The 535,405-nt window shown below is 50.3% G+C and overlaps 21 protein-coding genes, 3 long non-coding RNA genes, 2 other non-coding genes and 1 pseudogene across 170 annotated transcripts, besides 117 other annotated features; 13 read left to right on the forward strand and 14 right to left on the reverse strand.

The window, feature by feature from the left end:
* SEMA4A (semaphorin 4A) lies at positions 2,839–33,210 on the forward strand. Of its 18 annotated transcripts, none has more exons than XM_047427670.1 (16): positions 5,410–5,559; positions 8,993–9,230; positions 10,016–10,183; positions 11,880–12,040; positions 13,536–13,598; positions 13,854–13,952; positions 14,185–14,290; positions 15,909–16,025; positions 16,371–16,495; positions 16,812–16,984; positions 18,410–18,560; positions 28,292–28,472; positions 30,288–30,406; positions 30,552–30,709; positions 31,022–31,122; positions 31,871–33,210. In XM_047427670.1, exons 3-16 carry the CDS (start codon positions 10,045–10,047, stop codon positions 32,461–32,463), a joined length of 2,286 nt encoding a protein of 761 aa, XP_047283626.1. In that variant the 5' UTR covers positions 5,410–5,559; positions 8,993–9,230; positions 10,016–10,044; the 3' UTR covers positions 32,464–33,210. The 18 variants fall into 18 exon arrangements, with proteins under 18 accessions (XP_047283620.1, XP_047283633.1, XP_011508180.1 ...); XM_047427671.1 differs by having other exon boundaries at positions 8,993–9,221; NM_001370571.1 differs by having other exon boundaries at positions 8,997–9,230; positions 14,168–14,290.
* Positions 6,674–6,743: an enhancer, noted in NCBI's record as "active region_1847". NCBI's record gives its function as "activates an Ori minimal core promoter by ATAC-STARR-seq in GM12878 lymphoblastoid cells {active_cell/tissue: GM12878}" and the evidence as "EXISTENCE:reporter gene assay evidence [ECO:0000049][PMID:35858748]".
* Positions 6,754–6,883: an enhancer, noted in NCBI's record as "active region_1848". NCBI's record gives its function as "activates an Ori minimal core promoter by ATAC-STARR-seq in GM12878 lymphoblastoid cells {active_cell/tissue: GM12878}" and the evidence as "EXISTENCE:reporter gene assay evidence [ECO:0000049][PMID:35858748]".
* Positions 10,067–10,116: an enhancer, noted in NCBI's record as "active region_1849". NCBI's record gives its function as "activates an Ori minimal core promoter by ATAC-STARR-seq in GM12878 lymphoblastoid cells {active_cell/tissue: GM12878}" and the evidence as "EXISTENCE:reporter gene assay evidence [ECO:0000049][PMID:35858748]".
* Positions 14,850–14,989: an enhancer, noted in NCBI's record as "active region_1850". NCBI's record gives its function as "activates an Ori minimal core promoter by ATAC-STARR-seq in GM12878 lymphoblastoid cells {active_cell/tissue: GM12878}" and the evidence as "EXISTENCE:reporter gene assay evidence [ECO:0000049][PMID:35858748]".
* Positions 17,562–17,713: a silencer, noted in NCBI's record as "fragment chr1:156131887-156132038 (GRCh37/hg19 assembly coordinates)". NCBI's record gives its function as "represses an EF-1alpha promoter that drives an FKBP-Casp9 reporter gene in an ReSE screen in K562 erythroleukemia cells {active_cell/tissue: K562}" and the evidence as "EXISTENCE:reporter gene assay evidence [ECO:0000049][PMID:32094911]".
* Positions 32,368–32,870: an enhancer, noted in NCBI's record as "H3K27ac-H3K4me1 hESC enhancer chr1:156146693-156147195 (GRCh37/hg19 assembly coordinates)". NCBI's record gives its function as "activates a minimal SCP1, AML or CMV promoter by ChIP-STARR-seq in primed H9 embryonic stem cells {active_cell/tissue: H9 hESC(primed)}" and the evidence as "EXISTENCE:reporter gene assay evidence [ECO:0000049][PMID:30033119]".
* Positions 35,388–35,890: an enhancer, noted in NCBI's record as "NANOG-H3K27ac-H3K4me1 hESC enhancer chr1:156149713-156150215 (GRCh37/hg19 assembly coordinates)". NCBI's record gives its function as "activates a minimal SCP1, AML or CMV promoter by ChIP-STARR-seq in primed H9 embryonic stem cells {active_cell/tissue: H9 hESC(primed)}" and the evidence as "EXISTENCE:reporter gene assay evidence [ECO:0000049][PMID:30033119]".
* Positions 36,898–37,401: an enhancer, noted in NCBI's record as "OCT4-NANOG-H3K27ac-H3K4me1 hESC enhancer chr1:156151223-156151726 (GRCh37/hg19 assembly coordinates)". NCBI's record gives its function as "activates a minimal SCP1, AML or CMV promoter by ChIP-STARR-seq in naive H9 embryonic stem cells {active_cell/tissue: H9 hESC(naive)}" and the evidence as "EXISTENCE:reporter gene assay evidence [ECO:0000049][PMID:30033119]".
* Positions 37,402–37,904: an enhancer, noted in NCBI's record as "OCT4-NANOG-H3K27ac hESC enhancer chr1:156151727-156152229 (GRCh37/hg19 assembly coordinates)". NCBI's record gives its function as "activates a minimal SCP1, AML or CMV promoter by ChIP-STARR-seq in naive H9 embryonic stem cells {active_cell/tissue: H9 hESC(naive)}" and the evidence as "EXISTENCE:reporter gene assay evidence [ECO:0000049][PMID:30033119]".
* LOC124900449 (uncharacterized) lies at positions 47,529–47,642 on the reverse strand (annotated as a pseudogene).
* Positions 49,227–49,516: an enhancer, noted in NCBI's record as "active region_1851". NCBI's record gives its function as "activates an Ori minimal core promoter by ATAC-STARR-seq in GM12878 lymphoblastoid cells {active_cell/tissue: GM12878}" and the evidence as "EXISTENCE:reporter gene assay evidence [ECO:0000049][PMID:35858748]".
* On the forward strand, positions 49,570–68,262 carry SLC25A44 (solute carrier family 25 member 44). 18 transcript variants are annotated; one of them, XM_047435097.1, is made up of 6 exons: positions 49,570–49,713; positions 50,959–51,639; positions 54,459–55,187; positions 55,301–55,938; positions 63,328–63,479; positions 65,706–68,262. In XM_047435097.1, the coding sequence occupies exons 4-6, from the start codon at positions 55,314–55,316 to the stop codon at positions 65,895–65,897; spliced, it is 969 nt and encodes a 322-aa protein (XP_047291053.1). In that variant the 5' UTR covers positions 49,570–49,713; positions 50,959–51,639; positions 54,459–55,187; positions 55,301–55,313; the 3' UTR covers positions 65,898–68,262. The 18 variants fall into 18 exon arrangements, 15 of the variants coding, with proteins under 15 accessions (XP_047291053.1, XP_047291054.1, XP_011508482.1 ...); XM_047435098.1 differs by having other exon boundaries at positions 63,352–63,479; XM_011510180.2 differs by having other exon boundaries at positions 51,479–51,639.
* Positions 49,587–49,636: an enhancer, noted in NCBI's record as "active region_1852". NCBI's record gives its function as "activates an Ori minimal core promoter by ATAC-STARR-seq in GM12878 lymphoblastoid cells {active_cell/tissue: GM12878}" and the evidence as "EXISTENCE:reporter gene assay evidence [ECO:0000049][PMID:35858748]".
* Positions 49,647–49,996: an enhancer, noted in NCBI's record as "active region_1853". NCBI's record gives its function as "activates an Ori minimal core promoter by ATAC-STARR-seq in GM12878 lymphoblastoid cells {active_cell/tissue: GM12878}" and the evidence as "EXISTENCE:reporter gene assay evidence [ECO:0000049][PMID:35858748]".
* On the forward strand, positions 68,454–98,798 carry PMF1-BGLAP (PMF1-BGLAP readthrough). Of its 4 annotated transcripts, none has more exons than NM_001199662.1 (7): positions 68,454–68,642; positions 87,786–87,891; positions 89,094–89,194; positions 91,754–91,949; positions 98,019–98,057; positions 98,228–98,297; positions 98,499–98,798. In NM_001199662.1, exons 1-6 carry the CDS (start codon positions 68,482–68,484, stop codon positions 98,258–98,260), a joined length of 636 nt encoding a protein of 211 aa, NP_001186591.1. In that variant the 5' UTR covers positions 68,454–68,481; the 3' UTR covers positions 98,261–98,297; positions 98,499–98,798. The 4 variants fall into 4 exon arrangements, with proteins under 4 accessions (NP_001186591.1, NP_001186590.1, NP_001186592.1 ...); NM_001199661.1 differs by having other exon boundaries at positions 91,815–91,949; NM_001199663.1 differs by lacking the exon at positions 91,754–91,949.
* Positions 68,456–68,725: an enhancer, noted in NCBI's record as "active region_1854". NCBI's record gives its function as "activates an Ori minimal core promoter by ATAC-STARR-seq in GM12878 lymphoblastoid cells {active_cell/tissue: GM12878}" and the evidence as "EXISTENCE:reporter gene assay evidence [ECO:0000049][PMID:35858748]".
* On the forward strand, positions 68,473–95,508 carry PMF1 (polyamine modulated factor 1). 10 transcript variants are annotated; one of them, NM_001199654.2, is made up of 5 exons: positions 68,473–68,642; positions 81,023–81,134; positions 89,094–89,194; positions 91,754–91,949; positions 95,014–95,508. In NM_001199654.2, exons 1-5 carry the CDS (start codon positions 68,482–68,484, stop codon positions 95,065–95,067), a joined length of 624 nt encoding a protein of 207 aa, NP_001186583.1. In that variant the 5' UTR covers positions 68,473–68,481; the 3' UTR covers positions 95,068–95,508. The 10 variants fall into 10 exon arrangements, with proteins under 10 accessions (NP_001186583.1, NP_001380839.1, NP_009152.2 ...); NM_001393910.1 differs by having other exon boundaries at positions 91,815–91,949; NM_007221.4 differs by lacking the exon at positions 81,023–81,134 and adding an exon at positions 87,786–87,891.
* Positions 68,806–68,855: an enhancer, noted in NCBI's record as "active region_1855". NCBI's record gives its function as "activates an Ori minimal core promoter by ATAC-STARR-seq in GM12878 lymphoblastoid cells {active_cell/tissue: GM12878}" and the evidence as "EXISTENCE:reporter gene assay evidence [ECO:0000049][PMID:35858748]".
* Positions 68,936–68,985: an enhancer, noted in NCBI's record as "active region_1856". NCBI's record gives its function as "activates an Ori minimal core promoter by ATAC-STARR-seq in GM12878 lymphoblastoid cells {active_cell/tissue: GM12878}" and the evidence as "EXISTENCE:reporter gene assay evidence [ECO:0000049][PMID:35858748]".
* Positions 75,271–75,330: a silencer, noted in NCBI's record as "silent region_1422". NCBI's record gives its function as "represses an Ori minimal core promoter by ATAC-STARR-seq in GM12878 lymphoblastoid cells {active_cell/tissue: GM12878}" and the evidence as "EXISTENCE:reporter gene assay evidence [ECO:0000049][PMID:35858748]".
* Positions 81,783–81,842: an enhancer, noted in NCBI's record as "active region_1857". NCBI's record gives its function as "activates an Ori minimal core promoter by ATAC-STARR-seq in GM12878 lymphoblastoid cells {active_cell/tissue: GM12878}" and the evidence as "EXISTENCE:reporter gene assay evidence [ECO:0000049][PMID:35858748]".
* Positions 96,310–97,659: a promoter, noted in NCBI's record as "-1339 to +10 promoter; BamHI/PvuII fragment". NCBI's record gives its function as "vitamin D-responsive promoter that drives transcription of BGLAP" and the evidence as "EXISTENCE:reporter gene assay evidence [ECO:0000049][PMID:2786632]".
* Positions 96,310–97,732: a biological region, named in NCBI's record as "BGLAP promoter region". NCBI's record gives its function as "regulatory_interactions: BGLAP".
* Positions 96,506–97,025: an enhancer, noted in NCBI's record as "H3K4me1 hESC enhancer chr1:156210831-156211350 (GRCh37/hg19 assembly coordinates)". NCBI's record gives its function as "activates a minimal SCP1, AML or CMV promoter by ChIP-STARR-seq in primed H9 embryonic stem cells {active_cell/tissue: H9 hESC(primed)}" and the evidence as "EXISTENCE:reporter gene assay evidence [ECO:0000049][PMID:30033119]".
* Positions 97,014–97,043: a transcriptional cis regulatory region, noted in NCBI's record as "OSCARE-1; -634 to -605". NCBI's record gives its function as "contributes to basal BGLAP promoter activity" and the evidence as "EXISTENCE:reporter gene assay evidence [ECO:0000049][PMID:7598807]".
* Positions 97,026–97,543: an enhancer, noted in NCBI's record as "H3K4me1 hESC enhancer chr1:156211351-156211868 (GRCh37/hg19 assembly coordinates)". NCBI's record gives its function as "activates a minimal SCP1, AML or CMV promoter by ChIP-STARR-seq in naive H9 embryonic stem cells {active_cell/tissue: H9 hESC(naive)}" and the evidence as "EXISTENCE:reporter gene assay evidence [ECO:0000049][PMID:30033119]".
* Positions 97,082–97,242: an enhancer, noted in NCBI's record as "-568 to -407; BspEI/PvuII fragment". NCBI's record gives its function as "vitamin D-inducible enhancer" and the evidence as "EXISTENCE:reporter gene assay evidence [ECO:0000049][PMID:2786632]".
* Positions 97,111–97,145: a protein binding site, noted in NCBI's record as "TNFRE (tumor necrosis factor-responsive element)". NCBI's record gives its function as "mediates negative regulation by tumor necrosis factor" and the evidence as "EXISTENCE:protein binding evidence [ECO:0000024][PMID:8388544]".
* Positions 97,138–97,167: a protein binding site, noted in NCBI's record as "VDRE (vitamin D response element)". NCBI's record gives its function as "stimulates promoter activity; methylation-sensitive" and the evidence as "EXISTENCE:protein binding evidence [ECO:0000024][PMID:2174889]".
* Positions 97,139–97,157: a protein binding site, noted in NCBI's record as "AP-1/VDRE". NCBI's record gives the evidence for it as "EXISTENCE:protein binding evidence [ECO:0000024][PMID:11684680]".
* Positions 97,140–97,161: a protein binding site, noted in NCBI's record as "HRE (hormone response element)". NCBI's record gives its function as "positive regulation of promoter activity" and the evidence as "EXISTENCE:protein binding evidence [ECO:0000024][PMID:2159384]".
* Positions 97,140–97,161: a protein binding site, noted in NCBI's record as "HRE (hormone response element)". NCBI's record gives its function as "negative regulation of BGLAP promoter activity" and the evidence as "EXISTENCE:protein binding evidence [ECO:0000024][PMID:2159384]".
* Positions 97,141–97,161: a response element, noted in NCBI's record as "VDRE (vitamin D response element); -509 to -489; also corresponds to HRE". NCBI's record gives its function as "confers responsiveness to vitamin D, vitamin A, and AP-1 family factors when multimerized" and the evidence as "EXISTENCE:reporter gene assay evidence [ECO:0000049][PMID:2786632, PMID:2159384, PMID:2588000]".
* Positions 97,425–97,487: a protein binding site, noted in NCBI's record as "OSCARE-2; -226 to -163". NCBI's record gives the evidence for it as "EXISTENCE:protein binding evidence [ECO:0000024][PMID:8707885]".
* Positions 97,427–97,432: a protein binding site, noted in NCBI's record as "GATA site". NCBI's record gives the evidence for it as "EXISTENCE:protein binding evidence [ECO:0000024][PMID:19759027]".
* Positions 97,452–97,481: a transcriptional cis regulatory region, noted in NCBI's record as "ORE-1". NCBI's record gives its function as "contributes to repression of BGLAP promoter activity in NIH3T3 cells {active_cell/tissue: NIH3T3}" and the evidence as "EXISTENCE:reporter gene assay evidence [ECO:0000049][PMID:7593272]".
* Positions 97,457–97,659: a promoter, noted in NCBI's record as "-193 to +10; ApaI/PvuII fragment". NCBI's record gives its function as "drives transcription of BGLAP" and the evidence as "EXISTENCE:reporter gene assay evidence [ECO:0000049][PMID:2786632]".
* Positions 97,480–97,498: a protein binding site, noted in NCBI's record as "OSE2". NCBI's record gives its function as "positive regulation of BGLAP promoter activity" and the evidence as "EXISTENCE:protein binding evidence [ECO:0000024][PMID:11684680]".
* Positions 97,582–97,610: a protein binding site, noted in NCBI's record as "OSE1". NCBI's record gives its function as "positive regulation of BGLAP promoter activity" and the evidence as "EXISTENCE:protein binding evidence [ECO:0000024][PMID:11684680]".
* Positions 97,611–97,643: a protein binding site, noted in NCBI's record as "GRE; -41 to -9". NCBI's record gives the evidence for it as "EXISTENCE:protein binding evidence [ECO:0000024][PMID:9303434]".
* Positions 97,617–97,638: a protein binding site, noted in NCBI's record as "GR binding site". NCBI's record gives its function as "negative regulation of BGLAP promoter activity; competes for binding with TATA-box binding protein" and the evidence as "EXISTENCE:protein binding evidence [ECO:0000024][PMID:2038339]".
* Positions 97,622–97,627: a TATA box. NCBI's record gives the evidence for it as "COORDINATES:motif similarity evidence [ECO:0000028][PMID:2588000]".
* BGLAP (bone gamma-carboxyglutamate protein) lies at positions 97,650–98,783 on the forward strand. The gene is made up of 4 exons (NM_199173.6): positions 97,650–97,761; positions 98,019–98,057; positions 98,228–98,297; positions 98,499–98,783. Exons 1-4 carry the CDS (start codon positions 97,698–97,700, stop codon positions 98,626–98,628), a joined length of 303 nt encoding a protein of 100 aa, NP_954642.1. The 5' UTR covers positions 97,650–97,697; the 3' UTR covers positions 98,629–98,783.
* Positions 97,726–97,732: a transcriptional cis regulatory region, noted in NCBI's record as "OSE (osteocalcin silencer element); +29 to +35". NCBI's record gives its function as "negative regulation of BGLAP transcription" and the evidence as "EXISTENCE:site-directed mutagenesis evidence [ECO:0005528][PMID:8559666]".
* Positions 98,786–103,522, reverse strand: PAQR6 (progestin and adipoQ receptor family member 6). 13 transcript variants are annotated; one of them, NM_001272105.2, is made up of 9 exons: positions 103,423–103,522; positions 102,976–103,098; positions 102,156–102,222; positions 101,589–101,716; positions 101,248–101,453; positions 101,001–101,127; positions 100,608–100,704; positions 100,227–100,377; positions 98,786–99,869 (listed from the first exon to the last, which is right to left on the reverse strand). In NM_001272105.2, exons 3-9 carry the CDS (start codon positions 102,195–102,197, stop codon positions 99,595–99,597), a joined length of 1,026 nt encoding a protein of 341 aa, NP_001259034.1. In that variant the 5' UTR covers positions 102,198–102,222; positions 102,976–103,098; positions 103,423–103,522; the 3' UTR covers positions 98,786–99,594. The 13 variants fall into 13 exon arrangements, 12 of the variants coding, with proteins under 12 accessions (NP_001259034.1, NP_940798.1, NP_001259033.1 ...); NM_198406.3 differs by lacking the exon at positions 102,976–103,098 and having other exon boundaries at positions 102,147–102,222; NM_001272104.2 differs by lacking the exon at positions 102,976–103,098 and having other exon boundaries at positions 102,147–102,222; positions 103,381–103,522.
* Positions 101,062–101,251: a silencer, noted in NCBI's record as "silent region_1423". NCBI's record gives its function as "represses an Ori minimal core promoter by ATAC-STARR-seq in GM12878 lymphoblastoid cells {active_cell/tissue: GM12878}" and the evidence as "EXISTENCE:reporter gene assay evidence [ECO:0000049][PMID:35858748]".
* Positions 101,422–101,581: a silencer, noted in NCBI's record as "silent region_1424". NCBI's record gives its function as "represses an Ori minimal core promoter by ATAC-STARR-seq in GM12878 lymphoblastoid cells {active_cell/tissue: GM12878}" and the evidence as "EXISTENCE:reporter gene assay evidence [ECO:0000049][PMID:35858748]".
* Positions 103,384–103,678: a silencer, noted in NCBI's record as "tiled region #3040; K562 Repressive non-DNase unmatched - State 14:Gen5'". NCBI's record gives its function as "represses a minimal TATA promoter and a strong SV40 promoter by Sharpr-MPRA in K562 cells {active_cell/tissue: K562}" and the evidence as "EXISTENCE:reporter gene assay evidence [ECO:0000049][PMID:27701403]".
* On the reverse strand, positions 104,690–146,982 carry SMG5 (SMG5 nonsense mediated mRNA decay factor). Of its 5 annotated transcripts, none has more exons than NM_001323617.2 (23): positions 146,869–146,982; positions 142,099–142,253; positions 134,402–134,500; positions 133,391–133,514; positions 132,551–132,707; positions 130,063–130,152; positions 128,827–128,916; positions 127,786–127,864; positions 123,756–123,881; positions 123,581–123,649; positions 122,936–123,144; positions 122,007–122,144; positions 121,247–121,846; positions 118,861–119,036; positions 116,799–116,874; positions 115,917–116,092; positions 114,471–114,629; positions 108,915–108,974; positions 108,385–108,544; positions 107,880–107,970; positions 106,869–106,943; positions 106,324–106,462; positions 104,690–106,136 (listed from the first exon to the last, which is right to left on the reverse strand). In NM_001323617.2, the coding sequence occupies exons 4-23, from the start codon at positions 133,487–133,489 to the stop codon at positions 106,053–106,055; spliced, it is 2,853 nt and encodes a 950-aa protein (NP_001310546.1). In that variant the 5' UTR covers positions 133,490–133,514; positions 134,402–134,500; positions 142,099–142,253; positions 146,869–146,982; the 3' UTR covers positions 104,690–106,052. The 5 variants fall into 5 exon arrangements, with proteins under 5 accessions (NP_001310546.1, NP_001310545.1, NP_056142.2 ...); NM_001323616.2 differs by lacking the exons at positions 142,099–142,253; positions 146,869–146,982 and adding exons at positions 137,259–137,390; positions 138,073–138,291; NM_015327.3 differs by lacking the exons at positions 142,099–142,253; positions 146,869–146,982 and adding an exon at positions 138,073–138,291.
* Positions 136,372–137,345: an enhancer, noted in NCBI's record as "H3K27ac-H3K4me1 hESC enhancer chr1:156250697-156251670 (GRCh37/hg19 assembly coordinates)". NCBI's record gives its function as "activates a minimal SCP1, AML or CMV promoter by ChIP-STARR-seq in naive H9 embryonic stem cells {active_cell/tissue: H9 hESC(naive)}" and the evidence as "EXISTENCE:reporter gene assay evidence [ECO:0000049][PMID:30033119]".
* Positions 137,909–138,238: a silencer, noted in NCBI's record as "silent region_1425". NCBI's record gives its function as "represses an Ori minimal core promoter by ATAC-STARR-seq in GM12878 lymphoblastoid cells {active_cell/tissue: GM12878}" and the evidence as "EXISTENCE:reporter gene assay evidence [ECO:0000049][PMID:35858748]".
* Positions 138,318–139,289: an enhancer, noted in NCBI's record as "OCT4-NANOG-H3K27ac hESC enhancer chr1:156252643-156253614 (GRCh37/hg19 assembly coordinates)". NCBI's record gives its function as "activates a minimal SCP1, AML or CMV promoter by ChIP-STARR-seq in primed H9 embryonic stem cells {active_cell/tissue: H9 hESC(primed)}" and the evidence as "EXISTENCE:reporter gene assay evidence [ECO:0000049][PMID:30033119]".
* Positions 138,398–147,909, forward strand: TMEM79 (transmembrane protein 79). 2 transcript variants are annotated; one of them, NR_026678.2, is made up of 4 exons: positions 138,398–138,531; positions 140,650–141,449; positions 141,726–141,939; positions 146,851–147,909. NR_026678.2 is itself a non-coding variant. In NM_032323.3 (4 exons), exons 2-4 carry the CDS (start codon positions 140,693–140,695, stop codon positions 147,062–147,064), a joined length of 1,185 nt encoding a protein of 394 aa, NP_115699.1. In that variant the 5' UTR covers positions 139,791–139,872; positions 140,650–140,692; the 3' UTR covers positions 147,065–147,909. The 2 variants fall into 2 exon arrangements, 1 of the variants encoding a protein (NP_115699.1); NM_032323.3 differs by lacking the exon at positions 138,398–138,531 and adding an exon at positions 139,791–139,872.
* Positions 146,864–147,158: an enhancer, noted in NCBI's record as "tiled region #13552; K562 Activating DNase matched - State 14:Gen5', and HepG2 Activating DNase unmatched - State 1:Tss". NCBI's record gives its function as "activates a minimal TATA promoter and a strong SV40 promoter by Sharpr-MPRA in K562 cells, with weaker activation in HepG2 cells {active_cell/tissue: HepG2 | K562}" and the evidence as "EXISTENCE:reporter gene assay evidence [ECO:0000049][PMID:27701403]".
* Positions 146,864–147,198: a biological region, named in NCBI's record as "Sharpr-MPRA regulatory regions 9834 and 13552".
* Positions 146,904–147,198: an enhancer, noted in NCBI's record as "tiled region #9834; HepG2 Activating DNase matched - State 1:Tss, and K562 Activating DNase unmatched - State 14:Gen5'". NCBI's record gives its function as "activates a minimal TATA promoter and a strong SV40 promoter by Sharpr-MPRA in HepG2 cells, with weaker activation in K562 cells {active_cell/tissue: HepG2 | K562}" and the evidence as "EXISTENCE:reporter gene assay evidence [ECO:0000049][PMID:27701403]".
* Positions 147,910–148,153: 244 nt separating the features above from the next.
* On the reverse strand, positions 148,154–151,145 carry GLMP (glycosylated lysosomal membrane protein). Of its 8 annotated transcripts, none has more exons than XR_426762.4 (6): positions 150,992–151,145; positions 150,225–150,482; positions 149,831–150,031; positions 149,484–149,702; positions 149,084–149,176; positions 148,154–148,675 (listed from the first exon to the last, which is right to left on the reverse strand). XR_426762.4 is itself a non-coding variant. In NM_001256604.2 (6 exons), the coding sequence occupies exons 1-6, from the start codon at positions 151,109–151,111 to the stop codon at positions 148,510–148,512; spliced, it is 1,074 nt and encodes a 357-aa protein (NP_001243533.1). In that variant the 5' UTR covers positions 151,112–151,145; the 3' UTR covers positions 148,154–148,509. The 8 variants fall into 8 exon arrangements, 7 of the variants coding, with proteins under 7 accessions (NP_001243533.1, NP_653181.1, NP_001243538.1 ...); NM_001256604.2 differs by lacking the exon at positions 149,084–149,176 and adding an exon at positions 148,786–148,895; NM_144580.3 differs by lacking the exon at positions 149,084–149,176 and adding an exon at positions 148,786–149,042.
* Positions 151,146–154,089: 2,944 nt separating this feature from the next.
* On the reverse strand, positions 154,090–154,773 carry VHLL (VHL like). Its single transcript, NM_001004319.3, has one exon. The coding sequence runs from the start codon at positions 154,653–154,655 to the stop codon at positions 154,236–154,238; it is 420 nt and encodes a 139-aa protein (NP_001004319.1). The 5' UTR covers positions 154,656–154,773; the 3' UTR covers positions 154,090–154,235.
* Positions 156,885–157,385: an enhancer, noted in NCBI's record as "H3K4me1 hESC enhancer chr1:156271210-156271710 (GRCh37/hg19 assembly coordinates)". NCBI's record gives its function as "activates a minimal SCP1, AML or CMV promoter by ChIP-STARR-seq in naive H9 embryonic stem cells {active_cell/tissue: H9 hESC(naive)}" and the evidence as "EXISTENCE:reporter gene assay evidence [ECO:0000049][PMID:30033119]".
* Positions 158,431–158,631: a silencer, noted in NCBI's record as "peak424 fragment used in MPRA reporter construct". NCBI's record gives its function as "represses an SCP1 promoter by STARR-seq MPRAs in K562 erythroleukemia cells {active_cell/tissue: K562}" and the evidence as "EXISTENCE:reporter gene assay evidence [ECO:0000049][PMID:32103011]".
* CCT3 (chaperonin containing TCP1 subunit 3) lies at positions 164,434–193,758 on the reverse strand. 4 transcript variants are annotated; one of them, NR_036564.2, is made up of 15 exons: positions 193,620–193,758; positions 192,545–192,706; positions 191,293–191,354; positions 190,334–190,384; positions 190,179–190,241; positions 189,013–189,109; positions 180,438–180,555; positions 176,305–176,491; positions 174,334–174,483; positions 172,881–173,013; positions 172,632–172,713; positions 167,507–167,687; positions 166,416–166,661; positions 166,024–166,155; positions 164,434–164,769 (listed from the first exon to the last, which is right to left on the reverse strand). NR_036564.2 is itself a non-coding variant. In NM_005998.5 (14 exons), the coding sequence occupies exons 1-14, from the start codon at positions 193,648–193,650 to the stop codon at positions 164,665–164,667; spliced, it is 1,638 nt and encodes a 545-aa protein (NP_005989.3). In that variant the 5' UTR covers positions 193,651–193,758; the 3' UTR covers positions 164,434–164,664. The 4 variants fall into 4 exon arrangements, 2 of the variants coding, with proteins under 2 accessions (NP_005989.3, NP_001008800.1); NR_036565.2 differs by lacking the exon at positions 192,545–192,706 and adding an exon at positions 193,143–193,255; NM_005998.5 differs by lacking the exon at positions 192,545–192,706.
* Positions 182,700–183,546: an enhancer, noted in NCBI's record as "H3K27ac hESC enhancer chr1:156297025-156297871 (GRCh37/hg19 assembly coordinates)". NCBI's record gives its function as "activates a minimal SCP1, AML or CMV promoter by ChIP-STARR-seq in naive H9 embryonic stem cells {active_cell/tissue: H9 hESC(naive)}" and the evidence as "EXISTENCE:reporter gene assay evidence [ECO:0000049][PMID:30033119]".
* Positions 183,547–184,392: an enhancer, noted in NCBI's record as "NANOG-H3K27ac hESC enhancer chr1:156297872-156298717 (GRCh37/hg19 assembly coordinates)". NCBI's record gives its function as "activates a minimal SCP1, AML or CMV promoter by ChIP-STARR-seq in naive H9 embryonic stem cells {active_cell/tissue: H9 hESC(naive)}" and the evidence as "EXISTENCE:reporter gene assay evidence [ECO:0000049][PMID:30033119]".
* Positions 192,780–202,461, forward strand: TSACC (TSSK6 activating cochaperone). Of its 12 annotated transcripts, none has more exons than NM_144627.5 (4): positions 192,780–193,015; positions 195,100–195,257; positions 200,046–200,174; positions 202,234–202,461. In NM_144627.5, exons 2-4 carry the CDS (start codon positions 195,224–195,226, stop codon positions 202,446–202,448), a joined length of 378 nt encoding a protein of 125 aa, NP_653228.1. In that variant the 5' UTR covers positions 192,780–193,015; positions 195,100–195,223; the 3' UTR covers positions 202,449–202,461. The 12 variants fall into 12 exon arrangements, 11 of the variants coding, with proteins under 11 accessions (NP_653228.1, NP_001291750.1, NP_001291754.1 ...); NM_001304821.2 differs by lacking the exon at positions 192,780–193,015 and adding an exon at positions 193,992–194,330; NM_001304825.2 differs by lacking the exon at positions 192,780–193,015 and adding an exon at positions 193,992–194,330 and having other exon boundaries at positions 202,245–202,461.
* Positions 193,469–193,568: an enhancer, noted in NCBI's record as "active region_1858". NCBI's record gives its function as "activates an Ori minimal core promoter by ATAC-STARR-seq in GM12878 lymphoblastoid cells {active_cell/tissue: GM12878}" and the evidence as "EXISTENCE:reporter gene assay evidence [ECO:0000049][PMID:35858748]".
* Positions 194,489–194,548: an enhancer, noted in NCBI's record as "active region_1859". NCBI's record gives its function as "activates an Ori minimal core promoter by ATAC-STARR-seq in GM12878 lymphoblastoid cells {active_cell/tissue: GM12878}" and the evidence as "EXISTENCE:reporter gene assay evidence [ECO:0000049][PMID:35858748]".
* A 22,215-nt stretch (positions 202,462–224,676) lies between the features above and the next one.
* Positions 224,677–240,685, forward strand: RHBG (Rh family B glycoprotein). 7 transcript variants are annotated; one of them, NR_146763.2, is made up of 12 exons: positions 224,677–224,902; positions 226,648–227,370; positions 230,073–230,195; positions 232,767–232,953; positions 233,456–233,606; positions 233,718–233,865; positions 236,813–236,979; positions 237,272–237,409; positions 237,534–237,667; positions 238,214–238,335; positions 239,880–240,066; positions 240,243–240,685. NR_146763.2 is itself a non-coding variant. In NM_001256396.2 (11 exons), exons 1-11 carry the CDS (start codon positions 224,879–224,881, stop codon positions 240,309–240,311), a joined length of 1,287 nt encoding a protein of 428 aa, NP_001243325.1. In that variant the 5' UTR covers positions 224,677–224,878; the 3' UTR covers positions 240,312–240,685. The 7 variants fall into 7 exon arrangements, 3 of the variants coding, with proteins under 3 accessions (NP_001243325.1, NP_001243324.1, NP_065140.3); NR_046115.2 differs by lacking the exon at positions 226,648–227,370 and having other exon boundaries at positions 233,718–233,879; positions 239,993–240,066; NR_146765.2 differs by lacking the exon at positions 226,648–227,370 and having other exon boundaries at positions 239,777–240,066.
* Positions 243,583–243,877: a silencer, noted in NCBI's record as "tiled region #198; HepG2 Repressive non-DNase unmatched - State 4:PromP, and K562 Repressive non-DNase unmatched - State 20:ReprD". NCBI's record gives its function as "represses a minimal TATA promoter and a strong SV40 promoter by Sharpr-MPRA in HepG2 and K562 cells {active_cell/tissue: HepG2 | K562}" and the evidence as "EXISTENCE:reporter gene assay evidence [ECO:0000049][PMID:27701403]".
* Positions 248,362–248,867: an enhancer, noted in NCBI's record as "H3K27ac-H3K4me1 hESC enhancer chr1:156362688-156363193 (GRCh37/hg19 assembly coordinates)". NCBI's record gives its function as "activates a minimal SCP1, AML or CMV promoter by ChIP-STARR-seq in primed H9 embryonic stem cells {active_cell/tissue: H9 hESC(primed)}" and the evidence as "EXISTENCE:reporter gene assay evidence [ECO:0000049][PMID:30033119]".
* Positions 253,929–254,223: a transcriptional cis regulatory region, noted in NCBI's record as "candidate enhancer chr1.9068 targeted for multiplex CRISPR interference". NCBI's record gives its function as "positively regulates C1orf61 gene expression with high confidence in K562 cells {active_cell/tissue: K562}" and the evidence as "EXISTENCE:mutant phenotype evidence [ECO:0000015][PMID:30612741]".
* Positions 255,625–256,300: an enhancer, noted in NCBI's record as "H3K27ac-H3K4me1 hESC enhancer chr1:156369951-156370626 (GRCh37/hg19 assembly coordinates)". NCBI's record gives its function as "activates a minimal SCP1, AML or CMV promoter by ChIP-STARR-seq in naive H9 embryonic stem cells {active_cell/tissue: H9 hESC(naive)}" and the evidence as "EXISTENCE:reporter gene assay evidence [ECO:0000049][PMID:30033119]".
* Positions 256,975–257,648: an enhancer, noted in NCBI's record as "H3K4me1 hESC enhancer chr1:156371301-156371974 (GRCh37/hg19 assembly coordinates)". NCBI's record gives its function as "activates a minimal SCP1, AML or CMV promoter by ChIP-STARR-seq in naive H9 embryonic stem cells {active_cell/tissue: H9 hESC(naive)}" and the evidence as "EXISTENCE:reporter gene assay evidence [ECO:0000049][PMID:30033119]".
* On the reverse strand, positions 259,718–285,014 carry MIR9-1HG (MIR9-1 host gene). 13 transcript variants are annotated; one of them, NR_168070.1, is made up of 7 exons: positions 284,842–284,892; positions 282,264–282,338; positions 272,235–272,330; positions 270,120–270,219; positions 263,308–263,441; positions 262,546–262,663; positions 259,722–260,067 (listed from the first exon to the last, which is right to left on the reverse strand). It is a non-coding gene; the product is annotated as an MIR9-1 host gene (long non-coding RNA). The 13 variants fall into 13 exon arrangements; NR_135268.3 differs by lacking the exons at positions 272,235–272,330; positions 282,264–282,338; positions 284,842–284,892 and adding exons at positions 269,522–269,764; positions 273,378–273,500; positions 277,021–277,235; NR_135264.1 differs by lacking the exon at positions 272,235–272,330 and having other exon boundaries at positions 259,718–260,067; positions 284,842–285,014.
* Positions 268,046–268,546: an enhancer, noted in NCBI's record as "H3K4me1 hESC enhancer chr1:156382372-156382872 (GRCh37/hg19 assembly coordinates)". NCBI's record gives its function as "activates a minimal SCP1, AML or CMV promoter by ChIP-STARR-seq in naive H9 embryonic stem cells {active_cell/tissue: H9 hESC(naive)}" and the evidence as "EXISTENCE:reporter gene assay evidence [ECO:0000049][PMID:30033119]".
* On the reverse strand, positions 275,807–275,895 carry MIR9-1 (microRNA 9-1). Its single transcript, NR_029691.1, has one exon. It is a non-coding gene; the product is annotated as a microRNA 9-1 (primary transcript).
* Positions 275,913–276,444: an enhancer, noted in NCBI's record as "H3K27ac-H3K4me1 hESC enhancer chr1:156390239-156390770 (GRCh37/hg19 assembly coordinates)". NCBI's record gives its function as "activates a minimal SCP1, AML or CMV promoter by ChIP-STARR-seq in primed H9 embryonic stem cells {active_cell/tissue: H9 hESC(primed)}" and the evidence as "EXISTENCE:reporter gene assay evidence [ECO:0000049][PMID:30033119]".
* Positions 276,895–277,064: a silencer, noted in NCBI's record as "silent region_1426". NCBI's record gives its function as "represses an Ori minimal core promoter by ATAC-STARR-seq in GM12878 lymphoblastoid cells {active_cell/tissue: GM12878}" and the evidence as "EXISTENCE:reporter gene assay evidence [ECO:0000049][PMID:35858748]".
* Positions 277,375–277,524: a silencer, noted in NCBI's record as "silent region_1427". NCBI's record gives its function as "represses an Ori minimal core promoter by ATAC-STARR-seq in GM12878 lymphoblastoid cells {active_cell/tissue: GM12878}" and the evidence as "EXISTENCE:reporter gene assay evidence [ECO:0000049][PMID:35858748]".
* Positions 277,625–278,126: an enhancer, noted in NCBI's record as "H3K4me1 hESC enhancer chr1:156391951-156392452 (GRCh37/hg19 assembly coordinates)". NCBI's record gives its function as "activates a minimal SCP1, AML or CMV promoter by ChIP-STARR-seq in primed H9 embryonic stem cells {active_cell/tissue: H9 hESC(primed)}" and the evidence as "EXISTENCE:reporter gene assay evidence [ECO:0000049][PMID:30033119]".
* Positions 295,066–295,660: an enhancer, noted in NCBI's record as "NANOG-H3K4me1 hESC enhancer chr1:156409392-156409986 (GRCh37/hg19 assembly coordinates)". NCBI's record gives its function as "activates a minimal SCP1, AML or CMV promoter by ChIP-STARR-seq in naive H9 embryonic stem cells {active_cell/tissue: H9 hESC(naive)}" and the evidence as "EXISTENCE:reporter gene assay evidence [ECO:0000049][PMID:30033119]".
* Positions 295,661–296,254: an enhancer, noted in NCBI's record as "H3K4me1 hESC enhancer chr1:156409987-156410580 (GRCh37/hg19 assembly coordinates)". NCBI's record gives its function as "activates a minimal SCP1, AML or CMV promoter by ChIP-STARR-seq in primed H9 embryonic stem cells {active_cell/tissue: H9 hESC(primed)}" and the evidence as "EXISTENCE:reporter gene assay evidence [ECO:0000049][PMID:30033119]".
* Positions 301,325–301,384: an enhancer, noted in NCBI's record as "active region_1860". NCBI's record gives its function as "activates an Ori minimal core promoter by ATAC-STARR-seq in GM12878 lymphoblastoid cells {active_cell/tissue: GM12878}" and the evidence as "EXISTENCE:reporter gene assay evidence [ECO:0000049][PMID:35858748]".
* Positions 304,186–304,686: an enhancer, noted in NCBI's record as "H3K4me1 hESC enhancer chr1:156418512-156419012 (GRCh37/hg19 assembly coordinates)". NCBI's record gives its function as "activates a minimal SCP1, AML or CMV promoter by ChIP-STARR-seq in primed H9 embryonic stem cells {active_cell/tissue: H9 hESC(primed)}" and the evidence as "EXISTENCE:reporter gene assay evidence [ECO:0000049][PMID:30033119]".
* Positions 312,026–312,075: an enhancer, noted in NCBI's record as "active region_1861". NCBI's record gives its function as "activates an Ori minimal core promoter by ATAC-STARR-seq in GM12878 lymphoblastoid cells {active_cell/tissue: GM12878}" and the evidence as "EXISTENCE:reporter gene assay evidence [ECO:0000049][PMID:35858748]".
* Positions 312,169–313,126: an enhancer, noted in NCBI's record as "NANOG-H3K27ac-H3K4me1 hESC enhancer chr1:156426495-156427452 (GRCh37/hg19 assembly coordinates)". NCBI's record gives its function as "activates a minimal SCP1, AML or CMV promoter by ChIP-STARR-seq in primed H9 embryonic stem cells {active_cell/tissue: H9 hESC(primed)}" and the evidence as "EXISTENCE:reporter gene assay evidence [ECO:0000049][PMID:30033119]".
* Positions 312,216–312,265: an enhancer, noted in NCBI's record as "active region_1862". NCBI's record gives its function as "activates an Ori minimal core promoter by ATAC-STARR-seq in GM12878 lymphoblastoid cells {active_cell/tissue: GM12878}" and the evidence as "EXISTENCE:reporter gene assay evidence [ECO:0000049][PMID:35858748]".
* Positions 313,183–313,684: an enhancer, noted in NCBI's record as "H3K27ac hESC enhancer chr1:156427509-156428010 (GRCh37/hg19 assembly coordinates)". NCBI's record gives its function as "activates a minimal SCP1, AML or CMV promoter by ChIP-STARR-seq in primed H9 embryonic stem cells {active_cell/tissue: H9 hESC(primed)}" and the evidence as "EXISTENCE:reporter gene assay evidence [ECO:0000049][PMID:30033119]".
* Positions 313,685–314,184: an enhancer, noted in NCBI's record as "H3K27ac hESC enhancer chr1:156428011-156428510 (GRCh37/hg19 assembly coordinates)". NCBI's record gives its function as "activates a minimal SCP1, AML or CMV promoter by ChIP-STARR-seq in primed H9 embryonic stem cells {active_cell/tissue: H9 hESC(primed)}" and the evidence as "EXISTENCE:reporter gene assay evidence [ECO:0000049][PMID:30033119]".
* Positions 317,433–318,384: an enhancer, noted in NCBI's record as "H3K4me1 hESC enhancer chr1:156431759-156432710 (GRCh37/hg19 assembly coordinates)". NCBI's record gives its function as "activates a minimal SCP1, AML or CMV promoter by ChIP-STARR-seq in primed H9 embryonic stem cells {active_cell/tissue: H9 hESC(primed)}" and the evidence as "EXISTENCE:reporter gene assay evidence [ECO:0000049][PMID:30033119]".
* Positions 318,385–319,334: an enhancer, noted in NCBI's record as "H3K4me1 hESC enhancer chr1:156432711-156433660 (GRCh37/hg19 assembly coordinates)". NCBI's record gives its function as "activates a minimal SCP1, AML or CMV promoter by ChIP-STARR-seq in naive H9 embryonic stem cells {active_cell/tissue: H9 hESC(naive)}" and the evidence as "EXISTENCE:reporter gene assay evidence [ECO:0000049][PMID:30033119]".
* On the reverse strand, positions 319,193–356,241 carry MEF2D (myocyte enhancer factor 2D). Of its 22 annotated transcripts, none has more exons than XM_047420999.1 (14): positions 355,301–355,346; positions 354,898–354,961; positions 350,619–350,732; positions 338,705–338,896; positions 337,903–338,106; positions 336,300–336,437; positions 335,052–335,262; positions 334,756–334,812; positions 332,478–332,668; positions 331,960–331,980; positions 330,574–330,703; positions 324,246–324,486; positions 323,459–323,765; positions 319,193–323,122 (listed from the first exon to the last, which is right to left on the reverse strand). In XM_047420999.1, exons 4-14 carry the CDS (start codon positions 338,756–338,758, stop codon positions 323,111–323,113), a joined length of 1,566 nt encoding a protein of 521 aa, XP_047276955.1. In that variant the 5' UTR covers positions 338,759–338,896; positions 350,619–350,732; positions 354,898–354,961; positions 355,301–355,346; the 3' UTR covers positions 319,193–323,110. The 22 variants fall into 22 exon arrangements, with proteins under 22 accessions (XP_047276955.1, XP_047276949.1, XP_047276958.1 ...); XM_047420993.1 differs by adding an exon at positions 351,393–351,446 and having other exon boundaries at positions 354,898–355,346; XM_047421002.1 differs by lacking the exon at positions 350,619–350,732.
* Positions 330,700–331,312: an enhancer, noted in NCBI's record as "H3K4me1 hESC enhancer chr1:156445026-156445638 (GRCh37/hg19 assembly coordinates)". NCBI's record gives its function as "activates a minimal SCP1, AML or CMV promoter by ChIP-STARR-seq in naive H9 embryonic stem cells {active_cell/tissue: H9 hESC(naive)}" and the evidence as "EXISTENCE:reporter gene assay evidence [ECO:0000049][PMID:30033119]".
* Positions 337,196–337,515: an enhancer, noted in NCBI's record as "active region_1863". NCBI's record gives its function as "activates an Ori minimal core promoter by ATAC-STARR-seq in GM12878 lymphoblastoid cells {active_cell/tissue: GM12878}" and the evidence as "EXISTENCE:reporter gene assay evidence [ECO:0000049][PMID:35858748]".
* Positions 343,223–343,392: an enhancer, noted in NCBI's record as "active region_1864". NCBI's record gives its function as "activates an Ori minimal core promoter by ATAC-STARR-seq in GM12878 lymphoblastoid cells {active_cell/tissue: GM12878}" and the evidence as "EXISTENCE:reporter gene assay evidence [ECO:0000049][PMID:35858748]".
* Positions 347,363–347,422: an enhancer, noted in NCBI's record as "active region_1865". NCBI's record gives its function as "activates an Ori minimal core promoter by ATAC-STARR-seq in GM12878 lymphoblastoid cells {active_cell/tissue: GM12878}" and the evidence as "EXISTENCE:reporter gene assay evidence [ECO:0000049][PMID:35858748]".
* Positions 348,453–348,622: an enhancer, noted in NCBI's record as "active region_1866". NCBI's record gives its function as "activates an Ori minimal core promoter by ATAC-STARR-seq in GM12878 lymphoblastoid cells {active_cell/tissue: GM12878}" and the evidence as "EXISTENCE:reporter gene assay evidence [ECO:0000049][PMID:35858748]".
* Positions 351,485–351,654: an enhancer, noted in NCBI's record as "active region_1867". NCBI's record gives its function as "activates an Ori minimal core promoter by ATAC-STARR-seq in GM12878 lymphoblastoid cells {active_cell/tissue: GM12878}" and the evidence as "EXISTENCE:reporter gene assay evidence [ECO:0000049][PMID:35858748]".
* Positions 351,845–352,345: an enhancer, noted in NCBI's record as "H3K4me1 hESC enhancer chr1:156466171-156466671 (GRCh37/hg19 assembly coordinates)". NCBI's record gives its function as "activates a minimal SCP1, AML or CMV promoter by ChIP-STARR-seq in naive and primed H9 embryonic stem cells {active_cell/tissue: H9 hESC(naive and primed)}" and the evidence as "EXISTENCE:reporter gene assay evidence [ECO:0000049][PMID:30033119]".
* Positions 356,040–356,689: a silencer, noted in NCBI's record as "silent region_1428". NCBI's record gives its function as "represses an Ori minimal core promoter by ATAC-STARR-seq in GM12878 lymphoblastoid cells {active_cell/tissue: GM12878}" and the evidence as "EXISTENCE:reporter gene assay evidence [ECO:0000049][PMID:35858748]".
* Positions 356,719–357,498: an enhancer, noted in NCBI's record as "H3K27ac-H3K4me1 hESC enhancer chr1:156471045-156471824 (GRCh37/hg19 assembly coordinates)". NCBI's record gives its function as "activates a minimal SCP1, AML or CMV promoter by ChIP-STARR-seq in primed H9 embryonic stem cells {active_cell/tissue: H9 hESC(primed)}" and the evidence as "EXISTENCE:reporter gene assay evidence [ECO:0000049][PMID:30033119]".
* Positions 359,866–359,915: a silencer, noted in NCBI's record as "silent region_1429". NCBI's record gives its function as "represses an Ori minimal core promoter by ATAC-STARR-seq in GM12878 lymphoblastoid cells {active_cell/tissue: GM12878}" and the evidence as "EXISTENCE:reporter gene assay evidence [ECO:0000049][PMID:35858748]".
* Positions 360,026–360,105: an enhancer, noted in NCBI's record as "active region_1868". NCBI's record gives its function as "activates an Ori minimal core promoter by ATAC-STARR-seq in GM12878 lymphoblastoid cells {active_cell/tissue: GM12878}" and the evidence as "EXISTENCE:reporter gene assay evidence [ECO:0000049][PMID:35858748]".
* Positions 360,607–361,009: a silencer, noted in NCBI's record as "fragment chr1:156474933-156475335 (GRCh37/hg19 assembly coordinates)". NCBI's record gives its function as "represses an EF-1alpha promoter that drives an FKBP-Casp9 reporter gene in an ReSE screen in phorbol 12-myristate 13-acetate-treated (for megakaryocytic differentiation) K562 erythroleukemia cells {active_cell/tissue: K562(+PMA)}" and the evidence as "EXISTENCE:reporter gene assay evidence [ECO:0000049][PMID:32094911]".
* Positions 363,479–363,528: an enhancer, noted in NCBI's record as "active region_1869". NCBI's record gives its function as "activates an Ori minimal core promoter by ATAC-STARR-seq in GM12878 lymphoblastoid cells {active_cell/tissue: GM12878}" and the evidence as "EXISTENCE:reporter gene assay evidence [ECO:0000049][PMID:35858748]".
* Positions 363,639–363,688: an enhancer, noted in NCBI's record as "active region_1870". NCBI's record gives its function as "activates an Ori minimal core promoter by ATAC-STARR-seq in GM12878 lymphoblastoid cells {active_cell/tissue: GM12878}" and the evidence as "EXISTENCE:reporter gene assay evidence [ECO:0000049][PMID:35858748]".
* Positions 369,146–369,352: a silencer, noted in NCBI's record as "fragment chr1:156483472-156483678 (GRCh37/hg19 assembly coordinates)". NCBI's record gives its function as "represses an EF-1alpha promoter that drives an FKBP-Casp9 reporter gene in an ReSE screen in K562 erythroleukemia cells {active_cell/tissue: K562}" and the evidence as "EXISTENCE:reporter gene assay evidence [ECO:0000049][PMID:32094911]".
* Positions 380,300–380,399: a silencer, noted in NCBI's record as "silent region_1430". NCBI's record gives its function as "represses an Ori minimal core promoter by ATAC-STARR-seq in GM12878 lymphoblastoid cells {active_cell/tissue: GM12878}" and the evidence as "EXISTENCE:reporter gene assay evidence [ECO:0000049][PMID:35858748]".
* Positions 380,871–428,031, reverse strand: IQGAP3 (IQ motif containing GTPase activating protein 3). 7 transcript variants are annotated; one of them, XM_047445996.1, is made up of 38 exons: positions 427,959–428,031; positions 424,842–424,929; positions 421,856–422,012; positions 421,493–421,570; positions 420,081–420,157; positions 419,223–419,290; positions 419,019–419,132; positions 418,600–418,778; positions 418,053–418,131; positions 417,304–417,467; positions 416,400–416,487; positions 411,999–412,159; positions 409,701–409,858; positions 407,440–407,561; positions 407,171–407,334; positions 405,727–405,817; positions 404,047–404,214; positions 403,814–403,950; positions 403,539–403,709; positions 399,855–399,938; positions 399,618–399,689; positions 399,447–399,516; positions 396,174–396,382; positions 395,304–395,456; positions 394,840–395,003; positions 394,275–394,499; positions 392,647–392,787; positions 390,629–390,713; positions 389,967–390,199; positions 389,475–389,607; positions 389,239–389,341; positions 388,446–388,572; positions 386,626–386,713; positions 385,571–385,783; positions 384,382–384,548; positions 383,975–384,076; positions 383,418–383,526; positions 380,871–382,065 (listed from the first exon to the last, which is right to left on the reverse strand). In XM_047445996.1, exons 1-38 carry the CDS (start codon positions 427,993–427,995, stop codon positions 381,952–381,954), a joined length of 4,893 nt encoding a protein of 1,630 aa, XP_047301952.1. In that variant the 5' UTR covers positions 427,996–428,031; the 3' UTR covers positions 380,871–381,951. The 7 variants fall into 7 exon arrangements, with proteins under 7 accessions (XP_047301952.1, NP_839943.3, XP_047301946.1 ...); NM_178229.5 differs by having other exon boundaries at positions 403,814–403,953; XM_047445990.1 differs by having other exon boundaries at positions 427,944–428,031.
* Positions 381,509–382,080: an enhancer, noted in NCBI's record as "OCT4-H3K4me1 hESC enhancer chr1:156495835-156496406 (GRCh37/hg19 assembly coordinates)". NCBI's record gives its function as "activates a minimal SCP1, AML or CMV promoter by ChIP-STARR-seq in naive and primed H9 embryonic stem cells {active_cell/tissue: H9 hESC(naive and primed)}" and the evidence as "EXISTENCE:reporter gene assay evidence [ECO:0000049][PMID:30033119]".
* Positions 384,796–384,895, forward strand: LOC124904843 (small nucleolar RNA U13). Its single transcript, XR_007067438.1, has one exon. It is a non-coding gene; the product is annotated as a small nucleolar RNA U13 (small nucleolar RNA).
* Positions 394,385–394,965: an enhancer, noted in NCBI's record as "NANOG hESC enhancer chr1:156508711-156509291 (GRCh37/hg19 assembly coordinates)". NCBI's record gives its function as "activates a minimal SCP1, AML or CMV promoter by ChIP-STARR-seq in naive H9 embryonic stem cells {active_cell/tissue: H9 hESC(naive)}" and the evidence as "EXISTENCE:reporter gene assay evidence [ECO:0000049][PMID:30033119]".
* Positions 428,032–435,188: 7,157 nt separating the features above from the next.
* Positions 435,189–443,185, forward strand: TTC24 (tetratricopeptide repeat domain 24). Of its 9 annotated transcripts, NM_001105669.4 has the most exons (11): positions 435,189–435,224; positions 436,827–437,536; positions 437,697–437,900; positions 438,508–438,636; positions 438,804–438,916; positions 439,263–439,361; positions 440,343–440,440; positions 440,591–440,697; positions 441,179–441,292; positions 441,415–441,511; positions 441,935–443,185. In NM_001105669.4, exons 2-11 carry the CDS (start codon positions 436,831–436,833, stop codon positions 442,014–442,016), a joined length of 1,749 nt encoding a protein of 582 aa, NP_001099139.2. In that variant the 5' UTR covers positions 435,189–435,224; positions 436,827–436,830; the 3' UTR covers positions 442,017–443,185. The 9 variants fall into 9 exon arrangements, with proteins under 9 accessions (NP_001099139.2, XP_011507555.2, XP_011507556.2 ...); XM_011509253.3 differs by lacking the exon at positions 435,189–435,224 and having other exon boundaries at positions 441,415–441,832; XM_011509254.3 differs by lacking the exon at positions 435,189–435,224 and having other exon boundaries at positions 439,266–439,361; positions 441,415–441,832.
* Positions 437,320–437,419: an enhancer, noted in NCBI's record as "active region_1871". NCBI's record gives its function as "activates an Ori minimal core promoter by ATAC-STARR-seq in GM12878 lymphoblastoid cells {active_cell/tissue: GM12878}" and the evidence as "EXISTENCE:reporter gene assay evidence [ECO:0000049][PMID:35858748]".
* Positions 437,430–437,479: an enhancer, noted in NCBI's record as "active region_1872". NCBI's record gives its function as "activates an Ori minimal core promoter by ATAC-STARR-seq in GM12878 lymphoblastoid cells {active_cell/tissue: GM12878}" and the evidence as "EXISTENCE:reporter gene assay evidence [ECO:0000049][PMID:35858748]".
* Positions 438,090–438,389: an enhancer, noted in NCBI's record as "active region_1873". NCBI's record gives its function as "activates an Ori minimal core promoter by ATAC-STARR-seq in GM12878 lymphoblastoid cells {active_cell/tissue: GM12878}" and the evidence as "EXISTENCE:reporter gene assay evidence [ECO:0000049][PMID:35858748]".
* Positions 440,085–440,586: an enhancer, noted in NCBI's record as "H3K4me1 hESC enhancer chr1:156554411-156554912 (GRCh37/hg19 assembly coordinates)". NCBI's record gives its function as "activates a minimal SCP1, AML or CMV promoter by ChIP-STARR-seq in primed H9 embryonic stem cells {active_cell/tissue: H9 hESC(primed)}" and the evidence as "EXISTENCE:reporter gene assay evidence [ECO:0000049][PMID:30033119]".
* Positions 440,587–441,086: an enhancer, noted in NCBI's record as "H3K4me1 hESC enhancer chr1:156554913-156555412 (GRCh37/hg19 assembly coordinates)". NCBI's record gives its function as "activates a minimal SCP1, AML or CMV promoter by ChIP-STARR-seq in primed H9 embryonic stem cells {active_cell/tissue: H9 hESC(primed)}" and the evidence as "EXISTENCE:reporter gene assay evidence [ECO:0000049][PMID:30033119]".
* Positions 447,158–447,507: a silencer, noted in NCBI's record as "silent region_1431". NCBI's record gives its function as "represses an Ori minimal core promoter by ATAC-STARR-seq in GM12878 lymphoblastoid cells {active_cell/tissue: GM12878}" and the evidence as "EXISTENCE:reporter gene assay evidence [ECO:0000049][PMID:35858748]".
* Positions 447,158–448,242: a biological region, named in NCBI's record as "H3K27ac-H3K4me1 hESC enhancer GRCh37_chr1:156561722-156562568".
* On the forward strand, positions 447,242–449,765 carry NAXE (NAD(P)HX epimerase). Its single transcript, NM_144772.3, has 6 exons — positions 447,242–447,452; positions 447,567–447,675; positions 447,831–447,941; positions 448,023–448,136; positions 448,874–449,021; positions 449,348–449,765. Exons 1-6 carry the CDS (start codon positions 447,271–447,273, stop codon positions 449,548–449,550), a joined length of 867 nt encoding a protein of 288 aa, NP_658985.2. The 5' UTR covers positions 447,242–447,270; the 3' UTR covers positions 449,551–449,765.
* Positions 447,396–448,242: an enhancer, noted in NCBI's record as "H3K27ac-H3K4me1 hESC enhancer chr1:156561722-156562568 (GRCh37/hg19 assembly coordinates)". NCBI's record gives its function as "activates a minimal SCP1, AML or CMV promoter by ChIP-STARR-seq in naive H9 embryonic stem cells {active_cell/tissue: H9 hESC(naive)}" and the evidence as "EXISTENCE:reporter gene assay evidence [ECO:0000049][PMID:30033119]".
* Positions 449,767–456,945, reverse strand: GPATCH4 (G-patch domain containing 4 (gene/pseudogene)). Of its 2 annotated transcripts, none has more exons than NM_015590.4 (8): positions 456,875–456,945; positions 454,434–454,496; positions 453,887–453,960; positions 453,693–453,785; positions 453,501–453,587; positions 451,853–451,944; positions 451,547–451,597; positions 449,767–451,315 (listed from the first exon to the last, which is right to left on the reverse strand). In NM_015590.4, exons 1-8 carry the CDS (start codon positions 456,903–456,905, stop codon positions 450,679–450,681), a joined length of 1,128 nt encoding a protein of 375 aa, NP_056405.2. In that variant the 5' UTR covers positions 456,906–456,945; the 3' UTR covers positions 449,767–450,678. The 2 variants fall into 2 exon arrangements, with proteins under 2 accessions (NP_056405.2, NP_872620.1); NM_182679.3 differs by having other exon boundaries at positions 454,434–454,570.
* Positions 456,946–456,969: 24 nt separating this feature from the next.
* On the forward strand, positions 456,970–481,191 carry HAPLN2 (hyaluronan and proteoglycan link protein 2). 4 transcript variants are annotated; one of them, XM_017002020.2, is made up of 8 exons: positions 456,970–457,045; positions 474,924–475,001; positions 475,484–475,624; positions 478,933–479,041; positions 479,273–479,626; positions 479,817–479,933; positions 480,067–480,249; positions 480,567–481,191. In XM_017002020.2, exons 4-8 carry the CDS (start codon positions 478,957–478,959, stop codon positions 480,848–480,850), a joined length of 1,023 nt encoding a protein of 340 aa, XP_016857509.1. In that variant the 5' UTR covers positions 456,970–457,045; positions 474,924–475,001; positions 475,484–475,624; positions 478,933–478,956; the 3' UTR covers positions 480,851–481,191. The 4 variants fall into 4 exon arrangements, with proteins under 4 accessions (XP_016857509.1, XP_047283079.1, NP_068589.1 ...); NM_021817.3 differs by lacking the exon at positions 456,970–457,045 and having other exon boundaries at positions 474,881–475,001; XM_011509853.3 differs by lacking the exon at positions 456,970–457,045 and having other exon boundaries at positions 474,881–475,001; positions 475,525–475,624.
* LOC101928177 (uncharacterized) lies at positions 470,208–477,394 on the reverse strand. The gene is made up of 2 exons (NR_135113.1): positions 477,346–477,394; positions 470,208–470,543 (listed from the first exon to the last, which is right to left on the reverse strand). It is a non-coding gene; the product is annotated as an uncharacterized LOC101928177 (long non-coding RNA).
* Positions 481,325–481,384: an enhancer, noted in NCBI's record as "active region_1874". NCBI's record gives its function as "activates an Ori minimal core promoter by ATAC-STARR-seq in GM12878 lymphoblastoid cells {active_cell/tissue: GM12878}" and the evidence as "EXISTENCE:reporter gene assay evidence [ECO:0000049][PMID:35858748]".
* On the forward strand, positions 497,583–514,994 carry BCAN (brevican). 4 transcript variants are annotated; one of them, NM_021948.5, is made up of 14 exons: positions 497,583–497,741; positions 501,513–501,611; positions 502,267–502,641; positions 502,974–503,148; positions 503,449–503,576; positions 504,034–504,327; positions 506,922–507,155; positions 507,714–508,358; positions 511,748–511,855; positions 512,404–512,562; positions 513,141–513,223; positions 513,593–513,737; positions 514,009–514,199; positions 514,493–514,994. In NM_021948.5, the coding sequence occupies exons 2-14, from the start codon at positions 501,521–501,523 to the stop codon at positions 514,598–514,600; spliced, it is 2,736 nt and encodes a 911-aa protein (NP_068767.3). In that variant the 5' UTR covers positions 497,583–497,741; positions 501,513–501,520; the 3' UTR covers positions 514,601–514,994. The 4 variants fall into 4 exon arrangements, with proteins under 4 accessions (NP_068767.3, XP_011508168.1, NP_940819.1 ...); XM_011509866.1 differs by having other exon boundaries at positions 497,583–497,737; XM_017002047.2 differs by lacking the exon at positions 497,583–497,741 and adding an exon at positions 497,849–500,975.
* BCAN-AS2 (BCAN antisense RNA 2) lies at positions 501,202–516,906 on the reverse strand. Its single transcript, NR_182279.1, has 2 exons — positions 516,781–516,906; positions 501,202–502,620 (listed from the first exon to the last, which is right to left on the reverse strand). It is a non-coding gene; the product is annotated as a BCAN antisense RNA 2 (long non-coding RNA).
* Positions 501,816–502,339: an enhancer, noted in NCBI's record as "H3K4me1 hESC enhancer chr1:156616142-156616665 (GRCh37/hg19 assembly coordinates)". NCBI's record gives its function as "activates a minimal SCP1, AML or CMV promoter by ChIP-STARR-seq in primed H9 embryonic stem cells {active_cell/tissue: H9 hESC(primed)}" and the evidence as "EXISTENCE:reporter gene assay evidence [ECO:0000049][PMID:30033119]".
* Positions 510,575–511,075: an enhancer, noted in NCBI's record as "H3K4me1 hESC enhancer chr1:156624901-156625401 (GRCh37/hg19 assembly coordinates)". NCBI's record gives its function as "activates a minimal SCP1, AML or CMV promoter by ChIP-STARR-seq in naive H9 embryonic stem cells {active_cell/tissue: H9 hESC(naive)}" and the evidence as "EXISTENCE:reporter gene assay evidence [ECO:0000049][PMID:30033119]".
* Positions 512,271–512,772: an enhancer, noted in NCBI's record as "H3K4me1 hESC enhancer chr1:156626597-156627098 (GRCh37/hg19 assembly coordinates)". NCBI's record gives its function as "activates a minimal SCP1, AML or CMV promoter by ChIP-STARR-seq in primed H9 embryonic stem cells {active_cell/tissue: H9 hESC(primed)}" and the evidence as "EXISTENCE:reporter gene assay evidence [ECO:0000049][PMID:30033119]".
* Positions 512,773–513,273: an enhancer, noted in NCBI's record as "H3K4me1 hESC enhancer chr1:156627099-156627599 (GRCh37/hg19 assembly coordinates)". NCBI's record gives its function as "activates a minimal SCP1, AML or CMV promoter by ChIP-STARR-seq in primed H9 embryonic stem cells {active_cell/tissue: H9 hESC(primed)}" and the evidence as "EXISTENCE:reporter gene assay evidence [ECO:0000049][PMID:30033119]".
* Positions 513,157–513,266: an enhancer, noted in NCBI's record as "active region_1875". NCBI's record gives its function as "activates an Ori minimal core promoter by ATAC-STARR-seq in GM12878 lymphoblastoid cells {active_cell/tissue: GM12878}" and the evidence as "EXISTENCE:reporter gene assay evidence [ECO:0000049][PMID:35858748]".
* Positions 514,565–514,614: a silencer, noted in NCBI's record as "silent region_1432". NCBI's record gives its function as "represses an Ori minimal core promoter by ATAC-STARR-seq in GM12878 lymphoblastoid cells {active_cell/tissue: GM12878}" and the evidence as "EXISTENCE:reporter gene assay evidence [ECO:0000049][PMID:35858748]".
* Positions 514,653–515,153: an enhancer, noted in NCBI's record as "H3K4me1 hESC enhancer chr1:156628979-156629479 (GRCh37/hg19 assembly coordinates)". NCBI's record gives its function as "activates a minimal SCP1, AML or CMV promoter by ChIP-STARR-seq in naive H9 embryonic stem cells {active_cell/tissue: H9 hESC(naive)}" and the evidence as "EXISTENCE:reporter gene assay evidence [ECO:0000049][PMID:30033119]".
* Positions 515,620–515,789: a silencer, noted in NCBI's record as "silent region_1433". NCBI's record gives its function as "represses an Ori minimal core promoter by ATAC-STARR-seq in GM12878 lymphoblastoid cells {active_cell/tissue: GM12878}" and the evidence as "EXISTENCE:reporter gene assay evidence [ECO:0000049][PMID:35858748]".
* Positions 515,923–520,958: an enhancer, noted in NCBI's record as "VISTA enhancer hs1891". NCBI's record gives its function as "enhancer in: somite[7/7] | midbrain (mesencephalon)[6/7] | limb[7/7] | branchial arch[7/7] | eye[7/7] | heart[7/7] | ear[7/7] | blood vessels[6/7]" and the evidence as "EXISTENCE:transgenic organism evidence [ECO:0001131][PMID:17130149]".
* Positions 517,853–518,668: an enhancer, noted in NCBI's record as "H3K27ac-H3K4me1 hESC enhancer chr1:156632179-156632994 (GRCh37/hg19 assembly coordinates)". NCBI's record gives its function as "activates a minimal SCP1, AML or CMV promoter by ChIP-STARR-seq in naive H9 embryonic stem cells {active_cell/tissue: H9 hESC(naive)}" and the evidence as "EXISTENCE:reporter gene assay evidence [ECO:0000049][PMID:30033119]".
* Positions 522,399–522,972: an enhancer, noted in NCBI's record as "H3K27ac-H3K4me1 hESC enhancer chr1:156636725-156637298 (GRCh37/hg19 assembly coordinates)". NCBI's record gives its function as "activates a minimal SCP1, AML or CMV promoter by ChIP-STARR-seq in naive H9 embryonic stem cells {active_cell/tissue: H9 hESC(naive)}" and the evidence as "EXISTENCE:reporter gene assay evidence [ECO:0000049][PMID:30033119]".
* Positions 524,229–532,873, reverse strand: NES (nestin). Its single transcript, NM_006617.2, has 4 exons — positions 531,948–532,873; positions 530,682–530,806; positions 528,920–528,993; positions 524,229–528,671 (listed from the first exon to the last, which is right to left on the reverse strand). The coding sequence occupies exons 1-4, from the start codon at positions 532,728–532,730 to the stop codon at positions 524,788–524,790; spliced, it is 4,866 nt and encodes a 1,621-aa protein (NP_006608.1). The 5' UTR covers positions 532,731–532,873; the 3' UTR covers positions 524,229–524,787.
* Positions 528,508–529,168: an enhancer, noted in NCBI's record as "OCT4-H3K27ac-H3K4me1 hESC enhancer chr1:156642834-156643494 (GRCh37/hg19 assembly coordinates)". NCBI's record gives its function as "activates a minimal SCP1, AML or CMV promoter by ChIP-STARR-seq in naive H9 embryonic stem cells {active_cell/tissue: H9 hESC(naive)}" and the evidence as "EXISTENCE:reporter gene assay evidence [ECO:0000049][PMID:30033119]".
* Positions 529,169–529,830: an enhancer, noted in NCBI's record as "OCT4-NANOG-H3K27ac-H3K4me1 hESC enhancer chr1:156643495-156644156 (GRCh37/hg19 assembly coordinates)". NCBI's record gives its function as "activates a minimal SCP1, AML or CMV promoter by ChIP-STARR-seq in naive H9 embryonic stem cells {active_cell/tissue: H9 hESC(naive)}" and the evidence as "EXISTENCE:reporter gene assay evidence [ECO:0000049][PMID:30033119]".
* Positions 531,153–531,813: an enhancer, noted in NCBI's record as "H3K27ac-H3K4me1 hESC enhancer chr1:156645479-156646139 (GRCh37/hg19 assembly coordinates)". NCBI's record gives its function as "activates a minimal SCP1, AML or CMV promoter by ChIP-STARR-seq in naive H9 embryonic stem cells {active_cell/tissue: H9 hESC(naive)}" and the evidence as "EXISTENCE:reporter gene assay evidence [ECO:0000049][PMID:30033119]".
* Positions 532,475–533,135: an enhancer, noted in NCBI's record as "H3K27ac hESC enhancer chr1:156646801-156647461 (GRCh37/hg19 assembly coordinates)". NCBI's record gives its function as "activates a minimal SCP1, AML or CMV promoter by ChIP-STARR-seq in primed H9 embryonic stem cells {active_cell/tissue: H9 hESC(primed)}" and the evidence as "EXISTENCE:reporter gene assay evidence [ECO:0000049][PMID:30033119]".

The raw sequence follows: 535,405 nt of genomic DNA on the forward strand, positions 1-535,405 counted from the left end.
CAGGAGACTGAGCAGGAGAATTGCCTGAACCTGGGAGGCAGAGGTTGCAGTGAGCCTAGATCATGCCCCTGTACTCCAGCCTGGGCAACAGAGTGAGACTCCGTCTCAAAATAAAATAAAATAAAAAATAAATACAATAAAATAGTCTGGAATTCAGGCCATTCTCATCACCGCTGCTGCCACCACCATCATCTGTTGTCTGGATTATGGCATTAGTTTTATAACTGGTCTCTTGCCTTTGCTCTGTACAGTTTATTCTCCACACAGCAACAGAGTGATCCTTTAACAGTTTGGTCACTCCTCTGCTCAGAACCCTCAGTGTCTTCCCAAAGCACGAAAATGTTAAAGCCAAAGTCTTCACAATGGCATACAAAGCCGTGCATGATGACCCCTCCCACCTCATCTGTCACTATTCTCCCTTGTTCTCACCCCATTGGAGCTACCGTGGCTGCCTAGATATTCCTAGAACACGCCACGCACACACCTGCCTCAGGACCTCTGAACTAATGGTTCCCTCTGCCTGGACCATTTTTCTCATTAGGTATCTGCATGCCTTGTTTTCACTCTTTCTTCAGATCTCTATTCAAATGTCAGTGTCCAGTAAAGCCTTCCCTGACCAAATTACATTTTATATTTTATTTTACTTTTTGAGGTAGGGTCTCACTCTGTCACCCAGGCTGAGTGCAGTGGTGTGATCATGGCTCACTGCAGCCTCGACCTCCCAGGATTTAAACAATCCTCCTGCCTCGGCCTCCCAAAGTGCTAGGATAACAGGCATAAGCCACCATGCCCAGCCCCCTTACCAAATGTTGTTATTATTATTTTTTTTTGAGATGGAATCTTGCTCTGTCACCCAGGATGGAGTGGATTATGTGATCTGGCACACTGCAACCTCTGCCTCCCAGGTTCAAGCGATTCTCGTGCCTCAGCCTCCCGAGTAGCTGGGATTACAGGCATAAGCTGCCATGCTCAGCTAATTTTTGTATTTTTAGTAGAGACGGGGTTTCACCATGTTGACCAGGCTGGTCTTGAACTCCTGGCCTCAAGTGATCCACCCATCTCGACCTCCCAAAGTGCTGGGATTACCCTACCATACCCAGCCCCCTGACCAAATTTTATAAAAGAGTAGCATCTTCCTCATCCCGAGTTTTAACCTCCCAGCCACTCTTTCTTCTTTATTTTTCTCTGGGACATTTAACACTATTGAGCATACATTACACTTGTGTATTTGTGTCTTCCACCAAAATACATACACCTGAGGGGCAGGTCTTTTGTTGTTTTTTTCATGCTAAGTCCCCAGTACCTATTGCAGTGCCTGACTATATTGTAGGTGCTTTATAAGTATTTAAAGTAAATGCATAGACTCAGAAATTGAATCGCTCAATGTGAGAACTTTTTTTTTTTGAGACAAGGTCTCACCATGTTGTCCAGGCTGGAGTACAGTGGCTATTCACAGGCTTGATCATAGCATCATAGCTCACAGCAGCCTTGGGTTCCTGGCAGCTTCCCAAGTAGCTGGGACCGCAGGCACGCGCCGCCATCCTGCCCAGCTATGTGAGCACTTTTGCAGAACCTGAGACCTATTGCCAAGTATCATCCCAAAGAGTGGAACTAATTTTCACTTTAACCACTAGTGGGCAGGTTATTACCATTCTCATTTTAATGAAGGCGGCTGAGACCCAGCGAGAGAAGAGGTTTACCCCAAGTCACCCAGGACTCCAGATTCTCAGAAAATACAGTGGCAACTCAGAATACTGTGGGAGGACCAGGGGGGCTTTGCAGAGGAAAGGGTTGTTTTGGCATGAAAGGACAAGAAGGGTTTCATCAAGTGGAAATGAGAACTACTATCCCGGAAGAGTACATCTTCCAGGTGGGAGATACCGTAGGAACAGAAACTCAGAGAAAGGCGGAGTCCAGGCTGCCTGGGGAAAAGCCCTCCCTCACTAAAGGGTCGGGAGGGGCCTACAGTACCCTGCGGGGAGTTTGAAATTAATTGCATGGGCTCTGGGAAGCCAGGGAGGGTTGTGAGTAGAGGGGTGATATGAGAATTGAGGCTTTCTGCTATTTGTCTGTCTGCTATCTTCTGTCTCCATTTTCTTTGTCCTTCTCTTCTGCCATGGGTTTCTCTCAGCTGCCCCAGCCCCTCCTGGAGTAACTAAGATTTTCCTTTTCTACGTCACAATCCTGACAGCCCATCAGGAAGCAGAGGGAGCGGGTGAGCCAAGGTCCTCCTCAGAGCCTCGGTGCCCCCTTTGCGCTGTGCCCAGAGGGGCAGAGAAAACAAGAATTGGAGAGGCAACTGGAAAGGAAGGTGCCTCCTACGCCCCCTGACTGACTCTGGGGTGCTGGCCTCCCCCTGCCTTCTGGGGCCAGGCCTCAGGCCCTTCCACTTCTTGGGCTGATTCTCCGTGCCTAGTACCAGTTGGTGCCAGCTGGCAGCTCTCACTGGAGACTGAGGTGGCACGCATATGGGGGAGGGGAGGAAGTGGGCAGGAGCCCAAGGGGAACAGGGGGCAGGGTCTGAGGAGGTGGAGTCGGAAGCTGCGTGGCCAGCATGGGGGTCTCATGGGATGAGGGAAAAGTGAGGCAGAGGACCCTGGGGGCTTCCAGGGGAGTAGGGGAGGTGTCAGGTGGTCCTAGCTCTGGCTTTCCTGCCCCTGGCAAGTCCAGTCCTCTCCCCACCACCTACTTTCCTCTACACTCACCCCCTTAAGCTGCCCCTGGCTAATTCTCCTTGGTCCCTTTAAGAGCTGCCTGGGAACTGGGGCACTGGAGGGGGCTGGCAGGGCCCCCACCCCCTCCCTGCCATGCCTGGCCCTGCTCCACCCCCTGTCCGGTGCAGACTCTGCTGGAAGTCTTGGACGCCTGGGTTAGGGTCTCCACTTCTGGGCTGGGGGTAAGGCTTAAAAGTGGTGGGGAAGGGGGACTGTGGTCCCTGGGGTGGGAGGGAGGGGCGGGATGCCAGAACTCTGGGACTATGGACATGGAGTGTCTGTGTGTCAACTCCAGTGAACAATGCAGGGGGTGGTCCTCTGGCCTCTACTGGGGGAGGGGCAGCCTCAGGGATCTTGAGGGGCATATCCTAAGGAGCAGGATGCCTGGGTCTCCTCCCTCCACTCCCCCATCTCATTTCCCCAAGACCTTCATTTTCTAAATTCCATCAGCCACTCCTTGCCCCCTGCAATCAAAGACACAGGGTCCCAACATCCCCACTCCCCACAGGTGGGGAAATTGAGGCTAGACAAACCAGAGGAAATAGAATTATGTATGCTGCAGCAGGAGAAATGGAGATTAGCTTGTGGAAAGGCTCTCTCTCCCTCTCCACCCCACAGAACTGCAAACAGGAGGTCTGGGTGTCCAGCTCACTCCAGCGAGTTTCTAACTGTGGCTATGGCCACCACCCTGGACTATGTCCCTACTCTCTCATCAAGACTATTTAGCTCTTTTCTGGAAGTTTTGATTCTCATATGGCAAGGCCAGGGGAGGCCCCCAAAGTCCGGCTGGGTGACCTGGATTGAAGTGGAGCCAGGTAGGATCTATAGGCTCCCCCATTCCCTTGGGTTATTTCAGAAAGGTAGCTCCTTCCTTCTCTGCCACAGAGACTGGATCCAATTCCCCTAAAAGGGAAGAAAATAGGGGCAGGGACACAAGGATGTCCAATGGGGGTGTGAGGGCTTCCTGCAGTTCACCTGCTTCCTTCCTGTTATCATACTAGTTCAGGGTCCTCTACTCCCCACCATCTTAATTTCAAATCATGTGTCCCAGTCCCAGGGGAGAGAAGCCTGAACAGGCAGGTCCTTTCTGAGTCCCCACAGCCGAGATGCAGAGAGGCAGTGAGGGTGGAGTGTCAGGAATCAGTGGGGACATGGCGGCCCCGTTCAGGGTCCACTTCCGATTTCAGCACATGCCATGCCCTCCTTGCTTCACCACAAAGCAAATGCTCAACCACCACCCCAGCTCAGATATGAAGGGGAAGCAGTCTTGGTCCATGAAACCCTCTACCCAGGGCCGACACCAGCACACTCATTTCCTTCCTCTTAAAAATACTATGAAGTCTGGCGGAGCCATGCTGCTCCCAGGCAGGTTAAAAAGCCATTATTTTATGGATGTGAGGCAGGGAGGGTAAATGCTCTGCCCAGCATCACACAGCAGGCTACAGGCAACCAAGCCTGGGATCTAGGGCCCTTCGCCCCAGACTCATGGTGCCTTTTCTAGTCCCCTGCCAGCTGACAGAGAGGCCAGCCTGGAAGGGGCTTTTTCTTTTTTCTTTTTTTTTTTTTTTTTTGAGATGGAGTTTCGCTCTTTTTGCCCAGGCTGGAGTGCAATGGCATGATCTCGGCTCACTACAACCTCCGCCTCCTGGGTTCAAGTGATTCTCCTGCCTCAGCCTCCCGAGTAGCTGGTACTGCAGGCATGCGCCACCATGCCCGGCTAATTTTGTATTTTTAGTAGAGATGGGGTTTCTCCAGGTTGGCCAGGCTGGTCTCGAACTCCTGACCTCAGGTGATCCGCCAGCCTCAGCCTCCCAAAATGCTGGGATTACAGGCGTGAGCCACCGCACCCAGCCGGAAGGGGCTTTTTCAACTCCTCATTTTGCCAACAAAGTTAGGGCCCAGTAGAGACATAAGGGAGCTCTAGTAACAAGGCTGTTTAGGATCAGGGCTGGGAGAGGGCACAGGCTTGGCTCTCAAAAAGGCTCCATACAAACCGCTGCCTGCCTGTGCTCCTCCCCGAATGGGAAAGAATCCGGCTGTCTTCTTTCCCTATGTCCATCTAGTCTAGACCCTTGGAAAGTCCTGTCTGAAGTCTGCTCTCTACAGCACAAACCTTCCCCTTTTAATACATCTCAGAGGGTGTTAGCCACAGAAGGCTTCTGGGGGAGCCACCTTCTTCTCAGGCAGCTTAGGAAGGAGAGGCAGAACCTGAACCTGGCAGTGGACCCCCTCCCTCAGAAGTCAGGATACTGTAAATAGAAGAGGGCTCCTTGGGGTTCTTAACAGAGTCTGTCCCTTGGCTTATTTGCATAGTTGCATAGATATTTGTGGGCTCATTCGTGTCCTCATTGGCAAACTGAATTTGCATGGGGTTGGGCTGCGGTCCAGCTGTGTCGCCCCGGCATATACACAGTTCCCGGGGTAGAGGGAAACCCAGAGGAACTGGTTGTAAAGAGGAATGGGCCCCAGCTGACCCCCTGAACCCAGGTGGTGACATGTGCACGGTGGTGCCTGCTGAAGGTGGGCAAGGGAGCTGAGCAGGGACCGGGGGCTACTGTACCTCCTTTTCACCTCCTCCCGCATCTGGAGCCCCTCCTCCTCCACATGTGCGAATCCAGGAGCCACAGAAGGTGGGGCGCAGTGGGACATGGGTAGGAGGAGGAAGAATATGGGGAGATTCTAGTCCCTCCCACTTAGAGATGCGGTCGCCATGGTGACTGAGGACCAGTGAGGCGGGATGGGGTTGAGAATGGGGGTGGGGGTGTGGCAGGGGCTGAGGCACTGAGAGACCGGAAAGCCTGGCATTCCAGAGGGAGGGAAACGCAGCGGCATCCCCAGGCTCCAGGTAAGGGAGCGGGGGAGCTGACAGTTCTGAAGGGAGGGGGCGGGGCCATTGTCTGGTGCTGGCTCTGCCCTAAAGAGGGGGCTGACAGAGGGGTCGGGCTATTGTGTGTGATACTCAGCGCAGCCTTCCAGAGCTAGTCAGACTGGAGGAGGGGACCTGGGAAGCTCTGGGTAAGGGGTTAGGAGGGACTGAGCTGGTGGGTGGCAAAAAGGCTGGGAGACAGTGGGGATGGGAAGAGGTGGAGGGACACAGGGGGCGTAGAGGCTTGGGGACGTCCCTAGTGCCTATACACGCTAGGCACTCAATACATATAAGTTGACTTGACTTGCCTGTGACCATAACAAGAGGGCAGATGAGGGCCAGGGCAGGTGGAGCTAAGGCAGGGAAGTCAGGAGGCAATGTTCCCCAGAACTGGACTCTTCTGTGGGCTGCCCCTGAAGCTGAAAGGGAGGAGGTGGGGGAAACTGGACCTGCCAGATCACTCGTGAAGCCAGGAGTTGCTTCTCTCCTGGCTCCAGGAGCTGCTCCTTTAGTGCAGCATCCGTGTTCTGCAGGGGCTCAGAAGAGACTGAGCGTCTGGGGCTGGTTGAAGCTCAGAGGTAGCATAGAGTCGGGGCGGGAAGCAACCTCTCCATCTCCCCTCCCACCTCCACATCTAGACCTTTCCTCTGCACAATAGAACCTGGCAGGAAGGGGCTACATCGCATGCTGTGTAAGGGTTGCAGGGGAGGAGCTGGACTCTGGCAGGGCAGAGGGTGCACTCAGTGTTGTTGTCATGGCAGGACCCAGGGCTGGGCTCCAGGGCTTGTGGAGAAATGGGCTGGGGGAAACCCCAGATTGGAGCTGTGAAAATGACACGGCCCCTGTGGGCAGGTCCCTGAACATCTGACCCCTTCCCACTGCCACCCCACCTGACCTGCTGCCTGACACCATTCCCAGCCAAGGTACTTCTGCTCCTTGGCCTTGGTTTCCTCATTTGTACGGTTGTCAGGAAGGGTATGTCTGAGTACCCTGTCAGCCCTGAGCTTCTTTGATGCTGTGTGCAGGACCTGCTATATTATTTGTGGGGCCCAGTGCAAAATAAAAATGTAGAGCCCCTTGTTTAAGTATTATGAGGACTTTCAACAGAGCAACAGCAGAGCATTAAACCAAGTGTGGCCCTTCTGAGCACAGGGCCCTGTGTGGCTGCACAGGTCTCGTGCCCACGAAGCCAGCACTGGCTGGGGCCCTGCCAGCTGAAGCAGGGGAGATGGCAGTGGGGCTTGGGGTCTGACCCCAGAGACTGGTGTGAGGGGTGCACTGCTGGGGGCAGGGTGCCCTTCCTATTGCTGTTTTTGACCAGGAGGCCCTTGCAGAGGCAGGGGGTGGTACCTCACAGCCTTCCTTCAAGAAGGTTTCTGTTCCCTCTGAAACGCTTTATTGACACAAATAAGCTTGCCCATAAGGGCCACGCTTGGGGCTGGGCACAGTGTCTCACGCCTGTAATCCTAGCAGTTTTGGAGTCTGAGTCAGGCGGATCACTTGAGGTCAGGAGTTTGAGAGCAGCCTAGCCAGCATGGTGAAACCCCATCTCTACTAAAAATACAAAAAAAATTAGCCGGGCTTGGTGGCACATGCCTGTAGTCTCAGCTACCTGGGAGGCTGAGGCAGGAGAATGGCTTGAACCCGGGAGGTGGAGGTTGCAGTGAGCCGAGATCGCACCACCACACTCCAGCCTAGGCAACAACAGAGCAACACTTCGTCTCAAAAAAAAAAAAAAAAAAAAAAAAAAGCCCACTCTTGGTTTAATGCTGTGCGGTTGCCCTGTTGAAAGTCCTCAGAAATCACCCCAGAGATCTGATTTCTTAGCCTAGAGTAGATAAAGCTCACTACCCTCCCAGCCCACCCTTGCCTTCTCTATCCAAGTGGCTCAGAACTGTGGACTGGGGCAGGAGGGAGGACTGAGGGACTAGGACTCTGTAGAGTCTTTGTAGCTAAGAGATTTGCTATTGAATGAGGCAGATCTGAATTTAACTTGGCTTCTAGCTGTGTAACCTCCCTTCTTGATCTGTAAAATGGGATTATGGCAGTACCTAGCTGCTAAAATTGTTGGGAGGGCTAAAGCCTGATAGTGTGAACTATTCATATTGGCTAGAGGGGCTGGGGAAGAGGACGTCCGGAGTTGGGAGAATTCTGGATGTCTGGAGGAAGAACTGGGGGCAGGGCATGGAGTCTATGACTTCCAGAAAGGTGGGAATAGGACATCAGGCTGGGAGTGTAGGGCTGGAACTCCCCCAGCCTCCCCGTATCAGAACTCTTCCCAGTGACCCAAATGAGCCAATCTGTTTAAGCAGAGAGGCCCAGGGGCAGACTGGCTTCCCAAATCTGAGCTGGGGGTTGGGGAGACACAGAAGGTAGGGTCTGGATAAATGGGAGTTTCTCTTGATTCTAAGAAACTGGAAGGGACCTGGCAACCAGCCTCTGGGAGAGTCTGGGGGAGTCCTAGGCAAGTCTTGACAGAAACGATTGTCAGGCAGGATATGTCTGAGACCAACCCCCGGGGAAACTGAGAGAGATGAAAGAAGGCTGAGTACCTCAGATGAGGAATTATAAGGAGTAGCCTGAGCTGTAACATCCCCCATGTTGGCTGGTGCTGTAGCAGGAGGGATGGAAGTTACACTACAGGAAGGACTTCCTGCCAGGGAGGAATGTGCATGTCAGATGGAAGTGGATTATTTATTAGAGTTGGATTAGCCCTGGGATGTCTGTGCTCTTTAACCTGCAGTCAGCTGACCATGTCGAGTGGGCAGGAACCTACCCACTTTGTAGGCCACAGAGTTCTTGGCGCTGGATGCCTCATTAACCCCGCGTTATGAGGCTCCCCCTGGAGCCTTTAGGGAGGGGTGAGCAGCCACCTTTGGGGGTTGGGTGCCTCCAAAGTGTGGTCCAGTGAGCACGAGTTCAGATGGGAAATGTTCTGGGCTTTCTACTGGCCTGATTTCTGGGCTTCCTATTGGCCTGATGTCAAAGAGTGATGGAGATTAGACTGCAAGGGGGACTTCCTCAGCAAAATCATGGATAAGAGCCTAATACAATTATTTTATTTTATTTTTTTAAAGACTGTGGCCCAGCTGAGAGTGGGAGGTTTAAAGGTTAGACCACTGCAGGGACTTCCCAGTAGGTAGGAGTAGAGAGACCCCACCTTGTGGGTAAGTGAAAAGAAGAATATGTCATGTCCCCTATCTGGGAAATCTTAAGCAAGAGAAGAAACCACTGCTAGGCTGGTTATACTGGCTGTGACATGATGGAGAGGCAGGGGAATCGCTGAAATGACCTAGAAGGGCCTCTTAAACTTTCTGGTTGGACCGAGCAGAGGAGGGAGAGAGAGGTGTGTCTCTTGTGAGGTGGGTGAACGTCTTTTTATTCCCTCCCAATCCACCAACTTCCGCCCAAGCCAGGATCTGTCACAACTCGAGAGGTGGAAATTCCGGTTTCCCTGGCCTAGAGCTCCCAGTGCTGGCTTTGGCATGATGGGCACCTGGAGGGCCGCACTCCCGTTCCAGCCAGGCTGAGCCTTCTGTCCCCTGCCTCTGGGGCCTGGGAACCCCCCTTCTTCTTTCTCCTGAATGGCACCCCCGCCCTAGAATCCAGACACCGAGTTTCCCACTGTGGCTGGTTCAAGGGTATGTGAGGTGAGATGGGTGGCTTGGGGTGGGTGGTCTTGGGGAAGATTATGTAGAGGCCCAGGGAGGCAGACACAGGAGCAAGAGACAAGGGGGCCGGGGAGCTGCAGAGGCTGGGAGCCGGCCAGCCACCCCTGCCCAGGCAGCTCCCCGGGAAATGCTGATAACCAACCTGGTGGGATGGACCCTCATTGCCTCCCTGGAAGTATCAGGCCAGGCAGGCCTGAGCCTCAAAGACCCTGAACCCAGCTGGGGCTGGGGGAGAGGTTAGAGCAGGCAGACTCAAACCCAGTCTGCCTACCTGGGTCAGAGCTGAGTATGAGGCACAGGTGTCAACAGATCTGAAAGTGACAGGAGAGTAAGGTCTGAGGAATTTATATTTTGGGTACAGGAACCTGCTCCCCAAAATGTTCCCTGCCCAGAGCCAGGCAACGGTTTGGGCTTGGGCTATGAGAAGAGGGAAGGCAAAGGAGGAAAGACAGGAAAGACTTCCTGAGAGTAAGGCAAAAAAAGGCAAACCAGAGCTGTTGGTGAGAAGACAACAGAAGAAGCAGGATAGGGGAGACCTGGGCTCCTACCCATAGGGGACAGTGAGGTGACAGGCTGAGGCCTGGAAGGATGATGAAAGTGAGACCGTCTTAGGGCCCTTCCAGATAGGGAACCTTCTCTGCCCCAATGCCCCACCCCTGCCACCAATACACACGCTTCTGCTGCCTGGGGCTCTCCTATTGGTCCTCGGGGGGATGTGGTAAGAACTGCTCACCCAGAAAGTGCCCGGGTGCCTGTTTCCCCAGAGCTCCCTGGTGACAGTCTGTGGCTGAGCATGGCCCTCCCAGCCCTGGGCCTGGACCCCTGGAGCCTCCTGGGCCTTTTCCTCTTCCAACTGCTTCAGCTGCTGCTGCCGACGACGACCGCGGGGGGAGGCGGGCAGGGGCCCATGCCCAGGGTCAGATACTATGCAGGTAAGTGTCCGACAGCAGGAAGTGTGGGGATAGCAATAGAGAGCTGGAGGTGGGTGGAGGAAGGAGAGAGGAACAGAGGAGGGGAGGAAATGGATATGGAGAAACAGGGACACAGAGAGAGATGCCAGGGAGAAACAGAGGATCTCGGAGAAAGAGAGACACAGCCAGAAACAGAAGTCCAAAAGGAAAGAAAAGCCACTGGAGAGCAGATTGAGGAAAACAGGTGGCCACGGGGCCAGGGGCACGCTTCTTCCAGTTCTCCATGTTGGTAATTTTTCTTTCCTTCCTTAAATATCACTGTCACCAAGCTGGGCACCTCAAACTCCTAACTGCTTCACACTCCCAGGTACCCCAAAGTCAAGGCCCATGCTAGAAGACCATATGTGGACCCGGTGACCCGGAGCTCGCCAGGCCCATGCCAACCACATAGATCATGCTGGACCATACCATGTCCAGGACCATGGGATGGCTGGTTGGAGAATGGGCCCTGGAACCCACACACAAGCACAGCTTGGCTGGTTTCTTACTGAGACTGTGGAGGCTGCTGGCCCCCTCACCTCCAGGGAGAAGACTCAGGAAAGGATGTAGACACTGTAGGAGTTGTAGGTGACTGGGCATGGCTGTGTCTTTAGCATCTTTCTGGGGCAATTGGTAAAAGAAATGTATATTGCTCATTGATGCAGAGACCTCCTCTGTGTTGGATGCTGGGCGCACAAACACGGATAAGCCTCAGCCCCTGCCCTCAAGGTGTTCACAGTCACAAGGGGGAAGACATGAGCAATCAGACCATCAATACAGGGTGATCTGTTCAGCAACTGAGGGGTTTATGGCAGCTCTGGGGGAGGCCTGGCCTCCAGGAGATGCTCCTCCCTGAGGCTGGCCCTTCCATCCCGCAGCCACACCAGATTCCCCAACTTCTCCCCTCTGTACTGTGTAAGATTCCCTGAGCCTGCAAAGGTATCAATTAGCTAGTCAGCTTTCTAACTAATGCAACAGTGCAAGTGCTAATGAGAGAGGATCTGAGGAGCTCCTTCCTCCTTGCCGATGTGCCAGTGGGACAGGAAAATACACCCCCACCCACCCCACCATGCCAAGGTCATGGAGAGGACCTAGGTGAGCCTCCCACACCTGGCTCACCATCCCTGCCCAGGGGACATCCAGCCATGCCCACATGGATCTTTGAAGAAAAATGCTTCCTCTCTGTTCGTGGTGACTCTACTGGTGGGAATTTCCTTTAACAGAAGAGGAAGAAAGCAGGGGTGGTTGGGGGGATGGCGAGAGGGACTCTGACATACGCCCTCCTGTCTGCATATAGCTTTGCTGCTTGTGGCTGCCAACACTTTCCTGTTTGTCTGTCTGCCTGCTGCTCCTCATCCTAGTGAGGACCAAGGCGTCCTCCCCGACGGTAGCCCTCCCTGTCCCAGGCCTGGAAGAGCATCCACTGTGCCTCACTTTATTTCCCGTCCCCATTACCCTGCCTCTGGCTGCCTCTCCTCTCTACTGCGGGCTCAGCACACAACGCTCTTGTGTTGGGGTGGGGTGAAGGGAAGAACTGCTGGTGGAGGAGAGTGCATCTAGCTGCCAAGGCCTGGGGAGCACACTCAGGCAACCCTTCCCCTTCCCCCACTTTTATCTCAGGAGTCAGCTGCCTGCCCACCAAGTCCTCATCACTCTCTCTGTCTTACTCCTCCAACAGGGGATGAACGTAGGGCACTTAGCTTCTTCCACCAGAAGGGCCTCCAGGATTTTGACACTCTGCTCCTGAGTGGTGATGGAAATACTCTCTACGTGGGGGCTCGAGAAGCCATTCTGGCCTTGGATATCCAGGATCCAGGGGTCCCCAGGCTAAAGAACATGGTGAGGAGTCCAGGGATAAAGAGTGTGGGCTGGGAGTGAAGAGGGGGCCGGCAGCTACCCTGGGCTTGGCTGCCTGTGCATGAATAACTTAGTTGCTGTTATCTGTAATCAGCAGTTCTCTTTATATGTATATCGTGACAATATAACAGACAGGAAATGTCGTGGCCTCACTTTTTTTTTTTTTTTTGAGATGGAGTCTTGCTCCGTTGCCCAGGCTGGAGTACAGTGGCACGATCTTGGCTCACTGCAACCTCCGCCTCCCAGGTTCAAGCAATTCTCCTGCCTCAGCCTCCCAAGTAGCTGGCACTAGCATGCACCACCATGCCAGGCTAATTTTAATAGAGACGAGATTTTACCATGTTGGCCAGGCTGGTCTCAAACTCCTGACCTCAGGTGATCCGCCTGCCTCAGCCTCCCAAAGAGTTGGGATTACAGGCGTGAGCCACCGCACCCGGCCTGTGACTTCACTCTTCACTGGTATTGTGAATAGTGATTGAATAATATTAATTGCAAAAATGGCTGATATGGAAATCATTGACATATGAGATAAACACTGACTCAAATTATATCAATAATTTGATATCTACCCACTAGTAGAAATCACTGATGCTTCTGTGTCTTTTTTTTTTTGAGATGGAGTCTCACTCTGTTGTCCAGGCTGGAGTGCAATGGCGTGATCTTGGCTCACTGTAACCTCTGCCTCCTGGGTTCAAGCAATTCTGCCTCAGTCTCCTGAGTAGCTGGGATTACAGGCGCCCGCCACTAGGCATGGCTGATTTTTCTGTTTTTAGTAGAGACGGGGTTTCACCATGTTGGTCAGCCTGGTCTCGAACTCCCGACCTCAGGTGATCCATCCGCCTCAGGCTTTCTAAGTGCTGGGATTACAGGTGTGAGCCACTGTGCCTGGCTGCTTCTGTCTTAGTCGCCCTATTAATGGGAACAATGTGAGGAAGGAAGGAAGAAAGGGAGAGAAGGCACTAGCAATATTAGCAATCACCTCCATGGTTCATGTATCCTGATGTGTAGTCTGCTGACCACCTGCACATATGAGATGCTGGTTAAAAATGCAGATTCTCTAAGGCGTGACCCAGGAACCAACTTGTTAAACAATTTCCCCAGGAAATGTGCGGTTTGACAACTGCTGCCATATATACCATTCATCGTGTTAGGTGTTTTGTATATGCCACCTGGTTGTATCTGCCAGTAGCCTATGAAATTGACCAAGATCTCTCAGTCAGGAAATAGCCAAGTCTAGATTTAAACTTGGGTCTGTCTGATTCCTTAGGCTGTGTTCAACTATGGAGCTATGTCTGATACCAGTATTATTCAAGTAATAGCCATGGTCACAAACTGATGTTATTACTGCCCATCAGCATGTCACTAACCACCATGTCTGCTGGTTATTTCACATCAGAGCAGAGAAGGGAGGCAGGTCACAGCTAGAACTGAGGACCTTATTTCTTTTCATCTCGCCCTCCCAACTCCCCACTTTCAGATACCGTGGCCAGCCAGTGACAGAAAAAAGAGTGAATGTGCCTTTAAGAAGAAGAGCAATGAGGTAAGTGGAGGTGGGGGAGTAGGGGTAGAGTGGGTAGAGAGCTCTGGCATCCCTAGACCATCCCTGGATGACCTCAGGTTGGGCGGCAGTGGAGGGCACTTGTTTGCACGGTTATCTCCTGGATTATGTTCTACAGAGGCGTACAGGGACTGCCCCAGCATTACCTAGCCTTTCTCCTCAGTGAGGGGGCAGCCTCTGGGGGTCCAGCAATTTGAGTCAGGTGGCCTGGAGACCTAAATTCTCTGTCTCCCTCAGACACAGTGTTTCAACTTCATCCGTGTCCTGGTTTCTTACAATGTCACCCATCTCTACACCTGCGGCACCTTCGCCTTCAGCCCTGCTTGTACCTTCATTGTGAGTTCTCTGGTGCCCAGCGCTCAGGCCCCCAAGCATCCCTTCTCACATCTACCCACGACTTTCCTCTGTAGCTCTGGAAAACTCTGGCCTTCCAGATGCAGGACCCTCATGAACTTCCTGGCCCCAGACCAATTTCCCTCTATGTCCCTTTCCCTTCCTTCCTCAAGCCCCTCATTTCCCAGATGTGAGACCTTGGCGTTCTGGCCCCCCAGCCTCTCTCCCCATTTAGGAACTTCAAGATTCCTACCTGTTGCCCATCTCGGAGGACAAGGTCATGGAGGGAAAAGGCCAAAGCCCCTTTGACCCCGCTCACAAGCATACGGCTGTCTTGGTGGGTGAGTATCAGGTTTCCCACTTCATCCCAACATCTACTTTCTCCAGTCACGCTGTGAAATATGGAATATTACAGAGTTTTCCAAAAGGCAGGGGAAACTGGGTGTGGTGATGCGTGCATATGGTCCCAGTTATTTGGAAGCTGAAGTTGAAGGATGCTTGAGTTTAGGGGTTTGAGTCTAGCCTGGGCAACACAGCGAGATCGTCTCAAAAAAAAAAAAAAAAAGCCTCAGTGCCTCATGCCTGTAATCCTAGCAGTCTAGCAGTTTGGGAGGCTGAGGTGGGTGGATCATGTGACCCCAGGAGTCTGAGACCAGCCTGGTAAACATGGTGAAACCCCATCTCTACTAAAAATACAAAAATTATCCAGGCGTGGTAGGGCGCACCTATGGTCCCAGCTACTCGGGAGGCTGAGTCACAAGAATTGCTTGAACCCAGGAGGTGGAGGTTGCAGTGAGCCAAGATCGCGCCACTGCACTCCAGCCTGCGCAACAAAGCAAGACTCTGTCTCAAAACAAAACAAAACAGAAAATGCAGAGGACAGAGAGAGAGAGGGAAGCCAGAAGCCTCAGAACACAAGATCAGAGGGAGAATTAAGCACCCCAACCACCAGCTCCTGCTGAAATTGCCACAAAAAGTGGTGGAGAAAGATGCATGTGGAGAGACAGAGGCACGAGGGCCCGGGAAGGGTATTGGGTAGAGAAGAGGCCTGAGACTGAGCCACTGTTCAACAATTGTGTGAACACTTCCTCTGGTGTACTGGGCACTGTGCTGGGTAGTATAGGAGTTATAAACAAGAAATCAGGCTGGGTGCAGTGGCTCACACCTGAAATCTCAGCACTTTAGGAGGCTGAGGCGGGTGGATCACTTGAGCCCAGGAGTTTGAGACCAGCTTGGGCAATAGTATAGTGAGACCTCGTCTCTACTAAAAACAAAACAAAACAAAAACAACAACAACAAAATTAGCCGGACAAGCGCCTGTGATCCCAGCTACTTGGGAGGCTGAGGTGGGAGGATCGCTTGAGATGGTCAAGGCTACGGTGAGTTGTGATGGCACCACTGCACTCCAGCCTGGATGTGAGCAAGACCCTGTCTTGAAAAAAAAAAAAAAAAAAAGGGAGAGAGAAACCATGTATCAATGCACTACTGGACACCAACCATTACAGACTTCCCACCTGCCTTCCTGGAGGAGATGGCCTTCGGCTTTTCAGCAGGACCTTGAAAAGATAGGTAGACAGATGGCAGGGAAGGTGTTCCAGGGAGAGAAGGGTAGGACCCAAGGTGTGGAAGTGGAAAACACAGTCACCTTCCAGGATCAGTAAGTGATTCTACTTGGCAAGTGGTTCAGCTAGGTATGTGACGAAGTAGCCACAGAAAGGCTGGAAAAGTGCCCAAACACGGAGGGCCACACAGGATGGCCATTTCCTGTGGAGAGAGGAAGCTAAGAGGGGTGCTTAGTGAGGAGGGGGAGCTGGCCTTTGAGGCTCCCCAGGAAGGTGCAGAACTGATGCAGGGCCCCCGAGACTGATATGGATGCCAGCCCCAGTCAGAGGCAGGTCTGTGGAGGGCAGAGGAACCCTCCACCCCATCAGTTCTCTCTTCTCCTCTCCTCCACCCTAGATGGGATGCTCTATTCTGGTACTATGAACAACTTCCTGGGCAGTGAGCCCATCCTGATGCGCACACTGGGATCCCAGCCTGTCCTCAAGACCGACAACTTCCTCCGCTGGCTGCATCGTAAGGACCTGACCCCCGCTGGCCTCCTTTCCTGAGTCCTGGTGACCTTGCTAATTCACTCAACTTTCATTTGCGGAAGGTACAATGTGTCCATTACTGTTAGGCGCAGGGGGTATATGGCAGGGAAGAAGGCAAAGCTCCGGTTCTCTTGAAGCTTTCGTCTTATGTAAACACATTAAAGAAGTACCAGTCATCCCCACCCCACATCGCTACCCCTCGACAAGCTGTGGGACCCGAGGAAGCCTGTGTGTCCTGGCCTCCAGGGCCAAACCAACGGTTTTCACTCAGGCAAACCCAGGGCATGCAGGGGCTCAGTCCCTAAGCCCATCTGCCCCTCCCCCGCAGATGACGCCTCCTTTGTGGCAGCCATCCCTTCGACCCAGGTCGTCTACTTCTTCTTCGAGGAGACAGCCAGCGAGTTTGACTTCTTTGAGAGGCTCCACACATCGCGGGTGGCTAGAGTCTGCAAGGTCCGCGGCCTGGGCGGGGGGCGGGGCTAACTGGAGGAGAACCAATAGGGAGATGGCAGGGGCAGGACTGAGTGGTGGGCCCCCAGTGAGAGCGGGGGAGCGGGGCGGGGAACAAGCGGGCCTGGCGGGGTGGGGCGGGGGACAGCGGGGCTGGGCGGGTGGGGCGGGGGACAAGCGTGGCTGAGGGGGCGGGGTGGGGACACGCGGGGCTGGCGGGGACTGGGGGGACACGCCGAGCTGCGGGGGGCGGGGAGGACACGCGGGGCTGGGGGGTCGGGGCGCCCGGGGCGCCCCCTGACTCCCCCTGTGCCCCCAGAATGACGTGGGCGGCGAAAAGCTGCTGCAGAAGAAGTGGACCACCTTCCTGAAGGCCCAGCTGCTCTGCACCCAGCCGGGGCAGCTGCCCTTCAACGTCATCCGCCACGCGGTCCTGCTCCCCGCCGATTCTCCCACAGCTCCCCACATCTACGCAGTCTTCACCTCCCAGTGGTGAGCAGCAGGGCTGGACCATGGGGGCTGGACACGGGACTTGACGCCAGTGAGGCCCCAGCTCGTGAGCGGAGGCAGGAATTGACATGAGCCAGCACCTACTCAGCACTTTCACATAGGAAGGCATTAAATCGTCACCACCTCTCAGGAATTTGACTCATGCCCTTTTTGTAAATGGGAAAAATAAGACGCAGAGAGGTTCTAACTAGTTTATATTCTGCCTAGTTCCAAAAGGGATAGGAAGCATTTTACAAAAGGCAAATATTAAAATCGATAAAATAGATACAGAAATGGGAATAAAAGGAGAATATGAGAAGCCAAGGGTAAGGCCAACACACTACAAATGCTTGTCATAAGATGTAGGATAGTCCCTGGATGCCAGCCACAAATTTAGCTCTGCATTTCCTAATGGCCAGGGCAAACAGGGAAACGCTATCCGTATCAGAAGATAAAAATAAAGTCGGCCGGGTGCGGTGGCTCATGCCTGTAATCCCAGCACTTTGGGAGGCCGAGGTGGGCAGATCACGAGGTCAGGAGATCAAGACCATCCTGGCCAATATGGTGAAACCCCGTCTCTACTAAAAACACAAAAATTAGCTAGGTGTGGTGGCGCATGCCTGTAGTCCCAGCTACTCGTGAGCCTGGGGCAGGAGGATCCCATGAACCCGGGAGGCGGAGGTTGCAGTGAGCCAAGATCGCACCACTGCACGCCAGCCTGGCAACACAGTGAGACTCCGTCTCAAAAAAAATAAATAAAAATAAAGTCATTGCTTGAAGGTTGAGAAAGGTTAACCAATTTGTCCAAGGTCCCCGAGTCATGGTCTGGCCCCACAGTGTTTAGGTACCTGCTGACAATGTGTCAGGTACCAAAGGTATTTGGGGTAAGTGGGATCTGGTATCCACAGGATCCAGAATTGAGAGCCTGGTGTATACAGTAGTCAGCTTCAAGAGAGCAGAGAAACAGACCTCCTGTCTCCACAGACCAGGGTTGAGGAATAATAACAGTCTGGTAGTCAGGCACTGGTCGGTTCTCTGAGGACCAGGGATCCAAGAGACTCAAAGGAAGAGGGGTTTGTGTGGAGCCAGGCTAGAGCTGGTTACACTGTCCCTCCAATGGGTGCAGCCCAGTGTAGGCAGGACAGGCAGGGGCCACCCCAGGGCCTGAGCCCCAATTAATTCTCATTAAGGATAATCAGACTTCAGATCCCAAGATGGGCCTAGAGCCAGGCCCTGGGCCAGAGTCAGGGAATTCCATGGGGCTCCCTTGGCCCTTATCAACACAGTGAGGGGAAGGAGTGGTAGCTGGAGGCTGGCCCAGCTCTCCACACTCTTGCCTCCTGGGTTTTCTCACTGAGGGCCAGCGCTGGAGAGAGAGCTGCTGGTGTGGCAGAGACCACAGACAATGTTCCCTCTGGCTGTCTCCAGGCAGGTTGGCGGGACCAGGAGCTCTGCGGTTTGTGCCTTCTCTCTCTTGGACATTGAACGTGTCTTTAAGGGGAAATACAAAGAGTTGAACAAAGAAACTTCACGCTGGACTACTTATAGGGGCCCTGAGACCAACCCCCGGCCAGGCAGTGTGAGTACTACCCCCCACACTGAGCACAGTCTACACATACATAATGTGCATGAAAAAACACCTATCATGGCATAGTAAATGCCCAATAAATGTTAGTGCTCTCCACCCCACCAATCTCGCCTGCTCAGACGTACACCTGGTATAGCTGCCTATATTCCACATGTGCCTAGCACCCTTTTATACACGGAGCAGTTGCTGGAGCCATCTCCCTTCACCAAGGCTAAGTGTACACCAAATATCTGGGTATATCACTATGGAAACAAGGGAACATGCGCTGTGTGCCAAGGACTGTCTTGGGCATTGCCACCTGCATTTATTTAACTTTTTAAAAAAATCAGAGGCCAGGGCCGGGTGTGGTGGCTCACACCTGTAATCCCAACACTTGGGGAGGCCGAGGCAGGTGGATCACTTGAGGTCAGGAGTTTGAGAACAGCCTGGCTAACATGGTGAAACCTCATCTCTACTAAAAATACAAAAATTAGCCAGGCATGGTGGCACGCGACTGTAATTTCAGCTACTGGGAGGCTGAGGCAGGAGAATCGCTTGAACCCGGGAGGCAGAGGTTGCAGTGAGCCAAGATTGCGCCACTGCACTCCAGCCTGGGTGAAAGAGTGAGACTCAGTCTCAAAAAAAAAAAAAAAAAAAAAAAAAAAAATCAGAGGCTGGGCATGGTGGCTCATGCCTGTAATCCCAGCCATTTGGGAGACTGAGACAGGAGGTTCACTTGAGGCCAGGAGTTTGAGACCAGCCTGGGCAACATTGTAAGACTCTGTCTCTACCAAAAAAAATGAGCTGGGCCTGGTGGCATGTGCCTGTAATCAGCTACTCAAGAGGCTGAGGTGGGAGGATCACTTGAGCCTGGGAGTTCAAGGCTGCAGTAAGCTATGATCACGAGAATGCACTCCAGCCTGGGTGACCAGAGCAAGATGCTGTCTCTAAAGAAGTTTTTAAATGAAAAAAAAAAAAAAAAAATCACAGCCTGGGCAACATGGTGAGGCAACATTTTCTCCTCTACAAAAAGAGAAAAAATCAGAGCTATTATATGTACATGATTTGAAGAATCAAATAGATCTAAAATGAAATAGATCTATAGGGTTGACTATAAAAAGCAGTCCTATTTCCCATCCTCCACCTCTCCCCAACCATTTTCAACTCTTTTAGCTGATTCTTTTCAAATTTATCTCAAAATTTCTAAATAACATGATTTATTGCTACTTCGTGACGTTTCAGTTTCAGACAGTATCTGTTGAATTCCCACTGTAGAAAGTGAGGATTTAACTATGTTCCCCAACCCCCACCTCCACCCAGTGGTGTGCTAGAGCTGACTTGCAGCAGCCAGCAAGAACTGTTTTTGCCCATCTTTTTCCAAATTTGTGTTTAGTGATACTACACTGGTAGCTTGAAATTAGCCATGGTGGAAGTATACATCACGGAAATCAGCAAACAATGCAAATCGGCTTTCTAACCCTCTCCCGCAAAAGCTGACTTGGACCAACATACAGTAACTGCACCCACCCCCAATCTCCTAACGTAGTTTTCTAGTAATTTTGGTTAGATCAATATTTATATTATGACTCTTCTTATTCACAGCCTAGCCAGGCAGTAAGCCATGATTACTTTTCCTTTTTGCATAGTTTTGTTTTCCCTGGGGTTAGTAATTATCTTGACTTTTCTGCTTGCTTTGTTTTCTAAGCTTTTTATTTATTTTTATTTTTATTTTTTTTGAAACAGAGTCTCACTCTGTCGCCCAAGCTGGAGTGCAATGGCGTGATCTCGGCTCGCTGCAACCTCGGCCTCCTGGGTTCAAGCGATTCTCCTGCCTTAGCCTCCCGAGTAGCTGGGATTACAGGTGTGCGCCACCACACCCAGCTAATTTTTGTAATTTTAGTAGAGATGGGGTTTCACCATGTTGGCCAGACTGGTCTCTAACTCCTGACCTCAGTTGATCCTCCTACCTTGACCTCCCAAAGCGCTAGGATTACAGGCATGAGGCACTGTGCCTGGTCTAAGCTCTTATCTTTAATCCAACCCCAAACTCTTCTTAAATTATCTGAATCTCTTCTGAAGACAGACCTATTAGCTTTTCTAACAGTTTCATCTTCCTGGAGAGCCTTTCTGACTGCTCCAGTCTAGACTAGTGCCGTCTACTCCCGGAGCACAGATGCCATCCTGGAATTCCCCTGCCTCATCATTCTGGGGATTCCCTTTGCCTCTTTCCTGTGACAGATCTCTTGTTTCTTGTGTCCCATGGCTTCCTCTTTTTTTTTTCTTTTTTCTTTTCAACTATTTCATTTTGGTGGAGGTTATCCTTTGTAGATTCCTGGAAAAGGATACATGGCAGGTAAAACATTTTAAGATCTTGAGTGTCTGAAAATGTATTCTACTTTCCTATTTGATAGTTCAGCTAGGTATACGTAATTCTAGAATAGAAATACGTTTCCTTCAAACTTTGAAGGCCTTGCTCTATTATCTTCTAGCTTCCAGAGGTACTGTTGAGAAGCCCAAAGTTATTCTGATCCCTAGCCCTCTGAATGTAACCTGGTTTTATTTCACTGAAATCTTTTTTTTTTGTTTTTTTTAATACTGATCCTTGTGGAGCAGGGCTACCTTATAGGCAGTGTACCTCACTGCCCTCACTGGAATCTTATAGTGCTTTTTCTTTGTCCTGGTGTTCTGAAATTTCATGGTGTTGTGCTTTGATGGAACACTACTCATTTATTGTGCTGGGTACTCAATGGGCCACTTCAGCCTGGAAATTAGTTATCTTAGTTCTTTCAGTTCTGAGTTTTCTTGAACTATATCTTCCTATCTTCTTTTTTTTTTTTTTTTTGAGATGGAGTCTTGCTGTGTCCCCCAGGCTATAGTGCAATGGCTCTATCTTGGCTTGCTACAACCTCCACCTCCCAGGTTCAAGCACTTCTCCTGCCTCAGCTTCCCGAGTAGCTGGGACTACAGGTGCCCTCCACCATGCCCAGTTAATTTTTGTATTTTTAGTAGAGACAGGGTTTCACCATGTTGCCCAGGCTGGTCTCAAACTCCTGACCTCAGGTGATCTGTCTGCCTTGGCTTCTCAAAGTGCTGGGATTACAGGTGTAAGCCACTGTGCTCGGTCTTTTTTTGGTATTTTTAGTAGAAACTAGGTTTCACCATGTTGCCCAGGCTGGTCTTGAACTCCTGAGCTCAAGCAATACACCTGCTTTGGCCTCCTAAAGTGCTGGGATTACAGGTGTGACCCACTGTGCCCGGCCCTATCTTCTTTTCATTCAACAAATATTTTTTGAGGACACATGCTACTATTCTGGGCAGGGAATATAGAAGTGAGCAAAACAGATGAAAGTCCCTTGCCTCATGGGGCTTACATTCCAATGGGGTGTTTTCTCACTTTTTTCTGGACCTCCTAGACTAGTCTTCTCACTTTTTTTAAGCTTTCCTACTGTCCAAGTCTTTGGTTGTGTTCTATTTTTCTGGAAGAGTGTCTCAACTTTGTCTTCCAATCTTTCTGTCAGGTTTTTCATTTCTGTGTTCAGAGACAGTGAAAGAAAAAAGAAAGAAGGCCAGGTGCAGTGGCTGACACCTGTAATCTCAGCACTTTGGGAGGCTGAGACAGGTGGATCACCTGAGGTGAGGAGTTCCAGACCAGCCTGGCCAACATGGTGAAACCCCGTCTCTACTAAAAATACAAAAATCAGCCAGGCGTGGTGGCACACACCTGTAGTCCCAGCTACTCCGGAGGCTGAGGCAGAAGAATCTCTTGAACCCAGGAGGTGGAGGTTGCAGTGAGCCAAGATGGTGCCACTGCACTCCAGCCTGGATGACAGAGCAAGACTTCATCTCAAAAAAAAAAAGAAAGGAAAGAAAGAAAAAGATTTTTCGTTTCTGCCAAACAGTCTCGACCTCCTGGGCTCAAGTGATCCTCCTACCTCAGCCTCCTGAGTAACTAGAACTACAAGCACCCACCACCACACCCAGTTAATTTTTTAATATTTTGTAGAGGCAGGGTCTCAAACTCATGGGTTCAAGCAATCCTCCCACCTCAGCCTTTCAAAGTGCTGGGATTACAGGTGTAAGCCACCATGCCTCACCTGGGATTGTATAGATTAAAAGAAATTTAAGACCAGGTACAGTGGCTCGAGCCTGCAATCCCAGCACTTTGGGAGGCTGAGGTGGAAGGATTGTTTGAGCCCAGGAGTTTGAGAGCAGCCTGGGCAATATAGTAAGACCCCCATCTCTACAAAATATTTAAAAATTAGCTGGGTGTTGTGCCACGTGCCTGTAGTCCTAGCTACTTGGAAGGGTGAAGTAGGAGGATCACTTGAGCCCGGGAGGTCGAGGCTGCACCCCACTGTACTCCAGCCTGGGCAACAGAGTGAGACCCTGTCTCAAAAAAAAAAAAAAAAAAAAGAAAGAAAAGAAAAGAAAAAGAAAAATATTTACATAATCCCTTTCCATCTTCTATTTTTCTCGTGCATTTTTTTGCTTGTCAGAGTCTTCCACAGCCTGGATCTTGATGATTGCATCTCTGTAGTGTAGTTTAAGTATTTCCTGTAAATTGTTCAGTAGTTGGATCTAGAGACTTAATCGGATTCAGATTTGGTTTGGAGGAGGGGCAAGATTACTTCATCGTGGTTGTGTGCTCTTTGTTCTGGATGCACGTAATGCCTGGCAGCCCTCTTTGTGTGAAGGAAAGACTCTTCTTTGGCAGCATTCGCTTCCTGTTTCATGGATGCACTGTTTTCACATATCTCTCATAGGATAGTAATGATGGATTTCTGTGAAGTTTTCTTCTTTCTGATTCATTTCTGTTTCCTCTTAGTTTTTTTGTTTGTTTGTTTTTTGTTTTTTTTGAGATGAAGTCTCACTCTGTTGCCCAGGCTGGAGTGCAATGGCGCGATCTTAGCTCACTGCAACCTCCACCTCTCGGCTTTAGGCAGTTCTCCTGCCTCAGACTCCTGAGTAGCTGGGATTACAGGCGTGCGCCGCCACAGCACCCAGCTAATTTTTGTATTTTTAGTAGAGATGGGATTTCACCATGTTGGCCAGGCTGATCTTGAACTCCTGACCTCAGGTGATCCACCCGCCTCGGCCTCCCAAAGTGCTGGGATTACAGGCATGAGCCACTGCGCCCAGCTTACTTTTTTTTTGTTTGAGACAGAGTCTTGTTCTGTTGCCCAGGCTGGGGTGCAGTGGCACGATCTCGGCTCACTGCAACCTCCACCTCCCTGGTTCAAGCGATTCTCCTGCCTCAGCCTCCTGAGTAGCTGGGATTATAGGCGCCCACCACCACGCCCAGCTAATTTTTTTCTATTTTTAGTAGAGATGGGGTTTCACCGTGTTGGCCAGACTGGTCTCGAACTCCTGACCTCAGGCAATCTGCCCGTCTCGGCCTCCCAAAGTGCTGGGATTACAGGCATGAGCCACCATGCCTGGCCTCTCAGGTTTTTGTTGGTTCTTCTTCTTCTTCTTTTTTTTTTCCCCTATTTGTTTATTTTGGTTTCCTTCATGTTGGTGGTTTTACTTACATGTCTGGTAGTCCTTGAATGTGTACTCATATTTAACAGTGGGAGACCTTGAAGCTGTTTGGAGCTCTGTGTCCATAACTAAGTCTTGGCAATTTGGTCTCTGTTATGTCACCACTGAGGGTGGTCTGGCTGGGCTGTTTGGTGGGAATCTTCAATGTCAGTATCTTTACTGTATCTTAGGTCATTAAGTCTTTCCTCTTAGACCTCCAGTCAGTTTCCCAGAGCAGCCTCTTCTAGTCTTCTGTGCAGAGGCAGATGATCTGGCTCTTGGTGTCTGGGAGCCACAGGGGAAGAGGGTTGGGTTTGGGAAAGAGTCTCATCATGTAGTGTACTTACCTTATTGAATCCCCCTCTTTCAGGATGGTGTCCCCATCAACTGGGCCTGCTATCCTCCATCCAGAAACCCTCTGTTTTACTCTCTCTGGTGGATAAACCTCCAGTCTTGGGCCAGGATGTGGAAGGGGCAGTCACCCAGCTCTGTGGAGTTTGGAGAGTACCTGCCTGTTTCTTAAACAGACTTTCAAATAATCCTCCTTATTTAGCATCCCCATTAACCTCACTTCCAGAGGTTGCTGAGATTAGTAATTCGTGAACTTTAGGAATCCTGCCTTCCAAATGTTTTGGGGCTTCCTCCAGGGCTGGCTTGAGAAGATTCTTCTCTCTCTCTCTCTCTTTCTCTGTTAAGTCTTTTCTATTTGTTCATTCGCTTTCCAGCTTCCAAAATGTGGATGCTTTTGCATTTCTCTCTTGTTCTCCCCATCCCTCCCTCATCTAGGTTTATGTCTTTTCTTTTCTTTTTTTTTTTTTTTTTTTTTTTTTTGAGACGGAGTCTTGCTCGCTCAGTTGCCCAGGCTGGAGAGCAGTGGTGCGATCTCGGCTCACTGCAAGCTCCGCCTCCCAGGTTCATGCCATTCTCCTGCCTCAGTCTCCGGAGTAGCTGGGACTACAGGCGCCCGCCACCATGCCTGGCTAATTTTTTTGTATTTTTAGTAGAGATGGGGTTTCACTGTGTTAGCCAGGATGGTCTCGATCTCCTGACCTCGTGATCCGCCCGTCTCAGCCTCCCAAAGTGCTGGGATTACAGGTGTGAGCCACCACGCCTGGCTGGTTTATGTCTTTTTAAAAATTCCCTGGTCGGGCGTGGTGGCTCACACTGTAATCCCAGCACTTTGGAAGGCCGAGGCACGTGGATCATGAGGTCAGGAGATCGTGACCATCCTGGCCATCATGGTGAAACCCCGTCTCTACTAAAAATACAAAAATTAGCTGGGTGTGGTTGTATGTGCCTGTAATCCCAGCTAGTTGGGAGACTGAGGCACGAGAATTGCTTGAAACCGGGAAGTGGAGGTTGCAGTGAGCCGAGATCGTGCCACTGCACTCCAGCCTGGCGACACAGCAAGACTCCGTCTCAAAAAAAATTCCCTTTGGCCCAGGTGCGATGGCTGATGCCTGTTATCCCAGCACTTTGGGAGGCCGAGGTGGGAGGATAACTTGAGGCCAGGAATTGGAGATCAGCTTGGGTAACATAGTGAGACCCCCATCTCTACAAATAATAAAAAATTAGCTGGGTCCAGGCGTGGTGGCTCATGCCAGTAATCCCAGAACTTTGGGAGGCAGTGGTGGGTGGATCACTTGAGGTCAGGAGTTGGAGACCACCCTGGCCAACATGTTGAAACCCCGTCTCTACTAAAAATACAAATATTAGCTGGGCGTGGTGGCGGGTGCCTGTAATCCCAGCTACTTGGGAGGCTGAGGCAGGAGAATCGCTTGATTCTCCAGGCGGAGGTTGCGGTGAGCCAAGATTGTGCCACTGCACTCCAGCCTGGGCAACAGAGCGATACTGTCTCAAAAAAAAAAAAAAAAAAAAAAAAGGCCAGGCGCTTGTAATCCCACAGCACTTTGGGAGGCCGAGGTGGGCAGATCATGAGGTCAGATCGAGACCATCCTGGCTAACATGGTGAAACCCCATCTCTACTAAAAATAGAAAAAAATTAGCCAGGCGTGGTGGCGGGCGCCTGTAATCCCAGCTACTCGGGAGGCTGAGGCAGGCGAATGGGGTGAACCCGGGAGGCGGAGCTTGCAGTGAACCAAGATCAGGCCTCTGCACTCCAGCCTGGGAGACAGAGTGAGACTCCGTCTCAAAAAAAAAAAAAAAAAATTAGCCAGGCACAGTGGCACACACCTGTGGTTCCAGCTTCTCAGGAGGCTAAGGTAGGAGGATGGCTTGAGGCCAGGAGGTCAAGGCTGCAGTGAACCAAGATCATGCCACTGCACTCCAGCCTGGATGACAGTGAGACCCTGTTTCAAAAAACAATTTTTTAAAAAAAAAACCCTTTGACCTATAATCCCAGCACTTTGGGAGGCCAAGGTAAGAGGTTCACTTGAGGCCAGGAGTTTGAGACCAGCCTTGGCAATATAGTAAGACCCTGTCTCTATTTGTAAAAATAAAAAACAACAAACAAAAAAACCCTTTGGGAGGACATGAGAGTAGGTGCATGTGCTCATTCTGGCATCAAAATGAGATGTAGATGTTATTACCTATTTTGCAGATGAGGTTGAAGGTCAGAGAGGTGAAACAGCTTGTCTAAGGACACAGCTTATAGGTGACAGAGTTGGGGCTGGCCCTAAGACAGTGCTCTTGGAGAACAAGGATCCTGACTGAAGATCAAGACACGGGTGTCCCAGAGCCACAGCATCCTCATATTAGCAGGGCCTTTAGAGAACAGTTGGTCCAACCCCCTCATTTTATGGGTGAGAAAAAGGAGGCTCAGAATGGAGAAGGGATTCTCCCAGAGTCATGCAGCAAGTTCGTGCAAAACCGTGAGGAGAAATGCTCCGTGCTACACCACCCCTTTCTGTGACATCCATTCAGTCATTGACTCAGCAAACATTTATTGAGCACCAACTGTGTGCCAGATCCTGTGCTATGCTGGGAAATACAGACATGAGTAAAACTTGGTCCTTTTTTAAATTTCTTTTTTGAGACACAGTTTCACTCTGTTGCCCAGGCTGGAGTACAGTGGCACAATCTTGGGTCACTGCAACCTCCGCCTCCCATGTTCAAGTGATTCTCCTGCCTCAGCTTCCTGAGTAGCTGGGATTACAGGTGCCTGCCACCATGCTTGGCTAATTTTTGTATTTTTTAATTAATTAATTAATTAATTAATTAATTTATTTATTTTGTTTTTGAGACCGAGTCTCACTCTGTCGCCCAAGCTGGAGTGCAGTGGCGCAATCTCGGCTCACTGCAACCTCTGCCTCCCGGGTTCAAGCGATTCTCCTGTCTCGCCTTCCCGAGTAGCTGGGACTACAGGTGCCTGCTACCACATCCAGCTGATTTTGTTTTATTTTTTGTAGAGACGGGGTTTCACCATGTTAGCCAGGATGGTCTCGATCTCCTGACTTCGTGATCCGCCAGCCTCGGCCTCCCAAAGTGTTGGGATTACAGGCGTGAGCCACTGTGCCCGGCTGTTTGTTTGTTTGTTTATTTATTTATTTATTTATTTATTTATTTATTTATTTGAGACGGAGTCTCTCTCTGTCGCCCAGGTTGGAGTGCAGTGGCACAATCTCGGCTCACTGCAACCTCTGCCTTCTGGGTTCAAGTGATTCTCCTGCCTCAGCCTTCTAAGTAGCTGTGATTACAGGCATGCCACCACCCCCAGCTAATATTTGTATTTTTAGTGGAGACGGGGTTTCACCATGCTAGCCAGGCTGGTCTCGAACTCCTGACCTCAGGTGATCCACCCACCTAGGCCTCCCAAAGTGCTGGGATTACAGGTGTGAGCCACTGCGCCCAGCCATAAAACTTGGTACTTGCCTATAAGGAGGCTTCGTCCTGCTTCCTGCTGGCTGCCAGGCCTCCTTGCTGGAGGTGCAAAGGAGGAGAACAGTAATAACAGTTAACATTTGCTGAGTGCTTGCTTCATGCCAAGCACTGTTTGAATTATTTTTCATGTATTAGTGCATTTCATTTTCCCAGCGAGCCTATGAGGCAGGTCTTGGTAATAGGCCCACTTCACAGCTGAGAAACTTCAGGCATGCAGAGGCTGGGACGCACAATCAGGCAGCTCCAGAGTCGGAGCTTTAACCACCACCCTGAAATGAGGACTGCCATGAGGGAGGGGGTAAAGGGAGAAGAGCAGGCGTTGGAGGGAGGGTGAGCTGAGGGGAAGGGGCAAACCAACCTGATCTGCCTCCCTCCTCCTTTAGTGCTCAGTGGGCCCCTCCTCTGATAAGGCCCTGACCTTCATGAAGGACCATTTCCTGATGGATGAGCAAGTGGTGGGGACGCCCCTGCTGGTGAAATCTGGCGTGGAGTATACACGGCTTGCAGTGGAGACAGCCCAGGGCCTTGATGGGCACAGCCATCTTGTCATGTACCTGGGAACCAGTGAGTAAAGAGTTCCGGGACATCCCCCAGAGGACTAGAGCAGAGGATGCCCCCAGGTTGAGGAGGGAAACCCTTGAGTTCATTCACTTATTCATTCAACAACTGTTTACTGAGCACCTGCTATGTGCCTGGCATTCTGCTAGGTTCTGGAAATACAGCAGAGGAGCAAAACAGTCCACTCCCTACCCTTTCTGAGCTTCCTATGGTGGGGGAGGCAGACAGGGAGGTCTTTGGTGGCTTTATCAAGAGCTGTGTGTCTTATGAGGGAAGCTATGTTAGAGGAATGAAAGGTGAGTGGGTGGAGGGGAGCTGGAAACCGCACATGTAGAGATCACTCCTTCAGGAAGCTCGTCTGTGAAGGGAGAGAGGAAGGAGGTGGTGGCTGGAGCACGGAGTGGGGCGCAGCTGGGGTTCTTGGTTTTGTTTTTTCCCCCTCCTTGCCCCCAGGGTTCTTGTTTTGTAGACAGGAAGGACTAAGCATCTAGTAGACAGGGGGATGGCAAAGAGATGGGTAGAAGAAGGGATAAGTGGCAGGTAAAGTTGTGGCGGGAGCAGGCGGCCAGAGTCCAGGACACATGTCGAGCTGGGCAGCTGTGGGTGGCGGGGGGGACAGCACCTGAGCTGGGCTGGGAGTGAAGCTGTAGCAGCGGGGTGTGACTTGGTGGGTGTGCAGGCTCAGGGTAGGAAGCCAAGGGAGCTCTTATTTGAAGGCTTTTGTGTTCTCTATGTAGGTGGAGGACACAAGGTCATGAGCTGGGAGTGAGGGGGCAGGAAAGGTGGGAGGTTTGAGGAGAGAGAGGTAGATTCAAATAGCCATTGTGGGCTGGGCACAGTGGCTCACGCCTGTAATCCCAGCACTTTGGGAGGCTGAGGTGGGTGGATCACCTGAGGTCAGGAGTTCGAGACCAGCCTGGCCAACATTGTGAAACCCGTTTCTACTAAAAATACAAACAAATTAGCAGTGTGTAGTGGCACGCACCTGTAATCCCAGCTACTCGGGAGGCTGAGTCAGGAGAATCACTTGAACCTGGGAGGCAGAGGTTGCAATGAGCCAAAATTGTGCCACTGCCCTCCAGCCTGGGTGACAAGAGTGAAAATCCGTCTCAAAAAAAAAAATAGCCATTGTGGAAAGAGGGAGACGGAGTCAGCAGAGAATGCAGCAAGACTGCCCAGGCAGACTGCTCAGGCAGGATAACCTTGAGGGTCAGTGGAAGAAATTTGTCAAGTTCATTCATTCCTTCAGGACAGATTACTAGGCACTGTATCAGCTGTGCATGTATTGGGTATACAGCAGAGAACAAAACAGTCAAAAATCTCAGTCTTTGTGGAGTGGATGGAGACAGACAATAGCATCCTGAATAAGTAAATTACATGGCACATCATGAGATTTGAGTCACGTAGAGGTGTGTGCGGGGGAATCAGGAATGCCAGGTAAGGAGGTTGCACCTGTTAAAAGGGTGGCCAGGTAGACCTCACTGAGGTGCTTGATGGATGTGAGGGAGGCAGGTGATGTGATTTTCTACAGAAGCACCCAGCCGCCCACTGTTTCATGCCTATGGAGAAATAGCTGGGTTTCTCCAGGGACAAAGTTTTGTCAGGGAGTTGCAAAGGAAGGACAGGGGTCCAAGGGATTTTAGTCATTTACAAGAGACTGCCATCTCCATGGCACAGAGGAAGGTGAATGATCTGGCTGACCCGCGCCCAGTACATATCACCCTCAGAAGGAGCTTTCTTACAGCTGGGGAGGCCCCCGGAAGTTGGGAAGGGATCTGTGGATGAGATGAGATGACTTCCACTCTCTCTGTCTCCCCATAGCCACAGGGTCGCTCCACAAGGCTGTGGTAAGTGGGGACAGCAGTGCTCATCTGGTGGAAGAGATTCAGCTGTTCCCTGACCCTGAACCTGTTCGCAACCTGCAGCTGGCCCCCACCCAGGTGGGAAGGGACCTGACCATCAAATGGCCTTCCAGTGGGGCTGGCCTTGGGGGCCTGTTGGGCTGGCTCCCTGGGCCTGCACCAGCGTGCTGGGACTTTACTAGATGTGGCTGGGGCTCCCTGACAATCTCCATCTCTCTTCCAGGGTGCAGTGTTTGTAGGCTTCTCAGGAGGTGTCTGGAGGGTGCCCCGAGCCAACTGTAGTGTCTATGAGAGCTGTGTGGACTGTGTCCTTGCCCGGGACCCCCACTGTGCCTGGGACCCTGAGTCCCGAACCTGTTGCCTCCTGTCTGCCCCCAACCTGTGAGTGCCAGTCCTGGATGGTGGCCTGGATGGCCAGCCAGGACCCTTCTCAGCCAGCTTCTGCTACTGTTCTTCCTCTCTCCAGGGGCTACTGACATATTCACTCCAAGAGTCCTCCCATCCTGCAGTGGGTTCCTCCAGGGATGGAGTTTCCAGGCAGTTTTGAAGCTGCTCTGGCCATTCCGCGTTCCTCTCTCTGTTCCTAGTCTCCCCTGGCCTACCTTCTTCCCTACTGCACTTCCTCCCTTCCTCCTTCCTCTTCCCACTTTCAGCTCTTTTGAAGGATAATTTTTACTTTCTCTGCTCTCTTAGGAACTCCTGGAAGCAGGACATGGAGCGGGGGAACCCAGAGTGGGCATGTGCCAGTGGCCCCATGAGCAGGAGCCTTCGGCCTCAGAGCCGCCCGCAAATCAGTGAGTGTAGGACCACTCACCAGGGGAGGTGCAAAGGCTCTGGAAGACTTTTGGGCAGGGGTGGGCATTCCTGCTCCAATTTCCTCCCCCAGCACCTGCCTGGCTTGAGATCTGAACACCCGAGTTGGGATGGATTTGGGTCCTGGCTATAGGGAAGAGGCATAGGAATTCTGAGCTGGAGGCCAAGCTGGGATTCAGGATTGAGGTTGCAGTTGATTTTGGTGTCTGAGTTGGAGTTAGGTGGACTGGGGCTTAGTTTGGGGTCCAGACTGGAGATTAAGGAGGAGTGAAATTTGAGTTTGGGATTGAAATGGAAGTTGGAGATAAGAGTTAGGGTCCAGGCCAGGCTCAGTGGCTCACTCCTGTAATACCAGCACTTTGAGAGGCTGAGGCGGGACTCCCTTCTACCATTGTTTGAGCTCATGAGTTTCAGACCAGCCTGGCCAACATGGTAAAACCCCATCTCTACAAAAATTAACCAGGCGTGGAAACACATGCCTGTAGTCCCAGCTATTCGGGAGGCTGGGGTGGAAGGATGCCTTGAGCCCAGAAGGCAGAGGTTGCAGTGAGCTGAGGTTGCAGTGAGCTGAGGTTGTGCCACTGCACTCCAGCCTGGGCAATAGAGCCAGAACCTGCCTCAAAAAAAAAAAAAAAAGAGGGCTGGGGTCCAAAGATAGGTTAGAGACTCTCTCCTGTCTCCATCCTTCACTTCTCCCTTAACCCTTTTGCTCCTTTCTTTCTCCTACAGTTAAAGAAGTCCTGGCTGTCCCCAACTCCATCCTGGAGCTCCCCTGCCCCCACCTGTCAGCCTTGGCCTCTTATTATTGGAGTCATGGCCCAGCAGCAGTCCCAGAAGCCTCTTCCACTGTCTACAATGGCTCCCTCTTGCTGATAGTGCAGGATGGAGTTGGGGGTCTCTACCAGTGCTGGGCAACTGAGAATGGCTTTTCATACCCTGTGATCTCCTACTGGGTGGACAGCCAGGACCAGACCCTGGCCCTGGATCCTGAACTGGCAGGCATCCCCCGGGAGCATGTGAAGGTCCCGTTGACCAGGGTCAGTGGTGGGGCCGCCCTGGCTGCCCAGCAGTCCTACTGGCCCCACTTTGTCACTGTCACTGTCCTCTTTGCCTTAGTGCTTTCAGGAGCCCTCATCATCCTCGTGGCCTCCCCATTGAGAGCACTCCGGGCTCGGGGCAAGGTTCAGGGCTGTGAGACCCTGCGCCCTGGGGAGAAGGCCCCGTTAAGCAGAGAGCAACACCTCCAGTCTCCCAAGGAATGCAGGACCTCTGCCAGTGATGTGGACGCTGACAACAACTGCCTAGGCACTGAGGTAGCTTAAACTCTAGGCACAGGCCGGGGCTGCGGTGCAGGCACCTGGCCATGCTGGCTGGGCGGCCCAAGCACAGCCCTGACTAGGATGACAGCAGCACAAAAGACCACCTTTCTCCCCTGAGAGGAGCTTCTGCTACTCTGCATCACTGATGACACTCAGCAGGGTGATGCACAGCAGTCTGCCTCCCCTATGGGACTCCCTTCTACCAAGCACATGAGCTCTCTAACAGGGTGGGGGCTACCCCCAGACCTGCTCCTACACTGATATTGAAGAACCTGGAGAGGATCCTTCAGTTCTGGCCATTCCAGGGACCCTCCAGAAACACAGTGTTTCAAGAGACCCTAAAAAACCTGCCTGTCCCAGGACCCTATGGTAATGAACACCAAACATCTAAACAATCATATGCTAACATGCCACTCCTGGAAACTCCACTCTGAAGCTGCCGCTTTGGACACCAACACTCCCTTCTCCCAGGGTCATGCAGGGATCTGCTCCCTCCTGCTTCCCTTACCAGTCGTGCACCGCTGACTCCCAGGAAGTCTTTCCTGAAGTCTGACCACCTTTCTTCTTGCTTCAGTTGGGGCAGACTCTGATCCCTTCTGCCCTGGCAGAATGGCAGGGGTAATCTGAGCCTTCTTCACTCCTTTACCCTAGCTGACCCCTTCACCTCTCCCCCTCCCTTTTCCTTTGTTTTGGGATTCAGAAAACTGCTTGTCAGAGACTGTTTATTTTTTATTAAAAATATAAGGCTTATGTATGATGGGTGCTGTGTTTGCTGGAGCAGAGTGCTCCGGCAGAGAATTGCTGGGATGTCAAGGGAGCAAGCAGTCCAAGCACATCAGTTGGGAGGAGGACTAGGTTTGTGGGGGGATTGTTCTCTCCAACTCCAGACTACCTCCTCTGCCCTGCCAGCTCCCCACCCAGAACCAGCCCACCCAGAACCAGCCCACAGCACTTTCCTCCACTCTGAGCATTGCTAGAGGGTGCTGCAAACTTTTGCCTTTTGGGCCAACCACAGGTTGGTGTTGACCAGGCTCAGCTTGTATCCTTCTGCTAGACAGGCGATACCTCATCCATCACTAACTCCCCTGCTGCGGCCCCCACAGTTGCTGTCCACACCTCTCCCACACTTCTCGTGACTCCAATTCAGCCCTGCTTCCCCACTGCAGCAGTTGGCTTCAACTGTTGGTAGACAAATTTATAGAAAGACTGTGCATCCACCCCCATCCTGGCCACATCTCTCTCAGTATCTGATAATGCTCTGTCCACACCTCCACACCACCTTCCTCCTCTACCCTCTGTCACAAAGGCACAGGTCCCTCTTCCACCAAGACTAACCAGCACATCTCTCCCCCCATCACTGCCAGGGATCTGTTCTCTAATCATCTGACCTCCAGCATCCCCACTCGCTTTACCCACTTCCTCATCTTTCATCTCTCCTCTCCCACCTACAGGTGTGTTCAGGCGTTCTCTAGATAAAAAAACAACAGAACACTAATCTTACCACAAACTCTATCCATTCACGTCACCCCCACTCAGTCTCTCTTTCCTGGTACCACCAAACATGGGAGTGAGTCCATTCTGGCTGCCCCCACCTCCCTCCAGTGTCGCCTGAGCTCTCTCCAATCCCCTGAGGTCTAGCTTCTTTCCCCACCTTTCTGCTCAAATGGCTCTCTCCGAAACTACCCATAAACCCCTAATGCCAAATCTGACCTTGGTGTGTGTATGCCCCTCACATATTGACCACCCCATTCTCACAATTTTCTTCTATTATGTGTTCTCAAATTTTTTTTAATTTAAATCTTGGTTAAAAAAAAAACAAACCATACAACGTACCCCCTTAGCCATAAAAAAAAAAAAAAAGAAAAAAAAAAAAAGGCCTGGCACAGTGGATCATGCCTGTAATTCCAGCATTTTGGGAGGCCGAGGTGGGTGGATCACCTGAGGTCAGGAGTTCAAGACCCACCTGGCCAACATAGCGAGACCCCATTTCTACTAAAAGTACAAAAAATTAGCCAGGTGTGGTGGCAGGCACCTGTAGTCCCAGCTACTCTGGAGGCTAAGGTAAGAGAATAACTTGAACCCAGGAGGCAGAGTCTGCCGTGAGCCGAGATTGCGCCACTGTGTGTGTGTGTGTGTGTGTGTGTGTGTGTGTGTGTGTGTGTGTATGTGTGTGTGTATTTTTTGAAACAGAGTCTTGCTCTGTCGCCCAGGCTGGAGTGCAGTGGCACTGTGGGGAAAAGCAAGAGAGATCAGATTGTTACTGTGTCTGTGTAGAAAGAAGTAGACATAGGAGACTCCATTTTGTTATGTACTAAGAAAAATTCTTCTGCCTTGAGATTCTGTTAATCTATAACCTTACCCCCAACCCCATGCTCTCTGAAACGTGTGCTGTGTCAACTCAGAGTTAAATGGATTAAGGGCGGTGCAGGATGTGCTTTGTTAAACAGATGCTTGAAGGCAGCATGCTCCTTAAGAGTCATCACCACTCCCTAATCTCAAGTACCCAGGGACACAAAAACTGCGGAAGGCCGCAGGGACCTCTGCCTAGGAAAGCCAGGTATTGTCCAAGGTTTCTCCCCATGTGATAGTCTGAAATATGGCCTCGTGGGAAGGGAAAGACCTGACCGTCCCCCAGCCCGACACCCGTAAAGGGTCTGTGCTGAGGAGGATTAGTAAAAGAGGAAGGAATGCCTCTTGCAGTTGAGACAAGAGGAAGGCATCTGTCTCCTGCCTTTCCCTGGGCAATGGAATGTCTCGGTATAAAACCCGATTGTATGCTCCATCTACTGAGATAGGGAAAAACCGCCTTAGGGCTGGAGGTGGGACCTGCGGGCAGCAATACTGCTTTGTAAAGCATTGAGATGTTTATGTGTATGCATATCTAAAAGCACAGCACTTAATCCTTTACATTGTCTATGATGCCAAGACCTTTGTTCACGTGTTTGTCTGCTGACCCTCTCCCCACAATTGTCTTGTGACCCTGACACATCCCCCTCTTTGAGAAACACCCACAGATGATCAATAAATACTAAGGGAACTCAGAGGCTGGCGGGATCCTCCATATGCTGAACGCTGGTTCCCCGGGTCCCCTTCTTTCTTTCTCTATACTTTGTCTCTGTGTCTTTTTCTTTTCCAAATCTCTCGTCCCACCTTACGAGAAACACCCACAGGTGTGTAGGGGCAACCCACCCCTACATGGCACAATCTCAGCTCACTGCAGCCTCTGCCTCCCAGGTTCAAGCGATTATCCTGCCTCAGCCTCCTGAGTAGCTGGGACTACAGGCGCCTGCCACCACACCCAGCTAATTTTTGTATTTTTAGTAGAAACATGCTTTCACCATGTTGGTCAGGTGGGTCTGGAACTCCTGGACTCAGCTGATCCGCCCGCCTCGGCCTCCCAAACTGCTGGGATTACAGGTGTGAGCCACTGCGCCCAGCCTAACAAGTACATATTTATTTTTTAAAATTAGAGACGGAGTCTGACTGTCACCCAGTCTGGAGTGCAATGGCGTGATCCTAGCTCACTGCAGCCTCATACTCCTGGGCTTAAGGGATTCTCCTGCCTCAGCCTCTTGAGTAGTTAGGACTACAGGCACATGCCACCACACCTGGCTATTTTTTTTTTTTTAGAGATGGGGTCTTGCTATATTGCCCAGGCTGTCCCGAATTCCTGTCCTCAAGCAACACCCCTCCCTCAGCCTCCCTAAATGCTGGGATTACAGGCATGAGCCACCATGCCCACCCCCAACCCTTCTTAGCCATCTCTACCTATATATATGTATATAAGCTGGATATGGTAGGTGGCCCATGCCCATAGTCGCAGCTACTCAGGAGGCTGAGGTGGGAGGATTGTTTCAGCCCAGGAATTTGAGGCTGCAGTGAGCTATGATCATGCCACTGCAATCCAGCTGGGGCAACAGAGTAATCCTGTCTCTAAAAATAATAATAATAATACGAAAAATAAAATATATTAACTATTCATTAAGTGGAAATGGATCATCACAAATGTCGGCTGAGTAGTCTGAGGAGGAGGAGGAGAAAGAGGAGGGGGTTGGTCCTGCTGTCTCAGGGCAGAGGCGGTAGAAAATCTCCTTAAGCCGGGCACAGTGGCTCACGCCTGTAATCCTAGCACTTTGGGAGGCCAAGGTGGGCAGATCACCTGAGGTCAGGAGTTCAAGACCAGCCTGGCCAACATGGTGAAACCCCGTCTCTACTAAAAATACAAAAATTAGCCAGGTGTGGTAGCACACGCCTGTAATCCCAGATACTTAGGAGGCTGAGGCAGGAGAATTGCTTGAACCTGGGAGGCGGAGGTTGCAGTGAGCCAAGATCACGCCACTGCACTCCAGCCTGGGTGACAGAGCAAGACTCTGTCTCAGAAAAAAAAAAACTACTTAAAAATGGACTTACATAATTAAAACTCATGTTGGTCAAGGTTCAACTGTATAAATAAGTAAGCTAGGTAGTGTGGGGAAAAGAAAGAGATCAGATTGTTACTGTGTCTGTGTAGAAATAAGTAGGCATAGGAGACTCCATTTTGTTCTGTACTAAGAAAAATTCTTCTGCCTTGAGATTCTGTTAATCTATAACCTTACCCCCAACCCCGTGTTCTCTGAAACATGTGCTGTGTCAAACTCAGGTTTAAATGGATTAAGGGCGGTGCAAGATGTGCTTTGTTAAACAGATGCTTGAAGGCAGCATGCTCGTTGAGAGTCATCACCACTCCCTAATCTCAAGTTCCCAGGGACACAAAACACTGCGGAAGGCGGCAGGGCCCCCTGCCTAGGAAAGCCAGGTATTGTCCGAGGTTTCTCCCCATGTGATAGTCTGAAATGTGGCCTCATGGGAAGGGAAAGACCTGACCGTCCCCCAGCCTGACACCCGTAAAGGGTCTGTGCTGAGGAGGATTAGTATAAGAGGAAGGCATGCCTCTTGCAGTTGAGACAAGAGGAAGGCATCTGTCTCCTGCCTTTCCCTGGGCAATGGAATGTCTCAGTATAAAACCCGATTGTACGTTCCATCTACTGAGATAGGGAAAAACCGCCTTAGGGCTGGAGGTGGGACATGCGGGCAACAATACTGCTCTGTAAGGCATTGAGATGTTTATGTGTATGCATATCTAAAGCACAGCACTTAATTCTTTACCTTGTCTGTGATGCAGAGACCTTTGTTCACGTGTTTATCTGCTGACCTTCTCTCCACTATTATCCTATGACCCTGACACATCCTCCTCTCCGAGAAACACCCAAGAATGATCAATAAATACTAAGGGAACTCAGAGGCTGGCAGGATTCTCCGTATGCTGAACCCTGGTCCCCTGGGCCCCCTTATTTCTTTCTCTATACTTTGTGTCTTTTTCTTTTCCAAGTCTCTCGTTCCACCTAACGAGAAACACCCACAGGTGTGGAGGGGCAACCCACCCCTTCAAGGTAGGGTACATTAGATGATGATGTACTACAGGGAAAAAATGGATCTGGGGAAAGCAGTTTGGGAGTAGGAAGGGTGTCTACAATTGTTTTTTGTTACAGTTAACAGGGTCTCACTCCGTTGCCCAGGCTGCAGTGCAGTGGCTCAGTTGTAGCTCACTGCACCCTCAACCTCTTGAGCCCAAGTGAGCTTCCTGCTTAGCCTCCCAAGTGGGTGGGACTATAGGCATGTGCTATCATGGCTGGCTAATTTTTAATTTTTATTTATTTATTTATTTATTTATTTTTTGAGACGGAGTTTCACTCTTGTTGCCCAGGCTGGAGTGCAATGGCGCGATCTCTGCTCATCGCAACCTCTGCCTCCCAGGTTCAAGTGATTCTCCTGCCTCAGCCTCCCAAGTAGCTGGGATTACAGGTATGCGCCAACACGCCTGGCTAATTTTTGTATTTTTTTTAGTAGAGAAGGGGTTTCTTCATGTTGGTCAGGCTGTTCTTGAACTCCCGACCTCAAGTGATCTGCCCGCCTCAGCCTCCCAAAGTGCTGGGATTACAGGCGTGAGTCACCATGCCCAGACAATTTTTTATTTTTTGTAGAGACAGGATCTTACTATGTTTCCCAGGCTGTTCTTGAAATCCTGGACTTAAGCAATCCTCACTCCTTGGCCTCCCAAAGTGCTGGGATTACAGGCATGAGCCACATTGCCTGCCTTTTTTTTTTTTTCTTTTTTGAGATGGAGTCCCACTCTGTCGCCTAAGCTAGAGTGCTGCAGTGGCATGATCTTGGCTCCCTGCAACCTCTGCCTCCCAGGTTCAAGTGATTCTCCTGGCTCAACCTCCTGAATAGCTGGGATTACAGGTACCTGCCACCATGCCTGGGTAATTTTTGTATTTTTAATAGAGACAGAGTTTTGCCATGTTGGCCAGGCTGGTCTCGAACTCCTCAGGTGATCTGCCCACTCGGCCTGCCAAAGTGCTGGGATTACAGGTGTGAGCCAAGGCCCCCGGCCCTTTTTTTTTTTTTTTTTAGAGATGGGGTTCTCATTATGTTTCTCAGGCTGGTCTTGAAGCAATCCTCTCACTTTAGCCTCCCAAAGTAGATATTTTTTTTTCCTTTCTTTTTTTTCTTGAGATGGAGTCTTGCTCTGTCACCCAGGCTGGAGTGCAGTGGTGTGATCTTGGCTCACTGCAACCTCTGCCTCCTGGGTTCAATCAATTTTCCTGCCTCAGCCTACTGAGTAGCTGGGATTACAGGCGCACGCCATCACACCTGGCTAATTTGTGTGTGTGTGTGTGTGTGTGTGTGTGTGTGTGTGTGTGTGTGTGTGACGGGGGTTTCACCATGTTGGCCAGGCTGGTCTTGAACTCCTGACCTCGTGATCCACCCACCTTGGCCTCCCAAAGTGCTGGGATTACAGGCGTGAGCCACCGCGCCTGGCCACAAGTAGATTTTATATATACATGTTGTCAAGTCTGTCCCACAGACTCTGGCCGAGCAATGAATGAAAGGAGTACTCAGACACGGGTATCCAGTGAATTCACAGCCCCCCTAAGCCGGTAACGCATTTATTCAGTACAGATTTTTTTTTTTTTTTTTTGAGATGGAGTATTGCTCTGTCGCTCAGGCTGGAGTGCAGTGGCGCGATATCAGCTCACTGCAAGCTCCGCCTCCTGGGTTCATGCCATTCTCCTGCCTCAGCCTCCCAAGTAGCTGAGACTACAGGCACCCGCCACCGTGCCTGGCTAATTTTTTTTTTTTAAATATTTTTAGGAGAGACGGGTTTCACCACTTTAGCCAGGATGGTCCCGATCTCCTGACCTTGTGATCCGCCCACCTCGGCCTCCCAAAGTGCTGGGATTACAGGCGTGAGCCACTGTGCCCGGCCTATTTAGTACAGATTTAACGACAAGGGCTTGGAGCAAACACAATTTGTGGGTAATAAACATTGTCGACCCCCCAAGTAGAGAGCAGTCCTGCAGGCGAATGATCAAAGGTTGGTTTCTGCAGACAGGAGTAAACAAATTTATCTAGATAAGTTCCTTTACATTCCCTTGTTATCTACCCTTTGCTCTCAGGCTCTGGATAAGAGAATTTGGCTGCCTTCAGCCAAATTTTATTTCGAAGCTTTTGCAAAACCTCCCGGCCTTCCAAGAAGGTTTGTGTCTTTCCCTATAATTTCTTCCACCACCCTGACCAATTTCCTACATCTCCCCCTTTTCTGTTTTTTGCATCAGGTTTTGTTGATTGAAGAGTACAGATGTGTGCAGCAACAGGTTTGTCAGGCGTAGCGGTCACTGCTTGTATTTTGGCTTTGCATCCTAGAATTAGTAAATAACGTAAGACAAACCTGAGTATAATCAGTAACATTCCTTTCCAATCAAGGAGTGACATGTAGTGTTACCTAGCACCTCAGTCTAATGTGTGCCATTACTGAGGAACCCCACTTGGGGTAAGTCAATCCCTTCTAGCCTAGCAGTTGCTTTATTAGAAGCTGGGAAGGGGGTGTTTGTCTAAGTAACAGGGTGGAAGAAAGGCAGAATTAGAAGATGGGCCTAATAGAGTGTAGCAGGTACAGGTAGTAGGCAAAGTGAGAGAATAAAAAAGGAACAAATTATTTGGAGTGAACATGTTTGTGTTTGGAGCAGGATTCGCTTAGCCTCCTGAGTTGTCTTCTTTAGCATTCAGTCTGGGGCCTGTGTTGTCTGAGGAAGCCACATTGTCCAGGGCTGAGTCCTGCAGGATTATTTTCTTTATTACCGGGTTAGGTTCTACCCACACTCTGGTAAGGTTTGATGCATTGTGCTGGAATCCAAAGAGGACCTGAGGGGGGTGTGAACACAAGCATATCCTCTTCCTCACGTTAGCAAATCATTTGGACCACACCATACATTACTATTTACATCTTTCCATAAAACTGTGGGTTTTATGTCTCGAGAGGTTTTAGCAAAGTGCTTTTCTATAGCTGATTGAAATTTATCATTTAAATTTAAGAAATTAAGGGTAAATAAGGCTTGTGCTAGTAGTGTTGCAGGGTCCTTACTCATAATTCCCCTTTTTGGTTTTCTGAGCATATTTTTAAGAGAGGAATGGACACATTCTACTATGGCCTATCCTTGGGGGTTATACGGATGCCTGTGGAATGCTGGATATTCCATGTATAACAAAATTGTTGAAATTGTGAACTAGCATAAGCCAGACCATTATCAGTTTTAATTTTTGTGGGTCACCCCATAAGTGCAAAGGTTAAAAGAAGATGTTTAATGACATACCAGGTGGACTCTCCAGGAAGAGCATGAGCACTAATTAAGTGAGAACTGGTATCAACGGATGCATGTACATATCTTAGTTTTCCAAATTCAGGGACTTGAGTAACATCTCTTTGCTATAACTGATTAGGTTCTAGTCCCTAGGGTTAATACCTGTTAAAGGAGGGGACGTGCCTGTGAGCTGGCAATCTGGGCACTGCAGGATAATTTGTTTATCTAGTCTTTGGTTAAGTTGAAATTGTTAAGTTCCTCCAATTTTGGTGGAAAAATTGATGTGATTATGTGGTTTGGTCAAGCAGTGACATCATAACTTGCAGGTCTGCTTGATTATTGCCATAAGCCAGTGGGCCAGGCAGTGAGCTGTGGGCTTGAATAGTGTATGATAAAAATAGGGTGTGTACGTTGATCCAGCAATTGCTGAAGTTGAAGAAAACGTGCACACGGTGGGCTCGACAGTAGACTTAATGAGGCCTGTTTCAAGGTTCTGCAATAAACAGAGTAAGCAAAGTCACCAACAATATTGATAGGCTGAGTGGAAAAGTTCTCCAGGCCAATATTAAGGCTTCAACCCCAGCTCTCTGAGTGCTAGTAAATCCAGAACAAGTGAGGGAATTATGTGGTCTCCACCAAATAGCCACTTTTCCATTTTTACCAGAGCCGTCAGTAAAAAGCATTAAAGTGTTAGGTATGTGCCTACTTTTGTAGGCACAATTACAGGAGTACAAGATAAGAACTGAATGAGTTTGTCAGCAGTAAAGGCATGCTCTATATGGCCTACATAATTAGAAAGTGTTATCTGAAGATTTAGAGATGGGGCAATGCTGCTTCAAATTGCTTTTTACTCAAAGGAATTCTTATGACATCAGGGTCATAACCTAGCAACTGATTGCATCATCTGCAGCTTGTGTAGGTGACTTCAATAACTAGCTGGATATAGGGAGATAGTGTTTTAGTCCCGGTATGTGAGCAAAAAACCCATTCTAGAAAGCATAGCCCTGGGGCCATCTGTCCTATTAATTCTGTTGGGGAATGCTTAGTAGGAAAAACAAACAATAGAACTGAATATCATGGGTCTATGTGATCTAGCTGCCTCTGAGAAATAGCTTGCTCTATTTCCTCAATTTCCCTTTTTGCTGCAGGAGTTAAATACCTGGGAGAGTCTAGGGCTGTATTGCCCTTTAGGATAGAAAACAGGTTTTGTAACTTATCAGTAGTTATGCCCAAGATGGGGTGAAGCAAATTAATACCACCCAGTATTTTTTGATAATCATTTAAGGTGTGTAAGTTGCTAATATTTAATTTAACCTTTTGACATCTTACTGACCGAGAAGTTAGTATGTATCCAAGATACTTCCAAGGAGAGGACAACTGTACTTTTTCAGGTGCTATGATTAAACCTCTTAACTGTGTATTCTTTATGACAGAGGCATAGAAACTGAAAAGCATTGGCTCCATTGGGGCTGCTAGTAAAATATGATCCATAAAATGAATAATCTTGCAATTAGGAAATTCTTTTCTATTGGGGAGCAAAGCCTGATTTATATGATACAGACATATCCAGACACAGGTATCCAGTGAAAGAGTGGGCTAGGACTGTTCAGCATTCCTTGAGGAGGAACTTTCCAATGAGATTTGTGAGCTGGCCTTTCATTATTGATAGCTGGTATTGTAAATACAAATTTTTCTCTGTCCTGTTCTGCAAGGGGAATAGTATAAAAGCAGTCTTGGCCGGGCGCGGTGGCTCATGCCTGTAATCCCAGCACTTTGGGAGGCCGAGGCGGGCGGATCACGAGGTCAGGAGATCGAGACCATCCCGGCTAAAACGGTGAAACCCCGTCTCTACTAAAAATACAAAAAAATTAGCCGGGCGTAGTGGCGGGCGCCTGTAGTCCCAGCTACTTGGGAGGCTGAGGCAGGAGAATGGCGTGAACCCGGGAGGCGGAGCTTGCAGTGAGCCGAGATCCCGCCACTGCACTCCAGCCTGGGCAACAGAGCGAGACTCCGTCTCAAAAAATAAAAAAAATAAAAAAAATAAAAAATAAAAGCAGTCTTTTAAGTCAATAACGACTATAGGCCAATCTTGAGGAATTACCATGGGGGAGGCCCTGTTGAAGGGGCCCCATAGGTTGCAAATTAGCATTGATAGCCCGTAAGTCATGCAAAAGTCTCCGTTTGCCAGACCTTTTGGGAATGACAAAAATGGGTGAATTCCAAGGGCTGTTTGATGGTTCTATATGGCCGGCTTTTAATTGTTCCTCAACTAATTAATGGACTCCTTATAATTTCTCTCCCTTTAAAGGCTACTGTTCTACCCAAATAGGATTTTGAGAGAGCCATGTTAGGGGTAGGGGAGGAATAACAGTGGCCATTACTAGAAAAGGGTTGGTTGTTTACATTATTCATCAAATTCTGCCCTCCAGAGGGGGTATTGACTGGTGTTTAAAGTTGTTTTTGCTAGCATTGACCAGTCCCATGGAGTCATACGGAAGTTGTCTGCTATGGACTCAATTAATCCTTTTGTAAATGGGATAGCGGCTCCGTTTTCTCTAATGCTTTTTCTTATCTCTTTACAAGCATCAAAAGAAAGGGGTTCATGTACCTGATTGCCTTGTCGATCTTGCATTACCAGGCAGGCTAAGAGCTCCCCTTCTAATGCCGCTTGCCTAAGATAGGGTCCCATAACTGTAGCATATCCCTTGTCTTTTTAACAATTTATAGGAGGCTGGGCGGAGTGGCTCACATCTGTAATCCTAGCACTTTGGGAGGCCGAGGCGGACGGATCACCTGAGGTCAGGAGTTTGAGACCAGCCTGACCAACATGGAGAAACCCCATCTCTACTAAAAATACAAAACTAGCCAGGCGTGGAGGCGCATGCCTGTAATCCGTTACTTGGGAGGCTGAGGCAGAAGAATCGCTTGAACCCGGGAGGCAGAGGTTGCGGTGAGCCGAGATCGCGCCGTTGCACTCCAGCCTGGGCGACAAGAGCGAAAACTCCATCTCAAAAAAAAAAAAAACAATTTATTGGAGGGGGGGCTCAGGTATTTTTTCCCAGTGATAGCGGGGCTGAGGTAGAGGGAGGCAGATAGGAAGGTGACTGTTTCTCCTCCCTTCCCTTTTGAGGCTCTTCTGTGTAGAGCAGAGCCAAAGCAGCCCTGACTAAGGCCCATAACGTTAGAGATGTTACTGGGACCTGTTGCCCTTGTGCATAATGTTGTTTAAGATTTCTCCCCACTTGTTCCCAGAGCTCTATGTCTAGCATGCCTTCTTCTGGGAAAAATGGGTTAGGGGAAACAACAGTTTGCATTAGGTCCCTTAATTGAGCCTGTGAAACCGAGGTTCTGCTAGCTTTAAGCAGCTGTTTCAATACTTTTATATACTGTTGCTGTTGAGCTGATAACTGTTGTCCATGATGAAACCCTAGCATGAACAATTCCCTTGAATTTGGAAATCCCAAGTGGGCACCAATGACTTACTGACTTACTGACCGCACAGTCTCTTCACCTTCGTTTTCGAGGGTTCCATTGCAATCCATTGCAGCACTTCTCACATGGGGCACCACCTGCTAAGTCTGTCCCTCAGACTCTAGCCCAGCGATGAATGAAAGGAGTACTCAGACATAGGTATCCAGTGAAAGAGCGGGATAGGGAACTACCAGCACTAGGGGCCGAAGAGAGTTCGCAGCCCCACTAAGCTGGTGACACTCACATTTATTTAGTACAGATTTAATGACAAAGGCTTGGGGCAAACACAATTTGTGGGTAATAAACATTGTCACCCCCCCAAGTAGAGACCAGTCCTGTGTGTGAATGATCAAAGGTTTGTTTCTGGAGACAGGAGTAAACAAATTTATCTAGGTTAGTTCCTTTATATTCCCTTGTTATCTACCCTTTGCTCTCAGGCTCCGAATAAGAGAATTTGGCTGCCTTCAGCCAAATTTTCTTTCGAAGCTTTGCAAAACCTCCCAGCCTTCCAAGAACGTTTGTGTCTTTCCCTGTAATTTCTCCCATCACCCTGACCGCTCTCCTACAATATATAAAATTTATAATATATAAAAAGTATTATAAATAATGTGTAAAATATGTATATATAGAAAATATATTCTATATACAGAGCATTTATATACATATATACAGTTTTTCTTTTTCTTTTTTTGAGACAGAGTCTCATTTTATCACCCAAGCTGGAGTGCAGTGGCATGATCTCAGCTCACTGCAACCTCTGCCTCCCATGTTCAAGCAATTCTCGTGTCTCAGCCTCTCAAGTAGCTGAGATTACAGGTGCACGCCACCACGCCCAGCTAATTTTTGTATTTTTAGTAGAGACAGGGTTTCGCCATGATGGCCAGGATGGTCTTGAACTCCCGACCTCAAGTGATCTGTCCATCTTGGCCTCCCAAAGTGCTGGGATTACAGGCATGAGCCACTGCGCCTGGCCTGCATATTTCTTTTTTCTTTTTTCAAGGAACTGGCTATTTGATTGTAGGAGCTGGCAAGTCTGAAATCTGTAGGGCAGGCCTGCAGGCTGGGAACTCTGGGGACAGCAGGTGATGTTACAGTCTTAATGCAGAATTTCTTCCTCGGGGAAACCTTGGTTTTGCTCTTCAGGCTTTTCAAATGATTAGATGAGACCCACCCACATTATTGAGGCAATCTCCTTTACTTATAGTCAACGGACTAGATGTTAACTGTGCCAGCAAAATAACCTTTATAGCAACATCTAGATTAGTGGGGTTTTTGTTTGTTTTTTGAGACAGAGTCTCCTTCTATTGCCCAGACTAGAGTACAGTGGCGCAATCTGGGCTCACTGCAACCTCTACTCTCAGGTTCAAGTGATTCTCATGCCTCAGCCTCTCAAGTAGCTGGGACTACAGGCACGTGCCACTACACCCGGCTAATTTTTGTATTTTTTTCTTTTTAGTAGAGACAGGGTTTCCCCATGTTGGCCAGGCTGGTCTCAAACTCCTGATCTCAAGTGATCCACCCGCCTCTGCCTCCCAAAGTGCTGAGATTACAGGTGTGAGCCACCATGCCTGGCCTATATTAGTGTTTGATTGAATAAAAAGGTAGTATAACCTAGCCATGTTGATAGAAAACTAACCATCACACTAAGATTGAAATGTCCATTAGATATTTTAAGGCAGTTATAAATAAGTCTGGAGTTTAGAAGGAGGGACCCATCCTAGAAATATCAATTTTTAAAAATAGTAGGCCCAGCACAGTAGCTCATGCCTGTAATCCCAGCACTTTGGGAGGCCAAGGCAGGTGGATCACCTGAGGTCAGGAGTTTGAGACCAGCCTGGCCAACATGGTGAAACCCCATCTCTACTAAAAATACAAACAATTAGCCGGGCACGGTGGCTGGTGTCTATAATCCCAGCTACTTGGGAGGCTGAGGCAGGAGAATCACTTGAACCCATGAGGCAGAGATTGCAGTGAGCCAAGATCATGCCACTGCGCTCCGGCCTGGGAGACAGAGTGAGACTCTGTCTCCAAAAAAATAAATAAATAAAAATAAAAATAGTAAAATACACACAACATAAAGTTTACTATTAATAACATTAATACATACACAGTATTGTGCAACCATCACCACTACCTAGTTCTAGAACATTTTCATTGCCCAAAAGGAAACCCTGAACCCATTAGTTACTTTCCATCCTCTCCCTCAATCTCCAGACTTCCGGCAATCACTTATCCACTAATCTGCTTTTTGTCTCTATTGATTTGTCTATTCTGGTTATTTCAAATAAATAGGATTACCTAATATGTGGCCTTTGTATCTGGTTTATATCACTTAGCTTAATGGTTTCAAGGTTCATCTATGTTGTAGCATACATTCATTCCTTTTTATTGCTTAATACTATTCCACTGTGTAAATATACCACATTTTGTTTACCCATTCATGGGTTGATGGACATTTGGGTTGTTTCTACTTTTGGCAATTGTGAATAGTGCTGCTAAAAATAAACATTTGTGTATGAGTTTTTGTTTGAATACCTGTTTACAGTTGTATTGGGTATATACCCAGGAGTAAAATTGCTGAATCATATGCTAATTTTATGTTTAGCTTATTGAGGAACTGCCACTGTTTTCCACAGCAACTGTAGCATGTTACATTCCCACCAGCAAGATCCGAGGGTTCCAATTTCTCCACATCCTTACCAACGCTCATTTTCGGCTTTTTGTTTGTTTTAATTTTAGCCACCCTAGTGGGTGTGAAGTGGCATTTTATCAACTTGGTTATGATTTGCATTTCCTTAATGACTAATGATGTTGAGCATCTTTTCATGTGCTTCTTGGCCATTTGTATATCTTCTTTGGGGAAAGGTCTATTCAAGTCTTTTGCCCATTTTTCTTTCCTTTTATTTCTTTTATTTCACCTGTGACTATAGACAGGCTCCAAAGAGGAGTTTTCCAGTCTCTTTCCTGGGTTTAATGGAGACTTACCTTACCCTTCTGTGTTATTTTTTAATTTGGTTGTGTGGGCGGCAAGCCACCCAGGTGCCGACACAAGAGACCGAGGACATGAGCTGTTCCAGTATAATAAAATATAAAAGAAGAATAGTTATACCAGATATAGATCTTAGATATGATTATATATATCATTAATCAGTAGTTTGTAGCAATTACTCTTTATTCCAATATTATAATAATCCTCGCTCTATAATCATAACCTAGGAAAAACCAGGCCATACAGAGATAGGAGCTGAGGAGACATAGTGAGAAGTGACCAGAAAACAAGAGTGTGAGCCTTCTGTTATGCCCAGACAGGGCCACCAAAGGGCTCCTTGGTCTAGCGGTAATGCCAGCGTCTGGGAAGATGCCCCTTGCCAAGCGGACCGTGGTCTAGCAGTAGCGGACCGGGAAAGGGAGTCTTCCTTTCCCCGGGGGAGTTTAGAGAAGACTCTACTCCTCCACCTCTTGTGGAAGGCCTGACATTAGTCAGGCCCGCCCGCGGTTATCCGGAGGCCTAACCGTCTCCCTGTGATGCTGTGCTTCAGTGGTCACGCTCCTAGTCTGCCTTGATGTTCCATCTTGTACACCTGGCTCTGCCTTTTAGTTAGCAGTAGCAAATTAGCGAAAATACTAAAAATCTCTGATAAGCAGAAATAATAGTGTAAGCTGTTTCTCTCTTTCTCCTCTCTCTCTCTCTGCCTCGGCTGCCAGGCAGGAAAGGGCCCCCTGTCCAGTGGACACGTGACCCATGTGGCCTTACCTATCATTGGAGATGGCTCACACTCCTTATCCTGCCCCTTTGTCTCGTATCCAATAAATATCAGCGCAGCCTGGCATTCGGGGCCACTACCGGTCTCCGCGTCTTGGTGGTAGTGGTCCCCCGGGCCCAGCGGTCTTTTATCTCTTTGTCTTGTGTCTCTATTTCTACACTCTCTCGTCTCCGCACACGAGGAGAAAACCCACTAACCCTGTCATTTTTCTCCACCTTAATGTCATTTTTCTCCACCTTCAGGTTGTCCCCCATTGCTGCAGTTTTTTGAGTTCCCAAACTTCAAAATTGGCTATGTATCCTCAGTGATTCCTGCTGCATGTTGTCCTCTACTATTTTGGCTCTATAAATAATGAGAAATGTGGCAAGCGCAGTGGCTCACGCCTGTCATCCCACCGCTTCGGGAGACTGAGTCCGCAGCATCGCTTGAGCCCAGGAGTTCAGGTTACAATGAGCTATGATCTTGCCACTGCACTATAGCCTGGGCGATAGAGTAGTATTTTGACTCTAAAAAACAAAAAAGAGGAAAGAAGAAAAAGTTATACAAAAATCACACATTAGATTTGTTCTTTTTTTTTTCTTTTTGAGACAGTCTCGCTCTGTCGCCGTCCAGTGGCACGATCTCGGCTCACTACAACCTCCGGGTTCAAGCGATTCTCGTGCCTCAGCCACCCGGCTAGCTGGGATTACAGGCGCGCGCCATTACTCCCGGCTAATTTATTTCGTATTTTTAGTGGAGACGGGGTTTCGCCAAGGCGGCCAGGCTGGTCTCGAACTTCGGACTTCAGGTGATCCGTCCGACTCGGCGTCCCAGAATTCTGAGATTACAGGCGTGAGCCACCGTGCCCGGCCTTGATTTGAATATAAAGGTTCCAACACTCCCAAACACAAGGTGACCCCATTTACAACTGGATCTTCAATAAGCGTCTGGTGATTCAATTTCCGCCAATTAGAAAGAGCCCAACCAGAACACGCAGGCGCCTTAACGCTGAGGGCATAACGAAGGTAAAGAAGGCGTGGCTACTGCCCAAATCCAAGATGGCTACCAGGAGGCCGTCAGTTCTCGGAAGTGCGGCACATCCTCACTCCTGGGAGGCTCAAAGGCTCAAACGCCATTGGCAGAATCCCCGACAGCTCATCCTCCGCCCCCTGCAGGGGGCGGTAATGACAGAGTCCTAATTTCCGGTTCCGGCAGTACCGGTAGCCCAGTCGAGATGGAGGAAGATGCGACCGGCAGACGGCATTCGCTGGGAACGACGGATAGACTGGGGGCTGCGGCCTAGAGGTCCGGGCTTGGAGTTCGCCTCAGACGCGGTGGAGCCGCCGGAGTCTGAGAAGGTAAGAAGCCGCCGGCTTGAGGTCCCTGACAACTAAGGTCTCTGAGGATCTGCACTTGTCAGGGAGGCAAAGGATGCCTGGGGTGTCAGGCTGCGGTACCATGCAGTTTTGGGAATGAAGGACAACTGCGGTGAGGCGTCTCTTCCTGGCAGAGGATCGTGAGATTCGCTGACAGCGAAGAAGCACGGCAAGGGGCATGTTCGAAGACCCAGAGTTGGGTGTGCGGGGGCCAGGACAGAGGCTGCATAAAGGGGGTGTCCCACGGAGTATCTTGAGAGGATTGTCATGTGGTGTCTGTGATGAGGGATCACGTGGGTACCTATGGAAGACCAAAGGAAAGCTGGGTGGGAATCTCACCATGTCCGAGGTAGGGAGGAGATGATCTCGAAGGAGGGTTCGGAGGCATCCCCAGGCATTCCCCTAGGGAAATGTATATTCAGTAGGACAGGTGGGCAAGCATGTACATATATTCACGTTCATGTGGTAGATAGCTCCCAGGATGCAGATGCAATAGGGAGAACAGAAGGAATGGAGGATGTTGGTCTCTATTCCCTGTTTCCAGCTGAGAAATGGGGACCCATGGGTGTCTTGTCAGGAGTTGTAGAAGATGATTTGATTTGAAAAGATCTGATTATTATAAAAGTTTGGTTCTTATTCAGCAGGTCTAGGGTGCACCCTGAAATTCTGTATTTCTAACAGGCTCCCACGTGATGTCCATGATGCCAGTCTGTGGACCACCTTGGGTGGCAAGGACTTAGAGCATCACTGTCCAGTAGAACTTTCTGTAATGATAATGCTTTGCTGTTAACAAAATGCCTTCACAATTCTTAACTCATATGAGTTGTACTACAGCTCTATTTTTTTTTTTTTTTTTGAGACAGAGTCTCGCTCTGTTACCCAGGCTGGAGGGCAGTGGCGCAATCTCGGCTCACTGCAAGCTCCGCCTTCCGGGTTCACACCATTCTCCTGCCTCAGCCTCCCGGGTAGCTGGGACTACAGGCGCCCACCACCACGCCCGGCTAATTTTTTGTATTTTTAGTAGAGACGGGGTTTCACCGTGTTAGCCAGGATGGTCTCGATCTCCTGACCTCGTGGTCCGCCCGCCTCGGCCTCCCAAAGTGTTGGGATTATAGGCCCGGCCTCACCTCAGTTCTCGGAAGGTCAGCCCATCCTCGCTCCTGGGAGGCTCAAAGGCTCAAATGCCATTGGTGGAATCGCTGACAGCTCATCCTCCGTCCCCCGCAGGGGGCGTTAATAACAGAGTCCAAATTTCCGGTTGCGGCAGTACCGGGAGCCGAGTGGATATGGAGGAAGATGCGACCAGCGGACGGCATTCGCTGGGAACGACGGATAGTCTGGGGGTTGCATATCATATACAGCATTGATAGGCTTTATTAGCCCGATTCAACAGACAAGGAAACTGAATTTCAGTGAAGTGACTTGGTTCCAGTCTTACACTACTGAGTAATGGAAGTGAAACTCAACATGGATCTCCTGATTGCTGGTGTTCTTTCCGTTGTATGACCTTGCCTTCTAGGTGACACTACCTTCTCTCGAGCCAGAATCTTATCCCAGAACCTAGTGAATAGTCAGTCCCATGTGAATTTTCTGGTACAAGGAGAGTAGAGGTGGAGAGGAGGAGGCATATGCCCCTGGGCCTATTTGTCCCTTTCCATTGGTAGGGTCAATAGTGAGAGCTCTGCCTCTAACATTTCACTTGATTACTTCAGGACAAAGTGCTCACTAATTCTGCGTCACCTGTTAGGTCCCTTGAGGAAGCACGTCAACATTTGTGCCTGAGCAGTGTTAAAAAGTGGAAGAAAATCCGGAATTGGAGCCATGCACATGAGGGTCTGAGAAAGAGCCCTAAAGAAGTTGGGCTGACTAAGTTGGGAGAAGGGAAGGCTGGAGGAACTTTGCATACAGGTATCTGCAAAGAGGATTTTTTCAGAGGGTAAAACAAGAAGAATGGGATTGATATTTCCGCAGGAAGTTTGGAAGTTATGTAACAGAGCAGGTTGAGATCCTACCTTTTAGGAGCAGCCTGCCCCTTTTGAAGGGGTAAAGGGAGTGGGTGCAGTGCCCTCTCTTCTGTTGTAGTGGCTTATCCCTCTAAGGCATGACCCTTGGATAGGGGTTACCTGCCTCGGAAAGTCCCCACTTCCTTGTGGGAGTTTAAAATAGATTGGCATATGTGAGAGATGGAGACAAGGTGGGAAATCGGATCCTGTCTTAGGATTTCTCATCAGGAGATGCTGATACTTGGTGTTTCAGCTTGATAAATTGAGAAGGTGCCATGAAACCAGGTCCTGGAACAGAATCCCTGGTTGCTCTGTCTTTTAGCTGCTCTGACCCTCTGCCCTGCAGAGCATGCATTTTGCATGTGCCTGGCAGGAGGCCCTCCTGCTTGAGCCCTGCTGTATTTGTCTGTGTTGACAACGTGACTGCCAGCCATTAAGCTTGGTCAGTCCACAGACACACTAGGAAAGCAGAGGCAGCTCTTGGTTTCTCTGGAACAGAGCTGCAAGAAGTCTCTGGGCATCTGCATGGCCAGGAGCTTATGCTTAACTGTTGAGTGACCTGCAGCCATAAGGGCATTAATTCTGCCTTCCAGAGGTGGGAATGACTTGGCTTTAAACAGTGATTTGTGTGAGAATTCTTCAAATCCCATAAGGTAGAAGGCATGGTGGAGTAGAGGAGAAATCTTGGCTCATATCTGCCTCTTCCATTGACCAGCTGTGTGACCTTGGGCCTGTTACTTTTAACCTACCTGACCCTCCATTTCCTCATTTATCAGAAGTGTCTAACTGTACACAAGTTAAACTGTAAGGATTACATGAGGTAGTAGTCAATCCTGGTGTTTCTCTGTATCTTCTCACTTCTCACTGGTGTTGGAAATATGATCTTGCGACCCTAGATGGCAGCCACTCTGGGGCAGAAGAGACAGTGACCACCTTTTGAAGAGCTCAAAGGAGAATATTGCCCCACAGGGCTTAGTGGGTCCCCCAGGCTGAGGCTGGGGAGGAGGGCCACCTTTGCCTACAGCAAGTGGCATATCATTGTTCTAGGGGTTCTCTTGACGGCAGAACTTTGCCTCTAGCTCATTTTCCACAGCCTAGATTTTCCAATCTTGCCAATCCAGTTGACTTCTGTCTTCTCATTTCCAAGCCATTGTTCTCTCTCTTTCACTATCTACATGGATTATCCTTCATTCAAACTGCTTTGTCCCGGCTGGGTGCGGTGGCTCATGCCTGTAATCCTAGCACTTTGGGAAGCCGAGGCGGGTGGATCACGAGGTCAGGAGATCGAGACCATCCTGGCTAACATGGTGAAACCCCGTCTCTACTAAAATTAAAAAAATTAGCCGGGCGTGGTGGCAGGCGCCTGTAGTCCCAGCTACTTGGGAGGCTGAGGCAGGAGAATGGCATGAACCCGGGAGGTGGAGCTTGCAGTGGGTGGAGATCGCGCCACTGCACTCCAGCCTGGGCGACAGAGCGAGACTCCGTCTGAAAAAAAAAACAAAAAAACTGCTTTGTCCTGTAGGAATCCTGTGCGGGTTATGTGCACCTCCCTCAATCCTTACCTTGAAGCTAAGGTTTCCCCTCAGCTCTCAAGTACTCAGTTTGCACTGCAGGTAGTCCCTATTTTAACGAAAGTTATACGGTCCAGCTCAGGGAATCCTGAAAAGCTGCCCTTGCTTCCATGGTAATCAAAAGGCAGTTCTCATGGAATAAAAGCTACCTGAAGCCTGAGTTGGGACCTTTGGCTGGGGAAGGTGGTTGAGGACGTTCTCTGATTAGATGCTTGGCATGAGGTTTGCTACTGGAACTGCTAGTGTAGAATGTTTCAGCCCCCTAGAGTTGTCCCTGTGATGTGGCTACCTCCTTTCTCTGGGATTTCTCTTAAAGTCTGGGGAGCCCCTGCTTCTCATTTCCTGGAATTTATCTTCCCAGTCTCCCTTTCTGGCTGAAAATTTCTAGTATCTTACAGAACAGCGGTGGGATACACTGGAGCACATCATATTACCACTAAGTATGTCTAATAAATGATGTCCTCTGATTTGACATTTCCTAAATGTGAAGCTCCTGATTTTATACAATTTTGAAATTAGTAAGCTTGTTAGTTTTGTTTGAAATTCTAGGCATTGGATACACTTAACATGAGGGCTACATGTGCATCAACATACTCTGGTTTCCTTCCCTCTGTATCTTTTTTTTTTTTGAGATGGAGTCTCACTGTCTCCTAGGCTGGAGTGCAGTGGTGTGATCATGGCTCACTGCAGCCCCAACCTTCAGGGCTCAGGTGATCCTCCCACCTCAGCCACCCAAGTAGCTGGGACCACAGGTGCATGCCACCATGCCTGGCTAACTTATTTTTATATATTGTAGAGACGGAGTCTCCCTATGTTGCCTAGGCTGACCTTGAGCTCTTGGGCTCAGGTGATCCTCCCACCTTGGCCTCCCAAAGTGTTGGGATTATAGGCGTGAGCCACTGTGTCCAGCCTTTTCCTCTGTATCTTGTATCCATTCCCCAGAGCGATACTGTGTATCCTTGAACAGACGGTTTCTTGAAGTCAGAGTCTATCTCCTCTGTCACTTCTCCCCCTTCATTATCTAAGACTGAGGTTGTGGTTTATATGCTTAGAGTTGAAAGCATGGGGTCCAACGTGTTCTGTACTCTGTAGTTCCCCAGACTCTTCAGGGAAACTACTTAGCTCTCAGGTGGTTCTTTTCTGTTTTTCTCAGAGCAAGTTATCTAATAACTGAAGAGGACTCTGCCCTTTGGCCTGTTCCTGACTTTCTAACTCCTTTTGCTGGAGGAAGGGGAGGTTGAGGGGGGTGCCCTGTGGTGTGAAAGCCCCACTTGCCCTCTCCTCTATACTTTCTTCCAATGCAGACGGGAGAAAGTATCATAAATGTAGTGACTGTGGGTCAGGGGAGCTCTGAGAGGCCAGCACAGGAAACCAGAAACAAAATGAGTCAGTTCGTAGGTGGCGATCAGAGGCACCCTGCTGAGGGTGCAAGGCCACAGGTGATGCCTCCTCAGTAGGCCCAGGAGCATCAAAACGGGAACAGTCCCTTTCAGCCTTCAGGAGCCTCCCAAATGTCACTTAGTGATGTCCCATTCACCTGCTTAAAGGCCCTGCATCCTGCCAGGTAGTTGGTTTGTCCATAGCATCCTGAGCTCTGCTTGGGTGAGCCAGACAAAAAGAATGATTCCTGGCCAGAGTAGTGATACCAGGGCCCAGACAGAGGCAGAGAGTCCGGATAGAAGATCCTGTAAGCTGGGGTAGGGAGCCGAGGAGGCCATGGAGCCAGGGGAATCATTGAAGTGAGGGACAATTTCTGGAGGAGGGAAACTGAGTAAGGAAGGCCTGGCCAAGGACCAAGAAGGGGACAGTATCCTGATCTATGAAAGAAGACTCAAGTGGGGATTGACAGAGCCAGATTGGGTGGAGTCCAAGCTTTGGGCAGGTGAGTGTCCAGGAGATGAGGGCTGAGAATGGGCCTTCAGAGCCCAGCCAGAAGGGGAAAGCACAAAGCTCCACCCTCCTTCTTCACATCCCTCCATACTGCTCAAATCCCAGGTCTTCAGGCACCATGGAGGACAAACGCAACATCCAGATCATCGAGTGGGAACACCTGGACAAGAAGAAGTTCTACGTGTTTGGTGTGGCAATGACAATGATGATCCGTGTCAGTGTCTACCCATTCACCCTCATCCGCACCCGGTTGCAAGTTCAGAAGGGGAAGAGCCTCTACCATGGGACCTTCGATGCCTTCATCAAGATCCTGCGAGCAGATGGTATCACTGGCCTCTACCGAGGGTTCCTGGTCAATACCTTCACCCTCATCTCTGGCCAGTGTTATGTCACCACTTATGAGCTCACCCGGAAGTTTGTAGCTGACTACAGCCAGAGTAACACAGTCAAATCACTGGTGGCTGGTGGCTCAGCCTCCCTTGTGGCCCAGAGCATCACAGTGCCCATTGATGTAGTCTCCCAGCACCTGATGATGCAACGCAAGGGTGAGAAAATGGGCCGCTTTCAGGTGCGGGGGAACCCAGAGGGACAAGGGGTAGTTGCCTTTGGCCAAACCAAGGACATCATCAGGCAGATCCTGCAGGCTGATGGACTTCGCGGCTTCTATCGAGGCTATGTGGCTTCACTGCTTACCTATATCCCAAACAGTGCTGTCTGGTGGCCCTTCTATCACTTCTATGCAGGTAAGCAGGGGCCAGGACAGTGGGGGAGGAAGGTGGGATTTCTAATGGGGCTGAGATACTGTTGCTTTGTGCATGTTAGAGTGGAGGTGAGATTTAATGGGGGAATGGGTCATTCACTCAGCAAATGTTTGAATCCAGGAGGATTTAAAGATGCATAAAACATGGTTTTTATACTTTCAAGGAGCTTCTAATGTAGTGAGGGAAGCAGACAGGTATAAAGGCTAGAACAGTGTGCAGCATATGCTCTGTGTGCTTTGGAGTCACTGGAAGGTGGGGGAGGACAAAAGCCATGGGATGTTTAGGATTTGAAGTTTAGGATGGGTAATAGTGAGCTTTTGACTTGGATGTTTTCCTCAGCATTTTTTTTTTTTTTTTTTTTTTGAGATGGAGTCTCACTCTGTCACCTAGGCTGTAGTGCAGTGGTGAGATCTTGGCTCACTGCAACCCCCACCTCCCGGGTTCAAGCGATTCTTGTGCTTCAGCCTCCCGAGTAGCTGGGACTATAGGCGTTTGCCACCATGGCTGGCTAACTTTTGTATTTTTAGTAGAGATGGGGTTTCACCATGTTGGTCAGGCTGGTCTTGAGCTCCTGACCTCGTGATCTGCCCGCCTCGGCCTCCCAAAGTGCTGGGATTACAGGAGTGAGACACCAGCCCCTCAGCATTTTAAATTCAAGGTGTGATATAACCTTGAACCTCTCCACTCCTGTAATGTATCTTTGTTCATAAGACATTTTACTTTTTAAGTATTTCCTATTTCCTAGAAATGGGGTTACTGAGTCAAAGATAACATTTTTGAGGGCTTCCATAAACATACTGCCAGATTGCCTTCTCAAAGGGCAGGGTGCATTGTTGAAGAGCAGGACTTGAGTGTGCCTGCTACCCTGGGACATCCACCCACAGCTTTGAGTAACCATGAAATTCCCGTTAGGGCAGCCTATGTTTGAAGCCTCCCTAATCCCTGCTGTTGGCTCCCAACCCTTGGTAGTGGGCATTCTGTCCCACCCCATTGGAAACTTCTGACCAAAATTTTCATGCCTTCTTAACCTGTAATGATTTTGTTTCTGTGGCTCTGTACTTTCCTGGTGCTTCTTTTGTTTTTCTGATTATTGCTTCTTTCTTCTTCTTCTTTCTGCTTTCTTCTTCTTCCTTCTTCCTCCTCCTCTTCTTCTTTTGTTTCTTCTTCCTTTTTTCTTTCTTCTTCCTTCTTTTTCTTCTTTCTTCTTCTTTTTTTGCTAGCTCTATTACTTCTATTTAGCACAATGTTTCCTCTGGGGTATTTGTTAAAAGTCAGGTTCCTGGACTCTACCCTGACCCTTTAATGTTAAAAAAGCTTCCCAGGAAATGTGAGCATTTTCTCTGGAGCCTGTCTTTAGCCTTCTCTCCTCACTTGACTGCATTTACAATTAGAGCTGCATTTTTCTGACGTGTCCATCATCTCTACTTCCATTCTCAGACTAGCCTGTCGAGAGTTCTGGACAGACATTCTGACTGTAGGACTTCTCCATCTACATGCATCAACTTATGTCTAAAACTTTCTTCAATTAACTAGTCTTCATCCCAAGCTGGCTCTCTTTTCTGACTTACTTTCATTGGTCAGTGGCCTTGTTATTCTTCAGTTCACTGAGACTGAAGTCTTGGGGATTGTGCTTGACTACTCCTTCTTTCTTGTCCCCATGTCTAGTCCTGGTAACTCTAGAATTTCTCTCCCAACTTTCTCTTCATACCTGCTGCCTTCCCTGGAAACCATGCCTCTGTTACCTTCCTCCCAGACTGCTGCATCAGCTTTCTAGCTGTTCCCTCCTGAGTTCTCTTCCTTCCCGTCCATCACATACATCTCTAATGGACTGACCTTTTCAACTTGCGTTGTCATGTTCAGTGGCTTCCACTGCTTACTGAATAAAATCCAAACTCTTCAGCCTGGCTTCAGTCTCCCTTCACAGTGAAATCTCTTGCTTCTCCCCTAGGTATAGGCAGTCTGTGCTGTAGCCTGGGCAGGTAGTGCACAATTCCTCAACCATACATCACCTCTCCTACCACCGTGTTTTGTTCCTGCCACCCCTCTACCTAGATGCCTCCCAGGTTTGCTTACCCCTGGCGCAATCATGACTTACCTTAAGTGCTCCTTATTGCCTCCTCTTCCTTCCTCTCCATGTAACCCTTAAACCCAGAAGTGATCTTTCCCCTTTTTCATCCCCATGACATTGAATCTTTCTTAAGGCAGTTATACATTTGCTTTGATGTTATTTGTGTGTGCCCTATCTCTTCTGCTATGTGGAAAGGTTCTTGGAAGGGGGAGGAAACTAACATTTATTGAATGCCCATGTGTGCCAGGGCTCTGTGTGAGGGCTTGTATATCTCATAATTCCAACCTCACAATAACCCTGCGATGTAAGTGGTCTATAAGAACAGGGATCATGTCCGTTTCTGTTCACTATTGTACCTCCCAACACCTAGCTCAGGGTCTGGTGAAACTTAATTGCTCAGTAAATATTTTTTGAATTAATAGACTGGTTCTTGCTACTCCTTTTTGCTTAAAATCTGCCAGTGGTTCCTTACCGGCATCTAGAATAAAATCAGTTTTCCTTTCCATGGTCTATACATCTCTATTGCTCTGACTCCTGTCTGCTTTTCCAGCCCCACCTTGTGCCACTCTGCTCTTCCTCACTGCTCTTCCCTCAGTTCCTGGTATACATCAGGCTCTGTTCTTGCCTCAAGGCCTTTGCAGATACTCTTCTCTGCCCGGACACCCTTTCCCCTGTTCTTTATGTGGTTGGCTCCTTCTCATGCTTCAGGCTTCAGCTTACATGTCACCTTTGCGAAAAGGACTTTATTCTATTGGAAAGAGGGCTCTTTCTGTTTTATATTTCAGCACCTTGTTTCCTTCTTAGTACTTGTCATAATTTGCAGTTATTTTACCCCCAACTCCCAGCTCCTTAGTTAGAATATAAATTCCATGAAGGCATCTCCCTGTCCATGTCTCTGTTCTATGTCTGGTACTTATCATGGTGCCTGGCATCTATTATTAAGTACTCATTTATATCATTAAATACTTGTCCAGAGTCAAGCCAGTCTTAGCCAAGTGGGACTTAAACCAAGTCAGCCTGAGTTCATCTTTTGCCTGGTAGATAAGAGATTCTTAAATGTTTCTTGAATGACTAATGGAGAAAAATGAAAGATGTGGAGTCCCTCCCTCCCTCCCTTCCTTCCTTCTTTCATTCTCTTTCCTTTTTTTTTTTTTTTTTTTTTTGAGACAGAGTCTCACTCTGTTGCCTAGGCTGGAGTGCAGTGGCGCGATCTCGGCTCACTGCAAGCCCCGCCTCCTGGGTTCACGCCGTTTTCCTGCCTCAGCCTCCCGAGTAGCTGGGACTACAGGTACATGCCACCATGCCCAGCTAAGTTTTTTGTATTTTTAGTAGAGATGGGGTTTCACCGTGTTAACCAAGATGGTCTTGATCTCCTGACCTTGTGATCCGCCCGCCTCGGCCTCCCGAAGTGCAGGGATTACAGGCATGAGCCACCGCGCCTGGCCCTTCTTCTTTTTTTTTTTTTTGAGATGGAGTTTTGCTCTTGTTGCCCAAACTGGAGTACAATGGCATGATCCTGGCTCACTGCAACCTCCACCTCCCAGGTTCAAGCAATTCTCCTGCCTGAGCCTCCCGAGTAGCTGGGATTACAGGCATGAGCCACCACGCCCAGCTAATTTTGTTTTTTTAGTAGAGATGGGGTTTCTCCATGTTGGCCAGACTGGTCTCAAACTCCCAACCTCAGGTGATCCACCTGCCTCGGCCTCCCAAAGTGCTGGGATTACAGGCATGAGCCACCGTGCCCTGTCTGACATGGAGTTATTTCTACCACTTTCTTGCTTGTGTGTTTCATCTTCTCCCCAAGCCCCAGGAAAGTGGCATATGTGCATGATTAAAATTGGAATCTGGATCTGCTGTAGCTTACAGGCCTGGAGGACAGAATAGACAGGCCCAAGGAGGCAGGCAGTGCCAGTCCACATGCTACAGTTGGTTTTTTTGTTTGTTTCAAACGGAGTTTCACTGTTGTTGCCCAGGCTGGAGTGCAATGGCATGATCTTGGCTCACTGCAACCTTCACCTCCCAGGTTCAAGCAATTCTCCTGCCTCAGCCTACTGAGTAGCTGGGATTACAGGCGCCTGCTGCCACACCCGGCAAATTTTTTGTATTTTTAGTAGAGATGGGGTTTTACCATGTTGGCCAGGCTGGTCTTGAACTCCTGACCTCAGGTGATCCACCTGCCTCAGCCTTCGAAAAGTGTGAGCCACCACGCCTGGTCCAGATGCTACAGTTTAATGATTGCAAAATGCCTTTTTCTTGGGAGAAACAGGATACCAGTGAGGCTGAGCCACCAGTTCACTCTGTTTCTGTTTGTATGCTGATTCTGGGGAAGAGAGTATATAAGAACTGGGGGAGAGGTGGTTCTGGTGAGGTTTAGGGAATTCTGCCATCCCAGCTGAGACTTGGAAGCTCTCACTTCTGCCCTGCCAGCCTCCACCTCCCTACTTCTCCCTGGCCACAAACTACTAAAACTAGGAGCATGAGGAAAAAATTTTTTTTTTTTTTGAGATGGAGTTTCGCTCTTGTTGCCCAGGCTGGAATGCAATGGTGTGATCTTGGCTCACCGCAACCTCCACCTCCCGGGTTCAAGCGATTCTCCTGCCTCAGCCTCCCAAGTAGCTGGGATTATAGGCATGCGCCATCACACCTGGCTAATTTTGTATTTTTAGTAGAGACGGGGTTTTTCCATGTTGGTCAGACTGGTCTTGAACTCCCGACCTCAGGTGATCGCCCGCCTCTGCCTCCCAGAGTGCTGGGATTACAGGCGTGAGCCACCACGCCTGGCCGAGGAAAAAATTCTTAAAAGGTATGATAACTGAACTATAGAAGAGAAAACCCTAAGTGACTTACCTCTTGGATCTCATATGCTGTTCCTTCCCTTACTCATACTGCTCCAGGGTACTGGGCTTGGCTGCCCCTCGAACACTTGCTGTATGCTTGTCCTCAGGGCCCTTGCATAGGATGTTATCCCTTGCTTTGAAAGCTCTGTCTACAGATCCATGTGGCTTGCACTGTCTCCTTCAGGTCTTTGCTCAGACTTCACCTTCTTGGAATGGGCTTTCATCCTTTATCCCTGAGAGGTCTCAGAAAATAAAAAATAAAATGGCAACCCCTTCCCTTCCACTGTTGGCCTCCCTATCTCCCTTTCCTGCTTTATTTTTATCTATAGCACATACCTGCTGACATAGCTGTGTATTTTGCTTTTTATTTGTTTATTATCTCTTCACACTAGAATATAAATTTCCTAAGCACAGGAATTTGAGGCTCTTTTATTTACTGTTAAATCCTCAGGATCCAGGATGACCAGCTCATGGTAGTCACTCAATAAATCTTTGTTGAATAAATGAATGAACATGTTGTCTTTCACCTCCAGAGAGAGTAAAAAGAAAATTCAATTGCAGGTAGACTTCTCAGTGGTACTGGGATGGGTTAACCTGGGTACCATTCCATCTTCATTAGCATTTTGAAAGATGAATTTTCTTTCTTGATATAGGCTGGAGAAAAGTGCTTATTGTAGGATGTGACTTTCTATTTTAATATTGTTTTTATTTTTTAAAACATGCACATGTTTCAAAATTCAAAAGTTAAGAAAGGGTATGTAGTATGCAACGAAAAGGCTCCTTACCCACCTGGTTCCCTTCTGTAGAGACAGTCAGTGTCACTAGTTTTTATTTCATTTTTAATTTTTTTTTTTTTTTTTTGAGATGGAGTCTTGCTCTGTCGCCTAGGCTGGAGTGCAATGACGAGATCTCAGCTCATGCAGCCTCTGCCTCCCAGGTTCAAGTGATTCTCCTGCCTCAGCCTCCCGAATAGCTGGGATTACAGGTGTGCACCACCACGTCCGGTTAATTTTTGTATTTTTGGTAGAGACGGGGTTTCACCATGTTGGTCAGGCTAGTCTCAAATTCCTGACCTCAGGTGATCTGCCCACCTCTGCCTCCCAAAGTGCTGGGATTACAGGCGTGAGCCACCACATCCAGCTTTAATTTTTCTTTGAGACAGGGTCTTACTCTGATGCCCAGGCTGCAGTGCAGTGGCGTGATCATGGCTCACTGCAGCCTCTACTTCCAGGACTCAGGTGATCCTCCCACCTCAGCCTTCCAAGTTGCTGGGACTACAGGCCCGCACCACCATGCCCGGCTAATTTTTATATTTTTGGTAGAGGAGGGGTTTCACCATGTTGTCCAGTCTGGTTGCAAACTCCTGGGCTCAGGTGATCCACCCATCTTGGCCTCCCAAAGTGCTAGGATTACAGGCTTGAGCCACCACTGTCTGGCCATGTCACTGGTTTTTAATGTATCCTACCAGAGTTACTCAATGCATATAGAAGCAAATATTTAGTGTGTGCTTTTCTAGCCTATGAGTTGGGAGGAACAGGGCAAGAGGCATAAGGCTTTTACATCAGGAAGGATTTTCTGCCCATCAGATGAAAGGAGTCAGCAAGCAAATTTTGAAATCTCCCTCTCCAAGGAATCTTGTCCTGTTTAAATGGACGATGTTGGCCAGGTCCAGTGGCTCCTACCTGTAATTCCAACACTTTGGGAGGCTGAGGTGGGAGAATTGCTTGAGTCCAGGAGTTCAAGACCAGCCTGCGCAACATAGTGAGACTCTCTATACAAAACATTTTTTTTTTTTTTTTTGAGACAGAGTCTTGCTCTGTCGCCCAGGCTGGAGTGCAGTGGCGCGATCTTGGCTCACTGCAAACTCCGCCTCCCAGGTTCATGCCATTCTCCTGCCTCAGCCTCCTGAGTAGCTGGGACTACAGGCGCCTGCCACCATGCCCAGCTAATTTTCTTTGTATTTTTAGTAGAGACGGGGTTTCACCATGTTAGCCAGGATGGTCTTGATCTCCTGACCTCATGATCTGCCCGCCTTGGCCTCCCAAAGTGCTGGGATTACAGGCGTGAGCCGCCGCGCCCGGCACTACAAAACATTTTTAAAAAAATTAGCTGGGAATGGTAGCACAAGCCTATAGACCCAACTACTGGGGATGCTGAGATGGGAGGATTGCTTGAGCCCAGGAGATTGAGGCTGCAGTGAGCCATGATCATGCCACTGCACTCCAACCTGTGTGACACAGAGAGACCCTGTCTCAAAAGAAAAAAAATCAATCAAAATAAATGGGTGATATCACCAAGATGACTCCTGGAAAGGGCCTGAGACTTAATAGTTTTTTGAAGGAAGCAGAGAAAATAAAAGATAGGACTTAGGTGGTGAAGGGTGGAGGGTTTGTCTGGGTTGGGAAAGCCACCTGGTAGAAGCAGCAAGCACAGTGAGGGCAGACCGGTGGTGCTTTGTGTCTTTAGCCATTGTCTTTCCCTGGATTCCAGAGCAGCTCTCCTACCTGTGTCCTAAGGAGTGCCCTCACATTGTCTTTCAAGCTGTCTCGGGGCCCCTGGCTGCAGCCACTGCCTCCATCCTCACCAATCCCATGGATGTCATACGAACCCGTGTGCAGGTAAGACTGACCACTTCCCTCACCCTCCTCCTGGAGAAGCCATTAGAAGCATGACCTTCAAGCCCTCCAGTGTTGCCCTGACCTCTTTGTGTCCTGGCCCTCTAGTCCAGTCAGTCTTCTCCTGAACATCTAAGCCCCTTCTGTGTGCTTAGCATCTGCAGAAGCCAGCCCACAGCCAGGCACAGTGGCTCACGCCTGTAATCCCAGCATTTTGGGAGGCCGAAGCGGGCAGATCACCTGAGCCCAGGAGTTCGAGACCAGCCTGGCCAACATGGTGAAACCCTGTCTCTACTAAAAATAAAAAATTAGCTGGGTGTGTTGGCATGCGCCTATAGTCCCAGCTACTCGGGAGGCTGAGGCAGGAGAATCACTCGAGCCCAGAGGTGTAGGTTGCATTGAGCCGAGATCACGCCACTGCACTCCAGCCTGGGTGACAGAGTGAGACTTTGTCTCAAAAAAAAATAAATAAATAAAAGAAGCCCGCCCAGCACTTAAAGTACCTGGAATGCTTCTCACTCTGTCTGCTACCTTGCATACCTCTCCTCCATCACATGCCCATGCCTCCAGGAAATCTTACTGGTTTCTTCCAGCCTTTATTGGAGTCCTATTCCATAGCCTATTAGCATAGCCTATCAACGACTCTTTCCTTTACCTTGCAGGTTTGTGGTTATAAGAAATATCGATTTCAGTTAATTCATAAGTCTGTCTGGTTTTTCCAGTAGGCCATAAGTTCTCTGTGGATTATGAGAGTGACTTAAATAGGTTTCACAGATTTTATGGTGTGGATGCAGCAAAACCCTGACAAAGCCCATAGTAATGGTTGTCTTCAGTCAGCTTAAAGACAGTTACACAGCACCTAGACCAGGGAAATAGAATCTGAATGATGATATGTAATATGCAAATAGTAGGTGTTGCCATATAAAGTTTTATGTCTGATTTGAGGTGGAGAATCAAAGTTGTACAAGAGAATGAAGTCACTGGGTTATGGTGAGGGGAGGAGGGAAGGAAGATAACCTTAACAGGTTGGAGATAAAATCAGCTTCCCTAGTACCAGGATGTTGGGAAGCAGATAAGTAACAAATATAGGTATTTTTGTTCCTAGGAAAGAATGCCCCCTCATTTGAAAATGAATACACTGGCATCTGGTTGGTTTGCAAATAATAAAGTGCACAGGGTCAGTCCTCATTCTTTCCTGAGCCTTGTTCTGGGCGTTCTAGGAGGAGATCCAAGGGAAAGGACAGGTCTCTACTTTGAGGAGCTTCCAGGCTGGAAAGACCCAGAGGCATAGGTGAAAAAGTCCTTGACATGGCTGTGGAAAAAGTGGAAGGGTTAGGGAAGCAGAGACGGTCACATGAGAGAGTATTGGAGAGGAAGAAGGGAGTGCGGAGGAGGGTGCTGAAGGAGGTAGGGCGGAAGCGGGGGATGTTCTTAGCCATGGCTGGGATACCTTGTGAAGGTCATATCATATAAAGGGAGGTATGAACAAGGAGTGAGTCTGTCCTGTATTGGCCGAGGGGCTGAGGAGTGGTTTCTAAAGGTGTAGTTTAGGGGTTGGGGAGGGTGTGGGACTGTTGAGAAAGAAGAGAGAAGTGATTTCTGCTTGGCCAGGCTTTCAGTGTGAGAGGGAAGATGCCTATATTTGTTCATGGGGTGTGTGAGAGATGGCAGAGATGGAGAGGAAGGTTCCAGCTCTGGGGCTTCAAGGGATTGAAATGATCAGAATCAAAATCAGACTGGCAGAGCTGCAGAGGGTCTTAGAGAGGATTTAACCCAGCCTCCCTGAGACCAGAGAGCAGCATCTAGTCCGAAGACTCATAGCTACATAGATTATCTCATGATATCAATGATAGCTAACATTTATTGTACACTTAACTATCTGCCACCACTCTTGTTAGTATTTATGAATATTTTTTTTTTCTTGCTCATAACAACCTCGTGGTGCAGGTACTATTATCACTGTTTTATATTTGAGGAAATTGGGGCACAAAGAGTTAAGTAAATTACCCAAGGTTATGTTGTTAGTAGGTTGGGGAGCAGAATTCAAACTCAGGCAGTCAGGCACCAGGGCTCATACTAAATCACTGTGCTGTACCATCCCTCACAAGCAGAATCCACACCTTCCGACGTCGGAGTCTGGTTCTCCCCACTTTAGCCTAAGGCAGAGGGAGATTGAGCAGAGGGGCTCTGACTACAGACAATGGCCCTCCACTGTGTTGACTTTTCCAGGTTGAGGGCAAGAACTCCATCATCCTGACCTTCAGACAGCTGATGGCAGAAGAAGGGCCTTGGGGCCTCATGAAGGGCCTCTCGGCCAGAATCATCTCAGCCACACCTTCCACCATTGTCATTGTGGTGGGCTATGAGAGCCTCAAGAAACTCAGCCTCCGACCTGAGCTGGTGGACTCGAGACACTGGTAACCAGTGGTGGGGAGAGAAGCCTGCTGTTTTCCACACTACCGTGGGTCAGGGGCAGAGTGGAGAGGACAGCACCCTCTCCAGGTGCTCCCACCACACACCCAGCCCTGCCCTGGGCCAAGTGGCCTATCTGGGATAGGGATAGAGACTTTGAACTGCTCTTGCTGAAGAGGCTCCACGCCTGGATCCCTTGCCCCCACTATTTAAAATTCTCTTCTGAGCTGGGCTCCCTCACTCAGTCCCTGTATTTGATACTGGCCTAAAGACCCCACCCCCCACCCTGCCAGCCCTTCTTCTGGCTTCCCCTTCCATCTGTGTCCCTGAGACCCTGAGAAGAGCTGTACATAGAGCTTGCTTACTACCACTGGTTCTTCCTCTTGGGCTTTCAGCCCAGACTCCAAGCAGCTGCTATCAACCCTCTCTCCCTTCATCTCTTAGCCTTGCTTATTTTTATTTTGGGACCGAGCTGCCCACTAGATGACTCTGCTTTTCCCTGCATTTGGGGCTAAGGTGCCAGGTACTTATTTGCACAGGGAGCAGGAGCAGCAAAAAATCTCTGGTTCTCCAGAGCACTCGTCCTCTCTTTGGAGGGGTTATTAGGTTGGGAGAAATGTTGATACTTTTGTTTTGTGTGTGTGTGTGTGTGTGTGTGTGTGTGTGTGTGTGTGTGTGTTTTAACATCTGTGAACCAGGCTATTAGTCCTGCTAAAGCGCCAATCCTGCTGTCAGAGCTCACCCCCTTCCTAAGACAGGTAGAAAAATGTAATGTAGCTTTTTCCACAAGCCACTTCCCTGTCCCTTCAGTCTCAGGAGCCCTAGGAGAGTCTAAGCTGGGGCATCCCCTGGCCCAGAGGACTCCCGTGGTGGGCACAGTTCTAAGTGGATCAGGCTGTCTTGGGTGCACTGGACTTGGAGCACTACCTTGAGAAGTCAGGTTGAGAAAGTAGTTGATCTAGAAGGCAACAAGTGGGCATGTGTTCCCCAGCACATTACCCAGGCCAGCAGAGCCAAACCTAGGAGAGGGCAGTGGGTAGATTCTCTGCCCCAGGCAGCCATGACATACACATAAATACCCCAATCACTCAGACTTACGGCAACAAGTGTTGTCTCACTATGGTGATCTCTAAGATCCACATCACTGGATGCGTAGTCATCCCAGTCATGGTACCCTGTGGAGGAATGCTGGAAGAACATAAAGAGCAGTTCAGAAAGTCACCCAATACCAGGACCACTGCATTTACCAGCCTGATACTGCCAAGATTATCTGATGCTCTCCTCAGGAGCTAGGAGAGGAGTGCTCCTTCCTCCCTACCGCTACTCTCCCCAAGCCTGTGTTGCAGGTAGAGAGGTGCAGCAAATAGAGAAGGCATGTCAAACCCTGCATTTCTACCTGAGACGTGTGACCTGGATGATCCTCCAAACCCTATTGGTCCCACCCCCTGGGAAAGGCCATGGTGCCAGTTTGAAAGGTGCTAGCTACCTGAAGCCTTGATATTTCTTCATGGCTGCCGCACATTCTTCCACCTTGGCCAGAACAGGTTCTGAAAACCACTTCTCTACCTTCACCACCACCACTGCCCATCTTGATCTCTTTGAGGGTTTTCCCATTTCACTTGATCTTATTTTTGTTTATCCCTTCCTGCACTTTGTCAAGAGAGTCCTCCAGTTTCTATCCAGGAATGTTCACATCCAAAGGGTTGGACCCACGGATCATTCTGAATCTTCCTGCCCCTCCTCACTGCTTAACCCTGAGAACCACAAATATAATGGAAGCAGTTCCCCCCACCCTCACCCCATCTCTTTAAGCTCATCCTAGCAAGACCTCTAGAGACCCTAGAGACTCGACTTTAGTCCTTCCCCGCCATGGCACAGTGGGGAAGGTGTCAATGGGGAGTGTCACGGACAGGAGGTAGGATCCTGCCGCTCGCGTCTTAGTGTTTCTCCCTCAAGACTTTCCTTCTGTTTTGTTGTCTTGTGCAGTATTTTACAGCCCCTCTTGTGTTTTTCTTTATTTCTCGTACACACACGCAGTTTTAAGGGTGATGTGTGTATAATTAAAAGGACCCTTGGCCCATACTTTCCTAATTCTTTAGGGACTGGGATTGGGTTTGACTGAAATATGTTTTGGTGGGGATGGGACGGTGGACTTCCATTCTCCCTAAACTGGAGTTTTGGTCGGTAATCAAAACTAAAAGAAACCTCTGGGAGACTGGAAACCTGATTGGAGCACTGAGGAACAAGGGAATGAAAAGGCAGACTCTCTGAACGTTTGATGAAATGGACTCTTGTGAAAATTAACAGTGAATATTCACTGTTGCACTGTACGAAGTCTCTGAAATGTAATTAAAAGTTTTTATTGAGCCCCCGAGCTTTGGCTTGCGCGTATTTTTCCGGTCGCGGACATCCCACCGCGCAGAGCCTCGCCTCCCCGCTGCCCTCAGCCTCCGATGACTTCCCCGCCCCCGCCCTGCTCGGTGACAGACGTTCTACTGCTTCCAATCGGAGGCACCCTTCGCGGGAGCGGCCAATCGGGAGCTCCGGCAGGCGGGGAGGCCGGGCCAGTTAGATTTGGAGGTTCAACTTCAACATGGCCGAAGCAAGTAGCGCCAATCTAGGCAGCGGCTGTGAGGAAAAAAGGCATGAGGGGTCGTCTTCGGAATCTGTGCCACCCGGCACTACCATTTCGAGGGTGAAGCTCCTCGACACCATGGTGGACACTTTTCTTCAGAAGCTGGTCGCCGCCGGCAGGTAAAGTGGACGCAGCCGCGGTGGGAGTGTTTGTTGGCACCGAAGCTCAAATCCCGCGAGGTCAGGACGGCCGCAGGCTGGCGCGCGGTGACGTGGGTCCGCGTTGGGGGCGGGGCAGTCGGACGAGGCGACCCAGTCAAATCCTGAGCCTTAGGAGTCAGGGTATTCACGCACTGATAACCTGTAGCGGACCGGGATAGCTAGCTACTCCTTCCTACAGGAAGCCCCGTTTTCACTAAAATTTCAGGTGGTTGGGAGGAAAGATAGAGCCTTTGCAAATTAGAGCAGGGTTTTTTATTTTTTTATTATCTTTGAGATAGGGCCTTGCGTTGTCGCCCAGGCTGGAGTGCAGTGGCGTGATCACTGCAGACTCGACCTCCTGGGCTCAAGCGATCTTCCTGCCGCAGCTTCCCAAGTAGCCGGGACTACAGGCTCGTGCTCCCGCGCCCGGCTACAGATCAGGGTTTAAGTCGCGGCCCACCACTATGTGAGCAAGACGTAAGCCCCCTCTCCCTCGTCGGCTTCTTGTCAGTCAAGTGACAGCAATAGTACCTTTCTCATAGGGTCGTTTTGAGAATTAAATGAGTAAATACACCTAAGGCGCCTAGGACAGGACCTGACACATAGAAAGATTTGTTAGCTATTATGAGAATATCTTCTTCACTGGGAGATTGCCAGGACTAAATGTGTTACCATGAAAAGAAACATTTTTCCTGTCTCGACTTTTATTTTATTTATTTTTATTTTTATTTTTTGAGACGGAGTCTCGTCCTGTCGCCCAGGCTGGAGCAGTGGCGCGATCTTGGCTCATTGCAACCTCCGTCTCCCGGGTTCAAAGGATTCCCCTGCCTCAGCCTCCCAAGTAGCTGGGATTACAGGTGCACACTACCACACCCGGCTAATTTTTTGTATCTGTACTAGTAGAGACGAGGTTTCACCATGTTGGCCAGGCTGGTCTGGAACTCCTGACCTCGTGATCCACCCACCTCGGCCTCCCAAAGTACCAGGATTACAGGCGTGAGCCACCGCGCCCGGCCTTCACTTTTATATAATTTATATGACTCGAGAGTTTTGCCCATGATCCCACCACCCCAGCACATCAGTGTTGAAACGCTTCCAGGAGTTCGGTGCCCTGACCACAGCCTCTCCTTCTCTAGCCCTCTCTATCCCCACTTCCCTGTTCTTTGGCTTCATCAGGACTCTCATCTGTTCCCAGTCCATTCCTCCTGGGTTCAGCACTTTACCTTTCCTACGCATAATTAATGATTTGTCTTCACTCATGACTCATCAAATATTTGAGTGTCAGCTGGGGATACCATGAGGCAGACAAGGCCTCTTGTCTTTTTGGAGCTTGCATTCAATGCGTAGAGACGCCAACAACATCATCACATAGGCTGGTAAGATAGTAAGGCCATTATTATGTGTCAACAGTGACTCATGCCTGTAATCCCCGTGCTTTGGGAGGCTGAGGCAGGAGGATCATTTGAGCCTGGAAGTTTGAGGCTTCGGTGAGTTATAACAGCCCCATTGCACTCCAGCCTAGGTGACAGAGCAAGACCCTGCCTCTAAAAAAGAAAAAAAAAAAAGATAATGAACAGGTAATGATACCACTAGATAGGATGCTTGGGGCGCCCATTCTGAGATGGCATTTCAGCTGGAACTTGAAGGATGAGAAGGAACCAGATTATTATTATTATTATTATTATTATTTTTTTTTTTTAGGCAGTGTCTAGCTCTGTTGCCCAGGCTGGAGTGCAGTGGCTCGATCTCGGCTCACTGTAGTCTCCACCTGCCGGGTTCAAGTGATTCTCCTCCCTCAGCCTCCCGAGTAGTTGAGATTACAGGTGCCTGCTACCACGGCCAGCTAATTTTTGTATTTTTTAGTAGAGACAGGGTTTCACCATGTTGGCCAGGCTGGTCTCGAACTGAGCTCAAGCGATCCACTCACCTCTGCCTCCCAAAGTGCTGGGATTACAGGCATGAGCCACTGCACCCAGGCGGAACCACCTTTTTGAAGAATTACAGAACGAATGTATAGGAAAAGGGGACAGCCTGTGCAAAGTCCCTGAGGTGATCAGATATTCCAGGAACTGGCAGAGACCTTCTTGGCTACAGCATAGTGATCAGAGTAAAATGAGATGAGGCTGGAGAGGCAGGTAACAGCCTTATCATGCAGGGCCTAGTTTGCCATAATAATGAATTTGATAAAATAATTTGTAATCACTTTTATGAACCAATCATGGCACGTCATCATCATATGTCCTGGCACGGTCCCTCCCCTGTTGTATTTATTTTTCCCTACTCATTCTTGCCCTTGTCTCCCCTCCCATAGTCCCCACTTTCTCTTAGTTATATGTCCCCCCATTTATTTATTTATTTATTTATTTTTATTTCTTTTAGAGATGAGGTCTTGCTGTGTTGCCCAAGCTGATCTCAAGCTCTGAGGCTCAAGTGATCCTCCCACCTCAGCCTCCCAGAGTGCTAGGATTACAGGCATGAGCCACAGTGCCCGTCCCATTTATTTATTTATGAGACAGGGTCTTGCTCTGTTGCTCAGGTTGGAGTGTAATGGCACAATCTAGGCTCACTGCAACCCCTGCCTCTTGGGTTCAAGCGATTCTCCTGTCTCAGCCTCCCGAGTGGCTGGGATTACAGGCATGCACCACCATGCCCAGCTAATTTTCGTATTTTTAGTAGAGATGGGGTTTTGCCATGTTGGCCAGGCTGGTGTTGAACTCCTGACCTCAGGTGATCCGCCTGCCTCGGCCACTTATTTATAACACAAATATTTACTGACCATTGACAGTGTCAATAAATTTGTTCTAGTTCTAGTAGGGTTCTAGTTGCTGGAGATAAGGCAGTGATCAAGATGGACAAGGTTCCAATCTTCTTGGAGTAGACATTCTGGTACCATTAAAAAAAAATAAAATTGAGCCTGGCGCAGTGGCTCACACCTGTAATCCCAGCACTTTGAGAGGCAGAGGCGGGTGGATCACTTGAGGTCAGAAGTTCGAGACCAGCCTGGCCAATGTAGCGAAACCCCATCTCTACTACAAATATAAAAATTAGCCGGGCCTAGTGGCGCATGCCTGTAATCCCAGCTACTCGGGAGGCTGAAGCAGGAGAATCGCTTGAACCTGGGAAGCGGAGGTTTCAGTGAGCCAAGATCCCACCATTGCATTCTAGCCTGGGCAACAGAGTGAGACTCTATCTCAAAAAAATAAATAAAATAAAATAAAATCAGTGTAAAGGAATAGAGAGCAGCTGACACGCTGTCCTCTGGCGACCTGTCGCTGGAGAGGTTGGGACTCTGGATGCGTGCGGGGCTCTGGCCTACCGGTGACCCGGCTAGCCGGCCGTGCTCCTGCTTGAGCCGCCTGCTGGGGCCCGCGGGCCTGCTGATCTCTCGCGCGTCCGAGCGTCCCGACTCCCGGTGCCGGCCCGGGTCCGGGTCTCTGACCCACCCGGGGGCGGCGGGGAAGGCGGCGAGGGCTACCCTGCCCCCGTGCGCTCTCCGCTGCGGGCGCCCGGGGCGGCCGCGACAACCCCACCCCACTGGCTCCGTGCCGTGCGTGTCAGGCGTTCTCGTCTCCGCTGGGTTGTCCGCCGCCCCTTCCCCGGAGTGGGGAGTTGGCCAGGGCCGATCGACTCGCTGGCCGGCCGGCCCGCCTCCGCTCCCGGGGGGCTCTAATGTGGCACATATACACCATGGAATACTATGCAGCCATAAAAAATGATGAGTTAATGTCCTTTGTAGGGACATGGATGAAATTGGAAATCATCATTCTCAGTAAACTATCGCAAGAACAAAAAACCAAACACCGCATATTCTAACTCATAGGTGGGAATTGAACAATGAGATCACATGGACACATGAAGGGGAATATCACACTCTGGGGACTGTGGTGGGGTTGGGGGAGCGGGGAGGGATAGCATTGGGAGATATACCTAAGGCTAGATGACGAGTTAGTGGGTGCAGCGCACCAGCATGGCACATGTATACATATGTAAGTAACCTGCACAATGTGCACATGTACCCTAAAACTTAAAGTATAATAAAAAAAAAAAAGAAAAAAAAAAAAGGAATAGAGAGCAATGGGGAAGAGGGGTCAGGGTGAGGAGGAGGTTAAGGAAGTGGCATTTGACTGTATCCTTGTAAAATATGTTATATTTTTGTCTGTGTATGTTTTAAATTTATATGAATGATATTGTGCTACATATGCCATTTTTTACTCAACAACATTGTTTTCAAGATCTAACCATGTCAGGCCAGGTGTGGTGGCTTACGCTTGTAATCCCAGCACTTTGGGAGGCCGAGGTGGGTGGATCACTTGAGGTCAGGAATTTGAGACCAGCCTGGCCAACACGGTGAAACCCCGTCTCTACTAAAAATACAAAAATTAACCGGGTGTCATAATGCCCACCAGTAATCTCAGCTACTTGGGAGGCTGAGGCAGGAGAATCACTTGAACCCAGGAGGCGGGGAAGTTGCAGTGAGCTGAGATTGCGCCACTGCACTCCAGCCTGGGCAACAGAGCTAGTCTCCAACTCAAAAAAAAAAAAAAAACAAAACTAACCATGCTCTAAAAGTGCACATGCACATGGTTCATAGCTTCTTAGTGCTGCCTGTCAGTCCTTGATATGCATCCACCACTTACCCATTTCCTATCAGCTCCTCATCCATAAATTATTCCAGGGTGAATATCCTTGTACATTTCCACAGGAGCTAGTGCTAGAATTTCTCTGAGACATGTAACTGGGAGAGGGATCACTGGATCCTAGAGTTTACACCTACCTCTGTTCCATCAGATTACTTTCCAGAAAAGCTGTTCTTGTCTGCCACCTTCTCACCGTCACTGGGTTTTTTACCATTCTAATATTTGTCATTCTGCCAGGTGTGAAAGCGGTATCTTGTTTTAATCTGTGTGTCCCTGATTCCTGGCAGGTTTGGGCATTTCTTCATGTACTTAGTCATTTTGGCTTCCTCTTCTGAGAACTGCCTGCTCATTTCCTCCAGCCTTTCATTTTCAGAACTTTTTTAAAAATGGGTTTTTTATCTTGTTGATTTGCTAGAGTTGCTAGTATAGAAGGAAATATCTATTGGGTGATAACTTTGTTGATGATGTCCTTTGAGGAACAGAAGTCTTCAATTAAATAAAAAGCAGCACACATTTCAACTGTTTCCATTTTCCCTTAAGAGGATGACACAGAAGGGAAATGCAGTTATGCCTGCAGACCCTTCATGAACTGCATGGATCCTCCTGACTCCTTTTCTCAGCCTCTTGACTAACTCAAAGAGCCATTTAAAAAAATGCCAGATATAGGCCAGGCGCAGTGCTCATGCTTGTAATCACCAGCACTTTGGGAGGCTGAGGCGGGCAGATCACGAGGTCAAGAGATTGAGACCATCTTGGCCAACATGGTAAAACCCCATCTCTACTAAAAATACAAAAAAATTAGCCAGGCATGGTGGCGCGCACCTGTAGTCCCAGCTACTCGGGAGGCTGAGGCAGGAGAATTGCTTGAACCTGGGAGGCGGAGGTTGCAGTGAGCTGAGATTGCGCCACTGCATTCCAGCCTGGGTGACAGAGCGAGACTCCGTCTCAAAAACAAAAACAAAAACAAAAAAACAGATATTGCCTAATCCGTTTTTTTTTAATCCTAATTTTCATGTAATTACTTCCATTCATTTTTTTTCACCTTATGATTTGTGCTTTTGGGGTCTTGTTTATTTTTTTATTTTTTTTTAATTATTATTTTTTGAGACGGAGTCTCGGTCTGTCCCCCAGGCTGGAGTGCAGTGGCGTGATCTTGGCTCACTGCAGCCTCCTCCCAGGTTCAAGCAATTCTCATGCCTCAGCCTCCCAAGTAGCTGGGACTACAGGTGCACACCACCACACCTGGCTAATTTTTATATTTTTAGTAGAGACCGGGGTTTCACCATTTTGGCCAGGCTGGTCTCAAACTCCTGACCTCAGGTGATTCGCCCGCCTCAGCCTCCCAAAGTGCTGGGATTACAGGTGTGAGCCACCATGCACCAAAAAAGACCTTGGGGTCTTTTTTATAAAGGCTATGCCCACATCTAGGTCACAAAGATAATCTCCAGTGTTTTCTTCTCTTAGCTGTTTCATCGTTTTACTCTTTAAATCTTTAATCTGGCTGGATTAAGGTATAAAGTGATAGTCTCAAGCCAGGCTTATTTTTCTAACTTTCCCAAATACCATCAACTACACAGCTCATCTCCATTGCTTGATGGAGCCCCCTTACCAATGGCCAGCTCCTAGCCCACTATGTCCCTGAGTCTCTCTCCTGCCCCACCGATCTGCCTGTCTCTGCCAGTGCATGTGGGTTGTTAAAACCAGGCCCTTGTAGGAAACCTTATGTTTGGTCCAGCAAGTCCCATCTTTTCTCTTTATTTATTTATTTAGAGACAGGATTTTGCTCTGTTGCCCAGGCTGGAGTGCAGTGGCACAATCATGGCTCATTGTAGTCTCAACCTCCTGGGCTCAAGTGATCCTCCCATCATAGCCTCCCAAGTAGCTGGGACTACAGATGTGTACCACCACACTTGGCTAATTTTTTTTTCTCTTTGAGACAGGGTCATGCTCTGTCGCCCAGACCGGAGTGCAGTGGCATGATCACAGCTCACTGCAACCTCCGCCTCCCTGGCTTAGGTGATCCTTTCACCTCAGCCTCCCGAGTAGCTGGGACTACAGGCACACACTACCACACCCAGCTAATTTTTGTATTTTTTGTAGAAATGGGGTTTTGATATGTTGCCCATGCTGGTCTTTTTTTTTTTTTTGAGATGGAGTCTGGCTCTGTTGCCCAGGCTGGAGTGCAGTGGCGCTGTCTCCGCTCACTGCAAGCTCCACCTCCCGGGTTCACGCCATTCTCCTGCCTCAGCCTCCCGGGTAGCTGGGACTACAGGCACCCGCCACCACGCCCGGCTAATTTTTTTCTATTTTTAGCAGAGACGGGGTTTCACTGTGTTAGCCAGTATGGTCTCGATCTCCTGACCTTGTGATCCATCTGCCTCGGCCTCCCAAAGTGCTGGGATTACAGGCGTGAGCCACCATGCCCGGCCTGCCCATGCTGGTCTTGAACTCCTGGGCACAAGTGATCTTCCTGCCTCAGCGTCCTGAGTAGCTGCCTGAGACTACAGGCATGCACCACCTCACCTGGCCAATTTTTTAATATTTTTGTTTAGATTTTTTTGTAGAAATGGGGTCTTGCTACATTGCCCAGTCTGGTCTCCAACTTCTAGGATCAAGTGATCCTCCCGCCTCAGCCTCCTAAAGGGCCGGGATTACGGGTGTGAGCCACTGCACCCAGCCTGTCTCCAGTTTTTCCTCATCTTGGGGCATTCCGCCACCCTTCCTTTAAAACTACCCCGTTCAACGTAATTAATAACCTCTTTGTTGCTAAATACTTTGGAGATATATACATGTATGTGTGTGTGTGTGTGTTTGTGTGTATATATATTTTATTTTTTTTCAGACGGAGTTTCACTCTTGTTGCCCAGACTGGAGTGCAGTGGCGTGATCTCGGCTCATGGCAACCTCCACCTCCTGGGTTCAAGCAATTCTCCTCAGCCTCCTGAGTAGCCGGGATTATAGGTGCCGCCACCACGCCCAGCTAATTTTTGTATTTTTAGTAGAGATGGGGTTTCACCATGTTAGCCAGGCTGATCTCGAACTCCTAATGTCAGGTAATCCACCTGCCTCGGCCTCCCAAAGTGCTGGGATTACAGGCATGAGCCACCGCGCCCAGCTGGATATATATTTTTAAAATATTTAACGTACTTGCTTTCCTTGTAGGCTTTGACATTGTCAACCACTCCTCTGTTCTTCAGATTTCTCCCTTGGTTTCCGACGTCATTCTCTGCCCCTTTACCTGACTAGCTGCTCCTTCCCGGGGTCCTCTTCTCTTGTCCTTTAAACGTGTGAATGTTGCCCTCTCCTTACTTTCACCCCCTCCTCCCATCTGATGTCTTGCTGCTACTGAAAGCCTTCGGTGACTGTCCATTGCTCCTCACCAGGGCTTCTAGGCCCGGGCTACCTCTTGTGCCCTGCTGCACTCATACTCACTCATACTGACCTCCTCATTGCCTGGAACTTCAAGTGCTTTCCTGCCTTGGCATCTGCACTTGCTGTTTGCTCTGCCAAGAATGGTCTTCCTTCATCTCTTCCCTGACCCGCTCTAAGGCCACCTTGCTCCCCTGGTTATTTGTCATGATAGACACCGGTTATTTATTCCTTCATAGCACATATTGCAGTCTGCTGTTCTGTTGTCTGCTTGTTTACTTATTTGTGGTCAGTCTCCCCTACATAAAACCTAAGGTCCTTGAGGGCAGTATCTTGTCTGTCTTGTTCATCATTCTCTATTCTTCACTCATCACGGTGCCTGGTATACAGGAGGCATTCAGTACATAGTTTTAGATAAATGGGGATTCCCAAGCAATATCTCCCCTGAGTTTCAGACCTCTAACTCCAACAGTCTACTACTACAAATCTCCATTTGGTGTCCCACAGAATCATCAGCTCAGCATGGGAACAGGATTTCTCTTCCACCTCTTCCCTTCCTGTGATCCCTGAGTTGGTTGAAGGAATTACCACTATCCATTCTCTAGGCTAAAGATTTGAGAGTCCTCATTGGCCTGTCCATCCCTTTCACTTCCATTCAACTGCCCACCCCTGTTGGCTTCAGCCTCTCTCGCCTCCGACTCCTCCTTTCCATCCTTGCTGACACTGTCTGAGTTCAGGCCCTGACTGTCTCTCACTGTGACTCTTGCACCTGCCTCCAAACTGGCCCTCCAGCCTCAGTCTTGTGTCCTCCCACCAGTCTACAGCTCAGATTTGATCCCCTTCTCCTGCTTAAAATGTTTAATTGGTTCAGGGTTGCTTCCAGAATGAATGCAAGCTCCTTAGCACAGTGTACAAGGCCATTCCTTCCCATCTCACCAACCCCAAGTCAGGGCCGTGGGAGTACAGCGCATGCACACCTGAGTGCCAGTGCAGACCACACATGGGCACGGAAGCTCTTCTGCACCAAGTGCTGCCCCCCTGCCTTCACCCCTGCCACCTTGTCTTCCCACTGCTGCTTCTCCTCAGTAGAACATCCTTCTCCTCATTTGATTAAATAGGAACTTACTCTCAGCTGGTTTCCAGAGAAAGGGCTCAATAAGTGTCATATATGAATACATACTTTTTTTTTTCTTTTTGAGATGGAGTTTCGCTCTTGTTGCCCAGGCTGGAGTGCAATGGCACGATCTCAGCTTACCTCAACCCCCACCTCCCAGGTTCAAGCGATTCTGCCGCGTCAGCCTCCTGAGTAGCCAGGATTACAGGCATGAGCCACCACGCCCGGCTAATTTTGTATTTGTAGTAGAGATGGGGTTTCTCCATGTTGATCAGGCTGGTCTCAAACTCCTGACCTCAGGTGATCTGCCCGCCTCGGCCTCCCAAAGTTCTGGGACTACAGACATGAGCCACTGCTCCCAGCCGAATACAGACTTTTAAGTAGAGACGGGGTTTCACCATGTTGGCCAGGCTGGTCTCAAACTCCTAACCTCAGGTGATCCGCCCGCCTCAGCCTCCCAAAGTGCTGGGATTACAGGCGTGAGTGTATGGCGACAGTTCTTAAGTTCTTAGATGCCATACTTAGAGATGTCCTTGTGGTTCAGTCTTCTGGCCTGGGATATGCCGCACAGGGTAAGATGTGTAAAGTGACTTAAAGCCTACGTCTGGCAGTGACCAAGAAAAGAAAGCGAATTGCATTTGTAATGAACTAGTGCCAAAGACTGTTGGTGTTCATAGGAAATAGTTCATCACAGGAAAAAGAGTGGTTTAATATATAAACTATTCTGACTATAAATGCCCTGGAAATATCTCACCCTCTTTGAATATGCAGGTGATGCCTGCTATTGGTGGTGTTTTGTTTCTGAAGGGTGGGCATGAGTCATCAAACTGTGGTGTGTGGCTCCAGGCCTGGCATGCTCATACTTTCCCTCCGTATGTTTCCAGACCATCCACCTCTTTCTGTCCCCACTGTTTTTGCCTTGCTCCAGGCTGCTGTTGTCTCAGCTGTGCTTCCTGAAGCCACCCTCACATAGCAGCCAAGTGCATGTCCTAAGGTGTAGATCTGTTCATATCACATCTCTGCTTCAGTCCCTTTTCTAGCTCCTCCGGTCATGATACATCCACACTCCAGACTCTGTGTCTGGCCCTGCATGGAAGCCAACATGGCCAGATGGCCTGGATTGAGTCCCAGCTGGCTCCATCACATGCTGGTTGTGTGACCTTGGGCAAGCTTCTCTCTGCCTCAGCTTCCTCATCTGAAAAATGGGGGTGATGATAATAGAACCCCGCCTCACAGAATCATGGTAAGGATTCAGTGAGTTATGTAGAGTACATAGAACAGGGCCTGGCACTAATCAGTCCTCAGTTTCCTATTATTACTGCATCTTCACACACATGCACATATGTGCACGTGCACACACACACACACACACACACACCCGCCCTTCAGCTACACTGCCTGAACTTAGTCCATGCTGCTCTTCTCCTGTCCTGTGGCCAGCTCCTGCTTCTCTCTCTGACATTGCTTCCTCTAGGGAGCCTTCCCCGAGCCCCTGCTAAGGCCCCATGCTGTCTCATACCCATTTTCCCAAAGGTTGATCTGCAGTCCCTTTGACGGCAGGAATTGTACTGTTTCGTCTTTGGGTTTGTACCACCAAGCTTGGCCTGGTACCTGGTCGGTGCTCAGTAAGTATCTATTAAATGAATACAATTATCCTGCTGGCATTTTTTATCTTCATGCTAATATTTATCAAACCACAAAGTTTCTTCCATCTTTCTCAGGAAAAGTATCCCAATTTCAGATTTTTGAAGTTTTCCCAGCAGTTTTCAAAGGAAGAAGCTAAACAATAAAAGACTAAATTAGTCCAAGAGACCAAATAACCTAAAGATATAATTAGGATTAATTTTAAGTATTTATTTTTAATTGACACATTGTAATTGTACATATTTATAGGGTACATATCTATGTTGTATAATGATCCAATCAGGGTAATTAGCATGTCATCTCATAGATTTATCATTTCTTTGTGGTGAGAACCTTCAAAAGCATCTCTTCTAGCTATTTGGCAATCTGCAATATTTTACGGTTAACCACAGTCACTCTACTGTACAACACCAGAATCCTAATTGTACCTGTCGAAAGGCTAATTTTTAAAGGATAACCTTTTAATACAACGATTCATCTTGAATCACTGGCCTGGAGACTTTCCTCTTATTTTCATTAAGAAACATTTATCAGGCCGGGCGCAGTGGCTCACGCCTGTAATCCCAGCACTTTGGGAGGCTGAGGCGGGCGGATCATGAGGTCAGGAGACCGAGACCACGGTGAAACCCCGTCTCTACTAAAAATACAAACAATTAGCTGGGTGTGGTGACAGGGGCCTGTAGTCCCAGCTACTCGGGAGGCTGAGGCAGGAGAATGGTGTGAACCCCAGAGGCGGAGCTTGTAGTGAGCCGAGATCGCGCCACTGCACTCCAGCCTGGGCGACAGAGTGAGACTCCGTCTCAAAAAAAAAAAGAAAATAAAAAAGAAACATTTATCTCTTTCTTCTTTCCCTCTTTCCTCCTCTCCCTTTCTCAGTCCTGGGGCTTCCCAGTGTACACAGGACCAGAAAGTGGAGAGAGAAAAAGACCAAATGGAGAATTTTTTTTTTTTCCTTTTTGAGTCAGTCTTGCTCTGTTGCCCAGGCTGGAGGGCAGTGGCGCCATCTTGGCTCACTGCAACCTCCGCCTCCCGGGTTAAAGCGATTCTCCTGCCTCAGCCTCCCGAGTAGCTGGGATTACAGGCGCCTGCCACTGCGCCCTGCTAATTTTTGTATTTTTAGTAGAGAGGAGGTTTTGCCATATTGGCCAGGCTGGTCTCGAACTCCTGACCTCAGGTAATCCGCCCACCTCAGCCTCCCAAAGTACTGAGATTACAGGCATGAGCTACCATGCCCTGATGAGAAACATTTCTTAATGAAATGGACAGCCGTATAGTGAATAGGGGATGAAGAGCAAGAATTTCTGTCACTCCAGTCCTCAGCTTTTTTTTTTTTTTTTTTTTTTTTTTAATTTCAGTAGTTTTTTGGGGAACAGGTGGTGTTTGGTTACATGGATAAGTTCTTTAGCGGTGATTTCCGAGATTTTGGTGCACCCATCACCCGAGCAGTGTACACTATACCCAGTATGTAGTCTTTTATCCCTCACCCCCCTCCCACCCTTTCCCCACAGTTGGCAAAGTCCATTGTACCATTCTTCTGCCCTTTGCATCCCCAGCTTCTGTTTGTTTTGTTCTCAGCCTGTTTGTTTTGTTCTCAGCTCTCCACTCCTTCATTGGGACGGAAGTGCTGGTCCCCGCCTGCCCTCTGGTGGACAGTCTGTGAAACAGGCCTTCAGTTGGGCGGCGTGCAGGTTACCACAGGGGAGGAAGGCAAGTCCTGGCTCCTTTTTTGGCTCCCTTAGCACTGTGTACACCGTGATATTGTGTTACCCTCTTTTATCTTTCCATGCTGTCCTGCACAATTTATCTGCATATGTAAACCAACAGATTGACAAATGACCAGAGCCTGATTCTGTGCTTAAATATTTTGAAGTCAAATTTATTTAAATATTTTTATTTATTTGTTATTTTTTTGAGGTGAAGTCTCACTCTGTTGCCCAGGCTGGAGTGCAGTAGCACGATCTCTGCTCACTACAGCCTCCACCTCCCAGGTTCAAGCCATTCTTCTGCCTCAGCCTGCCAAGTAGCTGAGATTACAGGCATGTACCACCACACCTGGTTAATTTTTGTATTTTTAGTAGAGATGGGGTTTCACCATGTTGGCCAGGCTGGTCTCAAGCTCCTGACCTCAAGTGATCCCCCCACTTCGGCCTCCCAAAGCACTGGGATTACAGGTATGAGCCACTGTGCCTGGTTAATGTTTTTATTTTTATTTTAAAAATTTTTTTGTGAAGACAGGGTCTCACTATGTTGCCCAGGCTGATCTTGAACTCCTGGGCTAAGTGATCCTCCTGCGTTGGCCTCCCAAGAAAAAATAACAGGTTAAAATCAGTTAATATAGTCATCTCAGTTTTGAAACTCAGTAAATGTGGTTTTTAAAAGTTACTTTCATTTCTGATAAATTTAGCCTTTTTGAGGCCACAATTTGGCCTTTTCTCTCTAGTGGGGACAAATCCTGACAGCTGGTTCTTACCCCTGCTGGGTTGGTTTCTGCATGTGCAATTGCACACAAGCCTCATTCACTAGCACCTGCCTTCCACCCGGGAGGAGACTTCCCAGCTCTGGGGAGCCAAGTTACTGACTTCTGTACTTCAGAAGGGCAGTGAGGACTGTTATTTTGAGATTAGTAAGAATAATTGTAGCTCACATGAAGCATTTCAATGTGCTGGGCACCGTACTGAGGACTTTATATATTTTACCTCACTTAATCTGCACAGTAATTTTGTGAGGCCTAGATAGTTATTATCCCCATTTGACAGAGGAGGAAATTGAGGTTTATAGAGGTAAAGAAGTAGTCTGAGGTCACTAGTTGATGAGTGGTAGAGATAGGATTTGAATCCAGGGAAAATGACAGGTAGTCTGTCCAGAGAACCAGTAAAGTTACCCAGTATGCATTGGGTAGCTGGGTGACCTCTTATGTACCCTTGGAGGCCAGGGCCAAGAGACCATCCCGTCATGGGGTGAAGAGGGGCCTTGGCAGAGAGGTTGCAGAGGAGGCTCCTGGGGGAGGACTCCTCTTCCCAAGCTTTTCAGGTCCTGGGATCCTGGGGTCCAGGGTGGGCAGCCCAGGCCTTACCTTAGCCCCAGTCACCCAGTCTACAGAGCGTCTTACATGCTGCTGTGCATCTGACATGGTTGTGGGCACCCTGGAGATCCCAGCAGCATTGCAGACGGCATCCTTGTCCACAAGGATATTATAATTTGCGTAAAAAGATAAAATTTGACACTTGGGGCAAATGGTCATGAATTAAAAATTTTTTTTTGGCCAGGCTCAATGGCTCACGCCTGTAATCCCAGCACTTTGGAAGGCCGAGGTGGGTGGATCACCTGAGATTGGGAGTTCAAGACCAGCCTGGCCAACATGGTGAAACCCTGTCTTTACTAAAAATACAAAAATTAGCTGGGCGTGGTGGTAGGCACCTGTAATCCCAGCTACCTGGGAGGCTGAGGCATGAGAATTGCTTGAACCCAGGAGGCGGAGGTTGCAGTGAGCCAAGATTTAAAATTTCTTTTAATTTTTTAAAAAATTTATTTTATTTTATTTTATTTTTTTTTTGAGACAGAGTCTTGCTCTGTCGCCCAGGCTAGAGTATAGTGGTGCGATTTCAGCTCACCGCAATCTCCGCCTCCCGGGTTCAAGCGATTCTCATGCCTCAGCCTCCTGAGTAGCTGGGATTACAGGTGCCTACTACCATGCCTGGCTCATTTTTTATATTTTTAGTAGAGATGGGTTTTCTCCATTTTGGTCAGGCTGGTCTCGAACTCCCGACTTCAAGTGATCCCCCTGCCTTAGCCTCCCAAAGTGCTGGGATAACAGGTGTGAGCCACTGCGCCTGGCCTTAAATTTTTTTTTATTGAGACAGGTTCTTGCTGTGTTGCACAGGCTGGTCTCCAACTCCTGGGCTCAAGTGATCCTCCTGCCTCAGCCTCACAAAATGCTGGGATTACAGGCGTGAGCCACTGCACCTGACTATGATTTTTTTTTTTTTTTTTGAGACGGAGTTTCATTCTTGTTGCCCACACTGGGGTGCAATGGCATGATCTCAGCTCACTGCAACCTCCGCCTCCCGGGTTCAAGTGATTCTCCTGCCTCAGCCTCCGAAGTAGCTGGGATTACAGACATGCGCTACCACACCCAGCTAATTTTTGTATTTTTAGTAAAGATAGGGTTTCATCATGTTAGTCAGGCTGGTCTTGAACTCCTGACCTTAGGTGATCTGCTCCTGACCTCAGGTGATCTGCCCGCCTCGGCCTCCCAAAGTGCTGGGATTACAGGCGTGAGCCACCGCACCTGGCGATTTTTTTTTTTTTTTTTTTTTTTTTTTTTTTTAGTGTATCACTTTCCTGCTTCTCCCTGAGTATATTTTTCAGAAAATCCACAAGGGCATTCAAAACATTCCCAATTCTGCATTGGCTCTCAAGAAAGACATCACCTTCTTCCTGTACTCACTGACACTGGCACCAGTCTGGCTGCCTTTCTCCTTGGTTAAGCCACATTGTCCTGTTAGCATATATTTCATCTTGTGTCTGTGTATGAGTGTGTGTGTTTCTGTGGTCCTTCACTTTCACTGAATTATCATACCATAAAGGAGACCTCAGAACAGGTCACAGCCAGCGCTGGTGGTCAGAATTTGCTTCACCCCTGCCCTGGGCCCTATCCGCTGTCAGCTGCCTGAGCTGAAGAGAGATGCGTCCAGCTCAGACCCTCCGCCTGCTGAGTAGGCTGGGTGGAGGAACAGGATCTCCCATGTCTAAGCCAAACCTGTTTTAAGCCACAATTACCCAGTTTCAATTCCAGCCCTGCTTGGTCAGCATCATGTGTTCCTCCACGTTCCTCCTGGTAGCCACAGACTGCGTGGCTAGTCAGGCCAGCAGCAAAACAAGATATCTGGGAGTCTGCTGAGGGTTGAAGGAATGCCCATCGTCTATTCTGTGTACAGTATTGTTTTTATTTTTGTTTTGTTTTTTGAGACGGAGTCTTGCTGTGTCGCCCAGGCTGGAGTGCAGTGGCGTGATCTCAGCTCACTGCAACCTCCGCCTCCCAGGTTCAAGTGATTCTCCTGCCTCAGCCTCCTGAGTAGCTGGGACTACAGGCATGTGCCACCACGCCCAGCTAATTTTTTGTATTTTTAGTAGAGATGGGGTTTCACCATGTTAGCCAGGATGGTCTCCATCTCCTGACCTCATGATCCGCCCGCCTTGGCCTCCCAAAGTGCTAGGAATACAGGCGTGAGCCACCGCGCCTGGCCTACTGTATTGTTTTTTAGGTACCTAAGCTTAGCTTCCAAGGTGTACTCACATGGAATGTGTATCACTGAAAAGGTGAGAGACCGCCACTCTGACCCAGAAGTGTACTGGTAGTTGCTTACAACCAGCTCTCTGAAAAGAGAGCCCCGGTTTGCAGTGTTTGCCAATTTCCAAGGTGTAGATACTCCTAAGCTACCAACATGGCATCACTAGATACAGTGTTGAGAAGAGCTGGGCAGCAGCTACCTTGATCCAGTATTTCCACCAGACAGAGACAATATATACAAATTACCTCAAGAGCAGAGTAAAAGGTGGTAGAATGATTAGGAAGTGGTATGTTTGGAGTCTTTAGGACCTTTGTTTTGTTTTTGTTTTTTTTTTTGAGATGGAGTGTCGCTCTTGTTGCCCAGGCTGGAGTGCAATGGCGTGATCTCAGCTCACGGCAACCTCTGCTTCCCGGGTTCAAGCAATTCTCCTGCCTCAGCCTCCCGAGTAGCTGGGATTACAGGCGTGCATCACCACGCCCGGCTAATTTTTTGTATTTTTTAGTAGAGACGAGGTTTCTCCATGTTGGTCAGGCTGGTCCCGAACTCCCAACGTCAGGTGATCCACCGGTCTCTGCCTCCCAAAGTGCTGAGATTACAGGCATGAGCCACTGCGCCCAGGACCTTTGCTTTTAAAGTTAATTTATTGTCAGTTTATGTAATTTAATTCTTAATAATGGCTGTGTTTAACACTTGGCCCAGAGTTCCTGGAAATTTGGCAGTTCTCTCTTGCAGGCCACTGTGAGCTGGCTCCAGTATACCACTGCTCTTAGTCTTCACCTGTTTCCAAAAACATTGTTTGGGGGCGGGTTTCGTGAGGAGGCTTAAAGAGCCATGAGAAAGGGAGGACCCAGCAGTGACTCCCTGGCTAGGGGTGGGGCTTTGTGTTGGGCATCAGGGCCCTAATGCCCTGTTTACCCAGTGGCCCGCCAGCCTGATCCTCACAGCCAAGGAGCATCCTGACCTACAGTACAGCATCAGTGTGAGCTTTTGTGTATTTGAAGATCTTCCTTGGTTCAGGCGCTTTCTGCAAGTCACTCGAACACCGCTTCATCTGACCACACCCGCTCCCAATTTAAAGAAGATCGTTGATACACTGTTAGCCCTATAACTCTGGCCTTTTTCTTTTAAACCACTCTCTACAAGAGATGATTATCACTTGCATGTGAGTTTCTGCATTTCTGCCATCTCTCCTTCTCTACTGGAAGCTCTGGGAGGGCCGTGTCAGTCTTATCCACCTCGAATACCCAGTTCCTGGTGGGTGATCAGCATATAGCAGACACTCAGTGAATATTTGTTGAAGGGGAAGGGCCTGAGAGTGGACAGAGAGACACAGGCAAGGGAGAGGGAGGAAACAAAGGGGAGGGAGAAAAACAGCCAAAAGAGTTCATTTAACTTGAGTTTGTCTGTCCAAGAGGAATGAGCCATTGGGAATATACTGGATACCATTGAATACTTCCAGCTGCAAAGGATTTATCAGTGAGGAGCTCTCAGCTGCTAGTGGCAGAGACCTGATTTAAAATCAGGCTTGGCTGGGCATGATGGCTCACCCCTAGACTCCCAGCACTTTGGGAGGCTGAGGCAGGAGGATTGCTTGAGCCCAGGAGTTTTTTGAGACGAGTCTGGGCAATACAGTGAGACCGCGACTCTACAAAAAAATAAAAATAAAAGAATTAGCTGGTCATGGCAGGCACGGTGGCTCATGCCTGTAATGCCAGCACTTTGGGAGGCCGAGATGGGCGGATCACGAGGTCAGGAGATCAAGACCATCCTAGCTAACACGGTGAAACCCCCGTCTCTACTAAAAATACAGAAAAATTAGCTGGGCGTGGTGGTGGGCACCTGTAATCCCAGCTACTCAGGAGGCTGAGGCAGGAGAATGGTGTGAACGCGGGAGGCGGAGCTTGCAGTGAGCCGAGATCGCGCCACTGCACTCCAGCCTGGGCGACAGAGCAAGACTCCATCTCAAAAAAAAAAAAAAAAAAAAAAAAAAAGAATTAGCTGGTCATGATGGTGTGCACCTGTAGTCCTAGCTACTCAGGAGGCTGAGGCAAGAGGATCCCTTGAGCCCAGGAGTTGGAGTTGGAGGTTGCAGTGGGCTCTGATTGTGTCACTGCACTCCAGCCCAGGTGATGGAATGAGATCCTGTCTCAAAAAGAAAAGTAGAAAATCAGGCTTCAGGCTGGATTACACCTGTAATCCTAGCACTTTGGGAGGCTGAGGCGGGTGGATCACCTGAGGTTAGGAGTTCAAGACCAGCCTGGCCAACACGGTGAAACCCCATCTCTACTAAAAATACAAAAATTAGCCAGGCGTGGTGGCGGGTGCCTGTAATCCCAGCTACTTGGGAGGCTGAGGTAGGAGAATCGCTTGAACCCAGGAGGCAGAGGTTGCAATGAACCAAGATCACGCCACTGCACTCCAGCCGGGTGACAGAGCGAGACTGCCTCAAGAAAAAAAAAGGAAAGAAAATCAGGCTCCAACAATAAGAGAAATATATTACCTCATGTAACAAGAAGCCCCAAAGTAGAGTGGCTGCAGGTTGGTGTAAACTCTGCCCTCAGGCCAGGGCCCCCATGGTTGCCAAAGAGCATCACCTGGATATGGTAATGTCCTGCCGAGAGAGCATCAGTTGCTTTCTATGTGGCTCTTTTTAGGAGTAAGCCAATCTCTCCCAGATGTCACATGCCCTGTCCTAATCCAAGTCCCTCAGGGCACTGGAATGACCAGAGGCTCTCAAAGTGTGGTTCCCCAGACCAGCACCATCAGCCTAACCCGAGAGCTTGCTAGAAACTGTGGAAGGAGTGAGGAGTAATCTTCAAGAGATAAACACTTAAACTCACCTGGGGCTCTCCTAAGAAGGAGTGAGGATGCTGATGGGGCATTGATGGGGTTGAACCATCCTCGGTGACTCGTGCTTAGATGAGAGATTTGCATCCACTGGCTTTAACCAGGGCCATGAAGTGGACAGAGCTCAGAGTCCTGTAATGCGAAGCGGAGGTACCCAGGCAGGCTGATGGCCGGCCTCATGCTTGGCCCTCCCCACCTTTGCTTCTCTCCTTCCCGCCAGCTACCAGAGATTCACTGACTGCTATAAGTGCTTCTACCAGTTGCAGCCTGCGATGACACAGCAAATCTATGACAAGTTTATAGCTCAGTTGCAGACATCTATCCGGGTGAGTGGCGGGAAGCCTGGCAGGTGCTGTTGACTTGGGTTCTGTCTCCAGATTGTCAGTCCCCTGAGGGCAGTGGCCCCACCCTCTACACCTCTGTCTCCTCAGCCCCTAGAGCTGTCCTGGGTGCCCAGCAGGCTGCAGCATCCATCGTCACTCCCCTCCAAATGATGCGGGTATCTTAGATGCAGCCTTTGCTCACTGTCCTGTATTGTGATTATGTGTTTTATGTTGCCTGCTCTCTAGACCATGCAAACTCAGCAAAGGCTGATGGGGTCTTTTTTTTTTTTTAAGTCAGGATCTTGCTCTGTCACCCAGGCTTGAGTACAGCGGCATAATCACAGCTCCCTGCAGCCTCAAACTCTGGGCTCAAGCGATCCTCCCACCTTGGCTTCCCAAAGTGCTGGAATTACATGAACTACCAGCCTACAGGCTCTTTTTAAATATTTCCCACTTTAGGCCGGTACAGTGGCCTAAAATTTTAATTTTTTTCTTCCTTTTTTTTTTTTTTTTTTGAGACAGGGTCTGGCTCTGTCACTCAGGCTGGAGTGCAGTGGCGTGATCTCAGCTCACTGCAGCCTCTGCCTCCTAGGCTGAAGCAATCCTCCTACCTCAGATTCCAGAATCACTGGGACTGTAGACGTGCACCCCCACGCCTAGCTAAAAAGATTTTTTAAATAAAAATAAATAAATAAAACATTTTCCCCACTTTATATTTTATTTCCTTAATTATTTTTGTTTGCTTTTTTGAGGCAGAGTCTCATTCTGTTGCCCAGGCTATAGTGCAGTGGCGCAATCTCGGTTCACTACAACCTCCGCCTCCCAGGTTCAAGTGATTCTTGTGCCTCAGCCTCCCGAGTAGCTGGGATGACAGCTGAGTGCCACCACATCCAGCTAATTTTTTTTTTTTTTTTTAGTAGCGACAGGGTTTCACCGTGTTACCAGGCTGGTCTCGAACTCCTGGTCTCAAGTGATCCACCCACCTCGGCCCTCCCAAAGTGCTGGGATTACAGGCGTGAACCACGACGCCCAGCCTATTTTCTTAATTATAAAAGCCACATGTAGAAAAGTTGGAATGTCAGGGAAAGCATAAAGACCTAGAACAGAAATTAGCCAAAATCTTACCAAGTGCTGTCAGCAGTTTAGCATATTTTTGCCATGAGCTCATCTCGTGTCATTACAGCTCTTTCCTCCTTTCTCTTCAGGAGGAAATCTCTGACATCAAAGAGGAGGGGAACCTAGAAGCTGTCTTGAATGCCTTGGATAAAATTGTGGAAGAAGGCAAAGTCCGCAAAGAGCCAGCCTGGTGAGAGTGGGGTGGGGAGGTGAGAAGGTACAGGAAAGAGGCAGCAATTAAGCTTTTTTTTTTTTTTTCTAGAGTCAGGGTCTCACTATGTTGGCCAGGCTGGTCACAAACTCCTGGCCTTAAGCTGTCCTCCCACCTTGACCTCCCAAAGTGCTGGGATTACAAGCTTGAGCCACAATGCCTGGACAGTTCAGCTTCTTGAAGGAGACTTTAAGACTGACCCAAGCAGGGAGTGGTGACTCATGCCTGTAATCCCAGTTATTCAGGGGGCTGAGGTGGGAGGATCACTTGAGACCAGGAGTTCAAGAGTTCAGAACCAGCCTGGGCAATATAGTGAGACCCTGTCTCTAAAAAAAACTTTTAAAAGGCTGACCCTGTGTCCACCATATCCATGAGACTCTGGGCTTGTTGCCCCTGAGAGAGAACCTTTTGACAGGGACAAGTAGAGCAGACAGACACCAAACAGTAAGCGAAAACTGTTGTACCGCATAGTTCCCTTCAGGGGAGGAGAGCCCCAGGTAAGCCATGTTGTTGAGGGGATTAGGGAGGGAAGTAGTTTGAGGCCAGACTGAAGAAGCCTTCCTGAGGGAGCTCATTTTAGGGTCTGTTGGTCCTGTGGGAGAAAGGGTGGGTGGGGGGAGTGGGAGGAGGCAGAATCGTGAGGTTTGGAATCACCATGTACATCTTACAGGTGTAGATGAGGCTGGTGGGGCAACTGGTTTTTATACATTTGTTCATTCAACAGGTTAGGGAGCACCTACTATATGATCGATATTGTTTTTTTTTTCTATTTTTTTTAAGACAGAGTCTTGCTCTGTTGCCCAGGTTGGAGTACAGTGGTGTGATCTTGGCTCATTGCAACCTCCACCTCCTGAGTTCAAGCAATTCTCCTGCCTCAGCCTCTTGAGTAGCTGGAATTACAGGCCCCCACTACCATGCCTGGCTAATTTTTGTATTTTTAGTAGAGATGGGGTTTCACCATGTTGGCCAGGCTGATCTCGAACTCCTGACCTCAGGTGATCCTCCTGCCTCGGCCTCCCAAAGTGCTGGGATTAAAGGTGTGAGCCCTCGCGCCCAGCCTCGATACTGTTTTAGATGCCAGAAACTTAGCAGTGAACAAGACAGACCAAATACCTGCTCTCCTGGAGCTGACATTTCAGCAGCAGCCGGCTACCTGGTACACCAAGTGCAAGGTGGAGAAGTGGGGCCTGGGATGAGCCGTGGAGAGCAGGGGCCAGCAAGACCCCAGCAGCTGAGCCCCTGCCTCCTGCAACCCTCCCTCCCTTAGAATCCTAGGCCAGAGGGAGTAGAAATCTTTTTTGTAATTTCCAATTTTTAAAAATGCTCTGTGACCTTAATACTTAAGAGAATTAAGTTTCACAACTGAAAAAGAATTTTTTTTTTTTTTTGAGATGGAGTCTCACTCATTTGTCCAGGCCAGGCTAGAGTACAGTGGTGCGATCTCAGCTCACTGCAACCTCAGCCTCCCGGGTCCAAGCGATTCTCCTGCCTCAGCCTCCCGAGTAGCTGGGATTACAGCGCCCGCCACCACACCTGGCTAATTTTTGTATTTTTAGTAGAGATGGGGTTTCACCATGTTGGCCAGGCTGGTCCCAAACACCGGACCTCAGGTGATCCACCTGCCTTGGCCTCCCAAAGTGCTGAGATTACAGGCATGAGCCACCGCGCTCAGCCATTGAAAAATAATTTTTTTTTTTTTTTTTTTTTTTTGAGACAGAGTCTCGCTCTGTCTCTCAGGCTGGAGTGCAGTGGCGCGATCTTGGCTCACTGCAAGCTCCGCCTCCTGGGTTCACGCCATTCTCCTGCCTCAGCCTCCCAAGTAGCTGGGACTACAGGCACCCAACACCATGCCCGGCTAATTTTTTGTATTTCTAGTAGAGATGGGGTTTCACCATGTTAGCCAGGATGCTCTCGATCTCCTGACCTCGTGATCTGCCTGCCTTGGCCTCCCAAAGTGCTGGGATTACAGGCGTGAGCCACCACACCTGGCCTGAAAAAGAATTTTTAAAGAACTCACAGTGCTTTCCACCTCTTGTGTAATCTTGCCTCCTCAGACTTGACTTTCCTTATCTTCCCAGATCAGCCAACACTTATGGGGGCCTCCCACAGTCTGGGCCCTCTGTCAGGAGCCACCCCCAACCTCTCAAGCTCACAGTCTGGTGGACTGGATGCACCAGCCGGGCACATGGTCACAAGGACAGAGGCAGGGGCTACAAAGTCACCCTGAAGTGTTCTGGATAGGGGAGTGTGTGTGGAGGAAAGGAGGGGAATGTGGGGTATGGTCGGGAAGGCTAAGATAGGGGCTGAAGTGAGAAGGGGGAGAGGTGGACCCCTAAGCATTGAAACCCAGGGAAAGGAAGTGTGCATTCCTACGAGGAACAGGTCTTGGGAGGTGAGAGGGACCACAGGAGAGACCTGGGAAGCCAGCCCAACTTGGGACAAGGTGGGCATGTCACCGAGTGTGGGCTTGGAAGCTGAACCTTCTTCCACAAGGGCCTTCCGCCTCCTTCATTCCTTGTGCCCCGTGTGGCCCTCCAGGCGCCCCAGCGGGATCCCAGAGAAGGATCTGCACAGTGTTATGGCACCCTACTTCCTGCAGCAACGGGACACCCTGCGGCGCCATGTGCAGAAACAGGAGGCCGAGAACCAGCAGCTGGCAGATGCCGTCCTGGCAGGGCGGAGGCAGGTGGAGGAGCTGCAGCTACAGGTCCAGGCCCAGCAGCAGGCCTGGCAGGTCAGTGTCCCAGCCTGCCTCTTCCTCTTCCTTCTCTAATGGGCCCTCTGAGATCCGCAAATTGGTGGCTTCCTCCATTCCAACACAGGGGACCCCCACAGGGGGTAGGAGAGCTTGCCCCCTGGGGAACAGTCATGAATTACCTCTCCTTGGGCGTGTGCAGTAGCCTCTGCCAGCCTCAGCAGACAGTCTCCCCCAGATCCTCCACCAGGCACAGGCATGTGTTCCCCTGATGGAGCAGGTGAGGACCCAGGCCCAGAGAGGGCAGGTGAGTCACCCAAGGTAACAGCGCCTCCACATCAGATTTGGAGTTAAAACCTGGTGCTGGTTCTACTGCTCCATGTGACCACTGCCCAACATAGATATATATATTCTAAACCCGGTATATGGTAGGGGGATGGGAAGAGAACAAGAACAGAGGATGAGACAGTATTTTTTAAAATTGATACATCATATTTTACATATTTAGGAAGTACATGTGATATTTTGCTACATGCATAGAACGTGCAGTGATCAAGTCAGGGTATTTGAGGTGTTCATCACTTTGAGTATTTATCATTTCTATGTGTTGGGAGCAATTCAAGACCTCTCTTCTAACTACTTTGGTTTTGGTTTTGTTCTGAGATGGGGGTCTCGCTATACTGCCCAGGCCAGTCTCGAACTCCTGGCCTCAAGCAGTCTTCCTGTCTCAGCCTCCTGAATAGCTGGGATTACATGTGCTCATCACTGCACAAGGCTCTTCTTAGCCACTTTGCAATATGGAGTACATTGTTGTTAACTATAGTTGCCTTACACTACTGTTGAACAGAATTTACACCTTTTACCTAACTGTATGTTTATGCCATTAAACTACCTCTCTTCATCCTCCACCCTTTCCCCCAGCCTCTGTTAACTATCATTCTACTCTTTACCTTTATGAGATCAACTTTTCTCTGCATCCTCACCAGCATGTTATTTTTTGTCTTTTTTTTTTTTTTTTTTTAGACAGAGTCTCACTCTGTTGCCCAGGCTGGAGTGCAGTGGCACGATCTCAGCTCACTGCAACCTCCACTTCCCAGGTTCAAGCCATTCTCATGCCTCAGCCTCCTGAGTAGCTGGGATTCCAGGCATGAGCTGCCACACCCAGCTAAATTTTGTATTTTTAATAGAGATGGGGTTTCACCATGTTGGCCAGGCTGGTCTCAAACTCCTGGGCTCAAGCAATTCACCCACCTCAGCCTCACAACGTGCTGGGATTACAGACTTGAGCCACCACACCTGGCCCCAGAAATGTTCTATTTCAACTTTGTTTTTGAGACAGTCTTGCTCTGTTGCCCAGGCTGGAGTGCAGTGACATGATCTTGGTTCACTGCAACCTCCGCTTCCTGGGTTCAAGTGATTCTCCTGCTTCAGCCTCAGCCTCAGTCTCCCGAGTAGCTGGGATTACAGGTACCTGCTGTGACGCCTGGTTAATTTTGTATTTTTAGTAGAGACGGGGTTTCACCATGTTGGCCAGGCTGGTCTTGAACTCCTGGCCCCAGGTGATCCACCTGCCACAGCTTCCCAAAGTGCTGAGATTACCCACTGTTTGTTCTTGACACCTTTGCCGACAATCAGTTGGCCATAAGTATATGGATTTATTTCTGAGTCTGTATTCTGTTATACTATTGGTTATGTGTCTGTTCTTATAACAGTACCATGCTGTTTTGGTTACTAGAGCCTTGTACAATTTGAAGTCAGGTACTGTGATGCCTCCAGCTTTGTTCTTTGTGCTCAGGATTATTTTGACTATCTGCCATTGCCCAATATTTAAATAACGTGTATATTAGAATGACTTGTAGAGCCTTCACACATCTAACACATATCCTCCATGCCACAATTGTGTGTCCTTTGAGGGCGAACTTAACTTTTGAAAGTGGCCCGACATCACTTGGGGCCACATTGGGTGAAGAAAGGAGAAGATGATGATCAAGCTGAATGACACAGTAGCAGCTTGGCTGCACCACAATGAGACAGATTTTCCTATGGGCTCAAAGTGCATTTCCAAGAGAAGCTTTCTAGTAGGGCTCAAGTGGCGGCATCTCTGTCGAACTCTCTCCATCCTTCATGTCAGTATCCAATGTACATCTACTTATAGCCACTTGACAGCCCCCTTCCTGGGGCAAACACTCATATTCCTGAGGGATACAGGTCCCCAAATTTATGGCTCCTGGATCTCCCTGGTCTTCTCTTCCCAATACCAGTTAGCTGTAGCCTGAAGGCCCTGCTGCAGCTTGGGAAGGGCCCCGGCTGGGAGGCAGTGACAAGTGGAAGGCCGGCAGCCGCTCTGCTCCCTACTGTCCCCACTCCCTCTGCTCTCCCCACATCACAGACTGGCCTGGGGGACTGGGCAGCAGGCGCGAAAGTGGTGGTGACAAAGGCCCCCCCCCCAAGCCTGGTGCCATCTTGCAGGGCACAGCTCCGAGTTGTGTCTTGGGCACTCCCAGGGCCCCCTGCTGAGTCCTCAGGCAAGGCGCTGCTCCACTATCGCCACTCAGTCACCATGAGGCCATGGGTCACTCCTGTCTCTGGGTCCTGGCTTCCAAATTGGCTAGATAATGATCCCAGGGCCTCACCAGCTCTGAGATTCAGTGCTATCCTAAGAGGAACAAAGCCCCCTGCTCTTAAAGCCATGCCCCACCCATTCCAGCTACAGACCCTCACGTTGTTTGACATGGGCAATTTCCATGTCTGTAACTCAACTGAAAGTGTACTTAATTCAAGAAAGTTTCTCGCTAGAAAGCTCTGTTGAGGTCAGAGGATTGAAGGGCCACTTTGGGGACCCTTGCTGAAGATGATGGGCTCTGCTCTGGGGATGCCCAGCCTAGGTGGTCACAGAACCCAGCTTGCTATAAATACTTGCCGAATGGTGGGGACTTCCTGATGTGCCTTCATCCTAACATGCTCTGCAGGGCCCATGACTTAGCCACAGACTCCATCCATATTGTCCTGGGGGAAACCCCAGGCCTGGAGTCAGGGACAGTGGAGGGCAAGGATTTGGGTTTTCTTAGATCCCAGTTTGTCTGTTGTCTCCCATTGATTTCAGGCTCTACACAGAGAACAGAGGGAGCTGGTTGCTGTGCTGAGGGAGCCTGAGTGAGGAGACCGCCAGCCCCAGAAGCAGAGGGCAGTCAAGGTCAAGAGCCTGTGGTCCAGCATGCCTGGCCTGGGCGGGCTACCTCTGAGAACGGCTGAAATGGTGCCCAGTCCATCAGCAGTGATGGAATTTGCTGGAGGACTAGGCCAGAGCAAGCCTCACTGCCACTGTGCCTTTGGGGCACCCTTGGGGTTGGACATACACCCCCTTTAGATTCCTCTGTTTCTTCTACCTGGATAATTCTTGGCCATGTTCTCTCTTCTCTAGGTTCAGGTCAGCTCTGCCCCTCCGCCCCCCTCCTGCTGGTTCCCCAGCCCTTTTCCCTGGCCCTGGCTTGGAGAATCTGTTTTCAATCTCCACTGATTGCCCCCTTGCTGGCCAGCCCAGGGGCCTTTACCATGTTCTCTCCACATCCGTAAATAAACTTCCTTCACTACACTGTAATCTGTGAGCATGCTTCCTCTGCCCTGGCCTCTCTTGGGCCAAGACCTGCTCCTGGGCTCCCAAATGCTGGCTCCAGTCAAGGCTTCAGTCGTGGTCCTCTGGGAGCATCCAGGCTGGGGTGGTTTGGCAAGGGGCTTACTAGACCATCATGTGCAGAGAGCAGCAGAGCCCCTTGTACAAAAACCAGGACCCCTGGGTTCCCTGTGGATAGGATGAGCTGCCAAGGAGATGTCACTCTTGGCACCCTCCAAGAATCATTACGGCCGGGTGCAGTGGCTCATGCTTGAAATCCCAGCACTTTGGGAGGCCGAGGCGGGTGAATCACCTGAGGTCAGGAGTTCGAGACCAGCCTGGCCAACATGGTGAAATCCTGTCTCTACTAAAAATACAAAATTAGCCAGGCATGGTGGCATGTGCCTGTAATCCCAGCTACTCGGGAGGCTGAGGCAGGAGAATCACTTGAACCCGGGAGGCGGAGGTTGCAGTCAGCCAAGATTGCGCCACTGTACTCCAGCCTGGGCAACAAGAGTGAAACTCCATCTCAAAAAAAAATACAGAATTAGCCAGGCATGGTGGCGTGTGCCTGTAGTCCCAGCTACTCAAGAGGCTGAGGCAGGAGAATCACTTGAACCTGGGAGGCAGAGGTTGCAGTGAGCCGAGATCGCACCATTGCACTCCTGCCTGGGCGACAGAGCGAGACTCCGTCTCAAAAAAAAAGAACCGCGAGCACTTTGTTTCTCTTGCTTCTTCCACTTCACTCTTCTTCAGCCAGGGCAGCCAAAGGCAGGATGGGTGCTTCCCGGATCCACCAGAGGGGGAAAGGGGTTGGGCGTGTATGGGGGCAGAACTTTTCCCTAGTGAGAGCCTTGGTGAGGTCTGCTGGAGGCACACTGGGGACACAGGCAAGCATCAGGTGGTCCCAACTTCCCACCCCCCTCCCATAAACGGCACTTGGCTCAGTCTCCCTCTGCCCACCTTGTCACCATGGAGCTGTGGCATTCAAGCATCCAAATGCCCTGCTTCTGTCAGGCCTGCCCCGTCGGGTGCTTTGTTTACTTGTCAGGTTGGGCAGATGGTCTCAAGCCCTGGTTGGTGGGTGGGTGAGTGAGGAGACAGGTTAGACAGGGGAAGGTCCCAGGACATGTCTTCCCTCTCTGGGCTGACCTGAGGCAGTGGAGGCTCTCAGGTGTGGGATGGGGTTTTCAGGCTGGGATGTTCTGTACCGTAGAGGATAGGCCTTCCTATTACTTATCGGAGCACTACGGGAGGGCAGGTCCCTCCCCAGGGTGTTTAACACTGGAGGCTGCAGGGTCAGGAGGAGAATCGTGGGGCCAGGAGGGCAGAGGCACACTCCATCTTCGTGCTCCTCACAGGCCCTGCCTCCCTGCCTGCTAAGGACACAGGGAAGGGGGTCCCCACCTCAGTGCCTGCCTCCCTTCCCTGTGCCTGTGTACCTGGCAGTCACAGCCACCTGGCGTGTCCCAGAAACCAACCGGCTGACCTCATCTCCTGCCCGGCCCCACCTCCATTGGCTTTGGCTTTTGGCGTTTGTGCTGCCCGACCCTTTCTCCTGTCCGGATGCGCAGGGCAGGGCCTGAGCCGTCGAGCTGCACCCACAGCAGGCTGCCTTTGGTGACTCACCGGGTGAACGGGGGCATTGCGAGGCATCCCCTCCCTGGGTTTGGCTCCTGCCCACGGGGCTGACAGTAGAAATCACAGGCTGTGAGACAGCTGGAGCCCAGCTCTGCTTGAACCTATTTTAGGTCTCTGATCCCCGCTTCCTCTTTAGACTCCCCTAGAGCTCAGCCAGTGCTCAACCTGAGGCTGGGGGTCTCTGAGGAAGAGTGAGTTGGAGCTGAGGGGTCTGGGGCTGTCCCCTGAGAGAGGGGCCAGAGGCAGTGTCAAGAGCCGGGCAGTCTGATTGTGGCTCACCCTCCATCACTCCCAGGGGCCCCTGGCCCAGCAGCCGCAGCTCCCAACCACAATATCCTTTGGGGTTTGGCCTACGGAGCTGGGGCGGATGACCCCCAAATAGCCCTGGCAGATTCCCCCTAGACCCGCCCGCACCATGGTCAGGCATGCCCCTCCTCATCGCTGGGCACAGCCCAGAGGGTATAAACAGTGCTGGAGGCTGGCGGGGCAGGCCAGCTGAGTCCTGAGCAGCAGCCCAGCGCAGCCACCGAGACACCATGAGAGCCCTCACACTCCTCGCCCTATTGGCCCTGGCCGCACTTTGCATCGCTGGCCAGGCAGGTGAGTGCCCCCACCTCCCCTCAGGCCGCATTGCAGTGGGGGCTGAGAGGAGGAAGCACCATGGCCCACCTCTTCTCACCCCTTTGGCTGGCAGTCCCTTTGCAGTCTAACCACCTTGTTGCAGGCTCAATCCATTTGCCCCAGCTCTGCCCTTGCAGAGGGAGAGGAGGGAAGAGCAAGCTGCCCGAGACGCAGGGGAAGGAGGATGAGGGCCCTGGGGATGAGCTGGGGTGAACCAGGCTCCCTTTCCTTTGCAGGTGCGAAGCCCAGCGGTGCAGAGTCCAGCAAAGGTGCAGGTATGAGGATGGACCTGATGGGTTCCTGGACCCTCCCCTCTCACCCTGGTCCCTCAGTCTCATTCCCCCACTCCTGCCACCTCCTGTCTGGCCATCAGGAAGGCCAGCCTGCTCCCCACCTGATCCTCCCAAACCCAGAGCCACCTGATGCCTGCCCCTCTGCTCCACAGCCTTTGTGTCCAAGCAGGAGGGCAGCGAGGTAGTGAAGAGACCCAGGCGCTACCTGTATCAATGGCTGGGGTGAGAGAAAAGGCAGAGCTGGGCCAAGGCCCTGCCTCTCCGGGATGGTCTGTGGGGGAGCTGCAGCAGGGAGTGGCCTCTCTGGGTTGTGGTGGGGGTACAGGCAGCCTGCCCTGGTGGGCACCCTGGAGCCCCATGTGTAGGGAGAGGAGGGATGGGCATTTTGCACGGGGGCTGATGCCACCACGTCGGGTGTCTCAGAGCCCCAGTCCCCTACCCGGATCCCCTGGAGCCCAGGAGGGAGGTGTGTGAGCTCAATCCGGACTGTGACGAGTTGGCTGACCACATCGGCTTTCAGGAGGCCTATCGGCGCTTCTACGGCCCGGTCTAGGGTGTCGCTCTGCTGGCCTGGCCGGCAACCCCAGTTCTGCTCCTCTCCAGGCACCCTTCTTTCCTCTTCCCCTTGCCCTTGCCCTGACCTCCCAGCCCTATGGATGTGGGGTCCCCATCATCCCAGCTGCTCCCAAATAAACTCCAGAAGAGGAATCTGTGGGCCTGTGAGTCTGTCCAGTTTATGGAGTGTGGGAGGGAGGTGTCAGGAGGATGGGGGTGAGGAGGTTTTACCTTCTTCAGTTCTAGAAAGTGCTTTCCAAAGTTTTATTTTTTTATTTGTACCTGCCTTGTTCCAGAAAACGTTGAAGGTGGCTTCCCAAAGTCTAACTAGGGATACCCCCTCTAGCCTAGGACCCTCCTCCCCACACCTCAATCCACCAAACCATCCATAATGCACCCAGATAGGCCCACCCCCAAAAGCCTGGACACCTTGAGCACACAGTTATGACCAGGACAGACTCATCTCTATAGGCAAATAGCTGCTGGCAAACTGGCATTACCTGGTTTGTGGGGATGGGGGGGCAAGTGTGTGGCCTCTCGGCCTGGTTAGCAAGAAGCATTCAGGGTAGGCCTAGGTTAGTCGTGTTAGTTCTTCCCTGTGCTGAGCAGAGACTTCCAGAAGCACCAGAAACGGAGCCAGATGAAAGGACCCCAACACCTCCCCCCGCCAACCTTTGACAGAATATAGGGGCATCTTCAGCCTGGACACGCATGCATCTCCCCTCTCAGACCCTCAGCACTTCTTCCACTCCCATCAAGAGCCCCCTCACGGTCCCTCTCACACTCTGCCAGTCCCCCTAGACACCCCTCCTCTTCTCTGCCCTCTCTCCTGTGCCCTCTCTCCTCAGCCCCTGTTGGTTCCAGGCTGAGATGCGTCCCCACCTGATTAGGCCCAAATCTGGGCTCCTCGTCAGCACTGGGGCCTGGCCTCTGCCCCCTCCAGGACAGGGTCAGGGATGGGGCCTCACTGTTGTTTGGCCTGGGTACCCCCCTCCAGTGGGCCACCCTGCAGCAGAGGGCATGTACTGGGGGCCCGAAGCAGGGTGGCTGTGAAAGCAGCAATAATGAGTAGGTTCCCAGCTGCAGCCAAGACCAGTGTGGCCACTGTGCCTGCCAGGCCCAGGGCAGGTTCCTGTGTGGCCAGCCAGGCTCTGCGTGATCCCATATCAGCCAGCACTGCCTCCAGCTGGAAGTGGGTGCCCAGCACTGCACAGATGTGGAATAACTGGTGGCTGTGGCCTGTGGAGAGGATGGGCAGGTCAGAGCCACACCTTTCCCAGTGCAAGTCACCCCATCCTCTGGGCCTGCTACTCCCCCATAAATTGAGAATAAGAAACCCTGACTCCCAGAGTGACTGAAAGGAATGAATGAGCATGTGTGCATGTGGCCCCAGCACACATGCTACTAGTTTTGCTACCTGAGAAGTGGCAGGTGGAGGACCCTTCCAGTGATGCTCTCGTTATAGGAAGACAGGGAAGTCCCTCCTATAATTTGCCTCCATCCTGGGGCTGTAATACCCATTTACCCAGTTCATTCTGTGCTCTGGGAAGGCATCTGCCCCTGCCTCTTCCCGGGCCGGGCCAGGCGTGCCCTCACCGATGTAATCAAAGCGTCCTGGTGCCAGCCTTTCAGGCAGGTGGGAGGCGAAGAGGAAGCCAGTGAGCAGCGCGCAGAAGAGATGGTAGCCATGGCTGGTGCTCAGGGCCTCCTGCCCACAGCCGTGGCCCCTGCCCCAGCACAGCCCGAGCTGTCAAAGGAAAACCAAGGCTGCTGGGGAGGGACTCGGGAGCCGAAACATGGGGTGTGTCTGGGATCTGGTGAGGACGCAGAGCGGGCGGGCACAGCTAGGCGGGGTGCTGGACCCCAAGAGAGGCGGCTGGGCTGAGGCAGGGACTGAGGGGGCAGGGCTGGAAGTGGGCACCTTGAGGGTCAGGACAGGAAAGCAGGAGTCTGGGCAGGGGCCCTAGGCCTCCTTACCCGATAAAAGAGTGGGAGGTTGTCGAACAGGAATGGATAGGCGAAGGCTCCTGTGCGGAGGACCTTACTGAGCCCAGGGCTTTCCAGCTCCAGGAAACTGGGAGGCGGGAGGAAAAGGCCGGTCACCATCGCTGTGCTTGGGGTAGGGGTCAGAGAAAGGCAAGAGGACTTGGGCAAAGATGGAATATCAGCACAGCCTGCAGCTAAGAAAACCGTTAGGGCATATGACCTCCTGTGTAAAGGACCACATCTGTATGTGGGGATAAAGGGTCTGACAGAGGAAGTCCTCAGTACATGGTCCCGATGCCTCCAGTGCTGTTCGAGAGCAGTGAGGTGTGTCCTCTCCTGTGCCTCCGCCTTCCCCGTCCCCACTGGAGGGGCCTGGGAACCCACCGGGAGTAGCAGGAGAGGCCGGTGCACAGGAAGGAGTTGAGTGCGGCGGCAGGCACAAAGAACTGGTGCAGGTGGCCGTGCAGCCAGGAGGCCGGCATGGAGTAGGCGGCATAGGGGAAGGCGCAGCCTGCGGTGAGGTGGGGGCGTGCAGCTGAGGCCTGAGGGGCGCGCCCCTATGTCCCGCGTCCCACCCCTCGCCCCGCTCCGGGACGCCCAGACCCCGCGCTCCCGCGCCTGTCCGGCTCACCCAGACTGTAGAGGCTGAGCGCGCCGTAGTCGAGGAAGTAGCAGATGTGGCGCATGCGGGGCGACATGGAGCTGAAGGTGTGCGCGCAGCACGACGCGAAGGGGTAGAGGCAGGCGGGCAGCAGGAAGACCAGCAGCGGCCAGTGGTACGGCTCCGCACGGAAGCCGGGGCCGCCCGCCAGCGCCAGGAGCCGCCACAGGAAGTACCTGCGGCGGGCGCGTGCTCAGGCCGCCGCGGACCCCCGCGACTGCCGCTGCAGCCCGTGGGCCTGGACGGTCCCTGCCCGCCTGGGTACCCCCTCTGAGCTCAAGGCCGCGGCCTGGGGCGGAGCCTCCCCTCACCAGGTGGGCAGGAAGTGAGTCCAGATGTTGACCGTCTCGTTGGTCATCTGGAAGGAGCTGAGGACACAGTCCAAAGCCGAGCTGGTGGGGCGGCGGTAGCCAGACATGATGCCATCTTCCCAGAACACCTAGGGTAGTGGTGGGAGAGGAAGGGCGTCACTGTGCCCGGACCCTTTCCCTCCATCTGAGATCTCTGGAAGCAGGGTCAAAGAGGCTGGGCTGGAGATCAACGTGGCCCCCAAGCCAAACTAAATCTGATCTGATGTTACCACAGGTCCCAGTACCCACAACCCACAAAACAAATAGGAAACCGAAGAGCCAGATTGGGGTGGGATGGGGGTGGAGCGCAGCACACAGGGCGCTCTGGGGAAGGGGACTCCAGATGGAGGGCCACAAGCTTGTTCCTCAGAGAACAGAGGAAGAGTCTCACACTGGAATGGGAGGGTAAGAGTTCGCCTGCAGGAGGGGCTGCCCCAATAGCTAAAAGAGAAGAACGTCAGCCCCTAGTCAGTCCTCTAGGGAATGGGGGTTGGTGGGTCAGTGGGTGGAGCCCCTCACCCGGGGGACCTGGTGGACTTGAAGAAGTTGGGGCAGCTTGAGACTGAGCATGGTGGCCTGGTACCTCCACGTTGACCTAGAGACAGAGTGGGAGGTAGGGGATCAGATAACTGCCCCCATCCACAGGCCCCTTTCACCTGGGTTCAGCCGCAGGATGGGCTGTGCGTGTGGGAGGCAGATGGCACCCTCCCTCCTGGAGCTGCTTCCTTCAGGCCTGGGGAAGCTGGTCCACCTTCCCCAGCCCTTGCACCACTTAACTCCAACCCCTGTTCTCCTTGGGGCATTCAGTCCCCACACTGAGGGGCTTGGCGGCCTCAGCCCAGCAAAGAGTGGCGGGGTCCTCCCAGCCGGGAGGCTGCCTCAAATAGTGATCCAGCCCCGCAGGCCCCAGTTTTTGTCTCAGGAAGAATCCTGACTCCTGGAGGCCAGCACAGAGACAGCCTGAGTACCACTCCCTTTCCCACCAGAATGTGCTTCGCCCACAGCGCCTGAACTGAGCACAGAACACTCTTGGCACTCCGAATCTCTGGAGAAGCCAGATGCCATCAGGTGGGACAAGGAGGTAGGGGGATGCCTGGCTTTTCTCTGAGGACTACACTTGTGCCCCCAGGAGAATTTTGGGGTCCCTGCCCCTCCTGAGCCCAGGTATCCCTCAGCCCCAGACCTGTGCACTGCCTCCGGGTGGCCGCAGCTCTGCTGCCCCGCCCGCCTCTCCCGGCACATTCCTTGGCACAAGTGGAGGGGCTGGGCCAGCTGGGCAGGCGGAGCCGCCCCAGGAGGAGGACTAGGACACTCCCCCCACCTCCCCAGGCCAAAACTTTGCAGCAACTCTATAACTTAGCCCCTCTTCTTGCCACCAGCTCTGCATCCATGTTTTTGCCGCATGCACTTTGGGGCTTGCACCAGCAGTCACTCCCCCAGCCTCTGCCCGAGATGGGTGCTGGAGACCCTGCTGGGCAAAGGCAAACCTGGCCCTAGTCCCTGCACCCCAGCAGAACAAAGATGGATGAGGGCCTCCCAGGGTATCCCTTGCTCGCTCCCACAAGTGGGATGGTCGGGGGTCTCCCCTACCCTGAGTGCTGCCCATCTATCTGGGGGAGGAGTGAGGAATACGCTGGGGTCTAGCTGCCCTCACGGTGCCTTCCCTTAGTAGTAGGGTTTGGAGATCTCTGGAGTGGAGTGTGTGCAGTTGCTATGGAAATGGGGGAGGGGTGGCTGGAGCAAGATGCTTTACCTCTATTTTCCCAGAAGAGCCCCAGAAGGTGAGCTTCCTTACCCAGAGCTTGGTGGGTGCTCCTAAGCTGGTGGGTCAACAGGCCCAGGGCTCCACGGGCGGAGTCCAAGGCTGCTGCCAGCCAGGCTGATGGAGGAAGAGTGGCCAGGCAGGCGGGCCAGGCCTGGGCGGGGAGTGGGGAGACAAAGGGGAGCCAGGGAACAATCCCAGCCTTGTCCAGCCTCCAGGGAGCAGCACGGGGTGGCCCAGCCCCATTAGCAGGCAGCTCACTCGGCCGCCTGCACACAGCCAGCTCCTCCAGCACGACCCAAACTCCCTGTGCTGACTGGCTAGAACAGGGTAGGGGCCCAAGGCAGGATGTGGCCATGGTGCTGTAGAGTCCCCCCGGCGACTCAGAGCAGTGTTCCCGTTCCAGGTTCTCCCAGCAGTTGGGGACAGCTCTGCCTTAGGCTGGCAGAGGAACCCAAATCCCCAAATGCAGAACAGATTTCAGAAGCCATCTCTCACCATGCTTTGCTGCCTCTTAGCACCTGGTGCTGCCTAGGGCTCAGAGCAAACTGCCTTTGGTAAATGTTGGTTCTATCATGGGGGATTCACCAGGCTCACCACCTCCCCCTCCCCCCCCCCCCCCCCCCGAATACAATTTGAGATGCCAATCCTTGCAGGACAGGCACTTGAGGACTCAGAGGCTGGTTTTTTTTTTTTTTTTTTTAAGGTGGAGTCTCGCTCTGTCACCCAAGCTGGAGTGCAGTGGCGCGATATTGGCTCACTGCAAGCTTCGCCTCCCGGGTTCACGCCATTCTCCTGCCTCAGCCTCCCGAGTAGCTGGGACTACAGGCACCCGCCACCATGCCCAGCTAATTTTTTTTTGTATTTTTAGTAGAGATGGGGTTTCACCGTGTTAGCCAGGATGGTCTCGATCTGACCTTGTGATCCACCCGCCTCAGCCTCCCAGTGCTGGGATTACAGGCGTGAGCCACTACGCCTGGCCAGAGGCTGGTTTCAAGGCTCACCTCCCCACCCCCTTGGGGAAGAGGACCCAGCTAGTGACAGCGAACCAACCCCAGGCAGCGATGTTGCTGGCAAGAGATTTTCACTATCACCCCTGCAAAGGCACCGCCTCAGTTTACAGTCAAGGAACTTGACAGTGCCTATCAAACCATCTCCAGGGCCTTCACTCAAATTGCCTGCTTCTTGTTCTGTTCCATCCACTTCAAAGAAGCCTTTCCAAAATGCATTTCAGGATGCCATCTTCAGTGCCCCACCCCCCAATGAAACTTCTGTACAGACAGGCACCAGGAGACAGGGATTGGGCTTGGGGGGTTTATTAAGTGATGCTTTAGTCTCAGTCTCTGCCAGCAACTGGGAGTGGGGTGACTCCACTCACCCCAGGATTTCCCAGACTTGCTATTTTAGAGGAGAGAGGCAGGAAGCCAACTATCCTCTAAGCCACAGCTTGGGAAGCTAGGCTAGTACTGGGGTGGGGGCAGCAGAGCTGAGACCCTCCACCCCGAGCCCCTAGCCTGTGCTATCCTCCCAGCCTGAGGGGGAGGAGCTGAGGCAATCCTGGCTGCAGCCTCCCACACACAGCCCTGCTCTTGGTGCGCCATTCACTGCCCTGAGCTATTCATGATCTCTGCTCCCAGATATTCACCTCAACACTCCAAAAGCCAGCCCCTTCAGGTCTTCAGTCCTGCGGAAGGCAAAAGGAGGGACGGGGGCCTCTGACTGAGCAGCTTCAAGGAGCCTCTCCTTTCTGCTGCCCACTGAATGCCGGCCCCTTGTCTTCAGCCCTCCCTTAGATAGGAAGGGGGGTGGTGGCCTCAGACTGCACCCCCTTTCTTCTCTTCCTGGCATCCCATTCTGTCCCAGCACAGCAGCCAAGAGCACAAAGCACAGCACCTGTGGGGCTGGTGGGCACAGGAGACCGTGCTGGCACAGGCCAGACTGCCTGCAGCCCTAGGTGGGGCCTGCTCCCTGCCCTGGAAGCTAGACAGAGGGAGACACAAAGCAGAAGTGGGGCAATGGGATGTGCAGCCCCTGCAGCAGGAGGAGGAGCACACGAACCCTGACCCTGCTACTCGGTGCAGGCCACTCCAGGCCTTGCTTCTCTAACAGCCCCTGTGGCTGGCTCCAGAGCTGCCTGGTCCCCATAAAGGGGGCTGAAAGGAGGATGGGTGATCCTTGAGGAGGGGAAGGGTCTGCAGAGAATCACTCAGACACCAGGTATTACCCAGCTCTTCCCCCAAGACCTAGAGGGTCCAAACTCCTGGCCCCAACCACCCTGCATCTTGGGTGAGGAAGAAGGGCCTCTTTTGCTGTTCCTTCCCCTCAGAGATCCAAGAACCCATTCCAGTGAAATGCAGGTACCCATGCCTACCACCTGCCCCTGGAGACAGCAGGGGAGCTGAGGCAGGAAGGCTGGCCAGGGGCCCACAAGACTCTCCTAATCCAAGCACTTTCCTCGCTTTCCTAACGTCTTGGCAACAAAGGGACCCCACCCTCCCAGCCGGCTCCTGGGCCCTCCCTGCAGCCTCTGAGCAGCTAGGCCTCCCTCCTGTGTGCGTGCATGAGTCTGCGTGTGGTGGGGTGACTACAGGTGCTGGTCCTGGCTGCCAGGGAGGGCAGGAGAGATCTGGAGTCAGCCCCACTGCAGGGCCTGGGGGTCAGTATCAACCAATTTCCTTCCACTGCTTGTAGAAGTCCAGAACATTCTTGATGTCCACACTGGCGTGGGCAGCGGCCTGCAGGGCTGCCTGTGGAATGGGAGAAGGAAAGATGGAGAGGGTCTGACCTCCTGAACTGAAGAGCAAATTGTTGAGGCGCTGGGGAAGGAGTGATGGAAGAGAAAAAAAGGTAGCTATGTGGAGGGTCTGGGGATGGAGTCTGCTCTGGTACCTCGTCCCTATTCCACACCATCCCCCCACCTCACCCATGACCCACCTGCATGGGGCCTGAAAGCACGCTGGGGTTGTCCAGTGGAAGGCCTGTGATGATGGTCACCATGCCACTCGGATCCTCCTCACCTGCCCCCTGGGCCAGAGTCAGCTGTTTGCAGCTGTCTAGGATCTTATAGAGAGTCCTGGGGATGGGGGGCAGAGGGGAAGATGGGCCAAGACCCAGCATTAGCACAGCCCAAACACCAGGATCTCCAGGGGACAGGGGCAGCTGGGGGCTGGGAGGGCAGTGAGCAGCAGTGGGCCCTGGAAGCTGGCCCTGGAGACATATGGGGAGCAGGCAAAGGTGCATTGAGGGAAAACACCAAGCCTGAGCATCGCAAGGCCCAAAGAGGCTGACCCATCTGCAGAGGAAAAGCTCAGGTGCTGCGGCAACTTCGTACTCCTCGCAAGGTGAGGCCTGCAGGAGGGCCCTGGCAGGCTACGTGTGGAGCCTCAGAATTATCCAGCCCTACCCGTTCTCCCTAGGAATGCTCGTGGAGGAGCAAGGCAGGTGGCCTGAGGTTCTAGGGGTGAGGGCTAAAATGTTACCAGGCATCTGCATCCTGCCTCTTCAGCTTATGCCGCTCAAAGCTCTTTCCCACCTCTTTCTGGCAGCGAATGTACCTGCAGAGGAGATGTGCGAGTGGAGGTCAGGAGCAGGAGACTGGCAGGGTGCCTTACACAAAGCAGTCTGTTGTGGCTCTGGGGGCCTGGTTTTGCAGGCGGGGCTGGGGAACATGTCTCTCCCACCACAGCTCTGGAGCCATTCTTAAGTGGCTTCCTGGCTGCTGGGCCCAGCTCACTTTTCCTCCTGATAACATCAATTATTTGGTTCCTCTCAGGGGAGGAGCTGGGAGGGGAGAAGCAGCAGATGCTTTTCAAGTCAGGGCTTCTGGAGACAAGGTCCGAACAATCAGACCTTGTGCAGCTTCCTGGCCAGCCAGAGCAGATGCAGAGGAGGGGGTGGGCCAGCTAGCAGGGAGAGGGAAGCTTTCTCCTTATTCCCTACACCCTCTGCCTAGTTCTCCTCCAGCCCCAAAGGCCAGAAGGGCAGGCCTGTACCGGCTGAGCATCTGCACATGCTGCCAGCTGCCCCTCCCTGGCTGGCTTCGGTCTTACCACTCCCTCAGCTCAGCAGGGAGGTGGGAAGCCCCTGGGCAGCCTGGATGAGGCCCTCACACTCTGAGAAACCTGATCACCTGTCCCAACCCCAAAGCAGGAGAAATTCCTATAAAGGAGTTCACAGTCTAAAGTTGGGGGAGGGAGGTCTGCTCCCTTCTCCCCAGTGGGTGCTGATCACAGGCTTGCCCCAGAGGAAGGACAGCAGCTCAGTGCTCCCCACAGGGCTCCTGATCCCTTTGGTCACCCTCTATTTCAGCAGCTACAACCTTGACTTCTAATTATCTCTGGTATCACTCCCCAGGCAGTGAGGTGAGCTAACTGTGAGTAGAGACGGGTATGTATGTGTCTTACCCATAGGGAGCAAGGGGCTTTCATAAGCATGTGTTATCCAAAAGACAGACCCAGGGCTCAGCACAGGTCCAGCCAGGCCACACTCACCTGTTTCCTTTTTTAAACTCTGCCTCCAGGTACCGAATCCCATCCCGGGCCCCTGGGTGTTCCTTCTTCAGCAAATCCAGGCCATCGATCACTGGTGGGCAAGGTAGGGAAAGACAAAACAGATAAGCTCAGACTGCTGTGACAAGGGGCTCTGGAGGAAGTATCTGAGCTCACCTCAGTACACTCTTCAGGCAGAGAAGGGACCCTGGCTCCCTAGAGGGCTCCCAAAGTTCTCTGAAAACATGACCTTCTGCCAGCAATATACTTGGCAATTTACCAAGTGCTTTCTCATTATATTCACTTACATTTTCTGTTTCTCCCAACTGTCTTGTAAGGCAGAATAGGGATTATGTCCATTTCACAGATGAAGTGACGGGTTCACAAAGGTAGTAAGACTTGACCAAGGTTACTGCATATAAACTGGGCCCCAAATAAGGTCTCTTAATCCCAAGCCCAGAATCTCTTTTAGTCATACTCTGTCTCCTTACCTCTCCAATGTACTTACCTGTCCTTGGGATGATGACAATGAAGCGGCCACTGGTGGCCAGTTGGCGGATGACAGGGAGATGGTGGCAGAGGGCCTGGGTGTCAGGGACGAGGTAGGGAGACATGGCTGACTGGGCCTTGGGCTGCTGCAGGCTGCCCTCCAGCTGAGACACTTCGAGCTGGTGAGAGAGGGCAAGGTGGGTACAGCTGTGGGGGACCCCTGCAGCCGGGCCGGGGGAAGAGTGGTGCTCAAGGTGGCTCTATGGGGCTCCTCCTGTTGTTAAGGGGATCAGAGGACCCTCTCTACCAATGGCTTTGGGGGAAAAGTAAACAGAAATAAGAGTTAAAGAGGGAGAGACAGAAATGAAGGCAGAAAGGAGGCAAATGGCTGAGTGAAGAGTGAGTAGTAAGGAGGGTCATCTGGGAGAGGCGGAGGGACACAGAGGCAACAGAGCAGGGGGACTACAGCGGAAGGGGGAGACCTGCCAGTAGGGTTGACACAAAAGCTCTACCAAGTGCAGAAGAAGCACTTGGGTCCTGATTTCCTACCTGAAGTCGTAGCTGAGCCATGTCTCTCATGAGCCTGTTCCGACGAGCTTCCTCCTGTGCCTATGAGGGAAAAAATGAGCTGTAAGGAGTTGGGGTGTATTTTCCCTTCTCCAGTGATCAGGAAGACCAAGAGGGTTTCCTGGGGTCTCAGTGTGACCTCATGCAAAGTCACTCTCTAGCACTGCTGCTGAATGAGGGGAGGAGAGGCATGGAAGAAAAAATATTCTTCCACTGCACTCTGAACAACTTCCATTACCAACCCGATGCAGGTCATGATGTTCCAGGCCCTGCAGGGGAGGGGAAGCAGACAGCCATGTGCCGTCACCATGCAGGACATCACCTGGCTGTGCCTCAGGATTCAATCTCTGCTCTTCTCAATCTGGTCTCCCTTCCCAGGAGATCCTACCCATGCACTTCCTCACCTTCTACCCCCATCCACTTGCCAAAATCTTCCAAATCTGCAGATTCAGCCCAGGCCTGACCATCCTGAGCTCCAGACCCACACATACAACTGCCTACTCAGCAGCCCCATCTGCTCCTCAGAACCTGCGTCTCTTCCTCTAGTGTTCCCTAGCCTAGTAAATAAACCAGTCTGCCCAAGTCAGAAAGCTCAGGGTTGGCTTTGAATCTTCCCTTTCTCTCAGCCCCAGAAGTTATCAGGTTCCCTGTCCTGTCAATTGTGCCCCCCTAAACAGCATGCAAATCCTTCCACCTCCACTGTGAAACCCTAGTCTAAGCCAACACCTCTCCTTGACTACTGTAACAACCACCGTACTGGTCTCTGCCTCTAATTCAATCCCTCTTCTCCACCTACAACCAAGGCAATCTTTTAAAAACCATCTGATGCCCATTATAGCCCTGCTTAAAAGTTTTCTGATGCCTTTCCTCTGTATTATGGGTAAAGCCCAAATTCCTTAGTATGGTCTATAAGATGAGGCTAAGGATGGGGACTTTATCCTGTAAGATATGGGGAGCCACTGAAGACTCTTTTTATTATGTTTTTCTTTTCTTTTGAGACAGGGTCTCACTATGTCACTCAGGCTGGAGTGCAGTGCCACAATTCCTGTTCACTGCTACCTCTGCCTCCCGGGCTCAAATGATCCTCCTGCCTCAGCCCCCCAACTAGCTGGGACTACAGGCACATGCCACCATGCCTGGCTAATTTTGGTATTTTTTGTAGAGACTGGGTTTCACCATATTGCCCAGGCTGGTCTCAAACTCCTGAGGCTCAAGCAATCTGCCCGCCTTGGCCTCCCAAAGTGCTGGGATTACTGGTGCGAGCCACAGCGCCCAGCCCACTGAAGACTCTTTGATGACCAAAGTGGCATCATCAAAGTGGTGCTTTAAAATATTAATCTTGGCCAGGCACGGTGGCTCACACCTGTAATCCCAGCACTTTGGGAGGCTAAGGCAGGCGGATCACCTAAGGTCAGGAGTTCGAGAGCAGCCTGGCCAACATGGCAAAACCCCATCTCTACTAAAAATAAAAAAATTAGCTGGGTGTGGTCACGGGCACCTATAATCCCAGCTACTTGGGAGGCTGAGGCAGGGAAAACTGCTTGAACCTGGACAGCAAAGGTTGCAGTGAGCCGAGATAGAGCCACTGTACTACAGCCTGGGTGACAGAGCAAGACTCCGTCTCAAAATAAATAAACAAAATAAAATAAAATAAAATAAAATATTAATCTTGGGGCCAGGCACAGTGGTTCACGCCTGTAATCCCAGCATTTTGGGAGACCGAGGTCAGGAGTTCGAGACCAGCCTGGCCAACATGGTGAAACCCTGCCTCTACTAAAAATACAAAAACTGGGGCCAGACACAGTGGCTCATGCCTGTAATCCCAGCACTTTGGGAGGCTGAGGCGGGTAGATCACGAGGTCAGGAGTTCGAGACCAGCCTGAGCAACATGGTGAAACCCCGTCTCTACTAAAAATATAAAAATTAGCCAGTCGTGGTGGCGAGCACCTGTAATCCCAGCTACTCGGGAGGCTGAGGCAGGAGAATCGCTTGAACCCGGGAGGCAGAGATTGTGGTGAGCCAAGATCACACCATTGCACTCCAGTCTGCACAACAAGAGCAAAACTCCGTCTCAAAGAAAATGAATAAATAAATATACAAAAATAAAAATAAAAATTAAATAAAATATTAATCTTGGGGCCAGGCACAGTAGCTCATGCCTGTAATCCCAGCAATATGGGAGGCCGAGGCAGGAGGACTGCTTGAGTTCTGGAGTTTGGGACCAGCCTCAGCAACATAGCAAGATCACATTTCTACAAAAAAAAGTATATTTTTTTTATTTTAAAAATCAGTCAAGCTTGGTGATGCATGCCTGTAGTCCTAGCTACTCAGGAGGCCGAGGCAGGACAATTGCTTGAGGCCAGGAGTTCAAGGCTGCAGTGAGCTATGGTCATGCCACTGCACTTCAGCCTGGGTCAACAGAGCAAGACCCTGTCTCAAAAAAAGAAAAAAAATTCTCATTCTCATCATGAGACCACATCACACAAACCCAAATTGAGGGACACTATGAAATAACTGACCAGTACTCTTCGAAAGTGTCACATCAGGAAAGAAAAGGAAAAACTGAGAACTGTCAGAGATTGCATGAGACTAAGGATACATGACAGTCAAACATACTGTGGGTCCTGGACTGGATTACAAAGAGAAAACAGACATTAGTGGGAAGACTAGGGAAAGAGGAATAACATCTATAGTTGCAAGATCCACTCCCACCCCCCTGCAGAGTCCTGCACAACAAAGAATTGTCCTGCCCAAGGTGCCAAGAGTGTCCCCTTGAGAAACAATGTAAACAAATGAAAGAATGGAAGCAGAAGGCCAGAGCCTAGGTGAGAGCCATCTTCTCTCTTTTTTTTTTTTTTTTTTTTTTTTGAGGCAGGGTTTCACTGTCACCCAGGTTGGAGGGCAGCGGCAAGATCTTGGCTCACTGCAGCCTCAACCTAACAGCCATTTTCTCACAGGCCCTGTGGGCAAACTGGTAAGCAAGGGAGGCACCATAGACAAACTTTCCCTCTTCCCACTGCAGAAATCAAGCCAATGAGTTGCTTTTAGACTAAAATGGTAATTGTGAAACTCCATATTCAAGAGAGGGGGATGGGGGCACTTGTGTAAAAGCTCCCCCAGAGAACTAGTGTAGGTGAGTGAGATCCGCCTGGACCCAAGAAGATGGAGCTGTGCTAATATGAGGCTCTGACATTACCAACCCAGCATTTCAAACAGATGTAGGCCTACGCGTTCCTCAGAGGGAAAGCCTACCTTCAGAAGTCCCATCAGCAGGTACTACACCCCCCGCAACTCCTAGTGCCCACTTGGCCTACAGAGAAGCTAAGTCTCTAAAGCAGCAGAAAAGAGCCAGGATAAGAAATCCATAGTGTGTCCAACTCCAGAGCCCTGGCTCTACCACCGACTATACTTTCTGATCTTGGGAATGTTCCTTTGTCTTTCTACATTTTCTTTTCTTTTCCTTTTTTTTTTTTTTTTCCAGACAGAGTCTCGCTCTGTCGCTGAGGCTGGAGTGCAGTGGCACGATCTTGACTCACTGCAACATCTGCCTCCCAGGTTCAAGTGATTATTCTGCCTTAGCCTCCCAAGTAGCTGGGACTACAGGCACCTGCCACCATGCCCGGCTATTTTTTGTATTTTTAGTAGAGACGAGGTTTCACCATGTTGGCCAGGCTGGTCTCGAACTCCTGACTTCAAGTGATCCGCCCGCCTTGGCCTCCCAAAGTGCTGAGATTATAGGCGTGAGCCACAGAGCCCAGCCTACTGTTTCTTATCTATAAAATGGAGGATGCAAGCACCTACCTCACTGGGCTGCTGCAAGGGTTAATTGAGATGTCACATGCAAACCAGGCTGTGCACAGAGAAAACTCTTGATAAATGTGATAACGACAACACTCCTCTGGGCTGGGGATAAGCCCTTCGGGGTGGAAGCCTGTGACTCAAGCAGAGGAGGCAGCCCCAGCAAGCAACGTGGCCTGTGTCTATCTTGGCATGTGGAGTCTAGCACCACATGAGAAGGGCTTGCAGGTACTCCCTACCCCCCGACAGGAAGAGTGTCTTCAAGAGCTTTAGGCTAGAGGAAATGCCTGCAAAAACTCCTAACATTTTTTGAAGCTAACTTCCCCATAATTATTTTTGTAACCCCCTCCCCATGTCTTCCCCTATGGACTAGCAATAAAAGCCTTAACAAAGGTTTGTTTTTAACAAAATGTGCTTGTTTTTCAGACAGTAAGGAAGGGAGTTTCTGGGGAGCTTTTGCCCCTTTCCAGCCAAGCAGAATGCCCACAAGAAATGGCACTCAGACAGGGTGTGGAAGCTACTGGCCCTGGGACAGGTGCAAAGGAAGAATGTGGAGGAGGGGATTGGCTTGAGATGAAGAAGAAACCCTGAGGGGTTGCTGAGACACATCATACTTCCTGTGCCAGACACTAACACCCCAATGTTCTGGTGCCACTTAGCTCAGGGTGGTGTGTTGGGAAACATGCCCAAGGCTGTGCAGGCCCCACTGTGAAAACCAGATTGTTGCCCACAAGAGAAAGGACTGTCTTGTTCACTGCTATAACCCCAGTGCCTAGAATACTGTCATGTCTGGCACAAAATGGACTCTCGATAAATATTCGTGGAATGAATTACTGGATGGAAAAGAGGTACCACAGGCCACTTTCCATCCTTTGGGGCCCCTGTGGGATGGGACCATGTCTGGGATGGGAAGGTTCCTTCATGGCCCCTTATATCAGGAGCCCTCCGCTCCCTTCTATTCCTCAGTCTTTATCCCTCTTGAATGAAAGGGAACAGAGGGAGCATTTGCTAGGCACACACATGTGCCATAAGACAATGTGCAAGGCACCTCACACCCACTATCATTCCATCTTCAAAAAACTCCATAAAGTGGATTCTGTTTGTTCCCACATAACTGACAAGGAAACTGGCGTGGTGAGGTTAAGTGACTTGCTCAATTCATAGATTAAAAGGTGACAGAGATGGCCTCAACCCCAGGTCAGTCTGGGTACAGGTCTTGAGCTAGGCAGCCTCTGCTCAAAGCCCCTTTCAGGCCAGGCGTGGTGGCTCATGCCTGTAATCCCAGTACTTTGGGAGGCCAAGGCAGGTGGATCACAAGGGCAAGAGATCGAGACCATCCTGGCCTACATGGTGAAACCCTGTCTCTACTAAAAATACAAAAATTAGCTGGGCGTGGTGGCGTGCGCCTGTAGTCCCAGCTACTCAGGAGGCTGAGGCAGGAGAATCACTTGAACCTGGGAGCCGGAGGTTGCAGTGAGCTGAGATCACGTCACTTGCTCCAGCCTGGCAACAGAGTGGGACTCCATCTCATAAAAAAAAAAAAAACCCCTCTCAGTCCCTGTCTATCAGTCACATCCCTTAGTCCTTCCCAGGCCTCCCTCCCAGCCTCCCCTCCCCTCTCCCTAGGCATCTTACTATGTCCTTCAGGTGGAGACCACCAGAGGGTCTGAGCCTCTTGCCCTGGTTTCTCAGTGAGCCCAATGGGAGCAGAGCTGACGGGGAGGGGAAGGCCTGACTCACCATTCGGAACTGTGCCTGGGCCTGCTGCAGCAGGCTCTCCTGCTCAGACTGGGCAATGCTGACGAAGATGCCAACCTCTGGGTTGAACTGCAGGATGCTGCCTTGCAGGCGGGCGATGAAATGACCAAAGCTGCGGATGCAGCAGATGCGCACCACTGACTGTGGGGAGATACAGGAGCCCAGCGCTGCTGAGCAGGGCCCTCTAGACCCACCCTGCCCTCCAGGACCCTCCACTCCCACCCTCCCACCTCCCTGCTGGCCCAGCCACCTCAGCCAACAAGGGCTCCAGGGGAAGATTTGTGGTCTATGGGGTGGGAAGGAGAAACACTAAGGCCCAGAGCCTCTAACTGCCAGAAAACGAGTAGGTACAGCAAGAAAACTCCTAGGAGGACCAGAAAACCAGGACTTGGGCTAAGAAACAAGAGCAAAGGACACTGGGCTGGAAGTGAGGAGACCTGGGTTCTAATACCATCTCTCTCCTAATGCTTCTCATATGCTCTAGGGGACCAAACTAGATCACATTTTCCAATGTATTATTTTTTTGAGACAGAATCTCGCTTTGTTACCCAGTCTGGAGTGCAGTGGTGTGATTACAGCTCACTGCAGCCTCTACCTCCTGGGCTGAAGTCATCCTCCTGCCTCGGCCCCCAAGTAGCTGGGACTACAGGTGCGCACCACCATGCCCAGCTAATTTTTGTATTTTTTGATAGAAATGGGGTCCTGCCATATTGCCCAGGCTGTTCTTAAACTCCTGAGCTCAAGCGATCCACCTGCCTTGGCCCCCAACCAAGTGCTGGGATTACAAAGGTGAGCCATTGCACCTGGCCCCAACTTATTTTTGTGGTCAGTAAAACCCTTCTTCCCTCTCAAATAAAAATCTTATCTAGAACTCTAAAATATAAAACAGAGCCAAGCAGCTCTGGTTGGAGGGAGCAGCCAGGTGGTTTATGTATGTCAGGACTGGGTGGCCTGTCTGCTTGACTTCCCTCTGCTGCCCCCAGATGGCCCATGTGGTGATGGAGATTTAAGGGTGAAAGCTGCTGGACTAAGCGGGCAGCACATTCCCTTCCAGCTCTAACTTTCTATGATTGTTTGATGTTCAGCTCGGAGCAGGCTGGGCCCAGAGTTAGAAAAGAGACTGATAAAGATTTCGAAGCCCTAATAACTATTTGTTCTGCCCTTTACAGAAGGCAGAGAAAGGAAGGGGGTGGTTGTTCTACAATAGTAGAAACTACCAATGGCAGACCTTTAGAAGGACTGCCAAGGCAGGAAAAAAGCTAAAATGGCTCACTGAATGAAGAAGGAAGCACAGCCTGTAGCCCCAAGGACACTGTCCCTGTCTGAGTGGAAGAGGGCATCCTGCCCCCTCCCTCCCCAGATCTGAACCCATTTGCTGCTGTTTGTGACTGACAAACAGAGCTGTGGCATAAGAAATGCTATCCTTACCTCCTCTAAGGTGCTGAGCAGGGGCCGATCCGTGTCAAAGTTAAAGCGTCTGTGGGCAGCTCGGAGCGGGGGCAGGTTACGAAGAGCCATGTCCTCTGGGAGCAGAAGGCTAGAGGGGAGGTCAGGCAGTTCACAACCTTCAAGAAGATCTTGGACCTCAGGACACAAGGCCAGGCCTGGGCAGAAGAAGGACACATAAGACCATCTGTCCTGTGGGAACTCCCAGTCAGAGAGACATAACCCTTCCCTTTGGGAATTATCAGGCTGATGAGATGATGAGGCAGGACATACCCTAGGACAGTGCGGAGAGATGGAGGGAGTGAAGTAAAGAGAGATGGACACATAAGAGCCAGTCAGGCAGAGCAGAGGGGCTCAGGAAGAACAAGGATGGCTCAGGTCAGGAAGGCTTCCTGACAGCAGGGACAATTACATTGGGATGGAAATGAGAGGAGGCGCTCAGGATGAATGAATAGCCCTTGGCAAGTCTTAGCAGGTAGGAGCAGGTGGAGTTTTCCAGCTGGAAGGTGGTAGGAGATGAGCCAGACAAACAAACTTGGTAGGTCAAAGTCAATTCTCAATGACCACAGGCATCAGTGCAACAGCAGCAGCTAGGTCTGGCTCCCAGGGCCCTCTCACTCTGCCCTTGCATTCCCTAGGGAGCACACTCCCTTGCTGACCAGGCCACCTGCCCACAATACAGCAGTGTTGTGGTGGGAAACCGGAGAGGCCTAGACCACACAATGACTGCTGTGTGCTAGGGAGGCTGGCAGTGAATCCCATTAACCTCCTTACCCCAAGGGCTGGGTTATGGGGAGGGGAGATGGGCTTAGTGGGGACAATGAGAGAGCAAAGAAAGGAGGGTAGTGCCAGGGACCCACTCACCAGACTCCTGGAGTTCACCAGCAGCAGGCAACAGATTCAGCAACACAGACAGGCGGTTCCACAGACTTTGAGAGCTCTGGGGAGAGAGAAGGGAGAGGAGGCCTTCAGCTAGAGACAGTGGTGGAGAACAGCAGTGAGCAAGGAAAGCACCACCCTGAGGGATCTGGCCTATGTTCAGAGGCCTGTGGGGGTTTGATTTTAAAATTAACAAAAGAAGCCTGGACAACAAGGCAAAACCTTGTCTCTACAAAAAACACAAAAATTAGCTGGGCTGGCTGGGCACGGTGGTTCATGCCTATAATCCCAGCACTTTGGAAGGCCAAGGTAGGCGGATCACCTGAGGTCAGGAGTTGGAGACCAGCTTGGCCAACATGGTGAAACCCCATCCCTACTAAAAATACAAAAAAATTAGCCAGGCATGGTGGCAGGTGCCTATAATCCCAGCTACTCGGGAGGCTGAGGCAGGAGAATCGCTTGAACCCAGGAGGCGGAGGCTGCAGTGAGCTGAGACTGTGCCATTGCACTCCAGCCTGGGCAACAAGAATGAAACTCCTTCTCAAAAAAAAAAAAAAAAAAAAAAATAGCCAGGCGTGGTGGCATGCGCTTGTAGCCCCAGCTACTGGGGAGGCTCAGTTGGGAGGATTGCTTGAGCCCAGGAGGTCGAGGCTGCAGTGGAGCTGAGGTATGCCACTGCACTGCAGCCTGGGCAACAGTGAGACCTTGTTTCAAAACAAAACAAAAAAAGCCACATTCGGACTGGCTCATGCCTGTAATCTCAGCACTTTGGGAGGCTGAGGCAGGCAGATCACTTGAGGTCAAGAGTTCCAGACCAGCCTGGCTGAGCTTTTTCACCAGCTGAATGCTTCATGAAAGAAGAAAGCAGGCCGGGCGCGGTGGCTCACGCCTGTAATCCCAGCACTTTGGGAGGCTGAGGCAGGCGGATCAAGACCATCCTGGCTAACATGGTGAAACGCCGTCTCTACTAAAAATACAAAAAATTAGCTGGGTGTGGTGGCGCCTGTAGTCCCAGCTACTCGGGAGGCTGAGGTGGGAGAATGGTATGAACCTAGGAGGCGGAACTTGCAGTGAGCCGAAATCGTGCCACTGCACTCCAGCCTGGGCGACAGAGCCAGACTCCATCTCAGAAAAAAAAAAAAAAAAAAAAAGGAGAAAGCAGCGAAACCACAAGGACTTTCTGGATCTTGGCAGTGGGAAAAGCCAGGGTGTTAAAGGATGTGGCTTCTCTACGTCTAGCAGTAACCTATCCTTCCAGCCCTCCCATGTGCCCATACTGGAACACCTCTCTAGGGATGTGACCCAGCATCTCCATCTTTACCACACCTCCCTCAATGACTAATGACTGAGTAACTAACTGTCATCAGACATAAGCACACACCCAACGGTGCACCTGGCCCTGACCCAAACCGTCTCATCTGGGGACTGGGGCGACCCACAGGGAAGAAAGTCTTCCACAGCAGGGCAGGTATGCCCCTAGAAGAAAACATTGAATAAATGCCTCTGGGAATTAGAAGTTCAAGGCTGACACTCTGAACCTGAGAAGGAAGGGAAAGCTACCATGGCCCCACCCAGCCTCCATGGCAGCCGGCTTGACAAGAGCTCGGTCCTGTGTGACTCTCCTTAAGCTGTTCCCCCTGCCTAGTACATCTTCACAACTCTTGTCAGAAGTTCCCATCTCTTCTGTCACTATCCTCTACTCAATGTTCTCTCCCTTCTCTGGATTCTTTGGTATTTATCAACTTTGGTCCTTGAACACATACTTCTACCGGCATTACTCATAATGGCAGGCATTATGCCCAGCATTGGGGATACAAAGCAAAATAAGCAGCTCGCTAATTGTTCCCTGGCCACAGGCTTTGTGAGGGCCAAGATCATGCCTAATCCTTCCCTGTCAGAGCATAAGGGCCCAGCACAGATAGGTGATTAATTGCTTGGCAATAATTCTTGCCTTGGCCATCAGGGGGGATCCTCAGGCCCCATCCTGGCTCATCCCCTCCTCCAAGACCCTGGGACCTGACAGGGGCAATGGAGTGGACTGACACACCTGCGCACACACGATGATGAGGTCGGGGTTGGTCCGAAGCCAGTCCAGGAAGACTTTCACAGCAGGAAGCAGACCTTCGGCCATCAGGACCTGAAGCTTCTCCTGGATGCTGCGCTCATTCCGACAGGAGCGTCCACTGGACTCACTCCCCTCCGACTCAGAGCCCTCCTCAGAGGCTGGGGGGTGGGTGAATGGAAGAGAAAAAAACTGGGATAAACAACTGACACTTGGGAACAGGCCTCAGCTCTGTGCAGGGAGCATGCTTCCACCTGGCCTGGGCCCTTCCAAGGAATTTGGATATGAAAAATCTGGGGAACCACTTACAGGCCCTTATTCAATTTTTCCAGGCCCACTAACTGTTGTTGTTTTTTAATCTCATCAAATTCATTTTACCAAGGTTGTTTTTAAAATATGGTGCCTTTTAAATATGATTCTTATAGACTCAAGTAATTTGTGACGTTGATCTACAGCTATTCATTCAACTAGGATTTATGAAATGCCTACTCTGTGCTGGAAGGCAGGGCAGACAGTTAGAGGGGAGCTATAAGGGAGGGAGAAAAGCAAGGGGTATGGTTTTAAAAGAGTTACTTTCAGGCCGGGCGTGGTGGCTCACGCCTGTAATCCCTGCACTTTGGGAGGCTGAGGTGGGCGGATCACAAGGTTAGGAGTTCAAGACCAGCCTGGCCAACATGGTGAAACCCTGTCTCTACTAAAAATACAAAAATTAGCTGGGTGTGGTGGTGCATGCCTGTAATCTCAGCTACTCGGGAGGCTGAGGCAGGAGAATTGCTTGAACCCGGGAGGTGGAGGTTGCAGTGAGCCGAGATTGCACCACTGCACTCCAGCCTGGGCAACAGAGCGAGACTCCGTCTCAAAAAAAAAAAAAAAAAAAAAAAAAAGAGTTACTTTTAATTCCTACCTCTTCTACTTTGCAAGTGAGAACACTGGACAGGTCCCTTCACATCTCTGAGCATCCCTCATTTCTGCCATTCACTCAGTCATTCGATAGTTCTTAAGTCCCATCCATGTGCCAGACACTGTGTTAGGTACTAGGGATACAGCAATAAGTAAGAAATATTCTGTCCTGCCCTCAAGCAGTTCAGACTCTAACTGGGGAGACAGACAAATCAACAGTCAACCTCAATAGAGTGGAAAAGGACTGGAGGCTGCAGAGGTGCAGGAGGCCACAAGAAGCAAATCTAACATACCCTTGAAGGAGTCCCAGACCAAGTGACTTTTAAGCTAAAATCTAGTGGGGGCAAGTAAGAATTAGCTAAGTGACAGGCTGGGAGCAAGGGAGGAAAAGCACTTGCCAGACAGACAAAACACTATGTATAAAAGTTTGGAGGGGCTAGGTGTGGCGGCTCACACCTGTAATCCCAGCACTTTGGGAGGCCAAGGTAGGAAGATCACCTAAGGTCAGGAGTTTGAGACCAGCCTGGCCAACATGGCGAAACCCCGTCTCTACTAAAAATACAAAAATTAGCCGGGCATGGTGGTGCGTGCCTCTAGTCCCAGCTACTTGGGAGGCTGAGGCAGAAGAATCACTTCAACCTGGGAGGCAGAAGCTGCAGTGAGCCGAGATCGTGCCACTGCCCTCCAGCCTGGGCAACAGAGTGAGACTCTGTCTCAAAAAAAAAATACACACACACACACACACACACACACACACACACACAAAAGCCGGGCATGGTAGTGCATGCCTGTCATCCCAGCTACTCAGAAGGCTGAGGTAAGAGAATCGTTTGAGCCTGGGAAGCAGTTGGTTGCAGTGAGCCAAGATGGCGCCACTGCACTCCAGTCTGGGGGATAGGTAAGACCCTGTCTTTAAAAAAAAAAAAAAAACTTTGGAAGTAAAAGACAGCCTAGAGTAGGGATGACAACTCTTCTACCACAAGACTGCTATGAAGGTTAAATAAGACAACACCCTAGAATGATGCATAGAGTAGCCTTAACAAACGGTTGCTGCTACTAAATGGGTACTCTGTTTGCAGGGAATATCCTCAGGAGAGAAGTCTCACTCTAATGCACCTGCGCTGGTGGGTACCAGTTTTTCTAGCTTCCAGAAGCCCTGGAGGGACTTGGGATGGCACAGGGAAGGAAGCTGCAGCTGCAATTGTTGTGTAGGGAGGAAAGCCCCAAACCCACAGGACAGGGTGAAGTGCAAAAGAAATAAAACCAACAAATGGGTTGGGAGATGGGAATAAGGAAGTGAGCAGGAGGGTGGACCCTCAGGAAAAAACTCATGGGCTACACCACAGGCAGAGGGCCAAAGGTAAGGGTAGAGACGAGAGGTCATTCACACAGATAGGAAAGCGGCCTCTCTGGTGAGTGTCTATGGCATGGAGGTGCGGACCAGAACAGGATGATGAAGTGGTCCAAATACCTGGCTCTGAAGGCTTGTCTACATCCCCATTGACGCAAGGCCTGTGGCTGGCCGAGGTATGAGGGTTGGTGGTGGGCTGGAGGAGCAGGTTGCTAAAGGTGGGGGCCAGTCGGAAGCAGCGCTTAGTCTGGAACATCTGGGTGGACATGGCTTGTAGATTGCTGGCAATGCTAGCCTCACTGGGGCCCAGTGGGCCATTGAGGGAATCGGGAGCCTCTGATCTGCCCCGAGGGGGCTCCAGGGTTGGTGACCGTGTCCCCTCCTCTTCCTCCATATCTTCCAAGTCTGATCGGGACTCCTGGCTATTCATTTCCGAGTCTGTTTCAGCATCAAAGGCCGTTCCCCCACCTTCAAGACTCTTGTCAGAGCCACTGTCTGAGCCCTCACTGGCCCGGGCTGAGTCATGGCTTGAGTCCGATTCAAAGCCTTCACTCAGGTCACTGTCATCACCAACTTTGGGTGGGTGGCGGCGACGGCGGAGACAGGAGAGGCGAGAGAACTTACGGCTCTTTCTGCCCTCACCCACTTGGGGTGTTACAGGAGGAGGCTCAGGATCTGGCTCCTCCTCTTTCTCCACAGGTTCCTTGGACTCTGGTTCATCTGCGGAAAGAGGAAGGTCAGGTGGAGCCCGAGGAACAGGTGGAGCCTGGAAGCTGGAATGTGCTCTCCAACACCACTTCCCCCGAGTCTGTGTTCCTTTCCTTCATCCCCATGCCCCACACCAACCTTTCCATAGTGATGACCTCCCCGATTCTCCCACCTGTGCCATCACTCTGGAATGCCGGGACGGGATTCTCGCCCTCTTCCAGCTCAGCCTGCAGCCGTATGTTGACATGATTGACGAGGTGGGAAAAGAGGGCCAGGGTGAAGGCAATGGCTGCACTGTACTGCTTGGATCCTGAAGTCAGGAAAGCCAGGCATTAGGGGCCTAGGGCCCTGATGAGGAGTAGGCACCATCAATTCCAACCACATCTCATCTGTTCTCAACTCTTCCAAGGATCCAACTACTTATCAAAGATTCTTTTTTTTTTTTTTTTAACTTTTTAGAGACAAGAGTCTCACTATGTTGCCCAGGCTGGGTCTTGAACTCCTGGGCTCAATCTGCCCGCCTCGGCCTCCCAAAGTGCTGGGATTACAGGCGTGAGGCACTGTACGTGTCCTATTATCCCTTCCATAATCTAGAATTTACCATCTCACCTTGTACTCCTTCAGATAAGCATATCCTTTTGTCCCATCTCATCCTCCCTGGCTCTGAGGTTCCTCCCCATGCCTCAAGAGCCTTCACATCCAGTCCTATCCCTCCTTACCTCCCAATCTTGCTCTACATACACTTCTGCCAGAAAGGCTTCCAGAATTGCCTAAATGCCTCCAACAGAAGGTCTGAAATTCTGTCTGGATGATCACTAAGTACCCTGACCCTTGTGTCTGCACAGGCCCTGGCCAAGGGTGTGCATATTTATGGGAGGCAGTAAGGAGAAGGGGGAAGGAAATGTGCTGTTGCTTGTACTCAATTACCAGGACCTCCTTTAGGGTAGGATCCCTTGGCCCTTACTTGCCCACAGCCAAGCAGTGACACAGGAGTGAAGAGGCTGCTTGTGGAAGGAAGTTTATGAATAAGGAGCTGCAGAAAAGGGGAGTGAGGATCCCCAAAGCCAGTGGAAGAGAAAAGAGGAACATAGGGAAGGTTACCTGCTCTCTCCAAGCTGTGCACACACATAAGGCAGATGATGACCATTTGAAAGATGAGAAGGTCCGGGAGGAAAGCATATCCACTCTCATACTCCTCCTCATCCTCACTGGCCAGGCTGAGGTTGGGTGAGGAGGGCAGGTAGAAGAGGCAGAGGTTGAAGTCCTCCAGGACTGACTGGCAAAGTGAGGTCAGCTCTGAGTCCACGGAGCTACAGAGGGGCAGGAGTAACAGGGGAGGTCAGTGGTGGGGGCTGGGGAAGGAGAAGAGCAGGGAATACAAGATTCAGAGAAAGGACTATGGGATGCTGCAGGGGAGACCTGAGAGCACACCAGGGAAGGGTAGTGCTGGATTGATCTCCATAGCAACTAAAACAGGGGAAGGGATGTGAGTAGGCTTCCCATTCAGCCATTCCCTCTTCAACATCTCCTAAGCACCCATTCTGTGCCATAGGGAGAGCTGCTGGGAGGAGGATGGGCATAGGACCCTTGGGAGAAACAGTGAGGAATGCCAAGAAAGGATGAATTGGTTACGGATGTTCAAACTGAGGGCAGAACTCGACAGTCCACCCTTGTCAAGGTTCCTTCTGTAAAGCATCATGGCTGGGGCTCACAGGATAGTTCAGGTTCATGCTCTCTTCCACTCACCTGCTTTTGGGCTGTAGGAGGCTTTGCAGATACATAAAGTTCACTAGCAACCTTTTAATGTCTTTACATCTGAAATGAGAAGAGCCCAAAGTAAATGCTGAATGGTCCCGCAGTCCCTATGGTCCTACTGCACCAACTGCAGAAAAAACCCGTCCTCCTCACAGGCCCCACTCACCGCTTTTTGCCAGGAGACAGTTTCCGAGTCTCACACTTCTTCAGTTGGTGGTACATTTTGGCTGCCTTGTCATACAGCCGCTTGAGGTTCCCATAGGCTCCCTCAAAGGACACTTCTGACTGGATGCTGTAAGAGATAGAGGTGAGCTACTGAGTCTTGGCAGGGGGAGGATATGTTACTCTGCTGGGGCTTTAGGAAACAATGTTACTAGTAAATACAGGCTGCTCCCAGCCTCAGCTTCCATGTACATACGCAGGGTAAAAGGCTCATGAGCTATCTTTCCCGATAACACACACACACATAACTTCTAGATTAGTCAGAGGAAAAACGATGTCTTACTCTGCTTTGTATCTAGAAAGGAGAATATCAATCCTACCCTGCTACAAACTTAGTTATTACCATCCCTGAAATACACTATCCTTCATCTATTTTTAAACATAGAATACTTTATAATGGATAGCATTTAACAAGCATTTACTATGTGCAAGAATATTTACATGCACTATTTCAGTTAATCCTCCCAACATGCAAACACAAACATGTACTGAGCACCCACTGTGTCAGGCAATGTACCCTAATATTGTCCACATTCACAGATGAGGACACATAGCCTGTGAGAGAACAAGCACACTGACCAAGGTCACACAGCTAACACATGGTAGAGAAAAGTCCCCAATCCAACTCTTTTTTTTTTTTTTTGAAACTGAGTCTCACTCTATCACCCTGGCTGGAGTGCTGTGGCACAATCTCAGCTCACTGCAACATCCGCCTCCCGGGTTCAAGCGATTCTCGTGCCTGAGTCTCCCAAGTAGCTGGGATTACAGGTGCCTGCCACCACGCCAGCTCATTTTTGTATTTTTAGTAGAGACGGGGTTTCACCATGTTGGCCAGACTGGTCTCAAACTCCTGACCTCAGGTGATTCACCTGCCTCAGCCTCCCAAAGTGCTGGGATTATAGGCACGAGCCACTGCGCCCAGCCCCAGCTCATTTTTTAACTTTTCTTTTGTAGAGATGGGGTCTCACTATGTTGACCAGGCTGGCCTTAAACTCCTGGACTCAAGTGACCCTCAACCTCCCAAAGTCCTGGGATTACAAGTGTGAGACACTATGCCCAGCCCTCAACCCTGTCTTACTAAAAACAAACAAACACACACAGCCAGGTGCAGTGGCTCATCTGTACTGGGATCTGTAAACCCAGCACTTTGGGAGGCTGAGGCGGGCGTATCAAGAGGTCAGGAGTTCGAGATGAGCCTGGCCAACATGGTGAAACCCTGTCTCTACTAAAAATACAAAAAATTAGCCAGGCTGGGTGCAGTGGCTCACACCTGTAATCCCAGCACTTTGGGAGGCCAAGGCAGGTGGATCACGAGGTCAGGAGATCGAGACCATCCTGGCTAACACAGTGAGACCCCGTCTCTACTAAAAATACAAAAAATTAGCCGGGCGTGTTGGCAGGCGCCTGTTGTCCCAGCTACTTGGGAGGCTGAGGCAGAAGAATGGCGTGAATCCAGGAGGCGGAGCTTGCAGCGAGCTGAGATCGCGCCACTGCACTCCAGCCTGTGCGACAGTGCGAGACTCCATCTCAAAAAAAGAAAAAAAATTAGCCAGGCATGGTGGCATGCGCCTTTAATCCCAACTACTCAGGAGGCTGAGGCAGGAGAATCGCCTGAACCCAGGAGGTGGAGGTTGCAGTGAGCCGAGATCGCGCCATTGCACACCAGCCTAGGCGACAGAGCAAGACTCTGTCTCAAACAAACAAACAAACAAAAACCCAATGACCTTAACACTCATGACATTTTGTGTCGTTTCTTAAAAACATGTTTTTAATTATAAAAAGTGAGGTATAAAATAGAAGAAACCAATGTCTGTGGTGAATTAAAGATAGCCACAAATTATCTGACACTCCTTCCACTGAGAAATGTGGTCTATATCTCCTCCCCTTAAATCTTGCAGGGGGCTGCGGGAGGAAGGGCTATGACCAATAGAATATTATAGAAGTAACAGCTTCCAAGTCTCCTAAGTCATTGTTCACTGTTGGAGCCTTGAGCCACTACATAAGAAGTTCTTCTACCCTGTGGAAGATACCACGCATGGTCCTAAGACCACACAGAGGAGAGGGGCCAAATGACCCAACCCTCCAGATATATTAGACCTTCCGATCAGCTGAATACCAATGACTAACCCTAAACAATGCCACTAGGAGAAGGCGGATTGCCCAACTGAGCCCTGCCCAAATGTCTAACCCATAAACCATGAGAGAGAATTGTTTTAGCAGAGTCAGGTATGCCCTTAGTGGGCACCTCCCAAACTTGGATATACCTGGCTCTCTTTTGGAACTGACCCACCCTAAATCATGCTTATGAGTATGATGAGGGACTCAGGACAAGTAAAGGGGGGTCATTCTCAGGAAGGCATTTAAGAAATGGGAAAGATACAGCCGGGCACGGTGGCTCACGCCTGTAATCCCAACACTTTGGGAGGCCAAGGCAGGCGGATCACCTGAGGTCGGGAGTTTGAGACCAGCCTGAGCAACATGGAGAAACCCGGTCTCTACTAAAAATACAAAATTAGCCAGGCGTTGTGGTGCATGTCTGTAATCCTAGCTACTCGAGAGGCTGGGGCAGAAGAATCACTTGAACCCGGGAGGCGGAGGTTGCAGTGAGCCGAGATCATGCCATTGCACTCCAGCCTGGGCAACAAGAGTGAAACTCCATCTCAAAAAAAAAAAAAGAAAAAAGAAATGCGAAAGATACACCAGGTTATAAACCTAGTAACGATACTTAAGAATGAATGAATATATCGGTATAGGTATAGAAGGCCAGCCTGAACTGATCTAGATGAGAGGGACCCTCAACAAGCTAAATTTAATACAGCGACTAGGTTACCTTGGCCAGGTGAACCAAAAGTCATGGCACATGGAATTATGACGTACAATTAGTATTTCATTATTTTATACTTTATTATCTGATTACTTTACTATTTGGATATACTTTAGTAGTTGACCACTTAAGCTATGAAGACCACCCTACTCCTTTTGCTTGAAGCCCAAGCTCATTATATAACTTCTTCTGAGAATGATTTTGGCTTCTCAACTTTAGCACTGATTAGGTGACAAAGGTCAATTTTTCTGTTTTCTGGCAGTTTCTCAGTATAACTTAAAAGCATTCCAGGTAAAGTATTCTGGTTTACCTATCAGTCTCATGTGCTCTTGGTTACAGCGACTTGTATGGCGACTCAATACCCTAAGCTTAATCAATTTTGGGTGCCCTGAAGAGGTTTTTTTTTTTTTTTTTTTTTTTTTGAGATGGAGTCTTGCTCTGTTGCCCAGGCTGGAGTGCAGTGGCATGATCTCGGCTCACTGCAACCTCTGCCTCCTGGGTTCAAGTGATTCTCCTGCGTTCAAGTGATTCTCCTGCCTAAGCCTCCCAAGTAGCTAGGATTAGAGGCGCTCACCACCATACCCAGCTGATTTTTGTATTTTTAGTAGAGATGGGGTTTCACCATGTTGGCCAGGCTGGTCCTGAACTCCGAACCTCAGGTGATCTGCCTGCCTTGGCCTCCCAAAGTGCTAGGATTACAGGTATGAGCTACCAGGCCCTGCCAAAAATGTTGTTTTTTATTCTAACAGCTAAGAGTCAGACCCAGGGAAGCAGTGACCCACCCTGCTGGTCCTTCCACGTATATTACCACATTAACACACTCCAGAATTCTCATGCTCTTGCCAGAAGCCACCTTAGTAACATTTTACCAACTGTATCAAATTTATTTCCTTCTTCAAGAAAACAGCAATCTTGTATTTTGCATAAGACAGTAAATAGCTATTTTAGCTGCCCAAGTGCCTACAGATCCAGCGGTTATGTGAAAAGCAGCAGGGCTGTGTCAGAGTCCCCCTGAATGGAGAGACCCTTCAATCTTAGCATTCCCCTATCTCAGCCACAGCTAGAGGAAGGAGGAAGGGAAGACGGAAAACAAAGCCAAAATAATATGCACACAAAAGCAGGGCTGGAAAAAGAGCTGGCAAATACTCACCAGCGCAGGTAGCAATACATGGCTTCCACATTATAGTACTTGCTGCCTGCCAGGGTGCCCAGCTGATTGAAGGGCATTCCTAGGGAGAAAGAGAATTCATGCAGTCTAAGGCCACAATACTCATTCAAAGCTGCCAGGCCCAACCAATGCTAAGCATCAGAGAACCTGTAGGGAGAACAGCTGGGTCTGCAGGCAACACTGGTTGTCTCAGGTGATTAGCAGCTTAATCTTTTTCCTCTAGAGGATTACTGACCTCTTCTTTTTTTTTTTGGAGATGGAGTCTCGCTCTGTCGCCCAGGCTGGAGTGCAGTGGTGTGATCTCGGCTCACTGCAAGCTCCGCCTCCCAGGTTCACGCCATTCTCCTGCCTCAGCCTCTCCCAGTAGCTGGGACTACCACAGGCACCCACCACCATGCCCGGCTAATTTTTTGTATTTTTAGTAGAGACGAGGTTTCACCGTGGTCTCAATCTCCTGACGTCGTGATCTGCCCGCCTCAGCCTCCCAAAGTGCTGGGATTACAAACGTTGAGCCACCGCGCCCGGCCTACTGACCTCTTCTTATATCCATCAGCTTGTTCCCACCTGGTGTGACAGGCGTTACCTGAATTGATGGAGTACCATTCCTCTGGCTTCCAATATGGCTCCTCCAAGGTTGATGGAACTCCATGGAGCCCTCTCCTCTATCTCAGCACTGAATGCTTGTTCCTACATGCAAATCCCCATCTCTCTCTATAATAGTCTTATGCTTTATCTCATTGTGCTTCTCTTTCTACAAGAGACCTCAGGGAGAGGAAAGCCATCTTCTCTTTTCCTTCTACTCTGCCTCACTCCTTAGTTCAAGACCTTCCCATTTATCTTCCCCTTCCACCATTTTCTGAGTGTGTTACAAGAGGGAAAAGGTATAAACAAGGTGAAGTACGAGAGAGCTGAGAATGAAGAGGAGCTGGGGAAAATGAGTATGAACTGCCTGCCATCTCAACAACATCGTCTTCCCTAGGAAAACCCTACTGGATTCAGAGGCCCAAGTTGGGGACAACTTACCAATCTGAGGAGCTACTGACAGGGCTTGGTAGTAAAATCTCTCGGCTAGCAGCTCGGTATCTACGCCAGCTAATTCATTCTGATATCGGGCTGCACAAGAGAGAAAACGAAGGGAAACTCGATGATTTTAAGTTTCAGAAAACCCTCCCCCACATCTGGGAGTCCACTCTGAGAGTGGTAACAAGAGCCTGGAAGGAAGGTACCTGAGCTAGGAAGCAGGTTGCTGGGGTCTCTGGCACAGTCCTAAATCTGCATGACTATGGGCAAATTGTTCAACTCTCTTCCTTGCTGGTAGGTTCAAAATGTAAAGAATATTGTTTGTGAAGTAAATAAGCTCTTCTTTTTTTGTTTTGTTTTCTTTTTTTTTTTTTTTTTTTTTAGAGACGGGGTCTTGCTGTCACCCAGGCTGGTCTCCAACTCCTGGGTTCAAATGATCCTCCTGCCTCAGCCTCCCAAGTAGCTGGGACTACAGATGCGTGCCACCACGCCCAGCCTGAATAGGCTCTTCTTGGTAATCTCTTCCCAATGAAGGGGAGCTGCAGCACACATAAATGCTTGCAAAGACCTCTGATATTTAGTTCTGAAATGCAAATGCTCAATTTCACAGAGAAGACACTACTAATGATACTCTGGTTCATCAAATATCAAACAGCTGACTCTCTGCACACACTGCTCATGAGGGGTCCAGGAGTGGGCTGGGGGCAAGGATAGTAGACCCAGGTCAGTAAGACATAATGCACCCAACAGCCACACACCAGCAGCCTAATGAGAAACCACTGTCTATCAGGACGAGAGGCCCCAGGGGCTATAAAGCAAAAGAGTACTTTTCCATCCTTAGAAACATCTGTTAGGAAGGTAAGTCCTCCTTGATGTCTAATTTCAATCCCTGTGCTGAAGTTTCTATTCATCTAGCAGTCCATAAAGATAAAAGAAACACTCAAAGAAGAAAAATATCAAATTAAAATCTTCCCAACCCACTACTGAAAGAGAATTATTATCTTCATTTGCTCAAAGCTCAAAGAAATTTCCCTTTTTCCTGTATTCACTGATCCTCTCTGACTCATGGAAGGGCAGTGAAAAGAAGGGATCACTGAAACAGATGGGAGGGAAAAAGTTATCAGAAGCCAAACTATCCCTCCTGCTCTCCAACCATGTAATGGGTGTTACCAACAACTGAAGCAGCCTGGGCTCGTCCTGTAACCCAAAACAGAGAAAATGAAAGGTGCAAATTCTTACACAAATCCCCCAGATACACCAGACATCGGTGACATGCCATCTGTGCCCAATCCATCTCCTTCCCTGAGGCAGACACTGGCTTCTTGCATCCTATGAGACAAAGAGAAAGAGATTTGTAGGCCCATTCTTCTGCCTTCCCGCACCTATGAAGAAATACCCCTCCGAGATGTAGAGACTAAGAATCCAGGGCCAGTCTTGGAACATTGTCTTTCAGGGCAGAGACACACTCATCCAGGACACAGGGAGAGACACAGAGGATCACAGGTGGCCATACGCAGGGACTCAGAGACTTATAGGCAGATTCATTCATAGGACAGGAAGGAACTGGAAAAGGAGGGCTAGGGCCCTCAACCTAGGATGGCACCTTGCGGGAAGGTCATCACAGGAAGGCTTCCAAAAAGGAGGAAGGGATGAGCTTCAAGTATGAATAGGGTCATGAATGTCTTGGGTAGAAGTTACACACATAAAGGTGAAAGGTTTGAGGTAAATATGGGAAACTAATTTGCCCAAGAATGAAATGTGAATGACGCCAATTAAAAAAAAAAAAAAAAAAAGCAAAAACAACGACAACAACAAAATTTAAAAAAGAAAAAAAGAAAGACATGTGAATGAGGCTAAGGCAGATGCTCCTAGTGGAGGTCCACAGAGAAGGCAGCCTACTGGAGAGTCTGCCCATGAAGGAGAAAAGTGGGCTTGCCCTGCCTGAGGCTGCTGATGGCCAAAGTCAAATATGCCTGAGCACTCACCTCTCCCTTCCCAAGAAACTGCCTGGTAACTTCAGAGAGCTTGAGATCTTTGGAAGGCAGTTTTCTCATGTGCCAGAAACTTGTCTAAGCATTCTACAGTATTAACTTAATTCTCACAGCAACCCTATGAGGTTACTCTTATTACTCCCATTTTACAGTTGAGGAAATTAGTCACACAGCTGCTAAGCAGCAGAGTTAGGATACAAAAGGCTCCAGAGACTGTCCTCTTATCCATTCCACCTTACTGCCTCACTCAGATGGGTTGCTTCCATTTGGAAAAGCCAGTCCTAATGTTTTATAGACACTTCTCAGTTGGCTGAATGGAGAAAACATCAGTGAACATAAAAACTAAAGTGGTTTGGGGCACTAACCCTTTGAAGTGATCTTTTTTTTAAAGCTGTGGACCCCTCTAGCTATCTGGTAACCTATGGACATGGTCCCAGAATAATCTTGTCTTTTAGATAATGTGGTGGTTTTTTTTTTTTTTTGGAGAGAAGGTCTTGCTGTATTGCCCCGGCTGGAGTTCCAGCGATGAAATCATGGCTCACTGCAGCCTCGAACTCCTGGGCTTCAGCGATCCTCCTGCCTCAGCCTTCCATGTAGCTAGGACAACATGCACGCACCACCATGCCCAGTTAAATTATTTTTTGTAGAGATGATGTAGGATCTCACTATGTTGCCCAGGCTGGTCCTGAATTCCTGGCCTTAAGCAATCCTCCCGCCTTGGCCTCCCAAAGTGCTGAGATTACAGGCATGAGCCACCACGCCTGGTCTAGAGGTTTGGCTTTTTTTTTTTTTTTTTGAGACAGAGTCTCACTCTGTTACCCAGGCTGGAGTGCAGTGGCGTGATCTTGGCTCACTGCAACCTCCACCTGCCGGGTTCAGGCGATTCTCTTGCCTCAGCCTCCTGAGTAGCTGGGATTATAGGTGCACGCCACCATGCCCAGCTAATTTTTATATTTTTAATAGAGATGGAGTTTCACCATGTTGGCTAGGCTGGTCTCAAACTCCTGACCTCAGGTGATCCACCTGCCTCGGCCTCTCAAAGTGCTGGGATTACAGGCATGAGCCACCGTGCCCGGTCTAGATGTTTTTAAATGCATAAAACACAGGTGCTCTGCTTCTGATCACAGAATTCCTCCATGTGGTGACAAGGACACAACCTCCATCTCTGACCCAGAATGTCTGTCTTGGTGATGAAGGGGACAGAGAGAGCAGAGAGAGCTGGGTGAAGGAGCTCTAAAGGATGGCTGAACTGAAGAGAAAACTTACCAACTAGAAAAGGAATTAAAATTATAGCTGCCAGTACCTCAGCTGGTGGAAAAGGAACTTGTACTATGTTGAAAGACTGTCCACAATTTTCCCAACATATCTAAAGATTTCAAAACTTTCATCAAACATTGGGAAATAATCTCTAAAGTCAAAAGAAACAGTGCTGGCCAAATTCAACTGGGAGAAGAAAAGAAATGTATTAATACCACCTTCCAGTGCCAGACCTACTCTAGGTCTTTCTGTCCCTCCTCTGCCTTAGTCCACAATCCCAGGCCTCTCTCTTTCCTTAAGATCTTTACCCTAACTCATATGATTGTCTGGATAAATCCAAACTTCATAAACCATTTGTATGTAGTTCTGCTAGAACTCTCTCTGCCTGGCTGGGTCGCAAGCTACATGAACCCTGAGGGATAAGGCCAGAGGTAGAAGCATGAGAACCTGCTCAAGTCCACCTTTCAGGTTCCACTGACCTATGAGGGGGTCAGTGACATGGGTCCAGTCGATGCAGCACTGCAGTTCCAGCTGGTAGTGGGACTGGATATAGAGAAGGAGATGCTGGTAGAAGCCAATACCAGCAACCAGGTGCGTCCTGTAGGCACATTCCAAAGTGCTCCGGCTGTGGATGTGCTACAGATTGCGAAAGGGAAGGGGCTGGTTAAGCAATAAACTCAGAGTCGCACTCACCCTCCCTTACCCTGTTCATCTCACTTGGCTCTGGAACTTCATCTACATCTACTCTCACTCACAAGTTACTGTCATACTCTTAGCTCTAACTCTCTGATCTTTCCATCTGGGACCAGGCTCCCCTCCTTCTCTAATCCTAATTACATCTGACTCTCTTCCTCCTTCCCTAATCCTAATTACATCTGACTCTCTTCCTCCTTCCTTTCTGCTGTCTTTTTTTTTTTTTTTTTTGAGATGGAGTTTCATTCTTGTTGCCCTGGCTGGAGTACAATGGCGCGATCTCAGCTCATCGCAACCTCTGCCTCCTGGATTCAAGTGATTCTCCTGCCTCAGCCTCCCGAGTAGCTGGGATTACAGGCATGCACCACCACGTCCAGCTAATTTTGTATTTCTAGTAGAGATGGGGTTTCTCCATGTTGGTCAGGCTGGTCTCGAACTCCCAACCTCAGGAGATCTGCCTGCCTCAGCCTCCCAAAGTGCTGGGATTACACGCATGAGCCACCGTGCCCAGCCTCTTACTGCCATGTTTTCTTGGCTCCCCTACCTCCAACCATGTTCTGCGCCCACTTTCCTAGCTGTCTCTTCCTTCCTTGGCTTTCCCTCTTTAGACAAGGACTTCCCCTTACCTTTTTGTTAGTCTTGATAAGCTGGATAACTTCATAGTATACCTTTCTCCACAGCAGCTCCTCAGCCTTTCTCCCATAGTCCACTGGGTGCAGGAACATAAGCTTGACGCAGAGCTCACGCAGCCTGGAGGGTGTAGAGGAGCATGAGAGAGACAGCCCATCCCTTGGAGCAGGGACATAAGAACTGAGGGCAAGGAGTCATGTGCCAACACCCCCACCAACAAATCTCGGTGCTTCCCAAGAGACATGCAGGGTCAATATGACCCAGCACAACAGCAGCCTAGGAAGGCAGTGGGAGCCCCAAAAGACAGAAGCACGAAGCACTAAACATTCTAAGTTTTTCCTCATTTTTTCCCTTTGTACACTTCGCTCTCTTTTTCTCTGCTTTTTTATCCCATTTTTCCCTTCATTATGCAGTATGGCCGACTCCCTTGACTCAAATATATTTTTGGGTTTTTTTTTTTTTTTGAGACAGGGTCTCACTCACTCTGTGGCAGTGGCGGGATCATAGCACCATAAACTTGAACCTCTGGGCTCAAATGATCCTCCCACCTCAGCCTAACTACAGGTGTGCGGGATTACAGGTGTGCAGCACCATACTCAACTGATTTTTTAATTTTTTTGTGGAGACTGGGTCTTGTTATGTTGCCAGGTCTGGTCTCAAACTCCTGGGCTCAAGTGTTCCTCCTGCCTTGGTCTCCCAAGGTGCTGGGATTACAAACGTGAGCCACTGTGCCCTGCCTCGAATGCCATTCTTTTTATTTTATTTTACTCTACTTTTTAGATGTAGAGACTGTGCTACTTTATGGCACCAGTCTATTAGATGTAAAATCTGCAGATGGAGTGAGGGATCCTATCTCCTCTCTTAGGAAGGCCAGAGATTTCAGAGACCATTAAGGTACCATGAGGTCAGGAGGTAAAACAGAGTGCGTGTTTATATATCTGAGAAGGTTTCTGGTAGAGATAGGCAGGGAAACAGTAAGGATCTGTGGTTTAGAGTCTCTAGCTTACTTGTTCCTCAGGCTAATGTTTTCTGGTTTGAATACTTCTTGATAAGCAGTTTTGTTGCAAAGGATGAGGTCAAGTCGATGCACAGCCTCCACCACAGCCCTGTAGGGAAATACAGGCAAATATCCCCTCAGCCATATGCATGGTCCACAGAGGATGACGCTGGGACACGATTCTAGAGGAAAAGCTACAGAATTAGCGGTGAGGGAAAAAGGAGAAGGCTGCAGGCTGAGCTCTGTACAAAACAAGATGAACACAGTCTCCATCTTGTTACAGTAACCCCTGCCCCTCCCCACCCCCCGCCCACCAGGGGACATTTGGCAATGGTAGAAACATTTATTGTCATCACAACTGGGTGGAAAGAGGGTTGCCACTGGCATTTAGTGGGTGCTGTTAAATCTCCTGTAATACACAGGACAGTCCACCACAATAAAGCATTACCCTACCCAAAATGTCAACAGTGTCAAAGTAGAGAAACTGTGATATGGTAAGGCCGACTCTCCCAATGGAAAGAGCACACGCTGTGATGCCAGGCAGAAAATCTAGGGTTTGAACCCTGGCTGTGTCTTACTCTGTGCCTTTGGGCAAATTACCCACCCTTTTAAAGCCTTAGTTACCACATCAATAAAAACGAAGATAATAATAGCTACTTCAGAGAACTGTTGTGAGGATTAAATGAAATAATAATTTATATATAGCTCTGGTATATGGTAAACATTCAATAATGGTGGAATGAATAAATTATTACATAAGGCCTTATTATCCCTGACATAAAGGAAAGACACTTCTAGTATAAAATTCTACTATGGAATTGTGGGGTATGATGGGGAAGTAGAGGGAGCTCCTGGGCTGCTTAGCCGTAAGCAAGATTCTGATAAGCCTAGATTCTGCTGAAGGAATTATTTGTTGAACATAGTGGTTAAGAGTGTAGGCATGAAACCAGACCGCCTGGATTCAAATCTTAGCTCTACTTCTTACCAGCTATGTGGTCCTGGGCAAAATACCTAACTTCCTTACGTCTCACTTCACCCAACCATAAAATGGGAATATTATTACCTACTTTGTGAGGATTAAATTAGCTAATACATAAAGCACCCATAACAGTGACTGGTATATAGTAATCACTCCAAGTGTTAGTCTCCATCCTTCTTGTTCTAAGGCTGAGGGGGAGACTCCAGGCACTAAGAGGTAAGTCTGTCATCACAGCAAAGAAAAAGCCACAGAAACTCTACAATGGACGGCCAAGAAGTCCCAGAGGTAGGTCTCATATCTGGAAGGGTAAAACCCAGAGGACATCAGGCAGGAGCTATAAGAACATGTGAATCAGGCACAACTGTGGACACAAAAGCAACAAAAACAGAGTGAAGATTCCCAAACAAACCAAGACGTGCTCCCGGGCCAGGAAAAGTGGGCCACAACAGTTGGCACCCTGTGGTGGTGGTGGCTCAGGAGGCACACTACTAAGCTGCCCTACACAGGGTGAAGTGACTGCCAGCACCCAGCAGAGTAGGTGGGATGGTAATCGATACCTTCTCACAAGCAATCATGTTTCTTCAAACTGGACAGCCTAGAGATGGATGCCAAGCCCTTTTGGCCAACCTGGCCCTCGATGCCAGGGGCAGCACCAGTGATTTACTTTATACCAGCTCAGTCCCTAGGGCAGGGCTTTTATCTTTGGTGCCATGGAAAGAGCTAATGGGAGTGTATATTTTTATAGACAAGCTCCACAGCTCTCCTTATATCCTTAATCCAAAAGAAGGTAAATAACCACCACTCTAGGAAGTTCTAATTGAAAACGCTTAAATATGAGAGGGCTCACCACTTTTTTCTCATTTTCCATCAGATCATAAGCTCCTCCACTAAACTATAATCTCTCTTAGAACAAAAACTACAAAATCTAGCCGTGTGTTTCATTCACTATTGTACTCTCGGGCCTAGCAAAAACAAAAATGTTTTTAAAAACAAATAACTAATGAATTGGCCTAATTAATTAATTGGTGCTTCCAGGCTCCTTTCTCCTGCTGCCCTTTCTTCTGACTTAAAATATTTCAGAATTTCATATCCGTAAACAGCTAGGTGTGAGAGTTCCCCAAATTTCTGAAGCTCAGAGTGACAAGTCCATAGTCTAACAACACATTTATCTTGAGCAGAGAAATCAGACTTTCCTCCTAGTTCCTTCCACTGATCACCACTGCTATAATAAATTATAAAAACAGTGATTGGCTGCCTCAAATTTCTACCCTGCTCAAAGCCAACAACACAATTACAGGCAGATACCCATGTGCACACAGGTAAGCCACACAGGCAAACACATCAGCTTAGGTTAGTCCTGTGAATGTAGTGGTTTAAGAAAGAACTACATTTGATGACAACTGGAAGGATGACCAGAGCCATCCCCAAAAGCTGGAGACAAGGAATATTGCAGACACTGCCCACGCTCTGTCTGACAGGCAGCACTGACACTCGGCAGCATGATAAGGCACACGTGCCACCCCCAGCCAACTCCTCACCCGCCTGGGGACTGCTTGGGGCAGCCCATAGTGGGAGCCCTGGGGCCGCTAGATTGAATCACTTTTCTATTTTTGGAGCAGCCTATACTCCCCTCTGCCTCTGGCTTACAAAGCCAGAGAAGGCAGGATGCCTACTCAAAGAGAAAAAGACAACATGCTCTTGACTCTTTCACCGCCAAAATGTGGCCAAGGCTCTGAGGGTCGTCTTCTCATGCAAATATCCGTGTTCTATAAAGCCTGAGCTAAATGAAAACCCCAAACTCTACTCTGTAGTAGAAGGCACAAAACTCAGTTTCCACGCTTCATCCTATTTTGACCCAGTTGCGGAGCCCATGTTCCAGTTGACCTACCCAACAAATTCTCCACCTTTGATGGGAAGAGCTCATTCGGGCCTGTTGCCAACAGAGGGCTGAAGGGCTGAAGATGTGACTTGTGGAGCGTGGGTGGCATTATGGAAATCAGAAACCAGGAACGGAAGTTGCCTGGCAAGAGACTACAGTCATGAGGCTGGGAGGAAGGCAGGACTCAGGAGTCCCCAGGTGCCCGGAATTGCCTCCCAAATCCCAAGAACGCTCTGGACACAAAAGTCGTTCGTGACCCTTCCAGGCCAAGACTTTCTCATTCGGACTCCTCAAAATTAGAGCCGTATGGGACTTTAGAGCACATCCAATTCAAATCGTTCTTTTTAAGGATAAGGAAACTGAGGCCCAAGGTCACACCGTGAGAGAGTGGCAAAGGATGGACCTGAACCTAGCTCCACGGACTTCAGTCCAAGACTCTTCCTTGTAAATCCCCCAGGATTCCAAGCACCGTTCCCTTCCGGGTTTTTCTACACCTGTGACCCCACCTTCACCTACCCAACCCTTCCAGCCTTCAATTCCCACCCTATTACCCCAACTCCACCAAGCTTAGTGCCCGCCCCAAGAAAGCTCACTGCAGAGGGGATTCCTCCACGTGCTTCCCTCCAAACCTCCCACCTACCCAATTCCTCCTTTCAGTTCCATCCCGAGTTACTACGGGACCCCGCCCCGCCTCCAAAATTGCACCCTCCTTCCTCACCCGCACCTCACCCCGACACCCGGGCCCCGCCCGCCCGGGAGGCCCCGCCCCTCGCCGTCTCCCCACTTCCCTCGGTGGCTGCTCTCACGCCCTGGCCCCTCTCACCGGTAAAGCCGCTTAGTGTGGAGGACTTTTGCTTCGGGCTCGCTGCTCTCCCCTGTGGGGGGGCCTTGGCTCATGGTGCCCGGGTCCGGGGGCAGCTCCCGGTCACAGGCCCCTGCCACCCACCACTACCGCCAACACTGCCGTCTCCGGCCGTAGCCGCAGCCGCCGCCGCCACCGGCCCTGCTCGGCCGCCATCGCTGTGAGGCGGCTGCCCGCGACAGCTCCTCCTCCGCCTGCCAAATCTCGCGATGGCAGCCGCACAGTTGCGGACCAGTGGCCTGCTGCTACCAAATCTCGCGAAACTCGTTTTCCCTCCCGGGAAGTTGCCAGAACTAACTCTGGGCAGCATGGCGTCTTTCCGGCTTCTCCAAACCCTTGCGAAAAACTTTATTGGCAAAGCTATCAGAGAACGGACAGTGTACCCACTGAGGCGGCCAAAGCTTAACTGGATCAGGGCAGGTGAGCTTACAGCTAGGAGCGTGACTGCTTTGTCCTACAATGGTCATTTGGTCCATCCTTCTGCCCCTTTCCCGCCTCCCCGTTTGAGCCAAGCCTCTTTCAGATTACTGGTTAGAGTGACTCCAGCTTTCCCTTTTCCCCCATAATTTAAACAAACAAAAAGTGCATGTGAAAGTTTCCTTGGAAAGGGCCGAGCATCACATAGGAGTAAAGCCCCGGAAGAAATGACTTGTACAAGCGTCTCGGCCCTTCAGCTCCCCTCCCAAAGATTTCCAGCTTGCATATCTATCTCTTACGAGCCAGTAACATTTATTGAACTGCCATCTTCCAGCCACAGTGCAAGATTCTAGACACACAGAGGTGAGCAAGCTAGACACTATCCCTGCCCTCCCAAAGCTCAAATGATTTTAGGGATAAGGACTCATAGAAATGAGAAGCTAGTCCCTAACGTTTCTATCTCCTAATCCTCACATTGGAAATCAGGGCAGGTGGGCTTACAGCTAGGAGCGTGACTGCTTTGTCTTGTTTTAGCTTAAAACCTAAGTTAAAAAGCAAGGGTGGTTTGTTTTGTTGTTGTTGTTTTTGCCTGTGTATGAATTGTAATGAGAACATAAATTGCCCTTCTACCACTATGCTCCTGGCTGCAGCCACCCACCTTCTTTCTGTTCCTGAAACAGCCTAAGTCTTTCCCATCCATTGGTCTTTCACTTGCTGTTCCTCTGTCTGTAACACTCATACTCCTGATTTCCCATCAGGTTTCAGCTCAAATATTACCTTACCAAAGAGGTCTTTCCTATTAAAATTGTCTAATTGATTTAGTTGCTAGGCTTCTTCATTATGTTACCCCAATAGAACATAAGCTTCTCAAGGGCAGAGACCTCAACTGTCATCTTGTTCTCTTCTGTGTCTGCCTAGCTAATAATTGGTGTCCAGTAAGTATTTACTGAATGAATAAGTGTACAAATTCCATTTCTGGGTATCCCAGCCTACTCCGAGCACCCTTTGTTGCACAAATCCACTTTTCTCCCTCTGCTTTCCTGAGCTGGGAGTTCTTACGCATTCCAGGTGCCTAGAATGTGAACTTACCCCTTTGCCCAGCTGCATCCCAACTTTCAGAAAGGATGACATCCTCCTCTGATGCTTTTTTTTGTCGGCAGATTCAGCAGGGCGGGGCCTGCCCCTTTAAGCTGGGCCCCACCTGCTCTGGTCAGACAGGTTTTGAGACACAGGTAAAGGGAGGGAGACAGAGAGAAATACTTGCAGAGCCAGCAGGTAGCTGGGCAGCTCCTTCCCGGACGGACGGATGGACAGACGCTGGGGACCCTCCACTCCATATGGAAAGTAAGAGGATGTCATGGGTCCAAACTGCAAGGTTTGGAGTGCCCTTGAGATAAAGGAAGGGAATCAGTCCCATCCAGAAGCAATGAGATGGAGGGCAGCAGGGAGGAGAGAAAGACAGGAGAGAAGGCATAGAAAACAGCCATGATCAGACCTAAATATCAGAATAGCAGACCCAGGCCCTGCAGAGATGGATGAGGTGGGCTAGTGAGGAGTTTGGGAACTGACCAAGTACCAGTGAAGGAAGAGGGTGCCTGGAACTGCCAGCTCTTTGGGTCAGATCAGTTGGCAAATCACTGGTCTCACTTGGAATGCAGGAGGGTTCCAAGCAGGGATGTGTAGGGATGGGACAGTGGAGAGGAAGCTTCTCTGTCTACAGCAAGATCCTCAGTGGGAAAGAAACTTGGCAAAGTTCTAGACACCTCTTCTGCCTCCTATTCCTGCATTAGAGTGGCCATGACTCCAGGGGTTTTGGTGGAGGGGCATAGAAGGCGTGGGTGGAGGCTGACTGAGTTCACAGCTGCCAGGGCCTGTGTCCCTTGACTCACCCTCTCCTGTTGGACGGCATTTGATGTCGAAAGGGTGCCTCCATTTCAGCTGCTCACTTCCTTCCCTCCTCCCTCTGTTTCAGTGTCTTCCTCTGTACCACGTTCTCCCTAAGGCTCCAGAAGGGGCCAAAACCCATGAAGCCAGTTGCCCTGGAGAGTATGAGTTCTGTCAACCTGTCCTAATAACTAGAAGACAGGGGTTTCTGACAGAGCTTTCCTCTGTTCCCTGCAGGATGACATGACCTTGTGGTAGATCCCAGAACTGAGGCCCCAGGATGACAGAACAGGAGACCCTGGCCCTACTGGAAGTGAAGAGGTCTGATTCCCCAGAGAAGAGCTCACCCCAGGCCTTGGTTCCCAATGGCCGGCAGCCAGAAGGGGAAGGTGGGGCCGAATCCCCGGGAGCTGAGTCCCTCAGAGTGGGGTCTTCAGCTGGATCTCCCACAGCCATAGAGGGGGCTGAGGATGGTCTAGACAGCACAGTAAGTGAGGCTGCCACCTTGCCCTGGGGGACTGGCCCTCAGCCCAGTGCTCCGTTCCCGGATCCCCCTGGCTGGCGGGACATTGAACCAGAGCCCCCTGAGTCAGAACCACTTACCAAGCTAGAGGAGCTGCCCGAAGACGATGCCAACCTGCTGCCTGAGAAAGCGGCCCGTGCCTTCGTGCCTATTGACCTACAGTGCATTGAGCGGCAGCCCCAAGAAGACCTTATCGTGCGCTGTGAGGCAGGCGAGGGCGAGTGCCGAACCTTCATGCCCCCCCGGGTCACCCACCCCGACCCCACTGAGCGCAAGTGGGCTGAGGCAGTGGTGAGGCCGCCTGGCTGTTCCTGTGGGGGCTGCGGGAGCTGTGGAGACCGTGAGTGGCTAAGGGCTGTGGCCTCCGTGGGAGCCGCACTCATTCTCTTCCCTTGCCTACTATACGGGGCATATGCCTTCCTGCCGTTTGATGTCCCACGGCTGCCCACCATGAGTTCCCGCCTGATCTACACACTGCGCTGCGGGGTCTTTGCCACCTTCCCCATTGTGCTGGGTGAGCCTGTGAGAAGAAAGGGGGCATCGGGAAGTGGACTTGAGGAGGGCAGGGCCTGGCTGGTGTGGGGAGCAGGAGGATTTCCCTTCACTTGACCTGGGCCCCTCAGGGTCTCCCACCCCCTGCCAGTCTGCATGCCCATCTCCTCCCAGGACCACCTCCACCCCACTGTGTAGAGCCCATGCACTGCCCACAGTGAATCTGCCCCCAGCTTACTGCCTCTTGTGCCCTTCCCCTGCCTTTTCTGACCCTACCCTGTTTCCCAACTCCACCCAGGGATCCTGGTGTACGGGCTGAGCCTGTTATGCTTTTCTGCCCTTCGGCCCTTTGGGGAGCCACGGCGGGAGGTGGAGATCCACCGGCGATATGTGGCCCAGTCGGTCCAGCTCTTTATTCTCTACTTCTTCAACCTGGCCGTGCTTTCCACTTACCTGCCCCAGGATACCCTCAAACTGCTCCCTCTGCTCACTGGTCTCTTTGCCGTCTCCCGGTAAGTTGGGGCAGAGGGTGGGGCATGGGAGAGGGGATGGTGCTAGAGAACCTAGGCATCTGAATGTCTGGAGAGCCAGGGTCAGGAGCTTTCCGGATTCTACACTGGCCCAAATGTGTGCCCTGGGGAGATAAGTCCACCTTCTCTCTTGCACCTTACCTCAGCTGGTCAGCAGATGGAAGCCGATTTCAGAGACATATATAACCATATGGAACAAGAAGGCTTTCAGGTGTCATCTAGATCAATGCACCCATTGCAGCCACTCCTGTGGCAATCTGGTCAGGTAGCTGTTTTGGTCTCTGGTTGAACACCCCCTGTAACCAAATGTACAACTTAAAAATAGATATATTTTTTCAAAATAGAGACAAGGCTGGGTGCAGTGGCTCATGCCTGTAATCTCAGCACTTTGAGAGGCCGAGGTGGCAGATCACTTGAGGTCAGGAGTTCGAGACCAGCCTGGCCAATATGGTGAAACCCTGTCTCTACTAAAAATACAAAAATTAGCTGGGCATGGTGGTGCACACCTGTAGTCCCAGCTACTGAGGAGGCTGAGGCAGGAGAATCGCTTGAGTCCAGGAGGTGGAGATTGCAGTGACACAAGATCGTGTCACTGTACTCTAGCCTGGACGACAGAGCTAGACTTCATCTCAAAAAAATAAATAGCCGGGTGTAGTGGCTCACGCCTGTAATCCCAGCACTTTGGGAGGCTGAGGTGGGTGGATCACAATGTCAGGAGCTCGAGACCAGCTTGGCCAACAAGGTGAAACCCCAGGTCTACTAAAAATACAAAAAATTAGCCGGGTGTGGTGGTGGGCATCTGTAATCCCAGCTATTCAGGAGGCGGAGGCAGGAGAATCGCTTGAACCTGGGAGGCGGAGGTTGCAGTGAGCCAAGATCGCGCCATTGCACTCCAGCCTGGGTGACAGAGTGAGACTCCGTCTCAAACAAATAAATAAATAATTAAAATTAAAAAAATATAGAGATGAGGTCTCAAGGTTGGGGGGCCTGGTTGAGGGTACTGTCCTTCTCTTCCTGTTTGTCAATGAGGGGATGGCCCTGGTAGAGGGTACTGTCCTTTTCTTCATACAAACCAAGGATGTGTGAGCTCTCCTCGCAGCCTTCTTACTCTCCACTTTTTTTTTTTTTTTTTTTTTTTTTGAGACAGTGTTTCACTCTTGTTGCCCAGGCTGGAGAGTACAATGGCAGGATCTCAGCTCACTACAATCTCCACCTACTGGGTTCAAGCGATTCTCCTGCCTCAGCCTCCCGCGTAGCTGGGATTACAGGCGCCCACCACCAGGCCCAGCTAACTTTTTGTATTTTTAGTAGAGATAGGGTTTCACCATGTTGGCCAGGCAGTTCTTGAACCCCTAACCTCAGGTGATCTGCCCGCCTCAGCCTCCCAAAGTACTGGGATTACAGGCGTGAGCCACTGCGCCTGGCCCTTACTCTCCTTTCATTCAGACTTTGCCATCACCTAAAATCCTTAGGGGTACTTTGGGAGGCGGAGGCGGGCAGATCATGAGGTCAGGAGATTGAGACCATCCTGGCTAACACGGTGAAACCCCGTCTCTATTAAAAATACAAAAAAATTAGCCGGGTGCGGTGGCGAGCGCCTACAGTCCCAACTACTCGGGAGGCTGAGGCAGGAGAATGGCGTGAACCCGGGAGCCGAGATAGCGCCACTGCAGTCTGGCCTGGGTGAAAGAGTGAGACTCCGTCTCAAAAAAAAAAAAAAAAAAATCCTTAGGGGTATTTTCACATGAACTACTGTTAATCTAGAAGGCACCTTTGAATTTCTTAACCCAAATGCAGGTCTTTTCTTTCCATTTTCCCTAATACATATGCTCTTGTTACTTTTTTTTTCTTTTTTTTTTTTTGAGATGGTGTCTTACTCTGTTACCCAGGCTGGAGTGCAGTGGCGCAATCTTGGCTCACTACAACTTCTGTCTCCAGGCTCAAGCAGTTTTCCTGCCTCAGCCCCCCGAGTAGCTGAGATTACAGGTGTGAGCCACCATGCCCAGCTAATTTTTTTTGTATTTTTAGTAGAGACAGGGTTTCAACATGTTGGCCAGGCTGGTCTCGAACTTCTGACCTCAGATAATCCACCCATCTTGGCCACCCAAAGTGCTGGGATTACAGGCGTGAGCCACCACACCTGGCCTGCTCTTGTTACTTTTGATACAGGATTCCAGGTAGCTCGCTAAAATAAAATATTCTTCCTATTGAGCTAAAATTAGTCTTCCTGTCACTTCTGATTGTGGTCCAGCAGTCAGTTGTCCCACCAGCCTCCTGACCATCATGCAGCCTTGCATTTTCTCCCAATAGGTTTTCCCAAAATAAATATGTTCCTGCTCATGTAACTTAGCCTGCCATCTTAAACTCCTGGGGAATACTGGTTTCAGATAGAAGTTGGCTTAAGCAGTAAAAATCATCAGGGAGCTAAAGGAAGACTCAGTGATTGTCTGGTCCAGGCTTCCCATTTTACAAAGGGAAAATCACAACAGATTAGGGGAAGAGAGTTGCTCAGGTCAGTCGGCAATAGTGGCAGGACTAGAATCCAGGTCCTTTTCCTCTCTTATCCAGGGTCCTTTCTTCTTTACCATGGACAAGTTCATTAAGCAGTTTGTGCCTCAGTTTCATCATCTGTAAAATGAGGTCGTTATGAGGATTAAATGAGTTAATTCATGTAGAGTACTTAAAACAATCTAGTACTTGGTGCCAGGCGTGGTGGCTCACACCTGTAATCCCAGCACTTTGGGAGGCCAAGGCAGGTGGATCATGAGGTCAGGAGATCGAGACCATCCTGGCTAACACGGTAAAACCCCATCTCTAATAAAAATACAAAAAATTAGCCGGGTGTGGTGATGGGCGCCTGTAATCCCAGCACTTTGGGAGGCCAAGGCGGGTGGATCACCAGGTCAGGAGATCGAGACCATCCTGGCTAACACGGTGAAACCACGTCTCTACTAAAAATAAAAATAAAAAATTAGCCGGGCATGGTGGTGGGTACCTGTAGTCCCAGCTACTCAGGAGGCTGAGGCAGGAGAATGGCGTGAACCTGGGAGGCGGAGCTTGCAGTGAGCCGAGATTGGGCCACTGCACTCCAGCCTGGGCGACAGAGCGAGACTCTGTCTCAAAAAATAACAAGAACAACAAAAAAACAATCTGGTACTTGGTTCATTATACTATGCTGCTTCCTAGTGCAGAAGAGAAGCAGCAGTTACTCTTCCCTCCCTTTCACAGGTAAAAAAGAATAGAGGCACATGAATCATGTAATAAGTGGTCCTTCATATATTAAGAAGTGATCCTTCATATATTAAGAGGAAGTTGCTCTCCCCTCCCTCCATTGAGGGGTGTGTATTGAACATATCTTCCACGAAATCTGTGGCTGACCCATCCTCTGGGCTTCAAGCCCTCCTAGAGGTGGCTTCTTTGCTCTCCTCTTTACCTCTGCCCCTCAAATTGGCAGAAGGGAAGGTAATGAACAGGTTTGGGTTCATATCATGGCTTTGCTATTTCCCAGATGTGTGATCTTGGACCAGTCTTACTTAACCCTTGGAATCTTAGTTTCTTCATCTGCAAGAGGATAAATACAATGGAACACACTGCAGCTATAAAAGAATGAGAAAACCATTTTTATATTGATATAAAATGATCTCCAGGATATATTAAATGGGGGAAAAATAAACATGCAGAGACAGTCTATATAGTATGCTGCCATACTTCAGAAAAGGGAAAAATAACTTTTTGCTCATATATGCACTTTTTAAAAAATCACTCAATGTATTATCACACTGGCTCTTCTTCTTCCTTCTTCCTCCTTTCTTTCTTCTTCTTCTTCCTTCTTTCTTCTTTTCTTCTTTCTCCAAGAAAAGCACACTGGTCTTTAAGAAAAAAATAAAAGAAAAAAATCTGCTGGGCATGGTGGCTCACACCTGTAATCTCAGCACTTTGGGAGGCCAAGGCACTTTGGTAGGCTGTGGTGGGAGGACTGCCTGAGCTCAGGAGTTGGGGGCTGCCACTGCACTCCAGCCTGGCTGACAGAGACCCCATCTATAATTTAAAAAAAAAAAAAAATAGGCCAGGCGCGGTGGCTCACGCCTGTAATCCCAGCACTTTGGGAGGCCAAGGCAGGCGGATCATCAGGTCAGGAGATTGAGACCATCTCGGGTGAAACCCCATCTCTACTAAAAATACAAAAAAATAGCCAGGCATGGTGGCGGGCGCCCGTAGTCTCAGCTACTCAGGAGGCTGAGGCAGGAGAATTGCTTGAACCCGGGAGGCGGAGGTTGCAGTGAGCTGAGATCGCACCACTGCACTCCAGCCTGGGTGACAGAGAGAGACTCTGTCTCAAAAATAAAAAAATAATAATAATTTAAAAAATCACTCAGTGCACAAGAAACCATAATATTGATGCCTGGGGTGGGGGTGGGGGAGAATAGGGTGGGAATCGGTAAAGGGAGGAAGATATTTTACTATACTCATTGAATTTGCTCAAACATTTTAAAGTTTGTACAGCCAGGTGTGGTGGCCCGCATCTGTAATCCCAGCTACTCAGGAGTCTGAGGTGAGAGAATCACTCAAGGCCAGAAGTTTGAGCCCAGACTGGCAACATAGCAAGACCATGTCTCTAAAAAAATAAAAATAAATCGAAAAGTAAATAAAAGAGGGAAAGGAATAACATACTCAACTTCATAAAGATGTGGGGAAGTCAAATCAATCACTTATAGTAATTAGCGCTGTGCCTAATACATGTTAAGTGCATAAACTTTGGCTGTATTTGGAAGTACCAGCCATACCCACCAACTGCATCTGCCTCCCCTATCTACTCCCCCCACCGTCAGCCTATTGCCAATCAGCTGACGCGCTTCCCTCGAGAGTAGCCTGACCCTTTTCTTGCCCCCATAGGCTGATCTACTGGCTGACCTTTGCCGTGGGCCGCTCCTTCCGAGGCTTCGGCTACGGCCTGACGTTTCTGCCACTGCTGTCGATGCTGATGTGGAACCTCTACTACATGTTCGTGGTGGAGCCGGAGCGCATGCTCACTGCCACCGAGAGCCGCCTGGACTACCCGGACCACGCCCGCTCGGCCTCCGACTACAGGCCCCGCCCCTGGGGCTGAGCCTCTCCGCCCTCGCCCTCGGAGTAGGGGGTAGCGGCTTGGGTCTGACACATCTTTGAACCTTGTGGCCAGGCCTGGACTTCGCCCCCAGGCCTAGGACCGCGGTGGGTGGAACCCTGCTACTGCCCCAACAGGGACTCCAATCAATCGGAGTTCTCCCCTTGCCGGAGCTGCCCTTCACCTTTGGGGCCCGAGACAGTCATAAGGGATGGACTTAGTTTTCTTGCAGGGAAAAAGGTGGACAGCCGTGTTTCTTAAGGATGCTGAGGGCATGGGGCCAGGACCAGGGGAGAGGCACAGCTCCTTCCTGAGCAGCCTCTCACCACTGCCACAAGGCTCCCTAATGCTGGTCTCTGCTCCACTCCCCGGCTTCCCGTGAGGCAGGAGGCAGAGCCACAGCCAAGGCCCTGACCACTTCTGTGCCAGTTGTCTAAGCAGAGCGCCTCAGGGACGCTGGAAATGCCTTAAGGATAGAGGCTGGGCATCACATCAAATGGGACTGTGGTGTTTGGTGAAAACCTTCCTGAGGATCTGGATTCAGGACCCTCCATGACTGGCCTATTTACTGTTTACAGCTGGCCAGTGCAGAGCTGCTGCTCTTTTACCTTTTTAGGCCCCTGTAACTTCCCACCTTTAAACTGCCCAGAAGGCATGCCTCTCCCACAGGAAGAGGGGAGCAGACAGGGAAATCTGCCTACCAAGAGGGGTGTGTGTGTCTTTGTGCCCACACGTGGTGGCTGGGGAGTGCCTGGATGGTGCGGTGGTTGATGTTAACCTAGTGTGTGTGTGTGTGTGTGTGTGTGTGTGTGTGTGTGTGTGTGTGTAACAATAAATTACTACCAGTCTTTGCTGGCTCTTTTTTCCTGTTTGTCCCCCAGTCTCGAGTGTCCCTTCCCTGTTTAATTCAGATGACGATAGAAACCTCCCAGCTCTACCTGGTGGAGCAGGGCTGGCAGGTTCCTTGGTTCCACAGCAAGGAAATGGAGCCTCAAACAGAAACTTGCCTTCCAAGCCCATCTCTTAGCCCTTCCATTCCCTGGAACCAGCCCAAGACCAGCCCAACAACACTCACACATCAAGAGACTGGAGCCCTGTGAAAAAAAATAAATCTATTTTCTTGCCTTCCAGGGCAGCCAACCAGTCAGAATGCCTCTCATTTAGGCCTGCAAGTCCCATCCAAGGGAAATGTGTGGAGATGCAAGAAGGCAACACCAAGGGGACCTTATCAATAGCCCTGTCCCCTGCCCGCCTCCAAAGTCCCCCAACAAAGTATGAAGGAAGCCCCACCTGGGGGTCTCCAGGAAGTCGAGGCTGGCCTCTGAGGTTCCACAGAAAAGCAAGATGGGGGAGTGAAGGGGCCGGCTGGAACTTGATGCTCCAACCTCCAGAGTTTCGAGGCACAGCAAGACAGGTTCAGTAATGTCCTTCCCTCCAGAGAGCGGGCCTTAATTTATGGACTGGTACTCTGAGTACTTCTTGTGGTGCAGCAGCAGAACCAAGCCGCCCCCTAGCAGCATGAGCCCTGGGGCACCCAGGGCCACTGCCATGATGCCCAGGACTAGTGGGGACAAGCCGTCCACTGGAGGGAAGCCCACACCCAGGAGCATCGACCTAGAGCAAGCAGAGAGAGAGAGGTAAGCGGGCTTAGGAGGAAAGGCTGGGAGGCTCAGCCTTTGTCCACTTCAACTCCCCAAGTCCCCGGCCCAAACCCTGGCTCTCACCAGCTGAGGTAGTGTTGGTCCCAATAGCCAGGGCCTGTGGAAGCCCCGAACGTCAGATTGAAGGCACAGAAGTTATTCTGGGACCCAAAGAAGGCTCGGACAATGGGTGACTGGGGAAGAGAGTATGCTAAGGCAGGATGAAGAGGGGAAGCTTGGCAGGGCAGGGCTGATTCTCGGCCCCCCGGCTTCTGGGAGTAAGCCACTGGTCGCCACTGTGCAAAGCCTGATGGGAGGGAGCCCCACAGTAGCTGGTCCAACTGGGAAGAAAGGCAAACAAGGGAGGGTAAAGAGGACCAACCTGTGCCCGACCCTCTTTTCCTTGCCACTCCCAGCCTTATTCTGTGACTAGCAGCAGGAGTCCTGAGTCCTAGGCAGGGCCTCAATCCCTCCTCTGTAAAAATGGGGAGTTCGACTGGGTGAGGACTGAGTTGTTTTCCAAACCTCCAAGTCTGGACTCAGCCCTCCTCTTGGCCCCTAGCCCCCTTGCAGATCTCCATCTGCCAGAGTGTAAGTCATATTGCACTTTCTGTCTGTCTCCACTGAGGGCAGAGACTGGGTCAGATTCATTAGCACAGTGCCTAGCTCTTAAACGACCCAAAGAAAGTGTTGCTAAATGGCAAATGGTTGAATGAGTTTTAGGTCCCAATGGTGTCCCACCTACATTCCTCACCCATCTGCCTCTCTCCAGGAAGCCTGACCTGGAAGACGGCCGGTGCATATTCATCGTCGATGGAGTGCTGCTCCTGCATTGAGGGGCAGTCAGGGCCCTGGCCCAATGTGGCTACCTCCAGCCCAAACAGGGAACGGTTTCCCCGGGGAGAGGCTCCAATCAGGGCCACCTCTAGCTGACAGGTGTCTGCTGTGTGCAGGAGGCGAGGGGGTTGGGCTGGTCGGCTGGACCTGGAAAAGGCCTGGACCTAGGAAGGAAGAAGCATGGGAGGTGTGGGAAATAGCTGGATGCCTGTGCTTAAGGGCCACCTCCATCATTAAATCCCACCCTCACAAATCAGCCTTTTTGAGCTCTTTCCGATTTCTCACGCCTTACCCTGAAGGCCAGGCTGCCATTGGCAAAAGTCCTGGTAGGGTCGTTCATGGGGTGGCCTTGAAATGTGGCACTCAGGGTGGCAGGATCCAATGAATCAGTGATGTTGTTCCAAGAGAAATCGGCCAAGGAGTATGGAGGATATGGTCTTCCCAAAGGCTTTGCTGCCGTATCGGACACGTTGGTGCTGTCAAACTCAAGCAGCTGGAGGGTGGGGGTAGGGTGGAACTGGGCTTGCCTCAGTTTTTCTCCCGAGACCACACCTCCCACTCACCCCCTACCAAGGCTTTCATATCTGAGTCTATTTCACCCACCCCCAGTCTTTAGTTCCACCCTCTAATTGGGATGAACTCTCTCCTCTGCACTCTTCTCCTTGGTTCTCTCCCAACCTCCTCACCCTGGTAAAAACAAGGGCAGAAGAAAACTGAATGCTGTCCTTAGGGAGCACCATCAGGCCCCCATCGGGCTCAGGGGATAGCAGGAGGCTCCAGTTGACGCTCAGGGTGCTGTGGGGGGTGTTGGTGGCCACCATTACCACTGCCAGAGGCCCCAGGCTGCTCCACACATAGTGCAGTGTGGAATTGGTGCCCACTGCCCGTATATGAAGCAGGTTCTGCAGGGGGCCCAGCCAGTTAGGGATGACCTCCAGAGACACCTGGAACATGGAGTAGTGGAGGGTTGAGGGAACAGGACCAAGGAGAGACACAGGCAAAAGAGAAGCTTGAGGGGAGGGGGGCTTGGAAAGTGCTGGACAAAGGATGGGATTTTGGGGACTAGACAAGAGGAATGTGTGCGGGAGCTGAGGGAACCCTGGGGTAAGGGGCAGTGGGGACAGGATGAAAAGGGGTAGGGTAGAGGGTACAGCCAGGACTCCCCTGACCCTGGTGGGCGGGTCAGGGCACAGGGCTGCGAAGAAGAAAACATTCAACACTTGCCTGGACCTGGGTCACCCAGGGCTGAGTCGGGGTCCAGACATCACCCTCACATTTGCCCTACTCCACAATCCCGTCCCATGACCCATGACCATCTCCCACACCCTCCAGGTTGAAGAACCCTCCTCTTGGCAGCCACCCTCCACCCCTAGCCCCTGGATGCCCGGTTCCAGCCACCCTGCAAGGGTAGCGTTTCCTGAAACTTCTATCGCTGTAGCCCCAGGGCCCTCACCTGGCGGGTCTTCTCCCCCAGCAGGCCAAATGGGGCTGCAAACAGAAGTAGAGTCCAAAGGAGCAGGGGGCTGGGGGCACAGTGCCCCCAACCCCAGGTGCACTCCACAGAGCCGCGCATACGGCCGCAATTCAGCCGACGGAAGAGGTGCCAGAGGGTCACATGACTCGCGTTCAGCTGATCCCTTTCAAGGGCGGAGCCGCCAAACTATTTGCTTTTTAAAAAAATTTCCTTTCGTCAGCACCATTTAATGTATTAAAGAACAGCTTTGTATTCTATCTTAAAACAGGAAACGTCAGTCTCTTACAAGTAATACAATTTAATATGGTCACAAGATTTTAAGTGAAAAAAAAAACATTCATGCTACAAGTTTTCAGTTTTCCTTGGACAATGCCAAAAACACAGTATTCAAACGGCATGTTTTAAGAGGAACGTGAAATCTCATTTTGACACAAAGACAGGTTAAAGAAAATAAACCCAACAGGGAACTACTCCAGTACATTGCCTTAAGTTCCCAACCCTGTCCCATTGTGGAACTCATACACCTTCTTTCTACTCCAGCACATGAAACTCTGTGGTTCTTCTTCCCTGTGGAACAATGTGGTTCTTCTTCCCTGCCTAACATTTCAACAAAAATTGTAAATATTTAGAGATGTGTCACTAAATGACAACAACATACTTCCAAAAAAGCCAACTTATTTGTTAAATGTTGAAAGAAAAGGCCGGGCACGGTGGCTCACACCTGTAATCCCAGCACTTTGGGAGGCTGAGGCAGGTGGATCACAAGGTCAGGAGTTCAAGACCAGCCTGGCCAAGATGGTGAAAGCCCGTCTCTACTAAAAATACAAAAAATTCACTGGGCACGGTGGCAGGGCCCTGTAATCCCGGTGGCAGGCGCCTGTAACCCCAGCTACTCGGGAGGCTGAGGCAGGAGAATCACTTGAATCCGGGTAGTAGAGGTTGCAGTGAGCCAAGATTGTGCCACTGCACTCCAGCCTGGGCGACAAGAGCGAGACTCCGTCTCAAAAAAAAAAAAAAAAAAAAAAAAAAAAAAATATATATATATATATATATATATATATAGAGAGAGAGAGAGAGAGAGAGAGAGAGAGAGAGAAAGAAGGGGCTAGGCCGGGCACAGTGGCTTACGCCTGTAATCCCAACACTCTGAGAGGCCTTGGTGAGTGGATCACTTAAGGTCAGGAGTTAGAGACCAGCCTGACCAACATGGTGAAACCCCGTCTCTACTAAAAATACAAAAATTAGCCAGGTATGGTGGCAGGCGCCTGTAATCCTAGCTATTTGGGAGGCTGAGGCAGGAGAATCGCTTGAACCTAAGAGGCAGAGGTTGCAGTGAGCCGAGATTGCGACATTGCACTCCAGCCTGAGCAACAAGGGGCAAAACTCTATCTCAAAAAAAAAGAAAGAAAGAACGGGCTAAAATTTGGTGAAATTTAAAAGGGTTGTAGAAAACTTTGGAGTGTTTGTTTTCTTCACTTCACTCTGATTTTATTTTATTTATTTATTTTGAGACAGCATCCTGCTCTGTCACCAAGGCTGGAGTGCAGTGGCACAATCATGGCTCACTGCAGCCTCAAACTCTCGAGCTCAAGTGATCCTCCTGCCTTAGCCTCCCAAGTAGCTGGGACTTCATGCACATGCCACCATGCCTGGCTAATTTAAAAAAATTTTTTTTTGTAGCGACAGGGTCACACTATGTTGCCCAGGCTGGTCTTGAACTCCTGTGCTCAACTGATCCTCTCACATGGGCCTCCCAAAGTACTGGGATTATAGGGGTGAGCCACCACACTAGCCATCACTCTGATTTTAGAACACAGGGCTTGTGCACAAAGGTTAGGATAAGGAACTAAAGATGCCAAAAAATACCCCAAACATTAATTGCAAAAGAAAGACTAATGTTTATGAAGAGCTTATAACATGGAAAAATATTTGTTATAAAATTAAATGAAAAAGTAGGATACAAAACTATATAAACAGTAAGATCTCAACTATGTAAAAAAGGATAAAGGAAATAGCTCAAAATGCTAATAGCGGTTGTATTTAAGTAGTGTATCTATAGTGATTTTTTTTTTCCTTTTTCCTTTTCTGTCTCTTCCAAATTTTTCTCTACTGGGGGGATTTTTATTGTTGTTGTTGTTGTTTTTTGTTGTTGTTGTTTGTTGTTGTTTTGAGACGGAGTCTCACCTGTCGCCCAGGCTGGAATGCAATGGCGAGATCTCGACCCACTGCAACCTCTGCCTCCCGGGTTCAAGTGATTCTCCTGCCTCAGCTTCCCGAGTAGCTGGGATTACAGGCACACGCCACCATGCCCAGCTAATTTTTTTTTTTAAATGGAGTCTCGCTCTGTCACCCAGGCTGGAGTGCAGTGGTGTGATCATGGCTCACTGCGACCTCCACCTCCCGGGTGGAAGCGATTCTCCCACCTCAGCCTCCCACGTATCTGGGACTACAGGTGTGCGCCACCATGCCTGGCTAATTTTTATATTTTTAGTAGGGACAGGGTTTCACCATGTTGCCCAGACTGCTATTGAACTCCTGAACACACACACACAAAATTAGCTGGGCATGGCGGCGCCTGTAATCCCAGCTACTCGGGAGGCTGAAGCAGGAGAATCGCTTGAACCTGGGAGGTGGAGGTTGCAGTGAGCCAAGATTGCACCATTGCACTCCAGCCTGGGCAACAAGAGCGAAACTCTGTCTCAAAAAAAAAAAAAATTCTTCAGTCTCTTCTTCCATCCATTAATTTTCTTTTCTCTCTCTCTCTTTTTATTTATTTATTTTTGAGATGGAGTCTTGATCTGTCGCCCAGGCTGGAGTACAGTGGTGCAATCTCAGCTCACTGCAACCTCCACCTCCCGGGTTCAAGCAATTCTCCTGCTTCAGCCTGCTGAGTAGCTGGGATTACAGACATGTGCCACCACGCCCAGCTAATTTTTGTATTTTTTAAGTGGAGACGGGTTTCACTATGTTGGCCAGGCTGGTCTCGAACTCCCGACCTCAAGTGATCTGCCTGCTGCGGCCTCCCAAAGTGCTGGGATTACAGGCGTCAGCCACCGTGCCCAGCCATCCACAGATATTCACTGTGCTCCTGCGTCAGCCGCTCCAGGTCTTTCAATCACATTTGGATGATCTTCCAGATCGTCATAGAGTGATCTGACGATGTCCAGTCTCCTGTAATTCTTGGGCTTGACTAGGCTTCCGACAACCTGGAGGCATTGCTCTTTCAGGGTATACACTGCAGTGTGATGTTGGCAAAAACAGGCTGTCCATTAACATTGGAAGATGGCACAAACAATTCAGTTTGGTTAACCAGAAGCTTATCATGTGTCCTTGCATCTCTGAAGAGCCAAGGGTGGCTTCGGAAGTTGTGGATGCGGAAGTCCCTGCCGGGCAGCAGCGTCAGGTAGGGCAGCAGCTTGCCATAGTAGTTGAGCCACACAGGCAGCACGATTCGTGGGCTGTGATTGCAGATGATGATCCGGGAGAGCTCGCGTGAGTTCACAGAGCGCAGCACAGGCCATGCTGCTCTGGCTGCCATCTCCTCCTCGGCGCCCAACTCTTCCTGGCAGTACTCTTCTGGGCCTGCCTCCTGGGTGCCCGCCTGGGCCTCTAAACCCACCCCGTTCCCCGCTCTCCAGGGCATTACCTCCGAAGCCTTGACAACTTGGGCCTGCCCATACCAGTTCTTAAAGAGACTACTTCCGTTCACCCGGATTTCGGCAAGAGTTACAATGGAATCAGAAAGGCTGGGAGTATATAACCCCCTACCTGGGTGGTAAGCAAGACATCCTAGATCAGACAGACTTACTCCCAGCCTCTCTTACCTAGCCCGTCCCACTGAAGAGCTACCTATAGTGGGAGAGATCCAAATGGGACCCCAATAATACAACTGTGATAGGAAGATCCAGAGAGGAATTTGAGGGTATTCCATGAGATAGCACACCTGAGGGTTCTTTATGTCAATCTAATATTTATTGGACACTTCATGGCCAGGCGCAGTGGTTCACACCTGTAATCCCAACACTTTGGGAGGCCAACGTGGATCACCTGAAGTCGGGGTTCCAGACCAGCCTGGCCAACATGGTGAAAACCTGTCTTCACTAAAAATACAAAAAAATTAGCCGGGCATGGTGGCGCATGCCTGTAATCCCAGCTACTCGGGAGACTGAGGCAGGAGAATTGCTTGAACCTGGGAGGCAGAGGTTGCAGTGAGCCAAGATCACGCCACTGCACTCCAGCCTGGGTGACAGAGCGAGACTCCATCTTATAAACAAACAAAAAATTAGCCAGGCATGGTGGCAGGCGCCTGTAATCCCAGCTACTAGGGAGTCTGAGGCAGGAGAATCGCCTGAACCCGGGAGTTGGAGGTTGCAGTGAGCTGAGATGGAGCCATTGCACTCCAGCCTGGGCAACAAGAGTGAAACTCCATCTCAAAAAAAAAAAAAAAAAAAAAAAAAAAACTGTGGTGAAAAAAAACTGCATCTCAAAAAAGCTGTGGTGGCCCACGCCTGTAATCCCAGCACTTTGGGAGGCCGAGGTAGGAAGATCAGGAGGTCAGGAGATTGAGACCATCCTGGCCAACATGGTGAAACCCCATCTCTACTAAAAATACAAAAATTAGCCGGCTGAGGTGGTGCACGCCTGTAGTCCCAGCTACTCGGGAGGCTGAGGCAGGAGAATCGCTTGAACCTGGGAGGTGGAGGTTGCAGTGAGCCGAGATTGCGCCACTGCACTCCAGCCCGACAAAACAGTGCAAGACTCCATCTCAAAGAATAAAAAAAATTAAAAAAAAAGTGCATCCCACCAGATATCACCTCCCTCTTTTGACAAGTACTTGTATTGCCCCCATATCCTATTTTCTCATATCCTATCTTTTCTCCACAATAAAATTGTGAACTCTTCTTGGACCAGAACCCGAATAACGAAGTGTTCAATAAATATTACGTTTTTTGGTTTGTTTGTATTTGTTTGTTTGTTTTTTCGAGATGTGGTCTAGGTCTGTCACCCAGGCTGGAGTGCAATGGCATGGTCTCGGCTGGTCTCAAAACTCCTGACCTCAAGTGATCTGCCCGCCTTGGCCTCCCAAAGTGCTGGGATTACAGGCACGAGCCACTGCACCTGGCCTACTTTAATCTTATTTTGACTAATAAATGAACATGGTACAAAATCCAAAAGGTACCAAAGGGCTCAGTGTGGTATCTCATGCCTGTAATCCTGGCACTTTGGGAGGCTGAGGTGGAAGGATGTCTTGAGTCCTGGAGTTCAGGACCAGCTTGGGCAACATAGCCTGACCCCATCTCTACAAAATAATACAAAAATTAGCCGGGCATGGTGGTGCATGCTTGTGGTCCCAGCTTCTCCGGAGGCTGAAATGAGAGGATCCCTTGATCCTCCCATTGCACCACTGCACTCCAGCCTGGGCAACAAAGTGAGGATAGCAACAGGAGGCAGACAAACAGACAAATCCTAGGCAGACAGGGGCAGGTTCCTGATGAAACCCCACCTTCAAGCCGAAAACAGTTGAAAGCCAAGCTACAAGTCCTCGGTAAATGCACAGGTGGGATTGAGAACCACTCTTCCCGTTTGTTGCACTTTCCTCTGATTGATCCCCACGCGTCACCTATTTTACATATACCCACCCTTCCCTAATTGGTTACACTGTCATGCCCATCTTTGAGAGGTGCCTTTATTTATTTATTTATTTATTTATTTATTTTTTGAGATGGAGTCTCGCTCTGTGGCCCAGGCTGGAGTGCAGTGGCGTGATCTCGGCTCACTGCAAGCTCTACCTCCTGGGTTCAGCCATTCTCCTGCCTCAGCCTCCTGAGTAGCTGGGACTACAGGCACCCGCCACCACGCCTGGCTAATTTTTTCGTATTTTTAGTAGAGACAAGGTTTCACCGTATTAGCCAGGATGGTCTCCATCTCCTGACCTCGTGATCCGCCCATCTCAGCCTCCCAAAGTGCTGGGATTACAGGCGTGAGCCACCGCGCCCAGCTGAGTGGTGCCTTTGTTTTAGCTTTTTTTTTTTTTCTTTTGCATACACTCAAACCAATCTGCACACACACACCCATTTTGAGCCCATCAAAGCCCCGGACCCAGCCACAAGGGGAGAGAAACCACCTAACTTGGGAGACCACTCTCCTGTCCCTTCTCCATTAAGAGTTGTTTCGTCACTCAATGAAATTCTTTCCGACCCTCTTCACCCTTTGAACTGTCAGCATAACCTCATTCTTCTTGGATGCATGACAAGAACTCGGGAACTGCTGAACGTGGGTACAAGCTGAAACACAGGCAGCCTGGGGCATGCCCCAGCCCAGCCAAGGGCTGAGCCAGTGTGCAAGCCAGGCGTGGCCAGGTGGGCTAAGTGGGCAGGGTACCTCCGGCAGCAGGCCCGGGGCGCGAGGCCTGGGCAGGAGGCATTGCCGGCTGCAGAGGTCCCCGGCTGGCAAAGTGGCTGAGAAAAATCCTGCGTCATGGAGATCTTGTCACAAAAAAAAAAAAAGAAAAAAAAAAGTACCAAAGGGCATCATTCCTATTCACCAGCAAACTGGTCCCTCCCAAGACAACCATCACTACCAGTTTGTTTGTTTTGTTTGCTTGCTTGCTCTGTTGGCCAGGCTGGAGTGCAGTGGCACGATCTTGGCTCACTGCAACCTCCACCTCCTGGGCTCAAGGAATTCTGCCTCAACCTCCCAAGTAGCTGGGATTATAGGCATGTGCCACCACATCTGGCTAATTTTTGTATTTTATAGTAGAGATGGGGTTTCACCATGTTGGCCAGGCTGGTCTCGAACTCCTGACCTCAGGTAATCCGCCCACCTCGGCCTCCCAAAGTGCTGGGATTACACGCATGAGCCACCGCTCCTGGCCCACTACCAGTTTCTTATGTATCCTTCTAAAGATATCCTATACTTAAGAATACAAATATACAGAAATTACATATAAATAATACACAGTGGTACCCAAACACTGTTCTTCAGTTTTTTTTTGTTTTTTTGAGACGCTGTCACACCCAGGCTGGAGTGCAGTGGTGAGATCTTGGCTCACTGCAACCTCCACCTCCTGGGCTCATGCTATTCTGCCTCAGCCACCCAAGTAGCTGGGATTACAGGCGTGCACTTCCAAACCCGGCTAATCTTTGTATTTTTAGTAGAGATGGGGTTTTGCCATGTTGCCTAAGTTGGTCTCGAATTCCTGAGCTCAAATGATCCACCCACCTCGGCCTCCCAAAGTGCTGGGATTACAGGCGTGAGCCACCACACCTGGCCCCAATTTGCATTTTTAACTCATATATTGAGGAATGTTCTGTTATCAATGCACTTGGAGTTATCTCATTCTCCTTGCAGGGGTATGTTCCATGGATCTATTTAACCAGAACCTTGTTGATGTAGTAATATTTTGCTGTGACAAACAATGCTGGAAAGAATATCCCTGTCTGAAATGGACTCAACCAAGGAGAAATACTGAGATCTCAGCATTTCATATTAATAACCAAATTCAGCAGGATACGTACCAAGGAGTGGAATCGTCAGCTCAAACTGCCCTTTATATGAGGTTTACCAATTGACACTCAAACCACATGCTTAGGAGCACATTGCAAGTGTTTACCAAATTATGCTTACATTTCCCTTTGAATAAGGTTAAGCATCTCTTCATGTTTTAGTCAATTTTTGCTCCTCTGGAGCTTTTTAAATCCTTTGCCTATTTTTCTACAGGCCTCTTCTTAATCGTCAAGTTCTAAAAGTATTATGTTGTTGTTGTTAAGACAGGGTCTTGCTGCATCATGCAGGCCGGAGTGCAGTAGTGCAAACATAGCTCAATTGCAGCCTCAAACTCTGGGGCTCAAGTGATTCTCCCACCTTAGCCTCCTTAGTAGCTGGGACTATAGGCATGCACCATCTTGTCCACCCTAAAAGTTCTTTAAGGAAATTAACTTAATGTTGTTGCAACATCTTCTCTCCCTTGTGTTTTTGCAGTGCAAACTTTGTATGGAGTTTCCTACCCACTCACATTTTTTTTTTTTTTTTTTTTGAGATGGAATTTCGCTCTTGTTGCCCAGGCTGGAGTGCAATGGCACGATCTTGGCTCACTGCAACCTCCGCTTCCTAGGTTCAAGTGATTCTCCTGCCTCAGCCTCCCGAGTAGCTGGGATTAAAGGCATGCGCCACCACACCAGGCTAATTTTTTGTATTTTTAGTAGAGACAGAGTTTCTCCATGTTGGTTAGGCTGGTCTTGAACTCCCGACCTCAGGTGATCCGCCCGCCTCGGCCTCCCGAAGTCCCCTCACATATTTTAAACCCCATATTTCTTCTAGTGCTCTTATGGTTATATTTTCTTATATTTACACCTTTCAGCTGCCTGGAACTAACTTTGTTGTAATTTAGTAGGGATCCAATTTCCTGCCTCCCCCACAACCACAAATAGCTACTCCGGAAATAAACTCTCAAAATGTTCTCAGAAACTCATTTTGCTGGAGAAAAAAGGTATAGTTGGCTTGGCCCTCTGTATCTGCTGGCTCCTCATCCACAGATTCAACTGTGGATTGAAAATATTTGAGGAAAAAAGGCCGGGCGCGGTGGCTCACGCCTGTAATCCCAGCACTTTGGGAGGCCGAGGCGGGCAGATCACAAGGTCAAGAGATCGAGACCATCCTGGCCAACATGGTGAAACCTCGTCTCTACTAAAAATACAACCGGGCTGTAATCCCAGCTACTCGGGAGGCTGAGGCAGGAGAATTGCTTGAACCCAGGAGGTGGAGGTTGTAGTGAGCCGAGATTGTGCCGCTGCACTCCAGCCTGGCGATGGAGCAAGACTATCTCAAAAAAAAAAAAAAAAAAAAAAAAGACAGAAAAAGAAAAAGAAAATATTTGGGGAAAAATTTAAAATACTACAAATAAAACAGTATAATAACTATTTACACAGCACTGACATTACATTAAGTTACATAAGTAATCTAGAGATGATTAAAGTATATGAAAGAAGGGCTGGGTGTTGTGGCTCACGCCTGTAATCCCAGCACTTTGGGAGGCCAAGACGGGCGGATCACCTGAGGTCAGGAGTTTGAGAGTAGCCTGGCTAACGTGGTGAAACCCTGTAGCTACTAAAAATACAAAAATTAGCTGGGTGTGGTGGCGGATGCCTGAAATCCCAGCTACCTGGGGGGCTGAGGCAGAATCACTTGAAACTGGGAAGCAGAGGTTGCAGTGAGCTGAGATTGCGCCATTGCACTCCAGCCTGGGTAACAGAGGAAGACTCTATCTCGAAGAAAAAAAAAAAAAAGAAAAAAATTATATGGGAGAATGTACATAGGTTATATGCAAATAGTATGCCATTTAATGTGTCCTGGCTGTGTATGGTGGCTCATGCTTGCAATCCCAGCAATTTGGGAGGCTAAGGCGGGCGGTTCACTTGAAGTCAAGAGTTTGAGACCAGACTGACCAACATGGCAAAACCCCATCTCTATAAAAAATACAAAAATTAGCCAGGCATGTAATCCCAGCTACTCAGGAGGCTGAGACATGAAAATTGCTTCAACCCGGGAGGTGGAGGTTGCAGTGAGCCAAGATTGTGCTGCTGCGTTCCAGGCTGGGTGACAGAGATTCTGTCTCTAATAATAATAATAATAATAATAATAATAATAATAATAATAATAAAATAATAAGCTAGGTGACAGAGATTGTCTTTAATAATAATAATAATGATAATGATGATGTAAGTGTCCTGAACAGCTGCAGATTTTGGTATAGGGGAGTGTCCTGGAACCAATCCCTCACAGATACTGAGAAATGACTGTACGTTTATCTTCTAAGGTATCAACTCTGGAATCTGATAAGGGAGAATAAAAACAAGTCTTGACTGAGTGTAGATGGCTTAAATAGCAGTCAGGAATTCAAACTCCCACACCAGCCCCCAAATTACTGCTTTATGGCAGGGGAGATGGGACTTGACTAAAATGTAGGAATTTGGCAGGGGAAGGATCATCAGCAGAGTCAAGGACATGGGAAAACCACACTCATGGAATCAAATGTTTAGTGAATAGGGTTCACGCAGGGCAGCAAAAGTGGCCTGGGCAGCCTTTCATCACTGTTAAAATTTTTGTTTGGGCTGGGTGCGGTGGCTCACGCCTGTAATCCCAGCACTTTAGGAGGCTGAGGCGGGCCAGGAGTTTGAGACCAGCCTGACCAACATGGAGAAACTCTGTCTCTACTAAAAATACAAAAATAAAAAATTAGCCGGGCGTGGTGATGCATGCCTATAATCCCAGCTACTCGGGAGGCTGAGGCAGGAGAATCATTTGAACCGAGGAGGCAACAAGAGTGAAACTCTGTTTCAAAAAAAAAAAAAAATTTTTTTTAAATAATTTTTTGTAGACAGGATTTTGCTAGGTTGCCCAGGATGGTCTTGAACTTCTGGGCTCAAGTGATCCTTCTGCCTTGGCTTTCCAAAGTGCTGGGATTACAGGCATGAGCTGCCACATATGGCCTATGCTAAATTTGTAAATCACTAAGTTCTAGACAGCAAAGTGGGGCTTTGAAAGCCAAACAGTCCAAAGTGATCTAACATGCCAGAAGGATTTACGCATGTTTAGAAATGGCAAATAAAAACAACTAAAAAAAATAAACAAAAAGGAAAAAGAAAGCAGATATTACAGATGCTTTAAAAAAGAGGTACCAATAGGCCAGTCGCGGTGGCTCATGCCTGTAATCCCAGCACTTTGGGAGGCCGAGGTGGGTGGATCACGAGGTCAGGAGATTGAGACCGTCCTGGCTAACACGGTGAAACCCCATCTCTACTAAAAATACAAAAAATTAGTCGAGCGTGGTGGCAGGCGCCTGTAGCCCCAGCTACTTAGAAGGCTGAGGCAGGAGAATGGCGTGAACCTGGGACGCAGAGCTTGCAGTGAGCTGAGATTGTGCCACTGCACTCCAGCCTGGGTGACAGAGTGAGACTCCATCTCAAAAAAAAAAAAAAAGAGGTACCAATAGGGCCAGGCACAGTGGCTCATGCCTATAACCCCAGCACTTTGGGAGGCCGAGGCGGGCAGATCATGAGGTCAGGAGATGGAGACCATCCTGGCTAACACAAGGTGAAACCTTGTCTCTACTAAAATTATGAAAAATTAGCCAGGCATGGTGGTGTGCGCCTGTAGTCACAGCTACTCCGGAGGCTGAGGCAGAAGAATCACCTGAACCCAGGAGGCGGAGGTTGCAGTGAGCCAAGATCGCGTCACTGCACTCCAGCCTGGGCGACAGAGCGAGACTCTGTCTCAGAAAAAAAAAAGAGGTACCAATAATAGTAAGGAAGACTATGACACTACCCAAGTGCTTAACTATTAGAGCTGAAAACAAAACGAACCTAGACTGAGTAAGGAACAAAGGGGAGGAAAGAATCTACAAGATGTCCAGGCGCGGTGGCTCACGCCTGTAATCCCAGCACTTTGGGAGGCCGAGGCGGGTGGATCACAAGGTCAGGAGTTCGAGACCAGCCTGGCCAAGATGGTGAAACCCCGTCTCTACTACAAATAAAAAATTAGCCGGGTGTGGTGGCAGGTGCCTGTAGTCCCAGCTACCCGGGAGGCTGAGGCAGGAGAATTCCTTGAACCTGGGAGGCGGAGGTTGCAGTGAGCCAAGATCGTGCCACTGCACTCTAGGCTGGGTGACAGAGTGAGACTCCATCTCAAAAAAAAAAAAGAATCTACAAGATGACTAGCTTTCCTAGGACTTTCATCATTTCTCAGGTGTTATGGGCAATATTTCACTATCTTGTTTTACTAATTAAAGAATTAACTCATCGGCAAGGCGTGGTGGCTCACGCCTGTAATTCCAGCACTTTGGGAGGCCGAGGCAGGACGATCACGAGGTTAAGAGATGGAGACCATCCTGGCCAACCAACATGGTGAAACCTCGTCTCTATTAAAAATACAAAAAAATTAGCTGGGCATAGTGGCATACGCCTGTAGTCCCAGCTACTCAGGAGGCTGAGGCAGGAGAATTGCTTGAACCCGGGAGGCAGAGGTTGCAGTGAGCTGAGATCACACCACTGCACTCCAGCCCAGGCGACAGAGCGAGACTCCCGTCTCAAAAAAATAAATAAAAAAAAGAATTAACTTATCATCTCTGAGGAGTTTAAAGCTCCAAGAGAATTAAAACACTGCAAGCAGAGGCAGAGATTTCAGCAAAAGGCAGGTAGGCTTATTTCTGAGTCCCCTGCAGAAGCGTATAGGCAGAGCTTTGGTTGACCTAAGCAGGAAGCTAAAGCCATAGGCATCTCACAAGCCCCTTTCCATCCCACACCTCAGATCAGTCAGGATAGCCAGCTATAAATGCATGGCTTCCTTGGCCGGGCATGGTGGCTCACACCTGTAATCCAAGCACTTTGCAAGGATGAGATGGGTGGATCACCTGAGGTAGGGAGTTTGAGACCACCCTGACCAACACAGAGAAACCCCATCTCTAAAGCATGGCCTCTAGAACCACAGTGCCTACATATGAATTCCAGGTCTGCCACTTACCAGCTTTGTGACCCTTTAACAAGTTACCTATCTATGCATTAGATTTCTCCCTCACAAAATGGGGGATAACATTACCTGTCTTAGAGGGCTGTTGTGAGGATCCATTAGTTAACATTCAAATGACTAGAACACATCTGTTAGACAGTACTTACCATTATTCTACCAAGTATTCAACTTTATGTGACTAGGTCCCATGGTCAGGGAAGAGATAAACAAGGCTAAATGTATGAGTCATAAGGACAGATGGGAGGGTGAAAAGCCCAGTAGACAAGTGGAACACTGAAGAAATCAAAGGCTAGTACCACCTAGCCTCTAGCATCCTGGGACCACTACTCAGATTTTTTTTCTCTCCTTGATAAAAACAAATGGAATTTAAATATTTTGTTTCTGCTAGCAGAAAGGCAGAGAGGTCTGACTGTGACAGGATACTGGCATGAGAAAAGGTCAGCAAGCCAAAATGAAGACTGGAATTGTAAAAACATTGGAAGAGGGCAGAGAAAAATAACTCATGGTAAAGGGAGAATTCTGAAAACTACACCAAAAAAAAAAAAAAAGTTATATGTCCTTTAGGACACATGCCAGAGCCCTAGGATGTACTGGGTGTTCCTCTACATACAACCACATATGGGGAACACCCATGCTTTAGACAGGTTCCTCTTGTTCTTTGGGCAGTGAATGCAAAATGGTGCTTTGTAAGCTTTACAGTATTATCCTTTGAACTCCAAAAGGGTCTTTCCAACCAAAATTTACTGAGAAGTCTGAAGAATACTCCCTCAAGAAGGCAAAAGAGTCTAAATGCCCTCATTCCAGGTCTCCTTTCCCTCCCCAGTAAGGTTTTCTGCCTCCACCTATTTGCCAGGAGATAAGAGAGATGGCCCAAGGTTGAAAAACACATAACAACTTTCTCAAATGACTTAGATTTAATCATCGGAAGCAAACTAAATGGAAACCTTACAATAGAGAAGAATTACATGTCAGTGTCTTTTGGAAAACTGAGCTGGGACAGAAAGGGACTGGGGGCTGCCCCCCAACCTGATCCCTTCTGAACAAAGACGTCCACAGTGTTCCTGGCACTCTGGCTCAGGAAAAGGGGAGACTCTGCTGGTTCTGTGCATTGAAGTAGCCTTGCCTAGCACTCACTCCTGGCCAGCATCAGGAGCCCCGCCTTGCCGGCTCTGGTCATCGCCTTTCTTTTTGTGGCCTGAAACGATGTCATCAATTCGCAGTAGCAGAACTGCCGTCTAGGAGAAAAACCACAGATGCAAAGAGGTCAGCAGAGAAGGAAAGGACACTTTTCTTTCCTTTAGATCTATCACCTAGATGCTACTATGGAACTGCCATTTTGTCTGAAATCTACCTTTTCAGTCTTTTATTTTTTTTTGAGACGCAGTTTCCCTCTTATCACCCAGGCTAGAGTGCAGTAGCATGATGTCGGTTCACTGCAACCTCCGCCTCCCGGGTTCAAGCGATTCTACTACCTCAGCCTCCCAAGCAGCTGGGATTACAGGCCTGCACCACCATGCCTGGCTAATTTTGTATTTTTAGTAGAGATGGGGTTTCCTCATGTTGGTCAGGCTGGTCTTGAACTCCTGACCTCACGTGATCCACCTGCCTTAGCCTCCCAAAGTGCTGGGATTACAGGCGTGACCCACCATGCCCGGCCTTTTCAGTCCTGAATGTAAAATGCAGTTCTCAGCCAGGTGTGGTGGCTCACACCTGTAATCCTAGCACTTTGGTTGGTCAAGGCAGGTGGATCACAAGGTCAGGAGTTCGAGACCAGCCCGGCCAACATGGTAAAACCCCGTCTCTACTAAAAATAGAAAAAATTAGCCGGGTGTGGTGGCAGGCACCTGTAATCCCAGCTACTTGGGAGGCTGAGGCAGGAGAATCACTTGAACCTGGGAGGTGGAGGCTGCAGTGAGCGGAGACCATGCCACTGCACTCCAGCCTGGGCAACGGAGCGATAGTCTGTTTCAAAAAAAAAAAAAAAAAAAAAAAAAAATGCACTTCTCCCTAAGCAAGTGATACAGATTGTGCTATATTATCTTGCTTTTAGTACGAGCTAAAGATAATTAAAGAGATAGAATGCCTTGGAATACCTTAGAGGAATATTCTGCCTTCTTTACCCCTCCCTTCAAGACTAGACCAGGCTGGGCATGGTGGCTCATGCCTGTAACTCCAGCACTTTGGGAGGCCAAGGTGGGTAGATCATCTGAGGTCAGGAGTTCGAGACCAGCCTGAACAACATAGTGAAACCCTATCTCTACTAAAAAATACAAAAATTAGCTGGGAGTGGTGGTGCATGCCTGTAGCCCCAGCTACTTGGGAGGTTGAGGCACAAGAATTGCTTGAACCCGGGAGGCGGAGATTGCAGTGAGCCGAGATCACACCACTGCACTCCAGCCTGGGTGACTGAGACTGCGTCTCAAAAATAAATAAATAGATAAATAAATAAATTAATTAAAACAGCGTGTACATATCTTAGGGTGCCTTACCTCCACTGCTGTCTTATAAGTCTGCAGCTTCACAGCCAATGGCTCCCATATGCCCAGTTCCTTCATGTCCACCAAAGTACCCGTCTCACCATTTACACCCCAGGTCTCACAGTTCTCCTGGGTGTGCTTGGCCTGCAATTGAAGCAAGAAGTAAAGGGGAAAATAAGTTAACAGGAAACATCAGGTAAGAAATGAAGTAAAAAACAATGGACCAGTATGGAAGGGACAGGGAAAAATGGCAATGACAGCAAACAAGTCAAAGACTAAAAGGAGAGAAAGATTTCAAGGAATAGACTATAAAGAGAATTTGGATAGCCAGATAAGAATCTTCCCCTCAGGGCAAACACAGCTTTCCCTGCTCCATCAAGAGAAAAGCTTGGAGAGGAACTCACCCGAAGGGAGGTAAGTAGACGGATGGTGCTGGCCCCACAGTTCTGGATCAGGGTACGAGGAATGACCTCTAGGGCCTGGGCAACAGCCCTGTATGGCCATTGTTCCACACCAGTCATGGCCTTGGATTTTTCTGTCAAGGCATGGGCCACAGCCATCTCGGAGGCCCCACCCCCTGGCACCAGCTGAGGGTCCAGGAGAACATTGCGACACACTTGCATGGCATCCTGGAGGTTGCGTTCTACTTCCTTGGAGAAGCAAACAGACAGTATGAAGCCAAAGCTTGATGACTCATAAAATCGGAGGCACCAAAAGGACTTCCTAACTGCCAAAGTTAGTAAACCACCAAGGAGGGCAACTAGAAAAGGTCCTTGGAACCCCTACTGGGCAGGGCAGATTATTTACCTGAGAATATATAACACACGACTATAATATAGGATGGCGGGGAGTGGTATCTGCAAAGGGTTTGGGGGTGTCACCCAACCATAAAGTTAGGTCTTTGTCCATTATGCTAGATTAAGAGCAATAACCTATTTCATCCCTTGCCAGTTATATGGAAATAAACAGCATGTATCTTGATAGATAAGAGCCATAACCTATTCCACCCCTTCCTAGTTGTATCTTTTAGGAGGTTGCATGGTGTTGTACACTCTCCTACTTACTAGCTATGTGCCTTTGGGAAAGTTACTTAGCCTCAATGAGGAAAAAAAAGTAATATTTATAACTTCAACGTAAAAAATAAGAAAACAGTTGTTGCTAGGGAGTAGGAGATGAGATATCTTGTTTGATGGGTACAGAGTCTCAGTTCTGCAAGATGAAAAAGTTCTGAAGATCTCTTGCACAATAACATGAATATACTTAACATTACTGAACTGTACAATTAAAATGATTAAGATGGTAAATTTTATGCTTACTACAATTTTTAAAATTTTAAATTATTTAATTAAAAAAAGGAAGCAGAAAAGGAATTTGTGGCTATAGGTCCAAATTAAATAGCTATAAATGGACCACAGAATTATTTTAGGCCCTTTGGGAAACTCTCAAGAAGTTCAGTGATCTACTTCATCTGGTCATACATCCAAGGCTGACTCACCGAGAGAATCTCTTTGCTAGCCCCCCGGAGGAGAATGGTGCAGGCCTTGGGGTCTTTGCAGTCAGTGATGAAAGTAAAGTATTCATCTCCAATTTTCTTGATTTCCAACAGGCCTGCTCCTGTTCCAACATCATCTTCTCTCAGTTCCTCTGGTCGGCTGACTATCCGGGCCCCACAGGCTCTAATGGACGGAAGAGGTGGGGAGAATCAGATGATTTCAGATACTTGTACCCATTTCCCTAGTCTCTAGGGTCTGTAGCTAGGGATAAGGGCAAAAGTGGATTGTTGGAAACATCACTTAAGAGGTCTTGCCTGTCCGGTGAAAAAGATTTTCAGGGGGCCAGGCACAGTGGCTCACACTTGTAATCCCAGTACTTTGGGAGGCCAGGCAAAAGGATTGCTTGAGCCCAGAAGTTTGAGACCAGCCCGGGCAACATAACAAGACTCTGTCTCTACAAAAAATAAAAAACTAGCTGGGCACAGTGATGCATACCTGTAGCTCCAGCTACTCAGGAGGGTGAGGTGAGGGATCCCTTGAAACCATGATATCAAGGATGCAGTGAGCTGTGACCATGCCACTGCACTCCAGCCTAGATAACAGAGTGGGACCCTATCTAAAAAAAAACAAACACAAAAACCCCAAAAAACAACAACAAAAAAAACTGAAGCCATCATTGCAGTTACAGCAGCACTGCAGCTATGCCAGCAGCTGTGAAAACCCTGTGCTTTTTGAGAAATATACCTATTAATCTCATATTGAAAATGCAGGTTTTATATAGGTAAGAACAGCATACCTATATACACTAATATGATTTGAAAAAATGTGAAATCATTATGATACCTCATCAGAAAAGGAAGGTGAAAGATCTAAAGCTGGAGAATTTAATGCCAGCAAAGGATGGTTTGATAATTTTAGAAAGAGGTTTGTTTGGCTTTTAAAATGTCAAGATAGCAGGAAACAGCTTCTGCTGACCAAGAAACAGCAGACATGTTCCCAGATACCATTAAGAAAATGATTGAGGGCTGGGCTTGGTGGCTTACGCCTGTAATCCTAACACTTTGGAAGGCCGAGGTGGGTGGATGACTTGAGGTCAGGAGTTCGAGACCAGCCTGGTGAAACCCCGCCTCTACTAAAAATACAAGAAAAAATTAGCCAGGTGTCATGGCACACGCCTGTACTCCCAGCTACTTGGGAGCCTGAGGCAGGAGAATCACTTGAACCCAGGAAGCAGAGGTTGCAGCGAGCTGAGATTTCACCACTGCACTCCAGCCTGGGTGACAGAGTAAGATTCTGTCTCAAAAAAAAAAAGAAAAAAAAAAAAAGAGAGAGAGAGAGAGAGAGAAATCATTGAGGAGAAATGGTATCTGCCTAAATACAATTTTAATGTATATGAAAGCGACCTAATCAGGAAGATTATGCCACAAATGACATTTATTAGTAAGAAAGAGAAGGGAGCACCAGGATTTTGTGCAAAGGAGTTAGCCTGTCCCTTGGGCAGTCAAGTTTATGTCTTGTAGTGTACAACCAGGCCTGGACAACAAGAATACTTTTTCTGGATTACTTCCATCGATGCTTTGTCCTTGAAGTCAGGAAGTACTTTTCCAGAAAGGGACTGCCTTTTAAAGTGCTTCTGATATTGGACAATGCCCCTGGCTACCCAGAGCCCCATGAGTTCAACACTGAAGACATTCAAATACTCTAGACCACACAGTCAGAGAAGGACCTGTAAGGCTTATTACACATGGTACTTCATGTAAAGAACCGTCGGCTGGGCACGGTGGCTCATGCCTGTAATCCCAGCACTTTGGGAGGCCAAGGCGGGCGGATCACGAGGTCAAGAGATTGAGACCATCCTGGCCAACATGGTGAAAACCCGTCTTTCCTAAAAATACAAAAATTAGCTGGGCATGGTGGTGCGCACCTGTAGTCCCAGCTACTCGGGAGGCTGAGGCAGGAGAATCGCTTGAACCAGGAGGCGGAGGGTGCAGTGAGCCAAGATCACACCACTGCACTCCAGCCTGGCAACAGAGCGAGACTCTGTCTCCAAAAAAAAAAAAAAAAAAGTCAACATTATGAAAGAGAACCCCAACAAAGAGAACATGATGAAAATATGAAAGGATTACATTACTGAAGATGCCACAGTTGTTATAGATAAAGCTTATGAAAGCCATCAAGCCCAAAACAATAGATTTCTGCAGGAGCAAACTGTGTCCAGATGTTGTACATGACTTCGTAGGATTTATGACAGAGCCAATCAAGGAAATCATGAAAGAGACTGTGGATGTGGCTAAAAAAACTGGCATAGCGGTGGTGAAGGGTTTCAAGATATGAATCTTGGAGAAACTCAAGAGCTAACAGACATTACATCAGAGGAATTAACACAAGATGACAGGCCAGGTGCAGTGGCTCACGCCTGTAATCCCAGCACTTTGGGAGGCTGAGGTGGGTGGATCACCTGAGGTCGGGAGTTCAAGACCAGCCTGACCAACATGGAGAAACCCCGTCTCTACTAAAAATACAAAATTAGCTGGGCTTGGTGGCTCACGCCTGTAATCCCAGCTACTCGGGAGGCTGAGACAGGAGAATCGTTTGAACCCAGGAGGCGGAGGTTGTGGTGAGCCAAGATTGTGCCACTGCACTCCAGCGTGGGCGACAAGAGCGAAACTCCATCTCAAAAAAATAAAAAATAAAAACAAAAAAAACCAAACAGAAGATGACTTGATGGAGACGACTGCTTCCAAAGCAGTGCCAGACGATGAGGAAGATGATGTAGAAGCAGCAGTGCCAGAAAACAAACTGACATTAGACAATCTGGCAGAAGGCTTCTGATTATTCAAGACTGCTTTTGACTTCTTTTATGATATGGACCCTTCTATGATAGAGGCACTGAAACTGAAGCAGTGGAAGAGGGACTGGTACTATACAGAAATATTTTTAGAGAAACAAAAAAGCAGAAGTCAGACAAATCACGATGTATTTCCATTGAGTTACACTGAGTGTGCCTCCTGCCCATCCTGCCTCCCCTTCTACCACTCTTCTGCCTCTGACACCCAAGACAGAAAGACCAGCCCGTTCTTCCTCCACAGCCTATTCAACATGAAGATGATGATGACCTTTTTGATGATCTACTTCCACTTAAGGCATAGTAAATGTGTTATCTCTTCCTTATGATTTTCTTTTTTTGGAGACGGACTTTCACTCTTGTCGCCCAGGTTGGAGTGCAATGGCACCATCTCAGCTTACTGCAACCTCCGCCTCCTTGGTTCAAGCAATTCTCCTGCCTCAGCCTCCCGAGTAGCTGGGATTACAGGCATGCACCACCACACCTAGCTAATTTTTGTATTATTATTAGAGATGGGGTTTCACCATGTTGGCCAGGCTGGTCTTGAACTCCTCACCTCAGGTGATCCACCTGCCTTGGCCTCCCAAAGTGCTGGGATTACAGGCATGAGCCACCGTGCCCTGCCCTTATGATTTTCTTAATAACATTTTCTCTAGCTTACTTTATTTAAGGGAATACAGTATATAACACATATGATATACAAAATATGTGATAGTTAATTGTGTTATTGGTAAGGGTTCGGGTCAACGGTCAGCTATTAGGAGTGGGGGAGTCAAAAAATTATACATGGATTTTCAACTCCTTGGGGACTGATTCCCCTAACCCCCAAGTTGTTCAAGGGTCAACTGTACACTTAAGGCAACTAGTCATCACTACTATAACCAGATATAGTTGAATTCAAAATATACTTTGTGGTTACTAAAATCTGGACAAATTAGTTCTCATGCATATCTAACATGTACATATTTCAACTAGAGAATTAGAACCTGCAAAAAAGAAAGATAAAAGAAAAAAATTAACATGTCTATACTATATAATGGTAACTTCTAGATATAACCCATCCTGTACTGCCCAGTTGAGTCTCCAGGCGAATAATAAAGACTGTACCAAAGATGCAAAGGTCAAGCAAGGAGGAAGGCGAATAAACATGTAAGTAGAGTTGGCCCTCTATATCCGCAGGTCCCGCATCCAGATTCCACCAACCATGCACTGATAACATGGCAGGGGGGGTGGGGTGGGGGGATGGACAATAATACAACGGCAAAAAATAATATAAATTTTAAAGACAATATAGTATAGCAACTATTTATATAGCATTTATGCTATATTAGGCATTATAAGCAATCTAAAGGTGATTTAAAGTGTATAGAAGGATGTGTATAGGTTATACACAAATACCATACCATTTTATATAAGGGTTAAGCATCCACAAACTTTAGTATTCAAGGGGGCGGGGATCCTAGAACCAATGCCCTGTGGATATCAAGGGATGACTGCATACGTCTGACCGAAGTTTAATGAATGTAGGACTAATTGCTTGTCACTCCCTCCAACTCATGGCCATGTGAAGTCAACTATGTGTATGCATGTTAATACCCTTTGGGGTATAAAAGTATAAAATATGATTTGGATCTGTGATATATTATGTTGGGGTAGATTTGTCAGCTTTTTGATAAATTAAAAATGAATGAACTTTGCTGGGCATGGTGGCGCATGCCAATAGTTTCAGGTACTGGAAAGGCTGACAACAGGATGACTGCTTGAGCCCAGGAGTTTGAGACAGGCCTAGGTAACACAGCAAGACCTTGTCTATTAAAAAGAATGGTCTATGAGCACAGACATCAGTGCAGAAGTAGTGAATGCAATCTAGAATCGCATAAATCGCAGCTAAGGATGTAGCTGAGGAAACTGATGGTTCTGCTATAATCCAGGCCACTTAGGATACTCTGGAAATGTTCATTCAAAAATCATCATAATGACATTAAAGAAAACCTCTTAGATAGGCAGTTATTTAGAAATGTAACGGACACCCACCAAGGTAGCAATTACAAATGTCTAAGCACAAGCTGCTCACTAATGGTTAGGGGCAGTACAGATGAGACTCACGCAGTAAATAACTGTTGGACTAGAGGACTTCTGAAGAGGGCAGGCAGCTAAGCCAAGGTTATTTCTACCTGTTACTATATCCTTTATTAAACCTTTTCAGGTAATGATGACTGTTACGCAACTACAAAAAGGAAACACACGGGAAGAAAAGTCTTGTTTTTACCTGGCCTACTCACCTAGCAATGCGATTATTGTCTGTCTTCCGGACTCTGCGGATGGCTGTGATATTGGCCCGCATAAGGTAGTGCTGAGCTAAATCTACAAATCCAAGAGTAGAGATGTCAAGCTGGGTTCTGAACTGGTTTTATAATCAAAGTACTCTTAACCATGACACTATTACGCCCCTGCCAAACATGAGGGGAGAAAACAAATCACCCACCCTCGTCTACCTCAAAGGTAGGCTGGAAAAAGTAACAAAGTCCCACCTGAGATGCCCTTTTCAGTGATGACCACATCGGGCTTCAGTTGGATAATGTCCTCACAGAGCTGCTGGATGTACTCTTCCTCCATCTGGAGAATTCGGGTGAAGTCCTCCTCTCGTGTAATCTCAATGTCAGTCTGTGTGGTAAAGAAAAGACACTGATTTTAAAATCCCTGGACTGGTGAAGCTCTAAGGGTCATATTATACTCCTTCCACCCACCTCTCCCACGTATCTCAGAGTCAGAATTATGTTAAAGCCATGACCTCAACACCTCTGTAAGCCAATTTAGCTTTAGTTTTGCTTTTTTTTTTTTTTGAGACGGAATCTTGCTCTGTCACCCAGGCTGGAGTGTAATGGCGCGATCTTGGCTCACTGCAAGCTCTGCCTCCTGGGTTCAAGCGATTCTCCTGCCTCAGCCTCCCGAGTAGCTGGGACTACAGGTGCCTGCCACCACCCCCAGCTAACTTTTTTTTTGTATTTTTAGTAGAGACGGGGTTTCACCACGTTAGCCAGGATGGTCTCGATCTTCTGACTTCGTGATCCGCCCGCCTCTGCCTCCCAAAGTGCTGGGATTACAGGCGTGAGCCACCACGCCCGGCCAGCTCCAGTTATATCATTATAAAACAACCAGAACTGAAAGTCACACAGTAATTAGTGTTGAGTTTGGCCTTTCTAAGGTCTCTGACCACCCAGTCCAATCCTACATCTGTCCTGGCAGTGTGCAGGAAAATCCTGGGTCTTAATTCTTCCCACTAATTGATTCTTATTCTTTCCAAATGTGATGGAGCCTTGTGAGCCTCCTGCCCTCTAGAATTTTTTTTTTTTTTTTTTTGAGACAGGGTCTCACTGTTGCTCAGGCTGGAGTTCAGTGGCGTGATCACAGCTCCTTGCACCCTTGACCTTCTGGGTTCAAGCAATCCTCTCACCTCAGCCTCCCAAGTAGTGGGGACTACAGGCACATGCCACCACGCCCAATTAATTTTTTTTAAATAAAGACAGTATTCGACATGTTGCCTAGGCTGGTCTTGAACTCCTGGGCTCGAGCCATCCACCTGCCTTAGCCTCCCAAAGTGCTAGAATTATAGGTGTGAGCCACTGCATTAAGCTGAAATTCTCCTTTAGTACTTCAAAGCTGAATTAACTCCTACCTTATGTTCCCCTGGTGCATTAGGAAAGGCAGCATGATCGTATAAAACAAGCCAAACACAACCAGGTTCAAATCTTGATTTTGGCCAATACTAGCTGTATTCCTCAAGCAATTAACCTAACTTGTTTGAGCTTCAGATCCCTCATCTGTAAAATGAAATCAATACCAACTATTCTAAAGGATTGTTCTAAGAGTCAGTGTACACTATGCACCCAGAAGGCATGCAATAAACATACGTTTTATTTCTGTTGTTCATATTTGCAGTCAGATTCTTGCATCTACTTTAAGGAACAAGGCCAAGAACCTTACCTGGCTTTCTCCTTTCTTGTATTCCAGAGAAGAATCCAGCAGCACAATGCGAGGGTTCTTGATATAGCGCCGCATACGTGGATGGGTCACATCCTTGTTAATCATGACTCCACGCAAGACACAGGAGTCTTCAATGATGCCTCCAGGTATCTGAACAAAAGACAACTGCACTTTAATCCACAATCAAGAGACAATTTCTTAATTTCCTTCCCAGATGTTCATCTTTCCCAAACAGCTAGTGTTTCAGGTTTTTTTTTTTTTTTGAGATGGAGTCTCGCTCTGTCGCTCAGGCTGGAGTGCAGTGGTGCAATCTCGGCTCACTGCAAGCTCCGCCTCCCGGGTTCACGCCATTCTCCTGCCTCAGACTCCCAAGTAGCTGGGACTACAGGCGCCCGCCACCACACCCGGCTAATTTTTTTTTTTGTATTTTACTAGAGATGGGGTTTCACCATGTTAGCCAGGATGGTCTCGATCTCCTGACCTCGTGATCCGCCCGCCTCGGCCTCCCAAAGTGCTGGGATTACAGGCATGAGCCACCACGCCCGGCCCAGTGTTTCAGGTTTCTAAAGTACCTTTCTTTGATGAAGCTCAAAAATATTATTGGAATCACATTTTTTTCCCATTAGGAAATACACCAATTTTAGACCATGACACTCAACTTGAAGGTCTGCTGAGACTCACTGAAATTCAATGACTTGACAAAAGACTTAGAGGGGCTTATGAGCCAGGCACAGTGGTTCACACCTAAAATCCCAGCTACTCAAGAGGCTCAGGCAGGAGGATCCCTTGAGGCCGGGAGTTCGAGACCAGCCTGGGCAACACATTGAGACCCAATTGCTATTTAAATAAATAAATAAGGGCTTAGGTCTCTCCAATTAAAAAAATAAATATATTGCCAGAGAATTTTAGGCTTGGGGCTCCATCTACTGGCCACAAGCTATACTACTAAACTTTTGGATCTTAATGAAATTTAGTGGACAGGAGAGAAAGCTTTCTGGGGCTTACTATTTTAATAGCACTACATAATAGAGCCCTTGTTAAGCTTATATCCTGACCAAATGACTGATGTATGCAAATACACAAACATGGAGACACCAATAAGCCTGTCCCTTGTCCTCATAAACCTTGTGTAGGGATAGCAGTGAAGGTAACAACAAAACTATTTGAAGAAATTCCTACTTGGTAGCCTCTTATAGGTTTTTGTTTCCAGGCAGCAAGTATAGTTCTTCCTAGTTCTAACTAAAGATACCTTGCTTTGGTCAGGCGCAGTGGCTCACCCTATAATCCCAGCACTTTGTGAGGCAAAGGTGGGCAGATCACTGAGGTCAGGAGTTCGAGACCATCCTGGCTAACATGGTGAAACCCCGTCTCTACTTAAAATACAAAAAGAAATTAGCTGGGCGTGGTGGCAGGCATCTGTAATCCCAACTATTTTAAAGGCTGAGGCAGGAGATCACTCGAACCCGGGAGGTGGAGGCTACAGTGAGCCGAGATCGCACCACTGCACTCTAGCCTCTGCGCGACAGAGCAAGACTCCATCTCAAAAAAACAAACAAACAAAAAACATACCTTGCTCTGATTTAAAACTATTTCATTCAAGTAGGGTATGATGGCTTATGCCTATAATCCCAGCACTTTGAGAGCCTGAGGTGGGAAGATCACTTGAGGCCAGGAGTTCAAGACCAGCCTGGGCAACATGAGACCCTCATCTCTACAAAAAGAAAAAAAATTTGCTGGGCACAGTGGCATGTGCCTGTAGTCCTAGCAAATCAGAGGATTTGCTTGAGGCCAGGAGTTTGAGGCTGCAGTGGGCTGTGACTGTGCCACTATACTCCAGCCTAGGCAACAAGGTGAGACTCTGTCTCAAAAACAAAACAAAACAACGGCATGAAAAACAGACTATTTCCTCACAAGTGAGATGACTCATGCTAACATATAATTTGACCCAATGTATACACTTTGAAAGTTTACCTTTTCCACTCTTGCATATTTTTTTATGTCAATCTCTTTCCGACCATTCTCCTCAAACTGTACCATCTTGACAGCATCCAGGGCAATGTTGCAAGCCAAAGATGACCACCGACTGATGGCTTTGGTAGTAATAGAGCTGTTGATGATGTTCAGCATCATATCACTGTCACTGATGTCGACTGGGATACTAGAGAAAAGAAAACCAGACGATATGTGAAGAAGGCATGTTAGATATGTAGAGATGTGCCTTATCTATACCTCAGTGACTATAATAATGGACCAAGAGGCAGAACAAGGGGATTTGTTCCTTTGGAGGAAACTAAAAGGACATTAGGAGGTAACCTTTGTCCATTCCTCTGCCTTTCAGCAAGATTACAACTCATCTGTAGACGGTGCCTTAATTCCCTGAGCAACCCTTTACACTTACATACAAAGATTATAGTAAAATAATTTGTTCCTTATCTTCTGCTTCAACCAAGTAAACTTTTCAACTTTTACAACTCAGGTCAAGACACATTTTTTTTTATGAAACTTTATCCCATAACTAGCCAACTTTAAGAGTTTTATCAAATCATTCATTTGAACAGCAAATTTTATTTTTAGCTCATGGTGTGTCACAGTGGTCAAAGATGACCACCAACTGGTCATCTTTGTGTTTTTATGTTACTGTAAACACATTTTATGTATTTACCATTTTTATATTACTTTCACTCCTCACAAGATATTTTCACATAATGCTAAAATCTCTTTTTTGGCTGTGCACGGTGGCTCACGCCTGTAATCCCAGCACTTTGGGAGGCCAAGGCGGGCAGATCACTTGAGGTCAGGAGTTCGAGACCAGCCTGGCCAATATGGTGAAACCCCATCTCTATTAAAAATACAAAAATTAGCCAGGAGTGGTGGCATGTGCCTGTAGTCCCAGTTACTCCAGAGGCAGAGGTTGCAGTGACCTGAGATCATGTCACTGCACGACAGCCTGGGTGACAGAGTGAGATTCCGTCTCAAAAAAACCCCAAAATAAACAAAATCCCTCTTTTAACAGTGAAAGGCACATAATATACCAATTATTAAATGGTTGAATTATGGACTTTTGGGAAGAAGCAATGACTCCAAAAATGGTATCTAAGATAAAGGGGGCTGGGTGCCATGCTTCACGCCTGTAAACCCAACACTTTGGAAGACTGAGGATAGCTGGAAGCCCAGAGTTAAAAACCAACCTGGGCAACATAGCAAAACCTCATCTCTATGAAAAATTTAGCAGGGCGTGGTGGACATACCTATAGTCCTAGCTACTTGGGAAGCTGGGGCAGGATTGCTTGAGCCCAGGAGCTGGAAGCTGCAGTAAGCTGTGACTGCACCACCGCACTCCAGCTTAGGCAACAGAGTGAGACCATATCTCTAAAAAATAATTTTTTTGGGAGGCCGAGGTGGTAGGATCACCTGAGGTCAGGAGTTTGAGACCAGCTTCACCAATATGGTGAAACCCCATCTCTACTAAAAATACCAAAATTAGCTAGGTGTGGTGGTATGCGCCTGTAGTCCCAGCTACTTGGGAGGCTGAGACAGAATTGCTTGAACCGAAGAGGCGGAGGTTGCAGTGAGCCGAGATCATGCCACTGCACACTCCAGCCTGGAAAACAGAGCGAGACCCCCCGCCACCCCAAAAAAATTTTTTTAATAAGATTAAAGTGTTCTAGGTAGGCAGTTATTACTTGATTAAAAAAAAAAAATATTTCAGGCCAGGCACGGTGGCTCACGCCTGTAATCCCAGCACCTTGGGAGGCCGAGGCAGGCGGATCACCTGAGGTCGGGAGTTTGAGACCAGCCTGACCAATGTGGAGAAAAACTCCGTCTCTACTAAAAATACAAAATTAGCCAGGCGTAGTGGCACATGCCTATAATCCCAGCTACTCGGGAGGCTGAGGCAGGAAAACTGCTTGAAGCCAGGGAGCAGAGGTTGTAGTGAGCTGAGATCCAGCTATTGCATTCCAGCCTGAGCAACAAGAGTGAAACTCCGTCTCAAAAAAAAGGCTTTCTAAGCGTGAAGCTCCACACAATAAAACCTTTGGGTACCTCTACATTCTCACAGAGCTTACTGCATAAAAATAATTAGATCAAACACCTCATTCTTAAGTGTGCCAGACAAAGATATTAATGTACAACTTGTTTAAGAGCAGGCAGTATATGGCCAGGCGCGGTGGCTCACGCCTGTAATCCCAGCACTTCGGGAGGTCAAGGTGGGTGGATCACCTGAGGTTGAAAGTTTGAGACCAGCCTGACCAACATGGAGAAACCCTGTCTCTACTAAAAATACAAAATTAGCCGGATGTGGATGCACATGCCTGTAATCCCAGCTACTCGAGAGTCTGAGGCAGGATAATCACTTGAACCTGGGAGGTGGAGGTTGCAGTGAGCCGAGATCGCGCCATTCATTGCACTCCAGACTGGGCAACAAGTACAAAAACTCCGTCTCAAGAAAAAAAAAAAAGAGCAGGCAGTATAATATAAACCTCACCAAATTACTAAACACTTATGCATCTAGTGACTCAACCATATGAGTAGAATATTTAAATAAAGAAAAAAAAAACTATTTCCAGTTGGGCGTGGAAAAAATATACATTTTTATTTTTATTTATTTATTTTTGAGATGGAGTCTCGCTCTGTCGCCCAGCCTGGAGTGCAGTGGTGCAATCTCTGCTCACTGCAAGCTCTGCCTCCCGGGTTCATGCCATTCTCCTGCCTCAGCCTCCCAAGTAGCTGGGACTATAGGCACCTGCCACCACGCCCGGCTTATTTTTTTGTATTTTTAGTAGAGATGGGGTTTCACCATGTTAGCCAGGATGGTCTCAATCTCCTGACCTCGTGATCCGCCCGCCTCCGCCTCCCAAAGTGCTGGGATTACAGACGTGAGCCACCGCACCCAGCCCTATTTTTATTTTTTTTGAGATGGAGTTTTGTTGTTCGCCCAGGCTGGAGTGCAATGGTGCGATCCTGGCTCACCACAAACTCCGCCTCCCGGGTTCAAGTGATTCTCCTGCTTCAGCCCCCCGAGTAGCTGGGATTACAGGCGCATGCAACCACACCTGGCTAATTTTTGCATTTTTAGTAGAAATGAGGTTTCACCATCTTGGCCAGGCTGGTCTTGAACTCCTGACCTCAGGTGATCCACCCGCCTTGGCCTCCCAAAGTGCTAGGATTACAGGTGTGAGCCACCATGCCCAGCCCAAGTCTTACTTTTTATTTTTTTGAGACAGAGTCTCACTCTGTCACCCAGGCTGGAGTGCAGTGGCACAATCTCGGCTCACTGAAACCTTCGCCTCCCGGGTCCAAGCGATTCTCCTGCCTCAGCCTCCTGAATAGCTGGGATTACAGGCGCCTGCCACCATGCCCAGCTAATTTTCTGTACTTTTAGTAGAGACGAGGTTTCACCATGTTGGCCAGGCTGGTCTCTAACTCCTGACCTCGTGATCCACCCACCTGGGCCAAAGTGATGGGATTACAGGCGTGAGCCACCGAGCCCTGCCAGGTTTTACTTTTTAAACAAAAATTTTTATTCAAGACACTGCTCTACATGACTCTACGTGATGTTAAACCTTAACTAAAATTCCCTGAAGCTAGAGGTAATATATGCTTTTCTTTTTTTTCTTCTGAGATGGGAGTTTCGCTCTTGTTGCTCAGGTTGGAGTGCAGTGGAGAGATCTTGGCTCACTGCAATCTCCGCCCCCTGGTTTCAAGCAATTTTTCTGCCTCATCCTCCTGAGTAGCTGGCATTACAGGTGTGCGCCACCATACCCAGCTGATTTTTTTTGAGACGGAGTCTTGCTCTGTCACCAGGCTGGAGCACAGTGGGGCCATCTCAGCTCACTGCAACCTCTGACTCCCTGGTTCAGGCAATTCTCCTGCCTCAGCCTCCCAAGTAGCTGGGACGACACGCATGCGCCACCATGCCCAACTAATTTTTTGTATTTTTAGTACAGACGAGGTTTCACCATGTTGGCCAGGATGGTTTCCATCTCCTGACCTCAAGATCCACCCGCCTAGGCCTCCCAAAGTGCTGGGATGACAGCCATGAGCCACCACGTCTAGCCAGGCCTCTCATATTTGATACTACCTATTTCTTGCCCCCAAGATACCTTATTTTCTTTAGGGTGCTGATCATATCATCCAATGCCTTGCGGTAAGCACTGATCACCACTGTTGGGTGCATCTGCTGCTCCAGGAAGTGCTCAGCTACAGACAGCATTTCCCCTGCTGAAAAAGATACAAGCACCATAGTAATATTTAAAGCATCTGGATATCAAGGCAAGTAACTTAATTATTCTTCCAAAAAATACTCTCCTAAATCAGACTCTCCCAAAAGGTATGACATTTGGCCATTCATACTATTCCAAATTCTACACATTGTATAAGACGGCAATTTATACAGAAAACATCCTTGTTGCCCAGGCTAGGCATGGTGGCTCATACCTGTAATCCCAGAAATTCAAGATCAGCCTGGGCAACACAGTGAGACCCTGTCTTTACAAAAAAATTTAAAATTTAGCTTAGTGTGGTGGTATGAGCCTGCAGTCCCAGCTACTCAGGAGGCTGAGGTTAAGAGGATCACTTGAGCCCAGGAGGTTGAGGGTGCAATGAGCCATGACCGCACCATTGCACTCCAATCTGGGTGACAGAGTGAGACCCTATCTCAAAAAATAAAATGATGAAAGACTGATTCTAGGGCTTACTTATTCTTTTGATTTTTTTTTTTTTTTTTTGAGAAGCAGTCTCGCTGTGTCGCCCAGGCTGGAGTGCGGTGGCGCAATCTCTGCTCACTGCAACCTCCGCCTCCCAGATTCAAGCGATTTTCCCACCTCGGCCTCCCAAGTAGCTGGGATTACATGCATGCATCACCACACCCAGCTAACTTTTGTACTTTATTAGTAGAGACGGGTTTTACTATGTTGGTTGGCCAGGCTGGTCTCGAACTCGTGACCTCAGGTGATCTGTCCACCTCGGCCACCCAAAGTGCTGGGATTACAGGCGTAAGCTACCACGCCTGGCCTTCTCTTGATCTTTCTAAAAAAAAATTTCCCTGAAGGCTCTAAAATAAAGAAAAATGCACAAAAGAAAAACTGACTTGTTTATTAGTACCTTTATACCTTAGGATGTAGTCAAACTGCTTGAACTAAAAACAAAACACACAAAACCCTACCTCTGAAAGAATATTCAGGGCTGGATGCGGTAGCTCACACCTGTAATCCCAGCACTTTGGGAGGCTAGGGTGAGCAGATCACCTGAGCTCTGGAATTTTTAGACCAGCCTGAGAAACATAGCAAAACCCTGTCTCTACGAAAAAATTCAAAAATTAGCCAGGTATGGTGGCATGTGCCTGTAGCTACTTGGGAACCTGGGCTGGGAGGACTCATTGAGCCCAGAAGGTCAAGGCTGCAGTGAGCCGTGATCACACTATTGCACTCCAGCCTGGGCAATAGAGCAAGATTCTGTTTCAAAAAAATAAAAAATTAAAATTAGAAAATGTGCACAATTAAGGCTGGGTGTGGTGGCTCACATCTGTAATCCTAGCACTTTGGGAGGCCAAGGCAGATGGATTACCTGAGGTCAGGAGTTCATGACCAGCCTGGCCAACATGGTGAAACCATCTCTACTAAAAATACAAAAATTAGCCAGGCATGATGGCACATGCCTGTATTCCTAGCTACTCGGGAGGCTGAGGCAGGAGAATCGCTTGAACCAGGGAGGCGGAGGTTGTGGTGAGCCAAGATCGTGCCATTGCACTCCAGCCTAAGCCACAGAGTGAGACTCCATCTCAAAAAAAAAAAAAAAAAGAAAAAGAAAAAAAAAAGAAAATGTACACAATTTACCCTCTGGATAAGGGATTATTGGTAAAACATCTCCTTCTTTTAAAATTTGTCTTTACTTTCTGGCTGGGAATGGTGGCTCACACCTTGTAATCCCAGCACTTTGGGAAGCCGAGGCAGGCAAATCGCTTGAGACCAGGAGTTTTGAGACTAGCCTGGACAACATGGTGAAACTGTCTCTACCAAAAATACAAAAATTAGCCAGGTGTGTTGGTGGGTGTCTGTAATCCCAGCTAGTTGGGAGGCTGAGGCACAAGAATTGCTTGAACCTGAGAGGCAGAGGTTGCAGTGAGTGGAGACTGTGCCCAGGCACCCCAGCCTGGGTGATAGAGTGAGACTCTGTCTCAAAATAAATAAACAAATAAAATTTGTCTTTACTTTCTAATAGACACACACAAAATAACATATACATAGATGCAAACCCACACACAAAAAAGCTTGTTTCTAGAAAAAGTATAAAGAGAGTATTGTAAATATTCTTTTTGTCAAAAGCCTTTTGCACAAATTGCTTGTACTACCTGCTTACTGGCAGGTAAAATAAGCTTTTAAAAATGTACATAGCCTCTCGCCTCTCCCCTCTCCCCTCTCCCTCTCCACGGTCTCCCTCTCCCTCTCTTTCCACGGTCTCCCTCTGATGCCGAGCTGAAGCTGGACTGTACTACTGCCATCTCGGCTCACTGCAACCTCCCTGCCTGATTCTCCTGCCTCAGCCTGCCGAGTGCCTGCGATTGCAGGCGCGCGCCGCCACGCCTGACTGGTTTTCGTATTTTTTTGGTGGAGACGGGGTTTCGCTGTGTTGGCCGGGCTGGTCTCCAGCTCCTAACCGCGAGTGATCCGCCAGCCCCGGCCTCCCGAGGTGCCGGGATTGCAGACGGAGTCTCGTTCACTCAGTGCTCAATGGTGCCCAGGCTGGAGTGCAGTGGCGTGATCTCGGCTCGCTACAACCACCTCCCAGCCGCCTGCCTTGGCCTCCCAAAGAGCCGAGATTGCAGCCTCTGCCCGGCCGCCACCCCGTCTGGGAAGTGAGGAGCGTCTCTGCCTGGCCGCCCATCGTCTGGGATGTGAGGAGCCCCTCTGCCTGGCTGCCCAGTCTGGAAAGTGAGGAGCTTCTCTGCCCGGCCGCCATCCCATCTAGGAAGTGAGGAGCGTCTCTGCCCGGCCGCCCATCGTCTGGGATGTGGGGAGCACCTCTGCCCCACCGCCCCGTCTGGGATGTGAGGAGCGCCTCTGCCCAGCCGCGACCCCGTCTGGGAGGTGAGGAGACCCTCTGCCTGGCAACCGCCCTGTCTGAGAAGTGAGGAGCCCCTCCGTCCGGCAGCCACCCCGTCCGGGAGGGAGGTGGGGGTCCAGCCGCCCCATCTGGCAGGGAGGTGGGGGGGTCAGCCCCCCGCCCAGCCAGCCGCCCCGTCCGGGAGGTGAGGGGCGCCTCTGCCTGGCCACCCCTACTGGGAAGTGAGGAGCCCCTCTGCCCAGCCAGCCGCCCCGTCCGGGAGGGAGGTGGGGGGGGTCAGTCCCCCCGTCCGGGAGGGAGGTAGGGGGGTCAGCCCCCGGCCCGGCCAGCCGCCCCATCCGGGAGGTGAGGGGCGCTTCTGCCCGGCTGCCCCTACTGGGAAGTGAGGAGCCCCTCTGCCCGGCCACGACCCTGTCTGGGAGGTCTACCCAACAGCTCATTGAGAACGGGCCATGATGACAATGGCGGTTTTGTGGAATAGAAAGGCGGGAAAGGTGGGGAAAAGATTGAGAAATCGGATGGTTGCCGTGTCTGTGTAGAGAGAAGTAGACATGGGAGACTTTTCATTTTGTTCTGTACTAAGAAAAATTCTTCTGCCTTGGGATCCTGTTGATCTGTGACCTTACCCCCAACCCTGTGCTCTCTGAAACATGTGCTGTGTCCACTCAGGGTTAAATGGATTAAGGGCGGTGCAAGATGTGCTTTGTTAAACAGATGCTTGAAGGCAGCATGCTCGTTAAGAGTCATCACCACTCCCTAATCTTAAGTACCCAGGGACACAAACACTGCGGAAGGCAGCAGGGTCCTCTGCCCAGGAAAACCAGAGACCTTTGTTCATTTGTTTATCTGCTGACCTTCCCTCCACTATTGTCCTATGACCCTGCCAAATCCCCCTCTGCGAGAAACACCCAAGAATGATCAATAAAAATAAAAATAAAAAAAAAAAATGTACATGTTATTCATTAGTATGTGCTCCAGTGTTTGAATTCAATATATTTTGTTTCAATTCCAAAGTGTCAATCATGTATATTGAAAGAAAAATAATCAAAAAATACAGTCACGTACCATTTAATGTTTCAGCCAACAATGGACCACATATATGACAGTGGTCCCATAAGATTATAATATCATATTTTTACTGTACCTTTTCTATGTTTAGCTATGCTTATTATACAAATACTTACCACTGTATTATAACTGTATTCAGTACAGTAACATGTTATACAGCTTTGTGGCCTAGAAGCAATAGGCTATACCATACAGCCTAAGTGTATAGTAGGCCGTACCACCCAGGTTTGTAAAGTACACTCCATGAAGTCTGCATAGTAATGAGACTGCCTAATAACGCATTTGTCTCAGAACGTATCCCCATCTTTTTTTTTTTTTTTTTTTTTGAGACGGAATCTTGCTCTGTTGCCAGGCTGGAGTGCAGTGGTGTGATCTGGGCTCACTGCAACCTCCACCTCTCAGGTTCAAGTGATACTCCTGACTCAGCCTCCCGAGTAGCTGGGACTACAGGCACGCGCCACCATGCCCAGCTCATTTTTTGTATTTTTAGCAAAGACAGGGTTTCACCATGTTGGTCAGGATGGTCTCGAATTCCAGACCTCGTGATCTGCCCACCTTGGCCTCCCAAAGTGCTGGGATTACAGGCGTAAGCCACCGCGCCCAGCCCATATCCCCATCATTAAGCAGCATATTATTGCATTTTAAAAGATGGCTGAGTGGCTGGGCATGGTGGCTCACGTCTGTAATCCCAGCACTTTGGGAGGCTGAGGTGGGAGGATCACCTGAAGTCAGGAGTTTGAGACCAGCCTGACCAACATGGTGAAACCCCGTCTCTACTAAAAATACAAAAATTAGCTGGGCATGGTGGCGGGTGCCTGTAACCCCAGCTACTTGGGAGGCTGAGGCAGGAGAATTGCTGGAACCCGGGAGGCAGAGGCTGCAGTGAGCCAAGATCGCGCCAGTGCACTCCAGCCTGGGCGACAGTATGAAACTCTGTCTCGAAAAAAAAAAAAGCAAAAGCCTGAGTAAGATAACTTAGAAAAGGATATACCCTATTAAGAAATTATTAGAACTGTAACAGAAGATTTCTTTAGGGCTGGTCAAGTGTTCTTTTTCACATTCTTAAATCCATCTACATCTAAGATACTTAGACTCATGGATACTTATTCTACCCACTATCTCTAGATGATTCAACTGAAATTATCAGCTAGAAAATTTTCTCTGATATGTAAAGCTCATGTTCTATTACAAAAAATAAAAAATAAAAAAGAGTATGAAATCTTTCCTCCCTCCTCTTTCATCCTTCCAGGTTTTCCCTAAAAGTCCATAACTGGCTATGTTCTGAATCCTCAAAAGAACTGGATCTAAAGATGGACTAGTTGACTGTGACTCTCAAGGACATTTTTATTCAACTCACCATTCTTAAAATGCAGTACAATAGGGCCAGGCGCTATGGCTCACGCCTGTAATCCCAGCACTTTGGGAGGCTGAGGTGGGTGGATGACCTGAGGTTGATAGAGTTTGACACCAGCCTGGCCAACATGGTGAAACCACACCTCTACTAAAAATACAAAAATTAGCTGGGCTTGGTGGCATGCGCCTATAATCCCAGCTACTCAGGAGGCTGAGGCATGAGAATCACGAGCCCAGGAGGCAGAGGTTGCAGTGAGCCAAGATGATGCCACTGCACTTTAGCTTGGGCTACAGAGTGAGACTCTGTCACACAAAAATAAATAAATAAAATTTAAAAATAAAAATAAATAAATAAGGCCAGGCGTGGTGAGACCAGCCTGGCCAACATGGTGAAACCCCATCTCTACTAAAAATTAGCCAGGCACAGTGGCGGGCACCTGTAATCCCAGCTAACAGAAAGGCTGAGACAGGAGAATCACTTGAACCCCAGGGGTGGAGGCTGCAGTGAGCCAAGACTGTGCCACTGCACTCCAGCCTGGGCGACTCTGTCTCAAAGATAAATAAATAAATAAATATAATTTGAAAAATTAGCTAGGCTTAGCCAGGCACGGTGGCTCACAGCCTGTAATCCCAGCACTTTGGGAGGCTGAGGCAGGTGGATCATGAGGTCAGGAGTTCAAGACCAGCCTGGCCAATATGGTGAAATCCCGTCACTATTAAAAATATAAAAATTAGCCGGGCGCGGTGGTGGGCATCTGTAATCCCATCTACTCAGGAGGCTGAGGCAGGAGAATCGCTTGAACCCGGGATCAGAGGCTGCAGTGAGCTGAGATTGCACAACTGTACTCTAGCCTGGGTGACACAGCAAGACTCCATCTCAAAAAGAAAAACACTTTGGGAGGCTGAGGCAGGAGATTGCTTGAGCCCAGGAGTTTGAGGCAAGCCTGGGCAACATGAGACCCCATCTCTACGAAAAATAAATAATAATAATTTTGATTAAGAACTTTATTTTTAGGTATGTGGGCCAACACTATAAATTAGCATCCCTTGGCTGGGCGCAGTGGCTCACACCTGTAATCCCAGTACTTTGGAAGGCCGAGGTTGTCAGATCACCTGAGCTCAGGAGTTCGAGATCAGTCTGGCCAACATGGTGAAACCCTGTCTCTACTAAAAACACAAAAATCAGCCAGGCGTGGTGGCGCATGCCTGTAATCCCAGCTACTAGGGAAGCTGAGGCAGGAGAATCACTTGAACCTGGGAGGTGGAGGTTGCAGTGAACTGAGATTGCGCCAATGCACTGCAGCCTGGGCGACAGAGCAAGACTCTGTCTCAAAAACATAAATAAATAAATAAATAAATAAATAAAATTAGCATCCCTTATTTTAAAATAGTCCCTCTCAGGCCAGGCGTGGTGGCTTACACCTATTATCCCAGCACTTTGGGAGGCAGAGGCGGGCAGATCACCTGAGGTCGGGAGTTCGACACCAGCCTGACCAACATGAAGAAACGCCGTCTCTACTAAAAATACAAATTAGCCAGGCATGGTGGCCCATGCCTGTAATCCCAGCTACTTGGAAGGCTAAGGCAGGAGAATCGCTCGAACCCGAGAGGGGGAGGTTGCGGCGAGCCGAGATTGTGCCATTGCACTCCAGCCTGGGCAACAAGAGTGAGACTCCATCTCAAAAAAAAAAAGAGACATGGTCTTGCTTTGTTGCCCAGGTTGGAGTGCAGTGGCACAAACACGGCTCACTGCAGCCTCAACCTCCTGCCTCACCGACCTCAGCCTCCCCAGTAGCTGGGACTACAGGTGTGTGCCACCACATCCAGCCGATTTTTATTTTTTACAGTGACGCGGTCTCTCCATGTTGCCCAGGCTGGTCTCGAACTCCTGACCTCGTGATCTGCCCACCTTGGCCTCCCAAAGTGCTGGGATTACAGGTGTCAGCCACCACACTTGGTTGCAATCAGATTTTTTAAAACCAGTGTTTCTAGTATAAAAATTTTACTATCATCTTGACATTTACACAATAAAGGCAATAGGCCAAGATTTGAAAAATAATTCTTTATGATCCTATAGGAAGTAGAAAGATTAGTCTTTAAACTTACATAGCCCAGGGTCATTATCCTAAAGATTTCATTTCTTATTATTTGTAACCCCAAAATCAACATTCATGACACTTTCATAGTCATTCATGGAAATTCACAGAATGGCAAAAAATTTGAGTCACCCAATGACATTCCTAGGTGAGGTTAAACAAGGCCTTTAGCTCTCACACTGTAAAAAAAAGTGTCCTTTATGCAGTATATTTAAGGTTATGTTTTTCACATTTTTCTTGATGATTTCGGTATTTATAATGGCTCACAAGTGTAGTGCTTAAGTGCTAGCTAATGCTTCTATGTGCAAGAAGGCTGTGATGTGCCTTACAGAGAAAATACGTTAGGTGAGCTTTGTCCAGGCATGAGTTATATTGCTATGGGCTATGAGTTCAATGCTAATAAATCAACTATATATATTAAATGGGTGTCTTGAAGACAAACACATACAATAAGGTATATATTTATCAGTTGATGAAAGTGTGACCAGAGGCTTATAGGTATCTAACCCTGTATTTCCTATAGAAGCAATGATTTATTATTTGCCAATTCAGTGTTTGTGGTGACTTTATAGGCGTGGTGGCTCACGCCTGTAATCCCAGCACTTTGGGAGGCCAAGGAGGGCGGATCACGAGGTTAAGAGATCGAGACCATCTGGCCAACATGGTGAAACCCTGTCTCTACTAAAAATACAAAAATTAGCTGGGCGTGGTGGCACGTGACTATAGTCCCAGCTACTTGGGAGGCTGAGGCAGGAGAATCGCTTGAACCTGGGAGGCAGAGGTTGCAGTGAGCCAAGATCGCACCACCACACTCCAGCATGGTGACAGAGTGAGACTCTGTCTCAAAAAAAAAAAAAAAAAAGAATATTATAACTTACAGTGAATAAAGAGAATTAACTATTAGTTTATCAGCCAGATTTGCATAGCTCACCCTATTCATATAAATGTTTTATACCCAACTGGAGAGAATACATAGAAAATAACCAATAAGCTATTTAAATATCTGTAATTAGTGGATCTGTAACAGAATTTCCTTCTTAAAATATGACACAGGTGTTACTTCTAATTTTTCCTTATCAACCTCTTATTCTCCTCTTACCAAGAATAATTACTGATGTGGTCCCATCTCCAACCTCTTCATCCTGGGTCCGGCTAATTTCGATCATGGACTTGGCCGCTGGATGCTGGACTTGAATCTAAAAAGGTAGATCACTAGTGAATTCACACTATTCAAAGACCTCTGAACTCATGAAGCTTGGCCCTAACTCTTGGGCTTCTTGCTTCTATACGTACTTACTTTCCCTTTAATGTTTTACCATATCTTGAAAGATTAAAATTGGCACCCCAAATAGCTTAAGTAAACCACTTTCCAAATCCTTTTTGGGAAAAAGTGTATTACATGAACTCAACTATTAAAGCTGCCAGAGGACAGAACGATATCTTTTAGCTTATTTACTGGAAGCACTATTGTGGCTGAATTGTGTTCTTCAGTAAGATACGTTGAAGCCAGCTGGGCATGGTGGCTCACATCTGTAATCTCAGCACTTTGGGAGGCGGAGGCAGGTGGATCGCCTGAGGTCAGGAGTTCGAGACCAGCCTGGCCAACATGGGGAAACCCTGTCTCTACTAAAAGTACAAAAATTAAGCCGGGTGTGGTGGCATGCGCTTGTAATTCCAGCTAATCAGGAGGCTGAGGCAGAAGAATTGCTTGAACCCATGAGGCGGAGGCTGCAGTGAGCCGAGATCACATCACTGTACTCCAGCCTGGGTGACAAGAGCGAGACTCCGTCTCAAAAAAAAAAAAAAAAAAGATATGTTGAAGTCATAACTCCCAGAACCTGTGAATTTTACTTTATTTTAAAATAGGGTTTTTGCAGATGTAACCAAGTTAGATAAGGTCATTCTGAATTAGGGTGGGCTCGAAGACCAATCACCGGTGTCCTTGTGTAAGAGACACACAAGGGGAATAACATGAAGACCAAGGCAGAGACCAAGTTCATGCCAAAGAAAGCCAGCAACCATCAGAAGGGAGAAGCGGAGTTCTTCCCTAGAGACTTCAGAAGGAGCATGGCCCTACTGACGCCTTTATTTCAGACTTCTAGCTTCATTCTATAAGATAATAAATTTCTGTTGTTGAAGCCAACCAGTTTCTGGTAATCTGTTATAGCAGCCCTAAAAAACTAATCAGAGCCTGTATCTTAACAGGTCCTTTATGTTTACAGAACTGTCAGAAAGCAAAAAAACAAAACCAAAAACAAAACACACCTCTCGAAGAATGGCATTGCCATCATTGGTCATCACAATGCCTCCCATTGGGTCCAAAAGCATCTAAGATGAAAGCAAAAGTTATATTTAAAGTGTCCTAGATAACAGGAAGAAAAAAATTGTAGCCTAAGAGTTTTAGGAAGAGATAAGCCTACCTTCATCATGGACTTGGGTCCCAAACATGTTCGGATGATATCTGCAATAGTCTAATGGAAAGGGAACATAAAATACGCAAGCACAAATCAGAGGACAGTGTGAGAAATGTTGGAGTAATAGGGAAAAGGGGCATGAACAACCCACAGAGTCAGTGTTTTATTTTATTTTAATTTTATTTTATTTTTAGATATGGGGTCTCACCATGTTGCTCGGGCTGGTCTCAAACCCCTGGGCCCAAGTGATCCACCTGCCTCAGCCTCCCAAAGTGTTGGGATTAGAGGCGTGAGCCATTCCGCCCAGCCAGAGTCAGTGTTTTTAATGACACCCCTAAAGCATGGTTAGCCATCACTTTAGACATAGCATGCCACTTTAGATATAGGATGTGGCTAGCTCTGTTGTTTTTCTCCCCTTGGGAATGCTTTCAGAATGGATACAGAAATGACTTTTCACAAGAATAAGGGGGAAATGGCTCCCAGAGCTTGTTTCCCAGCAGTCCTAATTACTAGAAGTCCATGTCTTAGTATTTCTTTCCATGACGGTGGCCTCTACACCATCCTAAATCAGATATAAGGCTATTTCACTATTTCATTCAAAAGACATTTACCGAATATCTATCCAAGATCTACGGTGGGCACTAGGAATACAAAAGGGAATAAAGTACTTATGTTCAAGTAACTCAGTTTAGTATGGGAGACAAACACAAATAGAATACTATAAAACAATACACAGCAACAGAATAATGCACAAGTTAATACGAGAAGATTATCAGTCCTAACTCAGAAGGGGAGGGCTTCCTTTCCCCTAACATCATCAGGAAAATGTTCTGAAAGAGGTCAACTTTTCCTCTGCCTATTTGCCTACTCTATAAAGTCTAGATGCACAGGACACATGGCTATGACCAAATACCAGGAAAGATAGCTGGAGGCAAACTACCATAAACACTTAAAAGATTTGTGACCTTGGCAGCATTGATGTTTCCAGATTGAACTTTTCTTCCGGATTCACGCTTTGTGTTCTGGCCTAAAATAGACAAAAACACAAGTCAACAGCCCAGGACTGCCCCATCGTACACAAGCTATTTATTTCCCCGTCTTTGAAAAATAAGAATGCAGGTTTCATGGTATATCCACAGAGCAAAGCTTATCAAACTCTACACTTTAAATAAGTGCAGTTTATTATATGTCAACCATATCTCAAAAAACTGTAAACATATGTCCTTATGGCTGTTAACTTCCTTCTGTATTTCAATCCTTGGTATATTAAGAAATAACTTTGGAATCTTGGTTAATACTTTTCTTCTAACCAAATATTCCTATATTTACAGCAGGGATTCATAACCTGAGATCTATGAATGGGCCTTAGTGGGATAGCGAACTCCCTGAGATTATGTGAGAAAATGAGAGATACTGCAATTTTTTTTTTTTCCGGAAAGAGGATCCACAACTATTATCAGATTCTCAAAGGGCTGGTGACCCTAAGAAATGACCATTCATTGCTTTGCGTAAGCAGGGAAAGAGTTTGGGGATTCACATTTTTCTGCTTGGATAGGGGGATCATACTCTAACAGGTCCAGCATAATTAGTGATAGCGCCCCCACAGCATACTGTTTAGAACACACTCAACAGTTTGCAAGATAAATTATATAGTCACCTCATAATTGGATGTAATAAGAAGGCCTCAGTAACCCATTTACCATCACTAAGAACTGACTACATACTTTAACTGGGAGGCTAATCGGTCACAGCCAACTAATGCCAGAGATTAATGCAGACCTGAAAGGAGCTTTGCAAATACACCACTCACCCCCAGGCCATGTCAGTGGAGACAAGCCAGTGGTTATAACCAAACCAACATAATGTTTATTTCCTTCCTCTCTCTAAATTACCTTCCTTTACAATTTAAGTCTGTAAATCTTTCAATCCAGTCCCATCAAACCAAAACACCCACAATGCTTAGGATTTACATCTATCTCAGGGAGCTGTAACCAAAAACCTGCATGGACCTACAATCCATCAGAAAGAAGGCGGCTTTTTTTTTTCAAAATAGCGTTTTTATTTTATTTTTTTCCTTAAAAGTTATTTCCCAGGTACAGAGATAATGAATAATAACTCTGAAAGGCAGTCAGTATACAGAAGACGGTAAGGGAGGGGAGATGGCTAGCCAGGCTCTGCAGATGAGGTACAGAAGTTACACACAGAATGGAAACATACCAAAGGAAGACAATGGAGGTGGTGCTCATCAGAAAAAAATAAGGGACCGGGCGCGGTGGCTCACGCCTGTAATCTCAGCACTTTGGGAGGCCGAGGTGGGCGGATCACCTGAGCTCATCAGCAGTTGGAGACCAGCCTGGTCAACATGGTGAAACTCCGTCTCTACCAAAAATACAAAAATTAGCCGTGCGTGGTGGCGCGCGCCTGTACTCCCAGCTACTCGGGAGGCTAAGGCAGGAGGATCGCTTGAACCTGGGAGGCAGAGGTTGCAGTGAACAGAGATCGCGCCACTGCAACCCAGCCTGGGTGACAGAGCGAGACTTTGTCTCAAAATATAAAAAGAAAAAAAATAAGGGATCTTCCAAAAGGAAAAGGTGACCAGTCGAGAAATCTGGGAAAACCCAACTGGTTAGTGGGAAAGAGTACAACGCCGGGGACACGGAGGGAACGATTACATCTAAGATCAGTGAGGCAAGTACGGTTACTTCGGGAAAAGGGATTGCTGTTCAAGAGACTGTTACTGAAAATAAATGTAACGTAAAGTGACCAAGGATATTACCTATTTACCAGACCCTCTTTAAGCAGTCTACCGACTTACCTCATTTAATTCTCACAATTCTACTAGGAAATACTGTTAACTCCGTAATACAGATTGAAACATTTAAATTACCGCTACTAAGGGATGGGCCAAGAATATAAAGCTAGACCTAACTGAAAAAAAAACAAAAAAAAACGTTATTCGTGCAGCTACATAGCGACAATCAGGCTAGAAAGGGCGCAGGGGCGGGGGAAGCGTGGGGGCTGAGGGACAGAACGCGGAGTGGGAAAGAGCTTCCCAAGACGAGCACACGTCAAGGAAAGAGGCTCGGCGAGAATAAGGCCAGTTTGAGTTTGTGCAGAGAAGCGAACAGGTTAAGAGAAGAGAGGAAAGCGGGACACTGGGCTTCCAAAATGAAGACGATGATTGGAAGGCTCAGTGGCCCGGTCAGTGGGGGACGGAGCTGGGGCAACACTGAAAAGTATGGACAGAAGAGGGCGAAAAGGGGGTCCATTTCCTGGCATCCCCAGAACTCACTGAGCACGAGCACTGGACGATGGCCCATCATGGCGACGCGATGCAGAGCCGGGTACCCAGAGCTGGGGGAACCGGCAGAACCTTCTGGAGAGAGAGAACCAGACAGAAGCCCAGAAAACGCTGCCTCCTCAGGGCTTACACCTCAACCCGCTACTCTCAAGGTAGTCGCCAATCACCGCACCCATCTCATTGATCGGCACAAAAACAGACCAATTGACAGCCTTAGTCCCGCCCCCTACGCAAGAACGGCCAGACAAGTTAGACAGAGAGCGCACGACGAAGGCACTGGGAGGGCACAGGCGCTTGCGCAGTAGGGTGGCCGCTCCCGGCCGCGTGCAGCGCGAACGTCGGCGCAGGCGCCAAGGCTCTGGCAGTTGGCCAGCACACCACTACGCATGTGTGTCAACTCTAGGGTTGGGTGCTGGGGTTGCGGCTTTCGGTTAACACCGCAGGTGAGGTCGTTAAACTGTGTATTGCGACTCGGCTCCTATCGGACCGTGAAGGCTAAGAAAGGCTTCACAGTTCCCACTCTTTTGGTCTAGCCTTAGCAACAGGTGGACTAGAGAGGCGGGACTCCAGCCAGCACATGGGGGAAAGACCTGCCGGCTTGGCGCAGGGTGAAGTGGGAGTTGTAGTCTTACCGGGCCGGACTGCGCAGCCTTTTTCCGGGCACACTGGGAGTTGTGGTTTATCGCCTCTGGACTAATGGCTGTATGTGGACTTTTCCCTTCTTAGGAAATGCTTTCAGTGAGGCTGTGAGCAGTACCGGAGGGTGATGGCTTGCGTTTCCTTAAGTTATCCTATCTAAAATATTTTCCCAAGTATTTCCGCCGGGCGCTGTGGCTCACGCCTGTAATCCCAGCACTTTGGGAGGCCGAGGCGGGTGGATCACCTGAGGTCAGGAGTTCGAGACCAGCGTGGCCAACATGGCGAAACCCCGTCTCTACTAAAAATACAAAAATTAGCCGGGCGTGGTGGCGCGCGCCTGTAATCCCAGCTACTCAGGAGGCTGAGGCAGGAGAATCGCTTGAACCCTGGAGACGGAGGTTGCAGTGAGCCGACATCGTGTCACTGCACTCCAGCCTGGCGACAGAGCGAGACTCCATCTCAAAAAAAAAAAAAAAAGTATTCCCTGTGGTGCTTTGAGATTTTTTTCCCCCACATCCATCCCTCTCCCGCTGTCCTGAGTCTTAGTTAGAGATGATGGGGAGCCAGAGTTTTAAAATTACCATTCGGGATAGGAGAAGGACTTATCATACCGTGGAAATTAAACATGGTGAGAACACGGAAAGTAACTGCCTGTTCGTCAGAGACGTTTAAGGTTTGGGTTTGGTTAAATTACTATTTTGTCCAGAAAAAAAAGGAAGCACTAAAGGAAAACTGTTTTCCAAACTAGTGAAGGGGCCGTGAGAGCACCAACAGTTCAAGAACAGTCACCTGTTTGGCCATGAAATAGAGTTTCCTACTTTTTCCTCTGCAGATTGGAACAGGCTGAGATCTGCTGGAGACAACTTAGGAAATTATCATAGTGAAAATACTAACATGGATTGTTGATCATCTGATGCTATGATTCTTTCCCAGGCACCACACCTGTTGGTGTTCAGATGGAGCGGCACACTAGTCATCCTAACAGAAAAGGTGTGTGTTGGAGGCCCTGCTTCCCCTCCCTTAAAAAGCAAGACCTCCTTTGCATTCCCCACTAAATGGGAGCATTGCTGTATTCCCAGCACCTAGAACTGGATCTGTTAAATAGTAGATGCTCAGTAATTATTTGTTAAATGAATTTATTATTCTTCCTTTGTATCTCCTCTTAATACTTAGAACAAGACTATGTACAGGATCTTAGAAGACATGGTGTTAACTAGAGTGAAGAGATACTGAGTTGTAGTGGGACAGCCCCATTGGTGGGCCAGGGAAATGCCTGAGGCCTTCTGACTCCAGAGCCTATCCACTTAACTTTAGCTGGATCAGATTATCTGAAAGACCTACCATTCCATAGCCTGGACATAATTTTTTTTTTGTTTAGACGGAGTCTCGCTCTGTCACCCAGGCTGGGGTGCAGAGGCACCATCTCTGCTCACTGCAAGCTCCGTCTCCTGGGTTCACGCCATTCTCCTGCCTCGGCCTCCTGAGTAGCTGGGACTGCAGGCACCTGCCACCATGCCCGGCTAATTTTTTTGTGTTTTTAGTAGAGACGGGGTTTCACCGTGTCAGCCAGGATGGTCTTAATCTCCTGACCTTGTGATCCAACTGCCTTGGACTCCCAAAGTGCTGGGATTACAGGTGTGAGCTACCGCCCCCGGCCTTTTTTTTTTTTTTTTTTTTGAGATAGAGTTTTGCTCTTGTTGCCTAGGCTGGAGTGCAGTGGCACTACCTTGGCTCACCGCAACCTCTGCCTCCCGGGTTCAAGCAATTCTCCTGCCTCAGCTTCCCGAGTAGCTGGGATTGCAGGCGTGCACCCCCACGCCCAGCTAATTTTGTATTTTTAGTAGAGATGGGGTTTCGCCATCTTGGTCAGGCTGGTTTCGAACTCCTGACCTCAGGTGATCCGCCTGCCTCGGCCTCCCGAAGTGCTGGGATTACAGGTGTGAGCCACCGCGCCCAGCCCCAGCTTGGGCATAAATTAACTGGCTCTTTTCACAGAGTATATAGTGCAGTGGTAAAGAGCATGACTTTGGAGTCTACAGGACCAAATTTAATTCCAGCTGCTATTTGCCAGACCCTCTTAAGCAGTTTACCTACTTAGGATCACTGCCACCTCTGTCTCCTTGATTCAAGTGATTCTTGTGCCTCAGCCACCCAAGTAGCTGGGATTACAGGTGTATGCCACCACGCCTGGCTAATTTTTGTATTTTTAGTACAGACTGGGTTACGCCAGGTCTTGAACTCCTGGCCTCAAGTGATCCGCCCACTCTGGCCTCCCAAAGTCCTGGGATTACAGGCGTGAGCCATCGCGCCTGGCCAGTTTACCACTTATTTAATGCTCACGATTCTACTAGAAAATACTATTAACCCCACAACAGATCGAAACATTTAAATTAACTGCTACTAAGGGATGGGCTAAGGGTATAAAGCTAGGCCTAACTAAAAAAACATTATTCATGCAGCCACACATATCAACTGTGGAATCTTGAGCAAATTTCATGACTTAAGTTTCCTCAAGTGAAATGTAGGTAAAGCTACCTACTTTATCTACATTCCTCAGGTCACGTTCCCCAGTGCCACAAGACTCTCATAGCACTTACTGAAATGTAATAGTTTGTGTGCTTGATCACCTAATGACTGTCTACACTGCAAGACTATCAGTTCCAGGAGAGTAGTGACCACATCTGTTTAGCAGACTGTGGTATCCACAATGACCCTACTTTAAGGGTCATTGTGAGAAACATATAAGAGAATGTATGTAAAGCACCTTTTATTATCATATCCTCTGTTCTGCCTCCTTTTGCCTCTCTCCACCCTCATCCTCTGTTATACATTGTCAGAAATACAGCTCCTTTAGTATAGAGTGTGTGTAAAGCAGTCTCTTTCTTTAATTAAAAAACAATTTTTAATTTCTCATGCCACCTTGTGTAAAAATGTGTAAAGCATTCTTCAAACCTTATAACCCAGTATAAAATGCATTCTTGGCCGGGCGCAGTGGCTCACGCTTGTAATCCCAGCACTTTGGAAGGCTGAGGCAGGCAGATCACGAGGTCAGGAGATCGAGACCATCCTGACTAACACGGTGAAACCCGTCTCTACTAAAAATACAAAAAATTAGCCGGGCATTGTAGTGGGCACCTGTAGTCCCAGCTACTTGGGAGGCTGAGGCAGGAGAATGGCATGAACCTGGGAGGCGGAGCTTGCAGTGAGCCGAGATGGCACCACTGCACTCCAGCCTGGGCGACAGAGCAAGACTCCGTCTCCAAAAAAAAAAAAAAAAGAAAGAAAAAAAAATGCATTCTCCTATGTCCAGGAAGGACTCAAATTATTTAAAAGTGCATTTGCATGGAAATTAACACATTTTGCATGGAAATTAACACATTATTGAGAAGAATCTTGAGACCTGAGTTTCAACTTCTGTCTCCTTACCACATTCTGCACAAGCCATCAAGTGACTGATGACTCTGGAGCAGGAGGGAAAAGAAGATGGATGACCTACCAGTAGAGCCTGGAAAATCCACAAACCCAGTAACCCAGTGCAAAAGAAAAAAACCAAAACCAAAAAAACATATTTCCCTCACCAAGAGTGACTGACAGAACAGATTTCAGTTTTCATAGGCTCAGTGACCTTCCAGACAGAAAGCATCTCACCCTGGCACCCACATATAAGCACTTCTTCCTCTTACCAGGCCATTCCTTCTGTTGCCCTCTGAGTAAAGAACAAGAATAAGACATTTTCCTTCATACAACCTACTTTTCACACTTCTGCCCCCAGGCTTGTTTTTTATGAAGAGGCCCTTCTTAATCCTTCAGATCCCAGCTGAGATATTATTTCCTCAGGACATGTTTTCCAGCTCTACAGACTAGGTCAGTTGCTTTCATAGCACTTACTGAAGTGTAATAGCATGTGTGCTTGATCACCTAATGCCTGTCTGCACAGCAAGACTGTCAGTTCCAGGAGAGTAGTGACCACTTCTGTTTAGCAAACTGTGGTATCCACAGCGATGACACATAGGCACTTAGCTATCTCTTATGTGTATGATGAAAATGAATTGTTTTACCATCCTTTCTTGATTTCATTATAACAGTGAATTATTGTCTCCCTACTGTCTTGCCTTTTTAATTCTTACCTAGTTCCAGCTGTCTGACTTTCCATCCATTGCCCTTGTCTACTTTGCCACTTCCTTTTCATCTTCTAGACTCCTGAGGAGGAGTTCCTTGAAGGTTCAGTTTTTCTCTCTCTGTTTTTTGCCTTGGAGAGCTAATGTATTTTTGCAGCTCCTTCATCCCCTTTTTGGGGCTGCCTGGCAGTTTGACCTTTCACTTGAGCTCCGGTGCCAGCTCTCTGGCTGTTTTTCTGGGCACTTCTATTTGGATTTCCTACTCTCACCTCAGATTCAATATGTCCAGATGTGATTATGTTAATATGAGAGTTGAGTTTTACTCAAACTTCTTTAAGTAAAAAAGGCAATTCAGGGACTTGTGCAGTTGGGAGAGATGCTGAAATAGCTCACAGAATAATGGGAAGAAGAGCGGCAAAAACCAGGGCCTCGGGGACTAAAACTGGGGATTTGGTGCCTGTTGGTGTCTGTGTATCCATCTGTCTCTCTCCTATGCTTTTCCTTGTCTCTAGTCTCTTGCTTTTCCACTTCTCATGATATGCTAGCCAAATAGCTTTCACTGGGCCCAACCATACATTTTCTCAGAATAGGAGATCAGAAGAAAGTAAATTTCTTAGACACAGAATCCATATATTGATCCCAGGGAATGACTCTGGCCCAACTTACCTCATGCGCCTAATCCCTTGGCTCAGTCACAGTTGCCAAGGGGGATGGGAATACCATGATTGGCCTGTATTGGGTCACAGGCCAATCCTTGTTAGGGAGAGGGGCTTGATTGTGGTCTCACCAGTATAGCCTGGCTTCTCAAGTTTTTTGTTGTTGTTGTTTCATTTTTTTTGAGAAGGAATCTCACCCTTGTTGCCCAGGCTGGAGTGCAGTGTTGTGATCTCGGCTCGCTGCAATCTCTGCCTCCCGGGTTCAAGTGATTATCCTGCCTCAGCCTCCCAAGTAGCTGGGACTACAAGCGTCTGCCACCACGCCCGGCTAGTTTTGTATTTTTAGTAGAGACGGAGTTTTACCAGGTTGGTCAGGCTAGTCTTGAACTCCTGATCTCAGGTAATCTGCCTGCCTTGGCCTCCCAAAGTGCTGGGATTACAAGCATGAGCCACCGTGCCCAGCCGCTTCTCAAGTTTTTAAGGTTCAGTAAATATCCTCTACCTGAAAGGAGGTAGAGTTCTCTCGCTACTCATATTGATCTCTTCTCCCTTTTAAGAAACATTCATTTTTACCTTTAATCACATAGTATAACTAACAGATAAAAGGCTTTTATTTTCACCCCAGACTCAGACTCATTGTTTATGTCCTCATGTTGTTAGATCACTGTTTCACCTGTGTCTGATTTGTCTTCCTAACTAGATACTAAGCATCTAAGAAACCATGTCTTAACACATCTTATGTATACCCTAGGATTTAGTACAGTCGCAAGCATGTAGTGTATATCAGTAAGAACTTGTAAACAAATTAGATTTTGGCTTATCCCACTCCTGCTTGGTTTCTCTTAATCCTATTATGATTTCTTTTTTGTCTTATGTATCTTTCTGATATGTAACATATTCACGGCAGGGCCTGGGCACCTGCTTTCATGGACCAGGTGCAGGGATCTAATTAGAAAGGCTGTCCCTTGTTGGAATGAGCTCTGATTTAGTTATCTCTGATTTAGTTCCAGCCAAAGAGGAAGCTAATGCTGTGCCTCTCTGTAGAGCAAAACCCTCCCCCAGCTATATTAATCTTCAAGCAAGTTCCCCACCAGCCACTTTTCTGAACATCCAGACAACAAAGCTGCCCTCGGGTAAGGATGTAGGGAGGGTTTTCTAATGGACTCAACAGGGGGAAGGGTTGCATGGAGGAGGTGGCTTGAGCTGTCGCCTATTGATCAAGAGCCAAATCTATGTTAGGCATCTATAGATCTTTCCGTGATAGCTTGTTGATTATTTAGTTTCATTGATATCATTATCATCCCAGTTCTACCAACTTGTATTGTTTCCTTGCTTGTTAGCACTTTTGCTAGACTAGGCAGGAGTGAAGTGAACCTCTCATTGCTTACTGGTAATGTTAGTTAAAAGATGGCCAGGTTTACCCCTGTTCACTTGGGAAGGTAAAATTTTAAAAAACGGTGGCTAGAGAAGGAAACTATTAGCTCAGTCTCAGGGTCTTTGAATTTTCATCATTCATCTTCCCTTGGGGAGGTCAGTGGGTATTTGGCATAGCTATGGGGAACCCAACAGGGCACTAACTAGACAGTCATAACCCCTGTTTTTGAGGACCTCAGAGTCCAACAAAGAAGTCAAGACTGATAAAAATACAAACAGCAGATAATATAATTACCAAGGTTAACTGGCTGTGTAAAATATTAGAAAAAGTGGCTGGGCACGGTAGCTCATCCCTGTAATCCCAGCACTTTGGGAGGCCAAGGCAGGTGGATTGTCTGAGGTCAGGAGCTTCAGACCAGCCTGACCGACATGGTGAAACCCTGTCTCTACTAAAAATACAAAAATAAGCTGGGCGTGGTGGCAGGTGCCTGTAATCTCAGCTGCTTAGGAGGCCGAGGCAGGAGAATTGCTTGAACCTGGGAGGCGGAGGTTGCAGTGAGCCAAGACTGGGCCATTGCACTCCAGCCTGGGCAACAAGAGTGAAACTCCATCTCAAAACAAACAAAAGAATGGACTGGCAGGGCTCGGTGGCTCATGCCTGTAATCCCAGCACTTTGGGAGGCCAAAGCGGGCGGATTACCTGAGGTCAGGAGTTTGAGACCAGCCTCACCAACATGGTGAAACCCCATCTCTACTAAAAATACAAAAATTAGCTGGGCATGGTGGCACCTGCCTGTAATCCCAGCTACTTGGGAGACTGAGGCAGGAGAATTGCTTAAACTGGGAGGTGGAGGTTGCAGTGAGCCAGGATTGTGCCGCTGCACTGCATCCTGGGAGACAGAGCAAGGCTCCATTGAAAAAAAAAAAAAGAAAAAAGAAAAATATTAGAAAAAGAATGGACTGGCCAGGTGCAGTGGCTCACACTTGTAATACCAGCACTTTGGAAGGCCAAGGCAGGTGGATCACCTGAGGTCAGGAGTTCGAGACCAGCCTGGGCAACGTGGTGAAACCTCGTCTCTACTAATGATACAAAACTTAGCCAGGCATGGTGGCACATGACTGTAATCCCAGCTACTCAGGAAGTTGAGGCAGGAGAATTGCTTGAACCCAGGAGGTGGAGGTTGCAGTGAGCTGAGATCGTACCATTGTACTCTAGCCTGGGTGACAAGTGAAACTCCGTCTCCAAAAAAAAAAAAAAAAAAGAAAAAGAAAAAAAACAATGGACCAATGTAGCAAGAATGGTTGAAGTTAGGGAACTTCAGGTCACTGCTAATGATACACTATGTCAAGTAACAGAGGAGGCTGAGGTATCCCCTGAGCTCTAGGGAAGGTAGGCCTCCCTCCCAGACCATTTCATTCACTCATCAAATATTTGTTATATGCTGGGCATTTTTCTAGGTGCTAGGGTTAAAGTAGTGAACAAATCAGATAAAAATCCTTGCCTTCCTGGAGCTTACGTTCTAGAAGGGGGACTTAGACAAAAATTAAGTAATTATAAAATATGCCATATGACCATAAATATTATGGGAAAAGTGAAACAAGGGAGGGGGTAATAAGTTCCAGTGATTGATTTCAAATTAAAATAGGATAGCCAGGTATGCCTCACTGGGAGGTGACAGCTGGGCAAAGGTATGTCTGGGTTGGGTTGTGCCTGGAAAGATTGGAGAGGTCATTTTATTAGGGTCCTTCCAACCTCAGTACAATTACCAAATCTCTCTCCTTTGTTCCCTTGCACCTCCGTTGCTTTTCCTTCTGGAGTTGATCACAAGCCCAAGGAATGCCTAGGACTCCTGGAATGTATGTATGCAAACCTCCAGCTTCAGACCCAGCTCGCCCAACAACAGATGGCTGTTTTGGAACATTTACAGGCATCTGTGACACAACTGGCTCCTGGGAGGGGAAGCAATAACTCTTCTCTCCCAGCCTTATCTCCTAATCCATTGTTAAATCACCTGCCCCAATTCAGTAAATGAATTGTGGAACAAAGTTATTGTGTTGTTTTCCTCTCTCTTCCCAGTAAACCCTTGTTGGAATCTGGGTATATGTATTCTACATATGGTTAGTTTGTTCACAGGTTCATAATAAGTGCTCACTGAGTGCAAAGCGTTGTACAAGGCACTTGGGGTTACATATTACAAAAGGAGTTTGCAGGGATTACTGTCTAACAAAGCAGACAATTCATTGCAAAATGTAGTGGTATTCTGAAAGAGGATGGAGGTTAAGAACTAACACTGGAGGTTACTAGGATACAACTGGACCAATTTTAGAATCTTGCTGGAGAAAGTGGCTTCATGATGCCACTTGAAGAAGGGAGGGGTTGGATGGCATGGACAGATGAAGTCAGGTAGTTCCATATCAGTTGGGAAGCTTGGACAAAGACCTAGAGGTAGACGTATTAGTCCATTCTTGCATTGCTATAAAGAAATACCTAAAGTTGGGTGATTTGTAGAGAAAATATGTTTATTTTGGCTCATGGTTTGGTTCTGCAGGCTGTGTGTGCCACATCTGCTTCTGATGAGAGCCTCAGGGAGCTCTGCATCACCATGGAAGGCAAAGATGAGCAGCGTGTCACATGGCAAGAGAGGGAGCAAGAGAGTGAGGGAGAAAAAGAGAAGGGAAGTACCACACACTTTTAACCAGGCAGATCTTATGTGAACTTAGAACAAGAGCTCACTCATCGCCAAGGGGATGGTGCTAAGACATTGATAAGGGATCCGTCCCCATGATCCAAACACCTCCCGCCAGGCCCTGCCTCTAACACTGGAGATTACATTTCAACATGAGATTTGGGGGGGACAAACATCCAAACCATATCAGTAGGAGAATAAGTCATCACAAATAAGGGGAAGAGTTTTTCCCCTCCAGAATATAGAGTGTGAAATAGAATGTAAAGGAGCTGAGGCAAGTCAGCTTTCCCTGCAGAATTATTCTGATGGCAGCTTTTAGAAGGTCTGGAAAGGGGCTGGGCACGGTGGCTCACACCTGTAATCCCAGCACTTTGGGAGGCTGAGGCAGGCAGATCACTTGAGGTCAGGAGTTACAGACAAGCCTGGCCAACATGGTGAAACCCTGTCTCTACTAAAAAATACAAAAATTATCCAGGCGTGGTGGCACGCACTTGTAGTCCTAGCTACTCTGGAGGCTAAGGACTAAGGCAGGAAAATCGCTTGAACCCAGGACGGGGAGGCTACAGTGAGCTGAGATTGTGCCACTGCATTCCAGCCTGGGCGACAGAGCGAGACTCCCTCTCAAAAAAAAAAAAAAAAAAAAAAGTCTGGAAAGCCATTGTCAGCTTCCAGATAGTGATGAGACACATGTAAGATAGTAGAAACACTACGGGCAAAACATTTTGATGTGGAGGGAGAATGAAAGTTGAGAGGACTGATGCTACCCAACTTCAAGACTTAATATAAAGCTACACTAATCAAGACAGTGTGGTACTGGTGAAAGAATAGACATATACCAATGGAACAGAATAGACAGCTCTTGAAAAAATTCACACAAATATGGTCAACTGATTTTTGACAAAGGAGCAAAGACAATCCAAAGGAGAAGGGATAGTCTTTTCAACAAATAGTATTGGAACAATTGGACATCACATGCAAAAAAATTAGACCCTGCCTACACCTTTCCCAAAAAGTAATGCTCACTGAAAAGGCCTTGAAACAGTGATTAACTTGGTAGCAACAATACCCCTAGCACCCAGATTATAGTCACTAAATACCACTTTTTTCAAGAAAGGAAGGAAGAATCCTGAAGAAATGACTGTTTTCAGGTCTCAGGCAGGAAAAAAAATACAACATAAGCCTAGAATATCTTACCCTATTTGGTAGAAAGAGGCTATCAAATCTTGCTAGAATTGCATTAAAAAAAAAAAACTCTCAGGAGTCAGTCTGATTAGAGACATACTTTAAAAACATTTAGGCAAAAGTAAATGGATGGAAAAAGATATAGTAGGCCAAAGGTAATCAGAGGATGACTGGAATGGCTATATTAATATCAGAGAATGTAAAGTAAACTTTAAGACAAACTGTACTGTCACAAATAGAGACATTTCATAATGATAAAAAGGTTAGAATAAACTGTTACATTCATGCAATTGAACACTACTTAGAAATAAAATAGAACAAACTACTCATAAATGCAACAGTATGAAAATATCTCAAAAACATTACATTGAGTGAAAGGAGTATTACACAAAAGAATACACACCGACTGGGTGCAAACTGGCCAGGCGCAAATTGGCCAGGCGCGGTGGCTCATGCCTATAATCCCAGCACTTTGGGAGGCTGAGGTGGGTGGATCAGGAGTTCGAGACCAGCCTGGCTAACGTGGTGAAACCCCGTCCCTACTAAAAATACAAAAATTAGCTGGGTGTGGTGGCAGGCGCCTGTAATCCCAGCTGCTCAGGAGGCTGAGGCAGGAGAATTGCTTGAACCCAGGAGGCAGAGGTTGCAGTGAGCCGAGATTGTGCCATTGCCCTCCAGCCTGGGGGACAAGAGCGAGACTTCATCTCAAAAAAAAAAAAAAAAAAAGAATACACATTGTACCATTACATTTATTTGAAGCTCTACTACAGGCAATATTAATATATGGTAGATAAAACTAAAAATAGTGGTTGCCACTGGGGGAGGAGTTGGAATAGGGATTGACAGAAGGGGCATAGGAAACTATAGGTTGATGGTTTTATATTTTGATATAGTGGCTTGGGTTACACAAGTTTATGCATTTATCAAAATTCATCAAACGGTACCCTTAAGATTTGTGCATTTCACTGGATATAACATTTATTTTTGAGACAAGGTCTCACTCTGTCATCCAGGCTGGAGCACAGTGGTGCAATCTCCACTCACTGCAACGTCTGCTTCCCGGGTTCAAGCAATTCTCATGCCTCAGCCACCTGAGTAGCTGGGATTACAGGTGCCCTCCACCATGCCTAATTTTTGTATTTTCAGTAGAGACGAGTTTTGCCACGTTGGCCAGGCTAGTCTCGAACTCCTGGCCTCATGTGATCCTCCTGCCTCAGCCTCCCAAAGTGTTGGGATTACAGATGTGAGCCACTGCGCCAGGCCTACTGGATATAAATTTTACCTTAAAAAACTGTAAATAAATACTGAACTGTACTTAATGCTATGCATACAGAAGGTTTTAGGGTTGAAGTATACTGACGTCTGCAATTCACTCTGAAATGCGTACAAAAATAAAATGGATTAATGGATAGATGTATAGTTATGTAAAAAAGCAAGTAGAATAAAATGTTACTGTGGAATGTAGTTAGTGGATATTTATGGGTTTTCACTGGAAAAAATTATTTCACCTTTTACGTATGTTTGAAAATGTTTGTAATAAAATGTTGAAAAAGTGTTGAAAATAAGAGTCCTTATGTTTGGAGATAGATACAGAAACATACACAGATGATGTCAGAGGTTTGCCTTAAAATAACCCAGGTGGAGGGGATTGGGTTGGGATGTGGGTGAAATAAAATTGGTCATATACGGTTAATTGTTCTGAGTGATAGGCATATTGGGTTCATTACACTATTCTCTATTTTGTGTATATTTGAAATTTTTCATAATACAAAGATTTTTTTTAATTGCAGATATTTAAAAAGTTTAAAACCATGCAGAAGGTATAAAATAAAAAAGCGGCCGGAGGTAGTGGCTCATGCCTGTAATCCCAGCACTTTGGGAGGCCAAGGTGGGCAGATGATGAGGTCAAGAGATCGAGACCATCCTGGCCAACATGGTGAAACCCCGTCTCTACTAAAAATACAAAAATTAGCTGGGCGTGGTGGCGCATGCCTGTAGTCCCAGCTACTTGGGGGGCTGAGGCAGGAGAATTGCTTGAACCCAGGTGGTGGAGGTTGCGGTGAGCCGAGATCACACCACTGCACTCCAGCCTGGCGACAGAGCAAGACCCCGTCTCAATAAATAAATAAAGCAAAAGAGCAAAACTCTCCCCCAGGACCCTAGGCCCTCCCCACAAAGAAAACCACTGTTGACCACTTTCTGCATATTCCAGAAGACAATTTATCTATACTAGCAGGTAGATGTGAACTGAATATATGTTTTTTTAATATTATTTTCTAATTTACACAGTGGTGGTATATTAGTTTCCTATTGCTGCTATAACAAATTACCACAAACCTAGTGTCACAACACAAATTTATTCTCTCTTATAGTTCTGTAGATCCGAAGTCTGAACAGATCAGGTATCACTGGGCTAAAATCAGGAGGTCCTTTTTTGGAGGTTCTAGAGGAGACCCGGTTTCCTTCTCTTCTCCGGTTTCTATAGGCACCACTTCCTGCATTTTTAGAACCACAAAATTGCATCTCTGTGCATTCTCCTGCAGTCACATCTCCTCTTCCACTTTTAAGGACCCTTGTGATTATATTGAGCCCACCCTGGTAATCTGGGATAATCTCCCATTTTAAAGTTATTTAATTGGCCACCTTAATTCCATCTGCAATCTTAATTACCCTTTACCATGTAATTTTTAATTGATGGGTTCTGCGGATTAGCACATTGTCATCTTCGGGGGAAGGGGTCATTATTCTACCTATGGTTGCAGAGGCGTGACTGATAGTAGAAGGAGATGAGATCAGAAAGGTAGTGAGGATACCAGATCATGTGTAGGGCATTGCAGGATATTTTAAAGACTTTGGCTTTTACTCTGAGTGAAATGGGAAGCTATTTTAACATTAGAGGATTGTTAAAAAAAAAAAAAGTCATGTGGGCCAGGTGCAGTAGCTCATGCCTATAATCTCAGCACTTTGGAGGCCGAGGCAGGTGGATCACTTGAACCCAGGAGTTTAAGACCAGCCTGAGCAACATAGCAAGACCTCGTCTCTACAAAAACAAAAATTAGCCAGGCATGGTGGCACATGCCTGTAGTCCCAGCTACTCAGGAGGCTGAGGTGGGAGAACTGCTTGAACCTGGGAGGCAGAGTTTGCAGTGAGCTGAGATCACACTGATGCATTCCAGCCTGGGCGGCAGAGTGAGACCTTGTCTCAAATAAATACATAAATAAAAAGAAATAGAAACAGGTTTTCGCTATGTTGTCCAGGCTGGTCTTGAACTCTTGGCCTCAAGTGATCCACCCATCTTGGCCTCCCAAAGTGCTAGGATTACAGGTGTGAGCCACTGCGCCCAGCCTGGACCCCTAAAAACTTCTTCAATGTGTCAGACACCTGATTCTTCTAATCTTACTAAAGTACTTGCCACTTCCTGATCATCAAGTCCAATTAGTAAGATGTCATTAATATAGTGGACTGGCATGATGTTGAGCAGAATAAGATAGCTGAATTCCCTGCAGACTATATTGGGTTAGAGAATAGGAGAGTTAACATGATCTGTGGCACAGTGATTGTGTGCTCTTGTCCTTCCCATATAAAGGCAAATTGCTCTTACTCATTCTTTTTTTTTTTTTTTTTTTTTGAGAAGTCTTGCTCTTATCCCCAGGCTGGAGTGCAGTGGCGTGATCTTGGCTCACTGCAACCTCCGCCTCCTGGGTTCAAACGATTCTCCTGTCTCTGCCTCCCAAGTAGCTGGGATTAAGTCGCCTGCCACCACGCCCAGCTAATTTTTTTGCACATTTTAGTAGAGATGGGGTTTCACACCATGTTGGCCAGGCTGGTTTCGAACTCCTGACCGCAAGTGATCCACCCGCTTCGGCCTCCTAAAGTGCTGAGATTACAGGCGTGAGCCACTGCGCCCGGCCGCTCTTGCTCATTCTTACCAATGAGTATGGAGAACACATTTGCCAGGCCAACAGTCACATACTAGTTGCCAGAAGCTGTCCAGTAAAGAGACCACATTCAGTGTAGCAGCTGAGATTGGGGCTACCATGTGGTTAAAGTTATGATGATCCTTTATCATTGACTCCAATCATTTGGCTTCTGCAGGGGTCATACAAGTGAACTGAATACTATATGAACTTGTATGTATCCCTCACTTAGTCCCAGCAAAACCACCATCCCAGTATTTGATGGTGGTGCTAATCTCTACAATTTTTCCAAAGACAGGTACTGCTTTTGATTTACTATCTTGTCCAGGGATGGGTGGGGTTGGTGGGGGTGGGGGGGCAGTTTCTAGAACATCTTGGCCTTTCCTTTTTTAATTTTTAAAATTATTATTATTATTTTTGAGATAGGGTCTTTCTCTGTTGCCCAGGCTGGAGTGCAGGGGCACTATCATAGCTCACTGTGGCCTTGAACTCCTGGGCTCAAGAGATCCTCACCTCAGCCTCCAGAATAGCTGGGATTACAAGAGCGTGCCACCATGTCTGGCTTGGCCCTTCCTATATAATAGCTCTTAGTATATACTAAACTACTTAGTATATACTTAGCTACTAAGTATATTTTTCTGCATTATATCCTCAGCAACTGGTGAGAAAACCACAGGGTGGATCCATGAACCCATTGGATACACTGTAAGGCAGATTGGGCCAGAATTCCACTCACCACCTGGAATCCATAGCTCCCGTTCTAACCAGACAACCATGAATGACATTTCAGGTCCTTTGGTATCAGCATTGGCTCAAACTTCATGTATAATAAATCCCAAAAGGTCTGGACATTCCCCACTTGGCTAGTGCACAGTTATCCTAGCCAATAGATGCAGGTTCCTTTGGGGAAGGATCAAGGAAAATTTATCATAAATACTTGTGATGATGTTTGCAGGGTCTTTTCTCAGAGGAACTTAGTCTCCACTCCAATTGATGGACTTTGGATCTGTCAAATGATGTCGATCTGGAAGGCCCGCCAAATCTGATGTAGATTTGGGAGGCCCGCCTCAGTCTCCCAAAGTGCTGGGATTATAGGCGTGAGCCACCATGCCCATCCAATTTTTTGTATTTTAGTAGAGATGGGGTTTCACCATGTCAGCCAGGCTGGTCTCGAACTCCTGGCCTCAAGTGATCTGGCCACCTTGGCCTCCCAAAGTGCTGGGATTACAGGTGTGAGCCACTGCACCCGGCCTAGTTCTGGCATTTTTATCGCACCTACTGTAGTGTGTCATTGAGTCCAAGTTTCAAGGAGCCATCTCCTTGATTAGTACTGGCTCCAGGTGTCCTTGCCAGGACATTGAACCCCTAAATATATATGAATGCTTCATGTCAATACATTTTGCCCTATCCATCATGTTCCACAGCCTCCCCCTTATTCCAGACTCACTCCATGTGTTCTCCCAGCTCCAACTGGTTCATATTAGCCAGGTCACAGAATTTTTTTGATATGTAACAATTTCCTCCTGGAACTGCATACCTCTGCTTGTATTGTGTTGTGTTGAGGCGTAATTCTAGTTATCTCCCTGGAGATTAAAAAAAATAAGACTGAGAGAGGTGGTACTTGGTAAAGACAAGTAGTATACTTGAGATATCTTTCTTGTGCAAAGTCTTTGCAGGGTCTGTATGCAAGAGGAGGCTGCTTTCCTTTAGCAAGGGGAGAGGGTTGCTTCTGCTGGCCTGGAATGTTAAGAAGAATCTGGAGGTTCCAGATTATCAGGTTCTCATGTACCCAAATGTTTCCTCCCAGGTCTTTTGGTCTTACTCTTCCTATTAGGGTCTTTGATATAGGAGACCTATTGGCACTGTGCATTCAGTCTCCTTTGCAGTTCTGCCACGTATCAATGAGATCCCATATCTGATTTTCAGTGCAGTCTGCCTTGCAACTGAGATGAGAGTCTCCTTAGAGACTCTTGCCATATAGGCTCTCTGGATTTACAGCACACCTTGAGTTGATAGCTGGCTGATGTGAATCTATAATTTTCTTTTTTAAAAGGCTTCCAAAGCAATTAACAAAAGCCAGAAGACTCTGGCTTTTGATGGGGACCAAATGTGCTCCCCCTCCCATCCAAGGCCCCCCTTCTCCAGATCAAGCAGCCCAGTTCCTTTAACACTCTCCTGCAGTTTTCATGAAAACTTGCCTGTTTATTGCCCATCTCAGATGCGACACTGCTAACTGAGTCCTGAGATCCAGGTGTATTCAGTGTTTGGGAGAAATGGAATTTGGAAGGGGAGATTCAGGAAGCTGGCAGGGGTTCTCCAGGCATGCTCCAGGGAGCATCTTCCGGAAGACATCCTGTTGGGTCCTGCTCCAACACCTAGCCTGTCTCTTCCCTTCCTGGAAACATGATCTGGGATTTTTCTTTCTTCTTTTCCTTTTTTTCTTTTTGAGACAAAGTTTTGCTCTTGTTGCCTGGGCTGAAGTGCAATGGCACAATCTCGGCTCGCTGCAACCTCCACCTCCCAGTTTCAAGCAATTCTCCTACCTCAGCCTCCCAAGTAGCTGGGATTACAGGCACCCGCCACCGTGCCCAGATAGTTTTTGTATTTTTAGTAGAGACGGGGTTTCACCATGTTGGCCAGGCTGGTCTCAAACTCCTGACCTCAGGTGATCCATCCTCCTCAGCCCCCCAAAGTGCTGGGATTATAGGCGTGAGCCACTGCGCCCAGCCTTTTTTTGTTTTTTTTTGTTTTTTGTTTTTTTGAGATGGAGTCTCGCTCTGTCACCCAGGCTGGGGTGCAGTGGCATGATCTCGGCTCACTGCAAGCTCCGCCTCCTGGGTTCACGCCATTCTCCTGCCTCAGCCACCCAAACAGCTGGGACCACAGGCGCCCGCCACCACGCCCGGCTAATTTTTTTGTATTTTTAGTAGAGGCGGGGTTTCACCATGTTAGCCAGGATGGTCTCAATCTCCTGACCTCATGATCTGCCCACCACAGCCTCCCAAAGTGCTGGGATTACAGGTGTGAGCCACTACGCCCGGCCCCCACCCCCGCCTTTTTTTTTTTTTTAAGCATATGGAACTCAGGCGATGGGATTTTTCTTTTCTTTCTTTCCTTCCCTCCTTCTTTCCTTTCTTCCTTCCTTCCTTCCTTCTATCTTTCTTTCTTTCTCTCTTTCCTTTCTTTCTTTCTTTTTGACAGAGTCTTGCTCTGTCGCCCAGGCTGGAGTGCAGTGGTGTGATCTTGGCTCACTGCAACCTCTGCCTCCTGGATTCAAGTGATTCTCCTGCCTCAGCCTCGCAAGTAGCTGGGATTACAGGTGTGTGCCACCATGCCCAGCTAAATTTTGTATTTTTTAGTAAAGATGGGGTTTCACCATGTTGGCCAGGCCGGTCTTGAACTCCTGACCTCATGATCCGCCCGCCTCAGCCGCCCAAAGTGCTGGGATTACAGGCAGGAGCCACCACGCCCTGCCGTATTTTTCATCTTCTAACATTTGTGAACCACTTGGTAGGAGTTTGGTGTAAAGTCAAATCACCAGTTTCAAGTAGTAACACATTTTAAAACAATACACTTTTTTTAAAGTTTCACAATAGTGAAAAAAAAATCAGTGTTTCCCCCCCGTTCTTGACAGTTTTTTTCCATTGCTGTATGCACAGAACAGTGCCTGTCACATAGCTGTCACTCTAAGTATTTGCTACCTATTTGACTAATAAAATTAAATACATACATATTTGAGACAGTGTCTCACTCTGTCACCCAGGCTGGAGTGCAGTGGTGCGTTCATAGCTCACTTCAGCCTCAGTCTCCTGGGCTCAAGTGATTCTCCAGCTTCAGCCTTCTGAGTAGCTGGGACTAAAGGCACGCCCCCACTATGCTCGGCTAATTTTTTTCATTTTTTTGTAGAGACGGGATCTCCCTATGTTGCCCAGGCTGGTCTTAAACTCTTGGCCTCAAGTGATCCTCCCAACTTGGCCTCCCACAGTGTGGGGTTACAGGCATGAGCCACCTTGCTTGCCCAAAATTAAATATTGAAATAGATAAATACTTATTGAATGGATAAGTGGGAATGATAATATTGTTTACAAATTAATCCGGCTGAGAAGAAAGGCAAGTGAAGAGAAAACAATCAGCCAGGGAGCACAGCCCAGCCAAGAGAGTGGGGGGCACCCCTTCCCGTCGGCCACCAGGGGAGTTGGAGAGGGAGGACGTACCCTTCCCCACCCTGCTCCCTCCCCCAGCTCACAAGCTGTGGGCTGATGCGGCCGCTGGTCCCTGCTCTCAATACCTGAATGAACTATTTGGCTGAAAGCCTAGGGTGAGGTGTTCGGGGGACGGAGAGCAGGGCGTGGACTTCGCTCCGCCGCTAGGTGGCGGGCTGGCTCAGGACAGGTGAGCCCGGCAGAGAGTGCCGGAGGGGGAGGAGCCCAGCAGGGAAGGGCAGAGGGGCACCCTGGCGGTGGGAGGGGATCTGCGTAGGACCTCAGCAACGTTGGGGGACATTTCCCTTGGGTGGAGTCAAGGATGCGACATCGTTCAAGAAAATATTTCATTCAGGAGTTGGGAGCAGAGACCATGCTATGCCCAGTATGAGGGGAAGGGGTGAGGGAGTGTCACCTCAAGGCACCCCCCGTCCAGAGAAAGGGGTGGAAGTATAAATCCCAGTGGGGTGCCCTGTGCTCTAATTAGGGGAGAAAATGCAGCAAGGAGTCCAAAGGCAGGGGTAGTTTCCTAAGGAATCATATTTGAGGTGCGCCTTGCAGGCGGAGTTCTGTTTTAACAGAAGCAGCATGTGGGTAACAGCCTGAACAAGTACAGAGCCTGGAAAATGACTCTTTCAACCCGGAGGGAGGAACAGGCTGCGTTGGGGAGGGGTCTTCTCAGTTCCCCGCTGGAGATGGGCCTGCCTTCTTCTGTCAGAAGGGTTTGGTGGCTGGAGGAGAGCGAGGTGTTGGGGGGTGTGGGGTTGTGTGTGGCGTGTGTCTGAATTGCAAAGAGGAGTGAAGGCTTCCAGCGACACCTTGACCACAGGCTGGCTCTCCAGCATCTGGAGGAATCAGAAGGAGAAGGGACGTTCTAAAATGATCATGGAGGGCCGGGCGTGTTGGTTCACGCCTGTAATCACAGCACTTTGGGAGGCCAAGGCAGATGGATTACTCGAAGTCAGGGGTTCGAGACCAACCTGGCCGACATGGTGAAACAACGTCTCTACTAAAAATACAAAAAAAAATTAGCTGGGTATGGTGGTGGGCACCTGTAATCCCAGCTACTTGGGAGGCTGAGGCCGGAGAATGGCTTGAATCTGGGAGGTGGAGGTTGCAGTGAGCCGAGTTCATGCCATTGCACTCCAGCCTGGGTGACAGAGCAAGACACAGTCTCTAAATAAATAAATAAATAAAATGATCATGGAAGAACTGGGGACCTGATTGTGTGGTTCTGCACCCCCCACCTGTTGCTTCATTTATGCATGTAATCTACAGATACTCCCTGAGCACCTATTCCATCTGGCATTGTGCTGGGCACCAGATAGAGGTCAATGAGACAGGGCCCTTGCCCTTGAGAGGTTCATAGTCTACCCAAAAAGATACATAAACAATTCATTACAATACTACATAATAATAAAGTGACAATAGCTCTTCACTGTTTATTCTGTCCTGGGTACTTGATACACAGCATCTTAGAGTCACAACCACCTGGTCAACCTCGTAGTGGCATCCCCATTTTAATAAACAGAGAGATTGAGGCCCAGAGAGGTTAAGTAATTAGTTCAAGGTCATCCAGTTTGCTTGAGCAGAAGCGAGATTGAAATCCAGATCTGTTTGACTCCAAAACTGTGCTCTTTCCACTGTACCATGAGCTCCTACTTAAGGAGTCTATACCCAGAGAGAGGGCATAGGAGTGGGTGTCGGGGGAAGGTTCCCCAAGGTGGGCAGGAGACTTGGAGAATGTGTTGGAGGCAAGTGGAAAAAGGGGATGCCAAGCCAAGGGAAATACATCAGAGGCCAAGTGCCCTGTGTTTCAGGAAGAGTGAAAAGCCTCAGCTGTCCAGGGCCAGGCTGGACCCTCAGCCCTTCAATCTAGTGGTCTCCATGACAACAGGCTCACCCAGGTCTTTAGAAGTGCATTTTCCTGGAATTGGCACAGTAGAGGCATGGCCCATCTCTTTGTCTCTGACTGGTGAGCTGGCTGTTTCCCAGGCTTCCCCCTCTCCCAGATTGCTCACTTTCTGCTCAGGCTGTCTCTTCTCCCAAGAGCAGCAAGAGGCTCACTTATCTTTGCAATTTCTTTCTATTTGGAAGTTACTTTCCTCTTTAGCTGCTTGTATGCATGCTTCAAGAAACAGAAATATTTTCTGAGTATTTTCAGTTGCACTGCATCTTCCTACATGGTATGTTATAAGGATCCTTTAAGATTAGGAGAAGCTGTGGGAGATTTAAGCCATTGCTACTTTACTCCCAAATTCATCACCAGGATTTAAAGATTTTAAGCTCATAACTCATGTTGCCATATGTGAACTGCTCAGAAAATGTTTTCCTAGAGCACTTCTGCAGAGCCATCTTTATTATTCTCATCTGTTTGGTAAGTAGGTTTGTGAATAATAGTTTTGATAAATTCTACCAGCATTTTACCAGTTCAAAAGCACCTTTTTTTTTTTTTTTTTGAGACAGCGTCTTGATGCGTCATCTAGGGTGGAGTGCCATCATGGTGCATCCACAGCTCACTGCAGCCTAGACCTCCCAGCTCAATTGATCCTCCCACTTCAGCCTCTCAAGTAGATGGGACCTCAGGTGCATACCACCACACCCAGCTAACTTTTAAAAATTATTATGATTTTTAGTAGAGACAAAGTCTCATGCCCAGGCTGGTTTTGAACTCCTGGGCGGCCCAAGTGATCCTCCCATCCTGGCCTCTCAAAGTGCTGTCAGCCATTGCACCTGGGCCAAAAGCACTTCTTGGCTATGTTCCACGTGATGGCAAAAAACACAGCAACCGGTCCACTACACTATACTTTTCATTCTATTTTTTTTTTTTTTACATCTGATTTCATTCAGGACTAGTTGTAGTTCTCTTAGTCCATTAGCTAATTGCTAAAATATCTCCCATCACTGAAAAAAGAAAAAAATTCTTTGACTCCTCATTCCCTTCCATCTACTGCCCCATTTCTCCATTCCCTGTAGAGCAGAACTCCTCAGAAGAGATGACTGAGCTCACTGTTTCCCCTTCTCTCCTCCCATTCTGTCTTGAGCCCACTTCCATGAGGCTTTTATTACCACCAGCCCACAGCTCTTGCCAAGGTGTCCGGTGTCCAGACCCAGCACCTCATCGAATCCAGTGGGCCGTTCTCAGCCCTCACTCTAAGTGACTGATCATCCCCTTCTTGAAATCCTTGTCTCACATGGGCTTCCAACGCCCTCTCCTGGTTTACTTCCTACCTCACGGGCTGCTCCTTCTCCGTCTCCTTTGCTGGGCCCTCCTCTCTTCCTGATCTCTAAGTGTTGGGATCCCCCTCTTTTCCTGTCCCTCTCTCTCTACTTGCTTTCAAGCCACCCTCACCCAGAAGCATGACTAAATGCCAGCTCCACACTGATGATGCACACATTTCTACATTTCTTTTCTTTTCTTTTTTTCAGATACAGTCTTGCTCTGTTGCCCAGGCTGGAGTGCAGTGGTGTGATCTTGGCTCACTGCAACCTCTGCCTCCCAGGTTTGAGCGACGCTCCTGCCTCAGCCCTGCTAGTAGCTGGGATTACAGGCACGTGCCACCATGCCCAGCTAATTTTTGTGTTTTTAGTAGAAACGGGGTTTCGCCATGTTGGCCAGGCTGGTCTCAAACTCCTGACCTCAGGTGATCCACCCACTTTGGCCTCCCGAAGTGCTGGGATTACAGGCACGAGCCACTGCGCCCGGCCTTGACAACACCCACATTTCTATCCCTACCCTGGACCTCTCTCCTGAACTCTGGACTCATGTATCTGATGCCTCCTGATATCTCAAATGGAAAACCCGATGGCCCTCAGACCTGCTCTTCTCTCAGTGCTCCCCAGCTTGGCACATGGTACCACCATTCTACCAGTGGCTCAGGCCAAACACCTGGGTACCATCGCTGACTCCTCCGATAGTCAGCTTGGGCTGCCATAACGAAGTACGGTCATGCTTTGTTTAATGATGAGGATACATTCTGAGAAATGTGTCATTAGGCAATTTCGTTGTTGTGTGAACATCATAGAGTGTACTTACACAAACCTAGATGGCATGGCCTACTACACACCCAGGCTGTTGCTCCTGGGCTACAAACCTGTACAGCATGTTACTGTACCTAATACTGTAGGCAATTGTAACACAATGGTATTTGTGTATCTAAACATAGAAAAGATACAATAACAACAATATAATATAAAAGATAAAAAATGGCACACCTGCAGGGTGCTGTGGCTTATGCCTGTAATTCCAGCACTTTGGGAGGCCGAGGTGGGCAGACTGTTTGAACCCAGGAGTTTGAGACCATCCTGGGCAACATGGCAAAACCCTGTCTTAACAAAAATTAACTGGGCATGGTGGTGAACCCCTGAACACCCCTGTAGTCCCAGCTACTTGGGGGCTGAGGTGGCAGGATCACCAGAGCCCAGGAGGTCAAGGCTGCAGTGAGCCGAGATCGCACCACTACACTCCAGCCTGAGTGAGACAGGGTCTAAAAAAGAAAAAAGAAAAAAAATAATGTATACCTGCATAGGGCACTTACCATGAATGGAGCTTGCAGTGCTGGAAGTTGTTTTGTATGAGTCAGTGAGTAAGTGGTGTATAATATGAAGGCCTAGAGTGTTAACACTACTGTAGACTTTATAAACACTACATTTAGGCTACACTAAATTTATTTAAAAACTTTTTTTTGTCTAACCCTACTGGAAACAAAAAAATTTTTTTTTGATTTATTTCTTTAATAATAAATTAAACTTAGCTTATGGTAACTTTTTACTTTATAGCCTTAAATATTTTTAACTTTTTTTTTTTGAGATAGGGTCTCACTCTGTCACCCAGGCTGGAATGTAGAATGGCGTGATCATGGCTTGCTGAATCCTTGACCTCCTGGGCTCAAGTGATCATTTCACCTGAGTAGCTGAGACTACAGGCGTGCACCACCATGCTTCGCTAATTTTTTTTTTTCCCGGCTAATTTTTAAAAAAATTTTTTTAGAGACTGGGTTTCGCACTGTTGCCTAGGCTGGTCTCTAACTCCTGGGCTCAAGCAATCCTCCTGTCTCAGCCTCCCAAATTGCTGGGATTACAGGCATGAGCCACTGCGCCCGGCCTAAATTTTTTTTTTTTTTTTTTTTTTTTTGAGACGGAGCCTTGCTCTGTCACCCAGGCTGGAGTGCAGTGGTGCAATCTTGGCTCACTGCAAGCTCTGCCTCCCAGGTTCACGCCATTCTCCTGCCTCAGCCTCCCAAGTAGCTGGGACTACAGGCGCCCACCACCACACCCGGTCTATTTTTTTTGTATTTTTAGTAGAGACGGGGTTTCACTGTGTTAGCCAGGATGGTCTCGATCTCCTGACCTTGTGATCCGCCCGCCTTGGCTTCCCAAAGTGCTGGGATTACAGGTGTGAGCTACCGCACCCAGCTATTTTTTTAACTTTTAAAAACTTTTTATATATATTTTTTGAGACAGGGTCTTGCTCTGCCACCCAGGCTGGAGTGCAGTAGTGCAATCATGGCTCACTGCAGCCTCGACCTCCCAAGCTTGGGTGATCCTCCCACCTCAGCCTCCTGAGTAGCTGGGGCCACTGGGGTGTACCACCATGCCTGGCTATTTTACATTTTTTGTAGTGACTGAGTTTCCCTGTTTTGTCCAGGCTGGTCTTGAATTCCTGGGCTTGAGAGATCCTCCTGCCTCAGCTTCCCAAAGCTCTGGGATTACAGGCATGAGCCACTGCACCTGGCACATTTTAAAAAAATTTTTGACTCTTTTTTTTTTTTGAGGTGGAGTCTGGCTCTTTTGCCAGGCTGGAGTGCAGTGGCACGATCTTGGCTCACTGCAACCTCTGCCTCCCGGGTTCAAGCGATTCTCCTGCCTCAGACTATCGAGTAGCTGGGACTACAGACGTGCGCCACCACACCCAGCTAATTTTTGTATTTTTAGTAGAGACGGGGTTTCACCATGTTGGCCAGGATGGTTTCGATCTCTTGACCTCGTGATCTGCCCGCCTCGGCCTCCCAAAGTGCTGGGATTACAGGCATGAGCCACTGCGCCCTGCCTTTTTTGATTCTTTTGTAATAACACTTAGCTTAAAACACAAACACATTGTATAGCTGCACAAAATATTTTTTCTTTATATCCTCATTCTATGCTTTTTCCTACTTATTTTTTTAATTTAAAAAACTTTTTTGTTAAAAAAGACACAAACACACACATTAACCTAGGTCTGCACAGAGTCAGGATTGTCAATATCACTGTCTTCCACCTCCACATTTTTTTTTTTTTTTAAGATGGAGTTTCGCTCTTGTTGCCCAGGCTGGAGTGCAACGTCATGATCTTGACTCACTGCAACCTCTGCCTCTTGGGTTCAAGTGATTCTCCTGTCTCAGCCTCCTGAGTAGCTGGGATTACAGGCACTTGCTACCACACCTGGCTAATTTGTTTGTTTGTTTGTTTGTTTTTGTTTGTTTTTTGAGACGGAGTCTCACTGTGTCGCCCAGGCTGGAGTGCAGTGGTGTGATCTCGGCTCACTGCAAGCTCTGCCTCCCGGGTTCACACCATTCTCCTGCCTCAGCCTCCCAAGTAGCTGGGACTACAGGTGCCCGCCACCATGCCTGGCTAATTTTTTGTATTTTTTAGTAGAGACAGGGTTTCACCGTGTTAGCCAGGATGGTCTCGATCTCCTGACCTCATGATCCGCCTGCCTCAGCCTCCCAAAGTGCTGGGATTACAGGTGTGAGCCACCGCGCCTGGCCAAATTTTTGTATTTTTAGTAGAGATGAGGTTTCGCCATGTTGGCCAGGCTGCCCCCTCCACATCTTGTCACACTGGAAGGTCTTCAGGGACAGTAACACACATGGAGCTCTCATCTCCTATGATAACAATGCCTCCTTCTGGATACCTCCTGAAGGACCTGTCTGAGCCTATTTTACAGTTAACCTTTTTTTTAAATAAGTAGAAGAAACATACTCTAAGAGAATGATAAGAAGTATAATAGGGTAAATGCCAGGTGTAGGAATTTTTCAGTTTCATTACAATCTTATGGGACCACTGTTGTATATAATAGTTTCTTGTTGGACAGAATATCATTATGCAGTGCATGACTGTACCGTAGGCTGGGGGGCTTAAACAACATAAATTTATTTTCTCACAGTTCTGGAGGCTGGAAGTCCAAGATCGGAGTGCCTACATGGTCAGCCAGGATGGTTCTGCTGAGGGCCCTCTTCCTAGCTTGTACACAGCCACCTTCTTGCTGTGTCCTCACATGGCAGAGAGAGACAGAGATAGAGAATGAGGTGGAGTGGAGAGGGAGGGAGGGAGAGCGAGTGTGCACAAGCTCTCTGGTGTCTCTTCTTATAAGGGCACTAATCCCATCACGAGAGCCAGCCTTGGGACCTCATCTAAACCTAATCACCTCCCAAAGGCCCCATCTCCAGTTACCATCATATTGGGGTTAGAGCTTCAACATGAACTTTGGAGAGACACAGTCTGGTCCACAGCACTCCTTTCTCTCTCACCCTCATACCTAAACCTTCAGTAAATCCAACAGGATGTACCATCTACCTTCCAAATACATCCGGAACCTGAATACTTCTCCTCTTCGCCACTGTTACCATGACCATCTGCTCTTGCCTGGGTTATTGCAGTGACCTCTTGACTGGTCACCTGCTTCCACTGGCTCCTACAGCCCATGATCCCCAGGCAGCCAGGACTTTAACATAACAAATCGGATCATATGACTTCTCTGCTGTTGACCCCTTAGTTGCTCCCCATAGTCCTCACTGTGAAGTCCCTGCTCCTCACTGCGCCCTGGGTGCACTGGCCCAACTGCCCCTCCTCCCGGCATGCCCCTCTCACGGCTCGTATACCAGCCACAAGCTGCTCAGAGCCAACAGCTCTTGCCAGACCTTGAGGACTCATCATCTCCATCCTGTCTCTTCCTACCCTGTGTGTGCTATCTGGCACACAGTAGGTGCTCACTCAACACATGTTTGTTAAATGAAGGAAGGCTTTGTCTTCCTCCAAATCTCCTCTGTTCAAGAGTTGTTATGGACTGGACACATAATTGCAGCACTTGGGGAGGCTAAAATAGGAGGATCATTTGAGCTCATGAGTTCAAGTCCAGCCTGGGCAACATGGAAAAACCCCATCTCTACAAAAAAATACAAAAATTAGCCCAGCAGGTGGCTTGCGCCTGTAGTCCCAGCTACTCGCTTGGGAGGCTGAAAGTGAGAGGATCACTTGAGCCCAGGACATTGAGGCCGCAGTAAGCCAAGCTGTGATCGCACCACTGCACTTCAGCCTGGGTGACAGAGTGACACCCAGTCTCAAAAAAAAAAAAAGGTATTATGTCACTGGGGCTGCTGGTCTGATGGTCCTTCCTGAATGTGTCTATCCTAGGCCCCCAGCCCCTGCTGCCACCTCCCTCCAGTCAATGACAGGAGAATGCATCAAGACTCTGCCTGCCCCCTCCATCTGTTCCTATCCTCAGAGACACTATCACCCTGTAGTGTATAGGAGCCAGCCACCCATTTGCCCTTCCTGCTCAGCCAATCAGAACAAGAATAATCAGCACATCTGCTGAATGCTTACAAAAATGCCAGTGATCTACCTCAATTATTTGGAATCCTTATACTTCCACAAAAGAACTATGTTATTACTCCTACAGATAAGAAAAATGAGACTCAAAGAGGGCTCAATTACTTGCCCAAGGTCATACAGTAAAGATGTTGGATGGATGGGTGGATGGATGAATGAATGAATGGATGGATGAACAAGAGCCTTATTGACTCTGGTGCTTTGCTGTTTTTCTCTCTTTCCAACATAAACACTGGGGGTGGCTCCATGCAACTAAAGGAGCCAAGTGGCTTTGGGGATTCCTGAGCCAAGAGAGCAGGAGGTTGGGAGGAGTTGACCCTGGTAGAAATCAGCTCTGAGCAGCCCCAAGTTACTCAGTAACCTCAAATACTTGGTCCCCAGGGACAAACTGGCCAATCTTGGCCAGGGCAGGCAGCAGACACTGGTTCCCCTTGGCCACCCTTCTGTTGCTCAGCTGGTCACAGCTGGAATCTGGAGATGGAAGGTCAAAGATGGGACAGACCTCAGGCCAGGCAGAATGAGAGCTGATGGTGGGGTCAGGGGCTTCTCAGAGGAGGCCTGGAGTGGAAGGAGGAGTGAGAGATGAAGCCCTCACCATTCCTTCAGAGCTACCAGGGCCAGAGGAGGCAGGGGAAGGACCAAGGGCCTTGACATCACTTCACAATCCAAAAGGAAACCATGGACTAAGCCTCTCCATAGTGTTTGGTAGGTGGTGGTCCAGGGGGCCCTCTAAGATCCTCTCAGGTGGCAGCCTGGCAGGGGAGTCCTCAGACAGGTGGGAGCCAGGGAGGGGACCCTCAGAAGGGGAGGGCTGCCTGGGTCTTGCTCTCTGCTGGACCAGGGCTGATACCAGCTCAGCTGGTGCTCACTGGCTGTTGAAATACCAAGATTATCCCATTCAAGTTGGCAAGTAGCTGTTGCCCAAAGGTCTCTAAGTTTACCCTCCAGAGACTGGCCCAGCTCTCCTGGGCCAGGGGGATTCCTTTAGATCTCCCCATAATCCAGCAATGAAGAGGTTAACACCTGCCAGGCAGGGGGCCCCAGGACCGAGCCCTGTTTTATAACTTGACTAGAACCTGTGGTTGTAGCCCCAGACCTGGCCCAGGATTGGTGCTAAATGAGTATTTGTTGAGTGAATGAATGAGCAACAGAGGAGAGAGAATCAGAGACCCAGAGGAATTAAAAGAGACTAAGGGCCACAACAGGTGACAAAGAGATAGAGGAGGCTGGAATCAGGGAGGCAGTTCCCAGAAGATGCTGGGAAGGCCCAGCCTACTCCTCCTTGTTTTCCCTGGTTTGCAGCTTTTGAAGGCTCTTCCCATCCCAGGGCCTGTCCAGTCCCTGATTGGACAGCCCTGAGCAACCCCCCACTCCCAAACAGGACTTAGGCAGTGTCTTGGGGCAGAAGGCTGGGCCTGGGTGGATCCTCCAGATGCTGAATCATTATACAAAGGATTCTGACCTGATATACCTTTTGCCCCAGGAAGGGCTAGAAAGCAAGCTTCCTGCTGAGCAAGTAGGGACAGAGAGTCTCTCTGGGACAGAGGCCACTGAGGGTCAGAAAGCCCGCCTGGCCAGCCGGGCGCAGTGCTACCAGAGTCTGCCACCCAGAGTCGGACCCCTGGCTGGCACCTGAGTTAGGGAAACTGGATACCTAGAATCCAACTGTCCTCCAGAGCCCACTGTGTGTCAGAGGCTGGAGCCCCTGAGGGGAGGTAGAAGTGAGCTGGGGAAGGGGCAGGAGGAAAGAAAAGGAAGAGGTTAGGGGCTCTACTCTTGACCCCATCCCTGCCCATTCCTGAGAAGCAGCCCTACCCTGCATCTGTTCTGGGGGGAGGTTGTCCCCTGGGGACCTAGGCCATACTCATGGGAGTGGCAGCTTTTCCTTTGGACTGGGGTTTGTGACACCATTACAGACACTCACGGGTTCCTTCCACACTATGACTCCCTCAGACAGGCGGGCCTGGGATGGGCTGCCGCTGCAGCGTAGACAGAGAGCCTCCCCTCCCACCAGCCCCATGGAATACTTGCCTTCACCCTGTGGAGGTGTCAGGTGTCAGAACCAATAGTGCCAGGGTTCCACACCTATTTAGAACCCTTCAGTGGCCCAGAACCCACTGAGTAGAGGCCCTGTGCCTTAGCAGGGCCTTCAGGGCCTTCCCAGCACCACCCCCAGCCTCCCCCAACCTGAGTTCCTGAACACACGGGATGCTTACACTGCCAGGCTCGGTCTATGTTGGTCCCACTTCTTATAATGTCTCCTCTTCCTTCTTCACTTGTCCAATTCATAGATTGTCCTTCCAGATCACCTTCATACATTCATTACCTTCTCAGGAAGCAATTCTCCATCTCAGTCCCCTCCCTTACCCCTATCCCTGGGGCCTCTGCGGCCCCTCCTCCTGGACCCCTGCAGTCTCTGTTCTTCTCTGGGTTGGTCGCTTATCCCACTGGTAATCAAATTTCCTCCTAAGTGTCTGTCTCCACACCAGACAGTGGTTCCTGGAGGAAGGGGCTATCTGGTTCATCTCCAAAGCCTGCCTCACAGTAAGTGTTCAATAAATGTCTGTCTCCTCCATGTCTGTCTACCGGGCCCCCAGTGGATGCCAATCTTGCTTGGGTAATGAGGAACTCTGGACTTGGAATTGAGAAGCCCTCCTTGCATTCAGCCTCCCTCCGCTCCAGCTGCAGAGGCAGCCCAGGCTCTCTCACATCCACAGTGGGCACACAGGGAACCTGGGTGTCAGTGTGGCCCCTGCCCAGCCTGCTTCCCTGTGGTGTGGTACAGATTGGGGGTAGGAAGGGGGAGAGTCCCTTACCTTACACCGCTTGGAGCGGTGTAAGGGACTCCACTGCAGAGGCCCAGACGCCCCAGCCTGGTTAATCATCAGTGCCTGGAGAGCACTATTTATCTCTGTTTTCCATCTCTGCTTTTTCAGTAGGGAAAAAGATTAAGTAAACCCTAACTCTCTCTTGTGTTAACCCTAGAGGGGCCAGACCAGAGTTTTGTTTGTTTGTTTGTTTGTTTTCTGACAGAGTCTTGCTCTGTTGCCCACTCTGGAGCGCAGTGGCACGATCTTGCTCACTGCAACCTCTGCCTTCTGGATTCAAGCGATCCTCCTGCCTCAGCCTCCCAAGTAGCTGGGACTACAGGTGTACCACCACCACGCCCAGCTAATTTTTTTTTCTTGTATTTTTAGTAGAGACAGGGTTTCACTATGTTGGCCTGGCTGGTCTGGAATTCCTGACCTCAAGTGATCCACCCACCCCGGCCTCCTAAAGTGCTGGGATTACACGCGTGAGCCACCATACCCAGCCCAGACCGGGGTCTTTAAGGGCCATTTATTCTTTGGGAGACACTCTAAAGTAACATCATGTATGAGGGTGCGGGTTCTCCCACCCCCAGGTCCCACAGCTGTGCCCTATCAGGGCAGAACACATGGCGCCTTTCCAGGGTCGCGTCCAAGGACCTGGCACCGTAACAGTGCCAGGATCAGCGCCAGGACTGTGCGACTCCCTTCCCCAAGTCTTGGCCCTACCTTGGGCCGAGGGTCCAGGACCCCCCGACGCCCCGCTCCTGGTCCCCGGGGCCCTGGGCCTGCGGCAGGTGAGGGCGGGGCCTCCGTGAGCAGGGCCTCTGTGGGCGGGGCTCCGTGAAACCTGCCCTGCCGCCGGGAATTGTCTGCCAAAGCCTGCGAGCGCCAGCCGAGATCGCAGCCCAACCCATGGCCGGGTCTCCTAGCCGCGCCGCGGGCCGGCGACTGCAGCTTCCCCTGCTGTGCCTCTTCCTCCAGGGCGCCACTGCCGTCCTCTTTGCTGTCTTTGTCCGCTACAACCACAAAACCGACGCTGCCCTCTGGCACCGGAGCAACCACAGTAACGCGGACAATGAATTTTACTTTCGCTACCCAAGTGAGTGCGGGGTGAGGGCGCGCGGGAAGCAAAGACCCCAAGATTTGCAAAGACCCTCCGGTGTCTTGGGAGGGAGCATTTGGGTGCCCGCATTTAGCTGGGCAGCCGTCTCGCTCTGAGGTGGAGGGGCTCTGGGTTTAAAATCTCACCCTTTCACTAGTGCCTGCTATGATCCAGGGTACCGTGCTGATACATATGCCTTATCTCACTTAGTCTATGAGTTAGACAAAGGTGGGGAAACTGAGGCTTGGTTAAGTGGCTGATTCAGGGTCACACAGTCACAAGTCAGGGAGTTGGGATTGGAAGCCAGATCTAGAGCCCCAGCTTTAACCATCCTCTTGTCCCACATCTCAGTTGGCCTAATTGGGCTTTGCTGGGCTGTTCCAGAGACTGCCTTTCCTAGGGGCTCCACCCTGAGCATGGGAAAGAGAATCCTGCTGGGCAGGGAAGGTAAGAGTGGGGTTGTGAGCGGTCATAATGGCAGGTGTTAGGTATGAATCGCCCACACGTGTAGGCAGCCAAGACCAGTTGGGATCAGGCATTTCTTCCCTAGTCCCTCAAAGCTGGTCCTTTCAGAGACAAAGAGAAAATGAGGCAACTGGCCAGTCGTGGTGGCTCACACCTGTAATCCCAGCATTTTGGGAGGCAGGCGGTTCACCTGAGGTCAGGAGTTCAAGGCCAGCCTGGCCAACATGGTGAAACCCCATCTTTATTAAAAATACAAAAATTAGGCCGGGCGCGGTGCCTCATGCCTGTAATCCCAGCACTTTGGGAGGCCAAGGTGGGTGGATCACGAGGTCAGGAGTTTGAGACCAGCCTAGCCAACATAGTGAAACTCCCGTCTCTACTAAAAATACAAAAAATTAGCTGGGTGTGGTGGTGGGTGTCTGTAGTCCCAGCTACTTGGGAGGCTGAGGCAGGAGAATCTCTTGAACCCAGGAGGCAGAGGTTGTAGTGAGTCAGGATCACGCCACTGCACTTCAGCATGGGTGACAGAGCGAGACTCCATCTCGAGAAAAAAAAAAATTAGCCGAGCGTGGTGGCAGGCGCCTGTAATCGCTGCTACTTGGGAGGCTGAGGCAGGAGAATTGCTTGAACCCAGGAAGTGGAGGTTGCAGTGAGCCGAGATTGCACCACTGCACTCCAGACTGGGCAATGACAGAGTGAGACTCTGTCTCAAAAAAAAAAAAAAAAAAAAAAAAAAGAAAGAAAATGAAGCACCATCTACCTGCTAATCACAGAGCAGCAGCCCCCAGACTTGGCAGGAAGCATGGCAGCGTCATTAGTCCATTTCACAGAAGGAGAAGCTGAGTCTCAGAGGGGTTGTGAGTTGTTCACGATCACCCATCATGTGAGTGGCAGAGCTGGAACTAGAACTCAGGCATCCTAAACTTTTTGCCCCACAAGTCACCTGCCTGCTGACAAGTTTCAATAAAGACAGAGTTAACCTCCCACCCCCACCCTCAGCCCCATGGGAATAGAGCCTCACCTTCAAAGGTTGGGGACCCTGCCTTGCAATTCAGGCCCTAGGCAGCTGGGACCAAGAGCACCAGATCTCCCAGAATTTATCACAAGTGCTTGGGCAGGTCATCTCCAAGCCTCAGTTTTTCCCCATCTGAGCAAGGGGAAAAAGGATGCCTCAGTTTAAAGGAGATACATTCAAACAAGGCCTAGAGTGTGAGAGTCTCCTATTAAAAATTTCCAGCTCTCATTACCTTATTTTCTTTCTTTTTTTTTTTTTTTAGAAGAGTCTCACTCTGTTGCCCAGGCTGGAGTGCAACGGCGCAATCTCGGCTCACTGCAACCTTCACCTCCCAGGTTCAAGCGATTCACCCGCCTCAGCCTCCCGAGAAGCTGGGATTACAGGCACCCACCAAAACACCTAGATAAGTTTTGTATTTTTAGTAGAGATGAGGTTTCGCCATGTTGGCCAGGCTGGTCTTGAATTCCTGACCTCAGGTGATCCACCCACCTCGGCCTCCCAATGTGCTGGGATTACAGGTGTGAGCCACTGCACCTGGCCCTATTACCCTACTTTCTGTATGCAGAGCTCATCAGCAGGCTATCCCCACCTCACCCTGTTCTAGACCCAACAAAATGAAGCTCAAAATGCTAAGGATATAGAGAGTGAGGTGGAAACTTGGACTTGGGTGTGAAGCACCAGAGCCCCCACCCACCCTAGGCAGAAGGGGCTACAGCTCCTCCCTCCCCATATTTCATCCACAGCCCTGGCTAGAAAAGAAGGATAGAGAGTTGGGAGGGAACAGTCCAGAGTCTGACAGAACTAAGCTGTTGCGTAAGGGTCTGACCTGGCTGCTTGCCATGAACCCCTGACTTGCTTCTCCTCGAAGCCTCCTTATTACAAAGCTTTCCCTGGAGTCCAGCCTCTTGCCCCTGTGCTGCAATGGTAGGCTCTCCTTGGACATACAGCATTTCATCCCTGAATTGCAATAAGAGAGATATAAAAGGTGGGATTCCTACTTCTTTTTCTGCCCTAGGTTTCCATTCCTGTGGACTTGGATACTGTTGTGGGGGAAGGTTGGGGAGGCGGGAGGTGCAAGGTCCCTAGAGCCTGGGGCTTTGATGAGCCGGGTCCTCACCTGTCCTTGTGCCCAAGGGAAGGGGTCAGGGCCAGAGGGAGGTGCAGCCACTGCCCTTTGATTCGGGAGATGAAAGGGAGTTGTGTGACTGTTGTTGAGCTCCAGGACTGGCCAATGCCAAGACATGGCTAGTCTGAGGGTCCGTCTGTTTTCTCTGCTGGAAGGACGCTGAGAGCCCATCTGGTTCACCCACTCAGATGCTGAGAGTGAGTCAGAGAGGTCATGTGACCTGGCCAAGTCACACAGCAAGTTACAGAAGGAGCCAGGCTAGAACCAGGTCTCTTGATTGCCCATCTGTGGCCTTCCCCCTACACTACAAGCCTCTTCTTCCAGAAAGCAAGTGATGGAAAAATAACAAAGAAGGGGAAAGAGCCAGGGCTAAAGGGCCACAGAAGCAAACATGAGAAAGGGTTCTGAAAAAATATGGACAGGTTCTTTTTTCATACATCTCATAGACCTTACTTGCAGAGAGAGGGATTTAGGATAGATGGAATCAGGATCTTCTTGGAAGAGGTGGGGGATGAAGGATGTGACCAGGACCAGAGTGGCTTGTGATCTCTTCTAGGAGAGAGAATACAGCTCCACTGTCCCCTAGAGGCAGGCGGGATGGATGGTGGGGAAGTTGGGGGAGATGGCCCCCTCAGCTCCCCCTGCTTCTTCTTGATTATCATATTTAATATCCATACTTTACAGATGAGAAAACAGGCTCAGAGGGTTGTCCAAGGTCATAAAATCAGAAGGAGGTGGGGAGACATGGAATTAACTGATTCATTGAAACAGGGTCTCACTCTGTCATCCAGGCTGGAGTGCAGTGGCATGATCACAGTTCATTGTAGCCTCCACATCCCAGGCTCAAGCAATTCTCCTGCCTCAGCCTCCCAAAGTGCTTGGATTACAGGCATGAGCCACCACGCCCGGCCAGACTTAGAATTTAAATCGAGCTCTGCTAGATGCAAAAGCCCCAGCTTTAACAGCTGTCTTCTCCCATAATCTTGTCTGGTCCAGGAGTTATCTAGCTGGGTTGCAGAGGGGCAGCAAGGGAAGGAGGGAGAGTAACAGGTGGCTTTGGAGAGCTTTATCTTCTCTCCAATCAAAGGTGCTTGGGGCTGGGCACCATGGTTCATGCTGTTATCCCAGCACTTTGGGAAGCTGAGGTGAGAGGACTGCTTGAAGCCAGGAGTTTGAGGCCAGCCTGGGCAACAAACAAAGTGAGACCTCGTCTCTATAAAAAATAAAAAAATTAGCCCAGTATGGTAATAAGCTCCTGTGGTCCTAGCTACTCTAGAGGCTGAGGAGGGAAGATTGCTTGAGCCCAGGAGGTTGAGGCTGCAGTGAGCTGTAATGGCACCACTGCACTCAAGCCTGGGCAACAGAGCAAGAACTGTCGCAAAAAAATAAAAAAGTGTATGGATTTGGTGGGGGTGGGGTGGGGTGGGCATCAGACTCCATCCCACCCGCACAGGCATCCTCTAAAGGGGATGTTGAGAGGTTGCCTTATTTCTTCCTCCACCTCCAGCTGGAACATCCCCTCACCTCTCAGAGCCCAAAAAGAATTTCTCATTGTGGAATGTTCCCAGAGAAGGAGATTTCTTGATGTTTAGACTCCAGTTGAAAGGCCAGAGCCTTGAGTTTTGATTCCAAACAAACCTGGGGTGGGAGATGTAAACATTTATACCACACAAGTTCTGGACTGGTTTTGGCATGTAATGGTCAGGAGCCCTTGGACCCAACACCCTTCCTTATCTTGCTGTCCTTGAGCACAAGAATAGACATGGATTCTCTTTACTGTTTGCACAAGGAGAAAAGCAGCCAGGCAGTGAGGCTAAAAGAACTTAGGGTGCAGGCTGAGTTTTAAGTGATGCCTCTCCCTTTCTGTTTTTTTCCCCCATCATCTCAAATGTTTATCATTTATTTGTGTTGGGAACATTCAGTATCCTCCTCCTGTTTGAGATGATATAATATATTATTGTTAACTATAGTCACTCTACAGTGCTATAGGGTCCTCAACCCCTAGGCTGGTTAGGATGGGGGCCGCACAGCAGGAGGTGAGTGAATGTTACTGCCTGAGCTCCACCTCCTGTTAGATTATGGCTGCATTAGACTCTTATAGGAGCGCGAACCCTATTGCGAACTGTGCATGTGAGGGATCTAGATTGTGCACTCCTTATGAGAATCTAATGCCTGATTATCTGAGATGGAACAGTATCAATCCAAAACCATCCCCCACCCCCCAACCATTTGTCCAGGAAACTGGTGCCTGGTGCCAAAAAGGTTGGGGATCGCTAGGTATAGATCACTAGAACTTATTCCTTCTATCTTAGATGTAATTAACTGTAATTTTGTATCCTATAACAATCTCTCCCTATTCCCCCTTCCCCCACTCTTCTGTCTTTATTATCCTTTGTTCTACTTTTTACTTCTAATGAGAGCAACTTTTTTTTAGCTTCCACATATGAGTGAGAACATGCGGTGTTTAACTTTCCATTCCTGGCTTATTTCACTTATAATGTCCTCCAGTTCCATCCATGTTGCCACGAATGACAGGATTCCATTTTTTTTTTTTTTTTTAGATGGAGTTTCGCTCTTGTTGCCCAGGCTGGAGTGCAATGGCACAATCTCGGCTCACCACAACCTCTGCCTCCCGGGTTCAAGCGATTCTCCTGCCTCAGTCTCCTGAGTAGCTGGGATTACAGGTACCCGCCACCACACCTGGCTTATTTTGTATTTTTAGTAGAGACAGGGTTTTTCCATGTTGGTCAGGCTGGTCTTGAACTCCCGACCTCAGGTGATCTGCCTGCCTCGGCCTCCCAAAGTGCTGGGATTACAGGCATGAGCCACTTCACCTGGCCAGAATTCCATTCTTTTTTTATGGCTGAATAGTATTCCACTGTGTATATGTACCACATTTTCTTTATCCATTCATCTGTTACTGTTTTAGGATCTGGGTGATTTGGGGAGTGGGTAGGTCTGGAGAAGCAGTGCAGAGTTGGGGACATTTAGTGTCCCAACCCTAGGGCTGGCAGCTGCAGACCTCTAATTTCTTTTTTTTTTTGAGACAGAGTTTCGCTCTTGTTGCCCAGGCTGGAGTACAATGGCACTATCTTAGCTCACTGTAACCTCCACCTCCCGGGTCAAGCGATTCTACTGCCTCAGCCTTCCTAGTAGCTGGGGGATTACAGCTGTGCACCACCACACCTGGCTAATTTTTGTTTTATTAGTAGAGACGGGGTTTCGCCATATTGGCCAGGCTGGTCTTGAACTCTTGACCTCAGGTGATCCACCCACCCTGGCCTCCCAAAGTGCTGGGATTACAGGCGTGAGCCACTGCGCCCAGCCTCAGACCTCTAATTTCAGTACATATCCAGCCCTTGTCCAGGGCCTTGCTAACTCATTTCCTATCTGCCCATGCATATGGCACAAAAAAAAAAAAAAAAGCATAAAAGCATGCTTCTGTCAAAGTTACTGATTGCATTCTAAAGTTCAGTAATTGAGCCAGGTGTGGTGGCTCATGCCTGCAATCCCAGCTACTCATGAGGCTGAGGTGAGATGATTGCTTGAGGCCAGGAGTTTGAGAGCAGCCTGGGCAGCAACATAGCAAGACTGACATCTCTACAAAAATAAATAAAATTCAATAATTATTTTCTGACTTGTTGGTGTGCCTCATCAGATTCCACAAAATAAAGGGGAGCATAATTTTTGTTTTCTTTTTCTTTTTTTTTTTTGACACGGAATCTCACTCTGTTGCCAGGCTGGAGTGCAATGGCGCTATCTCGGCTCACTGCAACCTCCACCTCCTGGGTTCAAGTGATTCTCCTGTCTCAGCCTCCCGAGTAGCTGGGACTACAGGCACATGCCACCATGCCAAGCTGATTATTATTATTGTTTTATATAAATGGAGGGGGGTCCACTATGTTACCCAGGCTAGTCTTAATCTACTGACCTCAAGCAGTCTTCCCTACTCAGCCTTTAAAGCACTGGGATTACAGGTGTGAGCCACTGTACCCAGCCTTATATATTATTTTTATCGGTTTAGCTTTTTATTCAGAGTGGTACAGAATAGAAACCAAACAGAAAAGGCCGCAAATCTTCCTGCCCATAAACCTCACTGACTCTTTAAAAATTTCAAGTAATTCATCTATAAAGTTAAAATATTCAAACTATAGAAAGAAACTAAAAAGTAAAATCATCCTTCCCAGAGTCACCATGTTGCACAACTCCAGGGGGCATCATTTGCATTGAAGTTGTGCAACACAGCAGCCTTGTCTCCTTCTTCCTTCAATTCCTTTTCTCTGAGGTCATCTCTGTTAACAGTTTAAAGCTATTTCCTAAATTTTTTTTTTTTTTTGAGACAGACTCTTGCTCTGTCACCCAGGCTGGAGTGCAGAGGTATGATCTTGGCTTACTGCAGCGTCTGCCTCCTGGGTTCAGGCAATTTTTGTCCCTCAACCTCCCAAGCAGCTGGCATTACAGGTGCGTGCCACCATGCCTAGCTAATTTTTGTATCTTTTGTAGAGACCGGGTTTCGCCATGTTGGCCAGGCTGGTCTTGAACTCCTGGCCTCAAGCAGTCCACCCGCCTTGGCCTCCCAAAGTGCTGGGATTACAGGTGTGAGTTACTGTGCCCAACCTCCTTAAAATTTTTAAAAAAATAACCGGGCACAGTGGGCCTCACCTGTAGTCCCAGCAACTTAGGAGGCCAAAGTGGGAGGACTGGCTGAGTACAGGAGTTTGAGGCTGCAGTGAGCTATGATCATGCCGCTGCACTCTTCCCTGGGTGACAGAGCGAGACATCTAGTAATAATAATAACTTAAAAATCCTCAAAAGGAAGAGGTATAGTCTCTGAAGTATGAGGGATGAAGGGTAGATGTCAAGAAGGACTTTCTAGCAGAGGAAATGTTGAAGTCTGTAGTGGGGAGAATTTTGAGCATGGAGAGAGTCAGCAGCAGAAAAGAGCACAGGTTGGACTTCCAGCCAGTCTGTTGTAAGAGACCCAGGGATGGGGCAAATGAATAGAGCAGAAGGCTTTACTCCCTTGCTCTGACACGAGGACAGCAGGGATGTCGGGGTCCCACTGCTCCAAGCTGGCCAGCTCTGCGCAGGTGGCTCAGGGCTGGGAGCCCCTGACATGCCTGGGGAGTTTTATAGGCTCGGCTCAAGGCAGCCCTGGCTGGTGAGAGCCAGGGGCACTGGCAGGGTAGCTGACTGGATTGTGGGCTATGGCTAGAGCAGCCCCCAAGTGCCCCGCCTGTCCCTGCCCGCTGCAGGCTTCCAGGACGTGCATGCCATGGTCTTCGTGGGCTTTGGCTTCCTCATGGTCTTCCTGCAGCGTTACGGCTTCAGCAGCGTGGGCTTCACCTTCCTCCTGGCCGCCTTTGCCCTGCAGTGGTCCACACTGGTCCAGGGCTTTCTCCACTCCTTCCACGGTGGCCACATCCATGTTGGCGTGGAGAGGTGGGCAGCCGCCACCCACCCAGCTCCCCAAGGTTCACTCGGGAGGCCCCTGCCCATGGGCCCCGGATCTAGCCCTGTCCTTCAAGTCTGCTTCCTGACTCACGATTCTGGGCGTCACTTGGTTTCTCTAGGTGTCCTGCCTGTCCTTATTGCCTGACTTCCTCTCCCATCCTTGACCCTCACACTCAGCTCCACCTCCTCAGTCTTTAGGGCCCTTGTTCCCCAAGAGCTGTGGAAGGGTAGACAGCTCTGGTTCTTCCACCTATTGTGGGCTTTGTCAGATGAGTCACAGAACCTCCTTGAGACTCGACTTCCTCATCTACAAACAGGGCCAGGTGATCCCTTCCAACTCCAGGGAGGAGCTTGAGCTCCTTGTCTTCTCTCCAGAACTCCAACCCCACCCCACCCACCACATCATGCTGTCCTGGCTTCATGCCAGGCAGGAACCCCGAGGCCAGCCTCTCTGACCCCTCTTGTGCTCCCACTTCTGCCCCATCCCCAGCATGATCAATGCTGACTTTTGTGCGGGGGCCGTGCTCATCTCCTTTGGTGCCGTCCTGGGCAAGACCGGGCCTACCCAGCTGCTGCTCATGGCCCTGCTGGAGGTGGTGCTGTTTGGCATCAATGAGTTTGTGCTCCTTCATCTCCTGGGGGTGAGAGTCTGGGGAGGGATGGAGTCGGGGGTGGGGGGTGGTCAAGGTCAGCCTCTGAGCCAGGAGCGTGGGGGTGGGGGCGGGGTGCTGCCTCTCACCCCACCTCCCCAGGTGAGAGATGCCGGAGGCTCCATGACTATCCACACCTTTGGTGCCTACTTCGGGCTCGTCCTTTCGCGGGTTCTGTACAGGCCCCAGCTGGAGAAGAGCAAGCACCGCCAGGGCTCCGTCTACCATTCAGACCTCTTCGCCATGATTGGTGAGGCCTTCGAGGTGCGGTAGCAGGGCAGGGGGCTGGTCTGGAGGCCTCATCTGGGCCAGAGGTGACTGTCTCTCGGGGTGCTGACTGCAGTCCTGGGGTTGTGGGCATTCACTTCCCATTTGGATTCTGCTGTGAGAGCTCTGGGACCTGCCTGCACTTATCATTCTCAACAGTTTTATGACAAGTTCAGCCTGGGGAATGCATATGCCCTGGGTCCTTTCTAAATCCACCTCCATCCTACTTAAAACCTTCCAGGGCTCCCACCAGCCACAGGTTAGAAAGTGGCCTCCTCAGCTGCCACGTCAGCCCCTCCTCCTCCCTCCTCGCTGGCTCAGGCTCCAGCCAGACTCAGCTTTTGCCTGCCCTCACCTCCAGGCCTTTGCCTGTCTGGTTCCCGGCAAACAGGCAATCTCTGCCGGCCCCTGGTGCTGCCTTCCGCCTCCTAAGGATATTTCCTCCCGGGAGATTCCTGATGCCTGGAAGCCCCTGCACTCTCAGGCAGGGATAAGGAGAGGAAGGGTGTTGGGTCACCCCAGGGACCCATAGGAGCTAGGAGCCCTGTCATCTGTCATCACCACCTGCTGCTTCTTCTTCTTTTTTTTTTTTTTTTGAGACAGAGTCTTGCTCTGTTGCCCAGGTTGGAGTGCAGTGGTGCGATCTCAGCTCACCACAACCTCTGCCTCCTGGGTTCAAGCAATTCTCCTGCCTCATCCTCCCGAGTAGCTGGGATTACAGGCGCGTGCCACCACACCCAGCTAATTTTTTATATTTTTGGTAGAGACAGGGTTTCACCATGTTGGCCAGGCTGGTCTCGAACTCCTGACCTCAGGTGATCCACCCACCTCGGCCTCCCAAAGTGCTGGGATTACAGGCGTGAGCCACTACGCCCGGCTACCACCACCTGCTTCTAAGCATGTGCCTCCACCTCAGCTTCTGTTCCTCTATTTTCATAACTGCAGACAGAAGGCAAATCTGTATTTTTAATTTTTTTTTCATAGAAGGTATTGAATAGGGACTGAAGTACCTATTCCTATATGAAACAGAGAGGCTGGCTTAGGATTGCTCAGCACTGCTGGGTCAGAGTACAAAGAACCCCAGGCCAGCTGAGGCCTCCTTGCCCTTTGAGACCCAGATAAGTTTGCCTTGAATTCCAAAGGCTTCCCCAAGTTTTCCAGGCATTCCCAGGAGACTTACATTCTCAGCTGTCTGCCTCCCAGCTCCTGGATTTTAGTGTCACCCAGACAGGAATGAGGCCCCTTCCTGGATTCTCCCACAAACGCTCCACCTACAGGATGCAAATGTGAGTGTGGGAGATTTTACTCCAGATTGCCGGGCTGCTGGGAGAAGCCACACCCAACAGACTACTCAGGACACGGTGGTCCCTAAGCCTCCCACCTTGCTGGCTTACACCACAGGGTCCCCAGCCTTCTCCTTCACCTTGTTGTTTGGGTCCTTCTGTCTCTCCCTCCAGGATGGACCTGGGAACCTCATGCAGGAAGGCAGGGTAAATGGGCTTCCAGTTCTTTCCCAAAATGCACAGGCCCAGCCCATTCAGTACTCAGCAAACAGAGGCCTCTCCCAAACACTGAAGGGTCCACCCTCTCTAGGAGAGATTGAGGTTATCATTGTTTTCCTGATATGTGTATCAAGTACCCAGCATAGTCCCTGACATGCAGTGGCCTTTGCCTTTTTTCCTTTCCTTTCTTTTTCTTTTTTTTTTTTTTTTGAGATGGAGTCTTGCTCTGTCTCCCAGGCTGGAGTGCAGTGGCATGATCTTGGCTCACTGCAACCTCCACCTCCCAGGTTCAAGCAATTCTCCTGCCTCAGCCTCCTGAGGAGCTGGGATTACAGGAGTGTGCCACCATGCCTGGCTAATTTTAGTAGAGACAGGTTTTCACCATGTTGGTTAGGCTGGTCTCGAACCCCGAACCTTGTGATCCGCCTGCCTCGAGCCTCCCAAAGTGCTGGGATTATAGGCATGACCCACTGTGCCCGGCCTTCTTTACCTTTTTTGATACTTAAAAAATGCCAGTGTTCTGGCCGGATGCAGTGGCTCACACCTGTAATCTCAGCACTTTGGGAGGCTGAGGTGGGCGGATCACCTAAGGTCAGGAGTTCGAGACCAAACTGGCCAACATGGTGAAACCCCTTCATCTCTACTAAAAATACAAAAATTACCTGGGTGTGGTGGTGGGCGCCTGAAGTCCCAGCTACTCAGGAGGCTGAGGCAGGAGAATCACTTGAACCTGGGAGGCAGAGATTGCAGTGAGCTGGGATCATGCCACTGCACTCCAGCCTGGGTGGTAGAGTGAGACCTTGTCTCAAAAAAAAAAAAAAAAAAAAAAAAATTCAACGTTACGTGGTTTTCAACAAAGTAGTTTCTTTTTGGGCCAGTGCCCTTCAATAGCTGCCATTTGCTGGGCATTTTGTGCCTGCTAGGCCATGGGCTATGCATTTATGTGCATTGCCTCATTTAATTACCACTTGATGAGGTGGTATTATTATTATTATTATTGAGATAGGGTCTGGCTCTGCAGCCCAGGCTGGAGTATAGTGGCACGATCTCAGCTCACTGCAACCTCTGCCTCCCAGTCTCAAGCGATCCTCCTGCCTCAGCCCCCCAAGTAGCTGGAACTACAGGCATGTGCTACCATGCCCAGCTAATTCCTTTGTATTTTTGGTAGAGATGGGATTTCACTATGTTGTCCAGGCTGGTCTCAAACTCCTGAGCTCAAGTGATCTGCCTGCCTCGGCCTCCCAAAGTGCTGGGATTACAGGCGTGAGCCACCGTGCCCAGCCCAAGGTGGTATTATTATCAATCCCACTGAACATATGAGGAAACTGAGGCTGCTGAGGGTAGGTGATTTGCCTGCAGTTATACAACTTGTACCTTGCGTGGGAGTCACTTCCTTCTTCTCACTCTGCCTGTCTGTCCACCATCTAGGGACCATCTTCCTGTGGATCTTCTGGCCTAGCTTCAATGCTGCACTCACAGCGCTGGGGGCTGGGCAGCATCGGACGGCCCTCAACACATACTACTCCCTGGCTGCCAGCACCCTTGGCACCTTTGCCTTGTCAGCCCTTGTAGGGGAAGATGGGAGGCTTGACATGGTATGGGGAAGAGGACTTCAGAGAGGCAGAGGGGGTGGCCTGGGCAGGGGAGGAGAGGTCTGAGACCCTCAAGAAAGATTCTCCCGGGGAACAGATAAGGGCACAGGCATAGGGGCTCCATCTGTGCTGGTGGCTATGGGATCAGAATGGGAGGCGATATGGTAGCAGGACAATGAGAGGTTAGATGGCAGAGGGACTTCCAGAAGCAGTAGGTGTCACTGTGGTGTGTAGGGTTGGGTTGCTGTGGGTGTGACAATCTGAAAGGGCCTCCAACACCTTGCTCTTCCCTTAGGTCCACATCCAAAATGCAGCGCTGGCTGGAGGGGTTGTGGTGGGGACCTCAAGTGAAATGATGCTGACACCCTTTGGGGCTCTGGCAGCTGGCTTCTTGGCTGGGACTGTCTCCACGCTGGGGTACAAGTTCTTCACGGTATAGATGCCTCTTGGAGCCTGGGCAGAACATGGAGTCTTTGGTACCTTTCCTCCCGCCTCTCCAACAGGATGAGGTGGTGGGGAGTGGGCACAGGAGACTCATGATCTGTCTTGCCCTCCAGCCCATCCTTGAATCAAAATTCAAAGTCCAAGACACATGTGGAGTCCACAACCTCCATGGGATGCCGGGGGTCCTGGGGGCCCTCCTGGGGGTCCTTGTGGCTGGACTTGCCACCCATGAAGCTTACGGAGATGGGTGAGTTTCCTCCCAACCCGTACTGCAGTCGTCATCCATCTGGAATGACCTCTGTCATTCTCTTTCACTGTGTGTGACCAAGAAAAAAGAATGAATTCATTCATTCATCCATATTCTGGGAGCAAAGGAAATTGGAGTTAACAAAACCAACCCAGAAACTGCCTTCCTGGTCCTCTATCAAGTGCAGCAGAAGGTCATGGAACAAATGACTTCAAGAGTGTTACTTGTTACTGAAGGGTCAGTAAGAGATAATGACCTTTAGGATCTATTTTTGCACATCAAGGGTGGGCAAAAGCAACCCGCAAATGGAGTCTTAAAAGGTGCCTAGGTGTCTGCTGGCCTACAAGGGTGGGAAGGTGTTCCAGGCTGTGGGCCTGGCTTGAGCAGTGGCCTGGAGGTGAGACTCAGCCTGGCATGCACCCTCGAGACCCTCTTGGCCACTTCCTGTTCCCCAGTGTGAGTTCCAGTGCCATGAGCAGCCCTGGCCCCGGGCTGCATCCCTCTCTCTCCCTACCCCTGCCTTTCCTCTATCTGGTCTCCCTGCAGCCTGGAGAGTGTGTTTCCACTCATAGCCGAGGGCCAGCGCAGTGCCACGTCACAGGCCATGCACCAGCTCTTCGGGCTGTTTGTCACACTGATGTTTGCCTCTGTGGGCGGGGGCCTTGGAGGTGAGTAACCTTGGATTTTCTAGAGGAAGGGGCATGGGATCCTATAAGCCTGACATGAATTCATTCACTCATAGATATTTATGGAGCATCTACTTTGTGCCATAAAGTAGGGATTGGGTTGTGGGTTAAGGGGTAACCAACCTCCTGCAGGCACAGAGGTGCATGCAGGTGCTTGCTCCTTTCTGGTGCCGAGGGCAGCTGGGGAGTCCGCGAGGGGTGAGCGAGGCCCTCTCTTATGGGTCTATGCTTGCCTGTGCTGCTCCCTCTGCCCACTAGAGGGAAGCCCAACCTCAGGCTGAGGCCTAGAAGGGGATGGCTGCGCCATGTGGGGCAGGGACAAGGAGGGGAGGAGATGGCCTGCCACTTCCAGACCCCAGTGCGAAAACCTTCCACAGAGGCACACTGTCCATGGCCCTGGGTCAGGCAGTCGCTCTTCATGTTTGGCCTTAGTCTTTTTGGCCTTCAAAATAAAACCTGATTCAGCATCCCCTCTGTCTCCCGGGTTCAAGCCATTCTCCTGCCTCAGCCTCCGAGTAGCTGGGACTACAGGTGCCTGCCACCATACCTGGCTAATTTTTGTATTTTTAGTAGAGACGGGGTTTCGCCATGTTGGCCAGGCTGGTCTCAGACTCCTGACCTTAGGTGATCCGCCCGCCTCGGCCTCCCAAAGTGCTGGGATTACAGGCGTGAGCCACCGTGCCTGGCCTAGAATCTACACTCTTTTAAAAAGAGATTCCCAGGTGATTTGATTGCATGTTAACGTCTGCAAAGCACTAGGTTAGATGTGAATACAGGCACCCGCCACCATGCTGGGCTTATTATTATTATTTTGTATTTTTAGTAGAGATGGGGATTCACTGTGTTAGCCAGGATGGTCTCAATCTCCTGACCTCGTGATCCGCCCGCCTCGGCCTCCCAAAGTGCTGGGATTACAGGCGTGAGCCACTGCGCCCGGCCTATTTTTTTTTTTTTTTTTTTTTTGAGACGGAGTTTCGCTCTTGTAGCCCAGGCTGGAGTGCAATGGCATGATCTCAGCTCACTTCAACCTCCACCTCCCGGGTTCAAGCGATTCTCCTGCCTCAGCCTCCCAAGTATCTGGGATTACAGGCGACCCCCACCACACCCGGCTAATTTTTGTATTTTTAGTAGAGATGGGGTTTCACCATGTTGGCCAGGCTGGTCTTGAACTCCTGACCTTAAGTGACCCATCTGCCTCAGCCTCCCAAAGTGCTGGGATTATAGGCGTGAGCCACTGCGCCCGGCCACAATAAGCATTTCCTGTGCCCCTCCTGTGTGGGAGGCCATAGAAAGCTCAGCAGCTGTGGTTCATGATGGAATCAGGAACTGGTCTATTACCAACTGCACACACTTGAGCAAATTATTTAACTTCTCTGAGTCTTGTTTCTTTGTTTGTAATACAGGAATAATATTGGCCTTGCAGGGTTGTTGTGATTACTCAGGAAAGCAAGACTAGTCAAGCACTTTGCACAGGGCCTGGCACATAGTAGATGCTCAACAAATACTGCTGTGTTTTGCCTGCACAGGCATCATATTGGTCTTATGCCTCCTAGACCCCTGTGCCCTGTGGCACTGGGTGGCACCCTCCTCCATGGTGGGGGGCAGAGAAGCCTCACAGATCCTCCCCTACCACCACCAGGGCTCCTGCTGAAGCTACCCTTTCTGGACTCCCCCCCAGACTCCCAGCACTACGAGGACCAAGTTCACTGGCAGGTGAGACATTGCTGGGCTCTCACACCCTCTGAGTCTCCCTTCCCTGCCTCGCCTCCTGTGGCCCAAGTTGCCTTCTTCCTTCCTTGCTGCTCCTTCTCCTCTGGGGTACACCCCTGAACTGTGGCTTCCAGGCTCCTGGAGCTACCCTTTCACCTCTACCCACTCCTGCCTTCCAGGTGCCTGGCGAGCATGAGGATAAAGCCCAGAGACCTCTGAGGGTGGAGGAGGCAGACACTCAGGCCTAACCCACTGCCAGCCCCTGAGAGGACACGCTCCTTTTCGAAGATGCTGACTGGCTGCTACTAGGAAGTTCTTTTTGAGCTCCCATTCCTCCAGCTGCAAGAAGGGAGCCATGAGCCAGAAGGAGGCCCCTTTCCACAGGCAGCGTCTCCACAGGGAGAGGGGCAACAGGAGGCTGGGAAATGGTGGGGAGTGGGGCCGTAACTGGGTACAATAGGGGGAACCTCACCAGATGCCCAACCCGACTGCCCTACCAGCCTGCACATGGGTAGAAGAGGCCAAATTGAGGCACCCAAGTGATCCACTGGCCCCACGTCACACAGTTACAGTGAAGCCCAAGCCAGGCCTGGTTGAGGGTGATAAACGCCACTGTCTCTAAGGGTTCTGACTCTTTGTCTTTGTGCCCTGAGAACATAAGAAGTTTCTCTTACCTTCTAACTCACAATGGTAGAACCTCCTGGAGAGGCAGGAAAGGGGTTTAGTGCTGACAAATTCCTGATTCCTGATCTGTAGAAGTCCCTCTGGAGTGCCATGTCCTGCCAGTGCCCCGCCTAGGCTTGCCTGTCTCCAGGCACAGGGAGTTCATTCTCTCCCAGAAAACAGGATTTTTTGTTACAGGATATCTTGGGCTGCGGGAGAGAGTTCTTCCCATTCCAGAACTGCTGCTACTCTGACCTTCAACTTGGGCAGCCTCTGAGCAGAGAAGGAAGAGGGTGCCCACAGGGCCCAAGGGAGACATAAGCTGTTTGCCACCAACCCTAATAAGCTAGCAGCAGCCCGCACCTAGTTGCCACTTATGTCCCTGTCCTGAGTCTGAGGAGCGGGGAATAGCAAGGGCATCATTGTGTGGATTAGGCCTGTGGCAGAGAAGGTTGAAGACCACCCCCCGCCGCGACCCCCACCCAAGGGCCTCTGTTGTCCTGAAGTCATTTGACCACCAGAGGGCGCACCAAACCCAGAAGAGGAAGATGCCGCTTTTATGCCCTTCCTTGGTCCTCTATGAAGAATGAAGCTCCTTCCTGCAGCCTAACCCCCTTCCTGTCTGCGTCAGCTCTGGTCCTCATGCATTCATGCCACAAGCCTTTTTTGAGCTCCTATCCACCACTACATGTCAGACGGATGCCAGGGGTTTCAGATCTCTCATCCAGCAGAAATCCATCCCTCCAAGTAGACTGGAGCCCCCTTTCCAACACTGAAGGACTGGGACCCCCTCCGCCTTCTCCTGCCCTTCCCCTAGGCTTCTGACTACAGCTATCTCTCCCCTAAAACCAAGACCAATCAGACTTAGGAACCCAAGGAGGAAGTGGAAAGATTCCTGGGACCTAGCCCTGGAATGAGGACAAAAGGTGACCCCATCAGGCTCCATGCTCACCGTAGCTGGAGGGACTGACCTGGGCTGGTTGGAGAGGCCAAGCCCTGAGGTGAGGAGAAGGAGGTTGAGGGACAAGGCTTCCGTGGAGCCATCCCAGCTCATGTGGCCCAGTCTCTTCAGTTCCCCTCCTTCCTCCACAGCCCCCCATGCCCATTGTTGGCTGTGGTAGGTGTATTGGGAGGAGACCCTTGAGTGGAGGCAGAAGGATGACTGCTGGGATCACACAAAGGTTCCTGATCACTGTCAGCCCTTGCTAAGAGGAAGGGAGGAAGTTTGGGAGAGCTGAGGCCCCACCCCCCATTCTACCTACGGGGCCTCAGTTCCCAGCTCTGTTCTGCATGGGCCCAGATACAGCCAGCTGGCCTGTTCTCCCCGAGTCCTCAGAGATCTGAAAGAAGACTTTCAGGAAAGGGGGATTCAAGGATAGGGTGAGACCTCTCCCTGCCCCAGCCCATTCTGGGTGAGGAAAGCTACAGATCTTCATTTATTCATGGCACTAGCTGGATGAGGTGGCTCACACCTTTAATTCCAGCACTTTGGGAGGCTGAGGCAGGAGGATTGCTTGAGCCCAGGAGTTTGAGACCATCGTGGGCAACATAGTGGGACCCCATCTGTACAAAAAAATGAGCCAGGTGTGGTGGTCTGCAGCTGTAGTCCCCACTAATCAGGAGGCTGAGGCAGAAGGATCGCTTGAGCCCAGCAGTTCATTGCAGTGAGCCATGATCGCTCTACTGTACTCCAGCCTAGGTGAGAGAGACCCTAGCTCAAAAAAAACAAACAAAAATTCATGGCACTAGCATTTTACAACCTGACCCTTTCCCTCTGCTGGCTGATTCCTTCCCGACTACCACTGAATCTTTTCCAGGCCTGAAAAAATGGGCAGCTCTAGCCCAGACTGGTCATTGCTGGGGAGAGCGGCCCATCTCAATCCAGAGAGGCTTCCTGGAAAAGGAACAACTGAGCCCTCTTTAGGAGAAGGCAGTTGCCCAGCCAGGTTCCACAGGACAAAAGGGTATAGGTCTCATCATAGCCTGACAAGATGTCCTGAGAAAGGGGCAGGGAGAGAGCTAACCCATAAGAGGTGGCCCTGTGTGCCCCGTAGACAGATAGTTCCAAGCTCTATCACCTCCATGAAGCCTCCCATAGCCCAGGCAATGATGCTGATCCCTGCCTCAAGCCCCTGCACCCTGATCGCATTCTTATTCAGGGGACTGTCTGCCCAGGACTGAACTTTCCTAAGCTAGGCCCTTGGTTTTTCACTCTATTTCCTCCTCTCCCTCCCACTACTTTACCTTGAGTGCTGGGATCGTCTCATCATGGGCCCTCCAGACCTTGTTCCACTTCATAGGACTGAGCCATTCTTTGTGGTCTGGGTGTGGGTGATTATCCCGCCACTGATTTCAGTCAGGGAGCACAGAGGGCAGGAAAGACAGGTACCCTTAGCGCCCCTGCTCAAATGCGACCAAGCCCTTCCCTCCCCTGAAGTCCCTGCCTCAGCAGCATTGTCCCCCACATGGTGGCCCATCTATTCAGGCTGGGTCAACAGGGGGACAACTAGTAGGTCAAGGAGGTGGTAGGGACAGAGGCCAAGGGGGCTCCTTCCTCACCCCTTCAGGACAATGAGGCCTCTGCCCCTCAGGGACAGCCCCTCTGATCAGCACCATTATTTCTGTCAGTGCAGGACAATCGGACACTTGCCCGCTCATGAACTCTGTCTATCCAACCCCAATGCCTGATCTCTGGGGACAATGATGGACGAGGACACGGCCCCTGCCTGCCTCCCAGAGAAGACTGTTGCGGGGAGACAGGCTGCGCTGGGGTCAGGGTGGAAGCCCGCGGGGCCAGCGGCGTTGAGGGAAGGTTCTCCGGAAGCAGCCGCTGTTCTGGCTTGGCGCAAGTGCGTGTGGACGACAGCAGGATTTCCTGCCCAGGGACATCTGGATAAGAGGCCCAAGGTCCCCAGGAGCCCCCAGGTGCTTCTGCCCTGTGTGGCCAGAGCCCCCTCGGCCAGGAGTTAGAAGCTGCTCCTCTGACCTCTGGAGGACCCGGCACTCCGAACCCCGCGCAGCCTGGGAAAGGCCTGAGATTCCCCGCTATTGGGATTCACATCACGACGCGGCGGCCCCAACTCGGGGAGGAATTAGACACGGCGTGAGTGTCCCAAGTGCGGGGCGGTGGCCGTCCCGGGGCAGACGAGCGCGGCTGCCGCGTCCCCCCACCTCACCCCGATATTCCGCTCCCACCGTCGGGAACTCCCCCACCGCCGCCTCCGGCCCTGCGCGCCCCTTCTCCTTTGTCTGGCCCGCCCACTCCCAGCCGGTCCGCCGCGCCGCCCCGCGCGCCCCGGCCCGTGCGCCCGCCGCCGCCGCCCAGGAACAATGCGGGCCAATGTCTCCGGGCGGGCGAGCCGGCTATGCAAATGCCCAACGGCCTGTGAGAATCCCCTTCGCCGCCGCCTGGGCTTCCACGGCCTGAAAAGGGCTGGCGGCCGGGCCTGGGTGGGGGAGGCGGCCACTGCATAGGGATGAGCTGTTGTCCCGGAGCGCCCGGGACAGAGCGCCATTGTCTGTGCTGCAGTCGTCTGATAGCCAGTGGAGTCAGCCAGCCCGGGAGGAAGGCGGAGGGTGACCGGAACTAGGCCTTGGGGCGCAGAGAGGTGGTCATCTGTCCCCTCCACCCATACCTACTCCTCTCCCCGAAGAGCCTTGACTTTGGGACCTGGCCATGGTGGCCCCCATTTTGGCTGCCCCATCACTAGCTTGCGGGCCTGCACAAGTCTGAACCTGTGTCTCTTGGGGTTTAAAGCTGGTCATCGTTGGTGCTTTTCTTACCCTCCCTCCCTCTTAACCCCCTCCCGGCAAACTCCATCCATTTATACACATCATATTGACCCAAAAGATTTTGACAGGTGTCTCTGAGGCCAATTCTTTCCAGAGCCCTGAGAGAAATACTTGTGGTGTCCCCAAAGCAAAAGAGATTACTGGGCAGAGATGCCCCAAGGCCGAGTCCAGGCCTTCTTTCTTTCTTTTCTCTGCCATCCACCACCAGGTAAGGAGCCCCAACTTTTTACTGGGAGAAAGGCCAGCTATGGCAGGATGAAAATAAACTTCTCCAATGACGCAGAGGTGGGGGCTTGTCACACAAAGTCCCTCCCACAAGCAAAAGAAGTGCATCCCTCTACCCCAGCACAGAAGACTGTACCCATCTAACAGAACGCACCGGTCAAATGCTTGAGAATACCCGGGCAGCGGGCAGGGGAGCTCTTTGCTCAGAGCAAAGCCTGTTCCGGCTGGGAACTTGGCACTATGGACTTGAGCGCTTCCAGGCTGAGCTCCAGTGAATGGGCTGGAGTCTTTGCAAGGCACAGGACCTGAGTTCACCTTTTCTAAACCCACGCTGAGACTCAGGAGCAAGGGCTTCTGCCACTCAAGTGAGATGCTGTTTTTGAGATGGTGCTTGGGCCCTTGAAGCAGTGATGCTTCCAGGACTCATAATGGCTTTAGGGGCAACACCAAAATGAGGACTGTCCCAGGATCTCCAGGTCTTCAGTGGCAGGAAGGCGGGAGAGGCTGAATGAGGGGACGAGGGAGGAGGGTAGGAGGGCAGGCAGTCTTCTGGAAGGCAGGGCCCCACCGCTGGGCTCAGAGGCCTGTTCCTTTGTGCTCTGGCCCAGCCTTCCACCTGAGATGCAGCTCTTCCCCTCTGTCCCCCTGCCCTCTATAAAGATCCAGGTGCAGCATGCATGCCAGCCATTCCGGGGTGAGGCAGTGGGGCCTGGCTTCTGGAATAGTATTTGGAGGACTATTAGATGAGAGGAAGGTTGGGAGCAGGGACCAGGCCTAGGAGCTGAGGCATTTTGTGGGTGGAGGAGGCAGCCAGAGCTCTGTTCACCTCTACTTGGGGTAGTGGGCCTTTCTGCAGCTCCTCATCCAGCCACTCTCCTATCCAGGGCACTGCTGGTCCAACCTGGAATCCCTGCACAGCATTCTGACCTGGGGCTGCACAGCCTCATGGAAACTCCTCCAGAGACCCCAAAAGCCACCTCTGAAAGAAGGTGATCCAGCATCCCCACCCCTCTCCTCTGCCCACCCGAGCCCCAGAGCACACGCGTCCCTTCCATTGCCCTCCATCTCCAAGGCATTAGCAGATGGTCACCCTTGCTTTAGGCAGGCCCCAGAGCTCCCTGCCTCAAAGTGTCCCTTTCCCTTTTGCCTGGATTTCCAGGGATCTCTGGGCTGGTCTGTGGGGCCCCAGGCAGGCACCAAGTAGGCCCATCTTGGCTCTGAGGCTGAGAGAGGAAGTGGGCTTTGTTGTGCCTGGGCATCGTCTGGATTTTCCCACCCTGCTCTTCTTGGCAGGAGAGCCCTCAGCTGGAGAAGCTGCCTCCGCCCCACACCAGCGTCCCCTCCTTCCCAGCTCAGCACCATCCATCTCCGTCTCCCTAGAGCAAGGAATGTGCTCCAGGACACTGTGGGGCTTGTTCCCAATCCCCTTCTAGCTCATTTCACTCGGGCTTTTATAGATTTGCCTCCATCCCATGGGCTGCTGTCTGGGTTCTGGCTCTGAAGACACAGACAGAGGTTTCCCCCTCCTCCCTGCAATTCCTCACACTTCATTTTGTCCCAACAGCATCTGAGGAGGCTGCACTGTGGGGAGTCAAGGCACCCTGGTGTGGGAGGCGATGGGGGTTGGGTGGTGGAGGGTGGGTCCCCTTCCCCATCTTTCCAGCCCCTGGCCCTGCTGGCCTCAGCTCTGGCACTGCCCACAGCGGCTGCATTATTCCCCGTGCTGCAGCCATCCATCCCCTCACCCGCCCTTCCTGTCCACGCCCCACAAGCCTCGATTATTGGTGAAATTAGCACCGGGCTTCTTGTTGGCGGTTGCTAATTAAGACCATTAATAAACGTGATTATTAATGCTGTAGCAGGCAGCAGCCCAGGCATCTAATCACCACACCGCTGGCAAGCGCTGGGCTGCCGGCTTCCACCCGGCTCCATCTTGGGAAGGACCTGCTCCCTTTCCCCGGCCAGCTCACCTCAGGCCCTGCCAGGGGAGGGTGGGTGGAGACAAAGGCACCACGGGGGGTTCACTGAGCCTTGCAGAGAAAAGGAGGGACAACCTGCACTCCAGGGAGCCCCCAAACTGGGCAGGCCGAGGCCAGGATGTGTGCCTGTAAGAGGCCTATGAACCCACCTGATGCCGGTACGCAGGGTGGACCGGGTGGTGAGTGCGAAGGCTCTGGAGAGAGCGTGGGTGGGCGCCTGCACCAGCAGCCCTGCTCTCTGGCAGCCCACAGCTCACGTGCCCTCCTGAGTCCCCCTTTGCCCGCCGCCCTGCAAACCAGGCTGTGGAGTGTGGCCCCTCCTGCGGGGGTTTCACAGTGGTTAGGGGCCATCTCAGCGAGACAGTGAGGTGCTCTCTGTGAGAAAGTAGAAGACACCTCTGACCAGAATGTTTCCCTCAGTTACTGGGTGCCCACCATGCGTCAGGCCAGAGGGTACTGTCATAAACAAAAGGCAGTCTCCTCCTGGGAACTGCCCCATCACATTAGACTACATGAGGTCTGTCCCTGAATGTCTCCCTCACCCCTTCCCTCACCCCTTTACATGGCGTCCCACCTCACACTGCCTGTAATGAGCTGTCTGTTTATCTGTTCACACCAACGGGGCTGTGCTGTGCGCGATGACAGGGGCTGTGTGTCCCTGAGGACAGTGGAAGCCCACTCTGGCTTTGGTGATGAAGCCTTTCCTGCCCCTGTCTCCAGGCCACCCTCCTTCCACGCCCTTCCCTGCTTCGCTGTCCCCTGCCTGACCTCCAGCCTCGGGCTACCAGAGCAGGAGGGGTTGCAAGGAGCCCTCTGGTCCAGTTTGCCCCACTTGGACCCCGTCAGGGCAGGAGAGCCTGCCTGCTCTCAGCTGGGACTCGAGGAGGTAGGATGTGGCCTGCCAGGCAGGGCGGGCCCTGGGGGCCTTTCCAGGAGCTGTCTGCTGCCCAGGCTTCCCCTCTAGTCCAGCCTGGCCTCTGCACCCCCTTCTGCCATCCACTTACACCCCAAGAAGTGATCCACGGCAGCTGAGGAGAGCTTGGGAAGGAACCTCCCCCACACACCTGCTTCCCCCCATTTTTCTCCACCCCAACTTCAATGTCTTGACTTTTTCCTACAGCTTTTGAAGGAAGAATCCACCAAGACTTTAGTCTCTCCCAACCCAGGGAATAAGAAGAGAAAAAAAGTCCTGAAAACAAAAACCCGACAACAACCTTAAAGTAGGAGAGATTGGTTGGAAGGCTTTTAATCCCTTAATCCCTCTCAGATGGGCCTTGAGACGCTAATGATTTTCCTAATTATTCCCTCCGATTTTCCCATCGCTCTGTAAGGACCTTCGAGAAGAGCGAAATTCCGAGTGAGCGGGTGTGGGATGAATGGCAGGCCCACCTCCCCCACATCGGACCCAGAGTCCAGGCGGCTGGAGAGGTGGGGGAAGGGCCAGGAGTGCCCCAGCTGGGGGCTTGGGCTTCTCCGCCACTGACACCAGTGTGCAGGGCGGGCCTGGGACAATGGGGCGGTTGGGGGCTGCCTGAGAGGGCCAGGTGTGGGGCTGGGGTCCCCTCAGTGTGAATGGCCCATTATCCTGCCTTGAGGATGGGAGTTGAGGGTCTCTTTGTGTCCCCCAGGAAAGGCCTCTCTGGCGATAATCACCCTGAGAGGGCGGTGGAGGTGGTGAGGAGGATCTTTAAAGGGGGCCAAACCTCCCCAGAGAACAGTTGGCCATTCAGGCCTCCAGCCCCTCTCTTGTCTCCAGCAGCCTGGGATTCAGTGGCCCATCTATGGGGGGTGGGGCGAGGGCTAGGCCAACACACATGGCCAAGCTTGGGCTTAGGCCCCCTCCCCATCAGTGTGGCCTGCCAGACTGAGCCCAGGGGTGGCTTCTCCAGGAAACCACCCCAGCCTCCCTCTCAACCCCCACCTAATGTTGGGTGCCCTGGGGCTTTGTCTCATTTCCCCTGAGACACTGAGTTTCTCTGGGGGCCAGATCTGCCTGGGAGCAGACATTGACCTTTGACCCTGCCATGTCCTCTTTTATGAAACATGGGGATTCTCATTCCACTCCTACAAATTCCCTATGGGATGAGGGCATTAGCCCCATTTCACAGATGACAAACTGAGCACTTAGCAGACTTGTCTAAGGTTACACATCAAGTTAGGGGCAAATTAGATTAGAGCTGGATCCTTCTTTTTTTGTTTGTTTGTTTGTTTTTTGAAAGCCCTGATACTGTACCAGGTACAAGGCTTTTGTACAGGCTGTCCCTCTGACCGAAATGCTCACCTCCCAAACAACCCGAGGGCTGATTCTGCGCCTCCCTTGGTCTTTGCTTGAATCACATCCTTCATGGAAGGAGATGTCTGGGATTTGCTTCAAAATAACACGGGAAGTGGGGGAAAAGGAGGTGGGAGTGCAGATGAAACAAGATTGGCAGATGTTGAAGCTAGACGAGGGATAGGTGGGGTCTCATTATACTATTCTGTTTATTTTATATCTATTTTTAAATTTCCACAAGAAAAAGTGGAACAAAACCTGGTTTTCCCTAAGCACCTTATTTTATTTTTGAGGCAGAGTCTCGCTGTTGCCCAGGCTGTAGTGCAGTGGTGCGATCTCAGCTCACTGCAACCTCTGCCTCCTGGGTTCAAGTGACTCTTGTGCCTCAGCCTCCCGAGTAGCTGGGATTGCAGGTGCCCACCACCACGCCCAGCTAATTTTTGTATTTTTACAAAAAATTTTCATCGTGTTTTACCATGTTAGCGAGGCTGGAGGCACCTTATTTTAAATTGCAATTCACCATCCCCAGCCCAGCCTTGCCTCGTACCCTTTCCTTGTTTTTCTCCAGATCACTTATTATGGTGTGAAACTCTTAAGTATTTTACCCATTTGTTTTGATTCTTGCCAATGGGCTACACTAGGTTAAAGGTCATGGGGTCAGAGGTCTTGGGGTTCATTTGTGCAGGCCGGTTGGCCAGTGCCCCAGCAAGAAGAGCAGCGCCTGGCACCGGGATGCCTTTGATCCTGTGAGTCAAGGTCTGGGTGACGCGGTGTCCAGAGGCTCTTGGCCCAGTTGCCAAGGAAAGGGACGGCCTGTCAGTTGTGTTTTGGGCCTGTCGGGTCCTTCAGCACCTGGAGCCACAGCCGGAGGGTTCCTTCCCAGCACTCCCAGCCTGGGATAAGCCCCTAAGTGTCCCATTATGTACCATTCACTCTTACTTTGTCGGCCCCATCCACAGCCGCTGCGTCCTTTTGTCAGAGGGGCCTGGGAGGGCGAGGGGCTATTACCACAAGGCCTCATTATTCCCAGCCAGAGTAGTAATGAGGAGTCCCTTCCCCAGACTAGTACATTTTGCAGGGCCCCTCCCATTTAATAACTATAATAAAGGCCACCATTTATGAGTCCTCTCCTACACCAAACACTTTACATACATTATCTCATTTAATTCCCCCGACAGCTCTGGGAAATAGCTACTATTTGTATCCCCATTTTTCAGATGAGAAAGCTAAGACAGAGACTACAATTTCTTTCTCCTCGGCTCAGCTGTACAGGCAAGGGTAGGGCAGGGACACAACAATGTCCCAGTAGGGACAACTGAGGTTCGGAGAGGGGACGTGGCCTGGGGAAGAGCACACTGCAGATTAACAACAGGGCAGCGAGATCCCCTTCACTGTGTGCGGGGAAGGGCAAGTGGAAGCTCTCAGTTCTCCAGGTGACGTCTCACTCCTATCCCCCAGCTGCAGTAGGGGAGTGGCCATCACTGTCTCACCCCTCACGGGCAGGTGCTTCAGTGACTTACTCATGTGTACACAACTAGTGAGAATCCAGGTGCTCTGTCCACGATACCAACTGGGGGACGGCAGGTGAGAAGGGAATCATCCTGAGAGGCTCCTGAAGGATGAGGCTGAGTGTGGGCCACCATGAGTGGGCCCAGCTGGCCCAGCAGGAGGCAGGGGTAGAGTGATGGAAGGGGAAGGCAAAGAGAAGGGACTGAAATGCCACTGGTTCCTCTTTTTTTTTTTTTTTTTGAGATGGAGTTTTGCTCTTGTCGGCCAGGCTAGAGTGCAGTGGCGCTGTCTCGGCTCACTGCAACTTCCACCTCCCGGGTTCAAGCGATCCTGCCTCAGCCTCCTGAGTAGCTGGGATTACAGGCGCCTGCCACCATGCCTGGCTAATTTTTGTATTTTTAGTAGAGACGAGGGTTCACCACGTTGGCCAGGCTGGTCTCGAACTCCTGAACTTAGGTGATTCTCCTGCCTCAGCCTCTCAAAGTGTTGGGATAACAGGCATGAGCCACTGTGCCCAGCCAGAGGTTCTCTTATGCTCTGGCCTTTGGGGTCAAACACTGTCCTTCCAGCCTAAAAAAAAAAAAAATTGTTTCTAAATAAATAATTTCTTCACGTGTAATAAAACTTTTAAGGTGCAGCGGCTGGGCGTGGTGGCTCACACCTGTAATCCCAGCACTTTGGGAGGCCGAGGCGAGCAGATCACGAGGTCAGGAGATCGAGACCATTCTGGCTAACACGGTGAAACCCTGTCTCTACTAAAAATACAAAAAATTAGCCGGGCGTGGTGGCGGGCGCCTGTAGTCCCAGCTACTCAGGAGGCTGAGGCAGGAGAATGGTGTGAACCTGGGAGGCGGAGCTTGCAGTGAGCTGGGAGGCGGAGCTTGCAGTGAGCTGAGATCACGCCACCGCACTCCAGCCTGGACGACAGAGTGAGACTACGTCTCAAAAAAACAAACAACAACAACAAACTTTTGAGGTGCAAAAGAGTATACTATACTGTAGGAGGTCTCCTGTCCGCTGGGTCTCTGCTACCCAGTTCCCATCCCAGAGACAACCCACGCGCCTGGTTCCCGGTTGTCCTCCCAGAGCTACCCTGTTTCAGGCCTTTCATTTATAAAGGTGAATGCCCACCCCTCACCAGGCCATTCATTCATTTGTGTCCTGAATAAGTAGTGAGCACCCTCTCAGCCTGGCTCTGGGTTGCCAGAGATAACTGACCCTCAAATCTGAGGGGAGCCCAGGGATGGAGGGGAAAGGAAGACCCCCCCAGTAGCGCCATGTGGGTGGAAGTTCACAGGTAACAGTGAGCAGAAGGGATGGCTTCCCAAGGAGAGGGAACAGCATGTGCAAAAGCTCAGTGGTACGACACCACTGTGCGTCCAGGTTCACAGGGTGCTTTCTGTATGTATGTATGTATTTATTTATTTATTGTGACAGAGTCTTGCTCTGTTGTCCAGGCTGAAGTGCAGTGGCCAGATCAGCTCACTGCACCCTCCACCCCTGAGCTCAAGCAATCCTCCCACCTCAGCCTCCTGAGCAGCTGGGATTACAGCCCCATGCCACCATGCCCGACTAATTTCTTTTTTTTGAGATGGAGTCTCACTCTGTCGCCCAGCCTGGAATGCAGTGGCGCGATCTGGGTTCACTGCAAGCTCCGCCTCCTGGGTTCACGCCATTCTCCTGCCTCAGCCTCCTAAATAGCTGGGACTACAGGCGCCTGCCACCACGCCCAGCTAATTTTTTTGTATTTTTAGTAGAGACGGGGTTTCACCATGTTAGCCAGGATGGTCTCGATCTCCTGACCTCGTGATCCACCCACCTCAGCCTCCCAAAGTGCTGGGATTACGGGCACGAGTCACCGCGCCCGGCCCATGCCTGGCTAATTTTTTAAACTTTTTTTTGTAGAGATAGGGTTTCGCCATGTTTTCCAGGCTGGTCTTGAACTCCTGGGCCCCAGTGATCTGCCTGCCTCGGCCTTTCAAAGTGCTGAGATTATAGGCGTGAGCCACCAAGCCTGGGCCCACGGTCTGCTTTTTGCATGAGAGGCAAGAGAGCAGCCTGCACAAACTGGGTGAGGCTGGACTCCCATAGCCGGAGGTCTTTGGGCTGCAAGCTGCACACTCTTGACCTCCAGCCTGTAGACTCTCAGAGTCTAGAGAGGGTTTGACTATCTGACCCATCCCAGGAAGAAGGAAGGGCCTGAAAATGGCCATCCCTGGTCTTTGGGACCCTTGACGTCTATTTAGGTCGGGGAGCGTGTCTCCTCCTCAGTCTTTTTTTTTTTTTTTTTTTTTTGAGATGGAGTCTCACTCTTGTCCCCCAGGCTGGAGGGCAAAGGCATGATCTTGGCTCACTGCAACCTCCGCCTCCCAGGTTCAAGCAATTCTCCTGCCTCAGCCTCCCGAGTAGCTGGGATTACAGGAACCTGCCACCACGCCCGGCTAATTTTTGTATTTTCAGTAGAGACGGGGTTTCACCATGTTGCCCAGGCTGGTCTTGAACTCCTGACCTCAGGTGATCCTCCCGCCTTGGCCTCCCAAAATGCTGGAATTACAGGCATGAGCCACCACGCCCGGCCCTTCTCAGTCTTTACTGTGTGGTTGTGAGGGTTAAGTCAGTTTGTCAAGTGCTCAGTACAGTGCCTGACACAGACTACATTTTCAGTTGTACTCTGTGTGGGATATAATAAATTCCTCTTCAAAGGTTTTAGCTCGTTAACTTCCTTTAAAATTCAAGAGGGAGAAAATTGTTAAGTACAATGAGTTCTGAGTCCCTCTCCAAAGAACCAATGTATCAGTATGTTCAGCTCCCCTGTTCTTTCTTCTCCATTTTATTTATTTATATTTATTTATTTATTTTGAGACGGAGTCTCACTCTGTTGCCCAGGCTGGAGTGCAGTGGTACGATCTCGGCTCACTGCAAGCAGTGAACCCTCCCAGGTTCACGCCATTCTCCTGCCTCAGCCTCCCGAGTAGCTGGGACTACAGGCGCCCGCCACCACGCCCGGCTAATTTTTTGTATTTTTAGTAGAGACAGGGTTTCACCGTGTTAGCCAGGATGGTCTCGATCTCCTGACCTGGTGATCCGCCTGCCTCAGCCTCCCAAAGTGCTGGGATTACAGGCGTGAGCCACTGCACCTGGCTTATTTATTTTTTGAGACGGAGTTTTGCTCTTGTTACCCAGGCTGAAGTGCAATAGCGCCATCTCTGCTCACTGCAATCTCCACCTCCTGGGTTCAAGCGATTCTCATGCCTCAGCCTCCTGAGTAGCTGGGATTACAGGCGTGTTCCACCACACCTGGCTAATTTTGTATATTTAGTAGAGATGGGGTTTCTCCATGTTGGTCAGGCTGGTCTGGAACTCCCCACATCAGGTGATCTTCCCGCCTTGGCCTCCCAAAGTGCTGGGATTACAGGCGTGAGCCACAGCACCCGGCCTTGTTCTCCATTTTAAAGTTTAACTTCCTCATTCTTTGTCTCCTTGCCCCTAGTCTCAGTAAACAACTCCCTCCTAGCCTCTATCACCTGCTCTGTCCTTAGTAACCTGCTTTGTCCTTAGTCATCCTTAGTCACCTGCTCTGTCCTTAGTCATCCTTAGTCACCTGCTCTGTAACCGTCCTTCCCGCCAAAACTACTCACCCCACCACTCCGGCTCCTACCCTCGCTCTCTTTTTTTTTTTTTTTTTTTTTTTTTTTTTTTTTTTTTTTTGTGAGACGGAGTCTCGCTCTGTCGCCCAGGCCGGACTGCAGACTGCAGTGGCGCAATCTCGGCTCACTGCAAGCTCCGCCTCCCGGGTTCACGCCATTCTCCTGCCTCAGCCTCCCGAGTAGCTGGGACTACAGGCACCCGCCACCGCGCCCGGCTAATTTTTTGTATTTTTAGTAGAGACGGGGTTTCACCTTGTTAGCCAGGATGGTCTCGATCTCCTGACCTCACGATCCACCCGCCTCGGCCTCCCAAAGTGCTGGGATTACAGGCGTGAGCCACCGCGCCCGGCCACTCTCGCTCTCTTTAAAATAGCCAATCGGAATTAGCTTAGACTATGCGGTCCAACCTTAGCCAATAGGGAAAAGACATAGCAGTAGGGACTAGCTGCATTAGGGATAAGACCCCCTTCTCCTCCCTTGTCTGGTGTGCTCTCACCATTGCTCCATCCACTAGACACACCCTGCTATAGAAGTAAATTGCCTTGTTGAGAAAACTTTTGCCTGAGTGCTATTTTCATTTTGCGGCACCGAGCATTTACTTCCAACATCTGTTATAATTATTCCAAGGAGAGCCTCTCTTTCCCGTAACCATCCCGTGTCTCAGTGTCCTCTCTCTGTGGGGATCTAAGCACCCTCTTTGTTCACGCCCAGCTCCCAGAAGTCTTCTCCAGGCCTCCCATGACTCCGTAGGCTGCAGGCTTCATCTTGGTTTTCCAGGGAGGCCATTAAAGGAAGGACTGGCCAGAGCATGTGAGCATGTGCGCTGAGGGCTCAAAGTGAAGAAAAAGACTTTCCCTCCTGGCCCTTCAGCTCCGCCTCTCCTCTTCCACCTCCCTTAAAAAAACACCCGACTCATTACAGAGCCCCAGCAGCCAGGCCCTGGCTGAAGCCCTGGTGAAGCAGCAATTAGATCATTAGCACCCGCCCCAACCCACCTGCTTGGAGCCCCTCAAACACCTTTTAATTATAATCCCTTAATCTCCCTCAGATGGCGGGGCTGGCTCTAGGGTTTTTGCCCTGCACAGCCCCTTTCCTTCTCTCTCTTTCCCCAATTAAGGGGTTCTCTTGGTAGAGAGCCCCTTTCCCAGCTAAAGGCCTCTCAGTCCCGGGAAGAGCAAGATCTGTTGCTCTGTCTCTTTCTCCATGGGCAGTGGCCTCAGATATCCGTGCTGGTCCACCTGGAGGCTCCCCTGCAAGCAGGGCTGAAATCCCCACAGTGTGCCTCCTGGCCTGGGGACAATTGTTGAGATGCCTGAAGACCCTTTGTCTTCTCCCTTGGTCTCCTCTTGTCCTGGTTTCTTTGTGTTTTCTGGGAAGCATCTCCCACTGGCCCTTTTACAATGACTTCTATTTCCCTCTCAGCCCACTCGGGCCACCCTGTCTGGGCCAGTGGCCTCTTTGGCATCTCCTTCCAGGAGCCACCAGGTTCTGTCACAGGTGGAATTGAGGCCAGAGCCCTGGCAGAATGTCTCCTGGTGACAGCCCTATTTTGACCTCCAGCTGACCTCAGTAGAGCTCAGCCTTTCCCTCCCACCCCCCCAGGCCCACTCAGGACCCTGGCACCCTCAGCCACATAGGGGCTGGCAGAACATCGGGTCGGTCTGTATCCCTGGAGCTTCGAGCAGGGCAGAGGCAGGAGGAGGGACAAGATGACCCAGCGTGTGGCCCTGTCTGAAGCTGAGCCTGGATGAACCTCTTTCCTGGGAAAGTTCTGTCACTAATTGACTTGCAAATGCCTTGTTTGTCCCCAGATTCATAATTAGTGCTAAGTATTTCTAGGGCCCCATCCTGGAGGGGCTTTTTTTGGGGGCAGCCTGTTCCTCTCCCCCTCTCTGAGGTTGGCCAGGCTGGGGGTGGGCAAAGCCGGGCACCGGTGCCCAGCTGCCGTCCAGCGTTCCCACGGCTATGGTGCCAGCGTGTGAAAGGCGAGGTGCGGGGGGCGCGGGGGCTGGGGCTCCCCGCCATCCTTCAGCCGGGACCACGGCCAAGCCCCGAGGCTCCAGGAAACGACAGAGCTGGGGAGCGGGCTGTGGCAGCGGGTGGGGGCTGGCTGGCACCCCCAGGAAGGATAGCCCAGCCGGTGCCGGGGGCTGGCATCAGCCGAGCCTCCGGCACTATGAATGGGCCAACAAGGGGCCTCTCTTCCCCACAGCTTCTCCACAAAGGCTTTGGCTGCACCACTGGATGTGGGGGGCCAGGGGCCACTGGAGGAAGAGGAGAGGCTATTCTCAGAGACCCCTCCACTCCTGGCCTCTGCACTCCTAGGAAGGGGCTGGGGACCCAGGAGCCAGAGTTTAGGCCCAGCTTCTACTTGGATCTGCTGACTGAGGGGGCAACTGTTTTAACCTCTCTGGGTCTCAGTTTCCCCCACTGGATCATCCCTGGCATCTTTCCCAGCCATGATGGTACCCTCTTGGTTGCAGCCCACCCAAGTTCCCCCAGTAGCCTCCCCTGGAACTGCACTGGCAATTCTCAACCCTCTGCAGGCCCTACCTTGGCTGAGACCCAACTGGACCTCCCCTCAGGGTGTATCAGGCCCCTGCTCCAGGCACAGCTCTCCAACCCCTAGTGCCCCTCCTCTCCCCTCAGGTAGGAAGAGCTGTTCAGTGTCTGCCAGGAAGCAGTGGGAAGGGTCTAAGCTGTGGCTGCCTGCCGTAAAGTCGGACAGGCCAGGGCCTTGCCACTTGCAAACCGTGTGATGTGGGTGAGTCTCTCTGCTTCTGTAGGCCTCCTCTGCAAAAGGCCTCACAGGGTTATCACTGGGATCCAGTGAGACTGAGTGGAAGGCATCCTGTGCGGGGCTCAGCAGAGAGTGGCTGCTCAGTCGCGGCTCCTTTTCTCCTCTTCCCCAGCCTCCCTCTCAAAGCTTTCTGTGAGTTTGCCTGTGTTTTCCTGTGGCTGAGATGTCCTTTCATTGTGCACCCCTATCTTTTTTACCTGGCCCTCTCAGCAGCCTCTCTATATTCCCTATTTCATCTCCAGTTCCTTTCCCAGAACTAGCCATTTTTTTTTGGTAAGTCCTTCCTGAAGTCTAACCTTCTATTGCAGGTTGCCTCTCCCTGGGCCTGGACTCTTCCCAGGCTGCCCTGCAGCTGGAGCCCAGAGGGAAGGGGAGGAGGTGGGCTCTATGGTAACCCTGAGAAGAGAATGCCCTCTCTCCTCATCTGCATACAGACGGGCTCATTTGCATACAGACAGGCCTCATCTGCATATGCTCAGTGGGACTCTGAGAGCGCACATTCCAAAGTGTCCTGCCTGGGTCCTCCCACCCCAGTCCTGACATCTCTGTCCAGGGAGGGGTCCTTCCCCGCCCCTTCTGCCCCTGTCTGGGTCTGGGTCATTCTGTTTCCAAAAGGCTGTCCACCCTCTGGGGCCCTCTCCTGCTTTTCTTTCCTGTGCTCAGAGGAGTCCTTTCCACCCACCTCCTCCTTCCTGCCCCAGCTCCCCCGCCGGGAGCCTCCCCTCCAAGCCAGAGGCCAGGAGAGGAGGCAGAGGACTAGCCACAGTGGCCAGCTGCCTCTCCCTGCTCAGGCCCCCCAGCACCATGGTAAGGTGACCACGAAGACTGATGCTCAGGTTGTGGGGTACAAACAAAAGCAGGGGGAGGAGTGGGCAGACCTGGGAAGCTTCTTCCATACCAATGGACCCCAAGCCAGATCCTGCCTCCATTCACCCCACCTCCCCAGGGCCACAGTGGGTCCTGGCAAGGCTAGGAGTGGGAGGGCCCCAAAATGAAGGCTGGAACCTCAGAAGCACTGATGAGCGCCCAGACGTGGTGAGACTGAGCTCAGCCCCTTAGATATGCCAGACTGTGATGCAAAGGAAATTGCCTCCTCCTCCCAGCAGCATCCCCGGTCTCAGTCAGCCCTCCAAATCCCAGTTTTGGGGCTCCTGGACATATAGGTCAGGGAGAGCCTGGGATTCTTCTCCTGATGGGCCCCCACCACGCTGAGGACCCTGGACATAGCCCTTCTCCTCTCTGGCCTCAGTTTCCTCTATGAAATGAGGAACTGAGCTAGAGCAGGTGGCTCATTACGTGAGCCCTCCTCCTGGAAATAGTGCCCAGGCGCCTGGCCAGCATTCTGCATGCAATTTTAGTATTTGCAATCATCCCCTGAGGTCCAGATTGACCTCAGGCTAAGAGTCCTGGTCTAGAAGGGCTGAAAAGGCTGCAGTCAGTGTTTAAATGGAAAGGAGGAATTTATACACATGTGCTTGGATGTCTACGGAGTAACCCGGGGAGGACACAGGTACCAGTTGTTTCCTCTTGGGAGAGGAGGTGGGTGGCTGGGGACAGGGGTAGGAAGGAGATGTAATTTCTCTTTTGTGCTGTTAGAATTGTGTCATGTGTGTTATCTTAAGTTTTTTCATTTAGAAAATTTCCAGGATTCAAAGTTTAGTTCCATGGAGGGATTATGGAAGGGAGGAAGGACTTTCTGGAAGGTGATGGAGAGCTTAAATGGTGCTGCTAGTCTGGGCTCTGTTAACATCATCCAGCAAGGCTCTCTAGAGATGAGAAGGGGCCTATCTTTTGGGGGCGCATGTTGGATACAGATGTGTTATGAAGAAAATGGGGTCAAGAGCACAGTCTTAGTTTTTTGCTATGGCTTTCCTGCCCCCTCAAGTTCCCCCTCAGGCCTTGTTATTGTTGGGAAGTCCTACTTGCTGTCTAATCTGAATCCCTCTTTTTTTTTTGAGACGGAGTCTCGCTCTGTCACCAGGCTGGAGTGTAGTGGCGCGATCTCGGCTCGCTGCAACCTCCGCCTCTCGGGTTCAAGCAATTCTCCTGTCTCAGCCTCCTGAGTAGCTGGGACTACAGGCGCCTGCCACCACACCCGGCTAATTTTTTGTATTTTTAGTTGAGACGGGGTTTCACTGTGTTAGCCAGGATGGTCTCAATCTCTTGACCTTGTGATCCGCCCACCTTGGCCTCCCAAAGTGCTGGGATTATAGGCGTGAGCCACCGTGCCCGGCCTGAATCCCTTTTAATAATCATATTCTTTCCCTTATGTTTCTACTGAGGGTGGACAGAGAAGAAGCAGGAATGGAAGACCCTTTGGGGCAGGAGTGCTCCCTCTATGTGGTCTGTTCAAACCCAGGAGGACATTTATGAGAGTCCTTTTGTGGAGGAGACAGAAGGCCACCCAGTGACCTCCTGCACAGGCACTCTAGGGGAGCATCACCACCCTCTCCCATTCTCTTGGTCCCTAGTAGGGCACCTAGGTGCTTCCTTGGATGGAAGCATTAGCCCATGACTTGGATTTGGGACTGACCGGATCACGGATGGAGTTCTGGCCTTGGGGTGGCTGAGGGCGGTGGAAGCAGCCAAGATGTTCACTCACCGCCCCACCCCCTACCAGGTAGGAGTTCTGGTATTAGAGGCTCCCCCGCTTCTGCTGCAAGGTTGGCTTCTGTATCACAGATCTCTGTTGAAAGGAGCCCAGTATTGCCCCCTCTCTTGCAGCCCCTCCCCTTCCAACCCTGTCCAGGTATATCCACTACCACTATTAATGTGATTCAATATTCAAGAGTCTTTATTGAAGACTTGAGATGGGACTTCCAACTCAGAGGATGTGGGAATCCCAGCTCAAATGATACAGGATAAACTGGGATGGGCTAGGATGGACAGGCTGTGGATATGGGAGTCATGGGTCAAAGTCTTATCCCAGATGGCTCCAGGTACAGTGGGCTTCCTGGGCTGGAAGCTGGGTCCTCCCCACTTCATTCTGCTCAAAGCTTCTTGAAGGAGCTGGTTTGACTTCAACTTGCTAGAGCCTAGCCTCATCTTTCAGTCAACTGGGAAGGCTTATCAGAGGGAATCCAGCCCAACCAGATGAAGTACATTCTTCTTTTTGGTCTGAAAAGAAAAATTGTCAAGCGTAAAGAAAAATACTTCTTTTTTTTGAGATGGAATCTCACTCTGTCACCCAGGCTGGAGTGCAGTGGCATGATCTCGGCTCACTGCAACCTCTGCCTCCTAGGTTCAAGCAATTCTCGTACCTCAGCCTCTGAGTAGCTGGGATTACAGGCGCATGCCATCACACCTGGCTAAATTTTGTATTTTTAGAAGACACGGGGTTTCGCCATGTTGGCCAGGCTGGTCTCGAACTCCTGACCTCAAGTGATCCACCTGCCTCGGCCTCCCAGAGTGTTGGAATTACAGGCGTGAGCCACCACGTCCAGCCAAAAAATACACTTCGGATGGAGACTTTAGGAGGAGGCAGAGGACAAACTTCCAGCCATCTTGGAAGGAGCTCACTTCCATCAGGCAAGGTGAGGAGCTAGGGAAGGGGTCATCACAAAGGGATCCACCATGACAGTGGCTTGAGTCTAGGCACCTCTTCCACCTCTTCCAGGTGCTCCATCCAAGGCAATGGGGGGTGAGGGAAATGCCTAAGGCGTAAACTCAGATCCCAAGAACGGGAGAGATTAGGCAGAGAGCCCAGGGGACTTGCTTCAGGAAGGCAGGGTGCAGGATGCACTTGGGCTAAGGACCAGCCTGGAAGACTTTGGTCGCTTCCACAGCTCCCATGGCCTCTTCCCCAATCCTGTCTTCAACCTGCAAGATGTTTATCATCCCTCAGACTTTACCCCTACACTGGAGAACATGCCAAGAATTCCACCTGCCTATCTGGTCCTCTCTTCTCTCGGTCCCTCCATTTGTGTTTCAGAAGTCAGCACAGGGGAGGAAGGGGACATATGCTTTGGGGTCTACGAAGACCCACTTGAAGCCCAGCCCAATTTACCAGTCCTGTGACTCTGGGAAAGTGTCTTAGCCTTCCTGAGGCTTTGATTCCTCCTTCATAAAGTGGGGACAATATCACCCGGTTTTCAGGGCTGTTGGGAAGATTAGCTGAGATAATGGCTATGAAAGGGCTTACACAACCAAATGGGCACAAATCAGGGTCAGCTCCTTCCTTCCTGGGCTGGGGAAGCTATGTCCAGGAAAGGCAAATAAACCCAGTAGGGGCTGCACAGGAATCAGGTGTCAGGCACAGCTGTGGGCACAGCCTTCCTTTCCTGTCCCATCCAGGGTTGGGAGCCAGCCGCTTTGGAAACCCCCAAAGTTCACCTCCCTTGACTTCTCCAAGAGCCTTAAGATCTGAGAAGAGTTTCAGAAAGAGGAGGGGATCTCGGCCACGGCCCTGCATGGCCCAGCTCCACTCAGACGAGTGTGGCCTTTCTTCTTCCTAGACTCTTCGCAGCCTCTCCCAGCTCACATCCCTCCTCCCTTCCCCAGCTCCTCCTCCCCCTACCTTTGCCAGCTCTCCAACCTGGATCTTGACAGTATGGAGGAGTGGGGATGAGAAGTCTGCCTTGCCCATCATATCAGGAGCCCCTCAAATGTAACGACCCTGTCTTCTCCAAACCTGATCTCTGCCAGGCCTGTTTCCCTGACCCCCTCTGGCCCTCTTCCTGACCCGGGCTGGCTGCCAGGACTCAAGGTGGGCTGTCTGTTCCTCAGTGCCCCTCTAAGTCTGCCAGTGTGTCTCCTTCCATGCTCTCTTGCCCATTCCTTGCTCTAGATCCTCAGCCCAACTGGGAGTCCTGCTATCCCTTGAGTGGCTAGATTTGGGGGAACGACAGAAGAGACTGGTGTCTGTCAGGGCCTGGGAAGGGGTGGTGGATGCAGCTCCATGCGGTGCCCTCCCCTGGGTGGGGGAGGAGGAGTGCAGATGGAACAGCCTCCCGCTTGTTACACCCTCCCAGCCCCAGACAGAGCCAGGCTCTCCTAGCAACGGTACAGTAGCAGAGGGCTGGGAAGTAAGTGCGGCGGGGGAGCAATGATATCATAAATTATCCCTGGCCCCTCCCTCCCAGCCCACCCTTCCTCAGTTGAGAATGGCCTCCTTTTTCTCTCCACCTGCTCCTCATTCAGGATTTCCTCAGCAAATCTGGCCTCTGCTTAGTGCCCCTTATAGATGCCCCTCGAGGTCAAAGTGACCATTCTCTGCCTTCCAGTTGGGCTCCAGAAGGAGGGGACCCTCATTATCCCAGGATGTCTCTGAGACCCTGTTGGAACGTTCCCCCCAGGGCAGGAGCTGGGAGACTGGCTTCCAAAGGGGGAGCCCAGAGGGCCTGAGAGACTATTGCTATTCCATGGTCTCCGGCTCCTCTTTCTGGGGTGCTGATGGGGCACAGAAGGGGAATTTCAAAGCATTCTGTGGCATTTACTCCTCTTCTGTAAACAAAAGGTTTGGGTGGGGGCTCCCAAGTCTTTAAGGGGCACTCAGACCTCTCACCAAGCTAGACAAGTCTCAGTTTTCCTATTCTAATAGCTGGAGTCCAGGAACCTTTATGAAGTAACTAAAGCTAGGTGGCATTCCTTCCTTACCTCCCAACTTAGCCATGCCAAGCCAAGAGCCAAAGAGCTGGTGCTATAGCCATATAGATCTTGGTTAGACATGGAGAAGGACTTCCCAAGACAGGAATAAGCAAGATCATGGAATTTCCTGGTTGGAGAGAGGAAAAGTCTGTCGTAGTAGCAGGAAACTGGATGGGAACCTCTTGAATTCTATCTCATTAATTCTTTCTTAGCCACATTAAATAACATGTAGAGAGTGTCTGGCACAGAGCCTGACACATAGTAATCCTCCACTTAGGCTATTAAAAAATCATATGTTATTATGAATTTTTATTGGATAGATATCAGGGGAAAGGGATAAATCCCTGGAGACCCATCTCCCACCCTCTAGGAACCCCGCGGGAAAATCCAGATAGGAGCTAGTGCTCTGAGGTACAATATGGCAGCCAATTGCCATGGCAACAGCAGAAGGAGGAGTCTGGTTGGTTGTGGGGGCGGTGCTGGGAAGCCAGCTGGTGCCAGATGGACAAACCCAGCAGAAGGCATCCCCAGCCGGGTGAAGCTGATGCCCCGTGCCCAGGGCTCAACCTCCATATGCCAGCCGCAGCCTGGTCCTTCCTTCCAGGCCTAAAGGCCCCATTGCTGTCTGTGGGGGATGATGCCAAAACCATTCCTCCTCCTGACTCTTGCTTGTATAACAGGGAATGACTGCTTGGAGACAAAAGACTGTCCTGCTCAAGGTCCCCCTGGTCCGTGGGCTGACGGATCTAAATAGGTCTGAATTACGCTCACTCCTGATCATGCTGAGGAGCCATCACATCGGGGACTTGAGAGGTCCTGAGTGGCAGGACGCAGAGGCACCGTTCTGTACACCTGGTGGAGATTCCACAATGGCTTGTGCTGCCTGGAGGACGAGGAGATGAAGGCTGCAGGGAGGGAGCAGGGCAGGTTAGGGGCAATGTGGCAGAGCTGCACCCTACCTGTCCCCTCCTCCTGGTATGTTGGGTGGCATTCACACCTGGCCAGTGGATAAAAGAGGCTGCCGTTGTGGAGTTCACCACCTAATTGTTAACAACGGGTCCCTCTCGAAACAGCCTCAGCAAGATGCTCACCTCCTTCAGACCACAAAAGCCCCAGCCATGGAGCCCAGCCCCATTTCTCAGTCAGGCCTCCGTTATGGACTGCACCCGGTGATCCATGGCCCTCACAACCCAGGAGGCCTTCCTTGATTGCCCCCACCTACCTCAATGGCCCCATAACTGTGTCCCTCTGCACTTAGCATTTAACACTAAACATCTGCATACAGCCTTAGAAAACATTCATTCCCATCACCCCATTTGATCTTCAGGATAACCAAGGAAGGCAGTTAGGGTCCAAAGACATGAAGGGACTTGCCTAAGGTCACCTAGCTAGTAAGTGGGGGAAGCCAGAATTTGTATCCTGACCAGCCTGTCCAATTCCAGAGTCAAAAACCAAAAGCTCCTTCTTTTCCTGTCCTTCCTGTGGACAAAGCCCCACTGACTATCAAACCCAGAGCAGCCTGCAAGCTGAGGTGGTGTCCGCCAGCATTCTGCTGCTTCGTGTACCCTGAACCCAAACATTCACTAGAAGGGCCAGCGCAGTCCACGCACAGTGGCTCACACCTGTAATCCCAGCACTTTGGGAGGCCAAGGTGGGCAGATCACTTGAGGTCAGGAGTTCGAGACCAGCCTGGCCAACATGGCAAAACCCTGTCTCTACTAAAATTACAAAAATTAGCCGGGCATGGTGGCAGGCACCTGTAATCCCAGCTACTCTGGAGGCTGAGGCAGGAGAATCTCTTGAACCTGGGAGGCAGAGGTTGCAGTGAGCTGAGATCGCGCCACTGCACTCCAGCCTGGGTGACAGAGCAAGACTCCGTCTCCAAAAAATAAAAATAAAAAGCCAGTGTGCAGTGTGCTCAACAAGGGCTTGGTGGTGGGGAGATGGGAGAAAGGTCTCTACACATCGATGATTAGCAGTAAGTGACACTGAGGCCAGGCCAGGAGAGGAGCCTCTCCTGGGGAAGGCAAGAGTGGGTGTGGAGACTGGGGTGGCCTTGGGACTCCTTTTTAGTTCTGGTCAATCTTGTGTCTCTACCCTCTCAACACAGCCCTCCCTGGAGCAGGAGCACTGTGCAGGAGATGGAAGGAGACCCCATGCTGGGAAGATGAGAGAAGCTCAAGCAGGGTCAGTCCCAAGAGCAGGGTCAGTTCCAAGAGTGTCAGGAGACAGCATGTATGAGCAGGGGATGGAAGGCTGGAGAGGCCTGGCAGGATCAGGAGTTATAGCTGGGAAGACATGGGGAGAAGGCAGGGGCAGGTGAGGGCCTTGGTGCTGGGGCCCTGGGTCTCTGGTTGGATGATGGAGAGGAGCCCATCCTGGGGACAGCTGGACCAGACCATGAACGGCCTCACTGTGAGACCCCGGCCTGGTTTCAGCTTCTCTCTCCTTCCTGCCCAGACCTGGTTAAAGCCTGAGGCCACCTCTCAGCCCTCCCTTCCTCCAGCCCCATTCCACCCCACTCCCTGGGAGCTAAGCCCCCTCACCTGACAGGGCCACTTCCATGGCCACTCACAGAGAAGTCTTTGTGCACAAGCCGGGCCTGGGGGATGGGCGGTGGTGGGCACCCCCACTTACATTCCGCCCAGCAGCCAGCAGCAGCCTCACCATCTTCCCAACTGCCTCTCCAGCCTCTCATCCGCTTTCTTGAGGAAGAATTCCCTCGGAGCCTTGGCCCTGGCTACTACCTCACCCCCAACTCCCTCCCTCAGGAGGGTTCCAGGACTGTGCCCCTTCTTTGCTGCTTTGCTGTAGCCCCCTGTGTCACACAGCCCTGACCACTGAACCTTTCTTTTTTCTTTTTCTTTCTTTCTTTTTTTTTTTTTTGAGACAGAGTCTTGCTCTGCTGCCCAGACTGGAGGGCATTGGCCTGATTTCAGCTCACTGCAACCTCTGCCTCCCAGGTTCAAGTGATTCTCCTGCCTCAGCCTCCTGAATAGCTGGGATTACAGGCATGGGCCATCATGCCTGGCTAATTTTTGTATTTTTAGTAGAGATAGGGTTTCACCATGTTGGCCAGGCTGGTCTTGAACTCCTGACCTCAGGCGATCCACCTGCCTTGGCCTCCCAAAGTGCTGAGATTACAGGCTTGGGCCACTGCGCCCGGCCGGCCCTCCCTCCCTCCCTTCCTTTTTTTTTCATAAGAGAGCTCAGAGACTAGCTTGTTGCCCCACAAAGTCAGAGCCAGTATCCCTGTCCCCCAACCCCCAGCAGCCCATCCCCCTGCCCCGACATCAGGGTGCTCATTGTGCTGAGGGACACCAACTTCTGCTTCTCCACATCTCTCCCCAGAAAGCTCCCATAAGCTTGCTGCCCCCGCATGTCGTGGGGGAAGGAGGGATTCTGAAGGTGGGTGGTAGAGACATCCCTTCCTCAAGTGGCTTCCAGGTCTTTCATATGTCCTTCATTTGTTTGGAACTAGCTGAGAGCCAGTTAAATGTCTGGCTGGTCTCAATGGACAGCCAGATGCAGGAGTCCCCATCCCTCCTAGGAGTGGTTATGTGTTGCTTTCCAGCCATGCCCTACACCTGGCACCTCTGAGGCTGTCAGCTAACTGCCCCAGCCTCCCTGGTATAGCACATAAGGCGCTTTACAGGGGAATTCCTACCTCTGTTTCCCTTCTCCTCCCAGCAGACTCCCTGCGATGGCCATGCTAGTCCCCAAACATACCCTGCTCTTCCTTACCTACTTGCCTTCTCGAATGCTGTGGACTGTCCACCACCTACTTCCCCAGACTGTAGACTGCCAAATGCCTGTTTATCTTGTATCGCTTATCTCTTGGCGTCCTCCAGGAAGCCTTCCTGAGCTCCCCGAGGTGGCCCCCGGCTCCCTTCCCCATGCCTCCACAGCACTTTGTGCAGGTCTGCAGGACAATGCTTTCCAGACCGTCTTCTAATCATTCATGTGTCTGCCTCACCCAGTAGACTGCCAGTTCCTCAGAGCAGCGTTGTATTCCACACTCCCCTTGAGCATAGCTCCTGGCACACAGGAGACCCTCAGTGCCTGCTGAATGAATGTGCTGACATGGAGGCAGGGGTACCAGAGGGAAGGGAATGGATGAGAGGTGCTACACAGGAAGAAGTGATGGGTTTTGATGTGGCTGATTTGGATGTGGGGACAAGTCCAGGAAAATGTTCAGGAGTTGAACCTGGGGGCCTAGGAGTTTAATGAGGCCACCGATAGAGGTAAGGCAGCAGAAGCACAATGCGGAGGGAGCATCCGAACTGCCTGGGGACTGGACCACCTCCTGGGTTTTGGTGGGAGGTTGTACTTCTATGCTACTACAGAAGCTAAAAACACAGGTACTTTCTGGGCTCTCCTTGCAGCTAGAGCCTAGGCATGTGATCCAGGCTTGGTCAAGCAGATGTACCATTCCAATCTGATCTGGGGACAAATGGCAGGACCACAGGTGGTAGTTGGCAGTTGGGGGTGCGAATTTGGAGTTTAAAAGAGGTCAAGACTAGGCCCGGCGCGGTGGCTCATGCCTGTAATCCCAGTACTTTGGGGGGCCGAGGCGGGCGGATCACAAGGTCAAGAGATTGAGACCATCCTGGCTAACACTGTGAAACCCTGTCTCTACTAAAAATACAAACAATTAGCTGGGCGTGGTGGCGGGTGCCTGTAGTCCCAGCTACTCAGGAGGCTGAGGCAGAAGAATTGCTTGAACCCGGGCGGCAGAGGTTGCAGTGAGCTGAGATTGCGCCACTGCACTCCAGCCTGGGTGAGAGAGCAAGACTCTCAAAAAAAAAAAAAAAAAAAAAAGAAAGAAGAAAGAGAGAGAGAGAGAAAGAAAGAGAAGAGAAAAGAAAAGAAAAATGAAACACAGGAGAATTTATAACTTCAGGTGATGGTTAAAGTGATAAAAGTGGAGTGAGAAGAGTGAGAAGGAAGAGAAAACAAGCTACCAGCAGAACCTGGGGACCACTTCTAGTTAAGGAACTGGTCCATCCGGAGGACTGAATGAATGGAACCAAGAACAGATGATCATGGATGTAACAGAAGAACAGAAGGCCAAAGGAAAAGACTGAGAAAATGGCATAACATTTTCCATACAGGTCAAGGAGGACTGGGCTTGGGAAGGGCCAGTGGTCTTTGTTGAGGGGGCTGTGAGTGGCCTCTGAGAGGATGCAGTTTCACCAGAGTGCTGGGCTGAGGAGAGAAGGTGGAGCATCACCTCAAGTACACAGTCACCTTTCACAGGCCCCAGAGAGACCCTCAAACTAGCAGATGATACTGCCTGGCCACATCTTACTCTCTCTCTCCTCATGCTGATATTCCCCCATTCTGATTCCTCCAGTACTTTTCTTATTACCCACAGTCCTCTAAGTAGTCTGGGAACTAAGCCCAGTGCTGAGGCCTCTCTACCACCCCTGCTCCTGTGCTCAACCTTACATCTCTTCTGGGGGCCGCCATTCATGGTCTCTCCCTCCTTCCTTCTCTCTCCATCCTCTCTTCCTAATTCCATTAACAGGAAGATTCAACAGTATTTCTGGTCAGCCAGGAAGTCCTTCTTATGGCCTCAGTCTGTTCCATGTCCACCAACCAGGGTAGGCTTTCAGTGCACACCTGGTCAGGCAGCCATCTTACAGGCGCCAGTTACCTAAGATGGCGGCCTCCCTCACCCTCCGCTTCCGTTCCCACAGCCTTGCCTCCTACCCCTGCCTCTTTCTTTCTGAAGCCTCAGCCCAACAAGGTGGGGGGCCAGGCTGGGGAGCCAAGGCCGGAGGAAGCAAGACAAAAAAGGACAGAAAAGCTGGCCCCTTGGCATCTCTCTTTGGCATTTGAGTCCAGCTCAGGGAGGGAGGGCAGAAAGGAAGAAAGAAAGTAGTGTAAGTTTTTATTTCTGTCCTCTTCCTGCCACCTCCCCCTAGTCCCTCCCCCAACACTTTGATGAAAACAAAATCTCTCCCCCTTTTTCTCTTCTCCAGCCCCCCTCCCCTTTTTTCCTGGCTTCTACCATGAGCCTCCTGGAATGTAAATGAACTGTATTATGCAAATGCATGCAAATCAGGCTTAACGAGCGGAAGGAGGGGGCAGAATGCCTAATGAGTAATGGCGGAGGGTGCAGATGGAGGGTGGCAGGAATGGCCCCCTCCTCTTCTCTGTTCCCACAGCCTGGAGGTTTGCTGGAGGTAGCCGGGTGTCCCTCACTTCTGGGAAAGAGTAGAAGGTCAAGGCCCCATCGCTTCAGCTGAGAAGGCCTGGGATGTCCTTGGCTGTGGTAGGTGAGGGGCAGGCGAGCTTGGGAAGAGAGGGGGTTAAGTATAAGGGGCTGGTACTCACTTGCATAACCTTGCCCAGAGACACTGCATGCACCAGCTTCCTTGCCTATGTGGCCTGCCGCTGTCAAAACCCTCAGCTTCCAGTGCTGAAAAGAGGGTGACGCTTATGCATGCCATGGCTTGTGCATCAGAAAGGAGGATTCTCAAGGGAAGATTCCCAGCCAGACCCAGGTTCTTCCTGGGGGTAGGGGTGAAAGCTGCCTCTCTTTGTACTTTGGGGGTGGGGGGGCGGTTGCCATAGCAACATAGCATAGAACACCCACCTCCCCAACATCCAGCCTCAGAGGACCTAGGAGTTGGGGGGGATAATGGATTGACACCCCCGATGCCCCCACCACCTGGCACTGCCAGCCGGAGATGGCAGCATCAAATCCTAGAGAGAATGGCCCCTTTGTTTCTAGGCTCACGGTGTTGGGGAGGCAGGCCTGGGCACACAGAAGGGCCTTTCCCAGGCCCCGTTCCAGTTTGCATGACTCCCACTGGCCTCTGGAGACTCCTTGTGGCCATCCCCTGGCCTCTGTGCCCTGGCAGATGGTTGCCCCCTTGCCTTTTCTCCCATGGGCTTGCCAGCTACTGCTAGGTATGCCCTGTCCCTGAGGCCTTCCCTCCAAACCACTTCAGACAGAGGTAGCAGTCTGTTCCACCTTTTCCTGGTTTTCCTGAACACCTTACATGCCAGTCATGCATCCTGTCCTTTTTTGCATAGGGGCAACCTGCAAACTCCCCCAACCAGCAGCAGGCCCGCTCCACACAACGCAGGCAGAGAGACTCGTAAAGGAGGTATCAGACAGATAGAAAGGGCCAGGCTGAAATTCAGGAGCCTGGATCTTGGCATTTCCGCTAACCAGCTGGGCAACCTGCTCACACCTCTTCTACTCCCATGGGATCTGTAAAATGAGGAATATAGGAATGATGATATCTAAGGCTCATTTCAGCTCTACCTGATCTATACCCTCCGTATCTTACATGACCTAGGTTAAATCATTCTTGAAATATAACCTTCATTCTTCCTACTACTGGGGCAGCCCTTCTCATTCAGACTCCCCAACATGAAGACAAACCCAATTGCCCGGAGAGAAGAATGCCAACTTCCCTCAGCCTTTGCCTCTCCCTGAGACTCCAAAGCTGACTGCAAACAATTCCCACAGATTCAAAAATTTAGAATCTTTGATAGCTAACTGTACAGACAGGAGGGTCCCTCCTAACCCTCTCAAAGGGGGTCAGCACGGCCATTTCACTCACCGCCCGGGAGCTGTCCGTGGTGCTGGATGTGGCTCTATCGTCCACACGGAGGAAGGAGGGTGGGAGGGTGGTGCAGAACCCACCCGCCCCAGGTGAGAAGCTAAAGGGAAGAGAAGAAGCAAAAACATTTGGAAACAGTAAGAAAAGGGAAAGATGATACCTGAAGAATGTTTCTCCTCTCTGAAGACCTCCAAATTGCCAATATTACTTTGAGGAAGGAAGAGCACAAAAGTCATTGAATCTCTGATAATTTAGCTCAGTCTTCCTCTAGATCCTATTTGGACATCCACAGGGAGATGGAATCATAGTCCCTCCCCTTGGGGAAGAGCTCAGATTGAGGTGGGAGATAAAGTACAGACCTCTAAATTCCATTCTAAATGCTAAGGCTCCTACAAGGAATTTAGTAATAATAATTTAGAAGACATACAACCTGTCTGATAGTATTATAGATATCAGGAGTTTGGGAGGAGAGGCGGGGAAAGGCCGGGGTGTGTTTGTGTGTGCACGTGTACACATCCACAGGCATGTGGGTACATGCATACGTGTGTGTATGTGTTTCCCAGGTGGAGAGGTGAGCCTACATCAGTGGTTCATAACCTCAGGTGCACATTAAATAATAATGATGCCTAGGCATCATTTCCACATACTCTGATTTCATGGATCTGGGGCTGGGCCCAAACATCAACATTTTTAAAAAAGCTCCCCAGGTGATTCAGTGCATAACCAAGTTGAGAATCACTGACCTAGAAGAAAGCAGGTCAGAAAAGGTGCAGGGGTGAAGCCTGATTAGCTGGAGGAAGAGGCAAAGCAAAGATCCCTAAAGAAGAAGGGAATGAATAAAAAGGAGAAAGACAAGCATGTAAATCCTCTTTCCTGGGAGCTCCTGGATGGCCCCTAGGCCTGGCCTGGAGAAGAGACTGGCTCAGGTGTTGGCTTGTCTCCTCTGTGCTGTAGAAGCTCAAACCACCCCAAGGCAATGAGACAAACTGTCTCCCCACCGCAGTCCCTTGTGCAGGAAATGGGTGCAATGACCCTAAGGGGGTGCTGCTGCTCCCCTTTACCCAGAGGGTCCCCAGGGAGGCGGCTGTAGAAGGTAAACAGCAACAATGGTCCCTTTCAGTGTCCAGACTCCAACCCTTCAGTCCAATTAGCAGACACAGCAAACAGCAATTCAGCAGCCTTCAGCCCCTGTCATAACAAACTCAGAGCTGCCTTAATGGGGGGATTAGGGCAGGAGGAGGAGGGGGTGTCACTTTGGCCCTGGGAGAGCCTGGGTGGCAAGGAGGGGGTTCCCCCTTTCCCCTTCTCTCTCCTATCTAAATATGCACCCACCCACCCTTCCTTCCATAACTCTGCTCCTCATTCTCCTCAAAGCCCCAAGAATGTTTTTATAGTTTTGTCTGCTTCTCCAGTGATTTTAAAGCATTAACCTAAACTCATGATCTCCTAGGGAAGTCAGCACACCCTGTCTCTGGATGAGACATACTCACCCCTCAAGACCTCTGAGGTCCCAATAGCAAAGGAAGGGAGGTGGGAAGGTCAATCCATACCCAGAACATTGGAGTGAAGGAAGGTGAAAAAATAAATAACCAGATTCCAACTTTCAAACCTTGAACATGCAGACTTCAAGAAAGACTTTCAGACATAGGGGCCTGTGTGACTCTGGTGGGTTACCAACCTTAGGAATCGCACTGGGGACTGGGGGGATGTTGGTTTGTGAGGCGAAGGGAGAGAAGACATCCCTTCTTAAAGTCACTCAATTATGAAGACAAGTCTACATGCTGATAGGCAGGTCTCTATAGGATTTGTTAATTATAGCCACTACCTAACTTGTCCTTTAATTTAATAAACTGTGTTTTTAGTTACTTAGAATCCAGGAGCTTAATGGCATAAACTTGAAATTATCATTTACACATTCTGTATTTATCTATGTAAGTCAGTTTACCCATCCTAAGTGCTGTTACCAATAAGTCTTAATATCCATTAAGGAGAAAGAAAACAACGGCCATTCTGCCACGCGGACTCCAACCTCTTCCCTTTATCAGGCTTCCCAAGGACTGTGCCTCCTCTCCCAAGTCTTCAGATACTTCCTACCTAGGTCCCCAGGAGTCTCACCTTGACTCCCAAAGCTGGAAAAGGAGGAAGTTCCTCAAGTTAAATGTTATGAGATCCTCAGTCAGGAACATGCCAGAGAGCTGCCCTTTTTACATTCTGAAACAAATCATATGCTATCAGTCTTTCCAAACTGTAGCCTTTAACCTTTCTGCAATCTAAGAATTACCGTTTAACCATGAGTGTCATAACATAGTATACGATCTTTTATATAGAATTCTTCATTTTCTGCACACAATAATCCTAAGGGTTTCTTATCCTGATTATACAAATATCTGAATTGAGGCTCAGAGATTTGTGTGCTTGATAAATGAAAACACCCAAACATGGACCTTGGTTTGGTCAAATTTGCTGTTTCTATTTCTGTCTCTCCCACGGCTTGCTGACTAGGATGATTCCTGTGACTGTAAGAACTTATCAACAAAACCCTTTCCATGCCTGGAATTGGGTGGGAGGAGAATTTGTCCAAGAGTGAGGGTGTGGCTGATAATGCAACACTTGGGTCAAATATTTGAGAGAAAATTGCCTTTGGCTTTCTGGACCTAGAATTCAATAGGAGGGTATTAAAATGAGGGGCTGAGGAGAGAAATGAATAAAGAAACCAGCTTACAATTTGGTTTCCAGTAAAAATAGTAGATGTAGCAGTATCTAAAGAATAGAACTGAAAATTCTTAGACACAGGCAGAGGTGTGATTATACAAGAGAGGAAATTTCCTAACTGGTAACTCTGGTGAGGCCTTTCTGAGCCCCTTTTAACACGGCTTCCCTGCACCCCAGTCCCACAGTTCTCCTGTGGGGTTCAGTTGGAGGAGATGCGATCTGGTACAGAGGGGGTGGGGAGAACTCAGCAGTGTCACCGTGATGTCTGCATTTGGTAACCTTCCAAATCCAAGAGTGTCTGTTCCTAGAGTGGATTTATACTTATATGTAGCCAGGTGTCCCTAATATCACGACCGAGCTTCCCACACACCATGGAAGCACATACATCCAACCTCACACCAGGTCACACACCACTCAGTTTCTCACCCTCATAAAGCAGACACACACAGCTCACAAACACAGTCACCCATCACTCTCCTGACAACCCCACCCACACACCCACATGCACACACCATATGCTCACATAAGGCAGACACAAACCCTCACCCCCACATCCCTCCTGGGCTCTATTCCTCCTTTCCACTGAGGTGCTGGCGTTGTAGGGTGTCAGTTCTCAACCCCTCACTTCCCTCTGTTCTCCTTTGGATATCCTGAGGTAGGTCAAATGCACTAATAGGAGACAACAATAATAATGTAAACCCATTGTGGTTACTGATACAGGTTCTAAGTCTCATGTGAATGAGCCTCAGTGGATCCCAAATACACATTTCCAACAAGCTACATGAAAGGCTTTCGTTATTGTTGTTTTTTTGTTTTTAAAGGAATCCTATCTTTCTTGGTGCTTCTTCTCTCATCCCAGCTCCCAGCCCCTGCTCACAGGCAGGGCTTTTCTCTTGGTGCACCCTCCCCCTCCCGTGCCCCATGCCTTCCTTTCTCAGCTCAACCCCATCTTACCCTCCCTGTTTCACTGTCTCTCCAGTTGTTCCCACAGGCAAGTTCAGTAGAAAAAGCACTGGGTTGGGTTAGGCCGGCCAGGGTGGCTCATGCCTGTAAACCCAGCATTTTGGGAGGCCGAGGCGGGCAGATCAAGAGATCAAGAGATCAAGACCATACTGGCCAACATGGTGAAACCCCATCTCTACTAAAAAAAAAAATACAAAAATTAGCTGGGCATGGTGGTACGCGCGCTTGTAGTCCCAGCTACTCGGGAGGCAGAGGCAGGAGAATCACTTGAACCCAGGAGGGGGAGGTTGCAGTGCGCCGAGATTGCATCACTGCACTCCAGCCTGGCAACAGAGTGAGACTCAATCTCAAAAAAAAAAAAAAGGAAAAAGCACTGGATTGGAAACCACTGAGTAACATTAGCAACTCATTTGAGTCCGTGGTTCCTCATCAGTAAAATGGGGTTAATAATGACTATCTCACAGTGTTGAAAGATAAGAGAAAGGGATGCAGGCCCAGCGCCCAGGAAGTAGTGTTAGGAATTATTAGTCCTCGCCTAAAACCTGCTCCCTTTCTCCCTAATCCAGTCTCCACCTGCCCCTCCCCCAGAAAACCCAAATTCCAAATGGCTGAGAAAGTAAGAGGCTACTAATCTCGCCTTCCTCTAAATCTCTAAAGGAAGAAGACATATGTATTCTAGGCTCCCTGAAGCACAATTTTTTTGAGTTTGGATTCTCCAATATTTCTCCCACATAATATATAATTGAATCATTATCTTCTAGCTATAAAATCAGGTCCTGGGAGGAAATGTTAAATTTACACAGGAAACTGGAGTCAGTCAAGGTCATTTTGTCCAGTTCTTCCACCCCCTTATTACTCCTTCCTGCCCCGTGTCTGGGAAGGCCAGGTGCCGGCGTATGGGATGCAGACTTGTAGTAAATGCAGACAGAGCTACTTCTAGCTTTGGCTACATTGACTTCTATTCCACAAAGTGACTCTAGACTATACTACTTTCAACGCACCTAAACACTCTTTCACTTAAAATATTTAGGTCAAGCCAGATAAATGGATTCTTTTAGGAAAGGCCCTGATTAATCTCTCTAATTCTTTGCTTTCTCTGGGCAGCATAGATACTAAGCTACAAATTCCTTTGTGTTTGAGATCCTCAGAGCTTCTTGAGGCCATTTGTTCTTGGAGATGATTTCCAAGACTGAAGATGGGGTGGGAAGGTTGGGTGTCCTAAAAGGCCCCAACTCAGCCCCTCTGGTCAGTAATGACAAAGCAGCATAAGGATCTTTTAAAGAGATTGGCCTCAGGTCCTGGGTCGGAAGGAGGAATGTGAATGGAAATGGAACCGAGATTGCCCTGCACTCCACTGCCCCAGAACCCAGACTGGGCAAAAGGTTCTTCTGCCACCCTGTTTACATTTTTGAGCAACCCTCCCACCCTTGGCACCTTCAATTCTATTTCCTATTTTCACGTAGACACCCTCATCTTCCAACCAAGCTGGATAGCCCTACATGGCTTTAAGGAGCCGACTTAAGCAAAGACCAGTGTTCTCAGGTGACTTCCTCCAAACTCCCCCACCCAGCCATAGCTGTGGACAGCCTGTGGGAAAGTGTTCACCAGCTCCCGCTGGAGGGAGAGGCCTGGGCCGGGAGGCGGAATAACCCTGCAGCTAGATTTCAACTGATTTCTCCCTTAGATCAGCTTCCCAAGCAGTGACCCAGACTGCCAGAAAAGGCCCCATCCTGAGCGGGGACCACCAGAGGGCACCACAATGAGGCTTCCTTGCTCCCCCTCAACTCTGCTGGGGGAAAAATATGGCACCTGGCTGAAGTGAAATGGGACTGTGACTCCTACCTGTGCCGACTGGGGTGCTGGGGGGGTGAAATGTCGCCCGAACCAGTGAGGTCTCTCTCCTCCTCTTGTATCCTCTGGTGCTGGTCAGTCCTCGCGGCTCTAGCCCCTCGCTCAAGCCTCTCCCTCCCGCCCGTGAGGCCGGCTTTCCCCGGGCCCCTCTGCGCAGTGTATGGGGTTATTTTTACTTTCGGTTATCTAGCTTTATGAAGACTCCACACCACTCATACAGCTAGATAACCAAAGATAACAACCAACCCCGCCTCCTGGCTGCTGTCGCCGCCTCTTCCACGCAGCCTCCCGGCCGCCGCCGCCGCCAGCACCTCCGCAGCTTCCCGGTCGCCCGTCAGCGGGAGTAGGAGGGAAGGGACACGAGTGGAGTTGAGGGGGAGGGTGAAGAGAGAAATGAAGTCCGAGACAAAACAACAACAAAAACCTCAGACACGGAGATACAGACACGACAGAGACCGAAAAAGGCGTGGAAAGGACGCGATGACCCGTGGCGTCGAAGTCGGGGAGTTGACCCCGATCCAGACCCAAAAAGTTTCTGGTGCCCCATTTCCCGCTCTCCCATTCGGGCCAGGAGCAGGAGTTCCGCTGGTCCCAGGTGGAAGGGACGCGCGGGCTTTTCGTGCCACCCGGGAAGACCGCAGCGACCCAGGCAGAGGCCTCCCCAGCCTCGCCGGGTCTCCACTGCCCTTCTCTGGAAGATCGAGGGCGCATCCGACAGCCAGAGCCCTGCCTTCGGCGGAGCCCGAGCCTGGCGCGGGATGGAAATGGGGAGCCGCGGTGCCGGCCCGGCCACGTCGCCAACTCAGAAAGGCGTTGGAAGCGAAGCGGAGCCCTTGTGGGGGAAAGAGCCGGATTCAAGAGGCCGACTAAAAGGGGAAATGGGCAGCCAAACCCCGGAGGTAAAAACCCCAGAGATGTCCTAATAGGAAGCAGGGAAATCCCGGCGACCCAAAGAGAGAGGAAAGGCTGTGGGGGGCGGGTGGGGGCGACCCAGAGACTCCCAAGCGAGTCTCTCAAGGAGAGAAGGAAACAGCAGAGACCCCACCCGGGAAGAGATCCGGGAGAGTACCCATGAGAGGGGCGGAGGGGAGGAAAGCAGAGGGCGACAGGGCAGGTGACCAGAGTCCCAGGCCCTGCAGAGCCCCGGATAAACGGCTTTGTTCAAAGAGGACCAGAGATCACCCAGGGTTGTGAAAATGGCCGGGGGTTCGAGGCGAGCGGTGCTCTAGGGGTGGGAAAGGGGTGCGATCAGGAACGGGAAACCGCAGCCCCGAAGAGGGTGGGGGCTCGGCCGGCCCCTCGTGGCGGACGCGCGGGCACGCCGGATTCCGAGGCGCTCGCCCACCTCGTGCTCCACGCTGGCCAGGCCACTTACATCGAGCCCAGGGTGCCCATCCGTGCTCTCCCGCGCGGTCCTCCCGGCCAGTTCCCGCCCCTGGAGCGCCAGGGCCCTGAGTTCCAGATGCCGGGGCTCAGCGGGCGCCGGGCAGAGGAGGCTGCCCTGCTCTTAGCCTCCGCCGAGCCTAGGCGAGCAGGGTGGAGCGGGTCTCACCTCCTAGCTCCCTCCTCTGCCTCTGCCGCGGCTCTGGCCCCGGCGCGCTCCGGCTCCGGACTTTTCATTCATCCTTTCACACTCCCTCCCCAGGCCATCCTCTGATTGGCTCTACCGCGTCTGACGTCACCAGCTCGTTCCCCGCCGGCCCCGCCCCTCCCCCTTCCCGGGCCGGCCGGGGAGCGCAATTGGGGCGCCCCTCCCCACTGGAGAATAGGGATCGGGGGACTACTACGTCTCTGTGCTGATTCTCAGCCTCTTGCTGCCTCACTCACCCCCGAGACCCGCCTGCCACCTCCAATCCATTGCCATTTGTGGTTTTGATCTCCAACCTCACTCATTTTGTAGGTTCTACATTTTCCATTTTGGCCCTAGGTATGCTGCACCAACACCAGGGCACAAAGATGGAAAAGAGGTCAGGTGAAAGCCCCTCAGAAAGAACCAGATGACTGCAGACTCTACTCCTATCGCCTCCTCCCATCAGAATATTCTTTGTGCTTCTCGGGTTCTGATCCTTAGCAGACTGTGATCCTAACCTTTTAGAATGGGCAGGAACCTGTCTTGCTGGTTTTCAACCCAAAACAATGAGGGAAAGATCCTGGAAGTTTGGGATTCCTACAGGGAGATGCGGGGGTTGAGCGGTGCTGAGCCTCCTTTTCCGCCTTGCAGAAACTGGAATATCTCTTGAATGTGTTCGCAGCACCAAAGTTACAGGTAGGGGAGGCTGGGGTGAGGATTCCAGCTGGCATCAGCCGGGACAAGACCCACAGATTTTCATCCAGCCATGGAGGCCCTTGCTAGCGCCTTCTTGCCCTTCCTCAACATGGTGAGACTCTGACCTCTAGCCCATGGTCCAGCTCCAGGTGTCTGGAGAGCTGGGGTTATGGGAGGAGGATCGCCCTCCAGCAAGGTTCCGTCTGGGACTTTACCGACCTGGCTCCTTATCTGGCCCAGCGCGACATTCCTGGCTCGGCCTCTGCGCTGGGAATCAGGGCTGAATAATGCCTAGTCTCAACCTTGAGAGGTAGATACTCGGCGGCAGGCAGGATCCGAATCCCGCTGCCCAGTAGAGCTGGAAGAACGAGCTGTGGGCCCCTACCTGAGCTCTGCCAGGGAGCAGTTCCAATTCCTGGTCCCAAGCCACCCCACCCTTCTACCCACTCTACTCTCCACTGCCTTACTAAAAAAAAACTATGACTCAGATACCTGGAGTCTGTCAGCCAGATTAACCTGGGCCAGCTCCTATAACCAGGGATCCTTGAACACTAGGCCACCAGGGCCGTGCTCCAGGGGATGACCAGTTTCGTCATCAGGCCCCATCGGATTGTTTTATCTGCCTGTCTGCACAGCCCAGGACAAAGCCAAGCCTGAAAGCTGTTCTTGGCTAGATGCAAGCCTGTGGGCAGTGGGTTTAATTCGGTGCTTCCCCCAAAGATTGGAGAATATCTGAATAATCGCTTCCACTGATGTTGGCAACACGACTGCAGGGTGGGGGGCAGTTTGGAATAAGATAAAGCCTGTGAGCCGGGTGTTTCCCTACCAGGATGATAATATGGTGCTGAAGAAAACATCTAATTTCCCAGGTCTCAGGGTGCTCACAAGGCTAGACTTGGCATAGCTTTTTCCTTCTGTCAGTCGCCACAGGGTCTCAAGGCCCTCACCCAAGGGAAAGGCTTTCTAGACGCTTCCACAATGTCAATTTTTTCACCCTCCAGAACAGGGAACACACCAGCCAATGATGAGGAGGGAAGGAAAGAGACAGAGATGGTGTCCCCTCCCTATTTTGCTTCCTCCTGCCCCCTCCCAGGTGCTCATACAGCTTAGAATGAAGCACTCAGGGAGCAGAGCACTGGGGTCCTTGTCTCTGCAGTAGAGTTGCGAAAAAACCCAGAACCCCTCTCAAATATTCTCACAGATAGACTCACCTCCTGATGTGCCGCTAAAGGCATTCCCTAAATGCATACCCCATCAGCCCCTGAAAACTATAGGCTTTCCAGCCATTCCCCTCCGTGACTATAAATCCCCTCAAAGATTTCTCATGAAACCACACCATACCCATTTCTAGGATCCCCAGTACCCTCCAGACATTCCAGCAATTCTAGCTAGGGCCTATGCTTCTCCAAACATACTACCAACTCCCCCTACAAATATCTCCCCATTTGCCCTCCCACAAGATCCCTTAAAAGCACCTTAAGCAAAGCTTCCTCCCTATCCGTCCTCCCCTCACCAGCACCTGGGAGGCTGGGGCCGGTGAGGAAGAGTGGGCTGTTCTGCTAGCTAAAACTCTCCCCTTTCTCCTCTGTTACCAATTTCCAACCAAGTCCTCTGCCCTCTGTGGGGCCCAAGCTTATCACCACAACCCCTTATCCTGGCCTGGGCTGACCAAACAGTGCCGCAAGAGGCAACTGGAATCAGCATGAACCTCCCTTCTCTTTCGGCCACTGCTGTATTTTTATTGGAGTGGGGAGATAACAGAGAGGTGTGGTTTTTTTGGCCATTGGAGGCTCCCCCTCTCCACCTCTATTGGTCAAATTCAGACTCAGCTGGACTTTCTAAAAAACCAAGGTCAAGAGGGAAATGGGTATATTTAGATGTCTTCTGAAAATATGTCTAAATTTCTCCAAATAGCTTGATAAAGAGCAAGATCGCTCTGCCTCTTAATGAGGCTTTGGGTTCTTCATAGTTAATTCAGCCTAAAAGAGTGTCCAAATAAAATGAGGAGAGACCCCCAACAAAGGAAAACAGTGATTAGTCTAAATTGTCCTGGCAGTACCCACATAGAATCCCCATTTCTGTCAAGGTTGCTAATGAAGTAATTTTTTGTTTGGTTTTGTCTGGGTGTGGTTGACAACCCAGTCTCCCACCACCCCTGCTCAAGGATAAAGGTGAGTAGGGCATCTGTCTTTATTCCAATGGAGAAAGAGCTATCAGCCATGAAAGAAGCAGAAAACTCCCCACCATCATGTTAACTGGGACTGGTTTGTATACCATTGTTCCAGTTTCAAAAAAGAAACTACTTGGAGGGTGGAAAATGAGACAGTCTCTCCAGAGCAGGGGCAATTTCACACATATTCTTGTCCATGGTAGCTAACACTATGCCTAAAGCATAGTGGGTGCCCAGTAATTGATCAATTAATAGAGATCTGTGTACCGTGAGTATGTCTGCAAGTCTGCATTTACCATCAGGTAGATTGAGGGCATTACGGATGGGGAGTGAGGGTCTTGGTAAGTTGTATGTTCTGTGGGATCTGTGGGGGAGGCAGAGGGGAGAGTTGTGTCTATTGTGTTGTGGGTCCGTGACTATTTGATCGCTCCTTTGACCAGAGGAGACCCTTCTACTAATTAGATACAGCAGGCCTATAGGAGCATAACAGCTGGAGTAAAATGGGTGCATTAGGTGCCCTTTGGGCTTGGCCCACCAGCTTCAGTATCCCTAAGAAGGTCTCAGTTGGAGTAGTCCCCTGATTCCAGCATACCGCACAGTCAGCTGGAGTGTTCTATAGAGCGATGGACTGCAGACCCCACCCTGAGTTCTTCCAGGGAATTTCTAGGGGGCTGTGGGGAGAGCACATCGATTCCCTGGTGCTGGTGTGAGTCCGCAAGTGTCTTGATTAACCTAGGAGCCCACATTTTTTGCCAGTGCCCGTCCCCACCCCCATCCCTTATAGCCCTGATGCCCGCCTATTGTCTGTGTGCCTGAAGAGGCCCATGTAGAGAAAAACATGGCCCGAATTATGCTCTCTGGATGCAGCTCTTGGATGGATCTTTATAATTCAGATTCCAGAATACATTTTGGCAGTCAAGCACTTTCTTGAAATAATCAGGTAATTAAATAAAAAGCATATATTTTTTCTATGTTCCAATTACCAGATTAATTTGCCTTGAAGACACAGATGAAAGCTGCATTTGGGAAAGGGTGGATTCAGATATTTATTTGTCTTATAAGTGCATCATTATGAACAATATCATACATTTTTTGCTATAGAAATCTGCATTGTCTATGGGATAGTCACAAATAAAAGCAAGAATTAGCAATAAAAAATACTGAGGCTGTGTGAAAAAAATATATATATACAAAATATCTATTCATGTGGGCAGAAAAGGTAGGAGGTATGGAGAAATAATCTGGAGGATATCGTCCCTAAGGATGTCACACTTCTTCCCCACGAGAGAGTGGTATGTTCCTCCTATTGAGGGGCCAGCTTGAGAATTCCTTGGGCTTGTGTAAGTACTGCCTTCCTTGCCTGCTCCCAGTTCTATTCTTGAGCCCACACATTGCTCACTTGCCTGAGAACCTTATGTGTCTGGGAGGTAAGAACAAGGTGGCAGAGATGGTAGAGGGTTGGCTGGTTCGTCCAGACTGAGTCCTTTCTACAAGACCCTCAACCATCAGCAAATGGCCTCCTTAAGGGGCATAAGCATGAGTATGCAAGGGTGCTGCGCATCACACACACACACACGCACACACACACATGCACACACATACACATACACACACGCACACACATACACGCGTGCGCACACACACACACATGCACACATACTCAAACTTATCAACTCAGACCAATGCAATGACAAATCCACTGATACTCCCAGCAGTACCACCTCCCAGTGCTTGCAGTTGTATACCCTGGCATACATACCCACTCACAGTTATTTAAGCTCCTTGGGTCCCCATTTACCATACCCCATGCTCCTCTTCTTTCTCACCTCTGTCACCCAGGTACAAGTATCTCTGTTCCCTTCTCCAACCAATCATCTCCCCCAAGGTCAATTGGCCTCCAACTTTGCCCTCAGGAGCCCATTGGAGAAGGGGAAAGAGTTCCCTGTATCCCCAATGCCTTTCCTCTCTATCACAGAACTGGAAGCAGGGTGGCCTATCATTGACTATGTAGGTCTTTCTACAATTGGAGTAGACCAAAATCAGGGGCCGAAAGCTGGAAGAGACAGGGAGAGGGGTAGAGGGGTACAGAGAACAGGAGAAAACATAAGTGAGACAGGGCCAGTTTTCCTTTTCTTCCCCCACCCACTCCACCATCAGAAACAATAAATAAGAAAATAAATACCCCAAAAGCCATAGGTGGCCACCTACGATGACACCAGAAAACAAATGAGGCTGCTTCTTCTTGGATGCCCAGCTCCTGTCAAGGAGGAGAATGCAAAGGTTAAAGTCCTTTGAGAAGTCCAGCCTTCTTTCCCTGACGACCCCCAGCCTTCCTATCACTCTCTCAGCCACTCCTTTTCTCCTAGTCCTGCATCTTCAGGACCTGGATAGTCTATGTTCCCCTCTTCAATCGCCAGGCTTGAGGCTGCACAGGGGGATAATGAGAAAAGCCTAGACACGCAGGCATGGCCTCCGGCCTGGGCCTCTCAGCTCCATCTCGCCTGGGCAACTCTAACCCAGCCTTATCCTCACAACCTCTCTCATCTCCATCCAAAACCTTTGGGCCCAGGGATTTGGCCCTGTTCAAACAGCCTGTGGAGATCTTAGACTTAAATCCAAGGAAGTAATCTCCTGCCCAATGGACATTATCTCCTTGCAGATTCCTGCTGCCTGGGGTCTATGGGAGAGCATGCTCAGGATAGAATGAAGGAGCTGAGGTTAGGGATATATTTTTGTCTGTCTAGATCTAACGCAGTGTAAACTGTAAAGTGTTATGCACATTTATGATATTCTCAATCATGTTATCTCTCTTGCTTTCTCCACTCATCTCTGTCGTGACCTATCTACTTATCACCTATCCAAGTATATCTCTCAGGATCCTGTAGTGATCAATTTTCTCCCTCTCTTTTTCATACACACAAAAGGTGTGAAGACAAAGCATTTATTTTTTATTAGTGTTGGGTATGAACCCAGTCTCAGCACTTTATAGTCTTATCTTCCCAGAATTTGGCTTTCAGGTTAAATTATGATTTGGGGGAGTGGCATGTATACCGCAGGTGACCTAGCTTCTAAAATACTGTGATAAGTATTTTTACACTTATATGTGTATGTGTGTTTGTGTGTGGGTTGGGGTAAGCTGGTGAATTCTTCCATCTCAAACTCAATTCCACAACTAATTTTTTTAAGTCAGGAAGATAACCTACCTAAACGTAGGAAATCAGAAAAAAGGGGGGCTGGGGAGCAAGGACAAGCCTTACATCCAAGCCTGATTTCTAGGAGGGGTGCTTTGAATGCCCCCTCCCCACTTCTAACACTCACAAATACTCACTTGACTCCCAGCCTCAGCTCTGCCAGCCCATCCATTTCATAAAGGGATGTCTCAGTCTGAAATTATCTTCAAACCAAAGAAGGGGCTACCCCCACCCCACACCAATTTGCTGACATGCTAGAAAACAGACATAAGGACAGTTAGGGGGCCTCTGGCTCCTCCCTCCACCCTAATCAATGAGAGTTCTGGGGTCCCTGGGGCAGTTATCCCCCTCATCACTGATCTCTGCCCTGCCACCCCCCGACAAAGCATACACAATGCCTAGGGGAGCATGTTGATGAAGAACACAGCCCAGCAGGCATGGAACATGTGTGTGCACGTATGATGGCTGGCAGCCTTAGCCTCGCCCAGCAATCTGGCCTCTGGGGTTCCGGGAATAGTCTGCTCCGCTCCAGCCTCCACTACCCCACAATGGCCCCAATCTTGTCTCCCAGAAAGCACAGTGTGGGTGGGGGACTAGGGGCAGGAAAAGTGCTGTCTTTATATATCTCCTGGCCTTCCGTAGGAAAACACACACACACACACACACACACACACAAACACACACACACACACACACAAACCCTCCATTAGATGGGTGTGAAGAGGGCTGGGGTAGGGTTCTCTCCCCTTCGAGAACCTAAGCATTTTCCCTGACACCTCACTTGCCTTTAGGTTCCACTCAGCCCCTTTCCCACCTGCCAGCTCATAGGAAAGGGGGGAAAGGGGAATTAAATTAATCTAAATCCTATAAAATGTTTTTGGATTTTTCCCAATTTTGGTCTCCACCTTTCTTTCATCTGGGGACATCTGGCTCCTTTCCCCCCATGCCCAAGTCCCTCAGACTTTGTCCTCCCCTAAAAGCTGAAGTCTCTAGGTCAGAAAGGAATAAGAGCCAGATGGAGGAAACAAGGTCAGGAGTCCAAATACAGAACCATTTTTTCCCTTCCTTCCCATCTCCACTACAGTTTCCTTCCTGCCTCTCCTCTGGTGCAAGCATTAAGATGTTGGCCATGTCTGGTGGAGAGAAGGGAGGGGCAGATTAATAGGATCAGTAGCACCGTGACCCTAAAGCCCCCCCACAATCCCATTGACAAACTTAGTGAGCTGTCTCCAGCCTGCATGGGCTGGGGGAAGGAGGGGAACCAGGAGACACTCTGGGGCGGGTGGGCAGAGCCACTGCCTTGGGCTCAGCGATAGGTGCCCAGGAGGCTGGAGGTGAGAGCCTTGCTGCCAACTCCACCTCTACACACATGCCTCATCCATTTTGGGGACCCCCCTAAATCTTTTATCAGCCTTTTCTTTCTGTGATGATTTTGCACCAGCCTCCATTAGCCAGTAGGTAAAGTAGGAAGGTTAGGGCGTCCTGACTGATTTTAGGGGATCTCTTCCCACTCCCAGCCTAGATGTCTGAGGGGGCTGGGATCCTCCCTGGACCCGAATGGGCACTTACCAGGCTTCTGTGAGGAGGAGAGACTGTTCGGGTGGCCCCTGCGGCTGGACTGCCTCTCTCCCCCCAGCTCCTAGCCTCTTGTGGAGTGGAGGATGCAGCTCCGATGACGTAGCATCTGTCTATCCATTCAGGAATTTCGCTTGCCTCTCTCTTTCTTTCTCTTGCTGCTCTCCCTGGAAAGGCAGCAAAAAGGGGGTGCTGCCCCTCTCTGGAGACACTACCACCACCACCACCACCAAAATAACAGCCCACTCTGACGAAGCCCCTCCTTCTTCCTTCCAATGCCTGTGTGGGCAGGGGTCTTTGTCACCTCCACTCTGCTTGCCACCTCCCCTGCTGCCTTTTCTAACCTGAGGCAGGAAGAAGGGGCTAAGGGAAGCTATTGTTCCTCCAGGCCACCCTCGTCCCCAAGGGAAGCAAGAGAAAGGGTGTGATGGAAAGACTCGGTCCCTAGTCTCCGAGTTTTAATTCGCTTTGGAACTTGATAGAGTGATTAAGTGGTGTGTGGAGGGTGAGGCGCTGAGCTGATAAGGAGTCATGAGAAGGTGACACAGTTTGCCATTTGAAGGCTTAGGGCATTCCAGGCCCCCCTTCCCAGGCCTCCCCTCAACTCCTATCCCGGTCAGCTTAACTAATCACAAATCCAGATCTTACTTGTGAAGGAGACAGTGACAGTAGGAAGATGAAGGCTGAGAGTTGGAGGGGGCGCATCTTGCGGGGAGATGAAGGCCAGCACTTGGAAGTCTAGACAAGAGAAGAGAAGGGGTGGGACCACAGAGTCAAAGTGGGAGATAAATTATCTTTTTCCTAGAGGAGGGAGAGCAATTTGGGGGTTGGTTTCCAGGGCTGGGGTCCCGATATTTGGTGGAAGCTGGGGCCCAGAATGGTACAACGGTCGGGTCTCTTTTCTCTCTCTAACCCCCATCCTCAGCCCCTCCCTTTTTCTCCCTCCCACTCTTCCTGGTCTGCATGGGAACTCGGTCTGAGCTCGACGTGACAGACAGCAGGCCTGCATGCTAATGAAGTTTGTCTCAAGTTCATTGTCAAAGCCCCCCCTTCCCCACGGCCCCCTTCCCTCCTCTCTCATACACAAATCTCCCTCCAACTTTTGTCCCACAGACCTGGAGGCCACTTGAGTCTCTGCTGGCTCCCCTCTCTCACCCTCCCCCACTGCTTTCAGTCTCCCCTCTCTTCACCACCTCCCTCAACTGGGGGCGGGAGGCTGTCTTCTCCCTGGTGCCTTCCCAGCCACCTTCTGGCCTGGCGATCCCTAAGCTCTGAATGAGGGATTCTGAGGGCTAAGGTCAGAGTCTATAGACCGGGTCCTTCTTTCCCCACCTCAAAGCAGGGAGACTTCAGAGGGGTGAGAGAAGGCAACAGACTCTCCCCACTCAATGTTCTCTGCCCCCCAATTCTCAGTCCTGTCCTGGCCCAGTCCCCCAATTCCAGCCCCGCTTCCCCTCCCCCATTCCTCCCATTATGATTATTTTGCTCTCCCCTTGATTACATCTGCTTCACTAGCTCAGAAATAAAGATCCTTTGAGACTAATTTTGCACCCCCCCATCTCCCCACCCCTTCCCTCCCCCTTCTCTCTAGACCAGGGCTCCCGTTAGCTCCTTTCTCACCGGCTGGAAGACATTGAGTTCCTTGTCTAGGGAGCTGGGGGGTTGATGGGAGGGGGGTGCCAGTGGAATGGGGGGGGGGCTCTGTCCAACTCTGGGACGTGTCCAGCAATCCAAACCTGTCCTTCTTTTGTTCCTGCAAATCTCTTCATACTGTCACCACCCTCTGGAGTCTGCCTTTCTCCCAGTAACCAGGGGATAAGGGAGGAAGGGGAGGAGGATCCTGAACTCACCCCACCCCTCAATTCCAGGGAAAGGAGGAAGGGGGAGAAAAGGGAGAAAAAAATTTAAATCCCCCCCCTCATTAGCCAGAAAGGAAGCGAAAGGGGATAATTATAATTAAAAGCAGACAGCTGTGGATTGCATCTTTTATGTTCCTCCAAGCTTCCTCCCCACTTCTGCCACCATCACCCAAAAATTTGCACAGCCCCCTGTGTATCTTCCCCCTGGTTTCCTTCGAGTGGTGAGTGTGCCAGGAGACTGAGGCATGAGGAGCAGGTTTGGGGAAGAGGACTCCACTTCCTCTCCCGCAGGCAGCGCCTTCTGAAACATCTCAGCAGGCCTAAGAGATGGGGGCTTCCTGTTCCTACCCACCAGCCTGTACCCCAAGGTGCAGGATTGTAGGAGGTGGGGGAATCCAGATGATAATAACTAATTCAATAATTTGGGGAAGTCTGATTTTCCGAAAAATAGCCATAATATTGATAATGAAATTAATACTAAGAATTAAGTAAAACCTAGAATGTTTTCTCATTCAGGCATGTCTTCCCGCCTCCAAAGTAGCTTCAAAACACAAGAGGGGTAGCTGAACGTCTGAAGAGCTGGGATCTGTAAGGGAGTGTGTTCTAACAAAGAGAGGCTCATAGGTTTAGAGTGTACATAAAATGCGCACATATACATACATATACTCCATGATTTTGGGGGTGGTGTTGCTAGGCCTAGCTCTGCTATCCTATGTATTTATAGAACTTGATCATAGGCCAGAACAGCAGGGTAATTATAGCGTTATTAGCATATATGCAAATCAGGTAACCTATATACGCTGAATGGAGACAGATTATTATTTATTTCTCTCCCCCTTTCTCCTTCCCTGGTATCAGCTCTGGCTCCTCAGAGCCGCACACCAGCAATTATCTGACATTATAAGAGGGGGTTGTAGCCCTGGAGGAGGGGGCTGAGGGGAGTAGGACAGAAAAAAAAACCTAGGGGCGGGAGGGTTTTATCTCATTTTACTCAATGTTATTCTGGGAAGAGTGGGGAGGAGCTCAGTGAGAAGCCTTTGAATTAACAAAGGCTAATTCCAGTCGGGGGCGGGGGGGCGGGCAGGAGGGGACAGACAGAGACCTGAAAACAGAGACAGATGAAGCCAGAAAAGCTTCGAAGCAATGACAGAGACAAGAGGGACAGAACTGCAGCTCACAGAGAGTAGGGGAACCAGAGATAGAGTCACAAACTCACATAGAGCACATAGAGTGAGGCACAGAGAATTCAGATCTGGCAAGAAAACAAGGAGCTGTTTATTTGGAGTTGGAAGGGATGAGCTCTCCAGGTTTATTCGGCACGGGGCCAGGATGGGGGCCACCCCATGTTGGTTTAGAGGCTGAGTCTGAGTCTTAATCCAGAGCCCATTCCATATTATCAAATCCTTTCTCCTTTTCCCACCACCTAGTAAATGGCCATGGGACCCCAAGCAGTGGCTTTTGGTGTGTTCATGCATTCATTCCAACCAACACATGACGAGCAGAAACCACGTGGACATGGTCCGACTCTGGACCCTCCTTTCTCCCACCAGGATTGAGCCGCAAGCCCCTCCTCTTCCTTCCAGGTTAAGCTACCTTCTGTAGGTTCATTCTTAGGCTCCGCAGCCGGATCGCCACAGGGTGCCTCCGTATCTAAGGAGTCGCTTCACTGCCTACCTTTTCGTACTCCAACCCTCTCTTACTCAGACATTATTTATACCAGGTCCGTGGTTGGGAAGCTAGGACCTTCACAGTTTTCCTTCTATATTGTCCTAGGGACTTGCTTCCACTGAGTTGGGTACCTTTTCCTCTGCCTGGCTGGGTGGTTCTGCTGGCCCTTGGCACCAATGAGGCACTGGGGTTCCAGCACTCCACCATATCCTTCTGTCACTCCACTCCCCAGGTGGATTAACGGTGTATGTATGTCTGTTTGACTGACCCCAAAACTAGATAGATGCTGGAGATAGCAGCATCTCCATCAAGTTTCAAATGTCTCTCTCCACATCCCTGCTTGCAACGCAGCTATCTAGCTACCGCCTTCTCAGAAAAGCCTTTGCCCATCTGAGCCAAACTTCAAAGAAGGCAATACTGGGGAGAGGTAGGATTATTGAAACTGTAGCAGTGTCCAGGGACTCTGAGTGGCGTAATGAAGAAGGGTCCCAGAAAGAAATAAAGAGATAGACACCCAAAGAGGCAGTGGCTAAAAGACTAAAAGGAAACAACCTTCAAGTCTATACTTGGATTTTTATGCAAAAATGGAAATTTGCTGTCATGTATATCTATATAGACCAGCAAGATGGATGGGCTTTATCACTAATGACATCTGCATCTATGACGTGCTTTTGTATTTATATTTGCTCCTAGGTCTGACTGCTTCTTGTTCTTTCTGGCCATGTCTCACAGAATAGTAAAAGAGCTGAAGAGATAGGGAGAGAAAGACAAATTGAGCACAGAAAGAAACTGAGAGGGGCAGAGACTTAGAGTCAGAGACCTGTAAGAGTGAAAGAGAAAGGTGCTGACAGTCATCAGAAACCTGGTCAAGGATAGGGCAGACAAAGAGACTGACAGCCAACCCCAGGGGCCAAGCTTTCCACTCTCCGTCCCATGTTAGAGACCTGGTATATGGCCCTCCCTCCTGCCTGCTTCTCCCCCAGGCTCTGCCAAGAAATTGGCAAATATATTTGCAACTTCACCAGGCACATTTCTCTGCAAGTGTCATAGTATAATACTCTGGAGTCATTTGGACAATGGATGGGCTCCTCCCTGGGCTGCGCCATAGAGACCTCTCTCCACTCATCCTGGCCTTCTAGGATGAGGCTCACCCAGCATTTCTCTTTTGACCTATGTACTTTCCTACTTCTGCAGCTCTCCTGTATAAAAATTAAGCTCCAATCCTATGGAACTCTGTGTGTGCACAAAAATATCTCTTACCCTTATATTTTCTCCTACAAAATTCATCTCCCTGGCAATCCAGTTGGACATCTGTGGCCACACACTGTCTGCGTCTTGCCGGGCTTGGTTGTTGGGACCTATCTGTGTGTACCACAAACAGGTTTGTGTTTTTACCCAGCATAGTCTGTGCATACAGATACCTGCCTGCAGACAGGCTCCATCATCCGCCATGCAGGCCTGGCCACCACTTTTACTGCTGCTGTGGCTGAAAGCATCTTCCAGAAATTCTGAGGACACAGCCCAGACAGCCGTTTACCACGGGGTTCCCCTTTAAAGCTACCCAAATCCCCCTTTTTGGTGGCTTGATTACCTTTCAGGTACATATAGTTCTCCCATAATCCAGCCTCACCACAATGTTCTCATGGCACCAAATGACTCCCTCTGCCCTGGAACGGAGACCAGACCTTACCACAGACACATAGGCTAGTGTTCCAGCTTGATAACGGTACCCATGAGCTGGAAAGAGATTTTCAACTTTACATCTCCTTAGGTGTAGATTGGTATCTGTATTTGTACACATGTGACGTTTATTCCTAGAACCATATACATCTCTTCTGCTTGTTTTCACATAAATAACGGTCTCTATGTGGGTACTGGCCAAATCCTAGCACCGCGTACGATGCATGTGGCACGGAACACATACTGGCACATGTATGGCATGTCTGCTTCATACTCTGTACCCTGGTGCCATTTCTTGGTGCAGTACTGGTATCTGCTTCAAATAGGGTTCTGTAGGTCTGATGCTCATTTCTGGGGCTCAGGCTCTTAGATTTTGGCTGCATCCCTCAGCTAAACAAGCAGCCAGTGTGGGAGCCTCGGCAACCTCAGTCCAGGCAGAGGTACTGAACTCTGGGGGGCTGTATTTATAGTTGCTAGGTTACTGCTGTGCCCGCTGGTGAGACCAGGCAGGTCCCCTTCCAGCTGCCCGACACTGGCCTAAGAGTCACCACCTTGATGGACTGAGTTGGGCTTAAAACACCCCGCGGTGGCAGAGTGTTGGCAAGTAGGCTTACGTGTCTGTGTGTGGTGTCTATCTGCAATGTGCAGTCATATGTATGCTGTTCTCGTGTATGTGTCCCGTGATCATGTGTATGTCCACACTCTGTGTTTTGTATGTGTGTGGTTTGGGGCTGCGTGTGTGTGTGTGTGTGTGTGTGTGTGTGTGTGATATTTGTTATGCGTGTGTTTGTCAGTGCGTGCTGGGTGTGCCTGCGCCCTTGAGTTGGCGGTGAGGCTCACGGGTAACTCGGTGGGTGTCTGTGTGGTTCGTGCACGATGGCCTGCAGGCCCCTGAGTCTCAGTGAGCGTGGGCCTGCGGCCTCCGTGGGGACTGCAGGTCTGGGTCCTCTGTGTGCCCCGGGGCCAGGCCAAAACCAGGCTGGAACCCGCCGGCAGGGCCCCCGAGGCGCCTCTGCCTGCTCTCTCCGTTCTTGCCGGCGGCAGCGATTCGGACTCCCGCTTTCGACAAAGTCTCAGCTCCGCAGCAGCACCCGGCGCGGACTCGCTGGGCGCGCGGACTGAGCTCCGGGTGGAACCAGGACCCTCGCGCCCTCGCCCTCGCCCTCGCCCTCGCCCTCGCCCGAGCTGGACCACCGCGAGCACCGCCGACGCCAGCCGCAGAGCCGCGGGTGCGCGGGGAAGAGGAAACGAAAGCGCGGGCTCCGGAGCTGAGGTGAGAAGTGAGCAGAAAGTGAAAAGAGAATCCATCGGAAACAGATAAAAAAGGAAAAACAAAACCCACTCGAAAAGAAAGAAAACGTTACAACAAAAAGGATAAAGTAACGCTAAATGAAATAAAAAGGAGACATACTAAAAACGTTAAAGTTGTTAAACTAAGTGATAGAAAAGGCGAAGAAACAACAGGGCTAGGAAAGGGCTCCGAGGCGCCCGCAGGGAAGGGGGCCCTAGACGGGGCGATGAGGCTTTTGGGAGCCTCCGGCCGCGGGCGCGGCGGGGTCCGGCGGGTGCGCAGCGGCCGGGGCTCCTCCGCGCGCTGCCCGCCGCCGGCACCCGGCTCGGGCGAAGAGCCGGCTGGACGGTCAGCCAGCCCCACCCACAGAGAGTCGCGGGAGCCCGAGGGCCGGGAGCTGCGGGACTCCTTCGCCCCCACCTCTGCCGCCCGCCGAACCCGACCCCGGGAAATCCTCCTAGCCGCCGCCTCCCAGCGCCGGGTCTCCCCGAGCGTGTGCTCTCGGCTGCGAGGCCCTGCATGCGCAGTGTCTGGGTTCGCGGCGTCAAGCGGAGCCTCGGTCCAGCCTGGGCAGCCGAGAGCGCGGGGACTGCTGAACGCGGTCCGCTCCCCGCCAGCCGTTCGGGACCCCAGCCTGGGGGAAAGCCGACAGCGTCCCTCTCCGCGCAAACTCCACGCGGCAGCCTGGACTGGGATGTGGGGCCAGGGGGCTGAATAATTAACAACCAGGAGAAGCCGGGGAGAGCGGGAAGCCTGGCAAGCCAGGGAAAGGGAAGATGAGACAGAGAGACATAGAGAGACAGGGACAGAGGGAGACAGAGAGGGGGCTAAGAGCGACGCGGGCGAGAGAGGAAGAAAGGCTGGGGAGAAGGAAAAATGAGATAAATAAAGGAAAAAAGAGAAGCGAAGGGCGGTGGGAGAGGCAGCCGGGCCTCTCTGGGAGCTTAGCCAGAGGCGCCCGTACCCCCCTCCCCTGCGCGTTTGCTGGGAGCCGCTCCCTTTCCCTTTTCTTTCCAAGCTGCCGAATTCTGTCCCTAGACGCTACGTTCCCAGTAGAGGGTAGGGCCAGGATCCAAAGATGCCGACCGTGGCCGTGGCTCTCTGGAAGCAGGCAAATGGGATGGAGAATCTGTGGGCTATAGAGAAGCTGTGACATTGTAGGGCACAGAAAAAAGGCCTCCGAGAAGGGTCCAGCCAGCAGACCCCCACCCCCCAACCCCCGGATCCAGGGCCGCTTCTGGAATCACATTAGGGAGAGGCTGGCCTGGTTCAGAGCTCGCCCATCCTAAACAAGATAAATAAATAATTCCCCGCTGGCCTCAGTGTGGGAGGAATCAAAGAACCAGAACAAATACCTCCCACAGCCTCCCTGCCCACCCTCCACCCCATCCCCGGACAGGTGGGGAAAGGGCTGCTATGACCAGCTTTGTGGCCTTGGTCAAGTCACTTCCTCCATCCCTTTTTGCCTTTATAAACGGAGAGCCTTGGGCTGGAAGCCATGGAAGTCGCTCCAGTGGAAAGACGGTCAGAGCTGGGAATGAATGGGACGTAGGAGTCACTCCAAATGAGACCAACCCAGATTTGGTGGGTCAGTTAAGCTCATCCCAGAACATTTTGGACCTCGTAGGTAAACATATTGTGTATTAATGCGTGGCTGGGTGTGGGCCAATCTGAAAGAAAGCAATCGGCTGAGTGGGTGGGAGGCGAGGAGTGGGCTGCTTCTGTGAGAGAAGCCCAGGAGAACAGGGAGCAAGAGGGCTTCCCAGGAGGGTCCCCGACATGAGATCAATGACCAGACAGGGTGCTGCGGCAGAAGAGGATGGCATAAAGGCCAGACAGCTTGGTGGAGGGTGCTGGTGCTGGGAAGAGCACAGTTTGAGGCTGGCCGTGTGACTCCAAGCCAATTAAACTCTCCGACCTCCTTCTGAACAGGCAAAATGGAGGAGCGGAAACCAATTTCCCTGGGTTGTGGTAATAAGAACTGAATAAATTAATATACCTGCTTGGCTCTTCATGGATAAGAAATCGGTGTGTGTGTGTGTGTGTGTGTGTGTGTGTGTGTGTGTGTATTTCCAGTTCAGGAATGTCACGTTCATATTGTTATATCTTCTTGTTTGGGGTGGTGCTGAGTGGAGGACGTGTGAGGAATGGCTGTATTTTGCTGCCTGTCACTCTTGCCTTCCTGTTTTAACCAGTCTCTGAATCCCTGTGTCAGACTCAAATTATTGCAGATAATTAAATATATAATATGAAGCGTTGCTCTTTTTAAAAAGACACTGAAATAAAATAAAACATCCCTCAATTCATTGAAATAGCCGCAATAAAACACTGTGGAAGTCAAATGTTTCCTGGAGCCTCCACCAGTTACCTGCTGCATCTTTTACAGTTAAAGTTAACACACTCAAAAGGGATTGTATTTCTATCTGGAATTGAGTAATTGGTACTGCCTTTCTGTCTGTCCAACCCCACCCCCACTTTCCTTATTTCTGTGCTTTATTTTCAGAGAATTAAGGAGATTCTATGTATGGAAAATGCATATTTTGACTGTTTTGGTTTTAATAGCCCAAGTTAAACCTATAAATTTAATACAATTCCAATAAAATGCCTGTTCAAGGATAGATACGTAACAATGAAGTTTTGGAAGTGACTTGAATGCTGAAAAGAATAAACAAGATGTTGTGCAGGAAAGGAAAAATTTAGACATTTATGAACATGAATAGATGTCACAGCGTAATGTTGAGTGAAAAAGTTAGAAGTTAATGAGAGAAGTAGCACTATTCTATTTATGCAGATAAAAAAAATACGAAATACACATATAGTATTCGTAGTATGTTTGCATATTTGGGAGAGACAGTCAAGGAAAGAAAATGCGTGTGTGACCACAGGAAATGAAAGCGTAGGCAAGAGGAAACGTAAGTCTTTGTGATGGAAGATGATAGACTGAAGAAAGGAAAAAACTGTGAACTAAGAGTCAAAAATAGTCAAGTTTCAGTCCTGGCTCTGTCACTTACTAAACTGGGTGAACTTAGGCATGTCACTGACCCTGTTTTCCAGTCTTTTGAATGCCCTTCTCATTCAGTTGTTGTGAGATCTAAATGAAATTCTATTCATCAAAGTTTCTTTATAATCTACAAGTGCTTTATGAATGCACGATATCATATGTACTGCAAATAACTTATGTGACCCAAACTACATCAATGCGTCCTACCACACCACGCCTCATACTGAATGGGCCTCCCATATGCCCCATCTCTGCGGCTGGGATCTCCAGATGGAGGGGATCCGAGGCCTGGAGGCGCCTGGGCTGTGGGGGATGGAGGTGAGGTGAGAGTGTGGAGGGTTGGGCAGCATGGTTCATTATCACCTTATCTCCCTTTTCACATGTTTCAGCCCTCACCCACCAGCAGTTTGCCCCTTCCCCCTACTTGGCGCTTTCTCTGCCTGGACTTGACATACATGGTGAGTGGAAGAGTCCTCCTGGGCTGTGGGCTGTAGCATTGGAGGACAGGGGGTGAGAAATGGACTGAGATTACAATGGAAGGGATATTATTGGGATTCTAAGAAGAATTCTGACCTTCCAAGGCAAGAGACCCAGTAATATTCTCTCCCCAGAGAAAAGTCCCCTAACACCCTGGGAATGCAAAGGCCTGGGGCAGGGGGTGGTAGAGAAGACACCCCAGCACACCCGAAAGAGGGGGAGGGGGAAAGGAGAAAAAAGAGGCTTGAGAGGGCACAGGGAGAATTCTTATTTCTGTGCTCTCTCAAGAGGAGAGGGGCTTGCATTGCGAAGCTAACGAACTTCTTCCCAAATTCTCTGTGCGGGATTTGGCTGCTCCCAGAGGGGGGTCCTTTCTAACAAGGTGCCCCCGGGCCCTGCCCCTCCCTCCCCAGGAGCTGAAGCCGCCAAAGGTTCGTGGAATATAATGGATCATTTTCCAATTTACCAGGGTCTTAGAGATTACGCCGCTAATCCCATCAAAGACCATCTGCTTACATTGTCCCTCCTGAGCCAAAATAAATAGATCCTTTACTCCCTCCACTTCAACTCCTCTGGGGTATTGTAGCAGGAGAAAGTTCGACAAGGCCCATCCCATTTCCCCCTCCCTCCCGCTGAGGGCTGGACAGAAAAGGAGAAAACAAACTTAGCTTGTCTGAGGTGTGAAAGGTCACTTACGATCCTGACCTGCATTCTTCTCGGGAGCCTGCGACGATGGGAATTGGGGAGAGGGGCGGGCCCCGGGGCTCTGGAGGTCTCTCAGGATCAGCCCCCTGCGGAGGTGTGGGACAGGCTGTTCCGTGCCCCACCATCCTGCTGTCTCTGCTCTGAGGCCACCTTAGCCCCAGCCCATTTTTGGTCCCTTTCGAGTCTTTCTGAGTTTCTTCCACCTATGACTGTTGGGAAATAATTATTAAAATCTAATTTTCATCCCTCCCTTGCCAGAACTGTGGGAAAAAGGACACGAAAATCCACATAAACACTAATTTGATTCCATCTAAGAGTCATTTGTTCTATAGGCTTTCCACATTTCTTCTCTTATTTCTTATTACTCTGTTGCAGAAAGGGGCTTCGTAAATGGGGAAGAGAGGAGCTTGGGGGAGTGCCTTCTAGCCCAAGGTCTCGGGGAAGTTGAGGACTAGAACCAGGAGTGTGTATGTGCAAACTGGGCTTCAGAAATTAGATTATGCACATTATATATTAAAAGGTGATAACCGCTATGGACGACAAATGAAATGTAAAACAGCATAAGGGGATGGGGTGGGGCCTCATTGAGAAGTCGGCATTGGAGCAAAGACTTAGAGGAGATAAGAGAGTTATTCGCGAGGAAATCAGGAAAAAGTTCCACACACAAAGAACATCCAGTCTCTTCTCACTGTTTCCTTCCATCTTGGCTGCCTCTACCCCATTTTGTTCTTCAGTCATCATTGTTAGCAGCTGTTTTCTAACCTGTTCACGAACTAAAGGGGCTTCCAGCAACCGTCTTATCCTTTGCAGGACAATCTGCAGGGGCAGGTCTCCCAAACTCTGGCAAACATGCCTGTTGGGGATGACTCTGCCCTAGACTCATCTGGTCTCCCATAAAGACACGTTTTACTTTAGAAAAGCAGCGTAGGGTGGCAGAAACAACATAGGCATCGGAGTCAGGAAGATCTCATTTTGAATGAAGCCCAGCTCTGCTACTTATGAGCGATGTGATCCTGGGTATGGCTCCTGGACTCTCTGGCTCTCCATTTCCTCATTGTAAAACAAGTATCATGCCTACCTCATCAGGCTGCTGGGGAAATGTACAGTTCCTGGTGGGTGCTCTGCACACAGCACTGTGTGAGATAGAGCAGAGAATGGGCCCCAAACCATAGAGAAGTTAGAATTTGCTTAAGAAATTCAACAGGGATATGTAAAGCACTGCATTTAGAGACAAAATATAAATTTTCTAGTTACAAGATTTGTTCATTTGACAAGTGTTTGCTGGATGACTCTATGGACCAGGCACTAAGGGACATAAGGGGAAGGAGACATCTGCCCTAATTAAAGATCACAAATTATTGCTCAGAAAATATAGATAGAAATTCTATGGAGAGAGAAAGAGATCCTGTTCAATGGGGGTAATGTAGAATCGGGAAAGGTTTCACCAAAGAGTTGGGCATGAGCTGGGTGGTCTTTGAAGGAAGGATAGGACCCAAACATTGAGACAGTAGGACAAAGCAGTGCATGTGAGAGACCAGGCTTGACAATGATGCATATCGGAAAGACCTGAACATTTAGGTAACCATAAGCTCAGTATGAGCCAGTAACGTGATGGAACTGCTAAGAGCTAATGTGGTCTTTGGCTCTGGGAAGAAGAATCACATTCCAGTCAAGAAAGCTGAAGAGTGTTACTGTACTTGTAACTGACTCCATCTGAAGCAAGATACTGACATGTAAGAGAGCACTGAGAAGAGGATTAACCAAATGTCCAAGGGGCTCTGCCATATATAAGGGATGTGGCCGTGGGCAGGTTACTTCTTCTCTCTCATCTTCATTTGCCTTATCAATAAAATCAGAATGAAGTTTATTGCGCAGGGTTCATAGTGAGGGTTAAATGAGATTGTATGAGAATACCTACTAAAGTGCCTGGCACATGGGAAATACTTCAAATGATTCTTGAAAAAGAAGTCTTCATTAAGTGAAGAATTACGAACAAACTGATCTTGGAGCTGTGGTACCTGTCTTTAACTATTTAATGGGCAATCCGCATAGAAGAGGGGCAGACTTATTGAATCGTACAGGAAAAGAATCAGTGAGTGGAAATGAAAAGGAACCGCATTAGGGTTTGGCATAAAGAAGAATGTACAAATGGTCAGAAAAGACCAAATACAGAGAATGTTTAGTCAAGAACAGCCACCAATTCTTGGTGATTTTAGACCAAGATATAGAAGAATGAATTTCTGTTTTGAGTAAGTGATTGAACTACCTGATTTCTTAGCGGTATGCGCCGGTAGTCCCAGCTACGCTGGAGGCTGAGGTGAGAGGGTCGCTTGAGCTTGGGTGGTTAAGGCTTCAATGAGCTGAGATCACACCACTGCACTCTAGCCTGGATGACAGAGCAAGACCCTATCTCTAAATAAATAAGTAAATAAAATAAAAAATAAAATTTGAACTAGCTGATTTCTAACATTCTTTCCAATGTCAAAGTTCTAACACAAAGCAGTGAATATGTCAACTTACATTAAAAATTTTAAGCTTCCTCAAAGTTTCACGAAGGCAGGGATCATGGCCATGTGGTCCATTTCTCCATCAATGGCCCAGAAGAGTACTGGGCATATAACATGCATTTGATAAATATTTGTTTAATGAATAAATGAATGGAATAAATAATGCATGTCAAAGTTCTTGTACACTGGAAAATACTGCAGATAGTTATAAGTAGCCATGATAATCACTGGCTTTTTTTTCTTTTTCTTTTTTTTTTTTTTGAGACAGAGTCTTGCTCTGTCACCCAGGCTGGAGTGCAGTGGCGCGATCTCGGCTCCCTGCAACTTCCGCCTCCCAGGTTTAACCGATTCTTCTGCCTCAGCCTCCCGAGTAGCTGGGATTACAGGCGTGTGCCACCGCATCCGGCTAATTTTTGTATTTTTAGTAGAGATGGGGTTTCACCAGGTTGGCCAGGCTGGTCTCGAACTCCTGACCTCAGGTGATCTGCCCGCCTCAGCCTCCCAAAGTGCTGGGATTACAGGTGTGAGCCACTGTGCCTGGCTGATAATCACTGACTTTTTTTAGTGTTCTGTTACAAGTGCTTTATATGCATTATTATAAAGACAGTGTTACAGGAGCTCGGTGTAAAAAGCACAATGCTCACTACTTCTCCTCCCCTACCACGGGAAGAAGGGAGATCTGGAGGAAACAGGAAAGACTAGGAAATTACCATCCACAGAAAAGAGGACAGAGGGTAAGACGGTGGTCTTGGTTCCATTGTGCTAAAGGCAACTGGGAGGGGCATGGCTGGGCTGCATATCCACTGATGCCTGCTAAAATAGGACGCTGAACAGAACAACTTTAGGAATGGAGATGATACAGAGAAGCGATTTTGTCTTAGAGTTACAAACCCAAGCAGAGTGAAGCTAAGAAGGTGGCATCTTTCCACTGGCGCTATGTTCATGACTCAGAAGTCTTGCATTATGGTGGCGAAGGCATAATCAACTCCCTGTAGCCGTCTACTACCTCAGTAAATTTTTAGGGTTTCCTGACTGAGACAGAATTTATTCAAAGGCCCTTGGCTTTTGGCAGTGCTTTCTCTCCTGTATCAAAGAACCAATACTTGGTCAAAAAATACAATGAAGAGTTTCCAGTAGTTAAACAGCCTGATTTCTGCTTTGCTTTTACTTTGCTGAGAAGGGCTATAGTCACAGTCTCTCTCTCTCTCTCTCAATAAATGGGAGGAGAGGGGTCTGTGGTGTCCTGAGGAAGAAATGGGTGAGGCAGTAACTTCCCCAGGGTACTATTACTCAATTAAAAAAAAAAATCTAGACCAGGCGTGGTGGCTCGCTCCTGTAATCTCGGCACTTTGGGAGGCTGAGGTGGGGAAAATCACCTGAGGTCAGGAGTTTGAGACTGGCCTTGCCAACATGGTGAAACCCCGTCTCTACTAAAAATACAAAAATTAGCGGGGCATGGTGGTGTGCACCTATAATCCCAGCTACTCAGGAGGCCGAGGCAGGAGAATCGCTTGAACCCAGGAGGCAGAGGTTGCAGTGAGCCGAGTTCGCGCAACTGCACTCCAGCCTGGGCGACAGCAAGACTCCGTCTAAAAAAAAAACAAAAACAAAAAACAAAAAAACAAAACAAAAAAAAAAGAAAAAAAGAAAAAGAAAAAATAAATTCTGTCATCAGATCTTTCCCCAATCAGTGTAGATTGGGTAATCCTATCTAAATGCCTTCTCACCCTAATCCAGATTTCTCATGCAATGTTCCCATTTTTTTTCCTTTCTTATGCCCTTTTTGGAGCCAGAGAACTCTAATTCCACGGGCTATCTGAAAAGAAGAAACCCTAGGTAATATGTATTTGGCTCCCCCAGGTTTTCTCTTCCTTGCCTGCTTCAATGTCTTTATCACTGAAGAGAGTGCATCATTTGAAAAGACAGATATAGAAGGGGAAAGGGTGCTTAAAGTCTGGGGAATACAGAGGAGGTGCCCCTCCTGGGCAGCCCCTGGATTGGAAGAAGTTCTGGTCTCTTGGTTTGTTGCCTTGTGCCGCCACCTAGTGTCCCAAGACCTTAAAATATCATACCTATATTTCATTCATTCAGTTTCATTTATTCACTGATTCTTTCCATCTTTCAGCAAAATATATTAAACCTTCCCTCTAGCCAACTATGGAGGCAAGTTGCCCTACCCCTCCAGTTGTTTCTAGGAATTCCTGTTGTCATTCTGTTCTAGACAGTTCCCTTGCTGTCCTTTGCTTTTTGTGAAAAGAGACTTTAACCTTTCTCTGAATATTCCAGGTAAATTTAATTCTAGTACTTCTTGCTATGGTTCAGACTCATTCCCTTCTGTTAGTGTAAGTGGAGACTAGGTGCTCTGTAATCCCTTCCTAACAATCCATTTCCAGTCAAGGCTCTGGGTGGATGAGAGTGTCCACTGAAGACAGCAGGAGGGAGAAATGACACAGTGTGAGGTTAGACAATGCTGTCACCTATTTGACACTTTATAAAGAGGGTCTGTATATGTCAGGATATTTCATTTTTACAGCACCCTACTGAGGTTCACAGGGCATGTATTAGCATTCCCATTTCACAGGTGAGGAAACAGGCTAAAGAAAGTCAATAGCTGGGCGTGGTGGCATGTGCCTGTGGTCCCAGCTACTTGGGAGACTGCGGTGGGAGGATCACCTGAGCCCAGGAGGTTGAGGTTGTGGTGAGCTGAGTTTGGGCCACTGCACTCCAGCCTGGACAACTAGAGTGAGACCCTGTGTCAAAAAAAAAAAAAAAAAGAAAAAAAGAAAAAGAAAAGAAAAGAAACAAAAAGAAAGTCAAGCAGTTGATTGACAGGGATGTAATGGAAAAGCTGAGCAAGTAACAGGTCTCCTGGCTCTCATTCAGGGTATACGTCTTTTTTTTTTTTTTTTTTTTTTTTTTTTTTTTTTTTTGATGGAGTCTCGCTCTGTCACCCAGGCTGGAGTGTGGTGGCATGATCTCGGCTCACTGCAACCTCCGCCTCCCGGGTTCGAGCGATTCTCCTGCCTCAGCCTCCCAAGTAGCAGGGATTACAGGCGCGCACCACCATGCCCAGTTAACTTTTTGTATTTTTAGTAGAGACAGGGTTTCACCACGATGGATGGCCAAGCTGGTTTTGAACTCCTGACCTCAAGTGATCTGCCGGCCTCGGCCTCCCACAATGCTAGGATTACAGGCGTGAGCCACCGCGCCCGGCCGAGGGTGTATGTCTTTACATCGGGCTGTCCAAAATAAGAATGGAAACCTAGAATAGAAAGCTCCTCCCAGGCCGGGAAGAGAAGACAGGCAGAGGGCAGCGGTGTCACAACAAGCCGTGCTCCAGAGGGGAGTGGATATGGCCTGGAGAGCGAGGAGGGCTTTTTCCTGCCTGAGAGGTGAGTGAGACTCCTTCTGTGGCACAAATGCTCCTCCTGGTGGCCGCACCAGGCTATGGCAGGGAAGAGGAAACGAAGGAGGCGGGCTGGAGGGGCTGAGCTGGGTTGGGAAGAAAGTCCCGGAAGTAGCATCATTTAATCGACATTGATGTGAATTTCCAGAAAGGCCGACATATTCATACTCAAATGTAAACAGATAAAATCCAGTTTGAATGTATTTTATTTATTCCCATGATTACTATTCCTATTATTAAGCTCTTAATCTTTACTAGGCACCTTTCTAAGTGTTTTACTTGCATCTTATTTAATCCTCACAACTCCATGAGAGGTTAAGCAATGGGCACTGAATCACACAAGCAGAAAGTGGTGGAGGCAGGACTTGAACCCAGATCTGCATGACTTCAAAGCCCAGAACACGGCTTCCCTCTTCCCAACATTCAGGACAGAACTGACTGTCAAAGTAGGCAAAATTTATTTATGTCAGAATCCAATGGAAAAAAATAGTCTCTCGTTTTAGGGGTATCCCTGATGTATTCCAGCTTCCAAGTACTGATTCCCTCCTAAAAGGCAATTCAGGTCAGACATACAGCACAACAGCTCACCTGACAGAACCTGGAATGCAGAAGTGGAAGGATTAGCAAGAATGGACCAAATGTTTGATTAATTTGAATCAGTCAAACTAAAATTGGTACATTGTACATGCCTACTCTGGACACTGCTTAGTGGGGGAGATAATGTTCGAGATACAGAGATGGCTAAGAAATAGTCCATATCCTCTGAGAACATAAAAGAGTAGAGGGGGAGACAAACATTTACAAAAGTATCTCTGAGATGAGGAAAAATATGGTTTAAAAAAAGGCAAAAATACTAAGAGTGGGAGTTGGAAGAGGTAGACCTAAATGACTCCTTGGAAGATTTGAAAGGGTTTTCTGGCCAGGTGTGGTGGTTCAAGCCTATAATCCCAGTACTTTTGAAGGCTGAGGAGGGAGGATCGCTTGGGCCCAGGAGTTCGAGGTTGCAATGAGCTATGATTGCGCCAGTGCATTCCAGCCTTGGTGACCGAGTGAGACCCTGTCTCAAAATTTAATTAATTAATTATTATTATTATTATTTGAGGTGGAGTTTCGCTCTTGTTGTCCAGGACGGAGTGCAGTGGTGCGATCTTGGCTCACCGCAACCTCTGCCTCCCGGGTTCAAGCAATTCTCCTGCCTCAGCCTCCCGAGTAGCTGGGATTACAGGCATGTGCCACCACACATGGCTAATTTTCTATTTTTAGTAGAGATGGAGTTTCTCCATGTTGGTCAGGCTGGTCTCGAACTCCCAACCTCAGGTGATCCATCCACCTTGGCTTCCCAAAGTGCTGGGATTACAGGTGTGAGCCACCGCGCCCGGCAATTAATTTTTAAAAAGAAAGGGTTTTCTGTGGAGGTGGCAGCTGAACTGGACTTTAAGTATTGATAGGATTTCAACAGACACATATGAGAAGGGGGGTTAGATAGGGAAGAAAGGGAATTACAGAGAGAAGCAATAGCAAGAACAAAGACTTGGGTCATGGGGGGAAGTGCAGGGCATGCTGAAAACTTGTGTTCTTGGCTAGATGGAATATAAGGTTCACCAAGGGCATAGGCAGGAGATAAGGCTGGCATTAGAGGGTAGAGAGCCTTGGACACCAGGCTAAAGGGTTAGAACCCCACTCGGCAATAGGAATCATTTAGGATTTTCACTTGTAAGGAGTAATGTTTAAAAGTATGCTTTATAATGACATCTGTCAGTGATAGTTGAAGAAGGTTTGCTAATTTCCAGGCAAAAGAACACTGAGGCCAGGTGCAGTGGTCTCATGCCTGTAATCCTAACACTTTGGGAGGCCAAGCAGGAGAATGGTTTAAGGCCAGGAGTTTGAGACCAGCCTGGTCAACAGAGCAAGATGCTGTCTCTACCAAAAAAAAAAAAAAAAAAAAAAAAAAAAAAAAAAAAAAAAAAGAGAGAGAGAGAGAGAGAAAGGAACAGTGAGGCTGGCCTAAGGAGTTGGTGGTGGGCAGATAAAGAGAGGGCAGATGTACTATACAGTGAACATGGGGGACCTGGAAACTGGCTGGATATGGTACTGAGGAGCAGGGAGAGATTATGTGGTGAAACTCCACACAGAGGCGTGGGCACTAACTAAACTTATTGAATATCACCACTTTCTGGTAGTTTCCTTATCTCTAAAAATGGACATAGTAAATCAGCCTTACACGGTTATTGTGGAAAGACTGGATTTGATTCTGCATGTAAGGTACCTGGCAAATAAAGCAGGCACTCAGTATGTGGCAGCTATTATTTTTATGGGTTTGAGCATGATGACTAAAAGTTTGATGATGACATTGACCAAAGTAGGAAACACAGTGGGAGGAGCGGGTTTTTCTCTTTGTCTGTGTGTGGCAGTGGGGATGGTGGGGGAAACTGGCTAACAAATTCAGTTTGAGATCTGTGGAATTTGAGGAATCGCATCCAGGTAGAGCTGTCTAGGAGGCAACTACATAATTTGGGTCTGGAATTCCATTTGGGCTATGAATCAGCAAGATAAAGGAGAAAACTGAAGCCACAGGATCAGGTGAGAAAACCCAGAGGGAGGGAAGAGCTAGGAGAGTGATGGTTGAGACACATGAACATGGCCTGCAGGCCTGCGGGATCCCAGCCCTCACTGAGAGAGGAGAATCAGGAAAGGGCGAACCATGCAGCCGGGAGAAGACAGCCTCAGGCGGAAGGGCAGGGACCTGCACCCCAGGCTACCACGAGGTGAAGAAAAGGCTTTTGATAGGGCTTTAAAGTTGCCTAAGACCCCGAAGACTGCCATTTCAGGAGTGAGGAGCTGGACCCCAGAATTCAAGATGCTGAGAGGTACATGAGAGTCAATAGACACTTCTCAGCACTCTAAAGTCTGATGGGGACTGGGCGTGGTGGCTCACGCCTGTAATCTCAACACTTTGGGAGGCTGAGGTGGGCAGATCACCTGAGGTCAGAGTTCGAGACCAGCCTGGCCAACATGGTGAAACCCCATCTCTACTAAAAATACAAAAAAAATTAGCCGGGCGTGGTGGCGGGCGCCTGTAATCCCAGCAACTCTGGGGGCTGAGGCAGGAGAATCACTTGAACCTGGGAGGTAGAGGTTGCAGTGAGCCAAGATTGTGCCACTGCGCCCCAACCTGGGCAACAGAGCAAGACTTCGTCTCAAAAAAAAAAAAAAATAATGGTGAAGGAAGGAGAAAAGAATATGGTAGTTTGAGGATAATGGAATTCTTTTTCTTTTTTCTTGTGTAGAAGAGATTTAAGTATGTTTTTGGCAGAGGGAAGAAATTACTACTCTATTAATGGGAGGCAGCAATGGCATAATGCAAAGGTTAGGGGAGGAAAGAAGGACAAAGTGCTTTTGAAAGGTCATTCTCAACAAGGAGGGGGAAAATAATCTCTCAGAGACAGGAATTTAGGAAGAGAGGGAGATAGAGGAAGATACTAAAGAGTTACAAAAAAATTACTTTGGAAGCTTGCGCAGGTTGGCCTAGAAACCTCTATGAACAAGAGCAGCAACAGTGGGGTTAGAGGAAAGTGGAGAAGATTGGGAATTATCCCTATGGGAAATTGGTCCCTCTCTGCCTTTCAATTAAGTTGTGTGCCCCAGGGGAGTTGTGAGGGTACTTGGAAGGGAATGATGAAGGATTTAGGGAAAAGGTGGAGCTGAGAGTTGGAGGGTCAGATATAATCTATTACAATGGCAACAATTAAAATGATAATATCCAATATTGGCAAGGATGTTATCATATACTGAGGTATAATTTTTCTGGAAGGCCAATTTGGCAAAATGTATTAAAATCTTTTCAAATGCGTATACTTCGTGGCCCTCTATTTGCAGTTCTAAGTATTCAATCTAAGGAAATAAAAGATATGTACAGATATGTTCAGTGCTCTTTATTTATTTGAAACAGAGTCTCACTCTGTTGCCCAGGCTGGAGAACAGTGGTGCGATCATGGTTCACTGAAGCCTTGACCTCCCAGGCTCATATGATCCTCCCACCTCAGCCTCCTGAATAGGTGGGACCACAGGCATTCTCTACCACTCTCGGCTAATTGTTTTATTTTTTGTAGAGACAGGGTCTCCTTATGTTGCCCAGGCTGGTCTTACTCTTGGGATCATATAATCCTCCCACCTCAGCCTCCCAAAGTGTTGGGATTACAAGCACAGGCCACCACACCTGGACTCACTCGGTACTATTCCTGATAGCTAAAAAAAAAAAAAAAAAAAAAAAAAAGAGGAAACAATCAAATTTTCAACAAGGCAGTAGAATACAGTACATGGTTAGAAGATAATACTTATCAGGCACTAAAAATGTCGAAAAGTATTTATTGGCATGATCAAATGATCATGACATTAGTAAGTGTAAAAGAAAACATAATACATAAAATATAAGTATATTCCTATTCTTTTAAATACCTACCTGTCTACATACACAGATACATGCATACACATATTTAGAGAGAGGGAGGGAAGGAGAGAGAGAGGTATCTGGCTTGAGCAGCTAGGGAAGTAGTGTGACCATTAGCTAGGACAAAGAATTTAGGAGAAATTAGCAGTGTCGGTGCAGAAAATACAGAGTTCCTGTTAGGTTTAACCTGTGAAATATCCTGGGGATATGCCACAAGCGTGGCTGCACACATAGGTCTGAAGCTCAAGAGAGAGATTTCAGCTATAGACATCAGGAGCCATCAGCCTTTAGAGGTTGCTTAAAACTTAGGAGTAGATGATACTACCCTGAAAAGGAGTAAAGAAGAGAGGGCAGCCGAAGACAGACCGCCTCCCCCCATCCTCAGCAATTAAACAATACTATTTACAGGGTGGGCAAAAGGAGTAGAGCCTGCAAAGAATAGTCTCTAAATTGCTAGCAATCTATAGTTCTACTACCCCAGCCGAGTACTGGAAACATGTAACCTTGTTTCCACTTTATTGATAAAATGCACAGGAGCTCTCCTCCATCACCTTTCCTCACTCAAGGGTCTGTGTATAATTCTGACTCATGCCTTTAACCCTTCTGCCTAATTCAGAGGCGACTTCTCACCTCCTTGTAAAGGCCAACCAATTCCTTGAATCCGCTAACTTCTCAATTGTCTCCCTCTGATGGTGTACTCTGAGATGTTCTCTTTATCAAACATTTTCAGCATCCCCTGTGCCACTAGCTTTGTTTCCTTTACTTACAAATACGCCAGGATTTTCTCGATCCTGAGAACTCTAACTGGCATGATTGTCTCCAATATTTCCTGCTGTTTCCTCCCTATAGTGCCAAACTTCTCCAATGCATGGTCTACACTCACTCCACAGCCCTCTTCCTTATAAACCACGGCAATGTCAAGCAACTCCCTAAACTGAAACTGCCCCCTCAAAAGTTACTGGTAATCTCCTTATCTTAAAATCCAGTGGGTTTCATTTGGCCATCACAGTCTTTGATCCTTCTGCAAATTTGATGACGCTGACCATCTTTCTTTCTTGAAAACTCTTTCCATTTTGGTTCAATTAACACTTACCGGTTCCCCTTTGGTTCAATAAACATTGACTGAACACCTCTTAGGTGCTAAAATAAAAAAGATACAATACTTGATATCGGAGTGTGAGAAGTTTTAACCTAGTTGGGAAGTGTCAATGAATTTCACAACAGAGATCTTTGCCCTGTTGAGAAAGGCTGAAGTGGTAGATGCAAACTCTGTGAGTTGAGGAGTTCAGCCAACTTACAATGGGAAGAGAGGGAGAGGAAATAGCAAACGTAATTGATATTGTCAAGAAATTTACTGGAGAAGAGAAAAAGAAAACTTTCTAGAAAATGCCTATAAGTGGCTATAGGACAATGGAGCAGTGTTTTCAGAATGTGGAGAGGCTTCAGCATGTTCTTAGAATGAAGAGAAGTGCAAGTAGACAAGAAGAAGTTGAAAACAGAGGAGAGAGAGAAGATAATGGATGGGGCAAAGTCCTGGAAGTACCAGGAAGTGTTGGGATGCATATCACAGAGCTGCTATGAACAGAGGGAGGGCGCTCTTCCACTACATCGTACTGAAGCATGTATGATTTGAGGGTGAAAAAGAGTTCCTCCTTTGGTACTATACTGGAGAGGTTATAGATAGGTGGCCCAAATACTTGGCCTAAAGATGTGGTTTTTTTTTTTGATCTGCAAAGAATTTTAAAGTAATTGGAACTTGTTGCTAACACTTACAGATCATGAGATTTCAAATAAAAATCTGTATTACCAGCTTCTTAAAAACTAGGCCAGGGGTAGTGGCTCATGTCTGTAATCCCAGCACTTTGGGAAGCCAAGGCAGGTGGATCATCTGAGACCAGGAGTTCGAGACCAGCCTGGCCAACATGGTGAAACCCGTCTCTACTAAAAACACAAAAATTAGCCAGGTGTGGTGGTGTGCGCCTGTAATCCCAGCTGCTCGGGAGGCTGAGGCAGGAGAATTGTTTGAACCCAGGAGGTGAAGGTTGCAGTGAGGCGAGATCACGCCACTGTACTCCAGCCTGGTGACAGCCAGTCTGTCGCAAAAAAACAAAAAACAAAAACAACAATAACAAACAAACAAAAACCTGGAAGATGTGGCAACACTCACATTGGTAACATGACACAGCTGACTTTAGATGGGCCATGGCCTCTCCAGTCTCCACAACTCCCTAACGCTTACCACTGGACCACTTCACTCATTTGCATGATAGTCCTCTAGGCATCTGATTCTGTCACTCCTTCTATTATTATCTCCCCTGCTTTTCAGACTGACTCTTCCATGTTACTTTCAGTGGCTTCTCTCTCTCGTATTGGATAGCTAGATGTTACTTCTGTTCTCAATCTTTTCCCACATGTTTTTCCTCTGATAACTTGTTCAGCTATCATTTCCATGTAGATCACTTGCAACTCGGTATTATAAAATCATTTAATATTGAAGTTGAAAAAGAATTTAGAAATCAAATAATTCAATCTTCTCAATCTCTGAAACCTTGTTGGGTAACAGAATTCTGTAACTCAAAAGAACTTTAGAAATTAATCAGCAGTTTAATTTACAAATAAGGAAATTGAGGTCTCGGAGAGATTAAGCAATACTTTCTACCTCACCACACAATTCTGAGCAATTCAGTACACATTTTCTGGGCTCCTACTTTCTGCAAGGCACTGTGGGGGAATATAAAGTTGAACAAGGCAGAATTCCTTCCCTCAAGAAAGCCACTTCTGTTGGAGCAGACAGACATGCACTGTGGTCTGTCCTGTAATGTGGTAAGTCCTATAATGGAGAAATGAACATAATATTATGGGACAACAGAGGGAAGCAAAGTTTCTTTTCTTTTCTTTCTTTTTTTTTTTGAGACGCACCCTCGCTCTGTCGCCAGGCTGGAGTGCAGTGGCGCCATCTCGGCTCACTGCAACCTCCACCTCCCAGGTTCAAGTGATTACCCTGGCTCAGCCTCCCAAGTAGCTGGGACTGCAGGCGCATGCCACCATGCCCGACTAATTTTTTGTATTTTAGTAGAGACGGGGTTTCACCATGTCGGTCAGGCTTGTCTCGAACTCCTGACCTCGTGATCCGCCCGCCTCGGCCTCCCAAAGTGCTGGGATTAGAGGCACGAGCCACTGCACGCGGCCCGAGAAGCCAAGTTTTAATACTGGATATCTGTTTTTTTAACTAGATGAGTAGGATCTTAAGAAGGGGATGGGCACGTTCTTCCTTATAGCTATCGTTGCACGTATGTATCTTTACTATATGAGGGAATAGACTTATGCAAATGAAGGGATTTGTCCAAGATGACACTGTTAATTAAAGACAAGGTTAGGTCTAGAAATCAGGTCTCCTAACTCCAACTCCAGTGCTCTTTCCCTTATATCTCAGTGTGACATATCACCCCTTATCTCTCTTGAGCACTATCCCATATTGTTAATTGCCTGTTAGGCATTTCTTCCAGTTAGGGTGGATCAAAAATCCTGTGGCCACATACAACACACAACAATATACATAACCATAACAACATACTTCATATCTATTTTGGCAATAAGTCCTGTTAACTTGTCCTTCCAAATGTTTTTTGGGGGTGAGATGCAGTGGCTCACGCCTGTAATCCCAACACTTTGGGAGGTTGAGGAGGGAGGATCACTTGAAACCAAGAGTCCAAGACCAGCCTGGGGAACATGACAAGACTCTGTTCTACAAAATTTAAAAATTAGCCAGATACAGTGGTGTGCACCTGTAGTCTCAACTACTTGGGAGGCTGAGACGGGAAGATCGCTCGAGCCCAGGAGTTCAAGGCTGCAGTGAGCTATGATCATGCTCGCTGCACTCCAGCCTAGGTGACAAAGTGAGACTCTGTCTCAAAAAAAAAAAAGTCTTTTTAATCTAGGCCTTTCTTTGGCAACCACTTCTACGACCCTAGTGGAAGTGGACAAACTTATTATCTTAATACGGTTTTGCCTTCAGCCTCTGAAAGACTCATAGAGCCTTATAGTTGAAAAGAACCTCAGAGGTTATCTATATCCAAACTTCAGCTGAAGACAGAATTGTTTCTATATTACTTCTGATCCTGACAATGGTCAGCCAGCTGCTGTGCAGGGCACTCCCTACCTTCAGAGGCAGCTCATTTCACTAGCAGACACCAGGGTAATTACAAAGTTCTGTCACTCACCTATGAAACATGTTTACTAACATGCCAGACACAGTGCTTGGGACACTGGATATATAGCTGCACAGGGTCCCCATTGGCCTTAAGTAACTTTCAGTTACTTGAGTCTCTTCATCTCTAACATGGAGATTATTGAAGCCTTCTTGTGAGAATCACCTGGTATAAAGTGTGTAGAAATGCTCTTTAACTAAGGGCAATACATGTAAGGCTTTCCCCTCCAGCTCCCTCCTCTTTTTTTTTTTTTTTTTTTTTTTTTTGATTGAAGACTGGGTCTTGCTCTGTCCCCCAGGCTGGAGTGTAGTGGTGTGATCTCGGCTCACTACAGCCTAGACCTCCTGGGCTCGAGCAATCCTCCCACCTCAGCCTCCCAAGTAGCTGGGACTACAGGTGCACGCCACTGTGCCCGGCTAATTTTTGTATCTTTAGTAGAGATGGGGTTTCACCATGTTGCCCAGGCTGGTCTCGAACTCCTGGACTCAAGTGATCCACCCGCCTCAGCCTCCCAAAGGCAAGGGATTACCGGCATTAGCCACCACGCCCGGCCAGCTTTCCCTCTCTTCAACTATGTAATGTACTGGGGTGGGAGGCTGTGATTCCATTATCATCTTTTAAATTACATTTTATACATACAAAAGAATAATTATAATGTATACATGTGTTATATACTTAATTAGGTTAATACCCATAAACCTACCTTTTATCCCAAAAACTGCACCATTACCAATGGCATCCACCTGTGTGTTTTTTCTCCTCCCATCCCCAATCTCTCTACGGTAACTATTAATACATTTTGTGCTTATCATTCCTTGCTTTTCCCAAAGTTTTATCATATATGTAAACACAATATTGCTTAATTTTGCTTGTTTTGGAACTCCTGGGCTCAGGTGATCTTCCCGCCCTGGCCTCACAGAGTGCTGGGATTACAGGCGTGAGCCACTGAGCCTGGCCTGTTCCTAAGATTGATCCACTCCGATTATGTACTTTGTACCTATTTTCCAAGCCTCATCTTCTTCACGCAGCCTTCAGATCACAGGAGCACAAAGTGATCTTTCCCGTTTCTGAACGCCTCTAGCACTCATTTTCTATTAAAAAAAAAGAAAAAGAAAAAAAAAAGAAAGACTGAAACTGCCTTTTTCTTGATCTTATGTGCCGTTAGGCCAACTAAACACAAGCTTCTTGGAGAGCAAGGAAACTGCTTATCATGGTAGAAGAGCACTGAATGGGGCCAGGAGCAGTGGCTCACGCCTGTAATCCCAGCACTTTGGGAGGCCGAGGCGGGCGGATCACCTGAGGTCAGGAGTTCGAGACCAGCCTGGCCAACATGGTGAAACCCTGTCTCTACTAAAAATACAAAAAAATTAGCCGGGCGTGGCGGCGGGCGCCTGTAATCCCAGCTACTCGGGAGGCTGAAGCAGGAGAATCGCTTGAACCCGGGAGGCGGAGGTTGTAGTGAGCCGAAATCGCGCCACTGCACTCCAACCTGGGCGACAGAGCAAGACCTTGTCTCAAAAAACAAACAAAATAAAAACAAAGAGCACTGAATGGGGAGTTGGGTCGCCAGGGTTCCAGGCCATTTCACCTTGACCGGCAGTGTCCTTGGACTCGTCCCCTTCACCTTCCTGAGCGTCAGCTTCTTTACTTGACAACCTGTTTTTTGTTTTGTTTTGTTTTGTTTTTTTGTGAGGAACTTCTGAGACAATGGATATAACTCACTTCGTAAACTGCGAAGCATCCTCCTCAAATCAATGTTCGTGCCATCGTTGGTTCCCCGCTCCTAGAGGGGCCTCTGCACAAAGACCCAGGCCAGTGACTCGCTGTGTTTGGGGACGGTCGTGTCGCCCCCAAGGCAGGGGCCAAGATGCTTCCTTTCTTCTGGATCTCCCAGGCAGCGCCAGGTCCCGAGGCAGTATTGACTGAGGTTAGGAGTTCAGGAAAACGGCCAGGAGGACAGAGGGCGCTGTCCCCTCTAGAACTGAGCAGGGCGTTAGATTTAGAGGAGGTGTTCGATTTACGCATGCGCACCCTCTCCGGGAAGACCTGGCAAGACCTGGCAAGACCCAGCCAAAATTGGCTCTCTCGGCTCGGTTTTTCCCCATCTAGGGCTACATCTTCTGGGTGCGCATGCGTCCTGCCCGGGTGCGGTTGGCTGATGATTCCGTCTGCCACTGGCAGAGCCAGCGCAGTGAGGCTGAGGCCCCGCTTCCCGCCCATTGGCAGGGGCGCGGAGAGTGGACTGGGGTCTTTGGCCGCACCCACTGCAGTGTTAGACGAGCGGATTGAGGACACTTCCCGGCCGCGGGCCGCAGGCTTGGAAGCGTTGGTTGGCCGAACCCATTGTCTCATTTGCCTTGTCACAGCAGGGAGGACGCCGGGGGAGAGGGGTGAGGGGACTGCTGCGTAGGGCGGCGGGACTGGCGCTGCATCCGAGCAGGGTCCGATGGCCAGTTGCCAATCAGCCATTTATTGAGCGTCTTCTGTGTGCCATACACTTAGGACTATGTGATTTCTGCCTTCGGGGATTTTACAGCATAGAGGAGATTAAACAAGTGACTTTATTGCCTTCCCTCGACCTCCCTTCTACCCCTTCGCCTTAGATGGAGATTTTCTCTTTCTGAACCCGGAACCGCTCCCTCCTCCCCGCCCGGCTATAGCTGGCAGGACAGGGATTGGATGCCACGGCCGGTGCGAGCCTTCGCTCTCCGCCGAGGGTAGTGACACAGGCGAGGACGGGCCCCGCAGGTCACATGAGGGCGGGGCCTGGCGGGCTCGTGACCTTCCCGTAGGCGGGGTCCCTCCCCTCCCAGCTCGGGCCGACAGCGTCGTCACCAGCTTTTATGGGGCACGTGGCGGCTGATGCACAGTAAATAGAAGTGACTCTCCCCTACGAAGGCGGGGACCGCACTTTATGAGACCAAACAAACTGCCCGAGCGAAGCCCTTGGAGCTCTAAATACTTGGCAGCAAGTACAAAGCAAAGGTGGCGGGGTGGAGGGGGTGACGGGGGGCGGGGGATTGTCAAATGTAAATCAGTCCGACTGGAAGCACTAACTCCTGAGCGCCCCCTCCCAGGCTGATCTGAACTAGACCTAGCAGGGAGAAGTGCAGGAGGCTGTAGGAGCTTCCTACTGCCTCCTTTTCCTCTTGGGCCTCTGGTTTACCAAGTGTGAAATAGGGCAGGGGAATGGACTTTGGATAGTGACACAGTGATTTAAGACAGCAAACAGAGTGCCAGGCGCCGTGGCTCACGCCTGTAATCCCAACACTTTGGGAGGCCAAGGAGGGCAGATCACGAGGTCAGGAGTTCGAGACCAGCCTGACCAACATGGTGAAACCCCGTCTCTACTAAAAATACAAAAATTAGCCAAGTGTGGTGGCACGCGCCTGTAATCCTAGCTACTCAGGAGGCTGAGGCAGGAGACTCGCTTGAACCCAGGAGGCAGAGGTTGCAGTGAGCCAAGATCGCACCACTGCACTCCAGCCTGGGTGACAGAGCGAGACTCTCAAAAAAAAAAAAAAAAAAAAAAAAAAGACTGCAAACAGATACGAGGGGCTGATATGAGGGGGCTGTATTGGCTCCAGTAGAAGTGAGCCATTCTGGGACCTGGGGTGGGGTCGCCCAAGTGTCCCTTTCACATATGCTGTTCTGAAACAAGTTTCCACAATCACAAGGCTGGAAAAGTTACTCAGCCCATAGGACTGAGGGGTGTGAGTCAGAAGAACATGAGCTACAGAGAAGTGGTCTGGCCTTCTTGGCTGGAACAAATACCACCCTTTGCCTCCTGCCTACCAAGAGCCACCTCTTTGGATACAGGAGCCCAGTGGGTGCTAATTCTTCTGTGCACCGATATCTGAGTCCAGAAAACTGGGACCCTAAGGATCTGTGCTGCTTCAGGAGCTGATCTTGCAGCTGAAAAGTAAAGGAGAAGCTGCAAAAAGTTATATGCTCTTGAGTATTATTTTAAAAAATCTATAGGGTTTGTAGTACTCCACAGTTTACAGAGTGCACTTTCACATGCATTATTTCATTTTAGCCCCACTGAACACATACTGTGTGCCAGGCATGGGGACAGATACAAACATGGACAAGGCAGTGCATTTTTTCTTTTTTTTTCCCCCAAGACAGAGTCTTGCTCTGTCACCCATGCTGGAGTGCAGTGGCACGATCTTGGCTTACTGCACCCTCTGCCTGCCGAGTTCAAGCTGTTCTCCTGCCTCAGCCTCCCGAGTAGCTGGGATTACAGGTGCGCACCACCACACCCGGCTAATTTTTGTTTTTTTTTTTTTTTTGAGGAGTCTTGCTCTGCTGCCTAGGCTGGAGTGCAGTGGCACGATCTCGGCTCACTGCAACCTCTGCCTCCCAGGTTAAAGCGATTCCCCTACCTCAGCCTCCCGAGTAGCTGGGACTACAGGCGCCCGCCACCACACCCGGCTAATTTTTTGTATTTTTAGTAGAGATGGGCTTTCACCACGTTGGTCAGGCTGGTCTTGAACTCCTGACCTCGTGATCAGCCCAGCTTGGCCTCCCAAAGTGTTGGGATTACAGGCTTGAGCCACTGCGCCTGGCCTAATTTTTGTATATTTAGTAGAGACGGGGTTTCACCATGTTAGCCAGGCTGGTCTTGAACTATGACCTCAGGTGATCCACCTGCCTCGGCCTCCCAAAGTGCTGGGATTACAGCTGTGAGCCACCGTGCCTGGCTGGCAGTGCATTTTTAAAAGGAGCTTCACTACGGTTGTAGAGAGAAAACAGAAACTGGTACCTACATTTCCAGGTAAAATGAGGTAGGTGCTATAAAGAAGGGTTAGATTCCTGGCCGGGTGCGGTGGCTCATTCCTGTAATCCCAGCACTTTGGGAGGCCGAGGAGGGCACATCACGAGGTCAGCAGATCGAGACCATCCTGGCTAACATGGTGAAACCCTGTCTCTACTAAAAATAGGAAAAATCAGCCGGGCGTGGGGGCGGGCGCCTATAGTCCCAGCTACTCGGGAGGCTGAGGTAGGGGAATCGCTTGAACCTGCGAGGCGGAGCTTGCAGTGAGCCTAGATCATGCCACTGCACTCCAGCCCGGGTGATACAGCGAGACTCCATCTTAAAAAAAAAAAAAAAAAGAGGGGGGCAGATTCCTGAGACACTTCATTGGAGGATACCACAGCCAGCTGGGCAGGACAAGGGAGGGAGAGAAATCAGGAAAAGTTTCATGATGGGAAAATTGTAGGAGTAAAACCTTAAAGATAGGAAGGGTTGCGAAAATAGAAATAGGCGTGGTAGAGCAGTTTTTTGCTAGACCTCTTCTTACCTAAACCAAGTAAATTCATTTATTTTCACGTCTTTGACTAGTAGCAGTAGTAAGTATTCTCTTCAGTATCTACAAAACTCATTTTTTCTCCATCCTTCTGTCTACGACTTCCTTGGGTGTAGGCTCTCACTATTTCTACTTGTAGAGCATCCTGACAGGCCACTTGCCTCCAATGCGGCATTCCTTTCCAGTTGATTTTCAGCATTACTGTCAGAGGGGAACTTTTACTGGCAGGAGCTTTCTGAAATGCAAGTTTGGTCAAATCCCTCCTCTACTTAAAATCTTTTGATGACCAAACATCTTCTGCAGAATAAAGTCCAAGTCTTGGCAATCAAGGCCCTTCATAACGGGGCCTCTGCCTACCTCTTCGGTTCTATGTGCTGTTCCTTTGACCTGCACCACAGTATTTGATTTCCTGAAGCCACCATAGTCTCTCCATACCTTATGTGTTATTCCTGCCATAAGGAATGTCTTCCTTACTCTCATTTGCCCAGGCGACTCCTATATGTCTTCAAAATCCAGCTCAAGCACCTCCTCTGAGAAGCCTCCTCTCATTTTCATTAGTTTGGATTTGGGTGTACCACATCTCTGATCCCAAAAGCCCACTTACATTCTTTCTATGTGACATTTAACACAGACTTAAGTATAAACTGTTGGTTAACTTATCTCTTGTGGCCATTAGACTGTGAATTGCCTAGAGGTAGGAGCTATCTCATTCCTGTGTCCCCAGTGCCTAACACAAGGTTTCACACAGTATGTTTGTTGGATTTCAGACAGATTATGGCGTGAGCCATACCACAAAGGATCTGTCAGGGAACTGATAGGGCTGTCTGGTCTGCCTAGAGTTCAAGGGATGCAGAGGGAGCCATAGGGACTAAGCCTGGAAAAGAGGTTGTGCTGGCTCTTTGAAGGCCTTGGGAGCAAGGCCAAGGAGTTAGGACTTTAGATGGTGGGCAGTGGAGAACCATGACATGTTAGATTATCAGAGCTGGGCCAAAGATGGGGAGGATGGATTGGAAACGGGGAAGGTGGGGGGTGAGAGAAAACAAGCAGCTATTAGCTCTGTTTTATAGAAACAGAGGCTTAAGAAGAATGTGACTACCCAAGACCACACAGCTGGTAAGGGGCAGAACTAGGAGTTGAACCAGTTAGTTCTGGACTATGCCAAGTTCAGAGATCCTTGTGCCACACTAACAAGGAGTATACAGTAGATCAGGCTTCAAGGTTGTCCAAGTGTGAGAGGGATACTTTATCAGTCAGGATAGGTTATATTGCAGACACAGTACTCAAAATCACTGTAGTTTAACAAAACAGAGTTACTATCTATTCACACAAAGTCCACTCGTGCTGGACAAAACCTTAGGGCAGCTTAGCCGTCTAGGCTGCTTTGATCTGCTAGCACTCCTCAACACGTGCTTCTGCAATTCCCACAACAGGGAAAGAGTGTTTGAAGAATCAGGCACTAGCTGCATTTCAGAAGGGACACACATTACTTCCCATTATAGGCTACTGCCCAGAACTAGCCCAATAACCCCACTTGACTATACAGGGACTGGGATGCACGGCCTTTTGTGTGTCCAGGAAGGGAAGAGAACAGGAAATATGTGTGGGCGAAACTAATGCCTACCCAAGACATCATGGAATGATGCCTATAAGGAAGGAGGTACAGGCCAGGCCAGTCTGAGGAACCAACAGCAGATGTGCAGAAGAGAGTGGTCCTCTCTTCATGGCTGTGGCTGAGCTACAGTGTACATTGTACCAGTGGGTTCTCACCTGTACCAATGTCTGCAGAATTTTGGGAACTACAAGGACAGAGGAGAGGATGGCCTCACTCAGATGGTGGTTGGCAAAAGGCCTCAGTTCTTTGCCATGTGGGCCTTTCCATAGAGCTGCTTAAGTGTCCCACAGTATGGGATCTGGCTTTCTCCAGGGCAAATGAGAGACAGAGAGAGGGAGAGAGAGAGAGAGACCATGACTTAGCGAGAGACAGAGAGTAGAGCCATGACTTAGCCTTGGAAGTCACATGCCATCACTCTGCCTTTTTTAATTGGACACACATACCAACCATGATTCACTGAGGGAGGGGACCACACAAGGGCATGAATACCAGGGAGGGATAATTGGAGGTCATCTTGGAAGCTGCTACAGGGGAGCAGGTAACCAACAGGGAGCCTCCTCTAGAGGGTGGTATCCTCTTAACCCCTTCCTGCTCAGCTCATCGTTCCTCTCTGCCTCTACTGAGGGAGAAGTGAGGGGAAGACTGCAATGACCGTATGAGGGAAGCAGGACCAGTACAGATGGTCATCGGCATTTTGCAGATGAGGAAACCCAAGGCATGAAGCCTGACTCCTGTGTGCTCCCACAACTAAGGCTAGCACCCACAGCCTTAACCATGCTTCATGGATTTTAGGCGTTCATAGGCCTGTCTCTGCCATCGTATATGGCCCCTCACACTCCGCGTTCGCCTCTGCAGCACCTGGGCTAGGTACAGAGAAGCAGCCACACCCTGTTCGGAGGAAGCCAAGCCGGATCTGCTTTCCTCCACAGCCGCTCCATCTGCCCCAGGGCACGGCTGTGCCAGGTATGAGGGAGGAGGCAGGGTTTTTTTTTTTTTTTTGAGACGGAGTTTCACTCCTGTTGCCTAGGCTGGAGTGCAATAGCACCATCTCGGCTCACCGCAACCTCCGCCTCCCAGGTTCAAGCAATTCTCCTGCCTCAGCCTCCCTAGTAGCCGGGATTATAGGCATGTGCCACCACGCCCGGCTAATTTTGTATTTTTAGTAGAGACGGGGTTTCTCCATGTTGGTCAGGTTGGTCTCGAACTCCCGACCTCAGGTGATCCCGAGGCCCGCCTTGGCCTCCCAAAGTGCTGGGATTACAGGCGTGAGACACCGCGCCCGGCCTTTTTTTTTTTTTTTTTTTTTTTTTGAGATGGAGTCTTGCTCTGTTACCCAGGCTGGAGTGCAATGGCATAATCTCGGCTCACTGCAACTTCTGCCTCCTGGGTTCAAGCGATTTTCCTGCCCCAGCCTCCCAGGTAGCGGGATTACAGATGCATGCCACCACGCCCAGCTAATTTGTGTATTTTTAGTAGAGATGGGGTTTCGCCGTGTTGGCCAAGCTGGTCTCAAACTCCTGACTTCAGGTGATCTGCCTGCTTCAGCCTCCCAAAGTGCTAGGATTACAGGCGTGAGCCACCGTGCCCGGCCAAGGAGGCAAGTTTAAGAGAAGACGACCCTGGCTGGAAGGCATGGCGGAGTGGGGTGGGGTGGTCCTGTGGGGTGTGTCAGGTGGGGAGAAAGAGGCTCCTTGGCACTGTTAAAGCACTTTGAAAGGGCAAGAGCGGCTTCCTCTGCTGGAGGGAAGCATGCTGTGAGGAGCACGAGGGTGGAATCCACCTGTGCCTAACATAGTGCCCGGGCAAGTCTCTGCTGAGGAAGGCTTTCAGCAGTCAAAGGTCCTCACCGTGCCAACTCCCACCCCCAACACCATTCTGGTTTGAACTCAACCTTGGGTGGCATTTCTATTTTTGTGTCCCAGAATCCCTCCTGAGGCTTCTAGCTGGGCAATCCCTCCTTAGTGTGGGCTGGGGCTGCCTCCTTCTGACAGAACACTTAGAAGAAATTCTCACCTGAAAACCCCACCTGAGACATGTGGAAGTGCCCCGCCCTGAAGGCCGCCCCCCATTCTTCCCTGCTGAGATGAAGCACTGCCTCTCACCCTGATGGGGCCACACCAGTCCTTCCTTCCCATCCTCGCGGCACCAAAGAAACCAAAACCCACGCCGAAGTATCAGAAACGTGTATTCTTTTTCTTTTAATAGTAAACCTCTTTACAACAAATATAGTGAAAGAGTTTTCAAACAAAACTCATAAGAATCTCGAGGACTTTGTCTTTTCTTATTGTGTAGAATACTAAGAAAGCATCACCATACAGCACGAAAAGAAATATTGAAAACAAATCAACAGCCTCACACTTGGACTCGCCCTGCCCCAGGACCCAGGAAGAGCCCCAGGAGTGTGGGTGATTGTCAGGTGTGGGGGTGGGGCACCTCCATGGCCCATCCTGCCCCTCCCTTCCTCTTCCTCACCACCTCCCTCCCTCTGGAGAATGGGGAAGAGGAGAGAATCCAGATTCTCCATTCCAGCCTCCCTCCCCCCATACAAATACCATTCCTTCTACCAACTGCTTTAAGGGGTGGGGAGAGGCAGCAGAGGGGAGAACAAGGAGTTCCCAGGCTCCATGTCTCCTCCCCTCCGCGAAAGCCTAAACTTACCCCTCACCCCACCCCAGGGGATTCCAAAGAGTCAGTTAAAAATATATAGAGATATAGATATTTCTAGATACACTTTTACATTTCTGTCTCTCCAAACAAATAAATAATCAGCAAGAGAAGGTGCATTACTTCCTTCCTGTCCAAGGTAGGGAGGGCTGGGAGGGGGTCAGGGGTCAGTCTTGCTGCACTGAGTGTGCTGTTGAGGGGGGGAGAATGGTGTGTTCCACTGAGGTGGTGGGGGGGGGTGTCCTCTTGCCCACTGTCCCTGAAAGCTGTGGGAAACCTGGGGAGGGGGAGGGCCATTAGATGACTCCAGTGGTTACTTTGGCAAATGCCCAGTTCTTCAGAGGGAGTGGGTGGAGGCGAATTTGGCTTGAGAGGAAGAAGACATTAAGTCCTCATCTGAGGTCTGGGTTCCCAGGGACCCATTCATCTGGCCGCCCAGGAGCCCCTACCCCCAAGAGAAACCTTCGGATACTGAACTGCAGAAATGTCACATATTCACAGACCACCCCATCCCCAGGGACAGAGAAGAAAGGACACTGAAACATCCACACATGGTAATCAAAAGCCAGGTTTGCCTTTATGAGGCAGAGGGCAAAACTGGTGAATATTGCACCGTGAATTGCAGGGGCCCTCACCCCCACCCCGTGTTTAATGGTGGCCAAGCCCAGCCTAGAAAGGTGGGCAGACTAATGGTGGGAATAGCCTGAGAAGGGAAGGCCATTCATTCATTTATTGAGCACCTATCATTCAACTATTCACCCATTCAGCATTTATTGAGTGCCTACTATGTGCCAGGCACTGGGCGAGGCTCTGGGGACGCATGCATGAACAAGATTACACCCTGGCTTCTTTCAAGCCCTGGATCGAGGCTCATCAGTTTTTGAAACTCCGTCTAGAAGCCTGCAGGAGAGGTGGGAAGGCTGGACGTGCTGTCCCCACCCAGTCAGCGGATTGGGGTTAAGAGTGAGTAAGTGATCACTGCTCAGCTGAGGGAGAAGCTTCACGGAGGAAGAGGGACTTGAGTTTTGCTCTGAAAGCAGGTCTGGGGTTGGGGGAAGAGGGTACTCCAGGAACTGTGTCAAGTGTGGGTGACTAAGTGGACATATGTGGGTGGAAGCAGAGGTCCCTGGAGGGAGAGACCTTGGCAGAGGTAGGGCTGCAGGGAGAAGCACAGAGGGCTAACTGCCAATCCCCCCAACTGCAGTTCAATGTGTCAGAGCTGAGGGTGAACACAGGGAAAGGAGCAGGGAAGACAGGAGTTGGGGTCCCAGGGCTGTGGAGCTGGAGCAGCCAACTCTCCCTTTGTAAACACACACCAGGCACACTCAGACACAGAGATGCCCCTAGAGCTCCAGTCACACAGATTTGCACACACACCCAGCCAGGGTCAGAGACACACAGAGGCACACCCGTGCAACCACACACACACATAAATACAAAAGTACACCCGTGCAATCAGACATACACACACACACACACATAAATACAAAGCTACACTCAGACACATAAACACCAGATGCCCTCATGAACACACTCAGGTACACGTGTGTACCTGCGTAGAGGCCCCTCTGCTTCTGGTTCCTTCCCTGCATCAAGTATGGGAATACTGCAAGAGGCTGGGTCATAGAGGTGGGCAAAGACGGTCGGCTAACACAAAACTGGGCCTTGTCTTAACTCTACTCTCCAACTGGGAGGAAACCCCAAGGGGGCGCCGCACCCCTTGGGCAGAGGAGCTGGGCTTGTGTGAAGGAGTGGGGCAGACAGTCTGCCTGGCCACGTCACCCCAGGCCAGGCCCCTTAGGGCGGGGGGTGATCCTAGAGAGCAGGCTGGGGGCCTGCCCCCTCTGGTTTGATCTCCAATCCTGCCTGAGGTCTCAGGACCCCGTGCTTCGGCTGCCCCTGGGCCCCTTGCCCACTGCCCCACTGAGGAGGCAGCAGGGAGGGGCGGACTCAGAGGAGGGGAGGGGAGCAAGAACAACAGCAGAAGAATCTCGTCTGTACAGTACGGGCCGTTTGAGTCATTATTATTACAATATACTTTGACAAAAATAGAATCTCATTTCATATCAATACAACAACAACAAAAAAAAACAGTTTCCTGGACTGTTACACCGCTAACGTTTTCCAAAGGTCGCTATTTACAATTACAGTAGCCAAGAGGGAAGGTGGGATGCAGCCTGGAGGTGGTGGGACAAGGAGGTAGCCAGAGACAATAGGGGCGCCAAGAGCAAGGAGGTGGGGTCAGGAGCAGAAGGAGCTAACAGGAGAAGCTAGGGAGAGGGGCCAAGGAGGAATGAGGGAGGTGGGACCTCTACGGACCCATCCGTAGGCCCTCCCACCCCACAGACCATCCCAGTGTTGACTCCCCCAGGTAGTGTGCGTGCAAGACCAAGGACGTCCCCTCACCACACTCGCCCCAATGAAAGAGCTCTGGCCTGGAGCACCCCAGGGAAGTCCAGGCCGACTCTCGCCCCAGCCACCTCACTGAAGACCCTCTCCCCATTCTCCCTGCACACTGTGGCCAGCTTTACAGGGCTGGCGTCAACTGAGGGGTGGGGAGCTATTGCACTGTATATCTTAGAGAAAAACTGGGGAAGGGAGGGGCTCAATTTGCCCCCTGCCTAGCCCTTCTGCCCTCCTCAGCCCTCTCCTCATGGCTCTCTTGTCTTTCCCTCCAAATGTGCTTCCAGAGAGGCCCCCACCTCAAACCCCTGTCTCCAGCCTCAGATTCCCAGGCTGCCTTCCCGGCCCAAAGCTCAGCCAGCACCCACACACCTTGGGGGTGCAGCACACACAAGAATCAGCGCAGGTGTGGCACGTGTGTGTGCAGGGGCATTTGGGGGCCAGGCTTAAGTATTCTGCTCCATGTGCCTATGGCTACATGAACACAAAAACAGAGACCCTTTTCAGAACCTCTGCCTCACTTTCCCCTTGAAACACAAACCCACCCATCAAGCCCACTTTGGGGTTTCAGTCTAGAGTGTGGGTTTCTGTTGTTTGGTAGTTTTTTGGTTATTTCCCTCTATCTGGGGGTGGGGTGGGAGGGCTCCACATGCAGGGCTCGGCACCTGTCCTTTCCCAAAGGCCTTATTGGGCCCCCCACCCCCTTCCTGCAGCATATGTGTACAACGTGCAAAGTGTCCCCCCTTCCCGCGAAAAAGAGAGCCCCCCAGCCAGTGAAAATGGTGGGGGGTACAGAAAGAGGGGATGAGAGCATCCCCCTCTCCAAAGCGAGAATCCAAATTAAAAAAAATATAATAATAATAATAATAATATAATAATTATACACAAATGTAACCGTCAACAGGACACGAAGCACAAGAAAGGAAGTGGGGGTCGAGCGGGAGGAGCCCGGGGCAGGGAAGGGCGGGCGGTGAGATTGTCAACTCTTCATCAGGGAGGCTGAGAGGAGGGGAGTGGGAATCGTCACTTTAATGTCTGTGAAGAGAGGAGATGGAGAAGGGGGTGTGAGGGGGTGGCCCAGGCTTTGGGTATGCACCCCCCACTCCCCTCTCCCCATAGGGCCAGGATTCTAGTGGCAGGGCCAGCTGTGAGGGGAAGAAGTCATCGAGCAGAAGGACTGATGCTGGAGGGAGGGAGAAGATGGGCCTTTGGCAGGGGTGAAGGGGTGTTGGTGCTGCCCTAGAAGGGCTGGCGGAAGGGGTAGCCGGCCACAAGGCCTCTTGGGTGGGAAATAAAACAGGTTAGGGGGCACGCGGGGCAGTCCCTGGGTGTAGCAGACACTGGCAGACAGGAGAGGTGATGCTACAGTACCCAGGTATCAAGCCGCATCCTCTTCACAGCTGAGCCCTCAGCCTCAGGCTCTGGGGCTGGGCGCAGCAGGCCCAGTGTGGGCCCGAAGTCCCCCCGTCCGTCATCCCGGTCTCCCGTCTCATAGGATCCCCCGGCTGGGCTGCTGAGACCATCGCCAGGCTCAGGGCGGGCAGCTGGGAACACAGCTGGAGGGGGAGGCGCAGGGCTGCGCTCACGGCTTGGGGACACCGGTTCTGACTTGATGCTGATGTGGGGGTGGGTGGTGACTGTGAGGGCAGCACCCACGTGGGGCAGGGGGCTGCCCGGGCTGGAGGCAGGCAATGGAAATGGGGTACAAGGGATAAAAACAGAGGGGGTGAGTGACAGAACAAGTGATAGGACACCAGACAGAAAGTGAGAGAGAACAAGAGGATGAGAATATGGGGGATGGGGTGTTGGGGAGAGGCAATTGGATGGAGAGTGATCAGAAGAGGGTCGAATGAAGGGAAGAGAAGGGAAATAAGAAATATTAGTTCTCTTTCCATCCCATGTCATCTTCTGCAACACAGGGCCCCCCACCTCCCACCCCCTACCCTGGGGCTGGCTCTCAGAAGGGGTTCAGGGTGAGCCTCTTGGGTCTGTACAAGAGAGCCCAGGGGTGCCACTGTTGCCTAACAGACTGTGCAGTGCACAGCCTCATAGGATGTCCACTAGAACCCTGCAGGGAACCCAGCTCCCAAGAGGTCCCTCCTCTTCCCGTTCAATTCTCCCTTCCCACACACTCACATGCAGTCTCCCCAGGACTCACATGAGGTTGCTGAGAGATACAGGGACCAGGTGGGACTGTTGCTGAGGTGGCTGTTGCGGCTGCTGAGGCTGCTGTGGCTGTGGCTGCTGTGGCTGCGGTGGCTGCTGCTGTGGAGGCTGTGGCTGCTGCGGCTGCTGGGGCTGCTGTGGCTGTTGCCAGGCAGTGACATTGCCTAGCGACAGCCCCCCAGGTGAACTAAAGGCTGGTAAGGAGGAGAGCTCTGCACTGGTCAACTGGTAATCTGCATGGAGGAAAAGTGAGGATGAACCTGGAGTTGGGGAGAGCACACAGGCTCCTATGAGGGAGCTGCCTCCAGGAGGACTGTGGGGATGAGGGGACAGGGAGTGTGTAATGACAGATGTAAGGAATTCAAGAAGACCACAAAAATTCAGTGAAGACGGTACTCAGAGTTAAAGAAACCTAAGTCATAATAACCATGAGGTGCTGTGTTTTAACAGGATGAAAAGATGTGGTTTTTGTTTTGTTTTGTTTTTTTGAGATGGAGTCTCACTCTATTGCCCAGGCTGGAGTGCAGTGGTGTGATCTTGGCTCACTACAACCTCTGCCTCCCACGTTCAAGCAAATCTCCTGCCTCGGCCTCCTAAATGGCTGGGATTACAGGCACATGCCACCACGCCCAGCTAATTTTTGTATTTTTAGTAGAGATGGGGTTTTGCTATGCTGGCAAGGCTGGTCTCAAACTCCTGACCTCAAGTGATTCGCCCACCTCGGCCTCCCAAAGTGCTGGGATTACAGGCATGAGCCACCGCATCCGACCAAGAGGTGGTTTTTAAAAATAGTGTTGAACTTAAAAAAAAAAAAAAAAACAGCTGGGCGAGTGGCTCATGTCTATAATCCCAGCACTTTGAGAGGTCAAGGCAGAAGGACCACTTGAGCCCAGAGTTTGAGACCAGACTGGGCAACATAAGGAGACTCCATCTCTACAAATAGCTTAAAAATTAGCTAGGGTGGTGGGGTGCACTGTAGTTCCAGTTATTCAGGGGGCTGAGGCAGGAGACTTGCTTGAACCTGGGAGGTTGAGGCTGCAGTGAGCTATGATCATGCCACTGCACTCCAGCCTGTGGGATCTTGTCTCAAAAAGAAAAAAAAAATCATGTGTAGGTATCACTTTCATAACAATTTAAAAAAATAAAAAGATGGAAACAGATAAGTAGAGAAGGTCTATGTCTTGGCCTCATGCCCAAGGGGCAGAGGGGCTGCAAGGGTACCATGCCGGGAGCACAGCTGGCCAAGGTTCCAGCAGATCTCCCCATGAGGGGGTGTTCATTACGTCATAAAATGTCTACCTTAAAGAAGAAACTGATGGTTGCACTGTCACAGAATAAATAGAATCACTGAATGTTTCATGATTTACACAGCACTATTGTTTCATGCTGTATCCTGTTTGGGACAGTTTAGAAAATGTCCTCCCTAGTTCAAGATTAGCCTGGCCAACATGGTGAAACCCCATCTCTATTAAAAATACAAAAAATTAGCCAGGCGGTGGCGCGCACCTGTAATCCCAGCTACTAGGGAGGTTGAGGCAGGAGAATTGCTTGAACCTGGGAGGTGGAGGCTGCAATGAGTGGAGATCGCACCACTGCACTCCAGCCTGGGCAACAGAGCGAGACTCTGTTTCAAAAAAAAAAAAAAGAAAGAAAGAAAGAAAGAAAATGTCCTCCCTGAGGCTGTACTGTGGTAGTGGGAGTGCTGTGATAGGGAACGCACCCCTCAATCATCCCAATACCCCACCAGTATGCTATTACTCAGGGAGTCATTTGCTCCAGCCCTTTGTTTTTATGCAGGGAAGACAGTATTATCTCTGCAATATAGCAATAAGGTTAAAGGCATGAGCTATGAGGTCAAACTTCCAGGCTACCTCCACTTAGGCCATGTGACCTTGGGTAAGTTACTTACTCTGCCTATAAACTGGAGGTAATAATCCTACCTACATCACACAGCTGTTGTGAGGACTGAGCAAGTTAATACACAAAAAGCATGTAGAACAGTATCTGGTTCATAGAAAATAATCAAAAGATTTATCTATTATTACTTTACAAATGAGGCAACTGCAGCCTCAAGTTTGAGGAACAGGCTCCAAGTCATGGAGAAAGCCAGCGGCAGAGCTAAGACAGGACCCCAGGACTCTATTACCTTTAAATCTCTCTAGAGGGGGATCTGTGCTTGGCTCTAGTCTCCTAACGTTGGTCAGGAGTTTTGAAATGCTTATTAAAAAAGCAGAGCAAGGGCAGAAACGGGCCCTAGGATCAACTATTTCTTTTCTTTTCTTTTTTGAGACAGAGTCTCGCTCTGTTGCCCAGACTGGAGTGCAGTGGTGCGATCTCCACTCATTGCAGCCTCCACCTCCCAGGTTCAAGCAATTCTCCTGCCTCAACCTCCTGAGTAGCTGGCGTGATCTCGGCTCACCGCAACCTCTGCCTCCCAGGTTCAAGCGCTTTTCCTACCTCAGCTTCCCGAGTAGCTGGGATTATAGGCGCACACCATCACGCCCAGCTAATTTTTGTATTTTTAGTAGAGACGGGGTTTTACCACGTTGGTCAGGCTGGTCTTGAACTCCTGACCTCGTGATCTGCCCACCCTGGCCTCCCAATATGCTGGGATTACAGGTGTGAGCCACCGCGCCCGGCCAGAATCAACTATTTCTAACACTTGTACAAACTAGGAAGCCAAGCCCAGAACAGTACAGTGCCTTGCCCAAGGCCCCTCAGTGAGTGAGTGATGGAGACTAGCTCCCAGCCCTGCACTGTTCCACCAGATTCCAGCCCTATCTACTACTGGGAGGCTTGGCTCCCCAAGGAGGACCATGGCCCAAGGCCACCTGGCAGCCTACTGGTCTGCTCCCAGAGCCACCACAGCCAGGCCTCTGCGGCCAGTGTCAACAAGGGGCCAGGCCCTCACATGAGGCATTACCATAGCCCGATTACCCCCAGCCGGAACTTGAACTGCAGCCAAGGACTGTAAACAGTGAACAACTAAACAGCAATGTGTTCACTGGGGTTTTGTTTACACACCTAGGGTCACCTGAAAACACCTGCTGTTTAAACTGAGATCTGCTTAGCTGCTCCTGTAACAAGAGGAAAGGGAGCCTGTGGTCTCTGAGAGGAGATGAGAAATCTCACACACTTCCCAGCAGGGCTCCAAGGGCGGCCCAGGGGCAGAAACTGCTTTCATGCCAGAGTGACAGATGAGAATCTTTAAGTCTAGCCTTCCTGAGTGCCTGTCCCAGGTTGGCTGACACCAACTAACTTTCCTCCTGCTTCACAAAAGACTGTGGGCCCAACAAGATGGCAGAAAAACAGAAAACCACCCTCACAGAGTACCTGATAAACAGCTCCAGAAAAGTGGTCTAAAAAGTGGTCTGAGCTGCCCTCCGCCAACTGTCCCTGTCCCCAGGCCACCCCACCCTCAGGGCTGGTTTTTCTGGTTGGGCCCCAGAGGCCCAGTGGCAGGGCTGGAAAAGCCTCATAGACCTCCTGTCTACCCACTCCTCTTACAGATGGGGAGACGGGCCCACAGCGTGTGTCTTCTGAAGCAGCCATCTGTGAAGTTGCCAGGACATCGTAGCCTGGGGCTGGGCACACACATGGGTGCACATGCAAGGGAGAAGGGGCTCAAAGACACCTGGGTGGTAACTACACACAGACACACAAGCCAGAGTCTGGTCCCTCAACATGAGGCGGTCCCTCCAGCTCTCTTAACCTGCCACGAGGGGCTTTCCTACACAGAGGGCTGGGTTCTGGATTTTTCTTTTTTTTCCCTTTTTTTGAGACAAAAGTCTCGCTCTGTTGCCCAGGCTGGAGTGCAGTGGTGCAACCTCGGCTCACCGCAACCTCCACCTCCCAGGTTCAAGCAATTCTCCTGCCTCAGCCTCCCAAGTAGCTGGGACTACAGGCGTGTGCCACCACGCCCGGCTAATTTTTTTTTTTTTTGAGATGGAGTCTCACTGTTGCCCAGGCTGGAGTGCAGTGGCGTGATCTTGGCTCACTGCAACCTCTGCCTCCCAAGTTCAAGTGATTCTCCTGCCTCAGCCTCCCGAGTAGCTGGGATTACAGGCACATGCCACTACATCCCGCTTAATTTTCTGTATTTTTAGTAGAGACAGGGTTTCACTGTGTTAGCCAGGATGGTCTCGATCTCCTGACCTCGTGATCCGCCTGCCTCGGCCTCCCAAAGTGCTGAGATTACAGGCGTGAGCCATTGCGCCCAGCCTTTTTATGTTTGAACTTTTTTTTTTTTGAGAGGGAGTCTCGCTCTGTCACCAGGCTGAAGTGCAGTGGTGCAATCTCGGCTCATGGCAACCTCTGCCTCCCGGATTCAAGTGATTCTCCTGCCTCTGCCTCCAGAGCAGCTGGGACTACAGGTACGTGCCACTACACCCAGTTGATTTTTGTATTTTTAGTAGAGATGGGGTTTCACCATGTGGCTAGGATGGTCTCGATCTCTTGACCTCGTGATCCTCCTGCCTCAGCCTCCCAAAGTGCTGGGATTACAGATGTGAGCCACCACGCCTGGCCTGGGTTCTGGATTTTTACATGTGGGGAGGAGGTGGGATTTTGTGGTTATTTGCACTGGTGGCTGGTTCAACTCTGGGAGGCTTGGGGAAGGGGGAGAAGTTTATGAGTCTTTTGGTCCAGACTAAACTCATCAAAGGAACTGGCCTGACATAACCATTCACATGTGAGAGAACCTGAGGAAGGCAGAGGTCTCTAGCTGGAAATAGCCCAGGTTCCCCAGCCACATGAATGCTCTGAAACAAGGGGACAAGGCGTTTCCTTACTGGCAAGTCCTTCTTGACACAGTGGCTTAGCATACAGGCAAGGATGGCTGAGAGTATCACAGACTGTTCCTGCGCAGGTGTGAGTGGGTGGGTGACACAGGCCAGGATGGCCCTAGGGACCCAGGACAGCCCGCGCACTGGGTGTCCTATCTGAATTCTTCTATCCAGAGACCTTTCTCATGTCCTTAAGTGGCTCTTTACCTTCAGATCCCCTCTCTAACCTTCTTCCCTCTTCTTCCTTCCCCAATCATCATTCCACCACCATGCCAAAACTAGAGGAGAGACGCTGTTCTTCCCCCTCCGCCTTGCCCTGGAGCCCCCATTTGGCTTTCCCAGGAAGCTAGCAAACTGACCCTGACTGTGCTTTCTCTCTGGCCTCCTCAGCCTCCTTGTCTCTTTTCTCTTATTCCTTCATTCTCTTCCAGGAAGCTTTTCTGAACTGACCACGTCCCCCTCACCACTCCCCATACCTGCAGCCTAGAGATTGGTCAGCCTGAATGATCTGCAGACCTGCCTCTGTCCTGTCTCGTCCTCAGGCTGCAGGCTTTCTGAGGACAGGGGCTCCCTCCTCCATTAAGTACTTTTTAAAAAATAAACAATGCTGGCCAGGCACAGTGGCTCATGCCTGTAATCCCAGCACTTTGGTGGATCACTTGAACTCAGGAGTTTGAGACCAGCCCAGGCAACATGGCAAAAACCTATCTCTACTAAAGATACAAAAATTAGCTGGGCATGGTGGCGCATGCCTGTAATCCCAGCTACTCAGGAGGCTGAGGCATGAGAATCACCTGAACCCAGGAAGAAGAGGTTGCAGTGAGCCAAGGTCATAACACTGCACTCCAACCTAGGTGACAAGAGTGAGACTACCTCAAAAAAACAAAAACAACAAAAACCAATGCCTAGTTAAATTTGAATTTCAGATGAAACAATACATAATTTGTTAGCATGAGTATGTCTTTGGTGCTGGGCACAGTCGGTAACACAGCACTTTGGGAGACTGAGGCAGGAGGACTGCTTGAGACCAGGAATTTGAGACTAGCCTGGGCAACAGAGAGACCTTGTCTGTACAAAAAAAATGTAAAAAGAGCCAGGCATGAAGGCATGTGCCTGTAGTCCCAGCTACTCAGGAGGCTGAGGCAGGAGGATCACTTGAGCCCAGGAGTTCAAGGCTGTAGTGAGCTAGGATGGCACCACTGTACTCCAGTCTGGGTGACAGAGTGAAACCCTGTTCCAAAAAAGAAAAAAAAAACAAACCCAAAAATAAAATATGTCTTTGGGACATACATTAGCAGAAGAATGTCTTTGGGACATATCTGTACTAAAAAACTACTTGTTTTATCTGAAATTCAAATTTAAAAGCATTCTGTGCTTTTATTTGCTAAACCTGTTAACCATAAGTAGGTGGGGGTTCCCCCAAATCAGTAGCCCTCCTCAGATGTGGCCTGTCCAGGGGATAACTAGCATTTCTGTCTGGTCACTTGCCTGCCCCAAGCCCAAGTGCACACATGCACATGTCACATGAACACTCACCTGTGTTGTAGGCAGTGGGCATGGAAGAGAAGGGGAGGCCCTGGCTGAGTAAACTCGGCGTTGCCACAGAAACCACTGGGGTGGTGAGCGAATGAGTAGACTGGGAGACCCCAAGGCGCTGGGCATTGTTCTGTAGGAGAAAACTGTCCGTCAGGAGGTGGCTGACAGGTGGGCAGCTTTATGTTGGCCCTCCATCCCAAGGCCAAGGTGGGGTTCCTGAATCCCAAAGCCAAGGCGGGGTGCCTTAGCACGGAGGCCCCCACAGATATACAAACACACGTTGGTGCATTCACAGAGACACTCAGATCCATGGAGGGAAACATGCACACACAGATTCACTGACACCAACACACGTGCAAAGATGAAGGCACGTGTACTGGCCCTGTGGCCCCAGCACCAACACTCGCCCAGCCTCCCAGTGCAGAGTGAGGGAAGGGAGACATCGTCCATCCCCTGTCTCTCTGGAGCCCACTCTCCATCCATCACACTGCAGCACACGCCCCGGCAGAGGCGTGCTGGCATCTGCGAGGGGAATGTGGGGCCTGGCGTGGCGTGTGCCTGCGCGTATGCACACACGTGTGTGGGGCTGTCAGCTCCATCTGCCGCTGAGTCACTTGTTTATTCCAACTCCATGCTGGGGCCGAAACTGCCGCCGTGTTGGCCGCCAAAGCCTGCCTGCCTTTTCCAGCCTCTCTGGCCTCCCGTCAGGGAGTTAGGGAGGGAGGAGCCCCCGCCCCACTCCTGGCTGGGGGTGAGTATGTAAGTGTGTGAGACAGAGGAGGAAAATGAGCAGCTGTGCATGCCTCTGAGTGCCCGTGTCATGGACTTAAGTTCAGGAGGGAGCACAGGGAGACAGGGGAGGTGGGAAGCTGCCACCAAGAAGGACAAGTCCAGCCTGGGCCTGGGCCTTGGCTTCCCCTGAAACACCAGCTTCTCCTTCCAGCTGACCTCCCTCCTAAGAAGGATCCTGTCCTGGATCCCAAGAATGCAGTGTGGGCCTGAGTGGAGTCAGAGGACTAGTGGGATCCAGCCCCCTAGTCCAGGGCCTAGTCCAGGCATCAGGGTGGGACCTCTGAGCCCTGGGCTGGCCCACTCCCCCTCGCACACGTACATACAGAGAAAGGTGTGTCTGAATGAACATAATACCACATGCAGACATTCATGTACACACAGGCACACACACACACGTCTGACCTCTCACCCCCACCCCATTCACCTTTGAATCCCACTTGGCACCTAAGCACAGCTCCTGGCAACTAAGCAAAGAAACAGCAACAGTTCACGCACAGGCGAGAGGCCAAGGACGCACACGTACTTCATGCTGGGGGACCGCAGAGCAATACCCAGAATTCAAAGCCACAGCAAAGAGCTCACAGCCTCACTTACCAGATCTAAATGGTCCTCAGTCTGAGAGCAGAAATAAAACCAAGGGGATGTTCAGTCTCTGGCCGCTGCCCTCCCCCACACCTCTGTCCCCACAGCTGTTCCAGTCACCTCTCTGCATAAGAGTAGGGTGGCTCTACCCAGCCTACAAAGGCAGAGCTCTCCACCGTCCTGACTCATTTCCAGAGATGCTCCATCCCAATCTCCACCAGTGAGGAAATGCTCACCATCTAATCCCCATCCCTCCTGCTATAGTGGCAAATCCTTTCTATGATCCTCCCCACCACTTCTCTCTCACCTCCTGCCCCTTTTTACTGCCTTAGGCTGGTACTTCTTGTGCTGCAACCTCTTAAAAGGCCCTCTGGGAAGAAAAATCTCATAAAAAGCCATGGTTCCAAGATTTATCTTGGGAAGTCCTAACTGCTGGCTAGCCTTCATCTCTCCTGCTAGAGGTCTGCTCTTTCCCCTGTCCCTACTCTTCCATTCCCCAGCCCCCACCCTTGGCCCAGACACCCACTTACCAAGTGATGCATTAACCCCTTTCCTGCCTGGGAAGTGATGACTCGCAGGTCGGGCTTGCGGCTGGGGGCTCCAAGCTGGGTGCTGTGGGTAGGTGGGGGTGGAGACTTGGCAGGGATGACCTTGTTTAGGCTGTTGCCATTGGCCACAGGGAGGAGGCCAGGGGAAGCCCGAGCACTGACGTAGCCATTCCCTGGAGAAGTGACAACAAGAGGGTAAAAGGAAAAACATGGGCCTATCCTTCAGCCCTATTAACTTCCCCACACCAATACTCCTGTTACCCGGAACCTCTCAAAGCCATGCTTAGGCTTTGAGTGGGGGCTGAGCTATCTGATATTCCCTGAACACTTCATGTCTTGAGAATAATGGGAGGCAAGTACCCCTTACTCCTGAATCTTTAGGTTCGTTCCCCTAACTCCAAGCTACATGTGATAGGGCTTGGTGATGGGACTCTGAAGTCAGTGGGAAGAACTGGAAAGCAGCCATTGCCTCTAGGCTCTGCGACGGCCAAGAGGTTCTTCTGTACCCAAGCCTCTCCCTGTCTTCTCTCTACTTTAGTCTCCACAGACAGGAAGTCCAGCATTTTTAGGTCCCACAGTCTACCCCGGACAGGACCCACCATGACCAGGATGTGGAAGGGGTGGCAGCCTGGAATCCGGGCCTCACTGAGAAGCCTGGTCACCATGACAAACCAACAACCACTCAGACTGCTCCATTTGCCGTGAGCTGGGGGTGGATGATGTGATTTGGATCAACATGTGACAAGTTGCCCACAGCTTGGGAGAAACAAGCCATTCACTGTTGGTGATGGTGTTATTGGCACTGGGAGACACATAACACAGCCACCACCATAATTAGCCTGGTAATAACAAATGTAATAACTATCTTTTATATCTGCTCCATATTCTACAATCCACACAGGCCTTTCACACATGTATTATCTTATTTAATCCTCACATTAACTCTGCAAGACAGACAGGACATTAGCCCTGTTCACAGAAGAGGAAACTAGAGCCTGCTTGGGAGAAGTGTAATGACCTGCCCAGGGCCACACAGCTGGCTGGAGGCCAAGTGAGGGCTCTCTCCCACTTTCCACATGCTGGACTCAAGGGCCTCTATGGATCACTGCTCACTTGAGGTCTACAAGCATTTCTCTGGCCTTCTCCTTGAAGAGGGTGACATATTCACCCACCCCTTTAATTTCCTGACCCTGTGACATAATTATCACCAGGGAGGTATTATACAGTGCCCCAAAACTGAGCTGGGGGATGCTGAGGTCCAAGGATGTGAGAGTGACCACAGTCAGAAATGCTTCCTTGCTCTGTCCCCTAAGAGCATGCTGTTGCCCTGGAAGTGTGTGCCTGCCTCCATCCCAATTCCCGGACCACTCTGGGAATGGCAGGAATGTCAGGGTGACGTCAATCGTGACATTCGAAGTCACAGTCACCCAGCCAGACAATGGCACAGGGTAGGAGGGGCTGTCCGCTGCCAGGGGTTGGGGGGCAGCCTTTCTTCTGTGGCTTATTTTTTTATTTTTTGAGACGGAGTTTCGCTCCTGTTGCCCGGGCTGGAGTGCAATGGCATGATCTCAGTTCACCACAACCTCTGCCTCCTGAGTTTAAGCGATTCTCCTGCCTCAGCCTCCTGAGTAGCTGGGACTACAGGCATGAGCCACCACACCCGGCTAATTTTGTATTTTTAGTAGAGATGGGGTTTCTCCATGTTTGTCAGGCTGGTCTCAAACTCCCGACCTCAGGTGATCCGCCCATCTCAGCCTCCCAAAGTGCTGGGTTTACAGGCGTGAGCCACCATGCCCGGCCTCTTCTGTGGCTTATGTATGTGTGCTCACAAATGCACATCTAACATCTGGATACTTCTGTAAGAGGGAGAATGCACTTATGTGTGTTGAGTGCCTGCGTGAGTGTCTATGTGAGTCTGTCCCTGTTGTTTGTCTAGGGAACGCCCGGCATTCTCATCCTCCAGATCCCAACCACACTCAACTGCAAAAACTTGGGTCTTCCCTTCCAACTAGAAATGCTGGCCCATTCTCACAGTTTGCCCAGAATTCCCTGAGCCTCCATCTCTGCTGATCATCTACACCAATCATTGCTACAGAAAACAAAATCCAGGGGCTTAAAAATCTCTGACTGACTCTTCATCCAGTCCTGGCCCTGGGATCTTCCTCTCCTCTCATCTAGGTCGTTCCTGATCCTTGGACCCCCTGAGGCCACTGAGCGGGCACCCCTCCCCACCTCCAGGTAGAAGGATGACTGCACTCACCAACAGGGCTGGGGCAGGCTCCGTTAGCACTGTTCAGGTCACCCCCCAGCATGGCCCCTGGAGGAAAAACAGAACCAGGATGAGCTGACAACACTCCCGCTTCAAGAGTGAGTCTTGGGGACTGAACATGAAGAGGGGACCCCAGGAGGAAGAGTCATACTCCCTTCCCTCAGGAGCCATACAAATGGCGGAATGCTGTGGTGGGTGAAGAGAAATACTTGCTGTTGAAAATGGAATCCCAAAGTCCCCATCACATCTCATTTCCACCTCACCTACCCACCTGCCAGCCCACTCACCCGCACTAGCTGGCCGCTGGGGCAGGCCAGGAGACACACTGTTCCTCTGTAGTGCTGGCTGCTGGGGGGACAGGAGCCGCGGGTCCGTGAGGGATGATGTCACCAGGGAAGGGGTGACCAGGGAGCCGCTGGGATTGCTGAACTGCAGTGAGCTCTGATTGGACACGGGCACCGTGACAGGCATGGCAAAGTTGGGGGCCGGGACAGTTGACTAGACAGAAAGATGGAGGGGCAGGATCAGGCCAGGTTGACCCCTTCCATGGAGTCCACTTTTCCTGGGAGGGCAGGCAAGGGTTCTTCTCATTTCTGGGCTACGCATCCTAGGGCCAGCAGTTCAAGCTCCCTGCCCTGTGCCCTTGTGGAGTCCTGCCTGCCAGTCCCACCAAGGAAGAACTTTGGGGAGAAACTCTGGGTCCATACTCTGGGTCCATTTCTGGCCCACAGAATGAGAACAAGGCTCTGCTCACTGCAGACAGGACCAGGGACACCCCCTAGTGGAGGTGGGTTAGTCCTCAGCCAGGCAGGACACACGGGGAGCAGGTTAGAGGCCCTGATAACAGACTCAAATTCACACACGGCTGTTAAAGGCTTGCACCACGGGTAGGGACATCATTTCACTTGCAGTCTCCACCCATCTGGCCTGCTGCAGAGAGAGCTCACCCCCACCTCGCTGCCTTCCCCTTCAGCAGTTCTGCTTTCCCTACACAAGGCTGAGTGTCTCTGGTTGGGCTATCAGAGCAAGCCCAAGCAGGCCTCTCCCCCCAAAAAAACATCTGGACAAAGAGCACACTCCACTTTGCTGTCCTCTAAGGATCTCATGTCATCTACACACTTCTTGCTGGAGAGGGGGACACTCCAGGCCTCTCCAACTTATGCTCCATCCCAGTAGAGTCTCAGCAGGGATGCGGGTTTATCATGACCAAGGTCAGAGGTTCCTCAGTGGTCACTAAGAACCCGAGCATGGCTCAGAGCGGAGCACCCATCAGGGCAGCCGAGAGCCAGGGCGCGAAGCCACACCATGCACCACAGGGAGGCTCTGCTCCATGCGACTACTCACGGCCAGTCTATAACTCTGCATCATTTTATCAAACTCCTCGTCTATCTTTTTATATTTCTCTTCCGTCTGGGGGGTCAGGGCAAACACCTCGTCCACCTCAGGGCTCTCACATTCCCTGTGCTTCTTGTGCAGCGCCTGGGGGGAAGGGGCCGGAAGGGGGGGCCAACAGAGACAGAGTGAGTGGGGCTCACCCCATAGCGCCGGAAGAGCCCGTCGAGCTCCTCGCTGGCGCGTCGGTACTTGTCCTCCAGCAGGGGGCTCTGTTCCAGCGAGTCCTCCCCGTCGGGCTCGGGGCTGTCGCAGCCGTTGAAGCCCTTCTTCCTCAGGGTCTGTAACCGCACCACTGCCATCAGCTGGGTGAGAGTCCTTCCCGCCCGCCTCGCTGGAGTTCCTTCCAGCCCCTCCCTAAGGGCCCCCTACTCTTCCCCGACCTCCTTCTTCAGGGTTCCCAGCATCTCCCTGGCCCCTCCCCACTGACAGTGCCTCCTGGGGCATCGTGTGAAGATCTGAAGATGGGCTTGGTGGGAGCTGTCGGAACACAGAGAACAAGGCTGGAAGGTGAGCCTAACCTGGGGGTGCACTTGGCAGGGAGACATGTACTTCCAAAGTGACAGGCAGGGAAGGGGCTTCCAGGGGATGGGGCCTCCAGGGGATGGGCTAAGGAGCTGGTGCCATGGATCAGTCCCTGCCCGACCACCCTGTGGTAAGCCCTGACCAGAAGGCACTGAGTTCTCCAGGGGGAGGTAGGCAGGGGGGCTCTGCTCCCAGTCCCTGGGCTCTGCTTAGGAGAATAGGAGGAAGAGAGAAATAGAGATGGAGACAGAGAGAGCGGGGAATGGGATGTGGAAAAGGAAAGGGGGATGAACACTGACTGAGTCCCTACTGTGACCACCCTACATTCTAGTGGAGGCACATCTGGGGGATCTGCAGTAGACCCCAAAGCTGCCCTCTTCATGCTCAAAATAGCTTTACAGATACTTGCTTTGTCTTTAAAATGAATGCAAATTTTACCTTCTAGTCTAGAGTAAATCTGTCTTCTCTAACATAAAAATAAGGGACTTTCCTCCAAATCTCTGAGTAGGCCTGTGGCTTCCCGGGCACCCTCTTCGTCAGCACAAGTTCTGTATCCCCAAGGTGCACGCACCTCAGTGTGAGAAGCAGGGACATTCAATTCACACAGCACCCTTCAAAGCAGGCACTGACCCCATTTTGTGGAGGTGGGCACCAAGGCTCGGGAAAGCCTAAGCACCTGCCCAAGGCCATGTGGCCGGTAAAGGTCAGAACTGAATTCCAAAGCTCATGTCCTTCAACAGTTCACAATGTTGGCTCTCTTTGAAACAGAAAATAGAACTACCGGGCCCACAAACAGACAGAGACAGCAGGAGAGATGGAAACAAAGAGGGAGATTTAAAAAAGGAAGAGGCAGGTGCAGGAGCACACCAGAAGATGGAGAAGCGGGGAAAGAGAGACAAAGAGAAAGACAGGATGCAAGAAGGCAGGATAGAGATGTTACATCACACTGGACGACAGCAGACTCTTGGAGAGGGCAGGGTGGGTGTGGGCTGGCAGCCTGGCACTGGCCTGTTCACTTGAACTGCCCTTCCTTCCTCCTCAGACCCTGGGTTTGTATGACAGAAGGAGGGTTTGCATGTGTGTGCGCACAGGTGAGGGGCTACAAGGGGCATGTATACCAGTGTGTGTGCATAGGCAGGTCTGCGTGTACATGCAACGTGGGCACGTGTCCATGTGGATGCAGGCGGGGGTATATCCTGGTGCCTGTGTGTATGGGCCCACCTCGATGATGTCGGCGTTGGTGCGGCTCTCGTGTGGCTCATTGTACTCCGTGTACTTGAGCAGCACCTTGTCCATGTCGGTGCTGGCGTACTGGAACAGCTTGTTGGAGTGGTTGAAGATGATGAGTGCGATCTCGCAGTCACATAGCACGCTCAGCTCATACGCCTTCTTCATCAGGCCAAACTTCCGCTTGGTGAAAGTCACCTGCAGAGAAGGATGGGTGGGCGGCCAGATCTGGCTCAGTTAAGGCCTGATTGGGAGTCCCAGCCTACAGATGGCTGGACATAGCCCCTGCCCTCAGGAGCCCCCATTCTCAGTGTGACACAGCCCCTGGTCTCAGGAGTCCCTGGTTTGGGGAAGGACCAGGCTAGTGCCTGTAGGCCAACACACAGCTTAGATACAGCCCAGAGCCCACTCACTGAAGGGGCAGGATTCAGGTGGACAGAACTCCACACCTCTGTGCTGGAGGCTATGAAGAGGTCAGTGGAGAAGAAGAGGGAGAGGATTCCTGTTGGGAAAGGAGGAGTGCCTGGGGGTATGACCTAAGGCTTGCAAATGGCTCTGGGATGGGAACATGGGCTCATCTAGCTGTGGCAGCAGAAGAGTCCTGGAGTCCAGGGACGCAGAGCTCCAAGAGCTGCGAAGAGGTTGGGGTTCCTCTTCTCCCAATCTCCCTTCCCCTTCTGTAATAGCTTATAGTTTCCCCTCTTCCACAAAGCCCTCTTGGAATGCCTGAAGGGAGTAGAGGCAGAGGCCTGCTCCCTGCCCTCACCCACTTCGTACGGCTCTAGGACTTCCCTACCTGTCGGTTCCGCTCGTCGGTGATTCGCTGGATCTGAATCTTTTTCCTCCCCATCTTCTCCGGGGGTCCTCAGTGCTACGGAGGGGAGGGGCTCGCTGGGTGGTGGGTCTCGGCACACCTTACACTGTGCTCATGAACGGTCTGGGAACAGTGCTCAGTTCATGGTCTGCAGGATACCTTCTGCACAGCCTCCTGGAAAGGGAGGGTCATGAGAGGTCTCTGAGCCCCCAAAACCCCCAGCCCTGCTCCCTGGGCACACAGGCCAGACTCACAGCGCCCCTGTGAGAGGCTGGCAGCATCTGAGCTCCACCCTCAACATGAGGCAATGCTGTCTGCCTGAGGCAATGGTATGCCACAGCCAGGCACAAGCTGGAGCTCACACCAAGGCCCAGACTCTTTCCCCTCGGTCACTGCTGTCCTCAGGCTCCAGGACAGAGTAAATGGACCTCCTGGCTTCCAAGGTCTGGGTCTCAGAGAATATCCCATGGCCCATTCTTCTCTCTAGAACCTGCTTGTACTATAGACACCTGGGTGCTCCAGCTGCTCCTCTGGCCTAGAACTATGGTTCCCATTCTGAAGCTTGGAGAAGAGACAACGCTGAGAGGACATCTGCCCAGTCAGTGAACAACAAGCATGGTATACCTGGTGCCAGGATGGGATGTCTCTGGTGCCCCTGGCTCAAGAACATACCAGAGCAGGTCTAGAGCAGTGGGCCTCATACCGACTCATGGAACTCTGGGGCCTGGAGTCCTGTAGTGGGGCTTGGGGTTGTAGCACCCACATCTCCCTTCAACTAGAGTTCCTCCACACTAATCTGTTTTACTCAGTGAGCTTAAGCCTAAGGTTTCTTTTTATTTTTATAAGCCTAGTCAAGTGCAGTAGTGAGAAGAGAAGAAAGAGTAGAACAAGGAGTTCGATCTGTAACTGACTGTGAACAATCAATTGAGCTAACTCACTACCTTTGGACATGCCCAGCCTAAGATTTTTGTTTGAGGAAAGAGTTGTGCTGCTTAAAACAATGAAACCATTCCTCTAGACCAGGAGATGGAAATTTTTGGGCCAGATAGTAATATTTCAGGCTTTGCAGACCATACAGTCTCTGTTGTAACTACTCAACTCTGTCACTGTACCATGAAAGCAACAGACAGCAACACATAAACGAATGAGTGTAAGCATGGCTGTGATCCAATACAACTATATTTACAAAAATGGGCATGGGCCAGATTTGGTCCACGGGCCATAGTTTGCTGATTCCTGCCCTAGAGGTATGGACCACATCTAGAACCCAAGCTCAGTCTAAGAGTAGTGCTTCCCAACCTTGTACATCTTGAAGCAGACAGAGAAAATACAGGAACAAATGACATACACTGGGGAGGCCACTGGCAGCCAGGCGGATGCAGGCACCAGGCAGAGAACCTGCTGTCTCAGGACACCTGTAACCCCCTCACAGCCCACTAGTTGAACAGCTCCATGCTAAAGCCAGGATGAGAAACAGCCCCTGCACTGAACAACTCCAGGAGGCACCATAGGATAAGAGGGGGCTCAAGGATGGCAGCACAGCCTGGGCCAGAAAAGGCGCATTCTCTCCGGTATGGGCAGTGCCTACATAGGCTGGGTGAGTCCTTGGGGACTGGAAGGGCCCAAGATGGGACGGAGGCACGGAATGACTTCAGGGCCCCCTCTAGCTCTGATTCCAGGAGTCCTTGCATCAAAAGTGGAGCTTTCTGGAAGATGTTGGAAGAGGATAGTGAACTGGGGCCCATGCTTTCTAAAGCCACTCTATTTGGGTCCTGGGAGGAGCCTGGACCAGAGAAGGCCCGCCCTCCCCTCCAGAGCTCCCCTTCCATAGAGCCCCATGCCCAGAGACCCTACTGTAGAGTCTAGGGATGTAGACCCCCAGCCACTGTCTGATCCTCTGCACCCACTGCACACTACCTGGGGAGAGGTGTTTGATGACAGAGAACAACTCTTACCCCTACCCCCCAGCTCCCACTGCCAATGGCTGCTGAGTTTCCCTGGAGCCTTTCCAGCCCAACTCTACATGGCCCCTACGGTACCACAGTAGATGCTAAAGTTCAGCCTTGGTCTCTTGCTCATGAGGGAAGGAGGAGAGGGAAGGCAAGGAATCTATCAATTTGGGAGGAGCTGGGATACTGGCCCCATCCCATTACCAAGACTGCTCCCCAGCCTAGCTGGAGAGCTTCTGCTTTGCCTGGATATCTACAGAAAACAATGCAGATAAATGCATTGCGCTTCAAACGACTCCCTACCCTTCTCCTTCTTCTTTTTTTTTTTTTTTTTTGGTGGTGGTTGTTGTTTTTTAAGATAGGGTCTTGCTCTGTTGTCCAGGCTGGAGTGTACAAATCACAGCTCACTGCAGCTTCAACCTTCCAGCCTCAGCCTCCCAAGTAGATGAGAATACAGGTGTATGCCACCACACCCAGGTAATTTATTAATAATTTCTTTTTTTTTTTTTTGGTAGATACAGGGTGTTGCTTTGTTGCTTAGGCTGGTTCAAACTCCTGGGCTTAAGTGATCCTCCTACCTCGGCCTTCCAAGTAGCTGGGACCATGAGTGTGTACCACCATGCCAAGCTAATTTTTTTGACTTTTTTTTTCTTTTTTTTTGTGAGACAGAGTCTCACTCTGTCACCCAGGCTGGAGTGCAGTGGCGTGATCTTGGCTCACCGCAACCTCTGCCTCCCGGGTTCAAGCGATTCTCCTGCCTCGGCCTCCCAAGTAGCTGGGATTACAGGTGTCTGCCACCACACCTGGCTAACTTTTGTATTTTCAGTACAGACAGGATTTCACCATGTTGGACAGGTTGGTCTCGAACTCCTGACCTTGTGATCCACCCACCTCGACCTCGTGCTCCATGGGCCCTGGGCCTCCTACTGGTACCCTGGGACAAGAGCAACACCAGCCCAGCCAGCCCTGAGTGGCCCAGCAGACACCTGAGCCCCAAACCAGCTCCAGACACCCCATTCCTCACCTGTGACCCCAGTGTCTGCCAAGTTCCCATTGCAAAGGCTCCAGCCCAGGGATTTCAGCTCCCCTGCTTCCCAGTGCAATCCAAAGACTGTGCTTTCTAGAGCTACAGTGGTGTGGGCTTTGGCAGGGAAGGTAGGGGAGGGCACACAGAGGGCAAGGGGAGGGGGCTACAAATAGTTGGCTTTTTAAATGGGATTCTCTGGCCTAGTCTTGAAAACCCAATCTAGACTGTTAAATGCAGGAACTGCTGAGCTCCTCTGGCTTACAGCATCTACCCTCCCTCTCTCCCCTTTACTATCTCCCTCTCACCACCTTTAGTTCATAACCGAATTCTTGCAGAGATGTAACCTCTGTCAGCTGATGACCAATACTGCCTCTTCCTCCAAACTGGAAGAGAAGCCTCTCTTTGTTCTCATGACCCTCAGAAAAGTCATTCTTGCAGTCTTTCTAGCATTTATCACAATTGTGAATAACTATGATTCTGTGCTTCTATTTAACGCCTGGCTCCTCTATGAGACTAAAGTTTCATGAGGGCAGGAATCACATCTGTCTTTTTCACTACTCTATCTCCTATAAGAAGGGAGCTGAGAAAATGTCTGTTGAAAAGAAGAAAATACTATTTCATTGTTGTGGTGCTGTGAGAAGTCCTTCTTGCAGTCTAACCTCCAACAGTCTTGCTGCAGTACCAGTTCCTCTCACTCTATCCTCTATGGAGCTAGAACCCTTGCTCTCCCAACTGCCCCTGAAGATTTGGACACCACCTACCCTCCAACCACCCCTGGTATCCCAGTCCTCAACCCTCCCCACCCTCAGGTTGGTTGGTGCAGAGGGTGAGACTCTAAAGTCTTCTAAGGAGCAGCCCTGAGCACATGGAGATGGAGAGGATGGGGTTGCTTAGGCAACTGTCGCCTGGCAACCAGCTCCCTGGCTGATCTCCTACACCGCCCCCCCCACCCCCGCCTCATGCTGGGGGAGCTGGGACGAGAGAGGGATCAGGGCTGAGAAGGCAGGGAAGCAACAGAGATTCACTGAGCATCGTCTGACAGAGAGAAGTCAGGGTTAAAAAGACTAGGCCCCATCTATCCCCACTCCCTACCAAGGTAGCCCAAAGCACTTTTTATAATTCCATGCTTCCCAGGCCCCTTTCCCCACTGCTGCTCCCACTTCTGTGCCAACACTGCCAGAGGAGGAGATGCCCCTGTCTTAGGCAGTCCTTCCTCCCATCTAACCACAAACCCCTCTACAAAGCAGATGCAGTCTATACTGACCTTTTTTCCTTCTGCTATCCATTCCACATTGCTGCAGGGTCTTTGAAAGCCCTGAGGCAAGAACATGAACTCAACCCTGATTTTGGAAGAAGGGGTAGCTGGGGCCTAGGCAGGCACAAAATACCCTAACCTGACCCTATCCAAGGTTTGGAGGCCTATCCTAGCTAAACTTCCCTCCTACCCAATTAGGGAGGTTTTAATGAACACCTGGACCTCCTTAATTAGCCCTCTGCCTAATTACCTAACCAACTGGCAGGAGCCAGAGGCCTGGGCATCTGTTCTCCAGATGTGAGTCTCTCCTCTCCAGCCTCACCTGGCCCCATTCTTCTCCTGTCTGGTCTACTCCTCCTCTAGGAAGCCCTCGCAGATGATCCGGCCCTTGGCTGCTTCTCTTCTAACCATCTCTCCTTCACCCTGCCTAGTATCTGGAGCCCAGGGCTTGGGAGGACTTGGGCTACCAAAGAGACAGGGGGTTGGCCAGGATGGCCTTCCTGTTCTGATGGCCCCAGGGCCTGCCCAATCCTGACCTCAGGCCACAACTATGACTCCTCGGGCTGACAGTATCTATGTCACCAAAAGTTCCCCTTCAAAGGCTCTCAAGGCTCTGGCTGATTGACTCTGATTCACCTGACTCCGTGGACAGGACAAGGGTGGGGCGGAGTGAACCTTGTGGGTGGCAGGGGGTTGGGACAGGCAGAGGCAGGGCCTTCCTGGTGGACATGGGAGAAGCAAAGATGGGCAGGACATTTGGCAATGCCCACCCATATCTGTTCCCATCCTAGTGGTCCCAAGGCTCAAAGAAACTACAGGGCATCTGCTTTCAAAGCTCCCATACCAGCACAGGTCAAAAGGGAGCAGATGCCCAGAGAGGGAAACAGGCACAAACTCACCAACTGTGGAGAAGGGTGGCTGAGGAGAAGCCTTCACAAATGGACAGCAGGGAGGATGCAGGGCAGGAGGCCCCTCTGACAACACCCTTGACAAAGAGAGCTGAGGGGACCAGGGGGAATCAAGAAGGACCCCACTGATAGCCATTTTTCCAATCCCAGGTACCGACCCAATTAGAACTTGTGGGTTGTGTTTACATGCAAATGAGCTACACATGATGTGCAAAATGTACCGTAAAGGAGGACTGGTTTGGAGGGGGCATGGGAGAAGAAACAGGTCCCTGCCTCCCCCAATGCAACACCTCTGGGTACCTGAGCAATATTCAAACCATTCTCGGGTTTCAGAATGATGCTATCTCAGTTCCTGTGTGAAGGTGGCCTGGGGCCAGTGGGGAGAGCGGTGAAGGGGAGAGGTCAGGGTAGCCTCCTTGCAGCTGCAGCAGGGCTGAGCAGGGCTGTCCTTCCCATGGAGCTGCAGGGGAATTCCTTTCCGATAGCCAGCCTCTATCCTCTCTTTCTTGCTCTTGGCAGGGGAGTACCTACCTGTCCTTCTCCCCTACACCCTTCCACCCATATCTGTTCCCATCCTAGTGGTCCCAAGGCTCAAAGAAACTACAGGGCATCTGCTTCCAGAGCTCCCATACCAGCACAGGTCAAAAGGGAGCAGATGCCCAGAGAAGCTGAGTGAGCAGCCTCGCATCACAGAGCAGTGGGCCTCAACCTGCTCTTCCTCATGGTGAGAAAGGGAGCTCTCATTAGGCAGGCCCTTCATCTCTTCCTCCCAGGCTGCTCCGGGCTGCAGGCTGAGGACTGGAGGGGAAGGCAGGAGGCGCTGGAGACAGCTGTCATCCCTCCTCCCGCCCCTTCCCTGTGGCTGGGCTGCAGGGCATGAAATAAGCAGCAGGCGCTGGGGGAGGGGGTGACAATCCAATCCACCTGTCACCCCCACAGTCAGGCAGCCTCAAGCAGCCTGCTCACTAACGAGGGAGGAGGCGTGGGTGAGGCAGACACAGAAGAGGGTGGCAGAGGGGGGACAGACACACAGACACAGGAAAGATGACAGAGAAAAAGAGGCAGCGAGGCCAGAAGGCATTATGGGGCAGAGGCAGAGACAGATAAGGAGAGGGCTAGAGGAGAGGGAGAGGCAGGAGACCACAGAGACAAAGATTCAGAGAGAAGCAGGTAGAGAACAAGAGACAGGTTCAACAACGGCTTCCAGGACTGACTCCTGGCCCAGCGCTGGGGGAATAACTCAACAGGACACCATCCCTGCCCTCTGAGAACTTGCAGTGCAGCCAAGAGACAGACAAGGGAGGGGCAGGTCCCACCCAGGGCAAGGGCAGGGAGAGGCAAGGGGGCCCTTGGGGGCCTGGACTGGACCCAGACACAGCCCCAGAAGGAGCATCCCAGAGCAGGCAGGCCGGCCCTGAGAGGCAGCAGAGGTGAGGACCGAGGACCAAGGACGACAGCTGCCCAGCTGAATCCCCAGGCCCTGCCTTATTACCCAGTCTACCCTCAGGTTCACAACCTTCCTAGTCATTCTCTCTTCCAACTTCAGCCCTGGGACCTCCTCCCTAGTACAGAGACACAGGCTAAGGAGCTCTGGGAGACAGGGCAGGAAGGTGAAGCCGGTGATGCCCCCAAACACCCAGGCAAGATGGTCCAGGATCATTCTGTGGTTCACACAGTGAGCTCTTCCTTCACAAAAGAAGTGGGGGGCATTACCCCTCCGAAGTCTGAGCCAAGGCAGGAGCCTCACATTGTCCCTCTCCCCATCCCACACACAGCCCAATTCTCACAACCCCTCCTGCGAGGCCTGCTCCCCACGCCCCTACTCCTGGGCCCCTCTCGGGTCTCCTTCTCATGCTCCGTTCCCTCTGCCCCCTCTCTGTCCCCGCCCCCTCCCACAGCAGCCTCTTTTCTTCACCCCAGAAGTGCTTCTAGGGTCTGATCTCAAAGGCAGAGACCCAGCCCCAACCCTTCAAAGTTCTGTCTGGCAGGCTCACTACCCAAATCCCTGGTTCCCACCGTCTTTCCCTCCCTCGGGGACTCCCCTCCCCCAGTCCAGCAGCCTCAGGGCTGGGCAGGGGCTATTTTTAGCCTGGGCACTGAGCTAATTTTAACTCACCGACTGGGGACCTGGGGGCGGGCTGTTGGTTTGTGGGGGCAGGCAGTCCAGGAAAGCTGGGCCTAGGGCAGGGGTGGTCTCAGGCCCCAGGCACCCTAAGAACTCAAATGGGGGGCAGGCCCTGCAGTCTCAGCTTAAGGGACAGGAACCGACTTGCCAAGGGGAGCACACGGTATGGAGAGCAGGGCTGAGCCCTCCCCCTAGCTTCCGCTGGACAACTCTCCCGAGCCCCACCCTAGCCTTCCCGCCCTCTTCTCCCTGGCAAGTCTCCTGGGATGGGGTCATCCTGTTCTCTGCCCAGGAGATGCCTCTCCAGTGAGGGTCTGTCTCCTGAGCCTCCTCCATGTCTTCCTCACCCCAGCTTGTTCTTCCTGTAGTCTAGCTCTCATCCTTCCTGTAGCAGCTGTGAGGCCATTTGGCTCTCTACAAGGCAGCAGCCTGTCCGCCAGGGTCCAGCACTTCCCACTGCAGCTCTGACCTTCCCCTTATGGCCTCTGGGCTGGCTCCTAGGTAACCACCCCGCACCCCCACAAAACAAGCTCCTAGAGCTAGCCAGACTGTTCTCAGAAGTATTTGGGGGCAACAGGAGATTGAGTCCCAGTAGAGAAGGGATGGGTGAGGTAGGGCAATGAACAGCTTAGGGAAATATGGGGTCTCTAAGCTGGGATTCTGGATACCTGGGTTCTAGTCCCTGCTCTGGTCTAAGATGTGATCCTGAGTAAGTCACTGCCTTCTACAGGCTTCACCCCACTGGCCAGTATTATGGGTAGCTGGGTGGACTAGGTACCCAAATGCCCTTCTGGCCCAAACACATGGCTCCTGTGCTCTCTGGGGAGGCCCAAAGGGAAGGGAGATCAGAATTGTGTAAGTCACGGAGAGGAACTGAAGAGATGGCCTGGCTGGGTCTGTCATCCTCCTGCTGGGGAGGAAAGGCAATGAGGGCGCTAGAAGACAGTCAGGATGGGGCTGGTGAAGGGGCAGGTGCCTTCTAAACAGTAACCCCCCAACAGATGGCCAAGGGTTCACAAAGGCTCTGGTCAGCCAGAACAAGTACCAAGTGGGGCACACAAGGCCCTTGTGGCAGAGGCTCAGTCATCCCAATCCCCTCACACACTGGGAATGCCTATCAGACCCACCTGCTTGTGGTTACTGAGCAGCAACTAGCCCAAGGTCACTGTTTGGTCCCTGGTGGGACCAGCTCTAGAACCCAAGCCTAAGGCTGTCTTCATACTCCATCCCAGCAGGCCGAGCTGCAATGACTCACCACCACTCATTTGCATGAGGATTTGCATAGCGTCTCTGACCTTATTCCTTCAGGCTCAACTTCCCATTCCAGGACCTGGGTCACCCCCACCCAGGATCCGTAGGCACTTGCGGACACCAAGTGGAGTTCTTGGCACCTCAGGCCTTTGTTCCCATCTTTCCCCTCCAGAAAGCATTCTTGGATTTATAGTAACTCCCAGTGATACAGTATAGAGCTCTCAGTCCAACTGGGTCCCCTACTCTTGTCTAGGCAGAGATGGGGAAGGGGTGTGAAATCACGAGGAATAAGCAAGCATGGCAGCTACAGGAGTTTGGTAAGATTCACAGGGTGAAGTGTGGCTCTGTCACTGCCTTGGGGCGTCACAGGAGAAGAATCCCATTCCCCTCTTTAGTGCTAAGGTTGGGGCGGCAGCAGCAGGAGGGAGGTGAGCTGTCCTTTACTTCCATTTCTAGCTCCATTTCCAAAACGCATCCACAGTGCAGGGTGGGAGTAAATGGCCCAGGACAGCAGGTAGGACAGATATAAGACTACAGAAAGAACTTCTCAGGGCTGAGTCCTTGGACTCAAAGTAGTCTCTGGGGCTCAAACTTGCTTTGTCAGAAGCCCTCCAACCAAGCATGCGAGGCTGGTGACACGTGGGAGGGCATGGAGGCCCCAGCATTGTATGCCAACCAATGGGAGCTGCAGACAACCAATCTCCTACCTACCTTTAAGTCTGACCTACATTTGTCCAGAGTATCTACACCTCTCCCATATCTTCTGAAACAATGAAGCCCAGCAGTGGTCTCCAATCCTAGGAAGTCCTTCCTGCTATCTAACGGCCATCCCTCCCACCGCAGCCAATCTTCCACTGTTACCTAACCCAATTTGGTCATCTAAACAAGAGCAATGGACAGGGGCCCTTGGCTATCAGAAGCCCTGGCTGAGGAGAGGTGGGGGCGGTTGGGACGGTTAGTGTGTCACCTTCCACCTCCCCAACACAACTTCCCTCTGGGGTCTCAGGAGACAGAAGTGAAAGTGGCAGCTGGGGCCTTGGGGGCGGGTCAGCTTGAGAGCCGTTGGAATGAGCATAATGCCACCAGTGCTGGGTCTGGGCTGCCTGCCATTGCAGCGGGTGGGCTAATGGTTAGATCAGGGGAGGGACTTCCCATGGAAATAAGTGCATGGGGTAATGAGGAGTGTGGGCCCCTGGCCAAAGGAAGAGCAGGCTGAAGAGATAAAAATGGAGAGAGGCAGGCAGCAGACAGTCTCAGAAGGGCATTCTCTTCCTGGGCAGTGTTTGTCCCCTTTTTTAAAGCAGCAAGATCCTTTCTTCTCACCCACAGCACTGAGACAGGGCTGCTCTGGCTGAAGCAGATGAAGGGGGTCTGAGCCCTGATTGCTGGGACATGAGAGCTAAGAGAGAGGGGAAAGAGTCCAAGGCCTGGGCCCTCAGACTGGACAGCACCAATTATGAGGAAAGGGGAGGTGGAAAACATGAAGGGTTCACCTACGATGATGACAGGGGACCCGAAAGAGGCCAATCCAATCAGGGAAAGCAAATCCTCCTAGAGACATCATGACCTCGAGAAGCCACTGAGGATTTAAAGGGGCCGTTCAGGGCAATAGCTGGGTCTCCTTCTAACTCGAAGGACAGTCCTCTAAGCCCCTGGCAGCGGAGGGAGGGCGGGCATTGTGGCTGCGTGGGCCTGCTGAGGCGGCCAGCCAGGCAGCTCTTACAGGATTAGCTTGCTGCTTTCAGGAAAGGTGCCAGGTGAGGCTAAGATGCCCAGCCAGATGGAGGGGGGCCCAGAAGGAAGGGGGTGGGGAGAGCAGTACCTGCACAAGGCTATGCAGATACATGTCGCCAAATCCGTGCTCCTTACCAATACCTGGCTTCTCACCCTTTCATGAGGATGCCGTGCAGGGACCCCTCAGATTTTTGCCAGCAAGGACCTCTGCCTACCAAGTTTTCCTTGCCATTACTATGATCTGGAGTTATCCTTCCTCTGAGGGGAAGTCCTGCCTGTTGTCTACTCTTGACTCCCCTGCTACAGTTTACAACCAGGGCCCCACCCCTCAGAACAGGTGAGGGGCTAAGCAGTTCCCCTAACTCCCCTCCTTCTTAGCTCCCCACCCCCAGGCTGACAGGTGGGGGAGATAAGAGGGAGCAGCTGGGCTAGGACACCTGTCCCCACCCAGCCATCATGGGCCCCAGAGGCCTGCATAAGGAGACTCAGCATAGAGGAGGCAGTGGTGGTGGCTGGAGGAAAGGGCCCATAGGTTAAGGAGAGAGGTGACAGGAAAGTCTGAGAAACCCACTTTCAGATCATCCCATCCTCCTGGTCTACCCCAACCATCATCCCTCACCAAAAGCACAATACACACATGCTTTAAAGGGAAAATCTCAAGGTTTGAGGTCATCCCTCAAACCCCTTGCTCTATTCCCTTGTTACTTGATCCAACTGGAGTGGGAAGACCCCAGGAAAAGAGACCAAGCCCCACTCTCCTCACTCCACCCGCCTGCCGTGCATTTCTACTTGAAACTCAGGGATGGGCTCTCCCCGTATTCTTTGTTCTCTCAACCCTCAACCCTAGGTATTTGCTGGTGGGCTGAGGATGAGAGAATCACGAGGGATAAGCAAGCATGCAGCCAGAGGGATCTGGCAAGACTCGTGGGGCTAAGTGTGGAGGAGGCAGGTTCTGAGACAAGGAGACGGCTGGATGGGGAGGGGAGGGCTGGGCTCAGCTTCCCAACCCATCCCAGGGCCAAACGGAGCCCTAGGCCAGGAGGAACCCTCAAGGCCTCCTCAATCCCTACCCTGGACACCAAAGGCATTCCTTGCCCCCACCCCTGCTTCTGGGTAGCTGCCTTAGCAGGCCAGTCCTGGGCCAGGCTGGGGCTGAAGGTCTGAGAGAAAAGATGCAACCATCACACTTTTTCTGGCGGAAACTCCTTCCCTTCCCATGTGAGGCAGGTAGCACCACCTCCCTTTCACAGGTATGGAAACTCACACAGAGATGGGCAGGGACTTCCTCAAGGTCACCAGAAATAAGGGGCAGAGGCAGACTGACTGTTGGGCACAGGGCTTCTGCTTACAACCTGGATGGGAGTGGGAGGGAGTCTCCCTCCACCGGGGAGTTCTAGCACATTCCTTCCAGGGCCCATTCCCCAGGTCTGGGCCTGGGAGGCTCACATTGGCCTTGTGTCTGCCTTGAGACAAGCCCAGCCTCTTGTGGTCCAAGCCTTCCCACTCTAGTGTCTCTTCTCATTCATCCCATGCGGCAGCTCACAGGGACAGCAGGAGGGGTCTCGGAGTGTCATTTGTTCCTGCCCTCACACCCTTGCTTTGGGGGCTTTCTCCATGACACTCAAGTCAAAACAATACCCTCCTCACCTTGCCACCAAAGGCTGATTCTCTGCCCTCTGCTGAGGAATCCTGGTTTTCTCTTCCCTTCAATTTCTCCTCCTCCTCTCAGGTCTCCGTGGGCCTCCTTTCCATTGCCCCGTCCTGCAGGGCAGGATCTCTCCTTTAATCTCAGACAAAAGCCCTTTATACTTCATAACTAGGAAAGCTTAAAAGTCACTTACATCTCTGAGACTCAGTTTCCCAATTCAAAAAAACAGTTTTAGAGAGAAACAGTCTTCTTATATTCCCATGCTCAGTACAAAGCTTGGCACACAGGAACATAAGAAATGGAAGTTTCCTTCCTCCCTTTTGAGAACCCATCACCTCTCTTCATTGGGATCTCAAAAGTTTTGGTTTTTGGGCGGGGCACGATGGCTCACACCTGGAGTCCCAGCTACCTGGAAGGCTGAGGCCGGAGGATCGCTTGAATGGGAGGCTGCAGTGAGCCATGATGGCACCACTGCACTCGAGCCTGGACAACAGAGCAAGATCCTACCTCAAAAAAAATTAAAAAGTTGTGGTTTTTGGTCTTCAAAGTATACTGGAAAGTTGGGCAAGAGGGGTAATGCTGAGGGTAAAGCTCCTTTGACCAGGGGGCAAAAAAAAAAAAAAAAGCTCCCTCTGCATGGTTTCCTCGTCTGCTCAGCTCCTAGGAGAGTGGCCACAGCATCCAGCCAGAGGCACCAAGCCAAGGTCAGTGACCAGGCCTAGAGCCCAGAGCCTCCTGGGAGGGTAAGTTTAAATGAGTAAATATGGTCCCACCTGGGTGTGGCCAGCGACAGGCCAGAGCTTCGGACATGTCCCTCCCCTCCCAGCCTACAGCAGAAAGAAAAGAAGTCAGACAGGCACAAGTGCCTCCCGCCCCCTTGGCTATCAGGGTCCTGTGCAGAATCAATGAATGCATTCCCCTGTCTCCACACCAGCCAGGACTAACCAGAAGCATAACTTGGCTCTCAGGAAAGAGAGGCTTGTAGCCTCAGCCTCAGGAAAAGGAAAATGTCAGATGAAGAGGGCCTTGGGGATCACCTAGGCCAAGGATCTACCCCCAGATGCCTGATGGCTTAGATGTAGTCTTGATGCCTCACAGTGGCCTTGCTCATCAGGGTGAGCGGGGAGGGCAACAGAGACCAGCGACAAACCACCAAAACACCCAGGTGTTAATCACCGAAAGGCGAAACTCTGTACATCTGGAAAGCTGGGGCCCAAGAGGAGGGACCCGGGGACACACGGTCAGTGTGAGGGGCAGAGGCAGGCTGTGCCAGGAACACAGAGAGGGGCACGTGGGGGAGGGGTAAGGGGCAGGGATGGAAGTCAGCCAAGGCTCCTTGACTCACAAGCCATGCTCTTTATTTTGCAGACAGGGCTCTGCCTGCCCATCTGTGGTCTAACCTTAATCCCTCCTGCTCCAGTCAGCCCTTCTCTCTTCAAAGTTCTTGCTATGCCCTTCGCCTTCTTGCCTCCGGTCCCCTCAACCCCATCCCAACTCTCCAATCCTTTAATCATCTTTGCCATTCACTACCCCCCACCTCCCGCAGTGCAGCAGCTGCTCTGTGGGTGTCTACATACCAGTGTGTATGTGTTGCACACTTTCCTGCATGTGTACCACTAAATGCTGTGGACTGCATTGGGCATGCCTGTCTACATGAGACCCTTATCTAGCTCCCACTACTGGGGGAAAGGGGCCTAATGGCTATTTCTCCCACAGCTCCAGGACAAACGCCTCAGAATACTTTCAGCCATAAGCAGGGAGAGGAAAAAGAAGATAAATATTCCGAGATCCAAATAGCACCGACCCCACCAAGCCAAAGGTCAAGGCCTTTCCTTTCGGGAGAGCCACTGGAAAAGAAAGTGCTTTGAGTTCCCCTCCTTTCCTATGCAAAATTAGAGCCATCTCTCTCCCCCCCAGCTTCCCCACTGGGAAGTTCTTCCTGAAGTCTAAGCTCCATCCTACCTGCTGTGATCATGGATAGACAGAGTGACATCGACCACAATACAGTCAGACGTCCAGCTTCTAGAACACAGCTTCTAGTACCTAACCGCCCCTCCCTCCATGAGTAAGTCACCAAACTGGGACAGAAGGACAGACAGTTGGCCGGACTCCGGCCCCATGACTGGCTCATAAAAGCCACCAGCAATTACAGTGATGCTGAGGTTGTGCCGGCCTGCCACCATTTCCTCCTTCTCTATAAAAAAGAGATAGTTGCCTCAAACCAGCTGGCCTGAGAGAGCCTCGAGAGTCCCAGCCATGGTCCCGTGGGATGGGGAGAATCCCAGCACCACAGTGCCATGAGACTCAGAACCTGACCCTTGATGATGGGTTCCAGGCTCACATCGGATCCTCATACCCACTTATAGAACCTGATGAACACCAACGATGACCTGTGTCCAAGAGGTCAAGGCCTGTATTAAGTCAAGGCCCTCAACTCCTCTTTTCCAGTAAGGCCACCACTCTCTCGACTAGAGGGGCAAAGAAGCAGGGGGCCTGACTCAAATAGAACTAGGGAAATGTTGGGCCCACCCACTTGCTCCTGGACTTCCCTTGTCCCCATAAAGGTACTCAGGTGTGTGGCAAAGTGTCCAACCAAGGGCCCACACCAGGCCAGCGTAAGTCCTGAGATTCTGGATCCAGTGCCAACCAGGGAGAGCAGGGGGCCCAGCTGGTCAGGAAGAGAAAGTTGACAAAATGGGGAGAGGTCCAGGCCTCTCTGGGGGTATAAGAGCCAGGGACGACCACAGCAGAGGGACCCTCTGAGGGCACGGTAGAGGAGAAGGGTCTGAGGGGCTGGGCCATAATCAATGAGGGCCTATCCCCAAGGCCTCCTCGGGGGCCAAGGCACCTCCCACTCCAAGCTTCCTTACTACTGCTCCTTTAGCTCCCCCCAACCTGAAGAGTCTCCCTCTGGCTTCTCTTCCCTATCACATCTCCCAGGAAAGATTAAAAAAAAAAAAAAAAAAAAAAAAAACCCTGCTACAGAGAGATTATATAACAGCAGCCAGAAAGACTATCATATCTCCCAGCCTATGAGAAGAACCAGGAGCCAAGGGGGCAGAGCCAGGATGCCCAGGCCCTCCAGCCCAGGGGCACCAAGCACAGAGTGGGGTGGACACGGACAGCACCTGCCACCCCTCCAAGTCCTCCACCAATCTTTCAGGCATTGAGTACAGCAGACAGAAGCTCTAGCCAATTCCCCATGCCCATCCCCCAACACAAGGATCATGAGGCTCTCTGGGTCCTGCTTCTTCCCTTGGACTGGGGCTTCCATGAACACGGACTGTATGTCTCCCTTCCCAGAATCCCTCCCTACTATGAAGTTGTGCCTAAAAGAGTGGAAAGACGAAAGCTCTGACACAGATTTGCTGTGTGATCTCAGGTAAAAAACTCAACCTTTTGGGTCCCTACAGGGGTGAGTAAAAGCTCCTCCCTTCCTCCCTTCCCCCCTCCCCCCCTTCCCCCCAGAGAGACCAGAGACCTCTCCCTTTACAAATGTACATGCACACACATACATATACACACATATGCAAACATACAGGGTGTGTTGGCGGGGGCAGGGGAGTTACAACAAAGAGAATATAATCACTGAGACCCAAAGGTCCAAATGCCTATGCTGGGGCAAGTGGGGAAGGAGCTCCATATAAGCTCCAGTGTCCCCCAATCACCCCGTATAAAGAGGTCCTCAGCCACTCCCACAATAGTCCTACCCCACCCCCATCTCCTGCCCAACACACTGGGAAACCACAGGAAGGAAATTCATTCCCAGGCAGGGCCGTGGGAGCTGGGACAGCCAGACTAAGTCCTGGGGCGGGTGTGACCCCGTGGCCACAAGCGGGTGGACATCTGTGAACACTGACATGTGCCTTTTCAATGCTCTCCTCAGCTACTGAGACCTTCCTGTTGGGGTTGGGAGAGGAGTGGGAGGTGGACAGCTCCCAAACGCCAAAACACCCAATCTCAGGCTGACCTGCGCTCCCCTCCTATCTCCAGGCCAGAGCAGCCCAAGGTCACCGCCCCAGACGGCAAACTTCCCATAGTCTAGGCTGGACCCTGAATTGCTGCGGAGACCCACTGAAGGGATAGGAGGAGGAGTGGATAAGGGCCACCTCCACCCCAAAGCAAAGAAACCAGGACTCTGAGGAAAACTCAAATGGGGGTTGGGCACAGCAAAGAGGGACACAGGATCCCCCCCAACCCGCTATACCCTCCCCCAACCCATCAACAATGCACCAAGCAATGGGAGGCAGAGGGAGGCTCCCATTCAGAAGGGCAAACCTGGGATAACCCGGTCGGTGGCTTCTAGAGTGCCTTCCTTTCAGGAGGAGTCCTCGGAAGGCTGCTGAGAGGACAGCGTGATTCACTAGGGGGAGGGGGCCCCTTTCCCCATCCCCCTAAGACCCGAACCTGGTAGGAGAGAAGCTGGCATTGGAGTGGGGGACTAAAAGCATTTTGGTCTCCTTGGCCCATCCTCCCAAAAGCCCCCCCAAACTCCCTAAACCCCCGCTCGCAGCCCAGCTCCGCCTGCCATAGGTGGAAAGGACTAGAGAACTCTTGCCCAGATGTTGAACAGCTGCAAACTTCTGGCCAGGGAGTTCTCCAGTTGGGGTTACTGACAAACCACATCAGGGGTCTCGGAAGCGGGGCTAGGAGGTCTCAAGGAAGGGTCCTGCGTGCCCACCTCGTGGCGACTCCGCGTCCCAACTCCACAGGCACCCGGCAAACACGGGCCCCGGAGACACACACACTCACACACCCCAACCCACTACCCCGGTGTCATCTGAACAACATCCCCCCTCCCTCCCCCGCTTCCCAAACAGCTGCGGCTCCCCCCGCCTCCACCCTCCCGCCGCCCTCCCAGGCCCCCTTCTGCACCATTTCGGGCCAAGGAGGAGGGAACAGGCGGCGAGAGGAGGGAGAGGGAGGGAGGGCCGGCTGTTAAAATGTCAGTCGCTCCCGACTGTCACCGGAGACCCCCTCGGAGGATGGCGCCCCGTCCCAGACCGCTCGGAGGCCGTCGTAAACCCCCTACACGAACAGGCGGGCGCGCCCCCAATCCGCCCGTCCCCACCCCGTACTCCCAACACCCAAGGGAATTGCAGCCCACTCCACTTGTCCCCCACGACAGACTCCCTGACACAAACAGTCCCCTAGGTAATCCCCGCCAACGCCACACGAAAACACGGCCCGCTTCGCGAGTTCCTCCCGGCCCGGGGGCTGCCCCATCCCACCCCTCAGGGGGACGGTCTAGACCACCCTCCACCCCAACCCCTGGACCGGGTGGGGGAGGGGGCCTCTTAAAGTGGCAGGCGCATTATTTTTCTCTACTCACCAGCCCGGCTGGGGGAACGGTGTTGTCACGGCAAAGAGCGGGTAGCCCTCGCCCCTGGTCCGGGGGATCTTCAACACCGGGAAGCCGCAGCTCCGGGCGGGGAGAATAATAAATGAGGCCGGCGTCCGCGCGGGCCCTGGGCGGCGCCGTGAGGCCTGGGCCCCCGTCGTGGGCGCGGGGGCCAGCAGGCGGGCGGCAGGCAAGCGGGGAACCGGGGCCGAGCGCCTGAGCCGCCTCGGCTGTTGTTGATATTTTGCTTCCTTCCTCCTTTCGGGCTCCAAAGGTAACTCCTCCAGCCCCCGGGAGTCGAGGCCGACGTAGGCACAGCTCAGCCTAGCTTGAGGGGTGGGGGGAAAGGGGTGACGGACAGGCGTGGGGGCCAATGGGAGGCACCTGTGGGGGTGGCGGGGCGGAGCCGGGGCTGGGGCGGTCCCGAGGACGCGGCCCCGCCCCTCGCTTCCCCAGGGCTGGCCGGGCCAGGCCGGGTCGGCCCCCACCCCACCGCCCTCCCAAGCTAGGCTGCGGCGCTGGGAGCGGCGGATCCCTCCGCCTGCCGGGAGGGAGGGAGGAAGGGACGAAGCGAGGCAAAGTAGGGAGGCGAGACCCAGAGGCCTTTAAAGGGATCGGTCCGCTCCCACGGTGCCCCTCGGAGCACGCCGGCCGCCCGCCCGCCCGCCTGGCGCTGCTGCCACCGCGTGCTCCAGGAGGTCCTTTCCGGGGAGGCCGTGCGAGCTGCACGCACACTCTCAACACGCGCCACCTCGGCACCTCCTCGCGGCCCCGGGCCCCAGGAGAGTTGGGAGGTGGGAGTCTAAGTAGATAAATTAAGGGGAGACTGGAAGTGGTGAAAAGCTCCCATCTCCCCCACTTGGTGTGTGACAAAGCCCCACTCACGGGCGACATTCTTGGGGTTGGGGGGTGTTACCTAGGGAGCTCAGTTGCTCCCTCTACCTGTGACAGGCCCCCTCCGGTCCCAGGGCCCGGCTCGGCAGACGCCCAGCAATTTAAAGCGACAGCTCATAGTTCTTGGGTGACCTAATCTCCAGTGCTTGCGGGGCCCCACAGCACTTACTGCCGAGGGGGCAATTTAAAGGGGCGGGACCCTAATTCCTCCCCACCTCCCGCCGCACAGTAAACACCCAGAAATGTCTTATTAAAGAAGCAGTAGTAGCTCTTTAAAATTTTTTATTTTTATATTCCTGGTTGCTCCAGGGTGTGGTGAATATTTACGTGCCCTACAACAGGAGTGTGGGTGCCATGCCTACTGGACAACTGACCCGTCAGGCTTCAGCATCCCTGTTACTTCCAAGTCCTGCTGCTTTCTCCCAAGAGCGTAAGGAAATGATGGCATCTGGCTTAGATCTCAAAGAACCTTGCAGAACAGAAGGGCACTCACTCAGTTCTTCACACACCCCGAATTTTTTTTTTTTTTTTTTTGAGACGGAGTCTTTCTTCGTCGCCCAGGCTGGAGTGCAGTGGCGCGATCTTGGCTCACTGCAACTTCCGCCTCCCAGGTTCAAGCGATTCTCCTGCCTCGCCTCCCCTCCCGCCTCCCGAATAGCTGGGACGACAGGCGCACGCCCCCACGCCCGGCTAATTTTTTGTGTTTTAGTGGAGATGGGATTTCACCGTGTTACCCAGGCTGGTCTCGAACTCCTGAGCTCAAGCAATCCGCCCGCCTCGGCCTTCCAAAGTGCTAGGATTACAGGCGTGAGCCACCGCGCCCAGACACACACCCTGATTTCTGGCTGGATCTGATTTACCGGACAAAGACTCCAATATATAGAGAGAGGCAACATGTCATTGTGGTTAGAAATGTCAACTTTGCCGTCAAGCTGTCCTGGTTCAGATCCTCACTCCACCATTCATTAGCTGTGAACACAGGCATATTATTTAACTTTCCCCTACCTCATGGTGACCATGACTAGAGATGGTGATAATAGTAGCTAACTCAGAAATTTAGTGTGAAGATTAAATTAGTTCTTCTAAGCAGATTGCTTAGTACAGTGTCTTATGCTGTATAATAACCCAAACCAGACCATTGGGCCAAGGGCTGGTCTGCAAAGAACCCTCTAGGCCTCCATTGGCTCATGCAAGCCTTAAAGGAGGTGAGTTCAGTGGAATTGCTCTGCAAATAGGTTGGAGACTTATCTTGTGTGTCCTAAGACAGGAAGCCAGCAAGCTCCTACTTCCTTGGCCTCAGTTTCCAACCCTTCTACCTGACCCCCCCCTTTCAGGAAACAGTGTCCCACCGTGTCCCCAAATACAGCTTCTCAGTTCCTCATTGGATCTGGGAGGCTGGGGCCCCAACACCAGAAGATGTGAGTTACCCCTGCCAGGCAGGGCTAGTTTGCCCAAAAGACTTCAGGGTAGGCAGGGGGAGCCCATCTGCCTCTTCCCCCAAGGACAGAGAAGAACAGAGCCCTGTGCCAGGCTTGAGGCTGTGGCAGTAGCAGGATGGGAAAGTGCCAACCCCCCTCAAGTGGGGAACCTCCCCTCACTTGTGGCCTCTATTTTTAGTGCTTCCCTAGGCTCTAGCTGGAGAAACCGTTTAGTCATCAGGGTGTTTATTTTCCGGCTGTTTCCGACGTCAGGAAAGCAGAATGTTGAGACTGAAGAGATCCAAGGCTGCTGGAAAAGACTTCTTAGGATCAGGCCTGGGAATTCAGCCGTCAGACCCCTGGGTCCCAGATCACACACACACACAAAAGAAAGTGGGCAGGGGTCAGCCAAGCCCCCAGGAGACCAAGAGAGCTGGGTTCTCAGCCACCTCCAGTTTCGAGGCTCTCCAAGCCGAAGAACCCTCTGGCTCCAGCTCTACTTGAAGGAGTCTCTACAAAAACTAACCAACCCGAGAACAAATTCTTGCCCAGGGCCGATTCCCAGAAACCCCCTCCCCAACATCCTTTATACCAGCGTGGTGAGCCTCCCGCCAACCACAGTTCCAACCAATCTCAAGCCTGAGGTAGGCTTGCCAGGGCTATGATTGGCTGATTGATCCTCCCAGTCTTGGAATGTTGGGTCCTTAACAAAGGAATGAGGAAGGAAGGTGAGTCACCTGGGGAGGGTTTTAAAGGGCCAGGAGCAGGAGGGAAAAGGGAAAGGAGGGAAGAGCTCAGTGGGTGAGATGCAGTGTGCTGGACCCCGAAGATGCTGCCATAATTCCCTAGAGAACAGAGTAGGAAAGACAGACACTACAAGTGGGATAGAATTTAGAATATAGAGAAAACTAAATGGGAGAGCAAAAGTAACAAACACAGGGCCTTAATTCCCATGGAAGGGTAATAAAGGGTCTAGGGAATAATGTTGTTGGAAGTTAGATTGAAATAAGGACTTCCTGAAAGTGACTCACTGAATCTTTTTCTTCTGGCCCCTGTATTTCCCATTCCAGAATCCCCTGGGTAGGAAATACCTGAGCGAGTTCAGATGCCTCGGTCTCATTTTTCCTCCTCCCACTCTGGCTACCCATCCATCTTTCCTAGAGAAAAGTTACCTAACAGGCCAAAGCTGCTATAAAATCCTTTAGGAATCAAACACTTACATGCTCATTGAAGTCTTTTAAAAGTGTGTGTAAACTCCTCTCCACCATATCATCTTTGTAAGTTTATATGGCAAAGGGACATAGACAACTCCTTTTGTTCACCCCTTCCCAAGCATACCTAATCCAACTTAATTTGTAAAAGTCTTCCTCATCCTCATGCCCCAAGGGCCGTTTCTCTGCCTGCCTGTCCCATAGCCCCGGGAAGCCATTACTGCTGCTCCAGCCTCTAATCTGTCTGGCAGCTTGGTTGGCCCCCTCTCACCTTCCCTACAGCCATCTGGACAATCTCCAGCCCCCTATGTCCATCCACCTCATCCCTTCCATTAGCTGATAATTTTTCCCCCAGTTTTCAATTGATCCCGGCAGTCCCTTCATCTGCCACCTTGTCTTGTGAGAGGAAAGGCCATCAGCAGGTATACAGCAGTTCTGTGTATACATGCTCTGTGTGGACTTGGGTATTATTCTGCACCTGCTTGTGTAGTGCACTCTACTCTGTGTATCTGCCTCCTCTGTACACACTCCTCACCAGATCCTGGGCCCCTTGAGGGCAGCAATCTAACTCTACTTTGAGTCTTCAGGGCCTTGCAGGACCTGGCATAGAATGCGCTCAGCAAATGTGTTAACACGAATCTGTATTTGTGTGTGCGTGTGTGTGTGCAGCTATGCATCTGAGTTCAGATTATAAAAACGTTTATTGAACATCTCATTTGTCCATTGATAACTGTGCTAGCCTGAGGATGGGGCTGTGGTCTGGCCTGTCCCACCACCCCGCACAAGTCCCACTTCAGGCCAGAATTGAGGGGAAAGGGCAGAGTCAGGCAGAGAGGTGTCAGGCTGAACCGGCAGAGTTGTGCCCCAAGCTCAGGGCCAGGGTGCCTGGGGCCAGGCCTGGGGCAAAGGGCAGACGGCCCACCCTGGAGCTGAAGCGGGCAGGGAGGGGGTGCCAAAGCCGGGTCCTCGGTCAGTGCATCACCCCCACAGAAGCTCCCTGCCCCCGGCTGGGCAGGATGTGGTGGCAGCTGCAGGAGAGTGGGCAGGATGTGGGGGTGGGGGCAGCTGAAACACAGCCTGACAGTCGTCTCCCCACCAGCTCCTCCCTCCTTCTCTCTTGCCCCCCCCACATCCGCCCCCTCCCGGTCACGTGCTCCCAGCCAGGGCACCGACGGACTATTTCCCCCTTTCCGCGGAAGGACATAATTGTCATCGCAAACTCTAGTCGCCGCCGACTTCAGCTGTACCACGCCTTTTTCTTGCCCCATAACCCAGGACAGAAAGTTTGCCGAATACGCATTTCTTTAAAGCCCTGATCGCTAACGAGGGAGTGGCCCCTTTAAATGCAAATTAACCGCCTTCTCTCTCGCCCCCCCACCCCCATCCCAACTTCGCTCCTCGTGCCCAGACTCCACCAGCTGCCATTGACGTCACGCGTGCGTCAGCGTCGCCAGCCCAACCAGACGGCACATGGGGGGAAGAAGGCAGACTTAAAGGGCCAGACGCTCGCGGCCTGCCAGGTTTTGGCTATGAGACTTGGCTTGGGAGGAACGAAATGGGATGTGGGGAAATGTCTTGGAGCAGAAAGGAATGCAGGGTAGAGCCGGGCGCGGTGGCTCACGCCTGCAATCCCATCACTTTGGGAGGCCGAGGCGGGCGGATCACGAGGTCAGGAGTTCGAGACCAGTCTGGCCAATATGGTGAATCCCCGTCTCTACTAAAAATACAAAAATTAGCCTGGCGTGGTGGCGCGCGCCTGTAGTCCTAGCTACTCGGGAGGCTGAGGCAGAAGGATCGCTTGAGCCCGGGAGGCAGAGGTTGCAGTGAGCCGAGATTGTGCCACTGCACCCCAGCCTGGGCGACAGGGCGAGACTCCATCTCAAAAACAAGAAAAAGGAAATGCAGGGTAGACGTTTAGAAGGACTTCCCAGAGTAGGAGAGTATATTTGCTCATGGGAGAGAAACCCAGGAGCAGGAGGAGCAGAACCACTGTGAAAGTGGAGGCTTGGCATTTAAGACTCGCCCAGTCATAATTTCAGCCTTTCCCTTATCCCTGCCCCGCATGTGCATAAGCACAAGGACTTCGTTCACTTCTGTGTTGCCAGCACCTAGAACGCAGCATGTAGTAGGGACTCAATTTAAGTCCAGTCCTTCCTCCTTACCTGATGGGGTATTGGTTCCGGGACATCTCCCATAGGAAAATCTGCTGAATCTGTGAGATAGTGTAACATTTGCATGTGACCTATGCGCCACCTCCGATACACTTTAAATCATCTCTAGATAACTTATAGTATCTAATACAATGTAAATGCTATGAAAATAGTTGTTATACCATATTGCTTAAGGAACAATGACAAGAAAAAAGGTCTGTTCAGATGCAATTTTTTTTCTGAATATTGACCATCCAAGGTTGGTTGAATCCACGGATGCACAGTATTTGTAGAATGAATGAACTGATCCATTGAGTCCAATGCAAAGCCACCTCCTTTAGGAGGCTTTCCCTGATTGCTCCACCCAGCATGCATAGCACAAACACGCTCAGCTAAAGACAATTGAACTGTCTTTTGAACGCTCACAGCAAATAATAAACCTGTTGCTTCCTTCCATGCATTAGAGACCATGAGAGCAGTTGTTAAGAGCACAGAACTAGGAATAATATAAACTTGGGTTCCAATTCCATTAATACTGTTTACTAGTTGAGTGACCTTAGACAAGTCTCTTCATCTTAGTTGTAATAACTGTCCTTTGGGGTTAATGCTACTTAGACCTAGACTTGCTGTTTGAATTAAATGCAACCATTTCTGTGAAGTTCTAGTATGGTACCTGTTGCATAGTAAGCATTCAATAATTGTGGGGGGTAGGTTTTAACATGGCCCTCTCCCCTACTAAAGTGTGAGCTTCTTGAGAACAAGGACCTTGCCATCCTGAATTACTCCCCAGCATCAAGCTGGGGGATAAAGGCTTATAATTGGTGCTTTAAAAATGTTTTTGGCCAGGTGCAGTGGCTCACACTTGTAATCCCAACACTTTGGAAAGCCAAGATGGGAGGATCACTTGAGGCCAGGAGTTCAAGACCAGCTTGGTCAACATAGTGAGAAATTGTCTCTATTTAAAAAAAAAAAAAAAAAGGCCGGGTGCGGTGGCTCACACCTGTAATTCCAGCACTTTGGGAGGCTGAGGCGGGCGGATCACGAGATCAGGAGATCAAGACCATCCTGACCAACATGGTGAAACCCCGTATCTACTAAAATACAAAAAAATTAACCAGGTGTGGTGGCCCGCGCCTGTAGTCCCAGCTACTCAGGAGGCTGAGGCAGGGGAATTTCTTGAACTGGGGAGGCGGAGGTTGCAGTGAGCCGAGATCACGCCACTGCACTCCAGCCTGGCGACACAGCGAGACACCGTCTCAAGGAGAAAAAAAAAGTTTCTAAAATGAATAAAAATGACAGAGTGAAGCCGGGCAGGGTGGCTTTCATTTGTCATCCCAGGTTCTCAGGGGCAGAGGCAGGAAGATCCCTTGAGCCCAGGAGTTTGAGACCAGCCTGGGTAACATAGCGAGACATCATCTCTTAAATAAAAATTTAAAACATTAAATGAATATGTGAACAATTTCAGTATTCCCTGAAATTTGACCTCCAAACTCAAATCTGAAGTTGTTATCCAAAGGAAGAAAACATTATAAATACCCCCTTACCACCTGTTGTGCCCCTCTGTGCCCCAGGTTTTAAGGCTCTGTGGTAGAACCTCAAGGTAGAGTTGAGGTTAATCTCTGCAGTTGAACTAAAAGTACTGTATTATGCAAACAAGTCACAGAGGATTGGTCTGCGATGAAGACCTGGGTGGGAAAGGGGGCTTCTGACCTCTCCTCATCCCCGGCTTAGCTACTGAAACCCTGTCCCAAGAAACCCAGGCTGGGCTTCTGCCAAGGACAGCGGACACTAAAAGAGAGCTGGAAAAGGGGAGCTTTTCATCCAAACACTAACCCACCTTTGAGCTTTTCTTCTCTGGAGCCTCATCTTACTCCTCGACCCCGAGCCAGTTCCTCTCCTGTCCCTAGCTCTGGCTCCCACTCCCCACCCCAACCTTCATTCCCTCCACAGCTCCCCAGTGGTTATAGTGGAGGGGGGACGAGACCTCCTATCACCTGGTTCCGGCTCCTTGGCCAGAGGAGCAGTAGCCACCTTGTCCTTGTTCAGCCTGTCTTGCAGCTGCTTATCGATCTGATTTTCAATATCTGTCACCATCTCAGAAGTAGAAGGCCTGACAGGCAACAGGAGGGACTTCCTGCCAGGGGAATAGCTATGATCAGAAGGCAGTGAGAGCCCTCTCTTTCCTTGAGGAGGAGGAAGAAATGGTGAGACCCTCCTCTGGCTGAGAGCAACCTCCTCAACACAAGGAACCCTGGGGGTGTGGGTGGGTTTCCCCCCACAGGAATCTCCCATCAGCCTTGATGTTAGCTCCGCCCCCCTGCAGGGGTGGGGTGACACCCAGGAGCACTGTGTTCCAGAAAACCCCAAAATAACCTGCTTTCACTGTCCGGCTGCTATTTCTGTCCATCTTGTTTAATTATTCAAACCTAAGTTGGGGAGTGAACTATAAAAAGCTCTCCTACTTGGGGACCCAGGAGAGCTGGGAGGCTCGCCAGGTTGCAATAGCAGCAGACCACAGTGTTTGGGTGAGGTCACTTGGTCCGGCCTCCGGCCTAAAAGTTCCTTCTGCTGTTTCGCTGCTTCCTCTGCTAGAAGGCAGAACCCAGGCCTCCCTCCCAAAGTTCCCTTGTGCCCTCACTTCAGCACCCCTCCAGCCCCTATCCTGCCTGGGAGCTGTCCTCCACCCCACCCCACTTGACTCTGGCCATACTTATTCTCAGCTGTCCCTTTGCCAACCTGCTCCCTAGTTCAGGATTCTTAACCCACAGATAATATCATTAGACCCAAACATCAGCAGTGGAGGGAGGTGGGATGGCAGAGGACTAGTTTAGTGGACACAGAGATGGCACCAGGCCCTTGGGTGGCATCACCATCAGCTGGGGGTGGAGAACACTGTTCTGGGTGGGGCAGTTCTTGGCTGTCACGGGTGCTGAGCCTCTTCAGGAGCTTCTCTTTGGAACTCTGACATGGTAGCCGAAGGGATGGAGGTAAGGCAGTCCTTCTTTTCTTTTCTGGGCCTGGTCCTCTTCTAATTGGACTAGGCTGAAGTCCAATGTCAGTTTCCATTGAAACAGAAGCACAGGGCAGGCTAAGTGAGAAAGGCAGGTCTCCCTGAGGGCCACTTCTGTGACCCTCCTACCACAGGCCTTTCCTAAAAAGGTAGTAACAAAGGATTATAGTCATGGTGGCTCTAGCAATGTGGGGTTGTCACAATAAGCAGCCCTTGAGGGTGGGAATGAGGGGATTCTTGCTAGTGAGGGAGAGACTGGCAGTTACACAGCTTGAGCAGGAAGAAGGGCAAGAGAGACTGTGGCAGCCACAGAGACCCAGAGACCCACACATGGACAGGAGTTATAGGATGGGCAGAAGGACAAGGGGCAGCAAAAGTGACACTTGAGCCCCAAGAGAGGGAGAGACCCCAGGAGCAGACCCAGAGACCCACGGCAGACAGAGGGGCAGACAGCCGAGAGCACAGAAGTGGAGTAAGAGGCCCAGTGTGGGAGGGAGACGCAGCAGCCTGGCAGAAGCTGGGGACAGGGGAGCATGGCAGGGCTTTCCAAGAGTCAGTGTGGGACCTGAGTATTTAAAAAAGCCTTGGGTTTCACACTCAGGCCTATTTTGGGGCTTGTTCCCACACATCTCCGTCAGCAGCAGTGGCAGCTCCTGCGAGGTCCAGCCCAGCTCTCCCTTTCACAGCTGCTCCTTGCGCTGCTGGGGGAGGTTGCTGAGGTATGGGGAAGAGGTACGCTGTCGCTAAGCAACAAGAGGCTGTGCACCTGGAGGTCCTAGGAGGAGACCCTGGCACCATCGGTATGGGGGAGGCAGGGAGACAGTAAAGGGTTGATCAAGCTCAAGGCTCCCTCTCCCATCCTCCCCAAGACAGTTACAGAGGAGGGATGTACCCATCGCTCAAGAAGCCTGTTGAATTGGCTCACAATCCTCCAGAAGGCTGCGATTGTGCATGCAAACCTGTGTGACATTCCATAGACTGAGAGTTGGAGAGGGCAGGGGCTAGGGCATGAAAGACAAGGGTGAGCATCTTTCACATCAATCTTGGAGGAAGGTCGAGGACTTGCCTGTCTGCTAAAAGGTAGGAACTTCCATGGAAGTGTAAAGGTCTGAGGGCGGAAACTTAGTAGGGAGGCGACAGAATGGGAAGGGAAGCCGGTTGGACCCTGGGGCAGCCTCCCAGTCACAGAGGCTACCAAGGAGCCTACACAGAAGGGAGGTGGCAGGGCAGCAGGGGCCCCACACCCATCAGCCATCTGCTGGAATTCTCAGTGTCCTCAAAGCTGAAGTGCTGCACTGTATGCCGTTATTTTTCTTCTCTTTTATTATTGTTTTTTGGTGGACTGGAGTTTGAATGAGGTAACGATCAAGAGGGAAAGACTCGTCGATTGACCCTGTCACCCGCCTCACTGCATCTCTAACAGGCCTGTAGCCCTGTAAACGTGAGGAGCAGCTCAGGGTTGACAGAGGGCCATTGCCTCCCTTTTTCTGTCACTTCCTCCATTGCCTCAACCCCTGTCCAGAAGAGCGCACCTTCATTCAACAAGCATGGATCAAGCACTCGTGACGTGCCAGCCAGGGCGCTGGGGAAATGATGAGGGTTGGGTTCCGTGGTGGCCGACACCCAGCCCCTCCTCCACAGTGCCTGTCTCCTTGCTGGTATCTTGGCAGGCTCCCGTTCTCCCATCAGACGCTACACTCACACATGCTGCACATACTGGTGAATAGCTTCTTGCAGTCCATCCTGGCACGGTCCCCAAATTCCGCAGGGAACAGGGTGTGCTTCAGCCCTCTCCCTCTCTCACTAAGGGCTAGGAAGTTTTGAGTCTTCCATCTCACACACCCCAGAGGCTGCGTTGCCGAGAAGACACAGGGGCAATGTGAGGCCTTCTTATTCCTGACCCACGAGAACGATGCCAAGTTGGGGACAAGAAGGGTAGAGGCTTGTTTTGCTTTCATTCCTGCTTTATGCCAGGCACTCTGAAAGGCATTGTGTACACTATTTTCATCATCAGACAATAGCCCATAATACTTTGTCTGACATCTGACAAAGAACGATCAGCCTCATTTTACAGATGGTGAAACTGAAGGAGCATGTTCATGTTCATACAGCACAAAGTGGCTCTGGGATTTCAACCCATAGAGGAGTGTTAGAATAATACCCTCACAAATTCAATGTTGAAAGTGCTAATGAAGTCCGGGCGCGGTGCCTCATGCCTGTAATCCCAGCACTTTGGGAGGCCAAGGCGGGCAGATCACCTGAGGTCAAGAGTTTGAGACCAGCCTGACCAACATGGAGAAACCCCGTCTCTACTAAAAATACAAAATTATCCGGGCGTGGTAGCACATGCCTGTAGTCCCAGCTACTTGGGAGGCTGAGGCAGGAGAATTGCTTGAACTTGGGAGGTGGAGGTTGCAGTGAGCTGAGATTGCGCCACTGCACTCCAGCCTGGGCGACAGAGCGAGACTCCATCTCAAAAAATAAATAAATAAATAATAAATAAATAAAATAAAAAAAGTGCTAATGAGACAGAAAAGGGCACTGAAAGATCCGGTCACCCAGGGACCTCTCAATTGCTCAGATTTGGAGAAGGTGGGGAGAGAAGATTGCGTCAAACAGACCTGAGATCCGATCCCAGCTCAGTCATTTCCAGCTGTGTGACCTTGGGTGAGTCACTCGCTTTTTCTGAATCTCGGTTTTCTCAATGATGATGTGACAGCAATGTTCATGAGGTGCTGCCAAAATTACAATAGATCATGTAAACTATGTGCAATGTACTTCGTTGCCTTGCAGCAATGGATGGCGCCTCTCCTTCCATCCTCTACAGAAGGAGGAAGAGGTAAGCAAGAACAAATTCAAGAGGGTGCAAATCTGCTGGTATAGTATCAGGAAGCCCAAAGCCTGGCAGAGGTTTGTAGAACAGGCAAAGGATAGCAAAAGGCTCTCTCTCAAGGGGGCGTGGGGGTGGGGGGTGGAAGGAGGGCACTGGGGTGGGGAGTCATTTTTGGAGCAAGAGTTTCAAGAAAAGCCAAAAAAGGGACCTCTGCTGGAGCAGGTAGAGTAATGGTGACAGATGACAGAGTGAATAGAACTCCCAACTCCTATTTTCTTCCCATTTCTCTCCTAAGACAGATGTTTAAAGTGGAAATAAGAGAATTGGAGTTCTGAAAATGTGAGAATCAAATCTACAGCCCCATTTGTTCAGTGACTTCCTATCTCCACCCCGTGAAGTTCACCAGAGGCACCGAGGGAACTTGCCCAGATGGTTGTGGTGGCATTGTCCCTGGTGTGTGAGGAATTTTGGAGAATACAAGAGGTGTAAAACTACTGTAGATGAAAATAGGAGGTTCTAATCTTTAAGAAGAGGGAAAGATATTTTCAAAATTCTGGGGTTTCATTACCACAACTGTTGTGGAAGGTTAGAGAAAAAAAGAGGGACCATCAGGAGCTAGATGGGGTTCACTAATTAATCCCCGACTACTCAAGTGAGAATGGGCATCACCTGGGAGACTGTCAGAACGTCAAGAGGATCCCACTCCACTCCGCACCTGTGAATCACAGTTTGCACTTAACAAGAGGCATAGATGAGTCAAATGTACATTCAAGACCAAGATGCACACCATAACCTGTTCGTTTTTGTTTGTTTGTTTGTTTGTTTTTGAGACGGTCTTGCTCTGTCACCCAGGCTGGAGTGCAATGGCGCGATCTCAGCTCACTGCAACCTCTGTCTCCCGGGTTCAAGCGATTGTCCTGCCTCCACTTCGTGAGTAACTGGAATTACAGGGGTGCATCACCATGCCTGGCTAATTTTTGTATTTTTAGTAGAGACAAGATTTCACCATGTTGAGGCTAGTCCCGAACTCCTGAGCTCGTGATCTGCCCTCCTCAGCCTCCCAAAGGGCTGGGATTACAGGTGTGAGCCACTGTGCCCAGCCCGTAACCTGTTCTTCAACCCTATAAGTAGGTGAGTGATTGTAAAGGTGCCATGGAAAGCTAAAAGTTCCTTCAGGAACCTCTTCCTCCAGGAGAGGATTGGAGGGGCACTGTGCAGGGCGGGGTTCTGCCTCCTTTGCCCCATGGTTTCGTTCACTTGTTTTACACAGTGGGCTTCCAACTAAACTTTCCTTTGAAGAGCCGGGCCACAGCCAAAGATGTTTGAAAATCGTCTGTGCTGTGTTATGGAACATCTGTGCTATGGAATGTTGCACAGCCTTACGAGGCATGAACTGGATCTGGGCCCACTGACAGAATGGTCCCAGAGACAAATTGTTTAGTGAAAAAAGCAAGTCTCAGGCCGGGCATGGTGGCTCACATCTGTAATCCCAGTGCTTTGGGAGGCCAAGGCGGGCAGGTCACCTGAAGTCAGGAGTTCGAGACGAGCCTGGCCAACATGGTGAAACCCTGTCTCTACTAAAAATACAAAAATTAGTTGAGTGTGGTGGCAGGTGCCTCTAATTCCAGCTACTTGGATGGCTGAGACACAAGAATCGCTTGAACCAGGAAGGTGGAGGTTGCAGTGAGCCGAGATCACACCACTGCACTCTAGCCTGGGTGACAGAGTGAGACTCCATCTCAAAAAAAAAAAAAAAGAAAAAAAAGAAAGAAAGCAAAAAGCAAAAAGCAGCCGCCAGGCACAGTGGCTCACGCCTATAATCTCAGCACTTTGGGAGGTCAAGTCGGGTGGATTACCTGAGGTCGGAAGTTCAAGACCAGCCCAACCAACATGGAGAAACCCCGTTTCTACTAAAAATACAAAATTAGGACCGGGCGTGGTGGTTCACGCCTGTAATCCCAGCACTTTGGGAGGCTGAGGTGGGTGGATCACCTGAGGTCAGGAGTTCGAGACCAGCCTGACCAACATGGTGAAACCCTGTCTCTACTAAAAAAAAAAAAAAAAAAAAAAAAAATTAGTTGGGCATGGTGGCAGGCACCTGTAATCCCAGCTACTCGGGAGGCTGAGGCAGGAGAATTGCTTGAGCCCAGGAGGCAGAGGTTGCAGTGAGCAGAGATCGAGCCACTGCACTCCAGCCTGGGCAACAGAGCAAGACTTCGTCTTAAAAAAAAAAAACAACAGAAAAACAAAAACAAAATTAGCTGGGCATGGTGGCAGGCACCTGTAATCCCAGCTACTCAGGAGGCTGAGGCAGGAGACTGGCTTGGACCCCGGAGGCGGAGATTGCGGTGAGCTGAGATTGCGCCACTGCACTTCAGCCTGGGCAACAAGAGCGAAACTCCGTCTCAAAAAAAAGAAAAAAAAAAAAAAGGCCAGGCGCGGTGGCTCATGCCTGTAATCCTAGCACATTGGGAGGCCAAGGCGGGCAGATCAGAGGTCAGGAGATCGAGACCATCCTGGCTAACACGGTGAAACCCCGTCTCTACTAAAAAATACAAAAAATTAGCTGCGCGTGGTGGCGGGCGCCTGTAGTCCCAGCTACTCAGGAGGCCGAGACAGGAGAATGGCGTGAACCCGGGAGGCAGAGCTTGCAGTGAGCCGAGTTCGTGCCACTGCACTCCAGCCCGGGTGACAGGGCGAGACTCTGTCTCAGAAAAAAAAAGAAAAAAGAAAAAAGTAATTCTCAGTGCAATCTATAGAATAGGCTATTTATGTAAATAAGCATGTATAGGTATGTGTGTATTCATCAACTATCTATACTAAGTGACTTAAAACAGCAATGACTGCTTTTGGTTTTGGGGATTGACTGGGTTCCACCAGGTGATTTTCCCTCAGAGTCTCATGCTGTTGCAGTCTGACAGGGTTTGGATCGGGGGTCTCAAAGTCTTCTTCACATGTCTGCCACCGAGGCTGGGAACACTCAAGCAGGTGGAGTCCAGAACAGCTACAGTCTCTTTCTCTCTCTGGTCTCTCCTTGTGGTCCTTGTGGTCTCTCCAGCACGGTGGTTCAGGGTAGTCAGCCTTCTTACAAGGAGGACTAGGGCTCCAAGGACATTATTCTGAGATAGAGAGCTAAGGGGAATCAATATTGCTTTTTATGACCTAGCCTTGGGTGTCACCCAGCATCACTGTCATACATTAGTGGAGGCAGTCACAGAGGCCTGCTCATGTTCTAGGGTAGAGGACAGAGCCTTCCACCTCATGGAGAGGCTCCAAACCTCAGGGTTTTCGAAGAGCCCATGGAATGGGAAATGTCGTGGCCATATTTGGAAAATACATTCTGCCAGAATATGAACATATATATGAGGGCAAATGTATAGAAAGAAGGCCTGGAAGGATCTATACCAAATTATCAATAAGGCTTATTTTTGGGGAAGATGCAGATATATTTTACCTTACTTTGTACATATGACTTGAATCTTTTACATTGAGATGATATATACATTATTTCATTTGTTTAATGAGAAGGGAACTCAGAAAAAAATTGCTGTAGGCTTTTTATAATAAAAGGGTTTAATAGATGGTATTTCTGAGGAGTGTTGCATAATGCATCTGAATTTTATGAAAGCATTTCATTAGGTTGATTATATTATCTTTTTAAAAAGATGCAGGAACATGGACAGCATTACTCATTCGTTTAACAAATAGTCAGTGAATGCCTACTGTGTGTTAATGGAACAGCTATACCCAGAAAATCTTGTTAATAAATCTGCGTCAGCTTGGAGAGATATCACTGCTAGCTCCATCCATTGCCCTGTCCTGGTTAGCACTTTTGTCTGGAAAGAGAAAAGTCAGATTTGGCAAGAAGGTGGCTTATTGGCGCAAAAACACTTGAATATATTAGATTAAAACAGTGTCAAATGTTCAGCTCCACTCTTCCATTTATCTATTGCTGTGTAACAGACCACCTTAAAACTTAGAGGCTTAAAACAACATTCTTTCATTATTATTATGGTCCTGGGCTCTACTGGGCTAAACTAGGCAGTTGTTGCTTGTCAGGTCTCTTATGTGGTTGCAGACAGCAGCTGGAGTCATCTCAAAGGCTTCCTCATGTGTCTGGTTGTCAGCTAGGACCTCAGTTGGGAAGGTCAACAGGAACGTCATATAGATGTTGACTTCTCCATGTGGCCTCAACTTCCTCACAGCGTGGCAGTAGGGTTCCCAGAGCAAATGGCCCATAGGACCAGGTGGAAGCCATAAGTCACATAACCTCACTTTCACTGTAGTTAGAGGCCTTCCCAGATTCAAAGGGAGGGACTGTGGATGCCCCCTCTCAATGGGATGACGGATAATGCCCCTATAAGAAGAGCATGAAGGAGCGGAGATTTTGTTATGGACATCTTAGAAAATAAAACCTGCTGGGCCGGGCGCAGTGGCTCATGCCTGTAATCCCAGCAGTTTGGGAGGCCGAGGTGGGTGGATCATGGATCCTTTGAGGTCAGGAGTTCAAGACCAGCCTGGCCAACGTGGTGAAACCTGGCTCTACTAAAAATACAAAAATTAGCCAGGCATGGTGGCCTGTGCCTGTAGCCCCAGCTACTCAGGAGGCTGAGGCAGGAGAATCGCTTGAACCCGAGAGGCAGAGGTTGCAGTGAGCCGAGATTGTGCCACTGCACTCCAGCCTGGGGCACAGAGCGATACTTCATCTCAAAAAAAAGGAAAAGAAAAGAAAAGAAAACCTGCTGCATTCACTAATTATCAAATAAATAAAAACTAATCAATGATGCTTCCCCTTCTTCAAAGAAACAGTTGACTCAGTTAACACAGAGTAAAAAATTCAAGCTCTTCTGTATTAGGCCAGATGGGCTAAGTTATGCTGTAGTGGTAACCATCCCCCAAGTCTCAGTAGCTTAACGTAATAAGTCTCAGTGGCAGATAGTGGCTGTCTTTCTTTCCGGGTTGCTACCAGCTGGTGATAGCTCATGACACATGTCACACTCAGGTTAGTAGGGGAGGCTCTGCTCCACATAGTCACTCAAGGACCCAGGCTGATAGAGGCTCTACCATCTTCTAGCTCCACCATCTGGAACACAGATACCATATCTGGGAAAGAAAGATATGAGAATCGCATATGGGATTTTTATACTTTTTATTTCTTTTTCTTTTTTTTGAGACGGAGTTTCACTCTTGTTGCCCAGGCTGGAGTGCAATGGCACGATCTTGGCTACTGCAACCTCCGCCTTCTGGGTTCAAGTGATTCTCCTTCCTCAGCCTCCCAAGTAGCTGGGATTATAGGCGCCTGCCACCATGCCCAGCTAATTTTTGTGTTTTTAGTAGAGATGGGGTTTCACCATGTTGGCCAGGCTGGTCTCAAACTCCAGACCTCAGGTGATCCACCTGCCTCAGCCTTCCAAAGTGCTGAGATTACAGATGTGAGGCACCACACCCAGCCTTTTTATACTTTTAAAATTTTTATTTTTCTTAAAAAAAAAAAAAAAGTCCAGGTGTGGTTGCTCATGCCTGTAATCCCAGCACTTTAGGAGGCCGAGGTGGGGGATCCATTCAGTCCTGGGCAACATAGGGAGATCCTGTCCTTACCCGCCCCACAAAAAAAAAATTCAGCTGAATGTGGCGACACATGCCTATGGTCCTAGCTACTTGGGAGGCTGAGGTGGGAGGATTGTTTGCTTGGACCTAGGAGGTTGAGGCTGTAGTGAGTCCTGATCATGCCACTGCACTCTAGCCTGGGCAACAGACCGAAAGCCTCTTAAAAAAAAAAAAACCAACAAACATGTGATGGGGTTTGCTATGTTGCTCAGGCTGGCCTCAAACTCCTGGGCTCAAGCGATCCTCCCACCTCGGCCTTCCAAAGTGTTGGGATTACACGTGTGAGTCACTGTGCCTGGACTTATATGGGATTTTTATTGCCTAAGCATGGAAATGGTACACTGTGCTTCAGTCACCTTTCATTGGCCTAAACTAGTCATATAGTTCTCCCTAACTGCAAGGAGATTGGGAAATGTAGCAGAGTAAATGGAGTTATTGGTGAGTGTTTGATGGTATCTGCCACACCTTGTTACAGCCTACAAGGTTATGTCAGATCTGTCCTTCCAGCTTACTTTTTAGACCTTGTCTCCAGGCATTCACACATAGCTCACCTTTTAGCTTCTTCAAGTCATTGCTGAGTTGTCTTCTCAAGGAAGCCTCTCCTGATCACCCTATTTAAAATTGCAACCCATCCCTCACTCCTCTCCTCCACCCTTGAAGTCCCTTACCCTGTTTTTCCTTTTTCCTAGGCACTTATTACTTTTTTTTTTTTGAGACAGAGTCTTGCTCTGTCACCCAGGTGGGAGTGTAGTGGCGTGATCTTGGCTCACAGCAACCTCCGCCTCCCAGGTTCAAGTGATCCTCCTGCCTCAGCCTCTGGAGTGGCTGGAATTACAGGAGCGCACTACCATGCCCAGATAATTTTTGTATTTTTAGTAGAGACGGGGTTTCACCGTGTTGACCTGGCTGGTCTCAAACTCCTGACCTTAAGTGATCTGTCTACCTTGGCTTCCCAAAGTGCTGGGATTACTGGTGTGAGACACTGTGCCCAGCCACAAGGCACTTATTTCTTCTAACATACTAAAATATCTGTCTTTCTCTGCTGCAACGTCAGCTCCACTAGGTCATTGATCTATGTCTGCTTTGTTCAATGATGCCCAAGTACCTAGGGCAGTGTCTGGCACACAGAGGGCACTTAATAAATATTTGTTGAAGGATTAAATTTTTAAAAAAATATTTGCTGCTACCAAGGGTGTGGTTACACTAACACTTCCACACACTTTTAGTGGGACTCTACATTGGCGCAATACATTTTTTAAACAAAACTTTAAATTTTGTACTAATTTTAGATTTATGGAAAAGTTGCAAAGATAGTACAGTGAGTTCCTGTGTACCCCATACTGAGTTTACCCTAAGGTTAACATCTTACATTACTGTGGTACATTTCTCAAACTAAGAAACCACTATGAACATATTACTGTTAAATAAACTCTAGAATTTATTTAATTTCACCAGTTTTCTATTAATGTCCCTTTTTCTTCTGTGCCAGGATCCAGTTCAGGTTACCAAATTGTATTTGACAGCACATATTTTTTAAATGTCCATGTTTCTTGCAGAGAAAGGGGCCCTCTTACCTACACTAGTAGAAAGGCAACTGAGAGGTTTCATAAGCCCCAGCAGAGACAGATTTGTGTTGATTTGCAGCAAAGTCAGTCTGGGCTTCTTTCTGACCCTGGACTACTGGCCCCAGCAGTGTAGACCATTTTCTCTCACTTTCTGTCCCTTCTTTCTTTCTGTGAATTGGTACAGATTTTCTGTAGACATTAGGCCACATGTAAAAAGATCCTTTATAAAGTGCCCCAAGCATCTTCTCATCTAGACATGTAGTCCAATACAGCATTATTTTGTTTTATTTTTTATTTTTTTAATTTTGAGATGGAGTCTCGCTCGGTCCCCAGACTGGAGTGCAGTGGCGTGATATTGGCTCACTGCAACCTCCACCTCCCAGGTTCAAGCAATTCTCCTGCCTCAGCCTTCCTAGTAGCTGGGATTACAGGTGCACGTCACTGGGCACAGGTAATTTTTGTAGTTTTAGTAGAAACGGGGTTTCACCATGTTGGCCAGGCTGGTCTCAAACTCCTGGCCTCAAGTGATCTGCCTGCCTCGGCCTCCCAAAGTTCTGGAATTACAGGCGTGAGCCACCACGCCCAGGCAATACAGCATTAATTTATATACTAAAACTTAAACAATCTAGTTATTTTATAGTGGATGGATTAAGTAGATTATGTTATATCCCATTTAATATGGGAGAATGTTTATAATGATACGTGGAAAAAGCAGGTTACAAGAGAAGATACATAGTGTGGCTCTAATTACAAATATTATTGGAAGAAAATATATCAAAATGTTACAAGTGGTCACCACTTGTTATGGTATCATGAATTATTTTCACCTTTTTTGTTTTTTTATATTTTCTAAATTTCCCACAAAAAATATGTATTATAGTCAGGAAAAAACCTATAACTTTTAAAAAAGTGTATACTCTTTGAACTACCTTCTGTTCTAGTATTCTATTCTAAGGAGTTAATTAGAAATGTAACAAAGGACCCAGTGCAGTGGCTCACGCCTGTAATCCCAGCATTTTGGGAGGCTGAGGCGGGAGGATCACTTAAGTCCAGGAGTTTGAGACCAGCCTAGGAAACATGGTGAATACCCTGTCTTTACAAAAAATAAAACATAAGCTGGGCATAGTGGTACACGCCTGTAGTCCCAGCTACTTGGTAGGCTGAGGTGGGAAGATCCCTTGAGGCCAGGAATTGGAGGTGGCAGTGAGCCGTGATGGTGTTACTCCCTCCAGCCCAGGCAACAGAGTGAGACCCTGTCTAACAAAAAGAAAGAAAAAGATGTAACAAATATTTTGTCTACAAAGATATCCATTACATAATTACTTATACTAGTGAAAATGGAAAACAATTCAACATTGTAGGAATGTTAAATACATATGGGCTATATTATAGGCATTAATAATATTTTTGAAGAAATTTTAAAGACAAAGGAAAATATTTTTCATGGCTAAGTGAATAAAGCAGAATCTAAAATTGCATATACAATATGATCTCAGCTACTCTCAACTCGTCTCTTTATTTTTTATTGTAAATTGACAAATTATAATGCTATATAAGTCTCTCTAGTTTGATTCAACAGAGATAATGCATTCTTATATCACATTATTAAAGTATGCCCTCTAGAACAGTTCTCAAACTGTCTGTAGTGAAGGATGCATTTTTAAAAATTTCCAATCTTTTATGGACTGATACTTTTGTGAAGTGCAAGAAATACTAGTTACTAGAAAACTGAAATAAAAAAGACCTATTAAATACAAGCCTCAATTTTTAAAATTATTACATTCAGATGAAAAATTACTGGCAGTTCCTGTAAGCTTCTAAATGTTTGCTCTCAATTATTGCATTTATCTAGTTGTGGACCAGTAACAGCTTGTGGAGCCCACTTTTAGAAGCACTGCTCTAGCAGAAGCAGCATGCCACTCTGTCATGTTGCTCACATCTGGGCAACAGAGGGAGATCCCATCTCTAAATTAAAAAAAAAAAAGAGCAATATAAGCTTATCGTAATAATAGTACAAGAAGAGCCTTCTTCTCATCTCTACTCTCCAAAGGTGACCACTGCCAAGCTTCTTGTGTATCAGTCCAAAATGACAGCTTTCTACATTGGCACACACAGATCCACCTCATTTTTTTTTTTAAGAGACAGGGTCTCACTGTGCTGCCCAGGCTGGTCTTTTTTTTTTAAATTTAATTAATTAATTAATTATTTTTGAGACAGAGTTTCGCTCTTTTCACCCAGGCTGGAGTGCAATGGCGTGATCTCAGCTCACCGCAACCTCTGCCTCCTGGGTTCAAGCGATTCTCCTGCCTCAGCCTCCTGAGTAGCTGGGATTACAGGCATGTGCCACCATGCCCGGCTAATTTTGTATTTTTAGCAGAGATGGGGTTTCTCCATGTTGGTCAGACTGGTCTTGAACTCCCGACCTCAGGTGATCCACCCGCCTCAGCCTCCCAAAGCGCTGGGATTACAGGCGTGAGCCACCACGCCTGGCTTTTTTTTTTTTTTTTTTTTGCCTGTTGTCCAGGCTGGAGTGCAGTGGCGCAACCTCAGCTCACAGCAACCTCCGCCTCACAGGTTCAAGCGATTCTCCTGCCTCAACCTCCCGAGTAGCTGGGATCACAGGCACGTGCCATCACACCTGGCTAATTTTTTGTATTTTTAGTAGAGACAGGGTTTCACCATGTTGGCCAGCCTAGTCTTGAACTCCTGACCTCAGGTGATCTGGCCGCCTCAGCCTCCCAAAGTGCTGAGATTACAGGCGTAAGCCACCACACCTGGCCTTCCCAGGCTGGTCTTGAATTCCTGGGTTCAAGTGATCCTCTGTCCTTGGCCTCCCAACTGCTGGGAATACAAGCGTGATCCACCATACCCAGCTTCCAGCTGATAATTTTTATTGGCTGCTTAATGTTCCATTGTGTGACTACCCTACTGAGTTTATTGCCAATACGAACAATACTGCAACAAATCCTCCAGAGCTCTTTGCCCACATATCCAGGTATATCCACAGGAAAAAGTCCTTGCTGGGTATGTGCACTTATACTAAGAAAAACAAGCTTTATTGAAATATAATTCACAGACCATACAATTCACCTTTTTAAAGTATATAATTGTGTGATATTTTATTATACTCAGCATTGTGCAGCTATCACCACTAATTACAGAACATTTTTGTCACCCCTGAAAGAAAGCCCATACCCATTAGCAGTCACTCTCTGTTCTCCCCTTTTCCCGGGCCTTTGCAATCACTGATCTACTTTCTGTTCCTATGGATCTGACTATTCTGGACATTTCACATAAATAAAAGTATACAGTATGTGGCATTTTGTGTCTGGCTTCTTTCACTTAGCAGCACATTTTCAAGTTCATCCATGTTGTAGCATGTGTCACTATTTCATTCCTTCTGATAGGTGAATAATATTCCATTGTATGGAGATACTACTTTTGTTTATCTACTCATCAGTTGATGGACATTTGGATTGCTTCCATTTTTTGGCTATTATGAAGAGTGCTGCTATAGATATCCATGTGCAGATATCTGGGTGGACATATGCTTTCAATTTTGTTGGATATATACCTAGGAGAGGAATTGTTAGGTCACATGATAACTCTATGTTTAACATTTTGAGGAGTGGCCAAATTGTTTATCAAAGTGGCTCCACTATTTTAACCCTTCCAGCAATGTATGAGAGTTATTTCTCCACATCCTCACCAACACTGATCATTGTGTCTGCTTTATTTTAGCCATCCTAATGGGAGTAAAATGGGATCTCATAGTGATTTTGATTTGCATTTCTCTAATGGCTAGTGATGGCCAGGCCCAGTGACCCTGGCCTGTAATCCCAGCACTTTGGGAGGCCAATGAGAGCAGATCACTTGAGCCCAGGAGTTCAAGACCAGCCTGGGCAGCATGGCGAATACTTTGTCTCTACAAAAAACACAAAAATTAGCTGGGAATGGTGGCGAATGCCTGTAGTCCTAGCTATTTGGGAGGCTGAGGCGGGAGATCACCTAAGCCTGGGGAGATCAAGGCTTCAGTGAGCCATGATCACGCCACTGCACTCCAGTGTGGGTGACAGGGTGAGACTTCGTTTCAAAAGAAGAAAGGCCATTTGTATATGTTCTTTTGGGAGAAATGTGAATTCAAATCCTTTGCCTATTTCTTAATTAGGTTGTCTTTCTATTGTGATGAGTTCTTTATATAGTCTGGATATAAATCCCTTATTACATATATGATTAGCAAATATTTTCTCCCACTCTGCGGGTTTTTTAATTTTTTTTTGTTTTATTTTTATTTTATTTTTTGAGATGGAGTCTTGCTCTGTCACCCAGGCTGGATTGCAGTGGTGTGATCTTGGCTCACTGCAACCTCCACCTCCGGGTTCAAGTGATTCTCCTGCCTTAGCCTCCCAAGTAGCTGGGATTACAGGCACACACCACCACGCCTAGCTAATTTTTGTATTTTTAGTAGAGACGGGGTTTCTCCATGTTGGTCAGGCTGGTCTTGAACTCCCGACCTCAGGTGATCCACCCACCTAGGCCTCCGAAAGTGCTGGGATTACAGGCATGAGGCACCACGCCTGGCTTAAAATACATATATTTTTTAGAGATGGGAGTCTCACTATGTTGCCCAGGATGGTCTTGAACTCCCTGGACTCAAGCAATCCTCCCATCTTGGCCACACAAAGTGCTGGGATTACAGGTGTGAGCCACCATGTCTGGCCTTTTTTAAAGAGTTTTATAGTTTTATCTCCTACAGTTAGGTCTGTGGTTCATTTTGAGTTTATTTTTGTATCTGGTGTGGGGTAGGGGTACGACTTCCTCCTTTTACATGTGGATTTCCAGTTGTCCTGACACCATTTGTTGAAAAGACTACTTTCTGTTGAATTATCCTGGTACCCTGCACTTAATTTTTTTCATGCCACCTTGTCTAAGAAGCACTTATATTTTTTATATTTCCAAATTGTCCTCCAAAGAGGTTACACTGGCATATAGTCCCATTCATAGGAGCTAAGAAACTGTATCTCAGATTGGGCATTGAAGGTTAGCAAGGACACTAATGAGCTCAAGCTTATCAGGGACCCACAGCAGAGTGGAGTGTTGGGGGAGCTTGAGAGTGTCACAAAAGGGGAGGTTGAAGGAAGTAAAAATGTTTCTCAGAGAAGAGAAAAAATGCTGGGGAATGTATATCTGGTGGGCCTGAGTTTAAAGCCCTGTTCTGCTCCTTTCCAGCTGAATAGCCTTGGGTAGTTATCAGATCCAACTCGGAACCTCAGTTTCATCATGTTAAACCAAGATGAAGACCACAACAACCTTTGTAGGGTTGTTGTGAGGAGTAAATGTATGTAAATATCCCAGCCCACGACAGACTCTCAGTAACGGTAGCTATTGTGACATTTCTATATGTGGTATATGTGGCTGAGATCATGTGATTGTGGGGGAGCATTGCAGCCATTTGGTGAGTATGAGATTTTTAATGATGGCTGATCACATGTAGAAACTTGGATCTACTGGTAAATGTCACTGTCACCCAGAGCAAGGCAGTACTTGAAGTCTTTGCTGTGACATGTTAAGGGGGGGGAGAGGCTGTGACTGAGATTGGATGTGACAGCAAGACAGATCCTGAGTGACAGAATGGAACGGAGTGGAGGGAGGCAGACTGCACCAGGCAAAGGTGTGTCCCCAACAGGAGCTGCCTGGGAGTTCAGATGTCAGGGCAGGTGTCTGTCTCTACTGTCCCCTCCCCAACAGACTTCCCTCCCTACTTTCTGAAAGCAAGGAGGAAAGGAGGGAGCTTTCCCTTCAGAAAGGAGATTTTGATCAGAGTGTAGAATCTACAATACCTAAGGAGTTATGGCTTAAGCACCTTTGATATCACCACCCAAGGCTCAGGAAAAGAACCTGCAGGAACTGTGTGTAAAACGGGTGGGGTAGAAATTAGAGTGGCTTCTCTTCTCAGCTTTAGTCTTCAGAGTGGCCGATAAAAACAGAATAGAAACCTAAGCATTCCTTCCTCCTCTCTGTCCCCCGGGGGAAGGAAGAGAGAATAAATGCCACATCTCATTAAGCTTTTACGATCTCAGGCAGGCAGAGTAGGACCACACCGGAGGCAGGCAGAGGGCTGGGGGAGGCTGCAGGAAGGATTCCCCAGTTCTCTCAGGGAGCTGTGTTCCAGAACTTAAAGGCCGGCTCTACAGAAAATGAAATAAGGGTTAACAACAGATGTGGGAGTAACAGCTGCTTTTATTAACATCAGAAGGGCAACAGTACAGGAAGTTGGGTAGATGTGGGGACAACAGAGAGACTGTGGCAGAGGCAGGACTGCAGATCTATGGAAATTGCCTGGAAGAGTCAGCTGTAAGGGATGAGAATCCTGAGGGTAAAAGAGAAAAGGGAAAGACTCCTCTTTGATCTTATGAAGCTGAAATAACAAGATCTTAAACATGAGTGAGAATCTGTTGCCCCAACCTAAGGTGACTTTAAATCCAAGGTAAAAAACACGGCATGGGTATTAGTTTGAATAGGGAAAATGAGAACTCTCTTTGAGCTCAAAAAAAAAAAAAAAAAAAAAAAAATGAAAGCGTTAAAACCCTGATTAAGTCTGCACAATGATCCAGAGTGTAAGGATGGGAGAAAGAATAAATACCCTAGTGACCCACATATTAAACAGACCACAGACAAGAGAACAAGACTTGAAGCTAATGGAAGGTCATCTTGCCCATGCCGCCATGGGGGGCAACAGTGCCACAATGCCACATGGGCACTAACACACACTGCATCCCCCCAGTCCCTGCCCAGGTTGGAGGGTGTGCAGATCACAGCAGCAGAGCTGCCTAGACTCAGGAAGGGCAGGAACACCCACTGCTGATGCAGTGGGAGGTAGGGATGGGGAGCCTGGCCCTGGCTTTGTGGGAGTGCAGAGAGAAGGAAGGCAGAGGGGAAATCAAGCCGCTGGGGCAGTGCTTGTAATATTGGGGTGACTGTGGGAGGGCAGTAGCAGACACAAGAGTAATGGCTTTCCCAGGTCAAGGTCCATGTCCTACCATCTGGCAGGAAAGCCAGGGGTTTGTCATGCATGATAAAAGCCACACAGCTGGACTCTGGGCAAGGCCCACTTTAGCCAATTAGAAGATACACTGTCTGTGGCCAGGCAGGCAAGCTCCTCCCAGCTGGGGAAGGGGTGAGAATCCCTGGGCCTTGCCCAGTCCTGAGCTCTAGGTGTCTGCAGGGAAGCACAGTGGTGAGTTAGTGTTAAAGAAAGCATCCAGAGAGGTAAGAGGGGCTTGGGTAGCACCCTTTGCCTCTGTCACTTCCGCAAAAACTTCTTGTTGAGGAGGAAGATGAGAAGGTTGACATTGACTTTGGCCTTGTTGAAGAGTTTCATGACAGCCACACCCTCATACTGGAGCTGCAGGAGATCCTAGGAGGGAAGAGGCAGGGAGGGGAGTTTAAGGGCTTCTGAATGTGGTCCAGTCAGATGGTGTACAAAACACTCACATCATGGGGCCTTCTGCAGTCACCAGTGGCACTGGCCACTGAAGTAGGGCATTGAAATCCCACTTCACAAATGAGGAAACTGAGGCAAGAGAGGTACAGTGACTTGATCAAATGTCAACTCAAGCAGAACCAGGGCTTGAAATTGTTTTTCTTATTTTATTTATTTATTTTTTTGAGACGGAGTCTCACTCGGTCTCCCAGGCTACAGTGCAGTGGCGCGATCTCGGATCGCTGCAATCTCCGCCTCCCAGGTTCAAGCGATTTTCCTGCTTCAGCCTCCTGAGTAGCTGGGATTACAGGCAGGTGCCACCACGCCAGGCTAATTTTTGTATTTTTAGTAGAGACAGGGTTTCACTATATTGGCCAGGCTGGTCTTGAACTGCTGACCTCGTGATCCGCCCGCCTCGGCCTCCCAAAGTGCTGGGATTACAGGCGTGAGCCACTGCACCCGGCCAAAATCATTTTTCTTACTCAAAAGGTAAAACATCAGAGCAAAAAGATTTGGATTAAAAACTACTGCTCGGCTGGGCATGGTGACTCATGCCTGTAAATCCCAGCATTTTGGGAGGCTGAGGCGGGCGGATCACAAGGTCAGCAGTTCAAGACCAGCCTGACCAACATGGTGAAACCCCATCTCTACTAAAAATACACAAAAAGCCGGTGTGGTGGCGCACGCCTGTAATCCCAGCTACTCAGGAAGCTGAGGCAGGAGAATCGCTTGAACCCAGGAGGCAGAGGTTGCAGTGAGCTGAGATTGCGCCATTGCACTCCAGCCTGGGTGACGGAGTAAGGCTCCGTCTCAAGAAAACAAACAAACAAAAACCCAAAAAAGCAACAACAACAACCACAACCAAAAACACCGTTGCTTCACTCCTTTCCTGAACACTGGCCTATGACTTAGCCAGCTTCTTAACCTTTTAGCCTAGAGCCTGTAAAATAGGGATAATACTTCAGAGCTGTGGAGAGGATTAAAGGAGGTAACATGTAAAGTCCCTGACATGTGATAGGGCTTCAAATATTAATCCTGCTTCTGACACCAGTAGCCCACTCCACTCTCCCTGATGCTTGCCAGTGGGGTCTGTGTCAGGGCATGGGGAAAGGGGGGCTTGGGCTGCACAGACCCCCACCCTTCTCTTCAGGAACAGACGATACTGATTGGGTGAAAAACTGAGCTGGTGTCATCTGAGGACTAGGAAAGTGAGGCCAGCTGCTCTCTTCAGGCCAGCACCTAAAGCCCAGCAGATGTCCTGCAGGCTCATGGGACTGTCCCCTCACCTGATAGTGAAGCTGAAATCGCTCCATGTCCACACCCAGGAACTTGGCATTTACTTCAAACTTTCCTGCCTCATCTCCCGGCGTGATGTCAAAGATGACGTTTCTGAAGCTGTCAGGAACAGGATTCAAAACAGGAACCCACTGCCTCTTTCCAGGGCTACAGCCACATTCTTGCACCCACTGCTCCTCATCCTGGGCAGCGGTGTCATCCAGAACCAGTTTTCCCTCTGTCACTCCCAGAGGGCCCAGCTCGCTGTCTTCTCCATTTTACTTCTGCTCCCCACACCATCTCTTTATCTGCCCCGCCCTACGCAGCTGTTCTCACCTCTGGAAAGCTTTCCCAGTACCCTCTGCCTCAGGGCATCTAGAACTGTGCTAGACCATGTCCACAGCCCTTCACTTTCTGTCTGGGCATGCTCTGTCTCCACCATCATTCTAGCAGCTCCTTCAAGATCGGGACCATGCTTCTTCTCTTCCACCCGGTGCCCAGCCCAGAGCTCCACCCCCAGGTTAGAGGACAGGAAGGGGCTGACATCCTGCCCTCCAAAGACACATACTGAGAGGCGGGAAGATCTTCAATTTCCACCAAGACACCCTTTTCCAGGAGCTGAGCAGCAGTGTAATGAAGAGAAGGCTGCTTCTTCCCCTTCCCAGAACTCCTGATTAAAAGAAGGCCCCAGAGAATTCATCCAATAAACACTTTACCACCAAAGAAACTTGTTTTCTGTGGCTGGAAAGGAAATGAGACCCCGAGGAAGACTTCTCACTGATGGAAGACAGAGGAGGGGGGCTGCACTTGAGCCCAAGACTTTGTAAATGAGGCTCAAAGACCAGACTTAGGAAGGGACTGTGCTGTGCTGGGTGAGATTCCCCTTTCAAAGCTGGGAGATAGCAGGGCAAAGGTGACATGGGCAGGGGTGAGAAGTCACTCGTAACCTTCCAAGTACGGGAAAGCAGCACCTACTTGGAGTCGGGGGCCAGGTGGTCCAGGCAGGCCCGGATGTACTGGCTGTAGTAGTCACCCTGCTCCTCATAGAAGGTGGTCTTAGTGCTCAGGCCCTGTAATGTGGCCTGCAGCTTCACCAGCTCTGCCTTCCGCCTGTGCCTGTGTCTGTGCTGGTTGCGGATGTCCTGGGGTTGGGGAACAGATGGAGGGATGAGTGGTCCTTCCTGGCAGGAGAGCCTTAGGGCCTGACACAGGCCCAAGAGCTACACACTGTGAGGCTCTTCGGAAGAACAGGCTTCAAGGCTGTTTTCCTAGAAGGAAAATCTCAAGGATGGTATTCCAAATCCTCAAGGCATGTCCTCAGGGCCTCTGCCCGTTGAGGACTAACTGGTTTCAAGGCTGTTTGTTTTTTAGTAAAAGAAAGTTGCAAGGATACTTTTGTAGGTCATAAGCTGAGGATTGGGTTTTCATGCTCTTGTGTGAGATATGCTTCTCTCAAACCTTCTGACCTGGGCACATTACCCAGCTAATGTGGGGAAGAAAAAAAAAAAGAGAGTTGCAAGAACACCTTCCTCTCTAACTAATTTCAAGATCTTTCCTTCAGGCTAGGAGTGGTGATTCACACCTGTAATCCCAGCACTTTGTGAGAGCCTAAGGTGGGCAGATTACTTGAGGTCAGGAGTTTGAGACCAGCCTGGCCAACATGGTGAAACCCTGTCTCTACTAAAAATACAAAAATTTGGCTGGGTGCAGTGGCTCACACCTGTAATCCCAGCATTTTGGGAGGCCAAGATGGGCGGACCCTGAGGTCAGGAGTTCGAAACCAGCCAGGCCAACATGGCCTGAAACCGTGTCTCTACTAAAAATACAAAAATTAGCCGGGCATGGCAGCGCGCACCTGTAATCCCAGCTACTTGGGAGGCTGAGGCAGGAGAATCACTTGAACCCAGGAGGTGAAGGTTGCAGTGAGCCAGGATCACACCACTGCTCTCCAGCCTGGATGAGAGTGAGACTGTCTCAAAAAAAAAAAAAAAAAAGAAAAAAAAATCTTTCCTTCAAAAAGGACCCTCAGCCTTCCTCTGGCTGGTGACAATTTTGGGTGAGGACTCATCAGGAGGGGCCCACCAACACTATGGATTAACATGTATATGCACGCACACACACACACGTACACACAGGCACACGGAGCCCAGGCCCAGGTTGTTACCTTGGCCAGCTCGTCCACTAGCCCCTGGTAGCCATTTCTGGCGCTGACCAACCCCAGGGCTTCAAGTCGGCGTAGGTTCCGCAGGACGCGCCGCTGCTTCTCTGCCAGTGGCAGGAGGGAGTGAGCTGTCAGTGAGCGGTGTCGTCGCAGTGGCTCCGGTGTCTGGGCTGTACAGGCCTGGCGTCGGCTCATCAGCTGCTTGTGGGCTGCTTCCTGGGGACACACAGACGCTGGAGGGGTCTACCAGGTCCTACCATTCTGCTCCCACACCAGTGAAGGTCCCATGGGCACCAGCAACAAAGGGAGGCCTGAGCATTTTTCTGCATATCATTAAGAAAGTGCCCCAGAGCCCAGCCTCTGCAGGATATGGCTGGGGCAGGGCATCGCTTATGAAGAATATCAAGGTATAACACCATAATGCATGGTGTCACACATGGGAGGGCCTCATAGATCACCACAGGGGAAGAGTGGCCCAAAGGAGAACCAAACCCAGGCCATGGCATAAAGGATTCCGGACAGACACTAGCTGTGACTTCCCAACAATGGATCTTTCTGACGGCACAGGATGTTTGGGGGCATTTACCTGTCTGTTCTGTTTTGGGACATACCTCTACTGGCCATCCCCACCTTTTCTTTGGGAAGACCCTGGTTCAGTCTTCACTCCAGCGGGCCCAACCTGCCCCTGGCCCCCCACCTGCCTACTACCTTCTCCTGCCTCCAGGCATTCTAGCAGACCACTCTTCTGAGTGCAGGCCTTCCAGGGGAGCATTCCCAGACGGTCTCTCAGTGCCCCCCATAGCCCTAGTGTTGGTGCTTGTTTCAGTGTGTGAAGTGGGGAGAGGGGTGGGGCCCCATGACTCTGTAGCCCGAGGCTTCCCAAGGCTAAAGCTGTATCCCTCATCCTGTAGGCCTCCAGAGTTCTCATTACTGGTGAGCACAGGTGTCTGCTTCTGGCTGATGTGGGTGAGGTTCAGAGGAGGGAAACAGCAGCGGTGCAGGTGGGATGAGGTGGGGGATGAATGAGACAGAACCTGTGGGCCAGCCCGGCTACTCACTTGCTCTCTGGAAGCCGAGAGGGACAGGATCTCCTTGAGGGTGTCCCCAGGATGGAACTGTATGATATCGGCCAACAGCTGCTTGGTGCTGCACAAGGAGGACAGTGACAGAGGAGAGGTAAGGGGCAGGGGAAGGGCCTGGACATGGGACTGGCCAGAGGTCTGAGAGTAAGTGGACCGTGCTCTATAGCATGGCTGCTAGGATATAAGGAGAGAGAGCGAGGGATAGGGGATGTCGTTGCCTGGAATACCTTCCCAACAAACTATCTGCCTTTGAGTCCTTCAGCTGAGCACACATGTCCTTCCCACCCAGCCATCCCTTCTCCTTAGCTCTCAATGCATCTGACACCCACCACCCTCTTGGTGGTGCTCTGTGTTCAGCCCTAGCCCGATCCTGCTCTCAGCCCTTTGATGGCAGGACAAAGATGATACTCAGCTCACTTGTTTTTTTTTTTTTTTTTTGAGATAGAGTTTCACTCCTGTCACCCAGGCTGGAGTGCAATGGCATGATCTCGGCTCACTGCAACCTCTGCCTCCCAGGTTCAAGTGATTCTCCTGCCTCAGCCTCTCAAGTAGCTGGGATTACAGGTGCCTGCCACCACACCCAGCTAATTTGTGTATTTTCAGTAGAGATGGGGTTTCACCATGTTGGCCAGGCTGGTCTCGAACTCCTGACCTCAGGTGATCCACCTGCCTCGGCCTCCCAAAGTGCTGAGATTACAGACATGAGCCACCGCACCTGGCCAGCTCACTTGTTTATTGAGTGAATGAGTGGGTGCAAGGGGTTGCCTTGTTGGCAGGAGCTTGAGCTGGCACTTTGGCTCCTCTTCTGCCCAGATGACCAGCTCACCCCTACTGGGAGTCCTCCCTCACTTTTGTAGAACTGGGGAAGAAGAGCTCCATGCCCATCTCCTGACCATCACACTCAACAAGAATGCGGAATTAGGCTGGGCGCAGTGGCTCACGCCTGTAATCCCAGCACTTTGGGAGGCCAAGGCAGGCAGATCACTTGAGGTCAGGAGTTCAAAATCAGGCTGGCCAACATGGTGAAACCCCATCTCTACTAAAAATACAAAAATTGGCCGGACATGATGGCGAGCACCTGTAGTCCCAGCTACTCAGGAGGCTGAGGCAGGAGAATCGCTTGAACCCAGAAGGCGGAGGTTGCAGTGAACTGAGTTCGTGTCACTGCACTCCAGCCTGGATGACAGAATGAGACTCCATCTCAAAAAAAAAAAAAAAAAAAAAGTGGAATTAGAACATGAGCTCTACAACCCACTGGCTGTGGAACTTTGGATAAATCACATAACTACTGAGTCTTTCCTCAACTATGAAGAGGGGAAGCCACCATCTACCTCATAGCTTGTTTCTAAGAATAAACGATAACTTATTAAAAAAGCATTTGGGCCAGGCGCAGTGGGTCAATCCTGTAATCCTAGCACTTTGGGAGGCTGAGCCAGGTGGATGGCTTTGAGGCCAGGAGTTTGAGGCCAGCTTGGGCAACATGGCGAGACTCTGTCTCTACTTGAAAAAAAAGAAAAAAGCATTTGGTAAACAGCACGATATGCAAACACCTGCTGTTGCCAATATCTTCACCATTCCTTTACTTTCAGTACAACACAGAGCAAAAAGCTGAGGATACCAGATGGAAAAGAGCCAAGGCTGCAGCGAGGGGAATAAAGGTAGGCTTCAGGGAGAACTTCCTGAAGGATAAGGGAGCCCAGGAAGAAGGTGGAATGGGCGCCTCAGAATAAGGCCATTTTACTGGCCTCAGGGCTGGGGAGCTCAGGTATGCAGGGGCAGAGGCTGGCATCACCCACCTCAGAAGCAGGCTACGGGTGTTGGAGTCATCAGCATCTGCCTCTAGTCCTTCAAACTTGTTGGTCAGCGTCAGGGACACTTCTAGCTTGCTCAGGTCCGTGTGCCCATCTGCAGCGATGCTCTCACCTGAGGTGTGGTGAGGAATGAGAGGGAGACAGGCATACACACACACATGCGCACACACACATACACACACACACATGCACCGATGGGGTCACATTAAATCAGCTGCTCCACATGCCCCTCTTCCAGGAAGTTTTCCCACACTGGCCTGCAGAACTACCCTGTGTCCCCAACCCTTAGCACCGATGGAAGGGCTGTTACCCACAGAGCATACCCTTGTGTTACTGGGGCTGTGCCACCCCCACACCCTCAGCCCTGGGTGCCCTGAGGGTAGAGGAGCTGTGCCTCCCTGAGCCTGCAGCTCCTGGTTCTCTCCAATCACCATCTTCATTCTGTCCTTCCTCCCAGTAAGTTGGCTTCCTCCTATTCCATGGCCCGGAAACCCCTCCTTCTCAGAGAAACCTAATGAGGCCCTGATCCCTGTGCCTCTTTCAGATCATTTCATTGACCGTTTTCCATGATGATCGTGGGTCCCTCTACTGTCTGTCTACCTTCTCCACATCAATCTGTGTCCCTGTGCCCATGTCAGGACCAGAGGGAGAGTATGGAACTAGCCGCCTGGCACAAGACCTAGGCTGCATGGGCACGCTCACATGCCCTGCCTGCCTGCCTGTCCCTCCCTCCATGCAGGTCCCCTAGCTGGCCTCAGCTGCTAAGGAGGGCACGTACCAATAAGGTCAGGGATGGTGGGCAGCTCCCCAAGATCCTCCAGGAGCTCATGCAGGGGGTCTTGGTGATCAGGGGCAATGCAGTCCTGGTGCTCCAGCAACAGCTGCAGGACGGAGAAAGAAAAGGAGATGCAGGGTCTGAGCCAGGTCTTCCCTCTGGGGCCAGCCCACTACCCCATCACAGGCTACCAAACCCTTGCCCACCCAGCCAACACCCTCCAGATCTCAGCCCCTCACCCTGTGCGTGTTGACCAGCTCCCCCACGGTGATGTACACCATGGGTTTGGCCACAGCCACCATGTCTGAGTACTCGTCCACTGCAAAACGCTCCTCTGGCTCTGGCACCTGGCAGGCTCTATGGATGAACTTCCTGTCCAGAGGGCGGGCATGTGAGAGAGCGGGGAGGGCCAGCACCCCACACATCTTCTGTCCCCATCATTTCCCCAGCCTTCTCCAGTGATTGCTCAGGCCAATTTGGACTCTCCAGTCTCAGCTTCTGCCCTCTGTCCTGCCCTACCTCTGTCCCAGTGACCCCTCAAGACAATCTCTCTTAATAGTCTCCTTTTCTCTCCACTGGGGAGTCCTTCCAACAACCTATCCTCCACCCCGCTCATTATGCTCATCCCTTCTATTTATGCCTCTTGTCCTCATGGATTCTGGAGGGGACAAGTGGGATGTCAAAGGTGAGAAGAGGGAAGAAAGGGGACAGAGAGGAAAGGGACCCAAGACCTGAACTTGAGGTGTGTTTCCTCCAGATAGTCATTCAGGACCCGTAGGTGCTGGCTCTGCCCAGAGAAGGCCTTGCCAGCCGCAGCGTGCTGTAGGAGCTGAGCCACAGCCCCCAGGGCATGGCGCTGGGGGGCAGCCAGGGCTCCACCAGCTGCCATGGCCACAATGTCGAAGGCGTCAGGAGCCACCACAGCTGGGTTCAGGAAGCGGTAGTACAGGAGGTTCCCGACCACCTGAGGGCAAAGGAGACTCTCCCAGAAGTGTCCAGGGGCCGCCTTGACTGGTGCGGCCCCACATTCTCAGCTTGCTTGGCTGGAAGGGACACCTGGGCCAACCCCCTCACTTCAAAGAAAACAGGCCCAGAGCAGGCAGACAACTTGCTTAAGGCCACACAGCAAACCTGAGCAAGAGCTGGGACTTGAACCCAGATCTCCTGACAAGAAGCCAGTGTTGCCCACTCTGTTCGCTCACACCCCAGCATGAGCCATCTGCCACCTGAAGCCCTGCGGGTGAGCCAGGCTCCATTTATAGGGGGCAGCATATTTCCCTCCTTGGATTTTTATGGCATAGGATTTTTTGTGTTTTTGTCTCAGTCTGGGGATTGCAGGTACCAGCAAAGCAAAGGAGGGATTGGGAGGTGGGGGTGGGGAGACAACACTTGCCTTATAGACCTCGCTGTCTGTGGCGTCAGGGAATTTCTCTGCCAGAGTTGCCTTCAGGACTTTGGCCACATATCGCATCCCATACCTGGGGACAAAGAAACAGGTGCGCGTGGCTGTGCCTCTGCCCATCTCTCTCTGCCAGAGATAAGAGCTTGAGTGCCTGGCTGTCTCTTCTCCCCCAGGCTCAGCCACTCCAGAGTAGAGCTCAAGCACTGTCCCTCCACTAGCCATAGCCAGCTCCCTGCTGCCTTCCTCCAAACGTCTCTGGGCCTTGTCCCTTCCTCCTGCCTTATGTCAGTAGTCAGGACCAGGGCCCTATCATCTACTAAATCTCTCACACAGCCTCCAACCTGGCTCGAGAACCTCTTCTTTGAGACTCTCTGGGTCCCCTGCAGAGCACCCCAGCTCACCATAGCCATCCCCCATCCCCCAGAGGCACCATTAACCTAAAGCTTGGGTATCTGACACTCACAGCCAAAACCCTGTCCTAGGACAGCCTAGGTGGCTCCGAGGTAGTCAACCTTGTCAGCTGTCACAGAGCATCTGTGAGTGGCCTAGTCTGGGCTAGAGGTAGGGCCCCAAGGAGATCAGTGAGCCGGGAGGAGAAGCTCCAGTTTGGACTCCACCACCAACCAGAGATATTATCTTAGACTATTTCCTTCTCCTTTGTAAGTCTGTCCCCTGGTCTAGAAAATGGGAATGATCATTCTTGCCTTCTCTTCTCACAGGGCTTTTTGAGGATCAAGTGAAATTATGTCTGCGAGAGTAACGTATAATGGTAGAGTACTATTCAAATGTGCTAGACTGTATTATCATTATTATTCCTATTATGGATGTGCCACCTACAAATGTAATTAAATTCATTTAAAAGCAATTTCCACTCCTAGGGTACCAGAGACAGAAGTTTACAGCTCATTGTGTACTTTACTTTCTTAAGCCTAGAACAATCTTTTCTTACTCCTAATTGTAAACTCTTAATCCGGTTCTCCAGGTTTGGGGAGCAGGGTTATAAACTCTGTGGGTTCCCCCTTTCAACATCCTCATCTTGCCCTGGGCATTCCAGCCTGGGCAATGGAGTGAGACCCTGTCTTAAAAATAATAATAATAAAAAATAAAGAAAAACAAACAAAAAAAGAATGAAAGCCTGTCATTTTCGACAACATAGATGAACGTAGAGGTTCGTGTTAAGTGACATACATAAGCCAAACACAGAAGGACAAATACTGCATAATCTCACTCATATGTGGAATCTTAAAAAGGTGATTTCACAGGAGTAGAGAGTAGAATGGTGGTTACCGGAGTCTGGGGAGGGTAGGAGAAGGGGAGAGAGGATGGGGAGAGGTTGGTCAATGGGTACAAAGTTACATCCAGGTAGAAAGAATAAGTTCTGGTGCTCTATTGCACAGAAGGTGACTATAGTTGATAATAATGTGTTGTATATCTCAAAATAGCTAGAAGGATTTTGAATGTTCTCACCAAAAAGAAATAAATGTTTGAGGTAATAGATATGCTAATTACCCTGATTTGATCATTCATTGCACAATGTATACACGTATCAAAACATCACACTATACCCTATGAATATGTACAATTATCATGTGTCAAAAATAAATGTAGAAAACCAAACGTATTGACTAAATTTTAAGAAAAGAGAGAACTATAAAGTACTTTATGGGCTTAAAATATTTATTTTTGATATTGGGAACTGAAGAGTCCCATTTTCTCCTCATTTGCTCTTAGCTAATAAAGTGTCCCTGAGATCATTTTAGGGTCCCTCCTCTGGTTCCACTGACATCCTACCAGGCCACACACAGACTTGCACGCCGTCTCTCAGCTCAGCTCTCTAGCAGGAGCTTCGAGCATTCCCCACATCTCTTCAGGAACCCCTCTGAGTACCCCTGGCTCCATCTCCCTCCCTGCCTTCCTCCCTGCAGGACTATCACCCTGCTCTGCTCCCCATGGTGGCCTGGCCCTCTTGAAATCCCATGCGTAGGCTGGGGTGGGGCTGTTGCACATACGGAATTTGGTCCACAGATGAGGTGATGGCTAAAAGGAACTTATCAGTCATGGCGAGGAGGTTGCGTAGGGCGATGTCCAGTCGTCTCTGGACCTCGGGGTGGCTCAAGGCCTGCTCCGGGGTGACATCATATGGGAGATGGCTATGAGCAGAGAGAGACAAGGTGTAAGCAGGAGCCCCCTCCAATGGCCTCCTTCCCCAAGGCCCTATTCCTTAAACGCTTGTCTAACAACAAGATCTCATACAGATGTGCTAAGGACAGCTCAGCATGCTAAAGGAGAAAGGGCCAGAATGAGAGAAAGGACTGGAGAAATGCAGTCGGGAGGTAAAGAAGAGTTGGAGTATCTACAGGGAAGCTGGAAGAATGTAGGAAGGAACAGAGAACGTGGAATCTAGGGACCCTTCTAAGGGGAACAGATGACAAGCAGGCGGCTGCGCTGCAAATAGTCTTTGGGAGTTTGGAATAATGGAGAGGCTGGGCCAGAGCCTTATAGTTCCCTCACCTAAAGCCTCCTGTGCCATCCAGAGCAGCCACCAGGATTGCCTGCTCGCCTCTGTGGCTAGGTTTCCCTAGCACCTAGGGACCTGAGTAATGACCCCAGGCTATAAGGGCAACCTATCTCTCCCACTATCTCATTTGCCTATTCATCTGTAAATAGAAATATTCTTCTATACCCCTATCAATAGGAGTCCATATCCTAACTCCCAGCAAATTTTTTTTTTTTTTTTTGCGGGGGGACAGAGTCTCACTCTGTTGCCTAGAGCTGGAGTGCAGTGGTGCAATCTCGGCTCACCGCAACCTCCCAGGTTCAAGTGATTCTCTTGCCTCAGCCTCCCGAGTAGCTGGGACTGCAGGAGTGCGCCACAACACCCGGCGAATTTTTGTATTTTTTATTTTTGAGACAGAGTCTCGCTCTGTCGCCCAGCCTGGAGTGCAGTGGCACGATCTCGGCTCACTGCAAGCTCTGCCTCCCAGATTCATGACATTCTCCTGCTTCAGCCTCCCGAGTAGCTAGGACTACAGGTGCCTGCCACCACGCCCGGCTAATTTTTTGTATTTTTAGTAGAGATGGGGTTTCACCATGTTAGCCAGGATAGTCTCGATCTCCTGACCTCGTGATCCGCCTGCCTCGGTCTCCCAAAGTGCTGGGATTACAGGCGTGAGCCACCACGCCTGACCTACATTTTTAGTAGAGATAGAGTTTCACCATGTTGGCCAGGCTGGTCTCAAACTCCTGACCTCAGGTGATCTGCCCACCTTGAGCCCCCCAAAGTGCTGGGATTACAGGCGTGAGCCACTATGTCCGGCCCTACTACCACCAAATTTGACACATCATTTGCAAGCACTGACATAGCAATTAAGCACATTTGCATATTCATCTGTACTCATTTTATGTTAAGCCCACCAGGTCTGAAGTCATTTACATCAGTTTCATGTTAATTATCAGAGGGGGTCTAAAAGACTACCTTATTCATGCCTACAAAGCTGGTGTCATATTTGCATAGATCAGCATGCCCATTTATATGCCACCTTCAAAGTACACCCAAGCTTCCCCAGTAGGGTCCAAGACACAGCTGATCAAGACACAGCTGATCAAAGAGAGCTCCTCCCTCTGCCCATGTGCTCACCTGCGCTGCCCTGTCTGGGCCTCAGTCTGGTTGATCCAGTTCTTATAGAGGTGGACAGGGTCTGTGTGGACGCTGAGCACTTTGTCTTCTAGCACATCCTGGATAACCTTGCCCAGAATCTCCTGCAGGGCACTCTGTCCCCGCCCATTACGGTAGAATCTCACCACCAGCCTCACCACTGTTGGGTTGCCTGTCACCACGTCCTGGGGCTGCTCCACCTTTGACCTGTGGTTTAAGAGGTCATTGAAACCAGTCTTCTGCCTCTGTGTAGGACATACCGTTGCTTTTCCTTTTTGAGATTTTGGCTCTCAAAGCCTGCCCTGGTGTCCCCGCTCTTAAGGAATGTCTTGATATCTCTCTCATCCTTTGTGTTAGCATGTCAGCCCATATCCTCCCACTGTGCTGTCCCAGATGTTTTACGGTTTCTCCACAGGAGGTAGAGAAAAGAGGTCTTCTGATTCCATTTCTACCCTTAGGCCTCAACAAGTTGTCACCTTGTGAAGGAGCCAACAGGGGGATCTCTTAACCCATTCTCTCCCCATTCCTTTGTGTCTGGAGAGCCTACTTGATTTCCTCCTGGAGTGCTGTCTTGAACAGCTGGAGCAGGAGATAGGCCTCTCGGCGGCTGGAGGCATAGTTGTACAGGCTGAAAATCACTGCCTCCATGAACTTGGTGGTTTTGTTCTGTGGCATCTGAAAGATCAGCTTGGCCAGGTAGATGGGCTGAGTCTGCAAGCAAGAGGGGAGACAGGAATGGCTGACCATGCACTTCAAGGACCAGTGATAGGATAAGGAAAGGCTTTCCCCTGATGGAAATCTGGAATGGAGAAAGCACTACCACACTTTCTCCAGGTGCTAGTAACATTCCAGACAAACAGGGGAAGAGGTAGTCTCCTTTCCTGGGGATAAGGAATTAAGATTATGGGAAAGGACACCTTGCATGGTGCCAAACGCACAGACAAGAAGGCCTTGAAGTCTCAGACCCTCAGGAGACGGGAGAGACTTCTCCTTGGAAAGTCCTCTGCTAACCTGGAGCAGGTAGAAGAGGTGTTGGTATGCTTCTAGTTTCTGCCGTTTCTCTTTGCTCAGCGACTTTAAACCCTTCTGCTTGTCCAGAACCATCATATCTGACAGCTGTTCCTTATTCCTCTTGGTCAGCTTCTTGCAGTGGGAGACCACTTCCTGCAGGGGTGGAGGAGCGGGTGATACAACTAGCCTAGGCCATCCCAGGGCACAGAACATACGGTCTAGAATCAGTGCCTTGAAGAGCCAGGGCTTTCTGCTGTTCAAGGAACAGGCATAAGCTGGGGGACAGAAGCAGTTCTAGGGTGAGGAAGGGCCCCTCCAAGTGCCCTGAGACTCCATCTGTTTCCTCTCCTGTCATGGGAGTGAGTCCCCAAAGAGAACTGGTTTGCCAGGCTGAGGAATTGTGTCTATTTGGCTTTTGCTATCTCTTCTTATTAGACTGCTACACACATTTGAGGTGGAGCTATCACTATATCACTATTACCCTGTCACTGCATATTTATATGGTAATTTATGATTTAAACAGCTTTCATATCTGTCTCTATATTTGGCCTGGAGAGGTGGACATTCTCATTATTCTCAGTTTGCTAATGAGAAAACAGACTTAGAAGTGAAATGAGCACCCACAGCCCCATCCCTGGGAATCAGCAGAGCCAGGCATTCTGATTCTAGGTTTCATGCTCTTTCTACTCTGTCATGGGTCCCCCAAAATGATTTATTAGAATGGCAGAGGGCCACTGGAACAAGGACCTGAGTCAGGTGACAAAATCCACAACATTTTGAAAAAAATTGATTAGCAAGCAGAGAATGGTCAGCATCACATCTCCAGAGGCAGGCAGATCTCGGGGAGGGGAGGACTGGTGGGCCCCATACCTGCAGAGTGATCCGGTTCTTCACCAGCAGGCCAATCTTGATGTCCATGATGTTGAGGTCCTGCTCCAGCTGCTGATTGGATCGGATCTTCCTAACTACCTCTTCCTGGAGCTTCAGCAGCTCTGCCTCAGCCAAGAAGTCTTGCTGGCTTTGATTCAAGAGATGGGCAAATCTGCGTACCACACTGAGAGGAGGGTGGGGTGCATGCACTGGGAGGAAGGGAGGAGGCATCAGGATTAGCCATGCCTCATCAGAGGCCTCCTCACCAGCCCCTGCCCGAGTCAGCCCACCCCAGTCCCCGTTCTGCTTGGGATCAGCAGGTCCCCAACCCCAGTCCTCTTCTAACTGGTTCTGCTTGCACTTGGAGGGCAGTGGGTAGCCTTCTAGCCAGGCCTGTCCCTGAGCTTCCTGTCTTATAACTGGAGATGACATAATAGCTGCTCTTCCCATGCCTCTGATTCACCCCAGCCTGGGTCTATCCCAGGGACCTCTGACACCAAAGCCAGAGCCACAGCTCCCTCTGATTATCCTCCCAGACCTCCCTAGTCTACCCCAATCTACCACTCACTTCTGCTGGGCCAACCTGCTCCTCCTCCTCCTCCTACCTGCCAGCCACCACTCAGCCCTGCTTGCTCCCACAGTGCTCCTCTGTCAGGAATGTCTGTACACACCGGGAAGGACAGGTAGACGGGATGGACAGTGGGCTTTATAATTTAGGGGAGGTCAGAGCTAGCTGGTGATTCTCCTTGAATCACCTTTGGAATTGGCATTTGAGCAAAAAAGAAAGAAGCCTCTGAGCTAATTTATTGGAAATAACAACAAAACAACTAATACATAGAATGTTTACTATGAGACAGAACCTGTTCTAAGTACTTTACGTACTTAAGACCACCTGTGAGGTCAGTACACTATAACTATCCTCTCTTACCGATAATAACTCTGAGACTCAGAGAAGGTAAGCAACTTGCCCTATGTTACACAGTTAGTAATAAATGAAGGAGTCAGATTTGGAAGATGAATAAAACTAGTCCCTGTCCCTAAAGGCAGTCTAGTAGGGGAACTAGACAAATAAACCACAATTCACTGCAGTGTAGTTAGCACTTTGAGAGGAGCAAGCATGGGGATCTTTGGGAAAACAAAAGTGGGTTGCCCAACCCCACCTGGGGAGTGAAGAGACACTGCAAGGAGGAGGTGAGACACCCCAGATGTCGGTGAAAAGGAGGCAGAGAGGGTGAATGTGGGGAGTGCTGGAAGTCCACTGTATCTGGAACACAGTGCAGAAGGTGTAGGTGGTGAGGGGCAGGTCAGTGAAGTTAGAGGTGTAGGGAAAGGCTGGATCACAAAAAGCCCCAAAGCTGTGATTAGGAGGTTGGACTTTATCCTCAAGGCAACAGGGCATCATGATAAGTCTTAAGGAGGTGAGTGACATGATCACATGTACAGGTTTAATGGATTAATCTGGCTACAGTAGGGGAACAAATCTTTTTTTATTTTTATTTTTAGACAGAGTCTCGCTCTGTTGTCCAGGTTGGAATTCAGTGGCATGATCTCAGCGACTTGCAACCTCTGCTTCCTGGGCTCAAGAGATTGTCCTGCCTCAGCCTCCCAAGTAGCTGGGATTACAGGTACCTGTCACCATGTCTGGCTAATTTTTGTATCTTTAGTAGAGACAGGGTTTCACCATGTTGGCCACGCTGGTCTTAAACTCCTGACCTCAGGTGATTCTCCTGCCTCAGCCTCCCAAAGTGCTGGGATTACAGGTGTGAGCCACCAGGCCCGGCCTGGGGACAAATCTTTGAGGAGTGAAGAAGGGTAGAGGCCAAGACAATTCATGGCATCTTGGATTCGATGAAATACAGCATATTAACTCCTCAAAACAACCCTACAAGATAGGTATTAGCATTATGTCCAGTTTATAAAGGAGAAAAGTGGGCAAGAAGGAAGTTAATTGGCTGGGTGTGGTGGTTCATGACTGTAATCCCAGAACTTTGGGCAGCCAAGGTGAGTGGATCACTTGAGCCCAGGAGTTTGAGACCAGTCTGGGCAAAATGGGGAGACCCCCATCTCTACAAAAAATCAAAAAGTTAGCCAGTTGTGGTGGTGTACGCCTCCAGTCCCAGCTACTCAGGAGGCTGAGATGGGAGGATCGCTTGAGCCTGGAAGGTTGAGGCTGCAGTGAGCCGTGATCATGCCACTGCACTCCAGCCAGGGTGACAGAGCGAGACTCTGTCCTAAATAAACAAATAAATAAATAATCAATTAAAAAAAAAAAGGAAGTTAAGTAACTTGCCAAGGGCCACACAGCTAGTAAATGGTAGAGCTCTGAGTAAAGTCTGGGGGCCAGTGAAGTCAGGAGACAGCACTAGGGAAAAGCAAGTTCTTCCAGAAAAACCATAAACTGAAGAGAAGAAAAAGAAGATAAAGAATGGCCAGGACAATGGTGTTAGTGTAACCACAGAGACAAAATAGAATGGGCTAGGCTGGGGATAGGGAAGGAGAGAAAGAAGCTTGTTGACAGGAAGCAGATGGCCTGAGTGTGCATGGCCAGAGAAGGGACAGGCAAAGCCCCTGTGGGCAGGACAGGGGCGAAGAAGGACTGAGGAGGTGAAGGAGAGGATTCCTGAACAGGACATCTCACCAGAAGCCCAAGAGTGCAGCCTCAAGGCCAGGAAGGAAAGGGGCCTACTGCTTCAGGAACCCAGGGGCTAGAGGTGAATGTAGAAATGGACTACTTGTCAATTTCACAAAAAGGAAGGGGATGCCATTTGCTGGGCTTCTGAACTTGAAGAACAAGAGCCAGAAAGGATCTCTTTAAAGCTTTAAATGAGCACCCAACTAATGGGGAATATGGAGCAGGAAGATGGCACTCCCTTGGGTGCTTCTCACATTCTCCACACCACGGAATAGATGTACTCTGTGTGCCTCACCAGGCCTTGTTTGTGCTGGGCCACAGAGGACTGGAGAGGAGAAGGTTGAACCCTAAGAAAAGAAGCAAGATCCTTTTCTTTCTGCTTTGGTGGTAGCAATAGGCAGATAATCTAAGCCTGTTCCAAAAAGAGCCTGGTTAGAAGAACTTTCACGTGACAAGGCTATCTGTGATTGGGATGAGCAGGGGGGCTTTTGTTACAACTCCTGTTCCATGCTCCTGCACAGACAACTTGTGACTACCTTCCCCTTACCTGCTGTGCAGTCGCAGAAGGATGTCTAGACCTGCCTGGCTCTGTGGGGTCCTCTCCCTCCCAACAGCTGGGGAGGGTGGATCAGGCAGCTCACCTAATATCCTGTAGTCATCTTGGGCTTTCCTGGCTCGGAAAAATGCCTGGATCTTCACAATGGAGTTAACCTGCCACAAACACAGATTGGAAAAGGGTTGCTGGCTGTCCTTGCTCTAGTCTCATGGGCAAAGGTTGGGTATGTGGGCAGGGGGAACAAGGTGACACTCACATTCTTCTGGAAGTAGTGCAGACGCCTCAGGTATTGCCTCCGAGCTGCCCACATCCGGGCCCAGGCCTGGATCTGGGAGAAGAAACACACTGCCTCAGCTCCAGCTTGGGGCCCACCCTCACTCAGTCTCAGGCCAATTCAGCTAAATCTAGAGGTCACAAGAAGGTGACAAGACTACAAGATTGTTCTCAGACGGTCCTTTGAGAGAAAGGAGCCTGCCAAAACCACCGTAGCTACCTTGATTATGGCATCCAGGTTTGCTTTAAAATACTGCAACCACTCCAGGTAAATCTTCCGCTGCCTATAACCCCGCCAATGAGCCTGCACATCAGGAGAGAAAGGGAAGTAACTCAAGCAGGTCTCCTTTGGCCAGAAAGGCTTTTAAGAAAATCTTTGTCCTGGGCCCTCCAGGGAATGGAAGGGGGCAGTTAAATAGAGGGGGAAGGGGAAAGTGGCCCTGTTCTCAAAGAACTTCCAACTTCATGGGGAAGACCAAATGGCTTCACATAGCCAACAATGCCCTCTGCCATACTCCCTGGTCCCAGAACAAACACCCACATACCCACACCCACACACCTCTAACCAACACCTCTTCACAGAAACTCAACTATAAGATACAGTCCTAAAAGATAATAAAGCATACACCTACTCATCAACTTCACCAAAGTATGTACCATATCAGCCTAAAATATACTCATACACCCATATGCAGACCACCCACACACTATCACACACTCCACCCTCCCTCATGTGCACAGAAAGTGGGCAGAGAGCAGTCTGGAAATGCATGCAGTTGTGTGGATGAGAAGTGTGTACAGGCACAGAGCCGTGTGCTCACCATCTCTGCCCGCGGCCACCTGGGCAGCAGGTCACTAATGCTCTCATAACTCACATTCTCTTTAAAACACAATCCAGCTCCTGACCCTAGTTCTCAGCAAATCTTCCCACCAAGGTCCCCAGTAACTCAGCTGTCAGGCTGATGGCCTCTCCCCTAGCTGATCTGCTGCAAAGGGCCCAACCGACGTCTGCACAAATCATGCCTCCTTTGGTCTCTAAAATCTCAAGGCCCTCTTCCAATCCAGTCTCCTTCCTAGGAGACTTTTCCCTTTCCCTCCAAGCTTGTGTGGGATTAATTTTCCTAAAGTACCTCTTAGACTATAGACTATCCCAGCCTGTTTCCAGAAGTTCTCAACCATCTGACCCAACACTCCCTATTTGACTTGCCACTGGTCCCCACCTTCTTAAGGATCCTAGATGCATCAGACTTTTCACTTTCTTGTAAACATGCCTTATGGTTTTCTGTCCCTGAACCTTTTATACTCACCTTTGTTCCCACTGAAATACTTCCTGTCTTTTTTTTTTTTTTGAGACAGGGTCTTTCTCTGTCACCCAGGTTGGAGTGCAGTGGTGCTGTCATGGCTCACTGCAGCGTCAACCTCCTGGGCTCAAGTGATCCTCCTGCCTCAGCCTCCTAAGTAGCTGGAATCACAGGTGTGTGTCACCATGCCTGATTACTTTTTTATGTTTTGTAGAGATGGGGTCTTACTATATTGCTCAGGCCAGTCTTGAACTCCTCGGCTCAAGCAATCCTCCCACCTCGGCCTCCCAAAGTTCTGAGGTTACAGGCGTGAGCCACCATGCTTGGCCCTTCCTGTCTTTTAGGCCCCATGTCCAGCATCTCCCAGTGCACAGGCCCTGGGAGATACTCTACCACTGACATTGTCTCAGTTTGGTAAGACTTGGGAGCAACTCCTTTCATTCAGTTGCCCTTAGCCCTTCCTAAAGCCAGTTCTGCCAGCTTTCCCTCAAGGCTTACACGGCCCCTCTGTTGGGATAGGATGTAAAAGAGGATAGCTTGGTCCATGATGCCAGCTGTCCATGTTGGAGCCTAGAGGTCAGGAAGGCCCATTTCCAAGCCTGCCCTCAGGACTCTTTCCTTTCCTCCTCCAGGTACTGACTGGAAAGTTGCTGTGGGAAAAGGCAGAGTGGTCTGCTCTCTGCTCTTACTCACTACCCAACCTCCACCAGGCTCCTTAAGGCCTCTGAATTGGTCAGAATTCAGGATCCTGGATGGGGTTCTGGCCAGGGTCAGAGCTTTCAGGAGATAAAGTCTCAGCACACCCAGGAAGCCTCATTTTGGATTTTCCTTTCCCCGGGCAAGAGGCTCAAGGCTCTGGGCTACCCCTCTCTTTCTCTGTCTCCCAGGACCCAGGCCAGAGCCCACACAGCTTTGGTACTAGTGACAAATGTTCCCTCTGACTCCATCTTCTCTCCCACTGTTGGTGTGGTTTTTCATCGCCTTAGTGTGAAATTCCAGACTGGGCTCAGGAGGGAGAAATCCCTATGATTCAGACCACTAAATACAGATCACTAAAGTTCTGTATTGAGTTCTGGGACCAATGCCCTGAAAACAAAATCTCATAATGGCTCCCATCAACGGAGCACTTACCATGCTAAGTGCTACATGTAATTTTCCTACTGAATCCTCCTAATCAACATATGAGGTGAGTACCATCATTATGAATGAGGAAACCGAGTGCTAGAGAGGGCATAAGTAAGGTGCCCAATGTCATATGACCCAGAAGTGGTAGGACCAGGAGGCAAACTCTACCTTCTGACCCCAAAGCCTGAGCTCTCAATTACCCCCCAACACCCTCAGTCATAATCAAGGGCCATTTGCCAGTCCTGATCTGCACATCTGTCTCCCTTGGTGTCCTCTGGTGTTGTCTTCATGTCCCTCCTATCACAATGTCTGACATCAAGTGTACTCCAATTTCTGTGAGGGGAGAGAAGTGATTACTCACCCGTGGGCCTTGCACCCATCTCCCACCCTTGCTTAGTGCCAAGTGGCATGCTCTTGGCATTCAAAGAAGTTTGTGAAAGCATCTTACATTGCCAGCACCTCCACGAGGCCCTCCAGATCACATCTGCCTGGGAAGGTATCTGCTCAATTGCCATCATTCCTGGCTTGCTTGCACAGTGTCTCTGGCTATCTTCCCTACCAGCCTCATGTCTCAATTACTTATGGGTCAGTCTCAGAGGCCACACTGGACCATCCACGGGTTGGAAGAATAAAAATGGGAAGGGCTGGTAGGAGAGGAAAGGTAGAAGGCTATTCTCTTCCTAAAGGATATTCCACCCCTTTTCTGTTTAACCACCACCACTTCTTCGAGCCCTCCTAGTGTCCTAGCCTTGATGTCTTACTAAACACACAGACACACAGACACAGACACACAGACACACACACACACACACACACACACACACACACACAGACACACACACATTTTTAGAGACAGGGTCTCGCTCTGTTGCCCATGCTGGAGTGCAGTGGTGTCATTATAGCTCATTTCAGCCAGTACACTGCCCTCTAGCCTGGGTGACAGAGTGAGACCCTGTCATGCAATCCTCCCACCTCAGCCTTCTGAGTGGCTGGAATCACAGGCATGAGCCACTGCGCCCAGCTAAATCTTATTTCACTCTTCCCTTGGGGAAGCTAAGAAGCAGCTCTCACTCTCTGGATAGTGACGATAATGATATAAATAGCATGGTAACTTCTAACATGTTCTTACCTACCTCCCAGGCACAATTTATAAACACTTGAGATATTACCTAACTTAATCCTCATAACAACTCTATAAGGTAGGTGCTATCGTTATCCCCATTTTCAGATGAAAAGACTGAGGGACCAGTGAGGAAACTGAGGGAGAGAGGGTAAGTAACTTGCCAGGGTCACACAGCTAAGAGGTGGTAGAGCTGGGATTCAAACATACATGGTCTGGCTCCAGAACCTATGCTTTTAACCACTACTATTCAGAGGCCGAAAGGTCATTCCCATGTCAGTAAAAAGGAAGCAGCGTGGATACCCTGGAGCCCAGATAAGCCCAGGCCCTGAAGACTGAGAAAGCCAGAGCCTGCCACCTGGATCTTGATGACTGCTGGGAGCCAGGTCCTCAGAAAGTGGGAATGCTCAGCAAACTTCTGCCGAACTAGGAAGCCACGGAGGCGGGCCTGGAGCTGGATAACAAAGCCGACGTTGGCTTTCCAGAGCTGTTGGCGGTCATAGGCAGCAGTGACCTTGGTGACAGCTGACTGTGGAGGCAGGAGAGAGACGCTGTGGTCTTTTGGGGAGTGGGAGCCTCTTCTTCAGGACATTCCTATCCAAGATCCCCTACCCTTGCAGGGGCTCTGCCAACCTGGATCTCCTCCCGGGTCAGGTGAGAGGTGTTGAGGGGGCAGCCAGGAGGTTGCTCCCAGATCCCCTGGAAGGTCTGCAGATGGAAGTAGTAGGCAGTGCCATCCTTCATGTCATGTTGAACCCAGAAAGCTGTGTCTGCTAAGCAGAAACCAAGCAAGCAGAAAAGGTTCAGAGCAGGCAAGGGGTGGCTGGGGCAGGCAGCGAAGAGGAGGGTCAGGTTGGGGCCATTACCTGGACGCTGTTTCTTTGCCATGGCACTTTCCAGGGCTCGCTGGTAGCCGTTGGCACAGTCGGGAACTACCCCTCGAAGGGCCACTGCGGGGTTCCTCAACACCCGCTCAGTCTGGGCTGCCTTGCCCTCCTTGATGGCTTGATTGATGGCAGCCACACCAAGAGCCACTGACAGGGGCATCAGGAGAGAGCAGTCAATCCTTCCCCCGAGTCCCTCCCATGGGCCTTGGCCAGTCCACTAGGGACAGATTCCATGAAAGAGGACACAAAATCACCCTTCTGAAGGAGTAGACGGGAACATCCCAGGATGGACAGAGACACATGCATGAAAAGCAGCAGCATGCAACTGTGCTTGGAGGGAAAGGCAGCAGCAGTCAATGAAGCACTCCTGAGGGAGGCAGCGTGGGGCTAGGCTGAGTTGGGGCTTGATAAAAGGAAAATCAGCTTGAACAGAAGCATAAAGGCCCAGAGCAGTGGCTCCTGCCTGTAATCCCAACACTTTGGGAGGCTGAGGCAGGCAGATCACTTGAGCCCAGGAGTTTGAGACTAGCCTGGCCAACATGGCGAAACCCCATCTCTATAAAAAAATACAAAAATTGGCCAGGCACTGTGGCTCACGCCTGTAATCCCAGCTCTTTGGGAGGCTTAGGCGGGCAGATCACCTGAGGTCAGGAGTTTGAGACCAGCCTGGCCAATATGGTGAATTATATGTATTATATGTGCCTACTAATAATACAAAAATTAGCCAGCTGTGGTGGTGGGCGCCTATAATCCCAACTACTCGGGAGGCTGAGGCCCAAGAATCGCTTGAACCTGGGAGGTAGAGGTTGCAGTGAGCCAAGATTATACCACTGCACTCCAGCCTTGGTGACAGAGCAACACTCTGTCTCAAAAAAAAAAAAAAAAAGAAAAAAAAAATTAGCCAGGTATGGTAGCGCATGCCTGTCCTCCCAGCTACTCAGGAATCCGAGGTGGGAGGATTGCTTCAGAGGTTGCAGTGAATGGAGATCACAGTACACTGCCCTCTAGCCTGGGTGACAGAGTAAGACCCTGTCTTAAAAAAGAAGCACTTTATGCAGGATATGGGCAGAGGACCCTGGGACAGTTTCTTAGAAGAGAGCCTAAGAGGTGGGAATGGCTGCTGTAGCATCTGCCTTCCACTCACTAGCAGACAGACAGATGGACAGGGAGACCCCAGCCACTGAGAACTAACACCACCAGCACCAAACATCAGCACACCCCTGTCTATTTGCACTGAGTCTGCCTGTTTTCCTCAAACTCCTGCCAATTCCTCTTCTCTCATTCCAAGTCTAAACATTTTCTAGCCAGAGCTGATTGACTGTTGGAACCCAAACTCAAGCTACCAGCAGAAATGGGATTTCTGACTACCGCATGATCTCACATGCCCACATTACAGGGAAAGTGTTCACAGGAAGGCATAGAGGGAGGCAGCAGGTGAACTATGGATTCTCACCTCCTGAGAATGTCCTGCCCTGCTGACTGCCAGGAAATCCATCCTGCAGTCTGAACAGCAGCCCTCCTGCTCTGACTCTGGCCTGCCTCCCCACAGAGGTTGAAGGGAGAGGGTGGTGACCAGGGAGGCTGCCTGATTATCTGGGCTGCTGCTGAGCCCACATCACCATCCCTCCCCTCCCAGGGTCCCCCAACCAGTCCATTTACTTCTCTGAGCTGTATTAGTGTCCTGGTTGGCTCTGACCACTCCCTGGCGGATCTCCTCAAGCCACAGCACAGCTCCAGGATCCCCTGTCACCTGGCAGATTGAGGGAGAAAAAAAAGATGTGACCCCAAGCTAGTCTCTCTAGGTTCCCAGGCCAAGATGCCCAAGGGAACCAAACTGCAGGCAGGCATTGGGAGCCACAGGGACAGTGATCTCCACTCAGCTCTCTGCCCTGTGTGTGGGCATGTGTGGCATGTGGTTCCCTGGGACGCGGCCAGGCTCAGAAGGCTCTCTTATCCTATTGGGCTTTCAGGTCTACTCGGCTTGGCCACAGCACCTCCAGAACCACAGAGGCTCTGCATAGCTCCTCAAACCCTCAGCATCCACCACCTTCTCAACAGCTCAATTCCCTGCTCTTATGCCTCAGCCATGTCCAGGGATAGCCTACGCTGGAGGCTCCAACTACCTGCCCCCACGCCCCACTCCCCTATGCCTCATTGCACACCTTCTCAGGCCAATCCTGACCCTGACCCTTACCTTCTCTTTCCTTTTCTTGCTCCACACTCCTCTACCCGACAAGGTAGTGGGAAGATTACATGAGCCCACAGGTCAAGTAAGCCTATGCCTGCCACACTGTCAGACTGATAAAGGCTTGAACCCTTCCTTGCCTCACACAACCCCAGATTCTACTCCTTCCCAACTCTCCTCAATAATAATAGACTTTGTAAACTAACATTTTATTGAGTACTGACTATGTGCCAGGCAGTATTCTAAAGCACTTTCTTATGCATTAATACTTGTAAAGCACATAAAATGATGCTTGGCACAGAGTAAGGACTCAATAAATGTTAGCCAGTACTACTGTCATATTATCTCACTTACACCCCATAACTATGAGATACACTCTTTACTGCCACAAGCTTCTAGGTGATGAAACAGAGGCACAGAGAGGTTAAGTAACACGTGCAGGGTCAGGCCGCCAGGATGTAGGCTCCAGTAGTCTGGCCCAGGAGTCTGAGCTCTCAACCACTCTCTACTGCAACATACTCAGGGTGTTTCAGGTTCAGAACCCTGCCCCATTTGTCAATTCATTTGATTTTCACCCTCATTCTGGGAGCTGGGTAGGACCAGCGTAGGCAGTACTTTACAGATGAGTAAATAGAGCTCAGAGATATCAAGGGATTTGCTCAAGGTCACATGGTCACTAAGGGTCAGAGTGGGAAATCCAGCCTGTTTCTCTGGCTCCCAGGCCTGTGCTTTTCCCATGGACTGCCCACTGCCCTGGCAACAGGGCCATCCTTCTTTACCAGATTGGAACACCCCCCTCACCCCCACCCAGAAGCCATTGTGTCCATCAGAATAGAGCTCTGCCAGACTGGGTACAGTGCAACCCACAGAGAATGTTCTTCCTGCTCTGATGACCAACCCAACCAGCCCTAACTTCACCTGGGCCTTCTGCCTTTTGGCTGCCACAAGGAGGAGATGGTACCGAGGGGCGACAGGGAGGCTGACATCATCTAGGCCAGCTGCAGGAAGCAGTAGGGCAGACAGAGTCTTCTCAGGGCTGCCTTTGTCCAGAGCCTCATTGATGAGGCTGACTGCAAGGACCCCTAAGAAAGAGAGATCTAGGTGGGCAGGGGGCCCCTAGACTTAATGGCTAAGGGACAGGACTGCCTAAGTTGGGCCATCTCCACCCAGCTCCAGACTATACTTACGGTCAGTCTCTTCCTGGGTCTGTGCATTGACCTGGCTCACGGTGGCCTGCAGGTCATTCCAGCTCAGGAAGTCCTCACCCATCCCACGCTCCTGTCGCAATTTCAGCAGGGCATCGAAGTAACTGGCAGTGGGGTGAAGGGCAGAGAGGTGAGTAGCATGTGAATCATCAGCCAGAAGTCAGGGGAAACAGTTGAACGATTTTCTTCACTTGACCTCCAGGACACCACACTCTTTTAGTTCTCTTCTTGCCTCACAGGCTATTCTTTCTGAGACACCTCTGCTGGTTCCTCCCTGACATCTAAACATGGGAGCATCCCAATCTTCAGTCTTCAGACCTCTTCTCTCTCCATACTTACATTGTAGATGATCTCACCCAATCTCATGACTTTAACACCATATGCTCCCGAAAGCACACCTCCAGCCCATTCATTTATCCCAGCCAGCTCCTTGTGATTTCCAAGTGAATGTCTAACAAGCACCTCAAACCCAACAGCTCACATCTGAACTGGTTCCCCTGCTTAACCTGCATGTCCCACCGTCTCTCCCATCTTGCCCCAAATCTTGGAGTCATACCTAATTCTGTTCTCTCTTCTACCCCATATCTATTATATGACCAAATCCTGTCAGTTTGCTTTCAAAATGTATCCAAAATCTGACTCCTTTTTCCCATCTCCGCTACCGCCCAAGGCCAAGCCCCCATCATCTCTTGCCTGGATTACTCCAATAGCTGTCTAACAGGTCTCCCTGCTTTCCCCTTGTACTCCTGCAGTCAGTTCTCAGCACAGCAGCCAGAAAGATCCCATTAAGTAGATCAGATCGCTGGGCACGGTGGCTCATGCCTGTAATTCCAACACTTTGGGAGGCCAAGATGGGAGGACAGTTTGAGCCCAGGAGTTCAAGACCAGCCTGGGCAACGTACAGAGATCCTATCTCTACAAAAAATTAAAAAATTAGCCAGGCATGGTGGCATGTGCCTGTAGTCCTAGCTACTTGGGAGGCTGAGTTGGGAGGATCACTTGAGCCCAGGAGTTCAGGGATGCAGTGAGCCATGATTGCACCACTGCACTCCAGCCTGGGTGACAGAGCAAGGCCCTGAGCTGTGATTGCATCACTGCACTCCAGCCTGGGTGACAGAACCAGACCCTGAGCTGTGATTGCACCACTGCACTCCAGCCTGGGTGGCAGAGCAAGACCCTGTCTCTAAAAATAAAAAAAAAAGAAGTAGGTCAGATCAACTCCCTCCCGGCTCAAAACCCTCCCGTGGCTTCCTTCCTCACTCAGAGTAAAAACCAGAGTCCTACGTGGTCTGGCCTCGGCTACTTGGTCTTCATCTCCCACTCCTCTTTCTTCCTTACTTCACTCCACCACACTGGCTTCCTGATGTTCTTTGAACACACCATGCACATTGCTTTCTTAAGGCCTCTGCCCCAGATAGCCTCATGGCAATCATTTATGCCCTTTAGGTCTCTTTCAAAATGACCTCCTCAGCAAAGAGATCTACATTATGTAAAACAGAAAAACTGTCCCTACTATGTCTCTACCCATTACCCACTTTGCCCTATTTTATTTTTCTCTATGTCTTTTCTTCTTTTCTTTTCTTTCTTTCTTTTTTTTTTTTTTTTTTGAGATGGAGTTTCGCTCTTGTTGCCCAGGCTGGAGTGCAATGGTGCGATCTCGGCTCAACACAACCTCCACCTCCCAGGTTCAAGTCATTCTCCTGCCTTAGCTCCCAGAGTAGCTAGGATTAGAGGCATGTGCCACCACGCCCGGCTAATTTTGTATTTTTAGTAGAGATGGGGTTTCTCTACATTGGTTAGGCTGGTCCCAAACTCCCGACGTCAAGTGATCCTCCCGCCTTGGCCTCCCAAAGTGCTGGGATTACAGGCGTGAGCCACTGCACCCAGCCACCTCATCTTCTTTTCTCATCATCTGTCTCCCTTTACTAGCATGTAAGTTTGACAAGAGCAGAAAGTGTTTTGTTCACTGCTGTTTCCCAGCACCTAGAGTAATATCTGGCACATGGGTCAGTACTCAAACATCTGCTAGGAAAGAATGAATCAATGAAGAAAAAAGGAATGACTGTGATCCCATCCACTCCCAGGAAGAAACACAGGCCAAGGAACTGTGAACAGACCCAGAGGGTGGGCCTGGGCCCAAGAATGGGACATCGTACACAAGGCAAGTCTCCAACAGAAGAGTGCTGAGTCTTGGCTGCATTCCCCCATCCCTCACTCCCAATGTGTGGCTAAGCCTTTCTCACCGCTGGGCATTTTCTCCTTCCACCTCAGCCAGGCCTGTGGCAGGGTTCACCAGGCTGCTCCAGAAGCCACTGGCATCCCGGGCCTCCAGGGCCCGGTTAATCAGGACCACAGCTGAGAGCATCTCCACAGCCACGAAGAGCTCCTCCTGGCCAAGCTCCTACAATGGGTGGGAGGGCCAATTCCCAAGTGGGCAGGTGAAGGGTCTAAAGGCCTATTCACCATCCTGCCCCCAAGGTTCTTGAATATCCCAGAGTCTCTATCCCAAAACCCCAGTGGCCTGATTCACTCACTAATAATCATCATACAAAACACCTGATAATACTTACTATGTGCTCAATTATAAGTACTTCACACACATTATCATTTAATTTTCATAATAAGCCGACAATAGAACCATAGTACCATTAACATCCCCATTTCATGGATGAGCCCACGACCAATAATGTAAGTCAAAACTAGCTGTCTGATTTCAAAGCCCACACTTAACAAGTAAGCTCTACCAGCTCCCATTGGTCCCTACTGCATATCAAGAACTGTATTAGCCGGGTGCAGTGGCTCACACCTGTAATCCTAGCACTTTGGAGGCCAAGGTGGACAGATCGCTTGAGCTCAGGAGTTTGAGACCAGCTTGGCCAACATGGCAAAATCCTGTCTCTACTAAAAATACAAAAATTAGCTGAGCATGGTGGTGCGTACCTGTCATCCCAGCTACTCAGGAGACTGAGGCAGGAGGATCGCTTAAACCCAGGTGGAGGTTGCAATGAGCCGAGATCATGCCACTGCACTCTAGCCTGGGTGACAGAGCCAGACCGTCTTAAAATAAAAAAAAAAATTGAACTGCACTAGGCCCTGGGTATACAGAGATGAAGATGGAGTGGTCGCCTCCACACTGCACTGCACCGCACACCCAAGAAGCTCCGGCCCCATTTCCCTGCCCTGTCCTTCTTCTGCTTTTCAAACATCTGCTTATGCCGTGCCCTTTGTCTAGAGCACCCTTCCTATTTTCTTCTCTGTTTTTTTGAGATAGAGTCTCACTCTGTGGCCCAGGCTGGAGTGCAGTGGCACAATCTTGGCTCTCCCGGGTTCAAGTGATCTCTGAGCCTCAGCCTCTGGAGTAGCTGGGATTTCAGGCATGTGCCACCACCACACCTGGCTAATTTTTGTATTTTCAGTAGAGATGGGGTTTCGCCATGTTGGCCAGGCTGGTCTCAAACTCCTGGCCTCAAGTGATCTGCCTGCCTGGACCTCCCAAAGTGCTGGGATTATAGGCATGAACCCCCACACCCAGCCCCCTTCCTATTTTCTCCTAACAGAATGTTGTGAATATCAACAACAATAATATTAATAGCTAAAGTTTACTTTCTTCTCTAAGGTTCTTACTTTCTTCTCTTAGGTTCTTCTCTAAGCAAATATGTTCCCTTATTTAATCCTATAGCCTGAGGTAAATATATTATTGTTCCCATTTTATATTCAAAGAAATTGAGCAGCAGAGAAAGTAATTAACTTGCCCAATGTCACATAGCTAAGAAGTAGCAGAGCCAGATTTGAACTCACGCAGCCTGGCTCAAAAGTCCACAACTTTAGTCACAATGCTTTACTTCTTAGTACTTATTTTATGCTTCCTTGTACATAGTCATTCCTATGTTGAGACTGTGCCTTTCCTGAGGGCTGTGCCTGTATCCAAGTCATGCTGGGAGTAGATGCTCTATAAACACCTGCTGTGGGTGTAGTTCTCTATTGATTCTCTTCCAGGAAGACTTCCCGGCTCTGCTTCCTCCATTTCCTTGGTCTGAAGACTTCTTCCACTTATGTCATCTGCTCTTCTCTCCCTGTGTGTCTCTATTTGGACCTTCAGGTGTATTCTAACTCCTCCAACAGACAGAAAGTCCCTAAGTGAGGGCCCTGTCGTTTCACTGTCAGAGAAGAACTATGGATTGGGATGAGGTGGGACAGTGAAGTGCTTCAAAGCATGGGCTTCTGCATCCACTCCCAGCACTGGCACTCACAGCTGTGTTGGGCAAGTGACTTAACTCTGCATCTCAGTTTCCCCATCTCTAAAATAGAATGCCTCCCTCATAGGGTCCTTTTAAGGATTAAATGAGTATGTAAAGCAGTGTTTGCTCAAGGTATTGGCTATTAAAATACGCTCAGTAAGGCAGGGATGGTAGCTCTTTCCCCATCCTAATCTCGTGCCAGCATCTCATATCGCACTCACAAGAGGGTGGCCTGGGCTGCCTGTCCTGATCCCTCCAGCTGCATGGAGACTGCAGAGCTAGACCCACATTTCTGGGGCTTACCCCCTGCTGCTGCTGGAGCACTGCCAGCTCCAGCTGGTACATAGACGATGCAACAGGGTACACTGGAGGCAGCTGGGCCTCAGGGCACATCAGCTCCTTCACAGTGTCAGCCGCCACTCTCCTCCGGATGGCTTTGTTGATCCGCTGCACAGCGTGGAGCACTGCAAGGCAGGAGAGCAACAGGTTGTACTGGCCGGGCATTCAGTGGCATCTCCACTCTCCTCACCAACTAGGCTCCGCCGGGGGATCTTGGTGGGGAAATGGCTTTCCAACTGCTCTCAAAAATCTGCTAGGTTTAAAATGCATTTCTAAGTGTTCAGGAAGAAAAGGGGCTGGGTTGCTTTAACAAGAGGCTCTGTAAGAAGCAATTTGTCAGGCCTAGAAATTGAGTAGCTCAGCCTCTGCCCCGCCGCCCTGTCTGGGATGTGAGGAGCACCTCTGCTGGGCCGCAACCCTGTCTGGGATGTGAGGAGTGCCTCTGCCCGGCCGCCCCGTCTGAGAAGTGAGGAAACCCTCTGCCTGGCAACCGCCCCGTCTGAGAAGTGAGGAGCCCCTCCGTCCGGCAGCCACCCCGTCTGGGAAGTGAGGAGCGTCTCCGCCCGGCAGCCACCCCGTCCGGGAGGGAGGTGGCGGGGGGGTCAGCCCCACGCCCGGCCAGCCGCCCCGTCCGGGAGGTGAGGGGCTCCTCTGCCCGGCCGCCCCTACTGGGAAGTGAGGAGCCCCTCTGCCCGGCCAGCCGCCCCGTCCGGGAGGGAGGTGGGGGGTCAGCCCCCCGCCCGGCCAGCCGCCCAGTCCGGGAGGGAGGTGGGGGGTCAGCCCCCCACCCGGCCAGCCGCCCCGTCCGGGAGGGAGGTGGGGGGGTCAGCCCCCCGCCCGGCCAGCCGCCCCGTCCGGGAGGGAGGTGGGGGGGGTCAGCCCCCCGCCTGGCCAGCCACCCCGTCCGGGAGGTGAGGGGCGCCTCTGCCCGGCTGCCCCTACTGGGAAGTGAGGACCCCTCTGCCCGGCCAGCCGCCCCGTCCGGGAGGGAGGTGGGGGGGTCAGCCCCCCGCCCGGCCAGCCGCCCCATCCGGGAGGGAGGTGGGGGGGTCAGCCCCCCGCCCGGCCAGCCGCCCCGTCCGGGAGGGAGGTGGGGGGGGTCAGCCCCCCGCCCGGCCAGCCGCCCTGTCCGGGAGGGAGGCGCGGGGGGGGGTCGGCCAGCCGCCCCGTCCGGGAGGGAGGTGGGGGGGTCAGCCCCCCGCCCGGCCAGCCGCCCAGTCCGGGAGGGAGGTGGGGGGATCAGCCCCCCGCCTGGCCAGCCACCCCGTCCGGGAGGTGAGGGGCGCCTCTGCCCGGCCGCCCCTACTGGGAAGTGAGGAGCCCCTCTGCCCGGCCAGCCGCCCCGTCCGGGAGGGAGGTGGGGGGGTCAGCCCCCCGCCCAGCCAGCCGCCCCATCCGGGAGGGAGGTGGGGGGGTCAGCCCCCCGCCCGGCCAGCCGCCCCGTCCGGGAGGGAGGTGGGGGGGGTCAGCCCCCCGCCCGGCCAGCCGCCCCGTCCGGGAGGGAGGTGGGGGGATCAGCCCCCCGCCTGGCCAGCCACCCCGTCCGGGAGGTGAGGGGCGCCTCTGCCCGGCCGCCCCTACTGGGAAGTGAGGAGCCCCTCTGCCCGGCCAGCCGCCCCGTCCGGGAGGGAGGCGCGGGGGGGGGGCCGGCCAGCCGCCCTGTCCGGGAGGGAGGTGGGGGGGTCAGCCCCCCGCCCGGCCGGCCGCCCCGTCCGGGAGGTGAGGGGCGCCTCTGCCCGGCCGCCCCTACTGGGAAGTGAGGAGCCCCTCTGCCTGGCGAGCCGCCCCGTCCGGGAGGGTGGTGGGGGGGTCAGCCCCCCGCCCGGCCAGCCGCCCTATCCAGGAGGTGAGGGGCGCCTCTGCCCGGCCGCCCCTACTGGGAAGTGAGGAGCCCCTCTGCCTGGCCAGCCGCCCCGTCCGGGAGGGTGGTGGGGGGGTCAGCCCCCCGCCCGGCCAGCCGCCCCACCCGGGAGGTGAGGGGCGCTTCTGCCCGGCCGCCCCTACTGGGAAGTGAGGAGCCCCTCTGCCCGGCCACGACCCCGTCTGGGAGGTGTGCCCAGCGGCTCATTGGGGATGGGCCATGATGACAATGGCGGTTTTGTGGAATAGAAAGGCGGGAAGGGTGGGGAAAAAATTGAGAAATCAGATGGTTGCCGGGTCTGTGTGGATAGAAGTAGACATGGGAGACTTTTCATTTTGTTCTGTACTAAGAAAAATTCTTCTGCCTTGGGATCCTGTTGATCTGTGACCTTATCCCCAACCCTGTGCTCTCTGAAACATGTGCTGTGTCCACTCAGGGTTAAATGGATTAAGGGCGGTGCAAGATGTGCTTTGTTAAACAGATGCTTGAAGGCAGCATGCTCGTTAAGAGTCATCACCACTCCCTAATCTTAAGTACCCAGGGACACAAACACTGCGGAAGGCCGCAGGGTCCTCTGCCTAGGAAAACCAGAGACCTTTGTTCACTTGTTTATCTGCTGACCTTCCCTCCACTATTGTCCTATGACCCTGCCAAATCCCCCTCTGCGAGAAACACCCAAGAATGATCAATAAAAAAAAAAAAAAAAAAAAAAAAAGAAATTGAGTAGCTCAGCATGTAACACAGAGTGGCTGTCATAGCAGAGGGTGAGTTCCTAAGGTGGTGAGCACAAGATTGACAGGTGGCTATGGAACGTAACTAAGATGAGGTTAGTCAGGGGGCTCTAGGGACCAAGGCTTGATGACAGCACAGAGGAATAAGGAACCAGCTCCAAGGTGGAGCCGTTTGCTGCAAAGGGCAGTAGTAAGCTTAAAAGGGGCTGTGGTGCCTCAATGTAGTCTGAGTTTACAAACTCTGTGGCTTACAAAATGCTTAGCAGATACGGGCACTGACATCAAGGAGAGCACAATCTACTGGGAAGAACTAAGGATACCAAAGTACCTACAGTGCACTGCTGTCAATGTCATGTTAGAAGTCCACCTCCCGCCACCCCCACACAATGCTATGGCAGAGCAGGGGAGGAGGGATTCTGCCTGGGAGAGAGCAGAAGACTTCACAGAGGAGGAAGCCTTGGAGACAGCTCTGGAGAATGTTTTCACCCGCTCATCAACAGGTGAGAATGTGGGAGAAATGTAACCCACAGGACCAGAAGCCCGGTGATGGGAAAGGCTGGAGGGCAATCTAGGGAGAATAGATTGTTTGCTCGGCTGAATTGGATGGAATGTGAACAGAAGAGCTGGGGATGAACTCTGGAAAGGTCTTATCTGCCAGGACAAGGAGATAGGACTAAAGTGTGGGCTAAATAATGGAAGAACCCATGAAGGTCTGAAGATGTTCAACAAGGGAGATAAGATCAGATCTGTGCTTCAGAGATTACTCTGGCAGCAGCAATCGGGAATGAACTGAGTGGATTAGGAAAGCAGCCAGTCAGGAGTGGCCCGGGGGCTACTGAAAGCTAGTGAATGTCGGAAAGCTCTGTTAGACAAAGGTAAATGGTTACTGAGCAACCTCTAAACCTGACAGCAAGTCCAGACTAAGGCAAGCAACTGTAACAGGCCTAGTGTCCACAGGCTACTGCATTTTGCCTCAGCACTGTTTCTCTTCATACTTGCAGTGCAGATAGATCTCTTGGAGGAAGACAATTACTAACTCACATTCTTGTAATAAATAATTATATTTGTGGCCGGTCACAGTGACTCATACCTGTAATCCCCAGCACTTTGGGAGGCCAAGGTAGGCAGATCACTTGAGGCCAGGAGTTTGAGACCCACCTGGCCAACACGAAGAACCCTACCTCTACTAAAAATACCAAAATTAGTCTGCCATGGTGGCAGGTGCCTGTCAACCCAGCTACTCGGGAGGCTGAGGCAAGAGAATCATTTGAACCCAGGAGGTGGAGGTTGCAGTGAGCCGAGATTGTGCCACTGCACTCCAGCCTGGGCAACAGAGTGAGCCTCTGTCTCAAACAAAAACAAAAACAAACAAAAAAGAATTACATTTGTATATAATGTTTTTAAGGGAAACTGAGAAGATGAGTTTTTTGCTCATATTCTGGAAAATTACTACATTTCCGAAGCCAAAGGAATTCAAGCAGGTTGAAACTGTCAAAATTACAGGCAAACTGCCTGGAAGAAAACTGCCTGCCCCAGGAGAACAGCCCAGTGCAGTATTGGCATGTCATTATCTCTAAGGCCTTAATGAACTTATCTGTAGTGTCCCCCCAGGCAGCAGGAATAAAGCAGATTATGTGAGGGGAGAAGTTCCTAGCCAGGCTGGAAACAGCAGCAGTGTGTACTGCCCAATACAGAAGCCAGCAAAGAGGTGGGATACTCTTCTAAGAGTCAGAGATACGCACAGAGCAGGCCTCAGACCTGCAGATGACTTACTGGCTTGTTCCTGATCACCCTTTGTGTTGGCTGCAGCCACACCAGCCTGGACTTCCTCCTTTTCCAGAAGCTCCACCAGGCCCAGCTCCTAAGAGAGGGAAGAGATACAGTAGAATGGAGTCCTTCCGGGGCCATGACCATGCTTTACGAGTTGCCAGCATGAGCTCCCAGGTCTACCCAGCCACCTACCCTCAATCCTACCTCTCTCCGTTAGGCTGGCTCACTCATCCCTATTAACCGTTTTTTTTTTTTTAAGATGGAGTCTTGCTCTGTCTCCCAGGCTGGAGTGCAGTGGCACAATCTCGGCTCACGGCAACCTCTGCCTCCCGGGTTCAAGCGATTCTCTGCCGAAGCCTTCCAAGTAGCTGGGATTACAAGCGTGTGCCACCACACCAGCTAATTTTTGTATTTTTAGTAGAGACAGGGTTTCACTATATTGGCCAGGCTGGTCTCAAACTCCTGACCTCAAGTGATCCACCCACATCAGCCTCCCAAAGTGCTGGGATTACAGGCGTGAGCCACAGTGCCCAGCCCTATTAACTCATCTTTAATCTTTCTTGCTCAGCAAGCATCTAAAATAACAACATAGACAACACGAATGTGTCAGGGGAAAAGTCAACTACTTTAAAAACAAGATTGCTAAGTGGAGGCACCAGTTCAACAATGGGGGAGCACATTACTGCCTATGGGACTGTCCTTGGGTTCCTCTTGGTCAGCCTGGGGGACTCTCAGGGACAGAAGCTGATCAATCTGGTCTACTAGGCCTTGGGGTGATTTAACCATTTAAACACGTAGTCAGCACTTACAGAATACAAAGGACCAACAGTGGTGATCTTTGAGTAAGAGGCCCTCTCCTATCCTATAGTCACATACAGGGGGTGGCAGGTAATAGACAGAGGCTAACCTGTGCCTTCTGCTCTCTGTCTGAGTTCAGCTGCTCCAGGTACCAGTCAGCAAAGTCTCTCCTCACCCCTCGCAGGGCCAGGGCAGGGTCTTGAAGGGCCTTGAGCAAGGCTTCAGGGCTCTGTCTTTCCAGGGCATCATCAACAACTTCTAGAGCCCCATGGACTGAAAAAAAATGACTCCATAATGGACAGTGTGAGAAAGCCACCTCTCATAATCCCCTAGTCCAGCCCTAGGAATCTACCCTCTTCTTGCCTGCCCGGAATTACCCCCACCCTTTCCCCCTTGGTTCCTGGGCCCATTTGGTTCAGCCCAAATTCTTCAGCTTGGTCTTCACAGCCTTCTCACTTCGCCGCCCCAGACCCCAAGGATATCCTCACCCAAATAGGCAAATGCCCACCCATCCTGAGCCTTCACACGGCTCCTACCCAGATCCCCCCATCCTCATGTATTCTCCACATTGCCCCTCTCGAAGGACCCCAGTCCAACTGCCCCCCCGGCATCAAGAGCTGCTCCTCTCTATGGTTCTCCAGTCAGACAGAAGCTTCCCGGACATGGACTACTTCTCTAGACACCGATGGCCAGAAAGCAGTGCACATACTCCTTGGACTCTGATCTTTCTCCGAGGCAAGAGTTGGCCCAAATGAGACCATAGGGCTTTCTGGCTTGAGAAAAGCTATCCCCAAACCTCCCAGTGCAGGGGCTTACCCTGAGGTCACCCCCAAACCACTCCTGCTCGAGGTCTCTTACCGTTGACATGGTTGATATTGCCCTGGATTTCAGCCTGAGTTAGGTAGTGGTCATAGATGTCCTGGCTTTCTCTGTCATCCTGCAAAAACTCCATTGAAAGGGAACCTGGGAAACCCAATTTAATCTCCTTGTCCTGCTCTTCCCTGCCTGGCTACACTTATTTCTTCTTCTGGGGACCTTCCCAAGGCCAAAGTTCAGTCTGCTCAGAATTCAGGAATTGTGGGGTCTAAAACACTTGGCACTGACATAATTAAGCCAAACCAACCTTTGGAACCTCCAGTCCAATCTCATTCTGTTCTACATTCCAGCACCCCTCTCAGGCTTCCCTGAAGATCATCCCCCAAGAACCTCTTCTCCAGTCTTCTCTTCGGAATTCTCATCATTCTTCCAAGTTCCTTTCCTATTTCTCTAAAATCACTGATAAATTATGGTTTCTCTAAGAAGCAATTTTGGATACTAGAGACATGACAGATAGGAGTCCCGGTTTCACTTGAGACTTTCCAGCCACTCAACTTTTCGGTCCCTGCAACCCAAGACTACTCCTTACATGGTTCCTGGCATTGGCTGCCTTCTCCATCTTGGCCTGGGCCAGCATCTCTTGGTAGACGGCTGCCAGAGGCTCTCGGAGATTCTCCAGAAGAGCACTGGGATTCTGCAAGGCAGCCAGGGTGTCCTCCACCACCCCTCGCTCCACTGCTTCATTGATGGCAAGAACAGCTGCATGGACTGGGAGAGGGCATGGAAACAAGGTCAGGAGGCCAGAGTGAATCCCAGATTGGAGCGCAACCAGTAGCAGCCCACTCTAATGTCATCCTTTTTCCCACCCTCAAGGGCCAGACAAACCAGGTAGCCTGATGGCCCTATCTGTGGATGAGAGCTGGCCAGAACCCATCCAATGGCTGTGAGGCTTGGAGCCCTCCCATACGCATTGAGCCTACTCCTGGCAGGGCAGAGCCTAGTCCTTACCTGCAGCCTCATCCACCGAGAGCTCATTGGCCAAGATGCCCCCGATCTTGCTGAAGGCAGGCAGCTGGAGGCCATATTTGGCCAGTTCGGACGCCATGTTGCTGAGTTCCTCAGCTGCAATGATGCCACAGGTGCCCTTCATCAGGCCCAGAACCCCCAAGACCCTGCCCAGGCTGTGGTGGTCAGGGAAGGAGCTGGGCTTACCTGTGAATTTCACTTTCCCGTATAGATCATGTATCTGAGGGGCCAATCCCAGCCGGAAGAGGAAGAGACTAGGAAAAAACGGAAGGCATTGGAAGGCACTGGGGCCTATTCATTTTGACACTCTGCCCACGATGGGTTTGAAGGGGATACTATGGGGACCTAGAGATGAAGACCACTCAGCACCTGCCCTCAAGTCATCCCCAACCCACATAAAGAAATATGACCATAAATCAGCCCAAGGAAAGTGCTGCAGAAGGTAAATAAGATGGTGTTGGGGGTCTGAGGGGATTAGGAAGGCTTCACAGAGAAGGCCACATTGCAGTAGCAGGTCACTCAATGGAGAGAGAGGACAGGAAGGGCGCAGCAAGCAGATACCTGCTGAGCTAAGGCACAGGGGCACAAAGGGACATGGGAAGTGGTCAGAAAGAGATGGCATGGTAAACACAAGGAACCGGTCGGTCACTTGCTGTGATTTAGCCAACTGGTTGCTGATGGCTGGCTGTAAGTAGGACCAAAGAGCCTACACCATCCATACTAAGTGTCTTGCCTGTGTTGCTCTCAATAGGTCCTGTTCTGATTCCTTTATACCCAGTTACAAACTGAAGGCCCTACCCTGCTACTTTCCTATCTCTGGTACCCTGCCTGCCCTTCCCCTTCACCCACACAGGCCATACATAAATGTGCCCACAGACATGCACAAAAATCTAAACACAACTCTGTAAATCTGAAACCTCACTCTCCTGAGCAGTGCTCCCTGTGGTCTACCCTTCATCCTTCTTTCTTGCTGAGTTTGTTGTTGTTGATTGTTGGTCGCATCCACCTAGAGGAACCTGGATGATAAAATTTGAGGTCTCTCACCTGAGAGCATGGATGCAGTAGACTACCCGGGGCATGTTCTTTTTGTCATAGATGTCCGTGGTCTCTGGGAAGAAGGTCTAGAGGAGAAACCAGCCAGTTACTGCCATTGGGAACCTTTAAGCACCACCAAATGCGGAGAGGGGGTGCCGAGGAATGGGTCTTCCTCTCCAACCTGAGGTGTGTGTTCCCTTGTTACCTGGGGTGTCTAGGTCAGTCTCCCCCAACCATTTCTAGTCAGCCTAGTATAAAAGAAATTCACTGAGGATGCATACTAAGCCAAGGCTCAGCCACAGACACATAGTCCTAGGGTGCCCTGGATTAACCAAACACCAGATAAGGCCATCAAGGCTACAGGATATAAGCCATATCCTCCAAAAACAATAACAGCAACAACAACAAAAAACCAGGCCCCCAGTTGTCTTCCAGATGTCTATAGTGAGCCTGCATGCCTCACCTTAGACCCTTGCCAGAGATGTGGTATGCTGGAGAGCTGGCCTACTCCCATGCAGGGCCCAATGAAGCATATATTGCCAAGGACCACAAAAGTGTCAGGCTGTTATCCCTGTCTCCAAGCCAGCGGCTTCTGATCAATGAGAGCCCTTCTAAGAACCGAGTGGCACCAGGTATGGCTTCTCAATGCCACCTGACAACTGTAATGAGGCCTAACCTCAATATATCTTGGTTATATTTAGATTCACAATAAAAGACCAAATTTAGAGACCTAGAGTGTTCCAGTCCCACTGAAGACACATGACCTCTATTGCTTCTGCCTCCCATCGAAGTGTCTTTACTGCTGTTTCCTGTCTTATAGTGCCTTTCTACAGGGAAGAAAAACAAAGCAGAAAGAAACCATACATTGTAGAATCCTATCATGCCTTCATTTGTATAGCTCTTCACAGTTCACAAAGGGAGTTCACACAGACCATGTGATCTTCCTGACAACACTGTAAGGTAGACAGGGCAGGGCTCACTATCCCCATTTTACAGATGAGTAACAAATTGAGGTTCAAAGAGTGAAATCATGTGTCCAGTTGGGGTTTTGGACCTAGGCTTCTAACTCAAAGTCTGCCACCTAGGGATGTGTATACCCTTGCTTCACACTGTGAAATTTGGTGGAGACAAGGCTGGCCAATACGAGCATGACATAGCAGCCTCCCACCCCCTGCATAATGGGAACCGTGCCACTCAGGCCAGGGAAACTTCACCTCCTTTCATCCACAGGGAAGAGGAGGCAGAGAAAAAAATAACCTGGTTCAAAGACACACAGCTGCAAGGAACTGTTCTCTTAGATTAAGTTAGTTTAGAAGACACATGGAAATAGGGCTAAAGGGTCCAGGGAGATAAAGCATGGGATTGTGGGAGGTGGCTGGTAAGGAGTAAAGATGAATACCAATCTTCAGGCCCAGTATTACCGAAGGCAGACCGATGTGGGCTATTGCAGATAGCCAAAAGTTGATGTTGTCTGTGTGACGGAAATGTAAGCCAGTTGCCTGAAAGGGAAGGAAAAAGAAAATCTATTTCCACAGTTCTCAGCACTCCCTATGGGTAAAGCCCAGACTACAGCTTAAAGATTCAGGAGAGATGGGCAGAGGGGAACCAGAGGACCACATCCTGTGGATTTTCCATCCCTACCAGGACAGAGAAACATAGATTAATAACACTCCCTTTTATCCAGATTTGGACAATAAGTTATATGGTCACTCTACCCTCACAGCTTTGAGGAGAAAGCATAGTTTGAGGGGACGAAGGTAGAAGGTGGGGTCCAATCCTCCCACCTGGTACCGCAGCTGCTCCACATCGTAGATCTTCTTCAAGGGAACCACGGAGGGTGCAAAACAGTGGCCTAGCTTGGCCAGCAGCACTCCATTCCGAAGGCTCTCCTCCAGCTCCACCGGGGAAGGAAGCTCCTCCTTCAGGCAGGCCTCCATCCAGCTATGAACATGAGAACACCTTCTCACGCACTCTGGCAGACCACAGTGATTTATTCTAACAACAGGAACTTCCCTCTGTCCCTCCTTTTAAGTGGCCCCTGACCCTCCTCTGCTTCCTGTTCCTGCTCTACCTCCAACTCCCTTCTCTGCCCATTGCCTGGCTGTTCCCACCTTCTCCTAGGTTGCCCCAAATATCTGGACTGGCCAACCCTCAGCCCCACCCACCCCAGCAAATCTTCCTTGACAGATCCTGAACCTGCCCATCTTCAGTGAGGCTTAACTGTTACATAGCTTCTCACTCAGTCTAGTTACATGCTTTTTTTTTTTTTTTTTTTTTTGAAATGGCGTCTCGCTCTTGTTGCCCAGGCTAGAGTGCAATGGTGCGATCTTGGCTCACTGCAACCTCCGCCTCCCAGGTTCAAGTGATTCTCCTGCCTTCAGCCTCCCGAGTAGTTGGGATTACAGGCACACCCCACCACGCCCAGCTAATTTTGTATTTTTAGTAGAGATAGGGTTTCTCCATGTTGGTCAGGCTGGTCTCAAACTCCCGACCTCAGGTGATCCGCCCGCCTTGGCCTCCCAAAGTGCTGGGATTACAGGCATGAGCCACCGCGCCCGGCCCTAGTTACATCTTTGACTGCTAAACAAAATAGAACGTGCTCACTTCTTTCATTCTGGGTTGTTCTCTGAGAACCTGGGTGCAGAAAGGTCATGTCTGCCTGAATGATCTACATGGCTCATAACCCAGCTTTGATGATGATGAGAGTAGTGGGGCTGGTGGAAGGGGAGCAGCACAAAGGGACAGAACGACCACAGCTCTTGGAGTCCGAAGGCCCCCTTTCCAACCATCTTCCCTACTTCACCTCTGTGAGCCTCAGTTGCACAATTTGCAAAATGAGGATAATGCCACCTGTATTTCCTTCAGTGGGCAGCTGCCAGGATCAAATGAGCTAATGAATGTGAAAACACTTTGAATATAAAGTATTATTATTACTGATGGTTGTATGAGGGAGAGATTAAAGTCTACTCAGATGGAATCTCCAAACTTCCCTACATATTGGGGTCTAATTGGAAAGTATCTGTTTCCAAAAAGAGAGCCAGTTACACATTGTTCCATGTCTTCCCTGCCTTAGACACCTGATTTTTCCTGATTGCCCCATCCTCCTGACTCCTTTAAGAACATTAAAAGAATCCTGTTGATTAAAAGCAAAGAATTAAGTACGTATCCTGCTTTTCCTGTACAGATTGACTTTTAGAGTAACCGAATAGTCCTAAGATGATGAGGGAATGTTCTTTAGGATTTCAGCTAGTAAATATGGAAGAAATGACAGAACTAGAAAATAGTCATTTTACACCCTTGATAAAATAATAAATTCTGATGTAGACCAACAATGAATGAAGGCATTAGATGAAAGTTAATGGGAAATTTTATGATGTGTAAATCAGGTTGGTTTCACCTAAACTCCCAGATTGAACTTAGCATCACTAAAAGTGGAACAAGCAGACATTGTATTCTTTCTATAAGATGTGATATGGAACATGTATCTTACATATGTTAAATATCACATATTTTAGATATATGTATTGCAGTATATAAGGGGTAAAAGGATCTGAGTGGGGGAAAAAAAACCACCAACACTAATGAAGTCTTCTTGTCAAAAATGGCTTTTTGTTTTTGTTTTTTTTTGAGACAGAGTCTCACTCTTTCACCCAGGCTGGAGTGCAATGGCATGATCTTGGCTCACTGCAACATCTGCCTCCTGGGTTCAAGCGATTCTCCTGCCTCAGCCTCCTGAGTAGCTGGGATTACAGGCATGCACCACTGCGACCAGCTAATTTTTGTATTTTTTTTGTAGAGACAGGATTTCACCATGTCAGCCAGGCTGGTCTCAAACTCCTGGCCCCAGGTGATCTGCCCGCCTTGGCCTCCCAAAGTGCTGGGATTACAGGCGTGAGCCACAGCGCCCATCCAGGTTTTTCTGTTTGTTTTTGGAGACACAGTCTCACTTTGTCATCCAGGATGGAGTGCAGTGGTGCCATCTTGGCTCACTGTGGCCTCCTCGACCTCCCAGGTTCAAGCAATCCTCCTTCCTCAGCCCCCCAAGTAGCTGGGACTATGGGCACACGCCACCATGCCTGGCTAATATTTGTATTTTTTGTAAAGATGGGGTTTCGCCATGTTGCTTGTCAAAAATGTTGAACCCAAATCTAATTAAGCCAACATTCATTTATAGGAAATACAGGGTATACAGGAATAAGCTGAATGACACAAGAAAGCAAATAGACACCCATCTCTAAAAAACAGAAGGAAAGAAAGAAAAGAAATAGAGACAAAATGTAGGATGTACTTCAGGAAAATGACCCAGTTTTCTTCAGCAAGTCAATAAGATAATGAACTGAAAAAAGGAGATGGGCTGCTCTGGATTAAAGAAGACATACAAGCAGATGTAATTAGTGAGCTTTTTGGATCCTTATTTGAATAAGATAACTGTAAAAACAGATTTTTTTTTTAAGACAAGCAGGAAAATTTGAAAATGGCTTGGGTATTGATCTTCCAAGGATTTAAAATAATTTAGTTGGATATTATAATGGCATTGTGGCTATATAAGCGAACGTCCACATATTTTGGAGATACATATTGCGGTATATAGTGGGTAAAAGGATGTGACTGGGATTTGCTTCAAAAAAAAAAAATTAAAAAGCTATTTCAACTCGCCCTTTCCCACAGGATGGACTCTCGATCTGTTGCATTTGCTTTAGCGGCAGATGCCTAGGGTGGGGTGGTAGAAAGGGAGAGCAGAAAGAGTCCATCTTCCTGGACTCCGCTCACCGCTTGGCCTCCTCCAGCCGGCACAGGTACTGATAGGCAACATTCTGCCGCCTCTGCTCATCCATCTCCTCAGCTGTGAGGCGTTCATCTGAGGAGTTAAACGGGATAAGGTCAATGAAGAGAGCATTAGAGGTGCCTTAGCACTGAAGGGTCTTTTTTTTTTTTTTTTTTTTTTTTGAGACGCCCAGGCTGGAGTGCAGTGGCCCAATCTTGGCTCACTGCAAGCTCCGCCTCCCGGGTTCATGCCATTCTCCTGCGTCAGCCTCCCGAGTAGCTGGGACTACAGGCGCCCGCCACCACGCCTGGCTAATTTTTTATATTTTTTAGTAGAGACAGGGTTTCACCATGTTAGCCAGGATGGTCTTGATCTCCTGACCTCGTGATCCGCCCGCCTTGGCCTCCCAAAGTGCTGGCATTACAGGCTTGAGCCGCCACCATGCCCAGCCGAAACATCTTCTCAACAGACTTGTTTAGGCAACCCTGCTCAGAGACCTGAAACATCTCCCATGTGTCCCTCCTTCTCTTCCCAGGATACCCTTTAATAGGCAGCCTCCTCCTGTGCTGGAGGCATTACTTCTCTTTCCTCTGTAGCCATCTTCCTGTCCTCTTCCTCCTCAAGTCTACTCATGGAACTTCCCTCAGTACCTCCCAGCTGGGACATCCAGAGCCTTCCTTGGCTTGAAACTTAACTCCTTTTCTTATCCCTAATTAGACTGAGTTCTCCAAGAACTGGACCTGTGTCATCCTCGTTGGTTACTCTCTCAGAGGTGAGGTAATAGAACCAACCAGAATTCATCATTCACTCATTCATTCATTCATCAATACCTCCTTTATGCCAGGCACTGGACTAGCAGACCCCTACTCTTAAGAAATGCAGAGATAAAGGCCTGCATGGTGGCTCATGCCTATAATCCCAGTACTTCTGGATGCTGAGGTAGGTGGATCGCTTGAGCCCAGAAGTTTGAGACCAGCCTGGGCAACATGGTGAGACCCTGTCTTGACAAAAAATACACAAATTAGCCTGGTGTGATGGTGCAAACCTGTACTCCCAGCTACTGGGCCTAGACCTGAGCCCAGGAGGTCTAGGCTGCGGTTAGCCATGATCGTGCCACTGCACTCCATCCTGGACAACAGAGATATTGGTGGGTTTGTTTTGTTTTTGAAACAGGGTGTCACTCTGTCACCCAGGCTGGAGTGCAGTAGTGCAGCCTTGACCTCCTGGGCTCAGGTGATCTTCCCACCTCAGCCCCCCCACCACCAAATAGCTGGGACCACAGGTGCGCACCACCATGTCTGGCTAATTCTTGCGTTTTTTGTTGAGACTGGTTCTCACCATGTTGCCCAGGCTGGTCTTGGACTCCTGGGCTCAAGTGATCCTCCCGCCTTGGCCTCCCAAAGTGCTGGGATTACAGGCGTGAACCACAGCGCCCAAAGATTATTATCAGAAGAGAAAAACATCTGAATAAATTAATCTAACATGATAAGTATGATTATAGCCCATGCATAAAATCTATGGGAGCAGCAGAGGAAGCAAAGGATTCTAGCTATGAACTAGATCTTAAGGAATAAATAGGCGGAACACAGGGAAAGGCAGTCCAACAGAGGGAAACATGCCACTCACTTGGGATTAAGTGGAAGGACAAAGAAAATTTTAAAAGATCACAAAGGTATCTTCACTATCCTTTTTGGTATAGGTCACCCGAGGAGGAAAAGAATCTTCAAGCTAAATAAAATACAGAGTACTGATTCCAAAACTCAAGAATAGAGAATCCCTCAAGTGAGACAGCAATCATAATTTGCCTTAGTTACAGTCTCCCTTAATCCTTCTCCCTTCTCTCCCCTCTCTCTATTCTCCTTAGAAACACAATACAAAATCAAACAGAAAGAGTAAGAGAAAGCTACACACACAGTAAGAAAATAAACTCAGAGAGCTTGAAAAAAGGCAGAGCTTAGCCAATCTGTCTTTGACTCAGCACTTAATGTCATTCCCGGTTGTTATCCTATTTCCTTATATTGCATATTCTGCAATGATTCAGGGAAGGGCAGAGCTTATATGAATGAGCAGTTAAGTAAATTAAAACACATGCGTGCACACACACACACACCCCTCCAAATACAGATTTGAAAACACTGGCCAACCACAGGAAAGCCATCAGTTCCTCCAAGGGGGTGTACAAGGAACAAGTGTTGGTTGTTAAGCATGGAAAATAAACCAGTAAGTGAATGACATCATCTCAGAGTTATGAACTGAGGACTGTGGGCGATGGGAGGGATTTTGTACATACACATGCTGTCTCAAAAAAATAAAAAACCGAAAAACAGTTTTCCTGTCCTTCTCAGGTCTGGAACTAGTTTTCCTTTAACAGAAGACTGGACATGGACTTTGCTCTTTGAATCCTAATAGAAAGGAAGGGAGTGGTGGAAGGAGCAGGTTTTCCTTTCATTCAGAAAATCAGATAGAACCTTTCTGCCCCACCCATCCTTCCAGCTCCAGTCTCTCTCTCTAAAACAGTGTCTTTGAAAATGTGGCCCAGGGACTACCTTCCTCACAATCACCTGGGGTGAGGGAAGAAGCACAGCAGTGCTTGTTATAAATGCAGATTATGGGCCCCAAACCAGACCTTCTGGAACTGAAGCTCTGGGACAGGTCCCAGGAATCTGCATCTCAAACAAGCTTCCCGGGTAATTTCACCCCCTGTTTGACAGGCATTGTCTGAAAGCGGCATCTCAAAGCCTAAGAGTCCCCCAGATCCCTTGAGGCGTCTTGTCCGGTGGCATCGCTGGGCAAGTTTGGTAGCCAGCAGTAACTGCTGAATTTCAAGGAGCCATTAGGATCACCTACATTCTCCCGACTCCGGAACCCCAGAACTTGGAAATAGGAAGAAAGTTCTTTGTAAGCTTTAAAGCGCAGCACATTAGTCAGGGGACAATGCGCCGCTCACAGTTCCACTCGGGCCCACGGCGCCCGGGCTGAGGATTCCCGTCCCACTGAGCAGTCCCACCGCCCTCGCCCCTCAGGCTTCACGCCCGACACACGCCCCAATCTCTCCCGGGACAGCCAAGCCCCCGACCAGCGGCACCACTGCGAGACCCTTCTCTGACCCTCTCCGCACTCACAGGCTGCCCAGCCTGGGCCCGCTGCTCTCCTCTCCATGTTCCTCCTTCTTCCAGGTTTGAATCTCCCGCCGTTGGGCCACCGCCCCTCACCGTCGGCACCGCCAGACAGGACACTTCCCGTCCACACCGCTGAGAATCCTGGGATTTGTAGTTCCCGGCCGCGGAGCCGGGCCGCCCAGGTGCTGGGAGAAGAGGCGCCCCAGGCCGGGGCAGTACCGCTCCCCTTACAGCAGTTCCTCGTCTTGTTCCTTCCAGGCTCCTTTTCTGCTTAACAGTCTTATTCTAGCTGCTGCCCCTGCCATTGCCTCTGTCATCTCCACCTAGTATTCCCATTAACCCCTACTCTGCTTCCTATGTGTTCCCGAGTCCGGCTAACTTGTGGGCCTACTTGGCGCTATGCACTAAGCTAGGTGATGCGAATGCAGAGATGTATGAGGGCAGTGAATGCTCTAAAAGAGTTTGCTGTTCTGGCACAAGTGATAGACATATAGTCAAATAAATTAGAGGTCGGTGATGCACAGAGGGAGGGGGTCATTGCTGTGAATAAGAGCAGCGAATGACAGGGAAGACGTCCTGGTGGAAGTGACAGCTGATTTGGGTTGAGAAGTGAAAGAGAATTCATCAGATTGAAGAAGAGAGGCAGTGCAGTCAGTGGAGACAGCATGTGCAAGAACGAGGAGGTGAGTTCGGGAACTTAAACTTGGTTCAGTTTTAGAGGAGAACAAAGCTCAGCCAGGGAGAGGCCAGAAGGGATCCTGGAGGCACAGGGCCAGGTCCAGTAGCACCTTGGGCACCATGCTAGGGCCCTGGCATGGGGTCTGGTGAGCAGTCACCAGCCAAGGAACACTTTAGACATAGGTCAGAGCCAGATTTGTCCTTTAAAAAGAGCCATCTTATAGCAGGGGATTGGAAGGGGGTGAGGCTAGGGGCAGAGACCAGTTGGAAGGCTACTGCAGTAGCACAGAAGAGAGATAATAAGAGCCTGAACTAGGCCAGGCACGGTGGTTCACACCTGTAATCCCAGCACTTTGGGAGGCGGAGGCGGGCAGATTAACTGAGGTCAGGAGTTCAAGACCAGACAGGCCAACATGGTGAAACCCCATCTCTAGTAAAAATACAAATATTAGCCAGGCGTGGTGGGGTATGCCTGTAATCCCAGGTACTCCGGAGGCTGAGGCAGGAGAATCGCTTGAACCCAGGAGGCAGAGGTTGCAGTGAGCTGAGACTGTGCCACTGCACTCCAGCCTGGGCGACAGAGTGAGACGCCGTCTCAAAAAAAAAAAAAAAAAAAAAAAAAAGAGCCTGAACTAATAAAAAATAATTATGACACCAACAACTATGCTGAAAAAATATTATCTGATAGGTTTCCCCATCTTGTATTTCTCCTTTTACCCTTTCCCCACACTCCATCCAAACAACCAAGCAGCCTAGGCTTATAGCTTGGGCAGGTAGGAGAGGAGAATGTGAAAGAACAGAAAACAGAAATCCATACCTAGAGCCTTCAGAGGAACAGAGGAGACTCAGGGGCTGAGACAAAACTGGGAAAAGTGTAATTTGAAGAGTGGATGCCCCCCTGAAGATCTGAGGGATTCCCCTTACCTCTCACCAGCTGGGGGAGACAGAATCTAGATGTTGGTGGCTCCTGGCAACTGGGGTCCCATTCTCTGCTTCCTGGAAAGGACCCTAGGTGTACAGGACCCTGAGAAAGAACAGTTATATAATTAGCCAGGCAGACAATAGACAGCTTTGCAGAAATTCCTGACCTAGACAGAAAGGAAGTATCCGAATGAATTACTCCCCTCTTCTGCTTGGACCCTGGGCTTGAAAGGGCCAGGCAGATGAGAAGAAAGAAGGTGTCAGTGGACACCTTTGTGAATAGACGGCTGAGGACCAGATGAGCCTCATCTTGGCCTCATATACCTCCCCCTACTTAGACTCCACCCTGGGGAAAAGGAGGGGGCAAATCCCCAGACTTGTTCACATTGTTTCCATCATCCCAGTGGAATCAGGGCTTGAAACAGAAGTTGAGTAGAGATTAATTTCTTCCACACCAGAGTTATGGACCAACACACCTATAGTGTTTACTATAGGATGGGTACTATATTTAGCATGATCTTACAATAACTATCTTATTTAATCTTTACAATACAGATTAGAAACTGAGACTTAGAAAGGTCACACAGCTAATAACTGGTAGAGACTAGAGCTAAATGCAGATAGTCGCACTCCAAGCTTGAGTTCTTTTTTTTTTTTTTTTGAGACGGAGTCTTGCTCTGTCACCCAGGCTGGAGTACAGTGGCGCGATCTCGGCTCACTGCAAGCTCCACCTCCCAGGTTCACGCCATTCTCCTGCCGCAGCCTCTCGAGTAGCTGGGACTACAGATGCCTGCCACTACCCCAGCTAATTTTTCTTTTTTGTATTTTTTAGTAGAGTTGGAGTTTCACCGTGTTAGCCAGAATGGTCTCGACCTCCTGACCTCATGATCTGCCCACCTCAGCCTCCCAAAGTGCTGGGATTACAGGCATGAGCCACCGCGCCTGGCCTTATTTTTTATTTTATTTTTTATTTTTTTGAGACAAAGTCTCACTCTGCTACCCAGGCTGGAGTGCATTGGCACGATTTTGGCTCACTGCAACTTCCACCTCCTGGGTTCAAGTAATTCTCCTGCCTCAGTCTCCCAAGTAGCTGCGATTACAGGTGCCCACTACCACGCCTGGCTAATTTTTTTATATTTCTAGTAGAGATGGGGTTTCACCATGTTGGCCAGGCTGGTCTCAAACTCCTGACCTCAGGTGATCTGCCCGCCTCAGCCTCCCAAAGTGTTGGGGTTATAGGCGTGAGCCACCACGCCCGGCCCCAAGCTTGAGTTTTTAACCACTATATACTATACCACCTCCAAGGCATGAGACTGCAGTACAAAGGGTATACTAGAGGAGGATTTCAAAGGTAGAATCAACAGGCTGAGATTGAGAGCCAGAGAAGGAGTCAAGAATGGCTCCTCGGTTTCTGGTTTAGAGACTGGGTTGTTGGTCTACTATTAACACTGAGAACGCTGGAAGGGTAGAGTTAGGGAAATGTGAGTTTCCCTTGGACAAGTTACATCTATAGGTACACATTTAGAAATTATGAGTCTGTCAGTGGTGTTAAAACCACAGGAGTCAGTGAAATGTTCTTAGAAGAGTATATAAAGTAAGAAGAGAAAATAGCAAAGGGCAGCATGTTGGGGGACATTAGCATTTAAGAGGTAGACAGAGGGTCCAGCAAAAGAGATGGAAATGGAATTTTCAGAGAAGGACAGAGAGAGCCAGGAGACAGAACGTTATGGAAGCCAAGTGAAAAGAGAGTGCAAGGATGTGGTGGGTACAGAAAGGAATCAAACAAGAAAATGATTCAGAAATGATCACTGGATAATTGGGAGGTCATTGGAGCCTTGGTGAGAACAGTTTCAGTCCCTGCCCTCTCCCTAAATCATCCTCCCTTCTTAAGGGAAGCCTGCTGAGTGAAGGACAAACTGAGCTGCATATTTGGCCCTGACCAGGCTGTGGTAGCACCTTAAAAGCCCAGCTGTCTGCAGAAGCTGCAGACAGCTGGGTTAGCCTGCCTTGGGCATGGGACTCAGGACACACCACCCCAAAATATGACTGTAGGAAACTAGAATATGCCACCTCAAAATATACTTCTTTGGCATATTTTGAGCAGGTTATTCTGAGAAACTGCAGACACAGGAGTAGCGCTGAAAAGTTGTCCTTTCGTAAAAGAAATTTATATCTGTAAAGGAAATCTACATTAGTAAAGTACCTGTATCAGGAAGAGGGCTGCTCTGAGATAACTTCTGTTTGTCCTAGCTGGACAACCTCTGTTCACCATGCACTTGCTCCCCTCACCCTCCAATAACTTGGATCAGCACCACCCCCGAGATGCCCCAACCCCTATTCCTTTCTGTAGCTGGGGATGCTGTATAAACGTCAATCGTCTGACTTTTCTTTGAGTCTCATGTGTTACGGGACTCCTGTGTATATGCACATATGTCATGAGCCTCATAACAACGTTTTGGTCAACAACAAATCGCATATACAATGGTGATGCCATAAGATTATAATAGACCTAAAATATTCCTATCACCTAGTGATGTTGTAGCCACCCTAACACCTTAGTACAACGCGTCACTCACATGTTTGTGGTGATGCTGGTGTAAACAGACCTACCATGCTGCCAGTCATATATACATGTATAGTAATGTCCTAGGCTGGATGTGGTGGCTCATGCCTGTAATCCTAGCACTTTGGAGGCTGATGCAGGAGGATTACTTGAGCCCAGGAGTTCAAGGTCAGCCTGGGCAACATAGCGAGATCCTGTCTCTACAAAAAAAAAATTTTTAAGTTAGCTGGGCATGGTGGCACACACCTATAGTCCCAGCTAGTCAGGAGGCTAAGTTGGGAGGATTACTTGAGCCCGGGAGGTCAAGGCTGCAGTGAGTTGTGATTTCACCACTGCACTCCAGCCTGAGTGACAGACAGAGACTCTGTCTCAAAAAACAAAAACATAAACAAAAAACAGTAATGTCCTAGGCCTTCACATTCACTCACCACTCACTCACTAACTTGCCCAGAGCAACTTCCAGTTCTGCAAGCTCCATTCATGGTGACTGCCCTATGCAGGTGTACCATTTTAAATCTCCCTTTTTTTTTTTTTTTTTTTTTGAGACAGGGTCTCCCTTTGTCACCCAGGCTGGAGTGCAGTGGTGTGATCTCAGCTCCCTGCAACCTCCGCCTCATGGGTTCAAGCAATTCTCCTGCCTCAACCTCCCGAGTAGCTGGGATTACAGGTGCGCGCCACCACGTGCAGCTAATTTTTAGTAGAGACAGGGTTACACCATGTTGGCCAGGCTGGTTTCCAACTCCTGGCCTCAAGTGATCCACCCACCTCAGTCTCCCAAAGTTGTGGGATTACAGGTGTGAGCCACCGCACCCCACTTAAATCTCTTATACCATATACTTAGGGTACTTTGTTTAGATATGTTTAGATACACAAATACCATTGAATGACATTTGGTGACAGTATTCAGGAGAGTAACATGCTGTCCAGCTTTGTGGCCTAGAAGCAATAGGCTATACCAGAGAGCCTGGGTGTGTAGTAGGCTACACCATCTAAGTTTGTGTAAGTAAACACCATCTATGATGTTTGCACAATGACAAAATCACCTAATGATGCATTTCTCAGAACATATCCCTGTTGCTAAGCGAAGCATGACTGTAATTAAAATGGTTTTTCTCCTGCTAATCTGTCTTATGTCAATTTAATTTGTAGCCCAGCCAAAGAATCTAGAAGGGTAGGGAGAAGCCATTTTTTCACTCTGCCACAGCACCATCTGTAGCACCCAGCACTATGCCTGCACATAGCAGGCATTTAGCAAAGGCTGCAGGCCAAACGCAGGTGAGCCCCGTCACTTCATAATTTTTGTTTCTGGCAAAGGCCTCTTTACTTAAAAGAGGCCTTTCCCTAGGCAATGAGGACATTTTCTTTCTGATGCAGGCCACCCTTGGTGAGTTGGGGCATTATATTCCCTTCGTCCTGGGGCCTGCTGTCCTCTCATTAAGCAGAAACTGTAGGTCACAGATCAGTGGAGTTGGAAAAAGGAGTCTTGGGGGAGTCTCTTCTGATCTCCAGGCCTTTCCTGACTATCAATCTTTCACCCTGTTCCCAAATGTGAAACCACCACACAGAAGCACAGTATGTAAGAGAGAGAGAGAGAGAGAGAGAGAGAGTGTGTGTGTGTGTGTGTGTGTGTGCGCGTGCGTGTGCGTGTGAGAGAGAGAGAGAGAGAGAGAGAAAGGGTTCACTTCCAGGACAGCTCAAGCCCCATTAAAGCTTGCTATCACAGGTCATGCCGGGTGCAGTCTGTAATCCCAACACTTCGGGAAGCCAAGGCAGGAGAATCATTTGAGCTCAGGAGTTTGAGACCATCCTGGGCAACATATCAAAACCCCATCTCTATAATAATAATAATAATAATAATAATAATAATAATAATTATTATTATTATTATTATTAGCCAGGTGTGGTGGCACATGCCTGTGGTCCCAGCTACTTGGGAGGCTGAGGTGGGAAGATCGCTTGAGCCCAGGAGGTAGAGGCTGCAGTGAGCTGTGATCATCTAGGCACTTCAGCCTAGATGACAGAGCAAGATTCTGTCTCAAAAACAAACACACAAACAAAAAAAACAACTTGCAATCACACAGTGTAGTGGAAGGGACCCTAGGCTACTCACCTTGAATCAAAAAACCTAGAGTTGGCTGGGCGTGGTGGCTCATGCCTGTAATCCTAGCACTTTGGGAGGCAGAGGCAGGCAGATCACCTGAGGTCAGGAGTTCAAGACCAGCCTGGCCAACATGGGGAAACCCAGTCTATACAAAAATACAAAAATTAGCCAGGTGTGATGGCAGGCACCTGTAATCCCAGCTACTCAGGAGGCTGAGGCAGGAGAACGGCTTGAACCCAGGAGGCAGAGGTTGCAGTGAGCTGAGATTGCACCACTGCACTCCAGCCTAGGCAACACAGCAAGATTCCGTCTCAAAAAAAAAAAAAAAAAAAAAAGACGGGGTGCAGTGGCTCACACCTGTAATCCTAGCACTTTGGGAGGCCAAGGCAGCCAGATCACTTGAGGTCAGGAGTTCGAGACCAGCCTGGCCAACATGGTGAAACCCCTTCTCTACTAAAAATACAAAAATGAGCTGGTTGTGGTGGCGTGCACCTGTAATCCCAGCTCCTCAGGAGGCTGAGGCAGGAGAATCACTTGATCACTTGAGCCCGGGAGGCAGCGGTTGCAGTGAGCCGAGATGGCGCCACTGCACTCCAGCCTGGGTGATAGAGTGAGACTCCATCTCAAAAAAAAACATAGAGTCTAACCCCAGCTACGTGACTGCTCTGTGACCTTAGTTAAGTCACATCTGCTGTCTGAGGCTTGGTCCCTTCCTCTGTGAAATGAGGGGATGAAGTAGATGATTTCTGAGGGTGTAACTAGTAAGCGCCCCTCTGATGCCTTGATTCATTTCTTGAAGTGAGGGACTTGAGGGGGTGTGTCTGCAGCACTACCGAGGTTTAGCACTAAGATACGGCTTCAGAGCTGTCACTCAAATAATTCCCTACGACTGGAGGGTGGTACCTGGTTGTCTAGTAACCTCTAGGGCTTTGAGCTAACAGCTTGGGAGGTAACCCAAGCCAGAGGGGCCATTCCAGAGAGCCAGCTGCGGAGAAGACCCAAGGAGGTAAGGTGTCCTGCAGTGGGGATCCCCACACTGGATGGGGGTGGTCAGGAATGCCCTGGAGTGGAAGGCCTTGAAAAGGCAGGATTTCTGGGTGTTCTTAGAAGCAGGGGGAATTTCTTTTAAAAGAGACTGCTTTTCCTCTGCCTGCCCCTCCTAAAAAAGGGGAAAAAAAGGATAAAATGGGAGGGGTCAAGAGCCCAGGGCCTGGGTCTTTTCCACTCTTTTTCCCATCTCCTGGGAGGAGAGTTCATAAAAAGCTTTTGCCCTTCAAGGGGAAAAATACAAACAGGATATACAAGCTGCTGAGATGCTTGTATTCAGGTTTAAGAGGGCTCTGGAGACCAGAGCAGGAGGCTGGGGGCCTAGAACCAGCCAGCAGACAGAAAGCGGAAGAAATGGAGAGAGAGCTTCCCCTTGAGCTAGGGAAGGGGCAGTAAATGCATGTTCTGTCCCACACCACACTCCTTTTCAGAAAATCCTTCTCTCCTGGAGGTTCGCTCCTTGCCAATTCAGGAGCCTCCTCACCCTAGGGTCCCCAGTGCCTAGTGTGGTTCCTAGCACATAGCAGGGGCTCACTGAGTGCTTGTTGAACTGACCTGAACTACGTCTTGAGATTAGATAGCAGGAGTACCTAGATGATGAGTGAGGGGGGTGTCTGTGGAGGCACAGTGTGAAGGAAGTTATGGAGGAGAGGCCCTGCATATGCGGTTCCTTCATCTATTTATTTGCAGCTTTTTTTGAGACAGAGTTTCTCTGTCACCCAGGCTGGAGTGCAATGGCGCGATCTCAGCTCACTGCAACCTCCACCTCCCGGGTTCAAGCAATTCTCCTGCCTCAGCCTCCCGAGTAGCTGGGATTACAGGCGCCCGCCACCACGCCCGGCTAATTTTTGTATTTTTAGTAGAGACGGGGTTTTACCATGTTGGCCAGGCTGGTCTCTATCTCTTGACCTCGTGATCTGCCCACCTCAGCCTCCCAAAATGCTGGGATTACTGGTGTGAGCCATCGCACCTGGCCTATTTGTTCAATCCAAAAACACTCGTATGGTGGTAACATATACATAACATACAATTTACCATTTTAACCATTTTAAAATGTGCAGTTCAGTGGCATTAAGTACACTCACATTATTGTGCAATTAACACCACTATCCATCTCCAGAACTTTTTCATCTCCTTTCATAAACATTTATTGAGAATCTACTGTGTGCCAGACCCTGCAAGTTGCTCCAAATCTAGTAGTGGGGGGAAGACAATAAAGTCATCAGCTCTGACCCAGTGTGATAAATGCTATAAAAGACATAGGCATCAAGTGCTATGGGACCACAGGAGTACCCAGTTGGTTGAGAAGAAGGTGCGTTCTGAAGTAAGCTGTTACTTGACTTGAGTCTTGAAGGAGGACTAAGAATTAGTCAGGAAGTTAGAGTGAGAGTGGATATGGTGCCCAATGGGACAGAAGAAACAAAGTGAGAGATCAGAGAGCAATCCTTGAAACCCTGAGGGTCATGCTAGGGCAGGGGTAGAGCTGAATTGCCCTAAGGGGGTCCTGCTATCTAGAGGAAGCCAAGGCTGACATACTGAGCCCTCTGTTCCCCTTTGTCAGCCCTATGTCTTCCCCCAACCCTGAGGATGTGCCCCGGAGGCCAGAACCTGAGCCCTCAAGCTCCAATAAGAAAAAGAAGAAAAGAAAGTGGCTGCGGCAAGAAGCCAGCATCCAAGCCCTCACCAGGGCTGGCCATGGGGCCCTTCAGGCTGGCCAGAACCATGAAGCCTTGAACAACTTCCAGAGGGCCTTCCTTCTGGCCTCCAAGGCCCCACAAACCAGGGATACCCCTGTGCTCCAGGCCTGCGCCTTCAACCTGGGGGCTGCCTATGTGGAGACTGGGGACCCAGCCAGAGGCCTTGAGCTACTCCTGCGAGCCCACCCTGAAGAGAAGGCACAGGGCAGGCGACACGGCGACCAATGTTTCAATGTGGCTTTGGCCTACCATGCCCTCGGCGAGCTGCCTCAAGCTTTGGCCTGGTACCACAGGGCCCTGGGCCACTACCAGCCACAGGGTGACCAGGGAGAAGCCTGGGCAAAAATGGGAGCCTGCTACCAGGCTCTGGGACAGCCTGAGCTAGCAGCCCACTGCCTGCAGGAAGCAAGCCAGGCCTATGCTCAAGAGAGACAGCTGCGGGCCGCAGCCCTGGCACTGGGGGCTGCGGCAGGATGTATGCTGAAGAGTGGGCGGCATCGGGTGGGGGAAGTTGTGCAGGTGCTGGAGAAAAGCCGGAGGCTTGCCGAGAGGAGCACTGAGAGGCGACTGCTGGGTGAGACCTTCGGGCAGGGAAGGCATGGGATCTGGGGAGACACAGAGCCTGATGATACTCAGAGGGCTGGGTTTGGGGAACCCTGGAGGAGTCGATAGGGGCTGTACCAGCCTCATTTATATCTGGTCTGGCTACCAGTGACCCTGGCTATTCCCTCTAGGGCACCTCTATAACGATCTAGGCCTGGGCTACTCCCAGCTCCAGCTGTTCCCGCTGGCCGTGGAGGCCTTCCTGCAGGCCCTGCCCCTGTGCTGGGTGCCAGGAGAGCAGGCCACAGTGCTAAGAAACCTCGGGATGGCCCACAATGCCCTCGGCAACTATCAGGAAGCTCGGGAGTTTCACCAGAAGGCTGCTGACCTACACGGTGGGTGCCTGGGGCCGGGGAATGGGACTGGGACTAAGACACTAAGAAGGGGTTCCAAAAGGGGCCCAAGGCTTAAGGGTGGATGGCCCTTTGGGACCACTTATGGAGCCTGAAAATCCAGAACCAGTGGGGGAGAGCTGGAAGTGCAGGAGATGGGACAGCCAGACAGGACAGAGGGTTGTGGGCCCAGAGGCCGAGGCCTCAGGGTTGGGAAGGCAGCAGTGGGCAGGGGGAAGGGTACTGGCTGCGAGAGGAGGCCTGAAGCGGAGTCCAGCCCCTCTGCTGATTGTTTGTGTGACATTGAGGAACCACTTTCACTCTCCGAGCTTCAGTTTCCACATTTTTAAAAACGGGGCCATTAACACCTGCCTTGCCTGCATCACAGGGTTGTTGCCTGACTCAAACTAGCCAGGTGGAGGCACTCACACCAGAACTCAGGATGGGGCCAGGCTGGGTGTGGAGGGTTCAGGCCTCTCGGATGCATCTGGAGTGTTCTGGGGCTGGGCACCAGGCCTCCTGGGAGGTCTGTCTTGGTTGCTGGAGGGTGGGGTCCTGATGTCCCAGCAGCCAGAGTCCCCTCTGAGGATGGGGTGGGCTCTGTCCTCAGGCTCTGTGGGGCAGCGGTGGGAGCAGGGCCGGAGCTTTGGCAGCCTGGCCTTTGCATTGAGCCAGCTGGGGGACCACAAGGCTGCCAGAGACAACTACCTGCATGCCCTGCAGGCTGCCCGGGACTCTGGTAAGCGTGAGAGGGTTGGGATGTGACTGGGACAGTGGGGAGGCTGAGGGTCCTAGGGGCTGGCGGGGAGGCAGATGGGGGGAACTGAGGGTAGGGAGTGCCTCTGAGGGGGTGGATCAGTGGGGTAGGAAGTCATGAAAGGACCTTCCAGGCTCTCTTTCTCTCAGGGGACATGAAGGGACAGTGGCAGGCCTGTGAGGGTCTGGGGGCTGCTGCAGCCAGGCTGGGGCAGTATGACCAGGCCTTGAAGTACTATAAGGAAGCACTGGCCCAGTGTCAGGTGAGACCCCGCACACCGGAATCCACCTCTCCCCTGCTATCCCTCTTCTGGCTGACATTCCTGCCTTCACTCCTTGTCTTCTCCCCATCACTCACTCAATCAGCAAACATGCACTGGACACACTGTGTGCTAGGTCTTGGGATACTATTGTGAGGAAGAGTTCATCGCTGTCCACAATTCTGGGCAGGTGGTGGCAGGACCCTGGGAAAGGCATGGGGATGGGGTAGAAGAGAGGGGAAACAAAGCCCCCCTCCCCCCTCCCTTTCCTGTTTCCTTCTTCCCCAACCCCCAGAGGACCATAAGGTCCAGGCATTCCCCATTACCCTATTATCCACCCTCTTCCCAGAAGGAGCCAGATTCTGTGCGAGAACGGCTGGTGGCCAAGCTGGCAGACACCGTGAGGACGCGCTTGGCCCAGGTGGGGCTGGTCCAGACTCACACCCTGGTGAGATGACACCTGAGACAAGGAGATGGGGGTGGAGAGAGGTTACCCAGAGAAGGGGTTGGTGGTAAGCAGAGACGCTGTTCCCTGGGATGCTGCGCGCTTGGCCGCTCATCTGTGTTCATCCGCCTTGAGCCTGCGCATGAGATATATCACTTTCCAAGGGTGGGAGGTGGGTGGGGGACTGTGGCACGTCTCCAACACAAGGGCTGATATGTAGGTGATTAAAAATAAAGAAATAAATTTAAAAGAATCGGTAGGCCATGTGTGCAAGGAGGTAGAAAGTTTCAAGTCCTTGACTGCAGTTCCCTAAATGGCCACAGGATGGAGATGTGCTCCAAGGAAGTCCCTCTCTCCCGTCTTTAAGTCTCTGGAGGTCATTTCTCTGTGGGTCTCCACCGTGTTCCTCCTTCCAAGTCTCTGCTTTAACCTGTTTCTACCTCCGGGTCTCTCTGTACGATTCGTTGGCTCTCCAACCGCCTCCTCCTTCACATTTTCAGACAACCCCAGAAAACCTCTTCCCGCTCCAGGAATTGAAATGATACTTTAATATTTATATGTATTTAATAGGTTTTATGCCCTTGCATTTTAAAGACCATATTTAAAGACACCATATTTTAAATCTGCAAGCAAAATTAAATTAGCCTGGTACAGGCAGAGGATTGGATTGAGGGGTCAGAATACCTGGGTCCCAGCCAATGTCTGCCACCTATTTTCTGTGACTTTACGGTATCAGGCCCCAGAAGGGATGGGGTGGTCATCAGGCGCTGGCCAGGTCTGCTAGTCCCTAAATCTGAATTCAAGCCTGAGAGTTACTAGCAGGGACCTTAATAGAACAAAGAGCCTCACCCCAGAATTGTATTCTCCGAGACAAGCGGCAGAGCCCGAATTGTCTCTATCACATAAGTCTCTGGAGGGAGCACACACGTAGCTGGGATGGCCGTTTTTCTCAGACCTATTCCCTTTACTCCACTTCATTCCCAGACTTCGGCTCCGGGAAGACTCCAGGCTCCAGGTGGGGCCAGCCAGGCGGAGGGGACCCCAGCAAAGGCAGGAAGCAGCACAGCAGGTGTCCAGCACAGGTGAGGGTGGGAATGGTGCAGCAGAGATGCATGCGCCCTCTGCAGGGTGTTGGGGGCTGTCGCAGTGGGGTAGGACCCCATGTGTATCCCCAGGAAGGAGGGGACTGGTGTCGCTCTGCCAAGCTGTGCCCTGGTTCCTTGCCCCTACAGATCTTCCAGTGGGTGGGAAGATGAAGAGTTTGAGGAGGGCCACCAGAAGAAAAAAGAGGAGAGGTCGGCAAACGTTCCGGTGAGGGCTGGGCCGGGAAGACCAGAGCGTGAGTTGATGTAGAGTATTCCTGGCGGTGCCTCTCCTTACTGCAAATATGGCACTCCCACCCCCACCCGCCTGCCTCCGCTTCTTATGCCCATCCCACCATCCCGCCTTCCTGTTGTCATTTCTTTGAGGCCTGGCACAACCTCGCGCCACCCCTGACCCTGGCTGTCCCAGTTCGCAAGTCCCCAACAGCCCTCCCATGATTTCTGCTTGTCTCTCAAGGCCCTGGACCATTTTCCCTGAACCCTTCTAGAACTCCCTCTTCCTTCCTGCTCTCATGGCTTTCCTAACTTCTAGAACTTTGCATCTTGGACCCCAGGGTTTTGCTGAAAGCCTACTCTGTGCCCAACACAGCGCTGGGTGCTGTTGGTAAACCCCAGCTCACTACTCAATAGCATCTCCCACAAAGACTTGCAACTCAGGGAGCAGAGTTCTTTGCTACTTGTTGAGCTGACCTGAATTTACCGATGTCTCCTTTTCAGTGTGTTTCCTTCCAGGCACAGTGAATCATTCGCACCATCTAGCTTCTAGTTGCCCCACGTTTACCAAGCACACGCCCTGCAGAGGGACAGTCCTCGGCAAAGCCTCCATCTATAGTGAGCAGTGCATCCCCTGACACCGCCCCAACTCGTGGTTCTTCTCTCAGAGCTTTTTTCCACCATGATAGTTCTTGGTGCAGAGAGGCACGTGATGAATGTGTCTGTCCTTCTCCATCTAGGTCCAGGACCCAGGGCCCATCTTCCATTTGTAGGTCCAGGCCCTCCCAGAGCGGAGTACCCTAGCATCTTGGTACCCAATGGCCCTCAAGCCAATAGGTGGGTCCTTGGGGGAAAGAAGGAGGCCTGGAGAATAGCAAAAAAAGTAGAATGTGTGGCTTGGGATGATTTTAATGAAACACGACTGCTGTTGAAGTTGGGGGAAGCTGGGATCTCATGCTTGGGATATAGGGCCCCGAGCCCCACTTTGTCTTTGCCCTTTAGCAATGTGAACAACCCTCACCCGGCTCTGGAAGCCCAGGGTATGCCCTGCTTCCTAAATGGCCTGATGGTAGGCCTCAGTGAAAGACAGGGTGCTGCAGGATGGGGGGATATGAAGCTTAAGCCAACTCCCTCCTTCTCTGGAGCCCACCAGCAGAGGTAAGGGCCAAATAGGGCAGAGGGAAGCTGAGGCCAAGGCAGGCTGCCTCCTGCTGTCTCCCCAGTCACCCCCACTGGCAAGCCCCTCCCTGCCTCTTTCAGGTCATCCAGGTGGCCCAGGGAAAGCCTCAGCAGGAGCCGCCAGAGGAGACCCATGGAGTCGGGCATCTGCACTATTGTGTGACCTCCCCCTGCCAGCCTCAGCCCTCATCCCTGAAGCACCTGTCCAACACGCACACACTAGGGGGTCCTGGGGACCAAGCCTCTTCCCAGTTGCTCAGCCCTGCAGGGATGTGGAACACAGTGCAGCCAGTGGACTCCTGAGGAGGCTGGCCAAGGGCTTTGCAGGCTCGGCCCTGAGAGGTTCTGTTTGTTCCTCCTTGGGATTTTTGGACTCAGTAGGTAAAAGAAAAAAGGAAAATGGATGGCAAATTCCCTGTCTTTCTGAATCCAAATCTTACGATTGCTAGGGGCCTGGCAGTTCTAAAAACTGACTTCGTGGTCAAGTAGCTTTGGAGTCACTGACTGTCTCCAGACGTCCATTTTTGCACATGAGAAATGAGGATATAATACTACAGAAGAGGCATCTTACCCAACCAATGCACCTTACTTCTCTGTGAAACACAGGGGATGCTGGGCGCAGGCCTAGGCTGTGGCCTGTAGCCTGTAGGACAGCTCCTGCCAGCAGCCACAGGAACAGTGATGTGATGTAACATTTCCCAAGTACTTAGCTCATGCCCCACCCTATTCTAGGTGCTTAGCTCAGGCCCCACCCTATTCTAGGTGCTTAGCTCAGGCCCCACCCTATTCTAGGTGCTTAGCTCATGCCCCACCCTATTCTAGGTGCTTAGCTCATGCCCCACCCTATTCTAGGTGCTTCACAAGTGTATTCTCCTCTAATCCTCACAACAAATATATGAGGTGCTATTATCCCCTTTCGCAAATGAGGAAAATAAGGCACAAAGCTTCAGTAATCTGAATTCCCAGGTCACATAACTAGTATGTAGAGAAGCTGGGAATCAAACCCAGGCAGTGAGCACTTTCTAGAATGCTGTGCAGTTCCACTTCCCCAGCTAAGCCCTTGCTTACCCAGAGTCCATTGTGATTTAATATCAAGTGTGTCTATGCCCGTTGTATGTGTTATTGTAATTCATAATGTAATTAAATACTATACACATTGATGAACAGGCCAGGTGAGATGGCTCACCCTTGTAATCCTAGCACTTTGCGAGGCCAAGGTGGGAGGATTGCTTGAGCCCAGGAGTTTGAGACCACCCTGGGCAACATAGTGAGACCCCATGTCAATGTAAAAGAAAATTTATCTTTAAAAAAAAATAAATTGATGAACTGAGAGTGGGAAAAGCAGCACTGTTTCTATAAAAACTAAGTTGGATCCTTAGAAGACTCGACTAAGGTAAGTTACTTTTTCTTTATTATTCTTATGCTTTATCTTCCAGTGATGGAGGAAAGAGTGAGTTTATTTATTTATTGAGACAGGGTCTTGCTCTGTTGCTCAGGCTGGAGTGCAGTGGCACGATCACATCTTACTGCAGCCTCAACCCCCTGGGCTCAAGCGATCTTCCCACCTCAGCCTCCCACTAGGAGTACAGGTGCACCACCATGCCAGGCTAATTAAAAAAAATATATAGAGAGAGAGACAGGGTCTCACTATGTTGCCCAGACTGGTCTCAAACTCCTGGGCTCAAGCCATCTTCCCGCCTTGGTGTCCCAAAGTGTTAGGATTACAGATGTGAGTCACTGCACCCAGCCTGTGAGTCACTTTATTTTTTTGTTTGTTTGTTTATTTATTTATTGAGAGGGAGTCTCGCTCTGTCTCCCAGGCTGGAGTGCAATGGCGTGATCTCGGCTCACTGCAACCTCCACCTTCCGGGTTCAAGTGGTTCTCCTACCTCAGCCTCCCGAGTAGCTGGGATTACAGGTGCAAGCCACCAAGCCCGGCTAATTTTTGTATTTTCAGTAGAGATAGGGTTTCGCCATGTTGGCCAGGCTGGTCTCAAACTCCTGGCCTCAGGTGATCCGCCTGCCTCGGTCTTCCAAAGTGTTAGGGTTACAGGTGTGAGCCACTGCGGCTGGCCTCTGTGAGTTACTTTAAAAAGCTACCGTGGGCTGGGCACAGTAGCTTATGCCTGTAATCCCAGCACTTTGGGAGGCCAAGGTGGATGGATCACTTGAGGCCAGGAGTTTGAGACCGGCCTGGCCAACATGGCGAAACCCTGTCTGTACTAAAAATACAAAAAATCAGTGGGGCATGGTGGTGCATGCCTGTAATCTCAGCTACTTGGGAGCCTGAGGCAGGATAATTCACTTGAAACTGGAAGGTGGAGGTTGCAGTGAGCCAAGATCATGCCACTGCACTCCAGCCTAGGCAACAGAGTGAGACTCTGCCTCAAAAGAAAAGATAAAAGCTGCTATGCAATTAGATGTGAGCAACAAGATTATTACAAATTGGGGGAATAATAATAAAAATATAAATTCTGCACTCAAGATTGCTTCAAACATGCCATTAACTGTTTCACTTTAAGGAAGCAAACTGGAAATTGCGGGTGATACATAACTGGTGAGGTTTATGTAAGAAAGAAGATGAGGAATCTAATCACAGGCTCCATCCTCAAAGAAAAGACCCTGGCCACACTTTGACAGATGGAAAATTAATGTATTTTTTAAAGTTGAAATAAAATAATCCACTCCTGATCATGTCAGATAAGAGAAAGTAGGGAAGGCAAAACTTTACCTCCACTCTCTTAGGGTCTCTAGCTGGGACAGAGAATTAAATTGACATAAAACAGATTAACAAGAGAAAAGCATACAGATTTACTTAATATAAATTTTATGTGACACAGGAGCCCTCATAAAGCAATGAAGACCCAAAGAAGGAAAACCTAAATGTTTTGTACTAGGTCGAACAAAGAGCCAATTGTGGAAAAGCAGCTAAAATATATGGGGAGGCCAGTCGCAGGGGCTCACACCTGTAATCCCAGCACTTTGGGAGGCCAAGGTGGGTGGATCAGTTGAGCCCAGGAGTTTGAGACCAACCTGGGCAACATGGTGAGACCCCATCTCTACAAAAACTACAAAAATTAGCCAGGTGTGGTGGTGTATGCCTGTAGTCCCAGCTACTAGGGAAGCTGAGGCAGGAGAATCGCTCGAACCCAGGAGTCAGAGGTTGCAGTGAGCCGAGATCATGCCACTGCACTGCAGCCTGGGTGACCGAGTGAGACTCTATCTCCAAAAAAATAATAAAAATAAAATATATGGGGAGGCTAAAGGAAGATAAGAGATATTTTAACAAGGTCTGTTTGTACAGAATTCTCTCAGCTTCGACTCCCTGTCTCTGGTGATAAGAATGTTTCTTTCCTCCTGGAGGAAGGCATTCATTGTTCACATGGGAGTTTTGTTTCCTGCTTTCAGGAAGAAAAGGGGAGGTTAGAGCACTCTTCTTATACTTACCGTTTTTCTTTTTCTTTTCTTTTTTTTTTGGGGGGGGGGGATGGAGTCTGGCTCTGTCGCCCAGACTGGAGTGCAGTGGCATGATCTTGGCACACTGCAACCTCCTCTTCCCAGATTCAAGCGATTCTCCTGCCTCAGCCTCCTGAGTAGCTGGGGTTACAGGCGCTCGCCACCCACGCCCTGCTAATTTTTTTTGTATTTTTAGTAGAGATGGGGTTTCACCATGTTGGCCAGGCTGGTCTCGAACTCCTGACATCAGGTGATCCACCTGCCTTGGCCTCCCAAAGTGTTGGGATTACAGGTGTGAGCCAGTGCATCCAGCCCTAATTTTTGTATTTTTAGTAGAGGTGGTGTTTCACCATGTTGGCCAGGCTGGTCTCGAACTCCTGACATCAGGTGATCCACCTGCCTTGGCCTCCCAAAGTGTTGGGATTACAGGTGTGAGCCAGTGCATCCAGCCCTAATTTTTGTATTTTTAGTAGAGGTGGTGTTTCACCATGTTGGCCAGGCTGGTCTTGAACTCCTGACCTCAAATGATCCACTCACCTTGGCCTCCCAAACTGCTGGGATTACAGGCGTGAGCCACTGTGCCCTGCCAAGACCTCGCTTCTACAAAAAATATGAAAATTAGTCGGGTGTGGTGGCACGTGCCTGTAGTCCCAGTTACTGGGGAGGCTGAGGCTGGAGGATCACTTGATCCCAGAGGTCCAGGCTGCAGTGAGCCATGATCAGGCGGCTGCACTGCAGCCTGAGTGACAGAGCGAGACCCTGTCTAAAAAACAAAAAAAAACCTTCCCTTTACCTGTGTCTTAGCTTGGGCTATCATAATAAAATATCATAGATTGGATGCTCAAGCAACAAATTAATTTCCTGACAGTTATGGGGACTGGAAGTCAGATTAGGGTTCCAGTATGGTGACAGAGAGGAGGGGCAGTGAGAGGAAGAAAGTCTTATAAGGGCACTAATTCTACCAGTTCAGGGACTACCTCTTATATCCCAACTAATGCTAATCCCAACCACCCTGTCTCCGAATACCATTACACTGGGGGTTAGGGCTTCAACATATGAATTTGTGAGGGAGGAAGGGAAGGGAACACAAACATTGAATCCATAGCAGTCTGGATAATTATCTTTATCTTAGTGCCTTGATGGTAACTGGTTTGTTACTCTCCAACCTTTTCCCCTAACCACGCAAGAGAGTGTGTTTGCATTCTCAAAACCACTAGCCTAAACTCTACTCCTCCTCTCAAGACTTCTAGTGAAACATCATCGTGACCTGGAGCCTATGGTTTCAATTACGTTTTAAACCATAGCTTACCCAAACTATTTAAGGATAATTTTATATTTCCATAGCTATTATCTCAGTAAAGGGGTTAAGCATGACTCGGGAAGTACAGCATGATACCCTGGTAAAACAGAGGTAGGGGAAGCTAATGTAGTGTAGAGGGGGCCTAAGTTACATAGGCTTGGTGGTGTAAATAAGAACAGTAGCTTAATTTCTATACCACGCCCTCTGCGACGGTTTGCAGGCATTAGCACCTATGGAAGTATGTACTCGTTTCCCTGTTGTATAGGCGAAAAACTGACACCAGCAGTTCCCACATTCACTCAGCCACTAAGCAGTGGGGCAGGAATCAAGGCTAACTGCTATGCCATCCATACACCTTTCTGAAAGAGTTACAAAATCAGCACTTATTATCAAAGGGCCGTTGGGAGCAAGGCATTTCGGCGTATCTGGAAATGTGTGGCGATCTGTAAACGCTCCTGAGGAGAGCTGGAATCCCAAGTGGAAGGGAAGCTGGACCGGGTGGGAACTGCTCCCCAGCCCAAGGGCTGCTAGAACCCCAAGACTCCAGCCCCGAGCGGCTTCCGGAATCCGCGCGTGCTGGCCCGGCCTCTTCGGGGGCGGGGCGAGCGCCGCACATGCGCCGGGGCCGGGCCGGGCCGGGGGCGCGCGCTCTGCGAGCTGGATGTCCAGGCTGCGGGCGCTGCTGGGCCTCGGGCTGCTGGTTGCGGGCTCGCGCGTGCCGCGGATCAAAAGCCAGACCATCGCCTGTCGCTCGGGACCCACCTGGTGGGGACCGCAGCGGCTGAACTCGGGTGGCCGCTGGGACTCAGAGGTCATGGCGAGCACGGTGGTGAAGTACCTGAGGTAGGCACGGGTCTCGGGTGGCCTGCTCTGCCCCGGGGCGGGGCCTGGGACGGCCGGGCCACCTGCGCGACAGAGAACACGAGGGGCGGGACTCAGGCCGCGGGTTTTCCTCAGCCAGGAGGAGGCCCAGGCCGTGGACCAGGAGCTATTTAACGAATACCAGTTCAGCGTGGACCAACTTATGGAACTGGCCGGGCTGAGCTGTGCTACAGCCATCGCCAAGGTCAGTGGCACAACTCTCGACCTTTGGGAGCAGCCAGGGAGGAGTCACTGTCCCAGCCCCCTGGCCTAGGCACAAAGGGGTGGGAGAGACAGCTGGGCCAATATGGTCTATTACCGCCTGAAACCCCGCCGAACCACCCTTGACTCTGCCTTCAGGCATATCCCCCCACGTCCATGTCCAGGAGCCCCCCTACTGTCCTGGTCATCTGTGGCCCGGGGAATAATGGAGGAGATGGTCTGGTCTGTGCTCGACACCTCAAACTCTTTGTGAGTATGTGGGGAGGGGCTGTGGGGGAGGAGGGCGTGAGGGCTCTGGGATCTGGGGTTGAATTACCACTTTCTTCCTAGGGCTACGAGCCAACCATCTATTACCCCAAAAGGCCTAACAAGCCCCTCTTCACTGCATTGGTGACCCAGTGTCAGAAAATGGACATCCCTTTCCTTGGGGAAATGCCCGCAGAGGTAGGTGGCTCCAGTTGAATACCTCCATCCTACAGTAACCACTGCCTGTGCTCTGCTCTTCCTTCGTGTTTCCAGGCTGAGCTCATTTTAGTGCCTGGTACGGAAGGTGCCTAACGGATGGTATTCGAATAAGTGTGCAAGAGCCTTCTCCTCCTTCATAAAGTGTGCTCCATGAGTCCCACACACCACCTTCTCTAAAGCTTCCTTGCCCTTTCATCTCCCTGGTCCCTCCTTCCACTCTGTAGTCAGATCCTCTTGCCCTAGCATGCAGTAAACACATGATCTACCCCTCAGGGGCCGGAGTGGCTGCCCTATCTGAAACCCTTCCTGCAGATGCATGGATTAAGGGATGGGAAATTGGGTAATTTTTTTCCTTAACCCATTTTACAGATGAAGATACTGAGGTGCAGAGAAGTGGTTTGCTTAAAGTCACTAAATTGTATCATGGCAGAGCTGAAACCAGAATCTGGCTCTCCTGACTCGTCTCAGGCTATCTCAGCCTGTAGCCTCCCCAGTGGTGGGCAGGCAGGCAGGCACCGAGAACAAAAACTGTCTGGTCTCAATTTGGCCTGAATCAGTGACCAACTCACACTTTCTCTAGGCCTCAGGCTGCCCTCTGAATGAGACACAATACTTGTGCCTCTGAGAATGGTCTGCAGGTGCAGAGGACAGCCCTCTCCAGTTAAGGCTGTTTGTGCAGCTGCTGGCTCTGACATCCTTTTCCTGCTCCACCACAGCCCATGACGATTGATGAACTGTATGAGCTGGTGGTGGATGCCATCTTTGGCTTCAGCTTCAAGGGCGATGTTCGGGAACCGTTCCACAGCATCCTGAGTGTCCTGAAGGGACTCACTGTGCCCATTGCCAGCATCGACATTCCCTCAGGTGCTGGGATCCAGAAGGTGGGGTGGGGGAGATTGGGGCCCTACCCTCCTGACTCTTGCCCACACCAGGTCTAAAATAATTTTAGTCTAGAGGGGCAGAACACAGCTTTCTGGACCCCCATCAGGGCTGGGGAACAGTGTTCAGAAGTCCCCTTTACATGTTGGCCCCATGAAGAGACCACGGCCCAAGGGTACGTGGAGCTCGTTGGACGAGAGTTCCTCAGGTGGGAACTGAGGGGACTTCCCACTCCTCTGGGACTAGGGTAAACTAAGGTGTAGAAGGGGACGAGACATCTGGCCTCTTCCTGAACACCACCCTCTTTTCAGGATGGGACGTGGAGAAGGGAAATGCTGGAGGGATCCAGCCAGACTTGCTCATATCCCTCACAGCCCCCAAAAAATCTGCAACCCAGTTTACCGGTCGCTACCATTACCTGGGGGGTCGTTTTGTGCCACCTGCTCTGGAGAAGAAGTACCAGCTGAACCTGCCACCCTACCCTGACACCGAGTGTGTCTATCGTCTGCAGTGAGGGAAGGTGGGTGGGTATTCTTCCCAATAAAGACTTAGAGCCCCTCTCTTCCAGAACTGTGGATTCCTGGGAGCTCCTCTGGCAATAAAAGTCAGTGAATGGTGGAAGTCAGAGACCAACCCTGGGGATTGGGTGCCATCTCTCTAGGGGTAACACAAAGGGCAAGAGGTTGCTATGGTATTTGGAAACAATGAAAATGGACTGTTAGATGCCAAGTGAGTTGTGCTGTCCTTTACACAATTCTTATTCATTTGGGACACAGACAGGGAGCTACTTCTACTTATCAGTGTAGCAAGACTACAAAGAGGTTAACCGAAGGAATTTCTTCAAAGGCCTCCAAGGAATATCTTCTAATTTGTATTCAGGACCTTCCCAGGCTGGGAACAGAGATGCCAGTCAGGATTTATCTCTAGGCTAGGAGCGCAAGCTCATGTTTATTCATTCATTTGGTAGCGCTAGAAACTGGCAACTGTGGGCTAAATCTAGCCCATAGACCTAAATTTATGTTTTTCTTAACCTTCACAATATTTAGAAATCAGAGCACTTCACATAGGTCTACATTTTCAGCTTCTTTTAGCAGGAATGCTCCTTCAAAGGGTATCTGCATTCCTGTTCCCACAGCCCCCAGCATTCCTTGTCCTTTAGCTGCCTGGCTTCTCTAGGCACCTGAGTTCATGGTCCTGGGTTAGAAGCTGCAGAAAGGACTGTGCTGACTCCCTCAACTAAGGGGTGGTACTACCGCTTGCTCCTCTCAGCAGCTGACGTCCCAGAGATCAGTTTCCTTTCTGGGAGGGACTCCTCATTGAGGGGGGTGCAGAAGACCTGCAGACCTGCATCAACCCTGGTCTTTGAGGCTTCAACTCCTGAAAATCAATCAATTGAGCCCTACCTTTACCAGACCTTTAGTCTCTCTTCTTCTGTTTCTTTTTGGCTTTCTGGACAGTGCTGACTCCAGCTCTTTCCTTCTTGGGATGCTGCTGCCTCTTCCTCTTACCTCTGCTGCTTGAGCCAGTGTGTGCTCTGCTCTCTGCTTCCCTAGCCCCGCCATCCTTCTCATCCCTTACATCCAAGATGTCCTCCTCCTCTTGATGCTGCTGTCTTTTCTTCTTGCTTTTCCTGCTTCTTCCATCACTGCATGCTCTGCTCTCTGCTTCCCTGGTTCCACCACCTAAAAGTTTCCTCACCTCTATCTTCTAGGTTCAAGTCCTCCTCCTCCTGTTGCTGCCTCTTCTTTCTTCGGCTGCATGGGTCAGCATATGCCCTGCTCTCTACCTCCTCTGTCCTGACACTGCCTGCAGCCTCCTTGCCTTTTCCTCCTTCCTCCAAGACCCCCATCTTCTCCTCTTCATGGTGCCACCTCTTCTTTTTCTTCCCTTTCCTGAGGGACTGATTGGTTTGCTCTCTGCTATTCAATTCCCCAAGCCCACTTGTTCCTGCAGCGTCCTCCTTCTCATTCCCTTTAGTTGTACCCTCTCTTTCATCTGAGACCTTTCCTTCTTGATGTCGCCTTTTCTTCTTCTTGCTTTTTCTGATGTTCTGCTCAGCATGTTCTGGGTGCTTCTCATCTGCATCATTCCTTTCAGATGCTGTAGCTTCTTCCTCCTCTTTCTGCCTCCTTTTCTTTTTCTTTTTTTTGGGGGGCTTGCTCTCTGACTGCAGTTGAGGGGCCCCAGGGTCCTGGCCTTTGAGACGAGCCAGGAAGGCCTGCTCCTGGGCCTCTAGGCGAGCAAGCTTGGCCTTCATTGTGATCCCAAGACGGGCAGCCCTGAAACAGACAGGGTCCAAGTCAAAGCGAGGGTATCGGGGGAAATGGGCCTAGTCCTTAAGCCTGCAGGGAAAGTTGGTGGAGGGTAGGAGTGGGGAGCTGCCTATCTTCAGGCAATAGATGGGTAGGTAATAGGAATCATTTCCCTGGGGTAAAAAGAACCAAGAGGTGGCACAGGCCATGGTCAAAGGTGGGGAGAAAAGGGAGCTCAAGGAGCTGACCACTACTTACTTGTGTGCTGTTCGCCCCTCACAGGCTTGGAGCAGCATCTCATCAGTCAGACTGTTAGGGGAGATCAGCAGTTACAAACAGACCTGGTGGAAAGGCTTGACCTCTCCTCCTTCTAAAACATTCCTTCAACACTGAATTCTTGTTCAGGACCTGGCACTTTTTGAGGTACTAGGGATACAAAGATTAGTACAACACAGTTCCACCCACCCCCAAGAAGCCCCCAGTCAAGCATTAGATTTAGCCCTTTCTCTTGCCATCTGAAGACATCTCTTCCCACATTCCCCAAGAGCTAAAATGAAGTCTCACATCTTTGGGGACTTGGACCCCTGGTTGTCGTCATCACTGCAGCTCTCCAAGTCTTTGTTTGGCTTCTCTCCACCTGAAGTCAATGTAGCCATCTAGGAGGGGTCATGGGGGTAGATAAGGCCTTCTCAACACCATCACCATCCCTATTCCCTTGTGGAAGCCCCCTAAGAATTTATAGCTCCAGGCAGTGGTTTGCCAGCCCCCACCATTGCTCCTTGAGGAGCCACAGGGAGGTGTGCCATCCTGCATACTCGAACTTGGATAGGAGATGGGCTGCTGCTGCTGGGATGTGCAGCAGCTTTGGCCTCTCTCACCCACAGCTGGCTGGTGAGCAGAACAAGAAGAGGAAATGCTCTGGTTCATCAGGTCTTCACAGTGGACAAGTGCCAGTGACTGACAGTAAAGATGCCCCGCTCCACCCCGACCATAGTACCTGTTCACAGTACCTTCATTTAATCAGATTAATTGAGAGTCTACTATGGGCCAAGGAGTTGGGGATTCAGAGTGGAATAAGAATGAGATGGGCCCAGCCCAGATGGAATCTACATAGGCAATTATGATGGAAGTGTTGCCTGTGATAGAGGAAGGGTACTCAACTCAGACTTCAGAGAATGGCTTCTAAAAGTAACTGATGTATAAGCTGAGCTCTGGAGGATAAGAGAAACTCAGAAGGTAAAGGGGGAAAGGGAGAAGAATGTCCCAAGCAGAGGGAGCAACATGTGCAATAACCTGAAGATGGAAGACTGTCGTACCTTCAAAGAAAAGAAACAGATTGGAATCTGTTATGCTAATGGTTAGGCTAAAGTAGTGGTCCTGGAGAAAAGTGAAGAGATGAGGCTGGAGATGGCAGGAACAGGCATGCAGAGCCATATAAGCCAGTCCGATAAATCTGGATTGTGTCATCCTAGGTCAAACAAGACCCAGTGACATGATGACATTTATGTTTTAGAGAGAACACTGGATGCTTTGTGGAGAAGTCCATCCTCCACAAAGGTTGGGGTGGGGAGTGAGACTACAGGTGTTCTTAGGAGGCTGCTGGAGAAAGAAATTAGGCAAGAGATGATGATGGCCCGAAGTGGGGTAGTAGATGGTAACAGAGATGTAGAGAAATGGGAAAGATTTGCTAGGTAACATGTATAGCCCTTAGCACATAATGACCATTACATGTTAGCTTCCTCCTATTGGTACAGTAGAAAGTGGAGGCCTGAAGTCCTGGGTTCCAGTCCTGTTTGCCATTACTAGCCAGCTGTGGGCTCTTCAGCAAACCACTTTTCACCCTTTTAGCCACATCTGCAAAGCAGGGATGGTCCAGATAATCTCTCAGGTCTCCTCTGGCTTCTAAGTCCTTTGAATTAGATGTCCCCTGGCCCCCCCAAAATTTGGCAGCTCCTGACTTAAGAGACTGTACCCTACCTCCCACGCCCTATTGCTGCTCCCTTAACAGATGGCAGGATCCACGGAACCTGAAGATCTCAATTCCTGCTGAGGGTCTGGGCAGTCTAAGTAAGCAACAGCAAGGCTGGTCACAGGATCCCACTATGTTAGGAAAGTTCTGAGAATTGATAAGGCATACAAGGCAACTGTTCAGGCCCCAGGGAAACCAGGGAAGAGAAAAAGGATGGACTCTGTTACCCACAGCCTCTAATACCTTCACAAACTTCTGATACAGCAAGTTGGGCTTGGGATGATTATAACGGGTGGTCTCCTTAGAAAGGCTCCTTATCTGTACTCCATCCTGTAGAGAATTATCAGTACCAGTGAATGGGTGACATATCATGACTGCCTACGCCACAGGTCCCAGGCCCTCTGTTTCATGTGCCCATCTATCAAGAGCTCATACCTGCCCAGTTTCCACTACCAAGTTGGCCGCAGTCTTGTTGAAGAGCTCATTCCACCAGTGGTTTGTGAACTCCTTGGCAGGGTCATGTCCTACCTGCCAGGGGAATAAATATGAGCTCTGAGTGCCTGCCTCACCTGCCCTCAAGGGTCCCCTCTCCCACACATGCTAACCTTCCTCAGTCCACCCAGTCTTACCCCATGAGTGTCTTGCTTCAGTGTCACCCTGAGAGCCTGAGTGATACCATTCTCCTTCCGGCCGAGGCCTTTGCCTGCAGAGGACAGTGAGCGATTTGGCTTATTCTCCTGCCTGCTGTGAGACCTCACAAGGCACCCCCCACACAGGCCTCTTGCCATTCCACACACCTGACATTGGGGTATACTCTGTACCTCTCAGAAGACCTCCTAGCGCACTTCTTTCTAGTACCACTCCATATAGTCCCCTGCCTTTGTGTGAGCCTGAACTATCTCTTCCTTCAAATTCTTTTGGTAGAGAGCCCATATCTCTTTTTCCCTCCCCTAGTCCTCCCAACCACCACTTCTTCATTATCCACTGTCAAATTTCTTCCTTTCTTCCCTTTTCTGGGAAAGTTAGAAATTTTCTTCTGCAAATTTCCCTTTAAACTAGCTTTTCCTCCTTTAATTAAATGGACTACATGGGGGGGTAATCCAGGATGATGGCTTTCCCCTGGGCAGATGGTAGGCAGGGAGCTGGGGGATGTGGAAGAGGCCCCATGGGGATCACCTTGAGTCCATCCATGCTTTAGCAGCTGCTCCTCAGCAAACTTCATCCCACGACTCTTGACCTCTGGGGTGACATTCATGGTGAGAAAAAAGTCTCTATCCTCAGACTCTCACCAGAGAAGAAGAGGTGATATCATCCTTTTAAGAAGAAAGTAGAAAGTGCCCAAACAGCCATCAGTTCCATCCTGACTGCTTGTTAAGAATTCTCTGCTAGTTGGGTGCAGTGGCACACACCTGTAGTCCCAGCTACATGGGAGGCTGAGGCGGGATTGCTTGAGTCCAGCCTGGGCAGTATAGCAAGACCCTCTCTCATAAAAAGAATAAAGCGGCCAGGCACAGTGGTTCACATTTGTAATCCCAGCACTTTGGAAGGCCAAGGTAGAAGAATCACTTGAGCCCAGGAGTTCCAGACCAGTGTGGGCAACGTAGTGAAACCCTGCCTCTAGAAAAAATAAAAAATTAAAAAGAAAGAAAAAAGAATTCTCTTTCCTGAGCCAGAGACAGAGGAAGGAGGTGGCCTGGTCTTTGGGGAGCTCCCTATCTGGCTACAGAAAGAGCATATAGAGAAGTCAAGGAGGAATGGTGTCAATTCTGATACCTAAGTTTATGGTGTGCTCACCACATGCCAGGATGTGCTAAGACTTTACAAAGATTATTTCATTTAATCTTCCCAGCCCATTCAGGGAAATATTAGCCTATTTTACAAATGAGTAAAGTAAGGCCTAAAAAGGTTAAGTGACTTCAAGGTCACACAGGTAACATGTAGAATTCAAGCCCAGGCAGCTTGTCTGCAGAATCTGTACTGTACCACTACATAGTATCTCCCAAAATATATTACCTTGTAAACACAAAGCTAATGAGGTGCTTATTAACCTGAGTCATAAGATAATGGTACTCGGTAGAGACCAGATCCTGTACTTATGCTTCAGCATTTACACTGTCCTCTTGGTGTGGGGGCTACACACTTCTCCCACACCACTGCAGTATTTCAGTCTGGCTGGAGTTCCCCTTTTGAAAGTGTCCAACTTAGGAAGGGCACTCCTATTGAGCACTTAATGCATAACAGGTGGATTACACATATTGCCACACTGTCATATTAACTCAGTCAATCTTTTTTTTTTTTTTTTTTTTGAGACAGGGTTGCTCTGTCGCCCAGGCTGGATGGAGTGGAGTGCAGTGGCACGATCATGGCTCATTGCAGCCTCAAACTTCCAGGCTCAAGCAATCCTCCCACCTCAGCCTCCCAAGTAGCTAGGACCACAGGCACATGCCACCACGCCTGGCTAATTTTTGTATTTTTTTTTGTACAGACAGGGTTTTGCCATGTTGCCCAGGCTGGTCTCTAACTCCTGGGCTCAAGCGATCTGCCTACCTCTGCTTTCCAAAATGCTGGGATTACAGGCGTGAGCCACTATGTGTGGGCTTAACTCATTTAATCTTGATAGTCCTGTGAGATAGATATTATTCTTATTTTACAAATGAAGAAAACAAGGCCTGGGTTTCTTGCCTAAGGTTACATGGCTAGTAAATGATGGAGCTGGAATTACATGATGGAGGTGGAATGAGCCCAAGTCGCCTGACTCCAAAGTGGTCCTCTGTCTTTCTTTTTTTTTTCTTTTTTGATACGGAGTCTCACTCTGTCACCCAGTCTGGAGTACAGTGGTGCGATCTTGGCTCACTGCAACCTCCACCTCCCAGCTTCAAGCGATTCTCCTGTCTCAGCCTCCGAGTAGCTGGGACTACAAGGCTCATGCCACCATGCCCGGCTAATTTTTGTATTTTTAGTAGAGATAGGGTTTCCCCATATTGGCCAGGGGCTGGTCTCGAACTCCTGACCTCTGGTGATCCACCTGACTCGACCTACCAAAGTGCTGGGATTACAGGCGTGAGCCAAGGCACCCGGCCAAAAACTGATGTTCTTCATCACTACACTCTTCAGTCTCTTACAGCTCTTTGTGCTTTCTCCTGTAAGACCACACACAGCCTAACCCTTGTCGCAATAATTGAAAACTACATGCCCTGGAAGTTAAGAGACCGGCTTTATTCCGCCACTCCAGAGCACGTAACGCGGCGCCAGAACTCAAGAATACATTCAGTCGTTATTTGTTGAACTGAATGGCATAGTTAGGAATGGCTTTACCGGATTTTCAGTGGATAACTGGGTAGAAGCTGTGCGCCCCAGTCTTTCTGAAACCTGTGATCACACTTCGGGCACTGTCCCCTCTACAGTCAATCTGTGTTTTCAGAAGTGGCCCCAGGTTCACTCGTCTTACAGCAGTCCTAAAGAGCCGGCTGCCCTTTCCCTAGGCTTCCTTGCTCTTGAGGGCTAAATTCCAGCCCTCCTACCCCAGTGCCACTTGGGTAAAAATACTCTGCTCCTCTCACGTTTGCTAATAAGCCCGGGCTCCGACTACCACCGTTCGGGGGAAGGGAGCCCCTTACCGTCATTGCTGGGTCCGCTCCGCGGAAACATGTGCCGGACCTGACTTGTGCGCCGCCATCTTCCCGGAAATGCCGTTTTGTTCCTTCTAGGCTGTCGAAACCATAGAGACGTCCGCGGGAACCAAAATCACGGTTTTTCCAGGAGAAACCATTGCGGAGCCCAATTTGCCGGTATGGTTGCCATAGAAACTGGGACCTGGAGCGTGCCCATTTTCGGAGGTTCCGAGGCTGTTCCACTTGCCTCATCCCTGCAATCCTTGAGCAGCCAAGGGACTTCAGTACTAACTGGCCCTCTCAGGATGCCAAGAACGGCTCCGCGTCCTACACTGAGCTAGTCCCGGGCGCAAATACGAGGAAGGAAAACTCCAGGGAAGCATTGAGAGTAGCCTGAGAAATTCGTGGAGGCAGAGTAGGTGATAGCTGTGTCCTGATTTTTCAGGGTTGAATACTCATGAATACTCAGCCTTCACAGGAACAGTTATTTATGAAAGCCTAGAGACTAGACATCTCAATAGGTTCATCAAGCACTTTTTTTTTTTTTCTGAGACAGGGTCTCGCTCTGTTGCCCAGACTTGAGGGCAGTGGCGCGATATCGACTCACTCACTGTAACCTCCGCCTCCTGGGCTCAAGTGATCCTCCCATCTCAGCCTCGTGAGTATCTGGTACCACAGTCATGCACCGCCACGCCTGGCTAATTTCTGTATTTTTTTTGTAGAGAAGGGGTCTTGCCATGTTGTACAGGCTGGTCTCCAATCCCTGGCCTTAAGTGATATGCACACCTCGGCTTCCCAAAGTGTTGGGATTACAGGCGTAAGCCACCGTGACCGGCCTCATCAAACACTTTTTGACTCACCATTGTGTGCCAGAACTTGTCCCTTTGGTACTGGGGGATAAAAAGACGCATAAGACACAGGTCTTGATTTAGGGGAACACCCAGTCTAGCCTGGGAAACTTGGGACCTTGAGTGGGATTAGATGGAGGACATGCCAGTGGGACTTGGAGAAAGATACAGGATGGGTGAGACGCGGTGGCTCATGCCTGTAATCCCAGCACTTTGGGAGGCCAAGACAGGCAGATAGCTTGAGCCCAGAAGTTCAAGACCAGCCTGGGCAAAATGGCGAGACACCGACTAAAAATACCAAAAAAAAAAAAAAAAAAAAAAAAAAGCCGGGCATGGTGGTGCACGCCTGTGGGTCCCAGCTACTGAGGTGGGAGGATCCCTTCAGCCCGCTGTGGGAGTGAGGGGAGGGCGGAGGTTGCAGTGAGCCAGAAAAAAAAAAAGCAGGATCCCAGAATGCATGCCAGGCTGAGGAGTTTGGACTTGCCCTGTCGGTATGAGGATGTATTGAGCAAAGGAGGGAAAGAAGATACAGCAAAAGGGACTGCACATGCCCCTACCCCTGCAAGCTGTTCCTTGGCCTCACTGAGCCACCCAAGAACTAAAACCCGAGAAAAGTATCCTTTTCTGCCTCCCCATATCGGTATTTCCGTTGACTTAGCGCCCCCTAGAAACTTCCAAACAGAAAAATCGCCATTTCACAGGAGAGCCTTGTCATAATTGCCCTGTATGTCATACCCATTCATCCCCATAATTTTTTCCATAAAATTAATTTTACTTTCAAAACATGCTACATGGGGACAATACTTTAAACGATCGATCTTAATTACTGGAATTTTAGACACTTGCAGAAGGGATGTGGGATGCTTCAAAGGCATTCCTTAGAGATGGATTCAACAGAGAAACATTTTGTGGAGAGACATCTGACTCCTTTTCCCATTCTGCCACTCATTGTGTGACCTTGAACAATTTTTTTTTTTTTTGAGATGGGGTTTCCCTGTGTTTCCCAGGCTGGCCTTGGACTCCTGGGCTCAAATGATCCTCCTGCCTCAGCCTCCCAAGTAGCTGGGAGTACGGGTGCATGCCACTGTGCCGGGGCAAACTTGAGTTTCGCTGCAGTGTCCTGCAGCCACTGAGAAAATTCCACAGACAGGGCTTCAATTTCCACCCACCCCCACCTCTCCATCTCTTCTACCCCTTCTATCTAAAATATATGTGTGTGTGTATTATATACAAAATTGTATGTTATATAGAATATTTCATATATGTGTGTATGTATGTACATATACATATACAGGTATATATATGAAATATATAAGAAGTTTTAAAATTCCGAATGAGGTAACCCTCAAGGACCCTTTCCAACTTAGAGTTTTAGTGTGATGCACTTTGCCAGCCACTCCCAAAACTTAATGGCCATAAATCTTTGAATCAAGATTCCTAGTCTGGCCTAAGTCTTTGAGCTCACTGTTGTGCCTGATTCACTCATTCAATAAATATTTATTAAAGGTCTCCTATATACTAAGGGCTAGAGGTATAAAAAGGTCCATCTCTTGTCCTGTTAGGCCTCACGATCTTGTGGGGGTTTAAACTAGTTACCAGGCATTTATATCATTGAGTAATAAGAGTTATGGCAAGGTCAGGACACAGTGCTATGGGGATAAGATGAGAAGCATCTGACCCAGTCTGAGACCCCTGGGAGCTTCTTGAAGAAGTCACTGAGGCTGCAGCCTGTCCCTGGGGGCTATGAGAGATCACAAGAGAAATGGGTCTCAAGGAGTTCGCAGTTTAATGGGGTCTCATACCTCCTCACAAGGGTAGAAACAAAGGCCATTATGAGAGAAAAAGAATACATGAATACTTATAAGGAAATGGCCTGAAATGCAGATAACAAGATGCATAGAAATATTTATTACAGTAATATTTATAAAATGGAAAAATTGGAAAGAATCAAAATATCTCACAACAGGAGAAAGTCTACATAAATTACAGTGTAAACATACAATGGACTAATGTGTAGTCTTCAACAATGATGTTGAAGAATTCTTTTTTTTTTCTTTTTTTTTTTGAGACAGAGTCTCTATCGCCAGGCTGGAGTGCAGTGGCACGATCTTGGTTCACTGCAACCTCCACCTCCTAGGTTCAAGCGATTCTGCCTCAGCCACCTGAGTAGCTGGGACTACAGGTGCGTGCCACCACGCCCAGCTAATTTTTGTATTTTCAGTAGAGATGGGGTTTCACCATGTTGGCCAGGATGGTCTCGATCTCTTGACCTCATGATCTGCCTGCCTTGGCCTCCCAAAGTACTGGGATTAAAGGCGGAGCCACCGTGCCCGGCCAAAGAATTCTTAATAGCTTGGGTACATGTCTGTGATATAATTGAAATGAAAAAAGAAGATACAAAATGTTACCTACAGTAAGAACCTATCTATGTTAAAAATTCATAGGCAATAGGATCAAAAGTAATAAAATACTTAGGAATACATTTAACAAAAGATGTGCAAGCTTTATACATTGAAGCTACAAAACCTCATTGAAAGAAATTAGGAAGAGCTAAATAAATGGAAAGATACCCTGTGTTCATGGAATAGAAGACAATATTGTTAAGATGACAATACTCTCCAAATTGATCTATAAATTCAACACAATCTCTATAAAAAATCCCAGCTGGCTTTTTTTTTTTTTTGCATAAATCAACAAGTCCATCCTAGAAGTCATATAGAAATGCAAAGGACCAGCTGGGAGCAGTGGCTCACACCTGTAATCCCAGCACTTTGGGAGGCCGAGGTGGGAGGATCATTTGAGGTCAGGAGTTCGAGACCAGCCTGGCCAATATGGTGAAACCCCGTCTCTACTAAAACTACAAAAATTAACCAGGTGTGGTAGCACGAATCTGTAATACCAGCTATTTGGGAGGCTGAGGCACGAGGATCGCTTGAACCTGGGAAGTGGAGGTTGCAGTGAGCCGAGATCACACCACTGCACTCCAGCCTGTACGATAGGGTGAGACTCCGTCTGAAAAAGAAAAAAAAAGAGAGAGAAAAGAAAAGAATAGAAATGTAGGCCGGGCATGGTGGCTCACGCCTGTAATCCTAGCACTTTGCGAGGCCGACATGGTCAGATTACCTGAGGTTGGGAGTTCAAGACCAGCCTGGCTAACATGGTGAAACCCTGTCTCTAATAAAAAAAAAAAATACAAAAAATTAGCCGGGTGCAGTGACGTGCACCTGTAATCCCAGCTACTCTGGAGGCTGGGCAGGAGAATCTCTTGAACCCGGGAGGCAGAGTTTTTGGTGAGCTGAGATCATGCCACTGCACTCCAGCCTGGGCTACAGAGCGAGACTTGGTCTCAAAAAAAAAAAAAAAAAAAAAAAGCAAAGGGCCCAGAATAGCCATAACAATCTTTAAAAGGAAGAAAGTTGTAGGACTTACACTTCCTGATTTCAAAACTTACTACAAAGCTACAGACTGTGGGGTTTTCAAAGAGGATAGACATATAGATCAATGTAATGGAATTGAGAATCCAGAAATAAACCCATACGCTTATGGGCAATTGATTTTGCACGAGAGTGCCAAAACAGTTCAATGGAGAAAGAATAGTCTTTTCAACAAATGGTGTTGGCCGGGCATGGTGGCTCAAGCCTATAATCCCAGCATTTTGGGAGGCCAAGGCAGGAGGATCACTTGAGCTCAGGAGTTTGAGACTAGCCTGGGCAACATAGTGAGACATCGTCTCTACTAAAAATAAAAATTAGGCTGGGCATGGTGGCTCACGCCTGTAATCCTAACACTTCGGGAGGCCAAGGTGGGTGGATCACCTGAGGTCAGGAGTTCGAGACCAGCCTGGCCAACATGGCGAAATCCCGTCTTAGCCAGCATGGTGGCAGGCGCCTATAATCCCAGCTACTCAGGAGGCAGAGGCCAGAGAATCGCTTGAACCCGGGAGGCGGAGGTTGCAGTGAGCCAAGACTGCGCCACTTCACTCCAGCCTGGGCAAAACAGCGAAACTCCATCTCAAAAAAAAAATTAAAAATTAAAATTAAAAATTAACTGAATGTGGCGGCCCACGCCCATAGTCCCAGCTACTTGGGAGGCTGAGGTGGGAGAATTGCTTGGAGCCTGAGCTGTGGTTGTGCCACTGTGCTTCAGCTTGGGTGACAGAGTGAGACTCTGTCTAAAAAAAAAAAAAAAAAAAAAAAAGGAAAGAATCCTGTGAAGTCAATTTAGCATGAAGCCCTCCACTTTTTTTTTTTTTGACAGAGTTTTTCTGTGTTGCTCAGGCTGGAGTGCAGTGGCGTGATCATGGCTCCCTGAAGCCTCAATCTCCTGGACTCAAGCAATCCTCTCACCTCAGCCTCCCAAGTAGCTGGGGCCACAGGAGTGGCACACCATACCTGGCTAATTTTTGTATTTTTTGTAGAGACAGGGTTTCACCATGTTGCCCAGACTGGCCTCCAACTCCTGGGCTCAAGCATTCCTCCTGCCTCGGCCTCCCAAAGTGCTGGGATTACAGGAGTGAGCCACCGCGCCCAGCCTAAGCCCCCTTCTCTTGATACCTGATCACCCTTGATATCTGATCAGGTTCCTCATCCTTCACCATCCATCAGGTGATATCTGATTACCTCAGCCTGTCTTTGGCAAGAATCTTGTAAGGTTTTAATGCAAATCCCCTTTACCCCTGGTGTTTTTTCATAATAATTTCCCATCTCCTAACCCCCACCCTGCACCTCAGTTATAAATTCCTCAGTTATACTTCCCATGCTGTATTGAGAGTTGAGCCCAATTTCTCTTTCTCCCCCACTGCAAAATCCCATTGTCATGGTCCCTATACCTATCACAATGGTCCTGAATAAAGTCTGCCTTACCATGCTTTGACAAGTGTCATCGAATAATTTTTTTCTTTAACAAGATATTTTCCCTTCATTTAAAATTGTCTACAATTAATGTATTATTTTTTCAGGAAAGTGATTTTAAAATAACAAATGGTTTTGGGAGGCCGAGGTGGGTGAAAGACCTGAGGTCAGGAGTTCAAGACCAGCCTGGCCAACATGGCAAAACCCCATCTCTACTAAAAATACAAAAATTAGCCAGGCATGGTGGCACGCACCTGTAATCCCAGCCACTCGGGAGGCTGAGGCAGGGGAATCGCTTGAACTCAGGAGGTGGAGGTTGTAGTGAGCCGAGATTGTGACACTGCACTCCAGTCTGGGTGACAGAGCAAGACTCTGTCTCAAAAAAAAAAGAGAAATGGTTACAAATGAGAGCCCCTGAGTGCTGAGGGAGGTGGGGCAGAGGTGAGGTGCATATGACTGGCCCCAGGGGAAGACCTTCAGGAGGAAGTATGTGTGGTCCCTGAGACTGACTACCAAACCTTGAATGCCTCTCTAAATTCCTGGAGCAGAATTGAATCCTAAAAATTAAGGCACTGTGTTATTTTTCTATACTGGGTTTAAATCTACACATAGTGTTATAAAAGTCAGGCCAAGCCAGCATCTCCCCATGATTCATAAACTAGTACACAATTTATCTTCCTCCACTTCTTCCCAGTTATTTTTTCTGTCAGTAAACCCTGAGACTGAGGAAAGAGAAAATATGTTGTGGTTGCAATGAGTGTGGGATTTTTAAAAAAAATCTATATAGCAAATACTGGCAATGCTTACCTATTCGAATATTATTCACTTTTCTTTCTGTTGAGGAAAAAAAAAAGGTGAGCCTGTGTCTCACAGGATTCAATCCTTAGCCTAGGCAGGTTCTAATTTTCTGACTTCATTAACCCTTTGAGTTCATGATAATAAAGATATTATGATCCCTTGCCAACAGTACTTTACTATTTAAAATAATTTTCACACGGTGGTTTACAGTTTAGAATATCATGTTCACAAACATTACCATATTTGAGTCTCACTGTAATATTGCCCAGATTTGTGCTTACCTACAAATAGGGGCCGACAGAGCACAGAGAGAGATGGAATGAGACGTGCTCTCAGCACTATCACTGCTGCTCTCTGATGCCATCTAGTGCAGGTTCAGCTGAACACTTATTTCTATTTAAAGCCCTATTGCCATCTGCCCCTTGGTGTCATCATTCTCTCCGATCTGGATGAAGCCCTGTCTCTGACCTGCATCCCTGTCCCTCTGGGTCTTGTCTCTGCCTTTCCCTGGCCTCATTGTCTCCTTTAAAACCTTCAGTGTGTGTAAATGCTGGTCATGGTGTAGGTGAAGGATGCCAAGAAGGGAGGCAGGGTATAGCAGGGCCCTTTTCTTTTCTTTTCTTTCCTTTCTTTCTTCCTTCCTTTCCTTACTTTTTTTTTTAAAGACAGAGTCGCACTCTGTCACCCAGGCTGGAGTGCAGTGACATGATCTTAGCTCACTGCAACCTCCGCTACCCAGGTTCAAGTGATTCTTCTGCCTCAGCCTCCCGAGCAGCTGGGATTATAGGTGTCTACCACCACACTTGGCTAATTTTTGTGTTTTTAGTAGAGACGGGGTTTCACCATCTTGGCCAGGCTGATCTTGAACTCTTGACCTCGTGATCCACCCGCCCTCTTTCTTTTGCAGTGCTTGCTGCGCTTCTAGAGTTCTCCTAGAGGGTGCAGGTTTCAAGGTAGCAGACACACCCATTTGGGTTGCTTTTTTATGTTTTTCATACGACATATTTCCAGATACATCAGTAAAGATGCTGTGGAAAAATTTCTGAAAGGGGCAGTATAGAAAACACCAACACCAGTGGGAGTAGAGCTGGGAAGGAGGACCGTGATGGTAAGAACACCAAGGAATCCCAGCCTTATTCATTCTCCCTTCGAACAAGAGCTTAGCTGAACACAGGAAAAACAGAGGTCTGAAGCGCTGAGTCTGAAGGATGCCCCCAGAGCTTTGAGGGCTCTGCTGTAGCATCTTTATCTTTGAGCATCCTCCACCACGGACACCTGGTGATCCCCTAAACATGCACAGGACCTGAGCCAGGTGCAGCGCCCAGAACGCTGCAGGGGCCCTCAGCACTGGGGATACAGCCTTCCTGCCCCACCTGCTGGCTCTCTGCCTTATTACATGTTACCATTTCAATCATGGCTAAATATATTCATACACATCTTATATGAATGTATATAAATGCCTTGAAAGATTGCAAAGACAACAAAAGATTAAAAGTCATTTTCTCTATGTGGTAGGATTAAGGGGGCTTTTCACTTTTTAATGTTGTTATGTTTGTTAAATTATCTACAATTAAGTGCATCATTGTGTAATCAGTAAAAAATTAATCCAAGTAGTCTTCCAATTAAAAAATTATTATTCTATGATTCATCCTGGCATTTTGATGGCCTTATTTTTACATTTATATTTTTGAGCCTTCTGGATTTTAGTTTAAGGACAGTTATAGATCTGCTGTTTTCTTTTTCCAGATAACTAGTTGTTGCGACCTTTAGCAACCTAAATGTCCATCAATAGGCATCTCATTAAATAAATTATGCTCCATACGGACACAAATAAAGGAACAATAGACACCAGGCCTACTTGAGGGAGGAGGGTGGGAGGAGGGTGAGGATTGAAAACCTACCTATCAGGTACTACGCTTACTACCTGGGTGACAAAATAATCTATACACCAAACCCCCACAACATGCAATTTTCCTATAGAACAAACCTGCACATGTACCCCTGAACATAAAATAAAAGTTAAAAAACAAATACAGGCTGGGCGCAGTGGCTCACGCCTGTAATCCCAGCACTTTGGGAGGTCGAGGTGGGCGGATCATGAGGTCAGGAGATGGAGACCGTCTTGACCAACATGGTGAAACCCCGTCTCTACTAAAATATAAAAAATTAGCTGGGTGTGGTGGCACGTGCCTGTAATCCCAGGTCCTTGGGAGGCTGAGGCAGTGAAATCGCTTGAACCCAGGAGGTGGAGGTTCCAATGAGCTGAGGTCGCACCACTGCACTTCAGCCTGGTGACAGAGCAAGACTCCATCTCAAAAAAACAAAAACAAACAAACAAATAATGCTACAGCCACCCACTGAAATACTATGCAGACATGAAAAATGAGAGAATTTGATGTCATGTGCTGATAGGACAAATGCTCACATCATATTATTCGGTGGAAAAGCAAAGTAGGAGGCCAGGCGCGGTGGCTTACGCCTGTAATCCCAGCACTTTGGGAGGCCAAGGCAGACGGATCACCTGAGGCCAGGAGTTCAAGACCAGCTTGACCAACATGGAGAAACCCCGTGTCTACTAAAAATACAAAAAAATTAGCCAGGCATGGTGGCGGGAGACTGTAATCCCAGCTACTCGGGAGGCTAAGGCAGGAGAATCGCTTGAACCAGGAAGGCGGAGGTTGCAGTGAGCCGAGATCGCGCCATTGCACTCCAGCCTGGGCAACAAGAGCAAAACTCCGTCTCAAAAAAAAAAAAGAAAAGAAAAAAAGAAAAGTAGGAAACGGTTTGTATATCATGATCTCAGGTTAGAATATATGTATGATGTATGTTTCCATTTATCTACCTTCCTGTAGATTCTTAAATATTTTTCTGGAAAGATACAGCAGAAGGCTAATAATGGTTCAGTTGTTCCTGGGGGCGGTGAGAAGAAAGAAAGAAAAAAGGAAAGGAAAATTTTACTTTTCATTTTATTCCTTTGATAGTGGTTGAATTATTTTTCAATATGTAATGATATTACTTTTGTTTCATAACAAACATAAAAATCATAAGTGGAACATGACTTTCATGTGTGTATGGATTTTATGTCCTCTTAAAAATTAGGTGGCCAAACATGGTGGCTCACACCTGTAATCCCAGCACTTTGGGAGGCCAAGGTGGGTGGGTCCCTTGAGCCTAGGAGTTTGAGAGCAGCCTGGGCAACCTGGTGAATCCCCATCTCTACAGAAAAATACAAAAATCAGCTAGGCATGGTGGTACACGCCTGTAATCCTAGCGACTCAGGAGGCTAAGGCGGGAGGATCAGAGAGGTCGAGGCTGCAGTGAGCTATGATCGCACCACTGCCCTCCAGCCTGGGCCAGAGTGAGACCCTAAAAAAAAAAAAAAAAGGCCAGGGGCAGTGGCTCACGTCTGTAATCCCAGCACTTTGGGAGGCCGAGGCAGGCAGATCCCTTGAGGTCAGGAGTTCAAGACCAGCCTGGCCAACATGGGGAAACCCTGTCTCTACTAAAAATACAAAAAATAGCCAGGCGTGGTCATGCGCGCCTGTAATCCCAGCTACTTGGGAGGCTGAGGCACTAGAATCACTTGAACCTGGGAAGTGGAAGTTGCAGTGAGCTGAGATCGTGCCATTGCACTTCAGCCTGGGCAACAAGAGCGAAACTCTATCTCAAAAACAAAAAACAAAAAAACAAAAAAACCCCTAAAACTTAAAGTATAATAATAAACAAACAAACAAACAAAAAAACCAGGTGATCCCTTCAATCAATCAGTAGCTGTCTGTGTTTTGATTGATTCTGTTCCCTTTGAAACTTCTTCCCCTACCAGTGATAATGCCTAAAATGTATTGATTACTTTCTATGAGCCAAGCACTGTTCTGCTTATCAATGCTGTAGTTATCTAATATTCCTTCGTTAGTAGGTAGCAGGGCTGAGATTTATGCTTAGACTTTCAACCCAGAGGATATGGAACTTTTTTGTTAGTTTGTTTTGTGCACAGGGAAAGAAGGAACAGAGCCTGTGGAACTTAACCCCTACTCCATACTGCCTTTTTGTTAAACTTGCAGAAATTGGAAGAAAACTTCAATTTTATTTATTTATTCAGAAAATATCTTCTGGGTTTTTGTTTTGTTTTGCTTTTTTGAGACGGAGTTTTGTTCTGTTGCCCAGGACAGAGTGCAGTGGCGTGATCTCACTTCAAGCTCACTTCAAGCTCCGCCTCCAGGGTTCAAGCAATTTTCTTGCTTCTGCCTCCCCAGTAGCTGGGATTACATGTGCCCACTACCATGCTCAGCTAATTTTTGTATTTTTAGTAGAGACGGGGTTTCACCATGTTGGCCAGGCTGGTCTTGAACTCCCAACCTCAGGTGATCCACCCGCTTCTGCCTTCCAAAGTACTAGGATTACAGGTGTGAGCCACCGCGCCCGCCAGTAAACATTTTCTGAATGTCTGGTATATCCAGGTGAAGCTGTTAAGTTGCTTCTTCCTTTTGTTTGGATATTTTTTTTGGAGGGAGGAGTGGTCCCACTCTGTCTTCCAGAGTGGAGGGCAGTGGCTAAATCATAGCTTACTGCAGCTTTAAACTCCTGGGTTCAAGCAATTCTCCTGCCTCAGCCTCCCAAGTATTTGGGACCACAAGCACATGCCACTGCTCCTGGCTCCTGTTTCTTGCTTCTGTTAAGGAAAGCTTCCCGGAGGAAGCACAAATGGGTGAACCTAAAGTCTCTTTGATGTTGCTAGTGGGACTGAGGAGCAGGAAATGGTGGCTCACGGGAGCAGCAAACACTAAAGCTGTCCTTAGCTACGCGAAGGACTTGCAGAGGAGTCTTGCTGATAATGGCCACTTCATCTTGGAGTTCATAGCTGGTTCCTTGCATGCTGGAGATACAAAGTGGTCCTACCCTTCCAAGAGTTTCAGCTTCCTAAAAACTCTTGCAGTAATTCTGCCAGTGGATTTATTATTAAAGGGAAGCGGAGGGTGCTAGTGTGTTGCCCTCAATAAAGGGAAGTTGAGAAGTGGAAAAACACAATTCTCAAACTTTTTTGTTATTCATTAACTCATGTCATCATTTTATTGAACTCATTAATGAGAGAACCAATAAGGAGACAAAAGAGCTGCTTTGAGGAGGATTTGAGAAACAGGAATTTAAACAGTCAATAAGAAAAGAATTGTCAGGCCAGGCATGGTGGCTCACGCCTGTAATCCCAGCACTTTGGGAGGCCGAGGCAGGCGGATTGTGAGGTCAGGAGATCGAGACCAGCCTGGCCAACATGGCGAAACCCTGTCTCTACTAAAAATACAAAAAAATTAGCTGAGCGTGGTGGTGCACACCTGTAATCCCAGCTACTCAGGAGGCCGAGGCAGGAGAATGGCTTGAACCCGGGAGGCAGAGGTTGCAGTGAGACAAGATCGCACCACTGCACTCCAGTCTGGGCGACAGAGTGGGACTCCGTCTCAAAAAAAAGAAAAGAATGTCAAAATTAGATTGATAATTTAGATATAGGACTGGCTAACTTTCTAGCACAGTAAAACCAAAACCCCTTTGTGATTAACTTCTCAATTGGGCAATAAAACCCTATCATTGTATCAAGTTCTGCAGGTTAGCCTTTACCCAACAGGACTATAAATGTCTGTGCATTTGTAAGTTGTAGATTATTTATCAAATGTACTGTGACAACAAAGTCACATTCCCTGGGAGAGTCAGATGAGTGTCAAGCAAACTTATTAGAAAATGCTCTAGACCAGGTGTGGTGGCTCATGTCTGTAATCCCAACAATTTGGGAGGCCAAGGCGGGTAGATCACTTGAGGTCAGAAGTTCGAGATCAGCCTGGCCAACATGGTGAAGCCCCGTCTCTATTAAAAATACAAAAAATTAGCTTGGTGTGGTGGCTCACGCCTGTAACCCTAGCTACTTGGGAGGCTGAGACAGGAGAATCACTTGATCCCAGGAAGCAGAGGTTGCATTGAGCCAAGATCATGCCACTGCACTTCAGCCTGGGTGACAGAGTGAGATTCCTTCTCAAAAAAAAAAAAAAAAGAAGAAAAGAAAAAAGAAAAAAAAGAAAAAATGCTCTAGTGTGATATATAAAAAAATCCTCAATTTTACCATTTCCAAGTTTCAAGAAATTATTCTTTCACAGCAAAGAAGAACTCATCTAGCTTTAGAGATAGGCTACCTGGGTTACTTAGTAAGTATATGAACTTGAACAAGTTACTAGCTTACTAACCCTTTCTGAACATCACTTTCCTGGTCTATAAAATGGGAATAATAATACTGTGATAGAGTTTATTTCTCCCATGTGAAAGAACATACAGCTATAAGTTGGGGTTCACTTTTTTTTTTTTTTTGAGACAGAGTCTCACTCTGTCACCAGGCTGGAGTGCAGTGGTGCAATCTCAGCTCACTGCAACCTCCGTCTCCCTGGTTCAAGCGATTCTCCTGCCTCAGCCTCCCGAGTAGCTGGGATCACAGGCACGCGCCACCACACCCAGCTAATTTTTGTAATTTTAGTAGAGATGGATTTCACCATGATGGCCAGGATGGTCTCAATCTCCTGACCTCGTGATTCACCCGCCTCAGCCTCCCAAAGTGCTGGGATTACAGGTGTGAACACGGCACCCAGCCAGAGTTCACTTTTTCAAATTATTCCAATCCTGGTCTGAGAATGGTTGATTAATACGTGTAGATCTTACTTCTGGGTTTGTTTGACCAATATGAGATTGGGAGTGAGAATCTGTACAAACTGAAGCCAGACCCCACCTAGACTGGCCAGAATCAGAAGACAAGCCAGGGATTTGAGAAGCCACGCTTTGAGGCCTGGGAAAATAAGATGGGCTAAGAAAATAAACAGTCAAGATTTTGAGATATTTATTTGGAGGGATAGCTGAGCAAAAATACAGTTTAAACGGTCCACTTGAATATCAGCAGTGAATTGACCATTATAAACAGAATGACAAGTGACATGATTATTAATAAGTAAAATCTAATTTTACATCTTGGTAACTTTGCAAACAGCTTCTTGACATTTGCCTTTTACTGTTCCTTGTGCTTTCCATTATTTCACTTTATCCTTATCCACCTCTGAGATGGGCAGAAGAGGTACTATTTTGTTTGACTGAGAACTTCATACAGTCAGGAGCTTCATACAATCATTTGCTTCTGTGTCTCTGCAGACTGAGGCCCTTTAGAAAGTAATTTAAATAGAATTGAGTTTCCATTGTGCAGATGAAGTAACAGGCCCAGCAGCGAAGCCTGGGCCTGTGTCACCTAAGGTGACACTGTGGCAGAACTGTAACTAGAACCCAAGCCTCCTGTCCTCTACTAGAAGGTCTCCTATGCCCAGCAGCTGTAAAGGTTTGTACTGCAGAGTTCTACCTTGCACGCTCTGGGGAGTAAGCCTTGCATACTTCAGGCCTCTATATATGGCCAGGAGTGGAGTCTAGGAGAGCGTCCAAATAAAGCACCAGGCTGAGTTCAATGTTGCTGCCTTTTGGCCCTGGAGAAATGCTGGAAAGCCAGGCATGGGGGTGCCCGCCTGTACTCCCAGCTAATCAGGAGGATGAGGCAGGAGAATCACTTGAACCCAGAAGTTTGAGGCTGCAGTGAGCAATGATCACACCACTGTACTGCAGTTCTGAGTCACAGAGACAGATCCCATCTCACTCTCTCTCTCTCTCTTTTTTTTTTTTTTTTCAGACAGAATCTTGGTCTATCGCCCAGGCTGGAGTGCAGTGGTGCGATCTCAGCTCACTGCGACCTCCGCCTCCTGGGTTCAAGTGATTCTCCTGCCTCAGCCTCCCAAGTAGCTGGGACTACAGGCACGCATCATCATGCCCGGCTAACTTTTTGTATTTTTAGTAGAGATGGGGTTTCACCATGCTGGCCAGGCTGGTCTTGAACTCATGACCTTGTGATCCGCCCACCTCGGCCTCCCAAAGTGCTGGGATTACAGGCATTAGCCACCGTGCCCAGCCAAATCCCATCCCTTAAAAAAATTTTTAGAGATCCTATCTCTTAAAAAAATTTTTAGAGATCCCATCTGTTAAAAAAAATTATTAAAAAAATGTTGGAAAGAGAAAGACCAAAGAGAGCCATGCCTTTTAAAGTCCTCCCTAAAGTGTCATCTTGCCAGCCCTTCCAGTCATTCACACAACAATCCTAGTCATAAACTGGGGCCATGCTTGCCATCACCAGGGGTCAGGAAAACTGGCCAGCTGAACCTGCTTGGATGGTGGAAGCGAGTGTGGGTGTTAGAGAAGGAGATGTCGGGACTCCGTGCTTGTCTGGAATCACTCCACCACACTCTGGTCAGTAGGTATAGGACTGACAAAGCCCTTCCTCAGAGATGCTGGGTCAGTGAGGAGACCCCAGCTTGTCTCAGCCATCTCACCCCACTCCCATTTTAGCGTCTGGGGGGAAACTGAGAATGAAAGTGACCTTGAGTAAACTAAACACAGTTTGGCTATTCATTATATGTATTCCTGTCTGTTCCTTTCTCATTCTGTCCTCACTGGGTTGTTTTTGCATCTGTCAAATAGTTCTAGGCTTTCCTCCCCATCAAACTCAGCCTTTTATGGATTTACATACCAGAGACTTCCAAGCCACAGTTCAGAAGTGATTTGTGGAGAAAGGAACAGTAAATTTGTGGAGAAATGAGCCTGGGAATGGATGCAGTGGCCAGGCTGTGGAGCCATTTATATCTACTTCTCCCTCTGCCGGAGGCTGTTTGTTTGAGTTGGCAGGAAGCCAATCAGATGCACTGGATCAGGGTGTCCTGTCCAAGGAGACAGGGGGCTATTTGTCTTCTCTCATGAGAGAGACAGTCGTGGGAGGAGGAGGGAAGCGCTTAAGAACAGGGATGGAGTAGATAGGGAAAAGATAGTCAATCAGATCTCTCAAGAGTATAGTCGGCCGGGTGCAGTGGCTCATGCTTGTAATCCCAGCACTTTGGGAGGCCAAGGAGGGAGGGTCACTTGAGTCCAGGGGTTTGAGAGCAGCCTGGGCAAGATAGGGAGACCCTGTCTTTACAAATAATTTTTAAAAGTTAGCTGGGTGTGGTGGTGCACATCTGTGCACCAAGCTACCTGAGAGGCTGAGGTGGGAGGGATCGTTTGAACCTGGGAGGTCGAGGCTGCAGTGCGCCATGATCGTATCACTGCACTCCAGCCTGGGTGACAGAGTGAGACCCTGTTTCAAAAGAAAGAAAGAAAGAAAGAAAAGTATATTCAAGGTGAGCTTCCTATTATTAGATATGGCCCAAGTGAAAACCTGGAGCTTGTCTGAATTGGACAGCCAAGGAGAGAGGCAGAAGAGGATTAGTGGAAAAAGCAGAAACTTCTAGGCTTGACTCAATGACTGTATTGTGCGTGATTTGGGGCAAGCCACCTTCCTCTCCATCTCCTCCTCTAGTAAATGTTCAGCATCCTGAGGTCTCCAGTTCTGAAAGGGTATGGTTCTTTTTTTTTTTTTTTTTGAGATGGTGTCTCACTCTGTTGCCCAGGCTGGAGTGCAGTGGCACGATCTCAGCTCACTGCAACCTCCTCCTGGGTTCAAGCGATTTTCCCACCTCAAGCCTCCCGAGGAGCTGGGATTACAGGCGCACACCACCATGCCTGGCTAATTTTTGTATTTTTAGTAGAGACAGAGTTTCACCATGTTGGCCAGGCTGGTCTCGAACTCCTGACCTCAGGTGATCCGCCCACTTCGGCCTCCCAAAGTGTTGGGATTATAGGTGTGAGCCATAGTGCCCAGCCTCTTTTTTTTTTTTTTTTTAACTCACAGAACATGAAATTATATGGTTTTAATAATGCAAAGCTACTTCCATGGGGCTACAGCAGAGAGAAAATAAGGCTAAAATGGAACTTAAAGCTCAAAACATTTCTACATGGCTGTTTACAGGGGCAGGTGGAGGGAGTCCTCCCTCTGCATTAATAGAAAACAAAAACAATTGGGCCTATTCGGCATTGTTGGAAATGTTCTATGTCTTGATCTGGTGGGTTTTTACCTGTGTACAATATATGTACACACGTAAAAATTCATTTAGCTGTACACATAATTTCTATGACTTTTTTGTATGTAAATTATACCTCAATGGAAAGGTTTTAAAATGGACTTAATTAGGCCCAGCATGGTGGCTCACGCCTGTAATCCCAGCATTTGGGGAGGCTGAGGTGGGCGGATTGCTTGAGCCCAGGAGTTCAAGACCAGCCTGGGCAACATGATGAAACCTCATCTCTACAAAAAAATACAAAAATTATCTTGGCGTGGTGGCGCACGTCTGTAGTCCCAGATGCTCTGAAGGCTGAGGAAAGAGGAGGATGGCTTGAACCCGGGAGGCAGAGCAGAGGTAGCAGTGAGCCGAGACTGCGCCACTGCACTCCAGCCTGGGTGACAGAGCCAGACTCTGTCTCAAAAAAAAAAAAAAAAAAAAGTTAATTAGACGGGTGTGGTGGTGCGCGCCTGTAGTCCTAGATAATTTCGAGGCTAAGGGGGAAGATCTCTTGAGCCCAGGTGTTCGAGGCTGCAGTGAGCTATGATTGGGCCACTGCACTCCTACTTGGGCAACAGATAGAGGCCTTGTCTTAAAAAAAAAATTTTAAAAAGGCCGGGCACGGTGGCTCACGCCTGTAATCCCAGCACTTTGGGAGGCCGAGGCAGGCGGATCACCAGGTCAGGAGATCGAGACCATCCTGGTTAACACGGGGAAACCCCGTCTCTACTTAAAATACAAAAAATTAGCCGGGTGTGGTGGTGGGTGCCTGTAGTCCCAGCTACTTGGGAGGCTGAGGCAGAAGAATGGCATGAACCCGGGAGTCGGAGCTTGCAGTGAGCCAAGATCGTGCCACCGCACTCCAGCCTGAGCGACAGTGCGAGACTCCGTCTCAAAAAAAAAAAAAAAAAAAAAAAAAAGACTTGAGAGAAAGTGAATTTCCATCCAGGAAGATTAAGGATCCCCTTCTGAGTACTTTAAAAAGGTTATCTATTTGTGCTGAGGGAAGAGGTAGAATATTAGGGAACCAATAAGATAACTTCTCTTTTGGAGAGGTTTCCAAAGTCCTTCTGTCCTCAGAAATTCTCATGTTCCTCCCCAGGGACAGAAAAATCCTCCTTGCTGTCTAATCTCCATCTCTCCTATTGCAATGCTAGCCACTCCCTCTGCCCTCATGGAGCCCAGCCTTTCCCCTGGCCTCAGACAAAATCTCTTTAGAGCCCTGTAATTTGGAGTGTTGAGAGAGATTCCATTTCAACCTTTTCACCATCCGTTCTCTGCCCCTCACCCTATTCTCTTCTTCTTGGGGATGTCAATTCCTGTTCTGAGCCCGCCCCCCACCCAGGCCCTTTTCCGGTGGTATGTGCCAGCCGGTCCTGCATCCCACATCCCCAGCTGTTGACATTTCATTGCCATTACCCACAGAATAAAGAAAGGGGCCCTGTTATTCAACAATAGGGGAAAAGACAGAGACAATGGGAAATTGTGCTTCCGATGGGGTGGGGACTGAGAAGGAAAGGACAGACAGACAGACAGACAGGGGGTTGTACAGAAGAGGTCCGGTTTCTTGAAGCAGCTGGAAGTCCTGGATAGTTCCCACCTGAAAGTCTGTTTGCAAAGGCAATGCGCACTCAGGCACCAGAGGGCAGAGGTGAGTACTCTGTTGTGGGGAGAGGGGAGATGGGGATGCTGCTTAGATGAGGCGCATATGGAAAGGGAGGCAGCTCGAGCTTGGCAGTTATGGATCTTTGAGCCACATTTAGAGTTCATCCCCATCCCCATCAGTCCAACACCTTCATATCCACCGATCAATCTACACCTCTCTGGTTCAAAGGCATCGAGAAAAAATGAAGCACCTCACTTTCTGCACTCTTCCAGGTCATCATTCCTGGGTTGCTCCCTTTATTCCACTCCCCTTCATGGGTTCCCAGCCCTCATCCCAACCCCAGCATCTTCCCCTGGTCCCGGAATAGTGATTTCCACAGATATAGTCACAGGGCTGGACACAGGTCTCTTAACATGGCTTAGTGGACTGATGGGGGTGGGGGTCGTTCTTGGCACCTTGGCTTCTTCTTTGAGCACAGGACAGAAGCTTTTCCTCAAAGGTGCAAAAGGAGCAACTGTGTTGAACAGGGGCTCAAGTTCCAGGGTTTTAAGGTGCTTGGAACTCCCAGGAGCCTGGCAAACCTTCATCCAGAACCTCTTCCTCAAGCAAGACAAAAAGCTGCTAAGCACTGCTCCCTCCGTCTCTGTGAAGAGACCAGCTTCTAACAGGTAGGCAATGGGCTGCTGACTACTCTCATTTTCTGTAAGAGGTATGAAGAGCATGTGTGTGCACTGTTTTGAAATGCAGAAATATAGATTAGTGATTAAGCGCTTGAGCCTCACTGTCAGATCTGTATTCAAATCCCAGCAAACCCTTCCTCTTACTAGCTGTGTGACCTCATTTCCTAAAATAGGTGCACCTTGGTTTCAGCATGTGTACAGTAGGATTTATAATTGTTTCTGCCTCAGGATTGCTGGGAGGAGTAAATATAAAAATATACATGTAAAGTGCTTAGAGCAGTGTCAGGCACATTCAATTTTAAACGTGTTCATTTGAGCTATCATTATTGTTGGTCTCAGTCAATCTCAGTCCTCACGATCATTCTTACTTATCAAGTTCTCCTATAAAGAAGTGGTTCTCTTGCTCATGTTCGCATCCCAGATACTTTCACCTTTAACCACTGAGAAGTTTTCTATGCATAACCTCCGTTTCTCCTACTGCAAACTGGTCTTTGGTCCTCATTTGCAGAAAGATGGAGCTCCATTCTTTAGATTTCTGGCAACTTCTCAGGGTGCTTCCTCCATCTCCCCATTCCCCATCCCATCTTCCCATGAATCCTTAATGTAAGTTCATTAAACCATACACACTTATTTAGCACCTACTATGTACCAGAAACTATGCTGGGAACTGGAGATAACAGCTAACACATAGACAGCACTTATTACATTCCAGACACTATTTCAAGCATTTTGCGTATATCAATTTATTTATTCCTCACAACTACTCAGTGAGGTAGGTGTGCTATTATTCCCCACATTTCACTGATGAGGACACTGAGGCAGAGAGAGGTTAAGGAACTTGTGCATGATAATTAACTTATGCATAGTCATGCAATTAGGAAATAGAGTAGCCAGATTTGGAAAACGAATGCAGTGAAGTCAAGAAGTCTTCATTTTTTTTTTTTTTTTTTTTGAGACAAGGTCTTGCTCTATCCCCTAGGCTGGAGTGCAGTGGCACAATCTTGGCTCACTGCAGCCTCCACCTCCTGGTTTCAAGCGATTCTCCTGCCTCAGCCTCCCGAGTAGCTGGAATTACAGGTGCATGCCACCACGCCCAGCTGAATTTCGTATTTTTAGTAGAGACAGGGTTTCACCATGATGGCCAGGCTGGTCTTGAACTCCTAATCTCAAGTAATCCACCCGCCTCAGCCTTCCAGTGTTGGGATTACAGGTGTGACCCACTGTGCCTGGCCCAGTCCAATTTTTTTTTTTAAGGTCAGAGGGATAAGAATGATACAATAGGTGCTGGAGGCGATGGCTCACACCTGTAATCTCAGCATTTTGGGAGGCCAAGGAGCGTGGATCACCTGAGGTCCGGAGTTCTCAAGACCAGCCTGGCCAACATGGTGAAACCCTGTTTCTACTACAAATACAAAAATTAGCCCGGAGTGGTGGTGGGTGCCTGTAGTCCCAGCTACTCAGGAGAATCGCTTGAACCCGGGAGGTGGAGGTTGCAGTGAGCTGAGATGGTGCCATTGCACTCCAGCCTGGGCAACAAGAGTGAAACTCCCTCTCAGAAAAAAGAAAAAAAAAAAAAAAAAGAATGTTACAATAAAGGAGGAGCTGGGTGCAGTGGCTCAAACTTGGGAGGCTGAAGTGGGAGCATTGCTTGAGCCCAGGAATTGGGCAACCTAGTAAGACCCTGTATCTGATTAAAAAATTTTTTTTACCGGGAGGTGGAGCTTGCAGTGATCCAAGATCGTGCCACTGTGCTCCAGCCTGGGCAACAGAGCGAGACTCCATCTAGAAAAAAAAAACACAAAACAAATTTAAAGGGGGGAATAACTACAGTACTGAAATAGATAATTGCATTTGAAGTAGTTTTTAAAAATAACTTTATAATTTTATATTTTTTAACTTCATAATTTCTGTATCTATATGTGGATACATATTATGTTCAAATTCACACTGTTAAGTTTAGGTGCTAATAAAAGTACTTGTAAGACAAAAAAAGTCCTGGCTGGGTGTGGTGGCTCATGCTTGTAATCCCAGCATTCTGGGAGGCCAAGACAGATTACTTGAGCCCAGGAGTTCAAGACCAGCCTGGGCAACATTCTGAAACTCCATCTCTACAAAAAATAGAAAAGAAAAAAATTTAGTGGGGTTTCATGGTGTGCGCCTGTAGTCCCAGCTACTCAGGAGGCTGAGATGGGAGGATGGCTTGAGTCTGGGAGGGCGAGGCTGCAGTAAGCCATGATCATACCACTGCACTCCAGTCTGGGCGAGAGAGTAAAACCCTGTCTCAAAAAAAAAAAGGTCCGCAGTCCAGCAGATCACAGTGCACTACAGTGTGGCAAACTGGGGGTGGGTAAAGGTTTCCCAAAGGAGGTGAGGCCTGTGCGACCAATGCAGGCACAAAGGAAAGGAAATGAATGCAAACTTGGACTGTGTGGGAAACTGCCAGAAATCCAGCATGTCAGGGGAACAGTGCAGAGGCCAAAGTGGTTAAGAGGCGAGGCGGGGACCATGCTGGAGGTGCAGGGAGCAACTGGATTATAGACAGCCTTGGAAGCTGTGGTTATGAGATTGGATTTTATCCTCAGGGCAACTGGGAGTCACTTTCAAGCAGGAGAGTGACAAGGCCAGGCACGGTGGCTCACGCCTGCTGTAATCCCAGCACCAGCCTTGTCAACACAGCATGACCTTGTCTCTACTAAAAACTTAAAAAGAAACAATTAGCTGGGTGTGGTGGCACATGTCTGTAGTTCCAGCTACTCAGGAGGCTGAAATGGGAGGATCACCTGGAGCTGGAAGTTAGGGGCTGCAGTGAGCCATGATCATGCCACGGGACTCCAGCCTGGACCATGGAGCAACACTCTGTCTCAAAAAAATAAATAAATAAATAAATAAATAAATAAATAAATAAATAAAATAAAAAAGCAGGAGAGTGATAAGATCATTTTGACTCTGGCTTCAAGATGGAGAATGGGTGTTGGGAGAGGATAGAGACGAGCTGGCAGTCCAGATGGCAAGCTTGGGAAGTAGCACTTGTGATGAGGGGGACAGGTAGAGAAGATGCTAAATTAGTACCTGCAGGCTGAGAGGATGTGACAGAGGAAGAGAGGGAGAGGAAGGGGATTGCTACTGCCTTCTTCCCCTCATCACCTTCATTTTGTCACCAACCCCTTTTCTCTGCCCCAGTGGCTTCCAGCTGGACAGTCCCTTCTAGGATCTCTGATGGGAGTTCACCCACAACCCTGCTCTTCCCCACCCTTTTGCCCCAGTCCTAAGAACTGCCCACTCTTTGTGCCCTGCAGACGGTGCCGGGCTGACCCCCCATCATGCCAGGCTGGCTCACCCTCCCCACACTCTGCCGCTTCCTTCTTTGGGCCTTCACCATCTTCCACAAAGCCCAAGGAGACCCAGGTAAGACCCCAGCCCAGGCCAGAATCTGGGGGAGGCTTGGGGAGACTGCAAGGGTGGGGAAAGGGGAAAGGGCAGTTGTTGCAGGTACCCAGGGACTGAAAGTCATTGCTGAGAAGGCAATGGAGGAGAGGGTTGGGGGGCTCTGGAGAAAGCATTTGGGGAGCAGGGTCTGATGGGCACTTGGGGCAGTGAGGATTGGGGGTTCCTGCCACTGTGGCCCCCTCTGCCCAGCATCCCACCCGGGCCCCCACTACCTCCTGCCCCCCATCCACGAGGTCATTCACTCTCATCGTGGGGCCACGGCCACGCTGCCCTGCGTCCTGGGCACCACGCCTCCCAGCTACAAGGTGCGCTGGAGCAAGGTGGAGCCTGGGGAGCTCCGGGAAACGCTGATCCTCATCACCAACGGACTGCACGCCCGGGGGTATGGGCCCCTGGGAGGGCGCGCCAGGATGCGGAGGGGGCATCGACTAGACGCCTCCCTGGTCATCGCGGGCGTGCGCCTGGAGGACGAGGGCCGGTACCGCTGCGAGCTCATCAACGGCATCGAGGACGAGAGCGTGGCGCTGACCTTGAGCTTGGAGGGTGAGGCCCTTCCGCTCCCGCCCCATTCCTGTGTAGCAGCGGGTCCGCCTCGCCTGGGTCTCCCAGGGCTCCTTCCCAGTATCTCCTCCGCACCCCTGGGGACCCCAGCTCCCTCTCCCAGGCCGCGCCGCCCTTCCTCCCCCTCCGCTCCCATCCGCTGGCCCTCCCCAGGATCCCCGCCACCCCCTAGGTGTGGTGTTTCCGTACCAACCCAGCCGGGGCCGGTACCAGTTCAATTACTACGAGGCGAAGCAGGCGTGCGAGGAGCAGGACGGACGCCTGGCCACCTACTCCCAGCTCTACCAGGGTGAGCGGCCGAACCCAGCACTTCCCAAGCCCCGCGGAGCTGTCTCAGGGGCCCGAGAGAGGGCGCCAGGCGAGCTCAGTCTGGCTCCTGCCTATGACGCCTCTTATCCCCGACCTCCGCCGTCTCCCGCCAGCTTGGACCGAGGGTCTGGACTGGTGTAACGCGGGCTGGCTGCTCGAGGGCTCCGTGCGCTACCCTGTGCTCACCGCACGCGCCCCGTGCGGCGGCCGAGGCCGGCCCGGGATCCGCAGCTACGGACCCCGCGACCGGATGCGCGACCGCTACGACGCCTTCTGCTTCACCTCCGCGCTGGCGGGTGAGGCGCGGGACGAAGGCAGGGTCTTGGGGAGGGGTCTGAAAAATGTGGGGGACGAGGAGTGGACCTCAGCTTGAGATCAGGGCAGGGTCTCCGGGTCCCTCCAAGGCACCGCCCCCCCATCAGCCCGCCCGCCCGCCCAGGCTCCAGCTCACCTCTCCAAACCCTCCCTGCACTTTTGCCTCGATCCCCCAACTCCTCTTACCCAAGCTCGATCCAGCACCTCTGCGGTCCCGCACCCCAACTCCGCCTCCTGGGTGTCAGCCGCCCCTCTCCGCCCACCCTGCCCTCGGTCGGTGACCCGCTGTGGTCCCCAGGCCAAGTGTTCTTCGTGCCCGGGCGGCTGACGCTGTCTGAAGCCCACGCGGCGTGCCGGCGACGCGGCGCCGTGGTGGCCAAGGTTGGGCACCTCTACGCCGCCTGGAAGTTTTCGGGGCTAGACCAGTGCGACGGCGGCTGGCTGGCTGACGGCAGTGTGCGCTTCCCAATCACCACGCCGAGGCCGCGCTGCGGGGGGCTCCCGGATCCCGGAGTGCGCAGTTTCGGCTTCCCCAGGCCCCAACAGGCAGCCTATGGGACCTACTGCTACGCCGAGAATTAGGCGCCCACCGTGTCCCCTCCAGCGCGCGCGAAGAAGCTTGGGAGTCGTGGCGGGGGTCTCTCGCCACCCCTTTCCGGAGAGCCTCCCCTCCCTCCAGACCCGGAGCGGCCTCTCCAGACCTGCCTTCCCAGCCGGGGGCTGCGGGCCTCGGACCCCGGCTGGCCCGGCGGCGGGGAGGGGAGGCGGGGGCGCCTCCGGCGGCGAGATGCAGAGGTGACCCTCGGACCCGCTGCCGTTCGCGAACCCTAGCAGAGGACTCAGCCACCGCCGGGGGGAGGGTGAGGCGGCCGGGGGCATTAACTGACCTCTGAGTACAGCAATAAAATAACCTGGGGATCTTTTGTGTTGGGTGGAGCTGTAAGAGCTGCGAGGCGTGGAGGGGTGTGTGTGTGTGTGTGTGCACGCTCATGTCGGGGCTGATGACCCGGGATCCTGCGTGCCCACTGAGCACCTAAGACAGGGTAAGGGGCAGGGCTGTTGCTGTTAAGGGATGGGTCAGCGGAAGAGCGGGAGTGCGGCCGGAGGGCACCAATAGGCCAAGGGAGAGAGAGAAGTGGAGACGTAGTGGGCGCCTGGCCCAGGACCCACGCAGAACCCAGCATGTTGTTGCGCCAGGCGCCACGCGGGGGCGCCGCACACTCACCTAAGATTAGTTCAAATCTGCCAGGGGCGCCCCATGCCACCAGGCCCACCCTATGTGCCCCAGATAACAAATATAAGACAACTTAAACATATTTCAAAATGTGCAGGCTGCAGACCTCCCTGAAGCGTTTGCGGGGACTACTGTTAAAGATAGGAAAGTCATATTGTTGCTAGAATTGACAGGAAATTAACCTTGCGTAAGGCGGAGGCAAATACCAAACACCAGGGCCACCAAGGCAAATGGGGAACTGGACAAGTAACATTCTTAACCTGTGGCTAAAGGAAACATACTAGCAATTCAAGAGACAAATTCTAATGTTATTAATTCACTTTTCACATATATATTGGTGTGTATATACATAGGTTTCTAACTATACTACAAAAAAGCCTGAGCTAGATAATACTAATGAATGGGGCAAAGGGCACGAACACGCTAATGGTGCGTGATATATGTTGTAAAATTGATTTCCAAGGGGGTTCTTGCTATAATTGCTAAAGAAAATTCATCCCATGGAACATTATATAAGGGACAGAGAATGATAGAATGAACAGTCTTCAATAACCATCATGCAGCAAATGAGATATTTGTGCCATTTCCTAAACCTTGATTTTCTCATCTTGGCAAGGGATAATAATGTTTGTCTTTTGTGTTTGTTGTGAGAATCAGTTGAGGCATTGCATGTACTGGGTAGTACATGCCTGGTACACATAATAGGCACTCAAGTGGTACCTATAATAATTAATAATTATTGTGATTACAGTAATATGGCAACAATAGTAGTTTTTCAGCTTCTTATCAGGCAGCCTGAAGGGTTGGTTGTCGTATGGCACTATATTAGTCAAGATCAGGTAGATTATGCTGTGAAAACAACTCCCAAATCTCAGATAACAAATATAAGATGACTTAAACATATTTCAAAACGTGCAGCCTGCAGACCTCCCAGAAGTGTTTGCGCTATTAAGGATAGGAAAATCAGGCCCAGTGCGGTAGCTCATGCCTGTAATCCCAACACTTTGGGAGGCTGAGGTGGGCGGATCATTTGAGGTCAGGAGTTTGAGACCAGCCTGGCCAACATGGTGAAACCCCGTCTCTACTTTAAAAATATAAAAATTAGCCAGGCGTGGTGGCGGGTGCCTGTAATCCCAGCTACTTAGGAGGCTGAGGCAGGATAATTGCTTGAACTCAGGAGGCGGAGGCTGCAGTGAACAGAGATCGCACCACTGCACTCCAGCCTGGGCGACAGAGCGAGACTCCATCTCAAAAAAAAAAAAAAAAAAAAGATAGGAAACTCATACTGTGGCTTAAAATAACAAAGGTTTATTTCTCACTCAGGCTACACGTGCGTTGTGGTCAAAAAGGGAGTTCTTATTTTTGTCATTCAGGGACACAGGCTGATAGAGTAGCCACCATCTTGAATACTGTCAGTCACCACACTAGCAGGAAAAAATAATAAGAGCTCTGCAGGGTTTCACAAAGGCAATTAATAGCTTCCACCCAGAAGTGACACCTGTCCCTTCAGTTCACAACTCATTTGCCAGAACTAATCACATGGCCCCACCCAACCACAAGGGGGCAAGAAAGAGCAATCCTTCTTTGGCCTAGAAATAGGAAAACTGGAAATATTTGATGGACAGCATCAGTGTCCACCATAAGCACCAAGGAGAGCAGTCTAGACTCTCTCTTAGACATAGTGGTAGTCACCCAATCTTTTCTGGGTTTTCTAAGCTATTGCCTATGATGAAGTCAGAGCCCCAGAAAGCCAAGATACTGGACCCCAGCAGCTCAGCCAGCAGGAGGATGGCTTTTCTTCAGTGTAATGCCTTCAGCCTAAGGGCAAGAGACCATACAAGAAATGGTCACGGGCCAGGCGCAATGGCTCATGCCTGTAATCCCAGCACTTTGGGAGGCTGAGGCATTTGGGATCAGGAGTTTGGGACCAGCCTAGGCAACATGGCAAAACCTCATCTCTACAAAAAAATACAAAAATTAGCTGGGCTTGGTGGCACACTCCTGTTGTCCCGGCTACTCAGGAGGCTGAGGTGGGAAGATCGCTTTAGCCAAGGAGGTCAAGGCTGCAGTAAGCCAAGATCGCACCACTGCACTCCAGCCTGGGTGACAGAGCAGGACCCTGTCTCAAAAACAAAAGCAAACAAACAAACAAACAAACAAAACGGTGAAAAAGGCCATAAGAAGAGCTTTCCATTTGCTGCAAATCTCCATTTCTTCAATCACAAAACCACAGTACCACTCATTCCTACAACTACTCTGTATATTGCTATCAGCATTATTTCTTATTATAGAAAACTTTAAACATACACAAAAGTAAGGGCTGGGCGCGGTGGCTTACGCCTGTAATCCCAGCACTTTGGGAGGCCGAGGCGGGTGGATCACGAGGTCAGGAGATCGAGACCATCCTGGCTAACACGGTGAAGCCCCGTCTCTACTAAAAACACAAAAAATTAGCCAGGCGTGGTGGCGGGCGCCTGTAGTCCCAGCTACTCGGGAGGCTGAGGCAGGAGAATGGCGTGAACCTGGGAGACGGAGCTTGCAGTGAGCCGAGATCGCACCACTGCACTCCAGCCTGGGCGACAGAGCGAGACTCCATCTCAAAAAAAAAAAAAAAAGTAAGGAGAATAGTATGATGAACTACTCCATCACCTGGCTTGACCATTATCAAAATTCTGCCCTTCTTTTTTCATGGGTCCTCTCAGTCATGTTGGGTTTTACTGGAGTATTTGAAAGTAAATCCCAGATATCCTATCTTTTCACCTGTGAGACTCAATATGCATTTCTAACACACAATGACTTCTAAAAATAACCATAATTCCATTATCACACTTCCCCAACAAAATTAAACTAAACATTAGTCATCTAATATTTAGTTCATGATCATTTTTCCCTGAATGTCCAAAAAATAAAATTTTATAGTTGGTTTCCTCAAACCAGAATCCAATTAAGGTCTACAACGTTGCAATTGGTTAATTTGGGGGCTGAGGGAGTTAATTAATGCTTTTTTTTTTTAAGGGACAGGGTTTCACTATGTTTCCCAGGCTAGACTTTAATTCCTGGGTTCAAGTTATCCTCCTGCCTCAGCCTCCTAATTTTTTTTTTTTTTTTGAGACGGAATCTTGCTCTGTTGCCCAGGCTGGAGTGCAGTGGCCAATCTCGGCTCACTGCAAGCTCCACCTCCCAGGTTTATGCCATTCTTCTGCCTCAGCCTCCAGAGTAGCTGGGACTACAGGCGCCCGCCACCACGCCCAGCTAATTTTTTGTATTTTTAGTAAAGATGGGGTTTCACTGTGTTAGCCAGGCTGGTCTCGATCTCCTGACCTCGTGATCTGCCCGCCTCGGCCTCCCAAAGTGCTGGGATTACAGGCGTGAGCCACCGCACCCGGCCCGAGTAATTTTTTTTAAGTCTCTGTTAAGCTGCAATACTCCTGCCCCCTTCATTTTATCTATGCCATTGTATTTGTTTGTTTAAGAAACTAGGTCATTTTTTCCTGTCAAGTTTCTCACATTCTGGATTTGGCTGAGTGTACCCTTGCAAATGTCATTTAGCATGTTCCTTTGTCCCCTGTGATTATATTTAGAAGTTTGATTAAATTCAAGCAAGCACAGTGGCTCACGCCTGTAATCCCAGCACTTTGGGAGGCCGAGGTAGGTGGATCACCTGAGGTCAAGAGTTTGAGACCAGCCTAGCCAACATGGAGAAACCCCACCTCTACTAAAAGTACAAAAAATTAGCCGGGCATGGTGGTGGGTGCCTGTAATCCCAGCTACTCAGGAGGCTGAGGCAGGAGAATTGCTTGAACCCAGGATGTGGAGGTTTCAGTGAGCCAAGATCACGCCAATGCACTCCAGCCTGGGCAACTGAGTGAGACTCCACCTCAAAATAAATAAACAAACAAACAAATTCACATTCACTTTTTTCTGGAAACATTCCATAAGTGATACTGTATACTTCCTCTTTCATCACATCAGGAGGCACCTGGTGACTGGCGGTTCTACTTTCTTTTGTTTGTTTTTTTTGGTTTTTGAGATGGAGTCTTGCTCTGTCACCCACGCTGGAGTGCAGTGGCACGGTCTTGGCTCACTGCAACCTTTGCCTCTCAGGCTCAAGTGATCCTCCTGCTTCAGCCTCCTGAGTAGCTGGGATGACAGGCATGTGCTACCACACCCAGCTAGTTTTTTGTTTTGTTTTGTTTTGTTTTCATAGAGACAAGATTTCGCCATGTTGCCCAGGCTGGTCTCAAGCTCCTGGCCTCTAAACATCTTCCCGCCTTGGCCTCCCAAAGTGTTGGGATTACAGGTGTGAGCCACCACACCTGGGCCTTAATCTACTTTCAATGATGTTGAGATTGATCAGTAAATTCAGGCTGTCTGTCCATTAATTATAAGGTTATCCATTGTAGGTCGGGCGCAGTGGCTCACGCCTGTAATCCCAGCACTTTGGGAGGTCAAGGTGGGAGGATCACCTGAGGTCAGGAGTTTGATACCAGCCTGACCAACAAGGTAAAACCCTGTCTCTACAAAAAATAAAAAAATTAAAAAAATTAGCGGGGCGTGGTGGCAAGCACCTGTAGTCCCAGCTACTCGGGCGGCTGAGACAAGAGAATCGCTTGAATCTGGGAGGTGGAGGTTGCAGTGAGCTGAGATCACGCCATTGTACTCCAGACTGGGTGACAGAGTGAGACTCCATCTCAAAAATAAGTAAATAAATAAAAGGTTCTCCATTGTATTAGTTTCCGGTGTCTGCTGTAACAAATTACCACAAATTTTGTGTTTAAAGCAACAGACATTTATTCTCTTACCACAGAGACATTTATTCTCTACCAGCCAGAAGTCCAAAATCTACGTTTTCAATAGCACAGTGGTAAACAACAACAACAGCAACAACAAACAAAAACCTAGGTGTCAGCAGGGCTGCACTCCCTCTGGAGATTGTGGGCAGAACCCTTCCTTGCCTCTTCCAGCTTCTGGCGGCTTCTGTTCCTTGGCTTCCTTAGCCGCATCACTCCAATCTCTGCCTTTGTGGTCATGTACCCTCCTCCTCTTCATGAGTCTGTGTCTTTTCCTCTTCTATCTCTCATAAGGACACATGTCGTTGGATTTACCCCACCTAGCTAATCCAGGATGAACTCATTTCATGACCCTTAACTGAAGTTAAGGAATGAATTCATGTAATGAATTACATCGGCAAAGATCCTTTCCTCAAACAAGATAACATTCACAGTTTTCAGGGATTAGGCCGTGGACATATTATCTTTTTTTTTCTTTTTCTTTCTTTCTTCTTCTTTTTTTTTTTTTTTCTTTTTTGAGATGGAGTTTCGCTCTTATTGCCCAGGCTGGAGTGCAATGGCGCCATCTAGGCTCACCGCAACCTCCGCCTCCCGGGTTCAAGCAATTCTCCTGCCTCAGCCTCTCGAGTAGCTGGGATTATAGGCATGTGCCACCACACCGGCTAATTTTGTATTTTTAGTAGAGACAGGGTTTCTCCATGTTGGTCAGGCTGGTCTCCAACTCCTGACCTCAGGTGATCCTCCCGTCTCAGCCTCCCAAAGTGCTGGGATTACAGGTGTGAGCCACCGTGCCCAGCCTATGGACATATTTTCTAGTGGCCACCATTCGACCCTCTACACCTATCAACCTTTTATCTGATGGCACTGCTGATCATTGTCTAGATTCATTCATTCATTAAGAGTTGCAAAATGGAGATTGTCTAATTTTGTCATTCCTCCTTCTTCTTCTTTTTTTTTTTTTTTTTTGAGATGGAGTCTTGTTCTATCACCCAGGCTAGAGTAGAGGTGCAGTGGCTTGATCTCGGCTCACTGCAACCTCTTCCTCCTGGGCTCAAGTGATTCTCCTGCCTCAGCCTCCCTAGTAGCTGGGATTACAGGTGCGCACCACCATGCCCAGCTAATTTTTGTATTTTTAGTAGAGAAGGGGTTCCACCATGTTGGCCAGGCTGGTGTCGAACTCCTGACCTCAAGTGATCTGCCCGCCCCTGCATCCCAAAGTGCTGGGGTTACAGGCATGACCCGCTGCGCCAGGCCCACCTTCGTTTATTAGCTGTGAATCATCTGTAAGAAAAACTGCTCTCAATAACTGCTTTGTTACTCTGACATTTCACCCATTCAGGAAAGGTAGAATTAGTGCTTGATTATCTCGCATTTGTCTTAGGTGGGCTAAGAAGGATCTGCTTCCTAGAAGCAGATCTTGAGTCAGGAACAAAAGTAGTTTATTTGGTAAGTGATGCTAACAGGCACTGGGAGAGGAGTGGAGAAGTGGGACAGGAAAGGGAAGGGAGCCAGTTAGAGGCATGTATTAGAGCAGGTGGGCCAATGGGGATCAATCCTGCTGAGGAACCTGGGAGAAGTGTAGAAGCTGCCTCAGAGAATCCTCCCCAAGGGGCAAAGAAATAGGATATAATTGTCAACTCCCTCTGTGTTGGTTGAGAGCTCCTTCTGGGAGCATTAACTCTCTAGCATTCCTGGCTTGCCCTGAGCACAAACATGCTCCCATAGCCAGAACAAACGCCTCCAGGCAGAGTCACAGATGTTCACAAAGATGCGTCCTCCTGTAGAGGTGAATGCTGAAGGATATGGGTCACAGTACCGTCCCCCCTTTGCACTGCTAGGATCCATTTGTGCCTCTCATTCCATGAGTTCATTCTATTCTGTCTCTGATGCTTCAAGGTGGTGGCTGATTGCAATTTCTAATTCTTTTAAAAGAAAGTCTTAACAACAGGCTGGGTGTGGTGACTCCTGCCAGTAATCCCAACACTTTGGGAGGCCGAGGCTGGAGGATCACTTGAAACTAGGAGTTTGAGACCAGTCTGAGCAACAAAGCAAGACCTCTGTCTCTAAAAAATAATTTAAAAATTCACCAGGCGTGGTGGCGTGTGTCTGTAGTCCCAGCTACCAGGGAGGCTGATATGGAAGGATTTCTTGAGCCTAGCAGTTTGAGGCGCAGTGAGCCATAATCATGCCACTGAACTCCAGCCTGGGTGACAGAGTGAGACTCCATCTGTTTTTTTTTTTTTTAATTGTACAATGGGTGGGTTAGTAGGACAAACCATAACCATTGCTGCAGTTGGTTGCAAGGCTGAAATCAGCATTCAACATTTCCCTCCTCTACAGTTCATTCTGTTAGTCTGCAGGGCTTTCTCAATGGAAAATCCAGACCTTCATGACTGAAGTTCTCTGCCTTACATCACCATGCCCTTGCCAGGCCATCATTGATACAACTGCCTGTTCATGGGATAATGAAGATCAAATATCTCTGCTTGCATAATTCCTTTCTTTGTGTACTGGCCAATTGGTATGAGATGCCCCAAATGACCCAATGGCTGCTGTAGCCTTAGGTTTAGTAGCATCTTCACTGTGACCTCTGGGAGCTGCATCTGCCACTTCAAGAACCAGGGCTTCTAATCCCACAGACCTTAAATGTATAAGGACAGGAGGCACAAATTCCCCCAAGTGAGTCACTAGGACTGATGGTGAGAGGGGTATTCCTTCTTCCATACCTTGGTTCCTGTACCCCTGATTTCTAACTGTCTGGCATATAGCACTATATAATGGCCATTAACTCAAAATATATACTTCATTTTGCAGGACTGCACCCAAATCTCACAGGATCTTTTCCCCAGGCTGGCTTTAGATGTGCTGTAAAGAGGCCACAGTAATGTACTAACAAGCTGGCAGTTTCAAGGTGATGTGATATATTATAGCATAGAACCAATGGATCCTGTGGCTGTGCATCCATTGTCACATTTCCTTCGCTATAAAGTGCAGACCCTTGGTTAGAGGTGAGACTATAAGGGGTCTCATAAGGACAAATCATTGACTTTGGGCCCTTGATATTTGGTGCTGGCCCAGGCATTTGGTCAGGAAAGACAAATCCATATCCAGAATATGCACTAATCCCAGTGAGGACATATTGCTCCTCCCCCAGATTGAAAGAGATACACTGAAATCAACATACCATCAGGCAGGCACAGTGGCTCACACCTGTAATCCCAGCACTTTGGAAGGCCGAGGCAGGCACTCACTTGAGATCAGGAGTTGAAGACCAGCCTGGGCAACATAGTGAAACCCCATATCTATTAAAAATACAAAAAAAAAAAAAAATTGCCAGGCACAATGGTGTGCACCTGTAATCCCAGCTACCCAGGAGGCTGAGGTGGGAGAATCACCTGAGCCTGGGAGGTCGAGGCCACAGTGAGCCGAGATCACACCACTGCACTCCAGACTGGGCAACCAGAGTGAGACCCTGTTTCAAAAACAAACAAACAAACAAAAAACATACTATCAACTGGCTGGTTGATCTCCTTGAGGGCTGGTACCATGTTGAGGGGTCAGCATCTGTCTCTGCTGCAGACAGGCCAAACATTCAGCAGTGGCAGTAGCTAGATGAGCCTTGATGAGAGGTCGCCCATGCTAGTGGGCCCTTGCATAGATTCCAGATCTACTGCCACAACTACTCCATTCATGGGCTCACCATGGAAGCCCTGGCATGACAAAGGCTGGTTTATCCACTGGAGTCCTTCTGTCCCCTTAGCTCTTCAATGCCCCCTCTGCAGTGAATGTTCTTTGATGGTACTGACATAAGACACAAAGATTTATCACTTTGTGCCCACTCCTATAAGTCCATCCATATACCTCTTCCCTGGACATCCTTACCTCCAACCTTCCAATCTTACTCTCTTCTGGGCCCTGACCAGCCAACTAAGCCACTGCCACTGCTCAAGAATCCATGTGTATATACTTTCCTCAAGTCACCTCTCTCACTGCAGAGTAGACCACCAGCATGCTGCTTGAAACGTCCTCCCTGGAGGATTTCCCCTCATGTTGTCTTTCAAGGCCACCCCTGAGTGGGGCTGTAGTGTGGCAGCATCCAAGTTTAGCTCACATCAATAAATCAGACAGGCCCATCCATGAACCTGGCCTGCATTTTTTCCTCCTCTAAAGCCTGGTTATAGGGAAATTCCCACAAGGCTACAGGGTGAGCTAAGAGAGGTACAGGAGCAACAGGGACAGGTAAAGTGGGATCTGGACTCCCTGCACTTGTAGCTTATTCGTGCCCTCTGGACATGCTTACACCCAATCCTAAATGTACCATTTTTTGTTGCTACTGTGCCCATATGTCCTCATGACTTGGTGGGTCTGAAAATTCCCAGATCTTGATGGCAAACAGAGACAAGAAAGGGAAGGAATCCAGTAAAGGGTGCATAATGGAATAGGCTATGGCCATGGACAAATGAAATGCACGCTGCTGGGGCACTCTGGGAGCCAGTGTAGAACTTGCCGCCGTTTTCCCACCTGAGAGATGAGGAGGCTGGGGTTTTAATTTACCAACTCCGGCAAGGTGCGGTGGCTTACGCCTGTAAGCCTAGCACTTTGGGAGGCCGAGGTGGGCAGTTCACCTGAGATCAGGAGTTTGAGGCTAGCCTGGCCAAAGTGGTGAAACCCCTGTCTCTACTAAAAATATAAAAATTAGCCAGGCACGATGGCATGTACTGTAATCCCAGCTACTGGGGAGGCTGAGGCAGGAGAATCACTTGAACCCAGGAGGCTGAGGTTGCAGAGCCGAGATCACACCACTGCACTCCAGCCTGGGTGACAGAGTGAGACGCCATCTCAAATAATAATAATAATTTACCACCTCCCCACCTGTTACTGGTTGAGGACTGGTCCCAGGGGCATTAACCTTCTGGTGCTTCTGACTTACTGTGCATTTAGGCCAAGCATTTAGGTACAGACACAAATATCCTCGGGCAGCAAGCAGTCTTTGGTTTGTTGAGTGCTAAGAGAATATGGGTCAGGCCACCAACAGGATCTGCTACCCCCTATTAATTTTCAAAACCTTGAATGGTGCCCTATCAATGTCCAAAGGTGACCAATGGTTTTATTTTTCAGTATCATTATGAACTTATGGAATTTTCATGTATTTGATATGTTTCAATCTCGTACAGTCATTATTCATTTTAATGCTGAAACTGTTTCATCTTTGGCCAGTGGAAGTCTTCTCAAGTTGGCTACTGGATCTTTTTAAAATGACCCTCACCTGACCTGAGTTTTATAACTGTAACTTCCTTATTCTCTCTCCCTCTTTTTTTCTTTTTTGTTTTAGAGAGACAAGGTCTTGCTCTGTTACCCAGGCTAGAGTGCAGTGGCACTGTTCTAGCTCACTGCAGCCTCATACTGTGGGCTCAAGTGATCCTCCTGCCTCAGTCTCTCAAGAAGTCAGAACTACAGGCATGTGACACCATACCCAGCTGATCTTTCCTTCCTTCCTTCCTTCTTTCCTCCCTCCCTCCCTCACTCTTTCTCTCTCCCTTTCTTCCTTCCTTCCTTCCTTCCTTCCTTCCTTCCTTCCTTCCTTCCTTTCTTTCTTTCTTTCTTTCTTTCTTTCTTTCTTTCTTTCTTTCTTTCTTTCTTTCTTTCTTTTCTTTCTTTCTTTTCTTCTTATTGGTAGACACCAAGTCTTGCTATGTGCCCAGGCTGGTCTCCAACTCCTGGATTCCAGCAATCCTCCTGCCTTGGCCTCCCAAAGTGTTGGGATTACAGATGTGAGCCACCACACCCAGCCAAATTTCCTTATTCTCTAGTCTGACAAGCTATCCTGGCCCAGACCTGGAATTTCTCCAAAGAGTCCTTGTTCCTTTTAGCAGGAAGTGCCATGTAGAGATCACAACTGGGACCCACAGGGGATTCATTGTTATTGGGTTGTCACTACTTCTGAGCCTTTTCAGTGGCATGAGTTCATGCTGATAGTTCCAATTCAGATGAAGGATTAGCAGTATTTGCTGGGCATGGTGGCTTATGCCTGTAATCCCAGCACTTTGGGAGGCTGAGGCAGGCAGACCACCTGAGATCAGAGTTAGAGACAATCCTGGCCAACATGGTGAAACGCCATCTCTACTAAAAATACAAAATTAGCCGGGCATGGTGGTGCGCTCCTGTAGTTCCAGCTACTTGGGAGGCTGAGGTAGGAGAATCGCTTGAACCCAGGAGGCGGAGGCTACAGTGAGCCAAGATTATACAACTGCACTCCAGCCTGGGCAACAGAGAGAGACTCTGTCTCAAAAAAAAAGAAAAAAGAAAAAAAAAGATTAGCAGTTTTTGCTTAACTCTTCTTCTCTTACAGTCAAAATCTTGGTTTCTAACACTATTAATATAACTAATTACTTATTTGCTTTATTATGATAAATAGTGTGTTATAATAATGCTCAAAATAATGCCAACATTAAAATTAATCCATGGCTCCTTTTGCCCTTAGAGAGCTGGAGACATATAGTCAAAATGTTGAGTTTTATAATCACTTGAAATAATTTTTTTTTTTTTGAAACAGAGTCTCACTCTGTCTCCCAGGCTGGAGTGCAGTAGCACAATCTTGGCTCACTGCGACCTCCGCCTCCCAGGTTCAAGGGATCCTCATGCCTCTGCTGCTCCAGTAGCTGGGATTATAGGTGTGCACTACCACACACAGCTAATTTTTGTATTTTTAGTAGAGATGGCATTTCACCTTGTTGGCCAGGCTGGCCTCGAACCCCTGACCTCAGGCGATCCGCCCATCTCTGCCTCCCTAAGTGCTGGGATTACAGGCTTGAGCCTGGCCGAAAGAAAATTCTTCTATGTAGTTTTGCTCCAACTTCATATATAGTTAGGTACATTTGTTACAATTTGTTTTATACTTTTAGGGATTGCTTCATTTTTCTTCATTTTAATTTAATTAAAATTAATGTAAACTCTCTCTAATTAATTTCGTATTTTAATTATATAAAATATTTACATGGCTCCAACATCAAAACCATACAACAAGGGGTTATTACCATTTTACAGGTGAAGAAACTGAAGCACAGGGAGATTAGTACCTGCCCCAACATCACAGACAAATGAGTGGTCCTTCCCCATAGGAGGCTGGGAGAGGCACTACAGGCAGCCTTCTGGTGGGACCTCAAGAGGTAAATTCAGATGTACTCGGGCTCCAGCCCTCCAGTTCCTCCCGCTGTTCTTTGTGCAACAAGCTGATGGTCTCCTCTGAACACATGGGTTTGCAACCCTCAAAGCGCGGTCTGACCAGCTCATGGGGACGCTGGCTCCTGCTGGTGCAGCAGGGGGGCTCTCTGATGATGCTGTTCAGCCTGTAGTCCCCATTGCTGTCTCCCTACTGCTCCACATCCCCTCCCACTCCACACTCCCTGTCTGCGGCAGCAAGAGCCCTCAGAGCCACACTCAGCCATTTCTGCCCCCCACCCCCTCCTGCCTGGGCTGGGGTCCCGTGCTTCCTGGCCTCTTTCAGAAGCTATCAAAGCCCCCATTCTCTGAACACAGCTGTGCCAGCATTCAGAGCCACATCCCCCTCTTCAGCCCTACTCCCACATGCCTATGGCACAAGACCCAGATGCCCGTGCAGGGCCTCGGAGAGGAACTCAGCTGCCTAGGCCCCCACTCCAAGTCTGGGAGAAAGGGGGCAGGTGTTCAAGGAGGTTGGCAGGACAGGCTCTCCCAGTGGCCACTGTGGAATAGAATCCAGTGAGGAAGGCCCAAGGCTAACACTGGAGATGGGGGGAACTCAGGATGCAGGAGCGTGGAGGGCAGATTCTCTTTTCTCAACTTGGGTCATGGCCTCAGCTTTGGCATGGATGGGGGATGTTGGGGGTCCGGTGGAGGCAGGAGATTGATTGTTCTCATCCAGAGAGGCTGGAAAATTCCCCAGGGCCCAGGAGACTGGGAGGCAGCCAGCTGGGCTGCACGTGGGAGAGGGAGGAGAGCTGCCCACGCTCTCCCTCTCTCTCTTTCTTCTCTCCACCTCCCTCTTTCTCCCTCCCCTGATAGACATCTGGGGAGCCCTGGCAAGAACCTTGGCCTGGGAGTCAGGAGACTTGATTTTTGGTCATGGTTCAGCCAGTTCCATGCTGTGTGACTCTGGACAGTTGCTTGACCTCTTTGGGTCTCAGTTTCCGTGTTCAGAAGATATTCAAGGTTACTGGAGGAATTTTTCTCCTGTTACTGAGACAGGAGGTTCTACCTGAAATCTGACTTTCATTCTTCCCGCTGCCATTGATTCTGTTTGCTTTCAGCCAATCCCCAGGGATCTCTTTCTGAGATCTGGAGGGGCTAGGCAGAGCCCCTCCTCTGGAGGGGGTTCTTGCCTCTGGAGGAGGCTGATTCTTGCCTCCTCTCAGAAAGTAAATAGAAACGGGGGAAGACACATATGGCCAAGTGTCCGTAATTGTAAAGAGAGTCTCTGATCAGCAATTGCTGGTTCAAACTGCAGGTTAGCCTTCAGTATAAATTTTCTCAGCTGGAAATGTTGGAAAAGCCTCAGAGTGCCCATTTCCTCCCCTGAGAAATCCTCTGGAAAGGTCTCTACTCCCAAATAATGAGCTCTCCAGGGCAGTGGTCCTCTGACCTCCTGGCCAGGAGATCTGGGCAGATTAGGTTGCTGTGTGTGTGCGCAAGTGTGTGTGACTGGGAAAGGAAAAGAACTAGATTTTGCTAAGCCCGAGTCATGGGCCAGGGGTTTCCCTTGCCTAGAACAGGTACAGTAGATATTGCCCAGTGCAGTAGATATTATTCAGCCCACTGTTCAGAAGAGAGAGTTTCAGAGGAGGAACGGGGCCCTTTCTGAGGTTTGCCACTGCAAATGACAAAACAGGAATTTGACCTCAGTGCCTGTGATGCCAGAGTCCTCGTCTGCGCAACAGCAGCTGTCTGTTCTCTCACCACGTCTGGTCTCCCACCAGGGATCTGCTTTTTGGAACAGACTGTCTGGTACCAGCCCTTGTCCAGACCCAGGTGCTGCTGGCCTCAGTCAAGGGTGGATTCCCCCAGGGCACCGAAGTGAGTGCCAATCCTTCTGGTCATGAGGAGAGGTGGTAAGGAAGGTCACTTTCTCTGCCTTCTCTGGTCACAGCCAGGTTTCCCTGAGGCAAGAACTGTGGTTACATCTGAGCCACCACTGGGATTAAATTTCAGCCGCTTGGTTGCCTGGCTCAGCCTGGCTGGCCTCAAGCCCTGTAGAGCCAGTGTGGAGGTAGGCTGGACACATGCATCCATGCTGAGACTGTCCTGAGGAAGGGGGGTTTTCTTGCAGCTCTGAAATGCAACTTCTAAGGGGAGCAAAAAGACATCCTAAGGCTGCCCAGATCTGTCCCCGAAGGCCTTCTCAGATCCGCTCTTTCTACTAGAAGAATTGGAACTGCATTTCCAGGCCTCGAGCAGTTCCTGGTCCACAGCTGGAATTCAATTCAACTCATATTGGTCTAACGAAGTAAATAGATCGAGGTCCCTTCCTCCCCAGACTGTCCCAGGCACCTTCCTCTGTCCCCTTCAGTCTTGCATCCTTTCTGGGGCATTTTTCTTTTCTTTTCTTTTCTTTTCTTTTTTTTTTTTTTTTTTTTGAGAGGGAGCCTCACTCTATCACCCAGGATATAATGCAGTGGCACGATCTCAGCTCACTGCAACCTCCACTTCCCAGGTTCAAGCAATCCTCCCTGCCTCAGCCTCCCAAGTAGCTGGGATTACAGGTGTCCACCACCACACCGGCTAATTTTTGTATTTTTTTAGTAGAGATGGGGTTTCGCTATGTTCACTAGGCTGGTCTTGAACTCCCGACTTCAGGTGATCCGCCCACCTTGGCCTTCCAATGCTGGGATTATAGGCATGAGACACCGCACCTGGCTGGCATTTTTCTTGGTAAGGAAATTTACCATCTACCCCTCCCTACCCCCCAGGTCTTCTTTTCCTGTCCCTACAGTAGATGGGTCTCTGGGAAGGGGCCAGAATCTTCCCTTTAGACCCTCAAAGATTTGGAGTGGGTTTTTATGTGAGGTTCTCAAAGCCCTTTGGAACCAAGTCCATGGCACTGGGAGTGAAAGCCAGGCAGTGGTGAGTGGGGGCGTTGGCACATTCAGTGGGGAGCAGTCCAGAGTTCCCAAGAGGGACCTAGGGTGCAGTCTAGATGGAAGGCTGGGGATCTGCCTTGAGGTTGCATTTGCATTGAATGCACCTTACTTTACTTGGGGTATTTTGAAGATGCTGTGGAGATTATGAGGATCAAAGCCCTCCAAAGCTATCCTTGGTGCCAATATTGGTATCCAGGGGAGGGAATCTAGGCATCTGGCTGTCCTGCCCACTGTCCGTGCCAGGGGCTTTGCCTACAGTCCCAGGAGGGAGGAGGGAAAAGCAAAGAGAGCCTGGGAAAGGAGAGGGAAGCAGAGGCCCTGGAGCTGGGGGAAAGGAGGGTCATTGGTATTCTGGGCGCTGAGGAGTTCCTGGCTGGGCAGCACTCAAGGCCCACCCCCTGGCATCAGGCTGCACATTCAGCATCGACAGCCCTGGCCAGTAGGCCTTCTGGGCTCCCAGCAACGCCTGCATTTTGCACATTGGTTTGCATGACTGGTAATGTCCCTTCACAGGGCCACCCTCACCCCACCCCCACCCCAGGTCTAGAGATTTCCTGAATTGCTTTGCTTAACCCATGATTCTGCTGTCTAACCTCCATCCTTCCAGCTGCAAAGTCAGCTCCTCCTCTGTGCAGGGAGTGGGAGCACCACAGGAGCCAATGCCCAATCATAGCTGCCTCCAGGGAGGTAGCTACGGTCCTTTGCACCCCATTCTGCCTCCAGAAAAGAGTTTTCCATTTTTTTTATTAGAAAGGGTGTCTCTTTTCAGGAGCAAAGCCCCCATTCTCCCTTCATCCACTTCTTACAGTCTAATTGACTCCCTCCTCCTTCTTCTTTGAACAACGAGAAGACTCTCCAGTTGTCCAACTTCCACCCCTCCAGCTGCAACATCGTCATCCTTTAGCTCAGCGAACGCTGGGCGAACGCTCCCTCCCCGCCCCTCCTGCCCCTCCTCCCTACTCCAAGCCCTCGGCTTCTCATCCGCTGAACGATGTCCTACTTCGCTCGTCCTTGCTCTCGCCGCTGCTGCCGGAGCCGAAGCAGAGAAGGCAGCGGGTCCCGTGACCGTCCCGAGAGCCCCGCGCTCCCGACCAGGGGGCGGGGGCGGCCCCGGGGAGGGCGGGGCAGGGGCGGGGGGAAGAAAGGGGGTTTTGTGCTGCGCCGGGAGGGCCGGCGCCCTCTTCCGAATGTCCTGCGGCCCCAGCCTCTCCTCACGCTCGCGCAGTCTCCGCCGCAGTCTCAGCTGCAGCTGCAGGACTGAGCCGTGCACCCGGAGGAGACCCCCGGAGGAGGCGACAAACTTCGCAGTGCCGCGACCCAACCCCAGCCCTGGGTAGGTGAGTGCCTCCGCAGCCCCGCCGCCCGCCGTGGGGTCGGGGACAGGGAGAAGGGAGTGCCTGCCTGGTCTGCGCCCCCCGCCTGTCAGCCCTTGCCTCGAGGCTCTGGGGCACCCAACTCGTCGACTCCTGACACCGCAGCGGGGTAGGCTGCTGGACAGCCCCGAGCGCCTGCAGCTGCTGCTGCCATCTCTGATCTACATGCTTCCAGCTCTGCCAGTGGCAGCCCCCCTGCTGCTCGCAGTCTGATCAGCAACCCCTCGGGTCCTCGCATCTTCCCTGCTGCGCGCTCCTGTCCCAGCGCGGCCGCCGAGATTTCCGACCTTGTCCCAGGCAGGGCGGTAGCGTTCCGGATCAGTCCTTGCCTCCGTGCCCCCACGCACAGGCAGCTCCAGGAGCAGCGGCCAGCAACCCTTCTGGGGACACCTTACTGTAGTCCGGCAGGACAGCCGATCAGAGCCGCTCTAGGGGGTGGTCGGAGTGCCCATTTCGGCTGGAATCCCAACTCGGCTCCTTGCTCTGTGACCTTGGGGTAGTTAGTTGACTTCTCTGAACCTCGGGTTCCTCATCGGTGTAATGAGCAAAACATAAACAATCTTTTTCTCACAGTTGAGGTTATCCACAGGAAGCATTTAGGAGAACTGGCTCAGGTAGACATCAGTAACTATTAGCTGGAATTCGGTTACCACTATTGCATTCCTTCCTAGCACTGCCAGGGGCCTGGGAATTCCCTCTCCCAGGTATTTCCATATCCTGTCAGGTATTCCCCCACCTATTGGAATAGCTCTGCCTACATGGTTCTAATAGGACCAAGAGATTGGCGTCAAGTCCAAGGGGCACCATTATTATCTGCATTACTTAGATTGCAGATGATGACAGTAAGATCAGGGAACAGTGTTACCCTTAGACCCACCCACAGTATTACCAGTGCCTATGTTGCTATGGCTAACTTTGCTATTTATAACAGCATCATCCACATTTCAGATTCTATACGAGAGGGATCTGCAACTGCTCGGCTGGTGTCATTGCTAATAGTATTATTAGTTTTGCTTCCAATAAAAAGGACTATTTATATGATGATTGCAATTACTTCTACAGGCCCTAAGGCCCTGCTTATATTGTGTAGGCTCATGTTGCTCCTCATGAAGCCGTTAAGGGGGTAGCAGAGAGCTTCCCTCCTGCTATAGCCAAAGCTCTGGCTTCTTGTGCCTCCCTGCTGACCCTGCTGAGTGCTGGAGCTCAGTTCCTATGGGACAGACCTTGGCTGCCGGCTGATGGGCATTCAGCATGGAGGTGGTGGGTGTTGTTAGATGTGTGTACACACGTGCATGCCTACACACACACACACACACACACACACAGAGAGAGAGAGAGAGAGAGAGAGAGAGAGAGACCTGGTCTTAACTCTCTGGGTTGGGTCTATGAAGACTGTGAGGGAGATGGACATCCCGGGTCAGACAGAAATGATGTGACAAGAGGAAAGTTTCCTGAACAGCTCAAGAAATTCAAAACAAGGGCAGAGATACAGACGCTGGAGCTGAAACAGAGAGGGGGATGTTGTGGCGTCAAGGGAACGGACCGCATGACTGCTGAGCTCTCAGGGTTAGAGTTGGAGAGGTGTGGCCTGCTCTGGAGGAAGAGAAGAGGAAGTGGAGATGAGTGGTGTGTGGGATAGAGAAGGCCACAGAACCCTGGACCCCTGGGTTCTGAGGCTGGTACCGGATGTGGGGAAGTCTGAGTTTCCTCAGGGCTCCTAGCTGCAATTGGGAGGCTGAGGCCCGAGACTGGAGAGACAGAGCTCTCTCAGAACTGCACGGGGCTACCCTCTTGGCCTCACTGGTCAGTGACTCCCATTTTTGGGGTCAAGGGTAGGTTGCCCTCCATGTTCCAGAGCAGTTAGGTCCTCATTGGCCTTAGGCCCTCTTCCCTCACTCTCCCACTGTCAGACAGAGGTGAAAGGGTGGTCCAGGGTGTTGGCCCCAAAATGACTCCAACTATATGGGTCTCTGGGCTGCCCGTCAGAGAGATGGGAGCCAGGTCTGTGAGCAGCTCCAGCTCCAGCCCAGAGAGAAGGGAGGGAGGGCACCAGAAGGGGGCCAGGCCCAGGCCCTGGCACAGCTCAGATGCATGGCAAACAGTCTTCCCAGCACCCGGTGGGCACTGGCTGCTCCTGCCCAATGGTCCCCACTCCAGCCCCAGAACAGTCCTCCCAAGCACCCCAATGCCTGGAGCTGGTCTCCGCACCTCTAATCTGGCCCCATCAAGAACCTCCTCCCTCTGAAAGGTCAGAGAGAGGCCCTAAGCATCTGGTTGTGCCACTCCTCTCCCAACTCTGACCCTAGGGAATGATATCCAGACACAGTGGGGGAGATGGGGGTTATGATGGCAGGGAGGTGGGAGGATCTGGGAAAAGTAGGAAATTTCCCATCATCTCAGGCTTAGGAAAGTGCAGGGACAGGTATGAAGGCAGATGCTGAGAGGGCAGGGAAGATGGGGGATAAACAGTGGGCCTGGAATGGGAGTGCACAGCCAGTGGAATAAACCTGATCTCTAGGAAGTCCTGCCTGTAGTCTAACCTTCAATTCTCTTGCTGCATCATTGGCCTATTCCATGGCATACCTGGATCTCCATGCTCTTCTAAGTTTAGCCCAACCCTTAAAGATGATGTAGCTCTGAGTCTTCTCTCCTGGGAGCACATTGCCCTCGTGCCTGACTTGGCTTTACTAGGGATCCAGGGTCAGCCCTATCCTTCTCTGAGCCTCAGTCTCCATTTCTCAATGTCACAACACATCCTTTTTATGAGAGTGTAAGTGCTTCGAGATCTTTGGAGGAATATTCTGGGTTCTAGAGCTTCTGATAGCCAGGGGTAGGAAGGGGTAGCCCCTCCCATTTATTCTCCCCCCCCTTAGTCCACCCTCCAGCCCAAGGCTTTCACAAAAGGTAGGGTGGGGGAAGGGAGGGGCTGGATAGAGGCCAGACTGGCAGAGACAGGGGCTTTGTCCCAACTGATTTCTGAGCCAAGAGTTCCGGTGGGAAAGCCCGTGCCAGGCAGAAAGGAGAGGCTGGGAAGAAGAAGGGAGGAGGCAGCCAAGGAAGGGGGATGGAGAATGTTGGGGAGTAAAGAGAGGAGTTTCCTTACAAATAATGGTGGGGAGGAAGTAGAGGAGAGGGTGGGCTCAGGAGAAGCTGTGCTTACTTGCGTTCGGTCTAGGAGGCCCTCCTGGAAAAGGCCAGGTGAGTATGGTGTCCCTGGAGGCAGGGACAGTCTAGAAGGCAGAAGAGGCTAAAGAGATACTATGGGAGAAGGCTCTGGGTTCGAGGAAGGAGTCTGGCACTGGGAGGAGCAGATGGAATTCTGAGTATAAGAGCACCCACCATTCATGCTGTAAACTGAGCTCCTACTGTCTGCCTGGTGCTATGCATTTGTACAGGAGTTTTAAGATACTAAACACTCTCAAAGCACATGGTCCTATCTCAACTCATGAGATAGTAATGATGATGCTTTTTTATAAGTAAGAAAATAAAGGCTCAGAGAAGGTAAGGAGCTTGGCTTAGGTCACACAGTGAGTTGACTAGGACTCGGGTTTTGGTTCTGAGAAGAAATCACTTGCTGGGAAGATGGGGATCAGAAACAGAGAGTCCATGGTGATGTGAAGGTAGGGGACTTCTGGAGCCAGGATATGTGTGAACCCACATGGGTGTGGTAGGGAGCAGGGGGGAAGTCCATCCTGAAGTCTAACCCCATCTTTCCTTCTCATGTCCCTCTGTCAGCCTGCAGCATGGCCCAGCTGTTCCTGCCCCTGCTGGCAGCCCTGGTCCTGGCCCAGGCTCCTGCAGCTTTAGCAGATGTTCTGGAAGGAGACAGCTCAGGTAAGCAACCCCACTTGGGGTCACCGTCTCTGTCTTGTTCAGCCCTAACCAACTGCTTCCAGGCTTAGGGGCCCCAGGAAGAGAGAGAATTGGAGGGCTGTGGGGAAGCGTCCAGGCTGGAACACTTGGAAATAAGGGCTGAGCTGTGAGCATCTGGTGGGTTGGAGAAATCATGGGGCAGGACTAGGGAAGGGCACTGGGTGCAAGGCTTTGGGCCCCTAAGGTGGAGGATAGGGGATCCTGAAGCTAGGAGGTGGGAAAGGGGTGGAACTGGGAGAAACCCTGAAGGAGGCCCTAAAGGGAGCAGACTGGGAAACTGGGCTGGAGGACTCAGGGGGCGAGGTTGGAGGACCCTGGGGTGTGGTCTAGGAATTTTGGAGAGGAAGTGGAAGACTCTGAGAGCAGGGCAAGGAATCCTGGGGGCTGAATTGACTGGGAGACTTTGGGGGATGGGTCTGGAGACCGTCGGGGTGGTCCTGGAGGACCTAGAGGTAGGGCTGCAGGACCCTGGCCCCTGGCCCCTGGCCCCTGGTCCTAGGGGGGCCGGGGAATCCTGGGGCCGGAAGGAGGGATCCTGGAGCGGGGCTTGGAGGCCACCGGGTGGGACTCTGAGGGTCGACAGCGTTAAGTTCCAGCCGGCTCCACCCGTTCACAGAGGACCGCGCTTTTCGCGTGCGCATCGCGGGCGACGCGCCACTGCAGGGCGTGCTCGGCGGCGCCCTCACCATCCCTTGCCACGTCCACTACCTGCGGCCACCGCCGAGCCGCCGGGCTGTGCTGGGCTCTCCGCGGGTCAAGTGGACTTTCCTGTCCCGGGGCCGGGAGGCAGAGGTGCTGGTGGCGCGGGGAGTGCGCGTCAAGGTGAACGAGGCCTACCGGTTCCGCGTGGCACTGCCTGCGTACCCAGCGTCGCTCACCGACGTCTCCCTGGCGCTGAGCGAGCTGCGCCCCAACGACTCAGGTATCTATCGCTGTGAGGTCCAGCACGGCATCGATGACAGCAGCGACGCTGTGGAGGTCAAGGTCAAAGGTGAGAGGGCAGGGAGGTTCCAGAGGGAGGGAGGGAGGGAGGGAAGGGAGGACTCTTGCCTTCGGGGATCCCACAGTGTGAGAGGGAAGCAAAGGTAGCTGGAAGGCGCAGCCTGGGTTGGAAAAAGAGTGAGGAGACACGGGCCTTTGTTGTCTCCTTTCTCTCTTCAGGTGGAGGACATTCTACCCACAATCTAACTTAAGTCCCTCATGCTGTAGAGTGAGCACAATTGAACTTTATTTACCCTTGTGTACAGAGGAGTGACAAGGAGGGTGAGGGGAGGCCAGCGTGCTGGGTGCTCACCTGGCTCAGGGGTCCTCTCTGCCCCACAGGGGTCGTCTTTCTCTACCGAGAGGGCTCTGCCCGCTATGCTTTCTCCTTTTCTGGGGCCCAGGAGGCCTGTGCCCGCATTGGAGCCCACATCGCCACCCCGGAGCAGCTCTATGCCGCCTACCTTGGGGGCTATGAGCAATGTGATGCTGGCTGGCTGTCGGATCAGACCGTGAGGTGGGCAGGGGCTGTGGATTGGGGCTTCTATTGGCCCCTGAGGTGGCCATGGCCCCCCTTCTGCTGGGTGCTGCCTGCTGTGTCAGGCTGGACATGCAGGGCTTTTTGCCTCTGGGGGATGAGGCTGGTCTGAGGAGGGGAGGTGAGGACCCTGAGCATGTGCATCCCTGCAGTGCTAGAAGGACAGCCAGCTGTCAGCAAGTGTCTGCACTGTGGTGGCAGTGGGGTTCAATAGAATCAATATGGGCTGGCTCCCTGGTGAAAGCATCTGTACTAAGTGATTCTGTCCTTCCTCCCTAGGTATCCCATCCAGACCCCACGAGAGGCCTGTTACGGAGACATGGATGGCTTCCCCGGGGTCCGGAACTATGGTGTGGTGGACCCGGATGACCTCTATGATGTGTACTGTTATGCTGAAGACCTAAATGGTGATTAGGAGTGAGAGGTTCCCAGGGGACAATTTCCTACTCCCATGCTGCCCATAGGTCCTCCCGGGGCCTCTGCAGGACCTTACTATCCCTCCTGAGTTTAAGGGGGCAAGCAGGAGTAAGGAGACAATTGGTGTCCCTCTCTCCAAACACTGTCACAGAGGCAAGCTCATGACCAAAGTCTCAGCCAGGCAGCAGGATACCGAGTTTAACTCATCTACCACCTGCCAGGTGGACTCTGTGCATGACTCTGCAGAACAAGAAGTTTGGGCCCCATCTCTTTGAGCTCTAATATCCATCTTGAGGTTCTATTCAGACTATGATCCTATGAAGTAGAGTAGTTGACTCCCTGCCACAGATGAGGGAACTGGAGAAGCTTGCCCAGGGTTCCCATGGGAGACCAGAGTGGAAGGAGCTACCAGCTGCCTGATAACCCAGCCTTCTCTTCTCCACCCAGGAGAACTGTTCCTGGGTGACCCTCCAGAGAAGCTGACATTGGAGGAAGCACGGGCGTACTGCCAGGAGCGGGGTGCAGAGATTGCCACCACGGGCCAACTGTATGCAGCCTGGGATGGTGGCCTGGACCACTGCAGCCCAGGGTGGCTAGCTGATGGCAGTGTGCGCTACCCCATCGTCACACCCAGCCAGCGCTGTGGTGGGGGCTTGCCTGGTGTCAAGACTCTCTTCCTCTTCCCCAACCAGACTGGCTTCCCCAATAAGCACAGCCGCTTCAACGTCTACTGCTTCCGAGGTGAGCCCACCTCCCTGCAGAAGCTGAGACCAATCTCAGAAAGGCAGAGTTGAGTCCTAAAAGTCCTACCCCAGTCTGATCAGTTTAGCTCAGGGCTTTGCCATTTGCCTGAAGTGGTCGTGGGTGAAGTCCAGCTTGTCATCTAGGGTTCTAATTCTGGGCATGCCCTCTGGTGTGGTGTCTGTCAGCTGTTTGGCCCAAGGAGTAGTCACCTTTTGGCCTCTCCTTATCTGCCTTCCCACCAGTAGTCCATGCCTTGTTTGCTCCAGCTGGGCTGCTGAATAAGCTCCCATCTCCTGTCAGCTTATTGGCAGAGCAAAGACGACCAACATTCTGTGAATTCAATGAGTAATCTGCCCAAGTTCTTCCAGTCAACAACCAAATGCCCTCAGGAGCCCTCTGGAGGATTTCCAGAAACTACAGCTTAAGAAGGTGTCAGATCTTTAACTACCAAATACTGGTGGATGGATACAATTCCCCCAAAAGGGAGCAAGACCTTAAGTACAGTTGGGAATAGAGATAGCTTTCTGCCCACATCTTATGGCTTGTTTCTTTTTTTGAGACAGGGTCTCACTCCGTCCCCCAGGCTGGAGTGCAGTGGTGTGATCATGGTTCATTGTAGCCTCAACCTCCCTGGGCTCAGGGGATCCTTCCACTTCAACCTCCGGAGTAGGTGGGACCACAGGCTTATGCCACCATGTCTAGCAAATTTTTGTAATTTTTGTAGAGATGGGGTTTCACCACATGCCCAGGCTGGTCTTGAACTCCTGAGCTCAAGCAATCTACCTATCTTGGACTCCCGAAGTGCTGGGATTTATAGGTGTGAGCCACTGCACCCAAACCTGCCCATATCTTATGTTGGGAGCTGGAGCGGGAGGCAGTTTCTGGGACTCTCAGATGCAAAAGGCCCAGGCCAAGGGTGACCGACAATAAGAGAGGCATTGCCATGCGGTGTCTCGGTCCTTCCCCAGTTTTAAGCCTGAAATACTGTTACAAGAGCTGGAAGCAGAAATGGAAGGAGCAGACACAGCCTTGAACCTCAGGGAGCACTTGGTCTGAAGGATGAAGACACAGCTTTTGCCATGGGAACCCCCAGCAAAGGGAAGACAAGATGCCTCACTCCCAGGATGAGGAGAGACTGAGAGAAAAGCATTACTTCCATTTGGACAGATCTGTGGACATATTTGGCTGGGGTTGGGGAGGGGTGGGGAAGTAAAAGTCCATAGGAAGACAGGTCCATCTGAAAAGACCTCCTGGAACAGGGGTAGTAGTAGTAGTAGTAGTAGTAGTAATAATAATAATAGTAATAGCTAAAACTTCTGTGTGCTGGCTATGATTGTGTGCCAAGCCAAGCACTGTTTTGGAAAGAAATGGCCTGGATCATGAGGAGGGGCAGGGGAGGGGGAATATGACTACAGTTGGGACTACGATTGGTGGAGGACACAGGCAGCAAGGACACAAGGTCTGGTGAGGAGTAAGGCTCACTGGAGCAGGTGATGAGGGCAGGGACTCACTGTCCTGTCTTGCCTGGCTGAGCACAGACAGCCCTCAGGACTTTTCTTAGCCCAATTCCACCTTCACTTCATTGGTTTTCTGCTCTTGGCTCCCTTCCCCAGAGGACAAGTAAACCATTCTAAACTTCTGGTTATTTGAAAGGAGTAGGTCCCAGAAGGAGGTGGCCTTTTCCCTTGCCTACTTGCCCCACCACTGAGATCCTCAGGTGATGCCTGAAGTTATTCCTGCACTCTGCCCTCCAGCTATCCTGAGGGGATGACAGCCTCTCCCCTTCTATTTCAAGAATTTTGGAGGCTCGGTGCAGTGGCTCATGCCTGTAATCCCAGCACTTTGGGAGGCCAAGACCACTTGAGGCCAGGAGTTCGAGATCAGCCTGGCAAACACGGGGAAACCCTGTCTCTACTAAAAATACAAAAATTAGCCAGTTACGGTGGCACATGCCTGTAGTCCCAGCTACTTGGGAGGCTGAGACGGGAGAACCGCTTGAATCCAGGAGGCGAAGGTTGCAATGAGCTGGGATCGTGCCACTGCACTCCAGCCTGGGTGACAGAAGGAGACTCTGTCTAAAAAATAAAAGAATTTGGGGATACCTGGGACACCTCACACCTTGCCCCAAGCCCAAGATCACAAGGTGGTAAAGCTATTTCATCCATCCTGCTGGCTCCAGCCCCTCCCCCTAGGGAATATCTCTCACCTGAGCCTTTCCTGACCACTCCAAAGTAGTATTTTCCATCACTCCATCTTCTAACTCTGCTCAAGTGTTCTTTATCTTGTAAGATTATAATATATGTTTGTTTGTCATCTGTTCTAGAATATAATTTCCCTTGAGGGTAGGAGGTTTGCTATTTTGTTCTGCACTGTATCCTCAGTGCCCAGGGGAATGCTTGGCATGACACACTGTAGGCACTTGATGAATGCTTGAGAAATGAGTGACGAAGTTCTGGGATGCTCCCTGGGCCCCAGTAGGTGCTCCACAGGGAAGATGTGAGAGAATTGAGAGAATTCCATGGTGCAAGCTGTGACCTGGGAGGGCAGAGCTACCTATTCAGGCTCGCATCAATACTTTCCTCCTGCCACAGACTCGGCCCAGCCTTCTGCCATCCCTGAGGCCTCCAACCCAGCCTCCAACCCAGCCTCTGATGGACTAGAGGCTATCGTCACAGTGACAGAGACCCTGGAGGAACTGCAGCTGCCTCAGGAAGCCACAGAGAGTGAATCCCGTGGGGCCATCTACTCCATCCCCATCATGGAGGACGGAGGAGGTGGAAGCTCCACTCCAGAAGACCCAGCAGAGGCCCCTAGGACGCTCCTAGGTAAGTCGGATCCCTTATCCTAAGGATGTCTTGATTGAAAGAAGTTGGGGGCAGAAGAGGCAAGCCCAGGTTGATGCTAGGGTGATGGATGACATGACTCTGCCCTGTCCTTTCTCAGTAGCTCAGGGGTGCAGGGCACCTTTCCTGTCCCTCTCCCAACCTTTGCTTTTCCAGTAAATTCCACCCCCAACTCTATGGAGCTAGAGATGCTTGCACTAAGGAGCTGCGCCCTGGAAAGGTGGAACCTGCCTTCTTTGGTCCCTCTTCCGCCTCACACACCCAAAACAGACTAGAGTTTTGACAGAGTAGGAGGGAGACAAATGACCATGTTCTCCGGGGCTAATGATGGCTCACAGAGCCTTCTCAAGTGTTGCCTCAACAATATGGCTGGGGTCAAGTTCTTCCAGTGTGGCGCAAGGACCACCTGTCCTCAGGGCGGTCTCTTCCCTATTCCCCAGGGCTCACCCTCCTGAGCCCTACTTTTCTCCCCTTCCCTTTTTCCTTTCGGTCCTTGGACAGACGCTGTCCCTGGTGCTGAACCGTTTGTGCTTTGCCTAGAATTTGAAACACAATCCATGGTACCGCCCACGGGGTTCTCAGAAGAGGAAGGTAAGGCATTGGAGGAAGAAGAGAAATATGAAGATGAAGAAGAGAAAGAGGAGGAAGAAGAAGAGGAGGAGGTGGAGGATGAGGCTCTGTGGGCATGGCCCAGCGAGCTCAGCAGCCCGGGCCCTGAGGCCTCTCTCCCCACTGAGCCAGCAGCCCAGGAGGAGTCACTCTCCCAGGCGCCAGCAAGGGCAGTCCTGCAGCCTGGTGCATCACCACTTCCTGATGGAGAGTCAGAAGCTTCCAGGCCTCCAAGGGTCCATGGACCACCTACTGAGACTCTGCCCACTCCCAGGGAGAGGAACCTAGCATCCCCATCACCTTCCACTCTGGTTGAGGCAAGAGAGGTGGGGGAGGCAACTGGTGGTCCTGAGCTATCTGGGGTCCCTCGAGGAGAGAGCGAGGAGACAGGAAGCTCCGAGGGTGCCCCTTCCCTGCTTCCAGCCACACGGGCCCCTGAGGGTACCAGGGAGCTGGAGGCCCCCTCTGAAGATAATTCTGGAAGAACTGCCCCAGCAGGGACCTCAGTGCAGGCCCAGCCAGTGCTGCCCACTGACAGCGCCAGCCGAGGTGGAGTGGCCGTGGTCCCCGCATCAGGTAATTCTGCCCAAGGCTCAACTGCCCTCTCTATCCTACTCCTTTTCTTCCCCCTGCAGCTCTGGGTCACCTGACCTGTAGTCCTTTAACCCACCATCATCCCAAACTCTCCTGTCCTTTGCCTTCATTCTCTTACCCACCTCTACCTATGGGTCTCCAATCTCGGATATCCACCTTGTGGGTATCTCAGCTCTCCGCGTCTTTACCCTGTGATCCCAGCCCCGCCACTGACCATCTGTGACCCTTCCCTGCCATTGGGCCCTCCACCTGTGGCTCACATCTCGCCAGCCCCACAGAGCATCCTCAGGCCTCTCCAAGGGTCCTCATCACCTATTGCAGCCTTCAGGGCTCGGCCTATTTTCCACTACTCCCTTCATCCGCCTGTGTGCCGTCCCCTTTAGCTGCCTCCTATTGATCTCAGGGAAGCCTGGGAGTCCCTTCTCACCCCTCAACCTCCGGAGTCCAGGAGAACCCGTACCCCCACAGAGCCTTAAGCAACTACTTCTGTGAAGTATTTTTTGACTGTTTCATGGAAAACAAGCCTTGGAAATAAATCTCTATTAAACCGCTTTGTAACCAAGCTCTGGTACCCTCTGTCTCCATCTCCTGCTGTCCACCTCTCTCATTCCATGGGTCTGTGTCATGGGGAGCACTTGGATGCTTCTTCTCTGGCTCCATGTCTCTCCCTGTCTCTGTGTGTGTCTTGGCCTCTCTTCCTTTTTCATTTTCGGCTTCTCCCCTTGTCTGTCCTGGCAGTCTAACAGCCCCTCATTGTTCCCCCAGCCTCTCCTTCTCAGGCCTGTCTACACTTTCCTTCCTGGCTGCTAAGATCCCAAAATTTGACTGTACACATTACCCCTGGAGAAGTCATCATCCATAGTCTGAGGCAGTGCTGGGAGTTGTAGTCCCTCACTCCTGATGAGGAGAAACCCCTGCAGCCCGGAGTGCATGTGTTGTGCATTTATATTCACTTCCAATCCATCTTGGTGGTGCCAAGGGTCATAGTAACTGAGGGAACTGAGGGTCTCTCAGCATAGAGGCAGTTCCCTGGCATTCAGTTGCCCTCACCCCCATCCCCTAGCCCTGCATCTCAGCAGGGGGTGGTATCTAACTCTCATCCCACTACCTACAACTTCCGTCTTCTCCACTAACTCCTGCACTAATGATCATTCCCTACTCTCCAGAAGGAATGGCTTCACCCTCCCCAGACCCAAAGGGTCTCAAAGTACCTAATGCTGGAGAAGACACTGATCAAAAGCAAGTGATGGAGAGTGTGAAGGAAGGAATCAGGTTCTGGGGTCTGAGAGAAGCCCTCTCTACTCAGGAAGGCTAAGATTCCCAGTGGAGGTTCCTGGAGAAGGCTGGGATTCCCTTAGCCCTAGGACCCCCATGTTAGATGGATCACATCCTGAGTCCCACCCAGGCTTACCCATGTCAACTGTTAGGTCCCTGCACAACTGGCCTTGGAGTTCAGCCCTGTGGGGGATAGGGAGGGGGTTTGGTGGGAAGAGGAGCACAATTGGAGGTATCTACAGTGTCTTAGTTTCCCCACCGGGAGGGTAAGTGAGAGGTCTCCTTGGCTGCTGTTTCAATGGAAAGAAAGGGAAAACTTTCTGGTTGTGTAGAATAGTTGTCCCCAAAAAGGGAGAGGGAAAATGACAAGAAGAAGAGTTCTTCACCCGACTCTGCCTGCGCTGGGTTCAGGTTCTGTAGCCCACAGCCAGGGGGAGGGGCCTATGGCTTGGGTAGGGGACCAAAGACCAAGTTTGAGAGCCTCTGTCCCCCAGGGTTGGAGGGTTGAATGGGAAGGAGCAGAAAGGACAACAGGAGGGACAGGAAAGTGTGAGGAGTGGGAGGGGAGTTCAGAATTCTACCCTCTGTGGGGCCTGGTGCTTAATGGGTTAAATGAAATACCTCTTCCTCTGGGGTTGGGAGGTGGGCAGCACCACAAGCTGGGAAGAAACTATTGGCAGGAGGGAAGATGACAGAAGGAGTGCTGCTGGAAAAGCTGATTCATTTCACCCAAAACAGCTAGGTCATCCCAGCAAAATTCTTTGAATCCACTCCAGCTTCTCCTCTCTCCACCCCTACTGATTCCCACCAGGCAGTGGGACCTGTGGCCAGGCCAGCGGGAAGCACTGTGGACCTTGGCCATGGCTTCTAGAGGTGGATGGTAAAGTCTGAAGGGTTCTGCCCTGGAGTGGTTTTGCCTCTCATGGCTGAGGGCCTTGACCTTACCATGGCTGAGGGCCATGACCTACACAGTTGGTCTGTGGAGCCATCTTCCTTTGGGTCATCTGAACCAGAAAGGATTGGAAACTGACAGCTCCTGTAGCACCCAAGCACATCCTAAGGACAGCCACCTCCTACCCCAGGATACAGAGAGAAAAAGTCCAGTAAAGCAGATGGCCTAGCCAGATGGAGCTAGATCCAGGCAACAGATTGCAGACCTTCAGGGCAGTGTGTTAGTCTAAGAGGACTGCCTGGAGGAGAGGGAGCCAGAAGGAGGGATTGAGATGGATTCTAGGTTGGAGAACCTGCAGAAGGCCCAAAGTGGAGTTGGGAGAGGGAGCCTGGTAAGTGGAAGAGTCTGTGGATATAAGAAGGGGAAGTGAGAGGTTGGGTGATATTGAGAGAAAGCTGCATGTGTGAGGCCAGTCAGCACTGCAGGACAATGGGAGCTGCTGCGACTTAGTTCCTAAGCTGGGGGAGAAGGGGCAGGGCCTAGAGTGAGGAAAGTGGGCTGGATCTCCACTAACCACTTCTGGGACTGGCTGACTGCCCAGTGGACAGCAGGAGGAATGGTTAGTATTCACCTGGACCACACCAATATCAGGTCTCAGGAGCAGTCAAGGGATACCACCCTCCACTGTTGCTGCGGTAATCCTTCTGTCCCCTCCTTCACTTCCATTCATTCCACCTGGACTATACAGAACTGTGCTGGGACCTGGCACAAAGACAAGGGGGTGTGGCACTAAACTCCAAGCCTAGAGAAGGAAAATGACCTGCCCAATATCACACAGAAGCCAGATAAGAGTTTAGAGCTATAACTTTCTGTGCCCAGTATCTTTCTCCATTGTGGGGCTGGGTTCTCAGGGCTCTCCTAGCCTCTTCTCCCCAGCCCCTTTTGGGCTGGGCTCACACTGGTGGCCATAACAATGGAAGGCTGAGCCAATGCTGAAGTCGGGAGCGGGAAGAGGAAAGAAACCCAGAACTCAGGGCTGGGTTGTGACCAGAGACAGGCTCTAGGGAGAACTTTTAGGGTGCTGTTATAGCTTCCAGGACAGAGAGACCAGGGCTGGGGGACCCTCTGCACCCTCTCCTGGAGGGCTCAGGCTGCAGAGTGCGGCTGCCTCGCTCCCCCCGCCTCACTTCTTTCCCCCTCTCAGGTGACTGTGTCCCCAGCCCCTGCCACAATGGTGGGACATGCTTGGAGGAGGAGGAAGGGGTCCGCTGCCTATGTCTGCCTGGCTATGGGGGGGACCTGTGCGATGTTGGTGAGTGTTGAGGGACGGGGGGCAGGTTTGAAGCCTGGACCCTGCCACAACGTGCTACTTCTGGAGGGGGGAGGGAGAACATTGGTTTTGGCCTTGTCATTAATGAGTCCCTGTTTTAGGCAAGTTGCATAACTTCTTTGAGTCCTACCCTCAATTTTCTTATCTAAGTGAAACCACAATGCCTCTCATAGGGGGTCCATTTGAGACCAGTGCAAAGCATACTCCTGGCATTTAATCGGTGGTCAATACATGACAGGCTCCATTCTCCTGGAGAGGAGAGCCACTGCTCGTTAGGATGGAGACCCAGGCCGGAACTCCATCCCTCACCCTGGTTCCTGTCTCTTAGAAAAGGCACCAGCGCCCCTGCCCAAGAGCCCCTCCAGGCTCCTGCTACCCCCTCATTCTCTACTAGCTCTTTTGCACCGCCCTCCTGTCCCCCTTAGTCCCGCCCCTCTCGGCCTGCGGTAGTGGAAGGAGACCAGCCCCTTCCAGGGGACCTGGCCCTCTGGGTTTTGGGGCCCTAAGATGCCCGCCCTTATGTGCCGCAGGCCTCCGCTTCTGCAACCCCGGCTGGGACGCCTTCCAGGGCGCCTGCTACAAGCACTTTTCCACACGAAGGAGCTGGGAGGAGGCAGAGACCCAGTGCCGGATGTACGGCGCGCATCTGGCCAGCATCAGCACACCCGAGGAACAGGACTTCATCAACAGTGGGCTGGGAGACAGGGCGGGAGGGGCCCCTGCCATATGCTCTCACTCTCTCTCACTCGCCTAACCGCCTTCCTCATTAACCCATGCACTTATTCCTTGGTTTTCTCAAGCGTGCATTCCCTCACTCATTCGTTCACTCCCCTTCTCATTCTCTCTCCCTTCCCACCCTACGCTTAGGCAGTGGCCTTCGGGAACGGAGAGTGGAGGTTCGCGCAGTAGAGTGCGCCTGTGTGGGCCGGGCCGCCGTGCAGGGGGCCGCCTCCAATCCCTCCAACCTCCCTGCTCTCCGACCTCCGTCGGCCTCCTCCAACTCCAACTCCAATCTTGTTGAAAGTTTTGACTCTTTTTCCAAAACTCCCCTTTTCTAGCCTGGGTTGATATCTTCCTTATTCTCCCACCCCCATTCCCCTGCTTTCCATCTGGCCCTTGAGCAGAGGCTGGGGTAGAAGAACCCGACAAGGGCGGGTGCTGGATCGCGGGGAAGGGTTTCCAAGGCAGTCACCGCAGACCGCCCGGGAGCGGGGAACGGCCGCCATCTGCTGGCGGCTGCGCTCACTGCACGCCTTCGTCTCCCTAGACCGGTACCGGGAGTACCAGTGGATCGGACTCAACGACAGGACCATCGAAGGCGACTTCTTGTGGTCGGATGGCGTCCCCCTGGTGAGAGGCCCCAGTCGAACCCCGCCGTCTAGCTCACTTCCTCTAAGCACTTCTGTTCCCTACCACCCCCACCCCTCCCGACCCTGTCCCCTTCTTTTTCCGGCCTCCTTCCCTTTCTCGTGCCCTGTGCCTCTTCTCCCTGGGCTCTCCTCCCTTCGTTGTGTCCTCTTTCTTCCCTTCTGGCTCCCATTCTCCCTCCCCTAAAGTCCCTGCCCTCTCCTTTCCCCTTCCCCGGGAGATCCCCTACCCCCTAGCCCTAACCTTCCCTCTCCTGGGGCCCCGCTCACCAGCCCTCCTCCCCAGATCCTCTAGGCCCTCTCCCGGTGCTCCTGGTGTAGGAGCTCCTCACCACCTCCTCCGTTCCCCCAGCTCTATGAGAACTGGAACCCTGGGCAGCCTGACAGCTACTTCCTGTCTGGAGAGAACTGCGTGGTCATGGTGTGGCATGATCAGGGACAATGGAGTGACGTGCCCTGCAACTACCACCTGTCCTACACCTGCAAGATGGGGCTGGGTGAGGGCAGGCAAAGGAGGGTCCCAGCAAGGAAGTGGAGGGGTGGGCTAGGGGACCAGAGGGACTGATGTTTGTAGACAGAGAGTGCAAAGCAACATAGAGGAGTCAGAACGTGTTCCAGACCATGGGAGAGCTAACAAGTTACGTGGGTCCACTCGGAATCCCTGATCTTTTTTTGTCATGTTGTGGCCCATTTTTCTCTTCCCCATGGAGATTCTGGGAACTGTCACCCACAGAGCCAGGCTCAGTTCCTAACTGTCTTCCTTTGCAGTGTCCTGTGGGCCGCCACCGGAGCTGCCCCTGGCTCAAGTGTTCGGCCGCCCACGGCTGCGCTATGAGGTGGACACTGTGCTTCGCTACCGGTGCCGGGAAGGACTGGCCCAGCGCAATCTGCCGCTGATCCGATGCCAAGAGAACGGTCGTTGGGAGGCCCCCCAGATCTCCTGTGTGCCCAGAAGACCTGTGAGTGCCAGGAAGAGGCAGGTGGGAGTGGGAGACAGTAGCCAACAGTAGCCTTGGACTCCACTTAAAGTCCTGCCTGTCACTGGCCATGTGACCTTGGAGCCATCACTGCCCCTCTCTGAGGCAAAGGGGAAGAGGTGGGCTGGAGGCTCTGGGGTTCCTTCAGTGCTGATGTCTGATAACATGCAGCCCCATTCTGGGCTCTTACGGGCTGAGCAAGAACATCAGAGGGCAGGCTCTGAGGAGAGGAGAAGGAAGAGCCAGGGTGGAGGGTGAGTGTGTGTCTTCCCCAGGCCCGAGCTCTGCACCCAGAGGAGGACCCAGAAGGACGTCAGGGGAGGCTACTGGGACGCTGGAAGGCGCTGTTGATCCCCCCTTCCAGCCCCATGCCAGGTCCCTAGGGGGCAAGGCCTTGAACACTGCCGGCCACAGCACTGCCCTGTCACCCAAATTTTCCCTCACACCCTGCGCTCCCGCCACCACAGGAAGTGACAACATGACGAGGGGTGGTACTGGAGTCCAGGTGACAGTTCCTGAAGGGGCTTCTGGGAAATACCTAGGAGGCTCCAGCCCAGCCCAGGCCCTCTCCCCCTACCCTGGGCACCAGATCTTCCATCAGGGCCGGAGTAAATCCCTAAGTGCCTCAACTGCCCTCTCCCTGGCAGCCATCTTGTCCCCTCTATTCCTCTAGGGAGCACTGTGCCCACTCTTTCTGGGTTTTCCAAGGGAATGGGCTTGCAGGATGGAGTGTCTGTAAAATCAACAGGAAATAAAACTGTGTATGAGCCCAGGCAAGTTGGATGCTTCTGTGTGTATGTCCGTGACAGACAGAGAGAGGTGTGGTTGGGCAGGGCATCATAGGATATATAGAGCTTCGGGGTTTATTCGCTTCCAAAGGTCAGAGACGTCCCCAAGATGTCAGCAAGTAGAACAGTGCCAGAATAGCTGCCAGGAAGTACTTATGGAATGAAGGAAGGCACAGGGGTTGGGGGACAGCTGGAGTGATGCAGCATGTTTGCAAAGAGATGGAGTGCCCTGAGTGCCTAAGAGTCAAGTGAACGTCAATGAGTTCTGTCCTGGGAGGGAGAAGGGCTGGGGTCCCAGAGAGGAAGGCAGAGGTTGGTGCCTTGGTGTCCCAGTTCTGAGCTTCCGGAAGGGCCGGCCTTCCCTCATGGGGGTGTGAGAGTGAGGGTGATGGGAGAGCTCCGCTGGCACTGCAGCATGTCTGGGGGTTAGGCCGCAGGAAGGTTTACGTCCAGCAGAGGAGGCAGAGATGCAAGAAATAGGGAAACAAACTAAGGGCCAAGGGGAGGTTCCCAGCCCTGCGGTGGACTGGGCTTCGGGGAACGAACTGGGGGCCCGCACAGGCAGCGGCCAGCAGAGGGCGCCGCGGACCCAGCACGGTGCTCTGAGAGTGCCGTGTACGCGTGCGCCGGTGGAGACGGGCAGAGGGGTGCGAGGAGCCCCAGGATCCCGCTAGGGGGCGCCGCGGACTTGCGTCCTGAGGAGGCGGGAGGGGAAGGGGGGTGGCTGGCTATGTGGGGGGGTTAGACTTCCGGCCAGGCTGATCTGGCCCTGGGGGCTGTGAGTCAGCGGAGGTTGAGAGGATGAGGTCACTCAGAGAACTGGAGAGTGACCCAGCGCCCGCGTGTGCCTGTGTGTGTGTGTGTGTGTACGCGTGCGTGTGTGTACGCGCATGCGTGTGTGTGAGTGTGCACCCTTCTCCCAGTGCACAGAATTGTTGGTGAAGTGCATGTCAGGATGCAGTCTGTCCTCATGATGAGGATGAATCATTGCTGCAGATCCTCAGGCACACACGGTCACACATAGGCACACACGTGCACACTGTCGTGTGTACACACTCCTGCATGTGCCCACTTAGTTACAGCACATCACCCACATGGGCAATACTTATTCCTTCTCTGAAGCCAGTAAAATCCAGAGACAGGGAGACAGATCCGGAGGAGCAAAGGCTGATAGTAATACGGGGAGACCCAGAGATAGTGGGCAAGACAGGCAGACACAAGTTCAATACAGCTCTGTGTTGGTGGGAGCTGGGGCTCTCCTAGGCCATCCCTGCCCAGCTCCTGGGCCTTCCCCACCCTATTTCTAAACTTGAAACCAGCTGGTCTCTGATATACCAGTGTGACCTCCCACACCCACCTACCACCACATTCCTCCCTCACCCCAGGCCTCACCTCCCCCACCTTCTGCCCCCCACACAACTCTGCCCTGCGTGGCTAGGGAGCAGGGGCTTCTGTTTCTTAAGGAGCTATAGGGAAGAGGATGATTCTGGGGCCAGAGTAGATCCTCACTGTATCCTGTATTACCCTGTGATTGTCCAGTCAATGCATTTTTAGGGCTCTCGGGGGCATTTAGGTGGAACTGTGAGTGGATGAAGATCAAGGTGGGCCTTTGAAAGTAGGGCCTGAAGAGGAGAAGGCTGGGGAGGGGCAGTGTCTGTCCCTGGGCTCTTACGGGAGGTTCCCTGAGGTGGAGTTTAGATAGTATATTGGATTCCCCAGAGAGCCCATGGTGGTGAGCTGGAAGGGGCTTTGGTTTCCCATCAAGGCATTCTCACCAACTCTCCCCAAGAGCGGCAGGAGGGCTCCATCATCTTCTCTGATGTATTGATCAGGAGAGCTCCAGAGGTAGACAGGCTGAAGCTGGAATACTGCCCTGTCCCTGACACCTGCTGGGGTGTTCTGGCGGGGCCCGGAAACGGAAGCCCTCTCCTGGCTTTGTTGGGTTTCCTGGGGAAGGCGGAGCTGGTCCACGGGTGACTCAGCGTCCTGCACAGAGTCCAACCCCTGGCCCAGTCCGTGTGTGTGTGTGTGTGTGTGTGTGTGTGTGTGTGTCCTATCCTGGCCTTGGGCAGGAGGAATTGGCCCCTCATAGAGTGTCAGCCCCATCTCTGGGGATGTGGAGTAGGGGCCACATCTGTGTCTGCCTCTGCCTCCAGGGCACAGCACTAATCTAACGATGTGCTCGCCCCTGCCAAGCCCCTGCATGTGTGGTTAAGCTCTCAGCCTCCTTCCCACGTCTAAACAGGGGTCCCTTCGCAGAGTTTTCAGTTTCCTGGGAATGAAGGAGATCAGAATGTGTATGGAGGGAAGAGACGCAGCCTGGGTGAGATTTAGGGGCTTGAACATTGCCGAGGGGCTTGGCAGCCTGATGAGATGGCCTTCCAGAGAGCCCCAACTTATCTGCCAGGGTCTCCAGCTTCCTTCCTTCCAGGCTGCTCTACCACACACCTACCTCCCCATTCCTCCCCCACACCCCCAACTCCCACAGCACTGTCCTGACCTCACTGGGGCCTTTGTCCCAGCCGTGAGGCCCTGTCTGTGGGCCTGTCTCCTGCACAGGGAAAGAAAGAGCCCCATTGTTCTGGCTGCCTGCTGTGACACAGCAGCTCCCAAAGACTTCCAAAAATGCTCAGCCCGTCAGGCTCCCGTGGGTGAGTGGACTTTCCCTGGGGGCTGCAGGCAGATCTCTGCCTGGAATGAGGGCCCAGGTGCTGTCTCTCCCAGCTGTGCAAGAGTTCTTTCAATCTGCAGACTGGAGGTCCTTCCTGAGATCTGACTTCCGCTCTGCATGCTGCAAAGCAGCCTACTTCCTCCCGAGAAGGGAGAACTGAAAAAGGCAGGGACAGAGCATGAGGAACGAAAGGAAAGGAAAGGAAGGAAAAAAGGAAGGAAAAAGAAAAGAAAGCAGGAGAAAAGGAAGAATGCGAGGAAATTCCCCCCACTGAGAGACTCTAGACTAGTTAATTGTCTGAGTGGGTGGATCTTGTGGCTTCTGTGTTTATTCCCGGATGCTTCTTCCTTAGTATTTAGAGAGCTTGCTAATGGGGAGGCTGTTGACCACAGGACTGGAGTATTTAAGGGGGCTAGGCCACAGTCCCCTGGCCCATGGGTTTTTGTTTCATTTTTTTGAGACAGGGTCTCACTTTGTTGCCCAGATTGTAGTACAGAGGCACGATCTTGACTCACTGCAACCTCTGCCTCCCAGGCTCAAGCGATTCTCGTGCCTCAGCCTCCTGAGCAGCTGGGACTACAAGGCGCATGCTACCATGCAGGCAAATTTTTGTTTCTGTTTTTGTAGGAACGAGGTTTCTCCATGTTGCCCAGGCTGGTCTCGAACTACCGGGCTCAAGCAATCCTCCTGCCTCAGCCTCCCAAAATGCTGGGACTACAGGCATAAGCCACCTCGCCTGGCCTGGCCCATGTTCTATAGACCCCAAGTGGCATCTAGGAATTCCTAGTATCATTGGCAAGGGACATCGCTCTGTGCCTCAGTTTTCCTGTCAGGGTGAACTGAAGTTCTCTCTGACATAATTTCCTGGCAAGTGAAAGGAAGAAATCCTGGAGAGACCAAAAGACTCAGAAATTGGGAAGGGGCCAGGGAGGAGGGAGGAAAGTAGGTAGAAGACAGAAGAGAGGTGAAAATGGGGAGACAGGGAAGGAGAGTTGGGTCCCTGAGTGGCAAATGTCTCTCCTTTATGAAGAAGATGGAGTCCTGAAGACCCAGGAGGGGGCCAGAGTCAGTGGAGCATTCCCGAACTGTGAAGTCTCCCAGCCACCCTTCCTGGGGCTCTGGGGCCCTGGCGCTTGCAAGCAGCTGAGACGGCAGCTGTTGGGAGGGGGGGTTCCTCGACAGAGGCCTCCTGGCACCTGCCTCGGTTTATTTCTGGAGACACAGCTGAGTCATGGGGGTGGGGAGAGTGAATGGGACTGGGGGAGGGGAGACTGTGACTAGAAGAGAAGGTTGAAGAAGGAAGAGGGCTCTAGGGCCTGGGACTCTGGGACCTAGGGTCCATCCCTTTGGGGCCAGAGCATCAAGAACAGGAGGGACATCCACATTGGAGCCCCTGGAATAATGGGGCTTGGGGAAGGCTTTGGGGAGTAGGAGGCAGGGCCTCTACCCTTGAAATGTGGGAGAAGAGACAAGCCTGATCTGGGTGTGGGAATGCTGTGTTAGAAAGACTGGGAGGCCAGTCACAGTGGCTCATACCTGTAATCTCAGCATTTGGGGAGGCCAAAGCAGGCGGATCACTTGAGCCCAGGAGTTCAAGACCAGCCTAGGCAACATAGCAAGAGCCCGTCTCTACTAAAAATATAAAAATTAGCCAGGCCTGGTGGCTTGTACCTGCAGTCCCAGCAACTTGAGAGGCTGAGGTGGGAGAATCGCTGTTGTGAGCCAAGGAGGCCAAGGCTGCCGTGAACTAGGATAGTGCCACTGCACTCCAGCCTGGGTGACAGACGAGATCTCCATCTCTTAAAAAAAAAAAAAGAAGAAGAAGAAGAAAAGAAAGAAAGCAGAAGGAGAGGGGAAAGAGGGCTCCCAGCAGGGAGGTAGATGGGAGACCCCAGTGCCATGAGAGAGGAAAGAGAGAGGGCCATGTTTTCCTCTGTGGGCCATTCTTTCTGTCCCTCTCTCTGCTTCTGAGCCAAGCCGCCCCTCCCCTCGTTCAGCCACTTGAGATTCTCATCCTAGTCTTTCTAAGGTCGGCCTGTAGATTCAGGAACAGAGTACTTGGGTCCTTTCTTCAGGCACTCGAGCTGCATTCAAGAGACATCCTGTTTTCCCACCTCCCAGGAAGACCCTCAAGTCTAACTTCCATCTGTCCTGCTGCAGGACCCATCCTGGAACTTAGCTCTCCCCTGTGGGTGGGGCTGGGGGTCCAGTTGGGACCCAGGAGCCTGTGCCCAAGCCCAGAGTCGTCTCAGGTTTCCTGGGCTTAGGTGGGCTTTTTTTCCATCCCCTCTCCCTTCCATGGGCAGCCTTAGAGAGCACATTCCAGCTGAAATTAAATCACATTCCTCTCTCCCTGCTTCATGAGGATGGCATTGCTGACAGCAGCTGTGACACCACAGGGTCAAGTGGCAGCAGCTGGTTCCCCAGGGAGGGGCTGAGAAGGGGGCAGGGAGGGAAGTGGAGGACCAGGGCCTGTCTTTGGAGGCAATAAATGAATTCTGATTCTTTGATCTCAAGAGACCAGAGAAAGAGGCATAGACCCTGCAGTGGCAGGGATCAAGGTTAGACCACAGGATGTCCTAGCTGTGTGGGGATGACCCAGTCCCAGGAAGGCCCCGTGGGGGAAGGAGGTGTCCAGCATCTCTTTCTGAGAGGACACTGGAAGAACGCGCTCTCCCCACTCCAGGGCTGGGCTCTCACACAGACATTGAGGCTGAAGGAGCCCTTTAAGAGGCCACGCTCTGCACTCCCTTGGCCAGAGCCCAATGCCTAGGTCTTTGATTTCCTCTGAGACTCTGGTGGCAGTGGCGGCAGGAGCGGCAGCAGCAGCAACGGGACAGCATCAGGCTGGGTTGAATGGAGAGCTCAGCCCCTGACCTCACCCTCTGAGGCGCCTCAGCCTGCACAGCCTTATAAGGAAGTGCCCCAAACAAACCGAGGAAGCAACCTCCGGCCCCCCACCCGGCCCCACCCCGTCCAGAAGCTATATTTACCCAGAGGAGGCCCCAGAATAACCTCCCACTTGTCCTTGCACTGATTGGAGGGGTGGGGGAGGGGGGGATACTGTCCCTCTGTGCTCCCTCCCCTGGGACTCCACCCTCAGAAGTTTGTCCCGTTGTCTGTCATGGTCATTCATTTATTTAATACGCGTTTATTCAGCACCCCCTGGGCTCCCAGGCACTGAGCTAGGCTCTGGGCGATGACCAGGACAAAGGTCTTGCTATCCCAGAAATTCCCATGATGACAACATGTCTGAGACCCCGCAGTCTCCTGGTTTTGCTCCTACTCTGGCCTCCTTTTCCAGCTCCTTCCCGGTCATCTCCTGTCTGTCAGGAGCTCCTCTGGAGCTCTGTCCAGGGCTCTCTTCATCCTGTATGCTCTCTCTGGGGAATCTCTAGGCCAGTGACCCCCTAATTCTTGTCTCCAACCTGGCCCTCTCTCCTGTGCTCCAGTTCCATGTGTCCACCCACCCCAGGCACCTCCTCCTGGAGGTCACAATTTCCTGCTGGACTCTGCTGCTCAGAAAATAGTCCTACGTCTCCCAGCTGCCCAGGCCAAAAACCTGGGACCCTCTGCTGGCCTATCCCCCTCCCTACCGTGGATTACCAAGTCCTGAGATTCCCTTTCCTCACGTGTCTCTTCTCCACCACCACTGCCACCACCACTGTCTCCTGCCTGCACTGTGGCAGGCAGGAGCCTCCCTGAAGCCCTCCTGCCCACACCAACCCGTTTCCACACAGCAGCCAGAGAGTTTGACTTGAAATGCAAACCTGGGCAGGGGGCGGTGGCTCACACCCGTAATCCCAGCACTTTGGGAGGCCGAGGCGGGCAGATCACCTGAGGTCAGGAGTTTGAGATTAACCTGGCCATCATGGTGAAACCCTGTCTCTACTATACAAAAATTAGCCGGGTGTGGTGGCAGGTGCCTGTAATCCCAGCTGCTCTGGAGGCTGAGGCAGGAGAATCTCTTGAACCTGGGAGCAGAGGTTGCAGTGAGCCAAGATCGCACCACTGCACTCCAGCCTGGGTGACAGAATGAGACTCCCGTCTCCAAACACAAACAAGCAAACAAAAAATACAAAAATTAGCTGGGCGTGGCCTCGGGCGCCTGTAATCCCAGCTACTTGGGAGGCTGAGGCAAGAGAATTGCTTGAACCCAGGAGGCAGAGGTTGGAGTAGCCAAGATTGCATCACCGCACTCCAGCCTGGGTGACAGAATGAGACTCCTTCTCAAAAAAAAAAAAAGAAACGCAAACCTGGTCAGGTCACCTCTGCTTACAACCCTTTAGAAGCTCTCACTTCAGAATTCATTCATTGCCTCCAAATACGAAGAATTCTTTGTTTCCTGCCTATCTAATGAGACCTCTGTCCCCGAACCCTGGCTCTCTCTTCAGTCTCATCATGAACTTTCTCTTCCCTCCTCCACCGTCTGGCACAGGAGCCTTCCTTCTCTTCCTCAGTTGCCCAGGCTCTCTTCCTGCCTCTGAACTTTGCACGTGCTGTTCCCTCTGACCAGAACCATTTTCCTCCCCCTCCTCCCCCACTGGCCACTCCTGCTCATCCTTCAGGTTCTCAGGAGAGCCTTCCCTGTCTACCCCCTCCCGTACACCCCCCAGCCCAGGTCAGGCGAGGTCCCCTGCACTCTGCTCCCATAACCTAGGGCACTTCTCCGTTTTCAGATATGATTTCCACTGAGAAGCCCTTGTTTAACTGGTAGGTAAAGCTGCCTGAGTGAGGAAGCACATTGTTCTTTATCTTGGCTCCCCAGTGCCTGCACAGCGCATGGCATGTAGTAGATGCTCAGTAAATAGTTGTTAACAAATGATGACTACTCCTGTTCTCACCACCAGGAATGTCCCTGTTACTGTCCAACCCTCATTCCTCTTGCTGCATTGACAGACAATCACTTCCAAAGAGAACACGCCTTCCACGACATATATCCTTAGGGAAGTCCTCGCTTCTACCCTGTTTGAGATTATTGGCAGCAATGGCCAGTTTGGTAACTCTATAGGCGATCAGGGGCCCTGTGTGGGGGGTAGGGTGGGCACCAGGCACAGGGAAGGACTGCTTGGCTAGGCCCCTGTCCTTGGCCCTTGCCCAAGCGGAGGTGCCCAAGGGCCTGGGGAGATCAAGCACAGGGCACCTCTGTCCCATTGGAGGGGCAGGGAGTGGGCCTTCCTTGCCTGGATGCCAATGCACTGGCCCCAGGCCTAGCAGCCTGGCAGGATTAGATAGGGCCTTGTTAGCAGTGGGTACAGGAAGGAGAGAGCGGAGGTTTGGGCTGCCAGGAGGGTGGGGTGGGGAGAGACAGGATCTTGGCCCCTGAGGGATAGGGCATAGCGGCTGTGAAATGGAGCCTGGGTGCCCAAGACAGAGGTGCTAGATGGAGACAGGCAGAGAAGCAGACAGTGAGGGCCTGTCAGGGAGGCCCCTATCCACCTCTCTCTGGCTGGATGACAGAAGTAGGAGCCAGAGGGGCTGGGACTTCATCTTCTCATCTTTCTCCAGCCCTCAGCCCTGAGCCCAAAGGGAGGAAGAGCCTGCTCCTGGACTTGGGATTGACTCCAAACTGGAGCATTTGTTTGGCAGCCCTATCCCACCCCCACCCGCGCTATTTAGAAGTGTCGCCAGATCTTCCTTCCCCGCAGAGCTGAAGCAGCGAGTGGTTTCTATTTGGGTATCCTGACTTCAAGGCCTGCAGGCCCCACCTAATCCAGGAACCCCTGGTCCCCTCCCTGTCCTACACAGGGACACAGAGAGCTCCTGGGAAGTGGGGTGAGGAGGAGACACTGTGGCTGGAGGACCCTCGGGCTAAGCTGCTGCCAGCACAGCACTGTCATCAGCACACCCCTAGCTCCCACCCTGACAGTTCAGCTCCCCCTCCACTTTCCCTTCTTCCCTGCCTCCTGCTGCAGCGTGTGAAGGAAGTCCTACTGAAGAGCTACGCTGTCTTCAGCCTCCTTCCTGCTCTCCTGGGCCCTGGGAGGCTCCCAGGTCACCTGGCCCAGCCTCTCTCATTGTGTGGCAGAGTCTGAGGCTCAGAGAGGATCAATGCTGACCTGAGGCCATGCAGCCAGACTGAGGAAGAACAGGCCTGCCTCTTCCCTCACCCTGCTCCCACCCAGTCAGGCTGAGGAGATCAGGCCAGACAACTTGTTTGGGTTTAGAGACAAGGGGGCTTATTATGCTGGCGGCACCAAGGCACTAATGGGGGGGGGTATACAAGGGTGGGGGTGGCCCCAAGGCCTAATCCCTGTAATCAGTACTGTGGGCAGAGATGATGATGGGCCTGGCTTCTGCAGGCGCTGAGGTCACCTGGACTGGCCTCCCCCAGCCAAGCAACAGCCCCTGGCCCTCCCCAGGCCCCAGCACTGCTCCCTGCAGCTTGGGTCTGTCTGCCCTCATCCCCCCAGGTCCTCCTCTCCTCAGGAGGCAGCCCCTCCCCAGCACCAGCTTCCTCCTCTCCCCCGCCACCCCCCGCCCGCCCCCGCCATCTCTCTCCTGTACTAACCCTGAGGGTCCCCTCTGAGTGGGGGAAAGAAGAGTCCAGACTTTGAAGCGGAGGCATTACTTTATTCAGGCAGGGACTAGCCAGGCAGGGCCACAGCGTGGCAGGGATGGGGGGAGTCAGCACATGGGAGTGCCGTCACCTCCATTAGCCACAGGCCAGACGGCCCAGGAGGGCGTGCTACTGCAGTGAGATGGTGCACTACTGCAGTGAGGTGGCGCAGGGCTGGTGAGCTTGGGCACAAAAGCCAGCATGTCACCCTCCCTTTGGAGAAGCCTCTGGGCCACAGGCCTTTTCCAGCTGACGGGATGCGGAGGGAAGGGGACCTAGTACTATCGGGATTCAGCTGACTTAGCCTATGAGATGGAGCAGGCAAGAGATTCCCTTTGCAGGGTGGGAGGTTATATTCCTACAGCCTCCATTCTTGGAGTAGGCTCCTTTGCCACACCCCTTTTCACCTTAGCGGGCCAGGCCTCTCAGCCAGAAACCATATGTCAAGAGATCGTAAGTTAAGAGTGCTGCTCCTGAGCAGGGAGCGGGCTTGGAGGCGTCCTTCCCCTCCCCGCACCCCTAAGTCCCCAGTGCCGGGCAGATGGTCTTTTCCTAGTCCTCCCCTGAGGACCAGGACTCTCTATCTCCTTCCCTCTGAGTGAACTTCAGGAACTGACCCTGGCCCAGGTGAACAGGAGCCCCTGCCCAAGAGGTCTTCAGAGCACTCCCCTCCTCCTCCTGAAAGGGGCTCCCTCGGTCTCCCTCAGAGACTAGCGGCATTCCTTGCCCCACTTCCTCAGACTGCTCCAGCCCGTTCATCACTCCCCCATTCACATGCTGTGACTTCCCCTCCAAGTTGGGACCCTGGCCATTAACACCAATGATGTCTGCCCCTGGGCCTGCATCCTCCATCCCACTGGGGATCTCTAGAGGGCCAGGGACTTTGTCCTCCCTCTCCAAGGAAACAGGGTCAGACTCTTCCTCTGAGCCAGAAGGCTCAGCACTGTCCTGGGACTCCGTTTCCAGGGCAGTCTTGGGGGCACCAGCCACTGCACCCCTCAAGCTGTCATCCCAGGGGACACTGACACTCACAGAATCAGACTCCAGGAATTCCCCTCTCTGGGAGCTACTCAGGGCCTGGAGGCTGCCAACAGAAGACCCTGGCCCCCACCGCCCAGCCCCTGGCTCCCTCCCCTCCTCCTGATCCTCCTCTCCCTCCTCCCCACTTTCTTCCTCATCTGCAAACCCATCGGACTCCCCATCTCGATCCCAGGCTGCAGGATCCAGTAGCAGCTGGGGCACCTGGCCCAGAGGTTCTGCCACCTCCCCAGGGACCCCAGGAAGAAAAGGTGCCTCAGTCCCCAGGTCCTCAAATTCTTCTGACAGGTCAGAGTCACGGCCACACTCCTCTTCTCCCTCCTCCCCCTCCTCCTTTTCTGAGGGTGGGGCCTCAAGGCCCTCGGAAGCCAGGACAGCAGGATCCCAGCCCTCCTTTCCAGTCTCCCCTTGAGGGGGTGGCCTCTGCTCTCCAGTGGGGTCCCACCTGGGGGAGGTGGGGGACCTGAGGTAGAAGCCCAGGGGAGTGGAGTCTGGAAGGGTCTCCCCGAGCTCATCCTCCTCGCTCTCTTCTCTGCTCTCCTCCCCTTCCTCCTGGGGGCCCTCGGGGATCTCCCCAGAACCCAACTCCTCCTGCTCGCTCTCTACTTTCCCCAGGGCTTCAGCCCTCCCCTGCACCCCCCAGCTAGCCTCCTGACTCCCTTCAGCCTGAGGCTGAGGCCCAGGGGCATCTTCCAGGATCGGGGTGTACGTTGGGCTGGGGGAGACCAGCACTGGTGGTACATCCTCCTCAGCTTCCTCTGACCCCAGAGGCCAAGGTGAAGGGGCATCACTTCCAGTGTGGCCCAGGGTCTCAGCAGGGAACGCCTCCTCTGCTCCCCTGGGGGCCTCAGCCTCTGACTCCTCCCTACCCTCCCTGGGAGGCTCCCAAGGGTCTCTGCTCTTCCCAGGCAGCTCGGAGAACTCTGTCCCCAGACCACCTGCCTCCTCTAGGTCCTTTCTAGGCCCTTCCAAGCCCTGAACCCTCTTTGCCTCCAAACTCTCCTCTTCCAGGGGTGGTTCCATCACCTCTTCCCTGGTCAGATGGCCTGGGTCCCCCAGCCCTCCCACCCCCTGCCCCGGGCCTGGCTCAGCTCCCGCAGCAGACTCACCCATGGCAGGCTCTGACCCCAACATGACCTCTGGGGAGGCTTGGTCACCCCCTGGGGCCACATCATCTTCCACCAGGGGCTCTATCGCCTCTGGCAGCCCCTGGGGAGCCTGGAGGCCTGGGGCCCCCACCTGTTGTGATTGCCCTTCAGGGTCCTGGAGGCCCTCAGCCCCTCCCTTCACACTGGCTCCCTCAACCAGGCCTCTCTGCTCTTTGGGCTCAGGGCTCTCTGGGTGCCCCTCGCCTGGGATCCAGACCTCCTCTGTGGCATTCAGCTCTCCCTGCTCTACCACCTCCTCCTTCCCAGTGAAGCCATCCTGCTCCCTCAGATTCAGCTCTGCCTCATCCTCATTTTCCACTCCAGCCATCCCAGGAGGGCTTTCCTGAGCCAGTTCTTGGTCCTTCTCCACCGTATCTTCCCACCTCTGCACATCTGCAGACTGCGGCAGCTCCTGTCCCTCCTCCTCCAGAGACCTCAGTGACTCTTGGTACTCTCCCTTTCCCAGGTTCTCTTCCTCTTCCAGATTCCTTTGACTTTCCTTGTCTACCTCCTCTGGAGATCTCAAATTCTCCAGGTTCCATGCTCCCAGAGATCTCAATGATTCCTGATTCTCCTCTTCCAGGAGTCTGAATGTCTCTTGGTTCACTTCCACAGACTCCAGTGGTTCTTGAATTTCCTTTTCTAGAGGATTCATTGCCCCCTGATTTATTTCTTCTGGAGTCCACAGTGGTGCTTGAGTTTCTGGAGATTTCAGTGTTTCCAGGTTCTCTTGTCCCGCAGACTTCAGTGATTCTAGGATCTCTGTTTCTAAAGATTTTACTGCCTCTACGCTCTCTTCTTTGAGTGACTTTAAGAACTCTTGATTCTCATTTTCAAGAGGTCTAGCTATCTCCTGGTCAAGAGACTTCAGTGGTTCTAGATCCACTTTTTCTGGGGGTCTTAATGTCATCTGATCCTGTTCCCCTAGAGACCTCCGTCGCTGTTGAGTCTCTTTTTCAAGAGTTCTCAATGTCTCTTGGTCCTGTTCTTCTAAAGACCTCAGTGATTTGTGATTCTCTGTTTCTAGAGGTCTCACAATACTCTGGTCCTCTTCTTCTAGAGTCTTCAGTGGCTCCTGGTTCTCTTTTTCTAGAGATCTAAAGGCCTCTTTGTTCTCATCTTCAAGAGACCTCAGGGGTTCCTGATTCTCCTTTGTCAGAGGTCTCAGTGCCTCCTCATCCCCTACTTCTGGAGATCTCAGTGGCTCTTGATTCTCCTTTTCCAGAGCTGTCAATGACTCTAAGTTCTCTTGCAGAGAACTTACTAATTCTTGATTTTCCGTTCCTGGAAATAAAAATGTCTCTAGATTACCTTCAAGAGATTTCATTAGTTCTTGATTCTCCTTTTGCAGGGATTGCAATGTCTGTGTGTCCTCTTTTCCTGTAGGCTTAAGTTGGCCTACAGCCTCTTTTTCTAGAGGTCTCACTACCTCCACATCCTTTAATAGCTCTTTATTTTCCTTTTCTAGACTTTTTAGTGTTTCTAAGTCTTCTTCTAAAGACCTCGGACATTCTTGATTCTCCCTTTCTAGTGTCTCATGGCTCTGGTTTTCCAGAGTCTTCAGTGACTCTTGAATCTCCTCTCCCAGAGACTTCAGGGTTTCTTTTTCCAAAGGAACCTGGGAGTCCTGGATTTCCTTCCTGTTTAGATCCTCTTCTTCCCATATTTCCTGCTGCAAGCTGCTTACCACTTTGCCCTCTATGGCTGTTTCTTTCTCTACCAACCCCCAGATTTGCCCTTCACCTTCCCCTCGGCATATGCTGAACACTCTAGACCCACCGGATTCTCCATCCTTAGCCTCTAAACTGGAGTGGTCAGGGCTGAGGGGTGGTGCCAAGGAGGCATGGTCCTCTGGGGACTGGCCTGTACTGGCCTCTTGCCGCTGGCCCCCAGGCTCCTCTGGTCCAGGCAGGACGCTGGCAGGAATGGCCACCCTGGCTTCAGCCCGCAGGGGCTCTGGAGCCTGTTTCCTCCCACCCTGTGTCTGGAGCAGAGAGAGAGGAGCATCCTGGGCTCTGATCTCTGCATCTACAGCAGGAGAGGGTGCCTGAGGTGTGGGGGGGATGGGGGTGCTGGCCAAGGTAGGGGTACGGGCCTGGAGGAATTCTTGGTTCTTAAGAAAGGCTGGCACAGGTGTCTCAAGGGTAGCAGGCAAGGGTGAGGGGAGGGAAGTTGGGCTCAGGACTGGGAGCAAAGATCCAAGACGCCGGCCCTCTGGGGTCCTAGGGAATTGCAGCTCCAGCTTGGGGTCTGGAAAGGCAGAGGGGGAAGAAACAGCATCAGTATATCACTGGCAATGAGGGGAGCCACAGAGCAGCCACCGCTGGCAAGAGTATCCATGCGCCTGCCCCTGGCGCCCATGGCTGGGCTGAGAGCATGCTCACTGACACTGGAGGCCACGGACTTGAAATTTAGATTGGTGCCTCTCGGGAAAGATAGGTCTGGGTATGAAGAGCAAAGCAGGGTAGTTTCTGGGGGAACTTGGCCCCTCCTCTTACCCTGAAAGCTGAGGGAAGTCTTGGAGCCACCGCCAGGTGTTTGCAGCCGGGAGTTCTCAGCCTCCAGGAGGGTCCTGGAGAGGACAGAGGGAAAGTGGGGTCAGCCCTCTGCCCCCAGGCCTGCAGGCAGCAAGCCAGCTGGGGACAACTCAGGCTGAGCTTGCACCATCCAGGCCCTGCAGGCTTCCTCTTCATTTGACACTGTCACACAAAAGCCACACTCAGGGTGAAATCACACAGTCACATACCCACAGACATCACACACTTGGTCACACAAAGTCACACTGTATTTGGGATACACAGCAGAGCTCAGACATAGAAGCAGATTCCCACACAGTCGGACATTGCCCTACACACACCCACACAAGGCTTAGGCTAGCCTCCTCCTCCCACCCCAGGCCAATGACCTCATCCTCTGTGTGGGGGACCGATTCTCATGCTAATTGCTGCCATTGTCCAAGCCACCATCTGGAGGGTCTGAGAAGGAGAGGATTCTGGGGAAGTGGGAATTCTCAGGCCGTTCCCATGGGATGGGCTCCCTCCTCCTTCCCCGGTGGCCCCCAGAGCTAGCGACAGACAAAAGCAAATGAATTCAGCTCCCCCTCTCCAAATCCTTTTCATGCCTCAAAAAATAGCAGTTAAATTCCTCGGGGCCCACCAGACCCTTCCCCTTGGTGGCTTCACTGGGGGTCAGGGCCCTCATCTCAGGATCTCTAAGCACTCTGGATCCCAAGCTCTTCGGGGCACAGAGGTCTTTGTGTCCAGGCCCCTTCCTCAGCGCCCCTTGAACCAAAGAGGGGAGCAGGGACCAATCAATTCAATAACTTAGGATGAGCAGCTGCTCCTCTCTGCTTTGCTCCATGATCTCTGAGTCTGGTTAGCACTCGCTGTAGCCTCACCTCTGTCCTTGCCAGTGCTGCGGCCTTCCTTCTGGGCTTCTCTTCCCTGGCGGTGGAGCCCCTCTCCTCCACGTCCTCCCCAGAGCCTCACTGACCTTCCATCTCTGGGCCTTGCCTCTCCTCCTTTCCTGGATCTCATGTGGCCCCTCACCAGCCACAGAGCCCCTTCCTCAGGCCCCATCAATGGCCCCTCAGCCAACAGGACCAGTTTCCCAGAAGAGACTGCGGGCTTTGCCCAAGGCCACATAGCAAGTGAGAAGCCACCCCTCCTTGGTCTCAGCCATTTCTAGGATAACAGAAAATGTGGACAATGAAAGGCTGGGCAGGACCAAGGGCACTAGGGGCATCAGAGGAGTCTCGCCCCATGACATCCAGGCTAGAAGAGGCCTTGGAAGTCCCCCAGCCCAGCCCTCAGCCCCTAGACGAGGCTGAGGCCCAGGTCAGGTGGCAAGTCAGTGCAGCCACCCCATGCCTGCAATGCCTCCTTTCCGTGGCTGCCAAAGGACATGACCCCCTGGGTGCGGGCACACATAGAGTTGGAGCTTTGCCCCTTGGGGGAAGGGTCTGGATGCAGTTGCCCCACACGGGCCCAGCCCCTCTCCAGAGGCTGTCCCGCTCGGCAATATCATCTCTCCTGGGGGGATTTCCTGGGCACAGGACATTGCTCAGGTCTCCAGCCTATGGGGGAGCAGACGGTTTCAGGCAGGACATGTTCCGGTGTGGAAGTGACCAGCCTAGAGTCACAGAACCCAGTGGCAGCAGAGTTGCCATCACCTACACCTCTGGTCCCCTTCAGCCACGTAGTCTGCCCCAGCATGTGTGTGTGCCTCTGTGTGCCTGGGTGGACAGGGCTCGTCTCGTACCTGTACGTGGCCACCTCCAGGCTGAGGGACATCTTGAGGTGCGCCAGCTGCTGCCGACCTTCCAGGACCTGAGCGATCTGGCTCTGTAGGCCCTGTTTCTCCTGCTCCAGGGCCTCCACAGCCAGCTGCAGGGCAGGCGAGAGGCAGTCAGTGGAGGGGCTGGGGTCCCTTCTGTGAACCAACCTGCCTCCTGCCCGCTGCCGCTGCCCGGGAAGCACCTCCTGCTCCCTGGCTGACTTATCTGTGTAGCAGACCCCCGCCTCCCCTACCCTATTCCCTGCCCAGAGAGCCCCCTCTGGATCAGCCAAGATGAGCCCAGGGCCCCTGTCAGCACTCTCAGCTCTCTCCCATGGCCTGCTCCTCCTCTGAGGATGCTGATTAAATGGTAGCACATGTTGCTCAGAACACAGCTCCCACAGGAAGGGGAGGTGAGGGAGGAGACGAGATGGGTTATGGAGAGAGAAGAGGGGGAAAAAAAAGCGAAAGCAGAAGGAAAAACGATTAATCAAGATGCCTGGAGCCTGCAGGACTGGAAGGCAAACAGCCCCCGTCCCCCGTTGGTCCCATCTCCCACAACTGTCTCCTGCTCCTCACAGCAGGCTCTCACCCCCGCCCCACCCCCATTTCCCACATGTTCTGGATTCTGTCTCCTCTGAGAGGAGGGATGGGGAGGTGGCCATGGCACCTCTGTGTGGCCCAGGCAAGAAGCTGTTTTCTCAGCTGCTGGTCACATCTGTGCCCTGTGAGAAGGAGCAGCTGTTATGGGCCTCTGGAATGTGCTCCAGGGAGCCGAGAAGCCATGACATGGGAGGGGGCTGGTAGCCATTCATTCACGGCCCCTCACTCCTCCCCTCAGGAGAAGGAGGGCTGTGAGGAACTTGGTGATTCTGAGTGGCCAGGCCACCAGATTCAGCGCAGAGGCGACAGTGCTGGGTGTCCTCCTAGTAATACCAGAGCCTGGGAAGGGACCCGGAGCCCCGGTCATCATCAGAGCCAGAAGGTGCCATCCAGAGAGTGGCGGGGCTGCTGCAACGGGTCTTGGGCCTGACTGCCCACCCGGGATGTGCTTCGAGAAGCCCCACCATTCGCATCCTACACTAGACGGGCTGTAAAAGTCTAGGACTTGTGGCACCAGGTTTCTGAGAACTGGCTCCTGATTCAGCAGCCAGCTAGCCCCACTCCCTTCCCAGAAGGTCTCTGAGCTTCATAAGGGACTTTCTGGAGCTTTCTGGGACTTTCTCTCACCCAGGCCCTCAACCTCCTCACCTGGAACTTTTCAGTAGCCCGCAGCCGCTCCTGCCAGCGGCCCTCCAACCTCTGTTCCAACGCTGCCCTGCGCTCCAGGAGGCCTCCGCGCTCAGCCTGGAGCTGCTGCAGCTCCAGGCGGCCCTCGCGGGCACCCTGCACCGCCCGGCCCAGCCGCTCGCGGGCCTGGCCCAGCGACGTCTCCATGTGTGCCACGCGCTCCTGGTAGCCGCGCACTGCCCCGCGCCACGCCTCGCCCAGTCGCCTTGCCAGCTCCTCTACCTCCGGGGCCGGCGCGGGAGGCCCGCGGGGCGGCGCGGGGCAGCGGGGGGCACAGGCAGCCTGCGCGTTCAGGCCGACGCGCTCCTCCTCGTGCGCCACGCGTAGAGCCTCTAGCTCGCGCTCCAGCTCTGCCACCTGGCTACTCAGCCAGGCCCGGGCGCATTTCTCTGCCTCGACGGCGCGCCGGTTGCGGGCTACCTCCTCCGTCGTCCGCTCCCGGGCCAGCCGCAGCTGCTGGCATCGGCCTGCCACGCCCTCCAGCTCTTCAGCCAGGTTGTCGCGCGCCACCTCGGCCGCGTGCTTCTCCCGCCAGCGTTGGTCAACGAGGGCCCGCAGGGCCGCCAGCTCGTCGTCGGCATGCGCCCGCCAGGAGGTGTCCGCGGATTGTGCCCGGAGCCCCCCGAGCTCCGCGCTGAGCAGCTCATTCTGCTCCTCCAGCGCCTTGACCCGGGCCAGGTAGGCCTCCAGGCGCCGATTGAGCTCCCACATCTGAAACGACTCCTCCCCCATGCAGCCCTCCATCCTGCTCGTCTGACCCACTGAGGATGGACAGACGCGGGGCACCGGGAGAAGGGAGCGGCTCGCAGAGCTTTTAGGACGGAAGAGAAAAGAGACCGACGGGGACAATGACGGGGCGGGGCGGGGTGGGAGTAGCCTGAGCGACTGAGAGTCGGGAGTGGGAGCGAGGCTATTCATACTCCCGCCAGGCGGGCGGGAAGAGGGGCGGGACCCAGGCCTTAACCCCTTAGAGGTCAGAGAGTGGCAGCAGCCTCTGTTCCTGCTTCCCCAGGGTGCTGGAGAGTGGAACCAAAGAAGAAGCTGTACCATGGAGAATCGGATCTGATGGTGGTGGCTTTCTGAGGGAGGAGGCTGTGAAGAAGGGTCACAATCCCCGAAAAAGGCAGATAATGCACAGAACTGAGCCTGTGGGGGTGGGAGTACCAGGACGTTCCAGCCTGGGAGGGAGTGCAGTCTCAGTTACTCAACACATCCGAGAGAGGTATCACTTACTGAATTCCTCTAAGACTCAGTTTCCTCATCCATAAAATGTGAGCAATGATGGAAATCGCATGGCTGCTGAAAAAAATGGATGTGGCCAGGTTTTTGTTTTTCGTTTTTGAAATAGCAAATGCTCCTCCTCCTGAAATACTGGAGAGAGTACTACAGCATTGCAGAAAGAAGCTAGAGAGACGCTGCCTGGAAAACAAGAACAAATGTCTGATATTAGGACACACGGATACACACACACACACACACACACACACACACGCACACACGCTATTGCCTGAGTCTCCATCAGAAAAGGGAGCGACCAGGTTAAGGGCCGTCATGGGCTTAAGAACGTTTGTCCATCCTTCCTACAAGTCTTCTGTATAACTGCGAGGTTCAAACATCCGCTTTAGGAAGTTCTGTTCTTGGGGAAGGGCCCCTTCTCCCGCACCCCCTGCCAGGGAATGTTGGGTAGTGGACGCCCTCTGGCGGCTTTCAGAAGTGGAAGCAGCAGGAAGAGGCCATTCTTTTCCTTCCTAACGACTAGCCCAAGTTTATCCAGCCTTTATGATGTGCCCAGTCGTGTTCCAATATTTTACTTCCATGATCTGACTTAATCTTCAAAACAACCTTTTAAAGATTCTACAGTTTATGAAGTAGAGAGCTCACCAAGGGTGAGAGTAGTAGGGAAGGCTTTCTGGACGGAGTGCATCCTTGAGCTGGGAGGTAAAGGACAGGTGGGATTTGGGGGATTTACAGTGAAGGAGAAGTAGGGCTGGGGAGGAGATGCAGGGATAATGAGACGGAGGGGATCTTTGGGGAAGGCGTTTCTGATCAAGCTGCTAAATCCAATTTAGCTCAAGTGTTAATTGAGTACCTACTATGTGTCAGCACCAAAGAGATTGCAGGAACTCTGTCCCAGCCCTGGAAATGCTTATAGTTTGGTGATGTGAGGTCAACAGTGATGGGCACTCATAGTCTGTTGGTGGAGGTAAACATAAAAAGATGACTACAATACTTAATCAGCCTCCAAGGTGCTGGGGACAGAGCCAGGCAGCACAGAGGATGGAGAGGGTTTTCTGAGTAGAGGGTACAGCCGGGTCAATAACCAGGAAGTCATCCCTCCAATATCCCCTCCCCTTGAGGAGTCTCTCAAGGACCCCATCCCTGTCCCCAGGCCAATGGGGCTTTGGAATTCACCACCAATATGTAGAATAGAGGCCAGGGAGGGGTTAGTGACAGGACATTGACTGAGAGTCAGTGCAGGCCGGGAGGCTGAGGATCTGGGATGCCCAGGCTCCTTCAACCTTGCATTACCTCATAAATCCTGCTGTTTGGTTTGGGCTGAGGGCTCCCCAGAGTTGTGGCCAGCAGAGCTTGCTTGGAATCTCCTCCTCTCTTTCTTTTATTTTTATTTTTATCTTTGAGAGGGAGTCTTGCTCTGTTGCCCAGGCTGGAGTGCAGTGATGTGATCTCGGCTCACTGCAACCTTCGCCTCCCCGGTTCAAGTGATTCTCCTGCCTCAGCCTCCCAAGTAGCTGGGATTTCAGATGCCTGCCACCATGCCAGGCTAATTTTTGTATTTTTAGTAGAGATGGGGTTTCACCATGTTGGCCAGGCTGGTTTGAACTCCTGACTTCAGGTGATCCACCCGCCTTGGCCTCCTAAAGTGCTGGGATTACAGGCATGAGCCACTGCACCCGACCTCCTTCTTTCTTTCACTTTCTGTCTGGGAGGAGAGGGATGCTAAATGTTTGAGATCCCCTGGGATTCTTGGGGGCGGTCCCCTAAAGAGGTAGGGTGGCATTGGGCTGGGGGTTCCTCTCTGAACCCCTCACCCTCACCCAAAGGGGAGACATTTGGAACTGTGTCTCATGCAAAGATTAGCTGACTTTTGCACTTTCTAACTGAATGACATTGGACAAATCACATAACTTCTCTAAGTGAGCCTGAGTTTACCTATTTGGCAAAGCAGGTTAATACCCACCTATCCCTATAAGTTTGTTCTGATAATCAAATAAGACCAGGTATAGGGAAGTCTTTGTATAAAGCCTTTTTTGAGGACCGTCACAATGAAAGCCATTAAGCTAAAGAAAACCTCCTCTTGTGAATCACTCTTGTGAGTTTTAGGAATTATGGGGAATAGAGATTGTTAAGAATTCTGGGGAAGAGTGTGGTGTTGATTTTCCTAAAACAGGAGATGGTAG

The sequence above is a fragment of the Homo sapiens genome, chromosome 1, assembly GCF_000001405.40.
Source record: "Homo sapiens chromosome 1, GRCh38.p14 Primary Assembly".
NCBI lineage: Eukaryota > Metazoa > Chordata > Mammalia > Primates > Hominidae > Homo > Homo sapiens.

Coding starts and splice junctions, on each gene's coding strand:
- PMF1 (NM_001199654.2), top strand. CDS start 68,482: ATGGCCGAAGCAAGTAGCGCCAATCTAGGCAGCGGCTGTGAGGAAAAA. Junction 81,135..89,093: donor GGTTACCACAGGGGAGGAAG/GCAAGTCCTGGC, acceptor CTTTCTCTTCAG/GAGGAAATCTCTGACATCAA. Junction 89,195..91,753: donor GTCCGCAAAGAGCCAGCCTG/GTGAGAGTGGGG, acceptor GTGGCCCTCCAG/GCGCCCCAGCGGGATCCCAG.
- TSACC (NM_001304826.2), top strand. CDS start 194,206: ATGGGGGAAAGACCTGCCGGCTTGGCGCAGG. Junction 194,237..195,200: donor ACCTGCCGGCTTGGCGCAGG/GTGAAGTGGGAG, acceptor ATTCTTTCCCAG/GCACCACACCTGTTGGTGTT. Junction 195,258..200,045: donor TAGTCATCCTAACAGAAAAG/GTGTGTGTTGGA, acceptor TCTCTGATTTAG/TTCCAGCCAAAGAGGAAGCT.
- PAQR6 (NM_024897.4), bottom strand. CDS start 101,314: ATGTCGCCCCGCATGCGCCACATCTGCTACTTCCTCGACTACGGCGCG. Junction 100,705..101,000: donor GGCCTCTCCTGCTACTCCCG/GTGGGTTCCCAG, acceptor CCCGCCTCCCAG/TTTCCTGGAGCTGGAAAGCC. Junction 99,870..100,155: donor CAGAGCACAGAATGAACTGG/GTAAATGGGTAT, acceptor TCCTCTCCACAG/GCCACAGCCACCAGTTATTC.
- CCT3 (NM_005998.5), bottom strand. CDS start 193,650: ATGATGGGCCATCGTCCAGTGCTCGTGCTCA. Junction 191,355..193,619: donor TCGTCCAGTGCTCGTGCTCA/GTGAGTTCTGGG, acceptor TGTCTATTTTAG/GCCAGAACACAAAGCGTGAA. Junction 172,714..172,880: donor CACTGAAAAGGGCATCTCAG/GTGGGACTTTGT, acceptor TTGGATTTGTAG/ATTTAGCTCAGCACTACCTT.
- NES (NM_006617.2), bottom strand. CDS start 532,730: ATGGAGGGCTGCATGGGGGAGGAGTCGTTTCAGATGTGGGAGCTCAAT. Junction 528,994..530,681: donor CTGGAGGTGGCCACGTACAG/GTACGAGACGAG, acceptor TGTCCTCTCCAG/GACCCTCCTGGAGGCTGAGA. Junction 528,672..528,919: donor GACTTCCCTCAGCTTTCAGG/GTAAGAGGAGGG, acceptor CTGCCTTTCCAG/ACCCCAAGCTGGAGCTGCAA.
- GLMP (NM_144580.3), bottom strand. CDS start 151,111: ATGCGCGGCTCTGTGGAGTGCACCTGGGGTTGGGGGCACTGTGCCCCC. Junction 150,032..150,224: donor CTGCCCTTGTTTTTACCAGG/GTGAGGAGGTTG, acceptor CCCACCCTCCAG/CTGCTTGAGTTTGACAGCAC. Junction 149,703..149,830: donor ATGGCAGCCTGGCCTTCAGG/GTAAGGCGTGAG, acceptor CTTCCTTCCTAG/GTCCAGGCCTTTTCCAGGTC.
- VHLL (NM_001004319.3), bottom strand. CDS start 154,655: ATGCCCTGGAGAGCGGGGAACGGGGTGGGTTTAGAGGCCCAGGCGGGC.
- SEMA4A (XM_047427664.1), top strand. CDS start 10,045: ATGGCCCTCCCAGCCCTGGGCCTGGACCCCTGGAGCCTCCTGGGCCTT. Junction 13,599..13,853: donor TTAAGAAGAAGAGCAATGAG/GTAAGTGGAGGT, acceptor TGTCTCCCTCAG/ACACAGTGTTTCAACTTCAT. Junction 14,291..15,908: donor GCATACGGCTGTCTTGGTGG/GTGAGTATCAGG, acceptor CCTCCACCCTAG/ATGGGATGCTCTATTCTGGT.
- GPATCH4 (NM_015590.4), bottom strand. CDS start 456,905: ATGTTTCCGCGGAGCGGACCCAGCAATGACG. Junction 453,786..453,886: donor TGAAGCAAGACACTCATGGG/GTAAGACTGGGT, acceptor TTCCCCTGGCAG/GTAGGACATGACCCTGCCAA. Junction 453,588..453,692: donor TGGTAGTGGAAACTGGGCAG/GTATGAGCTCTT, acceptor AATTCTCTACAG/GATGGAGTACAGATAAGGAG.
- MEF2D (XM_005245169.5), bottom strand. CDS start 338,758: ATGGGGAGGAAAAAGATTCAGATCCAGCGAATCACCGACGAGCGGAAC. Junction 338,107..338,704: donor CCGACGAGCGGAACCGACAG/GTAGGGAAGTCC, acceptor CCTTCTCTGCAG/GTGACTTTCACCAAGCGGAA. Junction 324,487..330,573: donor GCCCACTGCCTACAACACAG/GTGAGTGTTCAT, acceptor TCCTCCATGCAG/ATTACCAGTTGACCAGTGCA.
- TMEM79 (NM_032323.3), top strand. CDS start 140,693: ATGACAGAACAGGAGACCCTGGCCCTACTGGAAGTGAAGAGGTCTGAT. Junction 141,450..141,725: donor CACCTTCCCCATTGTGCTGG/GTGAGCCTGTGA, acceptor AACTCCACCCAG/GGATCCTGGTGTACGGGCTG. Junction 141,940..146,850: donor GGTCTCTTTGCCGTCTCCCG/GTAAGTTGGGGC, acceptor TTGCCCCCATAG/GCTGATCTACTGGCTGACCT.
- NAXE (NM_144772.3), top strand. CDS start 447,271: ATGTCCAGGCTGCGGGCGCTGCTGGGCCTCGGGCTGCTGGTTGCGGGC. Junction 447,676..447,830: donor GTGCTACAGCCATCGCCAAG/GTCAGTGGCACA, acceptor CTCTGCCTTCAG/GCATATCCCCCCACGTCCAT. Junction 449,022..449,347: donor CAGCATCGACATTCCCTCAG/GTGCTGGGATCC, acceptor CCCTCTTTTCAG/GATGGGACGTGGAGAAGGGA.
- PMF1-BGLAP (NM_001199661.1), top strand. CDS start 68,482: ATGGCCGAAGCAAGTAGCGCCAATCTAGGCAGCGGCTGTGAGGAAAAA. Junction 91,950..98,018: donor CCCAGCAGCAGGCCTGGCAG/GTCAGTGTCCCA, acceptor TTTCCTTTGCAG/GTGCGAAGCCCAGCGGTGCA. Junction 98,298..98,498: donor TACCTGTATCAATGGCTGGG/GTGAGAGAAAAG, acceptor CGGGTGTCTCAG/AGCCCCAGTCCCCTACCCGG.
- BGLAP (NM_199173.6), top strand. CDS start 97,698: ATGAGAGCCCTCACACTCCTCGCCCTATTGGCCCTGGCCGCACTTTGC. Junction 98,058..98,227: donor AGAGTCCAGCAAAGGTGCAG/GTATGAGGATGG, acceptor TCTGCTCCACAG/CCTTTGTGTCCAAGCAGGAG. Junction 98,298..98,498: donor TACCTGTATCAATGGCTGGG/GTGAGAGAAAAG, acceptor CGGGTGTCTCAG/AGCCCCAGTCCCCTACCCGG.
- RHBG (NM_020407.5), top strand. CDS start 224,716: ATGGCCGGGTCTCCTAGCCGCGCCGCGGGCCGGCGACTGCAGCTTCCC. Junction 224,903..232,766: donor ATTTTACTTTCGCTACCCAA/GTGAGTGCGGGG, acceptor TGCCCGCTGCAG/GCTTCCAGGACGTGCATGCC. Junction 237,410..237,533: donor TGGGGTACAAGTTCTTCACG/GTATAGATGCCT, acceptor CTTGCCCTCCAG/CCCATCCTTGAATCAAAATT.
- HAPLN2 (XM_017002020.2), top strand. CDS start 478,957: ATGCCAGGCTGGCTCACCCTCCCCACACTCTGCCGCTTCCTTCTTTGG. Junction 479,627..479,816: donor GCTGACCTTGAGCTTGGAGG/GTGAGGCCCTTC, acceptor GCCACCCCCTAG/GTGTGGTGTTTCCGTACCAA. Junction 480,250..480,566: donor CTTCACCTCCGCGCTGGCGG/GTGAGGCGCGGG, acceptor TGTGGTCCCCAG/GCCAAGTGTTCTTCGTGCCC.
- TTC24 (XM_011509253.3), top strand. CDS start 436,831: ATGTCTTCCCCCAACCCTGAGGATGTGCCCCGGAGGCCAGAACCTGAG. Junction 437,901..438,507: donor GAAGGCTGCTGACCTACACG/GTGGGTGCCTGG, acceptor CTCTGTCCTCAG/GCTCTGTGGGGCAGCGGTGG. Junction 439,362..440,342: donor TGGTCCAGACTCACACCCTG/GTGAGATGACAC, acceptor CTTCATTCCCAG/ACTTCGGCTCCGGGAAGACT.
- SLC25A44 (XM_047435097.1), top strand. CDS start 55,314: ATGGAGGACAAACGCAACATCCAGATCATCGAGTGGGAACACCTGGAC. Junction 55,939..63,327: donor CTTCTATCACTTCTATGCAG/GTAAGCAGGGGC, acceptor TTGTGTCTTTAG/CCATTGTCTTTCCCTGGATT. Junction 63,480..65,705: donor TCATACGAACCCGTGTGCAG/GTAAGACTGACC, acceptor TGACTTTTCCAG/GTTGAGGGCAAGAACTCCAT.
- BCAN (XM_017002047.2), top strand. CDS start 500,849: ATGTTGGGGAGTAAAGAGAGGAGTTTCCTTACAAATAATGGTGGGGAG. Junction 508,359..511,747: donor GGCCGTGGTCCCCGCATCAG/GTAATTCTGCCC, acceptor TCCCCCTCTCAG/GTGACTGTGTCCCCAGCCCC. Junction 512,563..513,140: donor GGAACAGGACTTCATCAACA/GTGGGCTGGGAG, acceptor TCGTCTCCCTAG/ACCGGTACCGGGAGTACCAG.
- IQGAP3 (XM_011509198.4), bottom strand. CDS start 427,995: ATGGAGAGGAGAGCAGCGGGCCCAGGCTGGGCAGCCTGTGAGTGCGGA. Junction 418,132..418,599: donor CAGCCAATGCCAGGAACCAT/GTAAGGAGTAGT, acceptor GAGTTTTTGCAG/GATGACAGAGAAAGCCAGGA. Junction 382,066..383,417: donor GATTTCAGCTTCACTATCAG/GTGAGGGGACAG, acceptor CTTCCCTCCTAG/GATCTCCTGCAGCTCCAGTA.
- SMG5 (NM_015327.3), bottom strand. CDS start 138,146: ATGAGCCAAGGCCCCCCCACAGGGGAGAGCAGCGAGCCCGAAGCAAAA. Junction 119,037..121,246: donor AGACAAGCCTTCAGAGCCAG/GTATTTGGACCA, acceptor CCCACCCCCCAG/CCTCTGAGGAGGGCTCTGAG. Junction 114,630..115,916: donor TGCTCAGCACCTTAGAGGAG/GTAAGGATAGCA, acceptor ATCTCCCCACAG/TCAGTGGTGCGCATCTGCTG.